Here is a 509,397-nt window from a genome sequence, read left to right on the forward strand (position 1 = left end):
TTGAACAGAAAAGGTTTCATCTGCTTTTGATACTTTTAAAAATCGAGTGTTCTCCAGATTTTCTATGTCATCTGGTGTTAACACACTTAACGATGACTCGTTATTTATGAAATTAATTTGGTCAAGGTGATCCATTCGCACCAGCCGAAGCTTCCGATAATCTATGCAGAATCTATATTCGCCGTTGGTTTTCTTTACCGTTACTATCGGGCTTGACCAGCTGCTCGTTGATGGCGTAACAATCCCTTGTTTGAGCATATTCTCGAGTTGCTCATACATTATTTCTTCCATCCTCTGCGATACCGGGTAACATCGCTGTTTGATAGGCTTCTGGCACGTAACTTCTATCTCGCGAAGTCGCGGCAATTCAAGAAAAACAGCAAAGCAATGACCCATGGTACGACAGAATGTACACAGTAGTGCAGCAACAAGCAAATGCCTACCCTATAGCTGCAGCAAAAGCTACCAGCGTCGCATTCCATTGCAGCTTTCCACGCCTCGATCGCCCGGCTATATACACACACTCACACTTGCGCACAATATTGCTATATATCGTATCAGCAACGCTGCTGCTGCCGTTGATCGCGGCTCCGTATCTTTTTTCATTAATCTAACGCGCTTATATTTTTGCGAGTTTGGATGCAGTGTGTCTGGTGCGCTGCACTGCATCCACGGGTAGGGCGTTTATGGTAATACGGCCAGTGATCGGCTTTGTATTATATGCAGCGTGTCGATGATAAACGACTCTGGAATGCGCGTCTATCGTCCGCGTATGCGAGTGTGCAGCTTGCGTGCGGCTCACGGCTCTCGACTTTGCGCCTTTGTAGCCGTGAATTTATTATTATTTTCATTATTACCTCATTTTTTTCGTGAGAATAAAATAATGGTACATAACGCACGTTTTAACGAGCAACGCGCTAAGATATTGATTTCATCGGCAATTGCGAATCAATGGTGAAAACACGTGTGTACGTGCGAGTCGACGGTTATATACACACTGCGCTTATAATCGCAATGATCGTGTAATAAATAACAATTCGTTATGGTGCAGCAGTAGTAGCACCTCTACCACCACCACCAGTTTTGGCCTAGCTGACAAATCGCTTTATTTTGAGCATGATTGCGTATTGACGATTATAAGCGGGCGTAAAAGCCCTCGCACTGTATCGAATGAAATTCGTTACATGTGTAGGGTGCGGAATGCGTAAAATGACGAAAAAGAGCGGGCGAAACTTGACAAACGTGTGTCAGACGCCAAGCAACATATTTTCGATTATGCGTCTTGATCCAGCTAATCGACATTGACAAAGAAGGCGAATTAGAAGACTGACGGCTGATCATGGTTCCGTTTTGATTAGAATCTTTGCCGAGATAAAAGTGGTACTACAGGCTGCACACTCAACCACACACGCCTATAAAGACACGTTGGAAAAATGCGGAAAAATATTTTTCTCGCGCATAATTCTGGCTTCGGATCCATGGGAGGTAGAAGTGTTAAGTGCGGATAAGATTGTGTTTCAGTGAAAAATACGATTTAACGATAGGATCGTTTTGAAAGTTGTGCAATTCGACACATTATATAGCGCATATGGCGCACAGATTTCGGCCTAAAGTGCGCGCGGCAAGTTTAAAAGTCAGTTATTTAAATTACGAGTCGATTAGCAAAATTTTGCACATTCCTAGGCGCTCGAAAAATTTCAAGCTGAAAATTTAATCTTATCGATCTCATCTGCGGGCTGTAACGAGAATAATCGCAAATATATACGCGTAATTGTGAGCCGTAAAAAGTTGCACGCGCCTCGCGTGCATATATAATATAAAATTTTATCGGAAAGTAAAATGGATCAGTTCGCTAGTGCTGGGCTGTGTGTGCGTCAAAAGGCCGCAGACAAAATTATATAAAGGTTACGCCTCGAGGACGTAACAATCCTTACAACGTCGGTCGGAAGTCTGTCGTGCATAGGTGCGCTGCTGCTGCGGACTCCGCACCCATGTTACGGCCACGACGACGACGAGAGTCGACCGGAACGAGCAATGAAAAACGAGAGTAAATAGATATTACCCGCGGCGCGAGATATGCAGTCCCGCGCGCCTCGTTAATGATTATACGTAAGAAAGAAGTTCATTTCTGTGCTCATGCAGCGCGCCATAATACGCGCTGCGTCAGCTGATTTTTATTTCTCGCGTAGCTCGAGTGCGCGCTCTATTTTTTTTTTTTTTTTTTGACACGCGCAGGTGCCTCGGAGACACTCTACTATAATGTACCATATACACACAGAGAAGATATTTTGCCGTCGTGTCGAATTTCGTAGCTGAAAGTATATTTATATTATACTTATACGATTAATCTTTTGTGATAAGGCTTTCGACTTATATAATTATATATATACAATATATGTGTGTACTTTGATATCGCGGAGAAAATTGTGTGTGATGTAATTTTTAGTTGAAATAGAAAACAATCAAAAAGGCGTTCGCGAAAAATATAAATTCAGTCTTGAAGATAAGGCGGGTAATTAGACACGATTAGGCTCTAAATAGTTTTTTCTTACGCGAAATTAAACGAACCGAGAGTGCCTACGTGATCGGGTATTACAATTTGTTCACAACAAGGAAGAGGAAAATACGAAACTTACAGCAAAACACAAGACGCACGACACGCGTTGCATCGTTGTTTACACCCACGTGGAGAGTCTGTCTTTATTTTTCTTTTTTTCATGCTCGAGTGAATTATGAATGAGATGTAAGATCACGAGCTGCGCGCTTGCCACTTTCGATTACCATTGCAAATCTAGGGCATACATTGCATTGCTCTTTCTTTGTCGGACCATATAATAACGCGTAGTACGTACACGCACATGTCGTATATATATACAGCTATCATCTCATTTGACGATACATCATTCGGGCGAGCGCGCATAACTCGTTAGATCGATTGACAATTATATCAAATCGTATTTTTCATGGGACCCGCGTGCGCGTACATATACAGCTCGCGAGCTGATGTAATGCTCGCACGCGGCGCATATGTAAGCTTTATTAATGCGAGAAAAAATTCTCTTATCCGGTTTTGAAATATTATACGTGTGCAGCTTTCGCAGGATAGAGTACGCGATGTATCGGGGCGATCTTGAGTTTATTTTCGTACGTATGCGCGCGGCCAACCACTCGAGCTTTTTTACTCGTTTATCTCTCTTTCTTTCTTGGTCCATAAGCTCGCGCCCTACTGCACCGCGGCGCACGCGTATATCAAAAAGTCGAATCTCCATATTTTCACGGCTGAATCGCTGCGCGGCGAAAAATATATCTAAAATATACAGCATGAATCACTGAGTTTGCTACCGCAGTTGGAGTCTTATACTTTCCGAATAAAAATATTGTATAATTCGCCATGCGTATAAGGTACACGCGCGCATCTGAACGCGAGATAGAAAAAAAATATATGTAACGAGTTGCATGATCTATCAGCTCCGCGCGCGATGCTGCCGGTGTTGCATGAGAGTTCAAAATTGCATCATCGCGGTTGACCGTTATAGTGCTCTGTTTTTTTCTTTCTTTTTTGTTTTTACTTCGCAATGCGTTTACGTACAAGTACTTCGGTAAACGATGAAAACTCGGTAGTTTGCTCGACGCTGACGATCGCGATCGGTACACACACAGTAAGAGTTTGCTCGCTCCTCGACGCCTCGTAAAAACGCGCGCGCAGATGACTGCATTTTCTCGATAGATATAATTTCTGCACCACGTTCGACGTATACCTCGACTCTCGAGTTTTTAACATTGCAAAAAAGTACACGGGCCGAGTAATTCAAAAGAAAGCTGCGCGCGCTCAAATCGCCTTCTAATTTGCCCCCGCGCGTAATTACATGCCTTGCGCGATGTGCGCGCGCACGCCTGGAAGTTGTCGGTTAGAGAAATTTATCCCCAAAAAATCCAAGAAGTCGAAAAAACGAAAAGAGAAAAAAAAGAAGTTTACGAGTAATTATTTGCAAAAATATTTTCCCGAAAGCTACTAAGCTGCTACGTAGTATCAGGTTTTACGAGCTACAAATATACATATAGTAGTATGTGCAGGAGCTACTCGCTGTCGGGAGCAATTATTCGTGCGAAGTACGTGTATATAACGCTTTAAAGCAGGTGTTACTTAGCTTTATTATAAAGTTTTCTCATGCTTTTTAAGAAGTCTTATGAAAGCTTGACAGCTGCACAATGAATGAAAGAGCTGTTTTATGTAACTTGCTGATCTATGTGTGTGTGTGTGTGTCCGCGTGGATCGTAAGTTATAGCATAATATTCAAATAATTGATAAAAGAAAGAGCCGTAATCAATTGAGCACATGAGATGTATATAATGTGCGCCTGGCCACTGCGAATTAAATCATTAATAATTTCCCATACCGAGCTATGTGCATATACGCAAATAGGATCGTGGATCGTATTCCACGTATAGCTGGGTTGTATTATTCAACTCGTTTATAATGAATGAGCAATTTTTGCGCTTATGTACACTGTTAAAAAACCTTAAATTTAATCTCAAATCAGACGCAAAATTAAAGTAACCGATGCTAAAATTATATTTAAGGTACTTTTACATGAATTTTTTTTCGAAATCAATCACGTACCTTATTTTAGATTCGAATTTGAAGAAATAAATTATTTAAAATAAATATTGTAAAAGTTTGATTGCAAATGAATGCTTTAATATGGATTGTACAAAAAAAATATGAAGATTCAATCATAATTAGAGCCAGCATCCACCACTAGATGGCGAGTACCTTTATCTGTATAAATCTGCAAGTGGCAAAGTCAAAAAAACTCTATAAGACAAAATACGGTATTTAACTAATTTAACTATTTAATTATTTAACTAATTTAACTATAAAATTACTACCCACATTATGTACAGATCAGGTTTTCTGTTCACTCTGTAGTTTTGATATTAGTCTTTACCGCAACTTTGATCTCATCAATTTTGATTGAAATTATTCAAAATATTTATGAGAATTCAATTATAATTCAATCCAGCCTCTACTTCTACATGGCGAGTGCCTTCATCTGTTGACCTGCAAGTTGCAAAGTAATGATCTTCCTGCAAAGTAATAATTTTCTGTTTTGTTTCCATTTCAAGGATTAATTTGCTTGTAAAAAGAGGAAAAACACTCGGAGATCGAAGATTGTCAATTTTAGCCCGAGGAAGGCGGGATGCAAGCCAATGTAGTTCTCGAGCACAATCTGAATCGTCGATTCGAGCTTCGTGTTCGTTGTCTCGAGTCAGGTGTCAGCGACAGCTCGTCCTACAAAATCCTGAGCTTAGCAACAGACTTGGGAATTCCTGAGGCGCGAGAGTATCGGTGTAATCTTCATCGACGAGCTGTTCTCGTACCAAGTGCATACGTACGTGCAATGCATACACTGCAGCTTCGAGTCCTACTCATACGACGCGTGGTCGCCCATACGTACAGACAATGCGCGGATCGCAAAAAAGTCCTCTGGCAAGCATTATACGTGTGTAGGACAGCCCGTGTTGTTGGCGTCGCGCATGCAGGAGCACAAGCTGAGACGGCGGAGTCGCGCAGGCAGCAGCTCGCGCGACGCCAACAAGTGAGAGGGAGGCACGAGATATACCTACAACTCCCAACGCGCAGCGTGTGCACCTATATACGCGATATACGTTGTATATAGGAGTCTTATAGACAGTGAAAGTTTCTCTCGGTTTTGCATCAGGGGGATGCAGTAGAGTAGCGCGCGGAGAGCGCCAAGCCAAGAGCCAAGCGGTAGGGGTACACGAGGCTAAGGTATATGAGGGCCCCGGCTCGCTTCGGGCCCGGTATATTCTAACTTCTCTGCTGCCTATTCGCATACACGGATCACATCAAATATATATACCTACGAGACGACGTAAGCGACGCAGCTGGACGCGTCCCGTTTTGTCGTAGTTGTTGTTTTTCAAACAGTTTTCGCGCGATAAAAAGTTGATATAAACAGAAAGTGCATCTTACCCGGTAGCGACTGCAGATTCAAAGGAGCGATCACGAGATCGAATTGGACACGATCGTCGAGAGAGACGATATAGATAGTTCAAGAAACAGTAAAGAAGAGACACTATGAGTCGATATAGTCTTGCCACGGTACGTACCAGTGATGAGAATGAGATATTTTGTGACATGTGTTTATAACCGAGTGCATTTTTTTTAATATACAACACTTACCAAGTGACGAGATAACTCAAGTACTAATTTTTATTCGATATACTCGAAGTGAAGAAATTAAAAAAGATCCTAAAGTTACCGTAATCTGCTAATTATCCTTATTGAAGGCACTTGAATGGATACGAATTGGTATAAATTTTAATCCTGTTCAGGGGCATTAAAAAGCTTGTACGATCGGCTGGAAATTCCGAAAATCTACTTTTTTTTCTCCTGCTTACAAGTACGATCGCGCGAGCTGTAGGCGCGCACACGTTGCATAACTTACGTAATGAGTTAATTCATTCGGATATAATACGGCTCGCGCACAAGTGTCGGTCGTGTGTTTCGTTATAATAATATATAAATAATAATATCTCGAGCCTCCTGGGTATATAAAGCTTCAACAGTTATAAATTTTGATAGCATGTACGCGGTACATATTATAGTATAGTCACATAAGAATGAAGAAAGAGAAAAATTAGATGCGCGACGCGGCCAATTGCCATAAAGGCATTAATCAAACTTTTATCGAGTGTACATACCAGGAGAGACTATGCACACACACACATGCACATGCACACACTATGCTCGTGCCTGGCAGTTGCAGTTGTGCAACGCTTTTCACCGAGCAAAATCGCGCGTTCAATTACATCTATACACTGTATGAACTCTCTGTCTTTCTCTTTCTCGCTCATTCTCTCTCTCTCTCTCTCTCGCGCGCGCAGTCGATCGGTTTTTCTATACTCCAGCTATATATGCGAGGAGAGGTTTTCTATAATCGCTCGCACAGTGATCGACTTACAAATCATAATTGCCAAACGTTGGACAGAGATCCAGTGAACTGGATCGCGCGAAAAAGAAAACGCGCCAGGTAGTAGTAGTAGTAGTAGTAGTAAAAAAAAAGAAAAGGAAAAAAAAATTAAAAGAAAGAAGGAATTTGTAATCAGGAAGTGTACGGAGCTGCGCGAGCTGACTGCGTACGGACCTGGCTATGCTCCAACGGCACCGTATAATCTATATGCCGTATACGCGCCTATGTATACCCGTGTATGCATGCGTATCTTTAAAAGTATACACTCGCACACAAAATCGTTATATAGCTATACCATATATACGTGCATTTAATGTACAAGTTCGAGATCGAAAGCTCGCGTGCTCTTTCCATATACACCTCTATATATATGTTTGTTTATTATAAACGTGTGTTTGTGCGTGTGCGTTCCGGTAAAAGTGTGTACGCTGCATACACACTCTCGTGCTCGGACGGTAACGCGGATCTAGGCGGAAGGGATCGATAATACTTTATTCGCGTTTCACCGAATGCACTGCAGCAACCGCCTCACGTGTCCGCACGTATGTATACGTGCGTACATCGAGTTTTGCGCCTTCGGAGCATTAACGAGAATCTATCCGGGCGCGCCGAGCAGCCGGACTTTAATTGATTCTTATATTTATATGAGTTTGTGTACGTCCGTGCGAGTGGACTTGTGTTTTTATAAAATACATATAGATATAAACGTGAATGCGCAGCTCTCCTTCAAGATAGCTGCGTTCATTGTACGTAGAAGCGAGAAGGATGTAAAGTTACGTGCCACGTGCTCTTTCGCCTCGCGTAATGCAGCTTTACTTTATGTATACCGCGCGGAGGAGCACACCATATATTCGCGGAGCGTTTCCGTACGTAACGTCGAGAGATATCCTTCTCTTTCTGAACGTATAACATACAAATTCGAGACGAGTTTTCTAGATCGGACAATCGAATCGCTTCGATACATTTCCGCGTGTATCGACAGAGCTTTGCTTCCCCTCGACGTACTTTTGCGTAACTTTTTGCCAATGCGCGCTACGTAGCTCAGCTGCAGGCTCGCTCGACTTTATAATTTGACAAAATAAGAAGAAAAATAAAAGAGCAGGTGCTCTTTCTCGACGTCCAAGCGCGCGATAAAAAACAATGGGCTCCGCGCAAAGTAATTTTTCTTCGCATTATGGGGCATCGTTATAATTGTTATGTAAGCGCGTAGAACGTGCATTGTAGACACACACGCGCGCACCGTTGCAAGGAGCTCATAAGTAGGAGCAAATAAAATATTATATGCTCTTTTCTGTGTCGTATAATTGGATTTTGGAGAAAAAAAAATATATTACAAGTCAAGCCGTGCGTTTAAAAAGTGCTCCCAATGTAACACACGAGGAGGGAGAGGCAATGGAGGATACAGGAGCAGGCGGTGGGGCAGCACGACACAATACACACACACACACACACACACACACACACACGCACTGTAAAGCACACGCGTGTAGCATGTGTATACATAAGTATATGCTTTATCCTAAAATTGGCATTATGATGTGAAAGTTGCATACATACTGGACAATGCGCGCGGCGTTATACTTTAGCACACACGAGACAGACGGAAAGAGAGCGAGCGAGCGAGTAAAAGAGAGATAAGTGTTTTTTGATACGATTGCGCAATCGGCCGGCCGAAGTGAAAACTGCTTCGTATGTATCGCGAGTATAATGTGTATCGAAATGTTGCGATGAACTTGTTGCGCGACTCCGTGCGGTTTGTAAGTTTTCTACAATTTTGTAGGTGACACATTATAGAAAAGCGAGGAAGATAACAAAAAAATCCAGCACGTCCTTCGCTGTATACAACCATACGACTTTGCTCATATCCGTTGAAGCGAGCTCGTCGCGCGGATATTTGGTAGCAACAGCAGCAGCAGCAGCAGCAGCAGCAACAAAAAACAAAAGATCCGCGCCGCGTTACGTAAACAGTCCGGCGGCCAATTTGCTCTCGTCGATTTCGATTTCTCGCGTCAATTTCCCGAAGTAAAAAAGCTCTCTCGACCTCGCACGAACGCTCGGGCCGCTCTCGACTTTTTCGGCTCCTCGCGTCGCTCTCCGATGTTCTCCAAGTTCTCGTTCAACCTATCTCAGTACTGCAAAAGCAGTCGGGGCGGCGGAATCGCCTCGATCCTCTCCTTTCTGCTGCCGCACACGATCCTAACCAACGGGGTGCAGCTCATGCTGTTCTACGTCGTGCTCAAGGGCTTCCGCGAGATCTGCTTCGAGGATCTGGACTTGGCGCGCGAGCGATTCTACAACGAGGACTTTTACGACAATAGATTGCCGCAGCAACTGCCTCCGCCCCATCCGTACCCCCTCAAAATCGACATGCTCGCCGACGGATATTTGCGCGATGTCAAAGCTACGGTGCGCAGATACGACGACGATCTCGATTACTAGGATGTACTCCGCCAATGTACTTCGTGAGTGTCTTGTGGTGCGCAGCAGTAGTTTTTTTAGCGAATTTACTGAAAAGCCCATTCGAAAGAACGACGACGAGCTCTCGCAGACGTAATAACTGCACCGACTGACTATTAAATGCTTTTTAAATACTTCCTGCAGCTAGCACAGCCTAACTTTTACCCGTGTGCTCAATTTTTTCAACTCAAGACAGAGAGAGAGAATGAGAGATAATTGATAACGTCATTGACACGAGGATTTATTATCTTTTCGATATTTTTATAGCTCGGCGCAGCCGCGCGCACAGCTAGTGCTGCATAAGACTCGCTTTATCCATTATGGAGTCGTAAATATAGGCGTAATTGATTGCAATTTACTTCGGACACCGTGAACAGTTTTTTTTCTCCCTTCTTTGTTAGAAACACGATTGGCGCGGAGGGAGGGTAACAAGGGGCAGAAAAAAAAACAACTAATGGAAATAGCCGGTCGATATTTTTCTTCTCCCGTTTTGGAATTGTGCGAATATAATAAACAGGACCTAATAGTTTTTGCAACAAAAAAGAGAAAGAAATTATTAGCTCATTGAAATTCTTAAAAATTAACTGGCTACAGCCGATACATAACTCAGCAGCAGTGCTTGTGTGTGTGTATGTGCGTTGCTTAACGAGCTACAAAAACTCGCTCGATCGTAACTTTCCACGCATACACACATACGTGCGCTTCGAGAAAGGAGAGAGGAAAAACGGAGAAAAAAGAGAGTCTATTTTATCGATCCCGCGAAGAATCGATGGATGAAATGAACGTCGGGCGTGGAAAAGCTCTCTTGTACTCTCGTTCTCGATCGCGCAAAAGAATATAACAATCTCATTAATCGGTCATTGATCGTTTGTGCTGCGCAGTTGGCGCTAGTGATGCTGGTCGCGGCTTCGGGACAGGCCCAGCGCTACCAGAGCGAGGACGCCAATTACCTGAGCCAGAGCGACCTGTACAGCGATTACGAGGCCGAGCGACCGGTCCACCCGACGCCCCGAAGCTACAGCGCCGCCGCGGCACCGGCCCAGCGCCAGCAGCCGGCCGGACCCAAGCCCACGCCCGTTGCCATCCTCAAGCAGATCAATAGGCACAACGAGGACGGCTCCTACACCTACGGCTTCGAGGGTGCTGACGGCTCCTTTAAGGTACATATGTACTACTAATCTCGAGCAACTTGTTTATTTTTTTATTCGACACGCCTAGAATCGATTTGTTGACCATTCGTCGATCGGGCCTTGGTCCGGTTATGCTGAACAATTGTTCTGGTATAATATACGGCAGCAAAAAAAGGCGGCATACGCGCTGGCGCGCCAGTTGAACTTTTGACTTTATTATTTGTTGTTGCTCAGATCGAGACCAAGCAGGCCAACGGCGAAGTCAAAGGCAAGTACGGCTTCGTCGACGACAGCGGCAAGGTCCGAGTGGTCGAGTACGGCGCCGATCAGTACGGCTTCCAGCCCGTCGGTGACGGCATCACCGTGGCACCGCCGACCCTCGTGGACGAGACCACGAGCAAGGAGGCCCTCGAAGCCCAAAAGTACGACGACTACCAGACCTATCAGCAGCCCATCTCTAGACCTGCTCCAAGGTACATGCTACATGTTATTTAGACACGACCTAAATATTCGAATGAGTACGAGGATTGGGATTCATCGTGCGGATAAAAAGTAGCTAAGCTGCAGCAGCAGCCGTTTCGTAACACTGCGCTCGATTAGTTTCATTCCAAAACTTTTTTTCTCACACGCATACAACTATGTGTGTAGGGTATTAACAAAATCTGTGCTTGAAATCACGATACACGCACGTACGTACACGCTTCATTTCTTTCTTTTTTCTTCCCTCTAATTAGCGATCTTACGTCGATCTCCGCGTAGTATTTTTTACCTGTAATTACACCGACTTGCGGCGCGTTTATACGTTTGGGCTAGGTTTTCCGTTGAAAAATGCCTATCCGATACATAATTCAATCGAATTTTTACTTAACCGTGTATTATCAACGCATTAAGATGCGTGGAAAAAAGTGGATTATAACGTTATACAATGCTATCGGACTATATACAAGCGATATCGGAGTTGCGTAAATTTCAATTATCATTTTTAGCGATTCTTAACGTGGTATCTTTTTTCCTCTGCATTTCCCACAGGCCGCAGCCGGTGATCAATCGTCAGCAAGCCGCCACCTACCAGTACCAGCCGCAGTACCCGACCCAGCAGCAGCACACGCAGGCCATCTACGCGGCGCAGCAGACGCGTCTCGCGCCCAAACCCGCCCAGCCGATTTACTCGCCGGCCGAGCAGCCCAGGCTGAATCTGCAGTCGCAGCTGATCCAGTCGCAGCTCTACACGAGCGACGAGCAGCCCCAGTACAAGAACGGCCCGGTGCAGTTCGGACCCGCCCCGGTGCAGGAGCACCATCTCCAGGCCCGAGCTCAGCCCCAGGCTCGTAGCGGCGCCAACGGTGGTCTGCTCGATCAGCTCGCCAGGGACTACGCTCTTCCAGCGGGTGGCGCTGCGCCTCTCCACGACATCAGCTTCGGCTATTACTAAGTCTCGATTCCTTCGGGGGGGTAAGTCGGTAAAGGACGATTTGTCGTCTTTACGTCGTCGGAGTCTCGACGTTCGTTCGATATTTATCGTGAATTTTTTTCTCGCAGACGAAGGATAAACTCTAAGCAGAGAGTCAGGCCGAGATGCTGATAAGGACAGAGACTCTTGCCCGAGTCTTTCCATCCCTCAAGGATCGTTCGAATCTACAGCCAGTTGACAAGCCCCCTTTTTTGTGTTCGAGAAAAACTGAAGATTCGATGTTTCATTGGAAAAATTTTATTCCGCGAATGCGGGTCCCACGGTTCCCGAAAATTATTTTATCGATCGCATCATCCGATATATTGCCTTAGAATATTCTCAATTCGACAAGATTTAACTTAACCATTAAACGTCTCGAGTGCCTCGTAAAAAGCCTCCACCGAGCGAATTAAAATTTATCGTCTTCCAAAGTAATTAACTATTATTATTCATTATATCGTAATTTTAGTCTGTTATGTATCTATAATATACAAATACACATCTATAAATATACCCATCACTTTGGAAAAGCAAAATGCAAAGAAAATGAGAGAGAAGCTATAACATAGGTTCGAAACGCCGTCTCCCTCTCTCTCTCTCTCTCTCTCTCTCTTTCTCTGTCTCTCTCGTCTGATGCGCGATGCAAAATAATACCTCCTCGAGAATCGTATCTCTCTCGCAGATGAGGCACTACCGCTGCTGCTGCTGCTTCTGCCGCTACTGCACGGGTCTATATGCACTTTCACTCACTTGTCTCGTGGGACATCATGTGCCGCGTGCTTCGGAGGCAGGCACAGGTTGCCGCGGCGGCGTGCTACACGCGCACATTTAATACATCGAGGGGATTGATTATATTGCCGATGCGCTTGTACGTATATGTGACGCAACTATATACAAAGCGCCTACCATAATTATCGAATACATATACTAGTGATTAAGGACTTGTTGAATATCGTATTTATTATTTTCCTTTTTTTTATACATGTTTTTTTTATTTACTTTTTTCAACTGGATCACGACGTTGCGCTTGGACAATAACAAAAAAAAAACTATCTGCATATTGTCGTGGGATATAAAGAAAGAGAGAGAAAGAGTGAGAGAGATAAGTATATGTGAATATTTTGCGAATCTCCGATGGATCGTTCGTATTGTGATTTCACGTCGTTTTTAATGCACACGTAAAAATTCGAAATGTGCGCAGGATGGAAAAAAATAATCAACAGTGACTGAGATAAATGAGACCGAGGAAAAATTAACACGAATTGCGCGCGTCTTTTTTTTTGTTTCTTGTCAAGGCGTTGTACATGTTTTAATTTTATATTATATTTATAAGTGTTTTTCCTATCATCGTTAACCAACTTTAGATGATTTGTTTTTTGATCTTTCGAATACTATTCGTCCACAATGCAAATGACACTGTATATCATCATTTTTAATTGTAACAATTTTTTAAAATAAAATATTGTTAAATAAGTATTGAGAAAGGTGGCGATCACCTTTTGAGAATTACGATTCTGTTGTCAATACATTTATCTCCAAATTTAAACGAGTACTTGTGTTATGTTATTTATCGCTCCTAGAACCTGCACTTTAAAAAAAACGTTAAATTGTAATGCAGATTTGAAGTAATATCAGACATTAAAATTATATAATAGGAAACTATACTGAATTTTATTGATCAAAGCTCCGTAATTGTATAAGAAAAAATAAAGATTCGATCATAATTAATGACAATATCCAACACTAGATAGCGAGTGCCTTTATCTATATAAATCTGCAAGTGGCAAAGTCAACATAAGTGTATAAGTCAAAACGGTATTTAACGAAAATTACCAACCGCATTGTATACATGTGATGTTAGCTTTTACCCCAAATTTAACCTCATAAATTTTGATTGAAAATACTCACAAGTTTATAAAAATTCGATCATAATTAATGCCAGCATTCATCACTAAATAGCAAGTGCCTTCATCCGTAAATCTGCAAGTGGCAAAGTCAAAAAACTCTATAAGTCAAAGTACAGTATTTAACGAAAATACCCACATGATTCTCTGTTCACTCTGTAGCTTTGATATTAGCTTTTACCCCAACTTTAATCTAATCAATTTTGATTGAAAATGCTCGCAAGTGTATAATTTAATCATATATAACGCCAGCATTCAGATGGCGAGAGCCTTAATCTTTGAATCTACACGTGGAAACGTAAAAAATTATTTTACAAGTAAAAGCAAGATTTTAAAAACAACTCGACACTTATTATCTAATTAGAATTTGGAATTCAATACCAGTGTAGGCAAAAAATTTGTATGAATTTCAATTCATCTATGTGAAAAAAAATACTAACGAACAGCATTTGAATGATGTTCGTTTTAAAGCTACGTTTACAATATTGAATAGACAACAATAAAAAGTAGAATAAAATATTTATGAAAAAGAAATACACATTTCAAATCAATGACATCTTAGAATAAGATATTGTAAAAGTAAAATCAAAATATGATCATCGCTATAAATTTAATGAAAGCATGGAACTTATTTCTTTGTAAGCTTTTCCAAACTAATTTATTCCTATTAATAATTTACGATACATTACGATTATGATACATTATGGAGTACGCATTGATGTATTAAGAATCTTTACACAACTAAAATTGTTTCAGCCTGTGATGCAGGCAACCGTCAATTCAGATGTGTACAACAAATAGCTGTATTTACAAGTGCCGTGTAAACAAATGGATTAATATCACATATGCTTACTTTTTTTTTTAACTTTACTCCGCCTATAATCATATTTATCTTTTATTTTAAAACATCAAACAATATCAAATTTTTAGTTTATTATTTTATTTTACTAACAAGGAGAGCCTTTCATCTTTGGGTCACAGATCCTTACTAAACTTATTTCGGGGTCTTCTTGTACATAATAATAAAGTCCCCTATGGTTACTTTATTCCAATGGGCCCTGGAAACCATTATAAAGCACCATGAAGTATATAATATAATATAATGTATAAAATACCATGTATTAGAGTATAAGGGTATCAGGTTTACACAGTCAGGTCTAACTGATTGAGAAGTATTTATACTTTGAATTTTTAATGTCCAAAATACCTTTTCAATCAATAAACAATTTAACTCAATTGGTTTGCTGTGTAAGTTTTGAAGAGAGAGAATTTTATATTAAATCATGTAAAAATGTTTTCATTCATGAAACTTACAGTTCTTTCTTTCTCATCTATTTCTGACACTCATCTGGAGTGAATCTGAATCTAGATGAGTGTCAGGAATAGGTGAAGAGAAGGGATTTATGAGTTATACAAATAAAAACATTTCCATATAATTTACATCAATATTTATTGTTTGGTACGTTAATTTTAGTTCAAATTGGTATGATCTTCAAAACTTACACAGCGAACCAATTGAGTTCAATTGTTTATTGTTTGCAAAAGTGTTTAGAATGCATAAAATTTCACGTACAAATATTTTTGGGAGAGTTAGACTCGATCGTACAAGGCCTGATACCAATAAGTGGTATTTTTTAACATTATATTATATTAACTACTTTTTTCTGCTCTATAACTCTTTGCAGGGCCCATTGAAATAAAGTAACCATAGAGGGATTTATTATTATGTACAAGAAGACCCCTAAACAAGTTTGGTAAGGATCTGTGACCCAAAGATGAAAGGCTCTCCTTGTAAGTAAAGAATTATCATTTATTCTCAAATTTTGAAAAAAAATCGTAATTTTTTCATAAAAAAAAATACTTCATAATGACCAATTATGTGTAAAGATTTAATACTATTTTCGAATTTAATAAATCGAGTCGTTTACACGGATCTCTGAATTTCCTGATCATTTTCGAAAGAGAAATAATTTTCGCGAAAACTTTCTTCATGGTTTTTCAACTTGCTCACTTCCAATGTCAGTGTCAAGGCTGTTTGATTTCATACGTCGATAAATAATTATTTGTGGTTAAAATTGAAATTCAGAATTCCGACATGAGTGATTTTCACTCGCTTTCATTCGGTTGATACGTGTTAAAAGAAGAAAAGAAAAATACGATGACTCTGGTCGCTGCGCCGTGGCTAGTCCCGAAGCACGTATTCACCGACTACTTCTCAGTGCGCTCGCTAAACCGCCAAAAGGGATTATGAAAACCAGGAAAAGACGGGAGCATTTTTCAGCCCACGCATCGTCTCGTACACGCCTTCTGCAGTGCACGAAACCTTGAAAATGAAAGTCTTTTTAGATCTCGAATACGTAAATATATGTAATATAGACAATTTGTGCGCTCGTATGTGTAAAGCATTTTTACACTCCATAAAGCGGATTTAGCAGTAAAGTATATTCTTAATTTCCGAGTTGTTACATTTAAAAGTCACGCTTGCGAGAATATGCGTCGACACGGCATGGTATATTCCTTGCCGCTACTTCTCCTCTGTGCAATTAACATCTTGACTGACAGATAGGTGTAACTAATTTTCAAGAGCTAACTCTTTCAAAATATGGCTTTGATTTTATCACCGCCGCGAGTTGAAATTCAACTCTTGACAATCCGAGCATTATTTTTAATTTTTTCATTAAAAAAAAAAAGAAAAATTCCAAGGAATAATTCAGGTACAGGCTCCTTGAGCGTCCAACAATGGCCGATGACAAAGGATCTTTAGAAATTCTTGCTCATTCATTAAAAATATTTATCCTGCTCCTGCGCAGGAGTCTAAAGCTATCGATCAATCATGACGCGTGTATACACCGCATACAGCAGCAGCAGCAGCAGCAGTAAAGCATTGAAACGCGTGCACGCACATAATGGTATTCGATAACCCTTGAAAATCTCCAATCCATCTAATTCGCTCGTGCAAGAATGTCAACATCCTGCATGTTGCTCGAGGTAAACGGGCGCGCGCGAAAGCTGCAGCACAGGGGTAATACTACATGGTATACATGGTATATATTGTCGATTTGCGCGTATGCAAACAAACTTAGGATTGCTGAAAATTAATCGTGCGCAGCGAATCAAAATTGGACGCAGGCCTAAAAAATTTGAACCGAAACAACTTTCAACTTGATTTCAAGATCATTAGAGATTTGAGAGCGCATTTTATATAGCCAGTGCGTGTATAATGCCAAGTCCCGAGCGATGAAGGGGATACCACGTCGCGCACCGATATGATTTCACTTTTCGCAAACACAAACCGCAGTTCGCGTCCGCGAGTCGCGCAACTTTTGCTCTTTAATCATTCGGCGCGGTAGGTAAGGTTATATATCGATGAATCTCTCGTTTATAGTGGCTGCAGTGTGGGCCTTTTTGTGCACTCTCGTGTCGAACAAATCGAAAGGCTTTAACGATTGCAAAGTGGACATGCGCCAAGTATCAAGTATTTCGATACTTTCGGGTGAACATACATCACCGCGCATGCACCGATGATACCATAGTCAAGGAATGCGGACGAGGAGATGAAGAAATTTTGCACGAGAAAGGTGTCAATTTCCGGATCCATCAGAATTTCAAGAGGCGTATTATAATGTATAAGTGCAAAATACCATGCAAGCGGCGAGTTTGTAATTGGATTACCGCGGTGAGCTTGACAAGCTGCTCGCACTGCAGGGGAAAATTTAAGAGAAATTAAGGCAACTCGAGACTCCTTTTATATTATAAATAATGCGCTCGTCCCTCTTTCTCTCCTTCTTTCTCACTGTTCCGAGTCCGTCGAAATTAATTTTTCCTCACGGTCGTGACATTGAAAAATATTTAACCAGACAATGATTCTTCTTCGCGAGAAGAATTTGGTACCCCTTTCCACGGCTTGTACATCTTAGCATGAAAAAGTATCGGTTTTACGTGCACCGCTCCAACTTTCGTCGGAAATTTACGAGCAAGCGCGCACAAAGCCGCGTACAAAATAGTTTTTCTTTGCCTCACACGCGCGTTCGAGCGGGGGAAGACACGATCGTAAATTCGGCCCCGTCTCCTTGAAAAGCTCTCGAGCCCAGCGACGAAAAAAAAATCGCCTGTTTTCGGGGACAAACGCACATGGGTGAAAATTCAATCCCATTAATAAATTCATTATTCGATAAGGTCGCCGGCTGCCACGATCCAAACAAAAGCAGCCGTATCCAGAAAAAAAGTACCTCGGGATCGCGACCTCCTGTATTATACGCACGCGCGATAATCTCGCTCTGCTGCACGCAAAGCCTGGCCCCCAATGCAACTCGAGCGTGGCTGAAATATATGTGTCTGGAAAATATATGTTTGTACGCGAGCTGTATACGTGCTGAAAGTACGCATACACACACATGCCGGCCTTCACCCGCGCGCGAAAGGAACTACGAATTCCGTTCGGTGCGTATCTCGCGGCGTGACGTTAACTACGCGAGCTCGCACGCTCGTGCCTTCTCAAACGTTTTCTTATAATATATCTCTCTCTCCCTCTCGCTTGGTCGTACATATAATACAACGTAATACTCATTATATACATAAGGTTAAATCATCGCGAAAACTGGTGAGTGCACAACTATATAATAAGAATCGCGCGAGATGCGCCGCGCAGATATCGGCCGATCGCGTCTAGCAGCAGCGGTACACGTAACTTTCGCCGTTTAGAGCTGTACGTGAAAAATATAGTCCGGATGCGGTGCCGATTTCCTGCAGGCCATCGTTATTATATTATATATTCTGCGTTGTTGCACCCAAGGCTGTAAGCGGAGCGCGAGAAAATTTATAAAACGTATTATCCCGCGAATATTTTGACACACGTGTGCTAAAGTCAGCACTGTGCAGCGCAGCTCGGTGCGTCTTACATCCAGATACCAACACCTTCGTAATATGTATCCGCAGCTCCAGAGCTCACGCGAGGAACTTTCTCGGAGCTAGTGCTCGAAAACAATTTTTCCTTATAAGTGATTTATCGTTGATCCGATTTGCTAGGGTTCAGAGTTGAAGCTCACGAATTACATCTCTCATTGACAAGTTAATACATCAACTACGGGGCACTGTGGAAAATAATAATTTCCACTGTGAAATGAGAAATCGCGATTGTTTTGAGTCAGACACTCGCAATGAACCTGGCGCAACGTTATGGGTGCCTCGCGCTCCTCTGGATTTTTATATATGTACGATGAGTTATGTGAATTTCCGGCCGCGCACAAGCGAAAAAAGAGAGAGAAAGAAAGAAAAAAATGGATCACGATTGTCAGTCAATTTTTTGAAAGTGAAAAAGGGAAAGGGCGTGCGCACGAGTATTATATACATATAAAGACACACACGTTGTATCGCGCGCTCAGCTGAAGATTGTTACGCATTCGTGTATTATTTTTACGTCAAATATATACGACGGAAGAAATTATCTTTCGCAGTCGCGGGACTCGTGTGTGTGTTTTTTTTAGCGATGGTGAAATTTCTCATACGCCGAATTAAACGATCGTTACTGGGAAAATTTTTCGTCGTGGTTCTTTTGCGCGTAACATTCTCTGTAAATATTATCATTCATGGGTTCATTACGGCTTTATAAATTTAATTGAAAAAGCGAGCGCAAATGGTTAGGAGTAGTTGGTGATTTTACGATGATTTGTCACTTGCTTAGTCAATCATTGCACTACTGCGCGCGCGAGAGTAAACAAGCGGCCGGAGTCGGTCGAGCGTAATCGCGTAAATTTTACAAGACTACCGTAAAGAAAATCCATAAATCAAGGAAAAATTTCATGCCGCTCTTAAAAATACGTTTCCTCGGTGATATATACCTCGGACAAGGTAGATATTTGTACTGCGCTCTGTACGAGATGTATTCCGAGTTATGTATCGGTGCGTATCGTATAGCCGTATTGTGTTCGCTTTCTCTGATGGATATATTATTTCGCGGGCATCTTTATCGATATCGGTAAAAATGGTATAGATGTTTATCAAAAGATGCTTGGTTGCGCTCGCACGAATACGTACTGAATTCCTTTGACCTATATTTTTTCGAATTTCACTATTGAAACAAATAATTGCCAAACGAATAATCTGTTTACGAGTTCACAAAAACGAAGATGAAAAAATAATTTTGCAACTTGTCTCAAAAGGAAAGATAATCTATAAAAGAGACGCGTCCCTTGCCGCGTGTGTAACAACAAGAGAAGCTGAGGCTAGAAAGGCGGCGCGAGCTCGCGCGTCAAAATTCCATTTATCTAGCTGCAGCGGCGTAACGAGAACAAGAGTTGATTCAAATGAGATTTTTTTGTGCCTCGACTCAATGCCATTGCCAATTGTATAGCTATCCGCGCGTATACAATGCACATATTTCACCGCGAATCTTGTTACTTTTTTCTCTGAATATGAAAGTTATGTACACACACACACACACAGACACACTCACGCATTGCAAATAAGTCGTCGACACTGCGCCATACGCGTGAATCACTCTATATTCTCGCTCGCTCGTGAAAAAAGTTGGCGTAATTCATAATCGCTCGATAAACAAAAACATCAATTGTACGCACCGAAAGCTTGGAGTATTTATCAAGAGCTTTAAAAAAAAGCAAACACACATTCCCGCATTGTGAATTCGTGCTCGCGCGTGTGCGGAGATCAAAATGAATGAGATTTTAACAAGTTTTAAGAAAATATAGATAATGAAACGCGACGATCGATCGATCAATTTTTCATTCGATTGGAGCATAATGACGAGATACCCTTTCAAATGGGACGAGTCGAGTTTAGCCGATACGACGCGCGCTGTCACATTAATCGCGCACTTTCTATTTATCGATTCATTTAGCCGACGATGGTATTAGCTTTTAGATTGGATATATGCTAATTTTGCAATAAATCCCTTATATAATAACGATGCCCTTGCATTATGAGATGCCACATTCATCTATTTTATTGAATTTTTCAAAAGGTTTTTTTTCAATTATGAGTCAAAGGACGTGAATATCCAAAGCTTGATAATCCGATAACTTGGCTTTTTATAGGCGACACGTAAAAGTGTCTGTTCTGCATTATTTACATTTTAGTCAAATATTTATAAAAAAATGAACTAACAAATTACAGAGTGTTTATAAAGTCTATAGCAAAGCAGGATAATAGGCAATCGAAGATGTTTATTTAATACGCAAATACTGTGACCAGTTTGTACGAGCTGTGAATCACAATGAGCATTAGAAAGTCGTACAGTCGTTTCGCCGATTCGATAATCGGTATTCCCCGGGTACGAAGGGTGACTAAACACTTTGAAGCCGCGCACTTATTTGCTGGAAAGAAAATCACACCTTCGATACTGATCGCGATAAACCGAAGAATAAACACATTTTCGACTAAATTAAATTAGAATCTTGGGAACAAATCGTAATTAACAATTTCACTGTATTGACTGTACTGTCTGGCGGTGAGAGCTTTGATAACATTGTACTCTTTGATTAAAGCCGTTAAATTATTCATAAACCTGTATTTGTCGAATCAACTTGAAAGAGTAAGAAAAGGTTGCAATTTTTTATTATTAGCTCTAATTAGTACTACGTATACACTTTTGACGTAAAACAGTATTCGATTTTCAAATAGAACATAAAAAAGATCTATGACACAGTCCATGAAGTAATATCCTGTTTTCAATATCTCTTTTAATTTTCATAGAAATTTATCATTACCAATAAATCCGCCCTCATATAGATCAGCTTGCGGCTGAACAAGCAATGGTCGCACAAATCTGCTCGCATCCGAACAAAGGATTCCACAACGGGCCCAAATAAACAAAACGAAAATCACGCATGTATTCATAATATAATATAGGCGCGCGCATATGTGTATACATATTCGCGTGCACTCCGCGCGCGTATAATATAAGTATATACGACGACGTATATAGAGCGATTAGAAAGTAAAAAGTTCCTGTATGTGTAAGTCTTTGGTCGCGAGCCTCGAGGCTCGCAGCAGCAGCCAGTTCAGCCGCGGGCGTAATGGAATCTCAAAGAGGTGAAATAATACACCGGTTCGCGAGCAGCTGAACGGCAAAAAATCGCCGCATGCTAGACGCTTCTGGACCGATCTGTATATATACGGATGAAATGCAAATTATAAAACAGCTAGATGTGCCGACGATCCGAAATGACCGATTCAGTCTCTGTATTCGATCGATATATGGAGTAGCACTTTTCAAAGCCTCGGCTAAAAAACACACGCACAATCGTGTACATAGCTATGTGTGGCTTTATACACGCACGAGAGACAATGCCCGAGCGAATTGCGAAAGCATAATTCCAGGCGTACGCGCGCGTGGCCTGCGCTCCGTTGTTGTCTTGGGTATATCAGCAGCACCCATATAGCCAGGCCATACTCTCCAAGTGTCTTGTAAAAAGAGAATATCCTGTATGGGTGTATATAACGATTTACGCGTGTACGCCAGCAGCAGCTTATGGCAAATGGACTCGAAAAAGGTCAGTGCACGACGCTCGAGCGGCGTTTGCCAATCGCGCGTCTATGTAATATGTATATACGCACTGCTTCTGACGCTGCCGCTTTTGTCGTTGTCGCTTATGTATGCGCGATGATTTGGAAACACACATGACCGTACGCGAGCTTGTTTTAAAAACTCCGTGACTGCGAATCTCTTATTATTTAGCTTCTCGACGGGGTGTTTCCCGAAACTACTTTCCGCGTCTATAGGTGAGCTTTTCGGCTCTCGGCGCGACGTCGCCCCGGAACCAAAACCATTTTAATTTTTTCTCGCGAGCGTCAATATCGCGTTCGTCAGCTTCCTCGGCCAAATTGAATCGCGGCAGCTTGCACGTGTATAATACATGTGGGTACGTATACGCGAACGTGCATACGCGCATATTAATTAAAATTAACGTGCCTACAAGGCGAAAATTAGAAATGTTGTTCGGCACTCCGCGTACTTTATACTTTCACTTTCGCCGCGCGGTGCACTGCTGCCGCTGCCGCTGCTGCGCCGAACGAGCGAGCGAGCTGGTGCACCGGTGGCGGCGGCGGCGGCGGCGTGCAGCTCAAAAATTTAACACATCGGAAGTACTCAAACACATCCATGCCGCGTGCTGCAGCAGTCTCTTTATGCACGCGGCATGCACATTCGCGCAGAGGCATACATATGCCTTTGCCACTGCCGTGCTATGTGTGTGTAGTGTGCGAAATAATAACAATTTTATTTTCTTTTACATGTAGCTCGAGTACTGATTTCAGTCGTTGAACTGCCTATTCCAATGTACCACCACACGCTGCACGCTCCTTTCGATGCTTCACGCAAGCATTTCCATAATATAAATTACAATAAAAGCGATATAAAACGAGATGATGCTGCGTGCCAATGAATTTCTAATCGCGATCCTTTGCCGCATTATTTTATTGATGATAATTGAAACATATCGGAACGCAGCTTTTATCATTGGCGCCAATCACCGATGAGATGCCTGCTTGAAATTTCATTGCCGATTTCACGACCGAGAATGAGTGAGAGAGCTTTTACGCTCGATTTTAGACGCGTATTTCCTCATACTTTTCAAACGCCATGCCGTAATAGGATAACAAAAAAATAAAATCATTAACTCCTCGGCATTGAGTGACTTTAATTGAAGGTAAAATAAAATACTTTAATTCAGCTGTCCTTCGTTGAATCGAGTTCGGCCCATCATCATCGTCGTCGTCGTTGTTTTTGTACTCGTATATAAAAAAAAGTCCCACAGCCCCGCGATCGGAATTGTCTTTCTCTCGTGTGCGAGTAAAGCTGACATATAATAACTCAATACGAAAAGTTATGTGTGGCGGAGCTGCAACGATACAACACGTATAGCTGCTGCCTAGCCCACGACGACCTACAACGAATCGACGTGTGGATGTTGTATATCGAGACTCTCGAGGTATATCCGCGCGCGACCTTGGCTGAAAAATCTCTCGCGTATGTGAGCTTTCGCGCGCGCTCACGCAAAACACACAAACACACACACACACACATACACAGACTCGCGTACACGCGACTGGTATAGAAGAGACCACCGCGACTCGGCTCTCGTATACACCCACGATTATTGTACGATTTTTTTTCGTCTCGCTTTTGCATATTACGACGACGCGTTACAATAATATGTGTAACAATGAGATGAAGTATCGGAGGTACCTACGTGCGCGAGAGAAGAGAAGAGTAGGAAAAAGACGCGCGTCGGTGAATGTGTATGGTATACTTTCGCTTTTTTCCCGTGTAAGTGTCAAGTTCGAAATGAGAAAATTTATACGCTTACGCGCAAGTACCGATCTCGGTGCGGTGGTCCTTTTTACACTTTTTACACATTCGCTCGCATTATAATACGTACGTACACACTCGTATACATTCATCGAGAATAAATGAGAAAAGTTTGGCTTTATACCCGTGTGCGTATACTTGTGTGTATATGTGTATGTTGTAGCATAATACGTGTGGAGATAGAGCGGGTTTATACACGAAGCGGAGAAAGAAAGAGTAATATAGCTTATAGCAGGCAGGAGCAGACCGAGAGTAGCAGCAGACCCCCCCACCTCATGGTTGAAAAACGGCACAAGTGCGCTCGTCGCCGCTGCTGCTGTTGGGGCCCGGTCTTTCTCTCTCTACAGCCCCGTATAGAGTCCCTCTTTCTCTCTCTCTCTCTCTCTCTCGCCAGAGCTCGGCTATAGGTTATAAAGGACCGTTGCTGCTCCAATCTGACTGCACTCTACCAGTGAAACTCAGCGAGGACCGTTTATACGTTATACCGATCGTATACACATCGTTATACGTATAGCATACATCGGTGCTTCGAAATCTTTCCTCTTCAAGTTTTTTTTTTTAAACTGTTTACCTGTATACAAACGTGCGACCCTCCCGAATCAGTGTGACAGGTGATCGCCGCTGTTTTTTCATTTTTGTTTGATTTTGTTAGTGCCTTCAGATAGATCCAACATGAAGATCACATTTTTGGTAAGTTTAACTTTGACATTTCTCAATAATTTCTTTCGACTGCTTTCATTCCTTCTTTCTGATCGGATGCAATATATTATTCAATCGACTCGAGTAAATCGTTTTACCTTTGGTCATGAGTGATGCGTCAAAAAATTACGAGTTTCTTTTTCATGTTTGGACAAAAAAAACTACTAATAATTGAGGGCTTGTGACGTTATGCATGAGTGATGTTGCGTTTCATATGTATCAGCGACTGTCGTTAAAAAAAACTTTTATAGAAAACGTCGATGGGGCAAAAATACAATTCGATCGGCTTAGCGAACGATACCGATCTCCGCGCGAACGCGTGCGAGTCAGCTTGCAGAGCTCTTGTAAGTGCACATAATACCGGCATCTCTCCTCGCGCCGTAATCTTTTAATTTTACTTACTCTTGCTCTGAGGCAAGAAAGGGTCCATTACTTTCTTCTCTCTCTTTCTATGTGAACGCGCGAGCTCGTGTAACGTACGTGCGAGTGTAGGCCATAGCGAGCATACGTAAACGAAGGTATTATAGGCTCGCACACGCGCGCGACTCAACACACAAAAAAGCCGCGCGATTATGTGTGCATGTGCGAGTATAAGCGAGAGCATGCACCTTACGCTTTGGAGAGTCTCGGTCGGAGATCGGTTCGTTCGTTCGTTCATCGTCGATCTTCGACTTTCACGCGAATTCTCAGGTCTCCTTTTTACAATCGACATTGCGCGCACTTGCACACACACACATAGGACGACTATGTTCATATATACTCTCTTACACACACAGGCATATATGTATACACTTATACTTTCGTTGTCGTTTTTTCCCTTATCTATCTTGGCGCATGATGCTGCCGCCGATGCTTTTTTTCCACATGCTCGTTTTACGATCTCTTACGCAACGTAGCGCACTTATACACTTACAAATGTATGTACATTTCATATATAAATAAGCAAATGTGTATTTGTATACAGATGCTCGAGCAAAGACGTATCCACACACACCGATACACGCAAAAACACTCGGTAATACGTACACACAGACACACTGCAGAGACGAGGTATATATTGGCTTTGCGAAATTTTCACCGATTTTTTCGCTACTCTCTCGCAACTCGTAATTGTGCGCTCGTCATATATACGCTATATATGCGCCGCGAGAGAGTAGCTGCTGGCGCACAAGCGTTTATAGTAGCTCGAGGTATACATGTAGGATAGAGAGGTTGCCGATCGCGTACGTGTGCTTTTAAGGGGCAAAGGACTCGCGTGACTCTCGGTTGATCCATGCTGCTGCCGCTGCCGAGGCGAGCGCGGATGAAGCTCCCGTGGGATTTATTCGTTATAAATATACACGTGCATGCAGCTCGTGGCAGATGAAGCAGTAGTAATAGCAGCAGTTGTAGTAGAAGTCGGTGTTAACGTTACTTGGGTCTTATTTCGCGCCGCGATATCGAAAACACACACTCGCACGACCCGGAGAGCCGACGATTGTATTTGTAATAAATTTTGCACCAGAACGACAGATCAAAACGTTTTCCGTGCGCTCGCAGTTCGGCCATGTGAGTGTGTGTTCACATCGCTGCATTGCACACTCACACACACACACACGTAAATCAGGGCTTTTATTTATAATACTGCACTGCACGCTTCACAGACTCTTGGAATAATATATGTATAGAGACTGCGAGGCGCGCAGTCTACGCCGAGAGAGTCGAAGTTTTATGTAAACGATATAGACGAGCGGACTAAAATTATGCGAAAGTGAACTTTTGTCTCCGCCAAGTATTATAAAGAAAATGTTCTCTCTCTCTCTCTCTCGCTCTCTGTCTGCTGTGCGCATACCTGTAATTCATTACGCGACCGCGACTTATAAAAGTTGAGGAAAACTCACGTGGCTGCTGCTGCTGTCGTTCGTCGCTTCTTGCTCTTTTTTCCTCTTCGTTTTCTTGGAAAATAAACAAAATAGTGTCTAATTCGTGCTCGTAAAAACTAACCTTCCTCATATTAAAAATAAAACAAAAAATAATAGTAATAAAAAAGAAGCGAGCGCAGGAAACTTTCTTAAGTACATTATAATATTCGTGCGCGGAAAGCTCAGTCGACGACGCGACGACGCGCGGAAATTAGCATGCCGCTCGCGCCTCACGCTCGTCTCGTTTACAATCCTCCTTCTTCCAGCAGCGGCAAGCAATAGCCCATTAAAAGGCCAGCAACGCAGTTTTTCCGTGAAAATGAGTACAGCTTCTCCAGGAGCTGCCTCTCGGTATACAAGGATCGCGTCTTTATTGTTGTTCTTCGGCGAGTGAATTCGTCTATAACTATGCGTTAACATCGGAAAAGTGTTGCGGTAAAAACATTATTTTTTCAGGCTTACGTACGGCGTTTTTCGCTGTTCTGTCTCGGGTGAAAACCCATACATACCAGTACGTACGTATACGCACACACGAGTAAAAAGGCGAAGGAAAAAAAGGCGCTTCATTGTATCATACACGGACACGAAGTATACGCTCGTGCATACCTTATAGACCGCGATATGTGTAAAGCGATCGGTGCGTGTCGACGCGTATTACTACGTGACGCGAATCTGTCGCGCATGTATCTTATGAACATGCCGCGCACACATCCGCGATATTTGTCGCAGTCCACTGCGTGTCGCAAATATAAACATATTAATTTATTAATACATGTGGCGTATACATTTATATGGAAGTCTTGAGTGCGCTGCTAGTGGCTAGAGAGAGAGAGAGGATTGCGTAAATTAATAATGCGTTTTCACTGGATTGCGTCGCTGCCTGGACATTGACATTGCGTTCGCGTGCAGAGTGTGTGTATGTTCGCAGCAGCAGGAAGGCAATTGCGCCAAGTGACTTTATGAGCGCGCGCTAAGAGAGAATATTGACCCGTGCGTGCGTGAGTAACGAGCCAAATAGTTTTCACCATGAATATACACAGCAGCAGCAACAGCAAAAGTCGTAATGTAGCGGATTATCGATAGCGTTGATCGGCCAATTGACAGTATGTGTGCGCGCGAGCGTGTATATATATACTGCTGCGCAACTGCTGCATATAAACACACACGTGTGAACACGTACCCACACATGCGTGTTATATTTCTATACAAGTTTGCAAAACGTGTTTACGGTGGCCGAATGCAAATTGACGAATAACCGCCTGCCACTGTATGCGTGTGCAACAAATAGTACAATGTGTGAACTTTGCCAAGAACTTTATTACCGACAAATCATGATCAACAAAGTTCGAGAGCTGATGTTTTTATGACCATCGGGTCCAGTGCCACGAGCGCGCGCATAAAAGATCGGTATGCGCGATCAGCGTGTATTTGCGTGCATACCCGGGCTGGTTCTTTCCTTATCAGTCAGCGCTCGAATCTTCGTCGTCGCAAAAATGCAATCACATACATTATTTTAGATTCAAATTTGAAAAAATAAATTATTTAAAATAAATATTGTAAAAGTTTGATTGCAAATGAATTGTTTAATGATACAAAAAACATGAAGATACAATTATAATTAATGCCAGCATCCACCACTAGATGGCGAGTACCTTTATCTGTTTAAATCTACAAGTGGCCAAGTCAAAAAAACTCTATAAGTCAAAATACGGTATTTAACGAAAATACGCGCTTTTCTTAAAGGATTCAATACAAAGCTCTGGATCAGCTCCAAAAATATATAAATGCACTCATGCCCTACTACACCCAATGGAAAATCAAGATCAACGAAAACAAAACGGAGCTTATAGTATTTTCCAAAAGAACGAGGAAAGAAAAAACCTTTACACTCGCTATGAATGGTACCCAAATTGAACAAATAAACAAAGTAAAATACCTTGGTGTAATACTAGATAATAAATTAAACTATACAGAACACATAAAACATGTAATCAAAAAAACCAACACTACCAAAGCTTTACTATATAATCTGATAAATAGAAAAAGCGAGCTAAACCTAAGAAATAAACTTACACTATACAAAGCTATAATCAGACCTACCATTACGTATGCATCACCTGTCTGGGGCTCTACTTGCCCTACAAATATCAAAAAACTACAAATAATACAAAATAAAACTCTAAGGATGATTACAAAAGCCAAACCGCGCTCAAAAAACCTAGACATACATAACACATGCACCATTGACAAAATTAAAACACATATACACACCTTAACTAAAAACTTCTTTGAACAAAAAATTAAAAACCATGGAACATTAAAAAACCTCGGAAAGTACAATAAATCAAACGCACCCTTCAAAATGAAACATAAGTTACCACATCACATATTAATTACTTGATACAAACACAAATGGCTCTCAACCAAGCAATACACAAAATCTTTGTTTTAAAATAGTTAAACGTTACTAAACGTATTGTAAATAGTTAGATTAAGTTTATTCATTAGTTTTAAGGCAGAAAATTCATATGGTTTTTTCAAAAAATGTTTATTTTTTCCATAAATACAAAATAATATCACCAATGTAAATAATTTTCATAAACTAGCCACAGCAAGGCTAAAGCAAATATGTATCAACAATTACGGCTAGTGGAAACACGGGCGCCTACATTATCTACAAAAACTTTATTCATTGATTTAAGTCGTGCTGATCACGCAAATGTAATACACCATCATAATAAAAACATATATAAAAACAAAACAAACAAAAACAAACGAAAATACGCACCTGGGTATTTAGCAAAAATGACTTTGGAATTTACATATTTACAATATCATAGTCGTATGTGTCACATAGACCAAGCGTATAAGCTTTCGTTAAAAGTCTCCGCTTCTGTCTCTTTTGAATCGACGCCCGTAAGTAATAGCGCAGATATGTGCATTACGCGCGCGGACATACTATAAAGTGCTTCAACATATGATATAGCCTAATTACCCATTCTTCGCTTATATAATCGATCAAGTCCCTCGAATACGTACACATGCAGCACATGCTGCACCGGGATCAGTATTATTACATGGCTCTCGAGGTTCCGCGCGATTCTTTCAAATCTCGACTGCACACGCGGGAAATTTTCGCGCGATTTTCCCACACACGTACTCACATACCCATGTTATACATTCGTGTTTCGGGCCCCTATCCCGGATGTGTCTCTTTCTTTTAAAATCTTTTCGAATATAATCCGAGCATATTCCACGATTTTGTGGGCGAGAATAATTTTTTTATGCAATGCTCACAACGAAGCAAGGTTGTTTTCATGGGATGGCCCATTCAAAAATTTTAATAAAAGAGATTAGATCTCGCTAAAGAACGACGACTCGTGTTAAATTTTTAACCGATCATGCGAATTCTTCTAATTAACAAAAATGACCAGTGAGGTAAATGGAAGGAGATCGGCAAGTTTGCACATCGCACACTATGTTGTGCATTATACGTATACAACTGCTCGATATAGAATACAGCGCGAGTAATACCACGTAAAAATTGCGCAACTCGCGTTCGCGTCGCAAGCCGGGTGGAGTTTGTCCTACTTTTTTCCTCTCTTTCGCTTTCGCGAGAACTTGCCAATGTGCGCGGCGCATATTATATATGTATAACACACAATATATACATACACAACCGATCGTCTACAGATCGATCCTTGCGCGAAGCAGCCCGTACAGTTTTCGCGCGCGCAGTCTCACATGATATAATACGCTCGAACCGCAGCTATATACTTAAAAATCGTTGGTCGAAATAACCGCAGCTGCTATAGCTAGCTGCTCCGACACAAAAAGTGCGCGCAAATTGATACTTTTGGAATGGGAAAACGGGTGGGGGAGGAGCGTTTGCGAAAACTTCGATTCATTAATTTATGATATTTTTTGTTTTTCGAGTGTCGGGCTCAGCCTACGTATGTGTGCGCCCGAGGCATGCGGGCACGCAAAAGCACATCTCTTTCTCGCGCGTCGATGCACCGTACTGCCAATATAATAATGCATAATAACGCCATGCGCGCATGGAGCGATCGCATATATTGTGTGTACCATGCTCGTGTGCACCTCAACGTGTGTGTGGGAGAGAAATTAATTTATTTGCGCTCAAGCGTACATTATATTATGCGTTAATTGCAAAATTCGCAGGCCTATGATGCAGCCCTCGTGCACACAGCACAATATAATAATAAAAGAGCCTATCATATAATAAAGAGATATAAGTTATGTCGGTTAATTTTTTTTTCTCCTCCTTTCACACAGGAAAAGCTTCTTCCTACTCTTTTCTCTCTCTAAACTTACGCGAATCCGCTTAAAAAGTGCACGTGTACGTTCGAGTGAGCTCGCAAAGTATAATAATCGCTTCGATATGTATTAACGCTCGAGTACGCCTGAGCTTTTTCATTGTACTCGTGCGTTAACTCGAAGAAGTCCGTAAAGTGTATGTAACGCACAAGGAAGCGTAGAGCCCGGCGATCGGTTATAAACTGAAATCCAACGTATGCGAACTCAATTCTCACTTGTGGGCTCGAATAAATACTTTGTATAGTTTTTATTGTATATACTCGTGTGTACACACTTATTCGTATTACACTGGCTATTGGCAATTGGAAGTGTGAACAAAGATGCGCCGATGCCGCATGTAAAACTACGCCGATACCTCGATGTGCATGTCTGTCTCGTGATAGAAAAACCCTTCCTTCGCCGAAGCATCGCTCCGCACACGTGGTTGGTTGTACGTAACATATACACACACGTTTTATACACGTGTGCAGGTATACGCGAGGAGAAATCAAAAGTGAAGGGTTCGATGGGCATATATGGGTATCATCTTGCGCTGCAACGTTAACACTGCAAGTATAAATACGTGTATATAACGTGATCCAGCCGCGGGATGAGCTCGCTTTAATTGACTTGGTACTACGCTCGCTTGAACTCGAGGCCTGTATACGTAGCAGCAGCAGCTCATAGTCTCGAGAACACACAGGTTGGAAAACATCGTATAGGTATAATCAAAGAAGATAGACACGTATAGAAGCCCAGAGCTTAACTAAAAATTGAGGCTGGCTCATATGATACCAAAACCAACTTCAAGGGGGCGCGGCGAGCAACCTAAGCCTGTAATCTATAAGCAACATTTAGTCCACCGGTAACCAAAATCTTTGTGGTCGAGTGGTCTAGCGCTCGGCTTCGTCTTTTGCGTCGAGTGGTCGGGCCTTGGTTCAATCCCAGGCCGCAGATATTTTTTTTTACATTTTTTTCTCAAATTACAAAGAATAAAGTAAGGATTTCGCTTCTAGCTAATATTGCTTATAAAATTAAAAATACTCTGATAAATTTATTTATTTATTGAGGGTTTTTTTTAAATGTGAAAAATAATAATCAAGCGATACGGTCCATTTAAAATTGGAGTCAGAGATATTTTCATAAAAAAGAAACTTCATTTCGACGCTGTTAAGGAAGAGTAGCACGTTTCTATACATTTTTAAATGTAAACGTGCTAGTCTTCCTTAACAGCGTCGATTTAACAAAATTAACACGAAATTTTTTTTCGAGGCGTCTAAATATACATTAATTTAATTTAATTTGCGTTTGAATTAAATGTGATTTTTTATTTTTTTGTAGAAAAAAGAACACGAAAAAAAAGTTTGATTATCAATGCAATTTTAATTTTACGACCAATATCAGCTAAAAACGAAATCCTTACTTTATTCTTTGTAATTTGAGAAAAAAATGTAAAAAAAATATCTGCGGCCTGGGATTGAACCAAAGCCCGACCGCTCGACGCAAAAAACGATGCCGAGCGCTTGACCACTCGACCACGAAGATTTTGGTATAACCACGAGACTAAATGTTGGTTATACATTACAGGCTTAGGTTGCTCGCCGCGCCCCCTTGAAGTTGGTTTTGGTACCATATGAGCCAGCCTCAATCGCGCCTATAGTTCTGTGCTTCTATACGTGTCTATCTTCTTTGGTATAATACGTAATGTAGGTTCGCGCGCGGGTGCGTACGCGCGGATGATTAAGCGATTTATCGTGCTTAAACTGCGAAAAATGTATGAAACGAAGCACCGCGCAGCCCAACGTGTTGAAACTGTATTATATTATTGTGGACTTGGCGGCCATGGTATCGATCACGCGGCAGGAGCGAATATAATTATTTTTCTGTCATTATTGCGATGATGTTTCAGTGGCGCAGCTGTCCTTCCCTGTGCCGAGTCTCTATATCTCTACATATATAATGTATACTTGCTCCTCCGCGTGCCAATTGTAATGAACGAACTTTACAATGATTTATACGGTGCGAACTATTGTTTCGATTTATATCTATAATTGCGCAACGCGTTCGAGGCGTAAAAGTTGCTTCGATAACTGCACTGCTGTAGTTGCTGCTGCCCGACCCACCACGCGCTACCTTTGTTTTGTGCACTTATCTATATATATATTCAATGATCCACAGCGATATTTCATTTACGCTGTAAAGCCGCCGCCGCACTCGATGAAGCTTCACATTTGCGTGCGGATATTTCACTTTCCTTTCGCTCGACAGTGACCGTGAAAACGAAAACGCGCGAAAAGGAAAAAAAAATGTCAACCGATGATTGTATTCTTCTCTCGTCTGTGGTTTTGGTCTCTCGAAGAATCGCTCGTCACAGAGGCGCGCGCGCAACTACGTTTGCCGACGCGAACTTCAACTTTGCTTACCGCGCGCACTCGAGGGAGAGAGCGAGTAAATTTTTGTTCGAAGAAATTTCGCACGCTTTGTCAACGAAACGCGGCTTTTTTTGTCCTCGATTGATTGTCGCGGTCTCGAGTTTGGTAGTTGTTCAAATTACGTTATGCACATAAATTCGGTGTTTTTTTTTGTCCGTACGCGAGAAAGGCAAAAAAAAAACGTTCGAAAGTGAAATTATGCAGTCTACTCCGGATATACTGTCGTAAATACCTGTAGGTAAAGAGCAGGTACTTGGCGTTCATATCCTTATGTAAGAATGTACATACATCGGTAATTTCGACGTTTAACAATGCAATGTATCGAGCTGCAACACACCAGAAAGGTTTAAACTTTGTATATAACGAATATAAGTAAATGGGCTCTCGCGGGGAAGAGGCCTAAGGGCAATGAAGCGGAGAGACAACAACAAAAAAATGAAAAACCAAGAGAATAGCTGCACATCGTACAAACGGCGTACATTACGGAGGAGCTAAGTAAAAAAAAAAAGAAAGAAAAGGAACGGCAATAGTCGGGAGTTTCGAGTTTCTTCCGCCGTGTATCGGGGGGCATAGAGCACGAATTGCGAAGAAGAAGCTCGGCCGCGAGTCGAGGCAAGGATTCGAGCCGTTTCGACTGAGAGATAGAATCTATGCTTCGTATAACCGCGGCGTACAGCGCACACACACACATAGTTGCAAGTATTACGAAAGCTTCTTGGGTTGCATCTTATAAGTGCGAGTGTGTTTCAGCTGTATACGGTATACAAACTAATAAACATAATGGAGGTAAGCGAGGCCCGAGCTGCAGTGCCGCGCCACATCGTCTTTGCTGCTGCGCTTAGCTTTCTTCCTTGAGAAGAGCCTCGAATGTCACGATCGACCATTACCCTTTCTCTCTCTCTCTCTCTCTCTCTCTCTCTCTCTCTCTTTTTGCGCTCTGTCTGCGTGTGTCTGTCTGTGTGCCGTATATATATCTGCGAGGTGAGATCTCTGCCGTGGCAACAGCAGCAATCGCAGCAGCAGTGGCAGCAATGGGAGAGGAAAATTGACGCTCCACGCGCGGAAAGCTACCGTATACGATACGTCGCGTTGTGCATAAGTGTGTTTATAAACTCTCGCCATATATGATAGTCGGTCGAAAAATTGAATCTCGTACTCGGATTTTCTTATAATGCATACGTGTAGAGGACAATGTAATCGACCTAAATGAGACGATGGAATTGTACAGGCCGAGCGGGGCTGCTCAGCCTCGTCTATAATAAAATGAATTAATAAAGTTCCTAATTTATGCGCGCACTGCTCAGTGAGAACTGCACAGTACTACCACACACACGTAGTTATATTTAATGCGCCCGCCGCCACCGCCGCGTATTGCACTGTGCACAATAGAATCTCGCTCGCGCATATATAGTTTCGCTTTTAATTAAGAATATCTTGCATTATAAAGGCGCGTGTCCCGATTTATCATTAAAAGCACACCAACACATACACACATACACACGTAAGCCTCAGCAGTAGTATTGTTCAGCTCTGCAAGATTCACTACTTCATTGTCCCTATTCGAGGCGTAAATTCAGCCTACATAATATAATATTCGTGTGAGCTATATACAGTCGACCACTTGACATTTCAATATGAGGAGCCGATATTAAAGCTGTATACCGAAACGATGCGCGGCCGTTGCACACATGTACATAGCACAACTCGAGTCCGCAGCAATGACTTACGGACGAATGGAGCGAGAGCGTGTGGCTAGCAACGCATACAAATGCACCTCGAGCAGCGTCGACGTTGCTGGCCAAATATATATAATAATATATGGATTACCCGAGCGATGCCCGAAGAGCTTAATTGGCATGTACTCCCTGGCGCACTTGGAGCGACTGAATTTTCGATTCGCGATTTTGCATTGTACCGGCGGGCTTATGCGACTTTAATTAGTTCTAATCTGCTGAATGATCGACTCTATGTGTGTGTATGTGTGTGTGTGTACGCATACGTTATACACAACTGAAGCCCAACTGTGACACGCAACTGCACAATTCTTACCTTACTGCTGGCCACTGGTTAAAGAGAGAAAGAGAGAGAGAGAGAGAGAGAAAGGGAAAAAAATCGAGTAACATTAATGCGACCGAGTGTCGCAAGATGCGATCGTTGCACACCAACGTCTACGTATGCGTTCGGTATAGAGGGTTACTCGGACAGCCCGATATTAAAATTTCGCTTCTACATTCTCAAGTCATTTTTGCACGAGCAATGTATGCAGCTGAAATTTTCGATTTACGACTCTTGGACAATTTATAAATTACATTTAAAGAACTTTGATATAAGCACTACTGCACAACATAGATTAAGTTGCATTGAAAACGATTTTAATTAAAAGATTGAAAAATTCAATAATTGGGTAATAAACTTTAGATTAAATTTAGAGCTTTTCATTGCTTCTTAAGCGTAAATAGAAATTTTTTAACGGTAACCGATATGCAACCCACATTGCCGAGGTGAAACGTATAATTTTTAAACCCGAAAAAACCGACCACTCTCGGCTGTCTCGGATTTACTCGCCGATTACGATCGTCGATCGACTTACTTTTCCAGTCGCGAGTCGAAACAGTATATCCTTTTGTAAAGTAATCCATTGGTCTATGTGTATCGATAGATGTTATAAAAATAAATCGAACGATTTGTTCTCGAAGGCCGCGGCCAGGATATGATACGACGCGTGTCCCCTCGCATAATATGTAAATGTAGATAACCTATTGCGCGAATATTTGCTCGACTTGACCGACTTATAGAATTTTCCCTCGTACAATTCTACGTATAATGCAGCTCTAAGCGCGACATTATAAAATGAGCCGAAGGTTTTGCAGTACGCGTGTGTGTGTGTGTGTGTATTTTTATATATCATAAAAAGCGATTGATCGACTACGGAGAAAAAAAAAATATTCCGATCACGACGTGCCGAGAAGAGAGAAAGATTGTTTATCGAGATCGAGGATTCGATACCAGAACTGATAATTGGCATTGTTGCGCAGCCGCGTGTCAAATTAGCCGCCGGTACGTATTAATTTTTGCTTTCAATGCAACTTTGCGTGACGCCGAGCAATTCAATTTACCTTTATACATCCTATGTAATAAGGAATTATGAGTGATAAAACACTCCATGCGCGCGCTCGAGACAGAGAGAAAGAGAGCTTTTTTTCACGTTTTAATGACGAAAGTTGGCTTTTTTCTCTCGTAGAAAAATATTGTCCGCAAATTGCAGGAAGGTAATTAATTGATAAGGGGGATACATAGATTCCGCGCAGCCCCTTACGTAAGCTGTAAATCGTTTAAATTTTTCGCCCGACCGAGTGAACACACGCAGACACACATTCACGTGGGACCGATCGGTATATAATTGGCATAACGATACTCTCGCGAGTTCGTATACATAATACGAGCGAAATCGATGAATAGTGCAAAATGCGATACTTGCCTACCGCACGCAAAATTTTTCCACCCGGCATATATCCGTAAATGTATAAAGATCGAATTATACAACGATCTTTGAGCGATCGAGTTTACAACGTATGGTCGTGTGCGTTTCGGTATGCGGATCGGCTCGACGATCCAGTCACCGCAGCGCATGTATTATATAGAATATGCCGCAAGCTCGGCCCAATCAGGAGAGTCGAACCTTGTACCTCGCAGCTTGTTAAATGAACTCCTCTATAAATACGCGTGTTAACATAAAACTCCGAAGAAAAGTACGTACACGATCTATCATACGCATATACACGCTGACTTGTCATTCTTTCTCCGATCGCAATGCCACATTTAAATATAAATATCGTGTACCAGCAGATCGATTTGGAATTGGTTTCTCAACTGCGCGCTCGATCGCGTAGGTGGCTATAGTTTTACGCGCGGCACGGCGTGGCAAGGCTGGCTGGCTGGCTGGCGCATTATTACAAAATATTCATCAGCGTGCGATCGGCCGGGGCCGCCGCCGCCGCCGCCGCCGCCACCCATAAACCATAATTTTTCGCAGGCCTCAATCTGCAGCGCAGTATGGCAATCGTTATAGTTTCTGCGCGCGGGGCCATATAGAAATTCCTTCGAGTATAATACGATCGCTGCGCGGCGCGTAATTAACTACGCGCGGCCTGCCCCGGCAATACTTAAATCTCAGAGCGAATATGTGCTCAAATTGTAACGCGCGCGTTATGATGACTTAACTTCGCCACGCAAATATATGTAACGCGCACACTGCATCTCACTGAGATCGCGAAACTTTTCACGATCTTCGACGCGCTCGTCTATGCATAATATGCCCTGTAATACCACTTCTCGAGTAATACGGTTCGCACCACCTAGTTTTGAAACGGCCGCGCTAGACTCGGGAGGAGCTCTTATTACGAAGCAGCAGCAGCCTCAGATATGTGTGTGTGTGTGAGTATAATAATATCTGCTAGGGAAATCCGCAATCGGTTACACGACTCACGCCCCGTCATATTATTACACACACACACACATATGTTTGGCACACATGCGGCGCGAGATGAGTATGCAGGATTTTTAAGGTAGGATTTTCGTACGTTGTTACGTGTTATAATATAAGATCAGCTGCTGTTGCTGCTGCTGCGCACGTGTGAATAAGTATGCGCTTTTCCGTACGTATTATACGTGTATATTGTACCGCTTTGAGCGAGTCCATGTATGCATATGGTGTGCATTTAATATGGAGCATAGAGCGAAATCGACGCACACTTATATACATCCATATGTACGACTAGTGCAGATACACACACACGTATATAGTTTGGTATATACATGAGTCGAATGCAGCCTGGTGGGTGTTTATAGTGTCGTGCGCGCCGTGGGAACCGCTCTACGGTCTCTCTCATATTGAACAGCACCGAACCTTCCTATTCGTCTGTGTGTGTGAGCGTGTGTGTATAGGTGCATACTGCACTAGGCGCTGCGGTCTACATGCATTTAAACGTACATACATATATATTTTATATATATATATATATCTCCTATATATACACACACACACACACGTTGCAACTAGATATGTGTTTGTGCTCGCTATAGTACTGCAAATATATGTGTGTAATATACAGTAGCGACCAAAAGTTTTGCATAATGCCAACTGGTGCTATGTTGCTGTTTTGTCTGGGAGCTGAAATGTCGTGTAGCTGCTGCTGTTAATGCTACATCTCTATATAGCGGGAAAAAGTTCGAAAACTACATATTGCGATTGTGTGTGGGATGGCTCGGTCGCGACTCTCTGCGGGCGAGCGAGTCGAGGAAATTTGTTGTTTCGCGCGCATTGTTCGCGCTCCGCGCGCTGCTAGGCTCTTTCACTTTTTATTTTTATCAATTTAAATTTTTTCGCTGTTCAGAGTAAGGAGGGGAAGGGATCGTCGTTTATCAACGCGGAGAACGTGTAATTGAAAATTGCGCAAATAAGTCGCGCGATCGGTCTTGTGTGTATGCGCGCACGTGTGTGTCAATTCTTTTTCTCTTTCAAGTCGATATAAGTTTACAGCGGGGGACATTCTTCGTCTCGTTGTCGTTTTTTTTTACCGGTAAAATGATATATACACAGGCGCACGATCGGCGGCCGCGGCCGATCGCTACGAGATACGGACATTTGTTGCAGCTAGTATGTCACATCGCGCGAACACACCCATGCACGCACAATATATAATACATTTCTATACTCGCGGTACTGTAGTTTTATATTATTTATCGTAAAAAGGGTTCCAGTAGTTTTGCATCTCTTTCGATGCACATCGTGGCATGAAAATAGTTACAACACATTCATGCGTACGTAGCTGTCTCGTCGTCGTCTATGTACACATTGTTGTGTACGTGCATAATATGTAATACGTCGCTCGTCTTTGGCGAAATATGTCCAAGTATATACGCGCAAGTAGTGTACCGAGTAAGGAAGAGGTGTGCCCCGCGCGCGAGAGTCTGTTTCGTCTCTCGACATCGTACGTATATGTATAGCAGAAAAGAACGTCTCTCTCGTTTATTATGCGCCTTCGAACGTGTGCACGAGAACGAGACTTCCACACGCTTCGCATAAAGCTCGCGCTGTTGCTGCCGCTGCCGCTACTCTACCTTGTCGAGTTCTTTGATCTTGGCGCCAGGTTTTTCCGTATTTTTCACTCCCTCGCTTCAGCATACACGTGCGCGAACGTACACAAACACCTATAAACTGCAGAATGTATGTGTATATTTTGTCTTATCACTCTGAGAACAGGATTGCCATTTACATTTTCATATAGCTCGGCAATATTTTTGCGAATGTTACACGGCGTGAAATGGCAACATTACGTTATACGCGCGAGTTATTAATTCGAACTCGTATATTATGTTTTTCGACTCCTAATTGGAATTTAATTGTGCACCGTAGCTGCTGCTGCTGTAGCAATGTTTACGTACGCGTGCATTTTATGTACACCCGCGTTAAATGCACATGACGAAGGTACTTTTTTTTTATAACTATATTTCTAATTTGAAGCCAACTTTACTCGTACGTGTGTGTGTACCCACGAGCTGCTGGCAAACAGAGTCGCGTTGGCTGAATGCACTCTGTACGTAGCACGCCTGCATGGCTTTTTAAATTGAGCCAATTTTCGCTGCGAGCAGCTCTCTCAGCCAGGCGCGCGCAATCATCGCGTCGCGCGCGCGCGCTCAGCTTATTTAACGCGCGCCAACAACACAATGAACGACTTTTCCTCCTCGCGCGTTTCATTCGTTCTTTTCTTTTCGCTTTTATCGCGCCGATACAATATAACCGATTTCCAAATGATCGCGGGCCCGATCGGTTCTGATTTTCTTACAATTGATTTTCGGACAATCCTTATGGTTACGACAGATTTACCTATAGATATGTGTCTACGAATAATTCAGCTCGCCGTTTGCGGATTCGCATGGTGTATAAGCACGTGCCGCGAGGAGTATGGAATTCTAAGAGACCCGCTAGAAACGTTCACTTTGTTCTTAAAAAGATTGACCGACATTTCGGAGTAGCTCGTAAGCGAGGTGTCCCCTCTTAGCTCGTTACGTCACACACACACTACTGTGCTGGTATGCTACCGCTATGCGCTTTATAGCAGAGTGCAAGTGTGAACACATAGCAGACTATGAGGCGTCGGACTTTTAATTTTCCACAAAAAAGTCGCGCTACATGTACGCGCAAAAAAACGAGTGAGAGAGACAGATAAAAATCGCACCTGAACGTACGATCGAAATGGCACACGTATACGTACTCTTTCTTATTTCGTGTACGTATATGTACGTGTGGCATTATTAGAACAATGGAATAGAGCAAGGGCAGGTGGCTCTCTCGCTTTGGGCTTGTACAGCCGCGGCGGGCGTATTTTTCAACTCACGATTATTCTCTCCTTATTCTGCAGTAGGGCATATAGCCTGTGTGTTTGGCGGGATTGCATGCGATTTACGGAAGGTTTCCATCAGCTGCAATAAATGTATACACGTACAAATGCTGCGAGCAAGCCAAGGTATAAATTCAAGTGTCGCTGCGCGCGGCGCGCGTTACTGTTTTAATTTGGTTAATCCTTGTTATAAGACCTGCGCGCACTGCTGTGCTGGGGCGTGCATAATTGAATCGAACAATTGGATTCGTCGATGTGAAACTACGCGCGAGCCCCGGCACACAGGTTTCATCAAAATTGATGAATAGAAAGAAAAAAAAATCACGAGAGCTAGCTGCGCGGAGCTTTTCAATGGAAATAATGGCACGCGTAGTATCGGTTGTATACGCGTATTCCGCAACAATCGGTTTGGCTCGCGCATCTCTCTCGAGGAAAAAAGTTGAACTGCACGCAGTAGCCGCGTATTTGACGATCACTGATTCTTATCGCATTGATCCAATTATTTTTTCCCATAAGCTGCGTGTATATAGCTATGTAGTATATAAACATACGTAGACAATCGACAGTCATACAATGTAATCTACTGCTGCGCGTGGAGCAGCTCGCGGAACCTGGACGAGTGCGTTCCCGCAGCGAATTTGGCAAGCGACGAAACACACACACACACACACACACGTCCATAGACAGCTACTGCAGATTCGCGAATCTTCGCATAATTCCCACCTGCGACTTTCACTCGCTCTTGTATACTATACGTACACGTCGGTGAAAAACGAGTAGCGACTCCTAAACGCGGAGAGAAGTGCATGCATAGCCTACGGCTCTCTCGCGCGGTGAGATATGTATAGCATCGAGCAAAAGACAGCGTTTATCCTAATCTGGGAGGCGAAACAAATTGTCGAACTGCAGTACTGTGCTACGTGCCATCGCTCGTAAAGAGGCGAAAGTTTTTTCAACCGTAACCGACGACGACTGCGACTGCGACGCGATCATCTTATAGCATACATTGTTCGCTCGAGAATCATATATTTTCGCGAATTTTACGCGAAGCTCGCGTAGTGTAGCTATATAATACGCGCGCGCAATAATTGGCCTGGGAAATCATCATCATCGTCGTCGTCGTCGTCGTCGTCGTCGTCGTCGCTCGGGCAGCATCGCTACTGCGCTGCAGCATCGAAAGTTCGACTTTCTCGTTAAGGCTCGAGCGACGAATTTCTCGCGCGTGCACGAGCCTCACAATTGAATGAAAAAAAAGTTCGACGCATCTCTATCTCTTTCTTGTCGAACATCTCGCACGTAAGAGAGTTTGTTGTAATTTTCTTTTTTTGTACATTTATTCGTTTGTGCGTTTGCTTTTGTCAGTGACATGTTATTTTTTATTTTAAAAAAACTCGCGAGCGATGAATTTTTGTATTTTTTTTTAGCGAGCCAAGTTTTTTGTTATTGTGTGTCGAGAGTAGCGTTACGTGAATATTTTTACTTGCTTAACGAGCAGTATAGCGGCGCAGTGACAGCGCTTGGTTAAGAGGCGCATTTGGAGCGTGTTTAATTAAGTTGTATGCAAGTGTGAATACTTTCGCAGACGCAAACGGATCCGCGTTAATGATGACACGGGGCTGCGTTACGTATCCACCACCTCTATATAGGATTAATGTTATATATATTCCAAGCTACATACAAGAGTCGGAGTCGAGCAATTTTCTTTCCATATCGAATACTTTTCGAGTGTACTTGAGATATATATACAGGCAATTCGATTGGTATATCGACTCAAGTAGTAGTGTATGTTAGGTATGCGCCCGAATTAGGCAACGTTGCCACTTGCATACACGTTGTGATGTCTTTTCTTTTTTTCATTGTTTCAAAAATTACCCATAAAATTATGACGCGAATGAGATTTTATAATATTTTCACCCGAGATGATTATGATTTCTCTTTCGTCACTTTTTCCATGTACAGTGTTATAAAGATACGAACGCGTGCGTATAGCGCGCGACTATAAGACGGAAATTACTCAAGTGCGAAGGTGTTTTGTGTTTCAGTTCTTTTTCTTTCATTGTATCAAACACGTCGTCGAATTTAAATTTGCAATTCAAAATTAGTCTTTTCCAAGTCAAGTTTTACTGCCACACGTACAATATATAAACTACCCTGAAAAGCTTTTACACAAGACGCGTATCACTGGAAACAATAAAACACTCACGAGTTTCGCGGACGCCAACGTATATATAATTAAAGATTTCGAGCTTTTATTTACTCCTTTTTTCAAGATGGACGAAATAAATTATTAATTGTGAGAACGCAACGACGAGAACGATATCTCTCCTATTGGAAACGCGTTCGGTTGGTGAAAAATTACAATTATTCATCGACGGCTTATATTATACACACATGCTCGTGTGTATGTGTCTTGGGTTACAAACGAGCGGAGGTAAAAAACCTAACGAATCGCATTCTCGCGCAGCTTTCTTTCACACGTGCTCGCACATGCGCGTGTGTTTACACGCACAGCTCTCGAGATACGCAGCTGGATCACAATGGCAATCGCAAAACGGGCCGATGTATACCGTATCAACGTGCATATACGTGTCCGCACGTATTAATTCAAATGCCAAGTCTCGGCGTGGGCGCTCCAGCCACGTACCTATACACGCATAACGAGCGCGAGATATTGCTCGACTTATTATACTCATGCAGGTATAGGTCGTCGAGTTGCTGCTCGCGACGCTTGTCAATGTAACAGCTTTTGTTATTATTGGTCCCCCCCCCCCTCTCTCCCTCCGTACGCGGGTGATTTACGCGCATCGGAGTATGCCGCTTGCGTCTATACGCTACAAGCGGCTATAAATAACGCATAGCGATCGAATGCATTTATGCATATAACATAATGTACAAGCTCACGTGTGCGCGCATGCACGTTTCACGAAGATTACAGCGCGAGCGAGCGAAGCTAGCTAGCAGTTATGTTTTTATTACAACGCGGGTTCCCTGCCTTGCAACGCGCCGCGCACGCATTTCTTTTCCAACCGAATTAATTGCTCGATTAATCCTGTATTTACATGTCTATATAATCCTCGTAATCGTACTATCGACTTAGGCACACACGTATATAAGCGCTGTACGATTTCGATTCGAGTGCTGGTAGCTTTTCACTTCTCGTCTTTAAATTACAATCGGAGAGAGAGAGAGAGAGAAGTGAGTGCCACGCGCGCGTGCAGTGCACACGCAGAAAAATATCTCGTTCGTAATGCGCGCGGGCCAATCTGAGAAGTGTACATATGTATGCTACTTATATTTGTGCGCACACACACAAACACTTTCCCTCGTCGATACGATATGTATATTATTCCATGCGATAGAAGCATTAAAGCTTGGCATGAGAGCTTGAAAAAGTCCCGCGCGTAGAGCGACAAAAATGCCGCTTCCGTATGGTATAATATCTGCTACTCTCGACTGCTTTTATAATCCTCTTATGATTTCGAGTTAAGGTCATTACTCTTTCTCCCTCCTTCCCTCTCTCTCTCTCTCGTTCGGAGGCTCAGCGATCTCCATGCAGCATCGGTTACGGAGCAAGGTTGCGAGCACAAGTTTTATATATATAACAGATATGCACTCGCTCGCGTAAATACATGCACGCGCCGAGCACTAATTGACCGCGAAGAAACGTGCTCGTGGCTCAGCTGCCGTACACGATTGTTTTCCCCGAGAATATAACTTGCTGCGCACATACACACACACATCGCTTATAAAAGTCCGTGAAAAGTGAGGAAAAAATATCCTCGAGTAGGACTTTAAGGATTCGATACGGTCGCGAGTTTCACTTTCGCGTTTATTATTCGTAATATCTATGCAGGATATATCGTATAGACGTTATACGCTTGCATATGTATGTGGTGCAGACACTCGACGACGTTCTAGTGTCAACGAGACCTCGCGAGATTATTACGTTCATGCGTATAATACCCCGAGATATACCCCGAGCTGTCTCGTGGCGACCGGATAGAAAAACAGATATTCATTATCGTTACGGGTGTAATGATGCCGCACGTATACGTATTACAGCTGCTGGTGCGAAGTCAAGTACGCGTACTTGACACTTCTTTCCTCATTCAGCAATTGCTCTGGCATATTCTATTTATCTATAGCTTTGGCTACTACGATTTTCATATAGTCGTTATAGTACAATGGGGATTTTCCTCAATTGGAGTTTTTTAGAGTTAAATGATATGATGTTGAAAAAACCAGAATCGAAAATTTTATTGGCACTTGCGAGTTTACAATGCTCCATCTGTTGATGAAATCAAAAAGCTCATAATCAAACGTGACGATGATCCTACTATTAACCACAAATCTTGATACAATGCACAATCAATTTTGGCCTATCAATCCTTATCTATTTTAGAAAGCACTAAAAATATATAAAGAACCATAAACAATTGAATGAAGACTAAAAAGAACCCTAAAGTATCACTTCTGATGTCCATGTATACAAGACAATTAAATCACCAGGAGCAAATCGATTGAATTTATCGATTGTACTGCTCTACTCGCGCCAGCAGAAGCGAGCGAGAAATTATTTTTATAACGATTAAACAAGAAATTTTGTACATGCACCATCCATAGGAATTATAGTCGACCGACTAATGAAATTAAATGCCTTGTAACGTGTGCGCACTCAGATAACGCGTTGAATTCGTTCGACGCATAGATTTGCATGTAGCGTTGCACCGACGAATCGCTCGCGCGCGCTCAATGCCCAATCTATAATGAGTACACGAGTGCGTGTATATCGTGTATGTGCAGGCGTTTTCTCGGCCCATTTGCGCAAACACATATTTTCTATGCGTAAAGCATAGGAGCGCGATACGTCAGCCGCATAATATTTCAAGCTTTTGCCGCGTCGTTCGTCATGATTATTACACGACAATAGATAGGCCAGTGAGATAATTTCATTCTTTCGATGTAATTATTTCGGTCTTATGCAAATGCCCTCTTACGCCTATGGGACATAGTATGCGCATACACGCAGGGGAAAAATTAACATACGAATGCAGAATTACTTAATTTTATCGCTATATACGTGTACACACACGCGCGCACAGACAAAGGTCTAAATGTTAATAGTGTGGATACATTTGTATGACGTTTTTTCTTCTTTTTTCCTTCTTTTCATTTTATAAATTTTCCTTGCGGAATTCCAGTCATTGTGTGCCGCGATCGGTGTGTACGTGTGCAGCAATAAAACAATTATATATATTATATATCGGGTCTGACAGCGCCGTGCATCGAGTCATTTATCGCTCAGATAAAACGAGCTCCCATGTACGCTGAACTTTTTGCCCGTTTATAATTAAATGACGTAAGCCCCAACGCGTTTTCTTACCCGCAGCGAGGAAAATTACATATATATAGATTATATTTAATCGATGGCTATATAAGCACGCTTGGTCGACGGTGAAATTGGTGGAAAATTGTCAACTGCCGCGATCGCAGCTAAAATACCGAATTTACCGAAAACAATTTTCTTTGCCACAATCGTTTGCGAGCAAATAGATCAATTCGTTTTAAAGAGCGACGGAAGAAAAAACAACAACAACGCGGCTAAACAATCGATTATGTCGGACATTTTCACGCGTTCAAAAATGCCATATTTTGCGCGCGCAAAGAAACTTTCATCGCGCAATAATGACGAAATTCAATGGCCGAGGTCGGTGCGCAGTGCGAGCACCAACTGGTATCGTATCGCCGCGTGTACATGCGCAAATAGCAGGACAAAAGAAAGTGCAAGTGTGTCAAATGTGATTACCTCACGTTATAACCGCTCACACGCCTCATTTGTATACATGCTGTATATGTATAGATGGATGTATATATAATCAGAAAACCGCAGCATCTTTTCTCTCTCTCTTTCTATCTCTTAGCAGTGGCTGTTTTAAAGTGTTTCCACTCGCTTCGGGCTCTATAATACGATGGATAGAGATAAATTACCCGAGGCTCGAGAGCCGAGTTATCGCGTGCAATTCCCTCTATGATCCATCAGATTCATCATTGTAATGAAGTTTATCATTGAAATTGAATCACTTTCGTTTCTCATCTAATCAAATGAAAGTGAAAAGCCCAAACGTCATCGACCCCGGCCGCGAGCGAGGTGGTAACAACCTTCGCGTTCGAGGCAACAACACAACAGAACCCATATAAACTCGGAGTCGCGTGTATATAGATCTGCTCTCAGGCCGCGCGCCGAGTCCTTATGTGCACTTAAAGCGTGTCAAAGCTAATTTAATGCGCGCGGCTTTTCACGCGATCGCTCCGTCGTACCTCTCACCTTTGCTGCTGCTTACAATGCTTATGAACGTTTACTAGTCATATTGCGATTTGTAATTTGTTAGCGCAATTGTAAAATGGACCACTTTTGAGATGCATCCTTTCTAAATTTTGGTGGAAAAATAATTGTAAAACGAGTGTGCGTATATGTAACAACCGATTTGTATAAATTTATATGAACCATCCTACAAATCGAAGGTAAAATTTGAGGCCAAAATTTAGACCAGTTTTTAGTCACCTTACGATAATACTACTTTAAGCATCTACCACTAGATGGCGAGTGAATTTATCTGTAAATCTGCAAGTGACAAAGTCAAAAAAACTCTATTAGTCAAAATACGGTATTAAACGAAAATTAGTATTGCTATTGTCGTCCAGAAAAATACCTATACCGAAATTTTTATTGTTTCAATGGAATCGCAATCGAGATTTGAGCTTCGGAAATTGTGCCGATGATTTGTAGAATTACCCATATAGCCGCGGCACTTTCGAATGTGCAATATAAGTTGAGGCACTTTGCGGGATTTCTGCAAATCGATCGATTGAGAAAAATTTCTTCTACGAGAACCTGTAGTGTGGTATCGTCGAATTATATATGCAGATATACAAAATTCGTGAATAGTTTCCACGATTGTGCTCTTTTATTGAGCAATAGCTTGGAGCGAGCCAGCAGCAGTAGTGCAGCACCGAAAGGCAAAGAAAGAGATAGAACCGGTAGTTTCGCGGGAGAACGATCGAGATTTGAAAATATCTAATGCGCGACATTTATGTATCTCTCCCTCGACTTTTTATTCACGACAAATTTGTCTGGGACACAAAGCCTCGTATCAACATTGGTATTATTGTCTCTCAAGAGTCGTATACTCGGAAACGGTCGTACTTGAATATATTCTCCAATACATAAAATTACAAAGGTTATTGCGAGATATGAAAAAATTCCGCACAGAAATTGTTACCGACCATTCGAAATCAAATTGCCAGATTACGGGGCAATTTGAAAAGTGCAAATTGGTATAAAATTTGTATAAAGACACTTATATTCCTTATCGCTTCTAGACGCCGTTACATTTGTAACAAGAAACTCGAGTATAGGTCCAGGCGAACAATGTAAATCACCACTATAATACGTACGCATTTCGCATTTAAACGCGCGACAAATAAAATCATTTCTCGCAGTCGCTGCGCGCGCCTTTATCGTGCATATAGGTATACGTATACGCCTTTGAACTCGCGCTCGGCTCCGCGCGCGCAATCGCGAGAGAATAAATCGCCTCCATCATTCATATCATTCGCGCACTGGAGGCGATAAAAAGTTCTCCGCCAAAAGGATTGAACTTGATCTTTCTCGGGTCTGCGCGCGGCTGCTGACTATTTATGCGCGCAGCAGCTCGCGTGCCATTTGTTTGTCCAGCGCGTAATACACTTTCTCTATTCGACTCTTGCATTATTGCCGCTTTTTACGCGCGAACATCCGACACGTGCAAGGCGAGTCGCGGCACGTACATATTGTAATGCGTACACTTTGTCTGGGCTGATCGTTACGCTATATCCATATAGTACGACGTTCTTATGCAACGTTGCCCAAATAAATCATCGACTGTCAAAAAAAAAAGAATGTCAAAAAAAAACAGCGTCGATATGGAAAATATTCGAGGCGAACGAGTGACAGCCACCCATAATTAAACTTGGGACCAATCGTTAAAATGTACTTTACACCAAGTCGAGTGGTGCGATTATCTTAAACGACTTTGACGTTTATTCGACCGCGGCGTGGATCCGAGCGAAAGGCTTTTATGCAATCGGAATAATCGTTGCTCGAGTCCTTCGATATACGTAGCGGACGCTTCCTTCCTTCTTCTGCCTGTACATAGCGCGCAGACAAACAAATAATTACGTGTTAGCAGCGTCGTCGTTGAAAGTAAAAGTAGCTATGGATGATAATAGGTCCGCCGCGGGTCGAATTTCGCGGGCACGCTTTGCTCTCGCTCTGACTCTCCGTATATATATAGTACACAAATGTGCTATACGTATGTATGGTAAGTACGTGTACGGTAGCTGCATAGAGAGGCCCCTACCCGATTCAGCAGCAGGCGTGCTCGGGGCATTTTTATTATCTCGCTCGACTTTTGCGCTACTCTCGCGCTCTCGCTCGCGGTTCAAGGAGAGCTTGCTCTGTGTGCGAGTTACGACGCTCTGGATCTGAATCTCACGGTACATAAACGCGCATGAGCTTCTTACATGATTCGCGACTCCGCATGTATGTGTGTGTGTGTGTGTGTGCGCGCATTGATAGAGAGTTACACTGTATTCTACGTGTATGTGTGTATTTGTGTGTATATACAGAAGTAAGTCGCCGGGATTCGGGTCAGCGAGCGCGCCGAGTGAGAGAGCCCATGTATGTGTGTGTGCAGGTATTGCGCAAGTTGCATACGTATATGCACACCACCGCTCTCACTCTCCCTCTCGCTGTCCTTATACACAGTTCTGTTGGTGTGCGCTAGTGTATGGATGTGTCGGTGAACAGCCGCCGATCCTCGGGTGTGTTCCCACACCGAGACTCGTCGAGCGGGCGCGATCCTATACTTGTGCTTTCATGCACATACACACACACTTAGACCAAACTTTCGTGCACAATGGCATGCATTATACATGTATATATAGATATTTGCAACGCCATGCAGAGAGACACCGGAAGCCTCGACGTCAACGCACGCGCGCGCAACAATTCCAATAGCCACATGCGCTGCATGTCTTCCATATATGAGTTTCGAAATGTTAATGAAGCCGGCACATTAAGCATACGTGTAGCAGCAGCAGCAGCAGCAGCCATCAGCTGTCTTTGAAAAACGCGTGCGCGAGTATCGCTTTTCTTTTCCTTTTCTTTTTTTCTTTTTTTTTTCGCTTCCGTCAGGCCAATTTTCGGTCATCGAGATATCTTTCTCTCACTGTCTTACAAGTGAGCGCGCGAGGTAATAATCAGGAAAAATCAGTTCTCAGATCGGTCGCGATCGTGATTGATACCGATAATTGACGTTTTCCCTGGTGAGCGAGCGAGCGAGCGAGACGCGGCAGCAAGCCCGAGACAGTGAGAGAGAGAGATAATGGAGCTCAGCTGATTTTGCTGCAGCTCGATATTACTGCTACCACCTATATATACTACGACTTATTATATAGTCGCTTTCCTCGGGCGTGCGCGCGTGGGAGTTTTGCGTTTTTCAAAGCCACGCTGCTGCTGCTGCATCGTCGCAGGTCGTGCATGCGGGGTTCGTTCATGGTGACGCCTGCGCGTGCTCTACAATGTACCGACGATATTTTCTTATTGCGCGCGGTGCGTTCAGCTGTTACTCTTTGACGTGTGCCATTCTGCATGAGCTTCACGCTTAAACGTTGTTACGCTTATAATTCTTGCCTTTTTTTTTTCGTCGATGCACAGACTCGATATTAATACGATCTCGAGATTTATTCTTACATATATCTCAAGCTGTAATGACGATGTTTGCGAGCTTTGTATTTTCCATTGTTCGATCAACTGCAAAAGTTTATTAATCGACTCGAGGCGGGTGCATTTAAAAAAAGTAAAAAAAAAAAACAGCAACGCTGTGCGCATTAGTAGCTCTCTCGAGGCGCGGAAAAATTTATTTTTCATCGCCTGACGCGATTAAATCTAATAAAAAGACGGATGTATCGATGAGTAATGGCTTATCGTTTGGATCAGCGTAAAGTGCGCGCGCAAGAGCGCGTACCGAATGATGAATGATTTTGCAGCTTTGCCGCGCGATTATAATGAATCGACTCGATCGTTTTTGTCTTCCGATTAAAAAAAAAAAATAAAAAATAAAAACTTCGATCGATTCGCGCATTTGTAGTACTGTACATTCGTATACTTTCTCTAAATCTATTTGCTGCTGCTGCTGCTGCACTGCCAACAGCCTTGAACAGGACTTTTACCGACGAGCGTCAAATCGAAGCTCATTACTATTATCGGAACCATATAATTCCAGTCTTTAGACGATTTGGTTTCATTAAAGTTTTGTGTGCATTTCTAAATTGTGTAATAATTCATATATATGTAAAATTTATTCGCACGCATAAGTTGATAATAATTATAAAATAAACTTTTTGCCCGGTCTCACTAGCATTCCGCATCGAGGTACACTAAGCGCGTTAAATTACATAACGAACACGGTGTAAGTAGTTTTTGCGAGTAAAAAACTAGGATGGTAATTCGGAAAAAGTGTTAAATAAAAACACGAAATCACTTCATCAGCTGCTTTCGGGCTGCTCTCGCGAGCTTGTAATCGCTCGCATGCCGCCACCTATTACATAAGCTCCTATATAATATGCGTGTATGTATATAATGTTACACCTTTCGGTTAAAGGATTACACTTATAAACCGCATTTTTGTGCGCGCAAGTGTGTCTGCTGCTTAGGCTATATACGTGTGCAAATGGACGTAACTGTGTGAACGGGTCTATAATGCGCTCGCGCAGCTCGTTTAGCGCCGAGCTCATTTCGTATACGAATTTAACGCGCGAATTCGCTCGAGAAAATTCGCGAGCGTAATGTATAAGTACGAGTTTGTATACTTGGCGCGAGAGCTAAGAAAAAAAAACAACAACAAAAAAAATTGCCGATTTGAAAAAATCGTCGAAGTAGCACTGTATAATCTTGTACTGCAATTATATGCGAACATTTTGCTCAATCTATGGCCTTTATAGCATTACAGACTTTCGACACGTCATTACTTATTCATCTCGCGCTATAGCTAGCCACTGCTAATTTTTCGCGGCACGATATCCACTTTCTTGACCTTCTTTAGAAGTTCACAACTTCTAATCTCGACGAGATGCATAGTAGGCAAGTATTAGCCAGCGCATATATAATGCGCTTATAATCACGCAATATATAGAGCCAAGGCTGCGCGCGCCGCGTTATAAGCTAGATAATACAACAACGAAGCCGGAACTTCCGATTTAGCGTTGGGCGCGGCTACTGCTGCTGCTGCACAACTTTTGGCTCTCACGTTATTGTGTATGTACGCCCGGAGAATGTATTATTATATACCCGCCAGGTCACATTATGCGGCGCTCGGCTGTGCAGTGCAGTTATGAACGGCGGCGTGGCGAGGCTTCGGCGATCTGTATTATATGCAGCGAAAACACTCTCACTCTCGCTCGCTGCGGTTTTTCTTCGCGCCGCTACGAGCTGCCGTATTATCGCTACCGTACCGATGAACTTTCATCGGCGTCTCCTGTATACACACGTATACAGCATACAACATTTCTGCGTTATATTAGCTCTTTGATGAATTGCACGCGCAGCTGAAATATCTTTGGCTGAATTCGCGCAACCCCGTGCGAAATAATTATTTGCGCTTGTTGCGTATAATAGATATTTTATAATATGCGCATACCAATTGCGATCTTGAATAGATTATAAGCACTCGATCGATTATATGTATACGAGCAGGCGGATATACTTTTATCCTCGAATATCGAGCGCTAGCAACAACGACTCGTGGCGCGCGGTGTGAAAATGAGCGCAGTTTATCAGAATAATGTTCATGAGAGTACGCTGCAAGGCAACTAGGTGCGCAGACACCTCGTGTCCATATACGAATATGTATGTGTATGTGTGTGCTTGCATGGAGCACTAGCCGAATGGAAAAAATTAATTTTATTTTCGTCTCATGACTGCAGTTGCCCGAGCCCCAACGATTTACGCGGATAATTTATCATTGTCTGGTAAAACATGCGGTTTGCAGCGCACAGCTGATGCCTAAACGAACACACGTATATAATATAATATTAAAGAGCTGTTATGCATGCGGCTCTGGAATCTCAAGTACGATGTGTTTTGTAACCGGGTACCGCAATAGCTCGTGCTATCAAAATTTGTGCGCGCAGCTCGACGTTAGAAGTGCGACAAAACAACGCGTAATCGATGCCTATATCGGCTTGACCTATATATTACCTATTTGGCGACGTCGCGAAATTTAATTCCTTCCGTGAATCGTCGCGAGCTTATAAATTGCACCGAGCCCCAAGGAAAGTCATCCATTGTTGCGTCGGTGACATAATATCTCAGTTTTCTCTTCAAAGCCGCGCAAGACGTGTACGTACGCAGCACCTGCGATCGAAAGAGCTTTTTGATGTTTTTTCCATTTTCCAATGTATCTAAAGCACGCAAGTCGAGAAACAGAGCGTGTATATAGTGAGCGACAGCCGCTACGCGAGCTCGCAGAGTTTCTACGACGACGAAGTATATAGAAGCAAATTTTTCAACGATCGGGCAACGTCATTATCGCTTGTGTGTGTGTATATTATTCACCATTATGGACTCGCGCACAGCAGCGGCCCGCTGAGCTGTCAAACAGACCTCGTTTGTCGCGCGACAGCCCAGTCGTCGTCGTCGTTGCCGTCGTTGGCGCACTTATATAGAATATATGCAGCTAACTGAAAGCAGAAACGTGTCGCGACTACGTAATAGTCGCGCGTGGATACACTTCGCAACGAGAAAGAAAGGGCCGCGACGCGGACAGTCTCGCGAGCGAGCCTCATTTACGTCGCGGGTGTTGTCTCCGACCAAGACGACGACGACGACGCATTTCACGTGTATATAAACTCACGACGAGGGATGAATAGAATAGATTTTTTTTTATTATAGTCTGTTGAGTAATATACCGAACAGCGTGACTTTGGCATGCATTACGCTGTCGAGCAGACTCGCCGCGATTGAAAGAAAAGAAATTATGCGAGCTCACTTTCATTGCATGGCTACTACTACGCGTCGCGATTGCGAAACTCTGCTTGCATTCTTTAAATATTACGCATACCGTGATCAAATTAAAATAATTCAGAAGTATTATTACATTACGAATGGTGACTAATTCTCGTGTTTTCTTTTTTACAACAGGTGATCGCGGCGTGCCTGGTGGTCTTCGCGGAGTCACGAAGAGTCCAGCTCAGGGAACGCGCCCAAGAGCCGGCCCTCTACTACGAGGAGGAGGATGAAGCCCAGCCCCAGGAGGCCGACGACTACGCGTCGCAGGTAGCCTACCAGCCACGCACCCGAGCGCTCCAGCCCCTGAACCGGGCCAAGGACACGATCGCCGCCTCGAAGCCGGCGCCCGTGCAGACCATCCGTAACTACAACAAGGTCAACGACGATGGCAGCTTCACCTTCGGCTATGAAGCCGCTGACGGCTCCTTCAAGGAAGAGACTCGCGGCACCGACTGCGTCGTGCGCGGCAAGTACGGCTACGTCGACCCGGACGGCAACAAGCGAGAGTTCACCTACGTCTCGGGCAACCCTTGCGACCCGAACGCACCCAAAGACGAAGACGACGACGAGCTGATCAAGAAGCACGAAGCTGACGAGCCGTCGGGACCTCAGAACTACCCGTCCGTGCGACCGGTTGCCAGACCCTCTAGGCCGAACTACCCGACCACCACCCAGAGGGCACCTACCACGATCTTCCAGTCCGAGTACCAGCTCGACGACGATGCCAGCCAAGAGCTCGAGGAGGAGACGAAACCTCGTCCGGCCAGCAGACCTCACGCCTTCCGCAGACCCACCTACATTCAAGTAGCCGCCGAGCCATCGTCGCCGGTCTACTCCAACTACCAGTCTACACCGGCTCCAACGACCAGTCCAACTCTGTACCGCTTCGCGTCGACCTCGGCGGCCTCCCGTGCCCCGACGACTCCAGCTCCGGTGCGCACCACCTACTACCAGCCCGTGGAGACCAGCACGAGGCCAGCGGTGACCCGCACCAGGCCCCAGTCCGTGGCCATCACCCCGAGACCTCACATCGCTCAGGTGGCCGCCCAGTACGTCTCGCCCGGACCCAGCACCGAGAGGCCCGGAGTGGTCTACGCTCCGCGCACCATCACGCCCGTGCACTCGTCGACGACCGCCACGCCACCCAGCCAGCACTTGGACTTTGCTGCCGAGCTCGAGCGCTACGTCAACAGCGTCGGAAGCTCGACCCCGAGGCCCCAGATCGTCCAGCCCAAGTATAAGCCGTCCCCGTCTCAGGCCCCGATAGCCCAGTCGAGCTCGCAGCGACCCAGCGACGCCATCTACCAGTCCGAGCTGGTCTACGATCCAGCCACCGGCCAGTACAACACTCAGCTGTACCAGACCCTTCCGCAGACCCTCGGCGAGTTCAGTCTGAGCCACAAGCTCCAGCCGTACGTCGCCCAGTCGCAGCAGCCCCTGGTCGGCCTGCAGCAGAGCTCGATTTACCGCCAAGCCGCCTCGCAGCCGCAGCCCGCCCAGCAGGTCGCCCCGCAGAGGCCGAAGATCGCCCAGCCCCAGGAGGCCATCTACAGGAAGCAGCAGAGCCAGCTGCTCCAGCAGTCCCAGCAGCTCTACGCCCAGCAGCAGCGAAGACAGCAGCAGCAGCAGCCCCAGAGGATCCAGCTGATCCAGGACCCCAATCAGAGAGAGGGACAGAACTACTACTACGTGGCGGCGGCTCAGCAGGCGCCCGGCAGGAGTCTGCAGCAGGCACCGCTCACCCTAGGACAGATCGACCAGTTCCTTCGCCAGGGCGGCGTCAATTATCAGTAAACGCGATCGACAACGACACACAGACAAATTACACGAACCTCGACGCAGCTCTCACCGCCTGAATCGCCGCGTTATTATTTTTTTTTTTTAATTATTATTATTAGGTTCTCTTTCATTATAATCGATAAATAATGATGATTCTCGTCCAGTCACTCTGGCTCTATGCCTGCGTTTGTTGGCGGAGAGCCAACACTTTGCATATACGATATACATACACATTCCTAATGATACTGATTTTCTCTCTCTATCTATCTCTCTCCATTCCATCGACAAGTTATACACTCCTTGATTTTCTTCGCCTACCTCCCCCTATCAACATTCCTACATTAATACTCCTGTGTACGCGAGCGCAAAAGGTATCGATGATGTTGGCTGAATATTATAATATGATGCATGTGTAAGCCAGTTCAAGCGCGCCGTTTTATTATACATATAACTTTTATATATATAATTATTTATTGTGTACGATTTTTTTCTCGACGAAAACTGGCGCGAAGTATATATAATAAACGGCAAATCGACAGCTTTGAGTGAATGAGATTACGAGTGTGTATACATGTGTAAGAAATATGGATACCGATTATAATACAGGCCTCATTTATTTGTAATTTAAACTGTTTTTGGGGACCAACACGATGCATCGCCGACGCATCTTCTTTCTTTCTTTCTTCTTTTATAACTTTCGCTTTGTAACTTCCGAATAGCGAATGAATGTCTTGATTTACATCGTCACTTCATTCGATTGGCTAATTGACACGCGTTTAAAGTCGTAACGCATATAATTGACCACCCGCCGTGGAGAAACTTTTATGTAAAACGGAAATTTTACGTACGTACGCCGACTTCTATTCATCTATCAGCCGCGCATAGTTGCAGATACGTGTATATCGATCGACGATATCTTTCTCTCGCTCGTATCTCCGCGAGATCGCCGATCGTCTTGGCATAAAAATGAAACTCCGCAAAGTATCGCCGCGCATAATATGCATAAGTCTCTCGTTGGCAATAAAACGCACTCGAGAGTAGAAAAGTGTAGCAAACCGGAATTCTAATGCCCATGCAAGTGTCTTTGTGTACACGAGACGCATGTATCGATGTATTATATATATGGAGGCTTCGCTTTCGATCGAGAAATTGCCTCTACTTGGCATCGCGCGCTTATACAGATCACTTGAGCTTAAAAGTGAAAATTTACAACGACGCGCCGTATTATGCGTCGCTCATGGGTGGAGTGCCCCGTACATACGTGTGTGTATAATAATATCGTGAATTGTGTTGGCGTGCGCGCGTGCACAATACACGGTACCGTAAACTCGGTTCGTTAACCTCTCTTTTAATATACCGTTTATGCATGTGCCTTTCGCTCTCTTTCGAATCCTGCGCGAGCACGTGATACAGCTCTCTCGAAATTTTGCTCTCGATATAATTCGCGCAATTTGTAAACGCAGCGCGCGCAGTTCGAAGTTGCGCTTTTTCGCCGGGGCCTCAGCTCCTATATGTATTCTAATCTCTCTATCGCGCGCCACCGAGTTTTTCAATGAAAAACATTCCGGAAAACTTGGATGAACGCAGTAACAGTAGTTTGCACACTTTCGTTTCTCAAAAATTCGTTCACCCGGGGGGCTTCCCGATGTACGCGTGTAAACCATATAGTCCGACAAAAATAGTTGCAAAATCTATTGAAATGCCCGCGTACGTAACTATTATACGCGTATTGCGCGTAAACGTGTTTGCTTCAGCCGGTTCGTTCTTTTTTTTTTTTTGGCTTGAGAAAACTCGACAAAACTCGCTCTTCGTGTACGCTTCAAAATTGGAACACAGTTTTCCGTGTCATTCGATACATTTGCTTACAATATTTTTCCTCGTGCGCGATGAAGCTTTCTTCTCAAAATTCCGGGCAGAAACATGACTTTATAATTCACTTATCCGCGTCAATCGAGTCGAATACGCGGAAAAACCTACATCGCAGCGCGTCGGATTATATAAGCGAATCTTTTTTTCTTCTTTTTTCTGTTGCCATTGACAAGAGCGGTTTTTAAGGACTACTTTCACGAATTATATCAATAAAAAGGTGAAAAAAAAGGACGAAAGCGAGTCGGGCGCGTATATCTCGCACACTCGTTTGGACGACTGAAAAGTGCCGATGCATAATTACACACGGGCGCAGCCGCACATGGGCGATGCCGGAACAAAAAAATTACGCGCAACACAACAACAGCTGAAACGAGCCGATATCGAGTGAACGAAAGTGAAAAGCCTTTGGCTCGCTCTCGACGAAGCCGAGATAATAATCGATTCTGCGTATCTATGCAAAGGTCATTTACTTGGCAAGGAATTGCTGCGAGTCGGTCCATAAATATTAGAGTGCAAAACACACACGCATACGTGTAACACGTGAACGTGCGTGTTTTATGTATTTATATCGCATGTAAAGCTCGTTCGTATATACATATAAATATGCGTTCGCGCGGCTCGCGGAGACAGTACAAACTTGAATTGAAAAATTGCGACTACTTTTACCCCTCTCTACTACTTTCTCGGCGTCTCTCTCGCGGGTACGGAGTCGTCGACTACCAGCCCCGCGCCAGATCGAATCTTGTTCTTCTATATAATGCTCGGGCTCCGATGGTTATGCAAGTTTCATTACACGCGTATTCCGACGTACATAGACCTGTACGTTCGACCGATACATATATTCATACGGTGAACCGAGTGAAATTATGGTCTCCACGGTATAATACTTCAACGATATTTGTGGTTAATTCTATTTTGAGATTTTAATACGGCATAACCATTGATCGCAAAGCATCCGACCTTATTGTTGCTTGTCTTGAGTAAGCACTAAATTTTTATAAATGCACGAAAACGACTCAACATCTATTTCAATTTGCAAATTAACTTTTACCCTTCTGCAGAGTTGTGTCTTATTTAGTTTGTGAGGCACATTGGAAAAACAATGAGAAAAAAAGATTGTTAACGGTGATTATATCTACGACGTATTTATTGTATTTTACTCGGCTTAATCGTATAAGTAATTTGAGAAAAAATTCAACTATTGTCAAATTTATATAGTTTAATAATTATAATACGTTTTGACAACATTGTATACGTATATTTCGGATTTTGTAGGCACAATAACGTAGTCGGCACGTTGGATGCAACCCCAGAACTTATTTGATAATTTTAAATTTTAATTTAATGTATTTTTGTACTCTTAAGTTTTTTTTGTAAATCGTACTGGCGATTATGTTTTTTCTTAAATAATCCAATCATAATTGCGTCGTAAACAAAGACAAAACTACAGCTTAGTTGGTAGTGTCGTAATGATGTACAAAAATGTGTCGCCAGTTCGTATAAGTCAATGCCTCATAATGCGATATACTAATGGATCAAAGATTTTGTTTGTATCGTAATTCAATATCTGCTCTCTTTTATTCGATTCTTATTGGTTTTCATGAATAAGATATGCGTGTGCATTAGCGGAATATTGTAATCTTTTTTGATGATCCATTTTGTACATATTATTAATAATGCAACACGAATAGTGCTAGTTAATGTATGAACTTTGTTAAAAGGAATACTTTTTATATTGTCGAACTATGAATTATCATAACTCTACATCACTCAAACGATTATGGACAATTGAGATTTCGTTATAATTATTTTTGTACTGTTTGTAAGTTTACCATCGTGAAATAAAAAAAAGGGAAAACACGTTACGATTTTAGACTACTTATTCATACTGCTTATTTATACTTATTCATATCAATTAACAAATGAAAACTAAATTGACACTCTAAATATTTAAATAAAAAATAGATGAAAGGATTTCGACGAAAAATTTTCAGGAAATTAAAATAACATTTTATTCGTGTTGAGCTCATAACGGAAGTAACAGTCAGGCTGAGGAAATTAAAAGCGCTGCTTGTGCCGTGTGTGTACATGAAAGCAACGTATAAAGAAAGGAGTAAGTGAAGAGGAAAATTGAAAACATTTTATTTTAATCCTGAAATGAGTACGTTGCTCGTAATAAATATATGTTGTATGTGAAAAAAATGTTTTGATTACCAATCGTTTGCTAATTTATAAGAGAAAAAAATAGTTCGAATATACCCTGGATTTTAATTACATGGTCTTGAATGCGAAATGACACGCGGAAATTTTGTAATATCATGAGTATTTTTAAATCACTATGGTCAGTAGTATTACAAATAATCTAATCTAATAGATTAAAATTAACGTTTTTAACTCTAAAGATTGAACAAATTTCTAAAAAAAATTAACGTCAAATAAGTTCAATAATGTTCGTTTGATCTCGAGAGTGCGTAAACTATCCGATACAAATTGCTTACTACCGCGTAAGTATTGGTTTCGATTGCTTGGTCAAATTAGAGGGTAATAGTACATAGTTGGAGAAAACAAGATCAATCAAAAAATCGCGTAAGAGCTTCTAGAATTTTTTACCTTACGTCAGCTGTAATTGTATATTTGATTTTTTTTCCCACAATTTTCACCTCTCCGAGATGACCATAAACGACAATGCACATGAGCCGTACGTGACTGAACTCTTTAATGAAAAACAATCTTCAAAAATTAACGAGATATAAACAATATATAAATCGATGCGATGAGGTTTCTCTCATTTACAGATATGCACGCTTAACGAAGCTCACCAATTAAAGAAAACTATTTCTTTTTGTTGATTATTTATGCGTCGATTTAAATTTAAGCGAAGCACGTGAACAAACGCGCATTAAACCGGAGAGAGAACGAATTGATTTATTTATTTTTTTTTGCAATTTCCACTTGACTGTGCTCCTATAAAACGCTTAACAAAATCTCTTCTTTCTCCAATTAAGGAGCTTATAAGGCAGGTATAAGTATGCACAATGCACTGCCACCGTCGCGCGCTCGGTGAAGAACGAAAGTGAAATGAAATGCGAATATGGAGTTAGCTGCTGGATACTTTGCATTTTTAACTTTGAAATTCTCATTAGACTTCTTACATGATGAAACGGTTCTTTTTAACTCTTCGTTAAAGATGCCACATCACTAGGTGATGGCAAGAAATAGCCTATATTCTTAGTTATCGGTGCATAATTTTTATGCCTGGTTGAAAGGCAATGTAATTATGACGCGATTTATAGGTGCATACACAAATAACGTGGGAGTTGTAAGTATATAATCATGAAATCGGTGAAAGCTAGCGATCGCAAGAAAAGGAAAAATGTTTACCACGTATGCAAAAGAAAAAACCTTATCGTTTTGATTATTTTTCACACAAGTTTGAAAGTTATCAACAACTTATTTTTAACACGTTCGAATTTCCGGTTATTCCCCTCCATGAATATCTGACTTTGTGCTAATAAATAAGGAATATTCGAACTAATGCGTGGCAGTTACATTGAATCGTAAGCGTTTCATTAATAATCCGATCATTCACTTAGTTGATAACAAATAATATTATACTATAGCATGATATTTGAGGGTGGTAAATACTGAATATAGTTAATAGAAGTATAAAATATGGGTTTAAAATTCATTAAAAATGAAAGACCGATAAACATATTAAATTTGATTTTACATGTTTCACCAGGACTTCCAAAATTTTTAAATTTGTTAGTCATGTGTTAAAACAAGGTTTTAAGTATTAAAAATAAAAATCGAACATATCAAATTTTAGTTATATTTATAGATCAATTATTATTGAAAGTACTGTAAAAAATGTAGTTTATTATTTTCTTTCCATATAAAAAAAACCGCTGCCAATTTATTGGCAAAGAGCTTCCTCTTAAAAAATAATGTAAACAAAAGGCATCGGTACACTACACTACACTTCTATGTTAGCCAGAAGGCCGAGAAAAAAAAACTCATACAGACATTTGTTGGTAATTCAATGTAGTTTCCAAATATATAAACCAAATTGTCCTACGAGGTCTGGTTCAAAATCTCGTTTTCGAGCCTATCACAGAGCTCCCTCTACGAGGAAGCAAAAAAAACAACTTTTCATGTCGAGTCGTTAATTTTGAAAATATTCGGTGAATTTCATTTTTTTTGGTTTTAAATTAAAGTTTGACTACTCTGCTTTCATTCTACCGTGAAAAAAATAAAAATTCCTTCATTTATACATGAAAAAATCGAAAAAAAATTTTTTTCAAAAAAAACCATTTTTCCTCCCGATACAATGAAGCATAACTCTTTAACTACTCGGTGGATCCTAAAATAAGTTTTTGACGCTTCTTACGACACACAAATCCTTCAAAACGAGCCGAACAACTTCGCGCTGCGGGTCTCCGTTCAAAAGTTACACTGGTTCCAGACCACCAGACGTACATACACACACACACACACACACACACACACACACACACACACCCACACACACACACACACATACATACAGACATTTGTTGGTAATTCAATGTAGTTTCCAAATATATAAACCAAATTGTCCTACGAGGTCTGGTTCAAAATCTCGTTTTCGAGCCTATCACAGAGCTCCCTCTACGAGGAAGCAATTGAAAGAAAAAAAGTTCATTCAAGGACTGATTGAAAATAACTTGAACTGGCTATTCAGACCTCTCATAATAACGTTACATTTCACGCCTTAGAAATGCAACCAACTTCGCATGGCTGTAAGAATGGAAGTTACAAAGCAAGGAGTTCACAATAAAATAAAAGCTATATTCGAATCTTAAAAGTATACAGCAATGAAATCTTTTGTTCGTTATGAAGTACGGCAACTTTTCTATTCTTTTGAGTCAAATTGAGTAGGTAATTATTTTTCAAATAAAACAGTCTGTCATCAGACTTGTGAATAACCTTTTCGAGCCATTATTTCCATTTTATATGCAAGTTTGTACTCACTCGGGTGCAGAATTATTCGTCCATTATGATGTGCCTATCTAGTACAGGAACAGAAGCCTCGAGTTGTTTCATTTTTTTTTGTTTTTATTATCATCTTCAATTTATTCTTCTCAGCACAATACAACTGTAACAATTTTAATTCAGATGAATATTCAAGATATTTCATAAGTATCAAAATAACGTTTGAAATTTTGATTGTGTAAATTATTTTTCATTTTTTATGGAACAAATGGAACTTTGAACTTGCTTACTCTAAATAACTGACAAAAAGATGAATATTAGTCGAATAATGTATTCATATATTTCGCGTTGTACATAAAATAAAATTTGTTACGATGTTTTCATTTAATAATGAGATCCATGAGCGAAAAAAGAAAGTTATTGCAAAATATTGCGGAGCCACTTTTAATAACAATCAAATAATGAAAAGAGTCTCACGGATGACAATGACACGTAATGCACAAAAAGTTACTTTTTAAATTAGTGTTGGTAATGTTATACGTAATAGTTGATCTAAAAGTGTTATAATGAGTATCAAAGCCTCGAAGCCACAGAATTATATTTTATAGATAAAAATTCTAGATTTGAGTTTATGAATAAATGTTGACTTCTTTTTGAAAACATAACACAAAAATATGGAATTAATTTAATAATACGAAAATGAGGTTGGAATAAATAGCGCACGGTTTGAATAAATTGTTATTCAAGTCGAATAATCATGCAGTAACGATTATTTGTTTTAATACTTTCGTAATAGAATAAAGCTAGGACACACACGGGTATAAAACTGCTTTATACATTGCAATAGTTTTTGTAAGACACGAGAAGCAAAGTAAGAAAACAATATAAGCTAGTTCCCAAGCCGTAGAATGTTGGTCATTTTGTTGGTAGCTCGAAGTAGGTGTGCTCGTTGTTCTTAAAAGCCAACAACGAGAAAAGTAAAACAGCACTTCTAGGGCCTGGATAAATGAATTCGACGCCGCATACCCGAGGCGTACTCGTTACAGCTTAATAATTGACAATTAATAAGTAATTACAACGCGAATCTCGCGACGATCGATACACGAAGCGAGGCCAAATTGTGGCTCGAGTGTCGAAAACACGCATCACGGCGCATTAGCTACCCAAACAATAAAGACCCGAGTCGCAAATCGAAACTTTCATCTTTGACCAGGCGCGCCAATATGATGCTGCATTTGTTGCTTGTTTGAAAAACGTTTTAAATAGAAAGTCTCAATGGTGCGTGTAGAGCGCGTGGATATATAGTTCAAGCCATTATTCCCAAAGTGTGTGAATCTTTTAGGCAGTAAAACGACTCGTGCCAAGATAATGGGCCGTCTCGATCGATGCATATTAATAGGCTCTGCGCCCCCGCTTTATACCACGTATTCATGTACCCAGTGATATGGCAAATTCATCCCTGTAACGTAGATTACTTTTACGTAAAGCGACGTGGAGCGCGCATACACCTGTGCGAGCAGCTCTCTCGAGCTCAGTGTGTCAACCTTAAAGCAGGTACAATAAAATATGCACGAGGCCGGAATCGGTGACGCACTTTTGCAGCTCAGCGCGCGCACCTGTGTGTAGACCCGTGTGCAGCAGCTCCCGCTATATAATATAAGCGCGAGTATATAGAGGCGGGCGAAATATTTCCATCGGAAATAGCGTGATGTAATAATCGTCCTTCTGTGGGAGTGACTGCGTACATACGGAGCGGCAGGCACTCAGCAGGACGATAGGTACATACACGCGCAGAAAGAGACACACATACACGAGAGAGGCGAGATTCAAATCCGAAGCTGATGTACCACAATGTGTGGCCCAGGCTATTGCTGCATAGTATGGGAAAAAGGTGACTATTGTTACACATTTTACAGTCTCTTGCTGCTGCTGCTGCTGCGGCTCCTGCCACTGCTGCTGTTGGTGCTGGGTACTGTTTTACAAACCACACACTGGCACCTCGACTCCCACGTGTACGCGTTCTTTCGTACGCATGCACCATGCGTATATAGGCAAAAATGTCGCGGCTTTCACTGCCGCGTAAGATGTGTCTCCTGCTGCTGCATCGTCGTCGAGTTGATTTTAAAATCCAAACGCGTAAGCCCTCGTCAGCGTGTCGAGCTGGTAAGGTCCCTTATTACAGCTGCCATTTGAGCCTATGGTACAACGCAGTCGGCTTATCTGCGCGCGCGCACGGAGTATATGCGTGCGTGGAAAAAAAGAGCTTGCCTAATGCCTGCTCGTGTTTTTTTTTCGTCGTCGTTGAGATTCTCGTGTAGGTATACGTACACTTTGCTGAGAATTGTGACGCGGGCGCGAGCGAGCGCGGCTCTTTGAAATTTACTTTCGGACGCGCTTTTACGCGCATTTCCCATAGCAGCATGCGACGGTGTATGCGTGCGAGCTCGGTGCGTGCTTAAAATCGACTGAAACGAAAAGTGTGTTATTTGGTAACCCGACGAGATACGTCCTTTCGGATGAATAAATACATTTCGTGAAACCTTGTTTAGTTTTTTAAATAATGGAAAAGGTGAAAAAAAATCACGATACATAAAAAATTAGCGCGTATGACATAGGCGTGCGACGTCGTGATTCACCGAGGGATTATTTGCCAATAGTTTTATTACATATAAATTGTATCGCACTTGCACTGGTATCAACGCACATTTTCTCAGGCTTTGCTTACCGAGTAACTTATTTATGTATAACGGCCGCAGACGTTTCACAACAATTACGCGCTTCACTCGGCTAAACATAATAATTAACGCGAGATGAAACAGAAAGTAGTAAAAAAAGGATTTACTGTACTCTCCGGCAATTATTGTCACACCCTTCGTATGCAGAAAACATGTAATGATTTTTGCACGTACGCGTACACTTAATAAAAGTGCGCGTGCGTCCGATGAACGCGAGTCAGCTCATTGTTTACCTTTGGAATAGGGACATAATTGCCCGGAATTACGCGCGATCGTATAATATGCAAAACATTTCTTCGAAACAAACAAGTCGACTACGCGGTGATTCAATTTTGTGGAAACTGGATCAGATTATTTTTTATTCCATACTGTAATTGATTATTAACATTTTTCGTTTTTTTAATGAGATTATAAACAATCGAAGCTCAGTCGTATACAGGCTCTTGCAATTTGATAATTCACACGCGCGCAGCAGGCTCGAATTTTCATGATTTGTCGTTTTTCCTTTTTTTTTACAATGAAACAATCGGAGAATCTCGTGTGAATTTTCGAAATTACAAAATCTCCGCGGCGTTGTCCGCGCACCGGCTTAGCTTTTACACACGTATGTAATTTCGGGGGTAGTCAAGGTTGAATTACGCTTCGCGGCAAAAGGAGCGATCGAGTCGTATGTGGCTCGCGCGCGGGAGGAGGTGGTGGCTGTTGACGCGCGGAAAAAGGTAGTGGCAAGCAGCAGCAGCAGCAGGCAAGGATTGTGTCACACTATATATAAGAGCTGGCGTACGCACCCCGCTCTCATCATTGTCGACGCGTTCACCGCATCCGCGCGGTACCATGGCTTCCAGTCCCAAGGTACTTAGTTCGAACTCGCTCGTTTTACCTACGACGCTCCGCTTTGCTTTACTGCCTCAGTGAGAAAAACAACCCAGTGTGTGCCGATACTTTTGTCTAGTGTTGAGTTCTATTGCGTTTTGCATGCGCTAAACGACACTTCGTCGCCGACAGCGCAGTATAGATCTTTTGCCTTGCGTCCTGAATTTATTTTCCAATTTTTTTTTAAATTTATATTCTTCGATTAAATTTAAAGTTGTAGTTTTTAATTTTTGCATTAAAAATTTTTTTAATTTCGTTAACCAGTTCAAGATGACGCCATGGCTCATGGCATTCTTCTTCTTGGTGACAACGGTAAGCAGTTTGAATGCCACTGACCAAGAGATTTCGGAAAGTCAACGTGATCAGCAAGTGGCCATCCTCAAGCAAATTCGAAAAGTGAACGATGATGGATCTTATACCTATGGATACGAGGCCGGTGATGGGTCATTTAAGGTTCGTCTCAAACGAAAGTGAATCTACAAGCTATAACATTTATCATTTTTAATACTAAAACTCTAATTTTTTATTTTTTAATTTCATATTATTTCGTAATTAGAAAGAAATCATTTCATGCAAAAAATATTTAATTTTACTCAACTCAAGGCATTACGATCGAGTTGCCATGGTAATGGTGCACTTTTTTCACTTCGCACAGACTGTCTCTTGATACTTGCACGCAATCACGATAAAAAGTCGAGTGTCGTTTCTGAAATGCAAAAATTAGAACGTTACCTTTACTAGGTCGAGAGCCGTGATGTGCTTGGCAACATCAAAGGTACTTTCGGGTTCGTCGATGCAACTGGCGAAGTTAAAAGAGTGTCCTATTCCTCTTCGAACGGAACAGGGTTTAAATCTACCACCGTCTCGCCCTTACAGGAACAAATATCCATCGTTCAGAATCAGCCACGCAACAATCGTAACTCGACCCTGAAAAAACCTCAGGCTGCCTATTCCAGCACTACGGAGTCGGCAACCAAGCTGTCGGTGGTGCAGCCGATACCGCGAATACGAAAACCATCGACTCTGCCGACGACGTCCGTGTCCGGGAGCACATTGTCGACGACCGAAACTCCGAGACCCGGTTTCATTCGACCCAAAGCCAGGCATCGTTTGATCATCAATGGCCAGCAGCGCCCGGTAGTTTTGGAGGAAGAGCAAGCGGAAGAAGTCAGTGAAGAAGTGACAAAACCGAGTACTAGTGAAAAAAGTACAACTGTTCAAAGAGTGGTGTTTACAAAGAGACCCGTTGAACTCAATTTACCTCCGATAACCGAGGAGTTCGAAGACAAAGAAGAAGAACCAAAAATCACAACCGGAAATGCTTTGAGGAGACAGCTCAAAGAAGAAGCGTCCAAGACAACGCCAGTGGTTGAATTGGACGACGATCAATCCGATGTTTACGGAGGATCGCTCTCTACTTCGCGCCCTCTTTTTACAACGTCCAGTCCTCCAAGGTCAACCACCAGATTGGCTTCACTCAGGAAGGAACGCTTGAAACCCATTTTTATCAATCAAAATAACGGTCCTGCTAAATTTGAAGAGCAAGAATCGAAAAATGTGCCTCAAGAGGACCGCAACACTGCTCAGCAGGTCTTGGTTCGTACCACGACTCGACCACCTAAGGATCAAGCATCCGATTCCAAAGAGTACGCTCGTCAAAGTACCGAACCTCTCTACGTAAGACAACAGCCCGGAGCGTATTTGCGAGAAGGAGGAGTCCTCGTTCCAGGAAATCAACTGGAAGAGGATGCAGCTTACCAACAGATTCCTCTCAGCAGGCTACTGCTCAGACAAGAATTTGGAAGACAGCCATTGTATCCTGGTGTACAGGAGGGTAATGTTCAATATCTAACGGATTCGCCACCTGTTGCTCACGACCACGAAGAGGCCGTGCCCAGAGTTCCCATAAATCCCGGATACTTGGGACGTCACAGAGCTTATCCTAGACAATTACTCTACGGACCCGAGGTTGATGCACGAAGAGGCTATTTGCGACCGGTTCCTCAGCCATTGCCACCGGATGAACGAGATTATCAAAATGCTCCTTATCCTTACCGGGGACCGCTGGCACTACCTCCAGAACCACCAAATCCAATTGCCCCACCTTTGAGCCGAAGAGATTTTCAATATTTATTGAGACGCCTTTTAATCAGCCAATACGGTCTTCAAGCTCTGAGCTACCCTCGTGAATATTTGGAAGACGCGCTCTACGATCAACAGCAGTACTATGATCCGGCATATGGAGCACCGAGAGGAGGATTACCTTATCCACCCGAAGGGCCGATAGGACGGCCAGTGCCCGTTGGTCCCGCTGGACCAGTTGGACCGGTAGGACCTGCAGGTCCCGTGGGTCCAGCGGGACCCGTTGGACCAGCTGGCCCCATTGGACCTCCCGTACCGCATGGGCCTCATGGACCTCATGGACCCGGACCAGTTCCGCCACCGCCACCTTATCCCGAGGGACCGTTGAGAAGACCCATACCTCCACCGCCACCGTACTCGCGAGCCTTGAATCCGATTTACCAGAGAGAATACGAGGATTATCCGGATACCAGATACGCAAAAAGGGTTTACAGGCAAAAGTTTTACGCGCCCGACGCGATGAGCGACGACGGAGAAGACATACTGCCTCCTCAAATACGAGAGGCTCTGCTGTTGAGGATGTTACAGTTAGCCATAAGTGCGGATCGACCAGTGGCAATGCCGAATATGATGTACGTGTCGACGACGGCCGCTCCTCTCAGGTATCGCAAGGGTGGACCAGTAAGAAGCGTACAAATCATCGGAGAAGACAGTAACAACAACGAAGAAAAAGAAACACGAAAAAAACAGTGACTTGAAAAAATGTACATCTGATTTCGATCGAACTATACGCTGATGAAAAATGTTGTTTTGCTATACGTAAACCTCAATGTTACTATAAATAAGTAAAGTCAATTATATTAGGTATCACCATATATCATAAGTATATTTTTTGTACTTGATCGAATTTGAGATTTTTATAGTTTTGTAATTTCGTTAGAATCCTCGATATAACTGTTTATAATATTTACTCTCCTTATAAGGCTTGTTAACTTAAGAATTTTCTAGTAAAACGTCGATTGTAAATAAAATTTTAGACATATGTAGAGTACAGCAGCTAATAAAGATATCTTTCATATTACATGTAACGCAGGGATGTGCATTTCGCATCTCCTCGCTTCATCGCATATATAACAACGCACCATCGGGCGAAATAAAAAGTATGAGATAAATGGATAAGACACCGCCGTGTGTACCTGTGTGAGAATTTATTTCTTAATAGACCTTATACATGAGGAAATATAATGACGCGTTGCTTTCCGCGTGTGGCATATATATAAGTACGTATACGTACGCTGCTATACATACTCGGATGATTAACATTACCATGCAGTGAGTATTGTTGCGACACACTTGCACTCGTACATATATACACGCGTATATACATATATAATATAGCGTCGAGTCGGAGCCGCGCCATGGGATATATTATGTTTATAGTTTCCACGCTTTGAAATCTTTTAACTGGAAACCCATATGTGGGTACGCGCATTTTTTTCGCGATACGTAGCGCGCGCGCGCGCGTAGAACTTCGCGGGACTCCGCTGCGTAACCTGCGGTGCGTACACGCGTTATACACGTTATTTTTCATATAATCGACTCTAGACGATTGTCTCGATAGACTTTTTGTAAAATTAAGATGATTCGGGTCGTTGATCGGGGAAGCGATCGCAAAAAAAGAATTTTTAGTTGCTTAAATTCGACTGAAACTATAGATGGGCCAAAGAGGAAAAAAAGTTGAAAACAATGACACTTTAGATTATTCAATAGTCTGGAGGTTAAGTAACGCGGGAAAGCTTCGCAATTATAACTTCTACGATTTTCCCAACCACAAAAGAGTAACGATTCCATGCATTGCCATATTTCGTCAAGAATCTAGCGAAAAAAGACGACTCGCTGAAAAAAGTAAGTGCGATGAATTTTTTTTCCCGCCAAGTTCGCTTGAAAGTATGAAATACTTTTTTCTTCATATTCGTGCAAATTATGCATATTATGAATGACGGAAGTTGTTGGTAATACGAAAGTACGAAAATGATTTAAAAAGTACAACTTTTTCTTTGATAAACTACATACTTATATATCGAGCTACGTCGTTTCTACCTTTTTACTTCAAAAGATGTAAGAAATTTTCATTCATTTCTTAATTTGACCAGCAAAAAATATGTATTACCTTGTGTTATATATTACCCTGATAGTTTGAGCTATTTTACCATTTCTGCTATAATTCATGATAATTTTATCAATAAGTGAATTCGTCATTCATAATCAAAATTTATTCTCATATATTTACAAGTTTCGACTTCTCTAGACATCGACATTTTCCTATTTATTTCAAATCTTAAACTCTTAAATTATATTTTTACACAGCTGCACTTTATAATAAACTCAAAGATAATCACATGAATATTCAGGATTGGATTTTATCATAGTGTACTTGACGAAATCCGAAGAAGAAAAAAACTGCATAAAGGCTCTGCTTTGACATTTCACGTCGAAAAGAGCTGTAGCTCGAACCGCTATCTACGCTTTAATTATATAATTGTTTGTCTCATTTTTAATAACAGCTACGGTAGTCTGTAGAGAATTAGACTCCTTCTGCTCCTTCTCAATATCTTTCGGATTATCTTCCTCGTCGTCGTCGGCGCCGTAAAGATCGTAGGGTTCAGTCTGCACGGCCACGTCCTCGTAATCGAGCTCGAGCCCGTCCTGCTCGTAAATCACGTCGTGGCTGCAGGGCCGAGCGACCGACGGTATCCACGGCTGTGGTACACCCTTGCCCAATGCCAGAAAAACGGCCGCCGTAATCAGCAAGACTATCGACGCAACGCCAAAGACCAGACGCCACGAGCCGGCGATCTGTAACAGACATTGGTATAGGTGGGGATTTTAATTCGATTCAATTACGAGCCCCGGGGATTGTTATTTGGCACATGTGAACGAGCTCGGTACAATGCGTGGCACCATTTATGGCGTGTGTGGGCTTATGTGGTTTATTTTTAATTACTCTAGCGCTAACGTTAAGAGCCGTGTAAAAAGTGTCTTTTCTTTCACTCGATTTATTGTAACGAGTTTTTTGCTTCTACGTCTGTGTACTTAGCCATTATCCACCCATTAATAACCGATTCTCGTAATCGACTAGTCGACACTTTGAAAGACACTCATTTTCTCGAATGGCCGATCGATCGCGATAAATAGATCGCGGCTATGCGCTGCGCTATATAATGAACCACCGATAATAAACCGTGGCGGCAAACTCACCGATGCGTGCAACGCCTGAGTGACGAAGTAATTAGCAGCCAGCAGGCCTGCAGCGCCCAGCGTGGAGCAGAGAGCGCAGGCCGCAGCGGCGCAGGCCGGCGATTCGGCTGGCGCCAGATCGGCGATGGCCGCGAGGGCGCCCGCGGGAGCCGTGCCGCTCACCAGCAGGGCGGCTATGCCCAGCCAAGCGGCACCCAGAGCCTGGCAGCCCGCGTAGCCCGCCACGAAGAGCAGCGCAGCGGGGATGAAATGAGCTGTGGAAGTAGAAGAGATAAAAAAATAAAATTGTCGTTATAGCGGCGGATGATATCGCTCGCCGGGTCCGCGGGCAAATTTTATTCAGGCGACGAAGCGAAAGAGAGAGGAGAGAGAAAAGCGATGGACGAAAAAGTTGTAAAATGCAGCTCACCCGTGTAAACGACCAACTTTCTCGCCGTGGTCGTGGATACGATTTTAGATTCTCTCACGTGATCGACGAGTAAGCCACAAGTGAGCGCCGCCATGAAGTGTCCTATGTGCGGCAAGGTCGTCAGTACTGAATCCTACGAAGATTACTCATAATTACATAACTTACATATCTATAAATATTCCTCAATAACTCTTGCATATCAACCGAGTAAAGGAACGATCGATGATGTTGGTAGATTTACAAATTTACAAAATTAGATTTATATATCTACAAAACTTTATTTTTTCTCGTTCGGAATTGATTGCGACATCTAGCGGTTAAATCAGAAGCTGTATAATAACACAACCGTCAATATTCTACTAATTTTCTAATTATTACTAATAGGCATGTAAGATTGCACACTTGTTATTTCAAGTCGAAATATTGATTCATAGATCACGATAGATTTATCAGATAAATCCAATTTTTGAAATACGATTTTAGCACTAGGTTATACCGGGTCGAAATATCACCACGAAGACGACATTCCCCAAACGCCATGCGATGGATTCAAACAATGTGTGACCATTATTTTCTTATAAATGCTTATTAAATTATCTTTTACTTTATAAATAATTTACAAAAGATAAAATTACGTTAGCAGTGGAGAATCCATAAATGAGTTTCAGGTATTTGGTCATGCCTAAAGCGAGGGTGGCATCACCCCATTGGTTGCCCATTGTCGCTACGGCCGATGCCCAAACTGGAACGGATCTCAGCAATTTTCCCCATGGTATGACAGCAGCCTAATAGTCAAATATTTAAATTTACAAATACATTCAAATTTGGAACTGATCTTAATTAATATTATTTATAATTTAAATAAAAATAATCCCACATTCAGAAAATAGCAAGCACATAAAAAGCAAAAATTGCCAACATGCCTTACATTGGTATCGTGTTGATAAGATTTGGGACTGTCTTTGACGAAGCGGCCGAAAGTGAAGTACCAGCACAATGCCAGTATCGTGAGACCGTAGCACAGCGAGTCTCTTCCGTAAGCTCTCACCACCGCCGTGCCGAGCCAACCAGTAAGACAGTAACCTACACTTACAGCTACGAAACAAATTTTTTGTTGTTGTTCTTTCTTCTCTCATTTATGTAACTCGTGTATGAGGCATATTGCGTATATATCACGTACGCGCGTCATTGCCGTAATTTTGACGAACAATGATATACACGATATATGTAATGTAGTTGCAGTCGTGGGTGTCTCTCGATCGCTTACCTGCGTAGCAGCTGAAATACCAACTTCTGTGCGTACTTTTGAACCATGTCATGGCGAGCATGTGAGCTGCAGGCATCGTGGCACCCTGCAACGCGAAAGACACGATTCGTGTTAAAAAATTGACGATATCTGCAATTGCAAACGATTGTATACGTATGATAATTATTATCGCACGGGTTGTCCTACCGTGCAGAGTCCTTGGAGTAATCTGAGCGCGACGTGAGACGGACCCCGCCAGGCTGCCGGCACCAGTAGCGAGGCCAGACAGGCACTGAGCACCGCCCGCGAGAAGACCATCGAGGGTCCGGTTCTACCCCAGACGAGGCAACCGCCGAGAATCGGGCCGGCGACCTGACCCCAGAGAAAGGCCTCGCGCATCCTCGACTCGTCGCGCTCCTCCAGCGACAGCTCGGTCCGGCCGAATTCCGCGTCCTCGGTGCGATTTCGCCTCGATAGATTCACCAGCATGTCGCAGTGCCAGGACGTGTCGATGATGGCATGATTGTCCACTTGATTTGCCAGCAGAGCCACGGAGGAGCTCGTCTCGACGGCGCCGCATAGTGCGAAGCCCACGGCCACTAGGGCTGCTACGATATGACGAGCTCGTACGGCGGCTGTAACAATCCAAACGGCGATGATTTAGAATTTTTCGTTGGTTTTTTCTTGTTTTGTTTAAACAAAAATGTATCAAAATTATTGATATTGAGACATCAAACCTGATCGTTATTTCATATTTTTCTTTGTAACGCCTTAATGAATAATTGCAAATTCGATAAGATTTTGTCTCATTACGTCAATGTAATCATTTCGTCGTTTGTTTATTCGATAACTCGAACATGTTTCTTTCAAAAGAAACAACTTGGAAATTTTCTAAATTTTCAAAATCGAAAGCTGTATGCGGCTACGTCCAAGTTACAAAGCACCAAAAATTGAGGTATACATCCTTTCCACTCTCCCGTCGCGTGATCTCCCGTCACTAACCTCGCACTTCTTTTTTCCATTGCTTGATCTGCACACTGCTGCGCTTCACTAAGTGTACACTTCCTCTCTTGACGAACTCCGCCATCTCACTCTACGGCTGCAGATAAATCGAGAAAATCCGCGAAAGTCTATCATAAGTGACGCCTTTTTTACACCTTACTTGCGCAAAAAAAAAAAAAAATTACGACATTGAATATAAATTTTCGCGTCTCGTGGATCTTTGCATTCTGCGATGTCGCCGTCTTATCTGCTGCTGCTCCGGCAACGGCACATGCTACTGCCTGTGTCGTTGCTGCTGTCTTTGCCACTATCTCGACTTCTTTTGTATTTGATCAACGCACGTTCGCGATATCGACCTGCCAGTTACCCGACTGGTTCCGCATAATAATAATACAAATAATACTAATAATAATAATAACAATAATTGTTTTGCCGAAGAAAAAAACGTTCTCAATGATACGGGTAAATATCCTTATCGTTTTGTAAGAAAGCTCGAAACGAGCTCGCCTATATACACTTTGTGATCTACTTATAGCCTTAGTGATTATGAATGCGATCGCTGCTCGTGTTTTCCAAAACTTTATTGAAATTGAAAACTTGATTGTTTTAGTTAAAAGTGCTTCTGGTCGGACTGGTGTATTAGGTGAAGAGACTTGCTATTTAATTTACATACCGAAATAGCTTACACGTGGTAAATACGAAAAACATCAAGACTAAAGATTTACGAGTGCGGTGTAATAAATTAGACTGGTAAATTATGATTAATCTATTGTAGCCTTGACGTTCCAGCAATAGTGAAATACCGTCTGCTCATACCTTTGAACTTATATGTATTTGCTTAAATTGATTAACCACGAATGATACTTGACGAGATGAATATTCGAATGGACAATTAAGAGTTGACACAAAATAGCGTAAGTAATAATTATCATTTTAGCACACCGCGAAATTGTACACTTTCATTTAACTTAAATTAAAATACTTTCATGATTTTTTAATTGCATGTTATTGATTATGAAGAATTCTTACTTAACTTAAAATGACGTAAGAAGATAAGAAGAAGCAGTTGTTAATTAAACTATTTATTTAATTTATACTGCGAAATTTCCCATTTCTCAAATTTTTCAGCACTATGGAATTAGCACATCACACATTACCTGTATGTTCTTTAACATCATCTTTTAGTTTGTTGATTTCCGGATCTTCGCACATCTCGCCACATATGAATAGAATGGAGGTAACACTATAGACACCAGATAAAAATCGAATCCGGTATGGCTTTAACAATTCGCGAATAAAATGGCAAAAACTCGATCAAACGATACCGAACCTATAATGACACATAAAGTCGAGCAAACGTCTTTCGAGGATGCACTTAGCGTAACATCGTTATCGTGGAAATATGGATTTTATTATCTCTTTAGACGCACAAGGTACATCCGAAGACGACGTCTGATTCGTCTACACTTTTTTTATTTCCCCATATGCTTGAGATGTGTTTCTGATACTGACTAGATGGCGCGACAATTTACAAATAAACTCTAGTTATCAAGTCGCCGAAAATATCAATACGCTTTGATCAAATAGATATACATTGGAACTTTTAGATACACGGTGAATTTCAACGTAAGCGCTTCGTTGTACGTGAATCATCGCATCGGATATCGACGCAAGCGCGCTGATTATTTTTAGAATCTCACTGCAGTTGGTACAGTGCAATTTTGGTATTTACCTCATTTTTGTTCGTGCAATCAAGTAACAAAACAATTGATACTCAAGATCGAGGAAAGATATAATCGCTCGAATTGATGATCGTTACCTTGAACTTCTCGAGCTGCTATCCTCAACTGAACACTACCCCGTTTGAGCCGAAGCAGGGTGAGATTGACGGTCGCGCCGATCGGTCTGTTATCGTTAGCTATGGGACGCATGGCCATATCTCAATGGGGCTTACGCAGGGTGGCATCGCCACCCGCGTACCCAACTCGAACTCACTGAATCACGCGCACCTCGACACCAAGCTCGACACCAAAAGCCTCGAGTGCCTAAAATGTTGGAAAAAACAGCAATGGCTACATTGAGATTATCCTCGACTGCGGACTGCGAGGCTCGATGCGAATTGAGATATTATTTCGAGTATCGCGCATGGAACACGAGTGTGTGTGTGTGTGTGTGCGGTAACGTGAACTATGGCATGGCAGCAGCCCGGTCTAAAGATACGAACTGGAGCAAACGGGCCATTCGAGAGCTATCACACACACATCATATCATCCTAGTCTCGTAGTCGTTATCATCATCATGATCGAGTGAATGAACGTCTCTCTGTTAACGAGACTTGATACAATAAGTGCACCTACGCCGACTTCGTGAGCGAGCTACATAACATAGTGCTCTCCGCGTAGAGCGCTGCACGGCTGCGAGCTACTGTTGTCATACACTGTTACCAGCCAGCCTTGAAAAGTGTATTTACTCGATCGACGCCTACCTTGGTGCCTTTAGATCGGTTCTCTAACGTCCTTAGCGCGCATATAAAGTACATTTAAATATAGCTCCGCGCGCGCTTACTCACGTACAATAGCAATTTCCAAGGGACACTCGCGATCGTTACTATACTTGTTACACGCGCATCGATCCGTCATTGCGGCTTCGGATAGATACGTCGCGCACGGATTGATTAGCCATGAATTTTCTGTTTATCTTTTAACGATGTCTTATTGCAATGCGTCCACGTGCTTTTATGCGCTATGCTATGCAAGTCGGAGAACATAACGTACGTGTCCCTCGAGAGCGAACGGGAGCGAAAAATTCTGCCTCGTTCTCGCTCGCTCGTCGCGCAAGACAAATTAATCGCCGTGTAAATACGGGGAAAATGAGAATGTACGCGTACGTATACCTTTTCCTCCTTTGTGACGTGCACGCACGTTGTTAAAGAGAGACATTGACTTTCAGTAATCGAACTGAGGATATATAAGTATAGCAACATACAAAAGGAAATTATATTCGTACTACTTATTTATTGTATATGCGTTATTTGTGATTATTACTATATTTTCGCACCGTGGGAAAACAAAAGTTACGTCATTCGATCATGCAAATTGCTTAATGAGTGATTCAGTAATAATATGTGCGTATTATATATAATCCCTTTACCGATCGCTTGATTTATGCAGATGATTTACATATCATGAATGCCAATGAAAAAGAACATTTCCAATTACATACAATTTTATAAACTTTTGATAATTAAATCAATGTATAAAATTATTTTAAATATAAATAGTATTAAAACTTATAAACATTTAAACTTATCAAGATTAGTGCAAATTGTCACATTCAAATTAAACATTTAATACAGTGTTGAGTGATCATTATTAATTCATTTATGTTTATGAATGAGTATGAGAAGTTTTTATTACCAGCTGAAGATAAAAATATAAACATATTATGTGACTTTAGACATATAACAAATTACACCGATTTAAATAGCGTTTCTTTTGAAGGCACCGATCTAAAAATAATCACACTCTACGCGATTGTTTTGACTTTGACACTGATCCGACGAGGGACAAACGATAAAATTTAAAGCATTGTTTTTTATTATACTTAAACGTCAAAAATCTGAATTATTGTTTGTTTTATGAAATACGTGACTTTAGATCGAAATAGTAAGAGTTTTTGTAAATGCAAGTACATACAAATTAAATCATACGTTTCTTACCAGAATTCGTGTAAAAAGGCCTTTGAATACTCCTTAATCTTTCTGTTTTGTCCATTCCATCACTTTTGAAAACATTTCTTCTCACACTTTATGAATATCGAGCACGAGAAACTGCAGCTTTCGCGTTGCACTAGCATGTGTCATTAATAATGTAGTTTTCTTTCGAGCGTCGGTCTATCAGGTAGGAATCTGTTTTGTTAATTCAACTTGGTAATAAAATATTGTCTTAACGTTTTCATTTTCATTTTTATTGAAAATATATTTGTTTGATGTTGTTGTTGTTATTTTAAAATAAAGTGAGAATCATTGAATGACTTAAAAAATTCAGATTTACCGCGAATAGGTGTGTAAGCCGGGACCGTTAACCGATTTACAAGTGAAATTAAAAACTCGAGCGAATCGTCGGCGCTTTAAATTAGCTACAAGTGTGAATCATCGTTAATCGACTCGTACTCATCTCTTGACAAGTTTTTGAAGATTTCGAACGTGATGACACACTAACGAGGCGCCAACGGAAATAACAAAAGCAAGTTGTGATGACTTTGAACTATATACGCATCGCGCGCGATATATAGACACTTTTTACCCGCCAAAAACGAATCGCTGGCAAAGATGTGTGTGTACGTTGAAGTGGATCGGTACCTACCTTATCGATGAAAATCGAGTTGGGCGCGCAGCGTACGCGATCTTTGGTTGCGCTCCAGTGGTCCCAGCGCCGCCGCAGCCGCCGCCACCGTCAACGATTCAGACCCCTCGAGCACATGCACATACATGAATATTTGCCGGCAGGTCGCGCGGCAGGTGGTCGCACGTACCTATATATATATTTATGCGGTATACGCTCGGTCCCAGAATACATAAGCGAAGCATATGAAACCGAATGCACGCGCCAGGCCTCAGCTTACCCCTACTCCTCCCACACATACACACACTGTACACTGTATATAGTATTTCGCTCTCTTTCCCTCTGCACAATGAGCCTCGGCTCTCGAGTCTCGTCTCTCTTTCTTCTCTCCGTCTCGTTTTCTCCAACACATACCTGTGTTGTGCGCGATTGGGACGCCGTTGGGGCAGGTCAAAACCTCCACTGTAAGACGCGCAGCGACTGCGGCATAAGGAACAGCAGCATATATAGCAGCGTCGCGTTCATGTATAGGCCGCTGCGCTGCCTCACATATACACGATACCGCTACGGCTCGGCTCGTGCAGTCGACTCCAAGACGCGCTTTTCATACGAGCGTTTCTCGCGGCCACGGATGCAGACAGACGTGCGTGTGTGCTGCGACAGAAAGTCGTGTGTGTATATAACATACACAAAACGAAACGAGAGACGCACGCGGTGCGTTTTTCCCGCCGCGCAGCATAGTCCGAAGCCGGCACCCGCGCTACGTGTTTCTGTGTATACATATCTCTGCTGCTGCTGCTGCTGCTGCTGCGCTGTCGTCAATGTACTGACACACGCGTTGCGTTACGAGCTTCATTCATGAAATTATAAGAGGGATTGTGCCTGTATGCCAACGCGAACGACGACGCTGATAATAAATACGCAAGCGGCTGTCACGAGTGTGCGCGCGTGCTCCGAACGTATAACACATAATCGCACGCAGAGAGCAACTAACTGCCTCGAGACGAGCATTAGTTTTTTAAATACACGCAACAACGCACGAGAATCAAAATATCCATTCGTATACAGTGCAGTGATCCGATGTGTGTGCTCGAATGCAAAAAAGTTTCCGATTTTATACAGTGTGCCCGTGAGAGATGCCGATGCTGCGCCGCTGCAACTGCATCGACTAATGAGGAGTTAAAGCAGTGCTTTTAGTTCTCTTCTTTTACGTGTGCTTTGCCGATATATATGTATATATAGTGCGGCTCGAGTGTGGGCCCATCGCTGATAATATGGTGCAGTGCATGCAATTATAGAGGCCCGAGCGACGTGCAAAAGGCCGCGCGCCTCTCCCTGTATGTGTGCGCGCCTTTGTATGTAGAGGGCCTGTTCTCACATTTATACGATCGGCCGAATACCCGACAAAACCTAACGAGAGGCAGAAAGAGAGGACTCCGAAATTCTGCCCAGCAGCGAACATAACGATCCTCGCCGCGCACTGTATATATCTATAGGTTGTGCTGCTGCCGCTGCTGCTGCTGCCGTGCTATATAAAGGTGAGTCAGAGTGGTCCTTCGCGCTCGTTGTTTCTTCTTGCTTTTTTCTTACCTTTTTGCTTCTCTTATTCTGGCTTGTCATCCGCGTCCACGCTCGCTCGCTCGCTCTACTCGGGACCAGGCGAGCTCGCGCGCGTTTCTGCCTGAATTCAAGACTTGCTATATGGGTACAGCACGAGTGTGTATATGTGCTCCGCTGCTCGTGTCCCTCTCTTTCTCCCTCACCCATACGTGCAGATTGTGTACGTTAAAAATGTTTGACCAGCTCAAGCCTCGGGACGAGGAGCGCGCCTGATCCTATTGAACGTAGTATACGGCCGAGAGGCTATAATGCGCTCCTTTTCAACTTGGCTTTGGGGAAAAATGTATAATGATTTTTTTTCTTCCTCTCTTCTTTTTCACACACGAGTGTCAAGTTGAGAAGAATGAGAGAGAGAGAGAGAGAAAGAGATTTCGTAAAGCGTCGCGAGCAACAGTGAATAAATGAATGATTTTTCGGTTTTGTTTGCGAGATAAATACGTTGGCGCGCGTATAGATCGGAACAAGAGCTGCGCAGCCAAAACGCGCGTACATTACGTATTATAATGCTGTTTCCGTTGTGAAAATTATGTAGCCGCTTCAAGTCCAATGGAAATAATAAATAAGTTACCGGTGTAGGGATTCGTCTTAAGCAACGCTGACAATGGAGGGAATTCGAGGGAAAACAACAATTCCGGGCCCGCTCGCGGAGCTCTCTTTCCCTCAAGTAGCTGCGTACGTGCGCGAGAGCTTTGTGAGCACATAGGTACAACAATGTTTGCATTATTAAAATTGCATCGAGAGCTCGAGGTGGTGCAGGCTTTGAGCTGTACCATACACCCAGGATTATAATACGTATACGAACGCGCGAACGCTCTCGGTAACGAGGAGTCTCGAGCCATAGCAGACGGCCCGAAGAATTCGCGCAGAAATTTTGAGCGAATTTACTTTCTCCTCTCTTCTTTGGCTTTGCACGCACGCGAGAGAATTCGTTTATGTATGTCGTATACGTGTGTGTATGCGTGCGAGCTGCAGTACGCTGCGAGCAGCTCGTTCGGCCCACCGAAAGCCCAGAGCCCTTTTTGCGCTCGGCACCTTCTTACGCTCTTGGTATCTCTCTATCCATCGCGCGCACACTGCACTACAGCTGCAGTATACGTACACACACAGCCTCTTTCTTTATAATCCCCCACAGCAGCAGCCAGCACACGCGCGCGCGCACCTCTCGCGGATCTCTCCTCTCTGCGTGTCTGTGTGTCTGTGTCTGTGTGCACACCTATATATCTCTTGCTTTTCGTTTCGTCCTTCGATCTTTCTTTCTCTCTCTCTCTCTCTCTCTCTCTCTCTCTCTCTCTCTTTCTTTCTTTCTCTCACCGGAGAGCGAGTTTTACTGTGCGAAAAATGAAAAAAAAAAGAATCATTTTGCTGCTTCTCTCTATCTTTCTTTGTGCTCTAACTCCTTTCTCCTACGCTCCTTGCAGTCGTCCGTGTGCGCAGCATCGCTCCACAGGGCCTCCTCTTCCTCGGCCGGGTCGCTTACTTTTTCAAGCCTTTTATCATCTCTTTATCTTGCGTATTTTTCTCTTTTTTTCTCGTCCTCCTCCGTCGTCTTCTTTCCCTCCTCTTCTTCTTTCTCTTTCTTCCACTTTTGGCTCTGTCATGACTGCACTGCACTGTGCAAAGGATGCATGCAAGCGCGGGGCCCGACTGCCCTGCACACCTTCAAACTTTTCGCGGACACAAGACTCCGCTTTTATTCGCCTGGACGAAAAACTTTTATATACCTCGCGGCTTTTCGCGACCGTCTTTTCTTTTTCGTCGCGATTTTTTTTGTCGTTTGCGGCGACGCGCATTTGAATCAAAGCTTTCTTCAGACGTTTCTTTGTATAATTACGACGCATGGGTGTGAAGTTTCGGTAAAGGAAAAAAAAACACAACGTGAAAAGCGAGAAACGTATTCAATGCACTTAATGTTTAGAAAAGCATTTCTGTAAAATCAGGATGTTACGAAAAGTATGTTAATTGATCGCAACTTTCTATTGTTTATTCGTTTGTAGGAGAAAAAAAAGGCTTTAAAGCGGCCTCGCCGTACATATATCTCATTATCTCGAGCTTTGTGCCGAGCTCGTATACCTACGGTCAATATATGCAGGAAAATATATACAAGCGCGAGCTGCGCACGCGGCACGAGAAAGACTTTTTGAATCCTAAACGACGCTCGCTCGTGAACCAATGGATGGGCCTAACCCTCGTGTGTGCCACAGGGGGGTTACTCTCGACGATTCTTCGCTCGCACACGTGTTGTTTACCTGCTTTTTTTGCGCGCACAACCTGTACGCACACTTGTAATGTACACGCTCTCGAGTGAGAGCACGCGGCGTGCGAGAGATTCTTTTGTATATATCCATCCATACGTGTATGCGGATTGTGGGGCGCTTGAATTTTTCCTCCTTCAGAACTCTGCCGCTCGTAAATTCGTTTGTAATTTTTGGAAGAGAGGAAGAAAGCATGTGTGTGTGTAAGAGTGCGAAGCAGGAGAGAGAGAGAAAGAGGGAGGGAGAAGAGCGAGCAGCTGGAGCTATATAATTTGAACGATTGAAATTCTTGGGTTTGATTATGCTTTATTTTATGTTATTTTTATTTCATTTTACGAGAGTACGAGATGGAACGTACTCGACAAAATCGCTCCGCGCGATCCTCGAGAATATGAGAGATGGAGGGGGACTTGGTAAGATCAAACGAGCATAATTTACGAGTATTTCGACGATTTATTGTGGTTAGATGAATTATCGTTCGGAAATTCAATTTGTTTGAGGATACAATTGAACTTCTCTCGGTGCTCGCGCGCGTATAGAGAGGCATCATTTGGCTTACAGCCCAACGCGCGACTGTACGACCCGCTTTCCGCCGAAATAATTCATAGTTTTACCATATCCACGCATTACTAGTTGACTGACGGAAAAACTACAAAATTCGCGTTCGTACACAATCTGGGATAATTATTTTAGCGGTTTACGAACGTCAGAAATATATACTAAAAAATTGCCAGTAACTGGATGTTTTACCTGAAATGGAAGCATTAATTTTTGCGAATTTTAGTTCGCTGGTCGGAGAAAAGCCGGTAAAATGTGGGCGCGTACATTCGTCATTATTAATACTGCATAGAAAATACATTGACTCACTAGTGCGCTCGCGCACACGTGTATCGCAGTAGCAACATATTTTGATGAATCACTCGTGTCTCTCATAATATTGGTATAGTATACCGATTTGTGTGTTATTGTAAAAAATCCGTACGTGTGTGCGCCTGTGTATAAACTTCGTATTTCTATCGAAAAACACAAAATATAAAACACATATACTCATACTGACCTCGTTACCCGATACTTTCCCACCGTTAGCTGTAGACGACGACGACGACGACGCCGAGCTCGCGGCGCAAGTATAAGTAAGTGCTAGAGAAAGAGAGGGACGACGCGCGACGCAGCACATAGCCGCATATGAGTGTAAAACCGTAATATACATAATACCATGTACCTATACGTCGATGTTCGCACACGCGTGCACGTGAGTATATATTCACTCGCATGTGCTCGAGACGCGCGATATATCGCCTAGCAGTTTGAGTACTATACGAATTCGACAGAATCGAGTACACTTCGGTGCAGTGCAGCTTTTTTCCCCCGAAAGAAAAGTTCCATCCCGCCGTACGACAGCTTATAATTTGAAGAAGACTAAAAAAAAACACATTTTCAGTGCAGCAGTTGCCCTCTCTAAGTGACGAAATATTTTTCCAATTGGTATATAAAAATAAAAAAAGGGAGCCCGAGAGACATAGAGAGAGAACGAGCGCTTTTAATCCTTTATCTTTTCCATCTTTTGCGGGTGAAAAATCGAACTCGACGATGATTTCTTTGAAGAAGTAGAGGAAAGTTTACAAGGATCAGCTCTTAATATTTTTTTTTGTTTTTGTATGTGCATTTGGATGTTATCAAAACGACAAGACATTTATATCATCTAATATAATCAATTTTGATTTTGTAAATTAAATTTGACTTGAATGAAATTTCAAGATCTCCAATTTTTCATGCCTCTCATGACTAAAAAAATGACCATTTAAAATAGTAAAAAATATATTATAATGAATTGGCTTGTTTTTAGTGAGTTTCTTATTTCAATTATGTTAGAAATGACACTCAAATTTTAAATGATCTAAAAATGACAAGTTTTTGTTTTTAAATTAAATTAAAAAATGTAGACCAATTTTGAGTCACGATATTACCACTTTAACCCTCTACCACTAGATGGCGAGTGCCTTCATTTGTAAATCTGCAAGTGGCAAAGTCAAAATAATTGTATATAAGTTAAAACACAATATCAAAAAATGATGACAATTTTAAAATAGTATATTTTATTATTAGTCGCCGCTCGATCATCGTGATTGGTTTTCGTGTTTATATACATACAGACCCCCGCGCGCGCCCAAGCGAGCGGTTGCAGACGTGAAATGCTGCAAGGCGTATGTATATATGCGCGCTCACGCATTCCTCGGTGCATTCTCTTTCTTTTGCGCGCGCTCCATCGCTTGTACGCAGCCACCTTATTTCTCGAGGCTCGACTGCGTCGCGCTTTATATTGCCCCGCGCGCGTGCATGTGCGAGCCAAGAAAGAGAGCCCAGTGAAGCGCGGAGAGAGAGAGAGAGAAAGACAGGAAAAAAAAAGAGTTTACGTTTCCTGCCTACTACTCGAGTAGGAGCGAGGCACTAGTCTTACACCCGCAGCTATATGTATGTAAATGAATCTGTGTGTGAATAGTCTCGTATACATACAGAGATCTACAACAGGTCCTACACGCGCGCCTACCCATACATACAGCTGTAACTACATATACATTTCTAGTTTTCCCGGGTAAAAACATAAAACTCGAGAACTAGCTGCAGTAGTAGTGGTAGGTAGGTAGCCCCGAGGCTCGCACCCGAGAAAGAGCTCTAGCCCGGTAACGCGAGAATTGCTCGAGTTCAGAAAAGCAGCAGCCGCTCGACTCCGCAATAATACGCTTGGCATCAGCCCTTCTCGTGCATCTCGTAGCTTGAATGCAGCATATACAAGCACTACTCAGCACACAAGCCGGCGAGAGAGAGAAAGAGAGAGAAATCTAATCTCGATACGCTCTCGCGAGCTTATCTGCGTAAGAAAAAGTGACTTCTCACAGACGTTATAGTGCGCCAGAACGATTGTACCACGACAAAAGAACATTAAGTTTTTTACTCGCGGCGCCAAGCTGTAATTCGCGAAGCGGCGATCGCACACGTGTGTAACGTAAAAGTCGGACAGTATAATCGTGCCAAACCAAAAATCCTGATGGGCACTTTGCTTTGTAATCGTCGATATGTATGTATAGGCGTGCAGGAGCTGTGGATTATTCAAAGGAGGAAGTAGTCGATCGTGTCGCGTGCGTCGACCGGGTTCCTCTTAAATATAAATGCGCGTGCTTCGTGTGTGTGTGTATGCGCGCGTACGCCGACGTTTCAGGATTTTAATGCGTTTTGCGGTCGTTCGCGTGCGCTTGATCTCTCTCCTACGTCGGTGGTGGCGGGTGCACACACGCGGCGCTCCATACTCTTACATACACTGCATAGCAGCGCTCAACGCCCCAAAGGAATATGATGTATATAATGACGCGCATTATTATTATACGTATATATATATATATATATAGGTGTATAATGGGTTTCGGTGCCAATGTATTATTTCAACTCGTGCGCGCAGCAATATGCAGCGGGTCTATATTATTTTACCTGTGATGTACATGTAGCAGCACGTATGTGTAATATGGAATCGTAGTCGCGGTTTCGATTGGCCATGTCCATAAGCCGAAGCGAGAAACGACGTTGATTGAAATTGTCAATTGGATTCGATTAAGCAGCCGCAACATACGTGTTCATGGTTTTATATACGCATGATGAGTCCAGTCCGACTGATTGCCGTACGCATTCTAATTGCCAGTCGATTGCGCGACGAATGATGTGCCATTATTATAATAGACAAAACGTATGTGCAATTTCGGAATCGGATCGGCGACTTTCCTCAATTTCGTTCTCGGGATCGCCTGTTCTCATTAGGTGTAATTGAGAGCTTCGATCGGATCATAATTAATCTTTGTACAAATGAGCGGTAATCCGGTGTAGCGATGCTTGATATTGCGTAAAATTGATCGAAAAACAACAATACGCGAAGAATAACTGATCTTAATTGTCTTTGTAAAAGCCACAAAAAACGCATCGCAACGGCACTATACGGTTAAATACGTATAAACACACGTATCGTACTCTCAACGCAACCGCAAATCGGCGCGTAAATATCTCGTCTCTTTACGCGCTTTGGCGAAGTAATTAAAATAAGCGCGCGAGCATTCGTTACTCGGAAGGATCGAGCGGCGACTAAAATCTCTTCGAAAAAAAAGAGAGAAGTATAAAACGGCAGAAAAGTGCGCGATAATGTCATAATAATCGTGTTCCACAAATCGGAGTCGTGTTTACTCGACTCCGAGGTTTTATATATAATAATAATGATAAAGATTAGCTCGTCGTAACTATCGTTACGCATTTTACCGAGAAATCAGCTGCTATGGCCATAAATGACCTCGTCGGCTTCTTTTTCGCATTGTAATAGACGCGACGTCGACTACGACGAGTTGCAGCAGGCCACAAACGAGCGGGCCCCTGTGATATAGCGCAGTAGTAGCTCTGCTGGCCTGGTCTGGCTACCGTTGAATTTGTCGCCGACGTGCTATTATATACGGTTTATGTAGTGTTGCGCGAGCTGCAGTATAATACGCAGTGCAGCCGCGCACTTATCTCGTAATAACAGCTGTGTGTGTGTGCTCGTAATGATTCTCTCGTACTCGCGCGCTGGACATTATCGGCGACGCGCAACGTACGCAACAGTAAAAACGTCATCGTCGCGCGACGTCGCGGCACGTAAATAGCGCGTGATATAGCGGAATCGCAGCAGGACTCGCTCGATCGGTCGCCTTAATATTTACAAACAACAACAAAAAGTCAATTCAAAGTGCGGGACAATACGAAATGGCCCTGACCATATAGCTGGAGCTGCATGTGCAAAGCAGTCGATCGTACGTCTTTGGCGTACATACACAATGACTGCTCGCGTCTTGTCAAGGAAGCTTCGCTGAGGCTATAAATACGATCGGGTACGAGCTGTGCGCTATTATACTCGCCGAACGTGTATCGCATAATACTCGCAATAATGAAGTTGAGAGTACTGACACATATAATCCAGCCTAGGCGGGGTTTATATACATCATGTATGATGCGTGTGCAACTTCACCACTATATTCGTAGACGGGTAGCTGCATCTCTGCTGCTGCAATTCTACTGCGCCGACAATACTAGACGCGCGTCTGCATCGAGCACGCGGATGATAAGCCGTGTACTACCAGCTAGTGTTCGATTGTCAGCTGTGTAAGGGAAGCTCGACTCTCGTTTCTTCGAGCGCGTACATCTGAGCTGTTGTTGCTGCTGCTTCTGCCGCTGTCGTTTACCGTTTCACGTGCACATGCACGCATGCACGTCGTCGCTACTGCTTTACGTTGCTGTCGCGGCACTTTGGAGCAGCAGCGTCGACAAGCCTCGTCACGAGCTGATATTTGCCTACGCGCGGGGATTTTGTTGCTCGCGGTTCGTATATAAGTCGGCGTTTATAATATATACGCGCACGCACGGCTTCTCTGCATTATGTATATATTATATCGTAAGCGCAGAATATACCGTATATCATTTACCGTGTTTATTTTTCCATTCTGTAATAACACGAAGCCAGCACGAATATTATATACAAAAACGAATATCGATTTTGCATTTACGAGCTCTCGCGCGTTTCGCTTTCGCTTCCGAGACGATTTTGCACGCGCAACTAGAGATGCTCTCGATCTGCGCCTGCAGTACGAGAAGAGCCTTTGCCAGCTCTGAAATATCTTTATATGGGATTTCTCTAGCTCTCGTTGTCGACGGCAAAACACAAGCCAATTCCCATGAACTGCTGCTGCTGCTGCTGCTGCATCGCAAGCTGCGCTGCGCTCGACGCTATATAACTAACGGTTCGGAATCGACAAATTGTACGGACAGTTATTTGCCATAATTTAGCGCGTTTAGCCGTTTGATACTGCGTTAAACGTGTAAACTTTTTTCTCTTCAGCCATTTAGAAGCGTCATTATATTATTACTTTTAAAAAAAGCATAAAAAGCATGAAATTTGTCGAAAGTTTGAAAAGCGCCGAGTCGTCGAAAACAAGACGCGCAAATAAGTAAGAAAATATCTCGCTCACGTGCTGCATACGTGTGTGCGTATTGTAAAAAAAGGAGTTCCGGTAGCACTTAGACATGCGCGGATACATGCATGTGTGTACGCGTACGTATCTTGCACGCAAAGAGCATTAGCTGCAACGCTGCGCGCGCGCGGATATCGCATGACAGACTCGCGTATATCTTCGCACCGATTAATAGCAACAATAATAATGCACCGACGTGTAGCACATGCATATCCACTGCGATTCGAAAGAGTCCCGATTACCTAAATATGCCGCGCATGCATCTGCATACATGCGCCGCGTGTATAATACTTTCGATTAGAAATTTGGAAACGGCGCGTTTATTGTGCGTATAAATGGAGGCGCGTGCACGATATTACGAACTTTCTAAACATCAATCGTATAAGAGACTTCTGTACACATATTCTGAGAGATTAATAATGAAAGCCTCGTCGTCGTCGTCGTCGTGACCCTGACGAACTAATGAAATACTGTAGTGCACTCTGTATATGACTTTCCTTGCGAGCTGACATACACGCGCGCTCAAAGGTCGCTTAGCTGTACGGCTTTTCGACTGCGCAGCTTGGAAAATCTCTTCCCCTCCCGTGTATACTTATGTATGCGCAAATTTTACCGAATATATATTTCACGTATTTTAAGTAGCTTCTGAGCGAGCGATGAAATTTTATTGCCATTCTTTTTACTCGCCTGCTAAATGCCAACGTACTTCTGGAACCTATTAACCGACGGCGAAATAAATAAGGCTGCAGAAGAAATAAAAACAAAGTAAATATATATGTGCGGCGCAACTCGACTTGTTGTGCTGTGCCACTGTCCGCGTACCTATATGATCTATATATTTCGATGTATGGCGGGCGCGCGCGGAGCAACACTGCAAACTCGCGCGCAGAGAGGCAGGCCACGACCTAGAATGTGCATACGCGTGTGCGGCCACATATAGAGAGAGAGAGACAATAGGATCGTATAATGCCTCTCGTACTTTTGTGCTCTTGTGCACCACCTCCGATCCGTAATGCTACAGCCCAAACTATATATATGTATAAACCACATAGTGGCCGTGTACATGTATATATTTATAACGTCGCCTTAATGCACTCGCGCAATATACACAGTCGCTAAGCTCAATTCTGTTTCTGCATCTGTTGTTTTGAATAATGGCGCGAGATGAGATTTGGGTCAAAAAGTTTATTATACGCGTATATTTTTGTTTCTCCTTACGCGAGACACGACTTGACTGCTTTTTTATAAAAGTTTTTATTACAATGTATTCATATGCTCGTGGGACGCGTTTATGAGACAATAACGATGTTATTCTTACTGTTGCACGCGCGCGTTAATTAAAAATACGAAAATTCAGAAGGCTCGGAGAAGATCGTCTTTGAAGTTCGTTGGCAATTATCAACGATGCACAAGCTGCATACATATATTCGAGCCGCTCGTGGTTTTTATGATGGCAAAAAATTGCATATATACGTATCCTCAAAAAAGTTAACGAACGAATCCACATCGCCGTATCGAAGTTGTGCATTCGTCTGCGCGCGAGAATTGCCCTGCCTCCGCGCCAGAAGCGACTATAAAAACATCGCGTACAGCGTACACGTGCTGTACACAGCGTGGATATGTGTGTGTGAAAATTTTTAGCTCGCCTCGCGGAATAAATCTTCGAACGTTCACCGTGAACAATTCTGCAGCTAATTGCTTTGAGCTATCATCGGATACACCTGTTATAAACTTCCGGGAGGTAGTAAGTTTCATACGTCTTATCTTCAAGAGGCAAGAGACATTGAAGGGATGCAGGGTAAAAATTTCTTTGCAGTCGAGGATCTTTCACCAATGAAAGAATTCGAAAAAAACATTTCGAATTTTTGTAAATAATAATACAATTTTAATGTTTGAGTTTTACAGGTATATGACGTTAGAATGAAAATAGAAGATTATTTATTCGTACAGTCCAAAATAACCCGTCTTTAAACGTAAATACATGTTTGTAAAGTATTGTAGGCTAGATAATCATATTATGAATTCATAATATATATCAAATTCATAATAGATATATCAAATTTATAAATTGTTAAATAAAACATTAACCTATGTCAATTAAAACACAATGACAGTACACTGCGTTTGCTCATACATACCCATAAGAATATTTTTTGCCATATGCGAATTAATCATATGCCATCTGTTGATGAAATCATAAAGCTTATAATCAAATACGACAAACGAAAGCTTTAATTACGATCCGTCATGTTACAATACTCAATATATTGTGGAATATAAACCTTTATACATTTTCTGCAAAAATATACCTCATTTTTAAAATCAAATAACGGGCGAAAAAAATGTGATCCATATTATAAAATAATTTTTAGAAACATTATATGAAGATCAGAACTAAAATGATAACCAACGTGATTTAAAAAATTTATCACCAACGTATCGAGAAATTATAGAATGAATGTTACAATCGCTTATTTTCGGGGGGCCAGGTGGTATCACATAATTCAATAATTAAATATCTTTAATTTTCACTGGCTCTTCTACAAAAATAATACCGCGAAAAAGGGAGGCGAGGTAAATACGAAATATTTCCGTTTGACTAGGTTCGGGGCACGCGATTTTTTAACAACTGCTTCACAGTTGAATTTGCAATCTCTGAACGTATCAGCAGCAGCAGCATATTGTGCGTAGGCCTGCTTCGTGCATGGTCGGCCATAACAGCGGCTCTCGTATACGGATTACTCGCGCTCGGACGCGGGAATACGATTTTACGAGCAGCTCGCGCATACCAGGAATAAAAAACCTCGCAAAGCTCGCGGTAGCCCCCCATACGTATACGTGCACGATGGCAGTCGGGAGCATCGTTTTGCGAAGGCGAAAATTAGAGTAACGTAATAAGGACTCGCCTGTGGTATATCCTACATATTGTATTTATTGTTTTTCCAGGTACTGGACACGTATAAAGCCTGCTGTCCCCCGTCGAATATATATTTTAAGCACGGCAAGCTTTAACATGTTGCATTGCTGGCGCAGAAGTATTATAAAAGACCGTTGAACTTGACCCAATGAGCCGCGCTCGGAACGGGTTTCTTTTTATTATCGTCGTTAGAGCTTCGGCACTGCATACTATGCACGCATACACGCACGTGCGCGGGCACAAGTGACGAGCGCACGACGTGTCAATTTATGCGCGCATTCTCGGCCACGAGCTCGCGCGCGATGTCGGTAAAATTAGTTGTGAAAACTTATCCTTGTCACTCAGCGAGCCGAGCCATGATATGCGCCATACGTATTATACGCGACAAAAGCTCGCTGCTGACCGTTGGAGCGGCGAATATTTTTCCGCGCGTAACTTTTCTAATTTACATGGAATTGCGCCTTTTTTCTTTTCTGCCTCTGCTCTGCTGCTGCTGCTGCTGCTGCTGCTGCTGCTGGCGAGAGACCCAGAGCGAAAGGGTAATCGAGTGGAACGAGCTGAAATCGTTATGGTTTCATTAACGAGCGGCCAGACGCGTTTCGTTAAAATTTCATTAAATATATGAGAATGCAGAGGCAGGAGCAGGCGTAGTTGCTGCTGTGCCCAGCAGCAGTAACCGAGAGTCGCTCGACTGTGCTGACGCCTGCGCGTGTACACGCATTTCCACTAATGAATACAATGGTGTGCTCATACGCGAGACTACAACAATATAATATATCTAAGCAACGAGTGAGTCGCGGCGCTTCTGCTACAGCCGAGCATTTGATTTATTCGCTTACAAGACGTTTAGGTAGCGGCTGCGCGTATAGTTGTGCTCCATCCAGCATAGGCAGTAGCAGCAGCAGCAGCAGCTGTCATCGAGATCGAGTCTGATAGACACATACATGCGGAACACACTATACGAGAATACTATAACGCCGAGCTGCAGAGCCGTAAACAGTGGCACTCGAGCGGCGCACAGGTGTCCGATAAGTGTCTTTAAAGAGCCGTAATTGCACTTGGCGCAAGGAGTCGTTGCCGCGGCGTTGGCATTGTTCGCAACAATGAACTTGAATGTAGCATTATATCTCGGACTCGGAGCGCATGAATATTTATATTCACACGCGGCACATGTGTAAGACGCCTATATAACGTATGTGCATACCTACCCCCGTCAACCTTTTTTTTTATAACCGAATACGTCCGGTCGTCTTACGTACGTATTGGGAGCAAAGTCGGATTTCCGGGTGTGCTGCCGCTGATCCGAACGTGTATCGTATAAATCTTCCTCAACGTCGCTGATGCTGCCGCGCCGCGTGCTCTACGTATAAGCGATCTCAAATAGGATTGACTTTTCTCCTGCTCGCGTGTTGCAAGAATCAATCTTTAGTCGTAAATATTTAAAATTAATTTCTAGATAAATAATGTATTAGATATCATTACGGCGCGATATGATGGCTTCGAGGTCGTTCGGCGGTATCTGGGTCAGCTTCGGTAATGACTGAAAAATAATGTAGACCAGCGAGAGGTATATAATATGGTATATTCTCGTAATATCTTTGATACTATATTGCATTATTCGATAATGATACAAATAGTGTGGCAACGTGTACTCATTATATTTGTGGTATGTACCTTCGTTACATTCTTCGAGCTTCGATGTATAAAAAATTATTTGCAGCGACAATTAAGCAGCAATTTTCTAATAATGAAACTTTAGCCGCGTATTACTCTTCGGCGGCTCGACGTATATGGTTTCTATACAGTAGGAGAAATTCAAGAGTGACGTATTATTAATTATACAAATGCAATCAATCCTACGGCCAGGAGCGCGTCTCCTCGCAAGTCGGATCGTCCTCCAAGGTGAGCGGGCAAAACTCATCCTCCGGCAATCGTTCCAAGTCGTAAATGTCAATCGCCGGCTTGAACGGTAAATCCGATACCAGGACTCCCGTCTGTTCTTCCTGCTCGCGGTGATCGTCGTCCCAGTAGCTGTCGTCGAACTCGCTAAAGTCCTCGTCCTCCTCCTCCTCTTGCTCGTTGAACCTCTTGTACTTGCGACGTCGTTGTTCCCGCGCCCTCTCGAAATCCTCGTCCGTCAGCGAGAGCAGCTTGATTTTTCTTTTTTTGCCGACTTTCGATGTTTTTGCCGGCTTGGCGCCTATGTTCGTCGGGCTTCGAGCGCTCGATTTTCGCCTTTTACGAGCAGCGGTCTTGGATACTACTGCTGCTGCTGATTTCGTAGCTTTTTCTTCTTGCGGCTTCGGCTCTTCGATTGCGACTCTTCCACTCGATACTTCGATGTTGATTTCTTCAATGTTACTAAAAAATAAATGTAAAGTAACTCACTTTAAGAATGCGAATTGAGCTCGATTATATTGATTATTTTCCAAGTAATCGAAAATGAATTTTATAAAAGGTACTCTTACGTTAAAACTTCGGTATAAATTAATGTAACTTCTGACTTTTTTTCCACACACTGCACAAAAAATGCATGAAAATGCAATTAAATACATTGTTTTCTATGCAGAAAAAAACAAAAAAGATTTGATTTTATCCTCAAATTTAAAAAGTTTGGTTTAAAATTAATGTTTTTATAATGATTTAGTTTTTGCGTTAATTGGAAAACTATTTATGAGAATTCAATTATAAGATTCCACCACTAGATGGCCAGTATTTCTATTTACAAATCTGCAAGTGGCAAATTAAAAATAATTCTATAAGTCGCAGTTGTAATAAATATCATGTCATTGTAATCGAAATATATTTGATATAGTACTGTAAAGAAAATTGAAAGCGCGCTTGGAATTTAAGTCATTGATTAAATGTTAAATTTAATTAAATTAACGCTGAAATAAATATTTGGATGAAAAACATGCATCTACGAGGCTCGTATGTCCAAGCAAAAAGTCACTTTAATTACATACGTATCTGTACGATATGCACTCGAATTGTTTTGCATCCGTTACACGATTCATTACTTAAAATATCTCATCGATTATATTTTGTAAATGTGTCCGTGAAAAGTGCGCTACTTAATTAATCAATTGTAATGCATTACTCATCATCGACGACGGCGTCGGCGGCACGGCTGGAGAATGTTTGCTCGTCGATCCGATCGAGCGGCAACGGCTCAGCTGTAGTTGTAGCGGCAGTCGTCGTAACATCGTCGTCGTCGTCGTGTCCAGCGCCGCTATTGCCACTTCCACCTCGGTCCTCCTCCTCGCGCAGGAATTCCGATTGCTCGACTGGCCTCGCGACCTCGTTCTCCGCTACAGCTACTAGCTCACCTGCCAACGCCGACCGACTTTCGCGACGAGGCTCTACTGTATCAGCTTGACACTTATCGCCGTCACTGCTGCTGCTGCTGCTGCACGTGTCCTGGAGCGATTCAGCCACGAGTCGCGCATCATCGGTATCGATAGGCGGCGGATTTTCCAACTTATCGGCCGCCGCCGGAATCGCATTGTTGATTGCTACGTTGTCGCGCATCTTCGGATTTCTACGATACTCCTCCTCGAGATATCGCTGAAACTGATCCTTGAAATAGCCGTCGATCATGCGCCAGAGGCTCGAGCTGTACCAACCGATAACTCCCAAGAAAAAGACTCCTCGAAAAAGTACGCCCAACATTATGATGAGAAGATGCCGAACTGGCGACGACGATGATGATTATTATTAATATTATTATTATTATTATTATTATTATTATTATTATGTTGTTATCAGTTCAAGTGCACCAAAGTGAGTTGCAGGAGCGCTCAGCCTAGGCAGTTTCAAAGGATTAAATGAAGCTGCTTACAGAGATGTGGCTTATACTCGAGAGTACCAAGGGGCTGTCGTAGTTGACCGTGACGCAATTGAAGTTTTAGCTGTTCCTCAAGCTCTTATGCAGTCTAATTCTGGAGCCGCTGTTAATAACGACAAGATCCTATAGTACGTCGAGCTTCTGCGAAATTTTTTCACGTACGGGGATCGATCGATACCTGCCCTCCAAGAGAGAGAGAGAGAGAGAGAAAGAGAGAGTTCATATATACGCGAAAAGTCCGATGTGTATTTTTGGCAGTTGAACGTTTGCTCGGGATTTTGCGCACGTGATATGTAGGACGTCGATCGTTCGCTCGCTCACTCGCTCGCACGACGTCGGAAATAAACAGTGATCGATGCAAGCCGAACGAAAAATGTCGAGCTCTATAATGCTCTCTCCTTATCGTTTGTCGCGTATGGCACGAGGAGCGCAAAAAAAAATTGCGTATACCTTTACACGCGACGTAGCAGGTTGTCGATCAAATCTCGGATTTATAATGCCTTGCGCAAGCCGACACAAACTACTCACTGACTCGAATAGAGAGTGCTACATGTACCTTTTTTTTCGCGTCTCTCGCCCACTTTGTCTCACGCGAAAAATATTTCAGTCTCTGTCTCGTCGCAGCTATGTGTGTTAGTGTATTTCACAGGAATCACAGAAGGCGACCTCGCGCGCAGTCTTTGGAGATTAAAGTCACGTACACATGTACACGCGTTTTATGAAGCACAAATGAAAAAAAAAACGCGCGGCGGCACATTGCACTCACACTGCCGTGTTGTTTTTCTTCTCTGCTCAGTAATACTCGTCTTCGTCGCTGCCAAAGATGAGCTCGCGAATGATTTGAAAGGTCTGTTGCATCATGGGCCAAGCCATTGTGACTGCGACCAGTACCGAGTTTGCCAGCACGAAGAGGCGCATCATTTCGGCACCGTCATTCGAGCGCAGCCATGTGGTAAAGCCCTGATTGTCCGAGTCATCGTCTAAGGGTGCCACTGGCTTCTTCTGCCCCTTTGACTTGGTCCTCTGTTCCTTGGACTTTTTATCGTCGCTGCTGTTGCCGCTATTATTGCCTTGGCGATCCTGATTTTGGCTCTTTTTGCCTTTGCCCGCGCCGTTGTTGTTGTCCTTTGTGTCAAAGGCGACGCGCTTCTTCGTCCCTCCCGATGCCGCCGATCTAGCTTCTTTTCTGCTGGAAAAATTGATAGAAACTAGATAATTTTCTAATAGCCAAAGCGAAGTAACTATGCGGAGCAGCGAGCTAGAAAATTTATTTCGGATGGGTTCTATCGGCGTCGCAGCACTATACGTAATTGCTTATCGTCTACACGCGAACTGATACGAGATTGCATCGAGCGGATGTATACCTGACTTTTTTTCAGCAGACTACTTTTTCAAGCGGGTCTACACACAGCCGAAAAATAATGCCAAGCGTGACAAATAACGGTCTGATCGATTCTTTGAAATCCCGATGCGACTCTCCTGAGAAATGAAGCACGAAATAAAAAAGCGTGAGAGTCGAAGAATATGATGTAGCGATCGTGGAGGGTGAGGGCAAAAAACGACGTACATACAGCGCGAGTTTGTAAAACAACTTTATATACGCGTCTTCGCGATGGTTTCTTTTATGTATCACCAAAAAACTAAAACTTATTACGTTTGCGCCGTGAAAAAGTCATTTCAACACGAGTTTATATCGCTTACCTTTTTTGCAGCACATTGCTTCGAGGCTTCTCAATTTTTGCTTTTTTTATTGAAACTAAATTGAGAGAACTATCTGGGTAGAAATTTAGTGTCAACCACGCGGTAGACGGACGTTTTATTTTACTTTTTTTTCTTCTTTTTTAGGTAAACATCAATCATTTTCCTTTGACAGTTTGAAGATAAAACGAATCAAGGAAAAAAAATTTGCGAGGCACTTTAGCACTAATTTTCAATCTACCATCAATCAAAAAAATCCCGCAGCTACGCGAACGCGATCCGCACACCGAGATGATAGTTCATACTGAAAATACTTCAGAAAAATGCATCATCGCGCGAGCGTATAAATAAGTAATTTTATTTGATTATTACTTGCCAGTCGCTCGCGCGTATACATACGGAGGAAATGAAAATAATCACCGAATTTGCCTTGATTCATGGTCTCTCTCTCTCTCTCTCGCTTTGAACGCTAGAGCTCTGGCTATATATGTAAAACGACATCAGAGAGTAGTAACGCGCGCGTGTCGGGAAACACTCGTTGATAAACAGCTGTGCTCAGTGCTCGTGTGCAGTGCGATGCGATGTGCTGCAGGCGTCCTGCAGCATCCAATGACTCCATATACTGCTGCAACAACCTCAGTTTCGCCCATCTGACAGATCTCGTATGCAATATTGCGTATATAACGCGCATATACGAGCTATATGTAGGACTTGCTCAGTGCACGAGGCGGTGCCGAGAATCGTCGACTAGACTGTATACATATACGCATGGCCGGCAGATACATATAGGTATATATGAGCGCGAGGCCGACGAGTGAGCAAGAAAAGCTAATGTTATCAGCGAGTGGCAGACTCGTGTTTCATCTCCTCTCTCTCTCTCTCTCTCTCCTCTCGCTGCAGCTGTATGTGTACCATTGTCGCAGAGCAGAGAGGGTTGCGACGAGTGTGCGCGAGGGCATATATATATTGTACTTGACGAGTATTGCATTGTGAGTGCAACGCGGCCAGCAGCAGCACGAGATTACTATTTGTCCTGTACTTATTTCCGGGCCCTGCGCGTCCACCAGTAGCCGCGCGTGATATACCTCTGAAAGTGTGTATAACGCACAACACATGCGAGAGAAAGACTGAGAGGAGGGACGACTATGTGTGCGTGTGTGTGTGTGTGTGTCGTTGCGCTGCAATTGAGCTACTTTGTACACAAACCTTTTGGCTATTATATGACTTTATACGTGTAAGTGGCACGAAGTGAATTTCGTCCTCGTCGAGGGACACAAGTTTTTCACGCAACTTTAGCGGGTCGAGAAATGAGCCACACACTTAATTATAGCATATACAATCTCGATTCAACTAATAATAAAGACATATCTCGCATATGCCATAGGTTGAATCACAATGAATTTTCAAGCTCTTGTACTGGATATAATTCTGTTTGCTTTATTTAGCTTAAAGCGGTTTTGTTTGCTTTTAATGCGATTGAAATCATCGAAATAACTTCGCTATCAGATATTGGCGTTTATTTTGTCGAGGTATTCGAGGCGCGGGAAAATATTTTATAAAAGACTCGCGTAAAAATCTTCCATTCACGATTTGGGGGAAGGTTTTTGCGTCCATATACCTTTTAGCTCGAGTCTGCGAACTTTTTTTGGGCTAAATCTGCGTTAATCCGTAGGAAAGCTAGGAAGATTTGCAGAAGTCAACTGAAAAGTTTGTCAAGGTCTATTATTTGCTTTTGATCGTTTGAAATCGTAACGAAGCGTGAATGGAATAGACGATGGAAACGAAAATAGACGCGGGAAAATACGTGAAAACTCGCAGCTCGAGAGAATATGCTAAAGTCAAGTTGTCATCGAGTAGCTCGTCGCACGCGAATCGATATACGATGCATTAGAAAACGTCGATATCATTAGCCTTGCATCTGTCTTCCAAAGAACTTCAATTATAATTTCGCGATTCTTTATCCGCACGTGCGCGGATTTACAAAAATGTAGGTGAAAACTGCAGATACATTATTTATACGCGTACGAGCATCTCGAGTGACAAATGTTCACCTACATTCGATTGTTGGCACAGGGATTAAAACAAATAGCGGCTAAAAACTCGAGTCGAATATAGTAAGTTAGTTTCGATATTTTTGTTTCCATAAAAAAACACGAGCTGAGCAAAGCGCCGCGTCTCTCTCTATTCCATTACGAAAAGTAAATTAAAAGCTTTGAAAAAATGTATATAAAGACTATTAGCAGAATTTCGGATAGACTCCGATTGATCCTTCATTTCTTTACCGGCCATAATCCACTACGCAATTTAATGATAAAAGCTGCGGATTAAAAGATAGTTCTACGTTGGAAATAGTGCAGAGGGAGAGTTTTTAGTACTCAATTTGCTTGCTAATTTTATTTTTTTTTCTGCTCGTCGAATCAATCGCTCTAAAGTATTTATCTAGCAATAGCTATGTGTACATCAATCTTGCGTATACCATAAAAGTACTGCACTCCATCATCCTACGTACAGGCAAAACACAACTACTCGGTTTCTTGGTTAAATTCAAAGTATGAACAATTTCATTGGTTAAATTTACTTGGGCAGAATGGAAGTGCCAATATGAGGAGCATCCATAGTTGACGTCGACACACGTAACTCTCGCAGTTGGTCGCTCTCACGTGACTTTAATGCTCGTCACTTTTAATAGCGATGTCAGCATGCGGCGGCGGCGGCGGCCGTGATTCGTGTGCGCGAGCGATATATCGCTCGTCGAGTGATTCGTACTCCACTATACAGGCCGACTGACTGGCGTGCGGTGCGCGCTGCAGCGGGCCCGACTATATCCCAACACGCACAACGTGTGCCGTGTGCGCACTAATAAACACCCATCTCTCTGTCTCTCTCTCTCTCTTCTCTCTTTCCAATTTGTATAGCTCTGTGCAGCGAATGCGTCCTCTCGGCGCGTCGCGTCGTCAACGAAATTAGATTGGACCGAATGCGAGAGTCGCGCGTAACTCGTATTATATGCGCGTGCAGCCCTCCGAACGAAAAGCTGTATCGTTCGCGTTTATAAGCGCGCGTAGGCGGCTAATAGCGCCCGCGAGCGCGCAACTATCGTGTGTAATACGCCGCGCGTTTAAATTACATTATGATATACAATATTAAGCGGGAGAGCGAGAGAGAGCCGGCCACGATGCAGACGAGGCCGCTTAATGGTCGCGTACACGCACACGAGCACTAACGCATCGTCGCAAGCTCCAAACAATGGGCTATTATATCATTTCTCCGACGCGTTAATGCATATGCGTATACATACGCACGTCTGTCGCGTGCACATGCGCGTGTGCTTTTCTCTCTTCGCTCGTCGTTTTTTTTTTTTTTTCCTGTTTTCGTTTATACGCACTCGGTCTCTCGCTCTTTCACGCCCACGCAACGCAACAACCTGCGAGATGCCGACGACGTATTTTACACCTGCGCGCTCATTTACGCTGCGCCGTGGCCGTGGCGGCTAGCGAAAAAGACCACATTTTACACTTTGCCGAAAATACACGCGAAAGCTCTTACGATATACCTATAACTCCTGCGCACAAAAATGACGTTGAATTTATATCCCTTCGACGATGAATAATTTTTTGCCCGCGAAACGTATACATGTAGGAGCTCGGACGGCTGAGTAAAAGAGTCTGTTACTAGTTCGATCGCGTGAATGCGTGTGTGTGAGAGAGGACGCGCGTCGTGGATTTAAACAAAAAAATGCGCGCACGGATATATAGGATCACACGAGACACAGAGCTGCGGCGAGTATACACACGTACACCAAGTACGCGCACGACTACCAAGTTTCGCTCGTTGCAACTACTATCGCAGTCCTGCCTAGTGTAGTAACTTTCTTTGAATCTGGGTGCTGTGCTTCGTACGCGTACTCGAGCCGGCTGTAAGCTCGAACGGTGGACTTTATATGGCTTCCACCCTCTCTTTGTCTCTTTCTTTCTCTCTCTCTCTCTCGCTCTTACAAACACGGCCTTTTCTATTTCTCTCTTTTCGCTCCTCTTTTTCTTTCTCTTCCGTGTTCCGTTTAACGACACTTTAATCTTGTTGGATGAGACACCCTACATCTGCAGCGCCGGCCGGAGTTCTTCGCTCTCTCTATCTATCTCTCTCTATCTCTCGGTATGGCATACGCTGCAAACGCCCTATTATATCGCTTTATCGTTACCTGTACATCGACCTACAAGCATATATTCAGTTTATGAATTATGAAAAAAGCCGGGCCCCGTACTGCGCGTGCCGTACTGCAACAGAGTGCACGAAAAACGACGACGACTATATCGACGCTGTTTCATTATTTGCTTTTTATGCTCGCGCACTCAACGAGGTAATTAATTTAAATAGCTCATCTCGCTCATTTGCTCGAGATGCCACTAATTAACAGCAAGAAATATAATATCTTTATTCTCATTACCGTAAATTCACGCAGACTCGTGTGGCTTGAGTACGAGAGAGAAAGAGAGACATAGGGAACGAGTGAAGCATAAATAGCAACACCGACGTAAATGCGATACGACTTGCTTAGCCGCAAGATTTAATACAATTTATGCAAGTGTAAATTGCTTACGGAATTAAATGCTTGCCAACTTGTATCGATTCTCACTTTTACAGATCTCTCCGCGTCCAAGTGAATTATAGGTTGGAAGTAAAAAAAACCGACTACCAGAATCGATTTAAATTGTTATCAAATTCGGACGTTTTTTAATAAACGATCGTAAGATTCGTTATGAACTTTGCCAACGGTATATCGATTATGAAAGATTGAAAAAAGTGAATCTCGCAGCAGTCGCAGCTCGAGTCGAGCGGCAAAGCGTATACGGCACACCTTTTATATCCGGACTTGCTTCACGTCGATTCTCATTTCGCCACTCTCGCCTTTTTATCGTTTTGCAGCTTTTATCATACATTCATCTGTGTCGTTTGAAACGAAGTTTTTACCACAAATATGACGTTATAGACCCGCACACTCGAGCAGTTCGTCGCGCGCACACACACACACACACATGCGCGTTTCATCATCTTCATTGTCGCATGGCTTGCGACTTGTACTTCTATACATATATCGTTTGCCGCCTTGCTCGCGTTCCTGAGATCTTGAATTACATTCCTCTGACTCGGGCGATTGCGAGCAGCTAGTGTGCGCGAGCGTACACGGGAGAGAGAAGGAGCTAAAGGCTGAGTAAGCGAGATTAGTAAATTTACCCTCTGGAATTCTCGCTCGTACTGCTACGAGTCTCTCTCGGTCTCTCCTCTCTCTACGTACACGTATACAATAGCTGAGCTATATACGTCGTGTACAGTCATGTACCATCTTCAGCCCCAACTCGATCACCGTCTGCATAGTGACGTATGCGTGTATGTATATAGAGTTCAACACGATGTATTGGTACGCTGTCTGTATCGCTAACGCAATTTTCTTGACAATGTGTCATTTTCGAGCGATCGCAGAAAATGTAAATGAAGAAAAAAAAACCAAGATTTCTCTTTCGCGACTAGTTTAACGACTCACACATACACGCAAACGTTATGAGCCCTGAAAAAATATATGCGTGTGTGTAACACCTTCGAGAGCGTAGCAGCTTTCCCGTGTAAACTCCTCCTGAATTGAAGAACGAAAAGAAAAAAGTTTCAGCTCCGAAAAAGAATGAGGGAGGTGCTCGAGGGATAGAGAGAGCGAGGATGGAGGATATAAGGACTTTTGGACTTTACGACGGGCTCTAAAGATTTTCAACTTCGTGCCAGTTACGAGCTAGGATATACGCGCGCATAACACAGCAGTGGATTGGTGTGCGGGTGTAAAGCATACACGTTTGGTGTGTAGCATGTACACGAGCAGAAAGGAGCGGGAGGTTAGAGAGAGATAGAGAGAGTGAAAGAGAGGCTGCTACTTTATTCATCAAAAAACAGCTTCACGCTTGTAGTGTCACGTAAAACAAACTGCATGTAAATTTTCAATCAGCTGTCAAACGTAGTATGCTAATGGATGTGATTTTACGGAATAAAAATTTACATAGTCCTGCCAAGCTTTTGAAGTTACAGCCTGTGTGTGTATTTCATGACTCAAAAAGGTGCACGCAGCGAAACCGAAGTATGCACAAAATGTAGGCAAAAAATAATATCATTCGAGATCGGAACATAATTTTATTTGCGAGTCGCACGTGGCTTCGGCGGATTCCAGCGCGTGCTTATTATCGAAGCTGGGCTCGAAAGAATCTCATCGCGGGCACAAAGAAGATCGTCGAGTAACTTGAAGAAGCGCAAATTAATACGCGAAAGCCTCTGAAGAGGGAAAGTCGGAAGTATATAGGACTCCCTGAACTATTCGGAGTGAACTTATCTGTTTATGAGGATGAAAGAGAGCCACTCAGTCGAGATAATCTCGAAGCTCGCTCGCACTCGAAAGATATTTGTTTAGAAATTCTTAATCGAAATTCTTTTTCTTGCCTATAAGAAGATCATCGCTCTCTATCGAGGCGAATTTTTCCTTCTGCGCAAAATTGAATATTTTTTGCACGAGCGCTTCTCGATAAGACGACGATAAAGCTCGTATACCACTATAATTTTCAAACCAAAAAATTCCAAATCTTCGTTAGCTTTTGGATGGGAAGTAAATATATGCCCCTATTGTCGGGTAAGTTGAATGGCTTATTAAAAAATGTAAAAATATTTCATAAAAGCCGCTTCCTGGCCCGAGGTATATCATAATAAATGTCTACTCTGTAAGATTCATCTCTAGATATTATGACGGTACGTGTAACGTGGCGCGCACTGCTGCCTGCCCTATCCCGGCGCTCGGAAAAGTGTTTTTGAATATATTTGAAAATTTTAAACGCAGAGAGCTATGAAAAATCGCCGCGCGTGTGTGGATGCTTCAGAATTTTGAGCATAAACGCGCAAGCACATGTGCGCCGCGACGGCGAACAAAGCGAAAGAGAGTGAGAGAGGGAGAGAGAGATTGTGACTAAAAGGACGCCGCAGGTCAAACTCGAAAGCTCAGGAGGTAGCCACCGTTGTGTGCAAGCTCCCTTATACGTTCCCTTACTTCAAATAAACCGTCGATTCACTTTCGCGAATAAGTGTGTCACCCACAAAAGCTTGGGATATATATGTGCGCACGCATATAACGGCGCGGAAGCAGCTTTTACAGCTCACGTATAAATATGTGTCTCAGGGTGTGCATAAGTGTGTGTGTGTGGATGTTACAAACCTCAAATCGAGATTACTCGGGATAACTTGTGCCAAGTTTTACCTCTAGCTGTCTGTGGTAGACTGCACGATCTAGCGAGCGAGGCTTCGTTATAACGAGCTTATAACAAATGCATAAACATGATTCATGAGGTTACTCAGCGGTGATTTAAAATTGCAGTCTATATGTGAACGAACGATTAATTATTTTATCAAAAACGATGTATAAAACATTGAAATGGTTTTATCATCGATAAAAAATTACGATATGACAAAGTTTCAGTGCGGTGCGTGTATGGGTAAACAAATCCCGACGTAAAAGTTTAAGTGGCGCACGCATTAGGCTCGTTTATTATTGCGAGACCTCAGGGCCCTCCCTCATGTATAAGGATATAAGAGATTTACTTCAAATATATTCAATGCCCGACGTAATGCTGCTTTTGAAAGTTGAAATTTATTCCGCGCACCTTCGTATACAGTTCTCCTACATATATAGCAGTCTGAAGCTGGCTGGCTGTCTAGCTGCGGAGCCTTCTCTTTAAAACACATTGTTATGCGCTGCATGATGTATGAACTTCTTAAATTTGACATTAAAAATTAATTTTCTGTGCGCTGACGAGCTCCGGTGCACACACATGCACAGACACATCTGGCACTCATTGTATTATGCAACGAAAAGTATCGGAAAGAGATTTCACGCATGTGTGTCGTATATCGCATACACGCGCGAGCCCAACGGGCTAAAAATTGAAATGAGTTCCCCGCCAACGATGCTCAGAAGTTTCTCGTATACACGTATAACGAAATTGACACTCAATTATCCATCTTGAACGCTATCAAAATGTCTTGCTCATCGAAGCGATTTATCACAACAATATAATCGCTCGTCTATAGCGGTACGCTCCAGTGTGGCAATACAGCCGTCTAATTCCTCCTCCCCCCAAAAGACGCGAGTATTTAATCGCATTGAAGTTGCGCTTGCATAGTATGCTCTATATCCGACGATACTGTCGCATTTAGTTTGTCTTTTCAGCCTGATGAACGCAGCTCTCCTCTTGAGCGCACGCCGCGCATGCTCGGCTAGATTACTATTTTACGATTATACATGCGAATTCTCTTAGTCCTCGAATTTCACTCGTAAACTGCATGGATTTTTGAGACTCTATAGGCTGCGAACGGGATTCGGGGCTGTACTATATGTTCACGCGCGCGCACCCGTTTCATATAAACTTTGCCGGCTGAAAAGATCCTGCACTCTCTCTCTCTCTCTCTCTCTCTCTCTCTCTCGGCTGCAGAATTCGCGTACTATATGCGTATATAGGTAGCTGCGAGTTATGAATTAACTTTTCACCGAACGCGAATTGCCTCTGCGCACATTTCAAAGGCAGAAAGCTCGACACTGTAAATATAATGGCTCGAAGCTACTCCCTCGATGGAGCAATATAAGCCTTTGAACCTTCTTGCTTTTCTTCGAATATTTGGGCAAATTATATCAGTTAAATTGTGCACGCGCCTGCATCGACCCGCAGCCTCGTCGAAGAAGGAAAAAATTCACGGGCAGATGCATCTGTATTTGAAACGTATCGCCGTATATCCGAGATCCGCAAAGAGTTGCAGAAAAATATAATTCGCAACGGCACTCGTTGGAGCGTCACGAAAGGTGGGCGACAGAAGGCCTCGGGCCGCTCGCTCGCAAGCTCGGTTATAACGGCTGGAGCTTCTTCGCTCATCGCCAAGTAGATTGATTTGTAATCGAATTACTGAACGCGCCATAGTCAACTGGTCGTATAACCTTGATACGAAGTAGATGCTGTACGCGAGTATTCTAGTCGTATCGTTCGCGACAGAGAGCCGTGCAATTATTTTTGGAAAATTGACTCAATTTTTATTTACTAAAGTCTCTGCAGAAAACTGAACTGTGAGCGAGTCGAGCTCGTCGTCGAGTAATCGAAACAAGCTTCAAGCGAATATTTATTCGACGCACTACCGGTCACAAAGTGTTCTTTTAAAGTGATTCAACATTGTTCTTAATACACCATTAAGGCTCCTCGAAGCTTGCTTATCTAAAAAATTTCGTTAGATTTACGAAAAGATGTGTGTATATCCTTAGAGTCAATACCGTCTTATGGATTGACGTTATAAAGGTTCAAAAGTGTGTTTTAACGTCGATCTTATCCAATTTCGAAGTATTGATCCATCGGGAGTAACTATATAAGTTTTCTGTTTGAAATCAGGAAATTCGTCGAAGATAGAAAACGACACATTTTACTCTTTTTTCCCCATCCGTTTTTATGTGAGAGTAAAAGAAGATGGGAGAAAAAATAAGTTTTTCTTTAAGCAGGCGGAAGAGTTCATAAATGAATTTTGAAAATTGATTGCAGCATTAAACATTTATAGTTCGATGTAATTTGTTGAACCGAAGATTTTTAGAAAAAATCTTGTTTTTTTTTCCTTATAAAAAATTGAAATTAAATCAGTTTTAATCGATCATTTTTGCGCCGGATATCGAACTCTGTTTCAGTCCTGGAGTTCATTTTCAGGCACTGGGACATACATCGAGGTTCGCAAGCATGTCACTTACTTGAGCTTTTCGCTGCAGTTGGTTCAACAAGTCGTAATGCGTAAGCTTGAGCAAACTCATTTCTGAGCTGCAGTCGAGTAATTGATTTCGTTTACGTTGATTTATGCTTCGTTTCGGCCTAGCAGGCAACGTCAACGATCTGCAGATGTAATCCAAAGTTTCTAGCAGTTAAGCCGACTTCGATGTTAGATATTAATTTCCTCTTTGGGAGTAAATGTTGATGTTACATGAGTTTCAGTTGTTTCGGGGCGTCTGTGATTTCCATTTCAGTATGACTACATGCATATTTTGAATATTGTGCACTGAAAAAAATTTTTAAAAAAATTGAAGTAATGCGTAGAAAAATGACTATTTTTTGAATTAATTGATGAGACACATCTAATTACGAAACTTTTGACCATAATTTTAAGAAACACTACGATCCAAATACTACATATTATTGAGTGCGTTGCAAATAAATGTTCTCCTTTAAAAATTACTATGCTAGGTGGCAAAATTCGTGGTATCATTTAGTTTTATAAATTACTTATAGATGGCGAACGAGGATTTCGAGCTGAACACATAAGTAACAAGATACTGTAGAATTGCTATATATATATACGAATATATATGAATATTTAAAAAAAAATTTGTTTATTTTCATTTAAAATGATTTAAAAAATTGATTTTAAATTCCTCTCAGTGTAGTTAAGATAAAATTTAATTTATTCTCAGATTAATTGAAAAATCACAACAACAAAAAACTTTTGTATGATTTTTTCAATACGACAGAAGTCCAAGCCAATATCTTTGAGAATCTTTTTTCAAATCGAATGTCTTGTTATTCGAACTGACTAAAAAGATACACGATTATCGATGCGCAAGGATCAGTCGCATATCTAAAAATTAAATCTACGCTATAAGCCTAGTTGAAAAAATTGCGGTCTTCGAGCATAATGCAGAAGGCTATTGAGATGAAGTTTTAGCCCGTCTTATTCTCTTTTTTTCCATTCCTTTCTCGTCCAATTTTTTTCCATCAAATGTTCGCCTGGCAAAAGTTGACCTACGCCTGTACCCTTGCCGATAAATCAATTTTTAATTTATCTACGTGAGAGCATGCGACTGAATTACATTAGTTCTACATAGCTTGCGAAGCTTATTGTACTTCTTCCTCCTAAGCTGAACTTTATCCGTATAAAGTGTACAAAGTAGTCCTAGACATTCAAGGCTTTAAAATCTGTTCATGAAGATAAAAAAGCTTGCCAATTTTTTAAGTGGAGTTGTGTTACAATATATTTATAATTTCGCTAACTTCATGTTACACATGAAAAGTTGTTCATAGTTATTCGATTCATCATATTTTAACTTTTAGGACCAAAGTGTTGGGTTAACATTTTACGATAAAAAAATTAAGTACTAGCTTTTATAAGTTTCACATTAACTTTTCCATTATAAAGACACTGCAGAAATATGAGAATCATTGCTATATTGTTATAAATTTTATTAAAATTCGAGATAATGAATATTAAAAATGTTCAAATATGTAGCTAAGTACTAGTAAAAAAAACCGTTATTAGCCTCTCTTAGGTCATTATCTCCTAGGATTTTTAGCTTAGTTTAGGAAATAAAAGATAAAGATGTTTCACTTTTTTTGTTTCTAGCTCTAGCGCGTTCAGCTGTTCCGCGCTCCGTCATAATTCATAATTTTAAGTCTTTTTTCACCCTTAACATCCTTAGCCAGCTTTGCGAAAGGAATAAAGCCTCGGGGTAGGTGGAAAAAAGAAGAAGAAAAAAACTCTACCACACGACTCTCTTAGAGCGGCAGCGCGACTTATGTGTGCATGTGTACTTTTTTCGAGTCGCAGCCACCTTCGTCTCCGCATCTTAGCGCGCGTGTGTGTATTTATTTATTTAGAAAAAAAGTGGCACGCAGCCGTTGTAGACTAGGCAGTTTCTTTCGACGAGTAAATGCACACTGTACTGCGAGAGACTCGCGGCAGCCGCGAGTTATGCGACGCGTCGGTCTTTTATCCTCAAAAGCTCGAAACTCTCTTGCCGAGGCACTGGTTGAACTCTTTCTTTCACCGTGAATACCTCGACAATTCAGATGTTTGTTTTAGAGTGTTTAACGACAAATACTGTTGGTGACGAATAAGAGTATACTGTAATTTAAATCTGACCAAAGTTTCTATGATAAAATATGATTTTAGATCTACCGGGTTTAGGATGTTTGCCGAGCAACGGTACAACATCGAATCATTTCTCTACTTTTCGAAGTTATTGATAAGAGCTATAAGTACGATCGTAAAACGACGATCATCGTAAAAATATGTTTTCAAACTTCTGCAATAATATCACGTTAAAAAGTCGAAGTTGAATTAAGTATTTTCCAAGTACGAGGGCGTGTACGCTTTGCAAAAAGATCCCAGTGAAGGAGCAAAATACGTCTTGCCAACTTTCGATACTTCAAAGCGAAGATTTACTCGAAGCTTTTTTTGGCTTTCTTATTTACATCTTGACTCCATCAATACCTTTCGTCATCTTGTACAGGCTTACAGGCGCATGCACGCTTATCTATACGAGCGTAGCACAAATGAAACTACAGAAAACTTTAGGATTTCCTCTTTGCTCGAGCGTCGGCTCTTAATCCGGCGTTTCTTGCGAATAAGCTGTACACATGCAGAGGAGCATTTTGGACTCTCGCACGTGCAATCCTGACGCGTGCGAGTCTTTTCAAAGTTCAGAAGACGAGACAAGCCAGTTAAATTTTCGCCTTCCCCATGGGTTCGGGGCTTTTCTTAATGGAATTTGCAACATACGTAAACTCGGTTTACAGACGCGAAAAGCAGTGTATAAGAGTCGGTAAGCGCAGAAATACCAATTTACCTCGAGACTGAAATTTGAATACCTTTTGGCAATGTGCGCGCGTGAAACGGGCAATTTGATCAGTTGGCTCGGGAAAAGCGTCGAGAATTAGGGGGGAGACAAGAATTTGCCGCACAACTTCACACCGTTCTCCAACAAAAAAAAAGATAACAGTTCGCTTTGTTTATTTCCTCTCTGGCATGTAGGTATGTGCGGCAGGGCTTTTTTCAGTTTAGTTAATTGCCTTGAATTTTCTCTTGCTCTGGAGGTTATGAATTCCTGGTTATAAGCACGCTTACTTCCTTTGAAATTCGTCGATTCATTTTTTGTTTTACAGTTTTACGGACGATTGACTTTCATGTCTTTTTTGTTGTCTCGATCGTTCGCTCTGAGTACATGACCATCTAATCCATTTACTTCATGCAATTTTCTCTGTCTATTAAAAGCTTTTAAAAACATATTTTTAGAAAACAATTGTTATCAAGTTAGGGAAAAAATTTTTTATTAAAACGATGGATCGTAAAATATTTGATACTTTCATTCACTATTTTTTAATATAACCACAAAGTTAACTATTTTGAACATCATGCTTTTTGTTTTATTACAAAATACATATATCAATGGACCATTTTAAAAACTTTATTATCCAGTACATTAAAAATGTATATTGTCTTGCCTCTGGAAAATAAATTACATTTCCGAGGCAATTTAACTCAAAAATATAAGTTTGAGCATAATTTAATTTTAATGAGCAGCGACTAAGAGCCAAAGTTGAGATTTGCTGCTCGGAGGTACTCGTACGTTGAAACTAATCTTGGAATGTCCTAAACTGTAGGGCTCGTCGCAACCCACTGCATAGCTGTTTCTTTCGTTCGTCGCGCTCAAGAAGTGTATTTTCCCTAGAAAATTTTACCAATTTGTATACGCACACATTATATACATTCATGGTAACGTTCAATGTTTAGTCGATAAAGTTATTTCTCAGCTTGCGAATTATGGTTTACGATAAACATTAAAAAGTTCAAGATTGTGCAAAACTCTGAGACTGCGTTTGCACAGTCGAGACTTTTTAATTGGCGCTTAACTCAAAAGTGCAACACTCGGAGTACGCTCGAAATTTTAAATTTAATTTCGAGTTCTTTCTTTTTCAAGTATATGTGGCACACTCGATTTTAAATTAAAAAAAAAAAAAAATTAAATTCAGAAGCACCGACGTTTTAAAATGTATTTTCCCTATCTCACGCGAGCGATAGTATATCGAAATGCACACTTTATCGTTCTTTCAGAATTTCCATGCATTCCTCGGTGGTATTATTCTATCGCGAGCGTTTTATTCAGACAGATGATGAAAAGTAGCGATAAGTACCTCTCTCGACGTTCAATGAGATGGTAGTGCTGTAAACTTGATTCGTCGGATTGGCTATATCCACCGAGCGACGGAACACGGTCTCATCCGCAAGACGATCCCCGATCACCAAGTCTCCGATGAATCTGTACTCCCTGACGTTGGCTCGAAGACTCCCAGCCTTTTTTTGCGCGCGAGGCAATCGCGAAGAAAGAAGCGTCAAGTTCGTTATTAATAATGATCGGCTAAATTGACACAGAGCCACAGTGGGTTAATGAAGTTTTTGTGGAACACTCACCGGCTCGTCCTTAACGACATCCTCTTCCGTCAAGAATATGTTTTCCGTCTTGGTCTTGGTCACGTCGAAGGCCTCCACCAAGCCCGTAAGCAGAACGAACGCGCCCAAAGCCACTAATGTGTAACGAGGCATTGTCTATAGTTCTGTAAATGCGTATTATTCAGTTGCGCCTGTGACTAAGTCGAGATGCGCACAAAAATCCGCGATAGCGCTTGCCTGGCTTTATACGACCCAGCTTATCTCTGTCTCTCTCTATTCTTCGTTTTTTTTTTTTATTGACTCCCTCTTCTGTTTTGTATGCCAGTACACTCGATCGCGTATGTGTCAACGCCACGACAACGGGGCCCGTATCGCCTTGACGAAGACTCGTAAGTTAAATTCGAAAAAGCGGGCCTGCCACTCCACATCGCATATATCCTAGCGAAATATAAAAGAGCTCGCGCGCGTACAGAGAGGTACGTGCGAAAAAGCCGAACAACAAAAAACCCGGATGTCGATCGCTGTTACGCAGGTACGTACAGAGCTGTTATCTCATCATACGAGCTCACGTATTAGAGAGAGAGCCCATCGCTATGCAAGCGGCGTGTGCATATATCGACTCCGCGTGCCGAATTTCGACAAGCTCTTGGATAAGCGAGGGCTTTCCAATGCGAATCTTCGGTGCCAACAACGACAACAACACAACGTCGCTGTCACGCGCTGTATTTCGCCTCCGACGAGGTATATGGAAATACCATATTTGTCAAGGCACACGCACAATTGCGTAAATACACGACGTAAAAGCGAAATATAAATACTCGCGTCGACAATTATATTATTATTATTAAACGTATATTTCGAGCGCATTTTACGTACATACGAGAAGTGTACTACATCGTTCCGGAGCTCAACTCAATTTTCAACTTTTGTCGCGCAGAGTACGCATCTGTATAGCTGGTAATGTTTCAACCACAATCTCAATCTAATTGGAGCTCGATTTTACCGACGCTACATGTAATACATATATTTATACGTCAAGACAATGCAGTGCGCGCAGCTGCAGGTGCGTCTCGGGACGCGATATGGCTCGGCAACAGCTTATAAAATGAATAAAAGCCATACAGAGCTATATGGGCGCACATAAAACATTTATTTCGAGGATGTGGAGACGAAAAAAAGGATCGACGAGGCTTTTCCATGGCTGGCAGAATAAATCGAGTTACGGGCGCTTTCTCGTCTCGCCGCGCATTCGCACATACATATATATATATATATATATATATATGAGCAATTCTCTAAATGAAACGCATTTTTGGAGGTAGAATCGCGGCAAATTTTTTTTTCAACCTACGCGAATACGGACCCCCGGGAAATGTTTCTGGGGGTCCTAGGAACATGTAACCACGTAGGAACCATTGAAATTTCAATAGTGCTTACTTTTATAGCTACTTTTGTGATTTAGAGGACGAAAAATCATGTTTTCTCGTAAATGCGGCTAGTTACTCAATTTGTAAGTAACTGAAAAAGTGTGTAAACTCATTTAAAAATAATAACTGGCTACTGTGTTCGATAGGAAATTTTCTCAGCTTTTCAATGGTGGTATCAGATTTTTCGATAAGTCGCACATTCACCGAATAAATTGCCATCATACATGCCAAGCTAAATATCTCGAAAAACTCGGTACGGAATAAGTGATCTTTGAGGTTTACTTTTGATTTTTCCTTGTGAAAATGAAATATATCGGAAAATCTGACTGCACCATGAGAAAGCTGAGGAAGTTTTCTATCGAAATCATATATTCATTTATTTTTTCAGTGGAATTACGAGCTAGTTTTGATTGTAGCGAGCCGAAAACCTCGCGACCGCGCTGAATACAGCTCGGAAACAGAAAACAGCGAACAAAGTAAAAGAACCTCCCTTGTATAACATTGTAATGCGACTCAAACAATAAATGAAGATATGCTTTCGATGGAAAATTTCCTCAGCTTTCCGATGGCAATATCAGATTTTCCGAAATATTCAATTTTCATGAGAAAAATCCACAAATAAACCAAAAAATTCACTTATTCCGTAACGAGTTTTTCGAGATATTTAGCTTGGCATGTTTGATGGCGATTTTCTCGATAAATGTGCGACTTATCGGAAAATCTGATACCACCATTGGAAAGCTGAGAAAATTTCCTATCGAACACAGTAGCCAGTTATTTTTTTTAGATGAGTTTTGATACTTTTTCAGCGAGTTAGAAATTGAGTAATTAGCCGTATTTACGAGAAAACATGATTTTTCGTCCTCTAAATCACAAAAGTAGCTATAAAAATAAGCACTATTGAAATTTCAATGGTTCCTACGTGGTTACATGTTCCTAGGACCCCCAAAAACATTTCCCGGGGGTCCGTATCCGCGTAGGTTGAAAAAAAAATTTGCCGCGATTCTACCTCCAAAAATGCGTTTCATTTAGAGAATTGCTCATATATATATGGATACGCGTTATACCTATCCGAACGCGCCAGCATCCGATCTATGGCACTCAGGACTCGCATGTATACGTGCTCGAATCTATATTCCACCGAGTACCCGTATATAAGCGTTGGCTAATGGCACACGCGCGCACGCTTATACACATAAGCGCGTGCGAGCTTACGGCTGCGCGCGAAAATCTTTATATCGCCGCTGTTTATGAAAATCCTTTCTCGTGGATCTCGTGATCCGAATAAAAAGGCGCGCATCGCCTCTATACCCTTTTTGGCCCTCGAGATTTCACGCGATAACATAATTGCCGCGTCGATCGATCTTTGCGAGCATCAGCAAGAAGCCATGGAGCAAGCGTTGATTTTTCGGCCACTTGAGCACGCCTCGTGCTTCCAGCATATAGCTGTGTGTACGTATACACAGATAAACAAGCCTCGGGGCATCGTGCAACTACGACAATTTTCTTTTCTACAGCTGCTGCTACTAGTACACACGAGCTTGCTCTTTTTCTCGGGTCTACGTGCATATAAGCGTGCGTTTATATCAGCCCCGAAGCCCTGCCAGACGATCTAGCGAAAGCCTTTTTTTCTCTGCTTCGCAACTCCTTCCCATATGCTTGGGAATAGCTAGCTACAGCAGTAGCTTTATGAAATAAAGATGTTCTCGAAATGTTTGTTCGTACGTATATATCTATGTGCGAGTGAGTGAGTGGAAAGAGTGAAAGGAGTATATAACGCCAGAAGGGCCGTCGTGATGTAGTTCGACGAAGCCGACTGAAGATGCGGCGTGTCATCGTCGTCGCGCGCAGCGTGGAGTTTGCGAGCTGGAGCTTTAAAGCTGACCCCGTTTTGAGGCTTTTGTATCTGCCTCTATCTCTCTCACTCTCTCTCTCTCTCTCTATCTCTCTCTTTCTCGACGTCGAAGTTGAGGCAGTCTCTGATGACTACATAAGACTCTATATACCACTCGCAAAATTCATCCTGCAGTACACGGAACTGCACCGCGCGCCGCGTGCCAGACAGTATAAAGAGCGATACGATCGAAACTTTATATGTGTGCCATTATGGAAATTTAATATGAAGCCGAGCTTTGTCTCGAGCTTTTTACTTGTTGTTTCGATGAGTTGCTCGTAATACGCGAGCTCCCGGAATTTGCCCTCAAAAATGTTTTTCGATGCTATGTGGGATCGTTACCCGAATTTCTGTAACGCAGCTGTAGTCGACACATGATTTGCTGTTTTTTTATATTTTCATCTCTTACACTGAAAACTGTTTTCAATTGATGCACGCGCGGTCAAAAAACCTACGAAATCGAATACTTTGCGCGTTATTGAATGAAAAAAAAGGTGATTTATGGTTTCGCTCTAGTGTATCAGTTGCATTTTCTTGAATAGATGCGAGAATTTTATTTTTAGATATCGAGTACTGCAGGCATCAGCGACTTTACTACATTTCCAACAGTTTCCTCGTATATAAATTTAGCCGTACACATATACGAATGGAACATTTTTAGATCTTTCTCACTCACACTTACAGGTAAACCTGCACATCGACAATACTACGTGCTATAAATAAACATGGAATTAAGATATCGTCGCTCGCGCTCAACCGTTATCAGTTCGCAGCATGTTTTCATTCGAGCCATACATTTTCGCTGCGGCGCGTATGCATGCAGGATCACGCTAATGTGCATCGGCATTCGCGCGCAGTGGCCGTCGCGCCTGCAGTGTAACGAGCTGACGGCTTTTTTCAGTGGGACCTATACAGCACAGAATACGCGTGGCTGATAGCGCACGCCTCTTCGAAAGATCGACAATATGGGTGTTTGGTAAACAAATAGGTCAGAATATAGAGAGCGTTATCGTATTTACCAGCGCCTGGATGTTAGATTATTCAAATACGTGTAAAGTATTTACAATTTCTATTGATGCGTGCGTTGCAACGACCAACGATGGAACTACAGTTTAGCGTTTATGCGTCGATTTGCGATTTCAATTTTCTCGCCGCGTGTACGAAATTCGATGGAAAGGGCACATTTTAATCGGATCCGTGGCTCTCTGTATAGAGTTACTACACGCTTGCGCGCGCTGAACATATTACAAAAATTGTATAATACACTTGTAGGTAAATTCGTATAATAGCTGTGGGAGCGTCGCGGTGTCGTGTAAAGAGAAATGAAAATTTTTCACGCGCCCGCTATAGTATAATACGTAATGTGCACGATCTGTTGCGCTCGTGAAAAAGTTAATCCAAAAAGTAAATGTATGTGTGTGTGCTCGCGCGCGAGATGAAGTTTCTCATTTCATCAACATTCCGAGCGAGAGAGGGATATTAGTAAAAAAAAAAAAAAATGAAAAAAAATGTAAAATAAAAAAAATGGTCGTAGTTGAAAGAAATATATACCATCCTGGTCTTTTTCATATATCTCGAAATTTCTCTTACAAAAAAGTTACTCATAAAACACGCAAGCAGAGAGAGGCTATGCAGCGAGGGAGGGTGCGGAGGAAAGGCATACAGAGTCGCCCCCGCTCCGTCGACTAAAGCCCTCGTAATGAAAACTCATTCATATCGCGCGCTTACGGAGTTTAGGTTTAAAGGCAAACGCCGGTGTCACTGTATAACTATCCGACGTTCTTTTTTCCTCGAGACGTGAGTAAATTTTTCCTGTCACTTATCGTCTCCGTCGTCGTCTCCGTCGGCCAGCGCACGGTATAAGCGCAATCGACCAATTCATCATCGCGCAGCTCTTTATTACGTACACGCGAGGCCCCTTCGTCGCTCGTATAATGCTACGTAACAGGACGAAGAGGGACGGCCCTCGTGCTTCCGCTCAAGGAGTCCTACCCTCCTGTTTCTAAAGCCGAAAGAGCATCGAACATCCCACTTAATACTTGCCTCTCTCTCTCTGGCACACAAGCCGCAACTACTACGTATACGTATGTGTATATAAGTTGAGCCGCGTCTGCATTTAGCCAAGTTCAATTGCCTAGCCCCGCGCGCTTATACGTGTATAGGTGCGCGCATACACGAGCCGACGCGAGCACACGGCAGAGGAAGAAACGCAACAGTTGCGTGGGGGGCGCCGCGCGCACAGGCACCCACACACCCTCGCACACACACGCACACACACACACACCTACACATACACATGCGCCGGAGGGTAGGTGCATGCACTGCACATCGTCGGTGCACAGTTCGAGCGGGGGCGAGTACGGGCGGGTGGGTAGAAGCAGCGGCGGGTAGGTAACCGACAACTGACGCGCGCCGCGAGCTCACAGTGCCGTGTAAGCCGCACTCCGTGGCGCGAGTATATCTGCCTCGAGTGCGATTGCCCCCGCGACGAGTCGCGATGTTCTCCCCGAGTGGTGACTAGTAGTAGTAGTAGTAGCCGTTATTCATTGATATACATCTTTCGCTGCTTCTTCGTGCCGAGGGACACCCTCGTCGTGTATCGCACACATAATATCAATGTCTCGTAGATAGATGCTTATCGGTAGTGTCGGCTCGACACAACACACGTTGCTTTGCGCGAGTGCGTGAGTGAGTGAGCGAGCGAACGAATTCGAGTTTTATAGTTTGTGCGATGTGAGCGCCGACCGGCGCGGAAGTACCTGCTATTATTATAGTGTGCGTGGGCCATTATTGCTGAGTGCGAATTTTTTCGGTGCACCAACGGTGAGCCGCTGCTCGCACACGCGACGCGCTTCAACGAGCACTCAGACAGCCGCTCGTATATGGCCATACTATAACGTGTGTTCGGTCGATCTCTTTCTCTCTACGTCGCGATTTCGCTGCAGGCGTGTGTGTGAGCGTATGTGTCAGAGCGAAAGAGTGTGTGTGGCCAATCCTGAGGCTACATAAGTGCAGCTGCTAATTTACCCGTGAAACGGTGAAAAGTAAAAAAAAAACACGCCACATGTCACAATAATGAGCGATGCAATCTGTAGAAATAAACATATTTCTCGTGATTAGAAATCGCCAAAAACTGTCGTGAGCCAGGGTTACACTAGCTATTTCTTTCTCACGAGAACAGGTGTTTACTTTCTCCGAGTGTATCTTTAACACGAACGGATTTTGATTGATGTTTGTCACCGAGATGAAATTTTTCTTTATGTACCGCTTTGGTTTCATCGTTCACCCAAGATCTAGCTGAATTTAATTAGTCCACTTAATAAAAGTATGGGTTTTTTAAGTGATTTACAAATTATAAGCTCTGATTTTTTATGTGTTTTTTTTTTATTACAAACTGATCAATGTAACGAGCGAACGCAATTATTAACTAAAATGAACTATAAAGCAATAGCGTCAATCAAATATTTTATTTAAGGGAAGGGCAAAGCCAGGCCAAAAATCGAATTTTCAATCCCTTTAAAGGAATAAGCGCTTTAATTTATCTCGCAGAAAACACTTACCCTTCCGACAAAAGACTCTTTTTTTTCAAAAAAGCTGCAGAGATTAAGAAGAAAACACTTTTCTTTCTCGTTAATTGTTAATTCCGTGCGCGAAAAAAGGTAACGATTGTGTTTACAACTTGTTGTAAAAATTAATTTTTATGCTCATGAGGAAGTGCCAACTTGCCTCGTTGATAACGAATGCGAGAGCGACGATTGTCGTTTGTGCAGCATAAAAAGGCACCAGTTAAGACGATGCAATTCCTAATAAAAAAGACAAGGATTATCATAAAATCCTTGTTTTTTCCTTTGGCTCTAGTTCTCAGCCGTACATTATTGTGAATAAATGATTGCATCTGCATGAGCTACATTTACTTTTCTACAAATAAAAACGTGATCTGTTCGTTCTTTTTTTGTTTTAAAGACTTTTAAAATAGATTAAATTTGTTTTGAAAGTTTCACCATTGTAAATACGTAAACTACATTTATACGAAGTCCAATCGGATTTTCCATTCTTTTTTGCGTACCATAGTCGATAAGAGATATATTCGTCGATAGCCCCTGCAAAGCGAAAGCCCCCATATAGGTTTCTCGTTATTTTAGTCTTGATTAGAAATATTTGATTTGAACCCATTTAAGGTTTTGGGAAATAAAAAACGTCAACAAAAAAAGGAAAGAAAAATCGAATTTTCAATTAGATTTGCTCAGTGATGCATGATGCGCTAGAGCTGGACTATGCACACGTAGAGAAACAGCAGCAGCAGTTCCCGTATCAGTCAAGACAACAAGCAAGCAGCGGGCAGGAAATACACGCCTTGCTGCATTTACAAATACAAGCCCAAGTCCGTAGAGCAATGGCACTTAGTGCGTTGTAGCATTGGCGCGTTTGTAATAGGACGGGGGCACGAATGTTGACCGGACAAGTAATTAATTTGAAGAATTCATTAGAGAGCACCAGGGCGTGCTTGGAATACCATCTCAACGCGCCGCCGCTGCCGCTGCTGCTGCTACCGCTCCGGCAAGGGTAGATGGAGAGAAAAAATAGCATCCCTTCGTGTGCAACGGACACGCGCGCTTTATAAGTTCGCGTAATTCGAGAGCTTCTTTTTCTTCGTCTTTTTTTCGCCCGGGAACGTTCACTAACTCATTCCTGGCGTGCCAGCTAGCTGTTTCCAATTATATAGCCTAGGCCGGGGGTATAAACATTTAGCTCGGATGATTTTTAAGACCACTTTTAAAACGTCGCCAAGTTTTCCGTCACTTTCAAAGCCTTTAATTCCATCGTCCAAGATCGACGGCCGCGCTAATCGGTTTAGACGTATCCCACCTGCACGCGAGAGCCTCTCCTCCATTCGAAGTTAATTTCAATTTAAACTTTTTATAAACCTTAACCGACCGATACTTGAATTTTTTTCTCGACGACTTCCGCAAGATTTCTTGCGCATACATTTTAAGGGTACTTTTTCGTGGAGCGCTTGGAAATTTTATAGTGAGAAGTCCTGGAAATGTAGGAAAAAATTTAACTGAGCAAAAAACAGCGAAATATGGGAAGGAAACTAGTGCGAGAGAAAAATCTTAAATTTCAAACTCGTTGAAGCTAAATTAACGGTCTAAAGAGTCTAGCAAGTAAAAGAAATTGTGTATATAGACACCGTGCCCGTGATTACATTTTCACTTTCAAAAAGAAAAAGCTAAAAACACCCTTGGTTTAGCACGACAATGTTGGACAAAAAAAAAAGATTCTATAAGTTAGATTATACGCAGTTTCATTATATTATCTCGCAAATGAGCTCGTAATAATCCATAGAATTCCCCCGCGTATTTCCAATGTTTTATTTTTGCAAAAAACTCGAGCTTCACGTTATCAAAAAATCTCTTTTGTACGTTAAAAATTTAAATGAAACTTGACATTATATAATGAATATAAATCAGATTTTCTTATGTACATAAATGTGCTATTGATGGAAAAAATGATAAAAATTCGTAACATTAAGCTGGAATATTAAATTCGTACTTTACCCTGTAGCTAGATGCCACAAATGAGAAATCAATAAGGCATTAATGACTGAGTAATTGGCCCTCAGAGAAGATTCTCTAAGGAGTATTTTCAATAAATAATAGGGCATTATATAGTTGTCCACAAAAAGAATCAATTCAAATCCAAGAACGAATAAGTCTATTCGAAAGTGAAAATCAAACATCAATCAATATCTATTTCGGACTTTTGAAAAAGTTGTCACGAGTGATCGATATTTTTTTCGAATTTACAAGGTTATTCAAACGATTACTAGACTGCAATCCCCAACGATTCGTGGCAAACTACGTGCCACCCCTAAAAAAAACTGTGTATGCAAAAAAGAAAAATTCTGCCTGTGATATGGTGAAGGAAGCCGTACGATGCAACTACTGACCTTGAACTCACTTTTGATGTTCGACTTGGTCTTCCTGTTTTTTCTCTTTCTTGTCGGCGTCTCTTGTCTGGCCTACTATTTGCCGGGCTCACGGTTGCCGCATGCGATCGCCCCCTACGAAATCATCCAGTCAAGAACGGCTCCGCGCGCCAACGCGCCCATCGACGATGTTTAAGGTTGGTCACTACTTTATACGTCAATTTTGTACATGTATCACATTATATATGTATATCGCGCAAATGAATGCAATAACTAACATCGATATTTCAATTTATTAACGAATACGAGAGCCCAGCGACTCTGGAGATCAGTGTGTATCATTGCAACGAATAATAAATTCTCTCCCAGCGGCAATCATATGCGATTATGTATTTTGTCCATTCTACTCGTTGCGCTGCAGATTATCGTACAAATGTTGATATCACGATACTCGCAAATTAAAATACAATGCATCTAGATAGTGGCCATCATTATACGAAAATATAGAATGATTGAACGGTTATACAGGGTGCGACAAAAGTATGGAAACCCCTGGAAATATCGCAGAATATTCGTTAAAAAAAAATCAAAAACCCTATATCCGACGTATTTTTCGACGAGGAATCCGATGGTGACCTTGAATTTGACCTTGGACGTAACCTTGAAGCCCCAGCGACCCAAAAATCGATTTTTGAATAGGAAACCCCCATTTTTTATTGCAGATTTGGAAAGAGCGCAAAATTTCACGAAAAAACATGTATTTTGTTTTTTTTTTTTAATGATATTTTTAGATGTGCAGCGCTTGATATAAAAAATACGTCAAAAATGAAAATATTGGTCGGAAACCCTTGGAAATATCGCAGAATATTAGTTTAAAAAAAATCAAAGACCCCATATCCGACGTATTTTTCGACAAGGAATCCGATGGTGACCTTGAATTTGACCTTGGACGTAACCTTGTAGCCCCAGTGACCCAAAAATGAATTTTTCAAATGGATACCCCCATTTTTATTGCCGATTTGGAAAGAGCGGGAAGTTTTACGTTAAAAAATGTATTTTGTAACTTGTTTCTAAGATCCTTCGTTGGGCAAAAAATTATATCCACGTACGTTGCATGCGTACTACTTTCTCACTTGTTTTGAATCTAAATACGGATACATCATAAGGGAAAATAATTTGATCTACCATTAATACTTTGATTCATTTTAATCTTTTTAATGTTAAATTTAAAATTAAAAATTTTATTTAAAAAATTAATTTTAATGTCAACAATTTCAATAGCTTGAATAACTAAAGCTTTATAATAAAATTTAAACATAAAACTGAAAATCTTCAATTAACATTTTTATGGAAAAAATACACCATCTCATTTTGCTTCGTGTGATATCTGACTGACTTTTCAAGGCAAGAGACTTGTGTAATTCTGTCGATATAAATCTCATTCATAGCATTCTTTGTATAAAATACTAATTCTTATCTATTGCTTACAAAAGTTCCATCGTACATTTTTTCTCAAACCTTAAAATTTTAAAATGTTTCATTTGACGGAAAGGGAAAGAATTAGCTTGCTAATGATGAGAGGTTGGGGAAATATGAAAAGATCGTATAATAACGTTACCGCTCTTTTCAACGCGCATTTCCGTAACAATAACGGCCCTCCTCCTCTTTCGAAATCGTCGGTCTCAAAAACCTTGAGACGATTCGAGGAAACAGGATCTGTTAAAGACCGTGTCAGGCCTGGAAGGCCAGCAACAATGACCACAGATGACAGATCATTGGATGTGATCCTGTCATTTGTTGAAAACCCCCATCAATCGACTCGATCTGCGGCACTGGAACAAGGAACCAGTGATATGACAGTACGGAGAATATTAAAAATTAACAAGTTCCATCCGTACAAAGTCACTCTCGTTCACGAACTGAACGAGGACGATCCAGATCGTCGCGTTGAGTTCTGTGAAAGGATGATGAATATGTTGGTCACAGATCCTTTACTTTTGGGTAATATTGTGTTTTCTGATGAGGCCACGTTCCAAATAAATGGCAATGTCAACAGACAAAATTGCCGTTATTGGTCCGATACCAACCCTCATTGGATAAGAGAAGATAAAACACAATATCCCCAAAAATTAAATGTATGGGCGGGAATAGTAGATGACCAAATAATAGGACCCTTTTTTATCGATGGAAATTTAAATGCTGAAAAATACGAGCAAATGTTGCGGAATGATATCTGCCCAGCCATAAGAGCTGTGAAAGGTGATAATTATGATAATACTTGGTTCCAGCAAGATGGTGCTCCAGCTCATTACGGTCGTAACGTCAGGAATTTCCTTGATGAAGAATTTTTTGATAGATGGATAGGTAGACGAGGTGCAGTAGAATGGCCAGCGAGATCTCCGGACTTAACGCCTTTAGACTTTTTTTTGTGGGGTTATTTGAAAGATAAAATCTATCAAACAAAACCAGAAAGTCTTGAGGAGTTAAGACGGAGAATAACTCAACAAACTGAAGCTATTCCACGAGAAATGGTTCGAAATGCTGTACATTCATTTTACAATAGACTTGGTTATTGCCAAGAAGTGAATGGACAGCATTTCGAGCATTTGTTGTAAGTGAAAGGCACGGGGAACTCACTTAAAAAAAGCACCCCAAAGTGAGAGGCACGGGGAACTCACTTTAAAAAAGCACCCCAAAGTGAGAGGCAAGGGGAACTCACTTTAAAAAAACACCCCAAAGTGAGAGGCAAGGGGAACTCACTTAAAAAAAGCACCCCAAAGGGAACAGAAACCTTTACGTCCACGTCGTTGTTCCTGGGTTGCGCTAAAAAAGGATTGGCGTTCGTATTTCAACACACGGTATAAAAAACTATCGCTGGGGCTACAAGGTTACGTCCAAGGTCAAATTCAAGGTCACCATCGGATTCCTTGTCGAAAAATACGTCGGATATGGGGTCTTTGATTTTTTTTAAACTAATATTCTGCGATATTTCCAAGGGTTTCCGACCAATATTTTCATTTTTGACGTATTTTTTATATCAAGCGCTGCACCTCTAAAAATATCATTAAAAAAAAAAAACAAAATACATGTTTTTTCGTAAAATTTTGCGCTCTTTCCAAATCTGCAATAAAAAATGGGGGTTTCCTATTCAAAAATCGATTTTTGGGTCGCTGGGGCTTCAAGGTTACGTCCAAAGTCAAATTCAAGGTCACCATCGGATTCCTCGTCGAAAAATACGTCGGATATAGGGTTTTTGATTTTTTTTTAACGAATATTCTGCGATATTTCCAGGGGTTTCCATACTTTTGTCGCACCCTGTATGTAGCAAGTGCATTGTGTTGTAGGGTCTGTGCGTCTGACCCATTAACGTGTATTACTACTTAATTTTTAACTACGATTGTTCCAACAATCATATGTTTATGGTACAAACTTACGTTTTAAAAACTGTAATTAGTATGCTATTTCCATATTTTCATAGAAGATATACAATTATTTCAATATTAATTCAGAATTCAAAATGAGATTGAGTCAATTCATTCGTGTGTTTCGCAGTATGCCAATGAAGACCCCTGGCGGCGCCGAATTAGAGGTCGTTGTGGGAGACGTCCTTGCATTACGCGGAACAGGATTGGCAGCAGCCGAGACATGGGCGTTATTATGCCAGGCTGCCCAGGCCCTCCAAGATCTTTTTTTATCAAGTAAGTATAAGAATTATCATTCATGTCTAAAGTCCTTTGACTGAATCGAAAAAAGAATGGTAAAGTTACTAAGAACAAAGTCAAAATGAATATAAGATTTAAATACGAGTAACAAATTGCGGTTGCAAAAAAGTTATATTAGATATGAAAATTTTATAAATATAATACAAGTCTCTGCTGCAACGTATAATAGACTTGTCAACTCAGAATATAACGGGATGATTTGAATGAAGAATCTAATCAAGAAACAAATAATCCAACAAAAAATATTTTTTTAGATTTTCGTTAGTAACTAAATTAACAACCAAAAAATAGTTTCTAGCCCATAAATTCTTTCAACTTTTTTCAAAATTATTTATCGATCTTTTTTAACATAGATTTGAAATACGTTGCATTGAATGGAATCCATGGTCGATGGAATGCACCATCGATCTCCCCTTTAAATTTCAATAAATTTAAGAGAAATAAATTGGTCGAAGAAATTGAATACAAAACATTGATACGTTTAACCACATTATCTCTGAAACAGTTTGAATTTGTTAACCGAAATTTACTTAATTTTCTGTTCCTATTAAGATATAAGCTCTTTAATTTGAATCGGAATTTTATTGTAAGCAATACACAGTGAATTTCAGTATGGAAAATAAAAAAAAAAGAAAAGAAAAACATACGCACGAGCTTTATCTGAACGCGGAAAAATGTGTTTCTATGCAGGGGTAATATGAATTTTTTACTCCGTAGCCATTAAAAACACACACTACTGGTTTTTTTGAAAAAAAAAATACATGGTAGACCAGCAACTGGTCAAATTATTTTTCTTAAAAAGATGTTATGTTCAAAAATAAATCGGAGAAGATGTAACAAATTCGCTTGACTTTCAAAACGCTATTTCAGTGGCACCATTTCGTGGCACAAATCGTACTTTTTTTCATGAGATGTAATAATAAAAAACTTTTCAAACGAGAAAATATAATAGACACACTGATTACACTTTTTTCATCATTCTTACAAACTTGAGTGCAGTAAAATGTAAGTGTAATGCAAATTGCACTTTAAGCATAAAATATTTTGAGCCGGACGAATTTAATCATCAATTAACTGATACAGTTTTTCAATTAACAAAATAAATGAAAAATTTGTTTATTTTACGTTTGTTGGCTTCTATCATATTTACTTTGTGAACAGTAGAAATTCATTTGAAACAACACCAATGTAAAAAACAAAATTGAAATCTTCATGTAATATATCGAGAGTGTATTCAACCTTTTGCAGATGGAGGAGTCGTAGGTGATTCTCGAGCCGAGCCGTTGGTTACTCCACACACTCTTGAGCTGACGGCTCAAGGAAGAGTAAAGCTACTTCAAGCTGCTCCCGATACAGCAAGAGCATACTTGCCACCTGAATACCGACCAGGACGTATTTATTCAGACACTGATTCAGAAAAGGTATGTAAAAACTTCACTTTCAAGCTTTCCAAGTTTTTGCAAATTTATGCTTTTCGGTAAATTTTTTCATTTAAACATCTCAGTCAGATGGAAACGTTATAAAACCTTCTACGTAAATTCACAAACACTCGACTAAAACGAAATAATTTAGAGTTCATAAAAAAATTAAAAATTGTTCATACTCATAAAACGAGGACATTTTTTCATTAGAATATTTCAATAGCGATGATTCTTTGTGATAACAAGTTTACTATTTTTAATAAAATATCAGTGTGTAATTCTTGAGCGATAGTTGCAATCTCTAGGAAATCTCGGAAAAGTAATTTGAAACGTTTCCTATCAATTCTTCAGCCAATATCAATTAGTCTTTAAAGTTTCGATCTCTCCACTCGCGAGAGCAGTATCTTCCCGTCAATTGGTCGTCCCGCCCTAAAGTCTATGGGTAATTCTCTTCGCTGAATTTCCCCTAACTTTACACATTCGCGCGCTATAACCCACCGAGCCATTTCTATCGGGACTCAATCATCGGCCAATCAACATGGGAATAGCACTCAATAGCAATGACTTAACGACATTGCGCGCGCTGAAGAACTATACGAACGAAACACATAGAGAGATACAATATTGCTTATAAACTGTAAGGATGAAACGAAATTTCCAAGCTCCGTCAAGACAAGGCTGAGCACGTTCATGCGAGATGTTAGCTTTGAGAGTTTCAGTCTGCATGAGCTTTGAGTGAATTACACGCGGGCTTTAAATTATCGGCACGCGTGCGCGATAAATAACTTTTTTCCTACGAATAGCTGCTTGCAATTAAGAAACAGCTAATTTCAGAACTTTAAAATTAATTTTAGAACAAATGACAGGACTTGAATTAATCTTCAATTGTAAAACTTTCGCTTAACTGAGTTTACACATTACATTTAAGCAGCTGAGTGGAAAAAGTATTACAGCAACGCTCGTTGAACTTATCCGACCCAAATGGGAGTATAAGCGTCATTTTAGCGATGATCACCCGCTTGATCCCCCGTGTCAAAATATAAAAAAGTGCCGCGTTCGTATAAAATACCGAAAGCAAAACTGCAAATTCGCATCGTTGGTATATCGATTAGCTTGTAGCTGTAGCGGTGTGCAATGCCGCCCGAGTATCTCGGTGAATGATACCCAAGTGTAAGGTGGGGCGCGATCGTGGATTTACAAAAAGCGCCGCAGCAGTACGTGTGCATCGCGATACGTAAGGAATAAACTCGGTCACGCCACTCGACGCTCCTTCAGCGCTCGCGATATTGTGTGCTTCATTAATTAGCAGCAGCTCGTATATATGCGATAATCGCGTCAGCTCGTTTATTAGTGCACCTTATATCGCGCATCGACGTCTTCTCCCTTCATCTTTTCATCATTCTCAATTCCGCGTATATATTCACAAGCCGATGTGCGTTTGAGTACTCGAATTTCAGCGGATTAATTATTAACACCATTGTGATCAAGGGTGGAAAAGAGTGTAAAGCGGAGGGCAAACTCGAAGTTTGCGAATTATAGTTTTGGTTCGGCTCGATCGATTAAGCATGCGTATACTCTCTAGCACAGGGTGTACGTGTTGTGCTGTGCGCCGCGTGAAATTCGTGCGAGCCGATAATCAGCTCATGGTACGTTGAAAAGTCGGCGAAAGTAAGTTTTCTCATGAAGTATGGAGTATTATCCGCGTTACGCGTACGCCCGAGTGCGTCAGTGAATTGAAAACAGGTTAATATTCTTTATATGTGTAGCTGTCGATCGAAAATCATTATAATCCTCATCACGACTTGACGCGGACGTCATATATGGAAAACTCACTCGAGCGCTCGTGTCCTTTATTAGCTTTCCACACGTTACACATATCGCGCAGCTCGCATATGCATTCAACGTGAAAACGCCTCTAACGCTCGTCTCTCATTGTCTTGTTCGCAGATGTGGATGTATTCGCTGGGCCGAGCCCTGCTGGACACGACGCCCAGAGCCACCGCACTGACGGGGACCGTTTCCGTCTCGCCCTCGTCGGCGCTGCAGTCCGTGCTGGCCGCCATGACCGAGCCGGATCCTCAGAGGCGCGCATCCCTCATGAATCTCCTCGATGTAAGTACCATTATATAACATATATAAATTTGTGTAACGCTCCACCGCAACGTACACGTAATTCCAGGGAGCGCGTGCGGTATGATATGCTCGCCAGCTGAGAGAGAGAGAGAGAGAGAGAAATTTCTCGAGTGTGTTTGGATAGAGCTGCTCTCGGCGTTGCAAGCTCGCAAGCTGAAAGCGAAGGAAAAGCTTTGTGATTCAAGCGCGTAACACGTACAAAAGTAGCGAGGCTTTTACACAGAGAGAGGGAGAGGATAGAGAGGCGAGGGCTAGGCAGCCACCAGTGAGTGCACTAGCGTAGAGTAATTGTCAGAGCTGCAAAACTAGGCTATTATGAAAATGTGGACGTTCAGCGTCGACGACTAGTACGATGACAACGACGTACATCGTGCAAACAATATAGCACTGGCCGTCCTCGGTTTTGTATAATTAAAGCGTATTAAGCAGGCGGCGCGCATTGCTTATAATTTAATCCTCTTCGAGGGACCCCTATGAAAAAATTACGCGGATCTCTGCGTCTCTCGCGCTGATCAAGGGCTGCAAGTATTACAGCCAGCGAGCCAGTTTCAAAAGCGCGACGAGTATTGGCTAAAATTTCGCCTTCTCATTGCCAATTTATGAACATTACAGCGCGCTTGTATTGCTGTTCTAACGACTCGATATAGAGCACGGTCTGGATATATCCGTAACTCGGGCAATAGCAAAGATCTTAAGTATCGAGATCGCCTTGCTGTAGTAGCGCCAGCTACACTCGGACAAATGTTGGCTAAACGATAAAAAAAAGCTCTCGGATGAATACAGTTAACTTGCGCTCGAAATATTCGAATCGGTCCGAACAATGGAGAAAAGTCCGGCACTACTACCATCGGGTCATTGTTAATTCTTTCAAAAAGTTTTTGTTCTCCTATTTTTGCGCTTTTTAACGTGTACGCGCTTTCTGTGCAATTACAGTGTGCTGCAGTCTCTTTCGTTTCTTTCCGTCGATGCGATCCTGCCAGCCGGGCATATAGTGTCCAGTAGTATAGTGTGCGTCCTGAAAGAAAGGATGAGAAAAAAGAGATTGTTGGATTACTCAATGAGGTACGTTGTAATTGGAGAGGAGAATCTTGAATTTGTACGGGAGTCCTTTAATTCATTGCGATATGGTGGAAGCACAATTAGGATTAAAATACTTCCTCGGAAAAATTGCAAGGCAAGGAAAATGTTTGTCTTAATCCACGTAGAATATCACCAAGGACGAGCAGCCAAGTTTTTAAGCAAATAAAATAAACGCGCAGCGATCTTTTTTGCCCTGCTGTTCAAAGAGTTTTCGCTTAATTTTCTATCTTAATTGAGTTTGTTTGTTTTCAACAAAGTGTCGATTGGTGAACAAAAATCTCGCTCTACAAACGAGAGATGACGCTAGTCAAAATTACCCATGCGTCTATATTTTCATTAACTATATACAGAGTGCAAAGGGTTGCGCAGTGCCGCATAAGTAAGTTTCTTTCGCATAAGCATGTCTCATCCACGCGCGCTCGTGCATCAATGCGGCGGCGGCGGCGCCACGTCGTAAAGCCACGTGTTTATTTTGTGTATACGCGCAGAAAGACTTTGTAATATCAACCGCAATGGCATACCAATTTGTTATTAAACCCTGGCGCGCTAGCTTTACATGCATATTTTCAAAAGCTCTGGCACATACAGCAGTCCACAAAGTTACTTTGTTAAACGAGTTATTCATCTGAAAGGGCGGGCATGAGATGCACTTGGTAGAGTATAGCGATTCGTGTACAGAGAAGCTGAGAGCGAAAAAAAGTGGAATCTAGAACTGCATCCTGCAGCTACATAGAGGATTCGATTAAGTTCTAGACAAGACCTTTAACTATTTGGCGAGACATCGCAGCCTCGTGCTTTTCCTTAATTTCCCTTAATTAAAGTTCATTCAGATTCCTACCAAAGTTGTGAGCCGATCAATCTACTATATATTCAGTGAGGAAAAATTCACGAAAAGATCAAGCGCATCTTTGAATTATAAGCGATCATCCGTCGACCTCAAGTTCTCTAAGTGCAGTCTATAGTCTGTTAAGCTTTGCACATAATCATATAAGCTGTTTTTATCATGGACCCTTTCAAGCCCAAGAGGGGTGTGTTTTAGTAAATAATAAAACAATTTTACAGAGACAGGACGTTTGTGCATATAATATATGAAGGATAATGCTCTGTGATGCAGCATCTCTTTATCAAGCAGAAAGTAGAGAAACGAGTTCGCTAAGAGTTTAGCTCATAGAGGCAGCGTGCGCTAATTGGCCGTAGATAAATGATGCGAGACTCGAGAGCTGATTCTGTTAAAAAAATACGCTGGAGCTTCGTTCAGTTATCGACTGGCAAAGAACATCATAGGAGCAGTTGTAGTATATAGCGACGAGTGAAAGCTTTTGCGCAAAGAAAAAATAGAAACTTTGCCGTGTTTTTCATTTCTGCTAATGATACGACAGTTATATTGCAACGAAAAGTCATTATAATAATGGCGAATCACTCGTCGATCCGACAAGGTCGATCGCATGGACACCGAGTAAAAGAAGAGCAATTTCAGAAGTTTAACCGCAACCCGAAACAGTTTTGTATCGGCTTAAGTGTTTTGGGCCGGATCGCGTGTAGCCCCTGAGCCGCCGCAGTATCCATCACGTCGGACACGCGCGCGATTGAACCCACAAAACTACAATCGAATTGGGCGTCGATTGAATAACGCGCGAAGCTCAACGTATTTAATGCGCTATAGGCACACACACACGTATATATAGACAACAAACCCAGAAGATAAATGCCCGGCTCCGCGGTGCGCAGCTTGCAAACCCCGATTAAAATGAGAAACACGAGCAATAAGGTTTCCTGAGAGAGAAGTAAATACTGCGCCGAATATCGGCTTGGCTTTCTATATACGTTTATATGTATATGCACAAACACATATTTTAGTCGGTGCGCGCGAGCTCGATATAACAAAGACAAGCTTTTCCTCTGGCAACGCCAAAGCAAAGTTTGCGATCTCTTCTCTCTCGCGAGCGAGCGAGTAGATACGATGTGCGTTGTATATATATACTGTACATCCTCAAAGCATAACTCAATTTTAGTCCGTGACGCGCGAGTTGTACACCACCGGTATAGGTGCAAAAGCCGGAATTCTGAGCTTTATATAGATATCTTCCGGATAATATATATGTACGCGATTCCTGCATAGATATATAATATACTCGCATGAAATATATATATGGCAAAGGAGCGCCGCCGTAACGAGACCAAAATGAGCATCACTAATTTGACGGCTTCACGTTTGCTATAATATGCACAAAAGCTTGAAGTACGTTTTTATCACGCGCCACCAATTTTGATTATGCCGTTGGCAATGAAAGCGCATTAAAGCTCGGCGCGGCTCCGCCTCTGATCATTAGTCGTTATCAGGGCTTTTTTTCAACCGCATTTTTCCCTGTACACATTTCAGCGCCGAGCTGTGTTATACGTGCTTTTTCCTCCTTTGTCCCTTATTCTCTCTTTTTTCGAGTACGTTTGCGGGAGTATAGCAGCAGTGCGTTATACGCGAACTGATCGCGCGCAACGTTAATATGACACGGATTACAAGCAAATAGGATTGGCAAACGGTACAATCAATTGTGTGCGTCGCTGCGCGAGCTCGCGCAGAGGCAGCGGCACGTCGTTGTATTATTTTGATATCCCTCAGCTCAGAAGCTAATATGCAGAAGCACTGCGCCATGCAGCTCTAGGCTTGTATTTAAGTTAGATATATGTACGCAGGCGCGTGTACGTGCATATATATATAATGGCTGGCTGCAGCGCGTAGTTCCACTATGGCACATCGTGGAAATCTCATCATCGAGAGTTTCGATTGTCATTGTTGATCATATAAGCGGTAGAATCATAACGAGAATCGCTGCTCTATACCGTACTGCACTCAAATGTGACCGTTGCGCCACCGATACGTATGACTCGCGAGCGCGTATGTTTATTGATATACATTTTTACCCTTCCGAAGTGATTGGATCGGCTGTTTATACTGCGCGAAACGAGCAAAGCTCAATGCTCGCGAGTATACTTTTACCTCGAGTTACACAATTTGCAAATTAAACACTTGCGAGAGAGCGAGCGGCCTGCGTGCGTACAGCCGAGACGAAATTGTATCGGTGCACAATGCGAACGATGGAGCGTTTGATGGAATTATGAATCGATTTGCTCGAATGAGAGCATATAACAGATCGAACCCATTGCCTCGCATGTACTTACAATACTGCGAGAGGGAAAAATGATGTAATGAAAGTTGCCGATGTCGATCGAACGAAAGATTACCTTTTTTGTACAAGCAAACTGATTATTTAGCGAACAAACGAATGTACATTACAAAAGTAATTGTATGGAAATTTAAAAGCTTCGAGGCAAACAAGCGTCTGTGAAAATGTTTCGCTTATTTGTGTAATTCATAAAATATGTATATCATTAATCTTGCAGCACCGCGACAATTTTAATAACAATGCAAATTGTGAAAAATAAAAGCTCGCGACCGCCTTGAACATCCTTAAACGCCATATCTTATCGCATAAAATAATCTATATTAAACATTGAGTAATGTCATAGCGTGACTGAACTAGCAAAACTAATAATAATCTAACCGATAATTATCGATTATCAAACGCCTGCGAAACTTACGCGTAGCGTATACGAGTTTGATCTGGATGCGCACGTGTGATATATATCATGGATGCAAAGCACAAGTTTGGGAATTCAGTGGGTGAAAAACTGTTTGATGATTTCTCTCGACTAACTACGGGGGAATATTAAAGCAGTTCCGTGAAAGGGAAAACGATGCCACGCGCGAGTACGAATGTAGCAGTCGCATCATGCACCACGCACACACACACACACATGCGTCGGCGATATAAGCACGTATGTAAGCACACTTACAACCTGGGGATGTCGTAATACATAAACAGTACCTACGTACACGAGTATGCTACACATATGTGTCACGTGTAGAGTTCGAAAACGCGACGTTCCAAATATTAGCTTGCGCTTGCGCCGCTCGGTTATATTCGCAGATGCTGCACCTGTACGTTGTACGTATGCGTTCGCATGCGATATAACTCGCAGCAGCTCAGCTCGTACACTGGAGTTTCACCTACTTGCAATATTCAACGAGAGGTAACATACGCCTGTTTTCCCCGACCAGCAGCACTTTTCACACTCGTCCGTTTCCATTTCCGCCGGTTACGCACACCTACATGGCGTATTACACAGGCGCACACGCTTGCACACGTGTACGTAGGTACATCCGCGCGCATACGTCGGATGCTTGTATATAGTCGAGCCGTCGAACTTTTCAAGAGAACAGCTCTCTTTCTCTATCTTTCTTTATCTCTCTCTCTCTCTCTCTCTCTCTTTCTCGTTCGTTTTTTTTCACAATATGCATATAACTTGTTTAGACAGAGCAGCAGTCTAGTGGTTGCACATACAGACGCACACATACACCATCGGCTTGTACCCCCTCGGCATACCGGTATAAATCTTCGATTCTTTTGTTCCATCGGTGCGAGTTTGCACGAAGCTTGAGAGTCGTTTCGCGTTTTACCGGGGCTATATGTGGATCGACGTATGGATATACGCTTAGCAGAGCAGCAGTAGCAGCATCGAGTCTCGATGCCTTTATAAAATCCCAGCGCACACATCCCGTCGCGCGCCCCGAGTCGAAAGCGCCGCGGCCGCGTTTATACCTCGTTCTCTCGTTGTGTGCTCATACATATAACTATGTATATTACGCGGGTTGCATGTTAATCCGAGTTCAAATATTTTCTCTCGCTCTAGATGAATATTTTCAAAAAGAAATTCAAGTAGTTTTGCTCGTTTGATTTGCAGTTGGTGGCTGGAGCGCGCGCGTGGATGAATTTTCCTCGCGCGCTTTTGAGCTCTCTATCTCTCTCTTCTCGCGATACCCTTTGGCTTGGGCGCGCGTTTGACGCGCCGGAGACCTTTTTCAAAGGTATATTCCTCGCGGCAATGCGATACTCTCCAAAAGACTTTGGAAGAGGGAAAAAAGCTTCTTTTTATCCATCCGCGTATCCAGTCGAACGTTATACTTTTCCCGCCTCACAGCGCTTGCAGTACGTTATGGAAATCTAGGGTGCACGTACGAGTCTGTGCCCGGTTCGCTCACTCGTATACGTGTGTATGCAAGCTTACACAATCGTTTTCAGTGATCAGGATTTTCGACGTTTTCGAATGTAAGCGCACGAATAATCGAAGTTTGCGTGTGCAAGAACTCAAAGGCCGCTGCACAGAAAAACCATTGCACACACACATAATATCGAATCACGGAAACGGGAACGAAGCTCAGGACTGAAGAAAAAATATTCGCTCGAGCTTTTGACGTATATCAGTTTCAATTGTAATATCGCATTCGGCTATGCATCTATGCGATATGCCAACTCGATCGGATTAATTAACGAGCTCGTTCTCGCTCGACGTGGTGATGTTTCAATAATGCATTAGGCAGACTGCACACTCGCTAGAGAGCAAAATGTTGCAAACTTGTTGCATAATTACTCAGTGATCGGTAAAAATTCGTGCGATATTAGTCGCGATCTGCGCCGCTGCCGCTGCTACTACTGCTGCAGCTGGATGCACAAAAGAAAAAGTACACCCGAGAGCGCGAGAAATGCGTAATCCGGGCGGCTCCTGCACGTCGGAGTTTGTTGCGCAGTTTGCAAACTACCATAGTTTGCATATCTTTTAGCTATTCTATAGAGTGTTATTGTATCGTATAAAAGTACAAGGGAAGTACAAAAGAGCTCGAGAGAAGATATCGAATAATGAAGTAAGCCAAGTTTTAATACTCAGGATACGTCGGGGGGGTTGAGGTAATTTAAGTACAGTTAGATCAATGGAATCGCAATGGAGAGTAGGAATAGTTTGCGTTATTACGTTGAAAAGTATAATAGATCACGGAAAGTCGAAAAACGCGCTGATTTCGTGATTTCATTTGCTTCTTGATAATGAAAATTACTCGTGCTTTCAGCAAACGACAAAGTAACTCCTCTCGAAATTTCTTATTACAAAATGGCAAGTCGAACAAGTAAATTATACGCAAGTCCTTTTATCAATCACCGAAATTCTCGTTCTTAACTCCGGCATTGTACGGTAGCTCTTTTGCAACCCCGCAGTCGAGTTGTTCTTTTTCATTTTGCAAATTTCTTCAAGTTGAATCCTCCATGTCGGTTCTACTCGGTGAGTATTATATTCAGCTTTGGTCGGTCGCGCGCGCGCGGCACTGCTACTGCGAGGAGAAGGCGCATTCGCATCCTTGTAATTGCTATCCGCAAATCTGTCCCATTTGTCTATGTCACATTTAGTCATACATTATTAGCCCCTTCTAGCACCAGTGACTAGAGCAGCGCACCGGGTCGAGCAGCGTCGCTTTTAGCCTCGCTCTCTCTCTCTCTCTCTTGCTCTCCTTCTCTCGCGTACGTTGAGGGCAAAACAGGTCTAGAAAATGATAGATGCCACAAACTCGCGAGCGCAATTAAACTGCTTGGCATTGGAGAGTTTGACGCAAGCTTGGGTTTTGCGGCCTCCTCTATATATAGCAGTCGCCGACGTAGCTTTTCGTCCTTAGCCTCTTGCAGGCAGGCGGGCAGGCAGGCGCGCGACGGCACAAAACTTACAAAAGCCATTTTTCTTTTCTTCCTCGGCCCAGTTTCTATCTTTCGTCTCGCGACTCTGGCTGTTTATTTCTTTTTCTCATTCTTTTTTTGGTATTATTTTTCATCCTCACATTCTATTCTTCATTCTTATAGATAATGCACTGTCTCGGTAAAGCGTTGAATTTGTGTAAATGTGTGTATTATTCGTTTCGAATGTGTATGTGTGTGCGGTAGGAAAATGCCAAGCACGCGTCACTTGTCACTTCGGTATAAGCGCGAGGAAGCTAGAGGAGGTGGTACAACTCGATCCACCTTAGATGTGTTTTTCCCTTGGTATTTTTCATCTCTGTTTTAATACCTGTATTTAGGATACACCACGACTGTACAATAGCGACAAGCGAGCGAAACTGCGCCCGATATTATATGCTACATTGTTGCTGCGTGAACGCGTACGTATATCTCTATACCAACGGACTTCCGCGGTGTACTCTCTCAACTGGGTCGAGTGTGTCGCGGGCGAGCTGGTATAAGTGCGGTACGCGCGCTGTCTTGCGATACACACGAACCGCTTGCGTATTCTCTCGCGCGCTCCACGACACTTTTTCCCATTTTTCCGCGCTCTCGAGAAATAGTAGCTGCACGGGTTTTTTCATAATTTCGCACGCGCGCGAATTTCTAACGAGTCGCTCATTTTTTTCATTTTTTTTGGCACAACTGCGTACAGTTGGAGCCGGGAAGGATTTCCGCGACGATTGCTCTACGACGGCAGCAGCAGCAGCAGCCCAGGAGGAGAATTTATCAAATATAACGAGCAAATATATGAGCGAGCAGAGCTCGAGAACGAAACGAAGCTTTAATTTCGCGAATTCCGCAAGTTAATGTGCACGACAACTTTTAGCCATTAAGGATTTGTCGATATCTTCGGGAATGGGGAGGGCTAGAGGTAATACGAAGTTTTGCAAGAATTACCGAGTCGATAACTTATAACTTTTCCGAAGGTCATCTCATTTGCACTTATTCACAAGTCGAGCCGAATCGTATACACATAGTTATAGTCTCCGCGCGTCACTGCTGCTGTACTTGCACGCTATATATCAAGCTCTCGGACTAATCGATCGAAACGAGAGGAAATATATAGGAAAGCTCGAATGTGCCTATGGACCTCTGGTCCCTTTGAGGAATATATATCGGTGCTCTTTAGCTGCGGTACTTGAATACGCATAATGAGAGTTAGGGGGTCAGAGAGCGAGAGAATGAACGAGCCATTTGTCTATATACAAGCGCATACGTGCGCATAGACGTGAGCTGGGATGCAAATGACTCGATTTGTCATTTCTGACGTGCGGCTAAATTCGAGTGGTCACACACGCTTCTCTCTATACGTTTTACTCGTGTGCGCCGCACGCAACACTTCTAGGGTATATATCTATCGATGTCTTCGTCTCTATCCTCTTGACGTAATCGAACTCGCATACACATGCACGTACAAGTTCCTCGGTATACATATCGCATCCTTCTAAAGGTAGCCCAGCAATTCTATAATGAGTTAATTTACGACCTTAGATCGATCGAGTCCTGGCCGCACGGTGGGCACGCTTGTTTTCACAGACAATCCCGTATGCGCCGTGCGCAAGCTGCAAGCTGCAAGCTGTGGCGGTAGCTGCTGCTACCGTCGTACTTAGTACTTTACATTGTTAGAGCTACATAAGGAATTTCAGTTATGCATTCTCTGGATCAGTAAAGAGGCTTCCTTGGGAGTAATGGCTGCTGCCGCTACTGCTCGGCTATAAGGAATCCGATATATCGATCAACTTATGGGCGGCACCCGTGTATACTGACTTATCGGACCTTCATAGCCGCGTTTTGATACAGCGAGAAAGCTCGATCGCAACTCGCGCGCCCGAGCTTATAATCTTTATCGTCTCAAGGCATATTGGCACTGACGAGGAACGACGACGACGTCGAGACTAAAAAATCCTATGAGAGAGCGATCAGAGGGAAGAACTTTAACAACCGATTAGATCACAAGTCAAATTTCTCGGTTCGATTATAACAGCTAATTATGTACTTAATTAAATTTCAAAACGACTGAACTTTTGCGCGGATTGCCTTGGCATCAAAATCTATAATTGGAATTCCATCACCTTTTCAAACTAAAGTGATGAGTTTTATCAATTTACTATCGAGTCACTCAAATATATTTATTACTTAAAAAATGTTATCATACTATCATTTTTCTCCTTTGAAGCGAGCAATCATGGAAAAATATACGATTCCGGTTTTTAAGAGACGTATGTAAAGTATTTTGATTAACTGCGTATAAGTACCGTGAGCTTTTTCATATTTAAATTAAAAAATTGCGAAAAAATGGAATACGCGCAAAAATTGCGTTGAAAAATATTCAATTATTTCATGCATTTGCAAATATTAAAAAAAAAATCAATTTCTCTAGAATAAACGCAGGTACTTGAACCCGTTCACTCTCACAGATTAAATTATAAAGACCCACACACGCAGAAGCTCTTTTCACACTGCACAACAACTCGTCACTTGCATCTGAGCTAGATGACGGCGGAAAAAAGGAAAAACAATTAATTAACCCATTGTCTTCCATCTTCATCGCGTCTCTATTGTTTCACAAATGGCACTTATCATTAAAAATCCCAGACAAATTGCCTTGGATCCAATTAAATTCATTTAAAGAAACTCTATTATTTACCAAGTTGCATAGTGAATTGGACAAATAATCGGGCCCCCTAAACTTGCCCAACGGTTAATCAAAAGCGTAAATGCCTGGAAACAAAATAAGAAAGTATCTTTTTACCGGGACGTTTTATCAGTGAATTCCCTGCATAATACGCTAAAAGTTTTCCGGAAAATTCATACGAGAGATCCCCAAGGGTGGATAAAAGTTCACAAAAAGTTTAGTTTCCATTGAAACTTGATATTTTTTATATACATTACGTGCAGAGCAACAGAGTGGAAAAACGTATGCTAGAAGATGAAAAAGTTGCGCACAGAATTATAGATAAAAAGTAAATTTAGTCAATCGTTATAGGGATATATGGGCTTGAAAAAGGATTTAAAACACTGTGCAGCATATACGAAGTCGAATGAAATTTGCTCTTGTCTGACCACAGGTGATATCGGAATACTGCAGAACACGCCTGCAGTCGAGGCCATTCACGCATACCGTGACGGACATGTATCGCGAGGTAGTGCGTTCGGCCAGTTATTCGGCGCGGAAACGAGCGGCAGTGGCCAGAGCCACCCGACAGCAGCATCAGCTACAGCAGCAGCAGCAACAGGCGCAACCGCATCCCTTGAGTGCCAATGCGGTGCCAGCACGTCAGAATCCACCGGGTAGGCATCATCATCATCATCATCATCACGGCGCCAAAGCCAACGGCAACGCTTTGTTTAAAGCTCAGTCGCGCAATTCACGCTCGCAACCGAACCTACTGAATCTAGGCCCGGAGGGACGATGCTCGGCTTACGGTTACGTGATCGATGCCCGAAATCTACATTTGCGCACCAACTCGCAGCCCGAATACTGCCAGCTGAACCGAGGTAAGTTTCAGATGCACGATATAATATATGCATTATACAATTCATTAATCAATCGATGTATGCATGTGATTTGCAATAGCGAGTATCGGAGCGACAGTACCGCATCACGTAAGAAGCACCAGCAATATAGCGGCTATGACGGCTTCGTCTGCATCGTCTGTGTCTGGCTCGGTGGCGAGCAACAACAGAGGACCGAATGTCAGCGGCGGCGGTGACGTCCGGAATGCGAATAATGCGTGCTCGAGCAGCGGCTACGGTTTCGACCCGGTTTACGCGATGCCGGTCAAGCCGTTTCTCAGCACGCAAGACGTACGCAACGCTAATACCAACAACAACAACGGCAACGCGGCTCGACTATTTCAACGTGCCGAGCAGCAGCAGCAGCAGTTTGGCATTACGACGGCTGAACAGCAGCAGCATCAGCAGCATCAGCTGCAACGACCGCAGACCATCGGCAATGCTACTCGCTCTGGCATCTCGCAGTTGAACATCAACGAATCTACCTCTGCTGCTGCTGCAACTGCTGCTGCTCAAACACGTGAAACAGAGGTAAAAAAAATTTTCCGACCTGCCTTCTTTATATTTACGGTTCGTTTAACTACGCGCACGCGAAAGAAAAGGGTGAACGAACAACGAAAAATGAAGAGAGAGAATAAAAAAAGAACTGCTTTGTTTCGTAAGAATATTTATGAACTCGCAAAACTTTGGATCGAGTGCAGCAGTGAGGGTCGCAACCAGTTACTGTATTTCCATTCATACTTATTCATGTTTACTGTGCCATGCACAAGACGCTCGCGTATCGATTATTGAATTTTCATTGTTACTCAGAAAGTTATTATTATATGCACGAATCGTACGGTCGTCGCGCGTATATATTTTTACATTTCAACTTTAATAGAAGCGATAGATATTTTAAGAAAATCCATATAAACAGTAGTAGTCCTCGCGTGTAAACAATTTTTTTCCTCTCTATCAACTTGTGTCGTAACCCGAGGGAAAAACGTGCGCCATTCGCTGCATTGTGTGCGCTCATATACATTACGCGCGGCGTGGCATGTAACGAACACGTCTCTTTAATTAAAAGGAAAAAAAAACTCGATGAAAAAAGTATTTGACGGTGATTATGAAAAAGAAGAAGTATATATTGGCGTCCTTAATTTATTTCGTGCAGCGAGCTCGTACAGCCAAGACTACGTATACTTTTTCACTTATCGCACTTTTCGCGTCTCTAATCTCGTCGAGCTTCCAGATCTTCTCGAACTTCCCAGGAGCTAATTATCGAAATTCCGGTGTGCGTGTGCCCCGTGCAGTAGTAGTTCGCGCAGCTCACGAAATTTCTTCTCGCGAATAATAGAGCGCTCGGCGCGTGGAGCAGAACTACCGAAGCTTGACAAAGATTCTCACGAAATATTTACCGCTTTCTCTTCGATATACATAGATATATATTCGAAGAGCCAATCTCGCGTGTAAGTGGCATTATTAGAAGCACAATTAGACTAACTGTGCATTATTCCACGTTACTTCTAACCCAGGACCTGTACGCAACGCCGTCGAAGCCCAACAGCAACCTATTGCAGCGTCAACATTCCAGTCCGCAGTTTCCTTTGATCTCGCGCCAAGATCGCGAGGGAAAAAAAGTTTGGGAATTCGACAAACCGACGTCGAACGAATTAGCCGGCAAGTCGGCATCGTTGTCAGCGTCGCAAAACGGAAATAACAGCAGGACTACTGCAGCGAGCCAGCGACAATATCAACAAACGCAGCCAACCTCAGTGGCGGCGGACGAAGAACAAAGCCCGGAGCGGCAAAAACAAATTGAGAGCAAAGCCAGCAGCCCCTACAGTACACCGCGAGGGCCGCCACCTCCCAAGCCCCCGCGAATAATTACCAGCTTGAAAAAGGCTCAAGCAGCCCACGCCAGTGCAGCTGCTTCTGCTGCTACTGCTGCTGCTACGGCTGCTGTCAACGCCATCGGCGCTCAGGATGTCGCGGTAGCCAAGCAGCAAAAACCACCAAGGTAACTAATGAACTTCAAAGCGCCTTTGCTCTTTTATTAGTTAGCTTAATTGAAATGAATTTTTGCTTCAAATCTGATTGTACCTAGACCAAGCGAATAACGAATTCAATCATTCAACAACTCTGTAAGGCTTCTGTACTACACTCTGGCATTGCCTTTGCCCTTTTTTTCTATTATGAATGCTATGAATTTTCTAGTACATCGGTTCGACTATTCCCGGCATTTATCATTCACATTCCGCAGAAATATGCTTGAATATGTATAAAGGAGCAAAAAAAAAAAGAATAATACAAGTGAATTTCGATTTTTTTTTCTTTTGGAGCAAATTCAAAAGGAATACTGTGTTTGTCAATAGCAGTCACGCGCGTACACTTATTTATTCACAAGTCGACGTTGTGCTAGCGTGAAAATACAAAATAATTAAATGATACCTATAGATGTAAACGTATGTGCATTTATATAGAGACCTAGTTTGAAACATGAAACATGAAAAAATGAGTAAAAAGTAAATGACATCTGAAAGACGCGTTTTTGTCTGTTATTCAAAAGAGAAAGAGGCGCCTCTTAAGGCTTAATTAAACCACATCCGGTAGTTCGTTAACGCCTTGGTTTTTTATTTCGTGCGTGATGCTGCGGATGCATATATTTTTCCCCAGCTTTTCAACGCCATATCTGCAAATATTTTCTGTGAGAATGCTATATGAATAAAACCGATTTTTTTTCTCCAACGTGTATTCCAAATAAACGTTGACATTTTTTTTTAAATCATGATATTGTTTTTCGACCAGCTGTTTCTGGACACGGAAAATAAATAAAATATCGATATGCATGTTGAGGCCGTTAGATTTTAATTCATTTTTTACTCCATGTAGGGATTTCAAAAATGGACCACGAGCACTTAAAAGCAAAGCCGTTCAGAGAGCCCCATCCCGACTTTATAGAACGGTTAATGGACCAGCGGCGTCATTTAATAAAACGCATTGCGTCGGTCCTGAGTTTGTTGTACGAGCAAATCAACCAGCCAAATTACTAACCGTGGGAGATTTTAAGGTGAGTGAGCCTAGCAGGAAATTCCGTAAATTTTCAATTCATCGAAAAAATTCATTTTCAACGACAAAATGCTGTGCACATTTTAACAAAGTAATCCTTAAAAGTGCAGGGCATAGTTTATCCGGGATTCCGTGGATTAAAAATTTTCCAATATTATCTAATTAAATCGAATTCCTTGGCATTATTTGCAGATTAATAATATGGGCCGATTGACGGTTATTCTTCTAACTGGGCAACGCATCGAGGTGACATGCGATCCTCAAAAAGTCACGGCTGGTGAATTATTTCAGGTAAGGGTTTTTTTTACATTACAATAAAAGTTCATTTTTGCCTTGATTATATAAAAATTGATAGAAAAAAAAAGATCGAATGCTTATTTAAATCAAACTAATTAACTCGCGATCGAGTGCCTGCAATCGATAGAACGAACGAAGTGCATCGAAAACTTTCAGAATCGTTCATGCTTGTAATTATTCCTTCTGTAAATTTCTAGAGTATGGCACAAATAGATAAGCACTTGGCTTTTCTATGCATAATTATACTTTCCTCATTAAAATGTGTAATACATCAGATTTATTAGAATACAAAATATATTATTACCAGGTCTTGGTGCAATCAGAAGGTCTAGAAGAAAACTTCACTCTTGGTCTTGCGGCTTTACTCGCGGGGGATTTCGCAATGCTGCCATCGGAAACGAAATTAAATAAGGTCGCGCCACCGGGTTGGGCGAGTAGCGGTAAAAATAAAATATCACTGGGTCTTCCAACTACGTTCATGTTATACTTGAGACTGCGCTTCTTCTTACCTTCGCTTCGAGGAATCAGGTAAATGGCCAGATGCAAAATCAAATATTTATTAGTACATTGCGACGACACCGCGTGGTGACAGCGACCAAAAATATGTTTAAACATTCGTTTTTCAGGAGTTGGATTTCCAAGCACATGCTTTATTTGCAAATCAGACGTTGCATATTAGAGCAGCAGTTTGTGTGCCCTCTGGCTCAGTTGATAAATTTAGCTGGTCTAGCTCTGCAAGCGGAATTCGGAGACTACAGTGTTAACGTAAGTTAAATATTTTACTTGCACTCTTACTCAAATTTCTATTCTACCGCAGTGCTATTAAAATGTATTTTCTATTTAATTCATTAACAATTTATTTGCCTGAATTGTTACGATTAATGTATGTAACGCGGTAGCAAAATAATCTAGAATTAAAACTTTCGATTTAAATTTTTCATTAACTTATACAATACCTGAGTTGAAAAACAAAAAGGTTCAAAATTACTTGGAAAAGCATACTCAAATATATTTTATAACATTTTTGGGATTCTCAAATTGAGTGTTGTAAATTAATTTTGTTGAAAAACTGGCGGCGGTATTTCAATCATTGTTCATAAAGTAGATAAATCTATACAAATATTATAACTTACATTTCTATTTTCAGGAGCACGGCTGTAGCGATTACTTCCTTTTGGAACATTACGTCCCAGAATCGCTGATACTGAACTCGGAAGAGCAAAAATATCGGCACCCCCAGTTACCCGATAGCGGCGAGGCGCTACGAAAACGACTGCAGCAAGCACATTTCGAGCGTCGCGGTCTCGATCCGAGCAAAGCCGAGGAGATGTTCATTTCACACGCGCAATGTTTGCCTGACTACGGGGCTCACTATTACACCGCGACCGTTGACGCGAAGGAATTCAATAAAATTATCGCCAAGCAGAAGAAGTGCGCCGAGACGAACAGCCAGCAAAAGGTAATTCTCGACGACGGCCACGACGTAAAACGAAAGCGCTAAACGGGCTTACTTTACGTTTCGATTTGATTTCAGAGCGACGATCAACCACTGCAGCAAATAGCCGAGAACGAAAATATCTACGAGCTCGACAAGAACTCGGACTATCAGATTTATGGAAAAATCGAATTCAGCAATACCGGAGCTCGCGAGCAATACTTTCAGCGCAGTTCTTACACGGACGAGCAAAAAATCATGTTATCTCGAAGTCCGTCGAGCGTGATGGACGACATTTACGCGGCGAAGAAAGCAAACGAAAGCGAAAATGACAAATCGTCGAATAACAATAAAAACAAAGCCAAAACCGCTAAGCCGAAAAAAGGCGACAGTGATGTGTGGCTTGCCGTGCACTCGCAAGGCTTAAAAGTTTTTGAGCGCGGAGCCCGGCTGCGAGAAAGAGTAGAAATGTCTAGATTCGACTGGAAGGATATCCAGACGCTGAGTTATGGCAAAAATTATTTGATCGTTCATACGAAAATAGGTGGCAAACGTTTCAAGTTTAAGTTAAAAATGGATCATCGAAAGTAAGTTTACAACTTATATAAGTGTTTGGTGGCGTTCGCTTTTTATGCCATTAAAACGTTTGATTCGATTAACGTTGATTATTTTTTGTTCAGGAGCTTCTATGCTTTCAAACTAACTTCTTTGCACCATCAATTTTTCTTGAAGCTGCGCTCGGAGTTAACTTCTTTACAAGGATTAGTAAAAGGTTTGTAATTTAAGTCATCAGTCGTGTAATTGAATTGAGATACATCGTTGCTTTTACTTATTTTTAGATTTCGGAGTGCCTTTAATCGTTGAACCAAATTCCCCGAAGCCAAAGATGAGACCGGAGAGTGCAAAAACAAAAATTACCTTCGCCGACGCGGAAAAACAACACAAGTTGGAAAAACCTCGACTCGAGGAGCAGCAAAACAAAGAAAACGAGAATCCATTTAAAGAATCCGACGATATCAAGCTCTCCAATGGAAACCACATCGATACGTTCGACGATGCCGAGAGTAACATTAACGGCAACGGAGGCCAAGTCAACAAACGCCTCGAACCCGAAGGCGAGGCTCGCGATACCGAAGACGAAAACGACCACACTTTGACGGTAAACAGAAACATACTCTCGACGAACGTTTCCAACGGACTGAAAGTGCTCGAGCACCACGAGATCGATAGGATATATAACTACATCGAGGATCGAATGACGAATGGCCAGGAAAAAGAAGATTTCATTTACTCGATGCCGAAGAAGTCTTCTTTTTCTCAATCCAAGACTCAAAAGTCCGATGAAAAAATTGAAAACCCTGAGGCTCTGTACGCTGCGATCAACAAATCGGGACTGCCGAAAAAAATTGAATACACAGTACCTGAAAACGAGGCCTGGAAAGTCGTCGAGGTTCAAAGGCTTCCTCACATGGTAAAGATTTTCCTTGTTTTTCAATATAGCACTGCATAAGTATTTTAAACTCATTGTGCTCTATTAACCAACAGAGTTCAAATGGCAATTATAACTACAATCAGAGTAGAAATCGTAATTTATCGAAGATGCCACAGCGCTTGGAAGTTGTGAAAGTGGAAAATAGATCGATGTATTCTACTTCGATGGATAAACGCCGTTTGAATCTTAATGACGATCTGGAGCTCAGGTCTTTGCAATCCGACTCAGCGTCAGCCAAATCGACGGAATCTCCTTTACCCGAAGCCTACGTATTAAGTAAGAAAATCACTTGGAAACATTTATTTGCTTACTCTAATACCTCACAGACACACCCATCGATTGCTTATTTGCTTGCACGCACGCTAATGCTAATTAACAAAAATATAAAAACCATTGCAGCACCGCCTCTCCGCTCATTGATAACAAAATGTAACGATAGCGATGATTTATCAGATGCAGATATCAGAGCGACGGACGAGCCCTTCTGCATACCCGACGAGACAATGTCGAATTCTCTGTTAGCGAGGCTCGATGAGCTCTCGTTCGCGGAGGAGCGGGTTCTGCGCACGATAAAGCTTCAGCGAGGTCACGGCGGCAGCATCGGGCTCCAAGTGACCGAGGGTAACGACAGCGGCGTCTACGTGCAGGCGGTCTCGGTCGGTGGCTCCGCCGATATGGCTGGGAACGTTAATAAAGGTGAGCTTACGTTCGGTCGGTATACCGTTACAATTTATCCCACTGCTATCGATTTGTTGAATTTAACGTTTTCTTCTTTTTTTGCACATTTCAGGCGATAGAATCGTAGCTATAAATGGACAGAGTTTACTTAATCTTAGGTATGAAGACGCGTTGAAGATGCTACAAAGTACCTCCGAAACTGTTGAATTAGTCTTATCGCAAGTAGTATCTTTACCTTGTCCAGCGCTACTGACAGATAGCCCTGACGATGATTTATCGGAGCCAATGAAAAATAGTTATTTACAGTAAGCATTGATTAAACAAACATTTGAAGTCATCATTTAACATTGTTTTATAACTTTGAAGGAATTTGAAATTCGGCGTATCGTCGGAAAGAGAATCTTCGTCGATGACATCTACTAAATGGCTACAAAAGCTCGGAGACGTCGCATCTGTTCAAAACACGTCAAGTGCTTACAGTAGCGCAGCATCTAGTGCAATGGGAAATCACAATGTAAATAGTCTTTATGTACCGGACATCGATGACACGGAAGGGATCCACTCCGTTAGTAGGCTTTTAACTTTGGAGGACTTGGACATTAGTCACGTCAACAATCAGCAAGTTTTTATTTAATATGTAAGTGGATTATTGCATCTCAACCTCCTCTCGTTAATGCTTGAACGATTAATTGGTTCGGAAAGATAGTCCTCGACTTATAAAATAGATTATTAGGTTGTTGAAACAATTAAGTCTATAGATAAAAAATAGTGTGAGGGCAGAGACCGCCAACTCTTATAATTACTAATCAAATTATAGTCATCCATTTAAAGAAGCCTTTGTCTATTGCAGATAAATGCTTCGTTGATTTTCAAATCCAAGGCATTTTTTAATTCATTAATGTAGGATTATTTATAAATGACGCATCTTATAATATTTTAAAATATTAACACTCGTTTATTTTTTTATGTAATCTAAACAAAAAATTAATTACAATTAATTTACCGAAAAATTCTTATAAATATGATCCACAGTTATTTGAAAATGATAAAGTCGACCTTTTTTTGATTGGCAAAAATATCTAAAATTTTCTTTGGATTCGTTGCATACACTTGCAATATCTTGCGACGCAGCAATTATACATGATCTTAACATTCGACCTCCACTTCTGAATTTTCAATCTTTACTATTGACCGTTAGAAAACGTGCGAGTGGCGTGGGAGGTCGAATGTCACTTATACGGCATCGGCTTTAGAGTGTTGCAAACAGTTGACTCTCGCGCAAGCTCTCATTTACACTATTTTCCTCCGCGCTTACAAAAGAAATTCAAAATCATACTGTTTCGCGTAATAATACTGAAAAAACGTCGAGTGTTTCTAGTTAAATTTCTTAAAAAATTATTGTAAAACAATATGTGCACATAATTAAAATAATCAAAGTTACAAAAATGGAATTTTGTCACGCAGACGCAGTATTACCAACGCCGCCAGTACCACCTCGTCGTAAAAAAAATAAAGCTCGACCAAAGGAACCAATTTCGCTTCCAATAAAATCACAATTTTCGAGTTCTGGGTCAAAACGCCGACCAGCTCCTGCACTTCCTCCAGCTGCCTCGCAAAAAATAGGAAGAACAACGACGTCGTTTCATCCAAACGAAGGTCATTCATCTAGCACTGGTTCAAGTAGTCTACAGTACGCACCCGAAAGCTTGGATTCGACAGGAAGTAATAGTTTGATAAGTTGTCCAGTAAAAGTAGCACCTAGTAAACCACAACGTAGTCCAAGAAATAAACATGCAGAAAATTCGATTCGAAATGATGTGCAAATCAGCCGAGTTAATTCGCCATTTATCTCGTCTCGAGAACCGAGTCCTTACCCGCCGCTATTATTTACGTTAGAAGATTATGAATCTGTTATGGAGAAATCTTTAACAGCTCAAGAGAGTCTTATAGAAAAGAACGTTAACAACCACAAGTCTTTGGAAATTAAGTCTGATTTGAAGGAAACAGAGGTAGTAGAAGAAATCTCCCTTCCAACAGAGAGCACAAGTTTACCGAATATGCAATTCAGTAGTGAAAGGGAGGAATTTTATTTTTGCATAACAACGACCGATAAGCCGTTTCAAAAAAATCTCGGTAGTTGGGGATTATCGCTCGATGACGATACCATAGATAAATCGGAAGAAGAACAACATTCAGGTGCTCATATATTTGAAGATTACATCGATCGTAGCAACCGAATGAATGCCAGACCAGACTTATTTTCTAAAGATTTCACTTCCCTTGAAGATGTTTCGACTGAGAGGACGGCAACGAGAGTTCGATTTGTCGTAGAATCTCCGAGTACATCTACTCCCGATGCTGATCTTATGGACGACGGAATAACATACAAAGATTTCTTTGAAAAAAAATTTGCCGAAGCTGAACGTTCGACGGTCAAATTGACTGAAGTAACAGATGATGACGTAAGTGATTTGGAAAATGACTCTTGCGATGATAAAAATTTTAATGAAAATTCAGAAGTGTTGGCAGATAATAAAATCGAGCCTAAAATACAATTTCAACTTGGTCCAAAAGTCGAAAAATCTCGTTATGGTGAGTTATACGTTGATGCAGAAAAAGATAGTGAACAAGATATTAGCGGTACAGTGGATGTAAGGGATGAAGTTGACAATATACTAAAATTATCATTGGAAACTGATGATGCGCCCGAAGAACAAATTAAGCCGAATAAAAAAGTGGAAGAAAATAAAAGTTGCATAGATTGTGTTAATAAAAGTGAAAATAAAATATATATTCATCCATCGCTTTACCATTTATTAAACGATGATGAAGATTGGGAACAATATATCGATGATACAGTAGATGATGTAAAATCAGATAATGAATGCGACATTAAAGAAATTATTGATGATCTCAAATGTAACGAGACAAGCAGTGATATTAAAAATGAGCAAACTAATTCATCAGAAAATCCAGAAAATTCCGAGATACAATCAGTTTTGAAAGAAGAACAAGGGTTGTCAGAAAGTATACGTCGGAATGTATTTCTAAATACTATGTTGGACGATCATAATTTTGAAAAAAACTCGTTGACGGAGAAAAGTGCAAACTGTGAAGTGATAGCCACTCACCCTAAACCGGCACCAACTCCTTTTACGACGGACGAGCAAAACTCTGAACAGTTGTCTGATGCAATTTTAGTCACAGATGAAGCAGTGCCAAGTAACAACAGCAAGAAGATTACATTAAAAGAAACTGGCGCGCCGCCAAATTCCCAGAACAAAATGGAAACGTTACCAAGCGGTAATAAATCAGTTGGAGAAGCTAGAAGCGACATGCTGAACGAGCTCTTGACGAACTTCGAATCGATTAAACTGAAATCGGTCAAAAATCTAGTCGATAATCTACCGATTAGTTCGGAAGAGACGCAAAAAGACACACCTCCGATAAATTCAGTGACACAAAAGACTGATGTAGCCCCCGACGCAACGGAAATCTTTGTTCAGAAAACTACTACTAGCTTACGTTCTCGATCGAAGAAACCTGCAGTAGCGACTGAGAGCAGAGGTACCGATCCGATACCGGACGTACCGAGTGCCATAATCGATGAAACTCTCAATTCTCAGCGTAGTGATAACGACAATAAGGCCATGGCAACCGTAGACTGCAATGACCAATCCAGCGAGTCTATATCCATAGCTCCCGGTAGTGTAAAAAATTTCGTTATGTATTACGAGATTCATAGCGAGCTGAGCACTGTATATAAAATGGAAGAAAGCGCCTTTAGTAGGCGCAAGCACGAGCTCGCCAAAGAATACAAAAAGCTGCAGCAAGGCAGCGATAAAAAATCCATCAAATCTGGTGAAAAGGTTAAAAGCAAATTGCCCAATTTGCAATTGCTACCCGATAAAAAGAAGAAAAATGACAAAGCAGTGGAGAATACGAAAAGCAAAAGTAAGGTTGTGGATCACGTCCCGACGCCTTGTTTGAAAAACGTCGTTGCCAACCAACCCAAGTCGGAGAGGAAAAAGAGCGTGCAATTCGACGGCGAATGCAAAGTTATCACTCCGAGAAAAAAAGACAAGAAGAAAGACGAAGAAGAGGGTACTTTTTCGACGTTTATCGGTGGGATTAGGACGAGACTGAAAAGAAATGCCCCGGCTAAACCGGAAGCTAAAAAAGCTGAATGTTCGAAAGGATTGAAGTTAGACCCGTGCCCGGCTGAGGCTGCAGCCATTATTTGTATTCAGGTTGGTTTCATTATGTTTTTCATAATTAATTTTATTTATTCTATTTACATATATTTTTATTTGTGATACTTTAAAAGCTTTATGTTAATATATGTTTTTTATTTTTTTACTTACAGAAGTCTCCAGAAGCGCATGCATTAAAATATCCATCGATATCAGGTAACAGAAGCTTTCTACCGCCCAATAAGACCTTGCCAGACAACCAAACCATTGTGTTTTACTGCACTGTATAAAAAAGTAGATTTTATATGAGGAAAAACTTCCTAAAAATTCCTACACATAAACTACTAACGTAGAAAATCGGATAGTAGCTAATCGAATGCAAATAAAGCTTTTATATTAATTTATTATTTGTATTTTATATTAATACGGATGTGCATGTACTGCTGAGATGTTATTATAAACATTATGATGTACGTAAGTGTAAGTTAGACAGCGCTACAAATAGGCAAAAAGTTATATATGAAGCGACTTTTTTTTAAACTCCGAAACTTATGCGTACCATTGTGGAAGATAAAGTTCTTGATTCCTCGTGATATGTCTCGTAATATAATGAAAATATTTTAATTGTTTGTAAATAATAATAAACTATTATTTATGTAAGTGTAATTATATAGAATCTAAAAAATGTAGCTGCTGGCAGATAGAATAGGTTTTATCAATCGAAATATTTAACGATAAATATATTTAATTACAGATCATAACTAATCTGTTTTAAAAGTAAACCGATATTATAAGAAAGTTCATTCGTGCAATTTAAATGAGAAAATAAACTAATAGAATGTTACGTATTTATTTCTACTATTACGTGCCTCTTTATAAGTATTATTACTCATTATTGTTTGTTATATTAGTTCAATCTAGCGCTAGTGTTCGGGTCTAAAAATTATTAAGAAATGATATTCTCCGAATTTTGTATAGTTATGATCAAAATTTCATGTGTTTTATGAAAATGTTATAAAAGGACGTTAGCACTGAAAATAGCTTTGCTCGATATAAGTAATTAGCGAAATTGTCTGAAGATGGTTCTGATAATATAAATATATTTTTGTTTTAATGAGTACGTATAAACCATTTGAATATATGATTGAATTTATGAGATGAAAATGCAAAACTGTACACGCATTCATTACACTAATCATACGCGCAAGCTTGCTTCGTATGAATTTGTCAACTCAATAAGTACGTCTGTTTGACAAAATGTTTTCGAGAAAATTGCATTTATATTATGAAACGAGGAACGGTACATGAGAAGACCTTTGATCGAAATTTTTTATAACTCGATGATGATTATAGAACTTATATACTTACAATAAAAAACAATTCGTACATTAGTCAAGCACATTTAATTGAAGCGAATTTTGTATAAACTATATGCAATAATTATTCTAAATGCATAAGCGACTCTGGAATTGATGAACGAATTCTGAAAAGTCATGATCGTAGTTGAATTATCTTTAAAAATAATACTTGCGAGCATTTAGAGTTGTGAGTATGAAGCAAAAATTTAATGTTTAATTGGAATGTTATAACTTTCTCTCATGAATCATATCGCTTATTCATTATATCACAGCATAATTGAATAAAAAATTATTAATTTCACGATGAAAAACGTCTGTTACTCTATTTAACCTTATTATCCCGAAAAGTAATATTCACTTTTAATTTGAAAAGATTTTAACAAAATGACAAATTCAATAGTAATGTGTGCCCCAATTCATAGTAAGTAAAATTTTTCAACATTTATAAACTCTTCAAAATGTTTAATTAAAAAACGCTTACTTTATGTTATTTAAACATTACACAGAAAAAAGGGTATCCGTGACTTTTGACCTAAAGTCTTGAACTTTTCAACTAAAAGGTACTTTCAAAAAACTTGTCATTGCTATTTACCTACTTATTTCATGTAATGGTTTAAAGTGAAAAAATAATTGGCTTACTTTGAAGCAAAAATAAGCGTAGTAAATGTTATAGCAAATTCAACATGAAAATTTAATAGTTGCAATATCTAAGTACTAATTGTTTTTCGTTTGAAATAATTATCATTATTAAAACACATAAAATTTTCATATTTAATAACCAACATTGTATTATGGAAAATACAATAATAATTCAATCATTATGCTGTTACTTAATATACATAATTTATTTACATAAGAAATGCCTCCTCGTAATCAATTAAATTTCTGTATAGTTGAAGTTAATGTCACTCTTGAACCCAGTTTTGTTTACTATGGAGTTCGCAACGAACCTCCAAACCTTTTAATTTATTTTCTGCCGTGTCTTGAAATAATTTTTAATTATACCAGAAAATTTTAAATGTTATTTTTAAAAAAAAGTTTAAAAATTAAAAATACCGGCCTCATGATTTTTTGTTTCAAAACAAATTTTCACGGACTTTTCCGCAAAATTATGTAAAGCTAAAATTAAGAAACGCGCGTAACTGCGGCAACGCAGCTGGAGAAATAGGCACAACCAAGGTCGTTGAATGCACTTGCTGCTCGAGTGAGTTTAAGGACGTTGAAAAAAACAATCTTTTTTTTTGTATAAAATTAAATATAAAACTGAAATGCTCGTGTTTTTTTACGATCTTTTGTCACATGCTCAAATAATCAATCGGAAACTGTAAGCTTTGTTGCTCTCGTTGGCCATCGCCTCGTCGCGAACTCGGTAAAAGTTTTTGTCCCCTGCCACTTTTCTGGAGCGCGTTCGGGACACACGGCTGTGCGCGCACGCACGCAGTAACGCGTATGATTAATTCAGCGACAGCAACAAACGGAATAAAAATGAAATAATATTTCATTCGCTTTTAAACATCCATGAGAATTTCATTTTCGGCATTTTCATGCGAAGGAGCGCGATATCGCACGCAGCCAGAACACGCGCATAGCGGAGAAAATCTGCGCCGGGTCAAAAAAGCGCGCAGCGCACGTTGGCTTTTATAAACGAAATCCCTGACACATCTCTTTTCGCTTTTTATTTAGCCGAGTCGCGAGAGTACGTGTCTGCATTAGTTTAGCATACAAACACACATACAGAGACGCGTGCACGTGTCGAAATTCTTCGGTCCGCGCTTTAGGTATATGTATGTATATGCGCTAGCGGCGCTCGAACGGAATATTGCCGCGGAGCGGCGAATTTATTTTGAGCTTGTGTAGTTGTATACGTATGTATGACGTCACACGACGACGACTACTGCTACTACTACCGCTAAACCACTCGAATTGCTGCTGCTGCTGGTCGTCGCATCGACGATGTTGCTGATTCTTGTGCTGGTGCATCGTCGCCAGTCGCTTCTCTCGCGTTTTGACTAAGCACGCGAATTTCTGCACCGCTGCCCGATTGACAGTGCAAGTATCGATGTATATAATACACATGTTTTATGTATAATGCATCGATGTATATGCTATAGTGGCTGCCGCGAATCGGATCGCGAGTGATCGAGTGCCTCGAGAGAGGGAGAGAGAGTGGCCGAAGTACCCGTCGATAAGCTTCTAATTCGGCTTCGAGTTCAATCGATATTATTAGACACTTGTGAAAATCACTTTTCTGGATGCTGCATCGAAGATAGAGAGCGCCTACATTACCTCGGAGAGAAGTTGAAGAAGTTTCGAAAAAAGCACTCGCAGCTCGCGCGTGTTTTCAACTAGATCGCACACTTGCTGATGCAGTATTGAATTTTCTCTGCTCTTGTAGGTCAAAATACTTATTACGAAATTTAAACTTTTTTGCTTTTCTTTTTTTTACGAAACGAGCGTAATCAAACGAAGCGTACGAGTTTGTAAAATTTTTCCTCAAAGATCGAATGTCGTGCAACGCATACGAATCGATCTCGTCGTCGAGCGGTGGACGATGTAAAAATAAATAACACACAACACATGACACACGCCGCATAGAATCGCAACATAATAAAGCCCGAGAAATTTCGTCACCGCATTGAGAGAAAATTGAATTGGTAAACATAACAGCAAAAATATTCGTTAAAGCGAGCGAGAGGACGGACGGACGCTCTACGGTCGGTCGGTCGACTCGCGCGCGCGCGTTGATACTTTGCCAAGTTCAACTCTTTGGGCTGCAATGCCAGAGCTTTGCTCTCCTCTAAGCAAAGCTACACGCATAACTTGTATACGAGAACTTTTCAGCCTGAATTCTCAGCACAGTCGTCATGAATTTCGTTACAGTTCAAACAACAAGGGCGGTAAAGACGACTTTTTTTGAAACTTTTGCGATGAATATTGCTGCTGCTGCTGCACGTCGCACTGTCGAATTCGATTACAAGTCACAAATAACGGCCTCTCCTTTGCACACGGAGTCTGACAAACACTAGAAGAGTACAGTGCAAAAGGTAGAAAGAGACAACTAGCGAGAGAGAGAGAGAGAGCAGAGGCAAAGATTTTAATTGCATCCGCGCCTTTTCGCTAATGCATCTCGCTTCGGGGAACTCGACTGCTCGCGAAAGATTAAAGGCCTCCGAGAGCTAGCATCATACATATAAAAGCCATGCCTCAACTGCAGTGCCCTTTGATCGTGACTGCGACTCGACGGTGCGTCGATACCGATTCGCCGCTCGACTCGACGCTGACCGCCGACGAGCCGGTCATTCGGCTGAAACTCGACAAGCCCCCGCACTGGGATTGGCAGCTCACAACGACCTCCGACGATTTGCCGGTAATTCAACTGCTCGACCGCGAGGGCAAACTCCTCGTCGAGACCACTGGACGCTGCGCCCAACGCGCCAGAGGTTCCTTCCGAGACGGCCTCAAGTCTCACGAGTCCTTTCCCCAGCCCACAGCGACAGCAGCAGCTGCTGCGTCTGTTATCGTCAAGGACGAAAGCCCGAAAGTGGTCGTACCCAAGAGTTTTCAAGGCAATCGTAATTACGAAGGCTTCAGCACCAAGTATGGCTCGGCTCTTTGTGGATTTCCGACGCGTAAATCGCACAGCGACGCGAACGTGTCGTCGTCCTCGTCCTCGGCCTGCGCCGCTACGAGACGCAAAAAAATTCGTAAACACCATTCGTCCAATACGTCGGACTTTGACATCCGCCGATCCAACAGCAACAGCTCGACGACGAAAAAAGAAGTAGCCAAGAGGTACTCGAGCGTTAACGGCTCGCGTCAGCAGATTTTCGAGGATTCGCCACTGGAGCAGGTCAAAGATAAAGTGGAGGGGCCGCTGTTGGGCCGATGGGCGGCTCAACCGACCCGTCCTAATGACGATTATACCGGGCAAAGAGTTGATTTTCATTTCGATGGCAGTATCAATAACGCCAGAGACAATGTAATTGGGCCATCGATTAGCAGCGACGAAAATGCCAAGAGAGACGAACTCGAAATAATCAAGAGGTTCTTGTGTAAGAAAATGTCAGCAGATATGGAGTACGACAGGCAGTATCGTAGAAACTTATCCACTCCAACTCAGACGAGCGATTTGGCGGGTATAGATGAAGTGGACGCACCAGTAACAAAGCCTGACGAAATTTACATGGGCAGTGCGCAAAGCAGTCACGAGACAGGTGCTAGAAAAAATTATAAAACGAGAAAAATTCGCAGTGAAACCAACATTGGATATCATCGCGAATTACCTGAAATTCAAGAGTTCAAAGTTTTGAGTCCCTCGGAGAAATTGATTAAAAAATACTCTGCGAATGGAAAAAAACGTAAATGTTATCGAAAAACAAGGAGCGACGTGATGGTAAACAAACATCAGTCTAGATCTGCGAGCTCTGAAAGAGATACTCCGACGAATAAAAATTATCCAACGCGTCGGATTAAGAGTCAAGATAATTTCGACAGATCGTGGCGCGATTATAAGGAGAATCATAAGCAGCTCCGCAGAGACGTCGATCAAGTGGAAATGGCCGAAGAGGATTTTACGACGAAGCCGCGCTGGAAGGACCGATGCGAGGGTAGAAAATGTAAAATTTGTGAAAACCTAAAAAGCAACATCGATCCGCTGAAAAATCCTGAGGTCCTCGACGTTCAACGAGTTAATGAGTCTTGGCTGGAAGAGCTCAAAAGCCCTTCCGCCAGTGACAGCTCCAAGTCAAGTGCCAGCAGTAGTTCGACGGTGAAAATAAGTGATACGGTTGAAATGGTGAATGGCAGTAGCAGCGTCGACTGCGTCGACGGACCCGCCGGAGTGTTTTACGATTACGAAAACAAAACGAACGAAGATATTACAAAGGATTACTTCAGGCGTGTTTACGAACTTTTACGTCGGCGAAAAGAGGAGGCGAAAACGCTCGCCGAGTGCGAAGAAGACACTTGCTCGTCGAATAATTTTGAAGAAGACGCTCGAGTGAAGAAGCGGAGGAGAAGAAAAAAAGCAGCGGATAAATCGATGGAAGGTAATTTTCATTGCGAAACTTGCAAAAATACTTTGTTAATGCTTATATCATTATATACATGTATCTTGAAACTATATTAGTAAGGGATAAATCAAAAGTCTTATGCATAGCTCGCGTAGTTACATTTTTAATTGGCTTTTAAACAAAATTTAGCGAGCTTTTTTGCGAAAGCTCTACGTACACGAGAGTAACTTTGGCAATAATTCCTCCAACAAAGTATCTGTCTGTACAAGTCAAATCCAAGATGAATGAAAGAGCGCGTCGAGGAAGCCGAGTGGCTCTGAGCTCGTATACGGCGTATATATAGTTGTTCGCTTGTATCCAACTCCGACATGCTCGATAAAGCAACGTCTAGTTGATCATGCCAGAGGCGCATTCGCGATTCACGTGATTTATACTGACCCCTACTACTACCACTACCACTACCACTACCGCTACTACTACCGTCGTTTTCTCGGTGCGCAGCACACCAAAAATTGCGATATATAAAAAAAATCCCCGAACTTGCCGAAACTGCTGTCTTCCGCCGATCGACGCGGAAATTTCTCCCGGAGCTTAACAGCGCGGCGCGCGCGCGTTATCCGTGCGCAGCTATAGCAGCTCGGCTCGCTCGACTAAACAATCTCCAGCGAGTAAATACAAGGAACGACCAAAAAACGACGACGAAAAAGCCCGGGGAGGTAAAAAGTCGGAAAATAACGAGATTCGAGCCGGGCTTGACAGCAGAGCGAGACGCGCACAGAGAAAGGTGCAGCGCGTACGCACGCGTGCACATAAATCTATGTACAAAAGCATATTGAAGCTAGCGCGGGGGGATAGGTGCTGCAGTGCAGTGCAGCAGCAGGTTCTCTCGCTCAAAGTTAAGCTTTCGGCGCGCTGTTGCCTCGATCTGTACTTGTGAGTGCGCGCGCGGCACAAGTGAGTTTGTAGATACTTGCTTGCCTGCGTGTGTATTTGAGCGGGCTCGCGGCCAAAGAGATTAGTGTCACACCGTCAAATCCATGTGCACTGTAGCAATCCTCTTTCACTCTCTTTGTGTGTGTATGTGTGTATGTACGCACGATTGCTAGCTGCACTGCCCGGCGCGCGCACTGCACACACACTACACTACGTGTTGGCACACAAGCTAGTATATATCCTGATGGAAAAGACATACTCTGTCATCGTATCAGATTTGTTTGGATCGTTCGAGAAAGTGCTTGGCCTCGTATATAGTTTAGTACATTGTGTATAGACTGACGCGCGCCGAGTGTATGTAGTGTGCAGACGGCAACGAAAATCGAGCGTAAGCTTGGAACGGTCGAAAGACGTTATCGCTTATTGTCATCGCCAACACGATCTTGAGTTGACAATTGTCAGTAATGCGCCTTGACCATGCTATTCAAAGATCGACTTGAAGCTTCGTCGTTTTCCCAAATAAGAACTGACTCGAGTTTTAAAAAAAGCAAATCGCATTCGCATGGAATAAACTCGACTCCCTCGCCGCTATAGAGAGCAATTTTAACTAAATATTTTACATCGGATACAATAAAATTTATAGCTCAGACTTAATTGCTATAGTTAATCCAATCGATGGGTTATATAAATGGCTTTTATCATTAACGCGATTGTATATCTATACACATATTTTCGGTTGACCACCGATCCCACAAGTGAGGTTGTACGTTCCCGAAACGAAACCAAAAGTGCAAAATAGTTTCACGCATTGAACTCTAAAGCCTTAGCATGGTTCAAACGTTCACACCTATACGTATATACGTAGGAGCGTGATGAATAATTCAAATCCTTCATTAACTGCACTTATCCCCATTAAAGATTTAATCGATGAAATCTCCATTAGATTTAAAAATAAGTTTCGATTGAAGTTGCTGCAATTAATACTGCGATAATAAAAAATTCAGAGAACACTTACTTTGTACTAAAATCTTTCGATTAAATTTCAAGTAAAATATCTTGTTAGTAACATGCTCTTTTATTTTTAAAAATCGATTACTTCATCCAAGAAAAAAGATAAACGAATTCTTGTTCTGGAATTTCAAAGCATTATTTGCTAAAAAAACATAACTGGTGAAAGTCAAGAGCTCCGTGTTGTCAAGTATATTTTTAAAAATGTTCATCCCTGGTAGAAATGATCAACATTTCATGGTTAACTTTTGGTTAATGAAAAGTTGCTTAGAAATAAAAGGATCGTTAAAACAGAACAGAATATTTTAACCAAAATCATAACGTTTTTTTCAACATTTCATAATCAGAAAATGTTTCATGTTTTTTTTTTCTATGAATATTTTTTTACTGCATGAGATTAGTACAAAACATCATTTGAACACACTTTTGCTATCATTTTTATAAATAAAATGTTTAAATATTATATGCATAAATCGCGCTTTGACTTATGCCATTATTTTGACTTTGCCATTTGCAGATTTATAGATAAACGTGCTTGCCATCTAGTGGTGTAAAACTGGTTAGAATTTTTTGGAAATAATGAATCATTTTTTCGGCTTTATGCTATTATTAATGTTAAGCATTTCTACCCAGGTAAAATTACTTAAAATAACAACAACAAAAAGTCAAAATTCAATCATATAATTAAATCTATTAACATGTCAGAAAACAAATTCACACTCATTGCACAGGAGATATATTAAGAGACCTTTTTTAAAGGAAACAATTCAATAAGCGTAAAAAGACAAAAACATTTGAGTTAATTTTTTTTAAATATCCTCGAGGTTTATTTTAACCAGGCTGTCTCGCGTTGCCTTGTTTAAATACAAGTGTCTGCTTTTGAAGCATGTGCTCTGCGACGAAAACAAAAGTTGGCAAACTTATGCCCAAAGCGTGGCAGTAGTATCACTTTCATAAAGGTCCAGTCTGTGCGCGCACACAGGGTCATTTAGTTCAAAAGACCAGAGCTAACTATACCTTGAGGAATTTGACATTCGCTCGCGGGTAATTCAAAGCATTCAAAGAGACGCGCGCGTATACAGTTTATCTGTAATGAGAAAAGTCCGCTTTGAACTTTAACGCGCGTTCAAAGTCCATATTATATATCTATCTTTCATGATTAGACCGGGAAAATTAGCTTGTACGAAGAAAAAAAAGGAGTAAAATGTTTTGATTTAAAAGATGAAATTTGTACGAGCGAGAGTAGGTGATTGGAAAGGATAAACATGGGTTTATGCATTTGTTTGCTATATAGAACAGAGGAAACAGTGGGATTACAACGTTGCAGGAAGATTGTATCGATCGGCAAGAGTACAATGTCGGAAGGTTCTAGAGGTTTAAAAACAAAATTTTCGGAAAACAGCGAACTACATATTAAAAATTCAGTATCTTCCAACATTAAAATCTTATTTTCAGAACACGAACACGAGGCGTAAAAAAGCATAAATTTGAGCATAAAGTAATTCATCGTCGTCTTTTAAACTTTTCAAAAGCCAAGTATATATCATAAACAATTCTCTTCACGGGCAATTACTCGGGCAAATTTAGAGCTCTGACCGTCATTATTCGAGAGAGAAGTTGAGAAAAAAGCCGGAAGCAGTTTTGAAAGTTTCGATGTATAAGGTCACGATTTAACGAGTCGAGCCCTGTAATTACTAAGCAGGTCGGATCGGTGGCTGGCTGCTCTCTCGGTTGTAGCTTAATACGCGTTAACGATGACTATCCGACAGCGGATAAATCGATGGTCATTAGGGCGAGCAGTAGCAGCAGCGGCGTATAGCATTAGAGCTGGGATGCGCGTAGCAGCAGCAGCAGCAGTAGTCGACGGGCGAGCATACACAATTTAAATATGTAACGACAAAAACACATAAACCCGGGACAAAATCATAAACGCGCGTCGCACGCGGCTGTGCACAGTATGTGCACGCATGAGTGCGGATTGTAATACCTGGGCTGCACGTATAGGCCCCTGTCGTTGACCCATTGGGTTTTGTGCATGGCAGCGTGTTATAAGTCGAAGCGCGCATATAATATATAGGGTGCAGGCAAAAGCCGGTAATAAAAAGCTACTCGTTGTCGTCAACGCCGTGGTGTGTATAGCTGCAGCAGAACAAGCGCCAGTGCAGCAGCAGCTCGTGTCGGTGTAAAAATCAACGAAGGTAAAAAAAAAATTTAGCGAGCAGGTCACGGAGATATAGAATAATATATATATATATATATATACGTATATAGCGCTGTGCAGGCGCGTAAAACGGTGAAAGTCGGGTAGCTGCGGATAAGGCTATGCGTGTGCTCGCGCGAGGTGAAGCGACGAGAGCGAGAGCGAGAGAGAGAGAGAGTATAACGGGGAGGTGGCGGAGGGTGAAGGAGGTAGAATAGACGTCAGAGGGCTATATAACTCGAATGACTATCGAGGGGGTAGTAGGACGAGGGGTGAAAGAACGTTGAGTCGGTCGCGCACGCCGCAGGCATGCATATACGAGCTGTACACCCACACACACACTTTCCTGCTCGCACAATATGAAGTAGTTGCACAGTAGTGCACAAAATACGTGTGTGTGTGTGTGTGTATATACGCAGCCCGGAGTCTCGCGCGCGAGGATACTTCTGCACGCGTATACCCACATGGAGATATAGAGAGCTATAGCTAGCACAGTGCGCGACGAGCTGCGCGCGCTTTTGAAACTGCTGCTGCTGCTGCTGCTGCTACCTTCCTACGTCAGAAGTACGGTATACGCGCTGGTATACGGAGCACCAGGCTGACGTCGGAGCAGCAGTTGAACGCGAGCCGTGCATTACTCGACACGCGCGCGCAACTACGGCAGACCACACGCAACCCTCGGCGCGCACCTGTTTTCCAACGACATACATACATACATACATACGTGTGTGGATACTTGCCTGCATTTGCGAGCTTTCGCAGGCCGTACAGTAGTGGTACATGCACGCGACCGCGTGCTCCTCTCGCACTTGCTGCATTTCGCGCCTTTTATCGCTTCTCTGCAGTGTGAAAAAGTTGATGCATCTACATTTTCAAGCGCGTTGATACGAGCGAGCTCGAGATAGAGAGAGGCAGCTCGTTGCAGCAGGTGACACACTGTTGTATACATCGCAGACGACGACGACGATCGCTCCGAGTTTTCGTCTACGTCTGTGTACATTTGCGACTGTCAGCGATATTAGCTTTCGCGCAGCGTTGATAGATTCGTCCTGTGTATAAGCTACTACCTTTTTGTATACGTCACGTGTGCTGTGCCGTGCTGCGCTACTCCCCGCTTCGCGTTATAAACGCGATGATCGATGCTTCATCACGTGTGCTGCTGCTGCTGCACTACGCGCGCTTTTACACAGGCTGATCCGTCGCGGGGCAAAAGCGCGCCAGGGGTGTCCTCTCTCTCTCTCGCCTGTGTTAATGTGAGTGAATCGCTTCCGGTGAAAGCTTAATAGCTCGTGTGATAACGCGCGTGTGCTCTCGCCCATCGGGCCGTGTGTGTATATATAACAGTGTCCACCGATCAAAAAAAAAGAGCGAAAAAGATCAACTATTCAAATTTTATCTATCGCGCGTATAAATTCGTGCACGTGCGAGCGAGGTGTGATGTACTATACGTACATAGCGTATAAAACATCGCTCCATCATGCAGGCTTATAAATTGTCGAGCCCGAGTCTGTCTGTGAATTAATACACGAGTTTGCGCGCGTATTAATTATCTGGAGCAAGAGAGAAGAGAAAAGAACGAGAGATAAAAGGATACGAGACGATAGATGTATATATAGATATTTGCACGTGCATTAGAAAATGCGCGCATAGAGCAGCTCGGGCGGCGCTTTATTCGTTGACACTGCTCGCATAATTTTGCTAATAGCATATATAGATATATACATTATACTTATATATAGTACATCCAGTCCTGCACACTGGTTAACGAGTTACTGGGTCAACGATGGCAATGTAGCAGACAACTAGGGTACGTATTACGTATATATGTATATGTACAACGCGTACTTACTATATAATATATATACGCGCTGAACTTGAAGTACCGACCAATAATTTCCTTTTCACGAAGGGAGGATATATTTTATTCTGAAAATTTGAAAGGATTTTTGCTTCAAAGCTTTTTTCTCTGCCCCCAAAGCTCTTTTGAAATGGCCTCAAGTGTAAATGAAGGAGCGTTTCTTGTGTTGATTTGAATCCGCGAAATTTTAATAATAAATTGAATTCGCGTACGAGCCTAGGTTGCCGCGAGGGTCGATGATGCATGCTGTATGAGCTCCGATAGCTATCTAATCATAGGGTATCCGGCGCACTGATCTTACTAACCTTACGTTCTTTGATTATGTATACACAGGGCAAACACGGAGTTATATGACTCGGTATTTGCCCAATGAATCACCTTCATAAACTAAACCAAAAGGTAATATTAATTTTCAGCAACTATATGTAGCCCGAGTTAAATCTCGAATTTCTGCGCGGACTGCAGTACATGTTTTCGAAAATGCTGTAATTGATAAAAGCACGCGCAGCAGCAGCTGTATACGTATTATGAGATTTCAAAATAAGAAAAATATAATATTGCGTAATAAATCAGAGGCAAAATAAATTTATATCCAGTTAATGCCCAGTATAATTAATGAATGATAATGTAAGCACCCGCGTAATACGAACGACAGCGAATGTCATAAATTCAAAGTGGCACGATTTTAATTTCACTTACACATAGTAACGCGTGCGCGACGGGACCCCGTATATATATACATACTTCATTTAAATTATGTTAATTAATGTTTGTCGATGCGAGGGTAATGTCCACACGGAGAGCGCGGAGCGCGTCCAACAACAATAAACAATAACGAATTAGATCGCGCGCGCGCGGGTAGCTACTACTGGTTGCTATTTATAAGCGCAAATCTAAAATAGGCAACTGATAAATCGAGCATACATCGATAAATACAAATACGAGCATAATGCGCGAGTGTGGTCACGTGCCGGTACGGCAGTAGTAGTAGTAATGCAGCTATACAGGATCGATTTCTATTAATAGTATAATTTTACCGATACCCTGTGGACGTTGGATTGGAATTCCGCTATTCGCGGCCGAGCAAAAAAAAAACATATCGCGAGACCCATTTACTTAAGAATAATTTACCAATTAAAACGTGCGCTTTCAATCGTACAAGTTTTTACGTATATCCATACGCATGAGATCGTGCGCCGCATAAATTTAAAAAATGATAGGTAAATATGTACGAGGCGAAAAAGAGAGGAGGAGAAATGGTTTGAGAGTCGATAATTGTCCAGGGGCTGGAGCGATCGACGATAAAATGCCACGATTTTCGATGAAGAGTATATTAATACACTTCATGTACGCAAACTCGACACACGCCGCTGTGATGCAATGTACGCAGTGCGTATATATCGCATTGTATGTAACACATGTATACGACCTTGAGATCTATATATATTATGTACACACATGCGAATACTGATGGCAATATCCTAGCGTAACGAAATAGATATACGTAGCATCGATGCGTGGATATGATACGACAAATGCAGCAGCAGCGAAAAAAATAGAAATAATCGTCGCAACAATGAGATCGTATGGCACGACGATAAAAAAATGTAAGTCATTGAACGCGCACGCGTGTGCGTAATGCGTATACGTGTGCGTGCGTGTGAGAGCCCGAGTTATATTGCAGTAGTTTATTCTGTAGTGCACGAACGTGTAAATAAACAAGGTTCTCAATGTCGCCGAGCTATATTCGATGCTCGACACTTGTCTCTCATCATTGGTGTTATACATATATATCGTATGTGCTCCGTTGAAGTGTACATACACAGAGCCCCGATGCTGTTGCTGGCCGCGTTAACGATCGGTGCAAAAAAAAAACAACGAAAAAACAAACATCTTTCGTGCTCGGCTTTTTATGATCTTGTTTATTGCTGGGACGTACTTTTACCCTAAAGATTATTGCGTTATCTGTTTGTTATCGTTCGATGCGCTCTTCTCTCTCTCTCTCTCTCTCTTTGTATGGCTTCGAATATTGACGGTACGTGAATCTTTAAACGTTCTCTCAACCGGTAATATGTTTTTCATTTCGAGCTAACGTACTCGACACACGCCGACAACTGTGCGGCGCGCGCTTCTTTCGTTCGGTACAGCAATTCTTTTCTATTTCCCGGAGAAAAAGAGAGAGTGTAAACTCGCTTGATGCCTCCAAATTGTTTTCCTGCACTTGTGCGCGTGTCTGAATTTAATTTGAGATATATTGCTTTTGCTCGCGTTATGCAACACGATATTAACGTGTAGTCGCATTAGCCGTACGATACGGATTAACACGTATTGTTTAATCGGATGGTGTAATGAGATCATTAGTTAACGAGATCATTTCATTAACGCCTCAAAAGGAACTATCACTCACTTATTTGCGAATATTAAAATTCTCGTGTCGCTTAAGCTTTAAGCTGTTAATATCACGTCTAGGTCTCTTCATTCAAAATGTTTAGTAGAACGGAAGACTTCTCTCTCTCTCTCTCTCTCTCTCTCTCTCTCGCACACACACCCTTAGACGACAAGAAAACGCAAAAAGTCTGTGTGTGGAAGAGAGAGAGAGAGAGAGAGAGAGAGAGAGAGAGAGAGGAAGGAAGGAAGGGCGTGGCGAAGGGTTGAAAGTCCTTAAACGTAAACGCTTCCATATTTCTAGAATAATATTTAGCCGAGTTTCCTTTTGCGACGTGTTACGAGTTCCATTGACGCCTTATAAGAAGAAAAAAGTGGAGCTTGCGCGACGTTCGAGAGTATATACGAGAGCCTTTCAAATCATGTACGATTTCAAACAGCGCGAATCAGCGGCATTAACGTCAATTGTCGACAGGGAAAAATATAAAATTGCTTACGCTTTTAAAGCCTCGATGGTGCAGCACTGAAAAGGATGGAGGTACAGCGAGAGAGAGAAAGAGAGAGAGAGAGAAGTAGACGTGCTGCAGAAGCCGATACGATGCTTTATATGAGATTCTTAAAGCTCTTTCGCGTCGCGCGAGTTGTTTAAGAAATTGCCTCGTTCACGCCTTAGGGGCATACGCGCAGCTATTTCAGGTTTTGGGTCATGAATTTTTCTACTTTTACACAGCGCAAGAAAACGTCTAGCCATTTTCCAAAAAATAAATCTTAGTATATGCGCTCTTGTTCGTGCAAGGACGCATACCACGAGTGTATCAAAGCGTCCGTCCCATAGCTTCGAGTGCACTACTAGGCGTATGTGTGCGTGAGTGTGTGTGTGTGTGTGTGTGTGTGTTCGTGTTTGTCGCGAGCCCACGCACAGACAGACTAAGCCCGACTGATCAAGGTTTGTTTTCACGTTCACGCACGAGTACGTGCCAGTGTTGGACCATTATCCCTCTGGATTTGTCTGCGCGCTCGCTCACTCGCGGATGAAGATTGATGGTTTCTGCCACCAACGCGCGCGAGCTTGTCTATATGCGTGATAAAAAATGAAAATGAAAATGAGAAAAAATATCGTTCGCACCTGACTGTGTATGCCAGGCTAGCGAAATATTGCACTTATTGCCTTGGGACTGATTTAAGCGGTAAAATCATTACAAGATAAATCATGTGCATGAGTATAAAGTAGAAACAAATAGTTTTTCAATTCAAATTACAATAAAAACGCGCATAAATAACTCTAGCATATGTTGAAGAGTTTGTTCAATCTCGTTCAAATTAGTTTGAATCTGCAAAGAAGCTGCAAAAAAAACTTTCTTACTGTTATATAGCAATTTAAAAATGGGTTTACTTACCCAATACATAATCAGTTGGTTATTTAGATTTATTAAAAATAAGCAGTTAAGTTATTTTTGGACTTTGGTTTCAAATAATGAGATAAGTTAATAGGAAGAAGTTATAATATCGTGAAACATTTTAAACTGGTCTTCTGAACAAATACAATAGATGATACATCATGGTTTTTATAACGTCATAATTTGTAAGCACAGTTCGTCGAACTAATGTGAGATTTGAGAGCTTTTTTTGTCCGTATATTTTTCCGCACGTCTTGCATTCATAGAGAACATCATGCGACAATTTGACATGCTTCTGAAGATCAACGCGATATTTATATTTTTTATCACAGAAATCACATGCGTGATACCTTTATGAATTGCCTCGATGTGATTTTTGGGATTAACTTTTTTTGAAAATGACTTTTCTCAAATATCACAAGTGTGAATCGATTATGCACCACATCAATGTGGATTTTGAGATAAGCTTTACGTATAAATATCTTTCTACATAAATTGCATGGGTATGTGACACCCTTGTGCGCCGAGTCAATGTGAGTTTTGAGATAATCTTTACATTTAAAAATCTTTCCACATGTATCGCATGTATGTGTGACATCCATCATGCACTGATTGAACATGCCTAATCAGATCCTTCTTATGTACGAATATTTTTCTACAAATTTCACATGCATGGGTTGGATTATTGAACATATCATCGAAGTGAATTCTATGTCTATTGAAAGAGTCAAACTTTTTTGTGTTACTTCCCTCATCATTTTTCTCACCTACAACACAATCGAAATGCATATTTATTTCTTGTTTTACTCTGTTCACTGTTTCTATTTTAATTATATCTTGAGTAGTATAATCGTCGATGTTCTTCGTTTGGAATGAATTTATGCTGGGCTTCACGTATTTAATTTTAAATTCAATTTTCATTTCGTCAAGTTTAGTTTCACGATTTGCGTAACATTCTTGAAGCATCTGTAATAAAATATTAATTTATTTATATTTAAGTTTTTGTAAAAAAATGTTTAGTATAATACAAGTCACATATGACTTTCCCATCCCGAGGTTCTTCCTTTACTCTGAAATATTTGTATTCTGAAGTATTTTGCTATCATATACTTTTATAATTGAATTTTTATAAAATAAAAATTACCTGGCTGCAGAATTAGAGAAGTCACGGTATTCCATGGCTACTCACTTTAAATTTCGATGGCGATTAATCTCTCTGAAATAATTTCAAACCAACGAACTCAAACTTTATTCGATAATATTTATAAGACGTAAAATGAAATCCTGAGCAAACCGATGTAAACAAAACAACACTAAGTCATTACATATTATTTATTTTATAATATTCTATTATTGATCTCTCTTGCGATCAATAATAATTTTTCATAGATGATGTTTAGTTTTAAAACATATGACTCTACTCTTATTAAAAGCATAGAGTTTTAAAAAAGTTATATTAATCATTTGAATAAACAATTATCAATTTACCGAAAGCCCGTCGATCCATTGGATTGGTTTTCCTAATCCAAACATTTACCGTTATCTAGATTTTTCATAGTAAAGAATTAATTTCGGTAGCAACTACTCATTAAATTCATTTACCACATTGTTCGAATGTAAATAATCCGTCCATTTAATCCGAACTAATTTGATGGAATAAGCCCTTGACTTAGCGAAACTGGAAAATTACACAGCGCGTGTAATACACCGCGTACTTTCGAAGCGTAAAATTTAAAAGGTCGACAAACAGCACCCTCATAAGTTTCGACTCCGAGCTCTTGCAAATTGACTCATTGCGAAAGGCCGCGAGAACGAGCCTCGCGTGCATCGTGTACACCCGCGCCCACGCTAATAAAATTACGGCGTCCAAACTCATTACGATTGCGCTCGGGCAGATTCGCATTATGACAACTCGCTCGAGCTCTCGTGCGCGCCGCGGCGTTGGAAAAACAAGAGAGAGTACATACTCAAGAAACGCGAATTGGCATTAAAACACGGCCGAAACCACAATACTTGGAGTTCAAATACAGAAACGATAATAGAGCAGCATCAGCGACGGGGCCAGGCCATACGCTTGGCTGGAGAGGTCAGTTTCAGAGCTCTCGGCTGGCGCATTTGTTCGTCTGCTCGAGCTTCCAAATTTACGAGTTCCCATTCTTTCGCAAGAAAACGCACGCGTGCGCGCATAACGGCCAAATAGCTATATACCCTCTTTCTCTCTCTCTCTCACTCGATGTATAACGACAGCAACGCGAACTCGCTCACTCGACGCTTTCCTCCCTATACCTACTGGTATAAGCGGTGGCGGCGGCGGCGACGACGACAGTTTTCCAATATCACGCCCGCATAGCCGCGCCTGCACCCGCCTCTCGCGTTTATATAGTTTTGTTTCGCCAGTGCGATTTTTTTGACGGATATGTATGTCCACGCGTCGGTATTTTCTACGGTTGCACACACTGAGTGACACTGCAGCCAGTACACTGCACCGAGCTGTGCAGTTTGGCTAGGATATATAGGTAGTGTGTATGTGTGTGTGCACACACAGACAGAGCTTGCGGTGCGGCGCATTCTTTCCGGGTTATGTATGTTGTATATTGCGATCACAACTTTTTGTCGCACGCCACGCACGCGTGGATAAGAATCTTTGATTTCGGGTCACAATTCGAGCTAGCGCGAGCGAGAGTCGAGTGGTCGATTCCGTGTGTTGACTTTTGTTATTTATGTATTATCTCAACTGGTCAACGGAGAATTGTGGCTAAACCGAGTGCGAAATTGAATTCTTTTTTAACCTTTGAAAAAATTGATTGTTTAATTGCACTTCGCTCTTTGTTGAACTTTTTGTACGTACACGGCAACTCTAACGCGAGTAATAACTTCTTTCTCCAAGTAAACATAACGAGAGAAAAAATAAAGGCGCGAAAACTGCCGAGTAAGTCATTTTTAAGCTAAAATTAATTGAAAATATTGCGCCACCGAGAGACGTCGTCCTATTTTATCATTTAAGCAGCCGTAACTTTATTGTTTACGATCAGCCCATGACTGCTAGCAGCTAGCAACGGTGGCTCTGATATACTTTACGCGCGCACCCACGCAATGCTCGAGTTCTCCGGATCTTGACTTACTATTGTTGTTGTTTCTACCGCTGCCGCCGCCGCCGCCGCTGCTGCTGTCATAAATCTATAATATGTAAGTTATTGCGGCCACACCGACAACAGTGCGCGAGCGTCGTACACCTTAAGGCATCGCGAGTCGCTGGGCATTGCATAACTATGAGTAGTTGTTGTTTTTTTTTCCACTCCGACGTATACCGCAAAACTCGCTCTGCGTATACACGTACACAATACAATGTATATAGCTATATAATAAGCGCAGAACAGCTAATAATGACGTGGTCGCGTCTTTGTTGTGCCATACTGCTTAACGACAACTACTCGGAAAAAAAAATTGTTCCAACGACTTTTGCCGATGAGGATGCAGAGCGATGCTGCTCCACCGAACGAACGAGCGAACCTGGCACGCAACAATCGACGAGAGAAGAAAGTTTCTTATTTCATCTTTTTCGTGGGATGAGGAGGTAATTTTATAAAAAAAAAGAGTAGAGATAATGAATGGATCCATTCGTTACGCGGAAAGACGATGCGCGTTGAGTATTATTTTTTATTCGCTAGCACTATTATAGGGCCATAAAAAGTCATTTTCAAGCAAACAACGACGTCGACAAACTTTTCGTTTCAAATTTTAATGTCTCGAGTAGATAAGTTGCGCGAGATATAGCCGATGAGGAAAACCTTATCTGTATATAAGGAAGAGCAAATAATACAAAATACGCAGATGCGATCGCAGAAACGTGCGCGCACATGTTTTTCGATTCATTTTCTAAAATTGGATAATAATGCTCCCAATAAAAAGTGTATATGTAAAAGCTATATAACAAGTGTGCTTACTCGCGCATTATTCAGAAAGACGCCTGTGCGACGACTCCAGTGTCCCACTTTCCTTGAGAAAGAGAGAGAGAGAGAGAGAGAGAGAGAAAATCTCTTAAAGCCGAAACAACGAATGATACAATCGACGAAAATGCAGCCGAAACTTCAATCCGTTAAAGGCTTTTCCTTCGAAACTTCAGATCGAGCTTTCGTGTTCGAATGTGTGTGCTGCTGCTCGCTCAGCTAGTGTGTGCGAGCTTGCAAGAAGTAAGCAAGCGAGTGGCGTAGATAAATGGGGCGGCACGAAAATACAATATCTCGAATTTGTGCACGCTCATAGACAGCAGAAAGCCCGAATAATAGGAGGAAAACTCGCGCGCGCTTTACCCATATTGTCGACGGGGCGAACATATAATACCTGCGGGGGCTCTTTGAACTTTGTAATAGCGCGTGATCACTTTGATACTTAGCGCGGAACGAATCATTACATTGGTTTGCGAGGAATTCGGCGCGCACGCGCGGTATCAAAGGAGTCCAAAATTACTTCGCGGCCGATTGTGTGTGCGACGCATAGCGACGAGCGATAAAATTTATCAAGCGAGCAAGCAGCAGCTAAATTAAACGCAGATGAAGTTTAAATAAGTGAATTTTTGGCAGGTGGAAAAAGCTCCCCGCGCGCGAGCTTGAACGCCAGCAGGGTTTCTTTGATCGTATAGTTAAGACCTCTCTCTCTCTCTCCCTCTCTCTCAGTCATTTTCTTTCCTTTTGTTTTCGGGAGCTATCGTTCCGAGCTATTAAACAGCAGATATCGCACTCTGTTTTTCCACATGAAAAACTCCAAATCCGAGCGGTGGCAGGCAGAAATGCGACGCTTTCAATTCTGCTAAAGCTTTGGCAAATAAGTCGTTGTATTTAATAAAGCACTTGGAGAGAGCTGGCCTGGCAATTCGTATATCGTGAATCATCCTTTTTACCGTACACAAACTCGGGGACAAAACTTGAATTACGACTTCTAACCTGCCGTACTCCGTCTCTCTCTCTCTCTCTCTCTCTCTCCCGCTGGCACTTGGAACTAGATAAGAGCTCTTGCATACATTTACGCTATATTATTATGATGCGAAGCACCGGGGTTAGCTAGTTTGCGAGCGTAACGTATAGCAACTCGCAAGCCGGAAAACATTATGTTTACTTCCCCTCGCGTTGCTGCAGCAGCAGTAGCAGCAGTAACAGCAGCAGAAGCAGTGGCAGCGGCAACGGCAACGGCAACGAGAGAAAACGTCGTAGCCGTCGTTGCTCGGTAATAGTAGTAGTACCGAGCTTGTCGCTGATTTACTGTGGCATTTCAACTCGGAGCCGACTGTATACGTATAAAGTGTGTAGGCGTGTGCGTGGGTACGACCGTGTACGTGTGTGTGTATGCGCGAGCGCGAAGATGTCCTTAAATCCGTATTAAGCTGCACGAAGTGAGGCTGGGGAAAATTTATAACCTCGCCAGCGACTGCATCTAGCATTTACGCGCACGTATGTGTGTGTGTGTGTCCCACGCCGAAAAAGTTTTTGCGCATACAGTATAAAAAAAAGGCAGAAAAAGGCAGAAAAAGCCGTGCAAGCTGCGCATCGGAGTCTCGCTCTCGTATCAAAGAAAAATAATAGCGCTTCGCATACGCTCGGGCTCTCGGCCTCTGTATATTGTACTGCCTACCGTACAGAGTACTCAGTATGTACAATTTCAGATTCGAGGGGGTTCTCTCCTCGGTTTTGATGCCACTGCCACCACTAGCTGCATGCGCCCACTCACAGCCGAAGGCTTCCGACTCTCGTGCGCGCTCAACAAAAACTTTGGGATATAGTACGGTAGTGATGAAAACGTCTGGGCTCGTATCAATTATGCCTGAGTGAAATATGCCTGTATTATACGTGCGGCCGAGCAACAATTCAGCGTTATGCTGCTGCTATTGCTAAAGGATTCGCAACTGCACACCACCACCAGCGAGATATGTACGCGCGCGTGGCATATAACTCATCCCCCTCCGGAGATTTAGACTCGAGCGAATGAATATTATATTATATGTAGTTGGCAGGTGCAAAATTTTTCGAATCGCTAATTCGCGAGATCCTCCTCCTCTCCAAGCCTCACACTTATATAACGCTGCCAGCTCTCGCGCATGTAGTTCGGCTCGCTCTTTTCTCTTGGGAAGTTGATATGCATGCATTATTATATCCATATAGAAACTTGGCTGTTCGTTACGTTCAACGCGTAGCGCAGCTACGTAGAGCAGCGCACCACTCTGCGCTGTGTATGATAATAGAATAGTTTATTACCTATGCGCGCTTGCCACCCGCTTGTATAGACGTATATCTTATGCTATAGACACATGCTCGCGCCCTCGGAATATTACGTGGAATTTTGGATGAAGAGCCCAAAAGTATAATACGCGCATACGTATACAGCACATAAAGGTAATATCACGGAGCAGAGAGTTATATATACCAGCTGCAATGGTAGGCACGAGGCAACGTTAGCTAGGCGCGCACTCAATTGTCAGCTTTAATACTTGAACTTTTCTCTCGATGCGTTGTTCTTTCTTTTTCGCAGCAGCAACCCCACGCAGAGCAGCGAGTAGTACATGGAGGTTAACAAAAGTATTTTCACTTTCGTCTCTTTCTGCGTCTCTCTCTCTCTCTCTCTCTCTATCTTTCTTTCGCTCCGAGCAGCCCCCAAGCTTCTTTCTCTCTGTTCTTGAAAATTCCGTGTGCGCGCATAGTGCCATTTTCGAGAAGCTCACACTGAACGCGGGGCGAGCGCGCGCGAGACTTGTTCGCGCGTCGACCTATTTAGACCTACTTACATAAGCAAATGAGTTTTTTTGTATTACCCGTCGTAAAACGCGCGCGTGTTTCCCTTTTCCTCGCGCGCGCTCCCGCGTGTGTGTGTGTGCTTTTTCCCAACGAGATCATTTTCTACCCAAAGAGAGAAAGAAAGAAAGAGAGAGCTTTGCACTATAACTGTGCAGCGCAGTAGTTTCACGTAAGTTTTGGTTGTCTAGCGAAAAAAAATTGTCAACCGAAATTCATTCGTGCTATCTTCTCTTTTTTTGTGCGCGCGCGGCGCGAGAACAAAAAAAAACTTTTAATTATGCGCGCACGATTGTATCGCGAGCAGTGGAGCTCCTTGTTCCTCTGTTAACCGGTCGGAAATGCTTCGAAATATTAAAACTATACTCGTGTATCTTTTTTTTACCTTCTTTTCCAGCTCCACCAGACTCTTTTTTTCGCAAGCTTGTTAAAGTGTTAAATGAGCCGATCAAATGACTTGAGTGCACAAGATCTTATCGACTGTAATTGTCCTATCCTGCTCTTTTGCCTATTCTTCTTCATAAAGCTGTTTGCGAGTGTATTTTGGAAAAAAAATGCGAAACTTTCGCAACGTCCGCGCGCTATGTACAGCACGTGATTTCGTAAAATCAGATCTTTAAGGAAATTGATAGAAGCTCGTGCATGGAAAGCTTGGTGGGTCTGCGGGTTGGAAAAACTCCGAAGCAAGAAAAACGAATTTACCACGCGGAAAATTTCTATCCCGAGCCCCCAGCCCCTCTCACTACGCTTTGGTGAGTTAGGAAATGCCTCGAATTTCTCTTGTATACCTTGGCTTGTGTACACACACGTGCGCCTGCCTGCTTCTCAAGTATACTACATTTATGTATAGATCTTACATAAATTCATGAAACCGATAATGCTCAACAGAGCGCACTTGCCGCATAAATCAGAAGTAAACATAGAAGCAAAGGTGTAGCGTGGCTTGAAAAAGGATGGTGTGTGCACACAAACACACACCCACACACACACGCCCTCGCTATACGTATGGATCGTATACATACGAATCGAATCACAAAGCGTATTCGCGTGATTTAAAGGAACGTACGCTGCATTCAAAGATTAATCAAATATTAATGGCTTTTTAAAGTATATGAGTGATATCGGCATTTACTAGGAAAACGTGTGTTTCCCAAATGTATTTATAAAAGTTGTATAAATCAAAATGACCAAACAAAAAGTTATAATGAAAAATTTTTTAAAGGCAATGCGCAATTTGAATTTGAATCTCTTCGCGCAGCTGAGGTTCGTAATTCGACCGCGCATAGCTGTAGTACGTAAATTTTCCACAAGAAGTCGAACACGCTCGTCGAGGTTTTCTTGGTGTGTGTGTGTAGCGTAGAATCTCAGTCGTTAAGTAAGAAGTCAGCTTGAGACAGTTTTTCAGTTTTATGCTAAGTTGGGCTCGTGTACCACCTGTAAGGAATGACAAAAACATCACACCAAGCCAACCGAGCCGTGTTGCTGTAAGGGCATGTCACCCTCGAGAGTTGCAGTGTAAAACTGCTGCCGTTAAGCTTGAAATATGTTATCTCTCTGTTTCTTCGTTTTTTTTTCCTAGTACATCCATGATTTAAACTTGAACGTTAAATCGATACTTAATCATTACATTTTGAATGGTAAGTTGTTAAAAAGGCCGAGTCATCTTTATCAAAGAGATTCTTTCAAGTATGAAAGCAAAGAAAAACGTCGATTAAAAATTACTTCTACTTTTCAATGGCAATGAATTCAGAGAGTGAGAAAAAGGTGATAATTAAATTGCACGAGTACACTCTTTGCTTGCTGCGTCTTTTTTTACTACGAGTGTTTCATTTGAGCTTATAAAAAAAACTAATTATTTCAAGTAGAAGCCGAGCTGAAATCAGACCTGTGCATGGGAATTCACTAGCCCGTCCAACAAAACTAACAAAAGCTGAAAAGAAACAGTTACGAATCAAAATAGATAGCCAGAGCTAATACTGAAAAATGTTTCTCCTACTAATTTATTAGTGAAATACCCACGAGTATCAAAATTTATACGAAGAAAATGTTAACATAGACGAGAATGAATAAAAAATGCAGAAAAAATATTCCAACGAGTTTCACCGGCGCATGTAATGGAAATGAAATTTTCATAGTTAAAAAAGCTAATTTTTTCGATCGTCTGAACGTGTATTCATGCGTGAGCTGAAAATTTGATTTTGATGAAACTCGACGTTATATTAACTCGGGGCGCGGCGCATAACTGGACTACCGAGCTATAGCTGCGGCATGATGAGCACATAACATGTGTGCGCAGCTGTGGATTTTTAATAACTTTTAAGAATTTTATGTAAATATAATGCAAGCTTTAAATAGAGAGAAGGAAAAGCCGTCATTACGGAAAAGTTTTATTACATTTTTCGTTCTATTTATCATGGATGTTCTGAAAGTATGAGCAACTATTGCGATTTAAAGCTCCCTTGGCGGTGACAAATTGATAGCATTAAAACAAATATAATAGCGCGTCGGAAAATACAAAACATATAATACGTGCGGTTAAGCCAATAGACAGGTTAAAGAGCAAGCAAAATATCTTTTTGTGTGATTCTGCAGGCAAATGTTAATTTTATACTCTTACACAAACAAAGAAAGCATAATATGCGCTGAATCGTATACGCTCAAACAATGCTACACAGAGAACGCCTAGAAGAGCGAGTCGCATTCGTTAAGGAGTCAAATCCAAAACACGGCGCGTTGCTCGTTCTCTCTCTCTCGCGTCGCTGCTGCTTATTAAAAGCAGTACGAAGCTGCTGCTGGTTCAGTACGACGAATGCTTGCGAATTCGATCCCTCCCGCGCGCGCTCTGTGTAAGGAGCCCGAGTGCACTATTGTTCGTCATAACAGTTTTCCTTTTCCTCTGCGAGAGCGTGATAAGGCAAGACTAAGTAGGCACATAAAACGTTCCAGGCTATATATACATCTCGAGGGAAAACCTTGACGCGAGTGCTTGAAAATTCTTCTACTTTAATCCCATAAAAATCCCAGTGCATTGAGCGTATAATCATCAGGAAATTCAAGAGCACAAAAAAAGCTCGGAAAGGAAAAAAAATGAAAAAAAGGAGTCGAGAAATGTACATATGCACGCATCCGAGTGAACAAGTAGAAAAGTTGAGTTTTTCTTCCGTCTTACATAGAAAATGCGCACACATAAAAAAAAATTGCGTGCCGTGGCAACACAGTAGTGGCAGTAGTAGCAGCAGTCGAAGCACACACAAATGAAAGTACTCACGCGTTCCTAAAAGATGTGCACGTAGCCATGTAATAATCGCTTTGCAAGTTGCACGCATATACACCGGCGCGTGGCTCGCTCGCTGTAGCTGTCTTGCCAGTACGTCTCTATGTACTACTTTAGCCCTCATCATGTGAAAATGAGCTTTTACCCCTTTTCAGGAGCTTTTCATAAGCTTTCTCTTTCAAGCGCGCGGGTACTCGCTCGCGCTCACGCGGGCAAAGCATTGCGAGAGAGCAGTCGACGCGGGTCGAGTGCGAGAGTGTAACGGCGTTTTTAAATAAAAGCATCCCGAGCTTTTGGAGCATAATCGAAAAAATTTAACCTAAGCTGGCTTGAAATGAAAGCAAAACACTGCGCCGTTAAAAAATAAATCACGTAAGCAATGAACGCGATTAATTAATGGTGCGCGCGCTCGCCCCCCAGGTGCGAGAGACCCGCCTGGCGATCTCTTGTCAGGCAGTTGCAATTTTTTTTTCTCCGAGCTAAAAACCTTAGAGAGTAATGGAAACACATTCGCAGCGTCGTTTTCGCAACAACCGACGCATCAACGCAGCGTGTTGCTCGACTTGCCCGGATTAATGCTTGAGTCGCACCTCGTCGTATGCGTATATTAATTTCATCCTGTCACAAATTGCAGTTTGCAGTGACCCACATTTTCTTTTTTTTTTTAACATCGTGCACGATCCCTCGACATTTTTGCGTCGTACGACAGCGACGACTTCATACTTACATATACAATCAAGGGAAAAAATCACGCGCTCTCGGTTGTAGAGGGTAACTTTGCGCGAGAGCGACAAGAGCGAGAACGAGGAAAAGCGCAAAAAAACGTGTGCGAGCTCGTACACGTAAAAGAACCCTTCGGGGACGTTTCTCCTTCATTTGGATGACTCGTAGCAATGACAGCAACAGCGCGACTACGACGACGACGACGACGACTGGCAACAGTTTCTTATCCCTATTGTTTGACGACCCGTGCTAGAGCAGAATTTCCGTTAACCTGGGCGCAGTGTGCAGCGTCAGTGGTGGCGTCGGCTTTCTCTCTTTCCCTCGTCACTAAGCGAGGGAATTCCATTTCTCTCTTTATTTCACCGACTCATGATAGCTAAGAGATCGATTTCAGAGCTATTAAGTGCTCCAGAGATTATCGATTTTAATATAATTCAATGGTACAAATCAGTTCGAATCAAGCTTGAAAAATATGATCAAAATATAATTTCACATGGTGATGTGGATACAAAGCCTACTTCTTTCGTTTCACGAAAGCTTCATTAACTCTTCAATCATATTGAGAAGTGCAATATATTTGAGAAAAAAAATTATCATTTTTTCTAGCTGAAAATTCATAAGTACGATTGAATTTTGTGCTTGTAAGTTTTATAGTTTCACTTATCGAGAAAAACTATTTTTGTGTCATTAAAAATAGTAGAAAAATTAATAAACACATACATTATCGCAGGCATCTTCAGTGTAACAGTTTTTCGAGATTTCCTCTTTCGAAAACTTTAGTTGAAAAGTCTGAGCTATTATTCTTCACTAATTTGCAGCAAAAACTGAACAAGAACATTTCATCTTTGTAAATTTTAATCCAAACGCATTAAAACCTTTTTCAATTGTAATGAATAATAAGATCAATATACATTCAAGTCCATCCTTTTCCTGACTATTTATCAATTTTAAACAAATGCTCGTATTAAAATTGCACTGACAAAGCCATTCACAAAAGAGAAGAGATGTGAGCAATGCAATTTCAATCTCGTTTTTTTCATTCAACTGGTTCAACTAGTTCAAGCGTATTTTTCAATAAAAGTAATGATTCGTCAAGATTCAATTTCCGCGATTAAGATTGTCTCTGGGATAGAAAAACGATGTCAAAGTTACGACTACTGCAGTCCTTACTTCGACAGTTTACATTACCCAGCTTCCGTATAGTTTCAAGAGTCGCGCGCGTATTAGTTGAAAGCCTCGTAAAAATTGCTTAAACTGAGAAAACCGCTCTGTACATAAGAGGAAGGAAGGACGGATAGAAAAAGCAAACGCCTTAAAAGACTTGCCACTATTTCTATTGTACATTGAGGCTGTTTTCAGAAAGCTTTTTTTATTTTTTTTCTCTCTAACTTCTGGTCTGTAAGTTAAGTTTTCAACGCTATTTATACATTTGCTGAGTCAATCTTTTCAAAAGATTTAAATTTTTGTAAGTTATTTTTTTGCTAGAATCGTGTGGAAATACGAATATATTGGTCGCAAATTGACAGCGAATATATTTCAGTTTAACGTAACCTCTGTTCACGTTTGACTAGCGAATGTTATACAGACAAGGGTATAGATTAGTTGATTATGGAACAACAACGTATCCTTTGTGATCCAACTAGCTTTTCTAAACAGAGCTTATGTATCTCAAGGATTAAATCGGTCAATGAACTTGCACAAACTCCTTTCGGTCAAATCTTATAGCACCTACACTTCTCACATTACGTGTATATATATATATATATATATATATATATATAACGCTATGTAAACTGCATCGGCAAAGGTTGCTTAGTTACAAGACGACTCACAACAAATGTTATTGATCTTCGAAAGCTGCGGTGTAACCTACTCCTTTTGAAACGTTCAATGAACGATAAATCGTTGCTAGAAAAATGTATGCCACAATAAGTTTGTAGGAATCTTCTTTAACATTTTAATTGATAATTTTGAAACTATGAACTTGAAATTAAAATAAAATATTTTTCATAACGAGTAATATTTTTAGAGTGCCCATTTTCATTTTATTAAGAACAAAGTTTCTACCACACTTTATACTACTATATAAAAAAATACTACACCTTAACTTTGATGAATTTTTTTTGTTACAGGTAAGTTTTTTGAATGAAAAACTCAGTTCAATAATCATTGGTGAGTTTTGAATTTGTTCTATTATTAAGGAATCTTTGATACTATAAAATTTAAATAATCTCCAAACATCAAAAAAATGTGCCAACTAAATTTTGAATGTATAAATAATATCAGAATGTTTTAGACAAAAACAGAATTTTATTTTTATTATCAAACTATGATTTTATTTTTATTTGAATTTATTTAATAAAATACTGTAATAAAGTACTATTGCCAACTACGAAACAATTCTAATAATCTTTATTTTTTCATAAAGATCGTAACATGATGTACGAAAAATTTGAAGGGACCGTAAGATATTTGAAAAATTATTATTTTATCAAAAGGTTTTGTTTCTTTACTTTTTTTACTGCCCTAAACATTCTTTAGTTTTTATTTGCAAAAAATTAGTTTCAATAAATGCATCGGTGTATACGCGAAACAATGAAATTCCAACAGCGAGTGGAACTAGCAAACAGTAAGGGCTTCCGCTGATGAAAGTTTGACCTAATGGTATGGCCTTGAGTTCTTGCATTTTTTCGCCACTATCTTTCTATGAACAAAACGCACAAAAATAAAAAAATAAACTAGCAATTTACGGGTAAGGATTGCTTAGAATACAAAACGCACAGTACCTATTTCCATATGGATTCTGTGTACATGTAATTTATTCAGTGGGCCAAAGCGAACTCAAACAAGCTCGGAAACCCTTCGTTGTTATGGACACACGGGCAATTCTCATATGCGTATATGTGCACTGAACAACGAAACAAGTCAATCGAGAGGATGAGAGATTTGCCTGATACCTTTTTACCGAGGAGCACAAACACTCAGAATACCGCATCAATGAGCTTTTTTACTATATTTTTTGTGAAACAATTGTTACGGTATAAATTTAAGGAGCAATTTTTAACTTCGATAAAATATTGCAGTATTTTTTTGAAATAATTGAAAAACCGTTATTTATAAAGTATTTTCAACACAATACTCGTTAAATTTTGTTTCTTCCTGGAACTTCATAATTGACCAACGATTTTTTTTTAGATATAAGAGAACATTTTGTTGAAAATAATTGTTGCATATTGCATTATTTGAAAAATTAAATATTCTTGATTAGTTATGCAGGAAAAACTCTTGCTCTACTCAGCAAGCCTTGAAGAGTATCGCGAAATATCATGAAAAAATTTCTCTTTCTTTACCAACCCTCTCTATTCACGGGAAATCCAACTACATTGGTTTTAAATTATTCTTCATCCGATCCAATTACGAATGCTCAAAACGAGTTTTACATGATAAAAAAAGGAGCGCGCTAACGACGCGTCAGATACGTGGATACAAAGTTATTTAAAATGTTTATAAAATTAGGTAGACGAATTCGGCATGCTTGAAATACCTCAATATTTTATTTTATTCGTCAGGCGGTATTCGCCGAGTTTTTCATTAAAATCAAAGTGAAATCCATATTTCAGAACGAGGAATAATAACACGTGAACGGGTGTGGAGGAGTCACGCGTGCGAGCGCGTTATATTCGTTAGGTACCGCGTGGCGTACGCAAAAGTAATACACGCACATAACGCAGTTGAATCATCAATTATAACTCGCAAACAATATACACATCGAACATTCTACCGCAGCTCTTCCTTTGTTATTTGCAGAATACTGACATGCGAATACGTTTGTTATTTAATGTGGCTTCGGAAACAGCTGATACCCGCGTACATCCTATACTACTCGCGGCTGGGCTTTATTGCTTTAGAAATACATTTTTCGTCCCAAATTCGGGTATAGATTTTGTCTATGGGTCTAGCGAACGCACCGTGTACATTTAATCCGTTTCTGTTTATAATCTATTCGAATACCTCTGTGCTCCTCTTGGGAATGGGCTTTACGTGCCAGCCTAGCGCGACAATGGCGCAACGAAAAGCTTATATACGCGGGACAGATGAAATTTTTGAGTATACATTCCGTGAACCGTGCTCTCGTCAAGCCACTGATTGTGCCCATTTTCCAATTCACCGTCCGCATGGTTTTCGACGTGATTTTCTTAAAAAATATTTGAGTTTTCGGCGCTACACGTATATATTCCGCAGCGCTGCTGCCACGCGCGTACTCAAACACGCACTATGGCTACACCAGTCGTAATTTGTCGAATGGTAGACGCAGAGCTTTCATGCACGGCGTCTATATGTATAGTGAGCGAGCGAACGCAATGCTCGAGCTCTGTAGCTCGCGTACGCAGCTCGCGTTGTGTTTGCATTGTTCGGAGCAGGCATTTTCGGTTGGACTCGCGTGGGGGGGGGGGGGGGNGGGGGGGGGGGGGGAGGTAAACATTTCGCGCGATGTAGGTGAATGTATTTTTGGCTTTTTCCTTTATATGAACGCGCACATAATCAAATTCGTGCACATACGCGTGTACAACGTGCGGCTCGTTCGTGCGACTTTATTTATCGCGAGTATATTATCAATGGGATTTTTCAACAATAATCGTGGCCGCGTCAGGAATTTTCGCACGTCATAAGAATTCAATTTTACGAATCTGTTGGGGATGACACATATTCTATCGTCATCGTACCATAGCATCGAATATTGCACTGCATTTTTACTTTTATTTTTACACTTTGATGTATCAGTAACAAAATTGCTACACTTTCCCTCGTCGATACGTAAATTTCATTTTCGTCGATTGAACGGTAATTCACTTCCACCAAACTTCCTTACTCTCCTCTCTATCAATGACGTTCAGCTAACGACTCGAACGGTTCGATATGCACAGTTATTTTTAATAGAATCAAAAAATCAAATTTTTCAAATCATTCATTGATATCAACATCAATTACGATCGAATTCGATTCAATTTGAATCTTTTTATATTGAGCATTGGTATTATGGTTTTATTGTTTATGACAGCAACTTGGGCTTGTGGAAAATTTTTCGACACTCGTCAAACTGGTAGCGTTCTACGACTTCAATCGCACACAAAAATACATACAAACGCGCGCCAGCACACGGGAACGAGATTGAGTGAGAAATGATCAGTAATCGAAAGCAACTCAACTGATCGAAAAATATTCTCGTAGCCGAGCGAACGCGAGGAGTGTCGGTAAAAGTCATCGGTCATATTATAGAGGCTTTCTCTACACTCAGTCGCGCAATTGCAAAGTTCATACACCATACGAGAGTTCAACTTTAGATCATTGACTGGTTGCAAAGTGTGGGTGAGTGCACGTGTACCTATATATATACGCATGTATGTAAACGTTTACGGTTCCGCTCGATGCTGCGCAGCGCTAGGCTTTTTTAATTACACGGCAATCAGTCGAACATGCGCAGACTCGCGTATAAGGCAATCGAGGCTAGGTATTTACATACGTTCTATGCTTTTACTCTCTTCGCTTCTCTCTATATATATATACGCATTGCAGCGGCATCGCAGCTGCTAAACCAGCCTCATTGACCTTATATCTTTCTGTGCGCGATTTGAACCGGTGCGGTACACTTGCCTCGTCGGTATAATTGCATTATTCTTGTACCCTGCAGCAGTAGCGGCAGAAACCAACCATCCATGTATCCTCGTATCATATCGCTTTTCTCGTAAAAGTTGATTGTTGTACTGAATCTACAGCATCGAACGCTGGCGCGTTTTTTGCATTTTGCCATTGTTACGCTCATCGGCTGTGTTCGCTGATCAAGCGCTGATTTTCTCCTACACGCATGAGATTTCTTTGTTGCCTCGGGTTTAAACTTGCTCCTTCGCAAAACAGCCGACGAAGAATGAAAAAGATACAAAAGCCAAATTGTGAAGGTATTTAACTTTCAGCGCGATCAAAATAATGTTAAACGAACATAACGATTCTTTACGTCTATACTACTTAGTAAAACGTTGACATAATATCAATGAAATATGTCACACCGCAATAATGTTACTAATTTAAATTTACATAAAAAATACTGCAGTTATAAAAAATGTTCTAACATGTTAATGTCCACTTCACAGGTTTATATAGTTAATGAGAGCATTAGCAATTTACTTGCGAAGCGCATGTTTATTGGGTGTCTGTATCCGGTCGATACGCGTGAAGAAATCCGTTCTTTAAATAAGTTCCTACAAATCAATTACAGCATAAATTACTTGTATCGCAACTGGAGGCACGCAATGTACGCCCTTTTACGTACATATTGCGCTGATTATTTGCTGTGTGACAAAAAAGTGCATTCGAGCGTGCAAAACTTAACAGCAGTTGACAGTAATTTTTTACTGATTTGTGCACCCAAAGAGTTCTTACACATCAATATCGGGCAAAATTACGTCAAAGTTACTAATGTATAATGTTTCTTTGTAAGGAATTGAGTATCCGGCTAGAACTTAAATAAACTGAATTCGCGTAGAGTTGGCTGACATGTCAAAATAAAAAGAGTTGCTTGCATTTCAACGAACAATTTATAATCCCGTCTCGTAATCCCGCACTTGAAATGTAAGACAGTTGCAAGGCCATTACGTATTTCAAGATCCTTCTTGGTCTTTTGCGTTATACAAGATGGGAGAAAAAGAGAAAGAGCTAATATGAAAATGAACGATAAGAGCAGAAGAGAAGGAGAAAAGAGTGCTAGGGAATTATATAGGTACGCCCTGTTAAATGTGAACCTTCATAAAGTGTAGAATCTACTTTTATGCATAGTGGAAAATGAGCGTAGCGCATACTCCAGAGAGAGCAAAAGGGAGAGGTGACTGCCCGTACGCGCACAGAAAGAGAGAAGCTAATATATTAATCCAGTGAGTAAATGAAGTTTACAGTACATCGGGAGAATAAAAATATTTACTGACATTCCCGGCTAAAACTCGAAAGATTTACGAGAAAAATATATATGCGTACAAAAATGAGAATTTCGTGTGTATGATGCATTGTCTCAAATAAAGTTGCTACTGATTGTTGATTGAGTATTGAACAGAAAAATTAATGCATGTACATTTTTGAAATACAATTTGATCTTTATTTAACGTGTCAATCGACTTTGTTTGATAATTAAAAATACTCGAATCGAACAAAATATTTATTCAAATATTCTATATAGTTTGCTTTGTATTAAGTTATTATAATACGCAGGCGACGTTCCAATAACAAATATTTTCTTCGTGATTCATTAAAATCTCTTTTTTTCCAATCTTTATCGATACGATGAAATATTTTTATCGATGAGCGCACGCATTTTTTAATAGTACTGAATTCTTTGCATGAAGCTAAACATGTTGACGAAACGAATATGGAAAAAAGAGTAACGGATTTATTAAACGTCATAAAAGCATAAAAGAAGCTATAGAAAAATTTCGAATTCTATCCTCTTATAGCGAAAAAACTAAGCCGTTGCAATTAGTTAGTTGCCAAATACTATTTGTTTGTTTCACATTTTGGATCCACGTTTATTGCTAACAAGGTCTCGTTTGATTAAAGCGCTTCAATGCCAAGGATCATGAACAGCACCTTTCATTTGAGGAACCAGACTGTCTATTCAACCTAATTTTAACAATGTTTTTAACATTGTTTAGAATAAAATCAAGCAGTAGTAAATGAATTACTATTGTTCATATCCACATGTTAATACGTTTACAAAGATATGAGGAAAAAAAGACAAATTAATCTTTGCTAGGGCAATTCTCTGTGTCTGGTGGAATTAAATTAACTATCAAAAATTACGAAAATCCAATTTTCACGAAGAGCGAGGCCAGCAGTAACGAGGACAGTCGTACTTACGTACCACCAAGCGAGTAAAAGTCATCATCGCTATAAACGATATATTACCTTTTTTTCAGGAAAATAGAAAATGGTGGAGGTACGTTTAATTTGAATGTGGCCGAGCTAGGTGTATTCTCCCTCCTTTCCTCTCTCTCTTTCTTTTGCGCGTGTGCGGTCATATAAGCCGGTACGCTCAAAGAAACGAGATCTTTAAGAATTCCAATTTGCAAAAACTCGAATGGCTTTGTGCAAATGGATGTTACGCGTGCGAAAATAAAGAAAGTTTTTTTTTCGTTATTTGAATACCTCATTCAAAACGTCGTCGTCGTAGTCGTTGCCGCATCTTATACGCGAGGCATCTCGCAGCTTCTGCGTAAAAAGCACCGAGATTTATCTGTGTGACGATCCTGGGGCTTTATTATATTTTGTGTGGCCGTTTCTCTCTTTCTCTTCCGTAAAGAGTATAACTTCATTGTGCTCGTATGAAAAAAATTTTCTCATTACAAAACCATGCAAAGTTCTCAAGTTCCTCCTTCAACTTATTAACTTCCAACTTTGTAAATCGTAATATTAAAGGGATAATATAAATTAATAGTTCATGCACATAATAAGAGAATGAAATAAGTACAAATTATGCGATGCAATACATAAAACAAGCGTGAAAGTCGATCAGTTTTCAAAAGGCCTTTGTATCATTCGAAGAAAATGCTCTTTTACAGGTCAATACCTCGAACACAGTAGTTGTTTTTAGTGTCACTGATAAAGAAAACACAGTCACAATAATTTCCGTAGCAATTTACGTCATACAGAACTATAGAAAATCGGTTTGACTGAAACTTCTATTGAATCTCGAAAGAGACCTTTTATTAGATTTAAAGTAGATAAAATTGTATGTCATTTCATATTAAAAAAGCTGCATCTTCGCGATACAGTTTGAGAAATGTCAAATTTTGCGTCTCTGCGAAAGTCCCATAGTTTCCCGAAATGGAGTAAACATCCGGCTGGGGCGAACGAGTCCCGCACCGAAGCGCAGCACAGTGTGCAACAATTATATGAATTTTTGGTGGAAAAAATCCTGCTCGCTTCATAGGTTAGCGTTACAGAGCAACGTTCCATAGCTTTTTTACTCTCTTTGAAAATACACTTGTTTGTCTCCATGGTTCATATTTCAGATGCGCGACGCATATAACGCGCCAACGCTCATACATAGTTATACTTTTCATTGCCTATTTTCCTCTAAATATTAACTAGTGGCAACGTTTTTGCGCATATGCTGAGCGATCAGAACGATTTAAGATCTATGTATTATCAAAAAATACATAAATGGCTTCAAATAAAAATAAATTATGTTGTCGTATTTATGTAGTGATTTTGAATTCGTTTATATCGTATATGGCCGATTCTCTGTGAAGTCGAATGGCCAAAAATTTTTTTTTTTGCAAATATGAAAAACTTGTTGTATTTGATGTCAGATTTGTCCAAAATATTTTTAGAAAAATTGGGGCCTTCTATGATACTTTTTCAGAGACCCAAAGTTGGCCATTTTAGGATTTTTTTGAAGTTCATGAAAAATCGCAAATATTCAAATAATTCCTAGATTAAAGTAGGATGATTTAAAAGTAAAAGTGCCCATGAGCTTTTTTGTTGGAAATTGTCTAAATTTTCAGAAAAAAAGTATGCCAAAGTGATTGGAGCTATCTAGGAAAGTGGAAAGCGCAAAAAATTTGAAAAAAAAATAAAACAAGAAATCTACTCGAGTTCGAACCGGATTTTCATTTCCTAAACTATGTAAAAAGCTTCCCAAAGATGTCAAATACTGCCTGATAAAGTTTTGTAATGGGTCTTAAAGTTTAACGCAATGTAGACAACAATGTGTAGTGAAAAACGTGCAAAAAAGGTCTGAAAATGGGTGTTTTTGGTGATTTTAGGCATTTTGGGCCTATTTTTGAACTTTTTTGCACATTTTTCTAGACAATAATTTTAATTTTACGACGTATTGTCATGTGAATTATGATAAATTATGTCAAAAATGCGTCAAGAGCATTAAATTGCATTCAGACGTAACAATAATAAAATTGAGCCTGGACAAACTTCAATCAACTCAACTAATCTAAGTAAACATTAATGTATAAAAATTTTCCCGTTAAATTTTCATATTATAAGCATTATTTGAAAAAGTGCATAACAGTGCATCTTGATGCAAAAAATAATTCACAGATCAACCGAAGTTACCCAGGTAACCTAATTGAACACTAATATATGAAAATTCTTCCTCTCTTAAAATAATGATGAACCTGAAAGTGAAGCCATTTTATACGGCTTCTGATTGGTCGACTGACTTTTGACTCGAATTGGAAGGGCGGCTGAAAAACTGATGGGTGCGAAGCGCGTTTGAAAGTTACTAGTATTAAAAAGTCGTGAGTTTCGATTGTAGATTTTTTTTTTCAAGAACTTAGATAGCGCGTGTGCGCATGGATTTATATACTGACGCGCGATGACGATCTATCTGTTTTATGTTCACCTTTTCCCCTTCCGCTCTCAATAGACAGCTGGCACTGGCGGAAAATGCCTCGAATGGAATTCAATTTTCCATGGGCTGCACGCGTCGCGTATATGCCGCGCGTCGTATGCAACTGAAGTTTTCATGTGCGATACAGCATCGAGATGCATATATGTATGTGACTTATGTTTCAGTCAAATATAAAATTTATGACTTTTTCCCCATGCCTCAAGTTTGAAAAAAAACGAAATAAAGTTTCATTGAACCCGAGGAGAGATAGAATCGTTCCTAAAGCTTTATTTATCAGGTACTAAGTGACACTCGAGATAGAAAAAAAGGGAAAACATGTTTCGTTTCATTATATTGGTGCAAGTGAACCGACAAACGCGGGCCATATGAAAGTTTCAAAAGTTGACGCGATCATTGGCTACTTTTTCAACTTTTTTTCTCGCTAAAGTTAACCGAAAACACAGATTCCTCTATACGAATGACGCACGCATAAAAAAGTTTTGTCACTGCTCGTCGATATATTTGTAGAAGACGTCATTCAAACTTGTTGACGATTTTCGCTGCAGTTTAGATACACCCCAGGCAGAAAGTAAACAGTTTATAACAATTCAACTGGTCGGTAAAATGTATGTACTAGTGCCGGCGCACTTTAAAGAAATACACATATATCATAAATATATGATCTGTCGCGAAAGAATTCCATCCAACTTGATGTTAATAAACACAAGAGACTTGGCAACTTGCTGAGAAGTGAATTTCAAGCTCCTCAGTCCTATGGAGCAGCTTGCGAGTATAAAGTTAAAACACAAGTTAAATATTACCTTTACATAATACAATTTCACTTTTATCGCGTGCAAAGTTTTAATCACCCATCAGCGAGCGGTAATGTATTCCTTCGCGTACGCGTTTTCCTGTACGCATACTTCAAGCTCTCGGCACCTCTTTCGCCGCCTCTGCCGCACATTGCAATAAGTTTTACGATTCATCTTGTAGCTCGCGTGCGCGTATTGCCTCGGCTTGCAATCGAAATCACGCGTCGCTGCTGTGCTGCTGCGTATATATAGCATAATAATATATACGAATATACGTTGGCTAAGTACGATGAAATTGACGAGCCACACACAGCAGGAATTCTCATCATAACTGGAGCCCATGAGAAATGTATCATAGCTTGGCACACGTTACTGTTGCTTCTGTTACTGTTGGAGAAAGAGAGAGAGAGTGAACGTCAGAATGCACAATTCACGTCCATTAATCATTGGGGTATTCTATTCGTGGTTAACTTTTATCCTGCGAATCTTTGATGATAAACGATTGATGTTGGTTATTAGGCTTATTTTGAATTACGCTTGGTAAGAAGAATCAATGTATTAGAACATCTGCTTTTCTCTTAGATATCTTATATCATTTCACACAGTAGATGTGATTCTTTTCATCATCATTAATCTCACTATCCTTAATTTTATTCTCACTTTATCTGCGAACAAAATTGAATTATAGTACAGCCAATTAAAATACATTTTTGCTTATATCATTACATTAATTTGGTGTAAGAATTCCAACGATAAGGCGAGAGAAAAATTAATCATGTCTCTGAAAATATGAATTTATTTCTGCAATACATCACCTCAATAGAGCTCATTTATCGAAGCGTTACAATTTCATTGCTTATTCCGTGTTAAGTGCGCATGCATAAATATTCGTTAAAAGATCGAGCTCGGAATCACTACGCGTGTAAAATAAATATTTGGTAGTACAATAAACAAGATTTGTACTGTAATTTTCAGCTTATCGGACTTTATGTTACACAAAGTGCATGAATAAATCAACTAATTACATCAAAGCTGTATAGTTTGAAAGTTCCGGTGTACCTACTAGGCAATCTAATATGAGAACCTTTGGAATAAATCACAAGTTATTTATAACAACAACAAGGACAACAACAACACAAACTGAAAAAATTAAGTAAAAACCTCTTTACAAAAACAAAACAGTTTATGCGTGGGAATCACTCATGCGCTTATAAATTGTTCAGTGAATTCTCTAATTTCAAGTTTCAAATTCATATTACGGATAATTTTTTGATTAGTTGATTTAATAAACTTCATAAAAACCCTTGCTTTTCTCTGAAGAGTTTTCCAAATGTTTAGAAAATTTACTAGAATTAATGAGAAAATTTTTAAATAAAATACAATGTGGCTAGTGAACCGCTGTAATAGCAAAAAACAACACAGAAAAGAAGTACACTGAAACTTCACAAACGATTGTTTTAGTTGTAGCTGTAAAAACGATGCGGAAAAATTAAAAAAAGACAAAGAAAAATACAAAAACAAAAGAACAACAAAGAGAGTATACAGAAAAAATATGATTGTCGCAAAATCATACTAAAACACAAATATTGTACGTTGGAGCTGATGAATAATGCTGCAGCAGCCACTTAAAATGGTTCATTAAATGGGCGCGTTTATCATGAGCTGGTAAAGAATTCCACGTCTTAGAGCCAACAGACGTTGTCTCGATTTCGATGAACGATACTTTAAAGCTATCTATGGAATATGACTAAATTCTCTTTACTTAGTAGTTCACCGATTTTGTAATTGAATGCACAAAAAGTGTTTCCTGCGTGAGGCTAGACTCTCGCAACTCATTTGTGTCATAAAAAGTACGAGTCAATCCACTTGACTTTATCGCGAAGATTAATGGCAGTGTACGAGTGCTTAATATTTCAAGGTATTGAAATCATAATTAGCAAAAGTTGTTTTATTTGAAAAAAATCTAGCAAGAAAAGTAATATCATAATGAGTTGAGTGAACTTTTCAAGAAATTTTAAGTATTTGATACGTTTAATCTAAAAATGATCTGCAGTGTAACAAAATATAAAAACAAACAAAATCAGGTTTTTTTTTATGGGTATTCCATAAATTCTTTTAAGATGATTTAGTTCGTTGCCGATGATAGTAATGCTAAAAAATTATTGTTAGTCTAAATTCTTAAAATATGTTCTCTCATACACATCGTCGGAATAATTTAGTCAACATGCAATTCCGCTAGGGAATTCACTCTCATAAAAGTCAAAGTACGTATTACGCTGTATACCGGCGCCGATCGGGTAATCGATTTTCTCACACTGCCTTCCATCTTATATCCATTATGATATCTTGATCATCTCGGTTGATCAGGGGGAGAGCCCGGCGCTTGAGCACCCAGCCCTCTTCGTCTCCACTGTCGACTTATTTTTTCCACTTTTTTTTACAATTTTACATCTACCGCAGCGCGAGGACAACGAGTGAGCGGCGAGGAAGCACTACGCGTATTATAATTACTGCCCGGAGCTTAAACGGATCGTTAAAGGCTGCCACTATATTGGAATTCTGATGACTTAAAAATTAATATAGCTTTCGGAAGTTTTTAGTCCTACGACGTGCACACAGACGTCGACGACGACGACTCGTGGTGTGGCTTGAAATTTTTTTTCACGGGGAACGGGATTTCAAGTGATGAAGAGATTAAAGAGAAAGAGGATTTCACCGAAAATGATTGATGCGACTGCTTGGACTGCAAAAGGTACTCAAATTTTAACGAAATAAAAAAAATAGTTTTGTGCATTCGGTTCGAAAATAACTTGGAGGCATATCGACTTTGAACGATAATGATATACCTTTTGCCTGTGGATGAATTTTCCTCGAAAATTAAAAAACAAGCTTCTACAGCCCTGCTATAAAGGACTTTGCCAGTACCGAGTTTTTCATTACCGAACTGAAAATCAGAGTTGCGTTTTTTTTTGCTGCTGCATGCGACTTTGGTGCAGCACACTTGATGCGAGTTTGCGAGGTGTTATTAATTACGGGATGTGCATATAAGATTTAAGAGCCGCTTGTTTTTTACGGTTCAAAACTTTGAGTATTTTACTGTGTATAGTGTAAGTGTACGGCAAACTCCCAACTTCTTTTCACTCCTATACCAATTATTCACGCTAAAATTTGCAGCCGACAGCACTTAGTGTAGCGGTATCTAAAATAGGCTCAGAGTACATAGCTCGTATCGCATTATGTGGTACTTTAAGGCTTTTGCAAAATGATATAACCGGATGATGATGTAAGATGATAAGTAATTGAAAAATTCAATGAATTTGATACTATAATATTCTTAACTTACAGTATTTACGGATAAAAATTCAGACGCCGTTGAATAAATTCATTATACGTGTCTTTTTATACAGTATACATGTATCTTAATTAATTCCAGCTAATCAATGCATTCCAAAGTATTTTTTTCAACTTATTTTGAATTTCGTTTAATGTACAACCGGTGACTGTATACGTTCTGAATAGTGAAATAGCTAAAACTTTTTTATCTCTTTAATTTTTACGGAACGTTAAAAACTTGAAAATGTACGTTTTATTCAAATTTCCGATAGCAAAAATTGTGATTTATGCGTCAAACAAAGTAAAGGCAATAAAAATGTGTTGGTGAGTTTTAAACGAAAACAGCCATCACAGAAGCAGCAGCAGGACTTACGCATGCATAGACCGAACGCGGGGGGAATTTTAATCTTTCACAGATTTCTATCAAAATAAATCAATTTTTCAATTAATAAGGCACGCGCAAGGGGCAATACGCTTTGGTGATGGTTTGAACAAAAAAAAAAAGAATTCGAAAAAATGCCGCAAATATTTTAAAACCCCGCGGCGCATAGAAAACAGATACAAAGCGAGAAGTAGTCGTATATGTATATGCGTGGACAATGGAGTTCTGGTGAACGGCACACGGCGATAGTTCATACATATATACAATTTAAACGAAATTATCGGGAGGTCGGCGCGGGAGCGAATCGCTCGAGGATTATCCGGATTCCAGACGCATTTCTGCCTCCGACCGTTGGCCGAATATAAAAATTGCCACTTCTCCCTGCACAGTGCGACTCGTTTTAGTGTCCCCTCTCACGCGCCGTACGGAGATGGGCAATTAATTCGAATTAAATCGAGCGCGCATGATTGAAAAACCCGAAGATGTCGCGCGCGCACTTGGTTGGTGCCGAGTGTATAAATGCGGCGGCGGCGGAGAGGACGAGCAGGTCCACCAACGCACACGGGCCATCGCGCTTTACCTACATACAAAGACGACGACGGTTGGCCATGTCTACCTGTAATCGCGAGTATATATAGTGGTAGTAGGGGCAAACGCGCAGCGCGAGCAAAGATCCGTGCACGGCCGATCGTGCAGTCTCTTTCTCGCAAAGAGAAGGCTCGTAATATAAAACAGTATATACGTTCGCGAAAGAGAGAGAGAGAGAGAGAGAAAGAGTAAAAGACGGTGGGAGGGGAGCACACGCGAAGAAAACGGGAGTTGTTCTCTCACTATAAGCTCTTCGGTACAGCGTAAATACACAGAGCGCAGCAGAGCACCGTGCGAGAGAGACAGAGAGAGAGAAAGAGCGCATAGCAGAACCAAACGCGCCGAACTCACGAACGCGAGACTCCTCCGCTTATATACACGAACGCCGAACGTTCCGTGTGCAGTGTAAGAAAACGAATTCAACCGCACGCAGCAAGTTTATACGGGCCGGTAGTGTGCGACTGTGTGTTTGCGCGAGTGCGACTCTGTGTGTATATACGTGGACGACATATATAAAGTGGAGAAGCGCAAAATAAGCTGGCGGTGGCGAGCGTCCCCGAAAATAGACGACCTAATCACCCAGCGGCAGCGTCGGTGGTGGCGTCTCTCGCAAAAAAGTATATGTATACACAGATCGACGATCCGCTGCGCTAAGTTCTCTCGCGAGCTCGATATAGGTATATCGGTACAATGTAAGCAGACTGCAGCACACCTATATAGACGCGCGATCGATGGGCCATTACTCGGCTCTGGCCTCGCGCTCCAAGCTCCACGACGATGACGATCGCGATGGCCCTCGTGTCTAACAATGTGACGTGATCCCCTCGGTTGCAGTCTGCAGCCAATACCGCGCTCCACTCACAGGTGTACGCGTTGCTATTGTTACAGTCTATCTGCGTGTACGCGTGTACGTGTGTGTTTATGTGCCTATAAAGCCGTGCGCGTCTATATGTCAGTGCCACGGTGTGTCAGTGGGCTTGTTGCGCTTTGTGGTACAGTGTAATCGTGCGTGCGCGGCGAATCGAATGTTAAACGACGCAGCCGCCAACGACGACGACGACGACGACGACGAAGACGACGGTTAAGCCAACACAACACAACGCGATCGGCTCACAAGTGCATCGGTGCGCGTGTGCTATGCGGTACGGAATGCTGCTGCCCGGCTGTTGCTGCTTTAGCTTTAACTGCTGTTGTAGCTGCTGTTGCTGCTGCTGCCGTTACCGCCGACTGCCGCGGCGAGCATTCGAAAAATGATTCGCAGCTTCGACGAGATGATGATGATGACGTGCTGCGAGGAGAATGTGCAAGGTACGATGATGCCATTAGTGCCACCACCCATATATTACAAACTATTTCCACTACTATCTATATATTAAAGCGATCGTTCTTTTGTGTGTACGCGTACGAATGGTACCTTGCATTTTATTTGCAAGTAATTGTGCATTCGTACGATACGTATAGAGCGCAAATACAGCGCCTTGTTCACTGCATATATATAGAGGAGCGAAGATCGAGGTGTGGAGAGGCGTGGGTTGTTGTTGGTATACACGCGCTCGTATGATTTTCTCGCTCTCGCATTGCGTGCGTGTGTGTAATGTGTATGTGTATACACGCCGAGCTGGACTGAGCGCTTGTGTGGGTGCGAACAGGGATATGTGCTGCGCTCACCTGAGTAAGAGAGAGACGCGGCTATAGAGCGAGAGAGAAGGGAGTGCACGCGCTGCGGTATGCTATACGTATATGCACACATGCATATTCCAAGTTGCCGGCATGCCCAAGAGGCAAATTCAAAGATGCATTGTTTCGAATATATATATATACACACGCACACACATTCATGCATTACACGCGCGTGTGTGTGTGTGTGTGTGTGTGTGTAATCCACCCGAGCTTTTAGCTATTTATATTTTTGGTATAGCCATTATCATTATTGCCTGCGCGCATACGTATACAATACATATTCACTGCATGTGCGCGATCTGCCGTATACGTATACATACAACAGCCGAACTATTATGGAAATTGTACCAATCGTTGACCACGGCCTATAGCTCTCACGCAGCAGTATCTTTGCCTCTACTACGCGGCTTTGAATGCTATATGCGGCTGCTGCAGTCGGTGCGAGCTGCTCGCGCCCCATGCCATGCAGCAGCAGCTTCGATTATGCAGGAGCTGTGTTATTTAGATCGTTGCCACTTAGCTGCGTTTAGCTATTTGTTGACCGTGTCAGCGGTAATTCCTTTCTCCGATTCCCGAGCTCGGCTGTACGATATATATACTCCCGCTTCTACACTGAAAAAATTTTGCACTGAATTCGTGTTCACCTGTGATCTTTTATTGATATCACACTATAGTGTCTTAACTTTATATTCAACAGTTAACTTGAAGAAAGTTCACGGCGACGGTGACAGGAATTTAGGTTCACGGTGAACGCGATTATCAAGCACTTCACGTTGTCGGGGCGATTGGACTATATTGGACTATAACTTGTAAAAAGTTCACGACGCGCAAGATGGTGACAGGGATTTAGGTTCACGGTGAACGCGATTATCAAGCACTTTTTGTTGTCGATTAGACGATTGGACTATATTTAAGTAAAATCTTACATAAACGAGCCTATTTTCTTTATAATATTCGAAAATATTGTAAAAACTTTGTTATTTAAAAAAAAAAGATTTATAAAATATTGCAGTAAAATAGTCGTGATTTATTGTACTTATCAATATTATTTACAAAGGTAACAAAAATATCGCTTATCAGTTATGCCTAGTAACAACAGTGTGGCGATTTGTTTCAATGACTTCATAAGCATGAATATGTGTATCAAATGATACAGTTTCTAATAAGTTTACACGGAAAAAAATTAATTTATCCGTTTTGTATACGTATATGTTATAGCCAGCCAGCTAATAAATAGTGCCATGCGTAGCCGTAATTGCTTTCGAGCGTTGGCTTTACGGTGGTTCTGACATGTGCATTGTCGATATCGCAATATACCGTCACGCGTGAAGCCAAATTCTTGTCACAGTGACAAATGATTCCCTTCAAAATATTAGTATACTGTTTTGTATTCACTGTGTCATAAATAGTTGTTCATTTGATGAATATAAAATGTATTCACGCTGTAGAGATCTATTATTCAGTGCAAAATTTTTTCAGTGTACGCGCGCATATATACATACAAGCGCATTATTCATGATTCAACGACTCGAGCCCGATCGTTGGGGTCTCATCCCAATTCTGCTCGCTTCTCTCTCTCTATGTTAGTATATCAATCGACTGAATTGCTTCCTACTGTATATGCGTTCTCAATTATTTTGCCATTAATTGAGTTTTTTTTCATCATCTCTGCTGCTGTTTGCGCGTTGCGTCGAATCAACTGAAAATATGATCGAGTCTTGTCGGCTCGGATTCATCATACGTGACGCGCTTCGTGTACACGAGTTTGAATATTGCTTGCTCCACAAATGAATCTGCGCTCACGAAATATTATGTACGGGCGTCGATGAAATTTTTCCTCCTCGACTCATTTTGTACACGTCGTCGTCGTCGTCGTCGTTGTCGTCGTCTATGTGGATAGACATAATATGCGAGCGAGCGTCACGTTGCTCTCGCGACGACCCATCAACCCAAAAAACACGGTATATTATTATACGTTCCGCTGCCGCCGCCAGCTATGACTTGGTAGACACGAAGCGCGCGAAATAATGTCTAAACGCGCACTGACGTGCATTATGAACTTGTCACAGGGCAGTAAATTCGTTGCGATGGCACTGCACGCAGAGACGCGGCAGCTTATCTCACCTGCAGGCGCGTTTATATAGGGGTAGCTGGAAAATGAGTTTCGGAACAAAAAAGGAGGCGCGTTAATAACGCACGAAAAAAAGAAAATATTCGAGGAGAAAAAAATGTATGTGTCGAGCCGGTGGCGCACGTATACGTAACGCAGTGCAGCACATAGATTCGCAATGCACGAGTATGTAGGTGCGCCTCGTTAGACTATATAAGAGCTACGTGCACGTATGCATACGCGCGCGGCCGAAAATACTCCGAAGCTCGTACACGCGCCGCTGGTCTATGTACCAGCTACTACTATAGAAGCTCGCGCGCGCAGAACAAAGAGAGAACTTTCCAGATAGGCGAATACCTTGTGCGCAGCTAGGGCAAATCTGAGCGCCAGCTCTGCCGCAGCATCAGCTGTGCGGCCGTCGCCCGTTACATATAGCTATAGAATACGTGCACAACTAAAATATTTCTAGTAGCCCGAGCCAACTCCCGTACTATATATCCGAGTTGGTTCCGTGTGTATGTGACACGAAAACTGTCTCACCGCTACATATCTGCGCGACTCGTCGAAATTAAGATGTTCGACCGAGAGCTCCACTGCACGCGTTATACTCGGCGATTCCGAACTTTGTGCTCTATCTCTCGTATACGCTCGTGCAAGCTAGAGAGAGAGAGAGCTGAATAAAATGTCTGCGCGCGGATCGATTGGTGCAACAACTGCGTCTCTGTGCATATATGTATAAAAGAATCGGATTTCTGATCTCCCTTTTTCTCGTCCTTCTTTCGGTCTCTCTTTCTCTCTGACAGCGACACCCGCAACGACGACAAGCTTCAGCGATTCTTTTCTTTTTATTCGATGGAGATGCGGCATTATTATTGTTGTTATCGAGCTGGAGAATCGAGAGAGCTGCATCTTCGTGAGAAAGAGCTCAGTTGGTCCGCGCGCGCGTGCTAAACTTCATCGCCACACGGCTTGTGTATCTATGTATAACAAAAAAACACGGCGCGCGCGATCTGTTCGTTTTTGTGTACTGTCAAACCTCCCGCATGTTGGATGCGAGCTTATTATTACGTAATGAGTTTTTCGGTTCACGCGCGAGCACGCTGCTTCGAATGAATATATAACGACATGGCCATTATGAAAATAGCTACAACGCAGCATCTGCATGAAACTAACGCATAACGGATTGGTGCATTTCTTTCGCTCGTTAAAATTACCCTTCGCTGGAAAATAAACACGTCGAGTGTGCAATTGTTTCATGATTTTTTTCCTCTCTCTCTGTGTCTCTGTTAAAAACAAGGACTATCGGAATTGTTGCGTTGGTGTATCGGTTTTTACGATACTGGTTGTACCGAGAGAGAGATAACGAGAAGTGCTCGTGAATAAACGACCATTTGTACATTACATTCTCATAGAGATGAAAATAACGATATGCACGTATGCGAGTATCAATATAATTGGAGGCCAATACGAAACGAAAAAAAAACAGGAACTGTTTATCGGTAATCGTCATTTTTCATTCCGATAACTTGGCGCTCGTACACTCGAGTATACAGCGGGAGGGAGATACGCACGACTTCACCCTGTGTTTAACTCTCGCGCGCGCGTGCATCGACAATCTGTCAATTACTAATCGCTGCGTGCTCGCGGAGTACGTAATTGTTCAAAGAGCTCGTTTCCTCTCTGCGACTGATAGATCTTTAAATAGGCGCTTGATTGGGTGTAAAAAAGGCGCGCGCGAGCTAAGAAGCGACTTTACTCCAAACGCGTTTACTCGACGAACGATCGCGAGTCGCACAAAACAATCGGGGCAGAGCGAGATTACGACTGCGGCGCGTAGGTACGGCTGCGCGCGCGCGAGACAAACCGCGGCGGCTCGAACGCAATTACTTAATAATAATAACGTCCATTGGGTTGAAACAGTGTTGCCAGAGCTAGAGGCCGTATGTATTGCGGTGGCAGCAACGCCCGGTGCCACGATCTTTATTATAACTCGGCTCGAGTACTACGACAACGACGATAAGCCGCCGCCGCCACGGTGCACTGCTGCAGCGTACATGCTGCGAGCGCAGCGCGCAACCTTGAACTTGGCCGCCCCGTGCCTGTATATAAGCTGCAGTGCAGCGGCGGCAGTTCGATGGAAAGTAGCAGCAGCAGCAGCAGTGCAGTGGTAGACTTTCGAGGCATGCCTCGGTGCAGGAGTCACCGTCGTCGTCGCCCTTCTCTCTTTATTTTCCTGTACAGCACACCATACGTGTTCACTTTTGCACAACTCATATGCAGCATTGCCCACGCGTGCGAATACTTAAATATTTCAGAGAGAATTATAATAAGGACCTTAGTACGTACGTAGATATAGCTTATTTCGCGCGCACACACAAGCACGCACGCGTACTTATACGAAAGCACAATCTATATACTTATCCCGTCTCGGCTTGGCGTGAGCATATAAGAATCGCACGCTCGCGTGTGCTCCGAAACGTCGAGGCGGGTGGAGAACCACGCACAACACCGACGTACCCAACACTTGCCGCATCTGCGAAAGCTGTCTTAAAAGGATGTGTTGTATGTTAAGTAGGCTATGAAGAAGCAGGTAAGCGTGGAAAAATAAAATAGAGAAAGGTGTGCGCGCGCGCGCGTTTTTTTTCGGCTCGGCTCTTAAATGTGCATTATTTGTATCGACGAGGATTAACGCTGCAGATGGGCGCCAAGGTGGGAGGACGCGTATGTGTACGTGAAAAAGAAAAAAAAGAACAGAGTGAGATGCGCGCGCGATAATTAGCACCGATTTATTCATCGACCGCGTGTTGTAGCTTACTTCTTTTTACGACTCCAAGCAAGAAATATATATACCAAAGATGATAGAGCATACCGACAACAGCTGCTCGTGCGTGTGTGTAATTATTTATATTAGTGTATATAACTGCACGATGCTTCGCGCGCGGGCTGTTTTACACATCATGTCGTTGCTGCTGTTCTTGTTGTTGTACGCCTACGCTCGTTAAAATCGAGCTTTCTAATGTGCTCTGAATACCTGGATCAGAAGGATGCATCTAATAGGGCTCAATGCGAGTTCACGCATGAGTTAGACGTAACAGCTTGCGCATACGATCGTTAAATGTTGCAAATCGTTGCTTTTTTTGTGCGTGCGACTTTTGATCGTATGAATTGGCAATGGGGAAAAAATGCGGGTAAAAATATTTGCACCCATTTTTTTTTCGTTCCATTTTAAGAGATCTTCGATTACGAAGAAGAAAAAAGGGCTATGTTACACTTGATGAAATACACTTCGGAAACTCTTTTTCCCAGCGAACAAGTACATCAAAACTGGTTCGGTAAAAGAGAGAAGGAAGCTTAATACTGCGGGTTCCACGGAGAGAGAGAGAGAGAAAGAGAGGGAGAAGAAGACAGGCGTGTAATGCAACCCCAGCGCGAGTACATAAAAGAAGAAAACTTTTTTAGCCTCTTGCGCACGGTGCAGCACGTACACACACGCGCGTACACAACATAGTGCGGTAAGTTTCCTCGCGGTGCAGTGCTGTATATGTAGCAGCTTAGCTACTTCGATATTCACTGGGTGTAGTTTCGGGCCGTGTAGCTCAGCACGAGCTACATGTACTGAATTAGACTATACCGAGAGAGAACAGCGCGTCGTATAGCTGCTTGTATGTGTGCACGAAAGCGCCGATAATGCGCGCGCGCGAGAGAGAGGCACGGAATTGCGTGTGCATGCACGCGAAAAAATTGTTTTTCCTCGGGACCAAATCCAACCGCACGAACTGCGCTGTGTACAACGACTTTGCATTTATCACATTAGGAGAACAATCGCTCGATTAACACTTCTCTCTTTCTCTCCTCTCCCTCCGCGATTTACTTGTGCCCAACTGGGATCGAGCCGAGAGCACACTTACTCATGCAAATACATCGAAACTATTTCGTTCGAGTGTCGAAGCGTTCCGAATTATATGCAGCGCTTCAAATTTTCATCGTTTCGCCCCGAGAGCACTACAGATATAAATGAATATAGCTCGCGCGTATATGAAATATCTGCGAAACTCGGAGATGTACGACGATATCGCTCATTGCGTTTCTTCGACGCGTGCACCATATATTATGTTATATATACGTATAGGCGCGCTCGCGTAATGCAGTGTGCGATTTGGTGTCTTCTTCGTTCTTGCCGAGTGATATATCCGATTATCCGCAAGAGCAGTACACGGAATCGAGCATGAACTATAGGCGCGCATCGTATATTATAAGTGCGATGCGCGCTGCCTTATACATATACGTATGCTGCTGCTGCTGCTGCTGCTGCAGTGCGAGCGAGCGCTTGCGTGTTTCCTGCCGAACGATATTCTACCTCGCTGCATTTGCGCGTACTCAGCAGCAGCAGTGGCAATAGTAGTAGCTCGCTCAAATAAGCGAGATTCTCGCGGGATACTGCAATCGCATCCCCCTCGTACTACTAGCGTGCACATGCTTCTACGCGTACAAACACACACACACACACACACACACACACACACACACACACACACACACATACACGCACACAAATACCATGTAACGAAATAATCCTGTGTCGTGTATAAACGCAAATACGTACGTATCGTATTTCCCTTTGAACGACAAGTACACCTAGTGCGCGAATACGATCAGCTTTATTTTTTTGTCGCAAAAATTCAAGTATCGTCATGCTCGAATTATGATATGCGGCGGCTCGTGGATTTTCAAATTAAAAAAAAATGCCTCGCGTCGAATTTTTGTTGCTGTTGCGTTCGCTTCGCTCACCCTCCAAAATGCGGCAAAAATCACGCGTTACACAACGATAACAACAACCTGCACGTGATATACGTATAATATATAAAACGTTCTGAGAGATAGGCAATTTGTCGCTACAGTCACGAAGTGCTGCACATTGCACAGCTCCGAGATATATGCGTACACACGCGAATAATCACTGATGCGCGCATTCCAGAGTTTTAAGCTTGTAGCGTGATACAGAAGTGACAATACTTGAGCATTTAATAAAGAACGTTCATGCGCATTGCGCTCGCATACATACATACACACACAGACATCTATATAAGTAGATGAGTCGACACGACTTTAATCGTCAAGTGAAACGTGAGCAGAGCTGTTACTTAGCGAAGCTCGCATAATCGTCACGCTCGCGCTTCGACGCATTTCGACTCTCAGCACTGTGATAAAATAACGCACTGCAGCAGAGCAACGAATTGCGCTTTATTAACTATCAGTTTATTACGACGACGCGATTGGCCTATATTTGTATTTACGTTTTCTCAATTCGACGTGCGCATTCGGAGAGTATTTCGATCGTCGCTGCGTTTTGCGCTAATACGAACGAGAGATTCGTTTGACGAGCAATTAAAGTGTCTAATCTGCACCGGCATACGTAATTCCTCGACGTCATTTTCTGCTGCGTGCGCGTGCTTGTTTTCCCATAATTTTCGACATCTAGTCGTTAAGCTCTACTCGACGTTTTTTCTTGGAATCAGCGCGCACGCGGGAGTTCGTTATCGTATAGACAGAGAGTATAAGAGTACAATTCGATCGATAAAAACTTGATCGAATTATAGTTTCGATGAAGCGTGCGCATCAGCCGTTGGCGCAACGAAAAAAAGAAAAAGAAAAAGGAAAAGGAAAAACATTTTCTGCGAAAATAATCTATATTATATTACGCTGTACAAAGTGCACACATAAAACAACAATGAACCTTGTTATAGTGGAGTATTTAAAAACGATTTTCACGAGTTGAACAGCAGTGACCGCAGCATCGGCAGCAGCAGCTGCAGGCACTGCAAGCGAGCCGTGTGCTAGGTGATCTCTGCACCACAAAAAGGGACGAGGCCACGACGAAGAAGAAAATGAGAGCTGAGGACAACGACTTAGCTTCGCGACTCGGTGACTGTATGCAGCAGCACGAGAAAGGCCGCCGCCGGCAGCGTGCTCGACATCGTTCCTCTTTCGCGTGCAGTTTATATGTATATATCTGCCACAAAGTTGTACGCGCACGTGATTCACGCGAGCCACGCCACCAGAGAGAGAGAGAGACAGGCAGAGAATGAGAATCCAGGCCGGTTGTCGTGAACTGTGAACAGTATGCAGCTCGAACGGCCAACCGCAGTCTCTCGAGAAAGTGGACTCTCGCATCTGCATGCATATGTACGCGCGAGCACATGATGCAGGCAGCAGCTCATTGTTTTCGATTGCGACCTTAACCTACTACGTGAATGTCAAAAATTCACTCGACGCTCCGGCGCGTATTGTATACTACTGGTTCAACTACATCGATCGCAATTTATAAGCGAGCTTCTTGTCTTTGCCCCCCCTCCCCCCGGAAAAGTAAAATCTAATTTGATAGCTCGTTAAGCTCGACGCGCTGCTCAATTCTTTCGGCACTCTGTCGCTAATCTGATTTATAGCTCTTGAGAGAATGTTTGCAGTATTCTCTGCTTGTAAAGAAAATTACGCCCGAGCATGGGAGTTCCAGCACATATATATGTACGGTAGATTATATATATACGTTGCGTTTGACATGTTGCAACGACGATGAATCTCCATTAAGCTCGAGGAATACAGTAAGAACGATTAATCTCGTACTTCAAACTCGCGTACTCGTGTGTGTGTGTGTGTCTTTCTTTCTCTTTCACTGTGTTTAATATCGAAATAGACTTGACCTAAATCTTGAAAAACTGTCCCTCGAGTTCGCCTCTCAAGAGTTGAACTTCCGGACAACCTGATTAGGTCATTCTTTTGACTTGACGATCGACTTTTCAGAAAATTTGTGCTTTTTTGCGAGTAAACAAGTTTTTTAGAGTCCTTATGAGTACGCAATGTCGCGAGCGTTCGAGGTCAAATTAACTGAATACACATAATAATAACGTTTAAACGGACATCGATTTTCTTCGGCAAGCAACATACCAAACAGAAGCTCACCATGACCTTGTTCGGGCATTAGCACAGTAGTGTAATATCTGCAGCTGGAGTGAGCAGCTTCAAAGGAATATACTGTTAAGTGATTCAAATTAAACTTAACGAAGTCCAATTAATTAATTGTTTGAAAGAAAATTGTATACGCGCTTTTCTCACGGTCTGCAGCTGTTGTGATTCCTCCGACGGGCGTACACAAATATACGCGCGTACATTATGTGTATACGTATACGGCGGCAACACACAAAAGGGTAGAGAGCTTGAAAAATTAATTTTAAAATTAATAACGCGCTCGCGGTGAAACTCGAGAGCGCAGCGGAGAAAAGCTCGAGCTGTACGAAATACTACCTAAACGAGTCTTCTCGTAACGGCGCGCAAAAGTCCGCAAGCTGCAGCACAAGCAGAAGTTGCTTATTCCTATTTTTCCAGGGCACACAGCAGCAGCAGTTCCACTGCTCCGCTGCTGTTTTCTCTCTGGACGATTGTTCCGCGTCGTGAGTTCGTTGCCATAACTTTTGACATTGCCATGTCGTTGTCGTCGTCGTCGTCGTCGTCGTCGTCGTCGTCGTCGTTGTCGGCTGGGCACGTTGCGCGACCTAGAGATAAACGCATTCCTTTTTCTTTGCTGCTGCTGCCCTACTCGCACACATACACACACGCACACACACATACTATAGATATCACGTGCAACCGCGGCGCACAAATAGCGTTTGCTGTTGTTCGCCATGCCGTATCGAGGTAGCTGTAGCGAAAGCACGATTTGCTCGAGGCCTCGCGCGCGCACACACACACACACATACATCCACCCACGAACGAGACATAAAGCAGGCAAACTTCTAAACTGGGTAGACTTTAAATGCCAACGTCGTTGCGAGAGCAAGAGAGAGAACGAGCTCAAAGCTAATATACTGATACCTATATACGCTCCAGATGCATTATACCGTACGTGTATATACGAGCTAAACCACTCGCGCAAAGTATAATATACCTTTCAGTCACTCGTCGTGTACTTTTGACACTCATAAGCAAAACTATTTGCAGGCTATTGTGAATCCATAACGCGCATATATGACATAATAACAGTACTCGCAACTTCTTTTTCCTTCTTTTTCTCCCTCTTTTTATTTCTTTACGTACATGCACTCGTGTGCTCTCGCGCAGATCCTTTTCTTTGATACATATCCGGGTAATGGTACAAGATTGCTAAACTCACAGAAGGCAAACGCCTGCACTGCTTTTCGAGCATGTTTCGCTCTCTCTTTCTCACTCTCTTTCTGGCGCATACAATGTGTTATACGCAGAGCTGCTGCTGCTGCTGCTGCTGCTGCTGCTATAAAGGCTTTTTTTTATATACGCCAGACTCACCTACATGTGCAGAACTGTTTAGCCATTCCGGTAGCTACATAACCCGTTGGCGCTTTTCTATAAATGTATGTAAGAGAGACAGATTGCGGATTGAAATACACGTATGATATATATTTTTCTTCGAGACAGCTTGCGCGTGCACCCTACTCGAATAGCGTGCACGGAACATTTTTTCTCGCGCTGAAATTTATACTACATATATTTTTTTCCCTCCTTTCGGACGTAATCTTGATCCACCACCACTGCGCCCACCGCTTCTAGAGAGTTGAACAGTCAGCTCCGGTACAATCATTTATATCCACACCCGCACATTTGTATTCCTCTCCAGTTTTTCCTCTTGAATACAAATTTTGTAAAAGTAAGAAGGCAAAAAATGTATAATTCATACGTCAACTTATTGCAGAATTCATCCGAGTGCTGTGCTGTAGTTCATACACTTTTAGAGGCTCGATGCTCGAGTGTTATTTATACCAAAGCTCGAGCTTGCAAGCGCCATATAACGCACTATACATATACGAGGACGCGGCAGCTTTGACTCGGTTGATCTCGAAAACTTTCATAACTTCGCAGCAGTTGGAGTTTTGTTGACGAAATTATAATTAAAAATGTATCGAAGAGGCGCGCGCGCCGATAGAGTCGACAAATAGTGCGTGAATGGGTATTCACGAACGAGCGCAGAGCTCCTGCGGATGATCAAAAGATGTGCGTGTACATCGAGCCGCACGCACGCAAGCCGAGCGAAATAAAATTTCAATGAAAACTGTCGCGTAAACAGACTCCGAAGTTGGGCGCGCGCGAGCGCAGGAGCGGCTGTAAACTTAATTAAAGTCATTTACATGGAGGCATGCGGCTGCTGTCGTCATGCAGTCGCACGCATGCAAATACGGCCGACTCCGGGGCTGCGCTTTTACACACCTATATTCAGATATGCGCGCGAGAATATATATCTATATGTATGATGTATGTGCATTAAATACACGCAGCACATATACACATAGGCGGCGGCGCGTTCTGCAATGATGGAAAAGACTGCGTATAACCGTGTGCAGGTACTATACAAGCAGCACGTGGATGGGCGCGTGTGTGCGAGTGCGCTTGCGTGTATTACTAATATATTATGCATGTTATTGATATTTGCATACTTAACACGTATCCGCGGCACACGTGTAGCCCTCGTTGCACCTATGCAGGTATATCGGCATGTTTGTGCCGGTGCGCGCGTGCGTGAGCTAGGTATAAAAAACCAAGCCGTGCTTTTGACGGAAAGCTCAATGGAAGATTAACGAAAGATACGAGTATCTCTCTCTCTCTTTCGCTTTTTTTCAATTGCTAACGCTCTCGAAACAGTTCGCGTGTATAGCTGCCGAGCGTTTGCCTCCGAGCATTGCGTATCCTCTTGAATCTCTACAAAAATACTCGGGAATTTTGTTCCGACCATTTTCTCTGCCTTCGTTTATGCTTCACAAATCAACGCTTTAAATGGAAATCCCCACTTTTATAGTGGGGATTATATGTATACTTGTGCAGCAAGTATAAATATAAATCATAATGTCCGTTAATTGATATTCAATTGAACGTTGCTCGCGTCATAATGCCTTAAATTGACTCTAAATTTATCAGTAGCGTGATATTTTTAGTGATGTGTGATTCGAAAATCGACTAACCTTAAATGAAATTGAACATACCCTGATAGAAAAGTTTCACATCTAAGCATGCTTGAAAGTATGGAACGAACTCCACAGTTTTTTTTTTTTAGTTTTTATATATGTTTTTATTATGATGGTGTAATACATTTGCGTGCTCAGCACGACTTAAATCAATGTACAAAATTTTTGTAGATAATGTAGGCGCCCATGTTTCCACTAGCCGTAATTGTTGATGTATATTTGCTTTAGCCTTGCTGTGGCTAGTTTTTGAATTTATTTACATTGATGATATTATTTTTGAGATTATGGAAAAAATAAACATTTTTTGAAAAAACCATATCAATAATCTGCCTTAACGAACTCCATATATAACAGTGCTTTGACTTTTACTATTATTTTGACTTTGCCACTTGCAGATTTATGGATAAAAGTACTCTCCATCTAGTGGTGGAGTCTTGATGTAGTATTAATTATCATTTTCTGCTTATTTATAATGTACTTCATGTTTTTAATATAACATAATTGAAAAATCTCAAAAAAGAGATAATTAATTGTAATATATTGTGAAACATTTAAAATGAAAATTTTGTGATTAGGCCATTTTTATGTTAAACATCTCTGTAGAGATTCTGTAAAGGCTTGGTATTGTGAAGGAAATTAAAGTAAATGATTCAGTAAAGTTGTCCATATATATAGTTAAGGTCACATCTATTGATTCTTACTATTTTAGGTAAGGATTCCTGTGAATCTAGTCATGACTAATAATCTCAAATTCACTCGCAGCTTTATAATATTGCGACCAAGTGTTTCTAATTGAAAAAAAATTGTCATGATATATTTCCTACATTTATCTTCGAACGTAAATATATTTGAGCATTATTTTATTAATAATTTACGAGTTTATTACCATCAAATAGGTTTATGAACTAAAATTTTTTATAAAAATTATATACTGTTCAAAATAATTGATTAATATTGTTAAAATTTTATTATTGTTCACATCTTATTGTTAGATAATGCACTTGAATTTATAATTCACAGTACTATATTCCCCTTCGTTTTATGAAATAACGAAGATGAGGATAAAATACGGTAAATCAGACTCATGCATGTTGCACACATGATAATAGTTTATACTTAATAGAGATCTCAGAAGACACACGAAAGAACATAGACACAACAGAAACTTTTTAAAGCCTTCAAAAATATTGGTTTAAACTAATCGGACATTTTTCTGTCACTTGCGAATTCACAATACTCCGTCTGTTGAAGGAATCAGAGATATCAACTTTGATTACGGTAAATCCTATAACATTACAAAATGAATTCTGACAGATTTATATTTGTACATTTACCTACAAAAATATAAATTATTTTTACAATCAATAAACAGCTATATGTATGGATAACCGTTGTAAGTGTAACTTCAATAAAATTCCACAAAAAATCACATATGATATGTTTAAAAATTCATTTGATTTATTTTATGATTAATCCTACTCGTCACAGTGTGCAAATGGCTTTATATTATAATCCTATTATTGTTGCACTCGCTAGCTTGTTTTCTGCCTATTTACTTCTCTACCTAACACGTCTAAAGAAGTTTAATTTCAGAAGCATTTGCATTACCAAAGTAAAATTTTAAAATAAAAGTATAAAAGTTTTATCCTTTTTTTAGAAAGCTATCTTAATGCTATCGAAAAAGTACATCCTTTTGTGGATTTATTTGTCCTCTATTCTGTACTTGATTTTTCAGAAAAATTGAAATTTTCTGTGCATTCGCGAAGTGTTAAAATGGTGTTGGGGAACGCATATACTATTTTGCATCGAGCCAGTGCAAAGTTAGTAACTTAAAAATTGCTTCGACGCCATAATTCTTTTTTCACTCCGATTTTGGCTCATTATCTTGCGTGGAATATAATTCAAGTGGCTCTAACTGAGGAGTGGTGCAGCTGCAAGGGAGAATGAGAGAGAAAATCTTGCATTATCGTTTGGATGTAAGTCATGCAAAAAATTTATTGCCACACGCGATTCTGCTCTAAAGAGCCGACAAAAACCGAAAGAGGAAAAAGATTTCCATTTTATGGCTCGCAGTCCGTATATATATGTAGCGTTGTATTCAACTAAATCAATTGCGAGGGAGAGAAAAAAATTTCTTACTTTAAGCCACTCCAGCGTAATATTTTGAAAATCATAATGCTTACGATTGTCGAATATGGTTGGGTAATTCTGATACTTTCGCCTTACAAAAAATGTTAATCTAGCTTCCGTGAGTGTACCTATTTTTTGTATGAACGAGATAATAAATGACGTAGTCGTATAATGCATACATAACGCTGTTCCTATCTTATATCAACGCAAATGATAGCAATGTGAAGCTGATGTATAATACTCTATGTGATGCCACATGAAATTATTCGACTGCATTGTCAACTCTAATGCTGCAAATCTCGAAGTAATAATCTGGAAAATTAATACTTCGCAAAGTTCTTTGAATAATGTTAACATTAACATTCAATAGTGTCATTAAATTCATTTTTAGTGTAAAGATTACGATTATAAATTTAAGCTTATTTATTAGTGAATTATTTATACTAAGCATTAATAGTATTTGAAGGTAGTAAATTGTGTTATTTAACCTATATACATTTATTCTGAAGTTATGTTTTCGTACTCTTCTAGTTTCAAAATTTTCAAATGACTCTTTTTACATACGCTTTCAATCCGCTTAACATTCACCTCTGAACATGCTGATTTTACGATCAAAAGTATAGATCAAAGGAATGCATTACTCTTTTTTAGTGTAAACGAAGCTACATTGAAATGAAATTGGGTCATAAAGTAAATTGATTAACTGCAACGAAACAAAAGTTTTTTTACATAGAATGATCAAGAAAGAAAAAAGTCACTATTCCTCGTTATTCGTAGCAGAAATCAGAGCTCGATCAGTGCTCTCAAGATTGCGCTCCTTTTTTTCGCTCGATTTTTACGTTGTAAATACTCCCTCGCAGTACTTCGTATCTGTGAAATTAAGGGCATCCCGAAATTCACGCTTGATCAGCTACTAAATCGAATTGAGCTTTTCCGACGTTACCGACAATGTCTAGCAGTTAGCCTAGTTCTAAAGCACCATCGAAAGTTTATTGCGCAAGATGCCTTTTTTGCACCTACAAGTGAAGTTCGACGTTCCCAACGACAATTCTGTCGATGAGTGATTCATTATTGCGGCGAACAATTAAAAAACTTAAAATCATTACAGCACAATCAGTTTTTACTAGGTTAACCGAAAAATCGTGTTTTATATTAATCACACTACTTAGCAGAAAGTTCGCTGAGGAAATTCAGTTTTTTTCTCATATTATATTATAAATCTGTATTACTTGAAAATTTAATCAAAAACATTTTGTTATTTTTATTACTATTGTTATTAATTTTATTAAAGGATTATCATATGAAATTAAATTTCTTATCTATATTCAGACATCTGTTTGTTCCAAAGCTTTAAATACAATCGTATTTTTTGTTACAGGAGAGAAAGTAGTATTGGCAGTGGTGCAAGCTACGTCAACAGCAGGCCGCCGCGAAGCCTGGAAATCGTCAAACGGCTGTAGACCGTGCATCGGCAGTCAGGAGGGCTCGACACAGGCCAAACGAGCGCGTCACCCAGCGCCGATCGTCAGTTCCGCCAGTAGTGGCGAGAGCAACAAGGAGAATGAGGAATCTCAAAAGAACGACGACCACGACGCCGGTGACGGTCACGACGTTCGCGACGACGACAACGACGACGACGACGAGCAGCTAGTCGTCTTGAAAAGCGACGACGACGATCAGCTGACTGAGGAGACGATCATTATGGGCGCCAATCTCAGTCGGCACAATGGCAAAGGCCTGAACGGTAGACGCGCCCAATCGAGCGGAAGCTTGTGCAATCCCGAGGGCATAAGCGTTACCAAGTTCCTACAACCTTGTCCCAAACATCATAAGGAGCTGTGAGTAAACTGACGTACTTTTAATGATTTATTTGCTTTTCTGATAAGGAAATACGCGAGTACCCTGTGTGATTTGCTTGACGCTCTATTGATAAATAATCGCACCAAGCTTGTAACGAATTTAATTGTTATTTCTGTAGAGTTTATCGTTGTCAGCCAATTATTTTGTGTAGTTCAAGGATTCATCAAAAACTCGTCACAAAAAGTTAAAAATTCGGCCTAGAAATGACATTCTTTTGTAAGAGTATGCTGCACTCGACAAAAACACGCCTTTGTCAATTAGATTATAAGCTACATGCGCAGGCATGGAACATTCTTATGTCATTTTTGTCTCAGCTAAAAGATCGTTGAGGCAGTATTTATACAACATTGTCGTTTAGCTCCCACGTTTCTTGTATATATTTATACTTATTTAGCCTTACACCATATCATTGTCTCTTTACTGCGCTCACGACTGCGGTGCAACATTACTCCTACGCTTAACATTCTATTAACTCGCAAAATAAATTGTTCACGATGTGTCGTTTAGTTTTCTCCATATATTTATACAGCATATATAGTGCACGAGTGCATGGGTATATATACGGTACGTACGCCTCGCCGTATATGATACTTTCTTTCGAGATGAAACTTTCGACTAGCGCAAAACTGAAGGATCATGACTATTTGCAAAGTAGGCTATAGTAAGTACGCGTTGGCGGCTCACCGCCAACGCCGCCGCCGTCGTTGCTACAGCTGCAGTCGCCGCCGAATAGTAGTACACATCGCTTATGATGATATTCAGCTGCGCCGCTCGTAGTCACTTTAAAGAAAGTACCAAAGTTTCATATTGTGCCTGCCAGTTCTTTTGTTACTTTTTAGAGTGGCCTATATCTCTGCACATGCGTGCCAGAGAGAAAGAAAGAGTGAGAGAGAGAAAGAATCGTTCAATCGACTGCAAATTTAACCATACAAAATAAACCGCTGTTCGAATATCATTTTAATTCAGGACTGCGTGGAATGCGAAGAAAAATATTGACGAATGCTACCGGATGCTGAGTTATAACGAGCAATTGTTGAGCTTTTGAATTTTTTACCTACCATACACGAATTTTAAAAAATAACATTGTTTACCTTCGATACATCTCAAACTATTTTCTCTCCTCTCACTCTGTTTCGGTATCTTGGATTAAAAACTGAAAAATCGATCGAATTGTATCGAATTTTCAATAACGCCGTTTATGGTGTTATGAAAACAATGAATCGTGAAATATGACGATTAGCTACATGCAGGAAGGCACAAAGATATATTCAAATTTAGTTAAAAATCCTCTAGATAATTTTAAGGTTTTCCCAACGGCCTATACAGTATATGCATTTTCAGTGGGTAGGGATACCCGTATGACACGTAACCAGCCATAATTATCCTTTTCAATGGGGCGCACTGCGCGTGCTGCGGGATCAAAATTTAATAATCCAGTCGGACGTTTGTTAAACAGTCTTTAACGATTGTCTATTTGTATATGGCTAGTGGACTTTCTACCGAGTTGACTCCCGCGCGTAATCTCTGAAACGAAAATGGACGGTAATTAAATGTGGCGAGGAGCGCGGCGCGGAGGAGAAGCGAGTTTGCTGACCTCATACACCCATTGGTAGGATTCCTTTCTTCTTCTCAGAGCGAGAGCGAGTTTGATATTTCGCATATGCATGCATATGCGCCATCCTTTGGTCTTGGGATTTGCCCATGCATGTCCGTAAATATGCACATAATACTGATGCAGAGTTTACGCGTGTGTGCACGCGCGAGCCCGAACCTTTATTATAGCGTTGAAAATAGCGTGACTTTTTTTTAGAAAAATGGAGATTTATATAACAAGTTTTATAATTTGGAAAAAAGGGAATTATTTTGCTTATTATCATTAGTCGCATCAATTCTCCTTTCATTTGATGTCTTTCAAAATTACGCATGAAGCTTCGTCGACGCAAATAATCGCATTGATTGTACTCATTTTGCTACATTCTCATGCACAATACATTTTGCAGTTTAATAAAGGATTTAATTTAATACACAGCGAAGCCATTGAAAATAAGCTTTTTTTAGCGGGTAAAGTACATTGAAGTGTAAGTTTAAATTTCGGTATATTATGAGCGTGTTTTTCATTAAATTAGTTTGCTAAACAAGAACATTTAATCAATAAATATGCAAGAAAGATAATGTAACGTTGCGGTCATTACTTACTGCGCAGAGTTGGAAGCCGTTAGCTTGCGGCGTGTTTAACGACGCTTAATCGACGTTAAAGAAGTCGTTAGGGTCATCGTTATTAAACTTTGTTGTTAATCGATGAGTGCGGCTGGTATAGCGTTTTACTTTGAAGTCGGAAGGTTTTGCGCTTCTGTCGAGCACTTAATTTTTCCTGGAATAAAATGAAAGTTTTTATATTAAAAAACTAAAGTTTGCTTATACTTTATTTTTCCTGAAATAAGGTTTGAAATTATTTTTACAAATATTTCTTATATGATGTGGTTCAATCTTATCTGAAAATGCTTTTTTGTTCGTATTGTAGTTTCCGTTAGGTTGAAAAGAAGATAAAAAAATAACCTATTGGGGATATTGCAGTTATTTTATCGAATTGTAAAGTAGCATTTTTATAAAAATTTGTCTAGATGCACCATTGAGATCACCGTGAATATTTAAATGTGAATGTGTGCTAGGAAAAAGAATGAAATGATAAAGAAATTTTTCGATTTACCAACTCTTCATTTTAACTATACTTTTGTTGATTCTTTTATAAAGCCATGCTGTTTCCGAAAATCATGTACCATTCGAATCCCAATTTATATTCAATTTGTTCTGCTTACAGTTATAAATTTTGCGGTTCACTGCCAAACCATCTGGACGGCAAGGATGCTTTGGACGATGAAACGACCGAGAATAACAACATCATTACGGACACTATCAGCGGAAATCTTGGTGGCACATTGCCACACAAAAAGAGACTCAGTGAACATTTCACGGGTGAATCAACGAATAACACAGATCTTGTGAAGCATCGATCAGAGGAATCACTCGACGACGATAACCCTTGGAAGTAAGTTCATTTCAGACGATATTATCATCCTTTGTCTACAAAATACCTTTATCTGTATTTATATTAAAAATTTCTTATCCATTAATATTACATAGTACTAGAGTTGAATATGTAAAAACTTTTTTTACAGTATTAAACTTTACATTTTCAATAAAGTCTGTACTTATTAGTAGTGAAGCATTTGAACAACAGAAAATGTGGCCTAGATTAAAATCCTTAATGTTGCATATGTAAAAGTAAATTTTCCTTACATATCACTTATGGCTCTAATTTTTCATTTAGATATCGTCTCGAGGGAGCGGATCTCGAAAAAAATCGCCAGGCCGAGCTGTTGCGCAAAAAGCGCGGTTCGGACGCGAGCAGTCACAGTTGCCAGCATCATCATTTCTATGAACGACGTCGAAATTCGAGCACGCTATCACATCGTCGAGCGCATCGGAGCGCCGAGCTCGACGTCAATGGGACTCTACCAAAAACTAAACGACAAGATTCAACCAAACGCAGTGCTCCGTCCCTTCGTGAATTGGGCGACGGTCCCACCCGTGCGAGTCGTATTTCAATTGATAAAATCGATGATGATTTGTTACTTAAAATGGTGCACAAGTCCGGATGTGAGCATGCTAAACGACAGCATCAACATCAACATCAGCATCAGCACAAGGTTTGTCCAAAATTTAAGAATATTTTTAAAGATTTTTTAATTTCCATCAAATTAGCTTTAAAGTTATTCACAAAGCTGTGAATACACGAAATTCCCAAGATTTAACATGATTCCGTTTCAAATTTTGACAGCGCGGCCATCCGCATCAAGGAAAATGCATCGACTTGAAATTACACAAGTTGACGACAGGTGGAGAACCACAGGATCAAGGCTATGCGTCTGAAAGATCGCCGGAGGACGAGCACCCTCCATCGTTGCCGGGGCAACCTTTTCCAGTTGTTACACCAGGTAAGTGAACTACTCGTGTTCGAATTCATAGCGGAATCTCCGGAATTTTCGTAAACGACAAAATATAATTTAATTTAATATAATGTATAGTGCTTGAAAAGCTCGTGTAAAGTTTTCATTTTGTCCTTTTAATTATCGTGTTCTAAGTATACTCGTTGAGCTCGACTCAATCAACGAGGTTAGCCTGGGAAAGGAGCTTATTTCATACTAATTGTTTATATTTAAAAAATCAAATGTAGTTACTGACCAAGAATTTTTCAATAAGAATATCGTGCTCTACCCTTGTTATTCAGATATTTTTCATTAAAATAAACAGTTTTTTTAACATATTTATATCACTCTCCAAAGGCAAAGTGTTATGTTGTTAATTAAAATTGTGATCCTCGCAAAAAACAATTCACTTACGAGCACGTACCTGGAAAACGAATAATTAACTACAATAATTCAAACATTGAAAAAGTACACGTATGCGGAACAAAGGCAGTGTATGTTCTATCCATGTTTTATTTTAATCAATATTTGCCTGTCGAACAAGTAAGCCCCAACACGGGTGTGATAATTATTCAAACTGAAACACGATCGAGCTGCTGTCATTTGTTCGGCAAAGTTTTAATTACTTGTTAGTGTATGGTATTGGACATGAAATTTCTAGCTTTATGACAAAAGTTTTTTATCTAATCAAATAAATATCACCAAACGTCTGGCTATAGTCAAAGTTATGACTAATTATTTACTCTAAATAAAGACCAACGTAGTTTAGAATATGACGCAGATAATAAGCTTTTCTATTGCGCTATATATTGCGCATCAAAGGCACTCTTGAAAACAATCATACTAAAACTGACTTGCATAAAGAATATTTAATGCGATATTTTACGGCCGTAAAAACATGATTAGCTATATAGTCACATTCGATGTTGTCAAGACCGGCTGTAGAGATTCGCACGATTTGAACTTCAAAGTTATTACTTTAATGAACAAAACAGGTGCTGTGCGCGCAGCTCGTGAATCACCAACTTTATGTATATGATTGAAGCTATTCAGGTGCAAAAACCCATCAGAATGCCATCTTTGTAGGATGGAAAAGCGCATTTTATTCACGTTGAGATGAAATATAATTCTATATATAAAATAATGAATACCGCATTCAAGAATTTACAAAGAGTTAAGCATTTATGCATTTGGGTTGCATATTAGTATGTTAGATCGAGTTTCGTCCGCGGTATGTCTCTTTTGGTATTAGTAAAATTTATCGGTGTTATTTGAAAATCTTTGAAAACTTAGAATTATGTCATCTCATTCAAGAAGAGAATTATTTTAAAAGACTTATTTTAAGTGAACATATTAGAACTCTTTTGTAGATTAAATTCTTTGTGATGTTGATGCAAAAAAACGAAATTTTTTTCTCCATTCTCATTCTGTAAAACTGTAAAAAATTGTAAACAAAAAGATTAAGGTTACATGATTTCATGAGTCCGAGACTTTTATCTTCGTGAAACAACTAGATACCGTCTATATGCAGGTCATAGTTCACTAGCCAGAGAATGAAAAGCCATCGTAATTTCCGGATCGAAAGCGATCGCGGTAAGTCTAAATCATCATAGAGCTAGCTGTATATATCGATCTATGGTCATTAAACGTAGCGCTAAAAGGTTGATGTACGTGGGAAAGAGACTAGAATTTCGATCGGTATTTACTCGAGTACCCATTTGTACACGCGTACAGCTGTACTGCACTCTTCATCTCAGTTTATTTAACATGCGTTTCCCTGTTTTTTCACGGAAAGTCAACTTGGTAAAAGTCTACTGGATCGTTGTTAAAAAGTTGTACGTTAGAGAAAAACAAAAGCTTTTAACAAATATTAATGTAAATAAAATATTTGTGTTAGTTTTTTTTTCCAAATTTCAGACTACAAAAACGAATTTTTTAACGACCCTCGCTGATTTTGAATACGTAAAAAGTGGCGAATGTAATTCAAAACTACAACGTTATAGTTGTAAAACTTTTTTTATAAGAATGTGGAAAAGTTCACTTGTTTGTATTACTTTGTTTTCGACAAAGTAAGGTGGAAAACGATTGTTACACTGCTCAAAATATTAGAAGTTTGATGTTATTTTTAAAAATTTCGATATATGTAAGAGATCATTTATTTATGTACCATTGGTGAGATTGTCAGACAAATTACCCTCATTACATGACAGAAAGGTAATCATTGCATACTCCAGTATCTTATCTTTGCGTTTATATAAACGCGTCATGTATATTAGTTTTTCGCGTCCTGAATGCCTCCATATATGCATACGCGGTGTTACATTGTGCAAATTCTTTGTTGTGAATTATGCACATCGCTAATATTGATTTTGAACTTTTATTCACTCGTGCGCGCAGCTTGATAGAGCTGCGCGAATCTCCCTAGCACGCTTCATTTGTTCTTTTGCCGAGTATATAACCGATAATTAGTTTTTTCGAGCTCCTTTTCTTTTTGCTAATATCGAGGTAATGTACATTTTTTAACCGTGATCGATTGTGCATTTTTCATATCTTTGTGCGCGTGCAAGCGTGAATGCTTTCTCCACAAGTTTTATCTATAAACACACACATACACACGCGCTTAAACGTCATTAACGTACTCGTGTAGTTAACGTCGAGTATAGCGCGTTTGGCGCATTTCAAAACGATCCTCGTGCGTTCGCTCGTAATACGCTCTGAAAAAGCTCAACGAGATTTACAATTATCATCATCCACTTAACTTTTAATCCAATTTAGCGTGATCTACTTGATATTATGCATCAAGCAAAGAGCCCCAGCCCGTGGCAACCTCCAAACCATAAATAAACTGCCGGGTTCTCAAAAAGAAACTTGCGCGCGGCTTGCTCGCGTCTATATACGTATAGCACAGTTTATCATTCTCGAGCTTGTGCACCATTAAACATCACACCGCGCGCCGGTGACGAAGCTCCATCTCTCTCCCTTTCTCTTTTACTCCCGTATTTTTCTCGCTTCAAAAGTCTATATACGCATGATGTGCAGGCACTGCTGCTATTGCAGGAGTTTTGTAAGCAACGCTCCCCAGATGCATTAATAATTAATGCAAAAGAAATCGCGAGCTTCGTGTATATATAGAAAAAAAAGGAGAGGTACGCGTACCCAAGCAGGCGCGCTTTGGTAATATAAAGTGCGGGTGCAACGAGTACTCGAGTTCTTTTCACGTTAATACCTCGTGACGGATGGGTTCTCTTCCTCCTCCTTCTCTCTTCATCCGCGTCTTTCTTCCTCTCTCTCTTGCTCTCGCTAGCGGAGATTATATATACATACATATAAGCCGAAGCATGACGTGCATCGAGCGTAATCCGTCTCACCGCGAGAATCGATGTATACAACGCGTCGTGAATCTTATGCCATGCACTACGCAGCGATAAATCTTTATTAAAGTTATATGCAAATGTAACGGGAATCAGCATTTACATATTTTTCAGCGTACATACTCGATTATTACCCTTTCTCGATTCTAATTTTGTTTGATTTCATCCTTATAAAAGCTCATGTATTCACTTGTCGAGGAAATCGCTTTTCCATGATCAATAAAAAATTCTCTATACGCGCTCTCGGATAGAAAATATATCAATGATCATTTCCGATGTATTCATCGTAACTCGACGTATTTTTTTTTTCTCTCTATCTCTCGCAGCGAGATATAAAGTTTCTCTTGAAGGTGCAATTTAACGCTGCACCATGTATACCTTCTTGCTCTCGGAAAAGACTTGTTAAGCGGCTTTCGTATGATGCCATGCCTGCGCGCGCACTGTGTAACTTTATAAGAAGTACACAGAGATCAGAAAAAGCTCGACGCTCTCATCTCGTCGTGTGTCGCGACGGGCCTTCATGTATATATTTTCTAACAACGGCATTCGACAAAAGCCCCGTCGAGTTAGCCCCGTGTGTAGTACGCGATGACTCGGCTGGCTCACGAAATGCCTCCAAGACGACGAGAAATACGAGACTATCGATTGAAAAGGAGCTTTTAAAATTCTTCACAAGAAAATTCAACGCATATCTCCTACCGTATCATTAGGATTTCATCGGCTTTCCCATACTCAAACATTAGAACACATTGATAAATCGCAAATAACCTAGTAAGTAAATGCTCATTTAAGAGTGATAAATATGATAGCTCTTAATGGCCAGTCGTCAAGCATGGGTAAATACATTTGTTATTATAGTAAATAAAAGTTTACGTCTATATTAAACTCCGCACTCGCGTGTATGGCATTTCACGTGGATAATAATGCGGACTGTTTGACTGATGCGATGCGGAGATAATGCGTTTAATTATACCGACTGCTATGTCGTGCTTAAGGTTTATTAACTGAAGCTCTACAACATTTTTATTACTATTTTTTTTCTTTTTTTGCTAAATAGTCGATAAATCGTGATTATTTATGGTCTTTCGCGTTAAAGTTTGTAGTTTAACATCGTTCCCGCGTTAATCTCAAACCCAAAAGCCATATGTGTTATTGAAATTTTCAACGGCCAAGATTTATCAGATAAAATGCGGGACGCGGTCACGTCCGTTGTATTATTTTCCACGTAAATATTCACTCGGAAGCTTCCTTTTATGTATAGGCGTTGGTCATTCATTGTTATCGAAGCTCGTCCTTTCTTGTTGCGAGTTTGTTTTACACAATAAAAAAATGACAAATTAACTTTTGTAAAAGAGTCTCGCCGAGCGAACGATGCGCAATGACAAACAACTCGTTTTTATTCTCTTATTATTTGGAACTCGAATTTTATACTTTAATGAGTTTTGGTTTCGTCGTAATTTTTCGATTATAAAGGCTCTGAAAATGAACGCGTGAGATGAAAAAGAATAAAGGCAAGAACAGAAGTAAAGTATTAATGAGAACTTTATTGACGTTACACCTTTGAGAGTTCAAAGAATAATGACAGATCGCTCACGAATTCAAGCAAAATTAATAACGAAACAAAAATCTCACGATCTCTATGGTGATCCGGCCTAGCTTTCATGCGCACGCCTCTGTGCTTGCGCACCCCGCGATCCTCACCTTTTATCGGACTTTGTCCAGTGGTGAGGCAGATGCATTCACTCATGCCTTTCCGCTTGAGCAATGCGGCCTAGCGTAAACTAGATCGTTCGTTTACAGGCTGTATCGATGAAGAAAAGGGCGGAAAACTAGTATAAAATAGACAATATAGAATCCGTTGAAAGCTGCGTACTCTCTTGTAACTGCGCTGCACTCGAGTGAAAGTCAAATTTTTCATTTTTTCTTACGAAGCTAGTCATGAAATATTAGCCGAGTGGCCCCGGCGCACGACGAGTGCACTGCTGCTCGTATTCATACACTCATGCATCCAACATGTGCTTGCGTAAGTAAAGTTTTGAGGAAACCAATTAAGAAGTACGACGCAAGACGACGAGAAGTTTTTGGGCCGCGAGCTTAAAAAATAAGCTCTCATGTGTCCTGCATCGCGTTCAACTGTCCGTTTCATAAATACTTATATATATTTCGCCCGAGTTCGCAGTCGCGGAGGAAAAACTTGCCTCTGGTAGAGAATTTTTCGAGGAAAATCTCGGGGCAAGTCGTTGGTAGTTGGAGGCACAAATAAAAACTAGTGTACTTTGCGAATACGATTTCCCCGTGCGCGCGCGTGGTTTAATCTCTCGTCAAAGTTAGCTAGCTCGGGCAAGTGTCGGTAGCGCCTGTAACTGCTGGTGCAACACGTATATAACACAAAGTGAGAAAGCGACATCTTAGATAGCTCACGGAAGCAGCTCGCTGCAGTGTGGCACATAGTGTCCAGGGGCGCTTCGCCGTGTCGCTGTGCTATATGCCCGAGACTAGAGCGAGAGATTGCAGCTGCTGTGGGGCCTTTGTCCGCTCTCATCTTTCTCTCTCTCTCTCGCTCTCTCGTGCTATTGCCGCCTCCACGAGGCTATCTCGAGGGGCCGTGATTATCCGTCGTTTCTGACATGGCAAGGGCTTATATACGTGCTCTCTTTGCAGCTTGCGTGTTTCCCCCCTTCCTCCACACCCCCTTGAACACTGTACAGCATCGGAGCCACGGCAGAGGCTTGCTGCACAGCTAGGCGCTGGGGTTAGCGTGTCTGTTAGCTCTAGCCGAAGCTCAAGGTCCGTGACCAGCGTGTATATGCTCGCTCTCTCTCTCTCTCTCTATGCGAAGCTTTTGACAAGCTGAATTTTGCTTCAAAAAGCTTAGCCCCTTGTGCATAAAAAATGAATTTTAAATATCTCCGCACGTTCTGGACTGTGGCTTTTTTCGCTCGTTACACCTATATTTTACATATATTATAATATACCTAAGTGCACGGTCGAGTGAATATTCATCGATTCTATTAAAAACTCGACGATATAATTTACCAAGTTCTCTCTCTTTCTCCGAGTACAGTGTGTGCTTGAAAAATGCAAAAGTCCGGAAAAGCGTCGTCTATATCCTTTGCAAAAGAGACAGAAAAAAAAAGAAAAATAATATGCTGCTTGCAAACGAAGCTCTCTCTCTTTCTCGCTCACTCGCGGTCAGACGCTCTTTCCTTCCAAGGAACATAAGCACAGACTATTGGAAGTGACTTGAAAGAAGTCTAGCAGAAAAGTAGAAAGAATTGACTTGAATACATTAAAGAAAAAAAAGTATGATTACTTTTCCACTGCTAATGCTTCTGTTGACTTATCGGGTTTTTTTCTCCAAGACTCGCCTCGTTTCTCTCTTTCGTTTTCTTCTTCTTCGTCGTCTTCTTCTTCTTCTTCTTCTTTTGAAGGAAAAAACGAGGCACACACGTACACAAATGGTGCAGTGACTCGGCAGCCGGAGCAGCGGCTATGTCTAATTATTCAGAGTCTACTTTGATCCGGGGTTTATAATTATTATGTATGATGCATCGAACGCATTAACGCGCGCCGCATACGTACAGCTGTAGCTATACATTCTCCAAAGAAATACACACAGCTTATCTAATCGATTAGTATTAGCAAATATATTATTCCGCAACTTTCGCACTCGCTCTTGTGCAGTGTTATGTCTATGTGTGTGTGTATGTGTTGCTACGCATTATATATAGATATACATGTGATGCAAGCTTAAACCGGAGCTTAGCGGAAGGTCGACGAACGCAACCTTAGCTACTGCTCTCCGAGTCCATGGCAATGGTTGCAGTACGTTGCCTCGCTATAAGCTATACAGTTTCGAAGTAGTCGTGGCGGCTCTCTCGCATACGTATGCGCAGCGCTACTTTGTCGTATAAGCACATACACACTTATATAGCAGAGATATATAGTATGCAGCACACAAGGCAGCTAGAGCAAATGTATTATATATATATCTGCAGTAGCAGTGGCAGCGGCGTCGACGGCAGAGCGGTGGCGCCGTTCCACTTTGTGTTTCGCGATCTCTAAAGATGCACGAGCTTCTGCAGCGCGAGATGCCGCACGCCCCGGAGGCTAGAGAGAAGATGAATAGAGAGAAGTGCGAGTTCGGAGCGAGCAGCAGCAGCACGACTAATGTCGCGTCTAGACACGACCTGTGCGAGCGAGACCTTAGCGCTCGCAGTCTTTGAGATAAAGTATAAGGTTTTTCATTTGCAACGCAGAGGACGCGCCGCGAACGACAATGTAAGACATCGAGAGATCGAGAGAGACATAGAGAAACGAAGCTGCTCTTGGCAAATCCATGTCTGCTCGTTAATGCACGCGAATCGAAAATTACATTTCATATCGGGGTACGTTACCCTAGGGACATATGCTGCTTCTGTCAGTTCGACGTCGAGCACTAAACGCTCTCTCTTGCTATGTATCACGATGGATAAACATTCATTTGAGGTTTTGCTATTTTATAATTGGCGAAGAATTCCGTATATATACTCGAGCTCGAGCTATGATTAAAGCACGGATATACGCGCGCGCGCGCAAGACAATCCAAACGCGCGAGGAATTTGGCGCAGGCTGCGAATTTTTTGTGCTCTCAGCTCGCTTCGCCGTCGTCGTCGTAGTCGTCGTGTGTCCCAGTTTTCTTCCTTCGCGATTCATAAATGTATTTGTCTTGCACGGCGCTCACATAGTTCGTTTATAACGATATATAAGAACGAAGAAGAATTCTTGTATATAACTCAACCAGCGCATCACGACGACGTTACAGTCACGGGTTATAGAAGTCGAGCAAAACAATCCCGCAGCTCTTTTCTCTATCTCTTATATTCTTACTATATACTTTTTGCCCAAGCGATTCGCATGCGTGAGTACGGTGGCAGTGTGCTGGCCACGGCAGCTTCGGAACTGTGCAGCGAGCACAAAAGAAGTCGAGGAACGCGCGACGCAGCCCAGAGAAAATGCCAGTCCGGATGCGGCGGACGAAGAGCTCCTACCACGCTGTATACGAGCGAAGCCGAGCTTTTGGCCCTCTCGTCCTAATTTGCATGTGCACGCGTATGCGCGGAGCTTTTTATTGCGGATTTTTCAGCGACTCACCAAGAGTCGTCGATTCAATTTCGGACCTCAACGTAGGAGAAAATCGCACGAATCAACTCGCGGCTCGGATTTTGAGCGGTTCAATGATAATACATCCACTCTAGAGGATAGATATAGTAACGGACGATCGGGGATGTATAAATATCGTTCATAAATGGCTCACGCGTCTGGGGAGACGGAGGAAATGAGTAAAAAGAATGTCTTAACCCCGAGTCACGTCGGTGTACAGTACTGGCCCGAGTGCTCAGCCGAAGAAATATATAAATAGATGATGTTAAAGGTACCTCTATATATCGAGTCAGTGAGAAAGAAAGTACGTCAGAATTTAAAGAGCTTCACTGGTTATCGATTATGCATTAGGCCAAGAAGCTGAATGGTGAGACAAATGTCTTCTTCCGTTCTATGCACTCCTTGGCTCTACTTGCCCTCGCTATATATATATAATGTGAACTGCGCACCACCACCGCTACTGCTGCTCTGCTACTGCTGCGTATACACCCACAAAGTATACGTTATATTACACATAGAACGCGAAGTGATACATAAATCATCAAGAAAATTCTGCAGTATTTTGTCTGTGTGTACGAAGAGGAAGAAATAGGGAGAGGGAGAGCGAGAGAGAGAGAAATAAAAATCTGAGTATAAAAGGAACTGTTTCTTTGCTCTTTTGAGCTTGTGAATTACAAATGGCAGCACGGGGCAGCCAGTAGGGCAGCGCGTGGCCGGGGGAGGGTTGTGTTTTATTCGAACGACCCGATTTTTTCGCCTTCCAACAATTTGTGCTCTTCCAAATCAATGAGATATCTTCGATCATTTGAAACACATTGCCTCAGTAGCCCTTTCTTTTTTTATTATTTTGCCTCTTCGCCGATAGAGAGCAGGAAAAATTCGTACGTTATTCCTTTATCGTCCATTCGAAAATGAATAATGTAGTCTCGCGCTCGTGTGAATATGTGTGAGTGCAGTGTACGTGTACGCGTTAGTGTGTGTGTGTGGGTGGGTGGATGTAGAGAGATCCAGCGCACAAACGTTGCCGCTCTATGTAGAGCAAACGAAATTTCGCTCTGTCGTCGTCGTCGTCCCTTTTCATCGAGGCCGAACAAACTCTTGCCGCTCGCAAAAGCTTATTTTCGTTGTTTGACCTAAGAAAGTCGGATAAGAGAAACTTGGAAATAAGATCGATGGTGCATACAAGTTACTTTTCTCCGCCGCACACGCATGCACATACACACAGACACATACACGTCGTGCCCTGCACATATACATATACTTTTCCAATCTCCAAAGCGTGATAGCATTACGAGCCCGCAGGGTATTATTGTGTAAGAGTATATATATATTCCTTTTTTTTTCTTTTTTTGCTTTCGTCGCGAGTCTTATATACGTACTACTCCTGTGACCAGTCGTTGCACCGAGCAGCAACGACGTCAACTGCCAAGCTGGTGCTGGCCGTGCTGGTGGCCTTGTCACACATCCATTACCGAAGAAAGCTGCGCGCGGCCGGCTCGTTATTGCTCGGGCGGGATGCTTCGCCGCTATCGACCCAATTAACGACCAAAGGACCTTCGGACTCCGGGACTTTAACGACATTTTTTTCAAATTTACTATCTCAATGCTGTATATTATATCAACGACTTCTTTCTTCTTCGCTTCTTTCCTTCTTATTTGTCGCGGTATTTTAGTAACGAAGTTTCCTAGCTCTGGAATGCTGTTATAGAAGGTCAATTAGTCGTCCGCGCGCAGCTTCGCGACATCTTCGAGGGCCGCATGCGGCAAACTCGCGCTGCTGCTGCTGCTGCTCAGCTCAGCCCGTAAGTAAGAAGAATGTCAGCAAGAATTAGGCTGACTCGCGAATTTAGCTACGGTTGTTATGTTAATTTACTCTCAGCTTTCACAGTCTGCTTCGTGTAATTCATTTAAAAAGTCTAGGTTGTTTTTCTTATCCTCGGGTATGATCTTTTGTTGAATGAAATCGGCATTAATTATGGAAATTCTTTATTTGCCTTTTTGCCCGACAAGAGAGGAGGTCTTCCTTTCTTTCTTGTTCTTCGAGTCTTTTCAAACTTGTTAGCGTGTGCAAGAGAAGATTTTCTATATACATGCGGCAGTGGTGGCGGCAGTGGCTTCCTTATTATAGGTATACAAAAGGTAAACGACAAAAAATTCTATCGACGCAACTATTTTTCGCTCTGATCTTAGGCCGCGCGCAATATAAAAAGGAGACTCGTGGCGGCGGGTGGCAAACAAAGAGATTTATTTGCCCGAACCCTACGACCGAGAGAGAGACCCATGTTACGTGAGCCGCAATATCCTGCAACCCAGCTCGATACACGTGAATCGCAAAACAAAATATAGAAGAAAAATCAATTTTCCCCTGGTAAAAGTGCAGAATCGAAGAATATAAAAATTGAAACTGCCAAAATAGTCCTGTAACAACTTCGTAGAGCGCGTCATTGTGCGGGTGGGTTAAAGCCGGCGATATAGAATAGAAAAAATAATTTCTTTCGCGACAGCACAGCGCGTGGTAAGAAAAAAAAGACACGCGTCGTCGAAAATTTACTCTATATATAATATAGAGAGTGTGCCATATAGTATAAAGGTAGAGAGCACAGCGAGCAATAGTGGCCCCGCCGCCGTCGAGTCTCATATTTAGGTTTTGCGCGAGCGATTTCTAAACATATTTCCCAGTCGACGCGCAGGTGTGCATGTGTATGTACGTAGGAGAACTCGCGCTCTGCCTACGTCTGTCAATAGGTGTATACAGCACGGGTGCATACAAGAGTCCATTACGGAGATAGGTATCGCAGCGGCGTCTTGCGAGCGAGAGAGAAAGAGAAAGAGGGAGAGAGAGAGAGAGAGAGAGAGAGAGAGCTTGCAGGAAGCCCGAGATGGGAATACGTCTGATGCAGCGCTCCAGCGGCTGCTGCACTGTGTGTGCTTTTTCTCTTTGGTTACGTAGCGGGCTGCTGATGCTGCTGCTGCTTGCTAGAGCTTGCGTCGCGACCAGACTGAGATCTCGCGCACATGCAGCGCAAATACAATTACACATGCATCGCTGTCTGTACACGCCACGCGTGTATGTGTGTGTGTGCAAGCGTTCACGAACTGACGCAGCAGCAGCCGGGCGCGAACGAACGCGAGAGTCAAGAATGCGCTATCGATCGACCGAACTAGGCCATTTGGCGCCCCCGAACTCTCTCTCCTCTCTCTCTCTCTCACTCGCACTCTGGTGTAGCTTTCTCGGTCACACAAACACTCGCACACGTGTTTCGTACATACAAACACACACGTATATACGAGCCGCCCGCCTCGCGCGTACTCTATCTAGCACGCGCGTATTATAGCAGCAGCAGCAGCAACGAGTTATGCATCCCATCTCTGCAGCTGTGCGGGCAGAGTTGCACATGTACGCATGGCGCGGCTAATGCCGAGCGGTCCATTCATTTTTCGGCCTGGCCAATTTAACCGCAGCCCGTGGCAAGCGACGGGGCAAGGGTTTTGAAGGGACGAGCTGGGTATATAACGCATCGCTGCTTACATCTCGAGTGCGCTGCACGGCACATGGCGTGTGATAGTGCAGTCGCTTAATTTATGTGCAGTTTGTGCGAGTGAAGGTTCGCAGTAGTGCAAGCTCTACACACACTAGGCAGAGAGAGAGAGAGAGAGAGAGAGAGAGAGAGACGAGAGAGAAAGATGTAGGAAATATATACGCTTGCATAAATGTTCAAGATTGCATTACATTAATCGCTGAGAGATATTTGTGTATTAAAGTACGATGGAGAGCAGAGCACAGCCACAGAGTGACACAGTTTTCGGAGGGTTGCAGGACGCACTTAATACGAAGGCATTACGAAGGCTCGACGCACACGTGCTTAAAAGCGATTCACACGCGGGCCGCTTCGCTAACTCTAAAGTGAAATTTTTATTACCATAATAAAGTTTGCAATTCATGAAGCGAGAATGCATATACAGAGAAAGAGAAACATACAGTCGAAAGGTATATAGGGGAAGTTGTTATTGGAAAAAATCGAACGCGTCTTGCTCGTTAAACTTTATCGACGATACGTATATATATCCGCGTGCTCGAATACGTATGATACTACTAGCCCCGATACGAACGCACCCAACTTATACTTGTATATATTAGCACCGGGCGCGCTACACACTACTACGCAACTGCTGCCTTATTAAATGCCCTTACGATGCCAGCTTCGGCGACTAGTAATAGCGTTCGGCATGTGTGTGCGAGAGTCTACAAGCTCGCCTCTGTGTGTACTTGCAGGAACGAACATACTTCAACGTTTTTAATATCGAGCATGGGATGTCCTGCCGCGCGCGCGCGCGCGTCAAGTGCTACTACGCTATCGGGCTCGTCGTGCATCCCTTTGACTGCGGGAGCTTGTGCCAAACTGTATACATGCGCAAGGCAAGCTTAATCGGCTCAAGCAAATAAAGCTTGTGATTTTCAAGCGTTCCGTTGTAAATTAAAGTCTACCTAAAGTCATTAACATTATTGAGTTCATGTGAGTGTAAGTGCGTGTGTGTGGGCACGTGAATATATTTTATGGAATGCATATGTGGCCTCGTATACAGTATATTGTTTCAATTCATACCGCCATCATTCATACATATAATATGAGACTATATATGCATGGGACTTATGCAGCCTATAAGCCTCCCAACAGTTTGCCGAGTAGTATCTCACTTCCTCTTTTCGCGCAAGCTTCACTACACCACTACATACCGACGACGTATACATACAGCAGTCATGTATACGCGCAGTGGTGGCGCTACATCGAGGACGCTTATACGTTTTCAGCATACGAGCCCGTTTGAGGCTGATTTCGCGCTGAGCGTGCTCAGTGAGTAAGGCATTCGTATACAGTCGAGGAGAGCAGCGCGCTATGTGGCGACAATTCACACTTCTCCTCGTACTGAAATCAATTGAATACAGGTCGAGGAGCCCTGATTACAGTCGAGGAGCCCTGATTACAGTCGAGGAGAAGTGTGAATTGTCGCCACGTAGCGCGCTGCTCTCCTCGACTGTATGCGATCCCGCAGACTCGAGCCGAGACGACTCGCTCAGCTCGCGTGCGTGTAGCCTGTGCTGTCTGCTACATGTCAAAGTGGCAGGCCAACTCGCGCTGCCTTTAACCTCTCTTTCTTGAATACAAACATATCTACACGAGATAGAAATGTCATTTTTAATTCATGTTTGTGTTCGCACTAAACACGATGACTGTAAAAATGAAGCAGTAGAAACTGAATAATGGAAAGAAATGCAGCGTGACCGATGTTATACCGACTCTACTCATCAAGACACTAGGAAAATCAGTGTAATGAGATTCAAGTTGGCACAACCAGTGCTTTATGCAACCTCTCGTTTTTCAGAAAAAACATATCCACACAAGTTGCATGTACAGTATTTTACACGAGACATACGCATATACAGTATGTAGACGAGAGCCGAAAACTAGCGGCCAAGTTACAGTTTTTAGTTTAGAGTGCTATAAAGAAATTAAATGGAACATAACAATTATGCATGATATAGTTCTCAAAACGAGCTCTTATGCAGAAAAATTGTTAACACATCAATGGCTGTTAGCGGTGTGGATACGTCTCAGCGTGTTTGCAGCGTTGCGGACGCTGTAGTGCCTCGGCTGCTTCGCTTCGCTACGCAGCCTCGGCGACTACAGCGCCCCAACGCTGCAAACACACCTCGACTGTATCCACACCGCATACAGCCCTTGATGTGTAAATAACTAATATGGATATGTATATTTCATTCCTCGCGCAAATCGTGTTTCGAATATCCCTGCAGCAGAGGCAAGCGCGTGTGCTTCTCTCTCTTATACTCTGCCACTGCTCTCGCGCGCGCGCCCAGAGTTACTCGCAATGTATACATACGTGTGTATACGAGAGCGCGCATATACTTATGCTGTAAGAGTGGTGTATCGACGAGCACACGCCGAGAAACGACGCTTTGAATGGGATTCGACGTTGATATTAGAATTTTTCCTTCGCGTGGCAGCGTACGCCAACGTTGACTGTGTTTATCGCTTGGGCTTTGAAAGAAATGTTTGTTGCTCGCATGAAACGCCCGTATATATACCTGATTTTTTCATCGCGAGATCGATTCAATTACGCGATGGCGCGCGTATTTTCATCCCTTGCATTATTGACGAAAATCCCAGGACTAATATTTGTCAGCTGAATTCATTATCAGTTCATCATCTTGGCTTGCGAAGTTACCTAGATTGGAAAGTCCGCGTAGCGTCACCGAGCTCCAGTGCTAATTGAATGGTGAGCAAATGCTGTACGCGCGAGGCCAGTTGAAAAAAGACCAACTGTGTTATAATTAGCAGTAGAATTTTCATCGAGTTACCTCTCTTTAATTAATTCACTTTTTCACTTTCGTGAGCGCGCGTGTATATATAAATGTATGTATAATTGTCGCGCGGACAAGAGAGGGATTTTTTCGTTTCGCGACTCTTGACGAGCGAATCAAACGCTTGGAGCAGCGTTAATTGTTCAACGGACTGTGATCGAATTATCGGGTCTGCGTGAGAAATATAATATCACTTTGGGAGCTCTCTCTTTCGGTGAACTCACGCGCTCACTTTGAAGCTGATCTGCGTATGCATACGAAGGGGCGGGTGCTTGATGTAGACGCAGTCAACGTCAACCGAAGAGTGCACTGCTCTGAAGTTTTTTCTTTATGTCGCGTGAACTTGTATGAACAAGAGTGCATGTCTGTAAAGCCACAACAAAGTGCTATGTGCGTCTAAGCTTTCATTTCGGTTGATCTTTTTTTTTGTCTGTATTGTTGTGCCCTTTTTTGTTTGTACTGTTTTTTTCTCAATGACTTCTCATCGAGTCTCATCTGAACAATTCACGAGCAACGATACATGTAAATCAAACTTAACAACGAGCATAAAATTGTAAGTTCTTTGTTTCAAAGAATAATTTTTATCGCAAAGTATTTTCTTGTATTCTTTGTAGACTGTCTAACAAGAAGGAGCATATTTTGATTACAGAAAAAAGGTATATAGCTGCTTATTGAAGCGTATTATTCATTTATTCTTACGATGGCGCTTGTTTTCAAATAACACCGGCTGTGTATAACAACGTCGTAAGACGCGTGAAATTTGATCGATTCCCTTTGTAGGAGGGCGTGTAACATTGAAAAATCGAGAAATAAAGGGATGTCAGAAAAATTGGAGAAGAATTACCCGTAATATATAAAAAGCGGGAGAAACGGAATGCTAATGGGAGTCTCGAAGATAAAGGCAAAAGAGAAAGATAGAGAAAGAGAGTCAGGTCGACCGAAGGGGTAATTGAACTCGGTCGACTTGACGGCGATTGCGATTAAACTCGCGACGACTTGCGACGATGAAAAAAAAGAAAAGAAAAAGACGAACTCTCAGCTTTTGCAGCTGTTATATACATCTATACAGCGCCAAGCATGAAGCTATGAATAATTTTCTTTTTTACGGTTCACTGGCTCACTCTCTCTCTCTCTCTCTCTCTCCCTTCAAGCTCGTCTATAGTCTCTTTTTAGCTCGCGCGCACTAGCTAACTCTTATTAGTTTCTGTAGTACTGCTTCCGATCGTGATAAGCTCTCTCTCGCGGCTTTTATCGAAGCGGCGGCGACGGCGTCGGAGGTTTTCATATTAATCGATTCTATGTTCAAACGACGATCGCGCTCGACGATCGGGCGTACATACACACACACAATGAGAGAACTAAAAAGGGATTGAAAAGTTAACGTCTGAGCTAATATTTACCCAGGCCGTGCAGTGTGTGTTTGCAGCTCTCACGGAAGGTGACTTTTGTGGTTTCGTTTGCGCTTTGCTTTTGCACTCCTCGTCTGTATGTGTGTGCGCGCGCGACAGAAAGAGCACATATCATTGACATCGCTATCACGTGGCTTTCTCAGTTTTCCCATCTATGCAAATTTCTAGGTTTTCTCATTCTCTCCCTCTCTCTCTCGCTCTTTCGACGTGTAGCACTTATATAAATGTATATGTATAAGGATGGCTGCATGTATAAGCGCAAAGGAGATAACAGCGTTATTATACACGCACGCACCCAGCTATAGTCGCTCTCGTATACGTACACTCATCGTGCTCTCGCACACGCTCGCATATATGCATCGGTGTAACGAAGTTTACGACCTCGCGCATACTCATCACTCATTTGCGTTTATAATTGCAACGGGGGAGGCAAGGATTGCATTTATTTATGGTAAACAGCCTCTCCTGCGCTGTCGAATTTCGAGAAACATTTCTGATTAGCAGCGAGTTTTTTTTCTAGCTCAAACGATATCTGAACGTCCATTTTCCGTTGATTAATATTTGCAAGTTTCGCGCGTATCCGTGAAGATGTATACTAAACGCCTGCCTATATTTATGAAGTCTCAATCTGATATTGCGAGCACACGCGACGATGAGAAGCGCCTGCGGACTTTATATTTGAAATTACAAACACGGGGCGAATATTTGTGCGGCTACACGTATTCGCTCGTGTCTGTGTATCGTTGATGCAGCTGCAGCGGCAACGAGCGATACGTATATATACGCCCACACACTTGCGGCATTTATCGAGGACGTCGAGGTTACTTGCGAGCTATACGTGTGTACACATCGTCGATTTTGCAGCGGTGGCAAAGTTAGTTGCAAGAGGAAAGCTAAGGTTGCTGTTGCTACTACTACTGCTGCTGCTGCTGCTGCTGCTGCTGCTGCTGCTGCTGCTGCCTCGACGATTGCGCCAAATGTGCCAGTAGTAAAAGAGATATCGAAAAGAGTAGGAAAGCGACTCTTGCGTATGTATATGTGTGTGTGTGTGTGTGTTCGGGGCAAGCAATGAATCCTCGAATCATAGCTTCGGACTTATCATTACCGAGGTCACATTTTTTGTGCTGCGCTCGCGAGCACACGTCTTTTTTTCAATTACTCGGCCATTCGCGGAGCTTTGTTTTACAGCCTTTTTCTTATCTACGAGTGAGAGAGAGAAAGAGAGAGAGAGAAAGGAAATAGGAGGGGTAGGGGTAGGAAAAAGGATCGTAACTCACACAGTAGCGGGAGAAGCGAAGAAATTAAGGCACTATATATAGGAGAACAAGAGCAGCTGCAAGTTTTATCGAATTTGCCGAGTAAGCAAGCCGACGAGCACAGGCGCTCTTCGCACGTTGCGTGGCGGCGGCGTCGGCGGTGGCCTAGAGAGTGTATATAGCTCGCTGAGAGTCTTCTCTCTTTACTTGCGTACACGCGCTAGCTCGTATATAGGTACGTATATCCTACGTATAGCATGGGTATAGCGATCGTGGAAAGCGGAGAATTTGTGGGAGTTGCAATTTCAAGGCCGTTTTACGAGGTAGTAGTACGCGCGCGGCGAGTAGAGAGCGAGCGAGCGATGATATATTTTTAAGCCACTGCTGCTGCTGCCGCTTGCGAGCTGTGCGGCAAGTGTAAAATTCAGGAATCGAGCATCCGCAGCTTTGGCCTGAGTAAGGGGATGAATTTTTCACAGCTTTTAAGTGCCTCGTAGATATAAGTATATATAAATACGCGCGGGCGAGGCTTGCGCGCGCGCAAGGATTGTTTATCGCGCGATACAAATCGTAAAGCTCATTATCGGATCGATTTTCTTTATTTTAGCGCAGCAGCGTAGCGTGGCGCTAGATGCAGCTGCCGGTGAGATGCTGCGGCACTATACCCGGGTATTATGGCTGCAAGAAATGACGCTCTCTGCGCGCAATATGCCGCTGCTATACTACTGCAGGTGCATTGATAAAGTTATATCGTATATAGCGCTTCGCGCGACGCTGAGAAAGGGGGCTTCTCGCTGCAATATTCGAGGCACGTCGCGGCCACATCGATTCGCCGATTATTATACGCCGATGACGTGGTATTCAGCAGAGGCAGCAGCAACAGCCGCGTGGCTCCTTGAATGCGGTCATCGCCGCAGAGACTACCAGCGTACGTAGTTCGTCTTTTGAAAATCATAGGGCACGCTCGGACGTGCAAGGAACATGCATACGTGTATTATTACTCTCTTGTTTGCTATTACTATGGCTGGGTGCGTACTCCTCGTCTCTCGTCGCGTAACCGAATGTATACGTGTGCGTGTGTGTGAGCCTTACTTTGAAAACTCGATACCCACTTCAATTTTCAATAATGTCTCGAGTGCTGTTGTAGCCGAGCAGCTTGCAATATGTCACTTCAACGCTTTGTCGCCTGGCTTTATTCCGCCCTTTTTCGAGTGAAATAAAGAGAGAGAGAGAGAGAGAGAACGAACTTCATGTGTCGTTAGCAATCGCGATATCCACCGCGTGCACACGTGCTCGCGCGCGCTTAATTAATTAATGCACATTTAATTGGATCGCATCAGCTCTAATGATTATAAATAGAAGATTTATCTCTATAATGTTCCAACAGATCGTTCTTGCTTTTGTGTTACGTCTTCGGGTTTATGTACATCAATCGGATATTCATGTCGTTCTGTGAAACGTTTCTTGGTTGCAACATGCCATTATTATCCAGGATTTACCTTGACATGTATTATTTAAGGAATGATGATTCGTTCGCACAAACGAATCATACACACGATCGGCATTAAATACGCGTACTTTACGGGCACCAAGAGATATATACATAAATGGCACTGTAAATCAAAGATACTCGAGAGGCAAGAGAGAGCTTATATTCACGAGGCGGCGCATTACAAGCGATGCTTACAGCGCCTATTTGTCATATAAGGACGGATATTACGATACAAATCGAACGCGTGTATATTCCGCGCATATACGGTGTATCGTTGAAATTGACAATTACTCAGACTTGCGTGACGAGCATAATGCCGGTCAGAAATGTACGTGTGTATACGTCTGTGTGTGTGTGCTTGTGTGAGTGCATCGTTGAATGTGTAATGCTTGATGATTCGCTCTGCTCGACGCAGCTCATCCATGTAGAGATCGCTCAAACAAGCCGAAAATAATACACGCTTCGTTTGAAATATATACTCAGAAAGCGTAAAACTAAAAATAACACGTGATTCGCGATCGGACATGACACCGTGTCCGATGCATTTGTCGATTTTTGTATACGCGTCGCGAAGCTTTTTTGTTTTCGAGTCGCGCTAGAACGAGGCAAAATTTCAAGGTCTGCCTCACGATATTTTAAAATTTAAATAAAAAACCACATTACATGCGTCTCACCGATGGTATTCATTTGTTTTTACCAAGACTAAAGACAAGGTGATTTAATTCCAAAACCCCGACTCCATTCTCATGTCTCGACGTGCACATTTCATTAATTTCCAAGTTCCAAAGAAAAGCATTTTTTCTCTGATGATGCTGCTCTTGGCGCAGGGTGAAAAAAACGTATTCGTATATGATACACCGAGAGCATAATCACCAAATAGACGAGAAAAGCCAAAAAAGTTTAGAGCAAAAATAGGAGCGAGTCGTGCCTTTGCACATAGAGAGCTACGAGCGCGCCTGTGCGAGAAATATATACGCGAGCGAAGAGAGCGAATTTTAGCCTGACCGAGAAAACTTTTCCACACCCTTTTTTCCGTAGATATAAGCGTGCGAACTCTCGCACAGCAGCAGCAGCAGCAGCTCGGAATCTCCAGCTTCAGAGCTCTTTCTTCATCCTTAACTTTCGCTCTTTTTTCCGTGTTACATGCTGTGGATTCGCAAATGGTACAGTATATAGTCCTCGTCTCTTTAGCCGAGGCGTTGAAATTGCATCTTCTCTATGTCTAACGAAAGAATAAAACTTTTTCCTTGCTTTATTTGTTCAACTTTTTTTTCGAAAACCCGAAAGAAGTCAACGTAAATGCATGTACACTTTTCGGATGATGTTTTCATGCCCTTTGCTATTGGACCAGATAGGAAGCGAAAATAATGTACTTGGACAATAGTAGTAATTTATGTTATAAAGACCAAAAAGTGTCCCCTATAGCACGAGTATCGTATGCGATTTAATAGCACTGTGTGCTAAGTTTAGATTACGTCGCATTTTCCGAGATAGCGGTATTTTCTGGCGCCAAGCAGGTTAAACGTGCTTTTTATCGTATGTTTGGTAACTACATACGCGATTGATGTCGATCTCTGCTTGAAAAATATGTGAGAGTAGATTATGTTTTAATCTCCTTTCTTATTATGAGCTATGAAGCTTGAAATCCAATTATAAGCTCACGGGTATTTTCAATTCGAATAATGGTATACGCTTCAGTTTTTTCATTAAACTTCAACATATTCTAGCGAAGTGTCTTCGATATATTTTGTATAATATTATTTCAAGCAAAAATATTTTTCTTCGAGTACGTACAATTTCATGGCACATTCGGTAGTATTTTAGTTCCAAATAGTTTCCACGTTCGATTAAACTGACATGCGTAACGGATTTTTTTATTTTTTACACGAAATACAAAGAAAAGTAAGGAGAGAAAAGTACGCAACCAACGCGTAAAAAGCATTTGGAATACAATATGGAAATATCTTCGCGTATTTTTGTAGAAACAACGCCAACCCCTTGTTAAACGCAGGTGCGAACGACTAGACGAGTGAAAAATGAGGTGTTCGTACGAAAATATTTTCTCCATTTGCTACTTTTTTTTCTCTACTGTTCGCACCCTCCTCCCGGCTGTTCTCATTTATAAATCTCGAAGTTAATAAACGCGTTCCTTGTTTTGAGAGTACGAGCACTTTCTTCGGATGCGCGATCTTCCGTTTCAAAGCTACTCCCGCGCACATCCTGAAGAAAGAGAGAGAGAGAGAGAGAGAGGGAGAGAAAATAAGGAAAAGAATGAGGGTAGCAAAAGCGGGAGAGGGTATACTTTTCATAAACTTATTTATACAAATGGTGAAGGTGAAAAGCAAACGAGCTTTTAAAGTTTTAATTATTACTATGGGCTTGCTCTTTCTACAGTTCACTTTATAATTTTACTTCACCTTAACTTTATTCGTCCCTACTTCCATAATAATTTTCTCTCAAATATGATAACACGATGGAGCGCGAGAATAATAATGCAGAAATATCAATGGGAATTGAAAAGGCACTCGGCTTTCGATTCGCGTGTATAGACAATAACTTTGGAAAACTTTAGATTTATTATCGAGTCATTTGTAGTTTTACACGATTTTGCGTTAAAACCATTGCTCTCTTTGCCCAAGTGGGCGAGAGAAGTAATCAAAAAACTAACTTAGTTCGAGTTTCTTAGAAAGAACAATTAAGATCGATCGATATGGCAACATTTCCAAATGGGGATTATTTATTGTTCAGAAGTGAAAAAATGCTTTAAAACGTATATTCCCCAGTTCGTATAAGATTTCGCGGCCACTTGGCTGAATGCACAGCCCGAATCTCGAAAGGAAAATTATGTATTCGACTTTGAGAGGACGATATAAATCGCGCGCCAGAGAGAGAGAGAGAGAGAGAGAGAGATGGGTATTGAAGCGAACCGAATCACGAGCCCTGAATGAAGGAGCTAAGGTTGCCGCACACAAACTGCGAGATCTAATCTGTAGCGCGCAATCAGTAAGCATCGCGCGGGCAAAGGCACTATTACGGGGCGAACTAAGACGTAATGAAGTCGCGCCCCAAACAATAGCTCGCGGCCCTCAGTCTGTGTATATATTTATCTCGTTACAACTGTTGGTTCGCATTCGTTGTCACAATGCTCGTTGTCTGATTTGTAGCGCGCGCCGTGACGTGTCGTTGCTGCTATATCCCCTTGGCCCCCACTCCCCTCCCTGACCCCCGCTGCCGCAACCAAAGCAAGGAGAGCGAATTGAGTTTGGTCAGACGATGGCTGTTTCGATTTCTCTTACTCTCCTGCTGCCAGCGGCTTTCTCTCTCGACTCTTTGCGAATTTATATCGATCAAAGCGCGCGGCGCAACAAATTCGCAGCGCTGCATCTCTTCCTCCGCCGCGGCCGCCACCGCCTCTCCTGAGACAATAGCTCAACGCTTATGTGTCCCAATGGCCCGCGTAGGTATAGGGCTTGACCGCACGAGCTAATCCTATTAAAACTCTTGGGCAGCTGAATAGCGCGCCGCGGCGGCGGAGAGGCTTCGTCATCGTGCGCGCGGTCAAATTTGCGCATCGCTTGGCACTTTAGGGATCCGAAGTTTGGGCGGCGAAACCCTATATATATCTATACAGATATACCATGTACCATGCAGCTACGATTACGATTAATCAGCGGGGGCATTGTGTGTCTCTTCTCGTTCTTGTTTTACAGAGAGCACGTTCAGGGTAACTCTGCAGAAGAGCAGCCGCGGACTGGGTCTGAGCGTGTCGGGCGGCGCCACGGCCGGACCGGTGCGCGTCAAGCGGCTTTTCCCGCAGCAGCCGGCCGCTCTGTCCAACAAACTTCAGCCCGGTGACATTCTCCTGGCCGCCAATGGAACGCCCCTCACTGGACTCACCAACTACGTAAGTTATTTTAAGCGTTCATCTGCACACGTACACATCGCCCACGGAGTCATCGCACAAACACACTTACATACAAACTTTAGGCTCTCGCGCGTACGTAACGTATACGCGATAGGCGTAGTACAATGGAATATATAAGGCAGACAAGCTCACGGGTCAAATCGTTCGCTATGCTATATAGAATGCCTCGACAATCGCCTCTACTCTCGGCTTTCGTGCGACTTGTCTATGCGCACCGCAACGTCGGGCACGACGAAGAGGTGCTTTGTGCATCACTAAAACTGTTTAGATCGTGTTCGGCCGGCTTATTAAGCTGTACGTTGGGCTGCGCTGTATATAACCCGAATCGATACACCAAATGCGACTTGAGACGTGAGATATATTTTATACAAAGTAAAACGTTGAGTGCCCTCTGTAAATTTTACATTTAATTTATCGAGTAATAACGTTACACTGGATCGTGTCACGCGCGAGTTCAACTGTTGAAAAAAAAAAAGAAAAAGAAACACTTATATAGATTTACTCTTTTTACGAGCTCACTCATAAAGCCGCGCTAGGTGCACACTGTGATCATAGCCTTTTATACACGTATCTATTTTTAACGATTTTCGCCATTTTTTTTTGGTCAAATAAGTAAAAAAGCATAAAAATTTACGATGGGCTGGGTGTATGAGTTTTACCCGTGCGTTGCTGGGTCAGTGTATACAGTGTATAGTTGGTACTGCTTTACTGCCTCTAAATCACAAGGGTATTAAAGAGCTACAGAAAGAGAGCGAGAGAGAGAGAGAGAGAGCAGCGAGTTCAGCGCAGTCGAATTACTTTATAACGTGATCGAACTCATTGCGCAAATGTGCGCCCTACTCGGTCCGTTCTCTCGAGCTCTCTCTTACGGCTCGGGCAATTCTGCCCCTTTTGCGCGAAATAATTACCACTAATTTAGGCTGAGCTATACCCTGCGATTACCCCGAGATTTTAGCTTGCGAGAGAGAGAGAGAGAGAGAGTGAGAAGCGAGCTTCAGCTGCTCGTAAATACTATACAAGAATCGTGACTCGAGCGCAAATTAAAGCTGAGTCGGATGAAGAAAAAAAGAAAAAGAAAGAAACTCGAGCGAGATACGAAGACTTTTATATAGACATTATATATTTTCAATATTTCGTTTTTCAAACAAGCGAAAGCCATTCGCGAAATTCATTTTGAATGGGCCAAATATTTTGCGTGCGTGTGCGGTATAGATATAGATGGCCGGATGATGAACGAGTTTTGCGTGAGCTGCACGGGATTTTTGCGAACTATATACGTGGTTAAGCCATTAAGTGGACCGCGGCGGTGGCCGGCGCAGGGGCTACCACCGCGCATTAAACTATCCTATGCGTACGCGAACGCACATACATATATATAGCACAATGGCCTTTCATTATTAGTTCACAACTCGCATATAGGGAAGTAGGAGTGGGATAGAGAGAGACAGGGCAACGTCCATAATTCGCGTACTCTCTGGCATTGTCGCGTTACCGCACGCGCGTGGCCCACTCGCATGCGGAGTAATAACTGACTACGTCTCTCGCACTGCAGGACCGTCGATATATACGTATATACAGGGTGCAGTACACGCTTATACATATATGTCAGGCTGTGTATGTGTGCACTTATACGCGATCGCGTGGAATCCCATAGTGAAGAGCAGTGTCGAGCAGTATACAGCAGCAGCATACTACTATACCGAGTGGCATACTACTATAGCAGTCGATTGGCATTGGATGCATTAACACCCCCGCGCGTGCATCGCACGCGGACACGACCGAGCGTACGGGGAATTGCCAAGGAAAGCTCGACGATATAGCCGATACATCTATACAGATATACGTGTAATACGTACAACTACTACTACTATACTACTACTACTGGAGCAATGCAGGGCTTAGACGTACGCGACACACAAGCCGCACGTCGATGCAGCTCAACGTCGATCCCCGTTCGCATTCGAGCAGGCATTAATACATCTATACAGCATATCTGTATGGATCGCGCGGGGCTAGGGCTCATTAAAGATTTGCATATGATTAGCATAATGCTGCTATACACGACGACGACTTACTGGCCCGTCATCATCATGCGCGTATATTCGTCGTCCTGTGTGTATGTAGGCGTCGCTTATAGTAGAGCGAAGTTTCCACTCCGTATACACATACGCGCACGTGTGCACGTGTGTATATGTTTGCTATGTGGTGTCTCTTATTAGCGTTGCGAAACTATACGTGCAGCTGCAGCGCAGCACAGCCGACGGGTCTGCTCAACTCTCGCCTGTTTACTTCCATGTCTCGTTTAATTTGCTTTATTTCCGTTCGCCGGGGCTAAGACTAAGTGTGAGCCGGAGCTCGGAGCGCCAGCAACTTTCTTATATAAGCGCATACACACACAGCGTAAAGTCGACGACGTGCTAATTTTATAATAGCTCGTCTAGCGCGTGCATAATATTGGAATCGTTCATATAGGGTTTAGCGTGTTTATTAGTCGAAAAGTTTGCCGTTAATATCGATCCGCGCCCACACACGCGCGTATAATACACTTGTTCCTCGCGGTGAATCGACACTCCGCGTACGTACGTGGTTACGTGCGGGACCGATCGCAGCAAAAATCCCAAATTCAAGACATTTTCGCGTATTTCATTCTTCCGGCTCGACCCGGCTCTCTGAGCTCGCTCGAGCGGCCGTTCCAAGCCACATCAACCACATCCATTAACTATTCTCGCCTAACCTCGCGGAAATCTAGCCCGTAAATTCTGACTCTCGGCTACACTCTCTCACGCTACACGAGAAAGACTGAAGAGAAAAGCTCGGAGTAAGAGAGAAAAAAGAAAGTCGGCTTTTCAGACGACGACCCTATACTATACACCCACACACACATACACACATACACACATACTCACATAAAGAGCGAATCTGCTCCTGCATTCTCCATCTGAAACGTGCTAATCTGTGGCGCAGGAGGCATTAGAGGTGCTACGTACGACGTCTAATACCGTGGAACTGGTGGTCTGTCGTCTGCCTGGAGAATCGGGGGCGAGCTCGCCGCCGGCAGCTGCACCGCCACCGCCGCCCACGCGTCGTGACAACAATCCTGGGCTTACCTTAAAAATACCGCTGAATCCCCTGCCACCTCTGGACGTTGAGCCTTGTGGGGTGAGTATTCCTCCTGACTCGCAATTCCTTTTTCTCCTTTCTCTGTGCTTGCAAGCTCTATTTATTAAAACAGCCAAGAGAAAGCAAGAGACGAGAGAAAGAGAGAGACGAAGTCTGAAGCGACGTTTCTCTTTCCATCTTTCTTTTCGGATGCTGCTGTTTTTTTTATCGCCTAAATGCCACTGTCGCTTTTCTGAAATAACTTCGTTTGCTGTCGCGCTCGCAGCACGATTTTTCTGTCTCCCTCCCTCTCTTCTACTCCACTGCTGCACGTACCTTAATTCCTTTTCCTCGAAACCACACAGGAATTCGACATTGAAATGGAAAAAGTCCAAGGGAGCCTGGGCTTCACGCTGCGCAAGGCCGACAGCAGCGCCCTGGGCCACTACGTGCGATCGCTGGTGCGCGAGCCGGCCCTGAGCGACGGCAGAATTCAACCCGGTGATAAGATCGTCGCCGTGGACGACGCCCCGCTGTCGCCCATGAGCCACGAGGAGGCCGTGGCTCTGCTGCGCAACTGCGGTCCGGTGGTGAAGCTGCGGCTCTATCGGGACTTGGCTCAGACACCGGTATCGGCGCTCTCGCCCACCGAAGCCGATCACCCCTTCAGGCCGGGAAAAACCTGCTTGAGGTAAGCTTTTTCTTTGTACTTATTTCGAGCTTGGAATTTCACGAGCTCTCGCGGCAAAAATGACAGCTTTTTTTATCTGAATTCGCGAGTAAGTGCAAGAAGATTTTTGACCTCCCTCCGCCGGGGCTCTATACATCTATTTGGAAAATTCAATTCTAGACATTGGATATATCTGTAAAAATACTACTATTGAAAATGGGCTTGATATTTGAGAGAAAGCCCTGTGCGCCTTCGTCTTCGGCACTATCGGTGCACTCACAAAATGTGAGAGCTGTAATCTCTCCCTCCATTTTAGACACACACCGCAAATGGTGTAACTGAAGCTTTTCCAATAACTCGATATCGCGTCGTCGTCTCGTTCAGTTGCTGTATCATTTTTCCCATTCGAGTCACGCAATCTCGCACGCGTTTAAAGCAGCAGCAGCAGCGGTGGCAAGTGCGCAGCTATATCCCTTAGTGCTGCTGTGTATAGCCTGTTTTTTTTTGTTACAACGCAATATCCTCTGCAAATGTATTAACGCGCGTTACGTTACGTCTTCTTTTTTTTGGGTTGCAGGCAAGAGGCGGTGGACATGTTGTGCGATTTGGCCGTAAGGAAATTGTCGCCCGGCACGTCGAGTGGATCCAGCGGTCAGCGTCAATCATCCGAGGGATCGAGCAATTCTCCTCGCAGACTGCGACGACCTCGCTCGTCCAATACCGACGGTGACGAAGGTACGCCACTTCTAATTCTTTTTTTCTTTCTTTCTTTCAAGTATTCTCCCTTTTTTCCTTCTTTATCTTTCGCTCAACGCGAATAGATTGAAATTGAATTCAATTTCACGCGGATGCACGGCAGCGAGCGTAAACTAATGTCTAAATCAGACGGGACGCGCGGTACAACAGCTCTCGCGATAAATATTTTGTTGTTTCGGTATGCCGAGCCCTTCCAGTGGCTCGCCAGTGACACCCAGCCACGCACGCTGTCACTATATGTACGACGTCTTTATGACAATCGGACGCTCGCGTTGCATTATCATTACGGCCGATGTCACGCCTATCCCCGCGCGTATTGCCGCACGCGCAGCTATAGTAGCCAAATCAGCACAACGAGTGCTCGACCGTACTATACGCCACTCGCATTTTCGCTTGCTCCGATAGACTCTGGCCGCAATCGTATAGTATACTCTCTGGCATGCATAATTAAGTCTGTACTGCCCATATCAGCCGCGCACATGTATATACAGTATCTAAAACATTCGTGTACGTGTATGCGTATCTGTACGACAGACGCGGTAGGAGTCAACGGCAGCAGCAGCAGCAGCGGACGTGCAACAACGAACTCGGCGAATCGTAATTCGCGCGCCTCGACGCTCAGCCAGGAGACCTCGGACTCGGATCAATGCTCGATCAAGACGCAGATCACGAACTCGCAGCCGGAAACACCCATGGGCGCTACTTCTGGGGGAGCCGAGAGCTCGACCGACGCCGAGGCAGCGGCACAGCAGCAGCTCATCTACGACAACTGCGACTCGAGCGACTCGTCGCTGGTCATACCGCTGCCGCCGCGGCTCTCGCTGATCCACCGGCCGGATTATCTCGAGCTGAGGCACGAGCACCAGCAGCGATTCCGTTTCAGCGTCGACGACTCGGGCAGCGACTCGGGCCCGGTGATCGTCACCGACAGCGACTGCGCCTCCAATTACACGGCCCAGGACTATCACGATCAGGCGCTGCTGAGCAGCGACAACGACGCGCCCGACCTGGGCGGCAACGGCGAGCCGCAGTCCATGCCGCCGCTGCTGAGCAGCGCCGCTAGCAGCACCAGCACCGCGTTCAGCTACAAGAACCCGGCCTATCAGAGCGCCCATCCGGCCTACGGGCTGGCCTCGACGTCCCAGGCGGCTGGTCACGCCATGCACGTCGATCACCAGCAGCAGGCGGCCCACCATGCCACCAAGGCCAAGGGTAACGCCTACTCGAGTGAGCATGATATTCCTGGTATAATGTTTTCTTTTGTTCTCTTTATTTCATTCCCCCCTTTTTCGTTGATTCAAATATTTTCTTTTCGATTTGATAATGATTCATTTCTGCTTCTTTTTAATTCATATCTTTAATTCTTGTTACTTTTTGAAATTCAAAATCGAGGTTCCAAATTTCTGGAATGTTCATTGAGACGTCACAATTGTAATAACGCTAATCTTGAACTTGTAGGCAAAGTCGTGGGAGGTGACGACCCATTGGGGAGCAAAGGTTTGCTCAAATGGAAAGGCGTCATGTTCGCACCGAACGACGACGAAGTAGACGGACGCACCGACAAATTGCAAAATGAGCGAGATGCTCGCGAAGCCGCAGCCTTGCGACGCTTTCATGAACAAGGATACGAGGTAGGCGCATTAAACTGTGAACCAGCCACGAAGCTTAATTAAAATTTCGTACACGTTCGAACGTTAATTTTGATCGATATAATTTTCTCTAGGTGTTCATGGTCGAGCTAACGCGAGGTTGGAACAGTCGACTTGGCTTCAGCCTCAAGAGCGACGGCAAAAATACCGTAATTTCCGTGGTGCATCCCACCAGCGTAGCTTACAAAGACGGCAGGTTACGACAAGGAGATATCCTGCTCATGGTAAGTGAAATTAAATCGACCCGCGCGGCGTTTTACGTACCCTATATCTATATGTGAGGTGCAAAGCCTAATTTTGCGGCGTCGTATGTTGACAGGTTAACGAAGAAAGTGTGCAGCATATGTCGACGCCCGACATCATCGCTTTGATGCGCAAAATGCGAGGATCCGTCGGTATCACCGTACTCAGAAAGAAGCCCGACGACGAGGACTCGTGATGTTAGGACACGCGAGTGCCGGACGACGGCACTCGAAAAAAAAATTCACAAAATAAATATTACGTTTAATTGCGATAACGTGGATTTTTTAAATCCAAAAACACAAAGTAATGACTCAAAAACTTTGTAAAACGAAAACTAAATTAAAATTAATAATAGACTGATATCGTTTGAAGCAATAACGAAAAAATTACTCGTATTCAATTGTTCGAAAATTTGTACATATATTTAATATTATAAAATTAACACAACTCATTTGAAAGGATATCAATCGAGTTGACTTGAATACGAAATATTGATGTCATAAACGTAAATTCGAACTATTACCATCAATGTCGAGTGCCTAGATGCATTATTTCAATGACGTATGATCTGTAATGCATAACATCGTGGAACGATGTGCTCAAAGCATCCACGACATTAATATATTGTAAATACACAGATGTATAATTAATTTTTCTTCGTGCACGTATACGACAAAACTATGTGCGGTGATTATATTATCTCGCGAGAGCGAAGTGTGCAACATATGTGACATTCGGCCGAATAATCAATAGGCTAATCAAAAATAAATTATTAGCAATCAAGAGTCATAAAGTGAGCATGATTATTCTAGTTAATGAAGCTAGTATGAACGTAAATGTAGAACAAGTGTTTGGAACATATATGAGACATTTTGCGTCAAGTCTCGGAGTGCATTGGGATACTTTTTCGCGAAAAAGAAATTCATCAATTCGCTTATAGATAACGTATGGACATTGCGCTACGAAATTTAACATAAAATGGCTCATCACATACATACAATTATGTATACCTGAGTCACTAAATGCCAATCTGTATAATAATCTTGTGAAATTTCTGAAGCGAGATTTTAATGTTATTTTTGAAAATATAACATCTAAGCTAATTATATAACTAAGTCATTGATACGTGGAAACGAGATGGAATCGACTTTTATAAAGTGAAAATTGTTTAAACACCGACTTTGATCGGTGCTTTATTTTTATAGAGTAACACTTCTCGTTTGAATCGTTAATCGTTGCGTGCGTGAAAAGTCACGATTTTGAAATAATTTTTTATCGCTACTTTTAAATACTCTTTTCATACAATCATTAGAGTCACCGTTAGATAATAAAATCATACGACATATCACTGATTAAATACCCAACTCTGAAAATTTTTTTGTTTGCAATCGTTTGAATGGTATAAAGAGCCTCAAGAAACTATACAACAATTCTAAAAAAATATTGTCTAATAATTCTGCACTTGGGAATCTCACCCATAAATACTATACAAAATTACTTCACCATAATAAAGTAGAGTCTGATATGATAAAATTATCGCCCAATAATTATAAACAATATATCAAATGTCAAGCATCTTAATCCCTCAAATTATGTAAAGAAGAAAAGAGAGTATCGAAGCGAGCGACTATTCAAAAGGAAGCGGATTCGCGTTGAGTCTGTCTACTAAAAGAACATATACACTTCAGAAATGATTTGACGAAAGTTCATGAAACAAGTTTCGTACGAGTGCATGAATTCAACTAAATGGTAAAACATTTACGACGATATAATCTTAATGGAAGTCTAATGTGTATAACTTTATACAATACTAAGCATACATATTGAATGTGATAGTTATCTGATAAAAGAGTCGTTGTATAGAGATTAATAATTAAATAAGATGCTCTATCGAATGTTACTGTACCGATTTAGCAAAGAAGAAAATATCTATTATAATTAAATTTGATTTATTATTAATATACCAAAGTGCAAGAGTATGTAAATAATGAGATAATCAAAGACAATTAATAAATTTCGTGAGATTCGAAACGAAAATCCAATAATTTTATCGATAACGTATTATTCAATAAATGCTCTAGCTTCATTTTTTTTTAATCATAGTGGCATAAATAACCTTTATGTCATATTGCAATGTTATATCCAATATCGAATAAAGTTCATCGTCTTTCGCAAAAAGATTGTCAGATCATTTACCCGATAAATTTTACGTGAAATGAATACTCATGATCAATAATATGTACAAAAAAAATTGTTTATTGTATAAAAATATATTTAAAATTACGGCTAATCACACGATCGAAACAAAAACATAAACTTCACGTACATTTACAATTTCGACACCATTAACATACATTTTCTTTCAAAGGAGTCTGACCCCTTCGAACTGGCCTTTTCGCTGGATTCAGTGCATCATCTGATGAATTATCAATCGTATTATTATTAGTGGATGGTGGTCTACCTCTGCGACGCTTCAATGATTTTTCAGCAGGAGCATTGTCACGATTCGAGACTTCGTTGTCTGTATATCTCATTGGGCGAGTTCTTTGACGAACGGGTCGCCGTGCTGAATTTTCGTCGCCCGTGGAAACTTCATCGTTATTTGCCGGTAGAGTTGCGTTTTCTTTTCCGAGATTTGATAAGACTAGTTCAGGAAAAATTTTGTCACTTTCATCTACCTTACTCTTTTCTTCAACAAAAATTTTTTGAGCGTCGTTATCAACAATTTCATTATTTTTACTTGCTCTAAACTTATTTACATTAATGCCAATCATACTTGGTTTTTCAAATTCATTCGTCTTACTGGTAACGTTTTCGATAACTTTACTCTTGTTACTATCTTCAACTTTACTTTTATTATTTATTTTAACTTGATTTATTTTGGATTCTACTATAGCTGAAAAATATCAAGTGTTTTAAAACTTAAAAATTCTTTACCAACCTAAAAGACTATAAAAATTATAAACTTACAACTATTTATAAATTCAGATGAACTATTGAATGAAAAATCACTATCTTCTTGATTATCTTCTTCTATAGCCAGATTTGCTTTAATACCAAATGAATTCCTTAATTTTGATTTATTCAGTTTATTTATTTCTTCCAAATTAGTAATTGAATTTTCTTTTAAATCTCTGTCAGCCGCTTTTTTAACTAAAAAAATAAAATAAATGATTGAGATAATTGATTTTCATAGCATTATTTTTTAATATAACTACCATTACATACGCTTTTCAGCAAATTCATTTGAACTGTCATCAAAATCATCAATAATTGAATTGCACAATTCCCTAGCTGATTTTACTCGATCATCTAGGCTCATTTCATCCACGTCATCTGTTTTAAACCTTTTTGCAGCACCTCTTCTCTTTAAAGGTTTTGTTAAATTACTTTCTCCATCTGATTCATCTGTAGATACATCATATGGATTAAAATCTTTTGATGTTGATGGTTTAGGACTTGGCAAATTAGATGTGATTTGTGGTTTTTTCACAGGGCTTTCTAAAATGTTGCTGTTACTGGAATCATCTAAATTAGCATTTGTAAGAAATTTTTTTGAATCTTCCCTTGTATAATGTTGTAAAGGACAGTCTTGCTCTGAATCAGAATTTTCAAATGATTCATTTATGTCTGTAACAAGACACATATCTTCATCTTTATCAGAAACATTTTCTTTTTTGTCCTGCATTTTATTTTTAGATGTGGATGATTCATAATCTGTACTTGAGTTTTTACTCTTTTCCTCTTTGCTTTTTTGTTGCCTTTTTTTCATATCTTCTATAAGCTTATCAAAGCTTGATTTGTTTGTTTCTCCTAAAATTTTATAGAAAAAAAAACATTGAGTAGAGTCTAAAAGATGTTTGAACAATTTTTTATATTCATGAAATGTAACTTACTATAACTTTTTTGTGCTTCCTCTATTTTTTTTTCATCTGCATTTCTTTCAATTACAAGGCGCTGTAAAATAGATTCAAAAATGTATTTGTTTCTTTAATAAAGTCATTATTATAAATTGAAAAAAATTACGTTGGCTGTAACGGTGGGTACTAAGAACATGTCCATTTTTCGTTCCTGTTTCTCTTCCATTTCACATTGCCTTAGAAGTTCTGGTATTGATCTGGGTTCTAGTTTATCGCATTCAGAATTGTAAATTGTAGAATACCTTGTAAAGCGATTTTCTAATGTTCGCCTATCACCTTGAGTTGATAATCCCAATTCTCTCATTTTTTTACGCAATTCTGCTTCTTTCATTACTCTTAATACAAGTTTAGGTAATGGTGGCCGGTTATTTTTAACTTTACTAAAATAAAATATTATGACAAATACTTATATGATTCATTGGTATATTCAGCGTTTATATTTCATTTTACTTACGGCTTTTCTTTAATTTGTTTTTCAGCTGTTTCTCTTTTTAAACAAGCATCTAAATGAACATTAACATGTTGCTCGGAAATATCTACACTACAAACAGGACAGGAAACAGACTTTACACTGGTAACAGGCACAGAAGCAGTCGATACTGTTTCTTTTCGTTTTGGAGTAAACATCTTGGCGAGACTTGGAAGATTACTTAGGGATCTATTTGTACTTGGACTCAACATGGCATCTTTTTGTGAACAAACACTGGAAGTCTGTAAAAATGGTGAAGATGGAGTCTTAGGATCTTCAGACTTAGAAACCACTGTTTTAGGAGAGCTCAATCCAAAATTACTTATCACACTTATTTTTTTGGATGATTTTGGTGTTTTGGGAGATTGAACGCTTTGAGTATTGGTCACTTGAGTCATTGTTTTTGAATGATAAGAAGGTTGCACTGGTGACAAGACTCCTGCTTCTTTTTGTTGAACAGCAGCATTATAAACATTTCTATTTTCAATAAGCGTTATTATTTTTTCTCTGATTTGTATATAGTCCCTAATTAGTCCATCCATTGAACGATTTATGTACAAGTCTTTTTCATAAAATTCATTGAAACAGGCTGGGCATTGAGGCTTGTAGTGCAAATATTTTCTGATACATAATGAGCAGTCTGTAAAATTCAAATTTGATAATTTTATTGAAGTTTGGCTAGGTTTGGTAATCAAAATATTAGTTGCTTACAATTGTGTGAGCATGGCGTTATCACCGATGTATCCATGTAATCATAACATATTCCACAGATCATATATTCTTCAATGGTCTATAAAATAAGGCAAAACATTAGAAAAGTATACCAATAATGAAGCTAAGTAATTAGGAGCAGTAACGTATGCTACAAGCCAATTTTTTTGGTATAAATTTTAGAAATGTTAGATCATAAACTCACCTTTAAACCACTGAACTCCTCAGGCCAAGCTATTTCTCTAACTTTTGACATTTTATTGAATTTAACGCAAAACACAATAACTGAGGTTAAAAATGCAAATTTTTAAATTCGCTGTTAGAGAAAATAACTGCACGCTCATTCATGCTATTATTACATTTACACAAAAACAAATGTCACTGTGCATTATTTGGTTTTTCTTGTCAACTTTTATGTCAAATTTTATCGTAATATTTACACAATAAGCAAGGCAAACTTTGGGGGTGAGCTCAACGCGGAGTTACCACAGCACAGTTGCATGACAGAAAAACAACGGGTTATAATCCCGCGCAATTTGCGCGCGCAAGTTTTTGCGCTTGTCCTTCGGCTCGGCATAGCAAGCAACCACCCTTATCTACTGTGGTTAATCCTCTTTGCACTCACTGTTTTTGCAACAATTTTTAAAAAAATCTAAATCAATCTCTGAAAAAAACTTTTTTCCCACTCTAACCTAAAATACGCAACTTTGCCGCTAATTTTAGGCTCTCGTAGGAAAAAATAGTATCTCAAACTGGTGCAGATATGGTTTTTTAACAAAACTCGTTACAGCACTCGCCTTCGGCTCGTGCTATAATCCCTCGTTTTGCTAAAAAACCATATGTGCACCCGTTGAGAAATATACTATATTTACTATTGACTGTTATTCAATACAAAGATATAGGTCATATTCATTACTAATGTCGCATAGACGTTTTTTAACTTTATCGATAGATGGCGTTCTATGCTGCACTTGATGCGAAGCGATATAAAAATGTGTTCTGTCAATGTAATTCTAAATTATGCCAATAGAAATCTACGAAACTAACTTACGAAGCGATGTGATGTCAGACGTCCACATGGTTACGCAATTCTTTTGAAGTCAATAAAAAAACTATTTGAAGTAATGTAAAGTGTTATAAGCCTCGTGCATTTACAAATATTGTCTAATAACAAACAATACATCACTAACTATTACTAATCGGTACAATTTATGAATGCGATATTTGAAATATTGTATGAAGAAATGTATTAAATTAAAAAGACACGAGCACAATGGCGATATCGATAAAAATGTTAAGAATAAAATGGATTTTCACGGGAAATTCTCATTCGCAATTTACTTATTCAGTGCAAGACAATCGCATCATCGGTAGAGGCTGCATCAATTTTTTCGCACCTACATACGCACGTTATCGTCATCCAATAGACATCGTCAAGACGAGTAATCTGTTCTCGATTTTTTGTGCTTCACTTCTCTTGCGTTGCGTCGAATTTATGCGTTCGACATACGTGTCGAGACTGCACGAATCGAGAGCGAGAGAGAGAAACTCGGCGCTCGCTTTTGAATCGCGCAAGAATAAAAACAGAGATGAAAATGATAACGCGCCAGCAAGTACGTTTCATACACGTTGGGGCGGTAAGCGGCCGAGTATATAGCGCTAGCTACTGTCGAGACGGTATCGGAGCAGCTCTAGATATATAAACGGCAGTTGCAACCCCGAACGCGCGTGTCGACGACGACGACGAAATATCTTCCTCGACGCGATCGTCGCGTATAGATGTCGACATTGTGACGGAAAAGCGTCGCAGGGAGCTTTCACGACTGGCACATCTTATATATGAAGCAGTATAGCTAGCAGCGGCAGCTGGATCCGAGCAACGAGGGCCACAGTTCGCCGATTGCGAGCGCGCACGAAAAAGCCGTATAAGCGTCGAGTGTCGTGCGCTAAGTCGAGCAGTCTCGGGGGAAAATCAAATCGGTTAGATCATGTTTGAAAATCATAAAAAGCTCCTGCGCTCGCGATCACGTGTCGTCGCGTTCGGCAATAATAAGGCACTTCGCATTGCAGCGCGAGCTTCGTTTGAACTCGCTCTCTCTTTGTCTGAATTAAAAAGTTGGTCGAAAAGCTCAAATAGACGAGATCGAGTTATTTTGCATTTCCGTCCGTGTCCAATTAATTCATCAAATATCGTGTAAACTTCGATACACGAGTTAGGGGGTGTTATAATATTGACGATGTTCAATTGCAATAATAGTTATCATATTAATTTGTAGATGGACTTTGTAGTCGTACACCGATCGAAGAAATTTATGCTCAACGACACGACAGAGGTGTATTTACATATGTTGATATCGGACCGGCAGCTGCATTTTACGCAAGTCAAATTGAGTTTACACGGCTGCTGCACGCTCGTAGCTAGGTATGTATACAGCGCCGGAGTTTCGAGGCAACGTATATAACAGCGTAACATAGCAATGGCTCGCGTAGCTGCTGCAGCGAAATGCATACATATACTGGACGCGCATACGTACCCGACTACACAGCATCAGACAAGTCTCTCGAACGCTTTGAAAGCGAGGCGTGTCACGCTCGATTTGGCCCCCAAGCCGACCTGCGGTTATATCTCGAGATAGCTACCTACCCTGCCTGTGTGTATTTGAACTGGCCTAGGCGGCGACGCTTTCACGGACTCTCCGTGTGCTGTGCGTACGCACACAAAGTGCACATAGCTATTCGATTGCAAAAATAGCATATGATAGCGAGGCTGCTGCTTCGATGCAGCTGTCTTCGAATGGGCCACTCGAGTTCGCTCGTGCTTACACTCGAGGAAACTTTTATCGCGCGCGTCCCGACTTGGTAATGCGCGTCGCACGACGTTACATTACACGCAAATGGTCAAAAGCTCTCACTACGTACGTATAGCGGCCACTTTTTGAGACGGGCAAAAGCGGTTCGTTTGAATTTTTCATACAGCTCCTAAACTCGACGATTGAGTAATGTGTATTTATTTTTATCCGTCTCGCACTTCAACGAATACAAAAGCTTATTATTTCGATGACTCTTTTGAACGCGCTTCGGACCGAATAAGCAATAAACGAAAAATCCTGTATGCAATTGAGATATAAGCTGCAATTGCTCGATAAATTTCTAGCGACGGAGTGCACAATGCGATACTATATACAATGATCTGCGCAGTGTGCAGCATTACCATAGTGGCAAGCGGCTCCGGGTTTCAAAAGTCTCGATGGATTATTTAATCCAAAGCATATTGAAAACGGCTTTAAAGAATAGAACGCACACATTAAAGTATATATATGCGCAGGCAGAGTAAAGGCGGGCACGAGAAACGCGCTGTCCAGAGAAGATAAAGAAAACGAGTAAAAGAATGAAGATTGATATGAGAAAATTCTCATTTTCTCTCCGTCGAGAAGAATCAGCGCTCTCGGCGCTCGAAGCACTATGCTTGTTTGGGCGCAAAAAAGGAGCAAAAAAAAAAGGAAAAAAATCAATGCCCAAAGCGGCGCTCAAGTGCGAGCTTTTCAGCGATATAATAATATATAGATAATCAAACGGCCGGCTGCATTGAATATAAACATAAACAAGTTTCTGACTTCCCGTTACATATAGCGCGTAGCAGTCGGCGAACAGACAATGTGCTGGCCTGCTCATCAACCTTATAGCGAACGCATCTATATATATAACACGTGTAACTTCCGTATACGCTGTGCAGATAGGTATACACTGCGCAGACACGCATAAAAACGGGAGATCCGCTTTCTCTCTGTCGACGTGCGCCTGCACCTATAGATATATATGTAGCGCCGGGCGGGCTCTTTACGTATCGCGTAGCAATTTGCCGATACACAATGTGTGTATACACTGCACCACAGCCGCCCGCGCACACATGTCCGATGCGAGCCTGTAATTACTCTCCCGCGCCGAGCTGCTGCTTCTGCATCCCGAACAAATCGAACGAACTGACCATTGTGGAAGTTGAGCTCGCGGCCGACTCCTCCAATCGCATGTACATACATACCAGAGAGAGACTGACTCGCGTTGCTTTTGCCCAACAACGCGCGCGCGATATGCTGACACACATCCCTGCGACGACCTATACCAACGTGTTTTAACGTATATGGGATATATAATGTTGTGAAGACGAAATCGTCGTGCGCGATGGCTCTTAGCGTCGTGGTGGTTTTTTCGCGTGTGTTTTTGCTATTGCCGCAGTCGCGGAGCGCTTATTATTTTTATTTTCACGTTTCTACAACGATTCGTAGTACCTGCGGGACTGAGACTTTGTTTTTTGACGTGAAAAAAAAATTCAAGCGGGGCATGAGGTACAAAAAAAGTGAACGCGGCGTGCATCATTTTTATACGTATGAAAATACTCGCGCGTGCCAATGTTTCCATGACGAAAAACTGCTTCTTTATTTCACTTTATTTTAGCTGCAAGCGCAGCTCGCGAATGTGTTGTATATATTTTCGAATAATACATAGTCGCTTGCAGACAGGCAGATATAGATACGCGTTCCTCGCCATTTCTGCGACGAAGCTGGAATCCTGATCGATACCACCACCATGCAAGACGTCTTTTTTTTTGCAGCGACTGGCCTATATAGATCGCATAACTACTATATACATGCATATGAAATAGATAGAAAGAAGGCAAAAGAGAGGGAGAGAGAGAGTCGAATACACGCGCGACTAGAGTTACTATATGAGTAGCACCGCACATGAGGAATTTCAATTTTAAATATGGATATTGCAGCCGCAAAGAGAGAAAGAGAGGATATATATGTGGAAAGAGCGAGCGATTCGCTGGGCATCGGCAATGGGATTGACTTTTGAGCATTTACGCTATATAGTAGCCAATATATATCGTTATATATGTATAGTGCCAGCTGCGAAAGCTCTGCGCGCGTTTACTTCTCGATCTAGCCGCATGGCTCTATTTGCATTGGATATATTTTGGTTGAGGCTATAATATACAGAGAGAGTGAGGGAGCGAGAGAACGAGTGAGTTGCGCGAAGTGCGGCTTTCTGCTGCAGATTCGATCGTCAAACCCTCCCCGTCGTCTCCGAACATGTATACATGTTCGCCACGGCACAGCTAGTGTCGAGTTTGCATTTCTCTCTCTTACTCTGTTTGGGAGCTTGATACGCGATACAATGCCGCAACCGCATATGCCTCGAGTATCAGTTGCCGTAATTAAATCTTAAAAAGAGCGCCCCTCTACCGCGAGAGCTCGTTGCGAAACCCGTATAATGATGATAATCAACTAAACGAATATAATCTTGGAGCGCTAAATTGGATATTTCGAGTAATTTGAATATTACTCTTTGGTAGAATTCGAGTATATTTTTTTTTCTTTTCGTTGTAATTGAAGAGAAACCGAAATGTAACGTCAATATATACGTTTTTTGCATCAATATCATCTTTTGGAGCACAACACACGCAGCGGGGGCATCACTTGTATAAATAACAACTGCGCGAGCAGATATCACCTCCGTGCTTGTAAGCTTGTAAGTGTATACCCTGTACTTTGAAACCAGTTTACAAATATGAGAGCCGATGATGCACGAGTGAAACGAGAAAAATACGTGATATTTATGGAATCGAATACCTCCTCGGTCAACTCGACTACGTGTGTACACACACGCTTTTCCGCGCGTGTATTCATATAGACCTTTTATCGAACATTTCCAATTAAGTATTAGTTTGCTACGGCAGTTGTGTGTGTGTGTGTGTGTGTGTGTGTGTGTGTGTGTGTGTGTGTGTGTGTGTTTTTTTTTTTGTGTGTGTGTGTGTGTGTGTGTGTGTGTGTGTGTGTGTGTGTGTGTACGTAAATGCACGTAAAGGCACTCGCTGCGCGTCCGATTTTCTGCTCCTTTCACTTCCATATAACGTATAAATTTTTGAAGCTGCGCGATAAATGAGTGCCGCAAGCTCGAGAATGAAGAAGAGAAGGAGGAGGAGGACGTTCTTATTGCGGAAGTGTTTGTGCGCCGCCCGTAAGCGTGAGAAAAGTTTCCGCTGCTTATTGAACATTGTATATATGGCCGATTCTCGAAAAATTTGTTTCTTTCAAAATTCATGGTGATTGCTAATTACATAAAAAATTTTTCTAGCTCAGTCCTCAGTGACTGAGTGCGCTATTTTTTGTACAATTTTACACTATTTCAATATTTTTCCGACGTTTTTTGATATCCTCACATTTTTGGTGGCCTTGGATTTATAAAGCATATGAAAAAAATTGTTAAAGGTATTAGTTAAGATATATTATAAGAAAACTCTATGTAGATTTTGTCGGTGATAAAAATTCGGAATTTCGACTTTTATGTAATTTCTCTCAAATGTAGCAAAGCGTATAGGGTGCTCTTAAAGTATTTTTTTCGAAAATTTCGGACGATTTCTACAAACAAATTTCCCGCAAAAAATTTTTCAAGCTCGCAGAAAAAAAATTGTTTTTACCATTCAATTTCCCAGAGAAGCGGCCATATGTACACAAATATACATGTACAATCCGAAGACGTCAGCGACGTGCGTTCTTGTTCGACTCATTGAAATAACTCGCGACTAGCACAAAAAAGTGAGGCATCAGGTCTCGAGCTTGAAGCGACATAAAGTACTACGTATATTACGCTCGCGCGCATTGTAATTACGACGAGACAAAGATACAGACTTTTTTGAATCTCTCAGCTGGTGGGGAACGCGTTTGTATCACCCCCGATGAAGACGTTACTGCATTCAATTTTGCAAACAATGGGGCGCGCGCCTACCCGACGACGTACACGCTATTGGAAACATTCTTCTTTCATCCCGCGCTACACCGTGTCGCTCGTTACTTCTTTTCGCGCCTTCTTATGCGTGTATATCTGCACGCCGGAGAGTGAAACTATGATGTTAACGTCGCGCAGAAACACACGCACGAGATGACATTTCTCGTCTGAACTCTCGAGCATCCTTCGTGTTTTGCAATTTTTTACCCGATGTTGTTCTTTTGCGCCCCGCGCGCGCGGCTGTACACGTGCTAAGCTGCGCAACTTTTGCTCATATGTAAATTATAAGCGCACAGTTGTGGAGCTCTTTTGCTCGACAGTAAGAAGTAAAATGAATTTTGCAAAAGCCTTTGTTTGCAATGTATGCGCTTTGTTGCTGGTATATATGTATAAGCAGATTATTTACTTTTCTGAAGTTCTCCGTGATAGCGGGGGAGAGAAGGAGAGAGTGAAGCTCGGTTTCTTAGGACGTGCGGCACACAGCTCGACTCGAAACTTTCTGTGCTTTCTGCCGAGTTGTTGTTGTTGTTGTTGTTGTTGTTGTAGTTGAAAAATGAACATCGTAATCAAGAATTATTCATCAAGTCTTACACTTTACGCTTTCCGCTTCTTCAAATAAACTCTCTTGATTTATTATTGATCTGTCAACTCACTTTTACTTGAACTTTTTTCCCTTTAACCGGGAATTAAAAAAATTCGTCGACGTTCCTTATTTTCAGAGTCGAAAAACTGTTCTCGCAGTTTATTCAACGCAATGCAAGAAAATTTCAGGAAACACACCTGTGCGAGAAGCGCAGCATCTGAGTTCCTGTATTTTCGGAGGTCCTCTTGTCAGCATGTGTGTTTTTTGTGCACTCGTCGTTTACATAAACTTGTCATACTTTTCATGAAAAAGCAGACGTACACCAATGTTTCAAACGCGAACTTAGTGATCCGTTAAGATCTGCTTTTTTGCCCATACATTTTTCATGAGCGCCCTCACTCGCGCGCGTCTTCGACCAATGCCCCAGCGCGTTCCAGTCTCGGTGCACGAGGTAGACCAAAAGAAAATATGATAAACTCGAAGTATTTGAATCGGGCACACGTTTGAATTACTGAAAACTTCTTTTTTAAAGGCAGTATCGAACGCGCGTAGACTATATTTTTTAGAAAAATGTATTAAAGAAGCTCGAATTGCATAAAAAGCTGCTTCGTCTCAAACTCTTTCTTCTTACTTTCCTTTTTTTTATTCTTCAAAAATATTACTCTAATGAACGAGACTGCGCAGGAAAACAAGTTTTTATTCTTCTCAGGCGTATCTACTTTCGACACAATATCCATCGATCTTTTCTGACTTCTGTAAAAGATAAGGTTCTAAAAAGGCTCCTTTCTAGATATTTATTTCAATAATCGCGAGCGAATTTCATTAAAAGCCGAGAAAAAAAATGCCTTCGGGATAATAGTTGCTCACATTCACGAAGTGTCCATCTATACGCCCATGATTCCTCTTTTTCGACTCCCAAGTTCTCTTCCTCTCTCTCGCCTTCTCATCGGCTGCATCTTCACCTCGGCAAAATTGCTTTCTCACGAGCGAACATGGCTTGTTGAGATTTTCTTCGGGCATATACGTGACGTGCCTGCACAAAATCGGAAATGCAGATCTGAGCCCGTACGTTTCTTCTTCGGCGCGTGCGCGAACACACACACAGATACACACAGCTCCGATGTATAGCGCCACTTTCGATCTCGTACCCTCTACTTCCTTATATATGCACGACGGATCCAACGCATCGTCTACAGAGCAACGTATTACAAGATCAGTCTGTTCGGTCGTTCATGCATTGATCACTTGGCATTTACGTATACAGGCGTGGCGAGGCTGCTGAATTTTTGCACGTGCACATTAAAGCCCGCTGCTCGCTCGCCCTAGCCTCTCTCCTCGTTCGAGGAAGAAGCCCGTTGAGAATGCAAAGCGCGCGATGCGCGTACCGAGCAGCTTCGATTATACGTGCAGACGATAGCGCCAGTGCAAAGACTTAATCTAATCGAGTAAAGCAGTTTTATTTGACCGGTTGCACCGTTATTTTCTTTTCACTGTGAATGAAAAAGTATCATTTCAAAGCAATATTTCTCTATTCATATTGAGACGTTACAGACATATGCATACATAAATTAACTTCTCATTAAGAACTTTTATTGTCAATTAATAATCGAATAGAATGAGTTTTATATCCCATGAATAATCCTTTCTATTGCTACGTCGCTATTTAATATAAACATGTATATAAAACAAAAAGTTGTATATTACTCGTGTAAAATGTAAAAATAACCGAAATTCTCTTTTACTTACGAGTCACTTCAAACTGCACTAGTTTTATATTTACAAACATACGTGATACGTTTCCATTTTATAAGGACCAACATAATATTGAGGAGATCGGTAAGTTAAACAAAAATAATTGGATGTATCGGCTGTTTTTTCAGTCTTTCAAATTGTAAAAAAAAGTAAGTAAATAGATACCGAGTTCAGTCGATGAATATTTTAATTGTACATCAACTCGAACTTCCATAAATTCTGTTTTTGGTGTATCAAATTATTATTATTAATTAGAATTAAAACTTGCCACTGTAGCAGTGGTGGGTTAGAAAAAAGCCTACCTGAAAAAATTGATGGCACGAGGTTCAGGAAAAATACAATTTGTACAATTTTATTGAAATTTTAGAAAAACTTGTACTTGAACATTTATATAAGTTTCTAAATAATTGTCAGGAAAAAAATCAGCGCTTTTTATTATTTTATTGATAAGATACATGTTATTCTTTAAGGAATTATTCCAAGTATATGACTACAACGAGCTCAAGAAATTCGTATAAGCAAAACATTATGGATAAAGACTAGACTATCATCTGACAATAAATTAAACCTAAATGCGCATATTCGCTATTATGACAAAAAAGCGTATTCATCACATACGTAATCTTAGCAAACTTCGAGAATTATCCAATAAGTAGTTTTTGAGAATTTTAGAGACTGTTTTTTGGTGTCAGCTCCAATTCGATACAGGTAAAATACATCTTAATGGTCTTCACGGACTGTCATTTGATGCTTTAAAAAATCTGATTTACTTCCAAATTTCTTCTTGCACATGTCGTATGGATAATATTTGCAATGTACTGTGTCCTGGTGTAGTGTTAAATTGCTTAAAAGCCCATATTTTTCCTACAGTGATTGCATGCAATAACTTTGTGACCTTCATATACTCCCATTTGGTGTAAGAGCAAGTGTGATTTTTGTCCAAATTTTTTCGCACATTTGCTGCATGTGTGATCCTTGAAACCCTAATGGATTATCTTTTGGTGCGAGAGCAAATGGTGTTTATGGCTAAACTTCTTTTCGCATTTTTCGCAGACGTAATCTTTCCGACCTTCGTGTACTGTCCTTTGGTGGACGAGCAAATGCACTCTTTGTCCGAATTTCTTCTTGCATTCATCACAAGCATATTCTCTGCAACTTTGGTGGACTGTCTTTTGGTGGGCGAGTATATTACATTTATGTCCGAATTTTTTCTCGCACTTGTCGCATGCGTAATCTTTACAACCTTCGTGTACAGTCCTACGGTGCAAAATTAAAGTTGATTTTCGTCCAAATTTCTTCTCTCACTTCTCGCATGCATAATCCTTGCGACCCTCGTGTACTATCCTTTGGTGCTTTAACAAATCTGATTTTTGCCCAAATTTCTTCTCGCGCTTGTCGCATGCGAAATCTTTCCGACCTTCATGGATTGTCTTTCGGGTAAACGGCGGGAGTAACTATGACTCTAAGGAGGGCGTAATTGCACTTAAACTAGTTACTATTCCCGATACCTCGACACGTTTACCCTTAAAACGTCGGCCTGGTATTCGATCTCAGTCTTAGGCTTGGCGGTACCCCTGGTTGCCTTGTACGGAGTGAGTAAAGTTTCGTACGGTCGGCGTAACTGCAGAGCGAGGTAGGAGATTTTGATTTCCGCCCCGAAACCGAACGGGAGCTATACAGAAACGCGTCTGTCAATGGCAAATTCGGTACCTCGGGATAGAGTGGTGCCCTGGCGTGGACAGCTACACGCCACGCTCTATGAATGGTGTTGGACTCGAGGGGGCAGGCGGTTTCGCAGTAGGACAGTTTCGGTCTCGTGTTCAGGGAATGCGTGCATGTCCTTGCGACCGGTGGAAATCCGGGCCGTGGTCTGGCGGTAACGCGCCCTTAGGGGAAACACGCGTTCCGGACCACGGTGGGTAGCCGGCGACCCTAAGACGCCGAAATGTCAGTCACTGGTATGGGGCGGTCGAGGTTCCGAAGCAATGAGCTGAGTTCTGTGCCTGGGGTGGCTAGGCAAGTATGGGTGGACTTGGGCACCCTAGCCCGGAGGCCCTGTGATCTCTAAGTGAGAAGGCGAGCTCAGTGATCCTTTTGGCGAGTGGCCGTCACGAAGATCGAACGTTCCGACGCCATGGATTGCCCGTGTGAGGTGAAATCCGAGCACCAAGCGCGGGTGGCACAGTGTCGATGAAGCGTCGGGCTTGGTCCCTGCTGAGTGTTAACTAGGCCAAAGTTTCCGAACAACCCCGGCCGAAGTGACTCGATGAAGCACGGCCTTGACTAGTAGCAGAGCTCTGGTGCAGAAAGGGGGGGGGGAGCTAAACGCCCCCCTACCTTTCAATCCCCCCCCCCCGTTCGGTCGTACCTATGACTCTCGTAAGTGGGTGAGTAAATTACATTCAAGTCCGAATTTTTTCCCGCACATGTTACATACGTAGTCTTTGCACCCTTCGTGTATTATCCTTTGGTGTTTCAACAAATTTGATTTATTTCCAAATTTTTTTTCGCAATTGTTGCATGCAAAATCTTTGCGACCTTCGTGTATTGTCATTTGGTGGACAAGCCAATGTTGTTTGTGTCCAAATTTTTTTTCGCAATAGTCGCAAGCATAATTTTTGCGATTTTCGTGTACTGTTCTTTGGTGGACGAGCAAATACGTTTTTTGTGCAAATTTCTTTTTACACTTGTCGCATGCGAAATCTCTGCGACTGCTGTGGATTATATTTTGGTGTCTTCTCAAACTGCTTGAATTTCCAAATTTTTTCTTGCAATTCTTGCACACATAATCTTTGCGACCTTCATGAAATGTATTTTGGTGTTTGATCAAATTTCCTCGTTCCCCAAATTTCTTCTCGCACTTGTCGCAAGGGTAATCTTTACGACCTTCGTGTACTGTCCTTTGATGTTTTAACAAATCTGACAGACGTCCAAATTTGTTCTCGCATTTATTGCATTTTTTCTGATTTTCGTGTTGCATCTTCTGATGGAAGAGCAAATGCGATTTTTTTTCAAATATTTTCGCACACTTGGCGCATGCAAAATCTTTGAGACCCTCATGTACTGTTTTTATGTGTAAGAGTAAATTATGTTTATTATCAAATCTCTTCGCGCACATTTCACATAAGTAATTCTTGAAAACTTCATGAAATATTTTTTTGTGCTTGAGTAAAGTTGATTTGTGTTCAAATTTCCTCTTGCACTTGTTGCACGTGAAATCGTCGCGATCTTTGTGTACCGATTTTTGATGCATATATAAACTCGATTTTTTCACAAATTTTTTCTCGCATCTGTTACATGCAAAATCTTTGCCGCCTTTGTGTTTTGATGTTTGGTGTCTGCTCAAATGGCTTCGAAACTCAAATTTCTTTTCACACTTGTTACATGCGTAATCTTTTTGTCCATTGTCTCGGTGAGTTATCATGCTCGATTCTAATGTAAATTTCTCTTGACAAATTTCAAAAACGTGTTGTTTTTTGTTTAAAACAACAATTTCGTGTTCACTTGAATTATTTTTAAAGACAACTTCCTCGGAATTCTTCTCACTTTTATTCATTTTGGTGCCTAAAGCAAACGTTGTATCTCTCTATTAAGTGCCACGGAAATTGAATGATTAAAATTTTTTTTTTGCGGTATTATGGCTTGTTTTATTCAGGAAAGACAATATTCAGACTAATTTGTTTATACTGTAAACACGATCAGTGTTCGAAGCATGATGTCAAAATCGTTTAAGATCGCATTGTTTACAATTTAATCACTGATTTACCTATTTATTTTATACATTTTCCTTACAATTTTGAACCAGTTTAAAATTTTTACTTGGCAACGATTTCTTCGAGAAATTTTTTTGCCGTTCGATTTTTATGTTTATATCTTGTTTAAATAATTCATAATATACTTTGTTTCGATCGACGAGCTAAAGTTAAAAAATAAACAACACTTCTATTCTGATTGAGTCCTACTACACGTTCCGTTAACAATTTGATTCAGTTACTGATTATTTTTAATTTAATTTTTTATTCTTTTGTTAAGATTAAAAAACATTATTTTTATTAGATTTATTCTTTAGAGCATGCAATATATGATGAGATTGTTATGTTTGAAAATAAAATCGCTATAATTTTTCTCAATAATATGACATTTGAAAGGTTCTTTGAAGGAATTAAGAGTAAGATCAAACGAGGCGAATGCGATTTTAAATCAGCAATGCCAATTTTCTATCGTATGCTCGATATATTGTCCTGTTTCCAAACTCGTATTCAATGCATTAGCCATGCATAGCTTGAAATATGCATAAAAATTGACTATTTTTATTATGAATACGTAGCTTGCCAAATCTCTTGAAATCTTTTCAGGCCCAATACCATAAAGCGAATGGGAGCTTGCGCATAAACGTAGCTTAGCAAAGGTAAAAAAGCATGCAATCAATCGGCTACACCTATTGCAGAGCACTACCTGTATATCTACGTTTGTGCTTTGAAAGCCGCGTAGACGCGATGCACAGTATATAATACATTGCGATCAATAGACCGATGGATCGTCGAAGCATACACGGCACGTTGAGACATATCTTAACTATCTTATCTTGCTTTGAGAGTAGCGCTGTTGGATAAGTTGTTATCTATTCGATACTATTCCGATTTTATTTTTTCATCAAAGTTGATACACATTTTCGCAACAAAAAGCTATGTGAATAATTAAAAAGTTAAATTTGAATTGATGCTTTCATCAAACTACCACAATTGTATTATTAGCTATCTTTCTCCTCGCCCCACGAAACAGGACAGTTAATGCTTCGAGACTATCGACATGCATGGTTCGAGTCCTGCTGCGTATAACAAGATCTTAAACTGCAAAAGAGGAGAGAGAAAGAGGGGAGATATAATAGTAATAGACTGCTCCGATTCTCTCTTGTGATGCATCGTCCTCTCCAAGCACTTCTATATACGTATCCTGAATGTGCAAGTAATGGCTTTGGTTGTCAAACAGTTGCATTCTAGCTTCTGTACATAAAGCGATCTATACACATTCGACATGGTACATGCAAGATCTCTACTTGTATGGCGCAGTAGCGAATTCCCACGATCTTCGATTCGTTGCTCTTGAGAGCAGATGAAAGAGAACTCGATATCGCAGTGCAGCTGCTATGGTACGTCTGCAAGCTCCAAAGGTCGCTCGTCACGACACGTCATCAGAGTGTGCAAATCGGATCAAAAGTCGAGAATTTCGAAGTCTAGTAAAAAAGTTTTTTTTCAGTAATTATCGACAATTATTTTTAATAGACAACAGACCTTTTTGGAATAAATTTTTTCAAAGCTGCTCATACTCTGACGTTTCTGTAAAGCAGTACAGTTTTGCACAATTTTTTCCAATTATTTTCAGAAATTTAATGGTAAAGTAAATTTTGATACATGTTTTAATTATAGTCTGCGTAATTATAATTACAGTGGGCTTTATTTAAAATAATAGGAACAAGTAGCTATAAAAGTATACATTTCTCACAAATATCACAGCATTTTATAACGATTTCAAAAAAACTTTTTTTTTTTGCGTTCATCTCCACATTTTCAGTCAATTTATTGAATAAATCCTAATTGGGATGCAGTGATGTAATGAAATGAACAAAAACGACAATAGATAGCGCATCTCTCCTATCCTATAGCCTTGCCTTATGCGCTTGGTATAGTAGTCGCAGTGCGAAATTGTATAGTGGTCGTTTAACAGAAAAAAAAATTTCAAAGCACAAAGCGAGAAAATGTGTGGTTATAGGCCTTTTTTAGCCAAGGCAAAGAGTAACCTTCCTCTCCTAGACTTAATTATCTTGTCCAGCCTCTCTGTACGTCGACGGCTTTTCAGAGCCGCATGTAAACACCTTCATTACTGGTAAAACGCGCAACCGTAAAATATCCGCACTGGGGATCTAACTAGTTGCGGTGCATCCTAGAAGATTGTGAGAGAAATTCTTCCTCTCTCTCTCCCTTTCTGTGTTGCTCTTTTCTTGACTACTACGTGTTGTAGCCTCATTAGGGCTTTCGACTTGGCAGTCTTTCATGGGCTAATACTCTGAGGGATTACTTTAAGTGTTACTACGCTGAACATTCTAGTTCAAAGCTATAAGAACTTTTCATGTATATATTTTTTAGAAATCATTCAAACAAGTGTTAAAAGCTTTATTAAATTATTATCGAATAATGATAGAGTTTTAAGTTTTTAAAACTGAGAAATAAAAGAGCGTGAGAGTCGTAAATAAAACAAACCAATTTACAAGAGTCGACTGATATCCAAAGGGAACTAAACTTTCCATACATTTCTTATGAATCAATTTTCAAAGAATTTAAGTTATTTTATAAGTATCATTGGTCAGTTGTAAGTAATTTCGCCTTTGTTACTATTTTTAAGTGTTTTTGATTAAATTTTCAATATTTATATTGTTACATGCAAGCTAAATTGGAATATAGGCTGAAGTGATCAGCTACTATCACATCCTACGTTACTTAAAAACGCCTAAGCTTGGCAAGAGTGTACAAAGATATTCTTTATTCGTATACAAGTAAATTTAAGTATTCGTGCAGTGAATAGCACAGACAAAGTTAAATCACATGTATAAGAGGGGAATATTAATTGAATTTCTCGGCAGTCCCATCAGGTCAATTACGAGTCACTTCATATACAGTAGTAAGAAGAATAGAAGGAGAGAGAATGTATAGTCAAGAGTAGTAAGGAAAACACAGGTATAGTGGGAGAGAGAGCGTCGCGCTCGGGCGCTTGGGCAATATTCCCGACGGCAATTAAGTTTTGTTGACAAATGCAATTTGCTATACGGGAAGTAAGTTAGTGGTGAGCAAGAGGCGTGTAGTAGCAATAGTTGCTACACACTAGGCATCGAAGAGCAATTCGCCCTCATATAAACAGAAAGAGCATCAGCAGCCACTATGAACCTTGTACTTCCTCCTTCTGCATAGGCTGTGCACGTGCGGCATGGTCCAAGGCTTTAGCGTCGTGCAGCGAACGCACTTAGCCAGGAGTGCACGAGCGTGTTTCAAACTAGCCTTTACATGTGTGCGTGCCTGTTATATACTCTGCGGCTACTCGCTTATGAACACTTATGCTGCTTTTGATCGCAGCTTGTTGTGGTGGTCTTCTAATTCGATTTTTTTTATTCACAGACTCGCTGAGAAATTAAAGTTTTAAAAAAAGGAAAACTTGCTAAGTGAATGAAGACAACTAGTTTTTTACAGTGAGCTGAAAAATTCAATTTTGCACAAGTATTTTTATCTATGCATAATACCCGATTAATTTTATTGTTATTGATACGTGGGCAAGTAATTGTTACGTGGGCTCACATTATAAATGTCGAAATCTCGTATTGATTTTACTATATTCCAACATTCGGCTCAACTAGCAAACATGATGCACTAAAACGTTCACTTGTGCGTCAGTAATGTAATATAACTGATAGTGAGTTCACTACGCTGTGCATAAATATACAATATACATAAACTTAGCTTATATGGCTATAACATGAATTTGTAAATGCAATGTCTTGAATAAAATTTATGTACAGGTAGAAAAATTATAATTAAAATATTTTCATCACTATTGCGTTACATACATTGCAATAGGTTACTGTCAACGGAAAAAAATTTACAGAGTGAGGATTTCAAAATAAAAATAATTTACGGATCTATTCCAGGCTTTCTTAGGGATTCTGACTTCAGCTACAAGTATAAACCACACGTGTTAACACCTAGTAGCGTTTACCAACGAAACTTAAGTCAAGTGCGTATGTTCTCGACATGCGATAGGATTAGGCTTTTGTTACTCTCGGACGCTGAGCAGTCATATGAGCATACGCACACGATGTGAAGCCTCAAGCTCTTCGAGTGCATGTATTTGTCTCATGCAACTGTGCAGCAGCTGCATACGACGCATTTAATTGGAACGTATTTTAATATACTCTGGGGGAATATTATGCAGCCCAATGAGAAAATTAACGTAGACTTGTTTATTTTCGGACTTACGAGGTGAATGGTTTAATGTATCAAAGTCTCTGACGTGTACTCGCGCTACGATAGACCAGACAAAGCCTTATCAATTTTCTAACCACTTGGTTTGATGCTTTGTGCGCTGGGTGCTACTTTGGCTACTGTTGAAGCCTCGGTTGAACTGATAGTACGTTTTAACTTTTCGTTACTGGTCGACCTTCGTAATACATGCAGATATTATACCCTTGGATGTTAACCTGCTTCGACTATTATAGCTTTATTCGTGCCGACTAGCGTAATAATATTTTGATACTCTATGTTACAAGTCAAAAATTTCGTTGATAATAATGAAGAGGATAATTTTATCATTACACAATATTATGATCATTGATTCATTTGTATCCTCAGAAGTAAATTACAACTAGCGGGAGCGACTTTCTCCAAATGCGCCACCTGGCTCTCAATTTTGAAGTTCGAAGTGGAATTTTGGAAGGACTAGAAGTTGGTAAGTTTTGTATTTTTATATTATTGAGCTCTTTATTAATTAGGAATTAGCCTTAGGTCTCTCTCTTAGAGATTTGCTTCGGTGTAATTGCTCGAGACGAATGGTTAGTGCGTTCACGGAGGTAGCTCGTCATTAACTGGCGCAGTGTCTGTACTGTGAGAAAGTAGTTTTTTCTCGACAAAGTGGTGAGTCACCCGAGGGCCAATTTATCCGGTAACATCCTGGCATGGCGTTGAAGGTTTAACGCGAACCTGATTGCTATGTTGAGCAGGCGGCGCAGCTCAGTTTCAACTTCATCTATTAATATGAAGAAGTCATTTTTATGGTAAGAAAGATGCTCGTTTCTGATAGGTCGGTTGCTGAAAGCCCAACTTGTCAGGAAGACTATTGAGAAGCAACGTATTGGCTCATCAGTGACCACTGACCAGGTTTGCGTTAGCGACTCCAGCAGCTCGACTACATTTATGTGAGATTTCGCTCTCTTAAATAAAAACGGCCGCGCCTATGTCATATTTGTCACTTGATAAAGGTCCACTAAAGCAAACTCTTTTAGGCAAGCTCAGATCAACGAAAGCTCGCTTTAATGTAAATTTAGATTAATGCAAGCTCCAAAATTAAAAGTAGTCCAACAAAGTAATTTTTACTAAGCAACAGAACAATTTTTATAACATTTTTATGAGAATTCTTAAGCGTATCCAACTGTTACGAAGAAGAGTAATTTTTTCTAAGATACATTTCTCAGTGAGCCAAATCTGTTGGAGTAAGAACAAAAATATTTCTAACTCGTCCCTTTCAAGATACAAGTGATGTTGTCATTCAAATAAATAAAAGCCAATACAAAGCCTCAAGCGATTTGAAAAAATACTGTAGATTTTTTATACGAGTCTTTTGTGTAGAAAAAATAGAAAAAAACACATAACGAGTTCGAGAATCCGTCTACCAAAAAGGTAAAAAAAGAGGCTTGGATTCGGGGCTGGTAGGAAAACGAGCTTAGCAACGTATGCCCGCGCGTGTAAAGACGAAAAGAGAAAGTGTGCATTTTGCAAGTGATGCATCAATGGCACTTTGCTTGCAGATTCTCGAATATATAGAAATATCTCGTACGTAGAGGCACATTTATACAGAGAAAACGGAAGAACGACGACAATGCACTGTATATATGTACGTCAGTATATAGACAATGAAAGAGCCGTGAAAAAGGCAGCACAACGAAAAAACAAACGATGGTACATTTGAGTGAAGAAATACGAATCGTACATAGCCTACCCAATCAAACGGTGAAACATCAAACAATTGCCATTGTAAGTTAGTGTACATATCTTTGGATCTTTCTTCCTTTCGATGTAATGTATAAAACACGATGCTCATACATGTGTGTCTATTTTTTCTTATGTTTCAAAGGTATTGAACAATTGGCGATTGCATCACACCAGACAACGGTTACTAGGCGACGAGGGCTAAAAGCTTGCAGCTTTTTCATTTTAAGTTTAAATCGTTTAGTAAAGATTCTCGTTGCTTAGATTTATTATTATATAGTATAAACAAAAATGCATGTACGTCTAAGAAATTTTACTACTTTAAGGTGATGCCGAAGCCCCGATTTTGACCGACCGAGCATTAAAAGTGTTTAAATTTTATACTAGACTTTAAATAACTATTATACTAGACCGATTTTTCAAAAACGGCTCTGTGAAGCCCTCCGTATCGATGTTGTGAAAAACTGTACCAAATTTCTATCCGTTTCATTCAACAGTTACTCCGGGAAACGGGATCGAAATTTTTACTGTTCAATGAAATGGAACGAAACTTGGTACAGTTGTTCACAGCATCGATACGGAGGGCTCCACACAGCCGTTTTTGGAAAATCGGTCTAGTATAAAAGTTATTTAAATTTACACTTATAATGCTCAGTCTGTTAAAATCAGGGCTTCGGCATCACCTTCACCTTTTACTAATACCAAGAAAAGAGCTTGGGTACCTTAATATGTATGGTTATTTCACCATCTGTGCCACGCTATCGTTTGGAGGTTTATACCTGTTGATAAATTGGACATTTGATGGTTGATTGCAGGTGATTAAATTTTCAAATTTTTCTACTTATTGCAATTGACTTTTCGTCAAAGAGACAATGTAAAATAATTATCCAGTCGTAAAAGTCCAGTTTGCTCGATAGAATTTTTCACGTACGTATAAAATCAATGGGCATGATTATAATTGAAACATTATCGCTCTAATGTATTCACATATCTACCTATTCAAGGGGAAGTATGGTTTACGATAAGAAAATAAAATCAATTTCAACGCTGCTATGATCGACTAGAGAAAGAATACTTTGTATAACAATCGCTTCGAGAGAATTATGGAGAAACGTAACCAAACAGTTTCAACGTAGTTTCAAGAAGCTCACAGCAAAGAGCACATACGTGTGCTAATATTTTGGCATCCCGTAGCCAACAGAAAGCAAGAGAGAGCGAGGCTCGCACCCACCTTGCAACAATGGCTTCGCGTGCGCGAGAAACAATGTTTGCATTCTCTACGTACGACTGGTGTGTGTGTGCGTAGTACGGTCGCACAGCGCCACCCCCAGGGTGCGATAAATAAAATTCACGCTCGAAGAGCGACATCCGACGTGTTTTAGCCCCGGTGACAGCTGTCAACTGGAACACAGGAACGGGAAGCACACTCTCCTGGGATTTATATCAAGCTCGACAACGCGCGAGAGAGAAAGAGAGCGAGAGAGAGGGAGCGGCGCGCGTGGATGGAGCCTCGTGGACGCTGCGTATTAAAGAGAGCTGCGCGCTATCCTAGGTGTACATACGAGACGCGTCGTGTGCGTGCCGCGGGCCGCCGGGCGCGCGAGTACTCGCCCGTGAAAGCGCTAAAAACTATATACGGCTGCTGCTACTGCTGCAGTTTATACGTGTGCCTGCTGACGCTGTTGCTGCTGCTGCGCGCACAAGCGCAAAAACTTGCCTGGTGAGCTCTCGTGGAAACGCACGCGGACTCTTGTCGTGCGAAACTTTTTTTCTCGCGCTCAGGACCGTGATATGTGCTCGTGCGCGAACTAGCTGAAAAGAACACGAGACTCGACACGTCCCGTCCTCGCGCAACCTGTCAGCCAAGCTAATAATATATTTACGTAAAATTTCGTTAAGGTGAGATCTTTTGCACCTAGCCTCCACGCGCAACCAGTCAGATGCGTTGAGCCACGAATAATAGCACGGCAAAAACTTCATTTTCATTAAAATTCAAAAGCCCCTGGCAAAGATGAACACGTGGCTGTTACAGTTTCAAAGCATCCCTCTGCGGGCGGTTCTGAGCTATTTTTATTATTACCCTGTGCACGCCCGTGTTGCGTTTAGAAATAAAATGAAAATATATGTTGCATAATGCGAGCCAATAATTGACGTTGACGCAAATATTAATAGGTTTTAAAGCAAGTGGTTCGACGCCACAACATTTTTTCAGTAATCGGATTACCGACAAGCATTTTCGTACTACTGCTTGTATCACTTTTACTCCAAACGTACACACGTCTGACCTTAATACCTATTTAAATATTCATGTACTTTTCGCCGGGTATGGTCGAATAATTGTTCATTTTCGCCTCTCATCTTCAATAATTTTTTCACATTTAATGTAGGCAAATATATACATAGAGTGTCAATAACGTAAAAAAATGGCGGCATGATTAAACAAAGGGACAGAGTGAGCGAGGCTGCGCACGATACGCTCGGTTTTGCAATTTGTCGAAACTGAAATTCGCAACAGCATCAAACTTGCAGCGTATATAATCAAAAGATACGCAGTCAGACAGCAGTGGTATACATGCACGAACCGTACCAGGACCATACACAGGACTGCATATACTCGCCAGCGCATTATATATTATACAATATAAGCTCAAAGAAACATATCCAACGTCGTATACTACTAACGTACAATCCAAAGGTACTCTTCGTAAAAGAACTTGTGTTGTATATACGCGGCTTGGTACACTGCCGGAGTGTTTGTACAATACAAATATATATGGGAAAGCCAAGTGAAAGGGCTCATGTGTGAGTGCAGTGCACGCGTGGGTGGTGTGTACGTGTGTATGTGTGCAGGCGTGCGCAGCTATTACGCCCGATGCTCACAAATGCTGGCCGAGAATTTGACTTACGATTAAAGGCGGTGCTGCTGCTCGTACGGCGCTGCGTAAATAACGACACGACGCTCGCACACGCTAAGGTGCGGATTACAATTCCGCCGCGGGCGCTTCTCTCTCTCTCTCTCTCTGCTCTCTCGCAAAATTTCTTGCCTTTTCGGTATACAGCGGCAGCATAGCATAGCATGGCACAGCAAACGTATATATGGCCGATTCTCTGTGAAATCGAATGGCCAAAAAATTTTTTTTTCTGCAAATATGAAAAACTTGCTGTTCCCGATGTCAGAAATGTCCCCAAATTTTATTAGAATTTTTGGGACCATCTATCACTCTTTTTCAGAGGCCCAAAGTTGGCCATTTTAGGGTTTTTTTGAAATTCATGAAAAATCACAAATATTCAAATAATTCCTGGATTAAAGTAGAATGATTCAAAAGTAAAAGTGCCCAGCAACTTTTTTGTTGGAAATTGTCCAAATTTTCAGAAAAACAATATGCCAAAGTGATTGGAACAATCTAGGTAAGTGTAAAGCAAAAAAACTGCAAAAGGGACATAAATGTTGAAATCTAATCGAGTTCGAACCGGACTTTCATTTCCTAAACTATGTAAAAAGCTTCCCAAAGATGTCAACTACTGCCTGATAAAGTTTTGTAATGGGTCTTAAAGTTTAACGCAATGTAGAGAACAATGTGTGGCGAAAAACATGCAAAAAAGGTCAAAAATAGGCCCAAAATGCCTAAAATCACCAAAAACAGCCATTTTCAGGCCTTTTTTGCACGTTTTTCGCCATACATTGTTGAGTACATTGCGTTAAACTTTAAGACCCATTACAAAACTTTATCAGGCAGTAGTTGACATCTTTGGGAAGCTTTTTACATAGTTTAGGAAATGAAAGTCCGGTTCGAACTCGAGTAGATTTCTTGTTTTATGTTTTTTTTGCAGTTTTTTTGCTTTACATTTACCTAGATTGTTCCAATCACTTTGGCATATTTTTTTTCTGAAAATTTGGACAATTTCCAACAAAAAAGTTGCTGGGCACTTTTACTTTTGAATCATTCTACTTTAATCCAGGAATTATTTTAATATTTGTGATTTTTCATGAATTTCAAAAAAACCCTAAAATGGCCAACTTCGGGCCCCTGAAAAAGAGTGATAGATGGTCCCAAAAATTCTAATAAAATTTGGGGACATTTCTGACATCGGGAGCAGCAAGTTTTTCATATTTGCAGAAAAAAAAATTTTTTGGCCATTCGATTTCACAGAGAATCGGCCATATATATATATGCGCACAATACACTCGCACATGCCCGAATGTGCACATGGCTGCAGATGCTGCAGCCACAAGAGCAAAGAGGGAAGAGGAGTGAAAGATAGAGAGCTAGCTGCTCGCAGCGACCGAAGGCGTGTTCGAGACGTCCCGGCGCCCTGCAAAGACGCATAATGCACACTATGTATATTTCTTCGTATGCTCTCTCTCTCTCTCGCAAGCTCCGCAAGGAGAGATCGTGTATACAACTCGTGTGTGCTTCGCGTGCGTCATATAGTTTACATAGATCTCTAGATACGCACGGGTGGCGGTGCGGCAGAGCAGTATGTGCGCGTGGGGAGAGCTATTTTTCAACGCGCTCCAAAGACGCTTCCCAGAGAGAAATTATCGCTTGCGTTTTGCAGCTTGTGTATAAGGGCCTACACCCGTACCGATCGCGCGTATACATGCGCGCGGACCATCGATAGCCAAAATGACTGCTGTGCTTTGGGGGGGCTTCGCGCAGCGTCTGTGTGCGAGAGAACGTGCTCGTGGCGAGCAGCGGCTCTGCTTGAGTTATCTTCGACTTCCTGGACAGTAAACATGAAATGTTTTCATACCAAGATAGTCGTTGATCGGGGCACACACGACTTTTTATCGGTGCCCGCGGATCGACTAGCAAGAAAAGATAGAGTATTCAAATCGTGGCGGCGTCTATTTGATTTCAGCGGGTTTGTATCGCTGTAAATCTATCCGATCGAATGCACACTTGTTATCTGACTGAACTGACGCTACGTTTTTTCTCCCTTACACATTTTGTATTATAGGAATATAAATCCGTCTGGACAATCATTTACCATAGTCAGTATCGAATTCATAAAGTATGAAGAGTAAATGCGTATACGAAAATAATGGCGTATATCCGGGATTCTTTATCAAAAGGATATCACTATTACGCTGCTGCCGCAAAAAAGTAGTCTGAATCATTTCGTGAAAATTGGTAAACACCAAAGTGAGCTTTTCATCCAAAAATCCGAAAACAAAATGAGCCAGGATCAACGCGCTCGTATACAATGCATCGCAACGATCTATATAGTAGACGCGAAATAGCATTGCTCAACAACTGGCAATCTTATTTTCTCGGGCTCGTGCGCCGTGAAGTAAATCGAATGATGCATATTTATTCGGTATCACTTGCAATGTACAATGGTTTAGTCGCATTACCGACGTGCGATCTCGCGGCAACAACGACGACGACGACGAAGCGATACATACGGTATATACCGCTGCTGCCGCCGCGACGCGAAATAAGCTTTTCAAGCTTTAAAGTCAATTTTCCAAACGGTAAGACCGCAATGTCACTCCGATCACGCGCGCACAAGCCCGCAAGATGCTGTGTGCTGCTGCTGCTGCTGCGCGGCCCGCATAATATCTAATTCGGAGAGAAAAGCTCGAGGCTGTTGCGCTGCCATCTCCTGCAGTGGAGGGAGGGTGCGATTCCGTTTTGTTTCAATATTTCACTCGGAAGACGCGTCCTATGTCTATAGGTATATAATACATAACGTAAGCATAGTTCGCAGCTCGCTCGGCCGCAATTGAAAATCGATTTTGCCCGCACGTGAATAGAATAGAACGCGGCCCTCCTCGACTTTCTTTCTCATTCGCTTGCCTGTTTATAGGTGTGTGTACTCTTTGCCGTATAGATTTTGTGCGTGTAGCTCCAGTTCATAGCACATAGTCCTGGGCTATACGAGCTAGAGGGCTATTGCATGTATTATCTCGAATCCTAGGGATACACTTTACGCTGATATTTAAGTATTCTACGTTGACTTCGTCGACTTCCCTCATCCGCGAGCGTCAAAATTCTCATTCACCGACGGTTTGCTTTAAATTTTATATACCTGCAGCGGTACATTGGACACCTGGCATTTGGTGTATATACGTTGAATACATTAAAATACACGCGCGTACAGGCGCCACATGTTCCAAATTTACTTTTTTCTCTGGAATAATTTACACTCAGAATGAATCTCGTAGAGTTATACATATGTGCTCTTTGTTCTAGTGATGGCTTTTTTCAACCCCTATACTATGACTGGTATGATGATTTTCTCTTAAATTGGTAATGAGAAAATTTGATACAAAACGTAACGATGTGACATCGTTCATGTAAACAGTAAATAAAATCATAGTGAAAATTACCTTTTTTATATCGATTTCTTACAACGCCATGTAAACATTGACAAGTTAATTAAATTTGCTTAATAATCAGACTTTTAATAATATAGTCAACGTGACAGTAATTCAAATGTATGTTGCATCTCATTAACAAAAATTTTTCTAACAAATTTTGTGAAAAGCATTGCTCGACACAGCATGATGTACTATTTCGAAATTTAATTTTGACTAAATTTTTATGAAATTTCAATTAAACGACCTACATATTTCGATCGAGTCTTTGATTAGGAAAATCAAAAAAACTCTACAATTTTCTGAATAGATTTTATTCACCGTGTAAAGATAACATTGTTGAATAGATATTGTATTAGGAGAAGAGGTGTATCACCCGTCAGGTTCTCCTTTGAGCGCTTTAAACATGCATTAGTTCGATGGATAGCTTGTTAACTCCGGTAGCTCTTGTCAGCTATTTATAATTGAAGACAAATAACCCGGCACCACGCGCACGCGTAAACGCTGTGTTCCTCTTATCACGATCGGACAGCCGTGCTATGGTCCCGAGTCTCTATCCCAGGATGGTCAAAAGCAAATATTGTTATGCGCTTGCAATTTCCGCGCGATCTTGCGTATGACGCAATACCTTCGATCTTCTCAAAGTCGGTTAATCCTAGGGATGTCTGTCATACTAGGATCATTATATCGAGAAATTCGTTTTCTATAGGCAAGATTTTCTCAAAAACAGCCCCTAGATATTGAGGTTACACGAGCTGCAAGCTTGTAAAGGTTTGTAATTTACATTTACAGTTGCAAATTTGCAAGAGATTTAAATTCTGCAAGGAAGCTCGCCCGTGTACGTCGTATTTGCAAAAATCGTGAAAACAATGCAAAAGCGTGAAAATTAACAAGCAAGCTTCAATTAGCGCGCACCGTTACATTTTGTTTCACCAATTAGCTATGGAAGGAAAAAAATTTACAGACATCAGATATAAGCGCGGCAGTCGTGCGTGTGCCAGAAATTATTTCGTACTTTTTTGTATTATTGTGTTCAAAGGCAGTGGCACTCAGAAAATCGCCCGAGAATTTTTGCTCGTAGCGCGTAAAATGTATATAGTCCGAAGCATCAATCATACTTTGGATGATTCATTAGCACAGAACGGTAGGCTAAATAAACAATTAAAACTGCGTTCTTCATTCAAAGTCATATTTCATGGCGATGCCTGCGAGTTTATTAATTATGCCTCCATGCACCGCAAGTGTTACCAAAGAGAGTGAACGTGAACCGGCTAGGGCGTATATCGAGATTCGAGCATCATTATCCGGCGACATTTTAAAATACGAAATTGCAAATAGACCTTTAGAACTTTTGTACGGTTGAAAATTATGAGTAAGAATTGCGTTTAGATGAAGTAATTTGAGCGAAAAAGCTTATCAATTATTTCACTTTTAAACGAACTTGCTCAGTCAGAGATATAGGCGCGCCGCTTTGTAAGTCGATGCTCTGAATCTCTCCTATTAATTAATATACAACGCTAAATTAGTTCCTGTCAAAAAAAAATTTTCACTTTTGAGTGCACCGAGCAAGAAGTATGTAACTGTTATATAGTCGAAGCCAACACAGCATGTGCGAACCAATTATATATTCTGGTGAATTCTCAACAGCGGTTCATAGCATGGATCACCAAAATGAACAAAAAATTTTATACGCAGGCTCGAATGCATACATAAAGGTTATATGGATATGCTATAAAGCTGACAACGGAAGCTGCATTGAAAAAAATGGTAAAACAAAAGAAAAAATATAAATAAAATGTATAAAAAATAATTGCTAAATCGCATAGTCCAGTGAACACGCAAAGTCCCGTGGTGCATGAAAAATGTCATGGATGCAGCTCGGTCGTCATCTCGCATTTTAGCTTGAGTCGCTTTGAACCGAACTCCATAAACTTCGAATTTTTGCCTCTTCAGAGAATTATTCATAATACAGGCATAATCATAGCTAGAAATATCCCGCCTTGTGTTTATCTAAATCATTAATTTATGAGAAATAAAATATACCTACTAACAAGTTCTATCGCTCGCCAAGTTACAGTAGTGTCCCTTCGCATGTGTGCACTTAGTCGCACGCAAGCATGCGACACGTTGAATATTAAAAGCGAGTAATGCAATGTTATTTTCCACGAGCTCGAGTTAATTGATTCAATACTAAAGTCACTCATATAGCGTGCATCAGCTTTGCCATTAAAAGTTCGTCTTTCAAACAGCACTTTTAATATTAGAAAAACACACACGATAAAAAAGCTTGAGCTTTTGAAAAGCGTATGAAACCGTGAATTAGTAATGGATGATAGATTTTTTTGAGAAATGAATGTTCACAGGTGGTGAACTCAAGTTCGTTTGCTAGTCTTTTGCCATTATAACATAATCCACGTACACTTGTGTTTTGTGAACGATAATTTATTATCATGAAATATGCATCAATACCACAAAATATTATAATTTCGTCACAGCGATCTAATTCAATCCATTAAAAAATTGAATCAAATGGTGAGAGATACATCTACTTTGGAGTAAATGTATGTTGGAGACAGTTGTTCTCGGCAATCGAGAAGACAGAATATCAGGGCAGGCTTAGGTCGACTCCGTGTCATTACGTTATAGGTAGTAGCGATCCACAGGTGTTTCGTACGCAGGCACCGGCTCGAGTTCACACTTAAGTGTTGCTTAATAGCGAGCTATAAATAATGTCGATAAAGGATGAGACCCGCACTTCAACTTTTGCGCTTAGAGAACCCCTATAATGTCTATCCTTGTTTGGCTTCTGATTATGTACACCTTTTTCAACGCAACCAACAGGACTATGGGCTTACAGATATCTGACATGATAGAATGAAAAAAAAAATTTTTGATTTGTCTCTGTTTAGTATTGTTAAATCTACATCTTTTTTCCGTACAAAATAATTATTTATTTCCGATGAGTAACCGTTGTTTACCTGCGTAAAGCAAAAAAACTTATGAAATTATTACGGTTGTTTATTGGTTTTTAATTAAAGGTTATTTTATAGGTTGTTTTTGGGGTTGTTTGGGGATTGTTTTGGGGTTATTTGGGGTTGTTGTTTATGAAGTTTTTGAGATTGTTTGCGAGCTGCCATTCCATGCTGCACGTGGGGTTAACAAACAATCAACGGTTGCTATAGAATTTATAAATAACGGTTGTTTTTAGTGCTGTTTCGAGGCTATTTATGGGATTTTGCAGGGTTGCTTTGGGGACTGTTTTGAAGCTGTTAATGGAGTTGTTTATGAGGTTGTTCTGGGGTTTATAAGGCTTATTAAAATTGGTTGATATTCATTTTCTACTGCAAAAGCTATCTTTTCATGCGTAAAATGCAATGATATTACACGAAAAAATTCAGGACTTTAGAACTAACTTAAAAAAATAAAAAATAAAATAGCAGAAAATAAAAGATACAAAAAGCTGAAATATCTACAAAATTGAAAAACATAAATCAAACCTTTTTGATGATTTACAATTTTAATATTTAACAAAATCAATTGTTGAAAAAGCTTTAGTTTTTTACTCATCTTTCAACTATTTAACTTGTAGGTTTTTTAATTCGAATAATCTGGTGTGCCTCGACATTAATAAAATGAAACAATACTGCTTCGACGTAATAATACTCGAAGATAATACAGCATGGATAATGCTGCACTAGAAGTGTCAGCACGCGTTCTTGTTTTCCCCATGTAAAGTTTTTAATCCCTTTCCAAAATTTGCTCTCCCTAATTTTTGTAAATTCAATTAATAAAATTTTCCGTGCAGATCCTACGATGTATTAAAAACTCCACTATTCCACGTGTGAAAATTAATAACCCACCAATCTAATTAATCTCTATAAATAACAGCAAAAAAGGTTTTAATTTAAAAGAATGCCTGTTGGTGCCGCTATATATACCTCGGTGCCTTTATAGTTCACTTTGATATTAGAGTATCTCACCGGCAAGTTAAGTGTCCAGTAGCTCCATTTTTCACGCTCTAGGAAATATCGGAAGAAGTAGGTGCTACTACTGCGCGACGGCCGAGAAATGCAAGCGGCCGCGCGCTCCGAACTGCGACTGCGCGCGACCGCGTGTGCAACAAATACACACAGTCAAGGGGAGAGAGAGAGATACTACCCTCACGTTGCAGAGCTCCAGAGATTTGCCCCCGCAGCTACGCGTAGCTACTTTAGTCGTGATGTCGAGTCGCTTGAGTTCGGTCGCAGTAAACTCGCGTGTGCCAGGATGATTATGTGCACGAGGAGAGGGACTCGCCGTGATCGGCCCAGCTGCTCCAAGACCGCCGGCGCGTTTTTTGATAAGCCGGCTTACTTGCTCCAGTATCAAGATCATCATCGACGGTTTATTCTGTTGGTGTTGCGGTTGCTTCTGTCACTGCTGTTGTTTGCCGATAATGCGCGTACCGACAATCTACCTCCAGCTTCCGGTGAGACTCGAAAACATTGTTTCATATTAATTTAAAGCTCTCTCTCTCTCTCTCTCTCTCTCTCTCTCTCTCTCTCTCTCTGCGAGCACTAAGTTATTTTTATCAGTGTGGAGCAATAGCTGGTACTGAAAGTGGCACTCACCCATACCAAAATATAAATTCCGATTTATGCATATAACTGCGATCTCTGGAGGGAACTTGTTTTATATCGCAGTCGATATTGTGAACGATACACATTTAATATTTGATTCAAAACTGTGAAAGCAATAATTGCAGGGATATTGAAAAATTTGCATGTAAAACATTGCAACTTTTCCGATATCCACAAATTTAAATCGTCACAAAAAAATAACTATTCTGTTGAATTATATTTTTATTAAATTCAAGATAAATTTATTCAAATTAAAGATAAACGTGGTAAAATAATGTGCTTTGAAAAATGAATAACTTTCTTTAAATTTCAATATTATTCAATAAAATTCCGAAAAATCGAATGATTGCCAAAGAAAAATTTTCATCGTGATTTATATCTTTTTTTTATAAATTTGTTAAATTCAAATTTGTAAATCCTTCTTCTTCAATTTCATCGCCGACTCGCGAAGAAAATTTACATAGCTTAGAAACGATCTGCTGCGGCGGAAGTAATAGATAGAAAAAATTTCTGATGCTGCGGCAAAAAATCGTTGAAAGGATTTTTCAATTTCCGCGTGGCATGACTATCAATCAATAATGTAACTCGGTAAGACTATATTGTCCCAACTTGCCCGAACATCTTCTCGTCTGCTTGCCGCTCGACAACGCGCGAGTTGGTATGTTTGTGTGCATGTTAGTATAGGTGGAAGTTAAATCTAGCTGTCGTAATAGCAAGGTGTGCGTTCAATGCAGCGCATTATTTGCTCAATGTTTGTGTTGTGCCAATTCGTCAACTCATCGAAAGTGAGTTTACATCGCAACAGTGGCGCAGCTCCGGCAGTAGCACACGAAAAGAAGGCAAAAAGAAGCGCCAACGAGTATCGAAGTTGTTTATATATACAGGACTGAGGATTGGAGTTTTATTACAAGCTGCTGCTCTTTGGGTACATTTCGTGTAGATTTACTTGACTAGAGTTTTACAAAAAGAAAAGAAATGAATACACGCATACACTATTTTCTAGCCTGCATATACATACGTACGCGCACGAACGAGTAGATCGGATTTCTTCCGAGAAGAGCGAAAATTGGACGCGAAACGAAGAACGGTATGTGTGTCTATGTACTCGCACGTATCAACTAGGCGGCGACTTTGGTCCTACGTGTGATTGTATTTGAGTGCATGTGAAAGTGCGAAGTAGAGTAACTGTTGACATAACATTTGAATATAGCTCGAGTCGGAAATTAGCTTTTTCTCCTGCAAGCTCCTACTCTGTACGCGCGTGTTTCCGTATACTCTGTACATACGTGAGCGCTGTCCATTACGAGTATGTGTACACCAGAAATAACGATCACGGAGAATCTTTCTCTTTCTTTCCTTTTCGAAGCAAATAGAATTTCCATCGTGTCAACCAACGTCAGTTTGAACAGAAAGAAAAAACATTTATGTAAAGTACTGAAACATAAATGTGTGCTCGGGCCAAGCTTGTCCTTACACCGCGTGTTTTGTTAGACACACGATTTCAATATAATTTTTGTTAGTGAAAAGTAGTACGTGAACATTGCGCTATTTATAATTCAGTTATTTTTGCATCTAATAAGACTTTTAGATTGCGTCAATTAAAAGTCCAAATTAAATATGTTTATTTATAACGGACTGCAACGCGCGGATTGGATACGTCGGTACGTTTGTTGATTTGTTTTGTTATGTTAGCCACACATTACTGAAGCGAGTGATTTCAAGATATTTTTTCAGTATAAAATTTAAATAGCAAGCGCGTCGCGCTCAAACCGAACTTTTCAATCAACGCGAGGATCCTTTAATGCAATTATCGCCGTTAAATTTTGAAACGTCGAAAAAGTCATTGCTTAATTTTCTGCCACAGTTGAAAAAAAATTGTGATGATTTAAAAATAACTTTGCGTCGGAGTCGACACTTTGAAATTGGATACTTCGATTTTGAGAATATATTAAATTTACGATACAACGTGGGGGCGATACATGCGCAACGTTCAAGTTAAGTATTTATTTTTACTGCTATTCGGCTTATTCGAAAAAGTCCCTCTTAGCCTGTCACAGTAGTCGGCGCTCGCGATCTAACAAAGTTTGGCGCGCAACTCGAAACTTTTGCACTACTTTAACAAGCGCGCGCGCGACATATCGTGCAAGTCAAGCGTATAGGCTAAAACGGCAGCGAATCTCTTTGTGCTCACTCACATAGGCCCGCACTCACGTGTAGTGTTGCTGTACATAAGCGGGTATACGTATAGGCCAGTTTCACTCTAGTGCAGGCTAGAGAAAGAGAGAGAGAGACTACAGTTTTATCAGTTCGCGGCCAGCACTGTCGCTTGGGTATATATTGCCAGTCGACCGATCCTTTTGATAGGGCAGTGTATGTTTGCACTTGAGCGTGTGTGTTTGCTTGTTTACGCGCCTTATAAAAACTACCTGAGTAGTAAAAATTGAAAACTGCAGATGAGCGAAAATTATTTTGTATCTGGGTGCGTACACTGATTTTAACGAACGAAGGCAGCCCAAACAGTATTTATTTAACAAAATATTATTTTATATTTTATTCACTCGACCTGAGTTGACCAAATTTCGTAATACAAACGAAGAATAACTTTTAAAAACTCGAGTAGATGGACATAAAAAAAAACAGCATTTTAACTGTCAACAGTGGGATTATGAAATAATTTAAAATCACGTTTATAAACATCATGAGCTTGAAGCATTGTTAGTATGGAAACTACAAGCAGGAACTTTTGAAATAAATCCTCGACGGCAAGGAGGAGAGAGAGAAGGAGTAGAAAAAAAGAATCTTAGGGGAAAAAAATTTGTCAAGTATAATACCTAAAAACTCTTAGTCCGCCGGAGTTTACGCATAATATGTATAAAAATGCATTCGTACGCTCGACTCAGCCCGTGTAGAGTACATAGGAAAACACGAGTGAAGTCATTTACGTGCTAACTTGGGAGAAAAAAGCTGAGCTTTTGTGCGCACATATACACGTAGAGTCACTTTGCCACTGTCACGCAGCAAAATAACGATAAGCGTGCGTACCAGGACGTTAAGAGATCGCTTCATTTGCCTCTAGATATAAGAAATTCACTCGGTATGTCGGGGGTAGGAGAAAGCAGCTACGCTGTATGATACTTTTAGTGACTCGCTACAGCTGGTAAGGCTTGTATGGTGGCATTTTTGGCTGAACAAGTGGTCAAACCATAATTCATGCTTCATGAATAAAGTCGTAAAAATCATGGCGCGCTACGGAGAGAGAAAGAGGCCAATCTTCTCAAGCTTTGGCTGTATGTACGCGCTTGTATGATCTAGCTTCTTTCCTCCCTCTTTTTCCCCTTTCTTTTACTCTTTCATTCTTTCTCTTTCTCCCACTCCCACGCCGAGCAAACCCAAGTAAATGCATAGTGATTTACTGGTGAAATTTACTCGAGGTCTTCTGCTGCTGCTGCTGCTGCTGTGGGCAGCCGTTGTCCAGATAAATCGGCGCAATGCAACGAATGCATTTACCTTGTTACCGTACACTTTCACAGGCGCGGCGCACATACACACGTGCATAATGTATAGTTATATTGGCTGTCAATCTGTGAGAGGGCACTATTCAGCGCTGAGCGCTCTGTTGAATTGGGGAGCCTTGAATAGAGATCGCGATCGCTCGAGTTCGCTGTTTACACACTTCTTTCGATTTTCCCGTTTGTTTTATGTCCGTATAGAGCATTCAATTGTACTTCAAAGCTGATTTGTGTTACCTTTAATCGCTTAGCAACGCAAATAAATTTTTTGCACGCGTTCATAGTAATTCATTATGAAGAATTTAATTTAAAATTGCATTCCAAAATATCGGTTTCTTCGTAATTATAAAGTTATTCCCGATTACGTGCTTTAAAATAAAAGAAAAAGATATTTCAATCCAGAAATACGCAAATTCGAGCTTTTATCCAAGCTCGTGTTCAAATATCATGTTTTTTTACTCGAAAGAGAATAATTATGTGTTTACTTTTATACGCGACTTTCAGTTTCATCATTTCGTTAGGCTCTCGTTAATGTAAATATAGTGAAGAAAATTAATTCGAAAAAAGTGCATTTGCTCTAGGACCTATTATGCGTGGATCTTACTGGCTGTTGGGCAAAGGTGTAAGTTTGTCTTTACTAAACAAAAGCTCGTTGGTAATGGCTCGGGAACGCTAATGATGATTTTCCTCTACTCTCAATAATAAATAATAATAATGCACAAGCTTCGTGTAAGTTTATGTATATATATTAAAGCACATACATAAGGCTTCAGCTCAGTAACCACACGTTACTGCGAGCTATTTTCTCCTTTTTTCTTCTGTCTGATGCCGCAGGAGGCCACCGCCACCACCGGGCTATGCGAGAGCTAGTAATTCTGCTACAGCGAGTGCTCACCTGCGCGCAGCGTAAACGAGCCACGCACATACACGCGTACACACACATAAGAACGCGCGCAACGGCAGGGGAGAATAATGCGACTGACGTTTCATTTAGTCCACCTTTTCACGAGCATTATTTTACTCATGACACGAAACTGGCTGAGAAGATGCTGGCTGCTGTGCAGCGTGCACCTTGCGTGCGCGCGTACATAACACGAGGCATCATATGTTGCCTCAGCAGAGGTAGCTCGTTGTTCTTGACGCCTTGATTTACCTTACAGCTTGTGCTTTCGGAAATTCATCTAAATAAGATTACGCGTCACGTCAGACTTTTTAATTTTTTATAGTCGAGACGTATTTTTAAAACTTAATTTTATATGTACCCTCTTATTAACGTTCATAAAAAAATCTCACGCGGATTGATGGTTTGTCACTAAGCAGTTGTTTGGACATGGTTTAAAACGACAGTTGAATAATTACCCCGTGCTTTAGTGTAAATTTAAGTGCTCCATAAATTACTGTTAAGAGTTAAGAACATTGTTACGATAAGGTCAAAAATTAAGTTCAACACAGCACAAAGTAAACTGCGACTATACAAACTTTATTAATCATACGGTCAAGTAATATTTCAAAAATTAAATAGTACGTAATATTAATGCGTAATATGATATGAATGCCTGTAATAGTCTTATGCCTCTTAACCATAGCATTGCAGCTAAATTTATTTGATTTAACGTACTCGTTCAAGACTGAAGTATTCCATACCTCGTTCATTTATTTTTCGTACTACGCGGAACTACATTTTTTATGGTAACTTGAAAACTTATTTTTACTTCATTTCTCATATTTTACACAATTTAAAATGCATTCCTCGTTTTTCCCTTAAACCTAAGTAAGTGATATAGTGAAAATTAAGTTGGTATATTAACGTCATGATTGTAACGCATGGCACCTAGAGCTAACGATTGAATCGGTCCACCTAAGCGGCAGCTTAATATCACTAAATTACTAATACGATGATTCAGTCGGAGAGCTGAGAAAATTTTCGCCAAGTTTGTTCAAAAACGGCCGAGTCGCATAAATCACATCGAAGAAAATACGCTCGCATGACTTTTGACTTTAGTAGCTAAATTAGTTCAAAAAGTAAGAGTCTAGTCTGGTAAATTTTCGAATGAGTTAGTTCCTTTCACAGGCCTGCGCTTTTGACATCAGTCTATGCGCGCGCGCGGCACTTGTAAGAACTCTTGAGGCTGCTGCTGATGCTGTTTCTGTAGAAGTCGCACTGCCACCATATACTGCGTCATATTCGCTAAAGAGATTTATGATTTTGTTGCAAGACGAAACTTAATAAATTTTCAGGCGTTAGGATATACGCGTCAATGTGTGCTAGAGTCAGTAGTGCAATACAGCTGTATCTCTATAGGCAAGCTAAGAATGTGTGCGCGCGCGGAAATGCGTCTTGCACGAATGTATATGCGCAGAGTTTTGGGACTCTGGCGTGTGCAAACTTTTGACTCGAGTGCAAAGTTCTTTGCGCGTATACCTGTATACGGATTTCGTAGCCGTGAAACAGCCTATGCATCCAAGTCCCATTATTTCAACGTGTATACTCGCTGTGTGAGAATTTACAAACATACCAGTAGTACTACATGCGGAGGGGCCGTTGTTTGCTTTCAGACAAGATTTACGTGGCACGAATCCAATCTCGATCAGACTATTGGTGTTGTATTACGTTTTTGCGTATAGTTAATTTCACGTGTTATATAAGCGCTGGCGTTGAGAGTTCTGCTGGTACTCGTCGGTAAAAGTGTCAGTAACTCAGAGTTGTTTGGAGATTTTGACCAAATTAATAACTTTCGGGGCACCTTTAACTATGTTCACTGGGACATTTTATCGAGAGTGCTCGGCCGAAACCCTCGCGACGGTACAGTGTCGTCGAATTAAGTCAAGGACGATATTGAGTTGTACGAAATTAACACAATTAATTCTAAAACTTATCCAGACAAAAGCAACACTTGAATATTAAATTGCAGGGCGCAAAAATCATTATTATGAGCTAGAAAAGCTTATAGTATTGTTAGTAAATGAAACTACAATGGAGTTAACATTAATTTTCTCTCTTTCTCTTTCTGTTACTCGGTTTTCCCCATTTCACTCAAATCTGTGCATACACAAACGACTTTGAACGCAGGAATTTGCACTCAGGCAATTTTAACGCTTAATTCAGTTTTCTAGAGTATCATAGCAGCGCGTCACTGACACGTTTACTTGAACGAAAAAAATCCAAAACATAAAATTCAAAAAGTTGATGTATTTTCTCATCACTTTTTTTTGCAAGCTTGATTTTTTACCCGACAAAAAATCGTATTTTACATGAAGTCTTTTAAAATCAGCTCGAAACTGCATGCAATTAATTGTTCATGCGCTTGCTATCTTTTATAAACGTTAACATCAGAGCTGAAATTAATGTTCTACGCATACTATGTGCTGTAAACAACGCCTGTATTTCATTTTAACTGTGAAAAATTAACAAATACAATCAAGCTCGATATTTTCATTTTATTATTTCTGGCTATCGTAAAATTCAATTTAAAACCGAAAACCGAAACATTCTTCTAAAATAACTTTTGATAAAAGTGTGTTTTATTACACTTTTGTATGAACATCTATATATGAAGCACATCAGAATTTTATTGGTGGCAAAAAGTAACGCACTGCGGCGTCAAGGGATTGCCTTTTCACGTAGAGCCTGTGCACGCATAGTAGTGCACGGCATGAGACGAGCAAGAGGTGCAATAATTGAGACTGCGACGAATATATATGGAAAACAGTCAGAAAAAAGAGTATTGATGCCGTTGAAAGTTCAATCAGTGTCTGAAACGCAAGAGAGTTCTAAGAGCGACTTTTCTCTCCTGCTATTTCGGATAATTGAAAGTCGTAAATTTCATGCGCGGCTGCGAGGACATTAGGCTGAACTGGCTGACTTTTATACTCGTGATTTGCTATTAGTTCTTGTATTACCGAACATAACTGTAATTAAAAGCGAGTAGAATTGAAACGAAGCGCAAATGTCATATTCATTAGAAATAAAAAAGGTACAAACGACTATTACAAGATAATCTTTCGCAGTAAAGTCTCGGATCCTTCAAAGTAATGCATAATTATCATCTGCCTTTATTTAAGCATCAAGCAATGCACTACTCATTTAATATTTACCGGGAGCTTCTAAACACGAGAGACTTTTCGGAGAAGTAATTTCAAGTTACAGCCATGTGTTTGACTTGGAAACTTTTTTAGAATTCAAATAAGAATTTAGAAACAAATTCGAGCGAGTTCTTTGAGTGAATAAGCGGCAAGAAAGTCAGCCGTGGTAGTGTATAGCAGCAGTAGAAAAAACCATCGCCACGATGAAGTAGAAATATTTTTAAAAATTTACTTCTGGAAGCCCTGCTCCATGCGCGCTTGTATGAAATTCGCTTTTCACATTCGTATCACACCGAAGAACTGGTGAAAATTTTCCTCGCTACACGCGTTGTGGCCAAGCCCCCCACAAAAAACGAGGGGAATTTTCATTCTCCGTCGCTCTTATGCTACCGCAACAGTGAAAAATAAAAAATTCATAGCCTATCTTTGGTGTACGAGGGTAATTGTCTTGGCATACGCAGCTAGCATGCAGATTATCTCGAATTCCTATTCGTCGTTTTGGCAATCTAAGTAGAGCAATCGATTTGAGATACACTCGAATACCTATTATTGTCGATAAATGTGGAGTAAAACATGCAAAAGGTACGTGTCTCCTTGAAAGTATCAGCTTTTTCTTAACTAAGAGGTGCAGCTCGTTCCAACTCATTTTTTATGGAGCGGAAAAATGAGCTTCAAGAAACATCGAAACGCTTCGTATAATTAAGCTGCGTTCAGGTATTCCTTCAGTTCGGTTGAAAGTTTCATGGCGTAAGGAGTTAAAAATAGCAGGGAATTTATAAGTCTACCTCGTGCTTTAACCAGCGCAAATGGTACATAAAACAATAAAGTTCATAAATAATTAGCAGAATTCATTTGATTACCCGCAATATATCGATTTGAACATTTTTAAAAGGTACAGCGTTGCACAGGCATACGCCACGCATACTTATATATCGCGAGGAACACGAAAACATGTTATAGTCGTACTACGCGCGTGCTCCATATACATAGCTCGTGTTCGTACTCGCGAGATACTCGCGCTGGTAATTGCTTCGAGAAAATTGAATATGCCAAGCTTGAGTAGTAGTATCTAACCAGCTATATGCGTACAAGTGTATGCAGTAGTAGTTGTACCGCGATGGTAGCTTACAGGTATATGTACATTCGTCGGCGAGCAGTGCACGAGCGCACTCATGCGTCACCAAATTTAATATTTTGCCATCGAGAAACGCTGAATATGTATACAAATAGTAGATGTGTAGTCTACTACTTGTAATATGTGTACAAGTAGTAGAGCGACGTATGGATGAGCGTGTGTATGATGACTACGAGCTGCTCTACTTTTCAATATAATAATCCTAATATCAGCGTTGCGATACTTCGAGTGTTTATCTCAGAGTAGAGTGGGTAACAACAAATCGATCGCAATTAATTGTATCGGTTAGTTAGATGAAAAATATAGATGGCAGATTCAATACTTTAATGGAAAAAATCGAAGAAAAACCTTTTGTAACGTGCGCACTCTTAATTCAAAGCAGAAATCCCAAAAGACAATCGCTCTTGCCACGCTCTACCGCACAGCTAACGACATTCACATGGAAGCAGGACTCATCTCCATGGCACTTCGAAACAAGTAAGTTTACGCTAGCTCGGGAGGCAAACATGCCGAGAAATGAACACAATGGATCGGCATCGCCCCGCTATGGAGATAAAAGAGGTACAACTTGTTCAAGAGCGCAGAGTCCTCATCATAGCACATACACCTCGAGCTCGAGTGTACTTGGAAAAGTGGGAAAATCTCGCACTGGCAAATGCTCTTGTCTTTCTCTCTCTCTCTCTCTTAACTTGAGCTCTCTTTGAGATGCAAGAAAAGAAGAACTCGCTACGTGTGCATAGAGCCAGAAAGAACGCAGTACGTGGGGAAGTGCAAAAAATTAGAGCTAACGCGTCTCCTCGAGCAAGATAGAAAGAAGAGACACAGAGATGCGTTAAATAGAGATGAACTGATTGTACGCTGCTTGCCGGTACTTTACAAACGACTAGGATATCTATAGATAATGAAAGAAACTGCGCGCCGCTGTTCATTGAAAAGAGCCAAGACATTAAGTTGCAGCACGTAAGCTTATCGATGGGGATTTACCCGTGGCGTGTGTTTGGGTGCGGTCTCGCGTCCGCTGAGTAAACTTAGCGCCGCTGCGGTTGTGTAGCAGCGAGCGCACAAACTTTTCAAACTTTTCGAGTTCACTTAGCGAGAATTCTTTCCTTTAGCGGCTATACTCTATATAAAATTGAGATTTATTTTCTATATTATCGTATCTCATATAGATGTACGTTCGTTGAGTGAGACAAAGATCGAAAAATAATATCACAGCTCTGTCTTTTAACTATCTATTTATAAGTGTTTTTTTTGTACGTCGAAAAAGCACAGTTTACGTCAAAAGTGAAAAAAATAGTCAGTTGCGATATGAAACTCTTATTGATTTTATGTAGCCATAGGGCGGCGATAATTTAATTTTTTTACTCTGAAATACTCTCATTAGTTGCGAAAATGATTTTTTAGACGGGGTGCAAAAGGAGTTCGGAGTAACTTCTTCGGAGGTTGATGGATTATTTGAGAGAGATCCTCGAAAGCTCATGCCACTTCTTGAACTTTAGTTGAACTTCGAGACAATGATTTTTTCTATACAAAAGAGGAATAAATCCTTAAAGAAGGTATGAAAGAGGAGCATAGGATGATACAGTAGTCTATTAAAGATTCTGTAATTATCTAAATTGACTTGGACTTTTTTTAAATATTATTAATCAGATTAATTGTACTAGGTTGAGTTCTGTCAAACCTTTATTAGAAAAGTTCATATGCAGGCTAAGATACAAGTGCTAAGATGAAACTGTTTTTTTTCTTAACTTTGAAATTTACATATACTAATTCTTTCTGATGAATTAACTTTTTTAAATTTCTTCATCGTGACCGAGTTAATAAAATTACTCACATTAGCGGCGAATTAGAAGTTAAAATCCAATAAAATTATTTCCTGAAGAAGAAAAATTTAATTTGAAACTCTTTTACTCGCTCGCCATTGTATTTAGCCCACTTACTATAGCTTGTGCATACATAAAATTGAATCTAGAAAAAGTTCTTGATTGCTAATTTTAAAACAAATTTTAATCTTATCAAATCATTTAACGTAAAAAAATTATTTTGAGAGTTTTAAAATTACCTGTCATATTTACTTTTTGTGACACACGGTGACAGTAAAAATAAATAGTTAGTTTCCGATATACATTATAATAATTTTCCAACACTCGTAAAAGATAGCTTTTTTAACCTTTTCGTGATAGTGACGTAAAAACCACGTTTTACGCACGAAATAATGAAAAATATCGTATGCGTATGCAACTAGTCCGTGAGGAGGATGACTGACCTAGAAGTCATTAAAATAAGTAAATAAATAAGGCAGTAAATAAAATAAAAACAATCAACAAAATTAAAAACACATACGCAGGAGTGTCTATAACGGAATTGATAAAGAAAACGAAAAAAACATAAGTAAATAGATTGAAATAGAAAAGAGAAAACCGTACTTTAGTGCTTCTAAAACAGGGAAACATTTTTAAATGAGTCTGATTTGCAATCTTACAGTGAATGTTAGACGCAGTAGCCAAAGCAAAAAGTTCAGTTTAATCATAAGTACTGAAATATATGATGCTTTCTCCGATTCACTTCCTCTTACAGCTCTTTAAAACTACTAGCACGGACACCATTTAGCACAATAATTTCTTCGCTTTCATGCCTGCACTTTTCTTGTAAATTTTTCTTCTTTCCTTTGCTTTCAAATATCTTCATTGAGAAAAAAAAGTTGCTGCTGCAAAAAAATTATATCGAGTATTTGATACGTACTTGAATCAAAAACGCGAAAAAAATTAAAATAATAAAATTTAAGTATTTTCGTGATTACATAAAATGTTTGATTTATTTAGTCATTTGATATCTCCGTATAAATTAAAAAAATAATTAAATATAAATCAAATATGACAAATTATTTGTCAATTAATCTGATAATTAATTGATTTAAACAAATAAAATTACAGAATTGAAATAATTAAATTAATATTTCAAGATAAAATATTTAGTTCTTGCAAATGAATTATTTATATTTTAAAACTTATTCTTAGTTTTTAAATCAGTTGTTGTTCCAGATCGACACAATTGTCAAGATTCATTTTGTTAAATCAATGAGATTTTCATTGATTTAATTGAATTTTTTTTCAGTATATTTATACAATCAAGATTGCTTTTGCATGTATTTCTCAATTTGCCTCTTTCTCTCTTTTTCTAACTTTCTTAGCATCTGTCTACTTATTTTTCTGCGTCCTTAAACTTACTTTGCCTGTAATCCAACATACTGTTCCGCCTTTTTTCAATGATGGCGAGCTCGACTTACTTCAGTTGTACAAGGAAAACGAGACGCGCGTGTTACTACGCCATTGCTACTTTCTGAGTGTTGTTCGCTAGCCGAGTGACAAGTACCTCGAAAAAAAGAAAGAAAAAAAAGAAGGAGAAAATAGTTTGACCTGTATCTTTTTGAATCTATGTCAGTTCAAAAAATTCGAAGCTTCGCCAGTGCTTTTCGTTTTTTTCTGAGAGAAAATTTGATTACTTAAGAAAACACGATTTTTACATTTAAAATATTGTCGAAATTATTTAGCCATAATTCGTTGATAAACTATTAAAGTATATTTTTGCTTTATAATATATTTAATTGTGTAAGAAACTTCAATTCAACAATATATAAAATTTGAGGGTTATCGTTTTTATGAATTCTCAGTAGTACGAGTAAATGTTAAATCCGCCAAACACTAATTTAATATAGTCAGATTGACATTTCTTAAAACCTTAAAATTCAATCTTTCAATTGAAAAAAAGTATTAATTAAAAAAGATGTTAACAGTAAATTCATCGCAATTCTATTTTAGATCAGTTATGTATTCAATGTAGGTTATAACGTACGTATGAATTGACCAATATCCTCGGTATAGATATAATTGATTGAATCTCTTTTTAAGCCCTGAGTTATACTCATTTCAAAGGAAAAACTGTCTCGTAATTCAATAAAATTGATCACCAAGTAAACGCTCAACTTGGCTTTCGACAAAAAAATAAGAAAAATGCATTGCGTTTAACGCCAATTTCGGTGCGCAAAAAGTCACGCCAAACTACGACGCAGATAAGACTCAGGAGAGTACTTCATAGAGAATTAAAAGCTACATACTTTGTCCTACTTTAAGAAGATACTTTCTCTTTTTCTTTTGTGCGAACAAACTCTATACTTTTCTCTCAGAAGAGAAAGAAGATCTACAATGATATAAGATTTACAGTAAATGTTCATTGTATGGTATGTACACTCGTCACAAAAATGTATGCATTTTAGAAATATATTGAGAGCGTATTACAAAATATTAGGAGCCACAAATACAAAAGCTCGTGAACAAGATAACAAGATTTCAATTAGAGAGAAATGAAAAAATAAATCCCAGTGCGGTCGAGAGCTGAAATAAATGGAAAAGTTTTTTCGAGATTACACACACGTTGCATTTTCCGCTCTTGCACGATGTTTTTTAGAGCTAAGTAGAAAGTCGTTTATTTTAAGGATTGATCACTGATAAAAACTATCTAATCGTTTTAAGGAAAAAACTTCGAATGCGATACGGCTTAACTATGAATGACATCTGCAAGATTTTATGATAACAAACAATGGCATTATTTTTTACGTGCAGCTGTGTACAATTGCTTTGACAATGAGAAAAATGAATACAGAAGGTCCATTATAATATGATTACGAGCTATTGTACGAATGACAAAATTTGTCGAAATTTATCCTCGTCATTGCTTCGTTATTAAGTATATTTTACCGTTGATATTGTAAGTCATGTACAGTTAATAATCGCCCTTAACGTTGAATGTGTTAGCGATGAAAAGAGAATAACCAGTGTACACATTTCATAACGCATTGCGATGATTAAAAATAACTGCCAAGCTCGAATATTGCTGCAGCACAATCTGTATCAGAGCGTTCACGTGTGATAGTTATCGAAAATTACGTTTTACATTTGCCCGAGTCAACTAAAGCGTAGGGGCATAACAGATATAATGGCTATTAAAACGATCAATTTTCAGGTTTTTATATTCTCATTAAGCTGATCGATTTTTTTTATTTTCTTTGCGTTTACGCATGTAAAACACTTTAAATGCAATCAAAAGAGTAGTAATTTAACGAGCTTTTACGATCACTTGCCTGCGAGCTCGTGCATTTGTATGTATTTATAAAGTTCACCTGGTGCGCCTATTTTTACGCACACTTTTTACTGCGTCAATAATTTTTTTTTCCAATACACTCTATTCCCTTCTTCATTTCCTTTTTTTAGCATGTGTCCATTGCGAGTGATGCTAAAAAATTGTTTTCTTACACGAGTTAATTTTAATTCTTTTTTATCTAAATAAGTTTTTGAATCATAAAAGTTTAAGCCGAATGATATTAAATGGATCAGCGTATTGTGACATTACAGAACTGTAACGTGTCAATTCTACCTTATAAGTTGTTCTATTATTACCTTCACCAACGGTTGTACAAATGTATCTACTTTCACATGCAGACTGAACTATGTCCACCATTAAACATACATTTAATAATAAGATCAGTATTCTCAAAACTAAATAGTTCATACTTTTATTGTCAAAAATTCGAACTATCGACCATATGATTTTTTTCTATATTATAGAGCGATGGACTATGCATGATAATTCTAAGGCCGAGTGAAGTTTACTCTTCGTGCTGTAATAAGTTTGAATACTAGATAGTGTAACAGCCACTGATTATTATTCAAATGAACCATGTACATACACTAAATAGAGAAAAAAGCCCAAGATTTAATCGAGTAACGTCGATTTCAACTGTTCCACAGTCACTTTTAAACCGATCTTGGTTGTAGAACAATATACGCTTATTATATTAGGAATTGACTGGATTACAAAATTCATCCGAAAAAATCGGGTGCACTTTTGCTTCAGGTTTTGTACACGCATGTGCCCATGATGAAAATTTTGCGGCTTGGGGAATATTTGAATTTCTATCGAAGCAATTGACGGGAAATCGTCGAAAGAAATAAAAAAAGAAATTTCATGGAAGAAACGTATACGCGCTGCGCAAAGCATAATTAGTTCGAGTCGCGGCAGCTTCGGCATTGATTACTACGAATGGTCGAAATGTTGTGCATGAAGAGTAATTCAAGAACTTTTCGCAAGCTTTGTGGCTTTTCAACTTTAATTAAAACATCCAAAGTAACGGAAACTCATTGAAACGTTCGCTCTCTGCATGATATTCCCTCTTCCTTTCTCTCTCTTTCTCTCTCTCCCTCATTCTCTATCGCTCTTCGTGTAAGTACTATTTGCGCATTTAGGTCGCCCATACATACTTTCAGATTTTTATTTGAATTAAATATACGTAAATATCTTTTTAATTACTACATATAATAAACTGAGTTGACAATGATAACAGGTACTTGCAAGTAAAAAAGGCAACTCACTGTCATTATTTTTTTTAGCGAGTCAAACAATATTACACACTAAGTATGCATCCATTGGAGAGAAAAAATACATGATTCTGCAGCGAAGTTAATTACTTGCATTTGCATCATTATGAAGTATATGATTACTATTGTTTGCTTTTTCCTTTCGGTATATTAGTTGTTTTTAAAACGAGTATATACACGAAGAATCAGACGATGCTTTTATTTCGTAAATGAAAAATTTCATTGAATCGCAAAAATGTATAAAAGTCGGCGTGGATACCGGATGATTAAAAGTTTTTTCCAAGAGATATATATTCCATTCATCATCGCTTAGACGCAAGTTTTCTGTGCCTCACTCATCGCGTGCGCCCCTCTTTTCCGCACCAGACGCACACAAAATACAGTCAGATAGACAGACAAACTCGGGTAGGATGGACATTAAAATTTTCACGTATTACCCAGCTCATCTATCATTTTCCTTCACATATCATCAGTTTGGGGGGCGGAGAAAAAACAATGAAACTCATATCCCGTCCGTTGCAGCGGCGTACGATTCTCGAAAATCGTATTCACGCATTCGTGCAGGTTTAATGTCCAGCTCTCTCTCTCTCTTGCGCAATGTTTCATAAAGCCGTATTACTTTCCTTGTCTCTGCACCTTGCGCTCGCGCGTGGGCTATAACCGAGCCATCAATCTGGGGGAGGTACAAAAGCGCAGACGAACACGTACACGTGCGGGTATGCGTGCGTGTGTGCCATGCACGCGAGCGAAAGCTGTTGCTGCTTCAGCTGTGGCGCGCGTCTTCATCCTCTATGTGCCAGGTAAAGGAGCAGCTCTCTCACCCGCAACGCTATCAATTTAGCGGGAGACGGGGAGAAGCTACGACGGCGCTGCACCCCGTCTATAACGTATATATATGCACCAAATGGTTTCTAAGATATTGATTTCAGCAAATATATCTCGAGCGAAGAAAACGACACTTCGCGCTTGGGCCCTTATATTCTCGAGCGCTGCTTCCAGAGAGGAGAAAAAAACTACTAAACCTTATCCGAGCTCGTGGCTCTAGCTCTCGCGCACGACGTTTTATAGTGGTAAGAGATAGCAGCGGCATTATTACAGTTTTTTTCTGCGTCTATAATCATCCGCGCGATTCGATTTCAAGTGCATGAAAAAGACTACTGCGAGATCATGGCCTATAATGAAGCTCTTCCGTACGCGCTTATCGCTGCGCGTACGAATAATCACATTGAGTCTTTTTCCGTGTAAAAAGCCGTGTTAATTCGGGCATAATTAATCGGTCGAATGCTGAAAAGATAATTTATAAATTCACACGTATATAGAAATTGTAACAATGGAAAGCTGGCGCGCGCTCGCACGTGTGATAATGAATTATGGACCATAAAATTTTCCTCGAGAACGCGCATACATTCTCGACAGCTTTGTTTATGTATTGGCTTAGTTGATCAAATTATTCAAGGGGACTAAAAATACAATGCATAGTCAAGGTGAACCTAATCAAATGTGAACAGTGCATTTTGTAATTCTCTTTGCGCGTTCGTCTGAAATTATAAAGTATATTACGTCGATATGAATAAATGATACGATGTATTTTCTTATCGATTTAGTTGTGACTCTTACACAGGATACCGAATACCTAATGAAATTCATGACACTTTTTATGGACTTACTCAAATTTCTGTGAAAATATTATTTTTCCAACACACAATGGAGCTGAAACATAGGTAAATGCGTGCGATAAACTTTTGTACGAAGTAAAAAAACAAACAAAACCCGATAGTAATTAGAAAAATTTTGCAACCCACAAGTAAAGTTTGAAATATTATCCAGAAAATATGAGTTTGAATGGGATAAAACTTTGCTTTATATTAAACGCTAGTAAAATTGGATCGTTTGTGCGAAGGACCTTTTGTACAGTGTTAAAAAAAGCTTCCATAAAAAAAAAAACCTAAGTTTCCGTACTACAGTCATTAAGTATTTCTATTTAATATTTTATCGTATCACCAGAATAACTATTAAAATAGTCATTAAAAACTGAAGCGCGAGTTTTGAAATTTTAGGATAATAGTTTTTTTTTTTTAATAAAAAGCAACTTTTGTTTCGCATTAATATTTGATTATGTAGACAGCCAATTTTTTCTTTTCCTCTTAATATTTTTTATCGACCAAGTTAAACAACACGCGGTCGTACATTTAAGAACCTCAGCTGATCTCAATCCGCTTTATATAGAGCTGTAACTGCAACCGAGCTGATCGAACCGGGTTATCTTTTTTTTTTTAAAATAACTACAGCCCCTTGTCTATAAAAATCATAGCGATATTGGGTCGGATCACGCTACAAACTCAAGCTATATAATCGGACAAAATCATAAAAGTCGCATTTGCCGCAGAGCGAAGGGCTGTAAAAGCCTCGCGTATGTAAAATGTGTCTCTCGAGACTGCGCCTGTATTTTTCCACGCTTTTGCGACCACTCGCACTGCTAGTCATTATTGCGTCAAGTGCTGCATAGGCCTTAAACCAACCAGGCTTACACAAAGTGACTTAATTTGAGCTCAATAGTTTTTTTGTTGCCTGCTTTTGGCTTTCCCTTTATTCGAAGTTCGTTTTCTTTTGACGCTCCGGAATTGCTTGCACGTATACGTAAACATTTTACGCCGTGCCATACAGAGAGCAACACTACTTCAATGACAATGACGGCGAAATATGGACTAACGCATGTTAATTGCTAGAAAAGTTTTTTAATTGCGTTAAGGCCTCTTGTATACGGCAGCGCCGAGTGTGCTTTGTTTTTTCCCTCCCTCAGTGAGACATTACACATACTATTATTCTTACTAACGTATTATTTGCTTGTGTTTGCTTGTGTTGCACGCATACACACACCATGTGAGATTTTTGCACTGCTCGACTACAGCCCCCTCTCGCATTCCAAAAGTTTTGAAGTGAAAGATGTAATTTTGTTCGTTAAGTTTAATTGAAAATTTACTATTGTTGAGAATTGTGAGTTATTTACAGGATAAGTTTATTTATGTGAACTGCGAGTGAGTGAGAAAGAGAGAGAGGTGGTACGAGCAAGCTGATAGATTATCCACTTGGACTTTCCAATGAATCGGAATGTCATGAAAAAAATTAGAATTTTTATGAGTTTTAATTAAACGCTGGATGTTTCCCCTCGCTAAAAAAAATCAAGCAAATCTCTGTACTTGCTCGTTTAAAAACCGATAAATTCTGCGTGAAAAAAATGATGATTGTTAGTTTTAAATTTTACTCTTGATCTCGATCTTATAAGCTGTCTTGGAGCTACAATTCACTTGGTGGAGCATCTACCAGAATAAATTTTTTTGTACAAAATATGCTCGAAGTGAACACTCGAGTCTACGTGAATTTTCAAGAACTCGAAAGTCTTTCCTTTTACAAAGAAAGTTGAAAGAAAAAAAATGACAAAAGTTTAAAAGTTGACGTGAGTATGTATGGCATTAGATGCGAGAACACAGAAATAGTAGTTACGTCTGGATATAGTCAGGCAACCAAGAAGTACTATACAATTTCGATAATGATGTTCTTTTCAATGAAATGCATGGGCTGTACTTTATTGAGATAAATTATGCATCAAATCCGTTGACGTTTAAATTCAAATTTATTTGAAATGAAAAATTGGTACGATCGCAAACAATTACAATTATAAAGCACTTGGCTTGCGTAAAACGAGCTTAGTAGTGAACTTGTTGTTATTTACTCATCAACGCGGCACATAATGTATATAAAACTGTAGAAGAAAGAAAAATTTGCACATATATGCATATAAAAAGCTTGACACGTCTTTTACCATGTTCGAAGTTGACGTTTTAAGCGAACTAGGCAGAAAAAATTTCTTTTCTCTTTCGTTTCCCTGTGCCAAGGGGCTTCGAGTTTTCTTAAACGAGGCTACTTACGCGATAAATTGAGGAAGAAGACAGTAGCAGTGAGAAAGTAAAAAAAGTCGGCGAGCCACAGAGCCAAGTATATCTCGTGTATGCATTTTGAATGTAAGATGGAAAAACAGTCCATGCAGCAGAGTGGCAGCGACCGGAAAGAAAGCTGAGCGAGAAATGAAAGCTCTACAAGAAAAATGAAAACCATTGCGAACTGAGTGAAAAAGAAAGTCCCTTATTATTTGTCATGCTGTCCCTTCGCATTTTAAGGGTGAATTATTTTTTCAACTTTTTCTTTAACTATGAGAATTAAAATTAAGTCTCATACTTTCATTAACCGTCCCTAGTATTTTGAAAGTTCATAAAAATTAAAAACGGTATCGATATGTATAATGATCCTGGTATAACTGCAGCCCCTTTATTAATTTGTTAGATTCTTCTTAGTTTAATTGAGGGTAACAATGAAGAGAGTCTAGGCGTTTAAACAAACAGCGATATATGAAAAAAAAGAGTTCCAAGAACCGGCGAGGTATTCGTCACACGTGAGGTTATGGAGTCGAGCGTGAATCGCCGAACTAGACTTGGCGATGAACAAATAGGAAAAAGGTTAATTTTAGTTTTATGCAGTATTTATAAAGTATTCCTTTTTGGCTCTCTTGTCTCTGTTGAGTGGGTTGTAGCCCCTCTTGTCACCTCGAGTGATGCGAGGGCTCGCCGAAGGCACCACATGTTTGGCATTACAAAACGTAGAAAAGAATGAAACGGTTTTACAAGCAAAAATATATGTGTACCTGGTTATAATAAGAGCAAAAAAGTTATTTTTTATTCATCATAATGTTTGTTGATACGTACGTCATGATAAAGCGATTCTTTCGACATTTTTCCCGATTCGAGCTACATGTCATCGTTTGTTGTTCTGTTGCATGCATTCGTATTCGTTCAATGTATTTTATTCATCTCTCGCACCGCGAATATATCATATCTGCTGCGTGTTGCCAAACCTTTGGTTTTTTTTATTATCAGTGCAATTTTCGTTGCAACATCACTTGATTGCGCCATTATGTACACATATATCAGCAAATATTATTTGTGTAAAGAATCACGAAAGAACAGGAAAGAAATACCAACGACCTCAATGTGGAATTTTACTTCATTTTTATATTTACTGCAAACCTAGCTCTCGACCAAGGGAGAAAAGACAATTTCATTAATGGTAAAAAATTAACGAAAATCCGAGTGTTGTTAGCACAGCAAAAAAGATAAATCGGCCTCGGCTTACTCGTACTTGTGGCGCCTCTGTGTATAGATACCTTGAACTGAGTTAATTAAAATACTCATATTCATCGAGCTTCGCGGGAGAAATTTAATTAACTTAATTGCCTTAGTATAAATTTCATCCGAGTAAAGGTGTATATATTTCGTGCATCATTATAAGATCCATCGAAGAATGTACAGAAACCTCAAGCTCGCTGTACCAATTGTAATTAGATGAACTACTTTGTCATTCCGGAAATATAGACGTATCGGGCTCTTTACTATATATTGAGAAATCCAGTTTGCAATAACGTTTGCTACGAACGAATTCATTTTGAAATCCTAGCCAGAGTACAAGATACATGATTCGACAAATACATATAGTTTAAATGCTATCCATTGTAGCCTAGGTATCTGCGCCAACAGTTTTAACCTCTCTGCAACTCCAATTATACTCATTAAGAATTTTAAATATAACATACACATGCAGACAGTGTCGCGTTTAATAGAATCTACTAATGGCGCGAAATGAAGTTTTCAGCGAGGGAGTTGTCGACGTATGGGCTGCGCGTGCTGCTGCACTTTGTCCATGCTCAAATGCTGGCTGAGGAGCAGCAGCAGAACAACGACGTGGCGCGCTATACTCTTAACCACAATAAATTATTTCGCTTGCGAATTCTCATATATATAATAAACGTGCAAACGAATACACACTTGCGCAACAGCCTAATGATGATGGAACGTCTCTCTTTCTCTCTCTCTATCACTCGTAACTCTCGACTGCACGCTGCGCGCGTGTATCTCTCGCTCGCTCTCATTGTGAGCGCATGACCGCAAAAAAAGCAGCACAAGCGAGTATTTGATAATAGCTTCGAAAACCTTCCATACGCCAGCTTTCATACTCATCACTGCATCTCTACACTGCGTATATAGACTGACGTACCGGTAACAGACAAACGAGAAACGAGAGACGGAGCAAGAGAATACGCACTACGAAGCGATTCGTGCACGCCTCGAGTAGCATGTATAGCAATCTCTGTGCATCTATGCGTATGAATCGCGTGGTCATTAATTAGACATCCAAGTCGCATCTTCGTAGCATGTTCTCTGCCCTGTTCTCAACGACGTCATCGTCGACTCGCTACTAATGCTACCTTGTAATTGGGTGCACGCATAATAGTTACAGGCGTTCTTATACACCTTCTAATACTTCATCTCGCGCTCTTCTCTCTTTAAATATATTATATAAATTTTGTATACGCACATAAAGCTGGCATGTCCTTCATCTCTTTCCTAGGTGTAATATATATTCGCTAAATCGTCGGCTATACAGGCTAGCGCGCACGTGGATGCGCTTAGCTCTTCTAGCTTATACATCTACGTCTTGGGATGTCAAGTAAAACTTGTTAATCCCCGATCCTACACCTAACCCTAGAGTCAAAAGCGGCAATGCTCTATATAGAAATAGTCCCGGAGTTTCATGCGATGGATCAAGTCTTTCTATCTCTGCGTTAGCGTGAGAGACAGCTTTAGCACGCCGGCGAACGACCAATAAAGCTTGGCACGTCTGAACTCGTGCTCTCAGATATAACAGGCAAGAAAAGTGTTCTCGAAACGTTTTTTTGGATATTATTTGAAAAAAAAAATTTGTGCAAGTCGACAAATTGCAATCAAAAATTAAAATAATTAAAACCCAAGAAAAAAAATAAAAAAAGAAATAAATCCAATTTCATAATAATTTTTTCGGTTTAGTGAATGCTGAGGTTGCGGCAGCGGCTTAGATTCACACTAGCTAATTTGACGTATTAAAAAATTCATTTACGGAGAGTATGCGTATTATATTTACAAGATTTAATAAAAATTGAATTTGTTTTTATATTATAATTTATTTAAATAACTTAATAAAACTGCAAAATGTAATAACACCAGGCATGAAAAATACAACAAATATGCTTATCGACATCACGAACTTTGCTCTGTAGCAAACCAAGAGTTTCGAGGCTCGTTTTTAATCTTTCCGACGTCTCTCGGAAGAGGTTAAGAAGAATCGAAATGTTTCGCTAGATTAATAGATTTTGAAAACTTCAAGGTGCACAATTTCTTCTTTTTAACACTGCGTGCGCGAAACACGGGCTTTCTAACCGTAAATCGTCAGAAAACCCTAGTTTCTCGCAAGCAGAGTTAAAAAATATCGTTTGCAACTAGTCCGCGAGGAAGTTGACTCACCCAGGAGTCTTTGCACCCTCGCTACGCTTGGGTGAAAACAACTCCTGGGTGAGTCAACTGCTTCGCGCACTTGTAACAAAATATACTATTACTTACAGTGAATTCTAAACGTCTTATCCAAATTAATTTTATTAGTGGTTTAATGGCTAAACAAATACTTTATTTAGTTGGTGAACCGATATATTGGATAGACTGGCATTATAGCGACGTTTCGTTACGATTCTCTCTTCGTGTGCTGAGAAGTGGTTGGTATATTTACTTAAAGAAGATTGGCAGATGCAGTTATACCCTCATCCGTTTTCCACTATTCTCTTGTTCCTGGGCACATGTATCCAGATTAGATTTGCGCGCTTCTCTCTCTCTCCCCCTTCCAGCCTTAGTCTTGACAAGCGCATCCGTATAATTAAACCGCTGTTTACAATGTGCAGTTCGCGACAGGAAAAGCTCGTTTCAATAGCTCGAGGTAAGCGTAGAGCTTTTGCTTTCTATATTGTACACTATATCATTCTTTTGATTGCAATATTTACTTGCTAATGCGAGAACTTTTAGTCATAATTTAATATTTTTGATCGGAGATACATTATTGCTGATCATACTTCAATTCACGCACACGTATAACATGATCACAGAATATTTCACTTAGATTCTGTTGAGTTCAATATTACTGGCATCATTTAACACTATTGAAGCTGATGATAATGGTTACCGGATAGACTATTATTGCAGTTTGACCATCGTTTGACGCCCTTTCTCTGATGCCTCGCATTATTCATAACCTCATGCATGCACCGTGTACCTTTATGCATTTGATGAATTCACCAGAGTGGTTCAATGTTCTCGTGATAATTGCACAGTAACGCTTTCACTCGCACACTTTGGACACACACGCGTGCACATAAGCTAAATTGTTCTTTGCAATGCTTACAACTACTTGTTTATTCCACGTTTTTTGACCAACGAGACTCGTATGTTCTTGTAAAAATAACATTATTAATAAAACTCTGTTTGAACTCCGATTTTACGATATCTTCCAGAAAGCAAGAGAACGAGCGATGATTGCAGCGTAACAAAGAAATAAGTATTGCATAGATTAACTCTTCGCATTCGAGATATATCAAGCAATTTCGTTAGCTCGCATTTCTTGAACTCTAAAGGTAAGAGCCCTGAAAGCTCAAGTATGCTTCGACTTTTATTTAGTATTTTCTATCCGGAACGATTCTTTTCAGCCGTTGCGTTAAAGCACTTCGTCTTAGATCCTTTCTCGAATGAGAGCGAAATAGAGAGAGAGAGAGAGAGAGAGAGAGAGAGAGAAAGTAGAAAAGTGACTACTAATTTACAGAAGGACAAAGGATAAGCTTGGTGTATTTAAACAGATATAGAAATGCGCTTTTGCGAGCTCAGGCCACGCGTGAGAAAGTGCCGCCGTCCGCCCAAAGCGAGTAAAGAAAGCAGAAGCAGCAGCAACGGACGCTATTATATAACTGCTTTGGTATTGAGAACAAGAAGAAAAAAAACGAACAAGACAAAAGCAAGATGAACACGTAGAAGAAGTAGAAAAAGCAGAACAGCCCAAGACAAAGATACATGCTTTTTTATGCGCGAGAGTGAAAATGGAGTATCGATGCGAGCGCGACTATATATACATACTAAAAAAAAGTTCTCTGCTGCACCCCTATACTATTTCTCTTTGCTTTGCTCTTCGCGGCAAGTGGCAAGTATATATATCCTACAGAAAACGAAGCAATATATACACTCAGCTGATTAATTTTTTCCTTAATTAAGCGCCTCGTGCAAAGACAAGTGGCAGTACCAGTAGTTCAGCTAAAAAAAAGTATTAGGTCGAATGCATTGTTCGGGTTTACTTATAACCGCTGCTGCGAACGCTGCACGGACCACTGCTGAGCGCCATTGTACGCGGCAAAACTGAGAAAAACTCTATTGGCAACTTTTATATACGTTATAGCTCATTAGGCTCGTTCTGTTATTGACAATGCACGCAACAAAGCCCGAGTAAGATTGAGTAAATGCTGAATTACTTTTCTACTCACAGTTTTTATCAAGAAAACAAAAACGATTTATAAAATTAGGTCGAGATATAATCTCGTACGATTCATTTTTTAACTTGCTTTAAAACAAAAGTACTGCGAATTTTTGTAACCCCCTGAGATTTTTTCATTCGTTTCAAGCCTTGTTAAAAAATTGGAATCATTGTAACATTAAACTTTAGAGGACCGAAAAGTCACTATACTGTCTCAACCCAGGAAAAACTCATTTCCCGCGATCGCGACCTATCTTATATGAGCGAAAACGAACCTCGAATTCCGGTTCGTTGAAGGTTCACTAAATGTTGTTTGTTCACGGTGATATGCAATTTATATTTTGAATTTATCTTCATATTAGAAAGAAGATCCTGTAAAACTATAGTTGTGAATTCCATGCACGGCGGATATTTATTTACACTTCTTGCTATCAAGTAGACAATGGATATACTTCGGCTTTCAAATCGAGTTTTCAAAAGCTATTGTTTAGATGTTTACACTATTTGCTACCTTTACTATTTCTGCATTCACTTATTTTTTTTTACTAAATAATCAATAACAAAGCACAATAGTTCAAAAAGTATGATCTATCGAATTGTTTTAGAGATGTCGTAAATAAAATTGAAAGATGTTATATCAATTTCAAATGACTATGAATGAAAAATCATAAAGCATTGAAAGTCGTAAAGCACTGAAATATGTAAGAGTTCCAGGACGAAAAAAAAATATAGCTTACTTCCGATGCTAAGCCGTCAGTTTCTTTTACAGCCAAGGCAACGTAGATACAAGGAGAGGAAATTCGAGCGATTTAATACATTTGACTTATTACGCCTCGGTCGGAGTACTTCCACGCGGAGACAATAAAAGATAGCACGCGCGGACGCGCAGTTAAAGCAACAGCGGCAAGGACAGAACTCGCTGCACCACCGCATCCGAGCAACCACCCGCTTAACCACCCGCTCACACGCATATACACACGTAGATTGCGAAAATATGTCAGCAGGTGGCCAAACGTACTAGGCGCGCAGGGATGCGGATATACGTTGCACATATTATATTATATATACAGCATCTAGAAGAAAGGGTGACTAAAAGGCTGTTTTGAGCGCGTAGCTCCTCTGTGCGGTTGAGCTTAGAAGGCACTTTGCTTTGTTTATGTGGGCGCGGTTAGCGCCGGGCAACTATAACGACTGCTGCGACGACGACGACGGAGCTCCATTGCCACTACCAGTGGCGCGAATCCTCGCTGGGGGCGATATATAGAGACTCAGTAGTGCGCGTAGTATGATTTACTTACGCGGAAGATATCGCGCTACGGCCAGACGGCAGTATGTTGGTCATGGAGAAACCTCAAAGATATCGACTCTTTATAAGAGCCACAAACTCGACGTTGAATAACGTCTAATTTTGACCTCGTGGAATCGAATTATTTTATTCCAACGTGCATCAGAAATCTTTCGAGTGAAAAGATCATTTAAAAGTTACACGGAGCTAGACAAGGTTTACAGTAAAAATTATGCTTTTTTGGTATAGAATCTAGTAATCTTCATACACTGAGAGCAACGGTATTGCAAAAAGAACTATGTGTATAATAAAAATTACTATACTCGATAGAAATGTTGGATCATACTTGACATATGGACTTTTTGCCATAAATATTAGTAAAAATTACTATGTTCTCAGAAAAATTCATCATAGAGTCATTAAGCTCTACGGCTGCCATGAACTGTTGTTACTTGTATTTCAAAAATAAATTAAAATAATGCCAAAGAAGTTTAGACGTCATTTTGTGCGTACCCTTTCACGTTGGAGTTTTACCCTTTCTCCAAACGCCCTCCAGGGAGGCACAATCAAAACTGCTTGACTTGAAATTGTAATCTACTTGGGCCACAACAACTTATCTGAATATAGATATAATCTTCTGTATATTGTAAAAGTAATCAATGGGTACTTGCAAATAAATAATAATCTCATTCAATTTTCTCATAATCCAAGTGGAATTTTGAATATTTGAAAAGGATAAATTCGTTTTTTTTTTTAAGTTTTTCTTATTTGATGAAAATGTCACTTTACATGAAAATTTTTCGTGAAAAATTAGTATTATTATTCTCTATTTGTGCAACGGTCGTAAGTCATCCACGCCCAGTTCGTGATATTTATTGAAAAATGAATAATACATTACAGTACAGTTATAACATACTAGCACCTTCGACCAATTTAACAAGTAATTTAAATTTACGAATTGGTTTCGCAGAGAACTCGACACTGCTGGAAACTACGCGCGAACATGTTATACGTGTTGCACATTAATGCCCGATGATATATACTCGTATTGTGTAAACATAAAATGAGAAACGTGGAATAGTTTCATGAGAACAACAATGAGACTAGCAATGCGCGCAAGTCTCACATGCATCTGTGCATAAGAGAAGAATTTAATATTTTTCACAGCAATTTTCATGTGCTAGAATTACTTATGAATATTTCGTTGAAGATATAAGTAGTGGTGCTAAAGATGTTATCCATATTTCTCGAATACGTTCAGCTTCGTGACCTTCCGTTACATTGAAAACCTTAGTACCTTTCAGAAAAGTTTACTAAAAGTACTGCACATGGACTTTTCTCTGACATTATCCAACTTTCGTCGAAAAGAGGCGTTTTTACCTCTCAATACTTTCTTCTACTTCATTTCTTGTTTTATTGCTCCTTTTCAAAGCAAGCTCTGAACGCCTTCCTTTTTTATATATGTATATATAAATGTATACGCGTGTATAGATATATACGCATACATAATATATAGCTTTCATTCGCGGGATCGGCCAAAGAAAAACAATAAAAGTGCGACGCTCAGAATAAATGCATTAACCCCTATTGTGAAGCTAGAAGAGCGAGAGAGAGAGAGTAGAGAGAGAGAGAGAGAAAAAAAATAAGAGAGATTCGCGAAATAGGTCGACCTTACTCCCTCCTACATCTGAACCAACGTGCCTCTAACCACCACCAGCGACCGTAGCTCGGCGCAGGGAATGCATGCACCGATGCGATAAAGCTTTTTTCTTTTGCCTTTTTCTCTATACTTTTGTATTTTATCCTTCACACTTATACTGTCTCGTTCTCTCTGTCTTTCCCTCGCAGTATACGGAGATTGAACTTCATAGTCTTCGTTGCCAGCGTTTGACGATGAAAAATTAATTCAAAAATATTAATTTATAAAGCGAGCAAAAGATTTTGCTTTCACATCAGAAACTTTATGCAGTAAGCACGTGCTATGTTGTTTGAGGTGTAAAGTATCGTCATTTTATAATAACAATGAAACATATCATAACAGTATTAATTTCAATAATTATATTGGAAAAAAACACATCATGTTTCGGGGAACTCTTTTGATACATAACGCCATTGATCGTGTATATTTGAACTTATTACACAATAAAAAATCATGTTTCTCATACAGACTAATTGTACATGATGGTATTTGTAAGCGTTGTATGAAACTGAAATAAATCATCATAGTTATAAGAGACTCACATTTTTTTAAAGTTTATATTACATCCTTTTTTGCCCAGTAGAAACAATATAGCATTACTATACTATTATATAAATAAGGCGTGATGTAAACAGTGAGAGGTGTCTAGAAAGCGAACATCCCTCGGAAATGACACTCTAGAGTATATAAAGCTATATAGCACCAGAACTAACCAACTTCGTAGTTTGGATTTAATGGGGATTTGACTAGCGTGATAATGGTATCATTTATTGGGTTATACACACGTGCTTATGGACGACAGGGCTCGATCCATCGCCAGTGAAATTCGGGACAAAAGTCAAAATGACGATTACGTATGCATGTATAAAAAGTAAAAAATCCGACAATGAAAACAGCAAACTTCATATTTCAGATATATTCTTACAATACTTTTTTTGTTGAGGCGAATGGGTTTCGTTAAGTGTGTTTGGGCGAGCATTTGGGCTTAGTCGTAAATTTTGCTAATGGACTTTATGCGAGAAAACAGCGAATGGCAAGGCAGCCGATTTTACACGATTATGGTAAAAGCCGGACCGATGGCCTCTCGATGCTCAGAAACAGAATCCTATTTGATTGAGAGCAACGATAAAATGGAACGTCCAAATCTAGGAAATTTTAGATTTGCTGCATTTTTAAAAAATTGAATTTTTCTGATGACTCGAAATACTTCTAGCTATTCATTGTTATCTCCCTTTTTCTCAAATATTCAGTGCTGATGTGGGCAAAAAATAAGCCCTTTGAGATACATAAAAGTATTCAATATTTAAAATAATAAAATGCAGGTTTACACTTGCTTCGTGCACACGATACATATATATTTCCTCGGAACGATTTTTACGTGTTTGACACTCATCGATAGCTTTGCTTTTTCCTTCCATTTCGTAAAACATATGGCAAAGTAAAAAGTGGCGTCGGAGACGCGCCAAAACGGAACTGCAAGAATGTGCTTTCACAAAGCCTCGCTCAGATCTTTGGGAAGGCAGCCATGCACACACGTATTTTCTAGACGTAAAATTTATTACATAAAATTTACATACAACAGGGAAAACATCGGAGGATCGTAGGGTAAAGATGCAAAAAAGCACCTCTCGTGGTATATGATGTGAAAAATTGAACTGTAGCACCTGTTATTTTACGTGAAGCTGCTTTCTTTGATTTAAAATTTTAGCACAAACTACAATTTGAATTAGTATATATTTACCAATAATCAATATTTTAGTATCAATTAATTAAAAAAAATATATCTTCACGCAATGTAAGCAATTTGTGTTAATTAGGCATATTCTTGTATTACATAAAATACACTGTTTTGAATCACTTAAAGCACTACTCGAACATTTTCGTAAACAGTAGCAGCTGGAAAGTCTTTGGAAAACTTTTATCTTACGCCTTCTGCGAGCCTGCCAGTACAAAATTTTACGTGTTTTTATTTACTACAGAAGTTTTTGAACATAAACTGCAAAAAAAGAGTCGTCCGTGCGAGTTTCTTGAGGATATTTTATGCGTGGTCTTGTCAAGCTGTTCCATGCTCTTCCTAATGCACTCTCGGAAAATATTTCTGTTCTTACAGATGAACGAGTCAAATTGACAGTTTAACGACTGTCTTCTCCCCTATGCAACCCGTTTGCTGAATATCTTATGCTATACTTGCTTTTAATACGTGCCAATTTCAGTATTAAAAAATATCAGCTGTAAACGAGTTTTAATTAGATTTATTTATTTACTGAAAATAGCTTCAATTATTTCAATTGTACGAAAAAGTTTTTTGTAAAATTCATGAAACAATTAAAACGATAGCACCGTGAGCCCCCAAATATCCGATGCTAATCTTCCGAACGAATTTCCTCTCGGATAATTCAACTTCCGCAAGTGCAAATATGCAGAAACCTTCTGGCTTAATTAGTCTAGAGCATAATCTCCCGTCCTATAGCTTCTTATTCTTCTTTCCTTAGCTGCTCTCGGTCGAGTGCAGTAAAAACGACTATATACGAATAAATCGCTACAATTATCTTAAGCAGCCTTGGCTCGTACACCGCGCGCCGCTACTACTGTAGCTCCCTTTTCGCATTCCTCGATCCGAAGCGTTTCACGCAAAGAATGTATGCATAGGATGTGCAAGTGCGCGAACTAGGGTGTACTGACCTTTTTCATCCCCCAAGTATATAGTGACCTCACGCATATACACACCGAGCAATTCTCTGTTTTGAATTTAATACTTGGCTGAAAATCAAGCTCGTGCTTACCGTGGCAAACGATTCAACTAGTAGTAGCAGATTCTTGCCAGTCGGCAGAGGCGACTCGGCAGGCGTCAGAAAGAGGCTAAAAGGGTAGACTTCGAGCCGCTGGGGCTTATCTCAATGTTTAGTATGCGGGACGGCATGCGCTTTTTCATACACGAAAAAAAACGAGCAGGGATTTTACAGGAAACGAGAGGTCGCCTTCTGTGACTGCATAATTAATTTAATTTGTCTGTGACGATCGAGTTTCAATAATTTGACGAATAAAAATGTATTGACTTTTTTTAAAATAAAATCGTGTTGCAATATGCAAAAGTATGTAATAAAACAGTCAAAATCCCAAGACGAACATAAATTACCTAAAAAAACAATGTATTAAAATTCGTGTTTTTTTTCATATATTTGTTATTTTTTTTAAATTTATTATTCAGTTTTTATTAGATCAAGCAGAAAGACTTTCATTTAAAATGTATTATACCCCGAAAATAATAGTAAAAGATGAAACCATATTTTTTAGTTGTATCAGTTTTGTTACAACAGTATAATGTATTACCGTTTAATATGTCGATAAAAATTTGTTTTGAACAACAGGACGCGATTTAAATTATCTCTTGTGATCATGAAATTCATTCAAGAACGAGTTCGATAAATGCTTGTTTTATAATGATTCGTCAGTGGATTGTTAATGAAAAACTGTTCTTACAAATTTTTAAACTTCATTAAAAATGATAAAAAATTTTGGCTTGCGATAAGTTTAATTCTTCATTCTTGGTTCATTCTCAAGTAAAATTTGTTCATAGAAAAAGAGTGAGAAATTAGGTTTGATAAATTACACTAGAGAAATAATTACTTAATAGCTATTTCCTTAACGGATGATATTTTATTCCTCATCGTTCATCTACTTATCAGTTTTTACCGTTTTATCTCAGTTTACAGAATATTAGTGACGAATATCTAAAAGAAAATTCATTTATTGATAAACCACTGGATTCTAGACCTTGTAAAGATCATCTTGTCATGTGTTTCATCATCTTAATCTGGCATACACTGATGAAAGCATAACATTTCTAGTATATCGAAAAGCCAATCATTGAAGCTTGATAGAATCGTATCAGAAAATAACCAATTCCTCGGTAGATGTAATTTTCAGTCGTTGTAAGAAACAATAACGTATAAAAATAAGTTCACGATAGCATGTACAACATACGAGTATTTGGAAAAGCAGTTAAAGATCATCGACTGTTTTTTCCAGAAATTTCTTGAGCCCGGTGGGATTTAGGTATTCACTTCTTTTTGTTAAAAGTTATTCAAGCAGTGGAAAGTAATCGGTAAAAGGTACCACTCCTTGATCGGTTAGTGTCGATATTTCTTGAATCACTGCGCAGACGCTTTTGGGGTGATACGAGAAATAAAAAGAGCAAAGGGATAAGAAAGCTTTAAACGTGGTTTGATATTTGCGAAAAGGCAATAGTAAAGAATCCACTGAAATTGAGATGTCTTATCCCAAGTTAAGAAAAGGAAAAATATAAAGTATTTCGATCATGTAATGTAAAAAGTCTAAGCATGAAGATATTTTTAACGGTGTTAAATTTTGTTTACCTAATTTTAGAAGCGATTTAATTGATTTGTCGAATTTTAAAGAAAAATATTTTATCCCAACGCTTTTAAAAATTTAGTTGATTTAAGAAAGTGTATACTTGAAATTAAACTGATTATGAATAGAAAGTAGCAATATTTAAGACGAATATGAGATCTTAAAAAAATTTTTAATTTTTTCATTCTTCTGTTCTAGGTAAGAAAGCAAGTATTCTGTAGTCTGCAGCTTAGTAATGGTATCTGGTAAACCAATACTTTTAACTATTCTCAATTGAATCTTGACAGAGTAAGAAATTTTATTGCTATTCTGATATCCATAATTTTTCAAAAACAATAATATAAATATAGAATTAAGAAGGTCAGTCTTACAATTGCGATAAAATATGGACTGCTGTAGTAGTCCCAAGAGTGTATGATGAAAAATGTCTACAGCAAATTAAGAACAAGGTTCATATGTTTGAGGCTTTTTTTCAAAATTGGATATGAAAATAAGTTACATTAGTGAAAAGTAGGTACCCAGGGAATATTTTTTACAGTCCAGAGGCTTTAACGTAAAAAAAGTATGATGTATGCTTTTTAGAAGAATTTTTAGTGGCGTTGATTGTCTAGTATTTATTTAAGTACAAATATTTATAAAATACATCGCAAATACGATACAGAAGATGAGAATCAATTGAAGAACATTCGTCGAAGGAAAATTTATACTATCGTTCAAAAGATTAATATATAAACAGGCTGGAAGTGTGAACGAAAATATTCATACTAATAAAGCACGAAAAGAAGCGATGGATTGTGTTTAAATTATTTTGCTGTAAGTAATTATCAACTAGTAAAAGTAAAAATTTTTAACTTTATAGTTACTATAAAAATCCAATTTCAGTACTGCACGAGGTAAGAAAAATTCTGTGCATTGACCCTTATACTTTGAATCAACACCCATAAATCAGACCTTCCGATGTTGAGTGCCAAGAGGAGGTGTTGGCAAACGATTTGTCGAACGTCACGGATCATGCTCGCGAGTACCTATTCCACGGGACGTAATACACACGTACGCTACAAAGTCTCTTGGTAGAGCATTTCCAAAGCTGCTGCACCTTCGCATCGATATACACTGAAATAAAATGACTTCGCGATGATAGCTGTTACAAGTTGGTTCGTTTTTTGCTCGCCACTCTTGCGCGCTTTGCTCCCTTTCAAATTGCAAACAGCAATTTTTCATCCGACAACGCCTCATTCTTATGTACGATATATATACATACGTAACGGAGTGCTTTTGCAATTTCGCGCAAGAGCCAACCCAAGCCGCACGGAGTGTATTTCATTTTTCACTTCACAACTTGAGAATGGCTTTTGTAAATTAGTTAAAATGAATAATTAAATTTCCAAAACCTTGCTTGGCTTTACTCCTCTTTTTTTTCGCGCGCCCTAATATGTTTTCATCAGGTTAAAATCTGGAGCAACCAACGCAAAATCCACAAAGTTCCAAGATTTTTTTTCGTGATGAAAAAAATATTCCACATGTATAAATCGCATTGCGCATCCTCCTAATGGATACATAAGCAAGATCTAATGTGGGCCACAGTCTGCATCTTTGATGCCACTGGCCAGGGTATCTTGCAGCTCCTTTCAAACATTACAAACGAGTAGTATGCCAATTCACAGAAGCTCACCTGCTGTGCTAACATGTATAATATAAAAAGAGACAGGAAGATAGCGAATGGCAGCGGCTCTTTTGGCGCCTTGCACGATGCTCAATACATATACAACTTTTGCCAAAATTAGTTTGGACGTGCATGCTGAAGCTCTCTCTCTCTCTCTCTCTCTCTCTCTCTCTCTCTCTCTCTTTCTGTATAAAGCAGAAGTTCAGGTAAATGTTTAGCCAGCCCTTATGTGGTTTGACTCGCCAGAGGCTATGCGTCTGTTACAGCAGCACATACAAGGCAGTGGCGCTCAATGCTAGGCAGCAGCAGCAACAGCGCGCAGAAAAGAGTGAGAGTTTCTCTCTGCACTCACGCAGATTGAAAGGGGCTATGGTCTTGAATTTATCGAACCTTGTGTAGCCGTTTCCCACAATTTTCACCGCTCATACACACATACACGTACACACATGGATATAAGCACGCATACGTACATAGCCTACGAACCTCTCAGAGCCAGCTGGCCTCTGCTTTTTTCATTATACGTATATATTTATACATTTTCATTGTGTGGGTAAGCTCAGCACGAAAAAAAAACGATACTAAACTTACGCTCGATTCCCTTTTGCCATGTGCGAGGCATAGCGCTCGCTCGCCCATTCTACATCCAAAAGAAATCTCGATGCAATGTCACTTTTTTTGCACCATACCTGGTTCAGGATTTATATTTTATAACATTTGTTTCGGATTTAGTTTGCTCGTACATATGATTCGCAGTTATAAATGTCGATATACAGAATTTTCGCGAAATTTTTTTTCTATACGATTGGGCAAGTTATAAATTGTCAAACCGAGCGACTTTTTCGTTGAAAATTTACGACCTTTTTCGATTTTCTCCTAAAGGATTCATCTATACAATAAAAGTGTACGGGACAAAAAGGTATTTGAGTACAAAATGAAAAGGAAAACCGTAAAACGAAAAATATGCGAACAATTATTTTGATTGGACAATCCAGATAAACAACCAACAAACAGGTGTCATTAAACTAAATCGGAGCCAAACGAAGTAGAAAAGTAAATGCTCTTCGATCAAAGTCGAAAACGTGACGAGCAAGCATATAAGATTTTTCGAACTAGCTCTTTAATTTTAACTGCACGCTTTGTTTCGACGGTTTCATCGACTTCACAATTTTATTTGCCGTTTTCAAGCCACAAATTGCATTTTTCAAAGATGAAAGAAACTAACCATTCGTTTACACAAAAAATGCGCAAAAAAAGCTAAAAAATATTTCAATCAGTATTTGAATCATTAGATGTAAAGGTTACACTCATGTACATATTCCTTTTGATAAAGAGAAACATATACTCGGAACCTTTTAAATTTTCTCTTTGTAACGCGTGTCTTGAATTTCTTTTCCCAGTTTCGGGAATGTCTTTGTTAACCGACTGTTTACAAAGCATTATTGACTTTAAAACACGTGATACGAAATTCTAGTTCGTGCTAAGGCTTTTCCAAAGTAAGATTTTCAGAAATACTATCGATGCTGTTCTGAAAATTACAATTTTAGGGAATGGTGGATGAAATTAACACGTTATTTAATAAAAATATTCTATTATATCGTAGATAACGAGCAAAATCTAACTTTAAAAATTATCTTTACAAATCTTCTCTACACTTTCATCGGGAAGCGAGCAAAAATATTTTTGGCGAATAGATTAAGCGAAGGCTTATGAATATTAAATACTATAACTTCGTGCTAACGTTGTTAATTACAGCTTATTTGGATCCACGCACTGAGTTTTGCGCTATATGCCGCTTTATGTAACATAAGAACATTATTGTTTGCCGAGGAACTTTGCTCATCTTAAGATCTGAGTAAAGTTTTTCTACGATTTTACTTGCGTCTCCCTTCTAGCTCTGGCACTAAATCTCGCGATTAAGGCATAAGCAGAAGCAAACTAAGTTCCATGCTAAGAGCGCACGGCGCGGGGTTATTCGAACGACAGTTAATAAGCCTAAGCCGCGCGCGAGATGTACGCGGATATAGTTGTGCTCTCTCTCTCTCTCTCTCTCTCTCTCTCTCTCTCTGCGCTCTCCGCAGCTTTTTGAGACGAACTAAAATTGATACCCTGGCAACCGCGTGGTATGAGTTAATTTAAGGTGCCATAAATTGCCTTCGATGTGAATAGCTCATACCTTTCTTACCCCTTTCATTTGTGAATACATTTAGGGCATTACCCAAACCCTGGTCTACTATCTATTAAGACAAGTTGCCAGAAAAAATTTTGATTTTTTTTATTTGTCCAACTCTTATCTCACGATCGATATCATATAAGATTCATTTGATGAATGAGAAAAAAGGCTCTCACCGAATGCGAAAAATAACTCATTCAACTTACTTAATTAGCTAGGCTATAGACCCGAGATATGCTCGGTAGAAGCGTTAGCTTTCTTTTGCTTTTGTTTTTTCGGTCCTCTCTTCTATCCTAGAGCACGAACGGGACCATTTGATAGCGTAAGTTCATTTTTAACTCTTTTTTCCCCACTTTTCTTTTTCTTCGCCTCTTACCTTTTATTCTCTTTCTCGAACTTCGGATCGAACCCGTAAAAAAGACTTTGTTCTATCTTTGACTTGTCTAATAGTACTTAGCCTGCAGAGAAGTGTATCAATGTATGTTCCGGTATCTATGCCTGACCATTCTCTTGCAATTACTGCGGTCACGCTTGAAGTTCGTATAAATGGAATTTTAAAAGTTGCTTTAACGAAGTGCAAGAAAAAAATTTAATATGAATTTCGTAGAGAGTACTGTATGTAGCACCATTACAGTGTAATCATCAATGTAAGATCTTACTTGAAGGAAATTGAAATGTCTAGTGCCATGGGGACATAGTCAACAATTAATTACTATATTATATAAAATTATAAAATCTTTTCTGATTATAATTTTTGCCTAATTTTTTATAAAAATAAAAATCTCTTTTATCTCAGTTTTAACTTTTTTCAACTTAATTTCATGTTAAAACATGAAAAAATAAATTTTTAAAGTGTGATTTCATCTGTTGATGAATGATGCTGGAAAAATGAAGCCTGAAAATCAATTTCCATTATCCTTATCGTTAGTCGAATTTTTATAATGATCTCGTGAGTTTATTGAAAAACTTGGAAGTGAAAATTCTACTCAAGTTTTTTCATTAAGATCTCGAGCTAATAGGTTATGACATTCAATTTTCAAAGTTATAATTGACAAAACGATTTTTAGAAAATAATATGCATTTTATAATGATTATAAATCGACTATTTGTAAAATTCCGAACTTAAATTTGCATGGTATCATACTATTGAGTATTAAAGACTGCACATACACAAATGTGCATAGGTTATCAGTGCGTTGTATCCAATCAGAGCATTTAAAATGTCTATCATTGAATCAGTCGTTTTGATACTGAACCTTTAATGATCAATACTTAAAATTATTTAGAAAAGTAAATATTTATTTTTTTCTACAATTTTTTTCAAGCTTTTATGCGTACATATTATTAGAGGGGAAAAAGTAGAAGTAGAGAGATGAAGATCCAATGAGCTAAAGTAAAGATTTTCGACTCGATAGCAGTTATTTTTTAGAGGGATTTTTATACGATTAAAATCTTACGTTTATTAATTCATGATTACATGTACATGAATGTGTAAAAAAGATCACAAATAATATCATTTGAAGATGCAGTACAACACGTAAACTCACAAACTGAGTTAACTTATAAAAAATCAATACAATTGGAAAGAAAACGATGAAGAACGGCTTAGCTACACTATACGAGAGAATTGCAAAAGATCAATGCATCAGCAAATATTGCTGGGCTGGTAAGTATGCAATGCGACAGAAGTTATTCCAAACCCATCTTAAGTTAATATAACAAAGCTTGTTTAAAATTAAAATTAGTGAGATGAGGTGTAAGTCTTCATAAAAGTGCTAATCTTTATAACAATTACAAATTGAAACGTAAACATTTAAAAATGAATTAGCGAATAAACTACTACTAATATGAATTATTGAATAAACTACAAAAAAATTGAAGATTTGGCAAAGAAAAGTAAAAGCAGCGGCTTAAATACCAACTCAGATGAACTAAAGTTACCCAGGTAGAAATGTTCAACATTAATAACAGACTAATGACCGAAAAATGATCATTAAAAATGTTTTGAATTACATTATTGTTAATTGAATTGTTTTTAGTGAAATTTCTCTTACATTTATGTTACAAATATTGAGGGCTTTTTAACCTGAAAATACCACTTTGAGTCTCAAGCAATTGATGGCGGGTACCTGTATTTGAAAATCTAAAAGTGTTACAATGTGTTCTGGCAATGTAACTTCAAGTTTTGCCAATAAAAATTCAACAAACTCAAACTAAAAGTGTCAAAGAAAAAATGATTGTATAAGTCACGCATTATTACGATTTTCAAATTGTCCATAAATTTTGGGTTACAATTTCGAAACCTAAAATTTTTAAACCTTGAAGTAGGGTTTGATAAAAAAAACTGTTTTGGTGATAAATGTTCAATTCAATTATATTAATCTAGGGGAAGAGCAATAAATTACTTCATTCGATAAATATAACTAAGTTCAAGTTATGTCATTTAAATTCATGATTAAACCGGGATTTAAATTGAAGTAAGGTATTTAATTGTTTATTGTTGCATAAAAACTGAGATAAAAAATTACATGGAATTTTGCCGCAGAGCAAGCTGCACGTAGCATGCCAGACACTATGACATCTATGATGAGGGACGAACTCCGGCGCGTGAGTACATTAGCTTTCGTTGTCGTAGGAAATGTAGGGTTTATGCGCGAGCGATTAGCTGAAGCCTCCGCAGATGTATTGCCCTGAACTGTACACGCATTTATGAGAAAATATCAAGAGAGGTATAGTGGCGCGCGGTGCTTCAGCTTAAAACGAGAATGTCCCGCACTGCTCGTAACCGCTAACGTACAAAATGCCAATGACGCATGCTCTGAAGGGAACGAGAGGGATGGTTATATACGTAGAAAGAGAGAGAGAACCGTTACCCTGTAATTGATATTGGCATACACATACTGCTGTCTTTTGCCATCGGTGCTGATGCTTGTTTCAAGCTTGAAATTGTACCCCCTACCTATATTTAGTTGAATTCGACGGCACTGGATGGGCAAGTCAGCTCTTCCTGTGCAGTGAGATGCGACCGCCATACGCACGGATTTTAAAAGCGTACATGATACGCAAAAGCATCAACGCGGAAGGTTCCATAAGACATTACAATTTTTCTTTTTCAAGTGCCTAATTTTTAATTTTCACACAAAAACTTGCAAACTTCTGATATTTATGATAAAATTGAGTTTTAAAAGCATTAAGAATTTATCAAATAATTCCAACCCGTAATTTCTCCAAAAATGTTAAAATCAGTTAAAAATTTTAGTTTTACGCGAAAGATTTTAATATGAATTCATCGCAAGCTTTATATAATATAAAATTTTTGGTGACTGATTTTAGAGGTCTTGAAATTGAGTTCAACAAAACCATTAATATAATGTTCAGGCGCGATGCGTTTCATCAAAAAGATCTTTCTTTGGCACTTTTTGTGCCCCCCTGCCTCTTTCTACGCTTCCGGTGGGTGTACAAGGAAGCTTATATATAATTGCAAAGAGTGCAAGAATAGCCCCCTATAGTGCGCGAGCTTTGATGCATCAGCGCACCGGAGACTATGGGAAAATTCGATTACCTCGCGTTCGCCCGTACCACGGCACGATTTTTCATTTTTCTGCTGGCTCGCTTTCCCGCGTTCGTGCGCGCGCGTATATTTATACACATGTCTATATATAGGTACGAGCAGCCACAAAGATTTTCGGTCGCACCTAGTCCATCAGCGAGAGCTCGTATTCTTTTTTATCTGTACTCTGTGCAGCAGACCTCGTACACGGTGAGTGTTTCAATGTTCCGAAAATAAGTAATTTATTATGTGTGCAAGTACATTCCACCTGAAAATTTTTGAGATTCCCAGTTGGATTGCACCCTTGGACTTATCGTATTGTACAAACTAATATCTATCGGTTGAAAAGAGATTTCGAACGAAATTGGATAGAGCATACGGATGATCGTTCCAGTGAATATCCGTAGAGTGCAAAGCTTTGCAGCGTGTTGAGCGCGCGAGCCTTAGCCAACTTCATAGAAATAGCAGGGAACTTTTGTTAATCGCGTTTGTATTTTCGCAGCTGGTAAGTACTCAGGGTATATAATTTTGATGGAACGAGAGTGAGCTTCTGACGCTGCATAGTGCGAAGTTTCAACTGAAAATTCATTGTTTCAGGCTTGTGAGGCTTTTATACATACACCGCGAGTATGCATATTCACCGATGTAAAGTCGAAACTGAAACTCTGCGATGTGGCCGTTCCTTCAAATGTATAACGAAACTGTTAGTTTGTTGTATTATCATTTAAATTGTCAGCGCGAGAGACTCATCTCCCTATATCGTCCCTCCCCTGTCTCTCTCTTTCTCTCTATTCTCTATCTCCCTCTTTTTCGTTACCGTCGAGTCAAGTTTATAGAACATATATACATACAACTATAAACGTGACTGCGAGGACCTGTCCGTTAGGCAAGCTGTACCACGCGACGGTCATAACAATAACTAAGGATTATTTGCATATTCAGACATGCAGTATGGGATATAGTTACGGTGCAGGTGGCTCATTCTGCTTACATAGAATCTTGCCTTTCAACCTCCCAGCCATGATGTCTATTGAACATATATGTATATCTACATTATCCATGACTATCGATATTCCTCGAAACTTCATACGCAAATCCCATGCATCAAAGTTCCTCGTGGATTCGTCTCCCTCAGCCGTGACGATTAATTTAGCACGAATCGATTGAGTGTGAGATTTTCCCGTGAGTCGTATGTTGAATGCCATGCTTGCAGCGATGAATTAAGTTATTCACACAGACCTCTCGGAGCGAGCATAATACTCGTTAAAATCAAGGTAACATTGACGATTTTTGAAAGTCACCTGTGAGTGTCATGACTCTGGACTATTTGTTTGTATAGCACAAATTGTAGCAGATTCATTTAAATAATTATAGTTAGTGCATGAGAAGTTAAAAGAATAACATCAAAAAATTTGGTTGAAGGTTAGAGAATATATCCCTAAATCTTCATAATTATCAGTTACGCTTTTTATTATCAACCATTTGTACCATATTCGTTTTCTATGTGTGCGAGAGAAAAATAAAATTCTAAATCAATTTTTTTTTGACTTGAGTTGTACTGATTTTGGTATAAAATGAATATTCAGTGCATCCTGTAGTTGAAGTGTGCGCGTTTAAACAAATATCGAATGCTCTTTTAGGCGATGCAATTAAATCCACGCGCACGAATTCGAAATCTTATTTATTTGACCTGATTGAAAATGGCCCAGATAAAATGCATGCGATTAAAAAAGAAGTTGGTCAATAATTTCGGTTCTCGTGAAATTCAAAAATAATTCTAAATTAACTAATACGCAACTTAATTTATTTCACTGGTAAGTTAATTATTCAAATGCTATTTTGTTCATGGTCGAAGAAAACTATAGCCTAATTAAGAGATTCATTTTTCTTTATTTATAAATCAGTTCTCGTTCATCTCGCTGACAGGAGCTTGACTAATCACCAAAAAATCAATACTTTTACGTTCGCTCAGGCCAAAAAAATCGCTGAAAAATGCAAATTTACGATGGTAATCGTTAATGGTCAAACTATTTTCTGTCTCCTCCTCTCCCTCTTTCGCGTACGCGAATTGATTATTAATGGCTCGAGCAATTAGTATTTTTACCCAGTTAAAATGTATACGTTGTGAAAACTAGATTGCCTTGACATGCCTGCGCATGCAGAGGCAGCAGCGTGGATGTGCTCGGGAGGCTGTGCATATATAGGTACCCACACGGTGTTTCCCCTCTCGAAAAATTCAATTGAATAACTCAAAGAAGCACGAGTAATTCTATTAAACAAAGATTTTTTCAAACCAATGAACAGGACGATTTTTTCAATTACCGTCCCATAAAATGCTATCGCTAGGAAAGCCCGCGACTTATTAAACGTACCATTTGAAAGTACTCCATTAGTGGCCTTATCGGGCCTGCCGATCGCGCAGTCGCTCGGAACGCGCTAGATCAAGCTGCGGCTAGTTTTAAAGACATGCCGAGGCGGGCGCAAACATTTAGATTGAATTTCCAGTCAAGGTGCGCGCCGCAAAAGATTATTACACGACGTTGAAATAGCGAGAAACTTAAATGGCCACGGACGAGTCGCAGTGCTTTCTTCCTCGGCAATGATATACGCCTTTAATAAAGATGAAAATACGCGTGAACTCTCGAAAAAGTCGAAAGTGGAGCGCGTTGTTGACACTGAATGTGGTAACGCCACTGTATGTGTACGTTTGCGGATGTGTGAGTGTGTTTGTACGTGTGTGTGTGTTTGAGACCTACGAGTGCGACTCTCGAGAGCGCGCACAGAGAGTCGAGCTTACGTGCACGCTGCTTTGATAGCATCAACGATTTATGGTCGCGAACAATTGCGATTTCCACGCGTAAAGCATTCGGAGCTAGCACAATTCCATGCGAGTGTGTATGTGTGTGTGTGTGTGTGCGCCATGTAAATGAGCGAGCGCGAAGGTGCATAGGTAGCCGTGCAAACATGCTCCATACCGAGCACTATACCTATAGTAGTCGGCAGAGAGAACTCCCACAATAATCTCGCTAATTCGATAATTGATTTATCACGCGCTTCGTTTATGGTCGCGTCGCGCGATCCCTACCGCAAGTGTGCGCATGTGTACGCATGGTATTTTCATTGGGCGCGCGGCCGGTGCTGCTGCTGCTCTTTGGTATGTGCGGCCGTATATATATAAAAGTGATGCGCGTTATGTGGAATTGCAATTGCTGCAAGCTCGTTCATTAATGCTAAGCTAGAACGCAAGCCGGACCATGACGCACGACTGCATACATACATATCTCGCAAACATTGCGGAGCCGCGGCTAATGTGCAAAAGTCCACGTATGTCTGTAATGGAAACTCGATTGTTCGCTTTATATTGTGTCTGAGGCGTCTGTGCCGAGCGATTGTCAACCTCGAACGTTGGGATTAATTTGTTCTGATTTAAAGAACGCACGTGCGGGGGATTTAGCATATCCACGCTCATATTATACGTATCATGGACAATTGTATTTCTTGGGCGTGTTTGTTTATGACACGGGGAGAGATCACGCCGATGAATTCTCGCCCCGGTACTGTCTATTTAGCTTTGACCTGAGTCCTATAATTTTCGTCATGAGGAAGCCGGTAAAAACAATTTAACTTTGATTCGAACAGTCTTTTGCCTTCACTAAATTAATACGATTTCGTTTTATAATTCAAATTCGAAAATTTATCGCTTGTTTTTCAGGAAGATGAAAGCGAAAAGCCTGCGTAAATTCCTATGTATGCCATCGTATTTTTGTTGTTGCTCTAGACGGCAGTGATAGTGCCGGGTAGTGGCCGCATTATATCATTAATCCGTAGCTAGCCAAACTGCAGCTAGGACAAAACAAGTAAACAGTAAACACTCGAATTATACACAAATGACAATCAAGCTTTGGTGTAGTACATGTGTAGCGTGTGCATGTGGGTGGGTGTCTGTATGTACAACATACGCAGCCACGAAGTCGTTCGATGATTAATTACAACAAATAAATGTAGCCAAACCACAGCACCGAAGTAAATCCGAATAAAGATATATATCGCACTTCGTATCACACCGACCATTAATATCGTTTCTCACTCTATCCTGTGTACACGCGGCTCAAGCAAACCTGGGACTGTGTATGTATGTCCATTTCCCCTGCATCACCTCTTTTTGTTTACCCAAGCCCAAATATCACATTTATCTCAGCTTCTGATTGTGTACATGGGTTTCTAATTATGAATTTCTCTTGTACATTAATTCAGATTAATTACAAATCGTCCGAGAAAATGGGTAAAACAAAACCCGCACAAAGATAAGCTGATACGAATTTGTATTCTAAAATAACGGGCTAAGTGCATAATATTACTCTTCGCAATAGCATTCAATTATTATTTTACCCAAACAGTCTTAATTGTCACGCAAATATGCGGAAAAAGCTGATATTTTTGATGATGCATTCAACATTTTATTGATTGTTGCATCTTCACTTTCAACTCTCGAAAAAATGAATTTCTGACTGCATTAAATGTCTATTAAGCTTTTCATCAACTGGCAAAGACTCTTGGCAGCTAGCTCATCGATTAAAAATTCAGTATCATATTTTTTCGGACAAAAGTAGCTACGACTTAAGCAGCATCTCGAGCAAGTAGCAAAGTACAAGTTAAAATTTTCATAATTATCCCATTTTCTATTTAGCATCTTTATTTTTGAGCATCGAAGCAATTAGACCGCCATCTTACACGCGTGCCAAGTTTACGTAAAAGAGAAAGTGCATATAATATGTACGTAGTTGGAAGTCAAGTAAAAATTGCCGAGCCACTAGGTGCACGCGCGGAATTTTAAATTCTAATCTCGAGTGCATCGCCCCCGGGCTTGACGCCATTTTACAGCACAGGCCAAAATACTCAGTGCATCGGCAAGAGAAAAGAGAGTAACATCCGCTCACCTTGTGTTGTGTCTCCCTCTCGTACTTATTTATTTTTTAGTAACTTACATAGGGGTTTGCTACGCACACTGTGCAGACGAGTTAAGAATATGCAAGTAGTGTTGAAACTTAACGATTGAAAGAATTTATTAATTTTTTTTGTATACACTTGCGACATCTCCCAATTTAATATTTTTACATCTAAATGTAAAAAAATCCAGTTTTTTACATGTTTAATTTTTAATTTTACCTGTCCGTCACATTACTACGCGTGCTTTATATATATTTCAACAAAATTAGCTGTGGTACTCTGACAAAAAACCTATATAATATTATTTTACTCAAGATACTTTTACATGAAATTATCTTTGAAAATTAATGTATAAGTTTGAATTTATTTCTTATTTTAATACAAACTATATAAAGAATACATGAAATTGCAATCATATATATTATCTTCAAAATAAAAATATACAAAGATTTCATTTGATACTCAAATTTAAATGTTTTTAATATTTTTATCACATTAAAATCTGCCTAGGCTTGACGGTGAAGGGCTTCACCACTAGTGGCAAGTATCTTTATGAGTAAATCTGCAAGTGGCAAAGTAAAAATAATTGTATAAGTCTAAAATGTTTGAACATCGAATCAAAGATCCTCTCTTGTATATGAACTAAGTTCATACCCTTTTAACCATAAATCCGAATACACCGATGTTATTGAATTTAAATTAAAAAATTCCTTCCAATTGAAATTTTACATTAAAAATGTAGTAAGTTAAAAATAAATACATGTTTTCTTGATGTTTGAGCAGGTTAGATAAGTTTTAGGGTATTTTGTCCAGTGATTGGCTGCTTTTGTCCAGTAAATGGCCTCTTTAAGATATATGACAATTGTACATTTTTTTGCCTAATGTAAACGTAATTAAACATGAAAAATAAGTTGCGCCGATCTCTGAAGAGTTGAATAACGTCTATAAAAATATGTTTGTTTTTCATAAAAAAAAAAGAAAGATAACATTTACTTAATTGAAATTCGACATCGTTTCTTACCATCATATTTCTTAAATGCTAAAAGAAAAAAGTTCTCTCGGGTACATTTGCAGAAGTTCGAGTCGATTTTGAAAAAATAAAAGAATGCCTTGAAGTACCGGTTCACAAGTAGGGCGCGCCTATTATTTTGCTCAAGGGCAGTATCAGTGAATTTTTCTCTCCTCGTAAAGGCATTTGCCTCAGTCGTTAAGCAATGAAATTATCCGAGGCTACAGTTAGCGCAAGATTGTCGAAGGGCTACCACCGTTCCACCATTAGAGCGAGCTGCACGACGATGAAGAGCAATCTCCTTCTTTTCTCGTTGACACGCTTGCGTTAAAAAGACTGCAAGACCCTAGAGCTTCCTCCCGCGACGTAGTGAGGGACGTCGAGTCCGGAGGTTATATACTTTTTCTCACTAGCCACCCCCTGTTCTGAAGCTCAAGCGAACGCGAGTACTACGCGATACTGCCTTCTCTACAAAGGTGAAAGTTGAGATGCAAAAAGTGCACGCTGAGCGCGATGATGAGCTTAAATATCACGCGAAAAGCGTTGCTTGTGCGCAACCTGGCTCTTTTTTTCTCTCTCTTTCACTGTCTTCCAACTCGTCTTGAAGTTGCGCACATTTTCCTTTTTCTTAACGTTGCTTTTGTCTTCTCGTACTCGAGGAAAGAGCTTATTTTTGATAAGATGAAAGTTTTGTTTAGGCTCAAACTTTTTTCCCCTCGGTGGGGCTTGGTTTTAAGAAATTACACAAGCCACGTAAATAGTAACTACAAAAGTGTCGAAACGTAATTATGATGCATGAGTTTTATAAATAAAAATTACCCTTCTCGACTAAGACGGGCTACTTAACTTTGCGAGCAATTTTTCTTTCGATCGAGTACATAAAAGAAACTTTTCGATCACTGACCAACCCCACCATCATCGTCCAACTAATATGAAAATTCTGTCGTGCGCAACAGAATGGGCACAAAAAAAGTGAAAAATGAAAGATGCAATGCAATATTCACTGCTCGACCACGAATTTTCTTCTCGGTATTTTTCTATTTACACGAAAGTCAATGCGCACACTAGCATGTATGGAGTTCAAAAAAGTGACTAACCAGGACTGCAAGCACATACACAGGAAGTGGCAAACAACGAAATGTCGAGGTAGGCACTAGGCTTCAATAATAGAATCGTGTATACAGCATTGCAACAACAGCAACCTCGTCTTTTGTCAGAGTCACTGATGCACAGCATTTTTGGCATTCAGTTAAATAATGTAAACAAAAAATATAGACTCGCGTCCAGCGGCGATAAAGACAGCGCTCGCTAATTCCCGGGCTTTCGAAGACAGCTTATGCACTTTTTGTTCCCATTAATTCGACGTTCTACGTTTCTATACAAATGTTTACCTTTTCATTTTATTTTTTTTATACGTGCGTCGACGACTGCGACTCGAAATTACATTCGAATTATGCAAGCGAACGAAAACGGGGGGTTCGAAAAAGCTATGAACAATGTATCTCTCGTCGGCTTTTTAATCCGCTAAAATATGAGGCGTAATTTTGCATCTAATTAGAAGCTTTCTCTCTGTCACGACAGGGGGTCTATTCAGAGCTAAAGCCCGCTTTCGTTAAATGTAGCTATGTATAGATTCGTAACGGCGTTACTTTGCATAAGATTCTGTGACGTATCCAAGGCTTGAATAAACTACTCTAAGAAATCTTAACAAGAAGTCAGTGAAATAAAAGTTTTTATTTGTCCGGATTTCGCCTATGTTCCGTGAAAAAAATCCCTTTGGCTCATTTGTACTAGTTCCAGCAATAAAATATTGAATGCAAGTGCAGGAAAACAGCCTCTGCCAGGATCATAAAATATTTCTCAAAATGCTCGATGCGCCTACAACATATAGCTAACTTCTTTAATTTCGTTAAGGGTACGTCGTCTCAGCTTTTGGTGAGTACAAGCTACCCTTTGAGAAAAACTCTGAGGGTAAAAAGTAAACTCGTTACGTAGACTTTAAAAAACTATACAAAGTGTTATTTACCTATACATTATCACGTACACCAGTGAGGGGGTGTCATTAAAATTTTGTCCTCGATAATCAGTTTAAAGTTTGAACGTCACATAGCTTGAAAGATGACAAAGAGAGCAAAATTACACGCGTCGAAACGAATTACTCGGCAGTTTCTCTTATGTCTCGTACAGGCATATTGTACTTGAACTATTTAAACTAAATTTTAATGTTAAGGAGACCACTACTAGTGGTTTATCGATACGCATAATTATTTTGATATGAGAGATATTGAAAGTGTCGAGTCGACTTTTTCTTCATAACCTTTAATTTGAATTTAATTTTAATCTTAAACAACTTTATTTTCTTGGTTCTTTTTTAAATTTCTTCGGTATAACAATAAATTAAATTAATACATCAGGACTTACATGAAGTAGTATTTATTAGGCTAGCTTCGATCGCTGCTATTGCGAGTATTTTTCTCATTCTCGTGCTCGCAGCGTATCGTCTTTATGCGTTCGAGGATTGAAACACGTTTCAATGGGTGAAATTATGGCGAGGATTTAAGCTACGATATAAATGAAGATTTTATCCAAAACCGACAACTTATCTGATTTATCATGAATAATCAGATTAGCAAAGACACCCGGTAAAAATTGGAAGCAAAATAAAAATGGAAGCATTGATTAATCTAGTTAGCAGGTGTAAAATTTGTTCTACAATTTGTCAAAGAGAAAATGTATGCGTCCGTCGAAGGAAACGAGATAATCGCGTTACTTTTTTGTAAAATATTTATGTGTCAGGGTAGTGAACTGAGTGCGCGAATCTTGAAATTGAATTAATTAAAATCATCAGGACGGATTTATTTTCTAGATTTTTTGCGAGGCAAGAATTTGAGTAACAAAAAGTATTTTCAACTTTCGAGCAAAGAGCCATTTTCATACGAGGCCTTGATTTGAGTGTAATTTCAAGTTTTAACTAATTATGTTCATGAGATTTTGCATCTCGACTTTTTAAATGCGCGAACGTGAATGTTTTTTCGAAATTATAATTAATTCACTGATTCGAATGCTCAATTTATTCCCTTGCGTCACGATCGAATATCTGCGATTGGCAAACGTACTTTTGGCCCCAATTAAGCTCTGTCATTAGGTCTGTAACGGGAAGAAATAAAAGAAAAATCGACCGAACGATCGGCTGCAATGGAGCGCACGGCAGTGGCGACGAGTATACGTGAGTGTACGACCAAAGGATCCTACGGAAACTCTGTTTCTGACGATGAATAGGCATTGCGGAGCATAAGTATCTGACATTTGGCAGTGGAGCGCGAGCTCGTGGTCTCTCTACCTCTCATCATTGTATGCAAGCACACAGTGGTACAGTATATATACACGTAGTTAGAAATATATATAGAAACAAGAGCTCATTCCTGTGCAGCAGCAGCTCTCGTCACTAGTATATAGGCTAATCGAAATGAAGTCAATAATCAATGATCCGCTTCTCTCGGCCTAGGCACAGGCAAGTATAGCATGTATGTGTGTGCGACTGTGTATGCATATATCTACGAGAACCGTCGACGTGTAATTGGGATTGGCTCTTATCTACCTCTATGCAAGCTACCCTTACACAGGACCACGTCTTTACTTAAGTTCCGATCATCGCATTGGTCTCGGAGCGATTGGAGCGTCGTTTGCGTGTATTATTTTGGCACATACCAGCCGCTTTATCTTAACTCTGATTTTAGAATATCTCTGTGAGCTTTTCAAAGTGATTTTTGATTTCATCGATTTCGTAAATGTTTATAACTCGGTGGAATGGCTAAGCCACTAACGAGATTATCTTAAGCTAGCTGTAATAGCATAATGAGTAATGATGGAGCCTATACTAAATATGTCTTCGCTATGCAGCAAATACGTACGACCATGACTTTAACCGCTCTATCCGACTAATGGTCCATTTCAGATACAATTTTGTAGCTTATATTCATTAATGGAAATATGCATTATTGATGTATCAGTAACAAATTATGTAACAGCACGAGTATATGCTGTGAATCGATTGATGGACATATGTAATCGAAATCAATAATACAACTTTGAGATTTACCAATTACCTGTGTTGACCGGCATTTCATTGATTCTCTGAAGTAGATGAGACGATTATTATTTACATTTGCATAATTTTTTTTGTTACATGATATAGTATTAATAATGTTTTGATTATAAATTTCTGTGTCGGACTTTGAGAAATTTTAAAAACAAGTGTCAAATACGATCATGATTTTGCTGACTGAAAACTTCACAACCATAATCGTATGTTACAGAGGGACCAACATTTGCTATGGCAATATCGAACGTGACCATCCCAGTGGGGCGGGAGGCTGTACTGTCTTGCGTCGTCGAGGACTTGTCAAACTACAAAGTAAGCACGACATAAAAATATCTATCGCACCCAATTGTACGCGCTATTTTTACTTTTTTCCAAAAAATATCGAAAATCCCCCCGAAACTTAACATCGGCCGGCGCTCGAGTGTATTGCTCGCGCGGGTGGCACACACACATACACATCTGGAATATATACGTCGAGCAAAGCCCGTCGAGCTGGGGAAACTTTCCTTTTAAGCGACGACGACAATATAACGACGACGATGGCAACGTCAACGAGGCGTGAAAAGTGGTACTTAAAGCTCTTGAGCACTTCGATTGCTCAGCACTAAGGTATCCAATGGTTGGGCGCACGCGTTCGCGTGTATTTTCGTCCTATAGCATTGTTCGGTCAAGCGCGAAAAAGGCAAAGCTTTCCACCGGGACTGGAGGACGACGAAGACGACGACGACGACAAATGTGTTTGTATAGATATATCGTAGACGAGCTTTAATCGAATTGTAAGGTATCCTATTGATTTTTTGCTACAAGATTCTGTTTACTTTTTCAAGAATCAATTAATTTCAAAAAAAAATTTCATACTGCCCCTCTGTAACAGCGCAACCCGAGTAAGTCCAAAAAGTCCGATTTTAAGCTCGAGACGTGGCTCGCACCAATATGCGTCGCTACTTGAATTTTTAAGGCTAAACTTGATAAGCGAAGGTGTACTTTTCTAGTAATAAGCGTTTTAAAATATCCTACGAGTGCATAAAATTCAGGTTCTTCTTTCTGACTTCAATTTAAACATTCCAAGAGTCTGTTTTCCCGCGCATTTCAAAAGATCCATTAACTTAATTACACGGGAGCGAGAATTTTGAATATAAATTGAACTGTTGAACTGCAGTAGAGAGCTTAATACTGAGTCAAGCTCGTGAATGTATAGCTCATATTACTCTCTCCGCTAATAGGCAATTTGATTTTATCGTACGTGGGTGTTTTGTTCGCGCTCGCTAACCGAGTTTTTTCTTGCATGTTTGAAAGACACGGTCTATGAATAAGATTTTTACGCGCAATAAAATCTTTAGCAGCTCGATTGGCTTTAGAAACATATTCTTGTGCACCTTTTTTTCAACGCAAATTGTATACAGTTGAAAGTCAATACCCTTGATCGACAGCCGGAATATGCGATATAAAAGTTCTACCGAAAGATGGGCGCGTGTATAAAAAAGATATATATATTGAGGATTTGATCATCGAGTCGAATGGGCTTAGGATATTCTCACCTCTCGCGTCTATATGAGTATCATCGCTCTCAATTTGAGAGGCGTCATGTATAGTTATGCACACCCGCAAACTCGTTTCCAGAAGTGAAAGCTTACATTATAACGCCGTTGCTTACGAGTAAAAACACACATCATCGAAGCGCCGTGAAAAAAAACACACCTCTTTGGATACCATGAAAAAAAACACACCTCTTTGGAACGCTGCGAAAAAAAACACACCTCATCGGAGCGCTGCGAAAAAAAACACACCTCATCGGAGCGCTGCGAAAAAAAACACACCTCATAGAATGCCATGAAAAAAAATACAGCACATTGGATGCCGCGAAAAAAAACACAGCTCACTGGATGCCGCGAAAAAAAAACACACCGAATCGAAATTTGTTGCGTTTTTATTCTGCTGTGTTTTTTTTCGCCGCATCCAATGAGGTGTGTTTTTTTTTCGTAAGCACAAGACCCTTATTGCGCAGACTGTCCTTTGCTCCAGCACGTGCATGTAGCCTAACAGATTTCAAGTTTCATTATTAGTTTTATTACTTTGAAAGCTCACTCAGAAATTTCTTTTCTTAGCTTATTCTTTCGTGCTCTATGAGAAATGTCCGGCTCGCATCTTGGTTCAAGCGTTGCGTCCGTTAACAATGCAAATTAAAACTTGCATTTTTCATATAATACGAGTATTTTTGTACGCGCGATGGTCATTTAAAAATGAAAAGCTTCGCTAAAGGGTTTTGTTACGCAATACTTATGTACAAGAGATAAAAATTATAATGGATATACAAAAAATGGTTCAGGATAATTCAAGCCAGCTTTTGACCTTTTCATTCGACTGAACGTGCACGTTGCTAAAGCCCAAGGGATTTTTTTCCAACGTTAAGAGTCGATAATGGTGGAGCTTTTTCGGTGGGATTTCGTGTTATATCTCACCTAGCACCTATGTGGCTACTATATGTATTATATAAAGAGAGGGGCTCTGGTGTTACTATAACAGACCGTCATGAGTATAGTATGTATCTTATGTATAGATACGAGTGCTGCTCGTTGAAACCGCCACCGGCAGTTTACTCGACAAACCACTCAAGTTTCTCTTGTATAAGTCTTTCCACTGCTCACTCCGCTCTTTCAACGGGTATATTAGCCAAGAGTCAAAGATTTTAGTACTTTGTTATTATAGCTTTATATGTTCTCTCTTTCTCTCGGAGGTAAACATATGATTTTTTTGTTATTTTGATTTTCGATTCACAATCCTTTGAAACTCGAATTTAAACAAAAGTTGATGTTCTTTCTAGCGACGCTACTCAAACACGCAACACACAAGTATGTTTGTCAGTTCGTTACATTCTCTGCGCGAACCATTTATGCAAGCATCGTATGAAATTTACAGCAAATATTTGTATTATAAAGTTCGGCGTCACAAATCTCACATGTATTCGTACGTGTGGAAGCGCAGATACGTGCTGGTACATATGGCAACATTAACAGACGCACATTTTGCATAGTGCCGTAGTAACACTGCAATTCATAATAACTGTTTTTTGATACGACCTCTCTGCAACGCGTGCAGCAGCACTATTTACAAAACACTGAATACTCGGCATTTATATGCTCGAACAAACTAAATTATTTTACAAAAGAATAAATATTCTTCAAAGCGTAAAATAATGCAGGGAAAATAAAAGGAAATACGGATTCTATTACTCTCTTCGTACGTACGTATACATTTCTATAGGCATCATTACCAACATCCGCCAGCATCGGCCGATTCACCTCATTACGCGTGAAGTTATGTTAGCTCGTTCATGAACTTAATTCTCTTTCTTGAATGTATGTAGAGTGCGACCTTATCCTAGGCAACGTGGAAAACAATAATTCATAGGTTAGAAAATAGCACAGAAAGCTAGCTTATTTTCTCGCAAAAACGTGTAGGAATGTCAAAAGCATTGTCATTAAAATGGAGCTCGCAAGCAGCAGAAAGAGAGAGACAGAGAGAGAGAAAAGGGTAGAACCTGTCTGCGTCCTGCACACACACTTACACTATATAGATATGAGAAAGTGTGTTATAAAGTCCATATATAGTATATTATGGAAGGAAAACTTTGAAATTTCACCATGGAAGGCGGTCCTTATAGGGCAGACGCTTTATGACTCTGCAGCAAAGCTAAAGATAAAAACTGACTTTACGTGATCGTGGCTTTATATGATATAAGTTTAACCATCGTCTCTAGAAAATAGGAATAATGTTAGGGAATTCGCACAGGAGTCAATTTAGAAGTAGCTTTTTCACACGTTTTTACTAATTAAATTTAAACCCTTTGCAAAGTAAATCCTGGGACACTGCTTACTCTTATAGAATTCATTAGTACAAGACAAAGTTGTTTGCGGAATCCGAAAGTTTATTATCAAGTCTGACTGTGCATTTTTACTCGTGTAATTTTCGGTAGAAAACAGAAAATAAATTCCTCAAAGAATCCTCTAACAGGTGTAAAAAATTGTCTTTAAACGCATCGTCACTTGGCTATGCTATCGTTTTCACATTTAAAATATCCTTTCCAAAAGTACGCATTAAATGAAAAAGGGGAAGAATTTGTTATTTTAACGAAATTGCCGGAGTATCCAGCTCAAGATAAGAATGAATGATTTTTTTATATTCTTGACTGATATTCTTTTCTAGTTCAGTATATGGTCAGTTGATTCAACCACACTTGGTGAGGTTACAAGGAATATGAGAGAAAAAGCGAAAACGAAGCTATGCACACTTAGAAAGGAAAGATAAGGAGTCCGCATAGTATAACAGGATGAAGCGCGCTAAGAGAAAGCTGAATACGTATATGAGCAAACTCGTGCTTGCATGGGCGTGTTCGTTTACGCGCGCGTGGAGAGGAAGACGACACGTGACGACGAACGTTTGTTATTTTTCCTCGTGCGGCCGAGCTTTGTTCCAGCGCGTTTTATATACACTCGGCAGTAGTCACGTGGAAAAAGAAATATAGAGCAAGCTCGTCAACTCGTAAAGGAGGTGTGAGCTTTTCTCTTTCATGCAACGGCGATGGCTTGCTTTGTCTCTCGTAATACATATCCGATTCTTTGTCAAATCGACTGGGTAGAAACATTTTTACCTAGTCACTTTAATGAACATGTTTAGTTTCATTCGGCCAGAGGTCCTGATTTCATCAACATTTTTGAAAAAGTTATTTCTGAGTCTGATGGAGATTTAACTGAAGAATGTCAGAAACATTATTTTTGGAAATCTACTTGTCAATGAAACATTTTTTCCGGTAGTTAAAATTTTCGAAAATTCTGTATTTGTCGGAAAAATTAGCTCAGAGGTAATCTACTGCATCTGATCTGAACTATTATATATACCAGAAAAAATAACACATTTATTTTATAATGTTCAAAACAATCTCTGAAATAGTATAATGGGCTTAATAATTTAAAACAAGCAAGAAATTAAAGTATAAAACATACTATATGTGAGTGAGAGTTGCTTTTGAGTTCAAAGTACTTTTAGAAGTTTGGTTCAAGGTTTTGGAGATGTTACGAGTTACTTGGATTATATTTAAACTCTATCAGCAGTAATAGCTATGACTAGGTTAAGGGGTTTCTGGCGCATCGGGTCCAGAATCAAGATAAAACTTTTTCAATGAATTAGAATGCGTTGAATCGAGTGGTCACCTCAGATCTTCCGTGTCGCACAGAAAATGTTGAGATATTTGACTTTAAAGTTCCGAAAATTAGTGGGCTCTTATGAAGCTGTCTGATTAAAAGACAGTAATTGACATTTCATAAACTTGAGAGTTCATATATAAACAAATTTATACTTGTGAAGAAAATTTTTTGGTCTTTCCAATGATACACATTAAACTATCTTTGGATCTCGTGGAAAAATTCAAATTTTTTACATCAAAAAGGAGATCGACTTTTACGTCAGAAGGAAAACGATATTTTTGCAAAAAATCAATTGATGTAAGTACTCGTAAGAACCGTCTCACGGTTTCTTAGTCGTAGTGTAGGTAACATATAGGAAAATCGATCACATATATTACACGGATAAACATAGAGGTTTAAATTGAAAAAAAATTGTTCATATAAACTCATCATAACAAACTCGACAAGTTAAAAATAATAGAGATATTCGTGTTGTGATTTATCTGATCGCAATGCAATATTTCAAACAACAAACATTCGCCAAAGTTTCTTTGATACATTTTACAAATTTTTATCTTTTTCGTTCATATAAGAATTAAATTTACGTCTTAGAATATTTCAATTCCGATGCTAATTTTGAATATTGAAGCACGGAAGTTTATAAATACACATGGTTGCCCACAAGGATGTCATGAAAAATAAAAATGATTTTCTCACCCCGACTCTTAACGAGTAGATCGAGTCTCTATTGTTTTCAACTTATCGCTTGGTCAGTCGGGTGCAAAACAAAAACAGATTCCCTGACTGGTCATTGGCTTTGTTTGAGCTATTTCGCGTGACAGTCTTTTTCTCTCTTTCGTCCCTACACACAATATATACATGAAAAAAATCGATCGTACAGCAAGCGCGCGACTCGAGGAAATTGGAATCAAGAATCGTGCGGCAAGTCTGCACAAATGCGCGCCTCTTGAATTCGTATACGTTCGAATGAAATAAACGTGTGTGGATGTGTGTCCGTGTGTTTGAATCGGCAGAGAGAGAAAGAAAGAGAGAGAGGATCAGCAACCGCGATACATACACGTGCATGTGTACACAATTCACACCTACGGACGAGTTCATCCTCCTGGTATAAAGTTCGAAATCGGAGCGGCGCGAAGCAATAGGACTGTCCGTCGTCGATTTCCTCTTCGAGTAGCAGCACCCCCACATCGTTCAACCATTGATTTGCAGCGTTCGAGCGGCATCTGAACACTATATACATTCTCCACTCTCGCATTTCTTCGTCGTCTTTTATATTTGCATGCCAAGCTATACGCCAAGGCATATCTAGCTCTCGCTGTACCCATTTTTCTCTCTGAAGCTTTGTTCTTGTTTGCTTGAACAATTCTTTTAATTGAATTTTCCTGAGATTGATATCTTGCGTGAGCCTCCGTGCCAATCTAGTTTATATAGACGTACACTCGGGGCACGTTTCATTCTGCAACAGCGAGGAAACGTAAAGTTAGCGCAGAAGGGGTCGTCGCTGCGTCGAAATACACAGCAATAAAAACAATGGTTACACGGATAGACGTAGGCGAAACCCCTATTAGGCTAGATTCGCGTTTTCTCGCAGTCGCAGAACTGTACAACAAGTGCATCTAACGCTGTGCTCCATGGTATACCAAGTTGATTATGATATATTTCTGCCTTCTACGCTGAATACGTCAACTCGACGATGCGAAGATTTGCAAGTTGACTATATGTATTTTACGTCACGCATCGTTGAAAAATGGCCGATGACAATCGAATAGAGCTTACGTGGAAAGAAAAAGTGCGAACACCGCTGATAGATGATCTGGCTTTTTTCAAGTTAAATCGAAGTATACTAGAGTTTTATTCTTTATATCCCAAGATGAAAAAAAAAAGAAATTTGTAAACGTCAATCGTATATAGAATTGCAGATTATAAACTCCGCGTATGTTATCCCTTTACGTTCGCGTATCATCAAAGGGAAATTTTTTACTTCAAAAAAAGGGACTCTCGCATTCGCGTATCTGTACTTCGATTGAGAAAAAGAAAAGGTAAAGGTATTTGCATCGATAATGAAAATAAATGCGAAAAGGCTGGTATATGTTCTGTACTACAGACCAGAAGGACTTTCTGTAACGAAAGTAGATGCGGTCGAAAACTGGTCAAATAATTCTTAGGCTTGGCGAATTTAAAATATTTTTCGAAGTAACGCAATTTTTATCCTTCTCAACGAATTTTTTTCGGTACAGGCTCCACGTAGGGATCGATCGAAGCTTGCTCGTCCTAATTTGATAATAATTCCACGATCTTCTCATTTAAAAAATTTCAACGAACTTGGCGTGCACTTTTTTAAGCAACGCTCATCGATTCAACGGTAATTGTTGCCAGTTTCAGTGTAATAATGGCCATGATTCGATCATTCTCTCAATTTTTTCCCCCTCGACGTGCACCACCACGCGCATCTCTAGGAATGCAAATAAAAACAAGTGGCTGTAAAATTAAATTGTCCTCCGTGAAAAAGCATAGCGCGCGCCAGAGAGCTGCACTGCAAAAATAACGAGCGAATTTTGCGAGCCAGTGGAGAAGAATAACTTCATCGAGGATGCTATACGGAAAGCGAGCGCATGTATAAAATGCGTACGCAGAAATTGAACCGCCACATACATACCGCACGTTGCAGTCCGCAATATGGATGTACGTAACGGTGTAGAGAGGATGCTCAACTTTGTGCTCCTCGCCTGCATGTGTGGGCATGTGCGTGTGGGTCTATATGTGCGTATGCGTGTCGGGATTGGTTGCGCTCGTAGGCAGCAGCGTATCGAAATACATACGAGTGCCATCTATCAGCCCCGCTCGCGCGTACGCGGACAACGCGACAAAAAGTAATTTAGCGTTTAAGACGATTTATTACAACGGATGATTGAAACGAGCGCCACGGCCAACTTGTCGTTAATTACTGATGCGGACACGAATTAATTTCATTCGATTTTGTACCCGTTACATCAAGAGGGTTTCGGTCGGACGTGATCCTGAAAGTTTTGGGTTTTGCATACAAGCAGAGAGACAAAACTTTTTTTCCATGATGAAAATTGTAATTTAACAAGCTACAGAGGTGGGAATTATCAAGTCACGGCTGAACTACAGATCTCTATATTGTTCTGCGGATGTATCTCTGGCAACAAGTGTACAAGTAAGAGAACGACGAACTCGAGGATCCTTGTACTATTTCTGCCGCTATTCAATAGAGCGTCGTCGCACAGAGCTCGCCGATTATATAGCTATACAAACTAGTAGAGCTGCTAGATCGGGGGAAAGAGGAGATCGTCTACCACGAATCTCGACAGGAGCGATTATATAGCTATTAGTAGTAAAAGTCAGACGAGCAGAAGCACGTCACGTTTCTCCGCAGTGTAGCTGGCTCGCCGCGTGCCTTCCTTGAGCAGCAGCTATCCTCTCGAAGCGAGTTAGCTTGCACGAAGGAACACATATAGTATATTACTACGCGCGCGATACGTTGGGATCAGGTTGGAGCTGGTTTACACCACGGCGGCAGCAGCAGCAGCAGTAGTAGCTGCACCAATAGGTGCAGTACGGCGATGCTCGTATGGCCGGAGGCGACGCATGGCACGTGGATAATGGAGCATGCGAAGCTCGTTTCCTAAGCCATAGTATACGTATATGAGTGTGCGTCTCTCTCTCTCTCTCTCTCTCTCTCTCTCTCTCTCCCACTCTCTTTACTTCCTTGCCTGTTTCTCTCCGGCACCTCGAGGGGATGGAACGCCGCAGATAGATCAAGTCACCCTATCAGATAATTAAATCCCGGCCTACATGTACATGCCTCGGCGCTCCTCTGCAGTACGCGAGTGTATATACTTATATACATTTACAATTGCGACTACTCTCCGTGTGTATACGAATGTGTGCGTGCGCGCTACACGTCGTATGCTGCGCATGTATGTGCGCGGCATATATGCACAGCTGAATGTTTTAGCTTGGCACCTTGTGGCCCGGGCTACGCGCCAAATTGCAGGTAATTAGTGCATCTCGAGGCTCGAGATAGTGTATAGTAGGGAGTGCGAGCGAGAGTCGTCGCGCTGGTGTGGTAGCGAAGAGACCCGAGTAAGCACAAGTGATGCTTATGAGTCTCGATCTTCTTCTCCGACTGTGCAACTGTGCGAGTGTGGAGTTTCTCGTGGTGCGGCACTTATACTCGTCTGCTGCGCGTTGCAGCACCAACGGCGCCCCTACTCGTACACGATGTACTCCTCTTGCCTCTCGCTGCTGCTGCAGCTCTCTTCCTCTCTGTGTACACTGGCGCGTACATATACGAGAGAGCTGGAATACTCAAGTTTGGTCTAGTAGCTATCTGGCTGCAAACATACCAGCGTCGGCATGATTTTGTAGCTCTCTGCGCTGTGTGTGAGTATATAGGAGCATATGCGACGAGGCTTGCGAGTGCGCGTATACACACTTTTGAGTACCGGTGACGTTTTGACTCGGTGTGCTCGCGAGAGCGAGAAGAAAAGGGAGAGTCGACCCTGCACTAACAGCAGTAGCAGTAGCAAGCCAGTCGTATATGCAATCTGCGTATATACGTATGCAGTGTAAACAATGATTCACTGATTAGACCGGAGGCCAGATGTACATGTGTGCATATACGGTTTGGTCCAAGTTTATGCGCGCATATACATCGCATCGCAACACATTCGACTCGGTCAATTCAAGATTCAAAGTTAATTAAACACTTTGATGTATTATCGAAGATGACGACGATGATAATCATTCTGACGTCATCCTTGAATATGAATGCGCGCTTCCTATTATCGAATTTCAATTCATGTGAATGATCATCCTTGCGGCTCGCGAGACTGGTTTATGTACCATTGAGTAATGGATCTGAAGATGATGACCACTGACAGTTGTTTGTTCGTACTTTGTCCAACTTGGGAATACAACAAAATAATTACATGCCTTCGAAAAAAATGTTAAAACTTTTCTAATAAATAATTACTATACGAAAAATTTTTTGAACTTACGTAGGGTCGATGTCTGTACAAGCTCATACACTCGTCTGTAGTTACTCAGTTGAAGGCCGATAAGAGAAAAGTTTCGCAGTACATTCATTAAACTTTCATTCAGCAAAAGTCTTTTTAGACTTCGTTCGAAGCTGGCAGTGCCAGTAAACATCTTGTTAAAAACTTCATCTTTATCGATCTCACTCAAAAAATTCCCTACGTCCGTCTGTGTTATATACGTATGATCAGGCTGTTCAAATATTTACACGTTTCTGTATACATACTGCACACACATACATGGGTTCGAACTCTACAAACGAAAAGTCTTTTTATCTAAAATTGAAAATTTTCAATAGACTTGAGGATGAAATTTATGGTTTCAGGCATTCGACACACATACACACACACATACAGCAGTTCGTTTCCCATTTCCTGTTCTGCAGTTTCGCGATCGCGAATTTAAAGTTGTACCTCGACTCGCACGAGAGTCATGTTGTAGAGTCTTTATCCAAATGGCACTGTACGGAAAAGAAATGGCGAGTGTTCTTCTATATAAACTGAAATTAGTAGCGCAATACCAAAGCCATATTTTTCTAGTATGCTGTAATGACGCCGTTGGATCTCTTAGTCTATTGGTCTAGGCAATGCCCATTAACCGCTAGCCTCTTAGATCACTTTCAAATTATCTTGGTTATAGGTGTAGAAAGAATTGTGCGAGAGTGGAGGCAACTTGATTTTACTGACCAGTCGATAAGTGTGCGGCTGTCGGTAAAGAAGGTAGTTGCCCGTTTCTACTTTATCGACGTTAAGGATTGTCGAAATGATAGAAATGGCAATTATTTAGAGCGTAAGATATAGATCTGATAGGTAGTTGATTTGTTGGAAGAACGATTATTCTGAGCATACGACGGAGGTCGATGGCACCTGAATACAATCGCCGAAGATTTACACTGCAACTATTCTGCGCATACGACGGACGTCGGTAGCAGCTGAATACAATTGCTGTCGGAAGAGATGACTATTCTGAGTATACAGCAATAAACTGATAACACCTGAATAAAATCACCGGAGGTTGCACCGCAACTATTCTGCGCATACGACCGAAGTCGCTAGCCACTGAATACAATTGCTGTCGGAGGAGATGACTATTCTGGGTATACAGCAATAAACTGATAACACCTGAATAAAATCACCGGAGATTGCACTGCAACTATTCTGTGCATACGACCGAAGTCGCTAGCCACTGAATACAATTGCTGTCGGAGGAGATGACTACTCTGGGTTTACAGCGATAAACTGATAACACCTGAATAAAATCACCGGAGGTTGCACTGCAACTATTCTGTGCATACGACCGAGGTCGCTAGCCACTGAATACAATTGCTGTCGGAGGAGATGACTACTCTGGGTATACAGCAATAAACTGATGACACCTGAATAAAATCACCGGAGATTGCACCGCAACTATTCTGTGCATACGACCGAGGTCGCTAGCCACTGAATACAATTGCTGTCGGAGGAGATGACTACTCTGGGTATACAGCAATAAACTGATAACACCTGAATAAAATCACCGGAGATTGTAACAACTATTCTGCGCATACAACACTTATGTCGATAGCAGCTGAATATAATTGTTACAGAAGATCGAGTGATTATTCTGGGCATACGGCAATGAACCGATAGCTCCTGAATAAAATCACGAGGTTTATAACACTACTCTGCGCATACAACACCTATGTTGCTAGCAACTGAATACAATTGTTATAGAAAATCGAGTGATTACTCTGGGCATACGGCAATGAACCGATAGCTCCTGAATAAAATCACGAAGTTTATAACAACTACTCTGCGCATACAACACTTATGTTGATAGCAGCTGAATACAATTGTTATAGAAAACCGAGTGGTTACTCTGGGCATACGGCAATGAACCGATAGCTCCTGGATAAAATCACGAAGTTTATAACAACTACTCTGCGCATACAGCACTTGTGTTGGTAGCGGCCGAGCACAATTGTTATAGAAAGTCGAGTGATTACTCTGGGCATACGGCAATGAACCGATAGCTCCTGAATAGAATCACGAAGTTTATAACAACTACTCTGCGCATACAGCACTTGTGTTGGTAGCGGCCGAGTACAATTGTTATAGAAAGTCGAGTGATTACTCTGGGCATACGGCAATGAACCGATAGCTCCTGAATAAAATCACGATGTATGATAACTACTCTGTGCATACGACACCTATGTCGATAGCAACTGAATAAAGTTATCGGAAGGAAGGGTCATAGACTGACGGAAGGAAAGGTATACCAAATGTATTTTACTTACTCTTGAATTGAGTGATATCCTTTATTGAAGTAACTTGATTGAAGTTCGTCGGAAGGCGAGAGGAACGGATTATGCGACAAGTCCAAAAGGACGGAGTAACTAACTCTGGGGACGAGGATAGCTACGATGTTGCTCGTTCAAGAATCGAGCGACGACTGATCGAATAGACGACTTTACTGGGCTAGCTATGGGCTATTTATACGAAAGCCGGACCGCTCGAGCGGGCCAGCCGCCGCCGCGGGGTGGGAGTTGATAGGATGGGAGAACTAAATGTTTAAATGAAGGAGGCTGGGAAAGTATTGTTTATAAAAATATAAGAGTTGGAAATCTGGATTGCTGGGAAAATTGCCCTTCCAACGATACCTCATAATACATAAATAGTTATAAAATAGTTACAAAAATGATTATAAATAATAGTTCATACATTCCGCTATAATGTTACTTAGAAAAATGGTTAATTAATTCATGATATCAATATTAATGTTATAATATAATTGTAGCACACGTATATTTAGTTATATAAAGATTAATAATTGTATAAATATCGTACGAATGAATATTAATTGTAACTTGAGTTTGTAACTCAGAATTAACATTTAATTATACTAAATATATTTGTGCTTCAATGTACAAATGGAAGATGATTAATTTACTTGAACTTAGATTAAATAAATAGTTGTAATTGTTTAATTAGCATAGAGTTATATAATGCATGACCGATAATAATTATTAGTTCTGACGCAACTTAAATATAACAAACAATAGCTAAAGGTAGATCATTAATTACTAAAAACCATTGATAATATTGATTTACACTAGGTTGTTTTCGTAGTTAAATTAATAATTAACACATCGTAGTGTAATAAGCCGACGGCTCTTGAGTCGGTTCGTTAACTAGGAAGGTAGTTGAGTCTGGTGTTGATTTACTCGTCTTAACAAATAGAATTTAATAATAATTATGGCTACATCGAGGCGTAGTTTGTTTACGTGATATTACCTAAAACATTGTTCATCAAACCACATGTACAAAGGATCGAGAATTTTCGATGACGAAGTCGAGTTTTATTGCCGTACATATGGTCCGTGTGAAAAGCAATAAAACTCGAAAATAGAATCTCAACGGTCGCTCGGCGCATGAATAATACGTTTGAACTGTATGTTATAACTACTTACAAGTAAAAAGAAAGAAATGAGTAATATTTCGAGTTGAATATTATTTTTGAATAATTCGACAAGCCGTCATATAATCGACTTGTCGACAAACGTTCGCGATCAGACCATACGGCTAGCGGGTTGCATTTGCGCAGGCTGACTCTGATAGTCGGCGCGCGAGATAGCCGGGTTGCCGTAGTGAAGGCTGACTCGGTAGTCGGCGCGCGAGAGTCTGGAAGGCTGCTTTACTGCAGGCTCGATTCACGGGACGTTACAATGCATAACCAGTAAAAATGAAATAAATGTTTCAATTGTACCGATATGGACTAAAAAATGACCCAATAATTCATTCGAACGCAACTTAATCATAATCTTGATAAATAACTCAGAGCACATTAAACAAGAGTATGTGAAGTAATCGGGATTCTCATTACAAATTAGAGTATCAACGAATCAGAGTCATGATTCGAAAAGTTAGCTCACGTAGGTTGGATTTGTAATGATATTTTGCTAGTTCCAAATAGAGAGATGCGCTGTAAGTGGGTAATCAGGTGAAAGCAAGTACCGAATACCACACATGAACTCGAAGTACAGAATTGAAATGGTTCTCGAATAATAATCCACAGCTCGTTTATACGTACATGCTACATTTACACCCCAGCGCACAGATGCGATTCCGGTTAGATAAAATTAAAATGAACGCGAAACGTAATACAGCTTTCGCGCATACACTTGTTATTGCGCCAAGCCGCAAAACCATACCGAGCACAAAAATTTTTCTTTTTTTTTTACTTATATTTTTTGTAACCTATGGAATAAGTCACTTGGTAAATTTAGAATAAATAACTTGAATTAAGTTGACCAAAGTAACGTTAAAAAAATTTAAATTGTTCATTAATATTTAACTGAAAGGAAGCCGGTCTTGCTTGACTTAACGTCGACTTGTACTACTTACATAAACAATTTCAATCTTCTGATTGTATATAAATCTTTACTTCGATCTAAATATTCATTGTGTGCAATTAAAATACTAAAAAGCTGAGAACCCATAAAACATATCGCAAATGGTTTTTATTTTAAGTAAAAGCATTTTTAGCGCCGGAGCTGTTGGCGAGTAAAAACTTTTTAAATTTTACTTATTAACACCGCCCACCCGTAAACAATAACTGAATCCAATTTGTCTTTTTAAACATGTACGCACATTAGCACAATAGAGTAAAAAGGTAATCTTTCTTCCTTCTTTTTTTTTTATTATTATTGTCCTCGACAAGAGATGCAAGTGCGTCCAGTAAAAAAAGTAAAGTAGCTAGTTCTCTCATTGTTTAATGTAAATGCAGTCAGGAATTCGCGTGGCATGAAAATTACCAGTTTTTAAAAGTAATTTTAGGGTAATAAAAGTACAAAGTTCCGCTGCAGCGTTGATATAACTCAGTGGGTCACACAAAGCAGTCCACCAGCGTCGAGATACAAAAATTATGTTCGAAGCCTGCATTCTCTCACCCTTGGCTTCCTCGTCGCTATCCCGTGGGGTATCTTGGACACTTTTCGTTGCTCCACGTGCGCAAGAGGCTCGTTATTTCCAATAAAGCCGAGAGCTGCGTGGGCTATATATACTTTTTCGCGACTACGCGCGCACGCATACCTGCAGCAGTAGCAGCAGTAGACGAATGAAACCATTTTCTCATTTCAGCCAGCGGCTTTTCCACTTATTTTCTCTCTTCTCTTTTTTGTACGTCGGCGTTTGTGTATGTATAGGAGAGCATTTTTTTGTGAAGCGTGCAGTAAAATGTCCTGAGCCAATAAAGAAACAGGAGCTTTTTTGAGCCCATGCAATGCTTGTGCTCAGAAATGTACTTCGCTTTTATTTTAATTGTACTTTGAACGAAAATTTCAAAGAAATTTTTCGCATTCTCAAGCAGAACGATGAAGATGATTATAGTAAATGCAAAAAATGAAATGACAGTTAAAAATATGTTTTCAAATGATATTTAGATTAATCGATACTGCTTAAAAACTAACAAAATTTCTATTCGTGATTATTCAAATTTCAAATCTGCTTATAACAGTTGTTATTATAGCCACGAGTACAAAATTATCATTTAGAACCTGTTAAAACAGGCCATCGATAACTACACGTAATTATGATTTTTAAGCTAAAGTGTTATACGATGTTGAAATTTAGCCAAACCCGTGAATTATCGTCTTGGAACAATATATGTCAAATATGTTCTATGCGTAGCAATATTCTTGGCAATTAGCCCAAGAAAGATTGATTTTAAAAAACGTAACTATTTGACAGATAAAATATCGGATTATCTAATAAATCAGACATTTATACGATTTCGTAATTTATTCATCGATTATCCCAATTTGACAATTTCAAGCATATCAAAAAAATTATATAAATTTATTTGAAAATAAAAATGATGAATAATTGCATGAATCTTCGCTCGATGAGGAATACAGAAATGGGAGAATGACGCATCACTAAATAACAAATAATAATTTCAAGCTCGAACTGTGAATAGGAACTTTAGATATCAGAGTTTCGAATCCTCACGCGTCATTCATACCGCAACATATGAGCCGATAAACGACGATTATTTATTCGTTTTTATTATTTAACGCGAGTGAAAAAAGGAGTGAGAGAGAGATCAGCAGATTTCTCCCCTGACCCTCTAACACGCGATGGTGATTGTCCGAGTTGATATACACACGCACGCATCGTGTATATACGTTACACATAGAAACAGGGGAAAACATTAGTACGTGCATACGACTGTCACATACAGTTTGATCGATCGCTCGCCCGGGGAGTTGGCATATACAACAACCCGCGGCAGAAGGTGTACCCGTGGGAGCGAGAGAGCGATTCCAAAGCTGGCACTGCACATACGTACCAACGTATACGATCAACGCACATGCACGATAACGTTAATGCCAACACTGTGCCGGCAAGCCCATGCAAATATATGTAGGTATATACGTACGTATATAGGCGTGTGTGTGCACGAATACGAGTACACGTGTGCGAGAGAAAAATGTTTCGATACGTTTACTGGGGCGTTTGCTTTGGAGCGAGGAATCGTCCGCAGTATTACTGTAGCAGTTCTCTCTCGCGCGCGCGCCTGGCCAAGTACTTTGCAACAGAAAAATAGTATAGCGTGGACCAGACAGAGAGCTAGAGATAGTTTAGAGAGGCAAGAGAAAGAAAAGAAAGAAAAAGCTGCAGAGAGAGAGAGAGAGAGAGAGAGAGAGAGAAAGAAAGAGTGTGCGAGATTTAACGTTTCGCTGGAGTTGTGCAGTTCAAGCTTCGCGAACAATCGTCCAATTTTTTACTCGACTTGAGGCACGCTGCTGTCGCTGCATGCGCTTTCCTCTCCCGCGCTTGCCTTTTACCTCTCGACCGTGCTCTTCAGGTCGGCATGTGAAACGCATAAAAATATCGTTCGCTAATTCGTTTTCCCTCTTTTCGGTAATACTAGACGCGCCGACCGTGTACACAACGCGGGTATATAGCTTTTTTAATGAAGGATCCTGGCTCTTAGTAAGTATTTGCCCTCAAATCACAACGCTAGTGCTTATAATATGTATATCGCGAATTTCATGCGTGCTGGCAAAAATATGAATTTTCGGATTGAATTAATCTGAGCTTGCCGTATATGAAATATACATTTATATGTGTAATATGATTTTCAACCGTTATGAATATCATTTTAAACACTGCTTCTACATATTTATTTAAGATGAAGTTTTTTTTCATTCATCAAAGCCAATGTTTATTCACCAGCCCAAATATTTTGATATAAAGTATCAAATGACAACGATATTGCATGCACAATTTTGTGCAGCTGGGACAAAAGCAACAAGTAAATGAATCTTAGGAGATATATTTCATTGTTAAATTTTGCTCTTCATTGTGTAATAATATTATAACGAGTAGAAGCAACAAATTATAAACGTTAAATAAATCCAGCCATGAAAGTAATAAATTAACAATTTATATATTTCGTTTATCTTTAGCTTGACAGCGTTTAAAAAGCAATAGAAAACGAAATAGTACAAAAAGCTCGACTGGCCGGCGAAATTTCGTTTGCAATCCGTTTTGCGACGCGCTCTTATATTAAATAGCTTCTTTCGAAGATTGGAAACAATAATTTCCCTTGGGAATATCAAAAGAGCCCCGCTTCTGTGTGGAATGCGCTCTGTAGAATTTGATGATACTAAAACGAATCAAATGCGTTCGTACAAAAGTTTCTACGCATAGCTCGCACTTGACGATATTTTATTTGAATGTTTCTTACGAACCCAATCGACAAATTAGAAATTTAGCTTCAAATTTCATAAAGCAGACACTAAATTTATAAAAATTTTATGATACAATTTTTACTTTAATTGTAACATAAATAATATAAAAATAATTGTTTTCAGATTGCTTGGCTACAAGTGAATACTCAAACTATTTTAACGATAGCGAATCACGTGATCACGAAAAATCATCGAATAGGCGTCACGCACAGCGATCATCGCACATGGTATCTACACATAAAGGATGTCCGAGAATCCGATGCTGGAGATTACATGTGTCAGATAAATACAGATCCTATGAAAAGTCAAATTGTTTACTTACAAGTTGTTGGTGAGCAAACTTGGGGCATTTTTCTCAAAAATTATTTCGATAAGTCGGGAGCTACCGACTTTTACCCTTTTTTATTTTTTATAATTGTATCCCTCGTGGATTTTTTTCCTCATTTTACAGTTCCACCTGATATACTGGATTATCCTACGAGTACAGATATGGTTGTACGAGAAGGCAGTAACGTGACGTTGAAATGTGCGGCGACTGGCTCGCCGACCCCTAACATAACGTGGAGGCGCGAGGGCAGTGAACTAATAACTCTCGCCAATGACCAAGGAGGTGAGAATTTTATTTTGTTCCGCCGCGCGAATGAGATATTTATGTTGATGCGATCGTTAAAATTGAAAAATATCGTCGTTTTTGATAAAATTTACATCTCAATAGAACTTTAATGCATTTTTGTGCCTTGAAAACCCAATTAAAAAGTTAATTATTATCAAGTAAAAACTTGCAGTAAATTGTCTTTAGAACAGCATCGTAATCGTGTATAATCTCTACTCTGGTCATTAATAATACTTGCACAGCAAATCGATACTATCTGCAAGAAAGCGGTCGAGTTTAGCGCACCTTCGTTGAGTAAGGTGTGAACGTAATATTCGAATGGGGTTTTACCCCATTTCCCACCTTAACTAATGTATCGAAGTCTTTGCAGTATAAATTAAGCGTTAGCAAAAACTTACGTGTATTAATTGTGGAAACAGAATCTCGCGCCTAGATCGTGTACGTTGGGTTCACGAGATTAATTGGAATAATGTAACAAAACAAAAACATAATTAATTATGATTTTCAGTGACGCATGTGGAAGGTCCAATGTTGAACATAACGAGGGTCAATCGACTACACATGGGACCATATTTGTGTATTGCGTCCAATGGTGTACCACCAACCGTCAGTAAAAGAATTATGCTTATCGTTCACTGTAAGCTTGAAATTATTTTTACATGTACTGAAATTAAGAAACGATAGTAATTAAAGATTTTTCTAACTGGTTAGTTCCACCTATGATAATGGTTCAAGATCAATTAGTGGGTGCTCAAGAGGGACAAGAATTAACCATGGAATGTATGTCAGAGGCATATCCAAAATCGATCAACTATTGGACTCGAGAAAACGACGATGAAATCATAGCCAACAGTAAGTACTTAAATGTTACTAATTTCTGACTATTTTTGCCCCTGTCTAGAGTAAGCTGGATAATGAAGAGTATTAAATAGAGATGTATGCATACGCAACACATAGCATATCGGAGGTTTAAAATGGATAATGATCCGTAAACTAGAATAGTTTCGGGCGGCCTCTCTTGCATGTGACATCACCGCGAGAGACGCGCAGATGCGCTCACAAGCAAGAAAATACGAATTCCCTAATCGCTCGGTTAATTAGGATAATCTCTTATCTCAGAGACAGCGCACACGCACACACATATATAGTCGCCTTATCGTACGAGCGGGTTAGCTGCGCTAGCAGTAGCGGCGGCATAAGAAAAGAGCAAGAGCGGATTCTCGTATCTATACGTATACGTATATATATTCGCGAGTTCACGCGCGCAGCGAGAGATCTTTTCTCGTGTGATTGATGGTGTGTTACTGTCGCATAAATCACGACCTAATGGCTAATTAAGTAATCGGTGGTAATTTTGCCGTTCCGAAGCCAAATGTTTCTTCCTCTGTGTTTTACGGCTATATATAGTAATGAAAACGACAGTCAGTTGATAACTTGATGCACCAATGAATGTGCACACGCTTCGATGTTAATTTTCATTATTCTTTGAGCCACCAATGTCCCTCGCTATTGTTGAATTCGATTAGTGTCCCGCATCGTAAAACGAAATCAATATCAGGGCGAATTTACGAAGCTGATTGGATCATTAAATAGTGACTCTACAAAAACAAACGCGTTCTCATAACTTTTGTACCCATGCTTCGAACTTAATTAGTTTTGTAAAGTAAACAGTCGTGTCGTGTACGTTACGCTCTGTATTATAACCGAAAAGCAATAGGAAAATCGTTTATCAAATCAATTAATGGATGTCAGTTAAAATGTTTGTTCAAAATTATGAAGAGCACCAATGTACCCGGGGAGCTGCTTTGAAATACAAGCTCCTGTCAAATTTGATCGGTATCATTTTGCAACTTGGTATTACGTACATCACTCTTAATACGAGGGACGCATTGTTAGCAGCCAAGGGCAGAATGAAATATGTCAGTGTATCCTATATTCTATGAGCTTGATTTGTAATAATTCGCATTACGATTGACAATTCCGAGAGTACCACTCATTTTAACAAATAAATAACTTGTCACACATTTGAACTTTATTTTGATAACGAATCAAAATATACTCTATGTCTATACGGTTACCAATAATCAATACTAAAGGATTATCAGCTGTTAATGAATTATTTCCTAAAAACTATTTACTTAATTATTACTAGGTGCTCAATTAGCTTACATATTATAAGTGCGATGTATGCAAAAAACATTAACACAAAAGAAAAATATATCTTTGAGCTCATACCAATACATTATACATAATAGTATTACATACATGATATTAGAAATGAAGTTCAATTAGTCATTAAAACGGAAGATTGTAGAAAAAACTACGGCAGCTGTGTTAATAATTTTCTCTCTACCTCAACTTTCCTCTATATTCGTTGGTCGCGGTTTCAGGGATTCACTCCTCTATTCAACGCGAGGAAAAGAAGTTACACTTCAAAAAATTGTAGAAACCCAAACAATCGCCTTATTCGATATGATTCACCGCATGTACGCAAACACGTGGATTGACCAATGAAATACGCGTCTATCTACGATAGAAAAATGAATATAGAATTTGCAGAGGCGATAGCGCGGCAGGAAGAGCATAGCAAGCTAGGGGCAATGCAGCTCGTGGTTCAGCGCGTCGTTAAACTTTTTTATCTGCTTTTCAAACTCGAAGCCGATGAAAGTTTCCCTTCGATGCGAGAGCGAGAGCGCTCAGCCCGGACTAGCAAAAACGTCTTTGGGCATCAGACGTGTTTGCTGAAACCACTCTATAAATGCATTCAAGCCTCGGTACCGGTATAAAAAGTTTCCAGCATCGCGCGCTTTCCACACCTTTGTTGTTATGATACTTTTCATTTTCAACGCATTCCGGCTTAGCCGCAGGTTTTAACCTGGTGTCTCGCTTTACATGCACGTATTTGCACGCTGTTATGGATAATTTTTTACTTCTATCCTTTTTTCTATATAAATTTTCAATGATTGCTCAATATTTGTCTAACTAAAGATATTTTGATGTTTTTTTTTTCATTTTTAGGTGAAAAATACGATCCTGTTCTTATTAATAATGTCTATAAAGTTCAAATGAAATTAACCATTCGTTCGGTCAGCAAATCAGACTATGGAGCTTACAAATGTATAGCCAATAATTCTCTAGGGAGTACCGATGGCAGTATCAAGCTCTATCGTACGTATATTCAATACTTGATATAAACACGAGTGACTTCAACTTGATCGATTAAATTAAAATTTTCCATAAAAAATAATGTATATCATATCAGACATACCAACCCCTTCAACAACGCCAACAACAACGACGACAACAATTGCAACAACTATTAGGACAACATCTACCCCACCTATACCATATAGAAGTAATATTTTTCATTTTTCAGTCTCTGACTTGATCGTATCATATTCTCATTAATAATCAATTTTCTATTATCAACAGCTGAAAGAAAACAAAGAACAAGGCAAAAAATAATGTCAACTGCAGCTCCACGCATTAACGACTTGGCCGTATTTTCTAAAGCTACAATAAATAAAGAAGGTAATAAAATAGAAAATGATATCATGCAAGATACCTTATATTTCTTTGAAATTTATTTTACAACACAGAGTCACGTCAGCACAAAGGAAAGAATAATGAAGATTTCAACTCTGGTGCAAAAATTAATTCGAATAACGGAAAGAAGAATTCTAATAGCAAGAACAGTAATCATGAAAGATTAGAAGTTCAAAGAGATAAGACAGCTCAATCAAGATCTTCTATACCTGCATCTCATGCATCTGTTTCGAGTCTCGAGTATTCAAAGAAAAACTTGTTTGTTGTTGTTTTGTGTTTGTTAATAGTCATCACGGAGAAGCTTACTCAAACGTAGTGAAACAAGCGAAACTGAGTGGAATGAACTTTTTGTTAAGCCCTGGCATTGTGGGGAAAATTATTGCGTAGAGTAAAAACTCATTCGTTAATTTGCTTCGGAACTTGAGAAAGCTCCATAAGCCCATTGAGAAATGAAAATAATAACAGTTGAAAGTGAAAATCTAACATAAATTGTAATATAGCATGCATTTGAGTGTATGAATGAAAGTTATTACATTGTAAATAAGTGTTTTAATGATATAATACACGTTAAATTTCTATACGCCATGAATTAAATTTTTTAATTAAATAAAAAAAATATTAATTTAAAAATAAATACACACTTGTCAAAAATCAAACACGAGTCTTACTCTGATCTTACAATTGAAAATTGCATATCGGAAGTACTATTTAAATTACCAGAGCAAATAAAGTTTGAAAAGGAATTTTGAAGTATGTTTTATATACATTTTATACTGTTGGTTAATATTCAATAAATTCAGTAGGTGCTAAAGAATCTGTTTTTGTCGAAAAATTATTAAATTTTGTATACGTAAACTTATAAAATCTACTGTGATGGAAAGTTCATTATAATTTTATAAAGTATACGATCAAAATAAAATAAAGTCCTGAGAAACAATAATAACAACACATTTCCTTTATATACAAATCAACTCAACTTTGTAGAAGTATTCATAATAAACCCTGAGATACCTTACACGTTTAAATTTTTGAACTATTACTATGAAATATATTTTACTTTAATTAATAAAAATTCAAATTAATATCACATAGTTTAATTCGCAATACTTTATACTAAAAGGTTTGTGAAATAATTTGAGTTTATCACAGTTAAGGCAATTTAAAATGTAAAATAAATTTTACCGAGCTAAGCGATTTTTGATAATTGTAAATATGAAACCTAAGACATAAGTAATATGAAATATTATGATTTATCAATTAAAAATGTATTATCGTTGGCCATCAATAGTTCATATTGAAAAATCTAAGCAACAATTTCAGTACAATGTGAAATTATTGATATTAAAACGACCTATTTATTCCCATTCGTTAAATAGTGAATTGGTATATTTTTGTACAAACCACAGAAAATCTTTAGAAACTTTTTTGATTTATTTGATATTTGAATTATTTTACTTAATTTTATTAACCTGATTTGTAAATACTTTTAAACGTAAACTATGTAAAATGTTTTTCATGTAAAAATATGGTATGTGTAAATAAAAAAACTATAATCCTATCAATTTGTGTAACTTTGCTAGTATCATAAAAAATAATATCGAATAGAAACTTTACTACGTCAACAGTTAATAATTTTCTATCTAAGACTTAAACGAAAGAGTAATGAACAATTAAAAATGCAATAAAAGCTTCAAAAATGTTTGAAAAAAATAAATATTTAACTTCTGGTTATTTAGTTTTGTATTAAATTAAACATCATATGCGAAGATAATTTTTGTGAGATTCGTTATTTCCCACACATCATATCGGCATACACAAAAAACTGGCTTTTACTAAATTTGACGAACAACAATCGTTGTTTTTAAGCCCCATAAATAACCTTGCAAACAATCAAGTTTATGGAACCATTAAATAATGGTGTTAGTGGTTTATGGGGTTGATTATAAAAATTGCGGTACACAATAAAACGATAAAACAAATAAAAAAAATGTAAAAAGCATTAAAATTAGGCAAACCGACATATAATAGAAATGAAATGAACAAAAATTATGAGTACATACGAAAAGAATCAAACAAAACATGAACTAATACAGCGCCAAACAGTAACCACGCGTATTATGCTCTGCGGCAGTAGCGAACAAGCAATTTCTGGACACTTTAGAACGCTGTCCAATGATAGCACGAAAATACTTTACCTAGGTTTTTCTTGGTCTACTCCCCACTGATCTAATGAACTGGAAAAAATTTCGAAAAACAAATTTCATGATACATTTTCAGCTATTACTGCATTTATATTAATATTATACGATCTATTTTATTTTTATTCGTGAAAATTAAATTGATAGTCAGTTTTCATTGAAATATCATCCATGGTCAACTATCGTAAAGTACATATGGCCGATTCTCTGTGAAGCCGAATGGTCAAAAAAATTTGTTTGGCCATTCGACTTCACAAAGAATCGGCCATATATTAAAAAAAGTTTAGTCATAGCATTATTTTACTATGGTTAAAAAATATTTATGTTAATGTTACGTGATATAAATCATGAAAAAATAATTAAGAAATAGTTATTTATATAACAAGTGCCCAAAAGGCGTTTTTGGGCACGAGTGTGCGGAAAAAGACACGAGTGCCGGCCATGCCGGCACGAGTGGGTGTTTTTTCCGCACACTGTGCGCAAAAAGCTGGGCACGTGTTGAATACAAAATTTTATGCAATAAGAGACGAAAAATACTTTCATTTAAATGAAGCGTTTTACCGTACACCCGTGTCCAAAATGAGGCATTTTACCGCACACAAGTGTCCAAAAACGCTTTTTGCGCACTAAAAAATGTGCGAAAAAAGACATTTTTCGTCATACTATTGCATAAAATATTTTAAAATAGATAATGTCCTATGAATTTGCATTTACTTTGGAATGACTTAAGAATATTATCTCAAGAGCTTACTTCGTTTCAATTTATTTTTAACGGATAAAAGTGTTTTAGCTAGAAAATGGGAGTTTTTATTTCAGTTACAGGTAACATTTGAAATAGCTCTGAGTATTTTGACAATTGTTTTTGATGACTACAAATTTTATCATTATTCTTTTGAAATAATGATACATTAAATCTAATAAGTTAATATTTTTACTTTTTTGATAGTCAATCAAGTTATACTTACCTATTTTTTCACTTACATGCACAGATTTGTTTAATAATTACAAATAACAATAACTATTTCAATACAAAACAAAATAGATATTAAATTTTTCATGAAATAAGCAATGAATATCAAAAGGAGTGGAAATAAGAACTGGTAACTGTAAACGGTAAACCGGGATAATATCGGTACAGTTACCAAGTTGAATTCATGGTAACCTTGCATGATGAATGTAGGACTTTAACAGGGTTGGTAATCTAGATTCCTTTTCTGTAGTTGCAAATTCTCAGGATATAAAGAATATAATACGACCACCAAATGGTAAGTTAGTTTTTCAGCATCCATCCTCGTTATAGACATAGCCACCAGGTGAAAAAAAGATAGTTATTCATTTTTAACAGCTTTAATCTGAAAAATGTATTGAAAAATAATTTTTTTTATTAATTTTTAAATAAAAATAGAATAAACTATAAAAATTCTAAATAATTTATGAGCATTTATACATACTTCTCTGCATATCAATAAAATTTTCTTGTAAGATATGCTTTAGTAACAATTGATAAAAGAAAACGATTATTGAAAGGTTACTTTATTGAGTTACAATATATTATATACAGTCTTATTCATGTAGTACAAATCTATTATTTATATCTTGAATAAATGATGTATGAAGTACTAGATTTTTATCCACGTGGAAGCTTAGAACTTTAAAATAATTTTCTACATTTGTTGAATACGATCCCCAGATTACACTTAATTTAAATGGTTATCGAAATTTATAGTTCATAGAGACTGACTAAAAACTCATAGACTGATACAAAAAGTTCAAAAAAATTATTGAACAAAAATGTATTAAAAAATTGACTAACAATAATATATTATTATACTATATCGTAGCAATAATCACAATTGCTTTAATTATAATCCGCAAATCGAACCAATTTCAAATTTTGATAAGAATAAATTTGTCCATTCTTATATTTTGCTTCCAGATTCAAAATGATCAAGATTCGGTGTATCAAAATTATAGTATAGAACAATTTATTGTATTAAAAATATTTTATAAAAGGAAGCTTATGATCATCAAACCCTCTTCCGGTCTGAATATAAAATTTACGGATGTATATATTCAAGTTTTTGCCGTAAATATTAGCAGTATACATGAACGTTACAGTACTCGTTTTGACAATAAACAAGTAACTAACATTTTTATGACCTTTATACACTTTTAAGCATTCATAATACCAGCACGTGCATTTATATTATGTGTATTTACCATAGTGCCGAAATAAAACTCTATTGAAATGATTGAAAAACCAATCACAGAAAATTATGTAATATTGTTGTCCGAGTCTAAAACTGTATGTACAATGTGTTGTGATGTGTTTTGTTTGTTAACAATATATATTCATACATATACAATATCATAACCTTTTGAACGTTCTTTCTTGCTGATATACATTATTCGTTTTATGAATGGAGGCAATCTTGAAAAATATTGATTATAATTTTATCAAATAAAGTTTAAAATTACACATTATGGAAATAATAATTCGATGTGAATCTTAACTTATTGCTACATTTTAAATGTCACTCTTACAAACGCTTTCAACATGAAAGTAAAATAATTTATCAATTCATAATATTTCAAGGGTTAGCCATGGTTGTCCGATTTGAAATAATCATTACCATTCGAGCGAAACGCGAAGAATCAAAAAAGCCGAGATAACGGGGACTGGAACAAAGCGCACGCGTGCAGAAATTATGTAACAACGATACAGATTTATTTATTCCACGTGACGAGACCCCTTGGGGAAAGGAGGGTGCAGGTCGAATCACCGAGCACGGTGGCATATACTACAATGTATGCGCATGTATGAAGCGCCTCTAGATCGACAATAGAATAGTTTTAGTTCCGCGCGAAGTAGCTTGAAAAGGACGGCTGCAGTGAGCTCTCTCTCTCCCATGTTATATGAGCTACTGCAAATGGTGAGTGTCTCATCCAAAGTTGTTGGCGCATTAGATTTATTCATCGTGAATAAGTCTGATTTAATAAAAACGGGCACATAATTGATTCACCCTTGCAAATTGATAATGTGTGGGGATTGAGTTTTATAAGCTGTGCATATCCGCGGTAAATCAGTTCAATTTTTTTTTAAATATTCAATATCATTTGAAATTAAAATTTTAATAAATTATTTACTTTCATCTTATTTTTTTAACATAATCATTACATTACTACCTTCATCAAGAATACCTTCTATGGACAAGTTATTCAAGTCTCTTTTTATTTTTTAAATTGAGACAGTATACTTTACACTTGCATTTTACGATATGATGATAATTATATTTGGAAGTTTTATTCGTGTCATACCTTTCATGTATGTATCTTTCTTGCGTATATTTTTTTTATAATTTTTAATCACATCATTTAAAAATATGCTTTTTTGTCTTGTATGATGTACTGTGTATTTTTGTAAATGATCCCAGCACTCGAAACTTTTTCTGAAACTTGCTCTTTCCCATTTTTTTATCTTTCTAGATAATTTGTGTATTTTACAAATGTGTGTATGAAATTTATATATTTGGTTTCGAATATGGGTCTGAATATCTCATTTTTATACAACCACACGCGGAGAATCCTATATACATTTGTATGATTTCCAAACCTCATATACCAGAAAAGAGTATAAGAGAAGCTTGAAAGCTGTTCTATCTATCTTCAACTTTTTATGCTTTAAAAATAAGTCTCTCTTTTTTATTTATTTTTCTTATATATTACGATAAAATTGGAAAAAAACATATTGAGTGCAATTTTTTGAAGCACTGTGGACTTTACGGAAATGCACAATTTATTACAATAACTAATACTTTACTGATGACTTTTGAAAAATGAGTTTTAAGTACAAATCTAATCATCTTTTACCACTGTTATATTGTTTAACTCAACTTTTCTTAAAATATATGTGATGTAAGCTGCTGATGCCATATAACTTTAATATTTATTGACTTTAATCTCTGATAAATAGAGTAGAATCATAATTTGAGCATCGAAATTTTCACATTTTAATTTTTTTGCGTCCCTTTTTAATCGCAATTCGTGCATCAGTGATATCACTTAGATTTTAGAAGCACCACGAATTACTCGACAGTTTTGAGTGAGATTTGAATCACTTAAAGCTGCGGTTCTATCTCTAACAATGTACATGAAAATTTTTGACTCATCAGAGATTTGAACCCCAGCTATCAATGTTAAGTTGCTCAAATATAAAAAAGCCCTGTTCACTAGACTAAGGAGGGTGATGGTCTCTCTGTTACTTCAACCTTTGGAAGCTGACATCATTCGTTGGAATTGATCGAGCGTGGAATCGGTAATAGGCAGCGTTGAAAATACTCCAAAAACATCGAAAATACAAATGAACAACACAAAACGGTACTTAAGCTTGGTACCGTAAGTAACATTGAGCTCACTCCAGAATCTTCCCAGTCTTCTTCGTCTTCGTCATCATCTCGTTGCTTTGGATCTGAAAAATTTCATCAAATTTAACAAAAATCTCAAATATAGTTGGCATAATGATCACTTGTCTTTTAAGAAACAAATGTTACAAGATGCTATTACGAGGGTTTTGTCAAATAAAACAAGAAAAAAAATTGATGCGATTAGACGCAAATAACAAAATGAAGCACCACATGAATTATGTATCATACATGAATGCGCACACCTACCTCGTTCCTTCAGCATATCCTGATTTCCCTCGAGAATGTTGTTACTAGAATTCTTTCTCTGTTTTCCTACAATTAAGATACATTTGGTTGACTTTCATTTTTACAGACAATTGCATAAGAAATGATTTATACATTCATTCATGTGTACATTGTTGCAACAGATTTGTTCACGTAAATTTTTTTAAGAAAAAACTAAATAACATATATTGTATTAACACAATTAAAATTTATAATTAACAGTTATCACTTATTTTTATTGAAAATATTTGTAAAAGTCTTTTGAATCCAAGCATTATGCATATGTGCTCGACAACACTCCAAAGCTGTAAAACTTTGAAGTATAAATGAAAAATTTTAGAAAAAAACCGGAAGCTTTGACTAGCAAACAGCGGGATGAGTCGGCTTGTTAATCCAAGCATAAGAAAATCTAAGACAGGCAGAGAATCGTTTTGATCTAAAGATGAAAAAGAACATGGCATTCGTTACTCAACTTAAAAGTTTTACAAAAGTTAACCCTTATATAGCTTGTACTGCAGCTACATAAATCTCTCGTTGAACCAGGCAGCGAGCCTTTTCTTGCCGCTCAGCGTATACAAGAATTTAGAGATGGTCCTTTCCTTGAGCAACTTGACATCTTGCATACTTCTCACTCTTCTCCTCTTTGGAGTTTTGCCTTTCGCTGAGAATACGAGACTAGATGTACTAAGGATAGCGTCAGGATGAAGTAAAGAAAAAAAACATGAAAGTTACTAAATATACCGTGAAGTCCTATTCTGTGCCCGAACTTTTTTCCTATATTTTTCGCTACGGAAAACAAAATGAAAGACACGCGGCCACAATAATTTTAAACAATATCAATAATTATTTAAATGGTGTGTTCTGTAAAGTTTCATATTACCGTTGATCCGTTAAAAAAAATAGATAAGCGTTAATTTTCATGTTGGAGTACAAATCTCGGAGGAATATTCGTCGAACAGCGAGGGCAAAGCGGGTGAACAAAACATCCTGAGCGTCGAAAAATTTGACGGTGAAATAGTAAAGCACTAGCAGCAGCGTACATAACATTACGCATGTCAGGCACGAACGTGACAAAATCTTCAGTCCAAGCTCCGAGAAAACCAGTTCGAGGCTGTGGGAAAATAATACATTTTGTAAATTTCCGAGCTCACAGAGAGAGACTATACCACGCGCGACAAGCTCGTGTTCGCAAGACAAGTAGATTATGCGTAGAAGGTTACCTATGCACGTGCCCCCCGCGTACATTTTCTAAACTTTACACAAATAATGGTGGAGCCGAGATGAAAAATATAGGGCACATTTGCACGGAGAGTTATATGAGAGGAGCAATGGAAAAGCTACAGTGGAGATGCAATACTTGACGAAAAGCGCAACCAAGGCCCCGCCGACTGAACTAGCGAGCAAGATTGAATGGGCATAAACAGACAGAGAGCAAGTGAGAGAGACCAAGCGGAGCACATTACTGACAGAAAGGATAAAACAGATATAAAGATACATAAACGTATGCAGATATTTCGGTCATGACCTCAAAACCCGTGTAGGCAACTGACATGAACGCACTATGTGAAAAGGTTCATCGAGTGGAGAGCACTGGCATACATCGCTGAATTGAGTAAAGCGAAAAAAATCCCAGGTAAAAAAAATATCGCAATGAAAGTCTTTAAAAATGTATACTCAAGCACCGTGGCGCAAACGGACGAGTATTAAACCAGACAGACGGCCAGTTAAAGGTTTTTTACCAGCTGAAAATTATAATAATGACGAGTCTTCTGCATAATTTATTAATGTTGTCTGCTAAGACCTGAGCCGTTCATTATTTGGGAAACTAAACAGTTTCAAAAAATTGTAAAAAATAAATAAAAATTAAAAACAAAATTTTATTTTAACTAATCGTCTTAACTAATCTAAGCCAAAGCTTAGAAATTTCGTAAATATCAATGATAAATTTCCAAGCCGATGAGTGAAATGGATTTAAAATTTGATCTCAGTGCCAACACGCAATGGAATATTGTAACACTTAGTCAGTATTCATTTGAGAGATATAATTGTATACATCGATGCACGAAAGGAAGTTCATCGGTACAAATTGACGACTAATCAACGCACGTTCGGTTTGTCGTCGCAGAATTGCATGATGCAAAATCAGGAGCATCGTAAGAAAACGAGAAGTGTACTGTATGTCGAACGCATGCATGCGAAAGCGGACGGAATACTTCATTCGATTTCTGCAGACATTTCAATTTACTTTTAGTAATCGCTCGTATCTTCTATCAGACTGTTAGAAGACAATTTTCATAAAACACAAAAAGTACATAAATACGATCAAATTTGTGAAAATGTTGCAATTTTATAAAGAATCTTCAAGTACAAAGCCTGTGAGTGAGAAATGATAGGTATGCATCAAGAGAAAAGATGAGAGAGAGAGAGAGAGAGAGAGAGAGAGAGAGAGAGAGAAATTAGATACAAACCAGGAGTGTAAGATAGTTTCACGAAAGCAAGTTTGATATTTTTCTCTTTCCATCGTACAGGTGCAAACTGACGGCTTTATTTCATCGATTTTCACCGCGAAAGAGTAGGAGAGAGGTCTGGAGAGTACGCGTGAGAGATGGAGAGATGTATTATGCTGTATTTGCGAACGTGAAACCTGAGCGTGATGGTGCACATCTGCCGACGCTCGTCATTAAAACTTTTCTCTAACTCTCGATAATGCACGCGGGTGCGCGATCCTATATATTTTTGCATCATTTTCATTCTTAGTTGCTTTTCCCAACCCTAACACAGCTTGCAGTCGCATCTGACTGCATATGTACAAATTTATCAGTAAAAATAACTTATTTACAAACAGGAGAGAAATCAAAAGCAATTATGGTCTAATTAATCAAGAGCAACCCTGCTCTTTGTTTGCTCTACTTTAATAATTTAATTTTCTTATGTGTAACAGTAACAAAAAAAAACGCTCTTAAGTAAACACATTTTATAAGATCAGTTAATTTCAAAACGTAAACAAATCATGATGCAACATTTTTGAAAAGTTCAATAAATATTTTTGAATAAATAAAATTTACTTTACCTTTATTTCTCGCTACGTTGTCAGTTGTATGATATCCTGAGCTTGGAGGTATACCTAAAAATAAAACGAAATTTATGAAATCAAACTCATCACAGTTATTGCCTATAGTGGCTATAGTAGTAGTGTATTTTTATTGAAAGGTTTCGATGATTCCAAATAGCTGCAAAAAACTATAGTGACAAATAGCGAGAAAATGAAAGGCCTCTAAGAAGATGTTATAAATCATTCGATTGCTCTTGCATTACGTATTCAGTGTATATGCTTCTTCTCCACTCGAGTCCAAACAGGTAAAAGGGTTGATTTGTATCCATGCCTGCTCTCTGTATAACTCAGGTCGATTGGGCCAAACCAAGTTGTGACAAAATTTATCGTCTTTAGAAGCAAGTATATAACGCAGTATTTAATAGGGACACAATGAATTTCAAGTCAAGTTTGTCTCGTGTCGCAAGTAAATACAATTTCCACGTACTCACAGCGATATACCATTCTCGGGCTGTTTCAGAAAGCAAAACACTTTCAATCCAATCTTAATTGTAAATTAATTGTAAATACAAGAGCACTCGAGTAGAAATTACGAGAACCAATGTTTCGGAGGTTTCTGGAAAAAAAACATCGGAGAATTATTTGCGTTTACTTACGGTATAATTTTATGCTGCCATCCGTGTCTCCGAGAGAGTTTCTGGAGACACACTTGTACGTTCCGAAGTCAGAAGGGCCGACCGATTTTATCGTGAGCTTCATGTGAACTTTATAAGCGGTGTCTGTCACCGTAGGTTCATACTTGTCACCTGAACAGAAAAAAAGCGTTTCAATAATTTCGTATTTCAATGGGTCGAATATGACTGTCAAGAAGTGCAGCTTCTTTATTTTTATCATGAAGAAAGCCTATCCTATTTATATGCCAAGTAAGACGATGAATATCGAGTTTTACTGTAAAAATAGCTATGCTTTTATGCTTATTTTAAAAATAATAGAAAAAAAATTTTACGAATATCTGCAAATGGGAGAGCGAATATTTTTGAGAAAGCTCTTTACAAAATAAAAATTTCACAATGGCCCAATCACATTGATTCGTATTCGATGGGCGTCGGAGTGACGTGATTTCCTGCAAGAGCTGTAATATCCTAGAGGATGAAATATGATTTTTTTGATAACCTTATGAAAGAAAATGTCTCCACATTGTAACATCTTGGAATTACTGCCCAAGACGATGGAGCGCATCAATTTTCGATGAAAAAATTGAGAGAGTTTATCTGAACTATTATGTTTTCTGACTACTTTTCATCGTATTTTTTCTTTCTTCTTGTTTTAGATATTAGTTTCAAGTAGTCTGTATTTTAAGTGTCTTTAAATCTTATTTTGATTGCAGACTCGATAATAATCAAGTACTGCCTTGGTATACTTCGAATTTCGGTTCAAATTAATCTACATAATGCAAAAACATAGCGATTTTGTGTATAAATAATACATACTAAACCGTAGTGTATGGTAAGAGCTTTTGATAGCTTATACATAAACTTACACCATAATCGATTAAGTTAATGTGCTTTAATGCACAAGTACATAAATATATTAATAGCCTAAATGTTATGCAACGAGGATGCATAAAATTAAAATAAATTGATAATATGATTTACCTTGTGGTACAATTTCATCCTTATCACGTGTCCAGTAATTGATGGATTTCGGATAGGCCTCCGATGTACACTCGAGCGTGACTTGCTGACCTTCTCGTGCACCGATCAGTTGATTCGGTATCCAAATCATTGGGGGAACTGAAATTCATTCATTCATTATATTAATTAAGCTGGCAAATGACGATTTCCATTTATGTTATTTTAGAGTGTGATAATCTTAATCAAGCTATTATTTTTTACAATAAAAATAATAAAGATCTACTTACATTGAACAACTAGTATAATCCTTTTACTGACTGTTGGTGGTACGCCATTCGATGCTATGCATAAGTACGGACCCATGTGCTGTCGGTTAACCTTGGTGAGGTTGAAATGAGACCCCTCAACATTTTGTACTAGAAATAATTTTTTCTTGAATCATATAAATCGCAAAAATAGTCATTTGTTTGGTCTGGTAAGGTCTAAATAAATTTTCTTTCTTCACGATTCAAATAAAATTCATGTCATTTACTGCCAAATTAAAAGATTCAATAAATTAATTCAAAGACTTCCAATAATTTCAATAAAAATAAAAAATCAAAATAAAAAAATACCTTTAAAATGTCAAACTCAAAACAAAGAATTTTAATAGTGATGTTTTGAAGGACATTCTTCATGCGAGAAATACGTCTCATACGACAATTCCTTTGAAACAATAACACACATTGACAAAGCAGAAAAGTGGATATTTTGTACAAATGTGTATTTCTTCATGAAACGATGGGTAAAGTTGATGAACAAAGGGTGGAGAAGATGAGCATTTAATTTGTTCATACGCACATACACATTTTGTCACTATTATTGAGAAATTTAGGTTGTGCATATTTCCTGCTTTGGTTTGTATAAGCAAATACTTATACCACAATTGAGTAACTTTCAGCCGAAAATGTTCGCTTACTTTTGATAAACTGCTCTTGGGAACACAATCACCAAAACGGACTACTGTAGATCTTGGGGTTTTAATTAAGACGAGAAACGATGTGGTATTACTTATTCTCGTATAGTTATAGGCAATCGGTTTTAGTAATTTGTAACAATTTTGAATATAAAATGACTATTCAACAAATTAGACCCAGCTAGTAGAATTACAAGAAATTTAACCAAAAATATTCTTGCAATGAGTTTTTCATTGTACTCTATAAAAGCTAAAGTTTACAGCACGTAGCCCACAGGCTGAACTTTAAATTATATTTTCGGTAGTTCATAACGACTTTTTGTCTATAGTATTGTATGTGTAGATCTAAGGTAAGACGGAACTTTGAATAGCGGCTTTTACCACTCAAGAACTTCCATTTAATTTGAGTGAAAGTAGTGATACAATCGTTTAGTTATATTAATGAAAATAGTCACGGGACTCTGAAAAAAACATAATAATGCTATTCTATTGCGTGAAATCAGCAATGTTGAAGAAAGTTAGACAATCGTAGTTGTTTTAATAGTACTAAAGGGAAATACATCACTGATTTTTTTTAGATGTAACCAAAAATCTTTTGTATAAAAAAGTATAGAGCAGTTTTGCGTACATATAATTTATGCCTTTCTAGGCTTTTAATTGGATGTTGCTATCAATTCTAAAATCGGTTGCGATATGAGTAGATTATTGGGATTTTAATTTTATCATAATTTCAAGCACCAGTAACATTTGCTTACTGTTAGCAAAAAATTACAATTTCTATAAAGTATTTGTAAAGTTAACATTATGTCACAATGACAATAAAAAAGTAAAAAAATATTAAAGGAAATACGAGTAAAATACACAAAAGGATTGTAAGGTTTTCCACAGCTAGAAGATTAGCAGACATGTAAACCGCTAATGAAGCACTTTGGAGAGCGAAATTCTGGACTGACCAGGGTGCACCGCATCAGGCTCACACATATGTGTATATGGGAGAAGAGACGCGAGAGTGTGTGAGGCGCTGAAATCGTGAGAGCGAGAGAATCCACGAAATCTCGAATCCCTTATTGCATCAAAGCTTTTGAGTAAAATGCATCGCAGTTTTCTCCTTGTTACTTGTTAAACCTTTGCTTTACTTATTATTATAAGTGTACAAGTGAAATGGTGAAATAATAAGGGGCACTACATACTGAAATTTATTTTCAAGCTGCTTTGAATAATTTTGAGAATAAAAGTTGTAAAATAACACTCACGCAAAAAAGTACATAAAAAGTAAATATTCGTTTTTGAAAAATTTAAACCTGCTAAAATCAACGAAGATATGACTCATATAAATTTCTCTTTAAGAGCTTTCACGCTTTAATAATCTAGAGTATAAAAAAGCCACGTTAAATTTACCGTTATTCATCATTTTTTTACCGAGGTTCCGAAGACTGCTTTTGCATAATCGCTTACCTTCTCTTGTGGGACTAAGGGAAATCGGCCTTCCGTCTTCTCTGCGCCACTGTATATTAGGAGCTGGCGAGCCTGTGGCTGCACAGCGTAAAGTAACATTAGTACCTTCTCTGACGACCATATCCGTACTCGTTTGGTAGTCAATTATGTCGGGTGGAACTGAAACAATACGTGAGATTGATTTTTTCTTTTGAGTTTCAATTCCAAGAGAATATTAATTTTGATCGTATTGACACATTTAATGATTATTAATTATTAATTATTTTTCATAAAGTAATATATTAATTCTCACCCTTTTTTACTAACAAATATATTTTCCGTGTGGAATTGAGTAATAAGACAAAAACGTTTCGTAATATATACGTGGCCATGAAAAAACAATGATTCTTTTTATCGATTAGAGTTTGGTCAGCTATTGGTTCAGTAAACTTGGCAATTAGAAGTTTCAATGCTTTTTTTTCAATTGCTCTTTTCTTGATCGCCCATTGAGATTTACGGAGCATCAAATTGCATTCCTCTTTGGATGAAAACAGAGCGGATTTGTATAGATTTTGCGGAAAATGGCTAGCCAATTTTCGTTTCTGATTTTTTCTTTTCTTTTTTTTTTTTTCATCGGTTGAATTCTCGACCAAAGGCCTGCAACGTAAGGGTACCCGTATACAGGAGTCTATAGCTAGCAAACATATATTTGCGCTCAATGTATAGCTATTTTTCGATAAGGTATTGTCTCTATCGCATGAAGCAAAAAAATACTGGCAGCTGTCACCACAGTATATAAAATCTTATAATATTTTTTGACTTGCTCATGGTAAACACCAAAACCATTTCTCTTTGTATGATAGCGTTCAAAAAGTCGAAGGAATAAAGACAAACATGCCGCACAAAAGTTTTTTTATCAATCTGTGTACGCAGTATATTCATACTGTGCCGTAGAAAGAATTTTGAATCCAAATGAAATTTAAATCAGAAAGTTTTCGATATTATAAGGATTTTTTTATTGAGTTACATGCATAACTTTTATCTATTATAATTGATGAAAAATAATAGCTACGTAGAGACTTATAGGTGTAATAAAAATGAGCTGATGAATGCAATTGAAGCTTTCATTTTTGAAAGTTCAATTTTTCAACTACTATTAAAAATCAGAGCTTGATTACTGCTTGTTAGAAATTTTTGTGATTGTCAACGAAAAATTAAAAAATTTGCTGAACATAATGAAAGTGTAGGAGACTAATTAGCCTGCAATTGTAATTCAAATCGGATTTGTCAATTATGGAAATTATATAACTTTGATGTTTTGTGTTTTTTTTATATTTATTATTTGGAATTAATACCTACTAAAAGAACATGATATTTACATTCGATCAAAAATACTTTCAGGTTTATAATGAGAATAATAGTGAGTAAGGGATAGATTATTAATGGTAAATGCGTCACTCTAACATTTTCTAGATTATTGTGTCCTGTCCAAGTGTCACGAGTCTATTCTGTCTTCGGTTCTAATAGTATTTTTCTATTTTTTCGTTTACTTAGAATTTTCTAGACTTTTTCTTATTTTCACGTCCTCTTGTTGATTCTGGTTTGACCACTTTTACTTTTATGAACACGGATATTACGTTTCATTTTTTGATTTATTATTATGTTTTGACCATTGGATTTTTCATACTTTTATCTCTAGTTATTTAATATGTAATACATAGGTTACGTACCCAAAACACACGCACAAATTTATTATTTAATGAACTGATTAATAGGCCTATTCAAGTGTAAAAAACTTCTTTTTCTATTCATCGCAATTATTTTACTTTTTTACAAGTTATGAAAAATTTTGAAATTACTTAGTGTTAATGAAATTTCTTGCTAGATCGCAATAAAAAAGTCACCTACTTAAACAAAAAATGCTTAAAACCCTAATGAAACATCTGCTCAATAACGACCCTTATTACTGAGGCAGTATGTTCTTAAATGAATCTTTTCTCTCCCGTGAGTAATATTTTATTTTATATGGATATTAAGCGTCTGCATTGAGCCTCGAGGCATATGGATACATTCATTATAAAAAAAGGACACGAGGAGCAAATATTTTTTTCGAGTGCCTAAGGCACTCCTTACTGACAGAACTCTATATGTTTGCGGTTGACGGACGGCCCCCCCCCCCCCCCCCNACGACCCCCCCCCCCCCCGATGGGCGTTCAAATATACTTTATATAAACAACTACAAAATTTTACTTCCGACGTTGTGCATTTCCTATTAAATTTAATATCGCTGTTAGAGGAACTATTTTGTGTAATCTTCTCTACTATGTGCATTCAGATTTACTCCTAATGTTAATTATCGTACCCATAGAAATATTTTCACGGCACTTTTTCGAGTGTCCCTAACGGCATTCCTAAGTCTTTGATATAAATGAATGTGTTTGATAAAATGGCTACAATCATTTCTTTCTTTATAAAATGATTTTAAAACTTTAATTTTGAGAATTATAATTTTAGACACTCTATTAAATAGTCTAGATGTACGTATACTTTGGATAAACAAAAGTCATACTCGGCCACGATCGATATGGTGAAGCATTTGACTGAAGCTCACTGACTAGTTCGATTTTACACTCGAGCGCTTTTTCATTGTCTTGTTCTCGTTTTTTTTCTAAACAACTGTACCTGTTCTTTTGGCTTTTCTTTTCGCTGTCTACTTTCTGCGATTGTATTATTGGCTCTAACCAAGCAGTAGCAGCAGCAGTAGCAGCAACGGCAGTAGCGAAACTGTTTACCTTTCTGCTATATACCTTGTACTCCCGCTCCGAAGGTTTGACCCCATCAATCTGCGTGGGAAGGTCCGAGACTAGGCGATCGGCCGATTGCGCAAACTTCAAGCCACCGCTAGCTAACATCGACCGAATCGGATCAAACGAGCTTTTTTGAACGCGGTATATACGCGTTGTCGTTTTTCTTTTGCAGCCTCTCCGAGTACTCACATTCTCTCGTTCTCTCCTTTTTTCACTCTCTGTACGATTGTTTCGACAAACTTCCGACCCATGCGGTTTTCGCTTCTTCGTTTTTCCGATTCAGATTAATTCGTTTTTGCGCCACCGCTCGACTCCCAAACCGCTCCTCATCTGCTCGCATGCACATTCTCGATGCCTTTTTACTTTTAATGCGCTTTAATTTAGGGTGTTTCTAGTACTATAAAAAAGTAGCTTCCAAAGAAAGAGATAGCAAACAATTCTCCCCCTTACCACAGGCGCGCGCGCGAGCTCGCTCGCACTGGGCAGACCGTACTTAAACTGAGTATACGTATAACAGGCGTGGAAAATGATGGGGAATAAATTAAGCTTTATTGTGTGCAGACCAGAGAGAACACGTTTCGACTGTGAAGCCACATTCATCACTCGTATTATGCAAACGTTGGGATCACAATTTATTCTTCGTATCATAAATGGAGTGCTTTGCTGAACGAGTTGCAATAACTCGAAAGGGTATTCCGTCATAAAAATATTCACTCTTATTAACGAAATCCTACTAATTTTATTTCTTCCATAAAATTGATGTACTTTTATACATAATTTAAATATATTAACTCTCAATTGTGTGAATACATCGTCAAAGAAATAAAAAAAATTTGTATAAATCGTTCAAAAAAAGCTGAATCATAAAACATTATTCGTTGTTAATGCCTCGTACACAATTTTATACAAATATTACAGTAACAAAATTTTTCATTTAAAATCTTTCACTGTAGCATGTCAACGCTTTTTAAGATATACGACTAGGATTTCAAAAGCGAAACGTCCCGTGTAAATATTTATATGCTCATGCACATGTGTATTTTTACATGTGTGACGTCGGACAGCGGCCTTTTGATTGAGTACATTTTCAGCGGATTTCGTAATTAGCAGGTCTGGATGAACAACCGAATGATTAATGGACGAACCGATCGTTTTTGCTGTTATTCGTGTACTAGTACAGAAAGGGAGCGAGGAGAGAGAGAAGCAGAGTATACCTTTTATAGCATAGGCCAGTAGCTCATCAACCGCAACGTAGTTCATTTGAATTGTTGATCTCAAAGTCACGTTCACAAGCAGGCATACGCATAATGGCGAAATTCATTTTACTAGAATGGGTATTTTTTCCTGTCAACAGGCTTATCGCGAATAACGCCGGCCAAAGGGCGACGAGCCAATATATTTACCCTCAATGTTTTACGACGTATCTAGTGAAAATCATTCCAAATTTCGAAAATAAATATTAAAATCTATTCCAAGCAGCAACTACTACTACAAACAGCGAATGCGTGAATGCCGTATTGATGATTTAACGCGTAACGGATAAAAAATAAAAAGAGTGCGGTACGGCGATATTACGAGTCGGGCGCAAAGACTTGATTATTAAAAAAAAATCAAGTAACGATAAGAAACTGAGAAAGTACTAAGTTACAATAAGATTTATTTTCAAGCTTCAGATATTTCATTACCAGTTCGACTATCGAACACAAAAGCTCAAGATGGAATGAAAGTCTCGCGGGCGGGAATGTATGCTACTGTATGCTACTATAGCAACCATAGCGCGGACGGACGGGTGGTAACAAAAGCGAATAAAAGAAATGCTCGCCATACCCACCACCGCCGCCGCTGCCACCGCATATATACATTGAGAGGAGAGAGGCAGCAGCAGTAGCGAAGCAGCATGAAAATAAAAGTGAGAACGAAACAAAGCCGCAAGAGGGATGATGAGAGAGGACAAGGATGGCTGCACGCGGTCGTCCACTGGAAAACTAGATCGACAAAGCCTGCCAATCCTCCAGGGATGGCTCAGGCGGGTATAGGCTAAAACGTAAGCTGTTTTGATGAAAGAAAAAGAAATCTCGACGATGCAAGTTGAAATTGGACGCCTAGTTCGAGCTCGCTTTTCCCCCGATCGAAAAAGAGGGATTCCGCAGTATCCATCGTTCAAATTCACAAAAAATAACAATACCCCCGGCACATTAGCCTGCTGCATGGACTTATTAAAATAATCAATCTTGTGTGCGCAGACTTGCGTAACTCATCCGTGTCAACTAAGATTTCGAGCTGCGTCCAGCGTGCAGCGCGAGACGACCAACCACAAAATATTATAATGAAAAAAAATTATATCATCGTGGCTCGCTGCTCTGCATCATAATTGTGCGGAAGTATACGCTCTACATTAAATTCTTTTAGTTTTCCCTCTTTTGCCGAAGTAAGTAGTTGTTTTAAATCGCCCAACAACAATCGCGCGCCGACTTTTTTTCCCGTCTATTTTCTTTCGACGCAGTTGAACAGAATCAAAAAGTCGTTGCTGAAGTGAAAAATAATCCTTCAAGTATGCTGTAAAAGTTTTTATTAAAGACTTTTGCCTCGCGGTATTATCAGAGTTGTTGTGCGGTTCGCATAAATATTTGAAAAATATAGAGCGTGAAGTTGGCAGAATCTCCTTATTCGTTGTTAAATCTCGTACTATTCTACGAACTCTCTCTGGAAAAACTGGAGGAAAGTCAAAAATTGAATTTGCATACAAATTCGTCTTTCGTCAGATATCGAAATATTTGACAAAAAATAAATTTTTTACCGCTCAATAAATAATAACTTGGTTCGTCGCGTTGATGATGAAATAATTTGAGCACTACAGTGTATCAATAAGTCGTCAATGGTATATAACTTTCGGGTATTAAGAATTTTTCTAATTGCTCAAATGACCTACACACGATTTCCTTGATAAAAGCAATGTCAAGAAGTTCAGACATTTAGTATAGTAGTAGTAGCCACCTCTTTTGCACGTAAAAACTTTTAATTTAAAGTTACATTTGGCAGTGCAGAAAGAATAGTTTAGAAAAGCTAACACGCGTATGCGTGCGCATATAACATACCTTTTGCGCTAGCCCGGCTACTGGAGCGCATTGGTATACACACACAGACGCATACATGCACACAAATAGAAAAAAATGAAACATCAAAGAGAAGCCTTTGTCAGCGACCGTATGGAAAAAATATTTCAGCGCATCCAGGCCCTACTGTTTACGCGAGTACTGTTTATGCGTGCGTGTATGTGTGCGACTAGAAAATTTATGAGCTTCCAAGCATGTGTTGTGACGTGCGCACCAGCGCAGTAGCAGCAGCACAGTACGGTGCGGCGCGCAGTCTCCAGTCTAAATCCTAAAGTGCACTTTAGCCAAAAGTATTCTTCCACTCGCCTATATGCCCATTTATGTGAGCATACACATACATATACTGGGCGCGTTACACAGACACGCGCGCAGATGCAGTTGGAAAAGTTTGCGAATCTCGAAGGGAAAAAGATGCGAGTATATATAGGTTTAAACGAGAGAAGAAAAACTGGACGCGCCTCAATAGCGGCCGAGCGCTGAAATTTTTTTAATAAGAACAGGCTTGTGACTCTCGCATGTTTTTCATCCACAACGCAGACGATGCCATGCCCGGGTGTACTTGCTGCAGAAGCAGCACACGCGCGACCCCCCGTACACGACACGATTTCCTGCTCGCGTATTATGATACAAAAGGCTTATATCCAGCAAAGACTCTCTACAGTGACAGGGGTAGAGAGAAAAAGAGGGGGAAGGGGGGATAAAAACGAGAAAATACCAGCTCGAAAGATACGGTGGTGGTGGTGGTGGTGGTGGTACCGATTTTGCTTAGGCTCCGAGCGAAACAGCAGCGCAACAGACGGGCCAACTACATCGTTTGATTCATAATATAAGCAGGCATGAGCACAATACGCTGAGCCACGCTGCTGCTGACCTTTACACCAGCAGACCTACAGCAGCAGCTCTATTTTTACCGCACCGTACACGACCCTTTGAAGTTGCTCGTCGTCGTTTAGTAAAAGAGAGAAAGAGAGAGAGAGACAGTGTTAGTAGGAAAGAGATTACAAACACACACGCAGAGACAGAGAGACAGACAGACAGACGGAAAGAGCTCGCCCGAGATATAAGAAGAGCGAATGCGAGGCCACTTGCTTCCAGACCGTTGCGTGTACGATCTTGCTGCCTTCTACTACCAAAGTGTATAATATATCTGCCACTGCACGCTGTGCAGTACTGTGTACGAATATCATCCCTTCTTCGCTCTGACTCTTGTTCTGAACTGAAGACAAGGAAAAAGTAGCAGCAGCAGTAGTCCCGGGCTTGCTGAGAATTCATTACCATGCGATCGAGTACTATTGTAATAGTACGTCGAGACAAGAAACGGACACTCAAGGATTTAATTTGATCGATCGTAGATGTTATTTTCATTTGCCTATGTGTCCAATATCTTACGTGATTAAGCCAGGGATACTCGACGGTTAAGCTGCTGCTGCTGCTGTACTTTTCGAGTGGCCGGTCTTTTTTGTACTACTCCCTTGCGCGCCTTTGTATATCAGTTGTTCCACTTCAATAGTGCCTATCACTGCTTTACCATGCTGATGAGATAATGCGAACGAATGTTCAGTTACTACTTTTTGCGATTAAATGATTCAGATGGGCTTTTTTTCTTTACAATTAACGAAGATAAATGTCGTAAGCGTAAGATCATGCCGAAGAGAAGATAATGATAACAATTGACCGAATTGTATATGGGAAAAACAATAAACGAGTGGAAATGAAGGAAAAAGTCAATTTAATCTTGATGTACGATAAGCTTGACGAGTGCACGGTGCGAATGGCTAATCTGATATATGGATCAAGTACTCGCTGATTGTAAATTAGCCAAACGTCCGATCGATGAACTTTAGATTAAACGACAACATTGATTCGTGGCTCGTTTGTCAGTCGCAGTCACAGTCTATTTGTAAATCACTGCGTATGACTACATACAACGCACACAGATCACCCACACAAACACACTTTTACGCAGTTGCATTGACTATACCATACTCACCACATCGAAAGCTGTGAAGCTTTTAAAAACGTCGCTGCTGTGGTATCGTAAAAAAAGGTTGAATATTGGAGAAACGGCCAACTTGCTAGGCCAATTATAACAGCGATGCTATTGAAGTGCTATTATTTTTACTCCCTTGCCATATTCACGCACTGCGATTCGACTTGCTTTTTTATTTTGTTCTTATTATTTTTCTTTGTAACATGTCTTGGTCTTTTTTATTCTGTGAGCGTGTTGTAAAAAGTATATTGTTTCATCGCAATTCCACATGTGCGTAGATAATGAGACATCGAGAAACTCGAGTTTACAGGTGACTCTTTTTTCTTTCTCCTTTGTTTTTTTCATCAAGCGTTCATATTCGCGACGTATCACATTTTACCTGGAAGGATATTTTCACAGGCGAGGTCGGTCTTGTTAGTTTTTCAAGTTGTATATATCCTCGGCCTGAATGCTTTATTCAGCTAATCATTAGAGAAAAGTGCAAGGAAAAATGTCACACACTGAATGTATAAAAATAAAAAAAAAATAGGAGAAAAGTGGGAATCAGAGACGCGTAAAAATGAAGGAATCAACTGTCCAGTAGTAGCGAGCGAGTGAGCGCGCGTAATTGAGAAGGAGCAGAAAATGGAGACTTTTTATAGATACCCGCCGCGAGAGAAGGCGCAGCAGCTCGTAAGTGCACTTAGCTCAAGTGTGACATGAACAGCATCGAGCACAATAGGGTAACACATAACAAAGGCTGCATTTACTCTAAATTTTTTAGACAAGTTCCGAATTATCATCGTTTTCTGAACATCAGAGTGGCTGCCATCTTATATATTTGAACGAAAAAAAATTTCTCTCAAATTTATTCACCCCCGCCGCCTTATCCCCCGTCATACAGATAGTCGTTAAAATTAAATTCACAAATATCGGGAAAAGCAATAGAGCAATTCAAAAATGCCTCGGATATTTGTATGTCTGCACGCACGTAACGGAGTATAACTACACTCCAACTGCTGATCTACAGCTGAAGTGTACCTCAGCGCAGTATACGCGAGAGTATGTTGTGCAGGCAAAATCTTGTGCGAAACCAAAGTACATCCACTTAAGCCCTTTATAGCGCGTTGCGGGGGATATATATCTGCCGAGTTTTGCTCTCTTCCTCTCTCTCTCTCTCTCTCTCTGCCTCTTGTTGAGCGGCTCGTTATTCATTATATACTTGCGTATATACAGCTTTCAGCTTTAGGAGAAAGTGTACGGGACCTCTGGTCGTTGAGTCTCTGTACGTAAGCTCGTCGTGTGCTCATATATACCTTTGTGTTAATCTCTTTCTTATCCCCTCTCACAATCTTTTAACGTTGTTCTTTACAAAGCGTGCATCGTGTGTACACATCTTTGTCTTACATGGCTGCGGCTTCGTACTTATCTGCGGCGTGATTTATTTTTCTTTAATATTGGATAACACGTAAATGACCCAATCGATTTTTTCTTGAATACTTTTATTTTTTATTTGCCCTCGCCCACACACGTGTCTCGTAATTCCTCGATATTTTTTTTAAAACGAAATCTATTGAAAATATCAGATATGATTCTCATCCAATAATTAGGTGATCGGTCCAAACCTGTGAATATTTTCTTGGTTTTTATCGGGTATGACAAGCTCCACCATCGTAATAAAAAGAGTCAAGTCAATAAAAATATGAAGGTTCGATTCTACTATCACCTCCTGCAATAAAAATTGTAGCTGTTGCTGTGTAACAATAGTAGAGCTGTAACGTTGCATAAAAAACAGAAACTTCTCTCGAAGCCAACGGTTCGCAGAGATGATGAGTCTTAAATAGCTAGTCTCCGCTGAAAGTTTTGCAAGCTTTATATACCATTTGAGTGTGGGTATTATGACAGTCATCAAAAACTGTCCAATAAGCCAAAGTTCAGATGTATTCGTTGCTGCGTAATAAAGAGGCTCGTTCATCGGAGGCTATATTAAATTCCATGGCCTAGCAAAGTTTCTTTAACGCCCGACGCATGAATAGGGGAGGATAAGGGGGGAAGCGGCGCGCGGCAGTCCAGCAGGTATCAAGGGGAACGATGCTCGCTGCAGTGCAGTCTGCTATGGCAGTAATATATTTTCTCTCACAATAAATGAAAGCATTCGGGCATTAATATACACGCGCTGTGGATTTTATCTCGGTGACTTCTGCCCCGGCGAATCAAACTATATACTCATAGTGTAACTTGGAATTATTGCAGCGCGTTCATAAGTCCGAAATACTATTCAACTCGATCGAGTACAGTTCTCCTCGGATTATGATGCCGGAAATGACCATAGGCGAAAGCATTATGTAACTGAAACTGACTTGTCGAAGCGCAGAATAGTAGCGTCGATATCCTTGGGTGTTGTTATCTTATACTCGGAGAGAGGCACAGGGCGTGACAGATATAGGTATTGTTGGAACTAATTGATCTTTGATAGGCAAAATATTGCCACCTCGCTTGAGACTTAGCACTGTAGCAGCTTCGATGCGTAACGTGACTCGGCTCGACTCGGGTCTTTGTAAACTCACGTGTACTCGCTCTCGAGCGGGCAGCAACTTTATCTCCCTCGTGAAATTATTCCTCTTTCCCGTCGTCGCCGTTGGTAGACATTACGTAAAACCAAGTCAAACACGCTTAAGGTGAGAAACTCCTCTGAGCTCTGTGATCTCATGCCAGAGCGAATGCGTTATCGAGCTTATCCACTTGTTAAGATGCTCCAAACGGCCTGCAGTTACATATAAATAGTATTATTCGTTGCTTTTCAAAGTCCAAAACACTTGATGACGTCCACGTTGTATGCGTGATTATCAGCTCATAATTGATTGAATCATTTAAATGCTTGAGTGATATATGCGACATTGTTGAAACTGGTCATTGGAGAGCAATCATAATTGCGAGCAGGTCTTTGAACTTTGGTAATGGCCAAAAATTGCAAACGCGATGCTGAGCAGCTAAATGGGAACAAGAGCAAAAATAAACTCTAAATTTTATTTCGATACTTACCGACAACGTCAAGGTAACCTATTTGACTCTTCATCGGATCAGTATTTATTTGACACATATACCAGCCGCGATCGGTCTCTTTAACTTCTTTTATATGCAAAAACCACGTCCGATGCTCGCTGTGGGTCACGCCAATTCGATGATTCTTTGTTATTACGTGATTCGCGATTGTCAATATTGTTTGCGTATCGACCCGAAGCCATGCGACCTGCAACATAAAAAAATTCCATTTCATCATTCTATTTTTATTGAAGAAAATTTAAATTGAATACCAATTTTTGTCAAGTATATTACTGATGTACATCAAAATCCGAATGATCAAAAATCGTGCTCCAAATTGAATTCTGATTTTACGAATTTGTTGGGTACTTTATTAAGACTTAATTCAATATCCTAAAATAACTAATATGTTGCTCACAAAAAGTAGGAAAATTCACCAATTTTATTGATTAGATTTTAATTTAGACATATTCGAGAATGCATATGTGTGTGAATGAAATTGTTACGTTTAAACTGATCGATCTGCACGTGCATTTGATATTTAATTATCCGAATCAGTATACTGAAAAGTAATTTTGTAATTAGTGTCTCATTTAAAATGACCAATAATTAGACTTGGCCATGAATAGTATGGTATCCGCAAAATAGAATAGGAATTAAAAATTCAGTTTTTACAAAACCTGTGACAAAGGGCAAAGGAAAAAACTTCCGCAACTTATAGCTATTTCGGTGTTCAGTTCTGCAAAATGCTACTTCGGAGCCCCAAATAATAAAAAAATTTAAATCATAACTTGGCCATAGATTACGATATACAAACATAATTTAAACTATTCACGCTTTAAACTTTAAAGAATAAAATTCGCACCCCTAAAGAGTAATGTTCGTTTGAAATTTGTTCCGATGAAGCGCTAGGATTCCGGTTGAGAACGCAGATTACTCTTCTTCAAAAAAAGTAATCTGAAGTGTAATGTTTACAGATAACACCTTTGAATCTTTATCTTATTATAATAACATTTCCAGTACACACCTCTTTAGAAGTCTGAATTTAACTCTTTGTAGCTCCATTAATGCCGAGAGGACACGATTTTAACATTCAATTTTTCGCTCTTACCAAGTCTCAATACCCTGGTAGAAAATTAAGCAGTCGTACTGGTTAATTTTAGTCAGCTAGCTATAAACTGGCCAGTTGTGACTGGTCAAAAACTGCTCAACTGTAATAGGGTTTCGAGCCATTGCCAATGGTTAAAAACGGCTTAACTGCGTGCGGTCTGGTGCCTATTGCCCGATCAATTATTGCGGTATTTTTTATGTCGGATTATAAATTAAATCTGCCTTAAATTTAAAAATATTTTTGAACAGTGTAGACATTGGCCACTTCTTCGTGTCAGAAGACGAGATAGAGGATTGGAATGAATTAAATATTTAATTCAATATTTCGTAGAAACAGAGCTTATTTAAAATCCAATACATTGATGTCAACGAATATGCCTCATAAGCAAAATTTGTGAGACAAGATATTCTATTCATTGGCGGATAAATGTAATAAAGTTGCCGCGTAGTCTATTTGAAGGGCGATGCGAATTTCATCAAAGTTTAGTAAAGATGATGCATATTAAGAAGATATTTCTTCTAAAATAAGATAAGACGCTAATCCTTCATTCATACCAGACGCGATACGTTACAGAATCAAGTCCTTTTTAGGCGATAATATTACTTAAATGTAAATTTAAATTAAAGTTTTGTAGAAATTTTCTCCCTACTAGACTGCTCGCACAGTAACAACGGAAGTAAAATTTAATGGTAAGCGAATTATATACTTGCACGACGTTTTAATGAAATACATGCATATTCGTGTCGCGTACGAGCAATAAAATGTTCATGCAAGAATCAATGCAAGTGCATTCGATTTAATATCTTTCTTGAATTATGAAACACTTCAAGGTGTAGCAAAGTGCTGCAGACACCGGAATCGCTATTACTTTTGCGTAACTCGTAAATTTTTCGCATCGTCTGCAAGAATTAAAATGGAAAATGGCTCTTCATCCGCAGTGTGTTGCCGAAACGTAAAGAGCGATAACACTAGTCATTCCCTGAAATATAAATGAAGTAATTGAAATTTTCCTTTCGCGCGCCGATCCTTTATGCACGTGTGATGTGATTGTCAAATAAAACTCATATATATTTTTTGATTCTGTTTAACGAAATGGTTTACGAAAAAAGATCTTAAATAAGTCATGAATTGCATGCGTATCATAAAAATACGAGACCATATTTGCATGTTAAATACTTTCGGCTGTATTATTAACATTTTTTTAACGACCGAGTAATAATTTTCTCGCCGTCCTCGTGAAGAATTTTTGTCACTCTATACCCTCGAGCACTCGTCTACGTTATACTCCATCTGTCATATTCGGCGAAAATATTTCAAAATAAGCCATTAGCCTTTTGCTTTCCTTCAAGTTCTTCTTTTTTTGTCAACCTGATAACAAGCCTTTGGGTTTTCATCGACTCCGGAAATGCGTCAGGATTTTACTCTTATTCGAACAATCTTGATGTAATACTTTGGCTCTGTGCGTGCGTGTCAAATTTTGCGAAAACTTCGGGGAAAAGTGACTTTCATATTTCAGTTTGTAGCGGCACAGAAAGAAAAAGAGAGAAATGTACGCGAAACGACGTTTTGTGCGAGTTTCATAGAACCTGTCGCCTTTTAAAAGCGTGAATTTCTATGACGTAGCTGTTATACCACCAGCCTTGTTTCCTTTGGGATGTTTCTAATTGCGAGTCTCGCTGTATTTCTGATAATGCGTCTTTGTGCAATATTGTACATTTTGAAATGCGTACAGAATTACGAAGATCTCTCGATGGGTGCATAAAGCTTAGAATAAAAGGAGTTATGATGAAATTGTAATTTATCATTTAACGACCTGTTTGTCACTTTGCCTCAGCTTAAAAATGAATCTTTCCTATCTTCACCCGATGTGTGAATGAATACTCTGGCGATCACTTTCACGAGCCTATAATGCATTTACGGTCGAAATTATTTTTGCTTGATCGATGACCCTGCCCGAGTTAATCTCTCACTTCGACTCATTCGCAGCACGCGCGGGTGCGGTGTAATGCGGACGTCAGCTACGCGTTTCTGGTTCATATAACTATCATACCCACGCGCGCTCACGTACACACGTGCACACACTCACACGCGAACGGAATAACAGAGCTCTGGGTAGCGGTCGTTATACGTGTGTGTAAAGCTCTATTCGTGTCTCCTCTAGCTCGAGCTTGCTGCCGACATTTCTGCCATCCGTTGAATGTGCACGATCGTTCCCGCTACCGCGCTCGCATCGTAGCAGATTCCTATATACCTTTATACGTGTGTATACGTAGCTACTCGGGAAGATACACGTATATATGCATTTGCGCACCGATACGGTATACAATTACATGTATATAAGCTTCGACAAACAGACTAACTGCATGCACCCATGAGCCAGGCGTTCGCCTGCATCAATCTCTGCGCGTTATACGCAGATCTGCAGCGGAATATTGTGTCTTACTCGTGTGTGCGCACTTGGTAATAATCATGTTGCCGTTTCAAGCGCTAATTCCCCGCTTAATATGATGAATTAAGATGTAAATATGCAAGTGTACGATTTAAATGTTTGCGATTTCCAAAATTATACATGACCCGGTAGAACAATACCTAAATAATACTAATGGCCTAATAACCAAAACATGACTATTAGAAGTGCTTTAAAATCATTAACGGTAATTGGTTTTTTTTGACGATTTTTTATTTATAAATTATTTTTTTAAGTTAAAAATATTAAAGACCCTTTAAATGTTCTGAAAATGACAATTTGATCGTTTACAAAAATTTAAACCAGTTTCCAACCACTTTAAATACTACTTGCGCGGTCGGGCAAGCGGTAGCGCGATGAATAGAGCAGATCAGAAGTACAATCGCAAGAGAGATAATTGTTAGTTATGCTGGATATTTATACATAGTTTTTCATCTTGCGCGAGCCGACTATTCTCGAATTTCTCGTTTAGATCGCTTCTACTGCTCGACTGATGGGGGTAAGCCTCTCCACCGATTTGAATGGCAAGGCGCCACATACGTTTAATTAAATGTTATTTCAAGAAAAACGCGTTTAAAGTTTTTTCCTTGTCGTACAAAGTTCTGTAGAACAATTAAAGATATAGCATTTTAAAATTATTTTTACCCTATAAAATTACTGGGGCATCATTCATGACATCCAAAAGAAACTTTTTATAAAAAAACTAATGAATTTTTTGAAAATCCTATAGAGTGTTGTTACCTCTTAATATTTTTCTGAAAAGCTGAGTGGATATCTACAAAATAACAAAATTACAACATCCATGTAACTTTTTAGGAAAATTATCAGTGGAAATCTAAAAAAATGTGTTCGATAATTTTCATTTTCATTCTAACTTTGGCATCTCCTTAACCAAGTGAATTAAATATTATTATAAACTTTGCGAATTCAATTGTCATAGAGTTGAAATTGAAAGTTTAAATAGTTTATAAGTATCTCTACTCTGTCCTTATTCTCTCGAGAAATCAATCCAATCACGTACAAAGTGCGAGCAAGTGAAAGAAAAAGAGACAAACAGCTATGCAGCTATGAGTTAGTGTATTGTCACTCGCGCACATTTAGTGCGACTAGCACGTGCATCCACAGTTGTGTGAGAATGTGTTTGCGAGTTTGCGTTCGCGTGCATACATAAGCAAGAGAGATAAAGAGAAACCGATCGTCGAATCGAATCAGACATCGTGATTGGACTTCTTGGGCTTTACAGAGGCATTGACTATATAATGGATCAAGCAGCAGAGAGAGAGAGAGAGAGAGAGAGAGAGAGAGAGAAAGCACTCGCTATTCGTCGGAGGGACGTTAACGATGTATTCCGATATATCAAGCTCTGTATGGTAATCTCCTTGTTCCTGTATCCTTGCAAATACGCCACAATTGCGATGCAATTCCTGCTCATCTACGTCGTCTTTCCAATTGTTTTCTGATGCACATTGTCGAGTATGCTGTTAATTTTACTCCTAAGTAGTAAAAATCGAGTTAAGCCCGACGAATTTAAATTGATTAAGTGGAAAGCGAATTAAGTGACCAAATCTTGAAGGTCAATAATAACATTTTATAAGTGAATTTGACCAAAGATCCACCATAAAAATCGAGCGCGGAGATGCACCAGCTTTGAAATTACAGTACGTCGGGACTACCTGGGCGCTTGAGTTTTATTCAGACAGCGTTTCCATGTCGAAAAGCATAAATAAAGTTTTTCCAGTACAAAAGAAGTGGTGAATATGTCCTGGAATACTGTGGTGCGCTGTTTGGAACTTGAGAGCAGGAGAGAAGAAAACTTTTTTATGAAAGCTCGCCCTGCGCACCGTGGTGGCGAGAGAATTCTCGAAATGTTTGAGAGATAAATTTAATGCACTACGAAAAAAACCTTATAAAAATTAATGCGAATACATACGTGTGTATTTATATGCGCACAATTTTTTTCATCCCTTACTTCGCCGAGTGCAATCACACACGAATATTCTCTCTTCAAACTCACTTGCCACAAGTAAAATTACATGTTTTAATGAACATAATTTCTCATTTATAATTGAAAGCTAACTCAGATCTAAAAAAGCGCGCAAAAGCTAGTCGCGTTGGGCGATTAAAAAGCATATAGAAGACAAAAGTTTCTCCAATGGTCTTAATTCGCTTTAATGATTTTTCCAAATTAATTGACTCAAACTATACTGGGCTAGGCGCGCTGACCATCCACAAGAGCAGCAGCAGTAGCAGCCGCTATGACCATTGGGGTGTGCAGCGTGCTCAGAAAGAGTAGAAAAGAGAAAGAGAGAATCATGAGCTAATCCCGTTTGAAAAAGTTATATGTCTCTCGCGCTTGCGATGTGGTGTGTTCGCGCGCGCGCGCGGGCATTCAAAAAACTTTTATTCCGCTGCTTTTTACCGCACAAAGTGCACGCGTGCATATATAGAAAGTGAGAGAGTAAACGTTGGGAAAATAAAACGAATATTTTATTACGGGCCAGTCGCGCGTGCAGAGCGCGCAAAAACGCTTAATTTCCTCGGCGCAGAGTCGGGGCACACACTCACACCCGTGCCACCGAAGCTCTCTCTCGCCCCACCAAGTTCCAGCAAGTTGTATGAGTGCGTATGTGTGTCTATGGTTGTAAGCAAGTGTGTGTGTGTGTGCCTGAGAGAGGAAACGAAAAAGAGAATAGGATGGCGCCTTCGCGCAGACCCCGACACCATCGGCGTAGCGCGAGAGCGAGCAGCGTGCTATGTGCGTGTTAAAAAAGCTTCATGATACACGCGCGCGCGCCTTATATATATGGATAGTCCTGTAAATTACGCGGATTTACGCGCGAGCACACCGTAAATACTGGGTTATCATAACCCGGCGGAAGTGCGCCAGCCGGATCGAGTTCACTCCCCCACTTTTTGCCGCTCGCAGATATTCCATTTTTAACGCCTTCGTGCAGCGGCGGCGCCGGCTAACAAACACACTATAACGACGGCTAAAGCTTTCCATTCATTTTCACCCTGACTATATAATAACCAGGGTTATATGAAACGTAATAGTTCATAACTCGTGGAACTTATTATTGTCACCGATGCCTAAGATCATCAGTGCGAGCCACCAAACGAACACGATTTTTAATCGTTGTGATTAAGCGAATCTTGAAGAGGAAGAGAAAGAGAGAGAGTCCAGTTGCAGAGCCAGCCTCTCTCGGAGAACTATTTCGCGGTGTGAGACAAAAGTATAGTTTATAAGAATGAATTAAGAGTTTTACTATTACTCTCCTATGCCTCTAGCGTGGAACATTTTGCCGATTTAGCGTTATTCTCAGACTCGAGTTGCACTCGAAGAAAATACGTAGTTCTTTCAACGACTTTTTATCGCGTGACGAACAAAAATATTATTCTATTTCCTGTGCTCACCCTCCTAACTCAGCTGCAAATCTAAAGAAAAATATGCCTCATCGCTCGCTTATAAAAAATCTCTAAAAGAGGATAAAAAATTTAATGTAGAAACGTTTCGGTGAAAATGTATAATTTTCATATCGATAGTAGCTGCAGGAATACCTATCCACGACCGGATATAGATAAATCAAGCTTTGATGTAATTTACACCGGGTCGTGACTTCAAGATCGAAACAATGGATAAAGACTCCACGACGCGACAAAACTTATAATTATGTTTGTTCAGAAACGGTATTATGCAATGCATGATGCTGGCAATTAATCTTCAAGATGATTCACTCGGAAGCTTAAGATGCTGGAGATCATAAGTAAGGCAAATGTCCCTATTATGAAACACATCTTATGTATGAACTGAAGAAAAAAATTGTTATTAGAGTTTGAAACTATTCCACCCAGTGTCCGTACTATGAAGCATTTTCCAAGAGTTTCCATAGGGAATGTCCCTATCATAGAACGGGTAAATCAAGTGGCGGTTCTTACCAATGACAAGCCCTAAAATGGTGCAATTTTTTGGGCCCATTTGATAAACTCGTTCTATAGTAAGAATAGCATTGAGATAGTGTTTCATAACGGGGACGTTTACCTAAAACATTTTGCGGGACATATAAATGCGCATAGTCCCCTGCATCTATTTTTTTTCAGTCTCAGATCGCAGTAACTTATTTCTACGTGTTATACACAGTTGGATAGAGTAAAATAAAAATGGCACAATTAAAATTGAAACTGCAGCCTAGTTGTCGACCGCGTCCTCGCTTCCGGCTAGAGCGCTCCGTGCTCGCGACTCCGTCGTGCGGCAGCGCGTCACAGTTGTAGAAAGTCGTAAAGCGCGCCCAACATCGTCGTAGCTATTACTTTGCACGGCACACGATGCAGGCAACGAACTTGTGGAATATATCTCGCGCCTTTTTCTTTCATTCTTTCTTTCACCCCCTGATACAGCCTTCGCGTGTGCAGACACATACCCCAGTGTATACATCCTTATGTGCATGGATGAATTTTGCCAGCGTATACAAAATGCACATTATATACCTATACGTATATATTATTAATTATATCATACTCAGTTGGAAAATGATTTACATGCAAGCTTCATGCAAAAAATGAGAAGAACTTTTTTCGCACAACCTTCAACTGGAGAATAAGAAAATTTAATTGATAAATTTCTAAACTGTATGTAAACGTGTAATGCGACTTTTTGGAAATTGAGGTGACACGTGCACGGTAATTTGTATCAAACTTTCAATTCAGCCTACTCAAGTAAATTAAGAGAAATGAGAGAGAGCTTTTGTTGACTCGTGGACAACAAACTGAGAAAGCCTGTTTGTTTAGGTCATTATTTTTCTAATCCGATGGTCCACATTACGGTTGCGTGTGAAAGGCGCATTGAGAATTTGTAAAAAATCATTTGCCTCTCGTATCAATTGATTTTTTAGGCAACGCCAACCACATTAACCAAGGATAATACGAGCTGTGCGAATTTGTAGGGTTGGGCGGCTATAGCATCGATTGAAATTTGTAGGATTGTCAGTGAAATTCTTATTAATCAATATGCCATCAATAAAATTAATTTTCAGTTTTTTTATCAACACTTTTGATTTATGCATGAACAGTAGACCGGACCGTTTTTCAAAAGTTTTTTATATAGCCTGGGCTCATGATTGAGCTGAAAGTTCAAGGTTTTAGATGAAAAAAGCTGTGCTTGAGAAGTCCAAAAAGTAACGGAAAGAGGTGTCGATAGGTTTTTAAAGTTTAAAAACGTGGGTCAAAATTGAGTAAAGATCGGAAATTGGACGATAGGTTTTCAGTTTTTTTTGTATGACTAAAATTAATTAATAAAACTTGCCAACGAGTACAACTGATTTTATGCACTTCAAAAATTCTACTCAAAAAATTCAACTTCACGGTTGATAAAAGAGCTATGAAATTGCGCCACCGTTAGTTAGTATACCTAGCCTTGTAGACGCAATTGTTTTCAAGTGATTGAAGTCTAGCAATTGCATTTTTAATTATTAATAAATATAATATATCTATTCAAAATTACTCTATCGTAATATTGAAGAGTAATTATAAAAATTAGCATGAAGAAATGACAGTATTTTTCATGAAGAAATTATTCCATAAATCGGAATAATTGTGCAATCGGCAAATGAGATTTTTTACCGAATAATTGATTGCTACATAGTGTAGTTAAGTCATTTTTCTAATTTTTACTTAATAGTTTACTTGATTGTGAATACTTTTTAAAATTGATATCGAATGACAAACATTTAAACGATACTGACCTTGTAACCAGCGAGATCTTTTACGGTGCACGTGAGTATAGCTTCTCTGCCAACAGGTGCCGTCACGTTCATAATTGGCTCCTTGAAATTTGGATCTAAAAAAGAATAACATTACTTATACTGCTGCAATTATACGTATCTGAATATATCTAAATTTCTTATTAATTTTACGCTTCAACATTGAAACGCGGCAATCAATCATTGACATCTCATCAAGTCACTGTCTTATTCATAAAAAATGAACAAAAACCTTACATTGTGCAGATTGATCTCTGAATTTTGCTAGAGAAACAGATTGAAATACAAAACCCGAGCGTCTAAACGGGCAGATTAATCGAAAAGATAAGGAAATATTGTTGTCGTCGTAGCCATTGTGGGTCGTGCAGTACACGTACGCATCGCTTTGACTTAATATAATATAATAGCACGCAGCGCGCCGTCTGCTATTTGCATGGAAATTATAATACATGTATATAACTTACACAATGCCACGTACGTATGTATATGTATATTATATATATGCAAGATGGATCTAGGAGTATTGCGCGTGGAACTAGCATAATAATTCAAAACGCTAAGCATCCATACAACTGGAAGATTAACGAGCGCGAGATCCTAGCTGCGAAATATTCGGAGGAATAAGTTCAAGAAAGCTACCTCGTGAAGATGGCCTTTTCTGACTAGGATAAAGCTGAGAAAGAGAGACGCATGCACGCATGCACACTCTAACGACATCAACAGAAACGTTTCTCTCTCTCTCTCTCTCTCTCTCTCTCTCTCATCAGACAGGGTAGTATATACCTAAGCTTTGTTCCTCGCGCGCGCAGTTAGTTCGCAGAAGTGGTACTCGATGTCGAAAAGGTAAATCTCAAATAGCATTAGAGACTAGCGGATAAAATTAGTTGCAGAGAGAAGAGCTTAGAGTAGTGCCATTTAGCTCGTGGAGAAATGCCGTATACGTGTATATCGTAGTGTCAGCTGGAGCTGGGCAGGAAACTCGAAGATTTCATCTCTCTGCTTCGCTGCTTACGTTGTACATGTGCGCACGTATGTGAGTGCCGTATGTATGTGCATGCGTATGTGTGCACGAGCGCAGCTCTTGACATCACTGATCAAATTCCGTCTGGGGAGCGAATGTGTTTGTAGATTTAAGCTTTCTCTCTCTCTCTCTCTCTCTTGCGACTGCCAAACTACTTTGACGATGATCGTACTCGCACCAAGTTGCGAGCGTGAAAATCTACACATTCATACACACACCTGTATGCTCGGAGCAAAATCGCTAATGTGCTTGCCAAGTATACTACGCGTAAAATGCATCAACACGAGAGCTTTTTCTAATTGCCAAAGATGCTTTCACGAAGACGAAGGCAGTAACGAGACTTACTTATTCCATAACTTCCATATTTGTCTTCTAAGACTAGTGCAAATTTGATTGTAAATAATGCTGGATTCGTAGCTTATTCATTTAACTATATACACCTTGGCACTGATGAAACTCTCTCCCTCTCTCTCTCTCTTTCAACAGCTTCAGTTCTTGGTTTTGCCTCAGCACTTTACCAGTAACACCGTGAAACATGTACAGCTATGTTTGAAAGTTAATTTCGCAAAAGCATGAGATAATTGCAGCTCAGGAGAAGACATGAGTTCTGTCGCTCTTTCACTTTTATTACGTGCGCAAGAGGAACAATGGCTTAGTAACAATCATTAAAGCTACCATCTAGATATGGTCCGTTGACCGCATTTTCAACGATAAGAATTTGAGGAGATATTGGTCTACTTTTACCATCAAGCACTGAGTATTTACAATTAAATCTCCATATACGCATTTAGCGTTTAGAAAACTTGGAACAGCAGTGCGTATGTTATATATGCAAGCACGCATTCGCATACGATTCGAGCATTAATCTTCCATGCCATGCAGTAGTAGTGCAAGCAGGGAGCGAGAGAACGATTCAGGTATAAAAGCTCTGGCTCGCGTGGCCGCGCTACGCTTCATTGCGTGCCGCTTAAACTTACCTCGCTTGTCCCCCCATACATACTGCTACCAGTCGTACGCTTCGCATGGAATATCGTATTATACCGAGAGATGAGAGAAAAAAGTTGAGCGTAATCTCGCATAACGGTTTCAGCTGTACGAACACGAGCCGACATGTCTTGACTGCACTTTCGCTACTCCGCAAAACTATATCTTTTCGATATCTATTTCAAGGGATTATCAGGGATGATCTGTGATCTTTTAAATTTTTTTCCAAAATTAGATTGAAAATTCATTATTCTTTCACGATTTTTTTTATGAAATGAATTTATTCAGAGTTAAGAATTATATTAATGAATGTGCCGGAGAATTGCAATAAAGTTAATAAAGAGCACCTTCTCTCGCGAGTAAAATAAGAATAAATTTTTTAATTAAATACCTGAGTAATTATTATTATTCTCTTACTATGAACAAATTTTACATAACTAAGTAAAAATTGAGACATTAAACTTATAAAAGCAATGAAAATAGAAGCTGAATGCAAGTGATTGAATCCACACTTGAGAAGTTATCCGACTTGATGTTTGACTTTCAAAGTTAACATTTTGCTCAAAGTAAACGCGAGCTTGACATTTTCTTGTTTAGCATCTTTCACTTTAGATTTATCAAACGATGCTAAGATAAATATTCAAAGGCTCATTGTCTTTTATTTAAGGTTTCAGAGCATTCGTTCGTTTCCTCTCTCTCCAAACTTCACCCTATAGTTGTCTGCTTATATGTACAGACCAATATAGCTTCGTTCAAAGCCTGCATTATATTATAAAAAAATTCTTTACTTCGATAGACATTTTTCGAGTTATTTCACAACTTAAGAATTAATTGCATAAGCGAAAATATAGATTGAAAAAACTCGGGTATGAAAAAAATTGTCATCACCGAAATATTACCACTTGGCGCTAACAGCTAGCTATTTCGTATAATTTTCTCGTAAAATGAGAAATTCTACGATTACAGGACACACAAAACATTGTCACTCATTAAATTAACTGAAAGCAGGTTGTTAAAGCAAGTGATTTATGACATTTGAATAGCAAATTGTCAGTCGCATATTTAGCGTAAAAAATATGCTCTCGGTAATTTACATATATAGACATGCACAGCAGATTAAAACTTTTATACCGATGAACTATTTTCATTTTTTTCATTTATTATTGCACCGACGAGTGCATTTGCAACGATGAAAATTCTACGATAAAAGTGCAGAGAGGCATAAAACAAGCGAGGATTTAATAGACAACGTGCTGAACTTTCCATGAACGTCCCCAAGCCTTAAATCTTACTACGTGTCTCGGCCTTTTCGCCAAAGGAATGCCTCAAACGTGCAGCAGGCAGAAAAGAAACAGCGTATTGCCAAGGCAGTAGAGAGTATCGCACGCACAGCTCATAAAAACCACAGGTCTGCTCGCGACGTAGCTGTGTATAGTACATATAGCGGAGTGGCCCTCATATTCATAACAGCGACATATGTACAAAATACACATGGCGTATATATACGGCAGGGGCTAGCTTGGAATTGAACTCGGTCTTGGTTCATACAGTTACAATAGTCTAAGAGCAGTCGTACTTGCACTACATACATATATACATACGCTGACGAAAGAAGTCAAGAAACGGCCAAGATTATCTTGCGGTTGTGATTACTTTGGCTTCTTTCCGAGCTCTTGGCCAGCGTATCGCATTGCTCCGCGCGCACAGTTCGAATCAATATATGTACATGCTGTGAACCTGTATACACTTACACATCCCTACCGTACAAATACGCATAAGCAGTATGCTCGAGTGTATGTAAGTATGCAGTAGCAGAGTTTCTTAGACTCGGGCCATTGCGCGCGTATACTTAGGCCGAAATACGATCAGTTGAGCTCGTAATCACAACAAAAAAATACAGCGTCCATTCTGAGCGAGATGGTTTTTTGTCAACAATAAACGTGCACATTCGTATGCTCGTGATTCAAGAAAAAAATTTTGAGAGATTGAAATGAATCACTTTACACGAGAATAAAATCGAACTTATTAATAAATATCTAAGTTAAACACAATGAGAATATGAAAACATTTATCAACATCAAATCTGCAGAGATTAATCGTCACTATTAAAATATAATCAAAATAACTAAACGACGTAAAGAAAGATCGGCGCAATGATTAGCCGTACGTATATCGTACAAGCAGCACAATTGAATAAAAGCAAAGCCTATCGGACAGGAAAGCACGATATAGAAAAGCTCGCAAACCTTTACCCTCGAAGGTACATTATGTATAATACGGGTTATGCGCAGAACTCGCAGTGAAAGGGTGCAGAAAAATATTTGCATCAATAATAATTCGTGCATGACTCGAGCACGCTAACTCGGAATAATTAGTTTTCTCTGATTGTCGTCGTCGTCATTCCATCCGACGTGCGTATTATATATGTATACGTATCGTATATAGCCGCGGGAGAGCGTCTTGAGTCGCCTCGAAGTGCCGAGAGTTAATCGCCGATATAAAAAGTAGATTAACGTCGTCAGCGCGAGTGACCGTCTGCGCCCGGCTGTATATGGTAAAAAAGAAACAGCATGTCATAAAAATAATGCAGCAGCAGCAGCAGCAGTGGTAGTTGCGCGCTATAGCCGATAATAATTTTAGGCTTTCCCGTTGCGCGCACGTACGTATACGTATGCAGGTAGTATAATGGAAGGCCGCTGCGCTGCCGCCTCGCTGCCAGGCTAGATCATTATTCTTTATCACGATTTCAAGCCGACGAGCGCAAGCGTGTGCGCCTTGAATATATACGTATATATACTAACTCTTACCTTACTCGTAATTGACATTTTGATTTTTCTTTCTTTCTCACTTACACGCGGGGCCGCTGTGCGATGCGAGCTAGGCGTCGGCACCACTGCATGCGCTATAGTGGCGGCTTCGTATTATAAAGATTGGCCGAACTCCCGAGTAATTTGATGGGAATACATACGTAATGCGCGTGCACGAATTGGTGCGCACGACATGCCAGCGCAATGTCCGCGCCATGTAAAGACGTCGTCGATCGTCGAATTGTCCGATCGAGCTGGACGCTAATTCTTTTCTATCGATTGCCTGCTCGTTAGTAGAAGCGACCTCGTTCCGCATATGATTTACCGGGTCGTTCCGGCATCGTTTCATACTTTTCTTACCACCTTACTGTGTGAGCGCGCGTGCATGTGTGAGTGTGCTATGGTCATGTAAGATTGTACGGTCATAGTAGATACCAATAAAAAAAATTGCCAATCAATGCTGCTTTGTTTTGTGGATGCATATATTCATTATACCGTCGAATTTTTACTCTTCGCGCCTTGTGGCAACGAAAATGCGTACCTTTGCCCAGAAATAATAGCACATTGAGAATCCACGCCAAGAGTGAGAATCTGTCTTAAATAATGTATTACGCAGCCACGAATTTGAAAAAGATAAAGAGCATTGTTAGGAGAAATTGATGATGTCGGAATCCACAGTGCGTATCAGAATAACGAGAAAAAGTAGATGCTCTTGTGGCTTGACGGCTGCGTGATAAGTGCCCTCTAAAGCATCCATGATGTGCATATACATAGTCGGTACGTACTAGTACGTACAGAAACGAGTAAGTGTTATGCTCTAGTTATGAGAAAGGTAATATTCTGAATTTCAACCTCATACTATTAAATGTGCGCAGTGCTTGTTACAAGTACATTTGCCAAGGGATGCCACTTACAGTCCGCGAATGAAAAGAGTTATATAAACTTTGCCAGGCTGGAAAATTTACCCAAGCGACCTGAAATTATGAATTTACTTTTTCTCTTATTCGGAGTCTATTATATTTGCACGAAAGCGAAGAATTCAGCAGATAAATTAATTAAAAATAATTACTTCTAAATTACTGTGATTCATTTACTAACTGAAATGTATCCTCGCGATGCAGACTTGAATAGGCTAGATTCGACGTGGTGTGCCTCGTATTACCACTACTCACTGCTCTCGATTAAAATATCACATAACGAATCGGACCTTTACACGCAGTCTCGAGTGCACTATACACTTGGATAACGTATTTACACAAGATTTTCGCCAGTTCACCTTAGCCAAGCACAGGGTAAAAATCTATTAAATTAGCGGCTTAAAGATAATCAACGCCCAAAAAATATTTGGAAAGGATTTTTCTTTCCCTTCCAATTACATTTTTAAAATTTCAAAATGTTTGTGTTTTACTGAGGTACATCTATTTTCATGTTCATTTCTTTGGAACAACCCCAAAAAAGTGATCTATACCAAACAAAATCAAAAAATCGATATCTTTGGAATTTATAAAAATGCAATGGAAAGGTGAGAAAACATATTTTTTCAAAATTGAATGAATTTTTTTTTTATCTTAAGCTCGCTATAAGCCTTGAAAGGCATCTAGCTAATTGGACCGTTAGCGTCTGCAGCGCGTATACTTATTACAACGGTCTGACCAGGCTATTTTTATGATATTGCGCGAAGCTAGTCTCGCGGGAGACAGGAGAAGAAACTATGAGGTATAGTAAGGGTACACCACAGCTGCTATACCACGCCTGTACTACTACACCGCGATCTTTCTTATAGCAGCTAGCGAAAAAAAAGAAACTCTTCGTTAAAATTGTTGCTTTCAGAAAAAATATGTAGTCGAGTTAGTTAGTGAATTTTTTTATCCAAAAGATGTTTTCATTGTGTAAAATGAGTTGATTAATTAACGATGCTCGTACGGAGAGCCGCTACTCGCAGGCTAATTATAAAAACATACGCACAAGAAAAATAAGATCAAGTTTTTTGTACGTTTGGCGCATATCAGTAGCTGTAAACACCAGGCGTGCTGAGCTATTAGGTAATAATTATACGTAAAAAGGATGTACAGCACTGCTATACATACTATCTGAATAACGTATATTTTAAGCAGCCAAAAATTTTATACATGGAATGGTAGAAATAATAATTGATAAATCAGATGTAAGATTCAACATCAATCATCGATCACAATAAGTCGACGTTTAATAAAACAAGTGGCGCAAGAAGCGGACTGGTATGGAAAAAAGAGAAAAAACAGATAGGTTGAAAAAGCAAGATCGTCACAGTTGGTACGAGTTCGTTAAGTGAGAGACGTCCTATGAGGAATTTTTTCATACAATCTGCACATCCACGAGCAGGGGCCACTGATACCTTAGCTGAAGCGGAAGTTATGAAGTAGCAAATGATGTTGCGTATACTCAGCGGGCGTGAGCAGCCAATGCAGAGAAATCTTATGACTAAAAATGAATTTCCTTTTTTTTCTACTCTTCCTCTCTTTCTCTTTCTCTGGCTCGCTCGCTCGCTCGCTCTCCGTCGCTCTCCATACTTTCTCGAGCTTCGGTGCTCTCAGCTCGGTGGCCCGTCCGATGCACTTTCCTCCAGCTTACAGCATCCTCGCGCGCACTCCTCGCGCTACCGAGAACTTACTACTTCAGCTGTCCCGCTGAAAAGCGTGGTAATAACTCTTCCAAACTACCACTATCAATTTCAGAAGCAGAAATCTGCTGTGTTGGTAGCTTTTTTCAGCTGGTGCTTTCCGCCTCCTCCTAGCAGTAGCAGCAGTGGCAGCAGCAGTGGCAGCCTCTCCTCCCACTCACCTTTTCTTTGCAAAGCTTTTGCTTTTCGCTCGCAAAGCTCTCAGGGAAATTGTTCCGCAGACAAAAATTATTTTTTGCAAGGCGCGATCGCGTGCTCTCCAGTTTCTATATGCGCCACCATACATTTGGTTGCATCGTCTTGTCTGGTCTCGGCGAACGGTTTTGTTTCAATAAATCGAGAGTGAATTCTCTCCAAAAAAATGACCGTCAACGCGCGAGACCGTTAAAAAACATCGTTAAAAAGTGCAGTTGTCTGCACGAATAGCATAATGCGCTGCCTATATAGATCGGAGTCTACAATCAACTTCTTTTGTCATATTAACGCAATATACGTATCAATGAGCCTGGCCTGCAGTGAGACACAGTCGCGATGAAACGATCCTTTTACATGGAGCGGCCAGCAGAGAACGACAATCGCTTCCGAGCTTACTCTTTCTCGTGCACGAATGGGACAATATAAAGTGCATTGGGGCAACTGCTGTCTGTTCGATCGGCCATGTCGTGCGTGCCTCCGATTTACCTCTTTCTCTCTCCCCCGATACACGCTCATATACACGCGGATGTGCGCAGTCTGTATTGAGTTTTGGATACAAGCTTTGCTGACTGGACTCCACTATCTCTAGGGCAGGAATTACAGCTACAGTAGCTAGCGAGAGGGAGAGAGGGAAAGGGAGTACGTGTATGCAATTTACAAGCATCGACACGAACGGACGCGATCGCAAATAAATTGGCGTCACGGATCGCGAAGCTTTTATAATGTGGCGCTCGGGCTGGCAAACGATTGGAATATAACACGACGCGGCGCAAGCCCCCGGTTCTGCGTGATGTCAACCCTACATACGTACTAGAAGCTCAGCCCGGTACTATGCACCCCTCGCTGGATTCTTGATTCACGCAAATGACTCGAATTATTACTCTGATACGTGCATTTTTTAGCCCATTTGACTTTATACAGCATTAATCCAATGCAGAGAGCAAAGTTTAACTATTTTATGAATTTATGAATATAAAGTTTATCGCGATGAATGTTTTACAAAATTAATAATTTTTATTGCGCATACGGAAACATATGAGAATTTAATTCTCAAACGGCTGTGCCGACCATCAGCTTAATTACTCCATTTCGATAAAAGGTACAGACTATTATCGAGGATTAGCAGCATCGGTTTACGGTGTACAAGCCAAAACCCAAGCTGCGAAAAAACGCAAAAGAGGTAATCTTGCAATGGACTATATGTTATATAGTGAGGAACTCACAGCACGCGCTTGCACGTGTGCACGCGTGGAGAGGGCAGCATAGTGGACGACGTACATATAATACAAACTCGAGTACGCCCGCATGCATATTTGAAAAAATGAGCAAATAATAATTGAAAGCTGACCAAATATTTGTAGTGAAATTAAAACAAGCTGAACAAGTTGTAAACACAAAGTGAAATTTATGTTAGTATATCGTGATAAATGCATCATTTCCCAAAATTTTCAAGCTTTAATATATTATATGAACGATTGATGAGAGTGCTATTATTTTAATATAAAAGTTTTCATCAAGCTCGTATTTTTTCAACTGTATAGTACCAGTTTGGGCAAGTTGAATTGAATATTTTAATTGAACAAACGAATCATTAATAAAAAATGAAATAAGCAGTGAAATATAACTATTGTATATTTATCAAAGCAAGGGAAGAACTTATCCATTACAAATGAGCCATTAAATACGTCAGATGAATGCTTTGATCTTTATTCAAATTTAGCAGTGAAGTAACTAGTAAACACCCGACATAACTGAAGCCTTTATGTAAGATATTAATTATCATATGCATAGAAATTGCATTTATACATAGATGTGAGTGCTGCAGCGCTTTACGCATTGGCTCGCACAGTACACAGACAACAGGTAGGATAAGAGAGAGAAACTCGAAGATAGCTGCTCGAGTATAAGCTGTATAGGTACGAGGCTTTTCCCAATCACTGCAACATCGCACGTCGATTATCGTCTCAATTTAACGGGCTTAACCACGCGATATTCGACTCACGTTCCTTTATAATCGTTACCGCGCCACACGCGTTCTGCACGTGTGTACATGCTACGCAGAATTGTTGGAATAAATTGTGTTAACAAACTACCCGTCACACACGCATTCGAAATATAAATAAAAATATTGTTAGTGACTCTGGCTTTAGAAAAATAGAGTAAAAGTTAATGTTAAAAAATAATGAGAAAACTTGAGAGTTGCAACGCTGATGAATGTTTGCTCAAGTACATGTAAATGAGCAAGATAAATCAATATTCAATCAAAAGTGAATTGCATTTGAGAGAGAGAGAGAGAGAGAGAAAGAGAAAGAACTGCGTTGTGCGTTACTCAGTCAATTTCTCGGCAATTAAATTGCAGTCGCAGAATGAGAAGAAAACATAAAAGAGCTGGGAATATATATGCGGTGCGTATATATATGCGGTGCGTCACTGCACGACCTAACACTAGCTCAGCTGCTTATAAGCGCAGCGCAGCAAATCGAGTCTTTTTTGTATTTATTTTCAACCGAGTACTTAAACATAATGAACGATGGGTGTGCATATAGCAAAGAGGGTCCCGTTTATGACACATTGAAAGTGAAATAGAAAGAGGGGGAGAGAGAGAGCGAGAGTGAGAGGGCATCGGGATAATACATTGTCAATCGTGCAGGGATCAAGCTCAACTGGCGTGAGAGTGCACACACATAGTGCAGCAGTGTACGGTAAATTGTTAAAGCGCGATGCATCTCTCAATGTTTGCTGACAATTTAAGCGCCAAGCGCGAACAAACGGCTACGACTCATTTGCAGCCATTGTGCTCAATGGCGCGAGCTCCATGTACGCAGCAGGGCCAGTATAGCAGAACTACTAGCAGCAGTTCGCTCACGTTTGTCCACGCACGACACGTTGGCTAAAAAGATTTGTGCCGCGTTGCTTTCCTGCGTGCCTCGATAACTCTCTCTCTCTCTCTCTCTCTCCCTTTCTCACTCGCTCTCAATGCCCAAGCATCGCTCCGACAAAACACTATACATGACTGAATGCACGAGAGACTGAAAGAAGTATCGAATCGCACACACGCTCGTGCAGCCATTCAAACAAGATATTGTCAGGATGCATCAAAGCCAAATCGGCGAGATTCTCGCATCAAAGAGCGACAAATTTAATATTCGATCGACGAGTCTCTCGTTTTTTTTCTTCTCGTTCCTGCGCCTGCACGCGAATATTGCCCGGGTGTGATTCGTCTTCCATTTGGTATTTTGATTTTTGTTTTCGATGACAAAAAAGGACTGATATCAAGCAAAAATGTAGTTGGGCGCGTGCTGCATGTGTACGTTCAATGTACATGCATGATATGTATTTTATAGACCATTTCGATGCCGGGGGAATTGGGCTCGACGATTGTCGAAAATTTACGAGCAAATGTTTTACGATGCACAATATGCGTACACCTCGATGCACTTTCTTGTAATTGTGTATTTTTTGCAAAAAAGTTATTTCCAACTTATGCATAAAAATAGTCGGTCTATTTGGGACTGACGTTTTAATTGTAATTGCGTTTTAATTAGTTATTTTTCGCAAGTATGAATAATATGATTACCGATGATCATATTTATGTATCTTCGACAGCGAGGAATCTTATACAGAAAAATCTTATCATAATAAAAAATTCTTCAATACGAATCGTATTAATTTCTTGCAGTATGCAAACCGTCACCGAAATTAAATTTATATTTCATTCCACTGAATACCGCATTTTTCAAATATTATATTACGCCAATAAAAATGTATGATCATGTTTTCCCCTGTTGAAAGCGTCTATACAACTCTATATTACGGTTGACACTTCACCTTTATAGTCTTATACCATAATTTTACTTCACCACTTGCAAATTCACAGATAATGATACACGTCATATAGTGGTAAAGGTTGAAACTAGTATTATCGAATTTGAAATGGTTAAAAACTGGGTTACATTTTCAAAATAATTTAATTGTTAATTTTAGACCATCCTAAATTGTCATTTTTGATTATTAATTATGCCATTATTAATTTCTACCAAGGTAATTTTCCTGCTTATTGACACGCACAGACATTCTCAAAACAGTTCTCAAAGACTTGTATTTTTTCTACTAGAGATCTAGCCCGCAGTTGATTTCTTCTTTGCGAATTAAAGACTAGAAGATTATTAGCTTTCAAGAGAATATTGAGTAGATGTTGTTACAGTTCAACCCTTTAGGTAGTTTTGTATGCCACTGTTGGGGTTCTCAACCATTGCTGCTTTCAGAATTTTAATTGCTTTGTTCATTTTATTATTATTCGGTCTTGTTATTTGTCAAATTCTATGAAATTTCTTCTTATACAGTTTTTTGTCTCAAATATGCTTTTAAAGTGAGGAAAACGATATTTGTTAAAATTTTTATGGTATATTATAGTTTATTTCATCATCAACCATGTGATTGAATTTGTTTCGATCAACTTTTTACCAATATAGTAGCCGTTTCTACTTGTATAGAGTTTTATATGTAACAGTACTGAACCAGTATATCGAACTGCTAGGTTGTTAGTGGAATAAGCAATGATGATGTTTGGAATTATTTTATTGAAAATTTTACTTAATGTATAAATTGAATATAATTTGTGGGATTCAGCTGCATATTTTAAACAAAAAATTAAAATTAATAATAATTTTTAATAATTTTATACGGGTTTATAAAACGTTGTTGAGAGCAAATATACAAACCTATAAAAATATAACCTTGCTTATGTTTTCATAGAGAAATTCCATAGAAGTTATTATTTTATTTTATATGAATAAAGAGATCAACGTTGAAAACAAATCGGAAAAATGTTTTTACTAAGCAACGCCCATTCTGCAAGCTAACAATACAATACGTCGTTGCCCTTCTTGGCGGTATCAAAAAGCTCAAGAATCTTCCGCACGAGAATCGTTACATAGGAATAGAATGAAAAGTCGAAAAAAATATGAAAAAAGCTTGAGTCGAAAACTCGTTGACTATCTTGACTCCTTTTGCCAATGGTAATCGCCAAGGAGCGTGACAAACGCGTTTCTTTCCTTTGCTTCTTCTCTCCCAAGGCACTTTTATCGTCTTCTGTGTATGCAATATTTTGCGCTGAAAAAAATTTTATAGCTGCCATGTATCGATTCATGACGATATCCTAAAATTTAGTTAGACCCAACGCTCAAGGGTACCGTGTATTATGAACGTAAGCAAGTAAAAAGATTTTTTATCTCAATCGAGGTAGTAAGGCATCATTACGGTGAGTGATAAAAACAAGTTTAGGGATTACCTATTCATAGTCTACAGCACACACATGATCCTTTTAACTTAATAAAGAGCTTAGGCCAAGCAGCGAGTGCACCATTACGCGCCTAACTTTTTTCCGGGGAAGCTATAAGCTCGCTAATATTAGAACAAATCGAAACGAATTTCGGGGTTTTATTTTATTTCGCGATCGGCTTAAAGTGTGCGCGATTGCATATAATTTTATATTCCGAACATTTCGAATTCCAATTGTGTTAGAATTGCTTGTTTTACTTAAAAAATAATCACGTCGTTATATTTAATTGCAATCGTGGGTCGATAGCAGCATTTATAGGAAAAATCAAAAAAGCATTAATCAAGTTTTTACAGCCATCATAAATAATTGTCACTTTACGTATTAATCCAATGACCGGTAGAAGCTAACGTGGTTATATCACACATGGAAACTCATCTATCTCGAGCACGCGTACATAGCATCCTTTTCAGGTTGACTTAATGCCGCGAAGAAAATAGTTGAGCATCGCTTCTCATTCATATGTTTCTACACGGCCCGTTGAATTTCTTGAAGAAATGACACGTAACAAGTATGATAGTACTGCTTGAAAAGATACGGTATATTATGTTGGATTAAAAGCTTGGAACGAAAATAATTCAGTCGAGTTGTCCTGTTGTCTATTTGCGTGGACATGCAGTTTTAATTCAACGGTGTTACACGATTTGTTTTATAGCGGTAAGTGAAGAGTTTAGACGAAATAAAACTACAATTCGACTGATTTATAGTTGATGTAAAACCATGAATAAATAACGTGATAACTAATGTAAACATTTCTATGATCTAGTAGATTTATTTCTTTTAACTGTTTTAAAAACATCAGAACTTAACCCGTTTCGGGCCAAACGGACGAAATTTCCCACATTTTTTCCGGTGCTATAAACTTTGTAAAAAAAATATCTGAAAAATGTTTAAATAGTCATTTTTGACGTGAAATTTTATGAACTTTTCGAATCCGGTGGCAGAATTGTTGAAAAAGTTGAGGAGCAAAAGTTATGAACAATTAAACAACAAAAAACACGATTTTATAAAAAAAAATTTTGATTCGACCTCAATTTTCGAATCAAAAAAGACTTGATCCGTGGGTCTAACACATATTTTTAGCGTCCATGGGGTGTAGACATAAAAGTCCAAAAGTCACAATATCGAAATTCAACATAGCGGACAACAAATGGCGCCTCGTAACAAAAAACCATGTATAAACTTGGTTAATTTTTTTTAAGCCAACCAAGCATCTAGGAAAAAAACTTTACTTACAAAAAGTTCCTCGAATTGTTCAAAAAAGACCCCTGAATTTTTTCAGAATTTTCCGGGGAAATTTTTGGATTTTAGAAAATGGTCGGAAATCAAGCATACAAAAAATGATCCAAAAAAAATCTTAAAAAATTCAGACATGTTCTTTGAAATATTCTAAGACTTTTATAACCCTTTTTCGTCAAGTTCTTCATTTTCGAGTTATAAAAACCAATTATGTTCTTAAAATAAATATAATTTAATTTTTTTACTTGAAAATGAAGAACTTGACGAAAAAGTGTTATACGTTATAAAAGTCTTAGAATATTTCAAAGAACATGTCTGAATTTTTTAAGATTTTTTTTTATCATTTTTGGTATTTTTGATTTCTGGCGATTTTCAAAAATCCAAAATTTTCCCCGGAAAATTCTGAAAAAATCCGGGGCCTTTTATGAACAATCCGAAGAATTTTTTAAAAGTAAAGTTTATTTCCTAGATGCTTGGTTAGCTTAACAAAAAATTAATCAAGTTTATACATGGTTTTTTTTTAACGAGGCGCCATTTCGTTGTCCACCATGTTAAATTTCCATATTGTGACTATTGGACTTTTATGTCTACACCCCATGGACGCTAAAAATATGTGTTAGATCCACGGATCAAGTCTCTTTTTATTCGAAAATTGAGGCCGAATCAAAATTTTTTTCAAAAAAATCGTGTTTTTTGTTGTTTAATTGTTGATAACTTTTGCTCCTGAACTTTTTTGACAATTCTGACACCGGATTCAAAAAGTTCATATGATTTCACGTCAGAAATGACTAGTTAAACATTTTTCAACTATTTTTTTCACAAAGTTTATAGCACCGGAAAAAACGTGGGAAATTCCGTCCGTTTGGCCCGAAACGGGTTAAAAGTATACAAATAATAATTTAAAAAAAAAATTCCATTGAAGATTGGAATATAATTCAACATCTCGTATTCACTTGCTTTTATTAGTTAACGCTAAATCTAATGAACCCAAAATAAAAATGAAAAAAGAATCAGGCCGTCGCGAAAGATGTGAAAACAATTCGTAGTCTAAGAGTGATAATCTAGAATAACTTAATCGAGCCGCTCTTTCTCATTCGTTTTTGCTTTTCTCTCACTGAGTGTGTACCTGAGTTAGTGTGCATGTGTGCATTTCTCTCGTTGCATAGTGATAACACGGCTGTGGTCAAGTTGTATTTTACCAGTAGTCGTACGCAGAGGCCGCGAAACGTCCAAGCTTGCAGTACTCCATCACTTAAGGCCAACGTTCCCATGGGCACACTGTATTACCCGCGCACAAACACACGCAGACAGGCCGCGCTCATGCACACGTACGTCTGACGTGCAGTAGTACCACTGCTTGTGCTATCTATCTGACGACTCTTTTAAGCCAGTTCATACTCTCGCACTGGATATGCATGTGTGTTTGTTGGGATATCTCGTTTCACGAATGCTAAATGCACACAGTCTTATCACTCATTTCGAGGTACTAGAGTCGTGGTGTGGTCATCTAGTATAACTTGCTACACGAACAGAAAAACAATACCCGCGCCAAGGATAATATTTCCTTCGAGTTCGAACTTCGAAGGTGTTTAATTCTGGGGTCAAAAATATTAATCTTGGCGAAGTAATTTAATTTTTTTAAAACGACATAACACCTTTTTAGTTTTAAAACAAATTGCAGTTTGAAATTAAAATATTAATAATAAGTTTAATAAACAAAAATATTTTGACGCTTTGTTTTTCAAAGAGAAAAGAGGTTTTTTTTAAAGTTTTGAAAAATGGACTTGATCACTTGAATTGATAATATATCATGAAGACCTATTGTCGAGAGTTTCAGCCTCCCTAAGTACCCTTGGAAGTTGCCTGATCAGGGAAAAGACTGATGATGTAACTATTGAATTAGCGAAAAAGAAGAAAAATTGAAATAAAAGTCTAGTAGACGTATTGCAAGGAAAGAGATGAATGAGACGAGCTTAGCAATGAAAAAGTCCTGTACATACAAGAATATCCTACGTAAACTCACGGATAACTTAATAATTGTACGAGTTTTAAATTGTACATTCGTTTAGAGGTTCAATGGTTTGAAGTATTTTGATTATCAAATGAAAGTTGAACTCAATCATGGCATAGACTTTCACACACGACCTAGACTTAATTCTGTTGAGAATTTTGAAGAGACAAGTTAGTCGTACTTTGGGACTGCAAAGAAGTACGAAGTACAAGAGAGAGAATGAGTGAGAACAAGCAGAAGGGAAAAAATGACAGCAAAGAAATGGGAAGAATTGATATCTAAATGCTATCGGACATTGTTGATGCACTAATGCGGGAACACGAAGGGCGGCGGTTACGTAGCTAGATTGCTTTTTTATAATAACTGCGCTCGATCTGCTAGTACAGTGCTCTATATTATGCATCTTTGTCACGCTGCTATATTCACTTTTCTCGCTGATCAATCAAAAATTCACCGCTTTACGATATCAAGAGCCCATCTCATTCAATGATCGCCTGCTCCTCTTTCCCAGTAAAACTAATCGAGCTCAAAATCTTATCTTCGCTCATTGGTGTAATAAGCCAATTTCACTTTTTAATCATTAATTTTTTTTCAAGTTTGCAATTATATTCACCATTTTTTTGAGTCGTTGACGGAGGTGGACATGCTTTGCACCAACTTCGCTCGTTTGCTAGTCATAGACGTGTATATTTTATTCGGCCTAGTCATTCCCAACATAAAGTCACGAAAAGGTAAACTTAACGTTTACGTTCTACTGAAGAATATGAGCTTCAAAAGTTCTAGCTCGCGTCCTTCGCCCTCTCTCTCTTTGGCTCTCCCACTCTCTCACTCTCTCTCAACTTGGTTTCATGTCAGAGCAATGCATTCAAGCGACAGAAACACTATATGCGCTATATGTATGTACGACTGCGGCGCACAGGCTATGCCGCGAACTTTGTAGATTTGACGGCGTTTGAAGTCACGCAACAATGGCTACGATAATTGGCTTGCCTGAGTTATCATTGCGCTATAATCGAATGACTGCGTAATCATACCCACTTCATACCTTTTGCTGCTGTTTTCATTCATATAAATGTGTGCGTGTGTGTGTATGTGTGTGGGTGTATGCATGCTGGGCGTATATCTACACTGAAGTTTCACGTAGAAAGAAGTCAAGTAGCTTTTTCATGTCGAGATTGGCAAACTTTATATCATTCATTCAGCCTAAAAAGAAAAGTAAAATTCTTGATGTTTATACATTTTTGCACGATGATGATTATGATGATGATGATGTAGCTAGGTATGTGCATACACGTGTAAATACGTTTGAGTATATTGTGAGAGAAAAAAAAATATCGAAGAATCCGACGAATCAACGGCTTAAAATTAATTGAAAAATTATTGCTAAGTAAAGCTCTCAAGGTTTCATCGATCATACAAGAATGCTTGAATTCGATACTCAAACCTTCAATTTTTTTTATGCATGTACATTTTTTATGGATTGAACTAAAATTTGAAAAAATTTTAGTTGATAATTATTATTAGAGCTCTAATAATTGCAATAAAAATTAACAATTTCTTGATTAAAGTTTTATCTTGATGAAGTTTTTTAACCGTGAATTATTTTATTGAACAAACACTGCATTCTATTGACTCGCAATTACACACCAACAGTAAATCATCATTAATTAAAAATAATACGATTATTTTGGCAATCGACATAGTGAAATTCTGTCAGTTATGTCTGTCTTGTATCTTCGCACATTCAGCCCAAAAAATACGCCTGATTTTCGATTGAAATCAATCACAAAAAATCTAGCATTTACAAAATTCGCCCGAAAGAAGAAAAATGACACACAACTTCGCGTGTGTACGAGTGTGTGCGTGCGTGTGTGCATATAAAAGACCGTGAATGCCTATGGGTTTTCGATTGTTGCAATCGAGGCATCGACAGTAACGAGCTGCACGCCCGTAGATTTGTCGCGGAAATAAATAAACACAATATCTCGCTTGCGTGAACCGGCTATACTGGTCAGTAACTCGTAAATCACTCCTGCAGCTCGCCGTCGCTGCTCCAGTACAGCCCACCAGGTGTCTTTCCGGCAATCATCAGCGCACTGTTTCACTTGCTTTAGCTCGTCGGTCATATTGATTCCGAGCTGCGCTTCGAGGCAAAAGCGAAACAAAAACGAGCACTGCCGATGCTATACACGTGTATATAACTGTGAATCCACTACTACTCGCAATAGTATCATAAAGCTCGAAAAATAAAGATCTAGAACGCCTTAATAAATGACTGAATATTTTTATGAATTCAGTTATGGAAGAAAAGAAAAAAGATATAGGCATTCGTGCGCTCAAGCTCATATATAGCTTACAATATGCAACTCGTCAACAACTCTCTACAAGCTTACAATTCACCTTTGTGCAAACATATATAAAATTGTTGTACAAGCAAATCGAACGCGCATGAACTTAGCGAGAAAAAAAAACAGCTAACGGACTGCAGAATATCAGTAGCGGTGCACGGGTATCGTCGCTTTTTTTTGCCGTAACTTCTTGTGCACAGGAATGTGTATAAAGTTGAACAGAAGCGCGAGTCTCGACTCAGAAAAAGGGTTTCAGTCCGCATGCAGGTCTATCGACATACACACATACATGTGTACGAGCTGCAAGTATAAGGGCCTTGAGCTTGCTGTTTGTTGACTCGATGCGGCGCTTACGAGTTTCTCCGAGCGCTACTACCCGCTATACTGCTGCTATCAACCCTCCACTTCTCTGCTTCCTCCTTTTTCTAAGGTTGAAATTATGGTTCGTGCAACCATTGCTGCTGCATGTTGCGCCATGTAAGTGTGGATTGTGCTTTGCGCTCACATCCATACTCTTGGGTTATCGAGTTTGTGTACGCGCGACGACTAAGTATTTCTCCGAAACAGGGCTGACTTTGCGCGCGAGACTTAATATCAGTGTTTAGACCATAATTTTGCAACCTGTATACCTTTGACCGACTGAGTCTGTATACGTATACGAGAACGTGTATATGGCAGCTCTCGCGCTGTGTATGAGCTGTAAGTGTTTTTGCGCGGCATGACTGTGTAAGTGTCAATAAAGCTGCACCGCCGCCATACGATCTGGACTCATAGATAAAGCAACACATACACACACACATATACATGTATAGTGTGAAATTTGTGCCGTGTTTGCATGTCCGGCCACTTTTTTGACAATGCCTCGAATTACGACCGAACAATAAAACTCGTAACTCGAGTAGCCTACCGAGAAGTTACTGTAAATCTAATGTATTATTATTAAAATTTGTTCTTTTGCGCTTTTGTTTTCGAGAAATCATTTTAACGGACATTAACTGACATGAAGTGAAACTCGCGTTTTCATCGAATTAGAGTTTATAATGATAGACATGCGTTTTTAAAGTAGAACTATTTTCAACTGCAATTTTTTTGTATATATTTTGACTAAAATTAGTGATAACTGTTGCGATTTTCTCATCACTTTTTTCCGCAAGTAAAAATAAATGGTCGATCTGAGTTTAAAGGTAAGTAATTTCAAATGGTTAAAAAAAGCTTTGAAAAAAGTTTGACGATCACTTAAAGGAAAATTCTGAGACTAATTAATTCTCCACTCGCAGATTCACTCATTACTTTATACTGACACCGCCATGTTATCGCTGGCGTCGAGTCTAAAAATTCGACTAATTGCCTTAATATCTGGTCCATGCTCTTTTAATTCAGACTTCTTTCTTGAATGAAAAAAAAGTATTACTCAAGTTTTTAATTATGTTGTTTCATAATTCACATTCACGTGCGGTTCATTGAAGGCCGACAACTGGAAAAAATTAACTCTTCCCTATTTACTTATTATAATTATTTACTTATTATAAACGATTTGGTACAAATCAATATCAAAATCTCTAGGTAAGAAGGTCCAGAAGTGTACTCCTTCAAGCCCCCTAATGCACTGAAATTTTTTAACCCTCACAGCATAAAATAAGGTTCTCCCGAGTGCTGTAAAGTAAACGGCATTAAAGTGCAGCAACAAGCTCGTGTAGTATTTCATTCTTTTCTAATTGAATTCATGGCATCCTCGAGAGTAGAATTCATTGTAATGAGACATCTTATTTACAGAGAATGAAATGAAAAGCGCCAGGCGAGAAATAAAAAAAAGCTCCACGCGCCCGAGCGTGTACGCAAGCACAGCGCGCAGGAACGAATCGCTTAGCCGTTAAGCTGCTTATGGCTACTGCTGTTCCTTGTTCATTCATAAAAGGCTACGCAGTCAGTGAGTCCTGAATATCTTATAAAGAAGCGCACACTTTTATGATGTAGCTTTAACTTATTCATAATTATCTTTGTGTAAATTACCGTTAGCAAAATGTGCTAACTTTAGCAAAATCTCACTTAGATCAATAATTAGATAAATGAAAGTTTTTACCTGAAACAGTAGAACGAAATTATTTTATTTTCGAATGTTTATAAATTTTCATTTTTGGCGCAGGAGATTTCAATTCTGTCACGGCAGTTTTCTCACCTGAAATGTCTTTCTCACGCATATATCGGTGGAATCCACAGCAGCTCATCTGATTTTACAACTTAAACTTTTGAATGGAGTCTGAATTAGTATAAGAGCGACCTGACGTAAATGAAATGTGCAAGTGAGAGTTTAAAACCTATGCACGAGCAGACACCTATTTATTCATGACAAGTTGGTAAATATTCAACTCTGTATATTATGAGAATTTTAGAGATTAGCTTTCCAACGGACATAAAATTATGACTTTGTTGTGTTTATTAATTATTTGACGAATACGAGTAAGATAAATAAACATAAAATTAGCTACCATGTATTTTATGGTGAAGTTGTATTCAAACGTAAAAATTTCAAATATGCTTGTGTACAATTTTTATTCTAGTGCTTCATCAAGCACGAGTCAAATAGAAGCAATTTTGATTGACGATTTTTCAAGTGATTAATGCACTTTAATCAATGACTTAATTATCATTATTCAAAATGAATCGGCTTTTTTACTTTAGCTATCGTTGAGATAAATATTCGAATAATGCTGCGATTCAGAAGTATGCTTAATGTAGGCTCGAGTTTAAACTGTATTCAACATAATAATTTATCGATTCATCGCAGCTGGAAAAAATGAAGCAATTTCTTGGTCGGTGTATGGTGTCGGTGAACATCCATTCTCCATAGAAAATGAATCTTATCAGCCTTATCGATCGGTAGTTGAATTTAATTTAGACACACGATCTGCATAAACTCAGCGCGGCAGCGAAGGCGGGCGCTGACACACACGGGTCTCAGCTCGTGCTTCGGGCTCTCCACCAAACTATATATACTCGGTATTATATACACATACACACATGCACATATAACCGTGCCGAGTAACGCGTGCGTGCTTGCGCCACTATCGGCCGCGCGCGTCGACGGATAAAGTATATAATGTACAAATATACAAACACATTATAAAGCAGGTACTCTCCAGAGTAGAAATTAATTAAAACTCTTTAGTGGATGAATACGTGCAAAGTGTGGGGGTGGGGGGAGTACTATAACAAAGCTTATCACTCGAGGGTATCTCTAGCTATTCGATATACTTTTCTCCTCTCTTCGCGGTGTTTACTCACACACATCAAGTGCATTCGCAACTATGCAACAGTCTACATTGCACCGTTCGAACGTAATCTTTTCACTCCTTCTGACGTTATCCGCATATACCTCCTCTTTTTCTCTCCCTTATATGATGATTATTTTGAGTTTTTTTACATTTCCACAAAAATTGAGATTGAATTGTTCCAAAATTTCGCAAACAAAAATAATGCAGGATCAGATTAATAAATATCTGAGCGAAAAGTTATTCCCAATTTTTGGATACGTTCTGGCTGACAAGGTCGTTAAAGGGCTTATTTACGCTTTATCACCGCCAAATCGATCATTGACTACGTGTGCGGTATAGGCCGTTGATAGCATAAATCACACCAAATTAGAGTCGACCCGAAACTCTACGGAAACACCTAAAATCCATATGTATATCTATGCGCGACAGAAAGATACATGCAATACTCAGATGGCCTAAAAACGAGAGAGGGTCACGTATGTATACTCACGCATTGCAAGGCAGAATATAATTGTCGGTTACTCGACTCTCTCTCAGTCTTTCTCGTTATATTATCTCGAGGCAGGCGCGCGTAATCAATACGGTATTGACCGCACCGAGCTCGCGCGCGGATCTACATCGCAATGAATCCGGTAACTGGATTACCGCAAGCTCCGATCGTTATCGAAGATACGCTGCGCATGTGCTGCATCCTGTGGCTGCGTGCAGCGTGCAATATACACATTACACACACCTATTACCGAGTTGCAACGCGGCTAAGATTTTTTAGCGGTATATGTATACTTTTAATCAAGACTTTTATTGGTCGATTACAATTTTTAAACGACGGATTTAGCTCGCGGTAATGGGGATGTGTTTATCGAAACGCGAGCCAACCACATCCGCATGAGGAATCTCACAAAGTCGAGTAGTTTGTAACGAGCGATTCAAAATCGAAATGTTTTGATGCGCGCGAGCAGTGGCGTAATTAATTGCTCACTCAACTGCTTCGGCGCTTGCATGATCAAAGATTATTATTATGTAATTATGCCGGAATAAAAGGAGAACTTTATCTTCCCTCTTTGGCGAATCAGCAGCTTTGTATACACCAAGGCTGTGCAGAGCGTGGATTGTATACGTACGAATCATAAGCCGACAACTAAGTAAACTCGAGGTGGGTATGTGGTACATATCTCGTTCGAGCGATCAAGCCAAGCACTTGGAGTTTGAATTATCATCATAATTGATGGCGCAGCGCGAAGAAGCAGAAACGGCATTACACCCTTCGGCGACACCCTTTCCCTAGATTTGGCATTTTTTTTCATGTCTGTTTTTTCGCAATCTACACAACTGAGCGTTTACTTAACACTGCAAAGAGATTTTATGAAAAGAGCCTGAATCCTTTCGTTATCAGTTTTTCCGAAGAGCTCGAAAAGCGAGAAAAGTTTTATTAAAGTCTACGAGGGAGGTAAATGTGGAATACCTTGGAAACAATTACCCCCGGGTAAATGTAATCCCGGAGCCGGAACAGAACGTTCTCGCGAGCATAAATCATGTAGGTGGAAATTCAGTGCTTTAATATCCAGGTTAATATTCAGTGTCAAATCCTTCGAGTTGGGAGAGAGGCTGAGAGAGCAGCTAGCGCAAGAAGTAGGCGGCACGTGAAGCATCTTCTCCATCGCGTCCAGGCAATGAGAGCCCTGCTAAGCCTCGGCCGCTTAACAGCCAGTTAGCTGCTGCTTTTAATAACAGTCGCGCCCGTCCTCGTGTCTCGCTTGCTCACTGTTACCTGCAGCGAAAATTACTTTTCAGCATCCGAATTGTCGCTCCACAACGCTCTGTTTGACGGAAATACAAAGTGGGTTAATTAAGGGCTTACAAGGGGTTTAAAATTGAAAAAATTTTATTCAATTTTAATAATAGACTTTTTCCCCTTTTTTATTGTATTTTTTTTAAATTCCAAAATTATGATTTTTCACTAAGATTGTGGAGTTTAATTTCGTCTCTCAGCATCTCACAGGCACCATGTATAGCACACCATGTAGTGCCCAAAACCGCCTTTTGGGCACTTGTTACATAAATATAGTTATTTATGTAACAAGTGCCCAAAAGGCGGTTTTGGGCACGAGTGTGCGGAAAAAGACACGAGTGCCGGCTATGCCGGCACGAGTGGGTGTTTTTTCCGCACACTGTGCGCAAAAAGCTGGGCACGTGTTACATGAATAACTATTTCGTTATACTATTGCATAAAATAATTATTTGGCCTTATGCATCTTTCATAATCATATTCTGAAAAATTTCTTTTCTCACCAAATTCATGTACACGTTATTTGTAATGAAGTTATAATAGAAAACTTCTGCTTATATCCTGAAAAGTAGATTGTCACTTACGGGAGTGAGTTATTTGGAAGCCACCACCTGGTGGCTGGTATTAAAGCCTGAAATGGAGAATGAGGAGGACACACACACATTCCCATTGTTTTTGAGGTATTTGAGAAGAAATGTAACTAAGATAATAGCATTTAACTTCTTCTAGAATTACCTCGTGATTGGTGAAAATAAATTCAAAAATATCTTGAATTCAATATTTTAAATTTAAATAGTATACTTTGCACCTAGGGAGTGAAAAACTGGAAAGTCTCAGAGCACGTGTAATTTATCGGCCTCGGCTTCGCTTTGGCTGATAATCGCGTGCTCTGAGCCTTTCTTTTTTCGATATCATAGGTGCAAATACAATTTTTTGTGAATCCCCCAGCCTAAAGTAACATTTTCAACTCGCTCAGTGGGAGTAAAATGTTACTTTAGTTTGGGGTGGCACAAAAAATATTTAATTATTATAAAAATATTGCAAAAAAAAGGCAGCTTTATTTTTGTACGAATTATTTTTAACTTTTTCGCTAAAATTCAAGTGTTAGCCAAATCACTAATATACTAAAGCATACACCAAATCAAAAATAACAAAATCAAACTTTTAGAATTGTTAAATAAAATACGTTTAATATTTGCATTTAAATGGGTTACATTTATTTACAATTCAATCAATTTCAGTAAACTTTTCCAAGAAAAAAGGAGCCTGACTTCAGTTTTCAGCGCAATGGAAAAAAATATGCTATTTTGACTGGGAATAATTTTGACTGTAGCTACGCGACTCACAGAAACGAGGAAAAGTTAGGCGTGAGTCATTATTAACCGATTCGATTGTAATGTCAGCAAAAACAATAAGATCCGAATTCTTTACGAAATTTGCAAACTGCATGTATTGTAAAAATGTGCGCGCGATTTTCTAATACGAGATTGCAGAGCTATAGCTATACTTGAATTTACATTAATCCATCGGGCTCCATTATTACTTCATCAAGTTTGTAACAAGGCGAGCTAGCGAGAGCACATGGTACCGCACTGCGTCCACGTGAGAGAGTTCGTGCATTGGCTAATGAAAGCTTAATTTCTCAAGCAATCCCAAATACGTCGTTGGATTTCAACGTGTGCGGCAAGCGAGAGACGGTGGCGAGTCGCCTCCTCCTGGTGTGCGCCACTGTATCTCTCACTCCTCTCTACCTATATGCGTCTAATAATGTATAAGCGCAGAGGCCACAAAGGCTATACATAGATTGCATCTATAGCTTCGAAGTGGCATGAAATCGAAATGAGAGGAAGAGAAAGAGATATAGTGCCAGGCGTTAATAATAAACGAATTAGACTCTGGAAGTTCGAGTACGGAGAGAGCTGCACGCTCGCCTCGTCGATCTGTGTGCGGCGCAAGCTAGCTGGCTAGCTAGCAAGCAGCACTCGATGATTGACGGACAAACCTAAGCTGGACATCACATTGCGCGAAGTTTCGTTTGACAAGGGATTGCTTATTTATTCATGTTGATGGCTATTTTCGTAAAATCCATAATCACTTTTATTCGTAAAACATCGGGCGGTACACCTGCAACGGCTAGGCGATATCTTGCAATTTATTTTTACTAGTATGTTTCAAACGCGCTCCTCGCGCGTCAAGTTTTTTATTTGCGTTTCAAGGTTAGTTTAAGATTCAGAAACAGTAAGTTTCAAACGCGCTTCGCGCGCATCAATTTTTTCATTCGTGTTTTGAGGTTACTTAAGTATTAACTGTCTGTTGGCAGTTAGCAATGCAGGCGCTCGAGGCTATCGAGTCAGCTCGCGTCGGGCGTCGTAGTCAGCGTCAGCTAATCAGAGGTCGTTTTAAGCAGCCTTACTTTTCGGCCGTTCTCTTTTTTATAAGTAGAAGATTAATTAATTATTTTCTACACCAACATCCGGTCGCACGAATAATTTGCGCATTGAAAAATCAAAAAGCGAATATATTCGAGGTTGGTGTCTATATCGATCGCGAGCGATTCGAATCAATTCTCAGAGCAAATTATAGTATGAGAATTATTTGTCGAAGCACAATGAAGAAGTTATTTGGGGATACCAAATACATAATATCTGCCAAGTTTGAAGCGGGGCGAGTGACGAGCTCCGCCACTGTTAGCTTTGCTAATAGTTTATTGATAGTAGAGCACTGCAGGTATTGATGATGTCAAAAACAAAAGTTTGTGCAACTACGTGGTGGTGTTATGTACCTACTTTCGCCGGTACTTTATGGTATTGGAAAATTGACTGACTCAACTGCTGCCGTTTGAACAGAACCGTTCATTAATTATTACATTAATTTCATTAATCATTCATTAATTATTAATTATTACATTAGCTTAACTTAAACGTATTATTATTATTATTATTATTATTATTATTATTATTATTATTATTATTATTATTATTATTATCATACATGCAGTAAAAAAATATATACTCGCCATTGGTACTGAATGTTTGAATCGATTCAAATTAACGAAATTATTTCCCATACAGCTAACGACGATGCTGCAGCATTAAAATATGTGTTTTGTACAGCTGCAGTCTGCACTCGAATCCTTAAATTGTTGAGAAGAAAAAGTAACTTCGGCTCAATAGAGGTCTAATTGAATCGATTTTCTTTTCAAAGTCTCGCACAAGCTGCTAAATAATGAAAGCGCTAACAAGTCTCGCGCGCGCGGGGGTGTAAGATAAGTATACGTGCAAGCTTAGAATGACTTACTCATTGCGCGAGAGAAAGATCGAAAGAGAGAGAGAGAGAGAGAAAGAGAGAAAGCAGCCTGCCAGAACCATAAAAGTAGATGGCTGGGTGTATTTAGCGCGGTGTATAAACCTCTAGTCATTCTAGTTTTTGAGACTGTCGTCTTTTAAAAATTCAATAACTTTCCATCGATTTCTCTTACGGCAAAGGCTATCCTCTTTGTCTCGTCGAAATAATTCAAGGCCATTCCTAACCAGTTTATATAGCTACTGCCTATACGCGGTCAACCGGGACCTTCTTGGTCTCTCCTTCCCGGGTGACTCTGCTGGCAGCGCTGCGGTCCCTTCTCATAATTGCTATATTGCTCATGCGTCTTGGCGCTGCTATATAGCGCTGGTGGCGGCACTACAATGTCAGATTCTGGGTATTATCGTGTAGTAGCTCGAGTGTCTGTAGTGTATTACGGAGAGATGCTATTCCAATGATCGATCGCAAAATACGATAGGCTTATACTCGTATATAATCAACCTACAGCCCAGACTACTTGGCCCTGTAGTACGAAGTGTGTTATAAACTGGCTCAATGAGCATAATATACGCATGTGTAAGCTCTTAAACCGAATCGTGTTATTGTGATTTTGCGCTGTGTGCTACATAGATGTTGGTGAGCGACGAGGCAACCATTTCGATTTTTCAAGTGCCGGAACTTCATGTCTTCGAGCGATGATGAATTATTTCATGCACTGGCATCAAATATTAAAACTCTTTTTTTTGGAGCACGCGCACTCGATTCAATGGTGCATCATTTTTTTTTCTGTGCGCAAGGAAACTTGGAATTTCAAGCATAAATTTTGCTGAAATTTATTAATAGACGTTGCGTTTGTAAGCGCGTGCAAGACATTTAGCATCTGGCTCATCGCTTTAAAAAAGTTGAAATGCGCGCATTAAAACATCTGCAATAAAGACGTTTCCTTACTTACTTGTAATGAATGTCACACAGCTAGCAAAGCATAATATTATAAAAGTTTTGCAAGCATACATACTTTTTGTGTATCACAAACTCGCTCGCGCATAACTGCGATGAATTATGTAGCTTTTCGAATATTCTTTAATTCTGCACGAACGTAAAAGTATTTTTTTCGATTACTCATTGATTAGCTTGAGTTACTTAATTTCGTAAAATTATAATCTTCTACTCAGAACGTAAGTACTTGTCGTTAAAACGTAATTATTAAATGAGAAGTAATATGAGTGGTCGATCGAGCTTGGTCATTACAAGAAATACCCATCCGAATCATGCATAAAACCGCTACCAAGGGCTGCCCACACACTGCAGTGCAGAGGCTGGCGTTAAACCAAGCGTGAGAAGGACTCTTAAGTTGAATGATTAAACAGCTGAAAGCTAAATTTTGCGGTGGTGTAAATAGCCTTTACGCATTTCAGGCATCGTACGTAATAAAGCGTTTATTTCGCATTATTAAGATAAAATGGGCAAGCAACAATTCCACGCGCACTTTTACTCGTGCATACGCACATACACAGCGAACTGCAAGGGCTATACATGTATAGTCGTCCGTTTTGTCATTTAAATTCTCTGTGTTAGCGCGTCACATGTCCTGGCTTGCAAAGTTTATTAACATACACATCGTGCAAACCTGGTAGCATATATATTTTCTCTTGCAACACCCATTTTAATACTTGATGCAATTTTAGACAATGAGACGACAAAAAATGGATTGCACGTATATGATATGCTTTTTATTCATAGTAATACCATACCATAACATTGTCGACAAATCACTCAACCATATTTCGAGAAGATTTGATGAGAGAACTGAGCAAAAACTTTGACGTGTGCAATGAATTCAATGCTTAGAAAATGAGAAACCGAAGAAGTTGAGTAAAGTTGTTTTGAATCGATTGTTTTGACGCGAAAGACTGGTCGCAATCGCGCTAATTAGTAATTTGGTTGCACTGCTTCTGCCGCTGCTTTTCTTTTCCCCCTCCCCCCTCTCTCAACTTTTTCCTACGCAGCTCTTGCTCCTTCGATGTCACACGCAGTTATAAATAATGTACTTTACGTGCGAGAGTGGGTTAAAGGTACAGCAAGTGTGTAAATTTTACTTGTCAGCCTGGCGCCGCCGCTGCAGCTACGTACGTCATTTGAAACGGTTCGCGCATATAATGCCATAAAGAATCGAGAGCGAAAAGATAATATGCTCGCAACCGAGCGCGCGCGCGCCTGGACCGGAAAGAGCGAGCTTGCGAGAGCAGCAGTGCGTTTGGGCTACGTGCAGCAGCAGCCAGGCAAGAGAGAGTGAGAAGGTGGCTGTGGGTTGGTAAAGGAGGAAGGAGGAAAAGAAAGAGCACAAAGTGGCTCGATTAATTGCGCCCAGGAGGAGAATAGTATATAGCTGCTCGTGCGAACTACGCGAGCTCTCAAAGAGCATAATATCTCCATCTACGCTCTCTCTCTCTTTCGTATGTAGCGTGCGGATTTATAGTTACATGTAGACTGCTGCTGCTACTACTACCACTACTGCTAATGCCGCACTACAGCCAGCGCGACTAGCTGCGGATAGTGTGCAGCGCTTGCTAGTCTGCTCTAGATTCTTACGCTTGTCCTTTTTTTGATAATGACGATGGTGATACACAGTTGGGCTCGTGCTTTTTTTCTGTCTGTTCTCGAGGAAAGAAAGAAAAAAAAAATAGAAAGAAAGAAAGCGGGGGTGAATCCAGTAGCAGTTAATGATTGATGCGCGTGCAGCTCGGGACTGTGCGCGAGTACACTGCTATACGTAATACTATAGTAAACGAGGGAAGAGATATCCGGTGAGTAGCTTGTAATGAATTAAAGAGCTTGTGCCTGCCCTGGAGTTTTTCATGCGCTCACTTTACTACTGCTGCTGCTGCTGCTGCTGCTGCTGCCGCTGCTGCTACTGCAGATGGGAATCCGTGTGTATGTGTGTGTGTATACTGGTGTGTACATAGGCAGTAAATTCAAGGAAGTCGCGTGATGCATTGTAGGTTTTTGGAAATCGAGGTCGCTAGATAGAATAATATAAGCTTCATGGCTGCAAAAGCTTTGCGGCCTCGTGAGCTTGCTCACCTGCACACCCTTTGACTGACTAGCGGCTGCGTTTGTTGATACATTTTATTATATACAGCTGAATAGTTATGGCGGTTTAACGTCTAAAAACTTTCTGACCTCCGTGCCAAGCTTTTGCGGATTATCGGAACGCAAAGGCGGACGGACCTTCGTGGAAAATTGATTTCGTAAAAAAAGGGGTGGGCGACGCGAGTGCGCGTTCACTCGCGCTGATCCTTACACAAATCCCGAGCGTAAAATAAAATTCTAAAGAAATTACACACACGCTTCTATACAATCTACAAGAAATCATGTACTCGCAAAGCCTCCCCCCACCCCTACCCCTGTTTCTCCTGTCGTTCTCTGATTTTTATCGCCGTGTATAGCGAAAAGCTTACCCATGCGCGCGTTCCACGTCGCCGCTGCCGCCATCGCTGCTGCTGGTGCATGCAATTTTCAGGGACACAACTCTCTGTTGTGCTATTGACTTCACCTATACTGCTGGAATAATGAATGTTATGACTAAAATAGACCACCACACACGATTGTCACGGGAGAGAGAAAGAGAGAGACAGAGGAAAGCAGAATGAGAAAATTTATTACTGGATAGTAAATAGTCGAGCGATCGCTGCGCAACGTTATTCTTTTTTTTGTTTTTTATACGTCACAATGTGACGTATGTATTATATGGATAACGAGCACAGCTCTTGCAATTCTGCATTATTGAGAACTTGCTCATTTATTATATAATTACGGCCCAGCTAATTATGACGTCTGTTACTGGGGGAACGTCGCACGATTTTATTGAAAATTACGACAAATTGACTTTGAATTTGCTGGCGTAGAGATCGGTGAAGCGAGCTTCCGTACTACTTCATACCAGCCGTGTCTAATTAACCGCATTCTCGGGAAATATCATCTGAAAGACCCTTCTTAAACTGTTTACGGGTAATTTTAGCAGTGCATCAATAAGATAAAGTAAATACGTCGATAAATGTATAAGTTGCGCTATAGCCAGCATTATATAGGAAAAGTTGAAAGTTTGTTGGTCACTTGAATTTCTCTGAGCGCAGTTGCTGCCGAGGATCGAGAGACAGACTTGGTGGTACGTTATATACGTAGCTTGTAGTAACCAAACGAATCGCTCTATAAAAGTCGCGCGCCGATAACATTTCAGTCGGGCTTCGCGCTATGACTCTCGGGCTATATTCCAACCAACTTATGTGCGTGCAGCATCGATCTGTACATGTATACACAGTCAAGCAGGATCGCGACGTAGTATTTTCTGTACAAGAGAGAGGGAGAGACAGACGATATAAGTATACGCGCACCGTACGCATTTACGTGTAGCGGCTTGCGAGTCTCGAGCACAGTCAGTTTTCGCTCGCGCGCACGGGGTATGCACGGCGAGGATCGGACTCGGATAAAGTTGGAGCTGTATCGTAAATGCCTTACGAGACTCTCTACGAGAATGAATATATATACACCGAGCGGGAAAGCCAACATCGAACTAACCGAGATAAAACCTTACAGTCGTAGATATATATGCACTCTCGGATGCCACACGCGCTGTTTATAAATACCAGGCGCCGACGTATATCGCGAGAACTTTATTAAAGCTGTTATTACAGAATACAAGTCAATACGCCAGTATCGGCTACAGATAAAATTAATCTGAGCTTTTTTCGAAATTGATTTTTCTGTTGGTATTTTTTTTTGCATAAGGTATATCACCCGTGTATGTTTTGGTAGCGGCATTACGAAACATTTCCAGCATAGAAATGCGGAATTTTATTCTCCATTTTTAAAAATTATAAGAAAAATTATTACTCTACCACTAATTGTTTTTGGTGTTTTTTTTATTTATAATTGTGTTACAAATATTAAGCACATTTTGAAAGATCTGAAAATGATAACTAATCGTTTCAAAAACTTTAGATCAGTTTTCAATCATTTTAAATACGATAATAACTCCTTAAGTCCACCGCTAGATGGCGAATACCTTTATCTGGGAGTCTACAAGTGAAAAAGCAAAACTAATTGCATGAACAAAGTATCGTTTTTCAAAAATCCCCGATAAAAAAATTGAATGTATAACCTTGAACCTCAGAACAGGTTTTTAGAGTTAGAGTTAGAGATTTTATTAGGCCAAGGACTCAAAGTGGCCCTGTGTAGCCTGGCTCAATATATCAAAAGGTATACAATAGCAGTGTATAACTATTTACATAGAATGCGGAAGAAATATATTTACAAGAATAAAATATATACAAAGAAGACACTTCACGATGATAGTCACATGCTGATCATCCGAGCATTTGCGCATAAAGAGATGTCTCGAAGTCATTACTGCGATACCAGGCCTGCAAGATCTCCGGCAGTTTAAAAGTTCATTTTCAAGCTTATTATAAAGCATCTTTTGAAATCAAGCAATATTAGTAATTATTCAAAAGTACTTTAAAATATTGGTATTTTTTCGAAAAACGCTAAAAAAGTTCAATCGGTAATACTAATTATTACTTCAGCTAAACGAGTTTTATGAATAATAATCTAATTTTCCAATTCATTATAGATCTATATCTATGATGATTAAATGTGCCAAAGCTCTTGTACCAGCGATACTTTTGCAAAGTTGCACAAAAACTTAGAAGTAGTAGTTTCTCTCTGTCTCTCTATATCTCCAGAAGTTATGCATACTTATCGAAATTCACTCAGTCTATCAGTCCGTACTAGAAGCAAATACTCGCGTACGATAGTCCGTCGAACTTGCTCATACATATCGTCGTATGTACACATGTCAAAGCTGTATATTTACAACTAATCCTTTTAGTGACGTGTAAACTTGCGACTTGGTACGACGTCAGGGAGCACAGCGTTAAGAGGGTCCCTTTTGCGAATGACTTAGCTCTCGCGCGAGCGCTGAAACTCCATCCGTCTGTCTCTCTCTCTCTTTCTCATGCTCTCACTGCAACTGCCATGTGGACTCATCCTGCTCCCATTTCTATGCCGTGAGGCGCGCATAATTTGCTCTCGCGACTCGAACAGGAAGTTTGCGGACGACGCGATGAGCTTCAGAGCTGCTGCTGCTGCTGTAGCAGTTCGTCGCTATATACGTATATAGTACTTAGTATGGGAGTGAGAGGAGTAGCCGCAGCATCCCTGGCTCTTAACGCTCGGCTAGCTGGAGCTCACGCGTGCCCCGTGTATACAGCGAGTAATTACAATGTCAGTAATAAGACGAATATACATGCCAAGTTGGCGCGGTTAGATGACGCTGCTACTACTGCTTCTTGCATTTCTCTCAGTTGAGTCTAATTCTCTTAAAAGAGAAGCTCATACCAGTCGACTACTGCTACCACTACTGCTACTACTGCTGGCCTGTGTAACTTTGCCGGTGAGAGAGAGAGAGGTAGGGAGGGAAAGAGCGACTATTTCTCGATAGCGCATCAGCAGAAGTTTTCAAGAAACTGGATCGAACGCACCGGGGATCCGACGTGACGCGGAGCTTGGTCTCGCTTCTGTACTCCTCGCCTTGCTCAGCCACTCGCTCCCAGTAAATGCAAGGTATAAATAAAGTCAGCGGACCGGGGAGGGCCAGAAGTGATCCGTCGTTTACGAAGCTTCTAACGCGTTTCTAACTATCGGCAAGGCGCGCAACTTTATAGTTTACTCTTCTAGGAGATCGCTCGCACCCAAGGACGACCGATGGACATCATGATGATACGCGATACGCGGCTTAATTAATTTATCGATTGTTAATCAAGTTTTAATGCGCTGAATGATCGATGCTTTATATATTTAGCCGCGCACAAAACTTTGTTGTATTTTGCGGACAACCACATTTTCACCGCGCTCGACGTGATGATGATATTGCTGCCGCGTTGTTGTTGGCGTTAACCCCTTGCACGAAGCGCGCTTAGTTTGTCGATAAGTCCGGCTCTCTTCTCAGCTATTGGTCAAAATTATTTATTCGCTGGAATTTTGACACCGACGATGGGTAACGAGTGGCCTTTTCCAAAGTTTTTCATACCTATTAATTCAGTGGCATGCACGAGCTAACTCAAGTGACACACCTGCTATTTTGCTTCAACCAATATGTTTTTTGAATGTAATTATTTCTACCAGAAAATATGTAAAGATCGAATCAACAGAATTATTACGAACCAAAATAGAACACTTGCGGGATAGTCAATTATTATTATTGAACGAGAAACAAAGCAAGACAATTTGTACGAAGTTAATTATTTTACAGAAAAAGAAGACAAAGAAAATAAAAAGATGGTTGATGTTTTTAGCTCGTGTCGTAGCGTTAGTAAAGTCTATCACAAAAGTACGTGCTTTCTCTCGACTGCTTCTAAATTTCAAATCTTGACAAATGAAACATTTATCATTAGACTTGTCTGATGATGAGGAGGTGGGTATAAAATGAGGGGGTGGCCTGTTCTATGGCGGTAGTATATATGCACAACGCAAGTTCGCAAGGCAGATTTCGATTACGCAAGTTCCTTCGCCATTCATTTCCACAAAACTTATTTAACTCACCGTGGATTTGTGGTACAAGCAACATGCCAAGAGATAAATATAGCTCTCGGGCGCGTGAGATTCGTGTAGATGTTGCGCTATACCTCTCGGTTCATAAGCCGGCCGAATGATCACACAGGAGTATTTGTGTCGTGTATTTGTATACGAGCAAATGTATTATAAAGCGCTAAAGCGTAGACTTGTGGAGAAAATGATCGAGCGATTCGAGAAGTTACGCGTCTCGAGATATAACTCAACTTCGCCCGCGCAAACGCTTTGGAGCCTCGAAAGAAGCTTTTCGAGTTGCAGTCCGACCCAAGCTTTTACACGCAACAGAAAGTAATAACGCTGATGCACGTACATGTAGGCGTTGCAAATCTATGCACAATCGTATGTTTATTAGCTTTCGCACGTACGAGAAAGTGCTACATGTTATTCGTAGCGCAGCGGGCGAGCTGTAAATCGTTAAATACATATATCCTGATCCCGATGATTTTCTCAGAAGCCAGTTTTACTGCACACTGGGCGATCGCCCCCAACTACCACATGCCGGCCAGCGATGGATTGAAACTCTACGTGCCTTTACCTGCGGAGTCTAGTCTCCCTTCCCGCGGCTAGCTCGCGTGTACTTGTACATGAGTATACAATCCAACGTTTCTCAGGGTTGTGCGGCTATAGAAAGATACTGTACAAATAGATTGAAGCAAAGTTAACTTCGATTATTCGAGCGCTAGCATTTGTCAAGATAAATGTCATCAACGTGTGATAGCTATTCTGACCATTGGTAAATTTTTATTTTTTAAAAGGGTAATTTTTAGTGCTCGAATTTGGTCCTGAGTTTTATTTGTTTATTTATTTTAAACTTTTATTGGCTTTATTCTATTTATAAAATTTAATTTCATTCATCGCGAAAGCACCGATCTCAGATTGATAGCATGAAGCGATAAAATTGAATCTAAGTATTAAATAATCTAGAAACGATGATATAAAAGTGACATATTTATCACTGCGTTGTCTCAAGTAAACTGAATTAACAATTAGGTTACAGGAAATACATAGACATGAAGAAATGTCAAAGAATACTTGAACGCTGAATTATAAAAATAAAACGATTTCTGACTTCGAGTTGTAAAAAACTCCAGGTTTGGTACAGTATTAAAACGAACAAAAAAATGGATAAAAAGTGTCGAGTAGTAGTAGTAGTAGTAGTAGTAGTAGTAGTAGTAGTAGTAGTAGTAGTAGTAGTAGTAGTAGTAGTAGCAGCAGCAGTAGCAGCAGCAGATGAAGCAAAGCTTCTGCCGCGAGGAAAAGTTTATGCAACATTCTTAGTTCAGGGTTCCCTCTTGAAATGATGATGAAGAGTGCGCGGCAGCTGATTGCAAATATTAACTTTCTTCAAGAGGAAGAATCGAGAAAATGCGAGCAGTCCTCTATCTCTTTGCTTTTTTTCTTTCTTTTTTATCTGCTCTCGCATTCAGTATTTGTATTTATATAATGTTTACATCCATATGTATATAGACGCATGCTGCTGCTGCCGCCGCTGCTGCTATCGCTGCCAAAAGCGGCGCATCACAATTTATTCAACCTGTTTTACATAATCCAATCACTCTTTGGGATGCCTCTCATCAAAACGTAATCCTCAAGCGCTAATTAAGACATTTTGAAATTTGACGTTCCAATGCGCTGATTCCAGCTGTGCCGACTTATTCATTCTCTCCCTCTCCCTCTCTTATTATCTCCAGTAAAACAAGCTTTATGCAAGTATACGTATAGTTATAATAATATTTGTATACCTCATTCGTTTCTCTCCGCACCCATTCTTATATAGTGATATCTATTCGTGCTCTCAAGAGTCAATCTTCATCTTCGCATAGTCATCATTTCCGGGCTTTAGCTTATGCTTCTATAATAGCTGAAGATATGTATAGTTTCAAGCCTGCTAATTTTGAATTTCTGTCTATGTCTTAATATAATGGCAATTATTTGAATCGTTCGTTTTCGTAGTCATTGACGCTAGCAAGGCAAGAGTACTATTTAACTTATGGTGAATTAATAGTATATTACTGCCCTAAGCCGCGAAAAACAGAAAAGTTCCAGAGTACGTGTAATTAGTGGCCGAGGCGAAGCCGAGGCCGATAAACACGTGCTCTGGAGCCTTCTTTTTTCGCGACATAGGCCTGTATACTATTTTTCATACACAGTGGCCCGAAAATCGCTTTTCCCGCTTTACGCAGCGGCGGGAAAGTAATCACTTTCGGGCCGCTGGTATGAAAAAGCAAAAGATTTAGTAACTTATCTAGCTTTTCGTTGGAGTTCAAGTACAGTTAAGTTTAGTTTAATTCTATGGCCTAAAAAACTTTTTTAGTTAAACCCTTGAATCAACTTTTTAAATAATAACCAATTTTATTTTACGACTTTGCTATATTTTATCGATAAAAATTGTATATTTGCTAAAATTGATTATATTTACACAATTTTCACTTCGGTTTACTGAAAGCTTGAGTGAGTTTTCACAAATGAACACACTATATGGGCTAAGCCATAGTTGGCGTGATGGTCAAAAAAATTTTTTTTCTTTAATTCTGTACTTTTGAAGAGTACATTGAAAAGTGAAAATCCTGAATTTTTCAGCCCTCTAGGTCCAACCCTATTGGATTTTCAGGGTCCTAAAGTTGAATTTTCTTTTTCTGCTGATATTCTGCTTACAATTCTGATTTTCTAGGGTTAATATGAAAAAATTGTTGAATCATGGTTTTTAATGTAAAATTTGATGTAGAATTCAAATTTGTACTTAAAAATCATATTAACAACTTAAAACCCCATAAAAATGATATTTTCCTGCATTAATACTGTCACTGTGCAGAAATAAACGTGTTCGTATCCAGCGATATGGTCAATATTGTAATATGTTCATCGATACATCAAATTACAACTTCTGATAAATTTTGGTTATCGGCAGACAAAGAGAATTAATTATTGAGCTTAATATCAGTCAAAAATCAAGGAAAATTAGAGAAAAACCATGTTTCTTGACTGATATTAAGCTCAATAATGAATTCTCTTTGTCTGCCGATAACCAAAATTTATCAGAAGTTGTAATTTGATGTATCGATGAACATATTACAATATTGACCATATCGCTGGATACGAACACGTTTATTTCTGCACAGTGACAGTATTAATGCAGAAAAATATCATTTTTATGGAGTTTCAAGTTGTTAATATGATTTTTAAGTACAAATTTGAATTCTACATCAAATTTTACATTAAAAACCATGATTCAACCATTTTTTCATATTAACCCTAGAAAATCAGAATTGTAAGCAGAATATTAGCAGAAAAAGAAAATTCAACTTTAGGACCCTGAAAATCCAATAGGGTTGGACCTAGAGGGCTGAAAAATTCAGGATTTTCACTTTTAAATGTACTCTTCAAAAGTACAGAATTAAAGAAAAAAAATTTTTTTGACCATCACGCCAACTATGGCTTAGCCCATATATCAATTGTCGGACGGAGGAAATTATTTTATTCTTAATTATTTTCTCATATTGAAACTAAAATTAATTAGATTTAATTCTTTTAATTTAATTAGATTCGATAATTTTTTTCATTTCCTGGAAATAAAAATATCATTCGATTAAAACTGCTTATTATGCCTGTGACTGCTGGTTTATAAAAAATTCAGAATAATGTTTCCCAAATTACATTAAATATTTTAAACTTAACTACGATAGAAACCAATCAATGCTGTTCAAATTGTTTATATAAGTTTTATAAATTTGTTGAGCTCCAAAAATTGTAAGCAAAGAAGATAAGGCGAAATTGATCTTACCGCACAATACTTCGGCATTGTTGATAAACGCACATTTTTATAAATCAAAATTTTTTTATATTCAACGTAGCGAAAAATGAGAAAAAATAAATCAAATTGCAAATGGTACGAGTTCGACTTTTATTACTAGGCTAAATTCGAAAAATTTTCCGTGTTAGGGGTACCGTGAGCTGACGGCACGCGTATAAGCTGCCGCGAGTTTTGATGTTTGCGTTGCCTGAGCACGCGCCGAGCTTTATACTAATGTTCATACACGCGTATCATAAAACGGCGAAGGCGACACGTTGATTTACCGGAAGGAATAATTCTTCCTCGCGTGGAAAGGCGCCGCAACGAATTTTCTACGATTTGAGCAGCCACAACTCCCCACGGCCTCATAACATACACACTACGCGTTTTCACGTGTACAGCAGTACATATACATATATATCAAATAAGGCGAAGAAACATAGAATGCACAACTCATGAGATTGTAAAACCTCAAGAAAGCTGGGAACACGCGTTACCACGCCTCGCTCTTTCATCCGTTTTCTTTTCTGTCGTTCACCTTGTTGCAATATGACTACTACCCATGAATCTGTTGACTCTTCAAATGATTATTAAACGCGTACATGACATTGAGAAAAAGCTCAATGGAGAAAAAAGCTGAAGCTAATGAAAACCCGAGAGAAACGGTGAGTATGAATAGAATGGAAATTGATTGAAATTGATAGGAAAAGAAAGACATTCTTATGATTAATAGAAGAAAACAGAAAAATATAAAGTTTGCAGGCTAGTGAATACGTTTTTAATAAAACAGACGAGTTGAGAAAGTCCGGAGAAAGGTAAAGAAAATATAAAAGAACAGAAGAGAGGGAAGCACAGGAAAAGAGAGAAAGAAAGAGACAGAGAAAAAATGTCGGTGGTAGAGTTGAAATAAGAAAGCGAAAAGTGAAAAAGGAAAAGTGGAAGCTAGTTACGCGGCTCAAAGTGCTAAAGTTTAAATTGACTTATCACTCGCCTTACTTTTTTCTTTCCGATTATATTGTAGCAATCGTGTAGAATACTCAATTTACGCAGATATTGAAGCTATGATTAGTTAAAACTATGGAGATGGAGTCGTCTCCAGCAATTAAATAAAATAAGACATACGTTCAGGGAACTGATTTTTTTATTTAAGTCAACGTGCCTAATATCAACCAAAATTACCTGATTCACAAGGATTTAAAAAAATCAGTATGAAATAATAATATCCGAAAAATTTTATCGTTGTCAAAAAGACGAAAGCAAAACGAATCGTTATCGCTAAGCTCAGCAATTGCCTCAGCGAGCTCTCGTTGAGTCTCGACGCTTGCACGTGCAAAGCGATTATTACGACTGCAAGCTCACTTGCTGCGCGCGTGTGTCTCATTTCGTGTAAAGTTTGGCAAGTACGTGTGAATGCATATTTAGTCCCACCTCTCTTGCCGCACACTGCAACTCGATCGCACGGAAATACCGGTAGATACTAGTTGTACAGCTTCACGCTATTATTATGCCGCAGTATCGTACGATGGCTCCGATGCGATTGCCAATTAACGAGTCTTTATCGGTATACTACCAACCCTGCGGAATTCGCATTGCAATGGTGAGAAAAGTAACCGTATCCAGAAGCTGCAATCGAATCTTCAGTTAACTTGAATATTTAAAAACGCGATTTTGAACATTTTCTCCGTGAAAATGTTACGAATTAAAATTTAATTCATTTCGAAACATTCTCATCTTTTATTTAGCAAAAGCACATGATTTGATTGCATAAGTAGTATGCTAACATTTTTTTTACAATCAGACGAGCGAATACATGCGAATTGTAAGTGCAGGTAGAGCGCCAAATGAAATTAAAAAGCAAAAATTCTTATGAGCTTTTATCAACCGACGGTTCAAATGACACACACATATACCGATACAATAGGCATGATTATACAACTATTCAAGATTTTTTACCTGTTTGTATCTTTTTCAACGATTTAATGCGTATGGGTCGCTAAAACAAAGTAAAATTTGAAAGGAAATTTCAGAGTATTGCGCGTACTCGAGAGATTCGTTCTTTTTCAAAAAAATCATATAGCTCCCACGCCCCATTCCACGCATCTATGTACACACTCCTACACATGAAACAATCCAATCCAATTTTGCTGGAGCATGCTCATAATGCAACTGACGCGTGAAGCGGGCAGGCAAGCGGCAACAAAGACACTTGCGCCGTTATTCCATGTGTATAGGTACGCGCAGACACACAAGGATAAAATACGTTTTATTATACACATGCAGAGCGTCAGCGTGCCACAAGCGAAAAACTTCAAAAATACTTCATAACTACTCCGCGTATATATGAACATGTAATACGCACGTGGTGTATACGTATCGTTTTTTCCTAGGCTCGAAAAATAAACAAAAGTGTACGAGGAAAAATCTAGATAAAAAAAATGGTTATCAAAAAGAATTTGAATGAAATGCATGGTGCAGCATGATGTATATACCGGATTTGTATCAATACGCTTCGTTAAAAAAAAGTTGAAAAGCAGAAGTTAACCGGGAATGAAAAAAAGCCTTTCATTCAGAGATTGCTGAGCAAACTTTGCGCTAGCTGCGACCGTTTTAATCGACTTTTATCTTCAATTTCATTTAAAGCTATTTTCCACTTATTTTATATTTTATTTTGCTCTTCCATGGCAGAGAGTGGCATATCTGTATATGACTGATTCTCTGTAAAATTAAATGGTCAATTTTTTTTAATAGCAATAACCTTGGATCTAAGAGCAACGTCATTTTAAGGCGTTCGAAAAAGTGTGATAAGGAGTCCCAGGGATTTTAATAAAATTTATGTATAGGGATATGTATTCTACGTACAAAAATTTGCGCTCCTGGGCACGTCATCTGCTTCGCGCACTCGTTGCATAATGTACTATTTCATAAACTTCTTCATCTTGAATTTGTGTTACAATTAAATGACCGTGCGTGTAGTAATACTCATAATATTCTAAATTTTATACGGATAAGATAGACGCCTTCTTTACCACTAGCCTTATATTCTATGCAATTTATCGTTAAATAATTAGTATTATTGTGGTGATTAGAGCTTAGGAAAGAAATTAAAAACTTGTCTTCGAATCTATCCCAAAATTTCCAGTTTAGTAGATGCATGTATTTCAAAACATTTTAAAGAACATTTTTTCGGTCAATAGGCCATTTTAATGTTGAACATATCTACCGGGGTTCATGACAGTTATAAAACATTTTTTTGGCTATTCGATTTTGCAGGGAACCGGCCATATGTACAAATAGGATGCCGAGTCTTTCTCTGAGAAACATGAAAATTAGCCGTCGAGTGCTGACAGGATTGCCCGCGCGATCGCATCAATAATGTAATGTTGAATGTATGCGGTCGGTAAGCACAAAGCGGAATCGCCGCTGCCATCCTCGATTCACGCTCCAAACTCAGCAGCTATCCGCCGCCGCGAGACGCGGTAAATCAGTCTTCCAACGACGAGTTGAGCAGTGCACGTACGTGCACACATATGCGTTGCATACATAGTTGCAGTTCTATTGAAATACTATGTGTCTGTGTGTGCGTGTGTTGGAGCTCGCGTGTGTGAAGTCTGAAGCATTGTCGCAAATAAGAAAGGCGGGCGCAGCACGCGCGTTACAGTTGAATATAAGCGACGAGCTACCAGGCGCACGTCAGCAACGTATGAAAATTAAAACGGTATATCACGTGGAAATCTGGCTAGGCCAAGGAAGAGTGAGGAGCTTTGAAGGAACATTATGAGAGTGCAAGAGCGAGACACAGAGAGGCAGTAGCAGCAGTGGCGGGGGCGTTGGCGGTGGTGGCTCCAAAATTTTGAATGAATCCGGAAAATGCATTTAAGCGCACCGAGCTAGAGGTGCCGAGAAATAGAAAATAGCTCGTCGCATGTGCTGCGCATCACGTATGCGCACGTGTCTGCTCGCGTATTTATGTATGTATGCACCGCTACAGACGCGGAATATCCTCCAACGTTTTCCCGTATACACGTAGACAGTTAACTGTAACTCGCTGAACTTCGCAGTGCACGAAGAGGACCGACGACCGACTCCGCACCAAAATTCACTCAGCAACACGGAAAGAGTTGCGGCTGCGTCGAGTGCTTTTCATGCCAGACGCGGTAAAAAAAACTACAATATGCAATCCACAATATGTACTAGAGCTGTTAATGAAATGCACTTGTTATTGTACACCGAACGACGAAGGCTTTACTATACGTATGAATGAAAATTGCTGTGAGTACTTTTTCAACTCCCTTTTCCAATCTTTTGTCTCATTTTAATTACTCTATGAAAGTGTGAATTTTGTATCAATCCATTTCAGTCAATTTTATATTTTATTTAATTTCATGACATATTTATCAAAAAAGTACCAATAAATTATTAGCCACCAAATGTGAACTTGACATTTTCAATCGCAACGCACTAAGAAAACGTCCCTTCCTTTTACTTTGTGTTTCCGTTCAGAATCCCATCATGAATAGCCCTTAGCCGATACAAATATCGTATATCTCTTTAGACATCATATAAGTCGCTAAAAATTTTTCTACAGCTGCGATTACGCTTGATATGCGCAATCAGTCCATTTTGCGTATGTCGCGTCTGGACGTTATTATCATCCATAATAAAGTAGCACATCTGAAGCGAATTAAACACGCTGTGACAAGTCACCATGTTACAACCCTGATGGATGCAAGGACTTTTAACGCTTTTTTGGATGTTAATTGCTTGACTCAAATAACATCTCAGCATATTTCTGTATCGTAGAAAACGCGCTTTTTATGCTCGAAAGATTAATTAACGGCTTGTGAGTTCTTTGTTTATTTCTCGCTGGCCTTATAAACAACTCAAAGTTTCGAATAACATGAATTTTTTTGCACGAATTGTATACGACATTATACCACTCATCCGCTTACTGTATATAATTTTATCAACGACGCTTTATGTATTCATAATAAATTTTTTTCTATCCAGGCATTGGTATCAATATCTACGAAAAGTTGAATAAAAGCACAATGTGTTTTTTTAACGTTTTAAATAATTTAAACGGGGTTTACTTGACGCAAAAAGTTAATTTTAAGTGGATCTTCAATTAAACATATTTTTAATTAAACCAGAATTATAAATATTGTATTTGCAACTGAATGATATTTTATGTTTTACACAAATCGAGCCATTTTCAATTGAAAATAAATTCGAGTGATCTTATAGAATATTAGAGTCACGTACCTACTAACAAACCTGTCATAATACACCATCCATTTGCCAAGAGGTAAAATTTCATTTTTTATCGGAAGCAGATCTTGCTGAGAGCTTCTTCTGCTTTATCGTCGCAACAAATCTTTGTCTTCCTTTGTTATATTTTGCCATTTCAAACAATTAACTTTTTGAATACTTAAAATAGGGAAAAACAATGCAATTGTGATCAGTTTGACTCGAACAGCTATTTCAGTACTTAATAGAAATATTCGAAACGTATATTTTTAATGAGCATACCGAAAACACTTGAAAATAATTTTTCCAATTTAGACGACCTACTTACTTTTGAAACAAGTTCATTAGCATGTTGCAAATTTATTGCGCTTTATGTACGAAGCGACCAAGTCATGACTTAAATATTTTGCGTTAATTCGAAAATGTTTATCGACCCTAATTAATCTATTAAAAAATTGAAGGTTTCTCTTACCCCGTAACACGTGAAAACATTATTTCAATCAATAAAAAAAATTATTTATGAAAGTTTAATTAGCATTTACCGAAACTTTTTGCGACGCGTTTGAGAAACTTTAAATCAAAAATAATATGAGGCTCACGTACATAAAAACGAAATTTTATCGAATTACTTGCTTCAAAACACTAATAAGCTATAAAGTTCCTTAACTTTTCGGAGGTTTCACAAGTACATTGCTCTCATCCAATGTCAGATTTTCTTTTGTTTTATGTATTTTCTCCGCGCAGTAAGAGTTGTTTCTACTACTTTTAAATGTAGACATTATTCATATGAATAATTACAAAACTTAAATTTGGATCGAAACTAAAACCCATTAACTTATTATTTTCTGTTTGAACAACAAAGTTGGTTACAAGTTATTTTATTATTTTTTTACGTTAACTTATCGCGAACAAAAACCGCACAAAGTTATGGTCGTTTTTATCATCTACACCCGCACTCGGAACATGATGAATTGTATTACTTGCTTGAACTATATGAAACCTATCAAAACTTTAATATCGGATGCATACAATTATTTCAATAATATTTGGAAACATTTACAGTCGAAAATGCTTTTGTCATCATTTTTACATGAACTACTTGCAAAGCTACAGGCAAGCCATTGAGACACATCAAACTTACAATGAAATAAATATCATTTATAAGTACAAAAACAATACAAAACCTATTTAATTTGCTGCATCTGTTATTTTTGAAATATCATATAGATAGTATGAACTTTATAATTGGTTTATTTTAAATACCATCTTTAATTCATAATCCCGAGCCTGCGAAATGTTTTATAACCTTTCCAGATGCATGAAATATTCTTTCAAATCCAGCGGTGCAGGCATAGAAAATATATTAATTCTTCACCGTAGCCTGATTTACTTTATAGAGGAACGAGATATATTTTATGTTTACTCTATAACTCAAAGCTTATCATTTTGTCAAACTAATTTATATTCATTGTAAATTTGTATTATCAATCAATTTAACTAAATTTTAAATATATTGATTGATAAATATTAAATGATTTTTTGAAAGATTGTAAACCTTATATCTTAAAATTACTATGTTATAAAATGAAAAAATACTTTAGTCTATATTCTACAAGCGAGGTAGTCACTATTTATATCAGGGTGTTCAACTAATAAGTCAAAAAGTACTTAATAAAATGGAAACTAGAAAAAAAATAGTGAAAAAATGAAATCAAAGGCGATAGATTCATTTAAAATCGATGAATAAAAAAAAGCAGTCAGAAACCGCTGCGAACCTCTGCGACTAAGAACAAACGAGCAGAAGGGTATACGTTTCAGGAAAAGCGACGACGTCAAGGTTATTAGCGAGATAATTGCGCGGAATGCGACGGAAAATGCTTGGCTGTTAATTATAGGCGGGTGTCGCGCTTGCTCGAACGCCAAAGAAAATCGCTAACGCCTAGAACACTGACAAGCAAACTCGGCAGTTCAGAGCTTTGAATATATATGTGCGTATATTTTAGGGTGCGCGTCTGCATGGCACTCAAAGATTGAAAGTATACACAAGAAAGGCAAAACGAAGCAAAGCCATTTCAGCAATCCCTTCTCGAGTTGAGAAAGTGATTCACTATAAATGACAAGAATTAAAAAAACCAGTAATCAATATAATTATTGAGTCACATTTTGATAAAAAAATAATTTACTTTTTTAAATGAAAATTGTGCACTCGTTATTTTAACACGAATACTTTTCAAGATTTCTAGAATTTCGTGTAAGATTACCTTGCTAAAAAAGCCGAGAAAATAAACACATATACAGATATTTGTTGATAAGCAATACATTGAAGTGATCTAAGGGTATATTTGTTGAGAATTCAATCTAGTTTACAAATATGTAAACCAAATTGTCCTACGAGGTCTGGTTCAAAATCTCGTTTTCGAGCCTATCACAGAGCTTCCTCTATGAGGAAGCAATAAAGTACGGATTTAAACGGTAGTAAAAAAGGAAGCAATTATTCATGAAGATATTTTTTGGAGCCGAACGCACGATCATTGCATTCAAAATCTCTTTCAATAAGATGCGTTGACGGTGCTGAGAGCAAAAAGGTGCGGTTTCAGCAAAACACAACGATGACGTCGGCGCATCTATCCGCGATCTCTCTACACGGCTGTTTCTCACGGTCACGCGTCTCAAAGAAAGTACATCAAGCGTGTAATGGCACATCTATAGTAGAGTTGGACGATATAGATAAGCCGTAGCTTAAACACGAGAGGATTACAGTTTGTGTGTAGTCGACATGTACATGTGCACGCCTAGAGCATTAGCTGAGTTTGCGCGCGCGCGAGTTTAAATTGGCAAGTTGACTGTACACTCAGAAACAGACGCACACTTAAAACATGAAGGTTATCAGCTAGCTTTTATACATATCATACATATTGTACGCTATACATCGTAGGGTAGCCGACACAGTGATTGACTGTTACCCAGTGATTTTGAAAAATATGCTACGAAAGACAATGAAAAATCCATTTGTATGAGTGTTATTCAATTCTTCAGCGAACGGTCTATCTTATTTTCCATGTCCAATTAGTATATAACACGGAAAAAGTATAGTTATCTCGAGTACAAAAGTAGTCATATACAGGTTGAAAGAGGTCAATCACTGGGTTAAGTACCTTACATTATATTTACAATATATTTCATCATTCCGGTATGAGTATTTCATTCATTGAGTGAACGATGGCGAGCGGTTATTAAAGAAGAGTCTTTTTCCGCTTCGTAAACAATACGGAGACTCTAGTTATTTTTTATAGTATAATAGGATGTATCATAGTAGAGTTAGTATTTTTTTACTATATTTAATAAAATAATAAGTATCTTTTGTTATAATCAATAACGCTATCCAATTTTACGAAAAGGGTACGCAGTAACACTAAGATCCAATGAGAGCAGGAGTATATCACGTAATCTTGAAACGAATGGCAGCTATTATCCAGCAAGGTTTTATGAATTTATCATCACGTCAAGACGGTTAACTAAAAAAAAATGATATATTTTGAATATTTTTAACGCAAGTTTTACAAAATCCCGGGTTTCATAAAGTCCTGTCGTACACGAAGAGCGTGAAAAAAAATGAAAAGTGCGAATCAGTCACCAATGCAGTCTCCGCTGCACTGCACATCTGCACGCGGCAGAATACGTATTTTGCCAATTTATGGCGATACTTCGGACTCGATTCTCTTTCCCGTATACGATGGTACTATAACGTATAGTCGAGGCCATCGGTATTACGATTACGAGGGTCTCGAATAATACCTCACGCCGTATGTGTGCAGTGTGTTGGCTTGGTTGTGTCGTGCACGAAAGCTCGAGACAGGAAGAATCATTTCCAAGCCGCTCGCGCGTCGTACGTAGTGGCTGCTGTAGCCGCATCAAGGGCTACTTTTTCGCTGAGTTTTCGTTCGCCGAGTCGCACGTATAAAGGTATCCGACGGAATTGCGTCTCGTGACGGCTAGTAGCCAGTCTGTATGTGTGTGTACGTGTACGCGCAAGCTCGCAAGTCCAAGCTTACAGCTATATAGCCAGGCTGATACGATACCCCTAAGGCTCCTCCGCTCACGCGCGCGCGAACAAGGAGCGCGTCACGTGCGCTTGGCACGCATCTACAGCTATATACGTAGCTCGGGGTTCGCCAGCCAGGGTCGAATATATATAAATGTATATACATATAGGGTATAGGTAGGATAGTAAAGAGATGAGCCGGAGAGCGAGAGCAGCCCATCGCGTAGCAGCCCGAGCCGAGCGACAGAACCCATCAACGCTGAAAAGCGATTGTAAAACCCGTTGATTGATGTCGTTCGTTTTCACCTACGTCTGCTCTAGCGGAACTATAGCAAATTTATGGATTTTTTTCTTTTATCCTTTATTTTTCATTTTTCTCGTCCTCCCACTTTTGCAACTTTTCCTCTTTCGGTTCTCTATGCCGGTGGCTGGGCCATGACTTGACGCTGCCTCGATTCTGGCTCTGCGTTGCTGCAATTGGGTTCGGCACTTTTGCGATTTTTGCCACGATTCGCATCGAGTGGATCAGTTATAACTTCGTGAGAGTTGTAAAAGCTTAGAACAGTGCGCAACTGCGATTTGCAGCTAAGCGGATTTTTTACCGTAAAATTAGACTGTACAAGGAAGGGGTTTTTAATTAATTTTTGATTTAATTCACAAGGATTGGCAAGGTTTTGCGCTCTTCGCTCTACATGAAATTGCGTATAAATTTTTTTCGTTAAAAATTGTATTAAATGTTTCATGCAAAAAAAAAAATAATAATAATAATAATAATAATTGTAATATTAATTCAGAAGCAGAAAATTTTTCCACGCCCTAGTATAAATAAGCCATTAATTTAAAATACAAATATTTTCAAACTAAAAACAGGAATCCAGACATGCGCGTCGAAGGTGCTAAAACCTAGAATAATAAGTGCGCGAAAGAAAATGGATTCGAAAACCAGGATAGGCGTTTCTCCCGAACGCATACATATCGAGTTATGATGGTATCCGGCGAAACTGGGAAAAGCGCGACTCGTTTTATTCAGCCTGCATATGTGTCTCTGTGCTCTAATGCGTATATGCGTACGCGCTTGCCAGTGCGTAGATAGAATTTTTAGTATACTCAGCGCAGTAAAAAAATGAAGCTCGGCTATAGGCTTTGCGCACGCCGCAGCACATATACACTGGCGGCGGCCTAGGTCGTCGCTGTCACCGCCGCCACCGTCATCGTCGTCGTTGTCGTCGTCGTAACCACAGCAGGCATAACGAGCAAGTTTTAATGTATATACGTTATATTTACGTGCTGAAAAGCACTTCTCTGCTACGTTTTACAGCGAATCTCATTTGCCTCTTTTTTTACCTCACTTTCAGCTGACGCTTTTTTATCGACGACTTCGGCATAACAATGTCGTCATTATGTCATAGCAATCACCATTTCTGTGTGCGCTCTTCTATGCGCGTATGTGCTTCTATGTGTGTGTATAATATATATATGCTCGTGGTTTGTGTGGAGAAACACGCGCGTTTTTTTTTTCAACGCGCCCGCAAAAAAAGACCAAGCGGTGCGTGAAAATTGTCGTCTGTGTCCACGCGCGTCCGAGCAAGCAAGCACGCGACTTTATTATGTTATACGTATACAGAACGCGTATAGCGAGAGCAAGTTTAATGAAAGACGAGTGAAATTATACATAGAAAGAGAGAGAGAGAGAGAGAGAGAGAGGGAGAGAAAGCTGGCGGTCGTAGAAGACATCGCATCAAATGCTTTTATGCGCTCACAAAGCTCGACGCGGGGCGAATGCGTTCACGTAAATACTTTTAATCGTGAATTATACACGTTAGAGTGACGCGCCCGCCACGTATTTATACTCCATACTGCTCACCCGTCGCGCGTCGCTCGTGCGGTGCGTTATGTGTGTGTATGTGTATGAGTGCGTGTGCGAGCGGCTTGAATGCGGACAGTAATGATTATATGCAGCCTGTCGGACATGATGAGTTGTACAAGCCACATACGCAGTCGCGCGAGTTTGAAATGAATATTCCTCTGTAGCGTCAGTAGACCAGAATGAGCTCGCGGACATCACCTATGAGAGCCTATAGAGGATTGATTAAACCCATGCGCGCCACACACTTGCGAGAGCACCTATCACCCGTGCTCTGTATTGTATATATAAATATGGACTCGCGGCGCCGGATTAGAGCTTATTTGTATTGCCCACTAATCGAGCTGGAGAGAGATAGAGACGCAAAGCTTTGCAAGCTCAATCATCCGGATTCAAAAAAAAAGTAAAAAAACAATGCCCAGGATCAGAGGCAGAGTCAATGGCGATTGGTAATTTTAATGAATAATTATAATGAGCTAAATCAAAGGCGTGAACAAATCATTGCGTAATAATTGCTGCTGCTAGTTTCGACATACAGTTGAAATGTTCAAACGCGCAACGCAAGCTAGCTGCCACCCCTTCCCTTCCTCTTGCCCTCTCTCTCTCTCTCTTTTCCTCTATCCTCCTCTTTCTCTTCGCCTAGCTGTATATAATTAAAGCAGCTAAGCTGTTTGTACAAATAAGGCACACATATTTTCTCGTTTATCGCTGTTCGATCGATATAAAGATACGCTTCTAAAATACATCGGATATTTGAACTGGCACAGCTCATACACAAATATCGTGAATTGTATTTCGTTTTGATTATCTTTTAATGCGCAAATAGATGAATTATATTCCTTGTTGTATTACTTTTCTCTTTGTATTAATGTATGATAGCTTGGTACGATTTAAATAAGTTCACCAAAATAACTAGAATCGATCGATCTCGCTTTCAGCGCATCGTCTTTAGCAGCAGCAGCAGCAGCAGAGGCAGCAACAGCAAACAAGATCACGGAAGGGATATACAGCGGGTGTGCGCCGGTGGCAGAAGGAAGGTTTGTTGAAGTACTTGGCGTACAGGGTGTCTAGTTGGCTGCACGATCTGCTAGTGGTAGTGCGCACTCGCCCACCCACACACGGACACGCGCTCACGACGGTGCAGCCGCAGCAAAGGTGATTTATTTCACTTAGTCCACCCCCTTTGCCTGGCTCGCGGTGTGACAATGAGATGTTATCGGCCCGTTGCGGCACACAAGCACAGCACGGCGCGTATATAAACACACATCCACACACGAACGCAGTCTCTGTGTGCCTTGTATCGATGACGGCGTATATTCCTTAAGCGGAACCGGCGGTGACCCGAGTGTGACGTTACACGCCCGCCTCAAGCATACCTACATATTTAGCCGGAGCTCACTACTGGCCTGGTATAATATATTATAACAGCTGGTTCCGAGAGTAGACGTGGGCTACTGTAGCCAGGCGCGCTTCGTTGTCGCTAGGCCTGCGCGTCTGTATGCTATTCCGCAGCAGACACACACTCGAGGGACACACTCTACCGGACCGTGGCCTCACGACGATAATGACCGCAGGTCCAAAGTATCCTTCAGCGCATTGTAAGTATACGACTATAAACGTGAATGTGTAAAATATATCAAGAGAGAAGGCTCAATGAAATATCACGATTATAGCTTTGCATTAATTCATTGAGGATCGATTGCACGATTGTTTTTGTGACTTCCTTTTTTTCTTGTTCCATTTTTATATTGAATATACTGATATAAAATTAAAATTTCATTGTATGTTTACATTCAACGTGTTTTTATCAAATTGAAATATCGCAAATGAAGGTACGCAATGATTATTATACCATTTAAATATAATCCCTGGTAGATAAGTCCGAATTTTACAAATACTTTCTACATACATAGAACAGTATATTTTTTTGCTGTGTGTGTTTTTTTTGTTGAAAAACGTTTTTTTCCATGATATTTGAATGGAAAGTTCAAGGAGTGAATGGAAGTCTATTGATTAGGGTCGCATAAAGTATTGGAGTATTGTTTTTTTTTTTTAGAAAACTGTCGAAAAAACTCTGGGAGATCGTAAAAATACCAGTTTGTGAAGTAACAAACACCGTATTAAGTTTTTAACGCTGAGCATTCCTTATATCATGGATATTTGATAAAAATAATGAATTTAAAATGTAAATTAACCATCTTGTAAACGCGTTTTTATCAACGAGTAAAATAACTTCAATGAAATTCCGAAACTGGAAAGGATAGACAAAATTAACGATCTGATTGTGCTATGAGACATTTATATTACAAAATCGCAAAGCCTAACTCGAATCCCATTAGGTAAGCTTGGCAATGCAACGACGAAGGTTTTCGTGTCAACGATTGCAACGACACGACTAGAATAATTTGGCATCGCTTGGCTTGTATTGTTTATAGTGCGCGAAATAGTCGCCAACTTTCACGCGAATCGACACATAATACTTATATACACAAACACAATCACGGCAGCGCGCGACGACGACCTCAACGAGGTGGGCAAAAAAGAAAAGAATAGAGGAGAGTTGTGAGCTCGAAGTAGAATTTCGGACGATCGCTAAGCATGCTATCCATGAGTATACAAGATAAGCTCCAACTATATAGCAAAAGATAAAGAGAGCCGAGGAGAAAGCGGAGTTGCAAAGCCAACTTTACTTGAGTTTTTGGATGGCGCTGCACGTATATAATGCATCGAGGAGGCGCGCCAAAAAATGCGTCGCCGGTCGTCCATGCGAAATCGCGCAGCAATTATCTCGTTTCAATCGCTTCAATTATGCAGAGTCGAGGAAATCCCGGCATTCAAACATTCCGTTAAGGCGAAGAAACCTCGAGCGGATTGCGAGAATAGAGCAATGCAGACGTCGTCGACGACGACTACGACGCGTGCAACAAAACTCCGTAGTCATTGCATCATATATATTATAAACGGTTATATACGTGCAGTCACCTCTCTCAGCGTGCTTAGCGACTCAGAGATGGTCGATAAACGGGTCTAAGGGACGTTAGTTATACACGTACCACTCACATATAAATTTACACGGCGCGTACACGCGAGAATAGAGAAGGGAGCATCGTTAGGGGAGTAGTTGTGCAAGCTCTACGTCTGTCAGTCTGTCTGTCTATCTATCTCTCGCTCTCTTTCTCTCTTTCTGTCTCTGTCTCTGTCTCTCTCTCTCTCTCTCTCTCTAGAGATTATTATCGGGTGCGCGACTCGCTCCGCTATCTGCGTGGCTTACTCGGTGCTACGGATCCCGTGTGTGGTGATGCGAGCTTCAAAGGATCGCTCTCTCGCTTATGTAGGCTTATGTGCGAAGGCAGCTCCTCGTTTTGCGGTGCGCGTACACACACAAACACACACACTCGTACTTTGTATAGCGATTGATATCACTGACGCTGAACTTAATGTGTGTGCATTATGTCGTCGAACCCTCCCATGCCTATCTTTCACGCTCGTTTGTTAAAATCGATTGTCAAGGTCACATCGATCCCCATATAACGCATCGCTGCTATAAAGAGCTCCGACTTGCATGCATGGCCATACGTCGATTAGGATGTATGATTATCGCGTGATTTGCGAACCCGACAGGACTCTGTACGACTTTCAAATGCATGGCTCACATTAATGAGGGGCGCGCGTATACTGAGAGACATTTAGTTCAGGTACTTATTAGTCTTATTTTCTCCTGTTCCAGTTACTTTGATGTTTTATATACGAAACAAAGAGCCCATACCCAATACGAATCTGAGATCATTAAGTCAAAAATATAAAAAAAAATGTATTTAGAAGCCTTTTTAAATACTTTTTTTTCATTTTAACAGGAAATTTTCACTACTCAATTTGAATCAATAAAAATATTATTTCTGCATTCAAGTCGTACAAACTCCAATTTCATCATCCCGAATACACGCGATATCTTTTCCATAACTTATTCTCACGTGTTCTCTCGCATTCGAACTCATATAAACATGCTCTCTCGCACCGTACGACGTTTGCTCACACTTTCTCGTTCATATACGCACCCGTTCCCATTTGCATCCACCCGAAGCTCGCTCTCGCATACATGTATATAACGTACGTATATTGGCAGACTCGCTCGCACTCACCGCAATCAAGTAAGAAGTTTGGGCTTTCATTGCTTCGTGTATACGCACAGAAAGTTTACTCGAATTATATTGTCGAATGGGCGGAAAGAGAGAGAGGGAGAGAGAAAGGTTGAATTTTCCTTGCACTTAAAGTAAACTTAAATAAACATTTTCGCAGCCTTTTTTGAAGGAGAAAAATCCCTGCTTTTTTATCGATGTAATTGCATGTGACACGCGTAGTAGAAACGTTGAGTAACAGTATAAAAAAAACATTATTTGAAGTCAATAGCAACACAAGGATATTTCACTCGAGCACCATGGGGGGAGATCAAGAGCAGACAAAGGGCGGATCGACGCTTGTCATTGTGAAATTCGCTATTATGACAATGCTGCACGCACCAACAGCTCGAGGTAAGCTGATCATCCTTCGAGGGGCCCAGCTCGGTATATACGGGTCGCGTGAGAGCCTGATTAGCTTCAAAGATTCGTATTTGCACACGACTCGTTTTATAAAAAACGAAACCCGTCATCGGCGTTTATACTCGTGCCGTGCGTATGTATGAGACTAATATCTCAATGATTTCATCGGATGTGAATGTATATTTTATACAGGCCGTCCGATCGAGTGTGTATATATACAGGGGAATAAATCGAGAAAATCTGTAAACAATACGTCGTAATCAAAGGATACACGTATGTACGCGCGTGGGTATCTCTCTCGCGTTTGTTATATAGGTGCGCACATTTATGTACCGAGTCATTCACGCGGCCTGTTCTGCAATAAAACATCGAAAACGCACACGTAGTTTATATAGGTAGAATGGTAGTATTATTCATCGTGAATATTCAAAAGCGATCGAACAATAAGCTGTCAATAGCATTTATTTTTCATCCTCTCTTCTCTACCCCTTATGCGATCGAGCAAATGCGCAGTCAGTTATACAGCAGTCAACGGGAAAAATAAACCGATCGCGAGAAAATCTCATGTGCTTCGTTAATCAAGGAAATTTTGTTCATTATCGTTTTATTAATTGCACAATCAGCATAAATTGCGAGCCGCCCAACTACCAGCTTGTGAATACGTTTACGTGCGGGACGCTCACATAAATGCATAAATATATAGCTAAGGAAGAAATTCAGCGAGGCCGTTCTGTGATGCAGCCGTATACACCGTTATATAATGCAGCTATAATCCCTGAGGCAGAAAACAAGCGGACAAGATATATACCGCAAACTTAACGTGGGCCCTCGTGTGCGCCTTATCGGCCGCATCCAGCAGAGCTCGGTGTGCAACCTACACACGTAGCAAATCCGCGGACGAACCTAATGTATATACGTATATACACATACGTAAAATTTCCAGCTCTAGCTCCAACCACGTATTTCCGTGTTTCGCTCGGCAATGATCCAGAGAGAGCCGAATTTTCCGCTACTCTATTTATTTTTCCTTTTTTTACCCCTTTCGCCCACCTGCATGTCTTTTTGCAGTCATGTTTAGTTATTTTTTTGGTCCCGCTTCTTTCATTGTATGTATTTCGGCTATCGCGTTGTCCTGCGCTCTCCATACTCGTACGAGTCGCTGGTTAAAAAAAAATATAGATGCAAGCTGTGCCACATGCTCGCGTTCGTATACATGGATGCATAATACTGCACAACGTGTTCTGTTTTCTGTACACGGTTAGACTTGACCCCGGCAACCCTAGCTCTACACTGCCACCGTCGTCGCCGCTACCGCTGATGCTCAACGTGCTACTTATATTATATGTACCATCGAGAGCAAAAGTTCTTATGCTCATATGCATATTCTCGGTGGCATGCATATAGAGCCTTGAGCACATGTATAGAAAAAAATGAGCCGCAATTTTGTTGACCAAGCAGCGGTGATTCGAGCTACACTAGCATATAAAACTAGTAGCGCTCCCTGGGTTTATCTGTATTATTTAACGTTGATACGAGCGAGATACGTATACGCGTGTATGAGTTCATGCCAGCTCTAAAAATTCAAAGCAGAGACCCGTTTTTTTCTACACCAGCCGAGCTCTCCGTTTCAGAATTCATTCAGCGTTTCGAGAAAAAGTTCGAGTTAAAAAAAATGTAACTCGTTTAGCCGGTAGAAAAGTTTCGGGGGTTCGAGCGCGTACGCTCGTTTAATTGTCGGTTCGCGCCAAGAAGAGCGCACAGCTAATGCACCGTCGCATTATAATCTCAGATAGCTGCGCGTATAAAAATCACAAGAATATGACATTATCGGTTGCAACAAAGCTCGGCATTAAAGCCCGCTACTGCTGCTACTACTGCTGGGTAGCTCGCAAAGTCAAGTGTGCTAGGCTGCAGCCGTTGCTGCTACTGCTGCCGTGCATAAGTCGCTCGTCCCATGAGTTATATTTCATGCAAAATCGCGCATAGTTGCCATATCCGATCGATAAGGGAAAGTTTTGCTAGCGACTAGAAGCTCGAGCTCGGGAACTTTTGCGGCAAGCCGTAGCGAGAGGAAAGCAGCTGCAACGGCGCCGCTGCAGACTCGGGTAAGTATAAGTAAAGCAAAGCAAGCAGCTTTCACCGCTTGCCGCGACTCTTCTACTCCACCCTCTGCTCTGCTATACCCAAAGACCACGTACATACTGCACACACATACACACACACACACACACACACACACACACACACACACACANAAAAAAAAAAAAAAAAAAAAAAAAAAAAAAAAAAAAAAAAAAAAAAAAAAAAAAAAAAAAAAAAAAAAAAAAAAAAAAAAAAAAAAAAAAAAAAAAAAAAAAAAAAAAAAAAAAAAAAAAAAAAAAAAAAAAAAAAAAAAAAAAAAAAAAAAAAAAAAAAAAAAAAAAAAAAAAAAAAAAAAAAAAAAAAAAAAAAAAAAAAAAAAAAAAAAAAAAAAAAAAAAAAAAAAAAAAAAAAAAAAAAAAAAAAAAAAAAAAAAAAAAAAAAAAAAAAAAAAAAAAAAAAAAAAAAAAAAAAAAAAAAAAAAAAAAAAAAAAAAAAAAAAAAAAAAAAAAAAAAAAAAAAAAAAAAAAAAAAAAAAAAAAAAAAAAAAAAAAAAAAAAAAAAAAAAAAAAAAAAAAAAAAAAAAAAAAAAAAAAAAAAAAAAAAAAAAAAAAAAAAAAAAAAAAAAAAAAAAAAAAAAAAAAAAAAAAAAAAAAAAAAAAAAAAAAAAAAAAAAAAAAAAAAAAAAAAAAAAAAAAAAAAAAAAAAAAAAAAAAAAAAAAAAAAAAAAAAAAAAAAAAAAAAAAAAAAAAAAAAAAAAAAAAAAAAAAAAAAAAAAAAAAAAAAAAAAAAAAAAAAAAAAAAAAAAAAAAAAAAAAAAAAAAAAAAAAAAAAAAAAAAAAAAAAAAAAAAAAAAAAAAAAAAAAAAAAAAAAAAAAAAAAAAAAAAAAAAAAAAAAAAAAAAAAAAAAAAAAAAAAAAAAAAAAAAAAAAAAAAAAAAAAAAAAAAAAAAAAAAAAAAAAAAAAAAAAAAAAAAAAAAAAAAAAAAAAAAAAAAAAAAAAAAAAAAAAAAAAAAAAAAAAAAAAAAAAAAAAAAAAAAAAAAAAAAAAAAAAAAAAAAAAAAAAAAAAAAAAAAAAAAAAAAAAAAAAAAAAAAAAAAAAAAAAAAAAAAAAAAAAAAAAAAAAAAAAAAAAAAAAAAAAAAAAAAAAAAAAAAAAAAAAAAAAAAAAAAAAAAAAAAAAAAAAAAAAAAAAAAAAAAAAAAAAAAAAAAAAAAAAAAAAAAAAAAAAAAAAAAAAAAAAAAAAAACACATACTACGATGTCATTTACGCCTGAGTACATTGTCAGAGAGAACAAGTAGCTGCAGTTCTATCGAGTCTGAATATTATGTATACATATAGAAACACAAGCAGAAAGAGATGAAGAGAAGACAGGGAAAACGAGATACAGGCGAGACAGAAAATCACGTGGCAGTTTGTCGTCGAGTGCAACTACATGAATGTACAAGATTTCCCAATCGAACCTGCCGCGTGCGCCGCTGCTGCTGCATCTATATATATATATATATATATATGGCGCGATGGGTATGTATGTACACGACAATCTTGCGGTACGTGGGGGGAAGAGAGCGAAGCAACAACCTTTTGTGCAACAAGTCCATCGAGACTCTATAGTTTGTGTGTGTGTGTCTGTATAGGTACAGCCGAGCGTGCAAAACGAAATAGCACAAAAAATCGAGGGATAAAGAGAGAGAAGGAGAGAGCTGCACCACTCGGTAATCTCCACGGACTTGGACTTTTATTTTTGCGAGCTCTCGAGAGCTATACACGCTTTTGTGCGTTGTTTTCCGCATGTTTATCTATACAATATCTACTCGTGTATGCGTATACGCGGCAGTGTTCAATGCAAGTACAACATAGTCAGGGACGCACCGCAGCGGAGGTACGAGCAGCAATTTTTATTTTGGATTTCCACTGTAGAATAGGCATATACCCTGCTACCTCCATCGCATCTCTGCCCGATACATATTCATGAGGGCAGCTTATTATCAACGTATATGCAGAACAAACATATACACTCTCGCGGAGCGATGGAAAATTTGACGTGACAATATTTTGATTGACACTAACCCGAAGTTTTTTCATACCGATATTTGGCGGCGACCGCTTGCAATAATCGATTCTTTCCCTTCAAAAAAAAAAAAAAAATTACATCGTGCCATTGGGCTTTGAATTTTTCATTTTATGAGCGTTTATTTTCAATTTCCACCTTAAATAACTGCGACACGAAAGATACGTATATCATATGAAAAATATCCATGTGTTACTCGCGTGACCTTTCAATGTCATAATAAATAGACGGTAAAATAAATTTTATAATGCAGTGACGGAAATCGCAGCGTATATACACATAAATGAATGTATAGGCTGCACGTTACTTAAATAAATTATTCAGGCACATCGTATGGTTAGGAATAAAGCCCAATAAATTAAAGAATTAATAATTCACGCGTACGAGGATTCTCAAAATAGCGTATACATGAATGTATAAACGTAATTTATTCAGCAAGTGAGACGGAAAAGTCGAGCGAATAATGAAGCCGCGCGTACGATCAAAAAAGTTTTCCGAAAGTTGTTCGAACGACTTTACTCTCTCTCTCTCCCTCTGAGTGAGCGCGTCGAGTACTCGGGCACGTATGACCAAAGAGCCATTCGTTTCACTGATAATATGGAAGAGTAGTTAGCGCACACGGCCACGTCGTCGTCGTGGCAGCTGGCCGCTGATTGTTATACCACTTATACAACGAGCGATCTGAGGATCCTTGCGGGACTTTCGACTCTGCTCCGGTCTCTGTTTAGTTCGACGTACCAATTTTTTTCTGCTGACTCTTAGTTCTTGTGGGGCAGCAAGCAGCTTTAGATGCGAGTCAACGTTTTGCCTTGCGGGATTCGCTACAGCTGTTCTCTCGTGAACGTGTATACGCGTGGCGCCGAGTTTCCGACGCAAAAAAATCTATATCTCGGTATTCGAAACGTTTGCAAAAGCCTGTTTCGTGAATTATGCGCAAGCATTAGACTACAAGCGTCTCCAGGTAATATTGTTATTAGAGGTAGACAGCTGCAGTCAAGGGGTGTACGTGTACTCGTGAGGCATGTATAATAAGAATTACGATGGCTCGACTGTTCTTATACATCTATGTATGCAGCATCGAAAGTAGTTATCATAAACTTTTGGTTAAAGCTCTTAGAATGTTCAATTTTTCAACAAAATTGTAGTAAAATAAGAGTAAAATTACGGTTTCGCAAAGCCCATTGCCATCGTGTCCGAACTGATTTATATCACGATCGCTCACGCGAGGGATTAAAAAAGGAATCCAAGTTTATTTATATAATTCAACGTAAGCGTTAATAGCTCGAGCACGTGATGCATTCGTTGAAATAATTTGCGCGCAGCGGCAAAAGAAAGCCGGAGGAGAGAAAAAATTACTCGCTCTCTCGCGCGTGAGCTTTATAAAACGAAGCGCCATAGAGTCGTATTAGGTCAACGTGCGCGTCGAGACATGTAGCGCACAGACTCTCTAGGCTCTCATTTTCTCTCTCTCTCTCTCTCTCTCTCTCTCTCTGTCTCTCTCGCTTTCTCTATCTCTCTCTCCTCGCTTCGAGTATTCTACTTACTTTAGTTATAAGCGGCTCGTGAGAAGAGCAAACTAGAGATGCTCCTCTCTTCGAGGCCGGCACGCTGCAGTTACGCGTGCGCGCGTTCACAAATGCTCACGATTACGGTATTTTTCTAAGGAAAATTTTCATATTTAGCTAAGCAGATGCGCGCTGCTGCTGCTGCTCTTTTTATGCTGTAGCCCCCGGCCCGTATCGTCGGGCTTACAAATAGGTGCGCACCGCGGTGGCGGCACGTACGAAATGCGCAGAGAGAAAGGCAAATGGAAGTCACAATTAAGCCGGGGGAAATTATTTTTCTACCCCGTCCCAACGTTATGAAACACGTACTTAGGTACCTGCAACAACTTGCGCTAACTTATGGCTCGGGCAAACAGGTAGGTTATACGTGGGTATATACCTTCGCTGTGGCGTCGCGTGCCCTACCAGCCCTCTCGAGTCGAGTCGAGTCGTCGTCGTCGTCGCTTCTTTCTCCTTGCACGGCACTCACCACCGGGCGTTTAATTAAGTTCAAGAAAAGTCTCGAGAGCGAACGAGCGCGAGCGCCCCGTTTCAATATCCGTATAGTATGCGCCCAGTTCGCGATCTCTTTCCATTTAATCTTTGAAGCTCCGGAGCTTTAACATATTCCTTACGTGCGTTATTTAACGCGTGCTATATAGTATACGTAAACAAGAAAGTGGGTACGCGTGTGGCCAAATGAGTCGTTACGCGGCAAAATGGAGCATAAGATTCTCATCTCGCTCTCTCTCTCTCTCTCTCTCTCTCTTTCTCTGCAGAGCTACGCGGCTGCTGAATGTATACAGCAACGCGGGCAGCGCTGCGAGCTAGTTAAACGAAATTTATGCTCTTTTATTCGAGTCGTTGCAGTCGTTTTTTCGTGGGGCCCCGAGGACTCTCCGTATGCGCAGAGAAGAGAGAAAGAGAGAGTCTCTACTACCCAGAAAGAGAGAGAGAGAGAGAGAGAGAGATGCAGCTGCAAGCTCACTTTTATATACATATATACAATTCGTATGTTTATAATGGAGAGGGGGGCTCGTGCGGAACTATCCTCGCGAGACGATAACAACTTGGGTGATAACTCAGCCAAGCGCTAATTTCTCGATGCACCGCCGCCGGTTGCCTTACGCCCGAGCACGCGCCGCCTACTTTCTTTATGCGCGCTCCTATATCCTACTCCCGTTGGCCCTGATGGTGCAGGCGACTCGCTCCGCTGCATCGAGGCATGCGGAAAAGCTATCCCCCTCTCTTCTCTTTTACCCTCGAAGAAAATCGTCAATTGTTCCGTCGGGGGGCTCAGAATAAAGCTCCAGTAAGGACTTTTCCAGTGTTTTTAATATGGCTTATAGGAACGATAAATTAGCTTTATCATTTGGGCCTTTTCAAAATATTCGATAGCGAGCTCAGTTCAAATCTGCCTAATAAGTTCGATACATTGACGACGATATCGCGACACTGGATCTTTGCCCCAGATGGTATACAATTGCTTATTATGTTCAGCCTCATTGTCTCTCGCATCAATACCTTCGAATCAATAGCAACAATGAACAAAAAATCTATCCCTACAGCGAAGTATGTACGGGTAATCGTTGCGCAAGCTCACGAGTTTCAAAGCCAGGTCCTTGCAAGCACGTCGGATCTGTCTGAGCGTTGCGTAGCGCGCGCGCGTCCACACAACAGCGCAACGTTAGTGTAAATATTGATTCTCCATGCAAATTATACTCGTGAGCGTAATTGCCGAAGGTGGAATTTACTTAATACACGTGCACACACTCACGCACACACACTCACACACACACACATACATACATGTACGTAACGCACAAATTCGTGCTCGGCAATATCGCGGGCTGTACAGCCTGTGTGTACCTATATACACACGTCAGAGCCATCTGGCGCATACGGTTACAACTTTACGCCGGATCATTGCATGACGGCGTATTATAATAACCCCAATTAATACTAATATGTGTATGTATATATATTTGGAGGTGCACGTGTCTATGCATGTGTGCACCTCTGCGCATAAAGGGAAACGTATAGAGAGAGAGAGAAGCGGAGCTCGGGCTATGAGCGAGACTCGCGCGCGCGTACGAATGAGAGGTGAAAATACAATCGAGCGTATATAGTCGACCCAATTCTCCGTCACAGTAAATTAGTATTCAACGACTAACAAGCGTAAATTTGAGTATACGGGATTCAACGCGGGTGAAAATATCCAAAGACATATCTATTTTAATAGTGTGCGATTATCCTTACGTACTCCACGTGCACTTGTACAAATATATACCTTTAATCAGTAAATAAATTACGCAACTTCCCATATAGATAGTCCTACGTGTGTGAGAAAGTGTACATATCTATCACGTGCTTGCTACTCAAATAGTATGAATTTATTTATTAGTACTGGTACTCTAGGTAATTGAAGGATTCGACTCGTTATGTATGCACAAAAACTGGTTAATCTCAACGTTTGCTACTTTATTTCCTTAACTACGCACACACACGCACCTATAGTGTCGCAATCGAGCTCGTCGTAATTTTCGGTCGATGCTGAAACAGAATATACAATTATAGCGTTTCGATAAAAAATCACTGCGACGCCAACATCTTATCTGCACCAGATTCAATTCAATTTAAAATCTGACAAGTTTGTCCCGGACATGTAATGCTGGGAAGCAAACACATTTAGATACACGCTGCAGTCGGGCAAAGGGTCCTCGGCATCGATTAAACGGGATTGATAGGGAAATAAGGCGGGTGCGCGCGCTCGAGACACATTAGATCCTCTTAGAGCATAAACATTGCGTCGTGCAGGAGCAACTTCATAATCAAGGCAAACGAGAACTAACGAGAGGGAAGTACACACATTTGGATGTTATATAGCCGCTGCCGCTGAGTAATAGATGTAAGGCTTCGAGTTAAATGCACGTCAGGCAGAATTTGCCGCCGCCACTGCTGCTGCTCCCGCTAATCCACAAACGCCCCCTTCGCGCGCGCATACATACATATATCGCCAATCCTGTCTTGAAATCGACGTAGCTTTGATTAAACTCGCGTAATTACGGTGAAATATTACGCCCGAGCATTGCGAGTAACGATAACAACGAGTACATGCATCTCTCGACGCCGCGTGCGCGACGCTAATCGCGTAAACTCCCAAGCAAAATGTACGTTATATGTACATGTACGCTGCAGAAGCCGAGTAAGCGTGACATACTGAGCTGATATTAAATATACGAAGATGTGAGCGCACGCGTCAATAGAGGTGCGAAACATATAGGCACTCTTGGGCGCGTTCATATACGTACGAGCGTACGACGACATCGAGAGTCGTGTCGCAGACAAGCCGTCAGATGCAAATATCAGCTAGTAGTAGAGCGAGCGACGCGACCCTGTGTGTAAGCGCACGCGCGTTTAAAAGCGAGGAAAAGCTTTGGAGCGCCACGTCGTTGAACGCCCTGCAGCACCCCTACTGCCTACGCTACGATCGAGTGAACTTGTATTATGTATGCTCGCTCGCACGCATCGAGAAATCGACGCCGTGGTTACGATTTATTAAATCCTCGTCAGTTTGGGCAGCTACGATTTCGATCGTGTACAACAGCCAATTATATTACTAATGAAAAAGAAAAACTGCGTAAAGACTCGACGTATTGATTTTAAAAAGAAAATTGCCTTGGACGATTCTCATACGAATCACGAGGGTAGATTGAAACTTGAACGTCCTTCGAGTAGTACATTTGCTCGTTAGACAACTTTGATTGACGATATGGATATGACAATCTATAATGTAATCTGATACATTTTTCAATAAAAATTTTCTACTTTTTAGAGCGTAGATTGCGTCATAGAGCTATAGATGAGACAAATTAAATGTCATACTTTAACAAAAAACGATTATAATTACTATAAAATTTATCTTATAAATTTTTTTTCAATCTGACAACGAGAGAAATTTATTGTAAATTTTACTATAATAAGTGACAAAACTTACTGTTTGTAATGCGTAATAATAATTTTTGTGATGGCTAAATTTTTACTGTGATGTCGTACTAATATTTCTCAATGTACAGAACCTGTTATTCTCTGAACTCTATTCCTCCGAATGCATGAAATGCCCTAGCTTATTATAATCACCCCACAAGATCAAATATGATCGCTAGGTTACAGAAACTTTGATGCGCCGTTCGCTTGGAAATATTTAATTCGAGCTTTAAGACGAGCAACACGAGCTGAATAACGATCGGTCGGCGGCCGCATCGGTAACTCCGTATTTCGGATATTATTTTGCTCTCCTGCTCCTCTGCACAACTGGGCACACATAAGCTCTGATAAGTGTGCGAGTTTAAATATATAGACGCACGAATCTGGTGTAAAAGCTGCTACACCAGCCATAAATGCATCGACACAATATATATATCTCGCTATATATAGCCAAACCTGCACACGCGTGGGGGATCGATTTTATAATACGATTGTGAGATCGGGAAATCTATTTGCCCATTTGGTCGTTGCACATGCGTGTATGTACGTATATATATACGATGGCAGGTATATAGATGCAGCGCATATACGTGTATATACGCAGACATCGTGAGAAAATAATGAATGGCGGGCTCCGATAACTCGCGAGCATGGCCCCAGCCCAGCATGAATATAAATAGCAGCAAATGCTGCTGCTGCTGCTGCTGCTGCTACTACTACTACTACTGCTGCTGCAGTCTTGCAGTGCGCGCGTTACGGGCTCACGCGCTTCGCTTCGATTATTTTACCTAATTGTCTTTGAAGAGTGATTTGATTTGGCTATTTTGGCCATATATATCCTGCCCCGCGCTGGCGACTATATGTATAGGTCCGAATACCAAAACTACCAGCCACTATCTCCGCCTATATATCCAAGTAAATAGACGTGTTAGCCCCTCTGCGCACATATAAGCGCATATATAGCCATCATATCGATGTAAAGAGGAAATGAAATTCAAAGCGCACCAATACTCTACGTATATGCATAGTCGATAATCCGGTTGAATTGCACAGATGTTTTTACTTGTCATCGTTTTCTTAAATCATTCGATTTCTAATCCACTATCTATCGTCTTCCCCGCACAAAGACACAATGAAAATAATTACAATTAAACACTGTTGTATTTCATCTTTTCATTTGGAATTTCCAAGGCAAGATTTGTATTTTTCTTATAACCAAGTCGATTATTTCTTTTAGATAATATTTTTGTACTCAGAGTGAAAAGAGCCATTAGCGCGCAAACGGCACCTATGAATGCTGTAGTTGTGGGCATAAATACGCGAATTCAATGTTAGTCGGCTAGCGGACGGTTAAAACGTGTATATGTACCGTATATATCTTGAAGCGCTAGAAGCCATTTATCCATATGTATTATGAAAGTCAGGCGAAAAGTAGCGGAGCCACAATTTTTAGTATAAAATTCACGATCGTGCTGCTCGGAGCGCGCGTATAATGTGTAGCGCAGTATACACACAACAAAAGGTCGAGGAAAAAAAAATATGTGCAGAGCAGTCGAAGAGGTCACAGTCCAGGCACACACAGAAAGAAGCTAAAGAGCATATAATACGCATATATATACCGGAAAAGAACTGCTAGCACATTTATATACATCACGCGGTCAGCAGCATGTGTACATATTATACTCGCACACCCCCGCACATGTGCACCACATAGACGCATGGCACATATTTATGCCGAGTGCACACAAAAAGCCGTTATAGCGTGTTGCTAGTAGTTGAAATACACCTTCACGCGTGTGACACGATACCATCGTACAGCGCGCAAAAAACGGAAAAATCTTGGGGGCCAACTCTCGCAGGTCTTTCTCCCGCTTAAACCTCGAAGCTAGAATCCCGCACTTCTCTGGCGCGGCCGTATACACGTGTAGTGTGCACCTTGGCAGAAATACCCGCGCGGCCTGCCTGTCTGCCTGGCGCATTGGACGGCGCTTTCGGTTATATCGCACGTAATTCTCATTGTCCGTATGGATGATAAACTGCGCCGCGCGAGTCGAGGTTCCGCAAGCGCTCGAAATAAAATACGCGCGTCGGGTTCACGCGTGAAATGTGATTATTAACTCCTGAGCACAGCTCGCAAGCTCCCAACTTCTTTTATTATTTATACAATTGAGCTTTCACGCAGCAGCCGCAGCTCGTCTGCGCGCATGCGGCCAAAATGCTTTTCTGTTTATAAGTGGAAAGTACGGACGGACAAATAGAAACGAGCTATTTCCCCAACGAAGATCGGTTTTGTGTTCAAAATTTTAGTTTTTGTTAATTATACGGTCGTCATCTAATAACATCATTAGTATATACGCAGCGTGAACTGACACCGCTAATCAAAATGTATAGTTCACAATTAAAACTAATTCGTCCATTGAAAAGATGTTATCAGATTTAAAGTTAACGCGAAGCCGTAACTCTCTCTCTCTCTCTCTCCCTCTTTCGCTCGTAGTCTAGCATGGGCATATTTTCAAAGTCAAATTTGCTGATTAACTCGCGAACATTTCCTCGGCAGCTTGCGCGTAGTATACTCACAGTCAGCCCGAGCTCCGCCGAGCATATATTTGAATAAATATATTTGAGCAGCGTGGAAACAGCTACACAAACGTACGATACAGCTCCAGCAACAGCGGCAAAAGCAGATGTCGGAAACGCAAACGAAATTACTTGTATGAATGCAATTTTATTCGCGTAAATAACTCGTTCACGCGCGCGCGCCGAGTTGTGCGTTGTGTTATAAATATACACTCAAATGTAGCCGCTGGTTGTGCGAGTGTATCGCAGTCGCGCGCAGAGGTAAAAACCAATGAGAGATTCAAATAATAAAAGGGGCCGCCACCGCCAAGAGAACTTACGAGGACGAGATAACAAAGCTATTTTCTTTGGGAGCCTAGAGGGTAGTAGAGTGTGCCGCGCGCGCGTGAGCGAGATTTGCCTGCCGCGAAATTACACATTCCACGTGACCTCGAGGCCTTTCGTGCTCGCGCGCGCGCGCCCCCACTCTATATATATTCACTAGTACGTACGTCTGTATCTCATTTAGCTAAAGTATAGAACACTGCAGTGGTGCAGCAGCAGCAGCTCTAGGCTCGACTTGGTGTGTGCGCGTGCGTTACGTGCGTACGTATGTTCGCCTCGTTATACGATCTTGGTATTCGCGCTTGGCAGACTTTAACACGTGCGTGGCTGCTGCTTTTGCCGCGGCTGTTCGTCAACCCCTCGTGTATATATAATACAGGCGCGCAACACCGCCCATACACACGGCTGCTTTCGAATAATATAAGATAGCTCTCGAATGTTGCAGCGCAAGCTGCACATGTATACACACGCGTGCACGACTGCTCGCCCTGTTGCGTTTTAATCATTTTCGGGCTCGAATGCCTGCTTGGCCGCGCGCCTGCTATTGCTGCTGCTGCCGTCTCCACTGCATACTATTGTTTCGAGATTTCGGCTAGAGGAATGCTGTCGCTGCCAAAGTCACTTGACAATGACAAAGAATGCAAGAAAATTACGACGTTCAGCCTTTTTCTGACGTTTCCATTAGATAGAAGAAGTGTACGAATCCTCGACGAGAAGAGAAGAGATTTTCTTTCTTGATCCATCTTGAGTTTGTCAAAAAAAAAATTCTCGAATTCTAGTCGTCGAGCTGTAGACTTGTGGCTGCTTTATGATTCACGTGCAAAATTAAGTTTTCCAAGTTAGGCAATAAATTTTTGAGCCACTCTGTATCGATCTTTCAATTCGATTCAATGCCGTTGCTCCGGAATACTTGATTATTCATGAATGTAAACCAATCATGATTTGAATGATAATTAACGCAAAAAATCTCTCTCAGTATCTCGCGATCACTTTCATAAAATTAGTGCAATCATACGAATTATAAATTATTTTTGAACAAATATTGAGTAGTATCAAAAGTGGGTCACTATAAGTTATTAACAGCAGTAGCAGCAAGAAACTTTCGACTATCTTTTGAATAAAGGTTCTTGCCTCGTCCTTTTGCAAACTAATCATTTCAAGTTATATAGTAGGGAAACGAGGTTTTCATATCAAACCCCCAAAGCTCAGCGTAGAAATATATTCCATAGCCAGAGCCGCGTAAAACAAGCTCGACACTCGCGAGCGAGCGAATTAGCTCCTTTCAGGCATGTCTACATATATTATTTCAGAATTTACCGAATATCCGCAGAGATCAGTCATGAAGTGTACCGTGGAGAGGGAGTCAGAAAGAGGGATACACATCCACTCTCGAGTGGCAATGCAAGAGACTGGAGCATCATAAATTTTGCCTCGCTCCTTTTCCCCAGATGCCGTCGTTTCCTTTTGCTGATACATCCGTAACTTATCGAACTTATATACGCGGTGTGCGAGCGCGGGAAGTAGCCAAAGAGGGACACGAGAACGCCGCGCTGCATATTCATAACTTACCGCGCTGAAACTTCCTCGCGCGGCGCGAGACATATGAAAATCCAGAAGGACATATTTACTGTCGGAGGGTTCGAGGCGATGTGTGCCAGGCGAAAAATTCTCCAAATATCGGCGTTTTAAATCATTGCAGCTCACGCGAATCTAGGGAAAATTTTATTCCGTTATGCAATTGAAACTGCGTACGATGGCTTTTTTTTAAATGGATTTTGACTTGAGTTCACGAAAAAATAACGACTTCGACGTGTAATCGCACGGGAATCCGTTGCTACCGTAGGCGCTTTGCGCGCACTGGATTTTAGAGTTAAAGAGTTTTTGTGTTTGCAGTAGACAACTGCAACTAGCTCAACTGGTCCAACACAGCGTCAAGAGCGGGAAGAGGGACGGGTATGCGCTTTGCATTTCTTTTAATAAAGTTCGGCAAAAGACTGGCACTATAGCAGCGGCAGCGGCAGCAGTAGCAGCAACGGTGGCAGACGTAACAGCGTTGAGCTTCGTCAAATTGCTTTAGCGTGTATAATTTGATAAAGTGAACGCGCGAGCATGCCACACGTTTCACAGCAGCCAGTTAAAATCCGACTAATGAGGCCAGTTTTAGACGCATGGCTTGTTTACTTCGACTGAATTTCCAGTGCAAACTGGACGGTTCTTAAACTAACTGAACGCGAGCGAGCCCGTGTGTTTCTCTCACTCTCTCTCTTTCTCTCTCACTCTGGGTTCCACTGTCGAGCAACTGTTTGCACGCCACGCATGGACTGCAACCTGAAATTATACGCACACATACGCGGGCGTGGACATGGAAAGGCGGTTTTGTATTTGCAGAGAATATAAACGCGCGGCTTAAAATCAAATGCAAGCGCAGTGGGACTAAAGCGTTGTAAAAAAAATTCATCATCCTCGGTAATATATAAAATGCCTCGCGCGCCGCGTCAACGCGAACTCGGCAAACACCAGCCCCAGCTCGCTCGCGCACAACGGACCGACTATATAGCGTGATCTCTCCCGAGCACGACGACGCCGGGTGCGCTTAAATTCGATTAGCGAGCGAAGAAAAGATGGGTTACGTCGAGCGCAATATAAGGTTGAATTCGCGCTCGACTGCGCGCAATGTAGCGCGCTCTCGCGCACAGGGGGGGATCCCATTTAAATGATCGGGCGCGAGAGAGACAACCCGTCCTATAGAAAAACGTCGCTGGTGGTGGTGAGATGGCTGAGCGATAAGGATAAAAGGGCCTCGTATAACAAGCGTATCGATAAGCGCGGCCAAGCGTGTAGAACCACGCGATCAGCCGAAAGTATTTTCTCCTTATTGCTTTTCATTTCTTTTCTCCATTTTTTTCCTTCTTCTTCTTTTTTTTAACACGTCACCCTCTATAGCGAGTGCTCGCGGGAGCGGACGACCTTTCGCCACACCTGGTATAGGAAGCCAATCGGCCGCAATCGATGCTTCTCGCGTACGCTTGAGTTATAGCGACGTTTAGAAGAATTTCATGAAAATGCGAGGGCTTGGCCACGGCTACTACAGCAGCAGTACCGCCACCACCACCACCATCAGCACCTGCAACACCGCATGCTAGCGGTGTATTACACACGAGACCAGCTGCAAATTCCGCGAAACGTCGTCTGGCAACGACTTTCATAGCTCTGTGCGGGCTCGCAAATATTTTTACGGAAATGAAACGCGCAAATGAAAACAAATTTGCCACAAGTATAGTGCAAATGCGCGGCGAACGTATAGCGCGCGGCTACATTGCAGTTATATAGCGTAGAATATAGGACCCCCCTAGAGTCGTAGAAAACAGAGAAAGAAACAGCCGTCACCGATGCGCGCGACAGCCCAATCTCCTCTTTTTGCAGCTCTTTTGTAACAGCGCTGCAGTATATGTATTTGCTCTACTCGCGCCAGAGTGATCACATTCGATCAAATATTTACAAAAGTATACCTTGACACTGACTTGATTATATTGCGAAATGTTTCGTAAAACCTGCGCACGACTCGTGCCCATTCTCCTGGCCAATTAATCAGTTAAAGCAATTTATCGGACTGCGCACTTTTCTTTTTTCTCTTTGTGCAAATAATACATACATCGTTCGATACTCGCACATCGCGCAACCGATAAACGAAAGGTTTTAGCGAGCGACGAGCAAAAAGGAATCGAAACACGATACTCGAACGCCCCTCGCGCAAAGTCTCTCGAGTATCTATAGCAAATTTACCTATTAATTATTCAGTTCACTGTTAGCAGTCAAAGCCCCAAGTACGAGTTCAAAAATGTTTAACTATATTATATTTTTGATGTGTAACGTCTTATGGCTCGTTGGGTAGGCTAGTGAATCCGTGAAAAACAAGCGAGCGAGCGAGCGCGATAATCGTAGGTTTTTAGTCTCAGTAGCGTCTGTTTGCTTCTCGCGCTGTGATTGGTCTACGCTAGGCAGTGTCGAGCGACTGCTAGTTCGCTTCTGCTGCGACACGCACAGCACGGGCGAGCAGTACTCGACAGTCAGAGCTCATTTCTATGAAACGTACAATGTAGCGTTGTGTATCTCTGCGTCTCTGTCTCTCGCTCGCGCGTTGCGTTTTTACGTGTGTTGATCGGTCAAAATTATTGAAACTAAATCGAAAATTTGAATTAAACTTGAATTCGTTTTGAAACGGAACTTAATGTAAGTTGAGGCCGCGCAAGCGGCCTCGACACTCAATAAACGAAATCACAATTAATCGGAAGGTATTGACTACAGAATAAATCGAAAAATCAGTTTTATTAAAATTGAATCAGTTTTATTAAAACAAAATCAGCTGTATAAGAACAGCTGTAAGATGTGTAACGTCTTTATGAATATTAAAAATAGAATTTAACATTAAACAATTCAAGTAATTTTATCTAAAATTCGAGTAATTAAATCAAAACAAAATGCGAGTAATTCGATTTAAAAAGTTCAAGTAAATCAATTTACAATAGAAAAAAAAAGTAGCGCTGCAAGATGTGTAACTAAAGTCACATTTAAAGGTAAAAAATAAAAAAAATAAACAAATAAAATAAACCAAATAAAACGAAAAAGTACTTGACGTTGCACTTCTGGTGTCCGAGCATATTAAACAAAAATCACCAGAAGTGCAACGTCAAGTACTTTTTTGTTTTATTTGGTTTATTTTATTTGTTTATTTTTTTTATTTTTTACCTTTAAATGTGACTTTAGTTACACATCTTGCAGCGCTACTTTTTTTTTTCTATTGTAAATTGATTTACTTGAATTTTTTAAATCGAATTACTCGCATTTTGTTTTGATTTTTCGAATAAATAAATATCACGTTTTTTTTATAATGCAACGTATTGATATGCATCGCCATGAAAGATTGTATTTTAAAAAAGGACAGCTCTCTATTAATCTTTATACAGCAAAAATGGATGCACGTTGAGTAATATCAAGAGGCAGAAGAACGCCAACAGTAGCAACAGAAGCAGCAGCTAGGAGCAAACAACGAGTCAGCCTGCTTATATATACATAGGTATATAATAGCTTGCGCATCGATGACCACCTGCTCTCTTTCTCTCGGCTCAAGATGTGCAGTCGTGTAGAATTTAATCGGGTTCGGAGCTAACTCAACCGGCCAACACAAAACACAGACTTTTTACCTCATTTTTTTGGGCGGGCGTAAAACCCGTCGTTATTCCGCGGAAGTGATCCTACCCCGCGCGCGCATCGACAACGTGTTGCCCGAATACATATTTTACACGCCGATGCTTTGCTGCTGCACAAGTAAAAGAAACAAAGCGTCGCAACGCGCATCTGCGTATGCAAAACGCGCGGCTCGGCGACGAGTACGGGGGGTTGCGCCAGAATGATCGAACAAATATTTGTGGATATTGAGTTGCAGCTGGGCGCTTCAACAAGCTCATTACTTGTGTCTGAAATTACACGCCACACATCATTATTGATTCATTAGCTGAATCATTGATATTACCCGATAGAAATAAATAAAGCGAGAGATGGATTAAAACAAACGTGGGGCGCGTGCTATGAAACGTTATATATACGCTTACGTGCATACCAGATTGAGCTAATCTGGACTGATGTATGAATTGAAGCCGCTCTCGCATCATTGTCCACACACACAGACATTACCGATTACCGTGATGCAGAATTAATGGAAAATAAATAGTATCTTCGGGGCAAACAATCATCGATTTTCGTGGTGGCAACTGCTGCGAGTTCGTGTGCGCGAGCTCGCGGCTTGTGGAGCAAAAAAAGGGAAAAATAAAAATATAGCATCGCGTTCATATTCGACTTAAAACAATGAAGTTTTGCGTGAATCCCGAGGGTTCGGCGATGCTCATCGACATTGTATCGTGCTTTGAGCCAATACTTCGTAATAGTACCCGTGCCTTTTTTTCGATAATATTGCAATTCGATGTATCGATACTCAATACAGATTATGGACTCGTATCGGTTAGTATCGAAATTATGGTAGTATTAAAAAACGCGCGTTAAGTAATCGATAACGGTAAATATAAAAAGTTTTAATTTCAATTTTTTACTCGACTACGTTTTATACATCGTCAAAATAAATGATATCCTTGATCAGCAATATACGAGCTTTAATAAACACTTGTTCAATTAATAATAAGAAACTTTCTCAAATTTGTTTTTGGTAATTTTTTTCTACTTGTATTATCTAACTACCGCATTAAAATGTTTTTCGATGGAATCTCTAAATTAGTTATAGGAAGTATTTTAATTTTATTACGTCTAAACTTCAATATCTTAAAAATTACTTTAAATTTTCAAGGAGATACCAAATTCAAGGTAAAAATAAAAAAATTATGAATTAATACTTTGACAATAAATAATAATTCTACAGTACCGAAGTCGATAAATTTCCTTCTATCTCACGTCCTCGATCGACGAAATATCGAGATTTTCGCGCAATATCAGGAAACGCAATCGACTCATCGCCAGTCTAGACCGTTGCACAGATACTGACCCGGGTTTCCGTGAGATTTCGCGAATGTACATCCGGAAGGGGGCAACGACGGTATACGGCGGCGCGGGGCAAACACCTACGAGTATACAAACAGCAGCCTTCTTGGCTTGGCTCGTGGCAACCGGTAATGATATCGATTCACGGACACCATATACAGCACAGACACGCGATCGCAAGCCGCAAATGCCTCCAGCCGTGCGCCGTGCAGACGATCGAGCAGTGCAGCAGCAGCAGCAGCAGCAGCAGCAGCAGAGGCCTAGCCCCCCGTGCGATGTCAAACAGCATTTGCAAGTCTCATTTGGAGAATCGATCTGTCTCTCTCGCTCTCTTGGGTTCGCGCGCCCGACTCGTCTTTGCGGCCAGCAGTGCTTCACGTCCACGCGCACGGGGTCGGAGCTCTCTTACTCGCAAACAAGCGCGTGCGCCACTTGAAGGATCCACTCAATTATCACAGCTATATCGCCAAGCCGCTCCATTACCGGTATTATCTTATTGATGACTGACCAGTGCTATTTCGCCTCCGGGAATTGGAGGTTATTCTCAACGGCGCCGCTTCGCAACTATGCGGCCGTTATATATCTTAAAACCGCTGGGAGTGTTGCTGTTGCTGTTGTTACCCAAGCGTTTGTTGGAACGGATTTGTCTCGTAGGTGCGCGCGTGCGTGCGACCGATTGAATTATTGTTTATGGTCAAGCAAAGGTGACCGCGTGCACTTGCAATTTCATTTTTTTTCGGAAACACCAGCATAATTTTACTTGAAAAATGTTCATTCGTGACCCGAGAATTTCCAGAAAATCCTATTTTTCGACTTTATTGAATGTTTGTTAAAATCAACTTTCTCGCATCGGCTGCTATCCTCCAATTTCCAATGCGCATTGCCAGAAAATCAGAAATTTTCAAAGAGTAAGCAGATTTTGTTGCTGTCTCGTTACGACGCAAAGTGCGAATGCAGATCTGAATTTTTAATTAAAATTTCAATGCGTCCAGAGTGCCACGCACTAATTATGAATCATCAGTGGTCTCATGCAATTCACGTATTCTAATAAAATAAACCTAACATTAATAGTGGCTTAATCGCGTTAAAGTAAATCGTGAACGTGAGCAAATAATACGACCCGGTAAAATGCCGAGGCAGGGGAAAACACGTATTATTGAATATATATTTATTAGTTCATTGGATTAAGCTTGTGCACGGAGAAGTACTACTGTAAAATTGATAATGCACGAATTTAATTTCAACACGTTTCTACCAAATGACGAATAATTTGGCGAATTGTTCCTCTTTACTATTTGTTAATTATGTATCTCCCACCATCCCTCATTCTCTCTCTCTCTCTCTCTCTCTCTCTCTCTCTCTCTTTCTCTCTCTCACGTTTTCTCCTTCCCTCGTCAATTTTCTCCTCATTTTACGGCCCACAATAACAGGACCGACAAGCGTGTTGACACGAAATTCTATCGTTAGTGTGCGTTGAATGTAGGTCGAAACGCAGGAAGCTTATTGTCGAAGAGAGAGGGAGAGAGAAAGAGAGAAAATCGTAGTTCGAAGTAACTTAGACTTCAGTCGCTCCACAAGACAAAATGCACTAGTTTTTTTTGCCTTAGCGTGCGCGCGTTAAACACACTGAAATTAAAAACAAAAGCACGCAACGCGGAGAAAAATCAGAGCTCTCGGAATAAGCATAAGTACGTAAGGGTAGGAAAAAATACGCGCAAGTTCTCAATTCAATTCTCACATGTGATATCGTCGTGGTTGAAGCTTCAAGGTGTATTAAACAAGCATACGTACACGCTGCAAACTTCACATACATGCACATAACGCAGCAGCAGCAGCGCAGTAGCAGCTTGCAGCCGCACACGTGAGCACGTGGACCGATGCACTTGTTCGCGCGTTTTGCATGCTCGAGCACTTTCTCTTACGAGCCTTCCCTCTACTCTCTGACTCTTTGCTCTCGCACCATAATTACTCGAACGAGAAATGGAATTTTTTTACTACTCAAGACTGCAGGAGCGAAACCTGAAACTGACAGCACGCGAGCGACGTGCATCGCGCGTAAAACGACAGGATAACTCGATCGGAGTCAGCTGGTCAGTTCACATGGTTCAAGAGCGTTCATTCGATATCTGCCACCGCGTGGGAGATAATCGGGTCAATTCACTATAGTACGACAAAGACAAGCAATGAAAAAAAAATCAAGTAAATAAAACTCACCAGCGAGCTGTGAATCGGCGGAGTGAAAGATGCAGCAAAGAAGATAACAAACACCGACAAAAGTCCTGAAGCAGCGCCATTGGCACTGGCAATCGGCGAACCTCGCCATAGCCGATTTCTTTTAGAAGCCGCAATGGCTCAATTCCCAAAGACTAGAGATAGCTGCTTTTCGAGTTCCGCTTTCACACTCACTTATCACGCATGCAACTGCAACTGTTCCGCTTAGAAACTTTGATCAATCAACGTTCTGCGCGCCGAAAGTTTTTCCTATCCTCGCGCTCTCTCTCTCTCTCTCTCTCTCTCTCTCTCTCTCTCTCTCTCTCTCTCTCTCTCTTTCTCGACGAAAACGACACGCGATAGCTCTTCCGTTCGAAAAATTCCGTCTCTATCCGTTTCTCAGTCTCTCTTACTGCGGGGCGCACACGGGGGTGACGATAAAGCGCGCGAGCTCGTCGCGCGAAGACTGAACTCGCCGAATGCAACGAGAAACAGCCGAAGCAGCAGCAGCAGCAAGTCGTGCACACGCCGGGCGCTATACCATGCAGAGGGTAGATCGTAGCAGCCGCTGTCGCCCCTCTCCACCTACCCTATAACGTACAAATACATGCAGTCACAAGGCGTGCGCCATTCATCCCCACCCTGCGGGTTCGCTACTCGGAGAGCGCGCGCGAGCAGCTCGCCGCGTGAGCAATGCAAAATACACATCGCACGCGTCTTTTTTTTCGTTTTTTTTTTAATCTGTGTACACAAGAACGAGGGGATGCTCTTTTTTTCTTTCCTCCTTTTTCGCTATATACACACACTCGGTTGACGTGCGAAGTGTCTGTATACTTTGTAACCTGTACTTGTTACGCGGCCGAGATATGTAGAAAAAAGAGCGAGGCACGCGCGCGGGTAACGCAGAGTATTTGGAACGTACGCGCATACACACGAATCCGCTTGCCGAGGATTTGCATACGTATGCTCCCGTCATCCAATTACGAGACGCTGATGGTTGAGGCAAGGATTTAAAGAAAAAGTATAACGGAGCTTGATGCGCTTTTCATATAAACGCCCTATGACTTTTTATTCTATTTACGGCGATCTCGATGTACGACTGCACTTGTCTGGTCAAATATTCGTACTTTGTTTGCATATTGTGGGTCTGTATTACATCTTTGCGTGTCTTCATGTTCTGTGCACCATGGGTAACGAATTTAATGCTTTTTCCAATATTTATAATACACTTTACACAATATTTTTAGACTCCTTGCGCGACTTGCTTATCAAATAAGTCAAGGCAGCGATTCATAGCTTGAGCTCGCTTGGTCGCGTGGAGCATTCGAGAGACCGATTGGGATTTCTTCGAGTTGAGAATGAAAAATAAATTCACTCAGCTAGCTGAATTCATCGATATGTGTCTAGGTGAGCGGCGCATCGCTATATCGGGAAGAGAAGCGCTATTGCGGAAAAACGAGCACCGCGATGAGCGATGCGAAATTTATTAAACATCGCGGCAGTCGCGCGCGCGCGCGCGCTGCGAATTTATTGCAAAGCATTTTTTGCAGAGTCGGGGCATTAATCACATTTACTGGCTTAGCTCTCCAGGTAAGGGGCCAAAGTTTAATCATCGAATAAATTCAGTATCCGTCCAGAATTCAAAACAAATTGCTCGTGAAATATTTGGCGAAGCTTGGAGCCGACAATATAATACACGCTCCTCGAGAATAGAAAATCCACGTACTCCTTTTGAACGATTTTTTTCTTCAAATTTCTTATTTTTATTAGTTCATAAAATCATTTCAACTTCGATGTGAACGTCCAGGAGAACTATGAATCATTAAAATCGAGTCGAATTGCCGCACAGAGAATTATTATTTCAAGTAATCTGCTGCCTAATTGTGAGTAATACAATCCTAAGTTCATTTGTATGACGTTGGCGAAGAGTATACGTATACAGAAATAAGGAACGGTGTCGCTTTAACATTGTTTCTCTGTATGGTGGTGCATTAAAGTCGCGTCTCGACGTGAACTTTTGAAGGTAATAAAAAGCTCGTTCTTTATTTTGCATGTGAAGGCACCATTTATTTTCTTAGAATATGGTAGGCAATCAGTAACTTTATACCGTTTCGTTTAGACTTTCATAATTGGTATATATATACATACCGAACAATATAGAATTCAAAAAATGATATATACTTACGACAATCGCAAAAAAATATTGCTCATTCAGATTACGAATTCAACCTATGCGCGGCTAAACTTTTTTTGTATTCACTTTATGATATAAAAATTCTAAGAATAGCGTTAATATTAAACTGACAGTGAAAAATTTATCCTGGAACCCTATGTCTCAATTTCGGTGCTCAAAAATGTAACTAATACATCACTGCCGGAAAAAATGATCGTTAGGCGTGCCAAGGTTCATTTTGTAATCCCAAATGAATTACGCAGATGGCCGATCGTAGAAATCACCGCATCGGATTTTCGGCACCTACATAGAGTACTCTCGCTCTAATGGCAGATCGTCTGAAAAAAAGTTGGTAAATATCGATGCCTGCGGCAGTGGCTCGTGCTTTAGTAGTTATATACACAACAAAAAGTGCTTGGCAATCGCGTGCGACCGATTACATCCACGCCCCATCCCACCCCCACGCAGAGGGCTCATAATAATAAGAATCTACTCGCGGCAAGCACAGCACACACGTGCATAAGCGGCCAAGTCACAAACGCGCGCTCACATATATTTATATATACATATACGCCTGTGCACTTACACGTGGGTTCGGTGTACGAGCTGTATGCTAGATGCAGAAAGGATCGTTCTAGCATGGATCGGAATCGCTCGAGGAATGACTCGCGTGATTTAAGTCAGTTCGCCGCCGCCGCGACTACGACGACGATTCTTACGACGACGAACCCGCCACCACAGCTTTTCTTTTTCACTCCTTCCGACCTTCTGTGCCAAGGCACACAGTAACTATGGATTTCTACGTATGTATGATATGTATAGTGCAGCTCAGCTGTCTTTCTTTATCGTTTCTTCGTTATCTGCATGCAACTCGGTGGTCTGCACACGCAGCCATCTTTCCTTCTTTTTTTCGCTCTCTTTCTCTTTCTTTCCTCATTTTTATCTAGGTATGACGCTTCTTTCACCGAGTTTGTGTGTATGTGTATCATTACCAGCTGTAATTTGACAATTTTCTCAATAATCCGGCGAGAGGGAAAGAAAAATTTAGTTGAACGCTGTCGAGTGAGACAGAGAGTCAAACTGCTATTCCTAGCTCGTCACAGCGTTTGCAGTACCTATATATACCATCTTCGTTGCAAAGACAGAAAGAAAGAAGTTGGCGAAAATGCTCCTGTGGACCCATTGAGCGCTTCAAATCCTTGAGTCGAAAAGAACATGAGAGAGGAAGAGTAAGCGAGACAGACACAGGCCAAAAGCTGGAGTAAAAGCGAGAGAGAGAGAGAGAGAGAGAGAGAGAGAGAGAGCAAACGAGATAGTAGATGAAAGTTTCTTAAATCAAAGCGAAAGCTCTACTGCTCACTGTTGCGTTGCACTATACACTTGGGGTCAAGATATTTTTATTACGTTTCGGCGAGACTCGTCCAAAGAATGGGATACTTTAATTAAGAAATAAAATTCTTCCTTTCCCGACCCAGTCTACGTATGCCATCCAACCTCGAAATTCTCTGCTCGGCTTTTCAGCCTTTCATATTTCGACCGGAATTTATGATGTCGTATTTATATTCACTTGACTTTTTTTATTCCGTAGGTGATATTCATTCTAGCTTTCTGACGCATGAGTTAAAAAAAATTTTAATTGCGTCGATTTTAATACAAAACAAAAAAGTGAATGTTTTTTTCTTTTTATTTATGTTTCCTACTTTTCGGAGGTTATCAATAAATGAAACTTTTTTAATAAAAGCACATTTTTTTCTTTGTATAATTGATTTTCCAATACATGTAGTTTTCTGTACGAACACTTAATAATTGAGAAATCCGAGCCGTTCAGCCTCGAACCATAGGTGATTTGTCCCATAGCCACAAAAGATTTTTTCTATATTTAATAATAAACGTGGAGGGTGCAAAAGGCCCCAAGAGGTTTCTAAGCGCATATACAAGGAAAGAATCGAAGCCTTTGAAAAGCTGATCAAGAGTACAAGCATAAGGAGCATTGAACGAGTTGAAATTTGAATCTGCGATTCTATCCTACTGCTCTGCATTCGTTATAACAAAAATTGAGTCGGACACAAGTAGAGTAATTGTCTGACTATACGATTAAATGCGATGTTATCAATGTAAGCAGATGTACCAACGCCTGCCAGTTGGTCTCTACAAGTAGACAATTGCGAATGAAAAAATGTACACTCTTAGTGAGTTTTAAATTAATTTGGGCTTAGAAAAAATAGTCACTTCTTCTGATTTTCAAGGCTAGGCAGTTCAATATTACCGACTAATTATTTACGGCGAATAAATCCCTCACATCGAAACGCAATATCATTCAGCAGAAATATTCTATACATACGCGTTCTTGGTAAAGATATCATAAGCTTTATTGATCGTATTACGCAAATGAATAATTCATCACAAGAAGGGGATAATATATGAGCAAGCGTGATAAACATTAATAACTGAAAATATATTTATCAATTATCTTAATTTCAACTTTGTTTAAAATTTCAGCGCATCTTATTAATATTTACTATGATACAATATGTACGAAGTTGATTGTTATTAGGTATTGAGGAAAAATATTAAATATTTGTATTCTATACACACACATGTAGTTTAATACGAATACTCATAAAAAAGAGTACATATGCCGGATACTGTAACTCAAACCGTTCGCTTAAAAAGTTACTACGTAAAAACTATGAAATAAATTGTTAAAAACATAAATTTTTTGAAAATGCAAAATAACACATAAGTTACACACAACGTCTACGAAAAAAGCCGACTTAAAAAAAATTTACCTCAGCAAAAAATCAAGAATTTCGGAATAGTGGAAAAAGATTTGGAAAAAAAGTTTTTTAAAAGGTTGATTACATTTTTTTGTTTCCAAGGTTCTTTCACTTTCCAGAGTACCCCTAATTTTATGCGAAGCAAATTAATTGACGTTATTGAAAAAAATGACTCCGAAATTGTCTGTACAGGATAGTGAAAATTTGACTAATATTCAGTAAGGCTATTCAAAAAAGCTATATACATGCTAATGCCTTATTAGCGTACAATGTTTAATAAGTATATGTGCATCAGACATAAGGTCAAGGGTTCCTTCGTTCTAATTGCCCATTTGTTCGCACTTCCAGCCTCCCTGTTCTAGTACATGAGATACGCTTGGTGTCAACCAATAGAGTACGACACGTTCAAGCAACAGCGAAAGCAACAGTGTCGACGACGGCGATACCGTGTTGAGACTATTTTTAATCCATGTTATACAGTGCTCTAGAAGCGGAAAGCAACAACGTGTTAGATTTGTGGGTGGATTGAAGTAGCGAATAATTGCCAAAGACTGCTTCTATAGCAGCTGGCGACCCTTTCGATACTTTTCTATTGTTGAAACATGGAATGAGAAAAAGAGAGAGGGAGAGAGAGAGCTGAGAGTAAACTGAGATGTTAATGGGGGAAGAATTCCCTTTTATTTTGACGTTCGTTGCAGGACTTACAGTTTCATTACTTGACAATACGGCTTTGTTGTTAAGATTGACTGCATGAGCGTGACTACGAGGCATAACGTGGTTTTGGTGCAGATACATATATCTGAACAAATTAACACGAGCCATCTCGTACTTTATAGTAATCTGAAAGACAAATAAAATGAAACTTACAGATGCTTTATAAAATTTTAAGCTCCAACAATAATCATGTTTGATTCGTGATATCAACAGACTTTAGTAATAAAACAATTTTATAAGTATAACTATTGAACGTGGCAAGGATTTAATAATTTCTTTAGTTAATCTGTTTGAAATTGAATAAAAAGGACTTGCAAAACGTATTTGAAAAACTAGATAAGAAATGCAGTTCAGATACTTTTATCTTTTTAAACGCATCAAACTTTAATAAAAATATCAAACTAACTTTCACGCTGAGCGACAACAATAGTAAGCTCTGTGTCGTCCCAAATTGTCGCCTTTCTCACTGCGTACTTCGTACATGTGTTGTAACACATCATGTGGCACAAACTAGCAAAAGTCCGATCAGCCAAACCAAGTTTCTGTTGATTTCGTGCGCAGATTTGAACATCCCCACTCGTTCGAACGTCAATCTGCTTTTCTTTCTCGACTGTATTTTTTTTTGATCGGTCTACATCTCCCCGTGGTGTGCAACGATGATCGCAATTACATGAATCCGGCTCAGCAGTGATCGTCATCGGGGTAGTGCTAGAGGCTGTTGTGTCAACGAGCAACTTCGTCTTTCCAGGTGGGATATCGTCGTCGTCTTGGCGAACGTCAACAACGACTCCTTCGGCAAAAACTGCGAACACTGAAGGTACCAACACATGCAACACGCAGAACAGAGACCAAACGTATCGTTATATTCATCAAGGATGAAACTTTTATCCTGAGTAAAGACCACTCGAGCAAGAAAGCACAGGAGCTGCAGCGTATCTACTTCTCTTTTTTAGTTTTGCATACTTAGAAAAGCTTTGGCATGCATACGTTAGAGCCGATGCTCGCGTAAGAAAAGGAGCAAACGTAAAAAGCTATGAAAAATAGTGCTCAGTGCATGCATAAGGAGCTTTATGACTTTTTGTCGAAAACTGAATTTTTCCGTACTACCCCGACTTGACTGATTCGCGTAACAAAGATACGCGTTACGGACCAGAGAATCGCAAAATAACGGTTTGTCTACAGAAATAACTTAGCATCCTTTATCTTGAGCCTCTTAAGCGCGCAAAAAGTGTACATATTAATTAGACTCTCGACTCTCATCTTTCGAGTATACGTACCAAACAGCAAGAAGATCAGCTTGAGGACCATGTTAAAGTTGTCACGAGCGAAAAGTAGCGGAGCCATCACGATGATACGAACTGCTCATCACGCGGCTCGCGTAACTAGATCGTTCCACTCACATAGCACTGTATGCACTGAGTATGCAACTCTCGTTTGCTTCTCGCTATCGGAGAAACAATAAAAATCATCAAATTAGATCACTCGCTGGTATCGAATTAATGTTTCTTTCTCTACTTGGCTGAATGCTTTGAAAATTTTTTGTCTACATTCAAGCGCTCGCATCAATAAATGAAACGCATACAATTTTAATCTTTAATTGACCTCTGTCCGCTTGCGCGTAAATTGACACATTTTCAAGAGAAACGCGCTGAAATACTTCAAAGTGTACATATGCGCTAATGCAGCTGCGCCACGCGCGTACGATTACTCGATTTTGTGTCATGTTTATATATCTCTTCATTCGTATCTAGAATCTTTTGATGGGGTAAATCGAACAACGAATACGCAACTATTATCACTCGACAGGTTCAACACGCATCGATGGCCGCATACATACGAATACTCGATGAAGAATATTGCCTGAAAACATCAAGAGAACGAGAATATTTATTTCTACATCTGAATCAAAACAAATAATCTTTGCATTTAAGTTTAAGTGAAACGTCACCAACCTTACAGTTGCACTATCGCCAGTTTTGAATAACGCGCTAAAATGCACGTGTATCAAAGTGGTTTACATTTTCTCCCTCCCTCCACGTGCTTTTGATGTAAAAGGGTTATTGTAAATTAAAAGCCAGGAGGAGAAGGAGTTGTAAATCTTGACATCCTGTGCATTTTAAATTCGAGGCTGCTATAGGCTTAAAAGCGACTTTGTACACTTGCGCGAAGCCTGGACAGGATCGAAATATACTCAGGCGCACAATAGCTTATTAGAAGCTTACCGAGCACAATACGCTTCGCCTGCGAGAAGCATATGCGTACGTCCCTCCAATTCAGTCGCCTTGGTTCAGAACATGGCGCAGTATTATTCTTCTGACGGATCAAAAGTCACCATGTCTTATAATACTGACACTTTTCATCTTGGGTTCGATGAAACAACCAGCTGAGATACATGTATAAGATTTCAGTACAGATTAAAACGAACGGTGTGCGCATGAGTTGTTTTTTTGTCACTCTCAGAGATAGTTCTGTTAATAATGTACCAACATTATGTTCATTAATTCATTAAACAAGTTTCATAAGTGTTAGAATAATACTATTCATAGTAGAGAAAGGCTAGAGAAAATATGAAAAGGAAAAAAATCAATCATACCCCTAAGGTAGCAGGAATGAGAAAGGGCTGCTAGCAAACGAAATCAAAAGCAAAACAACACATAGAGAGAAAGAGAGAAAGAGAAAAAAGAGAGGGCGAGATAGAAAATGAGATCGAGCAATTTTTCCGCAAACACTGCACAATACGCGAACAGTTGCAATTTATCCAGTAGAGTCTATCAGCAATAGCAACCTCGCCGAATGGCAGTCATAGTGGCCCGCATGTAGCAGCATTGCAGGAATATAAGGCCGTTATACAGTCGTGTGCACGCATTCCGAAACAATATGGAAAACGGGGCGTGCGCGAACGAGCGAGGCCTCTTTGCTGCTGCTGCATTGAAACGCCAAGATTGTCAATCAGCGCGAGAGAGCAGTTTGAACTTGATTACAGCTCGGCTGATTTTTCCCGCTGGCACAAATGTCGAATGGCTCGCGCCCCCGAGAACGAAGCTTTGTTTCAAGCGTATCTGTTTGTTTCAGCTTGACATCTGATGACGAAGAGCATGCGTATTGCCTCGCGTGCGCTCTATGCAAAAGGATAGCTATTATAGCGCAGTCGATTTGGGATCGATCGCTGCTGCCCATTTGAAAATTGTTCCAGCGCGTATTAGAGAAAAAAACTGCACTGCTCGAATGTGGCACGCATACATACATGGAAAAATATATCACGGCTCGCTCGGCCAATTAAACGTTATTTTTTCCATTTTATATCATCGAAATAAAATTAAATGGAATATTACATTGTCGGGCGGTAGGAAAATGGCTTTGTAAGTTACATGTTCGTACGTATACGAATCAATAAATCGACAATTAACTGCACATAAAGCAGTAGAGGTAAAGAGAGAACGATGCTTTCTCTCCTCTCTCGCGATACTATTATTAAGCTAGGCCGTAAGCTAGCAGTTGTCATTACAAATCCTACGTATCTCAATATCAATACCACACTATCATACAGCTCTAAATCAACGCATAGGTCCAAAAGATTCGCTGCAAATATCCCACGCATCGATCAGAGAGGTATTATATACGTTTCCGATAACAACATTGTTAGTGGATCATTGAAACCCTCTCTCTCGCTCACGTTTGCAATTCATAGTGATCATAATATCTTATTACTATATAGTAGAGAGGATGTGGTTCGCTTGCTCCCCAAAATTTCCACCTGCTCCCCCACAATTTTTTCAAAAATGTGAAATTCACGTGATTTTTACATGATTTTCGGTGTTTTTCCCCGTATACTATTATTACTGCTCCCCCAAAAATTCCACTGCTCTCCACTGCTCCCCCCACTGCTCCCCCACTGCTCCCCCACTGCTCCTCCACTGCTCCTCCACCGTAAATCCACCGGATATGTGACAGGTATTTTTATAACAATAACGTATATCACGTATAATAATACAAAGGTACTTTTATACATAGTGTAGGAAAATACTTATATACATGCGTTCCTATTTCTGTATTCAGTTGTTTGCGTTGCTATGTTAATGTGGATTGATAAAATAAAGTTCAGATTGAGAAAAACTAGTAACGGATTAACACGCCTTCTGGTATCATTATTGCTACAAATATCAGAAGTGGGATAGAGTCGACGTAATTTTCTTTGAAACTTTGTGAAAATTAGAAAACGTTAATCTTAATTTTTTTTGCTTTGTGCATACTCTATTGCATATTTAATTGCAATAATTGAAATCAAAATAACCTAAAATGGCCGAGCCGTCTGATTTAACAGTCACCGAATTATGTGAAATTCTACGACAAAATAATCAACAATCGGCTGGGAATAAAGCTGAACTAATTCTACGCTTAAAAGAACTCGATCCCGATGGAGCCTGGACTATGGAGTTTTGCGAAAACAACAATCCTTCTTTGAAGCAGGCCCGGCAAGATTGTCAGCGCTTAACCACCGAGCGAGATGCTATGTCCAAAGAACTCAATGAATTGCGAAAACAGTTCAATTTGCTGCTTGCCCGAGGTATTGATCAAAGCGGGTCGCAACAGAGTGTTTCGGACTTGAGAGCGAATACAAACACCAGCCACGCAGCTTCAACCCGATCATCGGAACACGGCAACCTGGTTGTGCTGAACACCATCGATCAAGAACACGATCGCTTTCAAGCTTCAGGTAACCCCCAACATTCAAGAGGAACTTTGCCGCAAGAAGATATTCGTCCCCGAAATTTTCAAAATATTGATACATTGAAAATTGTTAATTCTATCGGTGAATTGTTAAGTACATTTGACGGTAATAGCGACAATTATGAGAGTTGGAAAAGACAGGTTAGACTGTTAATGAGAATGTATAATTTGTCTGATGATGCTACTCGTATTTTGATTAGTTCCAAGTTGAAAGGTAAAGCTATTACGTGGTTTCATTCGAGAGCTGAACACATAGAATTGTCGAGTGATAATTTGTTGGATGCGTTGCGAAAAATGTTTTTTCGGCGTATTGATAAAGTAAGACTTCGCAAGCGATTTGAAAGTCGAATTTGGCAGAAGAATGAGAGCTTTAATGAATATTTACATGATTACATTATTGATGGTATTCCTGACGAAAATTTAAGAGATCATGCGAGGATGCAGAGATTTTCAACGAAAGAGTCTATTCTTGACGCGTTTGACAAAATATCATTGCATAGTAAAAAATATTCTAATTATGATAAGAAAGAGAGTCCATTAACTGAAAAAGTGTCAAATGTAAAGTTGAATGAAAAAAGTGAAAAGTTTCATAAATCTGAAAAAAATAGTGTTTCGAAGAAGCGATGTTATAATTGCGGTGACTTTTCACATTTATCATTTGAGTGTATAAAAGAGAAAAGACCTAAAGGCTCGTGTTTTCATTGTGAATCTCTAGATCATACAATTAAAAATTGTCCTTTTAAAAAATCAAATGATGTAACGACGATTGAAAATTCGCAATGTTTAATTGAAGATGATTATCATAAAATTATAATTCTTGAATTTGAAAATAATGAAAATTTTTGCTCGATGAAAGTTTTAGGTCTGCTAGATAGTGGTAGTCCTATTACATTTATTAAAGAAAAAATGATCAATCCTTGTTTAGTACAGCCATTTAAAAATGAGCTTAAAGATTACACGGGAATTAACAAATCAAAATTGAATATTGTTGGTCAAATTCAAGTTAATTGTATTTTTAATGATACTCGGCACGATATTATATTGTATGTCGTTGATGATAATACTATGTCAAGTAATATTGTTCTTGGCAGAGATTTTTTCAGAACATTCGGACTTAAGATTGTTGAAACTAAAACGAGTGACATTGAAACCAGCAATGAAATTTTTATGATCGAGTGTGATGAAATGAATGATACGAGTGAAGATTTGATAAATAATTTGGTTATAAATACTAAAATATCGTATGTTGTAAAAGAGGAATTGCAAAAAGTTTTCAAATCATTTTATATCGAACCCAATAGACCTGATATACCGAGGGTTAAAACTGAGTTCGTTATAAATTTGAAAAGTAATCAACCATTTTTTTTCAAACCTCGACGTCTATCGTACAGTGAAAAAATTGATTTAAAAACTATATTAGATGATTTGATTAAAAGAAAAATTATAAGAGATAGTCATTCAGAGTATTGCTCTCCTATCGTCTTGGTAAAAAAAAAGAATGGTAAAACGCGACTTTGTGTTGATTATAGATCTCTCAACAAAATTATTGAAAAAAATAATTACCCATTACCATTGATTGAGGATAATTTAGACATGTTGAGAGATAAAAGTATGTTCTCTCTATTGGACTTGAAAGATGGATTTCATCAAATCAAAGTGGCTGACGAATCAGTAAAGTATACCTCATTTATAACACCGTTCGGACAATATGAGTACTTGAATATGCCTTTCGGAATTAAAACTAGTCCATCTGTATTTCAAAAATTAGTAAATGAGGCATTGAAAGAATTGATTGATTCTGGAGATGTTGTTGTATATATAGATGATATACTTGTCACTACACGAACGATTGAACATCATTTTGATGTACTTAAAAAATTATTTCGAATTTTGGTAGAAAATAAGTTGGAAATCAAAGTAGAAAAATGTAAATTTTTATTTGATGTTATTGAATATTTGGGATATGAAGTATCTGTAAATGGTATATCGCCGACGAAAAAAAGAATTGAATCCGTATTGAATGTTGATGTTCCCAAAAATGTACATGAAGTTCAGAGGGTCATTGGATTGTGTTCTTATTTTCGTAAATTTATTCAAAACTTCTCTATAATTGCGAAACCTTTGTATGATTTGACGCGTAAAGATCAACCTTTCAAATTTGGTGATATTGAGATTAATGCGATGAATGAATTAAAAAACGAACTAGTAAAGTCTGCGATACTTACTATTTTCGATCCTCATGCTGAAACAGAACTGCATTGTGATGCCAGCTTTCATGGTTTCGGTTCGATACTTATGCAACGAGGCAAAGATAAGAAATTTCATCCGGTTTTTTATTTTTCCAAACGCACATCAGAGAGAGAAAGCCGTTTGCATAGTTTTGAGCTTGAAATGTTGGCTATTGTGTATGCTGTTCGTAGATTTCGAATATATTTACAAGGTAAATGTTTTAAAATAATAACTGATTGTAATTCTTTGGCTATGGCATTTAAGAAAAAAGATATACATCCGAGTATTTCTAAATGGATATTAGAATTACAAACGTATGATTATACAACTGAACATCGCGAAGGCAAGCGTATGGCTCATGTCGATTTCTTAAGTCGTGCTCAATCGATAATGATTATTGATGATAACTCATTTGAGACAAATTTAATTGTGAATCAAAATCGAGATGAGAACATTGTTAAAATTCGAGAACAACTTGAAACTTCTGAACATAAATTGTTTGAATTAAGAAATGGCATTGTGTTTCGAAAACAAAGTGACTTACTTTTATTTTATGTGCCAAAAGAAATGGAAAAAAATATCATTTTCAAATATCATGATGAATTTGGGCATCTCGGTTTTGATAAAACTTATAATTCCATTAAAAAAAGTTACTGGTTTCCAGAAATGAGAAACAAGATTGATGAACACATCAAAAATTGTTATAAATGTACTGCATTCAATCCTACATCAGGTAGAAAAGAGGGAATGTTACATACTATACCTAAAGGCGATAAGCCATTTGAATCTATACATATTGACCATATGACTGTGTCTGATTCTAGAGTACCTTCAAAAAAATATATATTTGTAATCATTGATAGTTTTACTAAATATGTAAAATTGTATGCGACAAAATCTACATCTACGCGTGAAGTTATAGATTGTCTTGAAACATACTTCAATTATTATAGTAAGCCGAAAAATATTATTTCTGATCGCGGATCATGTTTTACATCGAATGATTTTGAACAATTTGTAAAAGCTTATGATATAAATCATATAAAAATAGCAACGGCTTCGCCACAAGCTAATGGCCAAGTTGAGCGTGTTAATCGTACAATTAGCCCCATGTTGGGTAAATTATCTGAAAATGATATCGGTAAAAAATGGCCAAAAATACTTATAGATATTGAATTTGCGATAAATAACTGTGTTCAAAAAACGACTGGGCAAAGTCCGAGTGTACTGTTATTTGGTGTGCAACAAAAAGGAAAATTTAATGATAATATTGCGGAATTTTTAGAAAATAATGTGAATGTTGACTGGAATTTGAGAGATTTGAGTGTGGTACGCGAGAAAGCTAAAAACGAAATAATTAAAAATCAGAAAAAATGTAAAAATTATGTTGATAAAAAACGTAAAAATGCTCACGTGTATTCAGAAGGAGATTATGTTATGATTCGAAATTTCGATTCCAATACTGGTTATTCTAAAAAACTAATTCCTCAGTACAAAGGTCCCTATTTAGTTGCTAAAGTTTTAAAAAATGATCGTTATATTATTAAAGATATTGATGACTTTCAAATTTCAAATAGAATATATGAAGGTGTTTGGGAAGCAGCTAATATGAATCTTTGGCGAGCTACTGCTTAGTTTTAAATTGTTCGCGGACGAACAAGTGTCAGGATTGGCTGAAACTGTAGGAAAATACTTATATACATGCGTTCCTATTTCTGTATTCAGTTGTTTGCGTTGCTATGTTAATGTGGATTGATAAAATAAAGTTCAGATTGAGAAAAACTAGTAACGGATTAACACACCTTCTAGTATCATTATTGCTACAATAGGTACTTTTATAATAAACAACAAAAAATTTCCAAGAAATCAAAAAAAAATCGTGTCGTGATACGATCAGTCCAGGAGCGGGCTACCTTCCCGTAAGACACTATAGGTAAATGATTAGAATAAGGTGTTATCGATGGATTTTGACTCGCTGAACCCAAATTTGGTAATTAATGTTGACTGCAAGTGGTACCATGTGGTTAAAAACCCATTTGTTTAAAAAAATTACTAAAATGGTCGAATATGAATTTTTAAACATCATATTCGTATTCTAAGAAAATTTTTAAGAAAAAAATGTCCCTTGTGATTTTTCTTTAAAATGCATATTTATCGTTAGGTAATCCTTAGAAATCTTGAAAAAAAAACTACAAGACTTTGCATAGAGATGTCCGAAGAATAATAAAAAACGCTCACATCATCGAAAATATTGTTTTTCATGTTATTACACGCAATCGAAGACCACGAAATTAGCGTTTTTCTCATTTTCATTGGCTTATAACTCGATAAATATGCATTTTAGAGAAAAATCACAAGGAACAGTTTTCTCAAAAAATTTTTGGTAGAACACGAACATGATGTTTAAAGATCCATATTCGACCATTTTGGTAATTTAATTAAACAAATGGATTTTTGACGATATGGTACCACTCAGAGCTAAAATTAACCACCAAATTCGTGCGTCAAAATTGATCGATAACACCTTATTTTAACCATTCACCTACAGTTTTCTACGGGAAGGTAGCCCGCTCCCGGACTAGATAAATATAGCCAAAAATGTATTTTCCTACAGACTATTTTTTTTAAATTTTTCATCAATAAAATACTTGACCGTTTTATTACTAAAAATATCATTATTTTTTTTATTCAAGTGTTAAACTTAATCGGGGGGTTGGCGAGCGGAGCGAGCAGGGAGGCGGAGCCCCCCTAGTATATATATATATACATATTTGTGGCATGGATGGGTGAGTGGCTTTTTGAAAAGTTGGTTCTCTTCTCGCGTGTAAAGCAGTTTTCTTCATTAAGAATCCTTTCAAGTAATTGAAGAGTAAAACATGTTTCCATGAACGAACGCGTGAGTGGAGATTTATTTATTGTATGAGAGTTTAGTTTTCTTTTTTCTCTTTCTTACTCTCTGTGTATATGTATGTACTAAGCGGCTCCACCTCCCAGCTCGCTCCCTAACTGCCAACCCCTGTCATAGCGTATATAATAATGGAATTTTAATTACGAAACTATTAAATTTTTTTTTAAGATTATTTAAAATAATTAATTAATAATTGTAGTTTTGCTAAATTATATAATCCTTACGTTGATGTTTGTGTAGCATAAATGGATTCCGAGCTTTATTTAATAATTCTACATAAGTTGTACACGGTCGAAGATAATAGGAACAAAGATGATCACGCAGTTTAGTATTTTCGCGAGGTCGTAATTTACATAAGAGCTGCTGTCTCTGGACTTGCTTTTGAAAAAAAAACATTTAACTATTTTCTAACACAAAAACCATTTGATGTTTGTTATTAAACATCAATAACAATCGAGAGCCAAACACGTAATGCAACACGTTCAATAAGATAATAATTCAATGTTCTTCAAGTTGGGATGGTACGTATTACAAAGCCAGAGCCAGCGCGAGCGTGCTCCTCGATATTCCGCTCTCTTCCCCAGCATCTTATCCAGACTCTCATTCTTCCACACTTAGGCTATGCAGGGATGTACTTACTAGTCTCAAGGATGAGCCATGTTGTTTCTAGTTATTTTGCTCGCTTTGATTGAGCGGTCGGACTGATGGACATCTTCTGCGTCTTCGTGTTTGTCTAGTGGTTGATTTAACCGTCGCTGGTTGTCTGTATATCTGTCTTTGATTAACTATAGCTTTGAAATTATGTGCAAGGTCAACATACAAGGTAAACCCATTGGGTTACTCGTCAAAACACACGTCGGATACAGAGTTTTTAATTTTTTTATTGTGCTTACTCTGTGAGTTTTTCAGAGGTTTCCATCATTTTGTGATACTCGGCATACTGAATTATTGAGTCATTCCATTATAAAGATTTTAGTTTTTGTTATAGTTTCAAAAAGAAACATTTTAGTTGGCCTAAATATTTTTCGGAATATATTTGATTTGACTACTATTATAGCGAAGTTACTGATCAATGGCGGGTTGAGATTGAACGTTTCAAAAAAGCAAAAAAATTTTTAAGTGGAAGCACACACTACTATCTCTGCCAGAGGGAGTGCGAAGCGTCCTCCTCGATAGCACAGATAGATATATATATATAATATATCTTATATGTATCCTGAGGACTTTACCAATCAGGTTCTATACAGGGTGATACGCTACTCTTTCTCTCTCTCTCTCTCTCTCTCTCTCTCTCTCTCTCTCTCTCTCTCTCTCTCTCTCTCTTTCTCTCCAAGAGAATATCGATGCACATAGCAGTGCTCAGCGAGATCATCAGGTCGGAAATGCGCATGAAAAGCTACGCCGATGAGGCCGATGATGCTAGAAAAACGTTAATTATTCCGGTGTGGTCTAATTGCACTACGAGAAGTATTAAGAGCATCGGAACGATAGGATGCGATATGATGCGATGCTTCCACTGCTGCAGCTATTGACTTTCGACCGACCTAGCGTATCATTGATCGTTAGGCAAGTACATCATTGTTTCTGAGATTTTTTTTCTTTATTGAGTACTAATTAACAAAGCGCTGAGATTCGTTATCAAGTACTTGTAGCCATTTCAATTTTATCATATGCTGTTCTCATGTTTATGTACACTAGACCTACTTTAATTCTGTCCGGAGGAATGTGGATTTTTGTATGCTTATACACGTTCCAATTCCTATTCCACCCGAAAAATTGGACAGAATTAAAGTAGGTCTAGTGTATATTATGATGTTTTCATCGATAATTTGCAAATCAAACTTGCAGCCTGACCAATATTTGACGTATTGAATTGTAAAATACTAATAATCTTCGGTGTCGCATAATTATAACACGTGCAAAAAAATGAGTGCATTAATTGGTATACATAGACGTAGTTGTACAACCTAAACTATACTAGCCGTGCGAGCTTGAATAAATCGTTGCACATACAGATGAGTAAGTTCACAGCATATTCTTAAAACAAGATAGCCAAGACACTAATCTCAAAATAATACCTATATATGTACATACTTGCATAAGCCCTAAAATTGTATTAACTCTATGAGACTCACCTTGTAAAGCCAGTAAGGGCAAAAACAAGTTAAAATAAATTATTATAATTATTACAGATGAGTAAGTTGCTCTACGTGGGTAGCAATGAATAAAGTGTTCGACCATACCTACTTGGACTACGTGCCCTTTTTCCTCTTGTACGTAACGTGATAATCATTTCCTATTATAAGCGATTCGTACCCGATGATGGAACGCATCGAGGTGTGAGGTTTGCGCCGAAATCTGATCATCTTAGTTTTATCTCGTTCGCATGAGTGCATAGCTATGAATGCACTTCTATTGATGAAGATAACCCCATGAGCAAAAGCTATATTGAAGAAAACATCGTGCATGAGCGTGCGCATCTTTCAAATATACCTATAGATATTCAAATGAACCGATGATACAACACATCGATGTATTGTTTAGTTGCACAACCTCCAGTGTGAAACCACCTCCACAACTCAGCTACCTTGTTTATTGTAAGGATCGATAATGATACAAAATAAGAGCACAAGATACATGTTAGGAGCAATCTATCACTTTAGATTATGACGCGATAATTATAACCTATACTTGGCATTTTTATATCGGTGTGTGACAAACTTGTTACTTGAACGCCGATATGAAAATTATCGATGAGGCAAGAAACTATAGCTGATGTCGTAAATTTTCTATTTACAGTCACAGTAAACCTCAATTTTTAATTCAAGTACACGTAAGTCTGTATAATATTTTCAGAAAAATTTTACATTATAAAATTGATTAAATTAGTTGACGAAAAACAAGGGTGTACAGTGTTATTAAGACTAAATAAATCAAACGCCAGTAATAAAGTAATTTTAATCTGATTTGAGAGAATATAGGACATTATTCTAAGTGAGTAAGAGGCCAATAACAGGTAAACTTGAAACTTATATCAATATTTGATTGAACAAATACAACTTAAGACTTGAAACTAGGCCTACTAAACTGAATACGAGACACATTGGCACGAGGGACGAATCTCAGGGTCAGCGTAGGTGAATCAACTAGCGTTCATCTCGTTGAACTCATCTCGTTGAAGGTACATGGCTAGCGTTTCTAGTGATCCAACTGATCGCAACAAAAGTGGTACGAGTTTCGCATAGTGGATAAGCTGGTAAAAGAAACGTGCTGAAAAATTCGTGGGTCCATAAATACCCTGAAATTTATTCATGATCGGGTAGGTAAACAGAGATTCCCGACCCCGAGGTGCTGCTATTTTCTATCATACATTTCTATGAGAACTGAAGAGCAGAAAATGTTTATTAATAAAAAGTTATATTAATAAGAGTTTATACTGTTTTTTGTTGTAAAATTCTTCAATTTACTGCTGATTTCATTTTAAATACTACGCGCGACGTAACAGTTCTAAGATACCTATCGATTTAAAAACATTTTTCGTTTTTATTTTTATAACTTTACTTTAATTATTCCACTACACAACCTGTTATTCTAAAAATACTTTTTACTCATTCAAGTAAAAATTATTATTTTTTTTTTTTTAAATAAAAAAGTCCCAGTGCTGTTTGCTATTTGCGCATACACCTATTAAACGTAAAGCGCATTCAAATCACACACCCTGTCAATCTAATCGTTAGAGTTGATAATGGGGCGTGCCATAAGACGGAAAAAAACAACTGCATTGCACACTATCCGATTGCAGCAAGCTTTTTCGCATGCACAGACGTTTGTCAGCGCATGCGTTTACACTTGATTAAACAAAGCAAATCAGAGTTTGACACGCAAACTTCGTAAAGCATACCCGAGTATAAAAGGAACATGCGAGCTTCGCTTGCTCCCCCTATGTTCTCGTTTTTGTGGTTGATCAAACAATCTTGCTTCATTTAATATCGTATTCGAGTAACTGTACGCACATTTGATTGACAAGCAAAGCTATGCAAGTTAATCGGAAATTACATTTTGACTAAAAAGATTCCTGGTGACAGATTGGAAAAAAGAATTAGTTTAGCCTAAGAATACGATTAAATGCAAATAAAATAATCCACAAAAAATAATACTTCTAATTAATTTTTTTTAAGCATAAGTTTTTAGTGCCATAAAATTCGATCTGTTAGATTTTTGAATAAAAATATATTACGATTGGATATGAAAAATATTTATCAATATTTAATTATTATGATAATTTCACATTTCAAGTGAATAACATTTATTTGGAATAATATTGCCACCTAGGGATAAGTAACTTGGGAAGAACACAGTGCAACCCTTCAACCACCGGTTGGCCATATTGGTAAGTACAAAAATTATCTTACCAACATAAATATAAAAAACTACTTACCTTATGAACGTTATGATGGTCACTCCTGTGAAGTAGTATTGGCAAATGCTTCACCTGTAAAATATTAAAAAGATTAATAATTTATTATTCAATATAAGGAAGATAAAATAATATTTAATGTTTCTATTCAATCAATGATTTTTAAATGAATTTTGAAGTTTAATATTGTTTGCTTATTTAAATATATATACTTAATTCTCGTACCTTATTTGAATTAAGCCATATCTACCCGAAAAATCTCTCAATAGCAGATTATAGAATTAAATTAAATTAAATTAATTAAATTATAGTGATGTAATACTTGGGTAAAATCATGATTACAAATCTTAAATATCTTTGAAAATAATTTGCATTTAATCATTGGAAATGAAAAAATTCGATACTTAAAATAATTGAAAAAATTAAGACATACATTTTTTTGAGAAAAAAATTTCTTTTCTGCAATTTGATAAAAAGTCGGTAACTAGACTAACATAGTTTGATGGTAAAACCTCATGTTGGTATCATCCCTTCAACGCAGGTTTTTGATACATCGAAAGACCTTGAGATGGCGCAACCAGTCTATTCTGTACTTTTGAATGCATTATTTTTGAGCGATTTTTATGTACAATCATACGCGCATTGGTCTTCTTATATGAATAATATATTATAAATAAAAATGATTCGTACCTAATAACACTTTTTTTTAGAATTATTTAGTTTATCAAAAATAATCAATATAAATCTAGAATGATACAATATAACCATGGTCTATTGAATTCGATTTAATTATTCATGCTAATATTTATTCACACGTTTGTAACAAAAAGCAAACGCCAAAATACTTACGTACATAAACGCGCAAGAGGGTTGACTTTCAAGATTTACGATGTGGTAAACCTACCTATAAACGGAAGTATGTACGTGAAGGAGGAAAGTAAAGGTCTTTGTACACGTCACCACAATGGTTTACGATGGTAATAGATCACAATTACTCATAATACAGTTCATTTTTACACAACAACAGTCTAAAAACATGCAATATTATTTTAAATACGAAATGCTGAATATTTCTTCTTACGTTTATAACTGAAAACTAGCTGCAATAAATGGGTAGTCTGTAGGAATTTTGTGTATTAACAAATGGGTATAGATTACTTCTCTACAAATGTAAATGATACCGTAGAAAAATTTATCAAAATTTAATTAGTCATACATACAATCAGTTATTTTTTAAACTACGAATAAAAACTAAGTATATATTTGTATCAAAATTTGGCGAGTGTACAAGATGTATAATGAGAAAGAAAGAAAGATAGGAATGAAGGGATAGGAGTGCTTTCGAGCAGATGAAAGAGACCGATATTAATTTGCATTAGTTTAATAGGTGCGTGGTTTATAAACGTTATTGCTGCTGTTGGAGGCAGAATAAGGTCATGCCATTGCACTGAGAGCTCAAGTGAGTAATGAGCGCGGTTTATCTCTATAGAGTAACTAGCGGGGTTCGTGTAATGGGGACATTCATCAAGTCGATCTTGCATCTCCTTCTCTTTTGCGTTTATAGGTGCTCTCTTGATGATTTCAGTGCGGTCTGGAACTGACTCAGAGATACTATACCGTACATATATTTACAAAAGCACGTTAAAGTCAACTACTACTCATCACTTTTTTTCAGACACTATGGTTCATTACACTCTTTTGTAGAAAAACATCTGATCTATTGGTGCTTTTTCGTCTTTCGGATATATCTCCATATTCTTTGCTATATTAACAAATATAATGACGTACAGCTAATGCAGTAAGTCATTTCTGCCGGAGTAAGTTAATAAGAAGAGAGATTAGGAGAGGCGCACTATGGCGCTCGAAAGGTGACTCGAGTTCGAAGCTGTGTTATTACGCCCTTTTTGCAGCGCAGGCACCTCTGTAATTATGACTTTATTTTTATGAACATAAATTACACGGGTTTGTCTGGCAGTGTCATTATATGGCAGTTTAATTCGAGGTCTGTAAACCTAATAATAACTTGCAGTCTTAGCTTTTCTCGTCTCTTCTATTCTTTCAATTTCAACTGAACTCAGTGAAAGAAAAAATCAGCAAAGAATATGTAGGGTATTAAAAAAATAATGTCTCAACAACAATAACTTTTCATTATTCTATTTCATTTATCTACGTGACACAACTTTTCTAGCATGCTTTATCGGATTATCGGATTTAATTAGCATTATAGCGTTCTTATAACACACAAGCTTAATGTCCAAAGCTCATTAAAAGCGAGAAGCTCCAATATGAGTATCCAGAATAATTAGAATTCGCACACAGTAATAAAAGCTTTCAACAAGTCATTTTGTCGAAAAATAAAATTGCGGGCGATGAAAAAATCGAACCATAAACCAGCGAGAACTGACCGCTTTGGAGGGGATTTTGATAGTTGCAGCGGTGTCGAAAAATATAGGAGGATCAACACGTTAGCGTAGCCGTGCTCGCAATATTACCTACTGATATACGTGCGCGGGCGTACGAGCAACGTACACTACTCCCGGTGTACTATAAACGCAGAGCTGTCAGACCGCCGCCGTCGCGCTGTCAGTCTCCTGTCTGGTTGCTGTCTGACTGTCATTCACTTGGCTACGCTATCTCGCTGCTGCTAAGCTTTATCTTTCTACCATGCCGCTGCTGTACTGAGCTAGCAGCTCGATCCCGCTCGCTCGCTTTGATCCGCGCTGTCCGGAAAATGTGATCATGAACGAGATAGAAATAGAGAAATAAAACGTGGTAAAGAGCCTTTGACAATCGCATTTTCTTCATTTCCTTTTGTTTTATATTATAGAGAAATAGATGGAAATACCTGATTGAGCCTCAAGATGAAATTAACCAAGTTCCGTGTAATTTAAAAATGTTACCTAGTCTATTTATTTTGTTTGATGATCCAACTAAATTGCATGATGTGAATCGCGTCACAGTTCAGTCTCGATCCATTCGATATCAATAATGACTTGACAGTATTTGAAATTAATTCGATGTCCATTCTGATTTTTTTTTCTTTTTTATTATTTTAACAAGTACAATTGAGTGAATAGTAATTTTACTCTTCAGTACCAACGCGCCAGAATAATAACAAGAAAATAAACGCATTCAAAGTTGCAAGTACGAGAATTCACAACACTTTGCAAAGTATGGCTAGCTTCCTCGGTTACGCATAGTCGTGTGTCTTGAGCAGTTCTTTTTGCTCTTGAGCATAAGCAGCGAACAGTAGACACCTCCCTCGAGATCTAGCACCAGTCACGCACACGTACACGCACACACTTTCTCTCTCTTTCTCTTTCCCTCTTGCAAAGCTACAACTTGACATACGAGCTGCGCGCGTAACCAAGATACACGGGCGTTTTTCTCGAAAAAGTGTTAAGGAATTATGCCCTGGCAAGTAAATGAGATGTGTCTACGCGCTCATGGCGCATAGATCACTCGGTCGCCATCCATTCCCTTCTCCCTCCCGCTCTCACGCACATACACTAGCAGGAGCGTCAAGATAAATACGATCTTTCTCTTGTGTGCGCGCAAAAAGCTATCTTCGCGAAGAAATCGTCGCGCAAGCCCGCATCCACACGATGTGCGAATAAATTGATCCATTACTCAGTCGAGCAGTCATCTTCCTTCCTTTCGTAGAGCTTTCCTTTTACTCTTTGTCTTTCTTTACTTCTTTACGCTGAGCGAACATCTTCGCGCTTTTTCGAGCGCCCACACCGCTGTATAAGTATCTATGTTGTAAAGCTCTACACAGAGTGTACATGCTACGTATACGATAGAACGGGCAAGTATTATTACTCTCCACCCGCTGTTTTTTACTATTTCTTCAAAGAAGAGATGAAGAACTTTTTTACCCAGCTTGATAAATGTTCTTGTTCGAGATTTGTCGCAAGCTCTTCATTTATTTCCCATCATTTTCTGAGGATAAATTTTCATTGGATATATACTTGAAGGCTTTAATGTTAATTTCATGACCGATCCGTTATTGTACATCACCGTTTAATAATAATTTGAAGATTGTTAATTCAAAATTTCTGTCTTCTTACGAGGCTTTTATTTGAATTAAACGTTACACGCAATGCTGGCACGATTTCACATGATTGTGAGATTCTTGAATCATAAGTGAAAACTTTCCAGCGTCTCAAAGATCTACATAGATTGCAATGAATATGGGTCTTCATCATGCATGGCTTTTCTCGTCGACCTCAAAGCGGGTTTGTAAATGATTAAATAAACTATTTGCATAATTGTTTGATAACTGGTAAAATATCATTATTAATTTGAAATCCCAGACAGCATAAAATCTTCCCGTGAAAGCTTATAAAAATAATTCACAAGGAAGCTTACAGAAGGTTTGTTCTTAACTAAAAGAAAATATGCGTGAAAGCGTTTTTGATAATTTTAAAAAAATTCTCACTGCGTATTTCGAAAATTTCTTTAAAGGTTTCAAAAAGCTTGCATAAGTCTTTTTAGGAAACCATTCCAGACGCATAATCAGAAATTAAAGAAAACTTACAGCAGGCTTTCTTACAAATCTCAATGAAAATATGTTAATGAAAAACTCCGTAAAATTTTTTTGAAAGATTCCAGAAAGATCTCTAAAAAAAGTTCAAATAAACTTTAAAAAGTCTCCAGCAAAATCTAGTTCTTTCAAGTTCTTGATTCTATATACTCGAACTCGACTCGGACTCGGCTCGTCAAAAACGCACGAGTAAATAATTTTTCGCCACGCATTGACATTGCTCGACGCATATTAACGCACGCTTCGTTTGCTTTAAATGCAGCGTGCTAATTTAGCACTACGTCGTATGCAGTATGTAGGTGCACCGCGCGAATCGCTTTATGAGCACGGTACAAGTAGCGACATGAGACCGCCGCTACGAATTCGGGCGTGTTACGTTAATACCGCGGTCATGCAGCTGTTCTTCTTCCTGCTTTAGCGTGAAAATTATGATGACCATTAATGCAGCGTGCGGGCAGAAACATACGCACAAACATTTACCACGAACGACGCAAGCGCGAGAACATTAAGCAGCCGAGAAATTGCGATCATTTATAATAGTACGTGTGTGTAGACTTTTCATACGCAGACTAGACGCGAGTATGTAATACAGTCGAATTTGTGCAAGCAAAGGCTGGCTTAGACGACAGTGAGAAAAGCAATAAGTTGAGCGTTGTATATCATCGCTCGCGTGGAAGCTTTGTATAATATGTAGTTCCAAGAGATGAGAAAGAGTTAAGAATAGCACAGAGAAAGCCGCATGGCACGAGCTTTTCGAGCATTTATTTTTCTTTTTGCGCGAATTATGATTTGGGATGAGTCAAGCTCCTGCTAAGATATGACAGTAAATAAATACTTTCGGTAGATTTCTTTGAATTTCATTTGCGAACCAAAATTATGCACTTTTTGCAAGAGCTTTTGATAGAGACAAAGAGAAGGAAAAAGAGGCTACTTCAGCCTTCTCATTTTTGAAGCTTTAAAAGTTTACCTTTGATTTTATCTGTACTAAGTATTTTTAAAACTGATAAACAAAGTAATTTCAGAAATTATCGAAAAAATTTAAAGAACTCAAATGATATTTTAAATTGACGTCTATATGTTAAGAATCGAGGAAACCCCAAATAAAATAAAATGAGAAAACCCCGAAGTCAAGTTGAAACGTAGAAATAAATAAAGCTATCTTGGTTTAATTTTTGTAAAAGGTGTTAATTGTTTAAGCATTAAGAGCAGTCCTTATCGTCGTTTAAGCTCGAACACGATGTTAATGAGATGCTTCATTTGCATTTCCTCTCCAAGCTATTTCTGCTTGAGCAAATGGCGCCAATGCTTTTCTTCTTTCTTCGCCACATTGCCACTAGTTAGTGTTTCTCTCTGCAACGAGTTACTGTTAACTTATTTGTTACTTAATACTCTGTACCTGATAATCTATGAACTTATTCATAGATTGATAGTAAAAACGTTTTGTGCATCTTTTTTATGCAAGAATCTGTACTCGATTTCAAGCAAGTTACGCTGTATTCATTGGCTAAAAAAAAATAAGAATTCGTATCATGAAGTATATTATTTATAATAATCGCGGGGATTAAATCAAGAATCAAGTATGAATGAGATGAGGTCTATAAGCAACATATTTTTAAAAATGCAACACAGTGAAAACATCCGAGTGTCATTAACAAAAAATGAGCCACAGGCATCAAAGTTAAGTTCAGTGTGCTTTTGTGGGCGATATGTATATTTGACTACCTAAAACTTTTTTAAAGCTAATTTATATGACCAAGTAAATTTACTCGAGTTTATACTTTCTTGGTTGGAAAATTGCAGAGTGTGAAATTGTCGTGTACATTTAATCGAGCTGATATAAATACAGAATATTGGATTAGCAGCGGGGTCGAGTTTAGAATGAGAGATAGAGTTGGGCACTAAATGCCAAAGTAAAAAGGCAGCAACAAGCAGAGCTAGTGTGTTTCTTGCCCGATTTTCCCAACATTTTCCATTAATTTCGCCGGTGTTGTGATTTTGACAGTCTAATGTAGTATAAAGTAATTTATATGCGTTCGTGTAGTTAACTTTGATGGCGATAATTCTTCGAGCAGAGAATTATCCATACAATATTTTTTCCGTCTGTCATAAAGTTAACGTAGCAGCAACAGCGGCAGCGGTAGCGGTGGCGGCAGCGCGCAATGATAAATGAGAATTCTCGCGAGATCCGTCTGACTGATTACAAGGTAAATTCCGTCGCGTTCAATTTAATAGTATATCCTCGGGTATTACGCTTTGATTCGACGCTGCGATTTTCAAGCATTAAAACTTGTGCACGAACTAGCAAGAGATGCTATTGAATGCGACGTACATTTATTAAATAAAACCACGTAAAAATTTCCGGTGGATAATTAGTCTTCGATTACAACATGACGCGATATCTAAGATGAAATTCTTCGGGCAGTATCAAGTACATTAAGATGTTAGGGTAAAAATTAAAAGTGTAAGAGACGATTCAATCCCTGTTCTTTGCATTACTTACATGCATAATCAAAGTGATATGTCGAAAAAACTGCTCATTCTGTTGACTCGTCTTCTTCTGTATTATAGGTTTTCTCAGAGAAAAGTCCTTGTTTTACTTATCGATAAGAATAAACATCAATCTTATGTATAGCATCGATCAATTATGTTTGCTTCTTTCTCGTCACGTATGTGTAAGAGTCGTTTATTCGAAACTGAAAGATAGCAACCCAGAAGCTTTCAAGACAGGCGTACACCGTACATTATACAACACAAGACGTGTAATATAGGCAAAAATGAAAGAGAAAAAAAAGTGAAACATAAAATTTGATTGACCGCGAGGAATGATTTTAAACGACGAACGATCAATCGGTGATGATTATAGACGGACTATAATTAATTGCATCGTGACAAAAATTCTTCAATTCATTGATCACAAGCTAACTATATCGATACATTGTAGGGTGCCAACGACGTTAAAATTTTAGCATAGTCAGCTGTATATGAGCAAATACTACACTAAATTTTACGATCATTTTACGCAGTTTCGTGACTTTAAAATAATCAATTAAAAAGATTAATAATGACACGACTGAATTTGCTATTTTACGGTTTTCCCTCCCAAAATAGCCATGAAAGCTTTTTATCTTTGTTTCAATGGTATATTTTCGATTAAATTTATAAGCAACGTGGAATTACAAGTACCAAAACGGAGACATGCATCAATATATAAACCTTATGTAAGATCACAAAATGTCATGCTTTGCACCAACAAGCGACTATCCAAGAGTAAGCTCACTCTAGCAAAAATTTAATTGGTTCCACGAGCATGCGTGCGTATGTAATAATATAAATGTAAATCTCTGTTCCAGCAGATAATATTAAAAAATAAGACTTTGCGCGCTAAGGCGTGAAAATGTATATATTCGGTTGGTCAAACGAGACGTAATGCGTCGGAGCGAAAATTAGTACAAAAGAGGAAAAACGCGTTGAAAGAAGTACCGCTGCAAGAAGGGTTTGAGTAGTAGCAACGTGGTACAAACATTAGTCACGAGTTGTAACTTAGCTCGCAGTATACGTACACCGCACCTCGAGTTGATTCCCGCTGGCTCGGGACCCTCGCGGTATTTACAAGGCTCATAAAGAACTAGTTGCACAGCCGCTCATACACGTAATATTGCCGTGTAAATATCATCTTATGGAAATGTAGAGCTCAATATCCGCGTGCACCTAACATGGCACTCGGAGCGACTTTCCTTTTCCTGCCTACGGAGAGCAAGTACACTTGCAGGGGTGGTTGAATTATTTTAACTAAGCATATTTTTTTGCGCGACTCAACTCGAGATCGCGTAGATGTAAGCCACATTGTTTACAACACATTAGGATGAGCTAATCAGTCAGAAATTTGGTCGACTATAGTTCAATGACTAACATAATTTATGGACAGCGTATGTATGATATTTTTGGCAAAAATGGCAATTTTTTCAATTCATTTCATCACAACATGCCACACAGTGCGAGAATTGCCCGCGCACGCGTGAGAAGTTTCGCGGTGCCGCGCTGATGTGCACTTGGCGCTCTGACACCATTAGCCGCGATCATCCATCACCATTAACACAGATGTCCCGACATGTCGAGCAACGAATGTCACATTAATCACTCGACACATCCGACGTAAATTTACGCTGTCGACGACGACGACGACGACGACGACGACGACGACAACGACGACGAGGCTGTGTGACTCCCGCTATACACTCCATCGCTCATTAATCGCAATGCACGTCAGGATTTAACGCGAACTCGCAGCCATTTTGACAAGACTCAGGGCAAAGCGACGGGAACTAGATTTTCGCTGGCTGAAGAGAGATCTCCACTGGCACTCGCTAGATACATTATATATAAAGTGCAAATTGAGTTAACGACCCGCGTAAAAAAAATTCACGTTTCGCGAAACTTTTGCGAAACTTTAAATCCGCAAGTTGATCTAAACTTCATATAAACTTTGGGCCATGAGACTCGCCAAACTTTGATTTCGGTGACTTCAAGTAGTGCAAGTTTGGCGAAACTTTCGCGATAGTTTCGCGAAAGTTTAATTTTCATTTCAAGCATTAATAAATAATAAAAAAAATTATTCATTTCTTAGCTTCCAGTGTAGGCTTAATGAAGAATTAGATAAGCGATTAAAACTTCGCAGGCATTTAAAAGATTTTTTTGTGTTAGAGATTTTTTTTGGGAGAGTCCGCGGGTAGGATTTGAACCTGGGTCCTTGAGAGTGGGAGTCGTGAACGGTACCAATTGAGCCATGTGCGTAATTTACATCGGACACAAAAATAAGATATTTATGAAAAAGTTATTATTGAAGCTGAAAACCAATAAAAAGCCAAATCAGACATTCATTAATTGTAATTTATAGTAATTTTTTAGTTTTTTTATAAATATTTACGATTTTTCATATAAACAATTTTTGTTCGGGACATGCTACACTACTCAACAAAAGTATTGAAAAAAAAGTTTCATCAAAATGTTGTCAATTTTCAAATGCTTCTATCTATCTTTGTCTATATTCATCGTATCGAGACGAACTTTTTTTTGATTTCTTGGAAAAAGTTCCAAGTTACAAAAAGCAAAGTTTAGCGAGTTGTATGAACGAAAGTTCGTACGAAGTGTATATTAACTGTGCGGAATGCATAAATTTACGCAAAATGTACATTAAGTTTCGCGATCATTTTGCTATCAATGACTCTACGAAGATGTTAGTTTGGTGAGTCGTTTGGGCCAAGGTTTCTACAAAGTTTATATGAGTTTTACGGAATGTTTCGCAAAACTTATGCGAAACTTTCGCCAAACTTGCACAATCAATGAGTCCATGAAAACGTAAGTTTGGCAGAGTCTCACGGGCCAAAGTTCACATGAAGTTCATATAAGTTCGGCAAAATCGCCAAACTTAAAAAAAGTTCCGCGAAACCTAAATTTTTTTACGCGGGGATGATAGTTGTAGAGATTAGGTAGATATAGAGCTGCTAAACGATGTTCGGTGCAAAAGCCCTACGATGTTCGAAATTTCAAGTAACCTCCATTGTACTCGTATCAATTAGTTTGTCATTCATTGAATCTATTCGTTTTAATTTTTGAAAATTCATTCACATTCTCTGGATGAAATCATGTGTACGAAATGCAAGCAAAGATAATATTTTGATCTTCAACCACTTCTGATACATCTTTTTACAAGTTATTTCATTCGCGTCGCTCGAATAGCTTCGTGAACATTCTTGACACTAAATGTAATGGTAATCAAGAATAGCGTAATTACGCTATCTCAATTAAGGCGTTTTCACCGTGAATTTTATTTATTCTAATTAAAATCGCACTTTCCCTTCTCTCTCTTCTCCATGTCTGTGTGCATTGCGAGGCTTGATCCTAATTAAACATCTTCTTAACGAGCGCGCGAGCTATGGCAAGGCCGCCTTAAATAGCGGAAACGCGCGAGCGCGCGAAACTTGACGCGCGCAATAATCTCTTGGCTGCCATCTGGCTTGTAAAATGCTAGTAAACGTGAAAGAGAAATAGGTAAAGGTCGGTACGCGCGAGTGCGACAAACCACACCTGATCACCCAATTGCTAGGGATTACACACTCGTACACTCGCACACGCGGGTTATTAAAGCGAACGAGAAGTGGCAACTATATAATACGTGGGGGCAAAGTAGGTCCTTGTAAACGACGGCTTCTCGAGAGTCAACTTCGCACGCCGGAGGATTAATTTTGCTTAACAGGTAACAGCCGCTCAGGGAGGTCCTCCACCTCACGCGCGCGCGCGACGTCAGCACGCGTTTACCATCGAAATATAAGCGCATAGCATGCTTGCACCACTCAGTGTACACAAACACGATAGCACACAAGGGAAATACCACTTTCGAATTTAATCGTTTTCGGGCTATTTGTATTTATGCCGAGGAAAAGTTACGTATTCTTTCCGTGATTTATCTTACCGAAGTTCACTTGTTGTTTTGATAATTGTTTCAAAGCTCATCATAATTCGAGTTTGTTTTTGTAATTTCACAATGGCTTCTGAATGAACTTGATATCGTGAAAAAAATTTCATGACAATAAAAGTAATTTTGAAAATAATGGAAAAATTTTAGCACTTTGTAAAAAAACATGGTTCAACAAAATACATGCTCTAAAAATACAACAAGAAAAAAAGTTTCTCGAAAGTCATCTTCAAGCAAAGTCACGTACACTCACGTATCTGTTCAAGCGCGGAGTATAACAAAGGTACAACTTTTCCATGAAACTTTGCACAAACACAGAATCAACCACTAATTCTGTTTAGAGCTCCCTGGGGCTGCGTCTAATTGCCTCTGCTCATCCACAACGACGATGACAATATACCAGCAGTTACCGTCTCTTAGTTGCTGATTTTCGAATTCGATAAAGCACTTCGAGTAAGCAAGGAAATACAGTACAATTCAAGCAATCGAATACCCTCGTAAAAATGTTCAACTTGTTACACAAAACTCACTGACAAGATATGTTTTTTATCAAGTGCAAGAACAAACTTTTCGGTTACAAATTGTCTCTTCGGCGAGTGAATCGCTTACACAAAAATCCAATACAATTATGCAAAAATAATTATGCATGAAAAAATCAAGGTCGTTGAATTCAACAAAGCTCTTAAAAAGTGGGGGTTTCTACATTATAAAGAATCAGGCGGCAATTTCAAAGAATCTACTCGATTTAATAGCAAGTAATGATTTGACGGTGTCGAGGACTCATGTCTTTCCTTTATCGAAAAACACAGAAGGCGTACCATGGGCGTTACCTATTAGAAATTTCAAGTGTTCGACGTCTCTAAAACTCAATGAAAGACTAAAAAGTTATCCTTAATCACGTTGACGCCTTCTTCGAGTCCCCAGTTCTTTTCCTTAGTTGAGCACGCGCGAAAAACGAGCCGAGATCAAGCATTGGAAAAGCGGAATTACAAGCCCGCCTCCTTTTAACGATGCTAAACAATTGCTTTGCAAGCTCCTTAATGAATTGTCGAAGACTAAGGATGTACGGCTACAACACGAGAGTCATTAGAGCACAGATGTCGAGGATCGGTGGGTACGTAGGTCGTGAAATTCCCCCTTTGAAACATTCTGCCGTAAGCCATGTATGTTCGTAAACGTCACCTTAATTGTTACTTGTTATTTGGCATCCAATGCTTATCTATGACCAAACGAAATACAAAATGTACTCGTATAAAATATGAACTTAAGCCCTCAAGTGAGTTTCCCGATTCAATTCATCGTTGGCATAGTGCAGTCTCGCTCCACCGCTTTTACCGCCGTACCAATTGGAGATAGCCATGTACACATCTTAACCCATTATGACGCAAAATATGACCATTTCCCGGCCTGTCGAAAAAATCCAAAATGTTCCAAAAAAATTCTGAAAACATTCTGAAAAAATTCACATGTATTCTTTGAACAAATTTGAACACTTTTCATTCTATGACTTTTTTTTTTAAAGTCAGTCATTTCAGAATGAAAAAGGAGGGAATTTTTATATCGCTGCTCAGTATAAATTCGCCAGTTTAGAAATATAGGGGCTAGATAAAAATCGCAGCAGCGCGTTTTTTGAATTTTCAGAGAAAAAGTGCACGATTGCTGGTGTTATGGGAGTCCTCCGAAGGCAGGACAAGGTAGAAAATCGACTTTGGAAAAAAATTTTAAGTCAAAAAATTACGTTTTTTATTTTTACATACCTAAAATTTGATCAAGATTTTCAAGGAAATATTTTAACTTTATGTATAATTTTTTTGCAATGGAAAATTCATGCAAAAAATTGCACTTTTGCGCGTTAATGTTTTAATGGTACTTCATGGAATCTCGGGATCACTCTATTTTCGGACTGTTATGTCCAGTACGCATTACAAACCGAATGGCATGTCGTTAATCATACGCACCACAGGATATCACCCTTTATTATATGTAAGTGCAAAGTTGTCGAGGGAAGGAGGATGGCGGCTTGTCTGGAACTCAATCAAACTGCAATAAATATAAGCATCAATACCTTTTTTTGTTAAATTTGGCACAGAAACGAATATCACGTGTCATATAACAGAAACGTCAATGTATCCAACCTTGGTAATTTGTGTCCTCCCTTGCGCGCTGATGGATTTACCCTCATTTGGCGATTTTTACACGGCATACAACTTTAGGTGGTATAGTGTTACGCCGAACATCCGTCAAGGCGTCATTTCAATCAAACGCGAGAATGAAGGAAAACAAGAAACCGGAGATTTTTTTTTTTTAAACAAATGATCAATCGAGCGATCAACGCTTCATCAACGTTGTAACTGCAAAAATCATCTAGTATCATCTTCCTATCGCATCAGCAGAATTCGAATTTTTGCTGCTGGACTGATAGACACTTTTGCGTTTACGAATTGATGCGCTCGATACACGAGTAGCTTAATTACCTCATCCAACACGTTTTGGACGATTCATCATTTTTTTCCCCATTCAGTGAACGTACGTTAATGTAATGAAGTTACGTTATGTAATGAATGCGTTTACTTGTAGGGCTCAGTGAAGTATAGATACACAAAAGCATTACGTACGAAAACTAAATTCGCGCGCTCATATAGAGCGTATGATAACCCAATGTGTGCGGTGCACGTCTCGCGTTGAAGTGACAAATACGCGCCTATACATTCGGCTACGGGCTGCAGTTGAGCGGGCCTCATGACATGCGAATAAGGGTGGACACTTCATCTTTGTCAGCTCTTCATTACTCATACAGGATTCATTCATTGTACAAAAGCGTATATATACGTACTGGCTTATACGAGGTACAGGTCGCAATCATATATATTACATATGAGGCATTTCATGCGAAGTGTCCTAGCGCTTCGCCGCGCGGCCCAATTAAGCGAAATCACTCAGTTTCTAACTCACGTAAAAAGTATCAAAATATACTCAGAAAAAATAACTAACTAATGATTTCGATAGAAAATTTCCTCAGCTTTCCGATGGTGTGGTCAGATTTTCCGAAATTTTCCATTTTCCCCGGAAAAATTTGACATAAAGTTTAAAACGCAAATATCTCAAAAAGCCCATTTTTAAGATTTTTTTAAATAGTCCCAATCGAAAGCTGAGGAAATTTCCTAACTGTATGCAAGTTTTCAGAGTGTGCAATTGATTATTACTCAATGAAATACAGCGACGAACGTGTAAAAACGTGAGATTTTGCGACGCGCGGGGTACTGCGCGCGGGAACAGCTGCCGCACGGGCCGAAATGTCACGTTTTTACACGTTCCTCGCTGTATTTCATTGAGTAATAATCAATTGCACACTCTGAAAACTTACATACAGTTAGGAAATTTCCTCAGCTTTCGATTGGGACTATTTAAAAAAATCTTAAAAATGGGCTTTTTGAGATATTTGCGTTTTAAACTTTATGTCAAATTTTTCCGGGGAAAATGGAAAATTTCGGAAAATCTGACCACACCATCGGAAAGCTGAGGAAATTTTCTATCGAAATCATTAGTTAGTTATTTTTTCTGAGTATATTTTGATACTTTTTACGTGAGTTAGAAACTGAGTGATTTCGCTTAATTGGGCCGCGCGGCGAAGCGCTAGGACACTTCGCATGAAATGCCTCATATACGGACAAAATGTGTGCCTCGGTATAATCTCGTTGTTGCGTCGACGATGAGGGGATATATCAAAAAAGCGGGAGAAAAAAATGAAATCCTGCAGATGTTCGACACGGTCAATAAATTACGAATTTGAAAGATATCGAAGGGCGCGCCGACGTCCTGTTTTTCATTGTTGACGGCTCAAAAAATCAGCCCAGGTTAAATTTGTTTTATGCGATTATTCGTGAGTAAAACATTAGTTATATATACTACGGCACGTCTCGGGGGGCCAAACACATACGATTACTTTCCTGTTCACTGTAAATGAAGTGCCGTGAAATGGGTGGCATTCGTAGGTACTTTCTGTTTATGTGATTGAGCTTTTCATTCATTTTTCACGGGTTCGAGCACTACTGTAACCGTACCAGCGATTTAAATTCCAGTCTTATTTATAATTACTTGTCAACTTAGCTACGCTTTGAGGTTATGGATAAAGGAAAAGCTTTTTAATGCCTATGAAGCATTTCGTTACAAATCAAGCAATTACAAGTGTAACATTTGGCTCATTCGAATAAATATCCTTTGTTTATAATACAAGTTTGCGGCAGCTGTCACCGGATTAAGCAAAAACGTCGCAGGACATGTATATTGTTGATGAGTATCATTATTTTTCATATCGTATCGCTGATATAGCTCTGGTCATGCTAGCGCGTAAGATTGTAAATCGCACGAGCTGAAAACTGGAAATACTTTTCACCGCGTAAAAAGCTTGCGAAAATTGCAAGTCAAGCCGTTAGGTCACTTTATCTAACAGCCCCACGTATGCAGCGCAAGTACTGTCCAACATATCTGTGTGTAATATGAAACGCGCGCGCGGCGAAAAGTACGCCTCGTATCGTTCCAAGAAATTAAATAAATGGTATCATTTGGCAGAGTTGTCCCATTACGTGTCCTTACACTGCACAAGCACGCGAGCGACAATATCGTGCGCAGTCATATCGCAGCAGCTCTCAACGTACACACCAACTGGCGTCGAGCCCCCCATCTTCACGAGCACATATAACCAAAGAATCGCAAAAATGAAGGCAAAGTCTTATGGTCTCGTACGGCTATACGAAGTATAGTATCGTTGCGGTAGAAAAAGACTTTCCGTTAACGTTGGTCTCGCGAGAGTGTGTGTGTGAAAGAGAGAGATGAGAACGAGTGTTCTCGTACATGAGTGTATAACGGGCAAGAGTCAAGATATATTTTCAGCAACGATCGGCTTTTTGTGCCACTATAGTAGTCGAATACACGCGCACGCACGTGCGGACCCGCTTGACCAAGGCAGGCCATGCCAAGATTGCATATAAGAGACATGCACCGAATGGAGCGCAATACTCCGGCACCATTACAGCAAGATGGTGCGCGATAATGCTGAGCTTACGACGGAAAAGCAATTTCCGCGCTTGCTTTTCTTATCATCTTTCTATTATTTTTTATTGTTTCTTTCATTTCTTAACGAAAGTTTATACGTTTTTCGATGCACCGCCGCAGTACGAGCCAAATATAATACCCGTTTATCGAATGATGTGCATATTTTTACGATATTGATACGAGAAATTTGCTGCAATTGAATGACAACCTTAAGGTATCCTGTGCCGTTAAAAATATTTAAATTCAAATTAATTTGAAAGGTGGAGAGTTTTTCCCCCGTGGGTAGAGAAAATTCCATGAAAAGGCATTAATGTGACTTGAACAAAATTTAAAGATTTTTTCAGAAATTGGAAAAATTTTCATTAGGGTCATCTGACTAGTGGATGAACGACCACCAGTAAATGAATGACTAGTATATCAAATTAATTAAATAATGAATATTGTGATGATAGTTTTTGTAACAAACATTCATCTTATCTCGGGTAACAGAACTTTTAACACCAACAGTTTTATTTTAATTTAAACCATTTTTTTATTAGTAAATCTATTTATATTACACGCTAGTGCATAAAATCTTCCAATCACTGGGTAAAATAGACATAATCAATGTTTTACCCAGTGAATGAATAGACATCCTACGATTTCTTCGTTGCAGAGGTTATGAATTTTGATCGAATCTAAGAGACGAAAATCGATTATTCCTGAAAGATTTTTACAATCATTAATGAGTGAAGCTACTAAAAGTAAGCTACTTAATATAAATTCTGCAATTAATTAACCCGGTTATTTTATGGATGGTTACATAACATTCAATTATTAAATTGACAATATCACACGTTCATTTACTGGTTCAGCAGCATTTATTCATTGGTTCAGGCTATTCATTTACTGGTAAAATACGTTTTCAAATAATGCTAATGAAATAATACATTGTACATTATCAATTATTGTTAAATTAATATCTGAACTTGCTTAATACGAGCATTGAAGTCTGAAAATCATCTAGGTCAAAAATGAAAAAAATTATTGGGATGTTTATAAAATGATTTATATCGCATTTTTCGAAACCATTCATTCACTGGTTGGTTGACCCTTCACCCTACATGAAATTTTATGTAAGATTCGGGCAATTGATTTTTATTAATTACTACTACTTATTACTACTATTACTTATTACTACTATTACTTATATTTTACACAAAAGTGAATGTGACAAAGTAGATGTGAGAGAAAAAAATGTTCTCCATTTCTAAATTGAGTTTCATTAAGTGATTTTTAACTCTCTACATTTAAAGTGTAAAACATCAATTGAAAGTATTTTCTAATTAACAAGGTACTTTTCATTTAAAGCTAAATGCTCAATTTAATTTTAATTGTATTATAACGTTTTTTTTATAATTTTTTTATAAATAAAATAATATCTGTACAAGTATAGGATAGAATTGAATCTTTTTAGTTTATTTTTGCAATAAAAATTATTTATATGATGGCATTTTTGTAAAGTTTTCATAAAAAGATAAAAGAGTATAGATACTTTAATTTTCAATGGATATATTTTATATGGCACCTTGGATAAAATTTTAAATGTGTTACATTAATTTTAAATTCTGAAATTAAAGTTGCATTTAATTCAAGGTTTGTAGCGTTTCTATAAAATAAAAAGTAGTCCTTTCTATGAGTTATAAGAATATTCAGATGAAGGAATAGTAATTTTTAAAATTTAATTTTTTAAATCATTTTTCCTCGTCTAAATTATTTTAAAAAGTATGAGCAAATCCTGTATAATATCCGTTTGAATGTTCAGTTCTCAAAGTGACTTTTATTTCGTTGATAGAGCAGAGTTCCCGAAAATAATCCAACGATACACGCGGATATATTTCAGAGGACGAAGGAGCCGGGGGAGAGTTAGCAAAGACGAAGAGTACTGGCTGCTTCACACCGGATATAAATTTCACTGATATTCGATGGTTCGTGTCGTTCGAAATGGGGTATTTCTCGAAACCTAATGGTTATTGCCTTTCTCGGGTCGCGACATATTGCGTTCTATCCAGTGCAATGTGTTCGGCCAATATATCAGAAGTAGACCGCCACCCCCGCCTCCTGCGCTGCTGCTGCCGTTACAGCTACTTCTTCTTCACCTTCTCATACTCGAAAGCACAGCTTTTCTACACTCTAAATTTCTTTAACCCATAGCTGTAGCGGTAGCTAGCGTCGTCGTTCCACGCAATACAAGCTTTATATACGTGTGGATATAGCTGCTGGCGACAGTTGAGCTTTGATGTTTCTTTTGCTTCTAAATGATGTTTCAGTTGCCATGCGGTGCACCTACCCTCATCTGTATAGCCCTGTAAACTATTGTACAAAAAGTGCGGTAAATCTCCTTGAATGTTCAATAAAAATGCCTGATTGCTTTGTGCTGATACAGTTCCCTGGCTTAAAAAAAAGTATATTTTTAGATTTGTTTTTATTTCATCGACAATTTTTTTAAATAATTGAATCAAAAATTTGCACACGCATATTTTTATTTTAGAATCTGACATTTAACCGTGTATTAATACGTCATTTAATTGAACAAAACCAAGTTTCACTTCTAAAGCCGGTATCAGAAACAGATGAAGAACGAACAGGAAAAATCAAAATTATAAGGTAAAAGTAATGTAAAAGTTTTGTGTGGCTGTGTGGCGATGGCATTAGTGGTCAGTGAATCAGTAAGAAGATGTCACGGCAAGCCTTCACTATAGTAGTTTGTCGAGTCTGCAGTCTACACAAATAACCTCGCAGAACACGCGAAGCAACAGAAGTTAGAGCCTTTGCCGTAGTCTCTGAGCCATCACGTGCACGCGCATGGTGAGGCGTCGGTCGGTCGGATTCGACAGAAAAAGCTCGCGAGGTGTGGCCGCAGACTTAAATTATTGCGGGCCGCCCAATGCGCATGTTGAACAATATATATTATGGGATGTATATCCTGATCGTATATCGTTGGACTAAACCGAGAATTCATCCTATTCTCGCAGGCTCTAGTGCTCGATTATTTTATCCCAATGATATTACTGTATTCTGAGTCAATAATTATGCATATAATTCTTGAGGTAGTATCATTATTTATACCTCTCAAATAATAGTTATTTATGTAACAAGTGCCTAAAAAACTGGGCACGTGTTGCATACAAAATTTTATGCAATAGTAGGCGAAAAATACTTTCAATTAAATGAGTCATTTTACCGCACACCAGTGTCCAAAATGAGGCATTTTACTGCACACCAGTGTCGAAATGAGGCATTTTACCGCATACAAGTGCCCAAAAACGCTTTTTGCGCACTAAAAAATGTGCGAAAAAAGACATTTTCGTCATACTATTGCATAAAACTTCTTTTTCAGTCGCATAAAATTACGACATCATTGCTCAAATGGAGAGGATTGCAGTCAAAACGCCTGAATAAATGAATAATGGTTTCTACTTTTTGTTTCAAGATATCGCATCTAAAAAAGAGTCGATGAAAAATTCATGTGATTGGTAACTGTGATTGTACGTATACGTATTGTATATACGTCAACGATGTCTTCTAAACAATACAATAAAATGGTGCAGTAGAAGTCATATTGTATTATTGACTCACATTGACTGTTCTATACAAGGCTCGGCACAAGTGCTCCATTGGGTTGTTCGCGTACACATGTACACAATAGGGATTGATAACGGTTGGGTCGTTATCACTTCTGTCGATATTACCTTTATCTGCTTCAAAGACCCCACAGTCACGCAGGTAGAACAAGCGGATGGCAATCGCGTTGTTGTTACACCCGGAAAGTTTGTATTGAGCATACCAAAAACATATTGAATATTTGTAAAACAAAGTATATATGCTTGTTTTACAATCGAACATATCATTCTATCGGATTATACTCATATTCAATATAATTTTGGTCCGAGTTTTTTTTATTTCATCTACTTTTCTCATAAAATTCTTAATATTAAGCCTTCATAACAATATGACTCCAAATGTTTGATGTAAAATCAAATTATCAGCTGTAAAGCTCTACAATCTACGTGTACAATCTTACCACAGGAATCTTTTTACATCTAAGTACGCACAAGTAAGATAATAGTGGAGCTTTTAAAGAAATTGTGAAGCTGCACAGCGTGCTGTTGATTCCTGGCACGTAGCGATGTCGGTCACTTAATTTCGTGTAATGTAGAAGTTAACCACTTGCAAAGTACCTCGCAGATCTCGAGGAAATGGTCAGCTGCAAAATCTCTCAGAGCAGAGCTAGCAACTTTTTTCGCACAACTTTCTCTCTCTCTCTTTCTGCGACGGAGAAAATTTTGCTACAACGAAGTCTGGACGTGTATTCAGGCATGGCATCATAGGTTATCACAGCTAAATCCCTTCGATTTCACAGTTTATTTCACCTTTTTTGCGTGGAAAGAGAACTTTACTCTCCTCTGACACAATCTTCGAGCTTTTGCTAGCACGCAGGGTGCGGGAATAAAAGAAAAAAACTAAAGATAGGATAGAAAAAGAGGGAGAGAGGGACAGAGAGTAAGAGAAGAAGCAGTAGATGAAGAAGAGAGGCCCTTAAGCGAAGATAAGATTGGAAAAGTTGTATAAGGGACGAATTTAACAGCTATATAACCATTACGTCGCCAGATAAAGTAGAATCAAGTGTCTTAACGTCCTGCAACGAAATTCCGGATATGGCGCTCGTATATTACTATGTATGGTCTATAGAGCTGAAGTGCTCCATTACGACTATGTGTGCGTTCAGGTCCAAGGAAATGCAGAGAAGACGATTATGCGTAAGGACTTTCTAAACTTACGAATTTTATGCACAGCAGCTTGAGCACATGATCACGATGAAAAATCGCCACTGATAACTGTCACAAACTGGCACTATTGCCACACAATCACCGTGGAAGTTAACTCCTAAGCTAAACATGAGGCAACTGAAAGTGTATGGATTTTTTACAAAAGCTTCACAGATCGTTGTTACTTCAGTGAATAACTCATAGCATACTCTCGGGGTTCTTTGAATAGGTGTACAGTGTACACAGATAAAAAATCCTTAAATTTAATAAATACTCAATGTAAACTTAGAATTACGTACTTTACATGAAATCACCGTTGAAAATCAAAGTATAAATGCTGATTTGTTTAATTGTTCAAAACATTTATAAAAATTTAATTATAATTGAAGTCACCCTCCACCACTAGATGGCGAGTACCTTCCTCTGTAAATCTGCAAGTGTCAAAGTTCATGTAAATATTCAAATTTACCTGAATAGCAAACTAATAAGACAATTGAAATTGTCTCTTTTTTAAATAATCGAGAAAATGTATGCGCCTGAAAAACGCACAGAATCATACAAATTATTTAAATAACTTTCAATTGCACGCATAGATTAGAATTAATTTTTGATCTTCAAATCATTCTTTTGAAAGCTGCCTGCGTAATGGCGCCATCAGTTTTACGTAAGACTCGCTGCAACGAACAAATCTGCAATTAAGGGCCATGCAATTCAATTATAGATAACAAAAGGCTATCCTTGGTCGAACGTGCGTACGTTTTAAAATTTTAATAAAATCTATCGATTGACGCAAGTAAAGAAAAAATTGAAAAAATATCAAGAGAAGAAAAAAGTGCGTGCGAAACAGCCATTAATACGAAATTAAAATTAGAAGCGTCGTTTCCACGGCTCTTTCTCGTCGTCGTGTTATTTCAACAAGAGCTGCACAGAGAAAGAAAGTAAGTGAGAGAGAGAGAGAGAGAGAGAGAGAGAGCAAAGAGCACAGGGAACTCCGCGGTGGTTTATAAGGTAATGCATGTTTACGCTGGGGGCGATGCCATAGCCATAACTTAACTATGGGACTGACAGCTTGCATAATACTCGCAAAATTGGTTTTATAAGGCGAAGGCAGGAAGGCAGGCGAGCGCATGTACTCGAAAGAGAGCATAGCAACTCGCACAACAATGCCATAAACGCTCACGGCTAAATTACGAGGCGAGGGTGCAAAATAACGAAAGATTAAAGCTCCGAAGAGACAGAAAGAGAGAGGGAGTAGACGATAACATAGTAAAGAATATGCCGCTGCTTTCGTTTTTGACACGTTGTCTGCAGACAAGAAAAAAAGGTGGATGCGGAAAAAAGTTAACCGTATTTTTCGTCTTGTTAGCGTCGTGCGTTTTTAGCGCCTCGAGTGTACACGGTTATACGCATCGCTTCGTTATAGGTTTAGACTTATTTTTGCGTCAATCGTATACGTGCGCGCATTTCAACGCTTGTCTAATGAGGATTGCATACACCCTCACGACTTTGATGCCATCGCTCATTAATGTGCTGAGTCGGAAATTAGCATAGCACCCTGACAGCTTTGCTTCAACGGGTTCTGATTGCTTTTGAAAGCGAAATATATTGGAAAGCAGAAGAGAAGTTTGCGTTGCCGCGCAATGATTGAAATACGAATTCCACACTTACAAGGAATAATTATTTTTCTTTGAAGATGCGGAAACGTTTACAAATCGAGTTGAAAAGATATGTAAGTTATCGCTAGTTGATCGCAACAGATATACCCGAATTCTAATTTTAAGCTGTTTTCAGTCTCAAAATATTAACTTTTGATATGACGAATGAAAAAATTTTGCAAAATCATGTATAATAATGAAAATGTCAAAGTTAGTTGCATTCAGGATGACCCTAGATCGGCATATCAATTAACATACTTTTCAAACCTCGTTTGGAATTTCGTGAGGTGCACATTAGGCGGTTCAATAACGTATGGAGCAAAAATTACTTGGCTCGTCATTGAAGCTCATTAGCAGGACCACAAAACGTGATTTCCAAGCCATGCCTTCGCGATGAGGCGCTTGCTAATAACCGACCAGTCAGTCAGTCACTTTCTCGAGTGTGCGTGTGTGTGTGCGCGCGCATTTGCGCGAACGAGCACAGAACTGCCTGCCTGCAAGCGCGCAGGACTAGCGAGCGAACTCTGGCATGTCAGCTTGGCATCAATCTTGTTAAATTACCCGCCCGGCCAGAAGTCGTTCGCTCGGGCTCTCGTCGGCGGATTGATAAATTGCCTGATCTGCTCTGCCGCTGCCACTGCTACCCCACCTTTTACGTACTCATCCAGCCGTCCGTCCGCCTGTCCGCTGTAACGTCCGTTTCTCGCTCGCTTGCGCGTGTGCACACATGCACACACACATATGCGCGGCCCTTATACGCGTTCTGCCACTCACTTTCTGCCCTCGACATTCGCGTCGTCCTCAAAAAGCAAAATTCGCCAAGAGAAAATCAAATTAACGCTTCACTTCGCGCAACAAGCATACATATACCTACACACATAAGTTGAATTATGTACATGAGAAAACACATATGTTATGGGCGCGAGGTGTTTCGTGGTTTTCCCCTCGCTATGTCTTATATGATAAATGTTTTGATTGGCGTTGAGCATCTTTTCATATCGGAATACGACGATTCAAAGGGCCAAAAGTTAATGACCTAAATGAATTTAGGCGATGGTTTAAGGTGGTTTACAGGAGTTGTGAACGTTTCGAAGCTGATTTTCTTCCACATTGTAAGTCATAAGATCTCGTTAGCTAGAGCGCGCATAAAAAGCCAATGCGTTGCAGCTTCGCCAAGCAAAGCCTTCACTTCCGCTCGTCAATATTATTTCTGTGCCTTGATATTCCGAGCGAGCGGAGAGCTGCTTGTGAGAAATGCTTTTACCACCCGGTCTTTTAAACCTTATACTTGTCTGCTCGGAGCGTCTCTATGGCTAATGGTTATAGAACCGCTGCCGCCTCGGTTCGGACAAGTAGATAATCCTTACATATAGTCCGTGGGTAGGATTCGCAGGTATTAGGATTGGCAAAGCCCATTGTGTGCTTCGGTGGTGGTAGTGGTGGTTTCCTCTACGCCACACCACCGCATGGCAGCCGCAGCACTGCACTGCAAAAAATGAGACGGAGTTTTAGTGCTCGCAAAGGCCAAGCTTATTCTTTGTGGATCTGACTCAGAGAGCTGCAGTGCTTTGCACCGCAAGCTAGGATATTTTTGGACGATGGCCCCTGCGCTCACGAACGCCTGTGACTTAAAATTCAGTTTTCTCTCTCTCTTTCTCTGGTATAAGTAGCCAGAAGCTTTAAGGCTTCCTTGCGTGAGCAAGAAAGTTTCGTTGAATGCGGGATCGCGACTGGATTTTGCAAGTACTTATCTGAAGCAAGTTACCCCGGTCCCCGCACTATTGTGTCGTTTGTTCAAAGCGCCCGTTTTTATGCGAGCTATAAATAGCGTTTTGTGTATTCAGGATTATTGCAGTGTACGCCACCTTCGCTTTACGCTAGTCCTATTCAATGCAGAAAAGTTACTTGCTTGGATAAGTACGATAAATGCAGTAATTTAGAAGATGAAAAAGAGCTATAATGTAGTATAGTCTCGAAGTAATAAAGTGTTTTGAATGACTTGTTGAATGAAGCTAGTGTTGTATGTATACGTTGTTAAAGTTTGTTCACATATGTCCAAATGCGGATTAAAGATTTTGGGAAAGCGGCACTCAGTGCATTGAAACAGGTTTAAAATTAAAACTTATTCAACACATGTATACACGCCTTACCTTGCAAGGGCGATGATTTTTACAAAAAAACTGATAATAACACATCATCTCTAAAGGCTGTATGACTGGGTCGGGTTTGACAAACAAACGATCGAAATACTTTCAAGTTACCAATTGGAGTGTAGCTTTTTTCTACTAATAAACTATTCACATTTCATAATGACTCGTGCAATTCAATTGCACACTATCTTATTATACTATCTTCGTTCTAGTTTGATTTGATAGCCCACTTGTGTTCTCAAAAATAAATATCTTATATTTCTTTTCACGTCATAACAATGCGAACCGTAAAAGTATCCTTTGACCCTCCGCAAGGTAATAGTTTGGAAAATCTTACCACTTACATGACACGTCGGCGATGAACAACTGAAAGAGGCATGTAAAAAAACGTATGATTGACTTTATACAGTAATAATAGAGCCCTTCGGTACCTCTTTATTCACAAATATACACCGGTATAGCGATGCATAGAATCAAGTCACATTCACGCCATCCGGCCAGGTCGTACATAATACCTTCGCTTACGCCAAAAGCACGCGTATACAATGTACAATCATATAGCTTTCCATGATATTACAGAAGCAAGAGCCGCGAAATTCGCACAATGGAATACAGTCAAACCGAGAGATGCGTATTATACAAATATGCTTTATGGGTCTATCTCGGTAGTGCCTCGTATATCTGGCTGAATATAATGAAGCTAGTTTAGTTTAACGACTGTACGCTCACAACTATACGACTTGGTCAAGGTGCAAACGCATATATAGAGTCGTATATATGCCTAAATAATCGCAAAAGCACAATGACGCAGGGTGATGTATGCTGGTTATAGAGAGGAGTCGCATCTGCCGTGTGTATGTGCGCGCGCGTGTGTGTGAATGAGTGTGCGTGCGTATATGCACCCCATAAGCCGGTGACGACTGGTTATTCACACGCACGCAACTCGACGGAAATGTATGTATGATATCTTGCAGGCAGAAGCTGCAGGATAAGTACTCGAGGATGAGAGAGACAGAGACAGCAGTATACCCATTCATTTATGCGTGCGTGTCCGTGTGTGCCTGCCTCGTGTGGTCACAGTATGCGCTCCAATAGCGGCTCGTGTATCCCACTCTTGTGCTCTCCGCGTTGCTCACAGCTCGACGCTACTGTACTACCACGGCGACGATGATTATGTGTGACGATTCGAGGGTTAATATTACACGCGTGGTACGGCTCTCGACGCACCTCGACACAATGAGCTCCCGGTATATCCACGCGCGCGCGTGCGTGTAAGCAATCCAGAAACCCCAGAGTCATTGGCTTTGTCGAATTCTTTTCTGCGTGTAACCGACTGATACGTCTCTTTCTAATTTTGACGTTTCGGTCTGTACTACATGACTGCATTCGCTAAAGCCACGCACTGCTCGATAAGTAGCTACCAATTACCGTTTGTACACGATCGAGACAAGTTTGACGTCAGGACATCAGTTTATACAATATTACCGATTAATTTTTTTACACAAGTAACATGAAAAATGCAAAAAATGCCATCATAAACAACAACAAAAAATACAATTTTATATTCAAATTACATACAGATTTTTTGCATTAATTACTCTAAACTACTAAAAACTATATGAAAATTCAATCGTGATTAATACCAACCTCCACCACTAGATGGCGAGTACTTTTTTTATAAATCTACAAGTGTCAATGTGAAAATAATGATACAAGTAAAAGTCAAAATATTCAAATGAATGGAGTGGTCAATATAATTTACGTTTTACATTCAAATTGTGGAAAATTAATATAATATGAAGTAAAATTTAATTTAATTTGAATGTAAATATTTTTAACTATGAACGGTTTGCATCTTAAAAATTAAATACATTAGTAAACACTGCTTTTCAAAGTACATCAGCATCGCGTAGCTTCTACTTAAAGCTTAAAACATTCACGGAACAATCTACAACGATCTCGTCTTTCCAATGTCCCGCAGCAAAATTCTGCTCTGTCTTTCAAACGCGTCCAACTAATCTGCTTCGAGATCTCAAGAGAAGATGTATATCAGTTCATCGCGAATTTTCTGACGCGAATCAAGCGTAATATCTCATAGCGTACTGTAAGCTCATTCCATCGTAAATGAAAAGCGTAACACATAGAGGCTGGCTAATCTAACTGTGTGTCAACTCGTCTCCGTTGCGTGCATGATTAGAAGAATGAGAGAAAGAGATAGAGAGACAGAGAGAGAGCGAGAGAAAAGTGGGCACACAATGTTAAAAGCCGTCGATGCCAATCTCGGAATCGTCGGTATCGGGGCGCCTTCGTCTGGGCGAAGGTATTCGCCACGCTCGCAGCTCATCGGGGGAAACTCGAGTAACACAATTGATCGCGCAGACCGATATGGGTCGACACAGGTGTGATCACGGCGGCATAGGCTTTTGTGCCTACGTTACACGCGCGGAAACACAGCAGCGGTCGTATAGTCGCTTCCTATGAACTTCATCGCGTACGCACGCAATTATATCATTCGTTATACGTACCTATCGCACGCACGGATGCGCGACCATCGCAAGCAGCTACGTCGGGTTGCGTTACACGTGACGGGGCTCTTTGCCACCGATCGAAGATTAGTCTGGCAGATTTCATTGCTTTGTAGTGAAAAAAAAAAATTTGAAGCGCAACATAAATGCGTTTGGTGAAGCATAAACACGAGCCTCGTGTGTTTGTGTGCAAAGCAATTTGCTGCTGTGGGCTGTCGAGCCGTCCGCGTGTACATGATGCAAGCGACGGAGTAACCATCACCACCGCGATTACGTTGACGACCCTCGTGCGAGTAACGAGACTCGCTATCTGACGTCTGTATCTAACGGATTCTTAACGACCTTTTGTCGACTGAACAGCGCCGCGCACAGTGGTTAAAATAGAGTGAGTGCAAGATTGCGACGATGAGGGTCAACAGAGGCAGGAAACGCAGCTCGAGAGGTTCTCCGTTTACACCCGGGAATGAGCTGCGGACGCTGAGCAGCAGCTACTGGCTTTGTGGGTCCAATACTCGTAAGCTGATGGACTTGAAAACACATTATACGTAAGCGAGGGTAGTTGCTAAATGCACGCTTAGGGAACGGGTGACAAGATCTACCACAAGATAGCTAGCCGTCTTTTCGTCATTGCCTTTTATATTCACTGATCTCTCCTTATGTGAATTGACCGTTCGTGTGCTTGCTTATATATGTGAATGCGCACATACACAGGCTCGTTGCGCAAGTGTGCTTCTAGGCGCACTGCATCGCGTGCGTATTATGCACAAGTGATATTTCTCCGAGATAAAAGTCTCGTTTACGCACGTATATAGTGTTACGTGGGAAGGGGTTAAATAAAAGGCGAAATAACTAATTAGGCTCAAAATATATCAGAGGGGAGGGGCCGTTCGCGCAAGGTGTCTCCTCGTCGCTTGATGTACTGATACTGCCGCCGCTGATGAGCTATGCTTATGACTCTCATTGTAGTGCGCCGCGTCACTGGTGGGGCCTTGTCGTCCCACGTGACACGACCGAAGTTGCTACGCGCCGACCCCGGCGCGATACATATTTTTATGGGCCCCTCTTTTGATATTTATTTATTCATCAAAATTTTCATATAATATAAAATATTCATATATAAAAACGATTACAAATTTGCTTAATGCCAATAGGTCTTTTTTTTCATTGTCTTCTATTATAACTATTCCTTAAAACTTAAGCTTAGATTGGCCTGCGAGCGGTCAGGCTTACAATTCATATTATTTCAAAATAATAATTTTTTCAAATAAAATTATACCATATATTATTCAATCATCATTATAGCATAATGAAGCTTCAGTTTAGGTTGGCCTGCGAGCGGTCAGGCTTACAATAATAACATTAACATTCTTATTTTAAAAAAGTTTGTTTCTTTTTTCTTTCAATTTAATAAATAAAATGTACGATGATTATTGGTTTTATTTTTCTTTTTAAATCTTCTTCTCTAATAATATTATTTTTACTTGGAGATTTATTTTATTTAATAGCTTTTGCCATAAAATAATTTTTAATTCTTTTCTTGGGCAAGTGTATACGTGTAAGTTTATCTGCAGCGATTGTTAGGGTTCTCTACTAACATCCGTATGCATTTGTTCTTTGGGTAAATGTGTATGTGAGTTGGTACATGCGTGTGCATTCTAGTTGAACTAATAATTGAAATCAATAATAATAATATTATGAATCAGCTATGTAATATGCATCTTATCTTATAACTCATTGCCGTCCGCAGGCTGGCAAATTATTTTACTCAAATGAAATTCATTCAAATTTATTGTACTGTCTCCTGTGCACGGCGCATATAAACTCATTTTCAGCTATTATGATAAAATAGTTTTTCCTTTTCATAGCAAACGCTTCCATAGGCTTATGTTCATGTGAGATACATTCGGCCGTTCGATTGCAATACCACACGTTTGGTGGCCAAGTTATAGTTTTGATGAGCCGTTTAATGTTGCATTACAAGCTACGTACGCTGTGTTGCGCTATATAATATGTATATATTGTGTGCGCTATACTACGTGCGACGTAAAATTATATACTGTGTTCAATTGACACGTTGCTTGCTTGCGTTTTTCGTGGCTCATTCAATAACTTTTATGCGTATTCGTTTGATGCGCTAGCCATGAAATAATATTTTAAATCATAATAATTTTCATCTTACTCTCCGTGTACGAGAAACACATAATTTCAATCAAAATGTAAAAACTGAAATTCCATAAAATTGCCAGTGCTACGTAGAGCTTTGAGTCATCATTAATGCCATTACTAGTTTATCATGCGGTTTCAATATTTTCGCAATTATTCAATGTATACATTTTTTATTTTTTTT

General features: G+C 39.9%; 13 protein-coding genes across 22 annotated transcripts; 7 read left to right on the top strand and 6 right to left on the bottom strand.

Moving 5' to 3' along the window:
* Positions 1 to 9,438: 9,438 nt before the first annotated feature.
* LOC106650775 (transcription factor SFL2) lies at positions 9,439 to 12,199 on the top strand. The gene is made up of 5 exons (XM_014368976.2): positions 9,439 to 9,453; positions 10,337 to 10,615; positions 10,820 to 11,058; positions 11,615 to 12,037; positions 12,125 to 12,199. Exons 1-4 carry the CDS (start codon positions 9,439 to 9,441, stop codon positions 12,015 to 12,017), a joined length of 936 nt encoding a protein of 311 aa, XP_014224462.1. The 3' UTR covers positions 12,018 to 12,037; positions 12,125 to 12,199.
* A 12,736-nt stretch (positions 12,200 to 24,935) lies between these two features.
* Positions 24,936 to 55,914, top strand: LOC106650776 (pollen-specific leucine-rich repeat extensin-like protein 2). The gene is made up of 2 exons (XM_014368977.1): positions 24,936 to 24,953; positions 54,253 to 55,914. Exons 1-2 carry the CDS (start codon positions 24,936 to 24,938, stop codon positions 55,912 to 55,914), a joined length of 1,680 nt encoding a protein of 559 aa, XP_014224463.1.
* Positions 55,915 to 66,311: 10,397 nt separating this feature from the next.
* LOC106650900 (bromodomain-containing protein 4-like) lies at positions 66,312 to 69,173 on the top strand (the record flags this gene model as incomplete). Its single annotated transcript, XM_014369157.1, has 4 exons — positions 66,312 to 66,329; positions 66,621 to 66,803; positions 67,227 to 68,655; positions 68,785 to 69,173. Coding segments are annotated over exons 1-4 (2,019 nt in total), but the record flags the coding sequence as incomplete, so codon positions are not given.
* Positions 69,174 to 70,683: 1,510 nt separating this feature from the next.
* LOC106650871 (sialin-like) lies at positions 70,684 to 78,204 on the bottom strand. Of its 5 annotated transcripts, none has more exons than XM_014369111.2 (8): positions 78,066 to 78,204; positions 73,553 to 73,980; positions 73,367 to 73,451; positions 73,028 to 73,194; positions 72,735 to 72,884; positions 72,100 to 72,232; positions 71,691 to 71,944; positions 70,684 to 71,288 (listed from the first exon to the last, which is right to left on the bottom strand). In XM_014369111.2, the coding sequence occupies exons 1-8, from the start codon at positions 78,118 to 78,120 to the stop codon at positions 70,953 to 70,955; spliced, it is 1,608 nt and encodes a 535-aa protein (XP_014224597.1). In that variant the 5' UTR covers positions 78,121 to 78,204; the 3' UTR covers positions 70,684 to 70,952. The 5 variants fall into 5 exon arrangements, with proteins under 5 accessions (XP_014224597.1, XP_014224595.1, XP_014224598.1 ...); XM_014369109.2 differs by lacking the exon at positions 78,066 to 78,204 and adding an exon at positions 76,167 to 76,522; XM_014369112.2 differs by lacking the exon at positions 78,066 to 78,204 and adding an exon at positions 75,505 to 75,740.
* Positions 78,205 to 93,370: 15,166 nt separating this feature from the next.
* Positions 93,371 to 95,186, bottom strand: LOC106650777. The gene is made up of 2 exons (XM_014368978.1): positions 94,615 to 95,186; positions 93,371 to 93,875 (listed from the first exon to the last, which is right to left on the bottom strand). The coding sequence occupies exons 1-2, from the start codon at positions 95,184 to 95,186 to the stop codon at positions 93,371 to 93,373; spliced, it is 1,077 nt and encodes a 358-aa protein (XP_014224464.1).
* Positions 95,187 to 110,248: 15,062 nt separating this feature from the next.
* Positions 110,249 to 111,522, bottom strand: LOC106650898. Its single transcript, XM_014369154.2, has 3 exons — positions 111,343 to 111,522; positions 111,066 to 111,225; positions 110,249 to 110,598 (listed from the first exon to the last, which is right to left on the bottom strand). The coding sequence occupies exons 1-3, from the start codon at positions 111,472 to 111,474 to the stop codon at positions 110,444 to 110,446; spliced, it is 447 nt and encodes a 148-aa protein (XP_014224640.1). The 5' UTR covers positions 111,475 to 111,522; the 3' UTR covers positions 110,249 to 110,443.
* Positions 111,523 to 117,085: 5,563 nt separating this feature from the next.
* LOC106650778 lies at positions 117,086 to 147,602 on the top strand. Of its 4 annotated transcripts, XM_023462340.1 has the most exons (21): positions 117,086 to 117,967; positions 120,453 to 120,768; positions 124,124 to 124,269; positions 125,542 to 125,714; positions 127,662 to 127,826; positions 138,652 to 139,081; positions 139,161 to 139,630; positions 140,614 to 141,098; positions 141,971 to 142,148; positions 142,340 to 142,438; positions 142,752 to 142,972; positions 143,071 to 143,209; positions 143,592 to 143,903; positions 143,979 to 144,466; positions 144,560 to 144,651; positions 144,719 to 145,350; positions 145,425 to 145,647; positions 145,771 to 146,067; positions 146,162 to 146,354; positions 146,416 to 146,686; positions 147,514 to 147,602. In XM_023462340.1, the coding sequence occupies exons 3-20, from the start codon at positions 124,125 to 124,127 to the stop codon at positions 146,681 to 146,683; spliced, it is 5,010 nt and encodes a 1,669-aa protein (XP_023318108.1). In that variant the 5' UTR covers positions 117,086 to 117,967; positions 120,453 to 120,768; position 124,124; the 3' UTR covers positions 146,684 to 146,686; positions 147,514 to 147,602. The 4 variants fall into 4 exon arrangements, with proteins under 4 accessions (XP_023318108.1, XP_023318107.1, XP_023318110.1 ...); XM_023462339.1 differs by lacking the exon at positions 117,086 to 117,967 and having other exon boundaries at positions 120,155 to 120,768; XM_023462342.1 differs by lacking the exon at positions 117,086 to 117,967 and having other exon boundaries at positions 120,155 to 120,768; positions 145,825 to 146,067.
* Positions 147,333 to 151,905, top strand: LOC106650976. Its single transcript, XM_014369295.2, has 2 exons — positions 147,333 to 150,299; positions 150,416 to 151,905. Exons 1-2 carry the CDS (start codon positions 147,495 to 147,497, stop codon positions 150,530 to 150,532), a joined length of 2,922 nt encoding a protein of 973 aa, XP_014224781.1. The 5' UTR covers positions 147,333 to 147,494; the 3' UTR covers positions 150,533 to 151,905.
* Positions 151,906 to 153,622: 1,717 nt separating this feature from the next.
* On the top strand, positions 153,623 to 245,986 carry LOC106650779. Of its 2 annotated transcripts, none has more exons than XM_014368981.2 (13): positions 153,623 to 156,648; positions 209,956 to 210,415; positions 213,256 to 213,483; positions 213,766 to 214,144; positions 214,276 to 214,432; positions 237,183 to 237,376; positions 240,362 to 240,556; positions 240,862 to 241,187; positions 241,744 to 241,901; positions 242,457 to 243,167; positions 243,381 to 243,553; positions 243,646 to 243,795; positions 243,891 to 245,986. In XM_014368981.2, the coding sequence occupies exons 1-13, from the start codon at positions 154,800 to 154,802 to the stop codon at positions 244,008 to 244,010; spliced, it is 5,100 nt and encodes a 1,699-aa protein (XP_014224467.1). In that variant the 5' UTR covers positions 153,623 to 154,799; the 3' UTR covers positions 244,011 to 245,986. The 2 variants fall into 2 exon arrangements, with proteins under 2 accessions (XP_014224467.1, XP_023318240.1); XM_023462472.1 differs by having other exon boundaries at positions 242,457 to 243,149.
* A 68-nt stretch (positions 245,987 to 246,054) lies between these two features.
* LOC106650929 (E3 ubiquitin-protein ligase RAD18-like) lies at positions 246,055 to 249,410 on the bottom strand. The gene is made up of 8 exons (XM_023462473.1): positions 249,120 to 249,410; positions 248,915 to 248,993; positions 248,189 to 248,843; positions 247,841 to 248,114; positions 247,711 to 247,771; positions 247,043 to 247,627; positions 246,785 to 246,967; positions 246,055 to 246,710 (listed from the first exon to the last, which is right to left on the bottom strand). Exons 1-8 carry the CDS (start codon positions 249,168 to 249,170, stop codon positions 246,160 to 246,162), a joined length of 2,439 nt encoding a protein of 812 aa, XP_023318241.1. The 5' UTR covers positions 249,171 to 249,410; the 3' UTR covers positions 246,055 to 246,159.
* A 17,049-nt stretch (positions 249,411 to 266,459) lies between these two features.
* LOC106650930 (opioid-binding protein/cell adhesion molecule homolog) lies at positions 266,460 to 351,198 on the top strand. Of its 2 annotated transcripts, none has more exons than XM_023462364.1 (10): positions 266,460 to 266,525; positions 328,317 to 328,414; positions 346,223 to 346,430; positions 346,551 to 346,709; positions 347,221 to 347,349; positions 347,424 to 347,564; positions 349,731 to 349,880; positions 349,975 to 350,067; positions 350,145 to 350,243; positions 350,312 to 351,198. In XM_023462364.1, the coding sequence occupies exons 1-10, from the start codon at positions 266,465 to 266,467 to the stop codon at positions 350,572 to 350,574; spliced, it is 1,401 nt and encodes a 466-aa protein (XP_023318132.1). In that variant the 5' UTR covers positions 266,460 to 266,464; the 3' UTR covers positions 350,575 to 351,198. The 2 variants fall into 2 exon arrangements, with proteins under 2 accessions (XP_023318132.1, XP_014224693.1); XM_014369207.2 differs by lacking the exon at positions 266,460 to 266,525 and adding an exon at positions 278,343 to 278,574.
* Positions 351,199 to 354,377: 3,179 nt separating this feature from the next.
* LOC106650881 (lachesin-like) lies at positions 354,378 to 459,999 on the bottom strand. The gene is made up of 10 exons (XM_014369131.2): positions 459,900 to 459,999; positions 384,467 to 384,561; positions 375,151 to 375,358; positions 364,241 to 364,399; positions 362,118 to 362,246; positions 361,852 to 361,989; positions 360,853 to 361,002; positions 360,215 to 360,268; positions 357,127 to 357,192; positions 354,378 to 356,924 (listed from the first exon to the last, which is right to left on the bottom strand). The coding sequence occupies exons 2-10, from the start codon at positions 384,536 to 384,538 to the stop codon at positions 356,740 to 356,742; spliced, it is 1,161 nt and encodes a 386-aa protein (XP_014224617.1). The 5' UTR covers positions 384,539 to 384,561; positions 459,900 to 459,999; the 3' UTR covers positions 354,378 to 356,739.
* Positions 460,000 to 465,494: 5,495 nt separating this feature from the next.
* LOC106650896 lies at positions 465,495 to 466,955 on the bottom strand. The gene is made up of 3 exons (XM_014369152.2): positions 466,838 to 466,955; positions 465,967 to 466,371; positions 465,495 to 465,686 (listed from the first exon to the last, which is right to left on the bottom strand). The coding sequence occupies exons 1-3, from the start codon at positions 466,902 to 466,904 to the stop codon at positions 465,655 to 465,657; spliced, it is 504 nt and encodes a 167-aa protein (XP_014224638.1). The 5' UTR covers positions 466,905 to 466,955; the 3' UTR covers positions 465,495 to 465,654.
* Positions 466,956 to 509,397: the final 42,442 nt, after the last annotated feature.

The sequence above is a fragment of the Trichogramma pretiosum genome, unplaced genomic scaffold (genome assembly GCF_000599845.2).
Source record: "Trichogramma pretiosum strain Unisexual culture from Peru unplaced genomic scaffold, Tpre_2.0 scaffold3, whole genome shotgun sequence".
NCBI classification, from domain to species: domain Eukaryota; kingdom Metazoa; phylum Arthropoda; class Insecta; order Hymenoptera; family Trichogrammatidae; genus Trichogramma; species Trichogramma pretiosum.

Bases quoted from the DNA above. Each gene is read 5' to 3' on its own strand.
- LOC106650881 (XM_014369131.2), bottom strand. From the start codon at position 384,538: ATGAACGTGACGGCACCTGTTGGCAGAGAAGCTATACTCACGTGCACC. The intron at 361,990-362,117 runs GTAAGTAGATCT...AATGAATTTCAG, and splicing joins GATTATACTAGTTGTTCAAT to TTCCCCCAATGATTTGGATA. The intron at 357,193-360,214 runs GTAAAGTAAATT...TCTTAATTGTAG, and splicing joins CAACGTAGCGAGAAATAAAG to GAAAACAGAGAAAGAATTCT.
- LOC106650976 (XM_014369295.2), top strand. From the start codon at position 147,495: ATGGAATTTTGTCACGCAGACGCAGTATTACCAACGCCGCCAGTACCA. The intron at 150,300-150,415 runs GTTGGTTTCATT...TTTTACTTACAG, and splicing joins CAGCCATTATTTGTATTCAG to AAGTCTCCAGAAGCGCATGC.
- LOC106650930 (XM_014369207.2), top strand. From the start codon at position 278,373: ATGATTATGTGCACGAGGAGAGGGACTCGCCGTGATCGGCCCAGCTGC. The intron at 278,575-328,316 runs GTGAGACTCGAA...CGTATGTTACAG, and splicing joins CAATCTACCTCCAGCTTCCG to AGGGACCAACATTTGCTATG. The intron at 328,415-346,222 runs GTAAGCACGACA...AATTGTTTTCAG, and splicing joins AGGACTTGTCAAACTACAAA to ATTGCTTGGCTACAAGTGAA.
- LOC106650929 (XM_023462473.1), bottom strand. From the start codon at position 249,170: ATGTCAAAAGTTAGAGAAATAGCTTGGCCTGAGGAGTTCAGTGGTTTA. The intron at 247,628-247,710 runs GTAAGTTACATT...ATAAAATTTTAG, and splicing joins GGAAGCACAAAAAAGTTATA to GAGAAACAAACAAATCAAGC. The intron at 246,711-246,784 runs GTAAGTTTATAA...GATATTTTTCAG, and splicing joins ATCTGAATTTATAAATAGTT to CTATAGTAGAATCCAAAATA.
- LOC106650775 (XM_014368976.2), top strand. The intron at 10,616-10,819 runs GTACATATGTAC...GTTGTTGCTCAG, and splicing joins GTGCTGACGGCTCCTTTAAG to ATCGAGACCAAGCAGGCCAA. The intron at 11,059-11,614 runs GTACATGCTACA...CATTTCCCACAG, and splicing joins ATCTCTAGACCTGCTCCAAG to GCCGCAGCCGGTGATCAATC.
- LOC106650896 (XM_014369152.2), bottom strand. From the start codon at position 466,904: ATGGCTCCGCTACTTTTCGCTCGTGACAACTTTAACATGGTCCTCAAG. The intron at 466,372-466,837 runs GTACGTATACTC...TGGTACCTTCAG, and splicing joins GCTGATCTTCTTGCTGTTTG to TGTTCGCAGTTTTTGCCGAA. The intron at 465,687-465,966 runs GTTAGTTTGATA...TTTGTCTTTCAG, and splicing joins TGTTGTCGCTCAGCGTGAAA to ATTACTATAAAGTACGAGAT.
- LOC106650778 (XM_023462340.1), top strand. From the start codon at position 124,125: ATGCCAATGAAGACCCCTGGCGGCGCCGAATTAGAGGTCGTTGTGGGA. The intron at 141,099-141,970 runs GTAACTAATGAA...TACTCCATGTAG, and splicing joins AAGCAGCAAAAACCACCAAG to GGATTTCAAAAATGGACCAC. The intron at 146,068-146,161 runs GTGAGCTTACGT...TGCACATTTCAG, and splicing joins GGCTGGGAACGTTAATAAAG to GCGATAGAATCGTAGCTATA.
- LOC106650871 (XM_014369109.2), bottom strand. From the start codon at position 76,284: ATGGCCATGCGTCCCATAGCTAACGATAACAGACCGATCGGCGCGACC. The intron at 72,885-73,027 runs GTAAGGCATGTT...TTTGACTATTAG, and splicing joins CTTATCAACACGATACCAAT to GCTGCTGTCATACCATGGGG. The intron at 71,289-71,690 runs GTGAGTTTGCCG...TGTCTGTTACAG, and splicing joins CTCAGGCGTTGCACGCATCG to ATCGCCGGCTCGTGGCGTCT.
- LOC106650898 (XM_014369154.2), bottom strand. From the start codon at position 111,474: ATGCCTCGTTACACATTAGTGGCTTTGGGCGCGTTCGTTCTGCTTACG. The intron at 111,226-111,342 runs GTGAGTGTTCCA...GCGCAAAAAAAG, and splicing joins ATGTCGTTAAGGACGAGCCG to GCTGGGAGTCTTCGAGCCAA. The intron at 110,599-111,065 runs GTACTTATCGCT...AAAATTTTCTAG, and splicing joins CTCATTGAACGTCGAGAGAG to GGAAAATACACTTCTTGAGC.
- LOC106650777 (XM_014368978.1), bottom strand. From the start codon at position 95,186: ATGTTGGGCGTACTTTTTCGAGGAGTCTTTTTCTTGGGAGTTATCGGT. The intron at 93,876-94,614 runs GTAATGCATTAC...TTTATTTTTTAG, and splicing joins GACGCCGTCGTCGATGATGA to TAACATTGAAGAAATCAACA.
- LOC106650779 (XM_014368981.2), top strand. From the start codon at position 154,800: ATGCCTCAACTGCAGTGCCCTTTGATCGTGACTGCGACTCGACGGTGC. The intron at 213,484-213,765 runs GTAAGTTCATTT...TTTTTCATTTAG, and splicing joins GACGACGATAACCCTTGGAA to ATATCGTCTCGAGGGAGCGG. The intron at 214,433-237,182 runs GTAAGTGAACTA...CTTGTTTTACAG, and splicing joins TTTTCCAGTTGTTACACCAG to AGAGCACGTTCAGGGTAACT.